The sequence below is a fragment of the Gymnogyps californianus genome, chromosome 5 (assembly GCF_018139145.2).
Source record: "Gymnogyps californianus isolate 813 chromosome 5, ASM1813914v2, whole genome shotgun sequence".
NCBI lineage: Eukaryota > Metazoa > Chordata > Aves > Accipitriformes > Cathartidae > Gymnogyps > Gymnogyps californianus.
The window spans coordinates 12,981,154-13,557,869 of record NC_059475.1 but is presented as its reverse complement, the minus strand read 5'-3'; the positions used below and the strand labels follow the sequence as shown (position 1 = coordinate 13,557,869).

The window sequence follows — 576,716 nt, the reverse complement described above, 5'->3', positions numbered from 1 at the left end:
TCCAGGCCTGACTGCAGCTTTACTGTGAAGCTGCTCTGCTGTGCTGCCCACTTAGAAAAAGCAGCCTGGAGCAGAGGACACAGGGCACAGCAGCAGGCAGCTCCTGCCATGGACAAAGCCTCTAAGGACCAACTCCCAAGCACCTATGCCTCTTCCCTGCCAAGGCTCCTTTCTGACTTCTGCTTGCATTGGGAGATGCTTGCCATCAGCCCATGCTTCTGCTGTGGTGCAGAAAGCTCCCAAAGAAGAGTTACCTTTTTATTTCCAAGCACAGTAACTTATAGCAGCTTTTGCTTCATACACTGCTCTCCCCCAGAGCATTTCCCATCCAGAGCAATAATCCTTAACGTTCTTCCCAGAGCACAGGTCTTCCATAATGAGAGAATGGTGAGGAGAGGAGGGAGAGATGCTTGTCCTGAGCACTCAGTTTGGATGCACTTTTGAGATGCAACAGCAGGGCACTGAAAGCTAGACAGGAAAGGAGATTCTGTGAAGGGAAAGGTAAATGACTGTAATGTTAAGTCTGCCGCACACAGTAATTTCTTGAAGCAGAAATGTGTACTGGGCTCCATTTCCCAAAAGGTTGTCAGAAAATCCAGTATTTGCTTATCCTAGAAGTTTGCCCTCCCTCTTATCCTTGCCCCATGCCTTATAATGTTTTAAACATATGGCAGGCTCCATCTATGTAGAAGGATCTTTTTGAATTTGTACAGCTCAAGAAAAAGATAAGTTGATGGAATTCAATTTCCCTTCAAGAAACTTTACAGACAGTGTAAATCACCTGCAAGATCCTGAAGATTTTTTGTTGCTTTAAACAACTAAATCTAAACTTGAAAGAGTCTCAAATTTAACTGAGTTCTTGAGCAGAGTCCTCAGCAGGTGTAAATCAGCCCTGCTTCACCAATCCCAGCATTTGCAATGAAACTTGACATTAAGGGACAGAAACCCTAAAGCACAGTCAGCCATCTTCTTAGGAGTTATGGTTCCTTCTCTGGAGAGCAACTGTCATAATATGTTTGTACAGCAGCTAGCATACCCAGGCTATGACCTTGACCAGGATCTCTACACCATTAGAAATAAAAATTATGTTAGGAGGCTCTGGAAATAACATTATTCTACTTAAGGTTAGGAATAATTTAACCTCCTAGAGATGAGTTCAGATATGCAATTCTTAAAAAGCAGAGGGGGAAGAAGTCAGGCACTGCAGTCATGCATGCACTGTAAAACACGCTGTAGGTAAAACCTGTCTCCTGAGTTCCAGCAGGAGAAACAGAAGAGTCCCAAGACAGAGCTAGGCTAGGAGGAGAGTGCCTACGCTCAAAGGTTTGAGTTGTAAAGCAAACCTCACTCAGTCATTCTTGGTGATAAGCTCATACAGATGGAGTGCAAGCAGGGGGCCTTTAATGTGTGTTTCTGTGTGTATTTGAGGTTTGTAGGGTGTATCTCAAGGAATACAAAACATGAAGTTTTCTGAACATGTGAATTAAGAACCTCAGGGAGCAGAAGAAATATTGATTCGACACAGTATGCTGTTCAGTACAGAAAAGCACAGGAGATAATCATCAAGGGTAGCTGCTTTCAAACGTGCATGAAACCCCAGGGTAGGACTTTCAGCACCTATTAGCAAAGCTTGTAGTGCTCAAACAATTGTCTCATTCATTTTAAAATGGCTTTACAATATTTAATTATGACAAATGTAGAAAGGGCCGAACACCTTCATCTTGACCAAGTGCAATGCAGGTCCTGCAAGATACTGTTTGATAGAATCAGGTCAATCCTCAGTTTATAAAAACAGTAGAAGAGCTACAAGATTTTTTTGTTTGTTTTGAAATGAGCAAGGGCTGTTTGGTTTGTAGTGAGGAAGAAAGGTTTCCTTTATTATTTGTTTCTAAAGCAAGAACTAAATTAGAGACAAAAACCTTAACCAGCATTTAAAAAAATTAGTCCAGCTCAACCTTATCTGACCTATGTTATAAATCAGTTTGTTCTTTCCCTCCAGAAACTCTGAGAAGATGATTTCTGATGACTAGCCTCGAGTTTGACAGATTTCTAATAGCATGTGACTGTCAGGCCATTTCACATATATGTTTTTACATATATGTTTCTTGGAGAGGAAAAGTGAAATGAGAGACTGATGGAAACCTGAAGAAAGGGAGGAGGTTGATGATGGGCTGAACAGAGGAAATAAGGAAAACTATTCAATTTTTATCTTTAAACTATTTTTCAGCAGGATCAAAACAATGTTTTTTAGCTTTTTCATTTTTGCATTATTCAGAAATAAGTAGACATGAAAACTGGTTGGGAATCATATGCAGAAAACTTCATTTTAAAATGGTTCATAAGAAGTTACAAGCATGTGAAAACAGAAGCTTGGCAGAGTAGCCCAAAAAACCTCAACCACAGAAATCATTTTCCAGAAAAGCCAAAATAACAGACTTAATTCTATGCACTCCATATAAACCACACAAAAATCTGGATCTCTTTGAAAGAATAATCACCATTAACATCCAAGTTTAAAAAAAAGTTCTCCCGCCTCTCAGTAATTACTGTAGAAGTCAGTGTAAAGCTAGGATTTCTAAATTTGTTTAGAAAACTTCAGGGAAAGAAAAGATGAGGAAAATGCACTGATATTGTTACGTGACTCTCCAAGATCCACACCAACAGGAAATCATAGTCAATTTTCAAGCAGAATCCTATAAGGATTTCTAATTACTAAACAAGCTCTGAGTGCCCAATCTACTTTTAAAAATCGAATTAGATATGCCAAAAAGCTGTGAGAAAAATTCCAGGCCTCCATATCTCCTCACTTATGGATCGATAGAGCATTCATGAATCCAACCCTGTGCAATGGCAAGGATCTGAGCATTCTACATTATTACTGCACTGTAGTTCATTTAATGCTGCAACTATAGTTCATTTAATGCTGTGCTGGCTTCTCTTGCATTTTCCTCATATAAAAGTTAAGTATCCACTAGAAAAATGAATCATCTAAACTCCAGGTAAAAGCTATCACAGTATGAAAGTAGAGATCATGCTGTGAAAATGATATCAAATGTTATATAAAAAGAGCTATCCTATTGAAAGTGTTTGTGGTTTGTAGTTTACCTCCTGTTAGCGGCTCTCTGTATTGATTTCAAAAACCTGTTCAGAAAGCTAAACTCAGAATTTTTATAAAAATATTTGAAGAGTGCAGCCTGTTAACATCTTTTCATAAGTGAAAAAACAATATCTATTAAACACAGGTACACACAAAATACATTAGAAGAACATGAAGGTTGCAAAGCAAAGCGCTCAGAAGTTTTAAGATGCCATAATTAAGATCCTCTGCACAATCTTAATTCAGCCCCCACCCTGTGCATGTCCATGACAATACACTGTTTGACTGCACAACAACCTCTTCCCCCGATGATCCCAACATCATTCATCCCAAAATAATACTTTGAATTTGTCCTAAGAAATGAAGGAGACTGCCTGCATACACAATCTTCATTCGCTCATTGCAGAGACCAGGAAACGAGATAAATAAGGCAAGGGAGTAAGCCAGGGACTGAATGGTCTCAGGGTTAACTCTCTTGATTTCTGCCCTTGCAGATTACAGCTAGTCTTCACCACTGGTTCCTACAAAATCTCAGGCAAGTCATTTGCACTCACCTCATAGCATTCATTATTTGTAGTATCTTCACTTTCTGTGTCCTGAGAAAGAGTACCCAAGAAAGAGGTCCCTATTATAGAAGACTCTGCACCCATCAGCTGCAAACTGGAGTCAGTGGGCAGCCTGGTTTGAACACATAGCATCACTTACACTGTGGAGAGCTGGGAAAACATCAGGCCCCTGCTATCTCAGACTCAACCACTCTGCATCCCCTTTTTCCACATGCAGGAGTAGGAGAACCTTACCACTCATCTCAGAGCAAGTGCATTTTGAAAACAAATGTTATTCTTTGCAAAACAGGTAGCAATGAAAAACCCACAAGGAAATTAGTAATTCTGTGTTCAATCATGGTCTTGAGCAGTATACAGTAAGGCAAGCCTGGGACTACCCGTGCCACAGTGAGAATAAAACAACTTAAAGCCACACTCATTCAGCAAACACCTTCTACTTAGTGCACAGAACGATGCAGGCGTCTATGGGAAAAAGCAGTGTGTGACCATGTAATTAGAGACAGTATCAAAATGTATACACACAAGGGGGCCCAATTAAGGCTTCATGGACAGCATTTATGCTTTTTTCTTTTCCTTTTTTTTTCTTTTTTTTTTTTTAGCACATGGTTGTATTGCAATGTTCATGGTTTTGTACCCTTTTATCTATAATTTCATAGGTTGTTAAAAAAAATACAGAAGGGGAGAGAAAAAGAAAGCCTGAAAAAATCTATTGTATGGAATGGCACTGATACTGAAATACAGGGCTGGCACTTCATGGTCCATAGCAGAGGCTTTGGCCATATGAGCGGTAAGAGCAAAGGTGGCCTGCACGCAAAGCAGGCTGAAGGGGGGCTGAGAGGCACACAGGTTTCCCAGGGACCTGCTGCAGCACAGGAACGCAGTGCACCATGTATCTTGGCTTTCCCTCTCAGGTCTAGAGATGAATGACCTTTGGTCACCATCTACTACTTTCCATTGCTAATACTTTTCTCTCATGTTCTTCCCCACTCCCAGTCCTTGCCTTATGCCAATATTTTTGCAAATGCAACCCTAAACTCCTCCAGTTCAAGTTTCCCATCCCAGCCTTCTATTTAGCACTGTACTCTATGGCTTGTTCAGATTCACCCTAATAGCATTTACTCCTCTTCTTACTCCTATTTGTTAGTTCCGGTCTCTCTTCTACACATTACCTTCAGGTTCCCAATCCTACCTCTTTTCTTTCTGTCTCCTACCCCAACCCATATCCACACTCCTCCAATACTCCTGACATCTCTTATGTCAATGGCAGCGTTTCCCGTCCCTATTTCCACACGAGTTCTTTCTTGCTCACTTTTAGGTCCCAGTCCTAGCCAAATCCTTTTACAGCTCCTCAGCTCTGCAGTTAAGTAGATTTTACTCCTTCTCCTCCTCAGTCTGAGCAACAGTAAACAGAACCTCAAAACCCCAAGAGCACCTCCTCACTTTCAGCCTTGCTGGCCTGCACTGCGCTCAGAGCAGGGAGCTGATTTCCTCGCCTCAACATCCCCAGCAGCGCGCTGCGCTGCTCCAGGTAGGCATACTCTTGAACTTCCAGTGCTTGATGCCACAGTAGCCTAAAAATTGACGAAAAGTTATCCCCAACAAGATTTTGCTCAACACCTGCAATATTGTCCTTGGTGTGTAATGTACACACAATAATTTCAGGGAATTCAGCTACCACCAAATCTCTACTGACCAAGTGAAAAAACAGATTTTCCAGTCTTTTCCCTAATGGATTTTCACTGGAATAGCAAAAGATAATGATCCCACAAAATTTTTAGATTAAGGCTGAAGAACAGTGTGATGGAGCTTATCAAACATATACAAGAACACACAAAATGTACTTTGCCTTCTTTTTTTTCTGGAAAGAATAGGAACTTTTTTTTTTAAATTTCAAACAGACAGAAATGGGCTGATGCAGGCATCCAGAATAGAAAATTTCAGCACAGATAGTGCTGAAATAAGAAACTCTAAATAAGGTTTTAAAATAGGTCACTTATTACAACATTAACTGTTATGCCATTAGCTTCTTTTATTGTACATATAAACGGGGGGGGAAAAAGAGCTTGTATATGCATTTATAGACTTGCATAAGAAAAAAAATGAAGTACCTAAGCTAGGTACCAAGAACTTATATTTGACATGACTTAGACCTGGCCTGAGATCCATGTGGTTCATCTCATCAATTCAATATGCAAGTCAATGTTCAATATACCAACTTAAAGGAAGCCCAAGCAACCACCTTTGGCTTGCACTGTGAAAAACATTATTGGACTTCTAACTAGTAAAGAACACTGGACATGGATACTTGGGAACTCACGTCATAAATATGAATGAATTTCAGTTATTAAAAATGGAGGGAACCAAGAAAACAGGTTACTTCTTGTCCTGGTTTTGGCTGGAATAGAGTTAATTTTCTTCCTAGTAGCTGGTACAGTGCTGTGTTTTGGATTTAGTGTGAGAATAACGTTGATAACACTCTGATGTTTTAGTTGTTGCTCAGTAGCGCTTATCCTAAGTTAAGGATTTTTCAGTTTCCCATGCTCTGCCAGCGAGCAGGTGCGCAAGAAGCTGGGAGGGAGCATAGCCAGGGCAGCTGAGCTGAACTAGCCAAAGGGGTATTCCATACCATGGAACGTCATGCTCAGTATATAAACGGGGGAGTTGGCCAGGAGGGGTGGATCGCTGCTCAGGCATCAGTCAGCGGGTGGTGAGCAATTGCATTGTGCATCACTGGGTTCCGCCCCCTCCCTCCCCCCCGCTTTTCTTTCTTTTTGTTATATTCCTTTTCATTACTATTATTATTATACTTCATTATTATTATTGTTAGTATTATGTTTTACTTTAGTTATTAAACCATTCTTATCTCAACCCACGAGTTTTATCTTCTTCCCCTATTCTCCTCCCCGTCCCACTGGGAGCGGGGGCTGGGGGGAGTGAGGGAGCAGCTGCATGGTGCTTAGCTGCTGGCTGGGGTTAAACCACAACACTTCAGTAGACACAAAGACCCAGAATATGCAAGTGCTTACTCTGCAGCCAGATGATCACTGGTATTTAGGCAATGTAAATGCTCAAGAGACCTAGAGAGACCCCACGCAGCCCCACTTCTGAGTATAAAAATGACAGCCGCTGTAGTAACAGACGAATGCATACACCAAGTACGAGCTATTCAGTCTCTGAGCAAGGCCACAGCGGCAGCAGCTGCCTGGGCCATGAGAAGCCAGGGGACATCAGCTGCTCAGATGGGATGGCCAGAGTAGCTGCACATTGGTGGGACAGTGGAGTGAAGAGGAAAACCTGCAGAAAATAAGATGCAAATTCACAAGAGCATTCAGGCCACTACTCATGGTGAAAGAGCTATGCTAAATCAAGACTCCACTTGCACAACTGCCGGAGTATGCTATAGTGATAGGACAGCAAAATTAACAATGTTGACTCATATAAGGAGCTAAACCAAATGAAGCAGTGGAGCTTCCATGCAGAAACAGACCTTATGCATTTAGAAAAGCCGCTAAGCACACTGATGTGGTCTTCACCAAATAAGACAGACAAAAAAGCTGCAGCTAAATACTGGAAATTTTCAATATGTCAAATGCGTGCCCCAGAAACAGGCTCTCCTGCACTCCCACGATCTGCCTACAAGAATTATATGTGCCTTTTCCCAGTGTATCTATTCCTTCTACCTCTCTCCTACCCAGCAAGGTCCCATAGCTAGCCAGGGAAGCTACCTCCAGTGAGCCCTCTGCTCCTCTGAGACGCTATGATCCAGACAGCAACTAGCATGGTTACACAATTGGACCTGGGAGCCAATACTCCTCCTTCATCGCACTACAAGAGCGCCAAGTGCTTAAATACAAAGGAAAAGGTCATTCATTTTCATTACAGTAACTTACAGAGCCTCCATAATGCCCAAATATTTTATATATTACACAGCCAGTATTCTGAACGTTTCCTGTATTAGAAAGCAAGCCATATGCAGCTATGCTTAGAGCACAGGCAGAGCATACATACGAATGCCAAATGTACACCTACAACACTAACTCCATTCTCCAAAACAACCACGTGTTAAGGAAAGCTATTAGGAGTTTGCCCGCTTGGAGAAATTAGATATCACATCCTTGAAAGACCAGTTGTTACTTATGTCCACATCTGTGCACCTGAAAATCACTTCTCTGCTCCTTCCACATGTTGGAAACACCAAAATTCCTCAGCTGCTTCAATTATTTCTACTTTTAGCTTTGAAGTAGTACTTCAGGCTTTTATATGAAGATGAACAAATTGGCATCTCACCTTACTGAAGCCAGAAACTCTCTGCTCCTCTGAAGAATTTGTCCCCCAAAGTATTCCTCAAGCATGCCTAATATGTCCCCTAAAAATCAGATTCCCCAGTAAATGTAGTATACAGGGAGACAAATTCATCCCCAGAAGCCAGAAATCAAATGAAGCACAATGAGGATTCAAACAGCAGAAAGCCTGCAGAGGAGGCCGGACTGAATCCAAGCAGAAAGAGTGTCGTCCATGAAGGTGGAAGGCTGCGTGCTGAGCTGCTATGATTCAGTGCTCCGTATGACCTACGAATTTGCAAAGGAAACTAGAACTACACAAGAACTCCATACAGATACATTCATAGACATAAGGTTTGATACGAGGATAACTCAGTTCAGCAGAGAATCAGCAGGGATTTTTTTCCGCTCTGCAGTTCGTGCACTTTTCAGTCTTTGACGCTACTGCAGTGTTCAGTGGCGCCCTGTGTCTGCAGAAGACAGGAGGGTTGAGGGAAAAAGCGATGTGCACAGTAGCACCAGGTAACACAGATGCTAAAGGAAATGGTGTTTTATCCGGTTAGCCACTAAGTGGAGCTACTAAGTAAGAAAGGTAAAGGAAACTTTTGTTTTGATTCTTAAATCACCTTTGATGCTATCGGAAACGCTGTTTAAATCTCCACTTAAAAGGAAAAAGTTTGAAGTGCCGAAGTAATAGCTCTAGTTGTCCTGGTCACACACTTCTATACTGGATTACCTGCAGCATCTTGCCGTACATCATAAATGGTTGAATGATTTTATCTTACAAGGAATCATTTTATTCCAGTAGATTCCCAATCCTACTTCCAGTAATTGAGTTGTGTCACGCCCCGCTGCGTGTACCTACAAGTGCATGACCATGACTATCACTGTTATGAGAACTTTACAACAGCTGAAGCTCTTGAGAAGTCATCTCTGGAAAGCAGTTGGGGGGTTGCTCACTGGAAGGTCAGGAGATGAAGTGTTAACTCAAAAAGTGGGACTGCTCAGCCACTGAGGTGTTGAAAATGCCACAGTGCTTTCTGACCAGAACTAGTAACTCTGCTACATCTAGGGGATAGGCTGAGTTTTTCCCTGGCTGTCACTGTGAAATTATCAAATGGAGCTTCAGAGGAATCCATTTTGTTCATCTGTCTTCCAGGCTGATAAGAGAGGCAGAGAGCTGATATCAATGTATTACATACGGTGATGCCACACAGCCTTCTCTCTGTCACTCCCAGTGCAGAAAGCACTCTCATCCAAGCCCAGTGTCAAGGAGAGAGCTCTACTACGGCTGAAGCTCAGTCCTGGTAATGCCAAGGTGAAACAACCTGGAAGCTGTACCCAAATCCAGCTGCTGTGAGAGTGGGCTCTCACAGTTCCTCTAGCAGCAGCATGGAGACTCCTTCATCTCGCTCCCTACACGGCCAGTGGACAGAAATCATTTACTTCATGCACGGTGCTCATTTGTGCTCATGATACATTCGGCAGAGGTTTTTTGCAACGTCCTCTACACGGGGCTGCATTTTAGGGCTATCTTGAAAACTCCACTTTTGCAGAAAGTATTATCTATCAAGTGCCATTTCTCAGATCAGCATGCTTCAGTAGATCTATGATCTATTGTAGTGGTTCCACACTACCATAAGATACTTGATGCTTTTGCCTAAACACCAAAGAACTGGAGAACTTGGAGCTGTTCCCTCCATTCCCCGCAGCCACACAGCCGTCACTGAAGTCACGCTAGTTACATCTCTCTTACCACAACCATGAGGTGTGCGGGTAGAGCTTTCTTAATGAGTAGCCCTCAGCGCTATAGCAGGCCCTATATCTTGTCTAGAATAGACAAAGACCATTGATCCTCATGGAAAGCTACAAGTCTCTTGTATTTACAGAGAAGTTGGGTCTTAAGGGAAATTGCATTTATCTAGTGGAGGGGATGCAGTACTCAGGGAGAGGCTTAATTTCATGTATAATGAGGACATTTAGAAGCATCTCATTCAGATACGTTGAAAGGAAGGAGTAATAAGCAGAGCCACACATGGGCCTAGTTCAAAGCACAACAAAATCAGCTAGCACTGCAACTCATTGCACAGTTAAGATAACATCAGGGATTGTAGTCATTACCTCTTCTCAGGAATGAGCTGAAAGAATGTCTCCTTCTACCACAGTCAGTAGGAAGAAGATGTAAGAGCTGAGCCTGACTCAATGTTAAGGACCAAATTAAGGTGGACTATTTCATTAGCAACTCAATTCTTTGTGTACAGTTCTAAACAGAATGTTTAGGGATGTGAACTAGCTATTTATCATGGGATCTTTGATTAGTCATGCAATAAACTAGCTTAATACTTTGTGATTTCCATATGCACTAGCCCATGACAAGGCATTAAAGTCGTGACTCCACTTAGCCAAAGAACATCTGCAGTGCATGTGAATGGGCAGAAATGCAAAATACATGCCCTCTCCTTATCCCACTTAAGGTGGGAACATGAGGAGAGTTCATGAAATACTTTGCTGAACATATTCCCAGGTTTTGGGATTGGACTTGGCTGCAATGCACAAAGGAGTATGTTTTCCTGTAATTATGCAGTGCTCCAATAATTCCAGATCATTTATAAAAGCCCTAAGTGGAATTACTAGATAGTTCATTGAAACTATTGTCTCTTCAAAGCTATTGTAGCACAATCTTCCACTGATTAATTGCACAGAGCAAGACTTTTGACTTTTAAGATCTTTCCTGAACGTTCCCCTACAGTATTGCCATCAGTTCCATGAGATGTTAACAATTTGGTTCATGAAAGATGGTGAAGTTAAAAGCTTCTTTCATCAAGATAGTTCTGTTAAAATTAAGTCGTGTGGTTCCCAAACATTTAAAAAAAAAAAAAAAAAAAAAGAGAGAGCGATTTCTCAATAGAGCTTTGTAATCTTTTCAAATACTAGAAGGTCACTTATGTTTTCAAGGCCGTTTAGCAAGGTCAGGTTGTAATGAGCTGCAACTACTTTATTTGTGATTTGTGGCTCTGAGGGATTAATTGTCCCCACTCTGTCTCATCCACAATCTAAGGCCGAATTGTCAAAATGATCCATGGCTTTCGTCCCCAGGCCCATGGTTTCATTATTAAGGTGCGTTCTAATCGATAGTAGCATTTTTAACATTTTGCCCCTTACGTTTTATCAATCCTTATTATCTAATGACCAATACTGAACTGGCACAAGGTTTTTCAGAAACACACTGACAGATTACAACAGGCAGTCACATGCATTTGTAATTAGACTTCATTACCATTATAAGTGCTGAATGGGAGCAGAATAGAAAGGCAGAAGGAATGCACCCAGTTCACAGAGCTGGTCCAGTTTCTTAAAGCCTCTGCATAAGCCTGTCTTAATTTAAAAAAAAAAACCAAACTCAACAACAAACAACAAAAATTTGAGATCTTTTTCAGGTTAATATGTTCAATTTGTTCCACTCCACTGGCCTAAGTGATATCAGAAGCTTTGAGAACTAGCCGGCCATCTAGAAATTATGAAGTTTTGTTTTGACAAAGAAAACACCTACTGCAAAACAAAGCAAGTCTGTTACATTTAGTGTTATTAAATTTGATTATTCGAATTACTTTGATTCTTTGTCACAGTTTAATCTGTTCTCACGTTGATGAGGTAAATACGAACATTAATTTTCTTTTTCCCCTCGGCTGGAAACTGGAACTATGACAGATAATACTGCATCTCCTTATCTAAAATCACTACTGGTTTAGAAAGAAAGCTGAGGGGACAGATCCTCAGATGGCGTAAGCTGGCCTAGTTCCACTGAAGTCAATGGAAATACACTAATTTACATGTGCTGAACATCTGGCCCAATAGTGGTCATTAACAGAATATTGCCCAAGAGTAACATTTTCCAGGCTACAGAAGAGCTGAAATAGTTATTTTAAATTCCATAGCATTCATTCTCCCTCCTTTTCTGTGAGAAGGGAGTCCTGGGCTATCTAATGAAATGGCATGCTCTGGCCTTCTGCCTTTCTTATTCAGAGAATGTGGCCACCTTTCCAACCTGACCTTGTCAAAGCAAGCAGCTTCCATCTCTGGACAGCATGTTAAACTGCAGGCTACACACAAACACATACAAGAGTTTCACCAGGAAAAAAACGTGACACTTAGCATTTCACTGACAAACCCAGAGCATGCAGTCATTTAGAACCGCAGCTAAATATGGTAACATTAAAGAAAAAAAAAATCAATATTAGGTCCAAACTGAATTTTCAAACCCAAATCTGAATGAAGTACTAGTTTGTCAATTCTGAAAATATAAAATTATTGCTGGCTTCAATAAGCCTAGAATATTATTTATCAAGCCTTCAAATTTGGTATTTTTGTGAGTCTGGTCTGTATGCTTTCAATCCTTATGATCGTTTTAGAGTCTATTATTGTATTTCCCTTTTCCAAAGAACTTCTAGAGATGGTTGGGAAGAAGATCTCCTAAACAAACTTAGGCTGCACATACCCAAAATAGAGAAATGGCTGCTATGGCTCCTTGATCTCAGTAGAGACTTAGCCGTGAATTCTAATACTGGTATCTTAAATGTCAGTGCAGTCAGTTCATTGCTGATCAACGCAGGCAAGAAAGAAGTGTTATAAAGACTTGAATGACGTAGCTTGACTGGCATCTCATTTCCTATCACAAATCAGCACTACCTAAAAAAAAAATCACCAACACTATTTTTCAGCTATCCTAACACACTAGTGGATAAAAAACTGGTTCAGACAGACTACTTTCAAGGCCCAGCAGTGTTTACTTTAAGATGATGGACCGCAAAGGCCTCCACTAAAGCAAAGGGAGACATTTCTGCCTGTGGCAATTCCGACTTTAAAAGGATACTGCAATTTTATGAAGTTTTGCTCTTAAAATCTGTCCTGTTTGTACTAAATGTGGCTATGGGCTCATTTTCTCGAGTCCAAGGTGAAACATTATGCATACAGAATAGTATACATGACTATATGAATACATACTTAAACCTTTGGAAATACGCAGTGAGGTCCTACAAACAGTTTCTGTGTTAAAGGACTGATAGCTTGGGCTTATGCTGACTTGTGTTTGATGAAGACCACTCCAGTAAGAAGCATCTAACTTCCCACTCTTTGGTCTTGTCGGACAAGAAAAAGAGACCGACCATTTTCCTGGAGAACACAGTGATTCTGCTCACCTCTCACCATTATGCTCAGAAAAGTCCAACAAATTAGAAATATTCTTAACCCTCATGTAATGTAAGCAAACTTTTCTGCTTTGCAGAAAAGGCCATAGACACATTTCAGTGCTAGGATTCTCTACACCCCACCACCCCAGTTACTAGTCAAAGTGTTTATCGCCAGGGCTTCCTGAATGACACTGACATGTTTCACAACTCACACTGTGCCTATGGATGAGGCAATTGATCCTCCCTTATTACAAACAGCAAAGGTGCTCAAGAGCTCTAGCCAGCACTAGATTATATTTGTCAGGTAGACAGAAGTTAGAGGTCATTAAATGCCTAAAACATCTATTTTTAAAGGATTTACTGCTCTTCCCAGCCAAAAACTTGTTTCTGTTCTGTATCGCCAGTGTTTACCCATTTCCATTTCTCTCATTATAGGCAGTTATATTACATTTCAGCTACTGAGTTCTTCATTTAACATCATGGCAATATACAGTAAAATTTTGCAGTACCTGCAGCAGCAACCTTACACAGAAATTAGGCAAAGATGTTCAAGAAAAATGTTGCAATAAATCAACTTTGCATTCAAAGTTTTTCCCATAATATGCTGTTGGTGGCTTTTTTCAAAGCTTACTTGGAAATGTATTTTAGACACATGTTAATGAATGACAAATCCGATAAGATGGGGAGAAGGAAATAAAGAAAGCAAAAACCAGGTAGGTGATGTTTGAAGCAAAACAAAACATGTTTGGTAAGTTAATAACACTGGAAGCTCACTTTATACTGCATTCCCTTTATGAGGCACAAAAGGGAATACCATACAGAGAACATCAAACCATCGCAGCTGGCAATGCGAGTTTTGAAGAGCATTTTGGGTAAAGATAACCAAGTGTACTGACAAAGATGTCTGTCTTTCAAAGAGGTTATTTGCTACACAGAGAGAATGAGATTTGACAGTTAGTACCCATGCAGTAAGATGACTTTTATTAGTCCTTATAAATTCACCTCGGCCTCCTAGGCTTTGGACCCACATGGATGTGTCGGGCCTTTCACTCCCAGGACTTCCTTACCACTACCAAAGCAGGGCAAGTGAGAACAAAGTACACTTCTCACCTGAAGTAAAACACTAATGTAAATGTACACTTAAGAGAAACTTATGAGACTTAGAAGGAAGACTGCCATCATTTAAACACTGCCTTCACTAGAACGACTAACATAAGCAGCTGTATGTCCTTCCATTTCACTTCTTGTCTTGTTTCTCCAAGAAAATTTCCATTGTGTTTGCTTGAGTCACTGTCTGTTACTAATGATAGAATTTGAATTCAACAAGAACAAGGTAATTAGGCCAGCAGCCATGCCGTATCCAATTTTTCCAGGGTAACCTTGTCAAGTCTGAGCATTCAATTTCTACACCCAGAATACTCTTACTTCTAAACATAAGGCATTATTCTTTGCTATAATTGATAGAGATAAATCCACTTAAACAAGGAAAGAATTTTAAAAGGAATTTATGGGAAAATAATCACATGCAGTCACTGAATCAACAGAGAAGAATTAGAAAAAAATTTCCATCAACAGAACATTGAGATAACACCAAAAAAAGACCAAACTTTCTGGTGAATCCAACAGTGATGAGTATTTTCTCAAATGGCAAATATTCTAACTCTTGGAGGGTCCACAACAAAGAAATACCTGCCTATGTCACAGCCTTCTTAACAGACTAATCATGTCATCATTCCTGTGAGGGCAAAAATTACCATGCCCTTGCATTAAGTGAGCTTCTAAGAGAGTTACTCAAACTATCTTTTCAACAGTCTGAGAAATTTCACTGGATGTCAGGCCCTGAAACACCTCTTAAACCCCATGCAAATACATATTATTTTCAAAGCATAACAGCCCTGTGATTATTCTGGAATTGAATTCAGGAAGATGTTCAGTAAAACTCAGAATATAGACCTTTTCTGATCATGGCAGTCCTGGAAGAAGGCCATCAAGACCGCCACTGTGTTGAAATTCAGAGTAGCTAGAAAGGCTCCACTATGTGTTTCCATATAAACATTTTCCAAGTAAATAAGTTACACTCCAAGTGAACCAAGTCAAAAGTAGGTATTTAAAATTACTTGCCAGCCATTCCAGTCTAGGGAAGACAATCCCTGATTTTTAGTTAAGGTAAAATGCTTTTCTCTACTCTTGAAAGAATTATCCCACTCCCCCAGTTTTCACTTGCATTAAAACTAATGTTCCTATTTCAACAGTCTTACCTGCCTCCAGACTGCAAATAGTAATGATCACAGAAGTACAGGGAAGTTTGCCCTTTCACAAGATTAATATACCCAGTTTTATTCAATTTTGTTCATCTTTCTGATGAAGGATTTTCCCCATTAATTAGGAAGGCCTTGCATGATAAGAAATAGACTCAATAACAGAAATTAGAGAGCCAGACTATATTTCAGCTGTTTTTCTATGTGGTCAAAAGGTGCCTTATCACATACCTGTATTAAAGTCAAGCTTTTATCAGTTCTTAAAGCTCTTACACAGAAGAGACTGAATTCTATTCTGGTTCTCTTTGTGGACACTCATTTTCAACGAAGAGAGATGATATGAGTGAGGAACAGTCTTCAAAGATTATTTTTGAGGATTTAACACAGGGCTAATTGAAAAGTAAATGTAGGTGAAGCAGCCCCCTGTATGGAGATGATTCTGTTGAGCATTTTTACTAATGCAAGACTTCCTCACTGAAGTCCGGGACCTCTTTTGTCAACATGGTTGTACACACAAGATTGAGTAGCAACGTGCATGCAACTCCCGGCACGTGCTCAAAACTACCTCATTTCTGAATTCTTCAAAGAGGGATACAGAGTATTATATAACATGCTTGGTTAAATTTAAATTATACAAAGGTTTATTGATGTTGTCTGTTTAGAGATCCTATCGCTGAAGTCAGCACACAAATCCAGTTCAAAGCATGAAGCCTGCCTTCTATGCATTTTCCTCTTGTTTTCTTGGTAAATTACAAGCAGCTAAACTCATACACATATTTCTCCATAAAAGAGTATTTAGCATGGTAGGTAATATTGGGCAATGCTTAGATAAGAAGGGATTTAGTTTGTGGACATACAAGCAAGAGAAGGTGCAAATTTCTATCTTCCAGAGTTGTAAAAGTTTAAGTTTTCTTCCTATATGTCTGCTTAGACTTTTTTTTTTTTTTTTTTTAAATCCTCTGGTACATTCAAGATGCTGGGACAATCTATGCTCTATTTTTAGAATTTGTCAAAACATGAAAAAATAATAAAAAGTGGATGAAGGAGGGTTACAAGTATGTTGAACCGTTGAGCCACTTTGCCCCATCTATGACTGTCAGAAAATTCAGAACAGTCTGTAACTGAAAACATCAGCTCAGGTATAAATTCACTGAACCAGTATGACCTCAAGCACAAAGTTCTAATTATTATATGCTTGGCAGGTTCTCTGAACAACAGAAAATATAAAAGACATCGTAGATACTACTGGGACTTTTTCCGTCCTCCCACATCTGGGGATTTCTGGCAGAAGCAAAAAGCCCTCTTGCTCCTGTTATGTTCAAATTGGTTTGTATTTACAGTAGTTCAGCATGAAAAGTATCCTGTGACCTAAAAGGCTGAAAATATTCTGTCACAGTATAGCTGAATGTTCAGGCCATTTCCTTTTTAAGCAAAGGTCTTCTGAATGTTCTTGTTTTTCTAATTTGTAAACTACACACACAACCACAACTTTCCTCTAAGTATTTTTGTAACATTATATCCTTCCTGGATTAACTCTGTTAATAGCAAGTGTTATCTAAAACAGCACCACCATTCATTCTCATATCCTTTTCAATTTTTTTTTTTTTTAACAGATGTGTTTTCTGAAATATGGCAAGGATTTTGATTACAAATGTAGCTAGGTGTTCAATTTCACAGACATTCTCCAAGACCAGCATACTTTGCCAGCCTTTAAAAAACTCCCTCTTCTCTCACTTAGTTCCGCTATGCTTACCAGACTAACAGGTTAGCCACTATCTATCTACACTCTGCAACACAACAAATGGGGAAAGGAAATTTGGGCAGCACATAATAGACAGTTATCTGCTTTTGAAAAAGTCCCACAGCAACTTTTAACACTCAATAGAATAAAAAAAAAAAACTTCATTTTTAAAATTCCACAGGGAAAAAACCCAGGATTTTCTTTTTCTAATTAAAATAAAACCACCCACTACCAATGAATCTGAAAAGGAAACAAAAATCTAAAGTCATCATTGGGATCATTCTGCTTGTGATCCCCCAGAACTTCTGTCAGACCTTCTCAATCCCCTCCAGAAACAGCCCCACTGGAGTACCCCTGAGGGAGCTGTTATTCAACACTAGTACGGCTGGCAGAGCCTCTCCGTATTAACACGTGGTGAGATTCATCTAACCTAGCTTTAGACATCAAAAGGTTAGACATTTAATTTTGAGTTTGTCACTGTAGGCTTTTCTGCAGTCAATGGAGAGAAACAGGCATCTCCAGAGTCATCTGACCTGCCTGTTTTAGGCTGAGATGAATCACTCTCTGAAGTTGTCCATTTTTCCTCAATGGACTGTAAAGTTAATCTAAGGTGACTTCCCCAGACTTCGATATGTACATTTCTGATATCTTGGTGAGGACATCTGAATTTCACCCACAATTTTCAGAGCTCAAACCCAGCATCTTTGACAAATTAGCAGTGTTAAGTATCTGTTCCTTGAAACTGAAATTTTCACACCAAACTCCCAGATTATATTTCAGTTGACTTTCACAATCCTGTCCCTTATAGAAACACTGCCGTTGTTTTAATCAGTCATAGTTTCAAGCAAGTAAGTTGACACAACAAAAAAAATTAAAAGGCAAAAATGAGTTTGACTCTGCTGCATAATGCTTTGGTTTCTTCTGTCCTATTCAGAGCTGACTTCCACAAGATAACTTTTCTGAATCCATCAGTGAAGCACTTTCAGTACAAATACTTTTGTTATTATAAACCAAAATGCAACAAGCGTCTTTCATCAGTAACTACATTTTTCTGCCCAACAGTCTGACATGAAATTTCAATTCTTAGTTTTAAGCCTTCATAACTTCATAGCAACATACAAATTAAGTACAGGACACCATCAAGAGAGAAATTGTTCTGTGCATCTCCCTTTCATAACAGAGGTCTTCCAGCTATGCATTTTTCCCATGGGATAAGCTAATGTTACAAATTCAGAAAGGTCCTTTCAATTATTATTTTTGGACAGATGATCCATTAGAGCAATACTCACCATTAGCACTGTACTCATGGATATACTCTATACCTTAAGGCTAAATGAGCCCTCAGATAGGATCTAATCCATGATCCATCAGCATTTAACTTAAATGACAGTCCTATATGTTTTTCCTTTAATGACAAATTCTTACCATATATGTCTTTTTCTGCAGATGTATTCCCATCTCTCTCTCTCACCAGATCTGAACTAGCAACATTGTTTCTGTAATACATAAACATAAAATGTTCCTTTAAGTATTATATTACCACCTTGTTTACTTTACGTATGTTTTGGATGTTTTTTCTTGTTTTTAAAAAAAGTTGTAGCTAATAAAATACCTGTTAGAATAGTAGTTAAAATTATATACAAGAAAAACAAAATGGGAAAAACAAGGAAAACTAAGATGAAATACTCTATTTACTACTAATGAGAGCTCCTTTGTAATCTTGTTCATTTTTAATATATCACAACTATTATCGCTAAATAAAAGAAAATAAGTTTTGGCACATGACCAGCTAAAACAATAAAAAAATTAATCAGTTTCATTCAACTCTATCCATTTATTTCAGTCTGCCTAACCTACAATATCGCTCTATACTGTGTTGCTACAGTGCAATCTATTTGCTCAAAAACGTGCCTACAGCAGTCAGTCAAGTTATTAGGTATCTGATTACTGATCTTCTTGCAGTTACCCTGTGGCAGATTCTCCTCTCCTGCTCACGCAAAGGCAGAATCCAGACCCCAGCGTGTGCAAAGCTGTGAGTAATGCTAGCTCTAGACATCTAACTGAAATTGGAACTGTCATCTACCAATTCCTATTCACTTCCTGAATTTTAGCACATTTTAAACACTGTTGTGCTTAACTACCTGCAATCAGATGCTACACTTAACAGTACTTTTAGGGAAGCACTCTGCAATTTTTTTGCCATGACTCATAATAACAGTCCCACAAAGGAATGTAGTTAAAGCAGAGGCTTGGCTGAAAGCCCATGGCTGATCTCAAATGGGAATGGCATGGTGTTTTTCTCAACAACAAATACAGCAAATACTCTACAGACAGATCTAAAACATAAATCACTAACAATTTCCTTCCCAAGCAAATGTTTTATTTAGCTGGCTGCATAGTTATCATGGGGAATCACTACCACTACATGCTGAAGTTAGGAGACCGGACAGAACAAAAATAAACTCTTCATTTACCTGGATAGTGAAAACATCACCTGTTACACAGAAGGCAGCACTGTCAAGCACCATTCCACAGCACGGCCTTCAAAGCAGTCAGAAACCCCCCTGAGGAGCAGGTACAGCAACCTCTAATTGTCAAGGTGGGACCTGTACTAACTCTGAGCATCAGGCTCTGGCCAGTCTCAAAAGCGCTTAGGCACTGTATTGCCGATTTAGCAGATCGTGTATAATAATAATCTCTGTGCTCCTTAACTGACCTATCGGCCAAATTCAACATATACAAAACTTCAGATGACCAAGCCTGAAAGGGCTCCTGTTCACAATAGACTAAGGTCTGAAGAACTCATACCTGAAGTCTTAGAATGGTGTGAGCTCTTATAGCTCTTGAAAAACACTTAAACACAAAGTTTGATTCCTCACTGTATCTTAAAGGGCCATCCCGATTTTGGAAGCCCAAGTCTGAAAGAGCCAACAAGAATAGAGGCAGAAGCAGACAGCTTGTCCCCAGCAAGGGCCGTATAGACTAAGTCTGCCAGGGGTCAGCACAAGCAGCCAGATAACAGTTACTAGGTTGTAACCGTATAGCCCACAATAAACTATAGTAGAAAGGAAGTGTATACTGATTAAGATTACCTAACTGAAGTTAACAACTGACCTTGACAAAATTGCTCCTTTGTCTGAAGGTCTCTCATTCCTACATGTTCCTAAATCCCTCAGCTCTGTTCTGTCTCTTGAAGAAGGTGTTATACTCTCTGAGCACTAATGCACCATCAAATATTTTTCTTAAGGAAAACAGCAACTATTTTTTTCATAGCTTTATTTTTATAGATGAGTTTAGGTTTGATTCCCCTTCACACTCTCAATACAATAGTAGCTAATGGCCTACAAATTTCAATTAAAAAAAACCCACAAATGTATTGTGTTCATATTATACACAGCAAAAAAATAAAGACTATGTTTCTGGAGGATGGGGGCAAGATGCAAGAATTGCTTTTCAAATGCAGTGAAAATAATAATAATGCTGCTATTATGCTGAGACCTTTCACAGCAGGACATGTTTTTATTAAGAAGATATAAAGTCCTGAGAAAGTAGATTTATAGGGGGCACGGTGACACTAATTAGAAATCCTTATGAGTATCCATAAAGCACAACTTACAGGCATTGAATGAGTCCGCAAAATTAGTTATGGGCATTTGGAAATGTTTACCCACATGCTACTGGTTTGGTTACAGTCAGTCAAATTTTAGGAGCAGGTACCTAGTTTTTAATATATGCCTGTAAAGCTCTTTGGTTTGGGTTACTGAGGAGAGAAAAGAGGAGGCAGTATCTGCGCAGGTATACAGGTTCTATAAATCACACCACTTGGAACCCTGGCTCTCATAATAAAATGCCTTGATATAAAATTAATAGTGACTTAGAGAAAATACTTTTTCTGATAGGTGTTGGGAGGTACTGGCACAAACGAGCTAATGGTCTCTGTTAAATTTCTAAAAGAAAAAGGTCAAAAGCAATTTGTCCCCAGTCCCCACCTTCTCTCCCAGTCCAAATTGCTTTCATGTTGGCAATACCTCAACAAAAGTAAAGATGTGAAATAATATTTGGCCCCACTGAGATCAATAACGAAGTTTCCACTGAACTTGCTGGAGACAGAATTTCACTTGTGGAGAGTAAAATGTCATCTTAAATCAAGGTTTGGTCCCCCTTGCTCAAGTCTGAGATCAAGCGTGTTTATAAAGTGATGACTGTAGGATACCTGGAACTGACATGTTCCATGCTATAATTTTCCTGTGCATGCTCAGGAAAGTAAGATGTCTGTTTTAGGCAGCTTGCAGTCTAAAACCAAGATCTGCAAAAATTTATGACCGAATTGCCCTATTAAAGAAAAAGGCACCTCTCATAGGAGTAAATATTGCACGTGGTGGATGGAAGCCGTTCCCAAATGTAGAAGACCAGCTATACTGCTCTGCTGTCTAGACTTCGTAAGAACCCTCCAGTATAAAATGTTTCTATGTGTTTCACTGAATAATTTTCAGCCCTATGAAATGTTATTAAAGAATTTCACTTAATATGAATACATGCAAAATACAACATTTTTTCATGCAAAATATATTCACTTATATTGCTTAGGAGAATGACAATATATTATTCTAGACTATAAAGTCTAGTATTCTGCTCCATGGAGTATACAAAACACTTAACAGCAGAGAAACAAAATCCCCATACACTTCATACATCACCAGTGTTAATTATGCAATGTTGAAAAGAAGGTAAATAAAACCCAAAAAACTTTCTGTCCCTTAAGCTTTCAATTTGCTTTCTTAAGCAATTAAGTATTTCACCCTATTTTTTAGCCTGCACAACTAGAAATAATTTTACAATGTTTTCATGTATGTTCAATAAAAATGCAAAAATATAAAATTCCTGTATCAGAACAATCACTTAGGTTGATGTTTACTGAATAATACTTGGAATAGACTGCAAACAGGAAATATATGAAGCACATCTTTTTAAAACAATTCCAGGAAAATGCTATATTCTGTAGCTTTTGAATGGAAGCGGACAAGAGACGGACAGTTTTTCCTGTAGATATGTAATTCTAACATCTAGGTAGAAGGTAATCGCGATAGCTGCTTCCCTCTTTCTTAATAAGCGAACCCAGCAACTACAGGACCTGACCAAACAGGCATCAGTGACTATCGGCAGATGAAAGAAATCACCATAGTCTTTTTCAAAGATCGGCTGTTAACCAGCTTCAATGACTTTCCAGGCAGCCTACCTGGTTTGTTTGCAGCTTTAATACACTGGTGGCTACTTATGCAAAAAAGGCAAAAACTAATTAAATTTGTTTATGTATGTTATCGTGTGGAGCACTCATTTCCAGACATCAAGCTATGAATCATTAAATAACTGCTAAATTGGTCTCGTGGGATAGATCATGCCTCAGAGTTGGGCAGGCCCCCATCCCACCAAAGCCAGGTGTGCTCTGCAGCGAGCAGGCATTAAAACTGCTTTAAAGGCCATGATTTGGGTACGAAGCCAGGTCTCACACTGTGAGGTGAGTGGTAGGAAATCATGAAAACAGTGACAGCCCTCCTGTCAGAGTTACTCCTCTGTTTGATTAATGAGGGCATTTGAAAGACAATTAGCCAGAGCAGGTTTGGCTGCAACTAGCTTATCAATCAGGCACCTTCTATTCAAAGCACTAGTGCCTTCTTTTGTTTTTGTTGCAAAAGAACTGTATCGGTGATACACAAGCAACAAGAGACCTTTACGTATTATTTAAAAAGAGGAGAGCAGAATGTAGCAAATCACAACCGAAATAGTAAAGAAATGTTTTGTAAGCCACAAGCCACTGGTTACTGGCAAATCATCACTGCAACTTTCACATCACTGGATTTTTAGCTTGTGCATGGTGAATTCAAGGCTGCACAACTACATCAAACACTTCCAAGTTTCACAAGGGCAAGTTTAAGCTAAGTTTTCAACAACAATGAAACCCAACTACAAATGATCATGTCTGTAAGCAACAAAAAAAAAAATCCTTCATTGGAAAGCCTACTGTAAACCCTACTCTCTGAGCTTCAACATGTTTCAAATATGAACTGTTTCAATTTTTAAAAAATTAATTTGTTGCAATAATTCATCAGTTTGATTTAGCCATTAGTAATGCAACCTTATTGCTTTCCAACTATCAGCATAGGTAGAATTTAATGTAATAGTGACTTCTCTTACACAGCTGCTCTCCCAGGAGTGTTTTTCATGTTTTGTTTTAACAGAGAGCTTTGCTTCAACTGGGGTAGTCCCTGGCCCCATGTAAGTGATCAGAAATATGCAATAGACTATTTAAACCATGTCATTCCTTTTCCTGAAGATTTGCATTTCCATCAGAACAGTTTTTATCAAACTAAGAAAACAATGATTTTTGCCTGTGAATGAGTAAGAACCAAATTACTGAGTAATGTACTTAAATTACTCAGCCACTAGATCTGAATAAATCCAAGACTGAAAGAGTAGCATTAAGACTGAAGTGTGATGTGCCACTTCTTCCTTTCAGTTTACAGTTAATTTTCCCTGGTAATACCAGATCAGAAGTATTTTTAATGCATGACTAGTATAGTACTAAGTGGATATATATGCAACGCTAGGAGGCTAATTTTTTTTTAACCTTGCTATAATCTATTTCAGAAGTAAGCTCACAAAATAGTTACCTTGTGTGTGTTTGAATATGGAGCTAATAAAGTAAGAGGCAAATTAATCTCCGATTAGATTAGCTAAAGTACAAAGACAGAGGGAGCTTCAGCATAGCCAAAAAAAATCTTCTCTCAAGCTTGCCTGTGTTGGAAATATACGATAGTCCATCAAACAAGGATAGGGAACAATAATTGTTTTTTAAAAATGGGAACAGTTCCCACTGAGAACACACAGCTTGTCACAGGGTTAATCTGCAAAACCACTTTTGTTAAAATCTTCAGCCACCTCAGCAAGCCCCAGCAGTGGCACCCACAATGGGAGCACTGTTGTAAACTTGCCACTAGCAGTTTATACCCCCTGGCCCTGATCCAGGATCCACTACAGAAAGCCAAAGGCTCTTTCAATGGATTTTAAATTGGTCCCCGCACTCCTCTAAGTTACAAAGGTGGTAATGAAGTATTGGGAGATGCTAATAGAAAAAGAAAATAAAGAGGATCTAAGTAGGTGGTGGATAACCAGTGATTCTCCATGTTCTCACTGAGAAAGAGTGAACAGTTTCTCATTTGTCTATGGCTGTAATTGTAAACAAAAAGGGACAAAGGCCTAAGTGGTGTGGCATGGCTCCTGTCTGTGGGCCAAATTCTTCCCACCCCCACCATGGGGGCAGCCCTCATTCATCCTGCTTATTAGAAACAGTTTCTGCCTAGGCAAACCCCTGACCCCCACCTGGGTATCATCGAGGAGAGGGCTAGTTGGCATCGACAAAAACCATGCCGTAAATGTGGCAGCAGTGAAGCCCTATGAACGCTTGTAGTGCTGTATGCGAGTCCATGCCTGGTCTTGCTTAGTTTACTAGTGCAGACATAGCTACTCTATTCTACTTTAACTGGATTCAGGACACACTAATTGGCTCCTTGCAAGAGAGTGGTAAATGCTATGACTGTGCTTCAGCAAGAAAGTGGGAGTGCTGGGATAAATGCAGGCTATAACCTGCACTACTAGCTTGTGATCATTTCAGGGTAGGGGAGATCAAGTGGACAGAAATAGGTCCACTATTTTTATACAGATTAATACAGACTGCCAGCTTCCTCCAAATAACAAAAGGTTAAAAGGACCCTGGGCAAGTGACAGAGACTTTGGGTTTTGTCATCACCTCCTCTAGGAGAACAATTGCCTCTTCCTCCTCTTATTCCTCAGAGTCAGAAAGCATCCAGACACTTTGCTTTCTCAGCAGTTTGAGGAAACAATGGCAGGAACAAGAACAAATATCCTGCAACGTATCCCAGGTATTTCAAATTTGAGGTTGATAGATGGTTAAAAAAAAAAAAAAATTAGGGCACACCACAAAAGATAGATTCTTCTGTTTCCCCATCAGTGACCCACAGTCCAGCCACTGCCGCTTGCTCAGCTGGAGAGAAGAGCCAGAAATGCCTTTTGTAGCAAACAAGCAGAAATGTTTCTTAAGCAGAGATGATTAGACAACAGGTTTGGCTGTTACATGGATTTATATGTTATCTACTTTTCTCTGAGGTCCATAGAGGATTTTTGCAATGTATTCTGTCTCAAAGGCTGAAACCTAAGAAAGACTTTAAAGAAAATGTCAACAGTTATGGTAAAGAAACGTGTCTTTCCCTTATGTTCCAAAGGCATCAGATTGCTTTCCAGACATAGCTGTGGACATATTCTTTCCCCTACAAGCCCCTACATGTTTTCCCTATTGGCTTATTCTTCTGGAGCACACTTAGGGAGACTTCAGTTTCAAACCCAGGGACACCAAAATCTTTGGTGAAGAGCATCGCATCTTAAAATGTGCTCTGCTATCTGGGTCAAAGCATCTGGGCAATCAGAAGCAGCAAAGAAATTTTGCCCCTCCAAATATGCTGAACAAGATGCAAGATCTGCATGAATATGTAGGCTTTTCCTGGGGAAAAAAGTGAAGGCTTTTTGTAGCCATGATTAAAGAAATTTATTCTTTCACTGTCTATTTATTTGAACCTATGTCTCAGGCCTAGTAGTTTAATTGACTTTCATAAATCAAAAAAATAAATACATGAAGTCAATCCTGATCACAAGGTGCATAAAAACGACCTTGTGTCCTTCTTCCTTGTGAAAAGTTGGAGAAATGCTATCTATCTAGGACAGATGGTTTTAACCTGGGCGAAAATGACAGAGTATGCATCTTGGTTGACATTCCATTAACTACAATTTAGAAATTCTTCCTTAGCCTTACGCATTTTTTAATGCAAGTAAAGTTTACCTTGCTAATTGGTTCACTAAGTAACACATCATTGTTATTAAAAGGAGAAATGAAAACTTGCTGACCTAACATCCACGGCTATGATTATTCTTGTCAATTATTTTACATTTGGAAAGCCAAACAAATGTTGTATATAAAAACTAAATACTGCATTTGGCATAACTTCAAATTAGCTGTCTCACCGTGCTTATAGCATGCAAATTAAATGTCCTGAATAAGCATTAATCATCATAATAGGCTAATTATTGTCAGTTAGCTATTGAATAACTTAGCTCCTCCACCTTGCAAAGAATTTGGGAAAAATGTTAAGAAGATTCTGGCTACCTAAAAGCAAGAAACGAACATGAGAATTTTTACCAGTAAACAATTTTTAAGACAAATATATACTTTATTTTGACCAGTCTGAGCATTATCCTGGTTTTCCCACATACGTAGGCTTAATGTCTTCCAGTAAACTACATTTAGTCCAAAAACATTTTTGTATGAAGATGTCTTTGCATCTATGGCACTTAAAAAGACTTGCTGAGTTTTAAAACATTAATTAACATGTTAATAAACAACTAATCTTTGTCTTCTCTGGCCATGCACGTGGCTACCACAGTACTTACAGATAGCAAGGGACTTAAATGTTTTACACAGAACTAAATGTTTTAGAAGGGATAAAGTATACATGAATGTAGAACTGCTACTTGGAGCCAGTATGTTAGGACCTCAGAGTATATATTTAATAAAGGAGTGATACGTTCTTGAATGTAAATGGATATCCAATGCTTAAACGGAACTGAAGTACTTCTACGAATACGCAAATGCCAACACATTCAAAATTAAGTCTTAAGCATTTAAAAATATCTTTAAAACAAATTTGCAGACAGGTTTCAGGTAGACTGGCTGGTATCTGTCTGCAGCGTTTCTGAGGAAGAGGTTCCTCTTAGCAGATTCATTTATATCCCCCTACATAACACATTTGTCTCATTTACTCAAAAGGTGTCCCCAAGGTGCTCACTGCTGCAGTATTCTTACGCTGCCATTAACATTTTCACCTTCAGACTGCCTCCAGGACTGGGAAGAGGCATTGGCCTTACTTTACAAATGGGAAACCAATGCACAGAGTATGATTTCTACAGTGTCCCAGAGGAAATCGACCTCAAGAGTTAGATCAGAATCTCCTCTCCCTCACCACCACTGCACCTTCCAGGATGTTAAAATGGCTCAAAGTCATGGAGAAAATCTGCGTGAAACCAGTAATAGGTTTCCAGTAACCAGGACACCAGTATCCAGGACACGTGATTCTTCCTTTACTGCCTTGACCACAAACCATCTCAGGGAAATGCTTCTGTACTTATTTTTTTTCCCAAGAAATCACTTGTGTACCTTAGTTTTTCTGCTTCCTAACATTCTGCCTATAACACTGAGCTAGAGAAGCATGAAAGACAATGAAAAAGACAAGATGCCTCCACAGATAATACAAAGGGTCTGGAAGAAAACAGTTAGCAAAGTATTGATTGGGAAACACTTAGTTACTCAGTTGTAGGAGGTAAAAATCACTTCCCAGCCCACTACTGCTACATCCCGGGATCCTGCTGGCCTTTCTGAGCACATTTCCCTAGGAGCTCCAGTTCAGCACTCTTGCCACAGTGACCTCAAAATCTTTTAAAATGACTGTTTCACGGGAAGCAGTTGCCATTTCTGTTGACACTTGTCTCCTTTGTACAACCTCATATTTGGGTGTGTCAAAATGCATTTTATTCCAAGAAGGTAGAGTCTATGTGATACGAAATGATAAAAACCTGAGGATGCCCTCCCTCATAATTTGCCACCAATCTTTGTCCAAAAATGTTCTTGGCCAAGTTGTTATGGCTTGATGTCCAGTCACTGAAGACGACACCAAACACTGCCAGAATCAGGCCTAGCAGAATGCCATTGGAAATGTCCCATGCAGTAAGGAGTCTTCACTGAAAACTACTCTTTGGCACCTGCCAATGAGGTCGTTTTCAGTTTGTTTGTTAGATACAGCAGTGACAGTGTGAAGTGCTACTGTTCCTCTTAATTCCAACATAGCATCAAGAGTTTTTTGAAGCCTAAATACTCTATGTGTATACAGTACATTCATTAGACTTGTAATCATATGAGAAAACTGAAAGCTTCTTTGATGAGGTCTTTTCATCATAAAACTATGTTGACAGCCATTAACTAGGCTTCCATTCTGTAATTCTTTGTCTACTGAATTCACTATCAGCTTTTCCATTAGTTTACCTGCAATCAATAGCAAGCTGACTAATCTATACAAATTAAAACCATTCTGCTTGCAGTTCTGAACGCTAGCACAATATTATCACTTGTGTTTTAAAATATGCACAAAATCACGTTTTAATAAAAATAAACAGGTTGACCAGAAATCATCTCAAAGTCCTTTATGACTCTTGCACTGAGGTCACCTAAGCCTGCTTGAACTAAAGAAGAAAAGTTTATTATTAAAAGACCTTCTTTAAGCTACTAATGCATTTTAAAGTTGTTCATTGCATTGATACGGTATTTGGACACAATACCGTGATTCTTTCCAAATGCAGTATAAGTATTTGTTTTATCTTATCTGGTTTTTTCTGCAGTATTAAGAATTTGGAAGTTTCCATCTAGTAAATGATCTATACAATTCTTCAGGTTTGTGGATAGTTTGGGGATTTTTTTTTTCCCTAAATATGCTACAAAACCCATTGTCCTTGATCCTGTCAGCAGGATCGCTCATGTCTTAGCTTCCCTTTTCAATTTTTATACTTCATTACTTCTAGTTTGTAAGAACTTTATAGAGATATCAATTGATATATAAGTGTGTATATAGCATAATAGTCACTTATTACAAGTGTGGCTTCTATTTCTCTCTGATACAGAACAGAACTTCTGGCTTTTTCAGTCTCTGGTACTCTTAAAATATCTCTCAATTTTCATCCCATTTTTCTGCCTGCATTTTTCGATTTCCATTACAGCTTCACCATTCTCCCCAGATTAAGATACTCCAGTCTAGAGTACCCTGACAAGGAAGTATGATTTAAGTCTAAGACGCATCTATTTCGTCCCTTTACGGGAATGCAACATTTCAACTTGTAGCTTTGCTATGCATCACCAGAGATGTTGACCACTTGACAAGCACATACTTTGGCATTAACTATGAGATTTAGGACACCTCTGAGGCATCCCTTTTCTTCTGTGACCTCAGTTACATTCCCAGCTTCAGCCAGGATGAGGTGTAGAGAACAGCAACATTCAAACACCAAGTCCTATCGAACTGTGGCTGCTGAATTACCTAATTGCTTAGACTGATAAGGCCAAGGAGGTATTCCTCCATAAAAGTTTAACTCTTTCTTGCCTTGCAATTTGCTACTAATAGTAAGAGATTGCCTAGTGCTAATGGACTAAAGAGGAAAGAGATGTGACTGAAAAGAAAAAGAAGAAAATTTGTGTTTAGGAAGAAAAGGAAAAGGAAAGAAATTCACTCACCTAAGGGCCTTACAGCAGAAACTTCTAGATCAGGATCCTATTTTTGCTTGTTAATATAACCGTATTTGAGTGTAAATTATTCTCTTTTGAACAAGTTAATGTCAAAAGACACTCAAGCAAAACACAGCTGAGGGCTAACCTTTCTCCTTCACTCACATATGCACACACAATTTTTGATAATAAAGTATTTTTAGTTCATTTTAGATCAAAAGTCAGTCATTGCTGAATGTCTGTGCTAAAATACATACTGCAAAAGCCCTGTAGGAAATGAGTAGGTTTACAGTGTCTTTGCTGCTGAAATGAATGTGAAATTGAATGTAGTCTGAAGTTTCATAGACTTTCTGTAGTGAAAAGAAATAGGACCAAGAGGATTGTAGAATATTTTTTCATAAAGAAGTCGTCCCTTTGTCCTGTGTAGCTGTGTGTACTCATAAAATCCACTGGAAACAGCAGAAACTAGTACTTGAAAAGATCAAGTACTTTTACTTTAACGTCAGGGCTTTCCTATTGCAAATTATGTTGAACTACAGAGAACCCAATAGATGGATAACAACAGCTGAACGGATCCTAAATCCATTCTAAATGCACAGAACTGATATGTGAAGGGTTAAGGCCTATTTTGCAACAGCTGTTAAAAAAATTACAAGGGCATAATCTTCTTGCTGTTCCAGCAGAACTTGACATCAGTAGGAGGAATTATATGGTTGGAAAATCATGAAAAAAAATATCAACAAAGCATCAATATAATAAAATCTCCAGAATAATTTTTTTATCATCTTGATAATCAGAAATCTCAATAGTTGCTTTCCCACTTGTTAAAGTGGTCAGCAAGAATCGTGTAAGACCTGACTGGGTTTCTGAAATATCAGTGCAACCAGAAAATTATAGGCGGTACCTAAAACAGAACTGTAACAACTAGCCATTTAGTAAGAACTTTCTTTTTAAAAAAATCCCACAGTCTATTATGCAATGCACACTAGAAGAATTGCTACATACTTGGGCAGACAAAGTACTTTGATCAGACGGACATATCTGCTGATTGACAATTTGTCGAGTATTATTTGTGTTCAAGTAGTGAAATAGACTCCAGCTGTGCTTAGTACCTCCTGGGTGATATAAAACAGTAAGTATTCATTATGACCTTTAGTCAGCTGCTTAATAGTAATACTAATGGACCTCCAATAAAATTTAGCTGACGTACTGCTTAAGAATATTCTTAGGCTATTTTGTGGCATTAAGTTGGCAAATGTAACTACATTTAAACTCTAGATTAAATAACAAATTTTCAGTGAGGAATAAATCTTACAGCTATAGGAATTTTGGTAGGTTTTGATGTGACAAAAATACCTGGTCACAAAGAACACTTTCTAGCTAAATGCTAGCACTTAAATGCTGGCAAGCAAGGCTAGCATTTTCAGACACCGAAGCTTAACATGAATATTACTGTTTATGTAAATGGCAGCCTATGAAAAAGCTTGGTTTACAGTCACAGTCTGACACAACAAACAATGTGAACACGCTCACCATCACAACAGAGGCAAGGTGGTCAGGCTGCTGTGTTCAACCTTACCAAATAACCCTCCAGAAGAACCAAACCTTTTGTAACGGAGAGGTTTCTGCATTGCAAATGCCCATAGCTGAGGTGCAATTCAGCAGAGACTTTGTTATCCACAGGCCTTGCAGTCTTGTCCAGATCCATTCATCTCTGCCATCTTTACATTGGGATTCTACCAGACGACCGACTGGGGGTCTTCCCAAAATACCTCGTGTATACTTCACAGACCGATGGAAAAACTCACTAAAACTTTGCTTAAACTGCAAGTATTATAGGCCTGGCCTTCTTCAATTGCTACCTTTCCTTGTCAATATGACCTTTAAAAATTTTAGATTTTCTCATTATTTGTTCCCATCTCTTGTGCTCTCTTTCAAATATGTTCTTCATATGCCTTGGTAATTTACGTTACATATTCTTGGGTTTGGATCACCTCCAACTTTGTCTCCCTGCTTAACCCTGCAGTTAAAAAAAAAAAATCTCACAGAAACAATCTTCTAAAGATGTTTAGTTCTCTGTCCCAGCTCCTGGGTAGTGTATGAAGGAGCTTTCCTTCTGTTATGTTGAAGTTCAGTGTCTTCCCGTTCTGAGATGGATATTTCTGTAGAATGACAGAAGTGGACTGATCTGGTACGGATGCATTACCCACCTAAAGACGGGAGTTAAAGAGATTTTTTTACAGCTTGAGGACAGCTTTCTGCAGAGAAGCTGAATAAATTATTGAAATTGTAGTCTCTACATAACCATAGATATGAAAGCAATAATAATTTACTTTTAAAAGGCTGAGTGGAAAAATACATTTTATTCCAACTTCCTATTTTACCCTAGGATTTTATGTGTATTAATATGGTACAAACCCCTATTCATTCTTTCCAGATTTTCACACAGGCCTTTCTTCAATGTTTTATCTGCATAATATTATTTTAGGACAGAAGTCTCTTTCAGAATAACATTGTGTGTCTGTTATCCTTCTAGCAGCATCCTCCATTCTCCCTTTTGATATCTCACAGCCTACATTAGCGCTATATTAAATCTAAACAAACACAAGACCCTAGCAAATGTTGCTTTGCTTCATTTTTAAACTATATGATACAAATATATCTTTTTCTCCTACAAAATACAATTTAAGAAGTGTTTGGAAAGACCTGAAGAATCTAATTTGTATACTACTTACAATTTTACACTCCTGCATTTGCCCTCCTGAGCGTTCAGCAGTACACCTGCCTTCTGCGGTTCTGGTTTCCCTTCTACATCCATTTGTACCAATAAAATGTAATTTTTAAAGGGCTTGTATTCACTAAACTCCTGATAAAGCCACAGACACAGGTTTTATCCTTTAAATTTCTAATCCTACTGTTTGTTCATGTACAAGACAAATGTAATTGGGGGCATGAATCCATTTTATTTGCACATATTCTAATGCTAAAGCAGACCTTATCAAAGGGGATTTAAAGAAAAGAGGAGTTGCAGAAATGTTGATTTTGGGTCTGCAGAGAACAATGCTGAAAGACAATCTTTTTGCCACAGCTTTGTCTATGAAGCCAGGACAAGCAAATACGTACAATGAATGAAAAGAATAAAATATTTACAGGCAGGTTTTTGAAGTGCCGAAAACAGGCCTAACTTTGTTCCCAAACAAGTCTTACCACTGATTTCAATAGCAGTAAAGCTAGACTAATACCAAGTCCTTTTTAAAATTCTGTCTTATGTATCCCAGCTTTAACCACAAAAACCACAACAGAAACTATGGGTTGTTGAGGCAATATCACAACTCCTGGGATATGTAGTTGAATATTATTTACCCTTGGAGACCGAGTGAGATGGCAGAAGTAGGCAACTTGCAAAAGGAAGGTCACAGGGGTACTAAGAGAACTCAGGTGAGCCAGGAGACAGATTAAACACAACTGCAATACCAATCTCTTCCTCACTTCCCTACATGCCATTTTTCTTTCCCTAGGACAAGAGAGACTGAAGCAGTCCCATAACAGTCACCCACTTACCAATAGAGAATCAGGCTCTTACTACAAATACGTTCCCTCTTTGTGAGCACAAGGCATGATACACATACTACTATATGCAGCAACAGTTGAGAAATAATAATCTTATTCCATTCACTACTATAACGTAATCTATTTTGTGCCATGTGACAAAGACAGTGCCAACCAACGTTATTTCCATAGTGTCATAGGGAGTGATGACTGTAGTTCCAAAATCCCAGACTACAAAATAAAGGTTGCATCTACTCTGCAATTCTCAGAAACAACTGTGGCATAACACAGAAACACCCAAGCCAGCTGTAGAAAAAGTAAGCTCATCCCAGCAGCATGAAACTCAACTGACTTTGGTGGGAAATGACTGCAGTATACGCGTATCCAAACAACAGAGAGTCTATGTGGAGTCTATGTGTATGTGTTTCTATTAACGACACACAGATCCATCTTATCCAAGATACACACAATGAGAGTTGTGGTAGGAAGAGATACTTGCAAACTTCGTTGATGCTAGAAAAGCTTCATCTCCAGGTAGTGTCCCACGGGCTGTATCTCATAGGCACCACAATACTTTAGATTACATGTGCTGCTGTTCAATAATCTGGTACAGACTATTGCTATTCTTTATTTCTTCCCCAAATAACATATTTCAGAATGCACATTGTTTTTAGAGGTGACTGGTTAGCCAGCACACTGAAAAAAGGCTAGAGAGCGAACCTTACTGTAACCTTGCTCCTCTGTGCAATCTTCTCGGCACAAGCCAGATGGGTTCTCGCCTTCCTAAGTGGTATGCAAAGCTGGGAAGGAAACCATAAGCATCTATGTCTCTGATAAGCCCCTGTAATAATACAGATGCATTCCAGTGAAAACAAGGCTACGTGCAGTGTCTCTATTAAACACAACAGTGCCTACTGTCTCTGCTAAGAGTAAATTACTCAGATCACACACTTCCCACCAGAGTCTCTTTTGAGAAACACCCACGTACAGTATTGCTTTGAATTGTTTTCTCCTTTTCCAGATCAGCAGCTAGAAATTCACCCATTTTCCATGCTTTCAAAGTTTTCTTTTTCTGCAAAGAGAAGGCATTACCACCTATTCTTTAAACTAATTAACTATCCCTTTTAGCTATAATTTCTCTTCATATAAAACATTTGTAAAAGGTCTGTTTTTCCCCATGCCCTCTTTTCTCTCTTCTCGCTCTTCATTATGACCATGCCTAATTGTGATGAGCTGTCCACCATTTACTCTACAGGATTGTATAGAGCTTTGTAATGTGCCTGCCACTGATGTATTTACAATTGGAAGCAGTTAACTCTTTAGTCCTGCTTCCTTGTTCAAAACAACGGACTGCATGAGGAACTAGCGCTTAGCCCCAATTAAAGATTTTTAAAAGTCTCCATTTTAAGCCTGAGTACTCCAAATTGAGCATTTGTCAAAGGCCCAGTCACAGCTCCAAATGAAGAGAGGGAAATCCTACTGAGGAGAACAATAGGACTATCCCATCAGTTAGGGTGAAAGTTCTTCTCAATCAGCATCTTAAACATGTAATCCGTATGGGATCTGTTAGGTCTGCCTTGTCTGTACAAACCTGCTGATCTCTATCAGTGTAGCTATCAAACAATGAATTTGCTGATAGTTGTAATTTAAACATTTTTTTTTCCTGAGGAGAATCTAACTATCTAACTCTTTGCTGTTAAAATGGAGGGAGGGATTTTTTTTTTTTCCCCCCGTAAGGATATGAATATGAAAGGAGCTCTTCTTTCTGCATTAGGAAATCCAGCATTTTTGCATCATGAAAGTTTCTCAGAACTACTCTTGACATAAACCTAGCAAAATACATTAAAATATCAAGAGAAATATATCTCTCTTCTATTTCCCTTTCCAGTTAAGAGACCACACTCAAGAGCCATTTGCAGTTTCTGCAGTTCCAAGATTATTTTCCCCAGCATGTAGCAATTCTAAACTCTACCTCCTTCACATTGCCATTTCAGGGTAAATTCCCTCCAAATTACATGAGGGTGGTTCTAAAGACTCTTGCATTCAACTATTTGAATATTTTTATTATTTTCATACAAACTACATGCATCTTTAGAGTTGACATCTATGGACAGATATGAATTAATGGTTATGCCTCTGGATCAGCTTTGCACTGGACTGATTGTAACATGATGAATGATTCTTTTTCCTATAGAAAACAGAACATAACAGTTGACAAATGTGCATGGACAGCTACCTTTCTGAGCAAAAATGTTCATATTTTGGTATCTTGGTATTGACAATCTGTCTAAAACGGATCTACTTAAAACTTCAGTGCAGTGCTGATAAACCACTTCTTTGTATGTCTTCTTGTCTTACACATTTTCTTTCTGCTAAGGATCTCTGTACATGTCGAAAGAACATAGCTTCAGGATACACTTACAAAATGGGCAACTAATATCTATACTAAACAAAGGCAGAAAGAATAAAAAGACCCAGTTTACACCTATAAAGAAAAGAAATTGTAATGAGATCTGATGTATAGAAGAACTGCTGAAAAACTGGAACTTTATTTCCGATCTGAGTCATAACAGCTAAGCTGACGCAGCAGGGCCAATGCACCGTTGCCACAAATTGTATTTCCTCAAAGAAAAAAAGTTAAACATAAGTGTGCAATGTTTGTCCTGTATCACTTTTTGAGACTGAGATATTAAAATATATTTATAACAGTACTTATTTGAAAAAGGAGATTGCGTATCTTTTTATGCAAAAAGAAATACCTTACTTTCAGCTAGGTTCCTGGATTCTGGGCTTTAAGCTCTGCAGAACTGCTAAATCATGGGAGTTTAAAAGTTGTGTGTCATAAAAGCACTTTTTTTTTTTTTTTTTAAATCAATGCAGTATGATCGAACTGGGGAGGGTACTATTTGTGTGCTGCATGTCCAAGACCAGACTTGCAAGTAGGTAAGAGCAACAGCCAGAAAAACAGAACAGCACATGAAGTGAGCATCGAACTACACTTATTCCCACTCCCCCAAAGGATCCAGGAGAGAACAGCAGCACAGTGTACCTGAAGCTTAAGTGCTTTTCAAAATTACAAAAGGAATTTTTTTAAAAGAAGATACTATATAGGGCTCTCCTCTCCCTGTCTTCTGTTCACATTTGCTCCCTCACCTATTTGTTTATTCTGTTGTAACTGCTGTCAGAAATATTAGGAACTAAGGTGACAGAATTATTCCTGCATGTCAGCTTAGCCTGCTTTCCTGGGAATTAAAACAAAACCAAAAAGCAACGATGAAGAAAAAGCTCTTGTCAGTACTACGTTTTGTTACTCTAGCTGCTCTCACAAATGGCTGAGGGACCACAGTGGGCAGAATGACTTCCTAATGGAACGACTCAGCTATGTTTATTGCACTCAGACCTCTGTTTATTCATACGGGGAAAGTCCACACAAAATGAAAGCTTGTCTATAACCACAGACTGCAGAAGTTTTTCTTTAGCAATGCCTTTCCTCTGCAGTGGATAAAACATGCGGTAAACACCATATCAAACGCAAGCAGAAGATTTGTTCAAGTTTCAAGACTAATCTTTAAGCTTTATCTCAGACCAATTCTCTGAGCAGATATATCTTTCTTTCTTCTCTAATTTCTTTCTGCAACTCTGAACACCAGTCCACCACTTGCTCACTGAGCATAATTAGCCCTCAATTATCACAAGTTACATTTTCACCTGTCCCTTTGCACTTCCCTAGAACTTCTTGCATGTTCAATTGACATCTTTAAGCTCATCTCCCCACCAGCAGCGAGCAGAGTCCCTTGGCTATAAAATTTGTTCTTGGATACTAAAGTTTTAATTAGCATTTAACATATGAATAATCATTGTACGTGGTTTGCACCAAATCTACTGAAAAACAAGCCCTTGCTTAGAACCTAGTTTTCTTTAAAGGTATATAAACACATGGTAGAAGCTATCAGCTTCCTCCTTGTCAGAAACTGACCCCCAGACAAGTTACAGTCCCTTCCTAAAAAAAGGACGAAAATTCAACGCGTATCTTCACAGACGATTTCTAATACACAGCAGGTGTACTGTACAGTGGTTCCCCCTACCCTGACTGCGTAGATGGCTAAGGCCAGCAAACCTTTTGCAACAGACAGCAAATGCCTCCTTTCCTTCCTACCTGGTCACCCCAGTTTCTGCCCAAAGGAAATCACCTTTTCGTCCAGCACACAAGCAGGATGTGCTCAATTACAGACAAGCTTGCTAAGATTTCTCAGCCGCAATGACAAGAGTAGCACATCAGCTGTTTTCCATTTTCCAAGGGAAAGAGAGCTGTATACTTTCTGTATTCTCCTCTTCATGGGTAGGAGAGCAGAGTTTCCTCATTTGAATCCTTCAAACTTTCTGCTTTTTCCTTTTCCTTAGCAATTTCTGTCTCTTCCTTATTCCACGTAGGAGAAGGGGATCCTGGAAATTGTTCTAGCCTAAATTGTGTCCTGGGAGAAACCATACAACACAGCCGTGCTATTTACGCACTTAAAAAGCAAGCAAAAAACAAACTCATAATTTTCAGCCAGGAAAATGGATCTTCTTCTAGCCTACAAGAAAGCAACATATTTCCAGATTTTAGGTTTTGGAGACAGTCTGCTGCACTGAACAAAAGGAGGGATTTTGTTTTGAAAATAGCCATTGTTCTTCATTTGTGTAAAAGTATCCACCACTTGAGCTACGTGAGCATTTTGAGGTATAGGACACCGTGCAATACTCCCTGGCAAAGCAGTACTCACAGAAAAGAGGAACAGAATGCACATTGATAGGAAATCTTCTGCATCAAATCCATTTCACAATGAAGTTTATTATTAATACCTTTATAACCCCCTCAGTTTCCAATATGCTCCAATCGTGGTTGTGACAGCCCAAGAAAATCGAACTTTTCTACACAATTCTCACTAATATGGCCTGCTACTTGGTCTTATTGTTATTAGAATAATTTGCTCCCAAGTTCTGAAATGAACTCTGTGCCCAAGTAATTAAAGCTCTTAAAGTTTCTAGTCCTTTGTTTAAAGAATTCGTCCTTGTGCTCTCTATGCCCCATCAGCTACCTAATTAGCAGAGCCTTTGCGTGATTAAAAATTCTCACAGAGATTCTGCTGGATATTTGCCTCTCTTAATGAGTGTTTGTGGACAGCTGGGAGCGGGAGCTGGTTCCCTCCTCCCAGGACCTCCAATGAATTCTGCAGACCTCTGTCAGGGCCCAGGAGTGAAAGCTGTCATTTTAGTAATGTGGATGAAAATTGGTCAAAAGCACTGTGGTCCTTGAGGAATGAAAGGCCTTGAAATATAAATGAAGATGAATATTCATATTTGGTTCAATAAGTGCCAACTATTAATATACATGTCTGTCAGTAAGAAAAGTCAGAACTTATTCAGTTGTGCCTGGCATAATTTGGCTCCTAATTCACAATTATCCTCCTATTCTTTGCATTACTTTTCAGTTAATTTTTTCAGTTAAAAACTTGCTGGAAAATGAAAGCATTGCTGTTGCCACAAAAATAAGTACTCTTCTCTATCCTTCAGCTAATTTACTGCCATTAAGAATCACCTGTGGCTTTTACACCCAGGATTCTAACTATCTTGCTCTGGTTTTCCGTATCTTGTTCTCTCTCTCAATGTCAGCTTTTAAAATAGCCCATTGTACGCCTCTGGAAGTATACCAACTTTATGGAAATTCTCATTCGATTCTCTACCCCTCTCCACCATGACCCTCCACTTACTTTATTTCCAACCCAACTCTAATTTCATATCTGTTGTGATTTTTAAGGATCTTTCAATTTTTAAGGACTGAAGCATTAGGTTGAAACATTACATAGAGTGATTTGGGCGCGAGTTGGGTTTTTTTGTTTTGCTGTTTGTTTTTTAAGTATGGTACATGTTTGGTTTTGGGAAGGATGTCTGAAGACACTGGAGAGATACTACCCCACTCTATTATTAGCAACAGACTACTAATTTCTGAAATGGAAGACTGGGATTACAGAAGAATCCTAAAAGTATTTGAACTAGACAATCCTGCTTCACATGAAAGTGATCTCTTATTCAGTGACATTTGAGAAATTAGAGCTAAGTGATTTTCCTAATCGATATATTCCCATTTATCACTTTGTCCCAAACACCATGTGCACTGGGACAAATATACATACTAAACACTTAGTTCTTAGGAGAATAAAAAACATTGGAGAAAACATTGCAAAGTGTGATTAATACTCGGTTTACAAAGTTAAGATGATCAGAGAAAACTGAAACTTTGCATATATGAGGAGCTATACAGATCGTACGCAAATGAACTGAAATGTATTTTGGATTTCTGGACTAGAATCCGGGGGGGAAGCAGTGAGGAAAGTGTTTGTTTCCTTTAACCATAATATTACAGATCACCATATTGAAAAAGAAACGTAGAGATATGACTACTATGAAACCTGCTGCATCACTGAAAGGTTACACAGAGGCCACACGGTGATTTAGTTCAGCTTTACTCAGGAAATCTAACAGGACCAGATCCTGCAGAGACATGCTTTGCTAAATGACAGAGGAACATTTATTGTTTCAAATTTTACTTGGTCAGGTTCCTGCTGACTTATAATGTGAGCTTGTCCAAGTAAGGCATAGGTAGGAATATCAGAGAGGCTGTAGCCTAATGGAACAGTAGCTTGAGAGAAGGATGTGAAGCATCAGAGTCATTGTGGAAAGAAACCAGCACACAAGAGAAAAGAGGTCCTGGGTGTTTTGACACAAGTGACCAGATTCTTCTCTCATTTATACTGGTCCCGGTCCATTAGCTTCAAGGTGGTACATCTGTGAAGCCTGTAAGTTAAACAGCTTTCTGTTCAAAGCTTTTAGGTTACACAACTATTCTACCGAACCATTTCTGTGTATATTTCATATGGTGCTTTTTTTTTGTTTGTGTGAGTAGGATATTATTTTTCACTCTGCCTACTAGATGTGGATTTGTTTCAGCAGAGAATGGTGATCAGCTGCTTTCACTGGCAGTTTGAAAAATGGAAGAAGTAAGTTAGGACAGGTGTGGGTGCACATTAGTGAGGCAATTAGGTTTGGAAATATTAATTTATCACTTGTAATAAGGTCATGGATTATAGATCTATATCCATGATACACCTATTATCTCAGAGGTTCCAGTTCGAAGGATCCAAAACAAATAAGGGGTTGGGGGTGGGAATCTTGTTTTTTGAAAGAGTGTTTCAGTTTACATGTTTTCAGACCACCTGCCAAAAGTTAACTTTTCTTGGATTGGAATTGAAAAGTCATGACTCCACCTCTGTTGCACATTATTCCAAACAGAAGCCGCAGGACAGACACAAGTCCAAAATTCAACAAGAGTGGACTGAAATATTGTAAGCATTTTAGGCTTATGATTAAAAATTACCACAATTCCACAAAGTCTATATTTATGTATGCTTGCTTGTTCATACTTGCACGGTGGTCGTAAGTCACACACCCACATGCAACAACATGCCATATTACAGAACTCTTTTGAGTTTATTGGGCTCCTGGGGATTTAATATCCATCCAGTCTATGTTAGGAGAAGGTGCCATTTGCATCACTGCTATTGTTGGTCAATTTTTTTCCCCTAATGTAATGAACATTTAAAAAAAAGTGAGTCAGTTTAGAAACTAACAGAATAAAAACATTTGCAAGGGTTTTTACCCCCACCTCATTTTCTGTGATTTCATGTAGCACATTACCAGAAAGTACCTTGAACATAGTAATCGCCGTACCAGAGCAGACCAAAGGTCAACTAATTCTGTCTCATTTGCGGAAATTAGCAACATACAGGTGCTTTAGAAGACTGTTCAATACAGTCATATGTGCAACTACCAAATAATCCACTCCTTTGTTTTCACAATTTATTGTGCACCCATGCCCACAAAAGGGGAGCAGCCCATATTAATTTAAAAAAAACCCCAAAACAAACCATCTGTGATAATACGAAAGTCAGTAGAGTAGGGAAAGAAGAAATCAATCAGCTAACTAAAAAGAAAGGAAAGTAATATTTTAATTTAATGTTTGGCAAAGGCTCAGCTGAAAAGGTAGAGCTGGCACCACACTCCAGGATACTAAACCCTGGCTTTAAAAAACTGAGCAAAAGCAAACTCCCAAGTCAGGAACCTCCCACAGAGGACAGACTCCCCCTGTTCTTCACGATGTAGACACTGGCTGCAAAAACACCCCAGCTCCATACTCAGCCCTGAACACACACATACACACCGGAGCTTACAGGGATATATGCTGCAAAAGCAGGAAAGGAAAAGTTCAAGAGGGCTGCAAGAGTCAGCAAAGTGCCAAGGTTTACGGAGGCATTCAGTTTCACTGCAGTTCTACATGCCCTTGGATGTGGAGGGCACTACAAGATTTTAATAAAGATGCCCATATTTAAATTATTTGTGAACTAATTATCATTTATTCTCCATATTTAGAATTTGATCTGTTCATTTACCTTGCTTTTAAAACAAACTTTTTTGTTACAGAAGCACGGTGAAAAAAAGACAAGGAAAAGGAAGAAAAGTGTTTGATTTTTTTCTTAAAGATTTTTTTCAAAACTGTTCGGAGCACAGCAGTATTAGGTTCAGAAATTGTGTCATCAACCACACGTGCTACAATAGATGAAAGTCCTGTCTCAAATCAGTATGGATATCTTGGGGGAATCATTATAGGATATCTGCACAGAAGTCATCTCATAAGGAAGGATTTGAATTGAGACAGGGAGATCGTTTGACATACAAAGCATTGGGGAAACATGGGAGACTGTGAGGATGAGAGCAAGGGAAGGATAAACAGTAGGTAGGCTTCTTTCACATAATAAAATCATCACACGTAGGAAAGAGACTATCTGTGACTAGATACTGTCACAAAAATGCACTGAAATTGGCCATAACTGCAAAGTCAATAAAATGCTCTTAATCTTTCAATAAACAATTTATTTTTAAAAGTTATTTTGGAGCTATTGAAGCTCCTGGGGTGGGGAAGTAAATGCATTTTAAATGTGCTGTACAGTATGCGGTATCACAGGTTTAAGTTTCATTTTATCAGATGTATGGTTTAGTCATTTGAACTCTGGATTAGAAGCCAAAATTCCTCCACTCTAACACTGACTCCTTTTCTGGCTTTCAACAAATCATTTAAGGTCAGACTCGATTAGCTCTCCTCACGAGGGAGGGCAGGTACTATGCAGTACAAGAGAGGAAAGCAAAATTTGCCCTTCAAATCAGTCGGCTTCTGTGAAACTAGTATAAAATATTCACCTATTTTCTTGCAAGGTGGTTGGCAAAATGAATTATTGTACTTAACATTTGGAAAGAATGAAGAATATCAAATAGAGCTGGACAAAGGTTTTAGCAAAAAAAAAAAAAAAAAGACTTCGCAAGTTTCAAGATAAAAAAGCTTTTGGAAACCAGCGCAATAAAAATAGTTTTGCAAACACGTTACTTCTCTAAATTTTCCTATTGTTTTCTCCATTTTATCCATATAGAAAGAACACATTGACAGAGGAACAAAGAGGGTAAGAATAACGGCAAAACTATAAATATTTTTAGGTGAAAAAGCCCCCTAAACAGTCATGGCATTTAAATGCAATTTTTCATTAGGCATTTGCTTTCAAACCTATTGTACAATATACTGGGCTCAAAATAGTTGCTCAGACTGGAAATCATTCAGAGAAGACAGCATTACACATTTTCAGTTGCTAACTTGATCTCATCTCTGTCACTTTAATGTCTCAGTAACTGCTAGGAGGGTTTGGGGAGGTCATTCTAGCAATTGACTGTTTCATCAATTATTACTTACCCATTTAAAAGTTGCTAGGACACTTGCATATATTTTCATTACGCAACCGGCTTAAAACAAACCTTACTGCCCAACTTTGAGGTAGCATGTAGAAATCTATGCTCAAGATTCAACATCAGTCTCTTGCTTTGGAGGTGACTTCAGCCTAATTTAATACAGACTACATACTTCATTAGGAGATTTTACTTCCTCCTCATTGCATTCTGTACTGACCCCTTCCGACAGGCTTAGCACAGGACTTTGTATATACTTTGGTATACGCAACCAATGCCAGTTCAAAATACGTTTATCCAAGCAAGATGCTTTAAGAAGAAAAGTGAAGATACATTATCAGGATTACCACTGTAAAGCACTTCCATGAGAGAAGTGAACTAATCTAGATTTGTATTCATTTGCAATAGCCACTCATACTGCTACAACATATTCTGCAACTATTTGATTGAAAGTTGTGAAGTTGTCTAAGTCCTGAGGAGGTGCCAAAAAATGCGAAGCTGTTAGGAAGTCTCTTCCCAGGTGACAAAAAGACCACAATTGAACAGAAGAAAATGAAGAAAAACAGATTTACAGCTTATGAGGTCAAAATGGCAGATACAGGGTGGCTATCAAGAAGCAAAACCAAGACAACAGTTACTGCTCTGAAAGGAAGTCAGTTAAGAGCAGCAGCCAAAGGATATTTACTCTTATGCATACATAACAAGTGTCTGAAAAAAAACCCTGATGGCACCAATGAAACACATTAGAGAGCTTATCCTTCACTGCACATTTAAATAGACTTCTTGGTAGCTTCAAAGAGAGACAAGGGTAAACCTGTGATCTATATCCTGAAATTAGGAATTCATTCCATTGATGTACTGATTAAAAATAAAGGCCAAATCATAGATGTGCTCAGAAAGCACCCATCCAGCTGCACAGCTCAGTTGCCTTTGGAAATATGGCCACAGTTTGTTGCCTTGTCTGTGTAAATTGTAGTGATGCTGTAGTAACGCTGAAAGTAACAGGAGGGTCCCTAGATGACTTCATAACTTGCAGAAACAAGCTCAGGTACCGAGGGAATATTGTAAAAGGTAACATGGAAACATTAGGGAAGATTAACACTCTAACGCTCATTGACATTACCGGGGGCTCTTCAAGTACTTCGTTCTGTCTTGAATCACAGCTTCTGCCTTTAACCATGCAGAAAGGAAACAAGTGGTGACCTAATTAATATGAATTCTTCCAGAATGGCTCTGCTGGTGTCCCAAACCTTGGAAAGAAGATACTATGTTTTTTATCCTACCCCTTCACTTGCTCCACTTGGTGATCTCTGAACTGTTCATTTCTGAAAATTACTATAATTTATTGTGGTGGGTAATAGGCATTATTCTAGGGTTTAACAGATGCCCTTTGAAGTTGCCAGTCTAGAAAAGTTCTGTGGAAGACTTTGTTTCCTTCCTCATGCCTCCATGGAAACTGAACTACCTTTGCAGCCTATGTCAGTCTGGAATCCTGTAAGTACACACATCCATATATACACCAAAAAGTATTTCCCAGCATAACCCTAATTTTCTCAGCAGATGTCCAGAAACCTTACATATGGAGTAGGACTCCAACTTTATGCTTGATCTATGCCCTTTCTATATTGCCATTTCTCAGTTTTGTATTTCCTTAGTATTAGTAACTTTTTGTTATGTAGATGGGAAATTGGAATACGCCATACCATTTTTCTGTTTCTTGTGTATCTCAGACAACATCTCATTGCTTCATTTTTCATTTAACTTGCCTCTGAACAGTCTCGGTATTTTGCCTTATTTCTTTGGATGCAGTAGTAAAGAAACAGTTCACTAACATCCAGGCCAACATTTAAATATAGAAATAAAGGAAACAGTGTGTTTGATTCTTGGAAAAAGGTTACACCCAAATCCTCCCCCATTCCAGCAGGTCTGGAATGGCATAAAAACGCAAACTAGTTTCTTCTGCTCTTCTCCATACAATGCCAAGACGAGATGACCCTTGGTCAGATAATGACTGCGCCTTTAAAACTCTACAGTAACCTCATTCTTAGCTGCAGGTCAATGCACTACTATGTGTTCCTAGATGTAAGAATGGGTCCTGTTACAGACACTGATTCTGGGTTTCCCAAAAAATTCTAATCAGAAGAAGTTCACCTCAAATCCAAGACTTGTAGCTTGACCAAACATTTTAATGAGGGTGGAGGGATGAAGTAAAGAGGAACAGTTAGGGAAAGCATATGAAATGATCAAATTCATGTCTCTTACACACCAAAATCTCGTATCTTCTCAACTTCCATAAACAGAGAAGCAGGTCCCCCAAACTACTTCTCCAGAGACAAATACTAAAATGATACATGTGTAAATATATCAAACTTATTACTGTGCATCTTTCTCTAAATATTTTTACAATAAAAATCAGCTTAAATATCCTGTCCTTAAAAACATGCTGTGAAACAAGAAGTATAAGGGGTGAGTAAGGAGGAAACTGGCTCCTGGCATTTTTTTTTTTTTTTTTTTTTTTTTTTTTTTAAGAACAAGGTCACATCTCAGCAACTGAAAAGTAGCAGAGCTCCTTTCATCAAGTTTTTAACTAGAAAAATAGTATGCCCATTTCTTTGTAATACACCTCTGGGCTTTTTTATTATGACTTCATTTCCCCTTGTAATATTGGAACGTCTCTATAATTGTAAAAGTGTAATAGAATCTAATAGAATTTCATTTGGAACTCTGAATGGTCTATGCCATCTCTGCTCATTTTGAGTAAAATAATGATTTTTAATGTCCACACATGGCTTCCCATGACCTTATTCAATCTTTGGGTTGATCAGGAAATATATTGATTCAATTACATACTGATGACAAATGAACTAAAAGAAAGAGGAAAAAAAGGTCAGCATATATTTGAAAATGTAAATCTTAGCAATGTCTTTTGGGTTTGCCCAAAAAAAAAAAAAAGTCATTTCAAAATGCCATTTGTGGCTAATAGTGTGGAGTTCCAGTTCCTATCTGTGAGCAGCAAAGAAATCATTAAAGTGTAAGAAGCGTACTCTCCCCTCCTTTTATCGTTACAAAATCCTCTTTCCTTTAGAGGTTTGCATGGAATGACCTCCTTTGGCTAAAAGACTCTTTTTCCCCTCACTTTATGGAAAGAAGGCTTCAGTTCATAAATACACCACCCGTTACACTAATTTTTCTCTTCTTCCTTCTCCCCCCCTTTTCATTTTGTTTTCTTCATAAAACAATTATCAGTGCAAACATTTCATCATCACCACTTCCCTACCCCCACTGCTTTCATTATTATCACACCTTTATCCCCTCATCTTCAATCTCAGCCATATAAAATGCCAAATGGGATGGTGTGCATCAGTGGAGTTGTTTCCAGTTTAATAACCTGTAAGTGTCCATTTGTACTGTTGCAGTACTTGATGGCACCTCACAGTAAAAACCTTTTTAATCTAGGCTGAAACTTCACCTCTGCTCTGTGAAGCTGGGCTCTGAACCTTAGAAACAAAACATTTAATTGCAAAGAAGACATGAATAGAAATAAAGAGCAGTTCATAGCTAAAGCAGTCACTGTGTCGTTAGCTTATTTGGTAGCATGGATTTCACAAGGTACTGATGCATCCCTGGCTTTGGATTAGCTGTTTGGCTGGTTTCATTACCTTGTTTGTTTTTTTTTTTCTTTTAAGAATGAACTATGGGTCTGTGAAAAAGCATTTAGCTGACAGCTACCCAGTCTGCCTTCCCAATATTCACCAACGCAGGCACACCTGACAGCCCTGTTTTTCCCAACATGAAAAGCCATTCTGTTCCAAACAGGTCTGAACAGGGGGGTGCGATCAAGCCCATGAGCCAACTCTGAGTCCCCTCCACATCTGACAATAACTTTGCAAGGCTTCGAGATTTTTGCTATGAAAAAAATACATTCACTGGGAACAGCAATAGGAACATCACCTATCTTCGTGCATTTCACTGAAGAGCTTTTTGGGAAGAACTTGCAGTAACTTTCATCCTGTACCGAGACTAGCACAAGGCTATGCCCCTCACATCTTATGTGAGCCCCCTCGGATCAGCCTCAAGCCTTTAATGAAGGGAACGGCAGAATCGGGAATTGACCCATCATCTCATCCATGGAGGCATTAGCCACACTATCTCTTTCTGCAGACAGATCTTGATTTTTTAAATATTCAGGTCTATCATCAGGACACACGTGAATGCTTTCAGACACAAAAGCACATAGCTGAGCATCTAAAAAACAGGATATGGGCACTCCGCTAAAATTGCAACATCAGAAACAAGATTTTGTCCAAAGCAGTATATTTTGTTAATGCAAATTTTGTAGAAAATGGTGCGTGCACTGGAAAAGATCAATCAGGTATTGATTTTGCAAAGGAAAACATGTACATGGGGAAAAGTGGCTGCTTTCTAGAGACTGATGTTGCAAAATAAATTCAAATGTGTCATAACAAGATTTCTCAGCAATTTTTTTCAGATTCAGTCCAAGACAAAAACAGATACAGTTTTCAGGATCTAATTGGCTTGAGAACTGATTAGCACCACATAATATAAAATAAATTTAACTTTAGAAGTTTAAACCCCAAATATTAATTTTTTTTTCACAACAGCTTTTATTCACATACTCAAAGGGAGAAAGGTTAAAACAAAAAATTACTTGTTTCCCAATCTTTGCTCATTTACAGCAAAATTACCATGGGAAACATTTAAATGGGTAGGCTGTTTTGCTGTTACTATTCAGTGGAAAATATGGTTCATTCACAATAATCTCTTGAAAACACAGGCATGCAATAACACCTTCAATCTGCAGCATTTTTTGATAGAATGAAACATTGTTGGAGGATTAGTTTGTCTGCAGTGGAGTGCTGCTTTATGTTACTAGCCTTTGGAGTGCTGACTTCGTAGTAGTAAAGTCCCTACAGGCTTTTAGGACAAAATTGTCAATCTCCTGGGAAAACAACGTAAATTATGCATCTTATTTTCTGCAAGGAACAAGGATGGCACAGTACAAAAAAAAAAAAAAATTAAAAAACATTACCCTTTGCTTCAGTGTCACATAGTGCTACATTGGATAGTTCCATGAAAGCATTGAAAAATACAGTTAAGGACCTAATCCCAGATCTCCAAGTCGAATGAAATTCAGAACAAGTCCATCCTTCTGGGCTAGGTATGGCAGTAAAACATGGTATGGCATAAGACATCACTGAATATGGTGAAACTCCTTCAGCTACTCTGTGAAATTAAGACAAGCAAACACAGCATACTTATATATGCTTTTCTTCTTTTTGTCTAGTAATTCTTCTGTTTTCCGAAACAATTTAAATACTACTACTAATCTAACCATAGTATTCCACAAAACCTTTAAACATTCAAATCATGATGAAGAAAAGCCTGATTTAAACATTTTGTACATAACTTTGTAGTATTCAACATGAGACAGCAAATACCCAGCTACATTGAAGTCTGGCAGAATAATGCAGATTGCTAGTAGACTAACTAGACTTCTTCACGAGTCAGCCACCATAAAGAACCGTGCCCTGTCCTACTTCTCAGCAACATTTAATGGCAAAGTGTGGTAGTGAGGTCTCATATTACCACAACCTCGTTAATTTCACAAAACATACTGCAGAACATTTGCTAGCACACTCTGAAATATTATTGTAAATTATTTAAGCTAAACTACACTTGTCAAACAAATGACTAGATTACATTTTGTGATGCGGAATCCTAGATTTTTCACCCTAGTAGTGCTTCCCAGCTTCCTAATTGCCCAAACTAAAAATTAGTCTGGACTGTTTTTATACCTACCACACTGAGAGCAGTACAGCCCTGAGCTGATGCCTGGTTGGTCTGTAGTAGCCTTGTATATACCACAAGGTCCAGGTGAAGACTGCATTAAAGCATGGGTTGTTCAGCTCAGCTAATGCTTGCCCAGTCTGATGTATGGAGAAGGTCAGCTTTCCACAGGTGAGGACACCATTTGAGCTCTCAGTAGCGAGCTCTGGGGTCCGCACTGAGAGAGAACAAGGAGCTCCTTTTCCTGCGATACCAATACGTCTAATAGAAATATTTACACAATATATCTTGGTTTCATCAGTGAACCTCCAGAGCTGTGCCTCACCAGCTCTTCAAGATCAGTCTGCTGTGACATTAAAGGAAAGGCCATGCTGTCCCTTCTTTGCAAAGGTGATGGAGGCCTGCAGTAAGCAGTTTCACTGCAGCACCCTTGTGTTGTGTAAAGCCTGCTCCACAACACTTTGTTATTGTGGTGCTAAAACATAACCACAACTGACAAGCAAGATAACTGGAGCTGCCAGTATCATAGTTTCTAAAAGATCACCATGGCCAAAGCACTCATCATTCACCATCACCACATTCTTACCTGCTGTATTAAATCGTAACAAAAATATTTACAGTGAGCTCCACTGGTCTTGATCTTTAATAACTTGATCATTCAGTTGAGGCACACAGGAACCCACACATACGCTATAGATATATCTTAGTAATGAAGGGTGAATGAAAGAACTTTTTTGCTATTTCACTCGGGGTACAGATTGAAAATGTCTTAAATTAACATCATTTAGAAGAATTGAGGCTATAGGTTATTAAATACCAACTTTGTGCCAGCAAAATTAAGACACTAATTTATTTTGTAACACTTTGAAGTATTATATGGCATTTTATTTCTTGATAACCTTTCAATGTCTAACCCCATTTAATTTACATACATAGTTAGCAGCTCATTAACAGCTCATTAGAAACACCAGGAAAAACATGCAACAATAACAAACTCAGTGCAGCAGAGGGGACCAAAATTCTATTTGGGAAATTATACAGAAATTTCTGCTTCTAAATGACAAATCTATGGTATTTTGCCAGCACTAAGCCTGCAGGGCTCATGGTTATTACATGAAAATAGTAAAAATAACTCAATTTCTATAGCTGACTCTTCTGGTATTTATTTAGACAATACTAGAGGGCAATGTGCTGAGAGATGATCACATGGCACAAGGCAGGGAAGATGCAACATAATGTAAATATAGCCACAGGTAAGTGCTGCATTAAACACTGCGACCTAGTAGTGCATTTAGGATGATATACAGTTCCCCGAAATGATGCTTTTCTGAAGTGTTATTCCTTTTTAATTTTTAAATCATCTGCTTTATCGTAAAAAGCAAATACGCATAATCTAAAGCCACAGAAGTCACAAAAATGGATGTGCCAGGTCAGATCACGGCCTACATAGCCCAGCAAGCTGTCTTCATCAGTGAAGAGGAGCAGACTTTTAAGAGTGTAGATAGTATTGACATCTTTCCTTGGGTGTACCTTCTGGCATATAAGAAGTCAGAAATTTTCCAGGCAGGGTTATTGTACATCCAGACTGTCATGCTGAATAGTGACTAAATAGACCTATCTTTCATGACTCTTTTTAATTCTTGGCACAGAGTCTCTTTATACAGTGAGAATAAGGATGCTGACTACTATCATAAACCACTATTAGATCCATGGAGGGAAACTCATGAAATATTGTCATCGCCTTCTCACAGGACTTTGGAGGGATCATAGAAATGAGTACTGCCAGGAAACACAGTGCACATTGGAACTGGAATATGGCAGCACAGCACAAATCTCATCAATAAATCTCAGATAAAATATCAAACTAGTGACACCCAAAGAGTTGATTTAAGGGAGACTGAAGGTAAATGGGTCACAGAGCCCACTTGAGAAAGTTTCCACATTAGAAAATAAAACACACATTTCCAACAAGGATCTCAATTTCCAAATGCCAGACTGTCAGGTTCTCTGAACTCTCTGCAATTCACCTGCTAACATACTCTGATAAGTATGGAGTATACTTTAAATTTAAGGGTAGCCCTCTCCAATGCTTCCTGCCCCTCTTCCAGCTCTCCTGAAAGAGATCTCAGTTGTCTCTTGGTCCTTCCTCATTCTCAGCATAATCCTGTAACTCTCCTTTCCATATCATCTCCAGGCTTTCTTTTCTGTTATACCAAAGTCTTTACTATATTCCATGAAGTTTTGTTCCTGCCTCCCAGCCCTCTTCCTCCCACTGCTCCCAAGTCTTGCAAGAGAAAATAGTTTTTACTCACCTATTTCGTCATTCTGGAGTCTTTTCTTCTACCCTATTTTAGATTTAAACAGTCATTCCCTCAAATCTAGCTTGTCTAAAATGCTATTAATGAGGTACTTGAAGATAGTCTCACTCACATACCTTCCCCTTCCTTAGTATTATTTCTCCATTTTCCACTTGATTATATTTAAAGTTTAAAAAAAACTTCTTGCTATCATTGCCTCCTCCAGTGGGCATTCAACCATACTGCCCTCTTACAACTTTGCCAAATAAATACCTCTCTTACTTCTTTCCCCTCCTTCCTGATATCTCTGTACCCTTTCTACTCTACCAGTTTGGCCTGTTCCTCTGTTATCAAGTGTCTTTTTCAAGTTAATTCAAACTATTTCTAAAAACCAAATCCAGCAGACTCACCTATAGAAAATGAATACGAATCTACTTTACAGGAAAGTCAGGACACCAGGATATTTAGATAACTGAGTTACCACAATCATATGCACGTGTAAGTGTGTGCACGTGTATGATTATCTCTAACTTATGGGCAACTTCCATCTTCCCATGCTCAAGTCAACTCGCCATCTCCCACACAGATATGTTCTTTTGCGATTTTTTTCTTTCAATCACTTACCAACACAGTAGCTGCTTTAGCTATAAGAAGCACCTTAGCAAGGCCATCTGACTTAGATATTTCTAAGTTGCTGAGAGATCAATACATTTTCTTGTTTGCCCTCCTTTCCTGCATCATGGACTTTCCACCCGAACAAGACAACTCAAACCACCCTCAGCAACGCCACCTCCCTGAGTCGCACGTCCCAGCTGAAACTTCAGACCCGGGGCCTGTGATGGTTTTGATCTTACCATCGGAGGCGACTCCGGGCGAGGGGCCCGGTCCCTACCCGCGGGGCAGTCCGGCGCCGCTCTGCGCCTCCCCATCCCCGGTGCGGTGCTGCCACCTGCCGCCGCGCCGCCGCCGCCGCCCCCTCCCGGCCGCCGGCCCCGGCCCCGGCGGGCGCCTCCGAGTGCACCTGCACGTCGGACGCCTCGGGCCTGCCTCCCGCCGGGGTACACACGTTTCAGCAGCATAAGGCTGCGGTGGGCGGTGGGCAGCCGGTTCGTCCTCAAGTGTAGTTCACCAGACATTTCGGCTGCAAGTTTCAGCCAGCCCTTCAAGCCGGCGGGCAGGCAGAGGGCGCGGGACCCGTCACCAGCCCGGCCTGTACGCTGCCCGGCAGCTCGCTCGCTCAGCGAAGCGCGTGGTGGGCCAGCCTCAAAAACACCCACTGCAAAGCAGGAGCGATCGGTATTTGTTGCACACTTATGCACAGTAATTCAAGTTCTGAACTACAATGGCTACTGTAGAATAATGATGAAAATAAAAGAGTTAATAAATCTTCAGTGAGATTACTTGCCAAATGGATAGTGTTAGCTTAAAAGTACTGAAAGTGAGTTTCGAAGGAAAATATAGTTAAACCTACTGTGTGTAGGTTTTTTAAATCTTTATAACCCATGGATTAATTCTCCTTCCAGAGTATCAGTAAGTATCCCTGGCCAGTAAAATCACATTTATTAAGTGCAGCTGTTCATTCACTGATGACTCCTAATTTCAAATTAGTCTAAAAGTCTACACATACATTTAAAATTATTGCAGTTCCAAGCTTAAATCTGCAATAAAACTTCTCAGGAGAGCACGAGGGTTTTTTTAATTTTAGGTCACTTGCTTTTAAGCAATAGAGGACAAATTAAAGTAGACGATAACCACCTCTCTGTGAATTCTCCCACTACCTTAGCAATTGAGACGTTTCTTACAAATTTGTGTAATTAAGCGGCATCTTAACCAAGCTGTAAATGCTGAAAACTAAAGTTTTAATAGAAACTATGCTTTGTTATTTAACCAACTGCTACACTACTGCTCATTGTTTACCACTCTAAATCCTCATCTTCTACATGTTAAGATGCTTCTCATCCTAAAAACCTAATAGTATCTAAGTGTAACTGCTTTTTAATGAGCTCCCAGCGGATCATACGCAAGGCCTGTATGACATCTCCTCTTTTGCTTTAGTCTCTGTCAAATGATGAAATATTTTTTAAAAAAATCTAACAAACAGTTTTAAGTTTTCTGCTTCAATCTTACATTGATGGCATTTCTTTTTTACAGCAGAAAAAAGAGCAGCTTCCATGACCAGTATATGAAAGAGCAATTTCAGGTTCTAGCAAACAGAACAAATCTATGCTGTAGCAGAGGAAGACAACTTGTTGTGATAAAGGGAAAGAAACTGAATTAACTGGAAAGTTAAGCACATGCTATAATATAATAAAGCAGATTGATGACTACAGTAATCTTGCAGTTCCTGCACAGTGGAAATCATGAGTGCGTGGAAGTGTCTAAGACACCCCTGCGTGTCGCATTTCCCTGCAGTATGCTCACACACAGTACTTTGTGAGCATCCATGACCAAACACACAATACTGTGGGCAAATGTAACTCTTGGTACGGAAGTTTCCTCCATGGTTTTGCATAGCTAACATCATCTATACACTTAAATATACTTGATATTCTTGGAAGCCGCTAGACGTCACAATTTTAGCCAAAAATACAGAGGCTTTGATCCATTTACTCCATCAATTCATATCTTCCTTCAATTTCAGCAGCTGCTCGGTTTGAGCATTTAAATCAGGAGTTTAAGTGAAGCACCCTCTCAGCTAGCAAGCAAGAAACTTCTGACACCTTGAAACATAACATCAGGGAGAAGTCCAAGCTAGCCACGGTTCTTTCCTTGGATCAGAATGGCCCCAAACTGTTACTGTGGAGCTTTTCTAGACTTGCACCAACTTCAATCACACCTGAACTCAAAACAGACTGGAAGAAAAGCTAGTAACAGTGGGTACATTATAATTTTGGAGATGTAACTCATCAGAGTCAGAATGTGACTCTTCCCTAAGTAAATTTAGGACCCTTTCTCCTGCATGTCACCTTAAAGTACAAGGGCGGGGGGGGGGGGGTGGGGGGTGGAGCAAGGGTGATTTCAGACATAATACAGAGGGGAATCATTGAAACTGGCCTGGGCATAGATTCACGCTCATTATGTGCCCATCAGAAGTGACACTAGATGACTGCATTCCCATTACAAAATATATGCAGTGACCATTGCTTAGTGGTATCCAGCAAAATGCAGCTAAAACCGTGCCATACCACAGGAGAAAATACAGCACGAAAGTGGCTAGGATAAGATGTCAAGAATCCTGAGAAATAGAGAGATTTAGCACAACAGAGATAAGAAAGGACTAAACTAATCATCTAGGCATATGAGATCATCATAATTTTAATCTTCTATACAAAGGCACTTGAAAATATGAAGCATGCAGATGTCAGTGCTTGGAAAATTAAAGCCTCCCTTTTAAAATCATCGATCTGAAGCGCATACAGAAATAAGATATACAATGGGGATCAGATACGTACTGAATTTGGTCCTTGTTCCCTGTTGCATATTTGTTAAGAGATTTCTTTTTATTACTTTTTAATTCATTATTGTAAGCGTAATCTCAGTCAAGTCAAATCACTTCATTAATTAAAAGGGATTGAAAAGGTCCTTAGCTACCGGATTCCGCAAAGGCCCAAAAGCTCAGGCCTGTTTACAGGAGGTCGTATTTCATTTGCTGCCTGTGTCAAACCAGTACCCGTCAGGCCTTCGCCAGGCCCCAGAGACGAGCCAATCAATGTCTGCTCACTAAAGCCCCTCGCATGAATCCATTTAAGCAATGTGGATGCTTCCTGTCGAAAAAAGAAATGGTCTCTTGGTATCTCTGATAGAAATTAGCCATGAATTAAGAGAAGCACAGTTGTTTTGGAAGAAAGCCAGAACCAGAATTAATAGGCCATCTGAGCCTCTTGAGTGTTGAATCCCATTTGTTAGCAATTCTTTATGAAAGGTTTCCCCTCCCTACACCAGTTCTGACCAAACCCTGTACGCTGTCTCCTGAAACTAAAATAATTCAGTTACATTTTAACCAGCTGGGAAAATATGAAAAATACTGTCTTTTGTCAAACAATTTTAGAAACTTGCTTCGTATTTGTACTACAATAGCCCATTTGCCCTCTGTTTCCTTTAAAATACCCATTTCCTCATGTCTCATCATCTCTCCATGTTTCGATGTAGCAGGACCACTGACACAGATGGAATTGCACTAGACATGAGTTTGGCTCAATATAATTTCAGTAATTTTGGCAGAATCTTGTAAAGGCTTTCACTGTACGTTTAATTACTATTATCCTGTGTGAATGGAATAATCTATCTTGTTGCCAATCCTCCTAGCCTCAAAAGCTTTGCATATAAGTTTAGTGGCAATGAAATTAAAGAGCTTTTAGAGATCTCATCTTAAAATGCTCTAGACTCCCATACTTACAATAGACAATTTGGTTCAAGTCTGATTTTCCAAAAAGTTAGTTGAATTTTCCCCAATTTTTGGTGTCTAAGCATAGGAATTGGGGGGGGGGGCTTGTTTGTTTGTTTTCTTTCCAAAACCTGACATCAAATTCTGGTCTAATTACTAAAACCATTAGGTTTTCCAGAAAACTGAGTACCCATTTTTCTCAGAAAAGCTTGTGAGGACTTCTTGAGCGGGACATCTCAAAAATCCACTACTGGCAGCTAGGCTGCTCAATCCCTAAGTGAAGCTGTATGGTCTGGAAGCAGGCAGTGATACACCAGGTGGACCTCAGTATCCAATCACACAGAAAAAACAAAACAAAACACCCAAACACAACCACCCATCTATGTTCTCTTCAGCCTCCTTGCTTCTTTCAGAGTTTTGCTATATTTACCTGAAGTATCATATTTCTCTTTTTAGACTGTAATATTTACTATGGTCTGCCTTTTTCATTCTATTCGTATAATCCCTGGAACAATAAGACATTAATCCAGGTTGATGCTTTGTATGCTCAGGCTATGCGAATCAATAATTTGTTAATAATATTTATAAGCATATAATTGGGAATGTGATTAGTTTTAGAATCATCAGCTAGCTCAAAGGATCTCGCTTGGTGATAGTGAATACTTGGAGCAGTAAATGGGTTTTTTAATCATTCGTTCAGAACACGTTGATTTTGGTTATAGGGAAGGTTAAACCTGACCTTTATTGGCTTCTCTCCTGCAGACAAGTAGGCAGTTTTACAGCTTTTTCTCTCTTGCAGATGCATACACCCCATGAACTTGCAGGACAGAGGACGTAATTTGTGTAATTTAATTTTTAATTGTGACTGGGAAGAATTTTCTGGTTTCTCTAAACAGAAGCAGTCAAGTGATTATTTGGCTACTTCCTGACTTCTCATTTGTTCTCATCATTTTCAAAGGCCCTTTTTTAATTGATTATGTTTTAAAGAACAAATAGCAGAATTTTAACAAATGTCTCTGCCAGTCTTAATTCTAATTGCAGTATCATTTCATCATTTAGTAAGTCCTGGCAAAAATACCTCACACATTAGAGTACACAGAAGAATCTTGTAAACAACTAGTCTGCCAGGCATCAGCTCTAAGTCATTTTCACTTGATTTGTATTGTTTGATTTCATTAACAATCAGAAGATATCCATTTCTAAACAGTCCACCAATAAATGTTCTTCTCTTTCTCTGAAGGAGACCTATTTAATCATCTATGATCTGTTCATATATGTCACAAAAAGAAAAGCACATGACAATTTACTAACGACTTAAGGAGAAGGAAAAAAATATGTATTGTCTGTATTTTTTTTTTTTAAGCTAAGATATTTCAAAGCTTTAATTGTGACTGTAGAACAAGGCAATGGACACAATACCATGGAAAGCTTCAAGTACAAATCATCATTTCAAAGCATCTTTTCCTAGTGGAAATGGAGCATCATGAACATAACTGTTCCACATACCTTTAGCTAATGAAACAAACTAACACGTGTCTTCATTACATGGCCGAAGTGGCAAACATTTAGAAAGCCCTAAATTTTACCTTAACTGCCTGACCTCATTTTATACCACATGAGGTGTAAACAAAACCCAGCCTTCCTAAAATCTCTTCTTCAGGTCACTGAAGTCTCTTCAGAGATGCACTGACTACTCTTACTTTGAGGAGAGAGGACTGGATCTGAGTTTTTTAAACATCAGGTTGACACAGGATAGGCAACGAACATGGGTAGAGGCAGGAGGAGAATACCACAGCAACAGGACTCCCACCAAGTATTGCACCAGCTCAGTCAAATGCCTGTTCTCATCCTCACTCAGGAAAGAAGGAAAGGAAAAATGGACTCGGTCCAGATGTACCAGTATTGGCAGACAGGCGCAAGGAGGAGTTCTTAGAGACAAATGGAGGCACAGGCTCACGGTGAGATAAAAGTGGTTTAATCTCAGTTATTTCTCAGAGCTCACCTAGAGACAAATAAAAGAACCTACAGCAGAACAAAGTGAACTGTGAAGATTTCACAACTATTATTGCAATTTAAGGCCAAGGAACAAAAAAGTAGAAATAAAGATTTGCCTGGTTACAAGTTATAAGGAATCTAGAAGCTAGATCAGCTTTCAGGATTCCCAAATGCCATCTCTCCTGCATGTTTGTCTCCACTGCAATGCCTGGTGGCCCCTCTCATCTATGCAGCTCATTGAGACAATGGTTCACAGAGCACATGCATGCACAATGTCTATAAAACACCTTGTTCTGGCCAACTACTTTGGTTTGCTTCTATGAACCCTGTGCCAGGGCACGAGAAACCATCTATTCTGTCTGCTAAATGTACACTCACAATCCAAGCTTCTACACCATAAGCACCATGTTCCAGCCTGACAGCTCTCTATAGGCTGCAAAATATTGTACATTTGTACTTGCCCAGTACAGTTTGTCAGGTTTCTCTTTTCATTTATCTTACAGTCTCAAGCTGATTCTTTTCAATGGGCTATTTTGGGGTTTGCTATTCTTCCCCTCCTTCTTCCCTCCCCTCAAGAGAATTCAAAGGGATTAATTGATTTGGAAAGGTGTTGATGCTATTAATGTGGTTATTATTTCTAGTGCGGCTCTGACAATAGCACAGATTGTTGTTGCAGAAATAAATATGAGCCAAGCAACATTGTTGTAAAGACATCAAAAGTACCAAAGTGGCTTAGAAGCCCCACTCCCAGTCCTGCCTTTCAGAAGTGTTTAATAGAATACTTACTACATGCTTCTACAGTAAAAGTAAGGCAGGAGGCATGCTTGAAACAAATGTCACTTGTCAATAGTCAAAAGTGTTACACAAAGTAAAGATATTTCATGATACAAGCCAGCAGAAACAACAGTCTGCCTTCATATGGCTATAATCCTCTGGAAGGTAAGTAGCACACAAGATGCATGCAGCAAGTTACTGAGGCGGAGTATTTAAAGTATTTTGATTTTAAGCCACTTTTATTTCAGCCAAATACAAAGCAAGTCTGAAAGCAAGTAAGAAGCTAGGCCAGTAAATGGACTGAAGAATACTCCTGAAGTCTATAGGGACTCCTTAGATTTCAGTTTTGTATCTTTTACAGGTATAAAGGGTAGAAATATTTTATCCCATCTTTTTCAGAAGTAGAATTCAGGTAGATACAGAGCAGTCTCCACTTCCTTAGCCAAATCAAAGGCATCCCCAGAAAAGGCTTTTTGGCTTTTTATACTTTCCCTTTCAATAAAGCTGAAACATTAGAGCCTTCAGTTGGATCCCATCTTTCCTGACAACGTATACTGTGCTGAGGACAAAGCAGAAAAGCCCCTTGAGCAACCAAGTTTTTGCATGCGTACTTTAGAGCCTGTAAATTTTGCTATTAGTCAAATCCTTCTTACATCATAAGTGCAGACAGAACTTTAGAACTTTTATTACCATCAGGCAAGGCTACAGTATGATAGCAAACATCAGCTTGTGAAGGACCTTTATAACACTGGGAAGTCAGAAAATTAATTTATTCTACCTGCAATAAGCAGCACAACACTTCCTCTGTCTCCGGACAAGGAGTTCTGGAAGCAGGAGGTCAAATAAAGTTCACAAACACTTGTATCCTGCGCACCTAGTAGATCATGTGCCAAACAAATTTCTTCTATGGTTCATAAAGGCCCTTCGCTACAAGGACTCTTCAGTATGTGATGAGGGTTGCACAGCAGCCTGTGTGTATGTTAGGGCGCTAGCAATGTCTGTTTTCATGAAATATCTAATAACTTAATATTTTGAGACCACTGTGCTTCTAACGAACCACTTAATTCAAAATTTATTAGCAGGAGACGAGGTATGAGAGGACAGATGCGTAGAAAAGGCCGTATCTACACAGAGAAAAATTCACAGGGATTGCTTCTCTAGGAAAAAAGAGAATGGCAGCGTGGCTGGCACCCATGTCCTGCTAAGTGACTTTCTGAACTTCTCAGCTTTACATCTTTAAAAGCTGTGACACACACCTTGGCATCTTTCTGATGATTGGAGTTTAACACACTGACTTCAACAGTCTTTCTGTCAGCCCCATCAGAATGGTGAGAGCGTTATCAGTTGCAAACAAGAGAGGAAATCTTCAGAGGGAAAGTCACTATCTACTATTCCAAGTGACACAGTGAAAGCAGTATCAGATGAAGGTAGACCCAAGCAGGACTCTTCTCAAATTTCCTTTGAATATGTCCTCTCTGGGTAACTGCACTCTACGCTGTCCTATGCTAAAAAAAAGCTATACAAACAGAACTACCTGTTGTTTGATTGTCATTTAAGAAGAAAGTCTTGTACCATGTGGCATTTACAGCCACTTCAAGGTCCCTTTATACCTTCACGGCAGTTAAACAGACATTTATGTACATATGAAGCGTGAGCCCTTCATTAATAAGGGGGCATGGTCCATGGCAGTTCAAGTCTAAGACCCATGATTTGTTTTGGGCACTTTTATCACTGGAGCCAGACTAAGGTCCCAATTCAGCAAGACACTGACAATGTACAAAAACTCCATTCTATCACTGTTCAGCAAAACACTTAAACTAGCTCTTTCCATCCCTTCAGAGTGCCCAAACTGCAAATGTTTCCTACTCAGGTGCCAAAAATGCTAACTTCCCCACATTATCACCTAAGATGCTGTTCAGGTTCACTGGGAAACCAAAATAGTTCCAATGAACAGCTAAAAAGCAATTTTTCTTCTCATTAGCTTCCTTTCCCCCTCTTCTCCTTATGTTTCTTTGTTTCTTTCTCCTTCATGCTATAGCAAACTTTGGCAGCACTGCAGAATGCTGATGAGACGCACGCTTACTGGGTGAAATCCCAACAGCTATTTTTGGCCAATACCTGGCATGAACTGCCTCCTCTTTGAGGACTAAGGGAATTTGCTTATCAGGCTGTCTTGAAAAGTTTAATGCTTCATTATGACTCGCCAAAAGGCTTGCAAGTTTTACAAAACTAACATCACATTAACGACAAACTCCAGCAACCCTTTAAGCATTCCTAGCAGTAAGGCACCAAGGTGGCTTTTCCTTTGAGAATACAAAACCTATAACAAAAGCATTTTCATTTCATCTCTAAAAACAAGATCAACACTGCACATACAAAGTCCTTGTTCATTTACTTTGTCACTGTTTTCTTTTTTGAAAAGTGTTGGACAAGTGTAGTGTTATCACAAAAGGCAATTGTACAGTCTTCACAACATAGTATTTCAAACATCTGTCAATCCTGACTTGTCACAGTCCTCAGACTGCCCTGAGGAAGGCCTGTCACTCATGGTGTTCTGTCCACTGTAAGAAGATACCCATCAGCACCCAAACTGAAGGCCTGAAATATATTTTGTAGAATCATAGAATCATTTAGGCTGGAAAAGACCCTTAAGATCAAGTCCAACTTTAAATGCATGCTGATCTCTAATTGCAAAGGACAAATTCTGTGATGTTTGAGGCCTCCTCATGTCTGAAGATTTACAAACCACTATTCCAAACCCACTTCTGCTACTTCTGAACATTGAGACTCAAAGCAAAACATTTTTTTATTCCATCGTATACTTAAATAGATGATTCAGGAAGTATTTGAGTTAAGTTTAGCAGTGATTGCATTTTTATGCTGCCCAATCTCCAGTTCTTACTTGAAAGAGGAAAAATTTGGAACCGCTGGCAAATAAGGTTTGCTAAAGGTACCGTTTACGACATGAAGTTGAAGGTTGGAGTGTGAGAAAACTGGCAGCTCCTATCTAACCTTTTCTGATCACTAACCTACCCATTCTAAATGCGACTTCAGAAAGAAAAAGAACTGAGGAACAATTTGAAGGTGATTTCCAGAGACAGAGAAAGAAGTCAAACACCATTCATTCATCTAAAAAAAAAGAGACTTCTAACCCTTTCCTCCTGATCTTGAAAGTTTCTTGATATCCCATTTGCTTCTTTGGCATCTGAACCAAGTTCCAGGCTACTCCTGCCACAGGGTCTCACTGCTGTGAGCTCGGATCAGGTCGGTTTCTCTGTTTTGCTTTGTTAACCTGATGAAACACAGTGGTTTAACAGAGGGAACTGTCAGCAGGGGAATGTGCTTCATCCTCCAGTCACTTCATTTTATGAAGTTTAGTCAGCAGCTGTATCAGAGCCATTTTAATTAAACAGGTCACTAAAGGATCTTCTTTTTACCTTGAAAAAGATGTGGTCAGGACTTTACCTGAGCTGAAAGGTTTGAATTTTGTTAGGGCTTTAAAGTTTTCGGGTTTTTTTCCCCATCCAAATACGACTAGCGCCCTTTGTTCAACACATCAATAGAGCTATTTGCATAAAGTATTGATTAGAAGTCATTATAATCACAAAATATTAATTACACCAATTAATTCCCAATCTGTTTGTACCTTAAGCTTGTTTGCTTTCAGCACAGAAGGTTAAAGCAAGAGTGAATCAGTCTTGACTTTCTCTCTGGGGACAACTTTTTATACATTGACTCTCATTGTCATACATTTTTCTGTATGACCAGGCTTTTTCCCAACATTGTTTCATAGCTCCCCATACTATTTTCAAGTATCACACAGAGATACCAAACCCTTGGTCTCCCCATCACCAAGCAGGTTCCTTACAGTCATCATAATTAATCTGTGGGTTTGTAAATAATGGAGAACAAGAAAATGTTCTAATATGCCCCAAGTACCAGATGAAGGAAGTGATTCTGTGGGACTGGTACAAACTCAGAGCGCTGAGCAGCTCTGAGAAGTCAAATCCTGCAGTGTTACTGATCTGATTCCGTCCCCCACTTTCCCTTCTACAGAAAATTTCATTTAATCAATTTGTGGATCAACACCTTGATTCCTGCAACATGATAGCTTCTGCTCCCAAGGATGGCTGTATCATGTTCACTCCAAATACTTCAACCCAATCCCATCATGTCATTTTTCAAGGATGTTAGCAGCCCTCTTCCTCTTATTTCCCAAGAAAAACAAAATGACTGTCATGTCCCTATTTTCACCTGTTCCTCCTCATCTTCTTCTGACTGTCCAAGCAATTTGGTTTCCCTCTTAACCACTTAAAAACCCTAAAAACAAACAAAACAAAGGAAAAAAAACCCCAACATTCTCTACTCACTGCCACATACACTTCATTAAAGCTGCCTTTGGCTTGAGATCTTTTAAGGGAAAGACAATATAAGCTGTCTGTATATAACCTAGCCATTGCTCACAGTTGACTATACTGACGAGGACAAGTAGGAAGAGGGAATTTTGCACTTTCTTTGCACTGTTAGGTACAAAGAAGGTAACATTAATTTAATAATGTCAGATCCACAAAGTACATGGAAAGAAGGAAGTCATAGATAAAAAAAACTTATTCAATCCCTAGGAAGAAAAAAATTACTTTGCACTATACAGACCTATCCAGGAGCAGCATGTAAAGAATGTGCATTCACTGGAGGCAGATTTTAAGTTACAATAGTACTTCTTATGACATGAAAGTTGGTGCCACGTGGGCACAGACAATGAGTCCACTTTCCCATCCCTTTTCTTAAGCTGCCAGTAAAGAATGATTATCTTTTTACAAAATATTTCTTGGATCAAAATACTTGGTGTGCAGTATTTAAGGAAGCTCTGTTTAAAGTGATGTTATTGCCTCAATGAAAACAATAGGCTGATTCCTGAATCATTCAGTCCTGATTGCTGCAGTGCTTGGTTTGGAATGGTGATATGTCCAGGTGTTTAAAGACTTTGCCACTACCTAAATAGGAAAATCACTTCAATGTAATGTGGCGGCCACCTATAAGTCCCATTATCAAATGCACCCAGAGATCAGCTCATGGAGGATAACTTTTCTGTATCAGCATTGCAGAATTCAGAATACAAAACTTTATAGTTTCACTGAGCACACTATTTCTCCACCAAAAACTAAGATGGTATTTGTCAGCTCCATGCAGCATATCCACTGTTTTAGCAAGACTCATTACTGATCCCTCAAGCCTTTTTCACATTTACCCCAGACATTAGATGTCTGCACAGGTAAGTCTCCTCTATTGGCCAGTATAAGAAGCTGCAAAGTTCAGAGAAAACCAATTAAATGAAAGGCAGCCAGTGAAGATATTCTGAGATAGACAGATAACTTACCTAAACTCAGACTGAGCTCCTCTGATTTCCCACATATTGGTCAAATAAAGAAAACGCCAATGTGAGAGACTGTTCTGGAGCTTAATATACCCTTCTGAGATTATTAGAGCATTGTAATATTAACTCTACTGAGGAATAGTTTGGACTTTGTGCTCACATAACTCAAAGAAGTCATAGAGCAAATATCTGACAAAATTATGTAATAACAGAATACATGTAGAAGTTTATGCAGCAAAGAAAGATTTAGAATGAAACAGCTAAGACATCAGTAGAACGCCATCTAGTTAATATGGTTGATACAACAGGAAAAAACAGTTTCTACAGGTTTCAAGTTCAAAGAGGTTTTTTTGTTCGTTTTTAAACCCAGAAACAGATTAACAATGTCTTTTGTATAAAATCACAGGATTCTGTGCTAAACTTTGGAAAGCTGGCTCTCCTAAGCTAACCAGCATTTCCAAGTAAAATTAGCAACTGTAAGCTACTCATGGTAAAGGCCAGTAAAAAACAGGGCATGCAAACTGCATAATACCAGAACTCAGAACTTCCTGACAGTTTTAGCTTTTGTAGTAGACCACTCCATTTTAACAGCTAGAAAGGTAAATGTGTAAATATTTTTTTTTTAGGTAAAATCTTTTTGGAGACCACTGTATTATAATTACAGATATAAGGCAATGATCTTTGATATTAAAAGGCATTTTAAAAAACCCACACCCACCTTTCTCTCCATCCCTTTGGAAGATATTTTGTGGCTCACAGAAACCATCCAGCTAAAAGTAATTGAGTGCATAATCCTTTGCACTTGCATCCATGCCTTTCCAGCACCATTTCTTTAAAGATGAAAGTCTGGGGATCTGGCTGTAGGCCCAGTCAAAAGGGGAAAAGCAAGTGAATAGAGCTGACAACCATACAGCCTAAGCCTGAGGCTGCATTAACTACTCTATACCTCCTTTTATATTTCCTTGAAGAGGAATGGCAGCAGCTGACGAGAACCTCAGAGCCACAACTCCAATGGCATTGGAGAAGAACAGCGAGAACTCAGGCTTGAAAGACACATCTCTGGCCTTCCACGCATCCCCAGGGGCTGGAAGATTTGGGCAGGAATCAAACCTATTCACTGAAGGGTTTTGTCTTGTTACACTCCCTTGTTTCTGTGGGAAGAGACTATCTGCATGAGGAGCACCCAAAACACCAGGACTATTAATGTCTTCTCAGCACTGGAAATCATGATCACCCATCAGAGGATTATCAAAGACTGGTTTATGAACAGTCAGACTACAGACCTAATAACATTTATGAGTTAGGGCAGACATGGATATTTCATGCAGGTCAGACAAAAAGAGCATACGATTTTCTGTCATGATCATTTATGAGGTCCTGACCTTAATGTAACCTCTCTTCACAGTGCCTATGACTTGTTTTCTTTGGTAATTCCCGCGAATTAGCTTTTTTGCTTAGCTGTCTAAACTAATTTTTATCACGTGTAAAAGCCTTTTCATGAAGCAACACAAAAGCTTTGCTTCTTACCTTTAAAAATCTCTCCTTTTTTCCTGCGTATTGATACAATTTCATAGTGAGGACAATTTTACATAAACTATTTTCCACTCCACTGAATGTTATGTCGCGCTACATGAATATATTTCTTGGTTGATGCTAAGGCAAAATATTGCTGTAAATGCTGTATTTTCATAAATGCTATTCTGTGACGTTTTAATAGATTCATTCCATGCATACTATCAATACCAAGTCTTACTGATGGACCTGTATTAAGCTGCCAGCATAATTTCCTCTGTTGTCCCCAGAGCCTTCACCTATGAGTCAAAGGGAAAAAAGATCACTAGCTCTTCTGTATTTCAAGGCAACTAAGTGATCAAGATGGAGGGAGAAGCTCCAATGATTTGAAAAACTCCAGTCAGTAACACAGAAACAGAGAAAGGGAATTTGAGACTTAAAAGCAGTAAGTGGGAAACAGGGATTCTATTTTGGGCAGGGGTCTGTTTTTTAAAAACAAAACAAACAAAGCAAGCCATTGAAATAACAACAACACAGAATGGCCAAATTCAGAGCCATTGTAGATGTGGGTAAATTAGATAGTGATAAATTAATGCCAGATCCAGCAAAAGTATAGCAGCTGTAAGTTTCTGATAGCGTATAGCATACAAGAAATCCCTATGATCGAAATGCAAGACAGCATGACTTACCAAATTTAGACTACTTCTAAGTATCATTTGGCTCACATTGGGACACACATTTTGTTCTCTTCTACATTAGTTTAAATCTAAGTTTTGAGTAGTTGACTCCAGGGTTATATTCTTCTAAAGGAGACTAAAGATCAGTGCTGCCTAGACTTGTTTCTGGAAAAGGCCCAAGAATACTAGCAATAGCTACATATTTTATTCTAGCTTTTCAGCATGTTGGGAGCAATTAAACAAAGTGCATTAAATCCAAATGCAGTGACTTTGATTCTTCATTAACATATATCTAAATCAATTTTTTCCTTGGCTTTTTAGAATTTGTGATTACCAATATATTCTCGTTTGACTTTGTCTATTTTGTAACTGACTAGTTATATACCTTATGAGTATACCCTCTATGCCTTATCGCTCCCCTCAGCCTTTTTAGCATTTCTGAAACATCATACAAAGTTCTCCCTATTTTTATAAAGGCATCCATTATTACAGAGACTGAACTTCTGAGATACAAGTTTTGTCACTTTCTGGAAATAACAAACCCATAAAACTATATTTTCAAGCTATGCTATATTTGTTCTGAGCCACTGCCAAATATGAAATAGCAAATAACACATATTGCCTTTAATCATCTAGCTTGTATGATTGTATAATAAAATAACACAAACTGAGGATAGGTTCAGAGACAGTTCTGTCGAACTTCCTATTTACCCATGAAAATTGTCATGTTCTAAAAGCAGTACCAAAGTGGTTCTGCTAATACAACCTCATAGCAGGAACAAAGACTTTGGGAAAAGATTTTGGCCAATTCCTGTTCCATTTTCCTAAGATATACCTCCTAATTTAATTCAGGACAAGAGGGGCGTAAGATATGTCTGCTTGCAGGAGAGTTCTGCAACAAGACTTCATATCCACAGAGACTACAAAGGCAATAGACTCTTGCATTCTTATTTGACTTACTATTAAAGTGAAATCTCACAAAAGGCATGGGCTAAATATCAAGGAGTTCAGATCTCCAGCTGCTTTTAGTCTGTGTTGCTCAATGGTTTATACAGGCCAACTGAAAACATGGCCTCTGTGGGGCTGGAAGCCTATCATAGATAGACAGGGAGGAAAAGAGACGAAGTTGCCACAAAGCAGTCCAAATGCATTCGATCACACCTATTGCTGAACTTGCAGTCTTCTGTAGTTTATTTTTGCAGTTCATCACTGCAGAAAACACATGACCTTTCAGGAAAGTCTTTAGCCTCCATCTTTAAAGACTTTCAAGACATGAGGTACAGGAGACAGGTTACAGTAACAACAGCAGTCAGTCAGGGTGTAAGACATTTCATAAGAACCAGTAAATATCTTACTAAAGCCTCCCATGCACGTGAAGTTTGGGACACAGTTGTGTATCATCCTTATTTTGCTTTTTAAAGCTGAGGCTCTACCTCACAAAAAACAAGGAAGGGAAACACATTCACAAGAAGTATCCACTTCAGCGTTGGAAAACCAGCCAGGAAATCGTTAGGAGTGGATGCAGCTTGGAGGACTGCCTATAGAGGCTTAAGTCAATTTGCGTAACATTACCTATAAGGTGGTGTTATTTTATTTCTTAAGCAACATTTGATTCCTTCATTTATGAAACAGATGGTAGCTCAGAGGTGTTTGCTGATGGGGTGTTCAGTTTGAAAGTTCCCTCATGGTGTTGTGAGGCACCAGTACGGCTGCTGAATTGGCCCGAAATGGAGGAGAAGGGGAGTCATTAGCAGTAAGTATGCATACTAATTAGGTAGTTACTGGCACAGAGGCAATGTATCATCACCTTGACTTAGCGCACAGAAAATTTCAGCTTTTACAGTTTAAGGTCTCCATCATCTCACTTCATATTATCTAGTGCTGAAATCTTTACCCCTAATTAATACTGGAGCTGCAGAGAATCTGAACAACCTGCTGCCCAGTAAGCATAGCTTTATGTCACTATTAAAGCTATTAATCTGGGAACAGTGTGTAGATGTGCAGGCTGTGGTCTTCTCTGTTGTGGGGCACAAATTGTGACTAGGACTTCAGAGTCATTGTCAATAGTCAGCTGAGTATGGATCCTAAACAATGCTGCTGCCAAAGGGCTAATCTGATCCTAAAATGCTTGAAAAGAGCAAACAGCAAGACGGAATCAAAAAGTTTTATTTCCCTTAGTCTGGTATTAGGGCAATTAGTATTGGAATACAGACTTTAGATTTAATATCCACAGTCCAGAAATGCTATTAATAAATTAGAGATGAGAAAAGCCTCAAGAATAATGAAAATTTGGAAGATACTCCATCATCACTGATGTACAGCTGAATCTGCACCTGAACAAGAGAAGGTTAAGATGTAAACTGTGATCGCAGTCTGTAAGTACATAAATGAGGAACAAATTTTGGTAACAAATGTCTTTAAAGGCGAAAGACAAGAAGTCCTAGTGTCGGGAAGCCAAAATTAAACATAGGTAGACAAATACTAGAAATGAATCATATTTGAGAGCTACTTTTTATTTTAATAGTACTGCTAATAACCAGATATTGGACCTGATTAGCATCTTTGGGGATTTCTTCCTCACTAGCTATTTTTAAACATATTTTCTAATAGTTTTCCTGTACAGCAGGGTTCTAGATGAGTTCCAACCCGTACCTTCCATACAAACATCTTTGAATCTTTCCATTTTCCTATTCACGTAATGCCTGCTGGGATCCATTTGCCTTAGTTTTACTGCAGCTATATAGTGGGCTGATGTTTTCAAGGCTTTTTTTTCCTAAAAAACATCTTAAATCCTTCTCTAGGCAGGACTGCTGCAAAACTGCTCTAGCTAATTGTCATGGTTTAACCTCAGCTGGCAACTAAGCACCACACAGCTATTTCCCCCTCCCAATGGGATGGGGAGGAGGAAAAAAAGTAAAACTTGTGGGTTGAGATAAGAACAGTTTAATAACTAAAGTAAAATAAAATACACTACTAACTAAGAATAATAATAATAATAATAATATAATAATAATTGTAATGAAGAGGAATATAAAAAAAAGAGAAATAAAACCCAAGACAAGACAAGTGATGCACAATGCAATTGCTCACCACCCACTGACCGATACCCCAGCAGCGATCTGCCCCTCCCAGCCAACTCCACCCTGTTTCTATACTGAGCATGACGTTCCATGGTATGGAATACCCCTTTGGCTAGTTCGGGTCAGCTGCCCTGGCTATGCTCCCTCCCAGCTTCTTGCACACCTGCTTGCTGGCAGAGCATGGGAAACTGAAAATCCTTGACTTAGGATAAGCGCTACTTAGCAACAACTAAAACATCAGTGTGTTATCAACAGTATTCTCACACTAAATCCAAAACACAGCACTATACCAGCTACTAAGAAGAAAATTAACTCTGTCCTAGCCAAAAGCAGGACACTAATGCATATTCCCAGCTTTGGTTTATTGCTCTGAAACATTTTTCCCCCTAGTTGTTAACACATTTAACATGTTTACACAGGTAAACACATTTACTTTAAATTCTATTTTGCATTGAGTAGTCTTTTTGCTGAGAAGTGACCAAGCTCAGCATTTTCCTCTTTCTCCCTCACATCACTGTTTTATAGTTCTGCAACATTGGTACGTTCAGCAAAACTGAGATGCTTTGTCCAAATAATTGTTAGCACGCACTTTAACTTGCTACTATACTATTATATATCACAAATGGAAAATTACTTCAGAATAAGAGAGAGCTCGGTTTTCAAACATTGGCTTTCATTTTTTGCACATGCAATTATTTGCTGGCACAATCTATTACACACAGATGGCTAAATATATGATTGTACCTCACTATAATTTGCAGAGGTACATTAGAGGCTGGGCTGAAATTGTAGTCCTAAAGGTCTAACCTGAGCCTCAAAAACCCCAGGATATTTAGAATTAGTACACTTATTTTGGCATATTATGACTAAGTAGTATGAGACAAACAATATGCAATATTAAAGTTCATCATTTTCAAGCTCACAAAAGGATGCATTAGTGATGTAACATCAGTCTTCGTTGCAGAGCATTCTTTGTCAAGATTTCCTCATTTTCCCTATTTGATGCTCTTGACTATTAAAAAGCCTTAAGCTAAGAGTCCTCAGTCAATCAGAGGAAAAGATCAGGATATAAGTTTGCTCATTCATTCTCTCTCCCTGCTTCCCCCCCCCCCCCCCCCATCTTTGGTGATGCAAAGAAACAACAGTATTATTGGTTTGTTTGTGTTTTCATCCAGTTTGCTTCCTGGTAATTTTATTTGATTCCTCTTAATTTTTTGCACTAGGAGAGACAGATGGGGAAGACTCATAAAGGAGATCTTTACAATCCAATCATTGTTATTAGGTTCTCCCACCCTCTCCCCTCTTAATTATTAACAAAAAGAACAGGGTCAAACGATAACAACTTGTAATTGAGTAAGCACAAAATACCTCCAACCTTCCTTAGCCACAAGAGAGACTGTCTTTTGATGCAGCTGTATGTGGGGAAGAAGGGTACTCCTAGGGCCCAGGTTTGGCACTTGGCGTTTCTACACTGAAAAAATACAACTTAAATATTACGGGCATGTGCAAACAACTATCATTGCCACATCTGCCCTAAGCAATATTACCTACAGTATTTATCTGCTTTGTAAGGAAGTCTGCAATGCAAGTAATCGTAAAGCAAGCTGGAAAGATGACCTCCATCAATCTACCGTACATGCAAATGCTTAATTTAATTTCTCCATCAATTTCCAAATGAATGAGGCTCATTGTATTGAAAAATAAAAACAGCTTGGCCTTTGACTTCATTTGAGATTACTCTTCCACATTAATGTCCTCAACAGTGTTTCTTGCAGGCTTTGGAACAATTAGATGAAAAGCATTCAGATGCTACACAGACAATATCCATTTGATCTTTACACATTTCCACCCACACTTAAGGCCAACAAGGCAGAGAAGCATTTAAAGTAAGTACACATTCAAACATCAGCACAATATGCCTCAAGGAGAACCGAAGGCATCGGTGGCAAAACCCTACTGAGATGTATTGTCAAACAAAAAGAAGAATATACACAAAGATCAGAACCTCACTTCCAGCATGCACAGCCCACATAATACATTGGTAGCCTTGTCTCTTCTGCTAACAAGTTTTTCATATTTAGTGTTCCTGAAGAGAACCATTTAATTAAACACAGAGATTGAGAGAGGCTGTTGACTACAATCTGAATTTCATTTTGTTTTGCATCCATTGTCAATGAACATAAATTGTAGAGCTATTAAAGATAGAACTCAATCAAAGTTTCACACTGCTTAAGCAAAGCAAAAGGGAGTTTAACTACACACATATTGACATTGCAATCAGCCAGGATATATGAGCGGAGCGTACAGTCATACATGTGCTAGGCTTAATCAAGCTAATTTAATCAACAGAAGGGAAGACACAGTAGAACAGACTTAATGCAAGCTTAGGATAAGCAGTAAGCCAGCAGGGTATCCAGTAAGCCTGTAGAGCCTATGCTGCTGCCATCCACGCCTCTCGTGCGTACTGGTTGTCAGAGATGGTTGCAACTCCTCAGTCCTTAGGGAGGATCTGTGCCCTACATAGACTATGTGGACAGTTGCAGGGAGGCGGGGGGTCAGGAAGGAAGAGGGCTAATTGATATCAGCTGGCAAGATGTGTTTACTGATCAGGTTGGGAAGACGATGTCCAACACTCACCTGCTAACATATGCCTTACATCAGAGCAAACAGGAGGTAATGTGAGAGTCAGGTGTTTGGCTCAGTGTTAGACCTTCTCACGCTAGGAATTGCCACCCAGCCAGGCGACAGATTTAATTCCTTTGTGTTCATCAGATTGTGCAAAGCATGTCATTACATTCAATTTTATTCCATGCAGACAAAGTGCACCGCATTTACTTGAGAGAGACAGGAGAAAAAAGCCCTCATATTTAAGGACTGATAAATTGAACGGATGCATCTTTGACAGTGCCAGCATCTGGAGGCATTACTATTTTAACATTTACTTTGTCTAAAGTGTTTTATTTAAAAAAATGTAATTCTTTCTCACCTCTGTAAAAAAGCAACATGATATAGCAAATCTTTTTTTACAGATTCACTGCTAAGCATGTATTTCAGAATAGTAAAGGACATTCAGAACTAAGCCTGGCCTCAGTGGTGGTGAACAGCAGATGGGAGGGTAACAGATTCTACCTACAATGTCACAACATAAAATGGGAAAGTGAACGCATGTGAAAAACTAGAAGGTAGCAGTGATAGCATCCAGAGCCTTCCATCATTGCCACGTTGTGAAAGAAATATTATGGGCCACAAATCTCTTGAAGTTTCAGTTCCAAAGTTAAACTCAAAGTTTGACCAAGAGTTTAGAGAGCCTAATTTAAATCTTTCCTCTCATGGGAAGTAAACCAAATTCTAGCACAAGGAAACCAAAAAAAGTCAGCTTTCCCAAATGAACACATCTTGCTTGGCCTAAGGAATTTGGCAGGCAAAGCCTCAGGTATAGTCAATTTATGCAGCTCTGATTTTTTACTCATTAGCAGACTCTTATTCTCCTTCATTGCCCATGACTTCTTTGTTTTAACGTCAGTAACACCATTGAAATAACTTACAGAAAGCACTAAACTGAGGACAATGTCTATGGGCAATGTCTTTCTAACCTTTCCAGGACATATTAGGCAGCTGTATGGCAAGTTGTGACCACAGAGAATAAAAATGAAAGGGATTCCGCACAGCCTTTCCATCAAAATTATTTCTTTAAGGGCATCAGCAGAGCTAGGAACTGCCTCAGATTTCATTGAGAAATACAGTTATTTTCCAGCATTTTAAAGAACAACAGCAACAAAAAAATAGTGAGCACTTTCATTTCTTTTTTGCATAAGTCATTCAGGTTTTTTTGCCTGCCTAGCTGCAAGCAAACCCATCCCATTCTGTATATTCTTGAGTTGCATATAAGCCTGCATACCTTTATGCATTTTTGCTACTCAGACTCTCTTTCCTCCACTGTTTCCCACTGTCCTCAATAAAATTTCACTTTCTGCTGGGTGGTACAACCCTACCCAGCATCAACGCAGGATAGCATGGTTTTCACTAAACAATGACATAGTTATACTGTGAAATGTCTTATTTAAATCTCAAACAGCACCAGGACAAAAACAAAACATCTTTCATTTCAATTTAATCAGTTTAGGCCCTTCAAATACAAAAGCTTAAAAAAAAAAAAAAAATCATTTTAACAATCCTTCTGCCTTTTTGGTCTTTAGCGGTTCTGTATTCACCCTAGTTTAGGAAGATGCTCAAGTAAGCCTTCCTTAACTTGCTGCTTTGCTGTAGTCACGGTTAATCAGTTTGTCTCAGTGCTGTTCTCACTGCTTCCAGCAAAAGGTTTTCAGATCTAGAAAGCACAGTTGCTGCTTACCAGACCTTCCCAGTCTCCCACCCTTGCTAACTGTTTCCTTTTTCCTCTGCAAATGAAGAGCACATTTCAGAAAAAGGATACCCTCTGAGAACTTGGAAAACACCCTACAGAAAACTGTTCAGTCTTAGAAAACAGAAACAGCTGCCACTTCCACCAGCACAAGGTATTAATGACCTTCAGAGCAACTCAACATCAGAACAGAGAGCAGGTTTTGTTTGAAGACCTGGGACATCATATACTGTCAAAGGACCTCAGATCTGTGCAATTCATTGCAGCAGAATACTAATAGAAGTTTATCACACTTTGAAGGTTACTATACAGGAATCAAAGCCAGGCTGCCTGTGGCCGTTTTAAACACTTGAGCTAGCCACTATCCAGTATCAATTCAGATACTTAGGTTAAAGACTGATGGCATATTTGTAATATACCAACAAGTCAAGCACATTGTAGGTAGTAAAGATTGCATCACTGTTTCCAAAACAGACGGGTTTTTTTCTTCTACAGATAAGAGGAAGGAAACGGGATAACATTCTCTTTGCACTAGCAACAGGTATTACTACACATGGCAAGGAGAGAAATCAAGATTATAACATACCTTTTGGTCCAAAAATCTTCCCAATGACATCATACCCCAGTGTTTTAGAATCCAACACTGGAGACAAGTGATAGCAGCAGCTACAAATGCACTGAAAGGATACTGAGATGCAGTTTCTTTTATTAACAGTATGGGTTAATAACAGATGTCAGGATGACCAGCAAGAAACCTGATAGGCTTTGCAACATGAAGATGTTTGATCTCTAATTTTCACTATTCTGCTCCACTGGCAATGACACAACACTAGATACATGATAGTAACAAGGGAAGTGGAGATGAGTTACAACTTGTTTACCAAAAATATTCTTCCATCTTTACTTAATGTAGCCTCTTATTACATTAAGATATCACCTACCCTTAATAAAAATAACTGTATATTGTCTCAGTAAACTTGTTTTCAAGTTACACCCAAATTTTTGTGTGTAGAGAGATAACAACTACTCCATCCACCCAGGCTCCTTTCTCTCCCCCAGGAAACAAAAAGCCCTAAAACATATTTCTGTTCCTAAGAGATGGAGAATATCCTGCAACATCCTCTCTCTCTTTATTCAAAGCATCTCCCAGAAAACTTCCAAGTACAATCTCTTTTCTGCACTGGTAGCAATTGGTCTTCTCATGTTAGACTGTTTTTGGAATAAAATTGTTCCATTAAAAAAATTCGGCAGAGAGGGCTGCAAAGGTGTTATCTACCATTTTCCTAAAAATAGCAACCGTTTTCTTTTTTACCGCAAACTGCAAAATTCTTCACTTAGAAGTGTAAAGCAGAAAGTACAGAGCCCTGAGTCAAATCAAACATGTTTTAAATATTCTTCTTCCTAATAATTAATAAGAATGAATTTATAACATCATTTTACAAAACACAATTCATTTCCTAATTAGGCAAACTGAACACTCCCAGTTTGGAAGCACCCATGAGTGTACACAGTTAATCTCAGCTCTATTTGCTTTTATTTAGTGTCTTTTATCCATACCTTTGCTTTGGCTAGGCAAACTCCAAAGGTTTTATACTGGTTTTTTCCTCATTTTTTCACTCCCACTAAAGTAAAAAATGACAGGTAATAATATAATGTGTGGTAGAAGGAGAAATGCTGACAGACATTGTGTTACTTTGCTTCAATTAGGCTCTAATTACTTCTTCTCTTCAATTAGAAAATCACATGAACCAATTATGCCAGATAATGTGTGCTTATCCTATTCAAGCTGCACAATGGGTAAGGTCTATTCACATTGATTATCTTCAATTTATGCTTTTAGCCTTTTTTTCCCTTCTGTCTGCATGGCCTATTACAGTTTTAAAGTGGAAGCTCTTAAGTAGTTCACAGTATTATGATATCATTCATAACAATTGTTATGTTTTGATGGAAGAATAATTTTGATGCCTTGAATGCAGAGGGGAAAAATCTCTTTGGATTGAATGTATTCCAATTTTGCTATTTTGGTTAACAATATTCCCATGGTTTTTTAAATAAATATGATACAATGTGGTCTACTGTTAATGGACAGAGCTGAGTGAAACAGTTGGTTCTATGGGAACAAAGACAGATTTCAAAACCAAACACAGGGTATTGAACACAACAACTGCTTACTCATTGTCAGCACAGAGGTATCAGTCCTAAAAGCCCTATCAGGCCTCATTCATGAATGATCTGCAGAGTGGAAGGCAATCAGCAAAAGCAAAGTGACAAGCGTAAAACCTAGAAGTGGAGAAACCATAAGAATGCTTTCCTGCAAAATAAATGGGGGAAAAAACATAATGTAAATCCTCACCAGTCATAGAACAGTTCAATAGATCTGGATGAGCAGAAAATCCTGCGAAACAACACTGAATACTAGAGGCAACTTAAAGAATTTCACCTTTTCTTTTATAAGGATTTAAGGGATTCTGCTGATACATGGTTTTATCTATCTTTGTGCTCAACTGAGGAATTAACTCCTTTTAATTCTCCAAGGGTTAAATAAAGAATACACCTTTTGCTGTCCAGCAATCTCCAGAGATGGCCAAACACCAGGTAAAGTGTCATCTGGAATCAGCTGAAGCTATCTCAGTCAGTGGGAATCTTTCTTGCTTAAAACATGTGAACTCCATTCACACCGCCTTGCTTGAACAGAATTCATATGCAAAGAGGAGGAGTCTATTTCCTGGGGAACTGAGTAGATACAAAAAGACAACAAAAACCAAACAAAACCAACAAGAGGTTCTCTAAACTGATATTCTCCTTTCTTTCACCGGGGCGGGGGGGGGGGGGGGGGGGGGGGGGGGGGGGGGGGGGGGGGGGGAGGGGGGGCGGAGGAGGGAGAAAGATGACCCTTGAGTGCTCAGTTATCCCAGAAAAGACTTTCAGACACCACTAAAAGCATGATGATCCCTCCACAACACAAGACAAACCAATCCTTCTCCTGGAAGAAACAAATCATCTCAGAGCCTATTATTTTAAATGTGAAATGGATTATTTTCCCCTATGTTCCTCGTCTACTATGTATCATGTGCCATTTCATTGCCCAGTCACTCAGTCTCAAAGTCTTACTGCAATTCCTTATAGTCAGCTCTTGTCCATACCACTCTGAACAGCTTTGTGTCATCAGCATACATTCCTCCTAATGTTTGCAGGACACATCGGCTTAAGGTCTTTTTTAGTCTACCTCATTCTATTTTGAAATTCACCATAACTTACAATGGTTTCTATTTTCTTCATTTGGAGTCAATTTCAATTTTTAAAGGACAATTTTTTGCTACTAGCAACCTTTCTTGCCCTCATGTTTAGCTACCCTAAGCGCTTTTTATCCTTTCTCAAGCCTTTCCATGCAGACACTATGCATTGGCCCTGTGCTTCCAATAATACATTGTTATTGTCATCCAGGCTACATGCAAGGATCTAATTCTTTTAGATGTCCCTTTTAGCTTCTCTTAGAATAGACTATTTCAGTTGGAAGGGGCCTACAACGATCATCTAGTTCAACTGCCTGACCAGTTCAGGGCTGACCAAAAGTTAAAGCATGTTATTAAGGGCATTGTCCAAATGCCTCTTAAACACTGACAGGCCTGGGGCATTGACCACCTCTCTAGGAAGCCTGTTCCAGTGTTTGACCACCCTCTCAGTAAAGAAATGCTTCCTAACGTCCAGTCTAAACCTCCCCTGGTGCAGCTTTGAACCAGTCCCATGCGTCCTATCACTGGATACAGGGAGAAGAGATCAGAACCTCCCTCTCCACTTGCCCTCCTCAGGGCGCTGTAGAGAGCAATGTGGTCACCCCTCAGCCTCCTTTTCTCCAAACTAGACAAACCCAAAGTCCTTAGCGGCTCCTCATAGGACATTCCTTCCAGCCCTTTCACCAACTTCATTGTCCTCCTCTGGACACACTGAAGTTCCTTAACATCCTTCTTAAATTGTGGGGCCCCGAACCGCACACAGTTCTATTCTATTAATATAAGCATCATCATTCAGTGAGCACTGAAGAGGAACCAAAAGGGTAAGGTTTCTAAGGTAAGTGGGACAAATCCAGAAGCATTTTTTGATATTCAGTGAGACTCCAGGAAAGTAGCCTAGCCTATGCACTTATCTTCCCGATGGCTTGTGGTGGGTTGACCCTGGCTGGATGCCAGGTGCCCACCAAAGCCACTCTATCACTCCCCCTCCTCAACTGGACAGGGGAGAAAAAATGAAACCAAAGGCTCCTGGGTCGAGATAAGGACAGGATCACTTACCAATTACTGTCACAGGCAAAACAGACTCGACTTGGGGAAAAATTAGTTTAATTTATTGCTAGTCAAATTAGAGCAGGATAATGAGAAATAAACCCAAATCTTAAAACACCTTCCCCCCACCCCTCCCTTCTTCCCAGGCTTAACTTTACTCCTTATTTTCTCTACCTCCTCCCCCGCCCCGAGTGGCACAGGGGGATGGGGAATGGGGGTTTGGGTCAGTTCATCACATGTCGTTTCTGCCGCTCCTTCCTCCTCAGGGGGAGGACTCCTCACACTCTTCCCCTGCTCCAGCGTGGGGTCCCTCCCACGGGAGACAGTCCTTCACGAACTGCTCCAGCATGGGTCCCATCCACGGGGTGCAGTCCTTCAGGAACAGACTGCTCCAGCGTGGGTCCCCCGCGGGGTCACAAGTCCTGCCAGCAAACCTGCTTCAGCGTGGGCTCCTCTCTCCACGGGTCCGTAGGTCCTGCCAGGAGCCTGCTCCAGCACGGGCTTCCCACGGGGTCACAGCCTCCTTCAGGCATCCACCTGCTCTGGCATGGGGTCCTCCACGGGCTGCAGGTGGATATCTGCTCCACTGTGGACCTCCATGGGCTGCAGGGGGACAGCCTGCCTCACCGTGGTCTTCACCAGGGGCTGCAGGGGAATCTCCGCTCCGGCGCCTGGAGCGCCTCCTTGCCCTCCTTCTTCACTGACCTTGGTGTCTGCAGAGTTGTGCCTCTCACATATTCTCACTCCTCTCTGGCTGCAACTGCTACTCCCCTGTAACTTCTTTTCCCTTTCTTAAATATGTTATCCCAGAGGCGCTACCACCGTTGCTGATGGGCTCGGCCTTGGCCAGCAGCAGGTCCGTCTTGGAGCCCGCTGGCATTAACTTTATCAGACACAGGGGAAGCTTCTAGCAGCTTCTCACAGAAGCCACCCCTGTAGCCCCCCCTGCTACCAAAACCTTGCCACGCAAACCCAATACATGGGTATGTAGTAAATGAGATTAATTCCATTCTAAAAGTTTTCTGATATGTTAAAAATCAACTGGGAATTAAAGACCCAAAGACTTTGTTAAATAAACCGACTTGGGATGACACAGCCATTGAGATTTTTTTTTTTCTGACTAACTTTCAGTCAAGTACATAAGCAATTAAGGCTCTGATCTGTGAATATGACAAACATGAACATACATAAGGTACAAAATTGCACTCTTTTGACATGTGGCATACACACATTCCCTAAAAAGAAGGCTGCCCAAGAATAGTAAAATCATACTGCATAGTGAAATAAAAACAGGGCAGAAGCTAAAGAGTTAAACAAAGGCAAGTTATTTTCTATAATGTTATGAACACAAAATGTGTATTTGTCAAAATGTAATTACAAAGAACTCTTTTATTACATGATATAATGAATGCCATAATGGAAGTTCAAACATCACAGCGAAAATAGTTACCTATGACAGGCAGAAACATTGTTCATTAAATTATAACTAAGAGATGTAAACAACTGAAGTATTTGTGAGACTCCACTATTCTAAGAAGTTACTACAGAATTATACACAGTTTAGGCAATACAAGCCTGTATCAAAAAAAACTGGTTTGGCTAACAAGATTCTCTGTGATCAAAATGCTCTGGAAAACTCAGCTTTGAAATTTCCCCTCCCTCCATTCCACGTGTTTTTGAAGTCCAGATCTAGGTCCCACTAAAGTCAAGGTCTCTCAATCACCTGCTTTCTCTGACAGCAGAAGGGAAAGCAGCCAAGTGAGACACAGTTTACTCACAATTTTTTTTGCAGTGGTAGAAATCAAAAAAATTAAAATATCACATGCCAAGAGACTTCCAGTCCATCTGCCAGATCAAAGACTGGAACAAGTTTAAATGAGGACCTAAACTTTTAGAAGCTGATGTGAACAGAAGTATTTCTCTTCAGAATCTTCCTGCCACCACTCAAAATTCAGTAAAATTCACCAAGTTTTTCTGAAGTTCAAGAACACTTGTCTAGCATTTTTGAGTTATAAAAGTGACAAAGAAATAGAAGTTAAATTTTTTAAGATGCTTTTTGCACTCAAAAAAATTGAACAGATTTGTTTTTGAAGACTAGACTTTCATTTCTCAATGGCTCACACCTCTTCTTCATTTGATGAAGATTAAACATGGCAGCTCTTGCCAACTTGATTGGAGTGACTACAAAACCTTTAGAACTGTTTGCACAGATTCAGACTGAATCAATACAATTGCCCCATCCCTTTTTAATAAAAAGAGTCAATTTCTGTGAATTGTCTTAAAAAGAGCTAGCTGGACAAGCCAATTGGTTTTGTCTGAGCTTGGACATTTTGGCTGGGAGAAAGGTAATGAAGGTCATTATTTGTTTTAAATATGAAGGATGCTAGACCACATAGAACTGGTAAACTTATTTCTCTCATCTAATAAAAATAAACCACTACAAGTAACAACCTACAGTTTCTGTCATTATACTGGCTTCTGTCCAGAAGTAGAAATAGCAGTACCAACAGTTCTGTTAGTAGGTTACTTTATTGCTAAGGAGAAAGAAATCCTTCTCTCTAATCCAAAGGGCTGCATTAGTGGAGGGGTCATACAAAAAGGGCTTCTATTGAGTTCAGACCTGCTCTTACCTTAATAGAACTGAAACTTCTCTTTGTGTCTCTTCAGCAGTATTATGTGTTCTCCAACTAGTAAGAATAAGGAGGAATAAAACTAGACCTTGCCTATACTTGCAATTATTTGGGGGCAATAAAAACAAGGCCAGAAACATGAGGTAGCAATTCAGCAAGGACAAGTTTCCATGCCCACAAAAAAGGAAAGAAAACCCAGGTTTTAAAATGTATGTGTGCAAATTCATTGTCTCTTGGGTATTCATAACAGTTTAGAAGTGAAATGCAGTTTATGAGCATGAAGTATTCTCATGGTTGGTTTAAACTATTGTAAATTGCACTGCATTTACCCCTTATAAATACTACTTAAAAACAATTATGACCTATAAGCAAATGCTTTTACTTGAAATGTTACTTTTTATGGCAGGTAGTATACATTTATTATTCCCCTCAAAGTTTCAGAAATAGATTACAAGAAAGGCAGAAATGAAGTATTTTGCCCATGAAAAGAATTCAAGTATGTAAGTCTCTTCCCAGGTATTACCTGTTCTTGATAATGGTAAAAGAAGAACTTTTGCATACAAATGGAAACACACACTCACACAGAAGTCAACAGGAATCAAACAGCACAGCAGGGAAGCAGACACCCAGAAGCAGAAGACAAGATCTGAAAGTTTTATAGTATGCATGTTTCCTAGTTTTAGATATGAAAAATAATTTGAAAGACTTGGGGTTTAAAATTACAACTTAACTGAAAACTTAGTTATGCTAAAACGTCAGCTTTGAAATGGATTACTTGAAATTAGTTTTAGCACTAAAAGGAAAACAGGTTGATGCAACTCTGGGAGAAAAAAAACTAGGATTTTTCTAGGTAGACAAACGCTGCAGTGATCATTCAATCTAATAAAGTAGCAGATTTGGTTTGGGGGACTTAAGTTTAACAATTATAATTATGGAACTGCATCAGTGATGAATACTCTGTGTTGTGAATACAATAGTATTGTATTTTTAAACTACTGTATAATTCCTGGGCATACTTTGATGACTTTTCTGGCTACTCACCTATTTTATAAATCAGCAGGAGGCTTGACAAGATGAGAAAAAAAAAGGTTTCCTCCTCCCTAGATTTATATATGCTCAGTTATATTCATTGTTAGTGCTGTTCTGAACAACTTACTCATTGATTTATGGTATGTGCTCTGTAAAACCTTTTTAAAGTTTTTGTGCCCTGCATGTATCTCTTGCTCTAAAAAGAAAAAAAAAAAAACAAAACAAAAAAAAACCCCAAACCCTGAAAACCAGTTTCAGAAATTAGGTTCAGCCCCCAAAAAGTCATATAAATTTCCTCTTTTTTCATAAATTTAAAACACCTATATATTCCTTATTCCTCACCCTCAGGCAGGTAAAGGACATACCAATGCCTTACATCATGGGTCAACAAAACAAAAACAACAAAAAAAGTTTAAAAGAAGCAAGTGAGAAAGTGACCCGTGCCTTCGGCAGGCCAAAAATTTTCAGTACGTCTCATAATTCTGCATGTTTCCCCTCAGTCTCTCTCACTGAAGACATCTCAGGTTGTCCATTACATCTGCTGTCACAGGGACAAATGATGAAAAAGGAGGCATACACATCACTTCATCAAACAGGCTTTGGGTACTAAGCCAAATTAAATATATGTTCACATGTGCTAAGACTGTTTGGATCTCTGCCCTTCATTGCTGGAAAGGTTAAGGGCTTCCCCCTCTTCTAGCCCCCTTCTTCTCAGAAAAGGGGACATTGGAAATAAGCTAGTATAATCCTCCCTCTCTCCAAGGATTAGGTCCAATTTTTCCCTTTTCCCCAACAGCGAGGCAGAGGGAACAGAATCTAAAGGCCCTACCAGTGGTACGTTCCTTACTTTCCATGCCCCTCTCAGCAACAGATGGGCTGCTCAGCTGGGTTACTGTCCTTATGTCTCAATTATTTTCCTTTCTTACCCCTGAAAAGCAGCTGAAAGTTAAGTATAGGGAAGAAGAAATGCACTGTTGGTAAAAGTTGAAAGGAAATAACACTCTCCCTTTCTTTCATAATTATACCCATTCTACTGGATTAAAGCAGGTGCCACTGCAATACACCACTCATTCCCCTGTAAGGCTTCCATCTAAAGTATTATCAGTGCCTTTCAGGAAAAAAAAGATGCACTTAATTCCTTAAATAACTTTTTCAATTTCTGGGCATTTAGCCCAACCAGTCCTTAGTGCTATTGTAATGCAAGTAATAAATAATTATTCCCTCTCCACTGACTAAGAAAATGATTGTTCCCATTTCACAGTTGAAAAAAAATAAATGACTTGCCAGATTTCCCAGAAAGTCTCCTTGAGCCTGTCAAGTGCCACAGCCACATGATCTCTTTAGTTCTTTTTAAGGCATCAGGTGACTTCCCCAGTTCCTTCAGAAGTAGGGCATGCTACAGAAGTAAGCCACTGGAGAAAACAGGGTGAGTTTCTGGAACAGACTGTTCCTAGGTGCTCTCTGGCGGGGCTAGCAAGCATAAGGAGGGCTTGCAAGTTTGCACATCTGATACCTGGAGCAGGGATGCCTCATAGCAGAAGGCCAGAGTCTCTCTTGTATTGCTCAATGATTGAGAATTTGAAAGACATGGGAGTAGGAGCACTGAGGAACACTCCATAACACACAAAGTAACACTACATGTCAGAGGTTCTTTGCTGTATTAGCAGAGGCAGGTTTGGAGCAACCCAAACCTTCTTCCCTGTAAAACTGCAGTCTAAAGTCAACAGCTAACTCAGATTCAAAGTACTGTGGGTATCGTACCAGCTGGGAGCCAACATGAGGGAGTAGGTAAACCACAGCCAGAAGATAATGCTGAGAAGCAGCTGTTAGTCTGGAAGCAGGGTTAAAATACCCTTAAATAACACCTTTCAAATGCACTTAGTATATAGAAACTCAAAGTGAGGTTGAAAAAAATTTAAATGCATCAGGTTTAGCATATAATGACTTGTGCTTTTTTTTCTTTTTTGAAGTGCATTTTGGGTCCACCTCCTCAGTAGAAAATAAGAGACTAACGATACTGCCAATGTGACATATCCCACAGCGACAGAAAAGAAAATGCTGGGAACAGCCTGTCTCAGCACATCACGTACAGTAGACAAGGTAATGTCATACACCACGTCCACAGCTTTGGCCACGTCCCCAGGAACCAGCACGCTCCACAGGCTCTGTGCTTCTCTTCTCCGTTCAGCATTCACCATCCCTTACCTATTTCAACCCAGCGCCTGTGATGCAAGCAACAGCACACTGTCCCATTGAAACGCTGCTGCCAAACTCAGGATGGTAGAAAGCAACAGCACCCTCCCAACCTGCTCCCACCCACCCATGCCCACTGCATTAAGTGTCCCAATGCAGCACTATTCCCAGCACATTAACCAAACCTGGCAAGCAGAGTGTGTGCTCAACCACACCCTGACCCGCTTGCCCACCTCCCTCACAAGCCAGAGCCAAGGAATACAAAATTGTAGATACAGAGTATTTTGAGAAACAGCTTAATGGAAGTTACCAAGGGATGTGAATCTGACTTTCTAACAGAGGCATGTACCACTTTGAGTTCGAGTCCAATTCCCAGAATGACATTATCTGTGTAGTGTTAATTCTTTATTATTCAAAAGATTGCTAACTGTTCATATCTGCACAAATGTGTTCATGCTTCATTCATTCCAAGTCAATAATAATGGATTCTTACTATTGATTATACATGAGCCTTTTTGTCCCATCGTAATGAAATTTTAATGTTGATGGTCCCCAAACTATTATTTCAACCTAATAACAGAGAGACTTGACAATTACCTCGCTCTGCGAATTGCAGATAGAACTAATAAGGTCATCCTTAATAACTTTTTGTTTACCTGGCATTTGGTAATTTTATAGTTATTATGTATTATTTTAAAGTCAGAGGAGTGTTTTGCAAAGAAATGTTGTCTCCCCATGGAGTAAAATACAATTCTGCCAGGAGGAAGCCTTTCCCTTGTCTGCTCCCTGACCTGCAGTGTGGCACTTGGTGCCATTACCTGAGCCCCTCAGCCCAGGGCGAGGGGGGCACAGCTTCACAGCTGCAGCTCAAAAACATAATTACAAAGGGAGGGGGAAGGCAAGAATCTTTAAATCTTAAAAAAACCAAACTGTAAGGGAAAGCTTAATTTAAGAATCAGCAAGGACAGGCTAGCTAGTGACATAGTATTAGCCTGGTTCAGTGAACTGGAGTGTGTTTTCATCTCGCTGTGCATACAGCATTGTTGTGGGACTGTCTCAGAAGGTTTCTCGCCTTTCTGGCCTTCAGCAGCCCCATAGTCCCAGGATAACCTAGCACCCCACAGCACCTCCATCACCGCCAGACCGTAGCCAAGGAGCAGTGGTTTTGGTTCCCAAACTGATCTCTTCCCATTATCTGGCACTGCTCACTGCCTGACCTGTTACCTCGCTCCATTCCCGCCATGTTAGCAGGCAGCCCCCGCTACTGCGGTCCACTGCCATGAGATTCCCTCTCTCACAGCAGCGGGAGGGCCCCAAGACCAAACCTCCACTTAAGCAAAGAGCACACTTCTCCCTCCAAAACTGGGCTGTTTCCAACACTTTTGATCCTTTTTTGAAGGGCTGCAGAAGCACTGTCAGTCACAGGCTGTAGGCAAGGTGCTCTCCCCTGAGGCGCTGACAGGCAGGGCCTCTCCCCAGAACCTTCCAGAACCAGCAGTGGCCAGGGCGGGGCAGGCTCCCCTCAGGCAGCTGAGGAAACAACCGCCCAGCCCCAAAAGCTGGGCTTCCCCCCCAAAAGGCAGAAAGTGACAAACAGTGGCCTTGAGGGTATTCGTGGTGAGGGCAGAAGCTTTAAACTGAGAGAAACTAGCAGCAAGGAGACCACCGCAAGGTTTCAGCAGCAACTTCAAGCTGGCCAAATGGCTGCCAGCCTCTAGGGGAGAGAGCAGGAAGAGAAGCAGCAGCTGCAGAAAGGCTCCCAGTCCAGCCAGGCACATAAGTACAGAGCAAGCAAACAAATGGGGTTTGAACTGACATTATTTGAGTAAATGTAAGCACTCTCAATGTTATTACGTTAACTACATGTATAAGCACTGTGACAATCTGAGCTTAAGTACCTTCCCAGGACTGGGTTTCCACACACCACCCTGCTGCTTGGACATATCTGCAACATGTCGTTTTGCTACAAAAGTAACACTCGTGGGTACGGACCTGCCTGTGCAGCAAGGAAAAACAGAGTCCTTCAGGGTCTGTCAATTTAGGAAAGAAGATTTATATGGAAAACACTTTTCTGCTTGTTCTGGTCCCTGTGCTGATTGCAGGTTGGCTAAATCAAGGAATGTGGCTAAAAACTAATTTCAGGAATGATGAGGAATCCTGGTGAGAAAGCTGGGAAGCCTTGCAAGGTACTTGTGTGGGATTCCCTGATCCCAGACATTTTCCAAGCAAATGGCCACACTTTCTTGGAGGAGACAGCAATGCCTGCTATCTTCACCATGGCACTGGCACAATTGCCTGGCATTACCCTATTGCTCAAGATTGACGGGGCAGAAGGAATCATTAACAAACACTTTTAATAAATAGCGTTTCTGGAGAAGGAGACAGAAGAAAAGAATAAGCTATAGTAATCATAAAAAAGATATCCCAGGGCCAAGACCACTTTTTGTCATCCAGTCTCATGCACGCATAGTTTCTTGGTTAACTAGCTTTTTTTAGTACTACGAAGATCCCAAATACAACAGGGATACAAATGCTGGGAATAGCTATTTGCAATTGTTACAATCTGCTTCAATTACTGCATTCCCCAGACCTACTGAAATGGTCAGGGTTTGGTTTAACGTAACATTCGGTCCAAGGCAGGCAATTTTACATGGTTAAAGAATGCATCTCAGAAGGTGGAAAACAGATATCGAGTCTGTACCTGGGCTTACTGAGCAGTAGCATCCATGTCTACCGCTTCAATATATGGCACTGGTTATGCAAATGGCAAGGCAGGGTTTACATTTCCCTAAATTCTGTTTTTTTCATTACTTTATTTTCTAACTCCTTTTGCACACTACTTTTCCTTACTTTGTTTGAAACCTAGGCAGTAACCCATGTGACAAAACTGTACCCATTCATTATACTCTGAAATTCCTACCAAAGAAGTTTTAGGCTCCTCAGCTAAAAGTTTGCAGGAACTACTTACAACAGAGAAAGGACATCTACCCATATCAATACCTTTAGTGGAGATCTACTTTTTCTGCTAATTAAAATGTTCTTGTCCTTCAAAAAAATAATTCTTTCCCACTCACTGGAGAGCCAAAAAAGCATGTTTAGCTTTCTACAACAGAAACTTGAAGGCTTTTCCAGAAGAACAACCCTGATCTTATGATTAGCTTTGATTTTGCAACAAGCCCCAGTCCTGTTATAGCAGCTATGAAGTTGCAGCTGTTCAAGTACTGGCACTTGCTTGCTGAAAGGACAGCACAGAACCTTTGCACCCAATTTTTCAGTCATGCCAAGGGAAGATAAAATTACACAGGTAGCTTCCCAGGACAGAAATCCATACACATCTTACAAATAAAGGATTGGAAAGGAAACTTGACTTAAATTTGAATTCTTTCCTTTATTTTCTAACTCAAGGAAGCCGTCCAAAGCTCTTTTATTGTCAGGCTTGCTAGAGGCTAATTGTTTCTTTCTTTTTTTTTTTTTTTTTTGTTTACAAACTTGCCCACAGCTCTAGAGTTCCTAAGACTGCTGACAAGAATTTAAAAGCACTGTGATAGGACGCCATACTGCTCAAAATCTCCCAGACTTGTCTCAAAAATGAGGTGAAGGCTCTTGAAGACAAGAGACATAGCCTTTACATCCCTCAGTCTCTGATGTTGCTGCTGCGGATCATTACAAGGAAGGTGAAATAAGCTTCCTAGGTATGGAAATCAGTGTTGTACTTCTGATATTCTCCACCTCTCCAACTCATACCTTCCCATGCTTGTGCACAGCACAGGCTTTGCCACTGCTGCTCATGCTGCATTCTGGGCAAGAAGGGAGAGGAAGCACAAGTCCCCTAAAAATTAATTCAAATCCCCCTGGTTTCCAAAGATAAGAATGTGAGCTCTTTTGTTTAAAAAAACCCCAACACAAAAACAAACACACACCCACCCAAAACATACCCAAAGAAAAAACTAAAATAAACAAAGAAAACCCCCACACCACACAGCAGAAATGTTTCCCACACAGGGAATACTTCAGTTTTCATGAAACAAGTTTCTTTCACATCTATTATATGGAGAACCTTGGATTAAGAGACTGGAAGCAAGGGGTCTAAGTAGTGAAACTACCAATCAGAAGACTGCAAATGATTTTGCACTGAACCTGGGGTAACATGTGGGGTAAAAGAATAGTTAGGAGCTGAAAAAACAGTGTCAAAAGGGAAAAAAAAACCCAACCCAAAACAAAACAAAGACTGTTACAATTTCCTTGAAATTGTAAGAGAACATTTCCAAGAAAAATGAGTTTTGTTGAGCTCAAAAGAGGGAAAATGTCTGGACAGAGGTTTTCCAAAGACTTCCTAAAATTAAAATCAAAGTTAATTTACAACCAAAACTCTCAAACTGAAACAAAAAAACATTGAAGAGACAATAAGCTAGTTTTCTAGCATATTTTCCCTTATCTCAAAAATATCAACAAAATTAACAAAACTAAATGAGCTTGCTCAACCCTACTCTCACTGCAATCTGTGAAAGCTATAATCTACACAAATCATAGCCAGGCCTCTATATATTTTCAACATCACAGATAAAATTACAAAAATCCCTGTATTCATATATTGGTGTCCAGATTTCTGAACCCTTTTTTCCTAAATAATTTTAGAACAATTGTGCTGCAAGGTTCTTTTTTTGTTTTTAAAAGCTATTTGGGATAAATATTAGAGCTACCGGGAGTGTTATTTCATGTAAAAGTACATATACTGAGACCCCATTTATGATACTCGAGTCATCAATATACTAATAAAAGTGAAAGCAGAGAGCTGGTTAATTATTACCTTTAACAGAGCAAATGGAAAGGAGAAGGAAATGCCACCTTTCAAACAATACCAATGCCATATAAGACAGAAAATCACTTCCAATAGCAACCATTAAACATCCAGCAGACAAAACATGCATGCATAGTACACCGCTTATAGAAACCAGAGTACACCACACCAAATCTACTCCAACTGTAATGAGAGTAAAGTGCCTCAGAAGCAGTCTAATCAATAGCTCTGCTTTTCTACAAGCACACACTCTGCTAAAGCAGACTTCTTAGTAATAAATAGATGCTTAATGCATTGCATTAAGGGTAAATACAACCACCTTAATAAACACGCTTATTCCCTCTTTAAAGATAAAATGCAACAATAAAAAAATGCACACATCTAAAACTCAGGAGAACAAGTTTCCACCACAGCAATTACACAAGGGAAAGTCCGCTGCTGCTCTTATTAGAGTCCCTAATTAAAGGCTCACACATTCCTGTGTCAAATTAATGAGGTACATTTTGCTTCTCCTAAAAGCTGCCCAAAGTTTCAGCTATATGAAAGAATTTTGCTTTACTGGTTACATAGGGTTTGCAAAAGTTCCAAAATTATCTTAGACTTCAATAGATAGAAGTCCAGTCTGCCAGAGAGATGTACACCGCCCGCTGCCTGCCCTGTGTCCACTCACACTCCATCCTCTCACAGCTTTGCAACATCTGCCCTAATAAGCTCCCAACACTGGGAGAACTTCATTTGCATTTGAACATCCACATTCACAGCTCCTATAAAGAAACAAAATTGATGCCACCTCCTGCTTTTTTAGGGAAATGTACATGCTCATATGCCTCTTATGAACCCGATTACTCGTACCTAGTTTTAAAATTCCCCTACATCTGGAGGTCCCAGCATCACTTGTTACTGGTAAGTTTGAGAAACGGATTTGGGTCCCTCTCAGAGTTTCTGGACATTTCTTTGCACTGCTGACCTTTCAGGACACCTCTCCCTTTGATTGTCCATCAGTGGGAAGTCAGCTCTAACAGTTCTCCCGCACCCTTCCAAAACGCTCTGTGCTATCCTGTCACAGCCCCCTCTCATGTCTTATCAACAGATCTAGCATTATTGACACCCTTCAGGAGGAACAGCCCCACAGCCATTATCAAATGTATCAATATTATGATATGTAATAACTCCTGAGTTCCACAGAAGCACTATTTGTGCACAACAATTCTCTTTGCAACTGTACTTGAAAACACCTCTCCTTGACCTTAAAATCAGAAGCACAAACAGTTCCATCTCAAACTGATCCTGCATGGATGTCTCTTGGACCAGCACTTGCCTCGCACAGCAGAACAAGGTTTTTCATCTCCACTGGCATACTCCCATGGTATGCCAGCAACTATAGCAGAATAATTATTTTTTCCTGTAATTTGTTCTATTCTCCACGTTTTCAATTTTTAGCCAGATGAAAAAAAAAAAAAAAGCTTTCCTCCAATACATGATGTTGGTTTTTTAAACATAAAAAACAAAACCAAAGGAAAACTGATGTTTGGGGCAAATTAGTTTGTAAGAGATTATATCAAATTCAAAGAGCTAAACTCTCTTCTCCCCAATCCTTAATCATTTGAGCTCAAATTTGTGCTACGATTGCATATTATATTTCTTGATGTGCCAAAGATCTTTTAGAACCTGTTGCATATATCACGTCACCCAGTTGCTTCATTCTGGTTACTTTTGCTCTGAAAAAAAGTAGCTCTAACCACACTGCACTGATCTGAAGCGCAACAGAAGTGCTGAAAACTCCCATTAATTCTTGAAATCCTTACTTCACCTGCTGGCCCACAGGAACATACCAACATCTGTAGGACTCCCTGTGCTGGTTTTGGCTGGGATAGAGTTAATTTTCTTCACAGTAGCTAGTACGGGGCTATGGTTTGGATTTGCGCTGAAAACAGTGTTGATATTACAGGGATGTTTCAGTTACTGCTGAGCAGTGCTTACCCAGAGTCAAGGCCCTTTCTGCTTCTCACCCCACCCCACCAGCGAGCAGGCTGGGGGTGCACAAGAAGCTGGGAGGGGACACAGCTGGGACAGCTGACCCCAACTGACCAAAGGGATATGCCAGACCATGGGACGTCATGCTCAGCATATAAAGCTGGGGGAAGAAGGAAGGGGGGGACATTCGGAGTGATGGCGTTTGTCTTCCCAAGTAACCGTTACGCCTGATGGAGCCCTGCTTTCCTGGAGATGGCTGAACACCTGCCTGCCGATGGAAGTAGTGAGTGAATTCCTTGTTTTGCTTTGCTTGCATGTGAGGCTTTTGCTTTACCTATTAAACTGTCTTTATCTCAGCCCACGAGTTTTCTCGCTTTTACCCTTCTGATTCTCTCCCCCATTCCACCAGGGGGGAGTGAGCGAGCGGCTGTGTGGGGCTTAGTTGCCGGCTGGGGTTCAACCACAACACTCCCATCCAAAGCTGCCTTGATGGTGGGCTTAGAGACAAATCTGGTCAGCCCTTGGCAAGAGTTAAGCCAAGCACTCCACTTGTCAAAAGTAAGGCACATGCTTAAGACAGTTAATGCAAGAGCTTGAAATGGGATTAAAGTGACTTCACTCCATATCCAGTTCAATTGTAGCTTCCTCAGACAACTATTCCCTTAAATACCTGAAGTGACAGTCACTCAAAACCCTCTTGGATTTGGTCCCCAGCATTCCTAGGACTTAGTTTCCTTTTTAGGAGTATGTCAAGACAAGCCTTTTGTGTTGCAAACTACTGCACCTGCTTTCTATCAGATCTTCTAATTATCCTCTGCGTTAGAGAACAAATAAAAAATGTTAATATTAGGGATTAACAACACTGAGAAATTCTGATAGTAGTGGTGCTAAGAGAAAACAGTGCTCAACTTCTGCTGCATAGTTCTAGGGGACCCCTGGTTTTGGCCTCACAGCAAGGTTGTCCATCGATTTACTTTACAGTTGGCCCATTATACTATATTTTTAGTTATTTATATAGCACTTTTGAACGAAGTATTGGGATATGATAACAGAAGGACATAGCAATAAACAAAGTATAACAATTAGCAATGACAAAAACTGTGAGCCAACAACTGGTGGCCCCAAGGGAGGACAAAATAGTAAGCTGACATGAAAAGGCATCAAATCTATGGATTAAATCCTTTTAAGAAGTTGGGATAAAAGAGGCATTAAAACAAGACATTAAGGTGCAAAGAGCAACAGATTAACAAAAGAGGAAGATCCAAACTATTGGGTTGAAAAGAAAAAGTACGGTAGGCAATTTATAAGTAGCATTTAGAGGGATTTGAAAAAATGAAAGAAGAATAAAAGAAAGGACCCCATGGGAAAAATAAGAAAGAATCTGTTTCAGTCTGGGCAATTGGTTAGATAAACAAGTCAGAATTTGTCATTAAGATACAAAGATACAAAATGAAAGAATGTCTCGGGGCTCACACAACGGACTGGGATGTTCAGTTTCTAGATCTGCCACAGACCTGCATGACCTTGGTCGAATCACACTCACATTCAGCTCCTGTCTTGCAAAATGGAGATGCTAATGCTTCCTTTCTAATTTACATTTAAATCATAAGACAGCTGTTGTTGTACATCCACATACTATCACAGCAGCAGCTGTTGCACCGGCCTCATTTTAGGTGGGACATTTTTGGAGCAAACACTTAGTGACTATCTAGGCAGTGAGAAGAGATTCAAAACATGCCCAGGTAGAGAGAACACTGGATACGTAACCTAGTTTAAAGAGGACTGGGGAAAAGAGAAAAAAAAACAAAAAAAGAAAGAAAAGGAGGTTGATGTGAATGACACAATGGAAATAATGTTAATTTAACAGAAAAAAACAGGCACTGACCTCCCAAAAGCAAGCAACAGATCCATGTACCAGCTAATAAAGCAAGTTGTTATATGACATTCCCTCCAAGTGAACTTCTACCAGACCTTTGTTTCCTTGGAAGCTACTTTTAGATGAGGCAAGGGTTGATGCCTGACTGCGGTGTTTTATTTATACTGAGACATAACCTTAACAGGAACTGACAGGTAACACAGATGCACATCTTCATCCCTTTACTCCTATCTAAGTACCAGCTCCACTAGCCTCCGAAGTTTAAGGATCCTCCTTCCCCTCTCGCAGGTATATCCCTCAATTCAGCAACAAGCAAGTTTGCTGTCTTAATACATTTTATGAACTTGCTAAAGCACATTCTCTAAATCTGGACAAATCCACCTCCACTCAGCACACCGTTAACGTAGCCCTGCTTGCTGTAAAGCCTCGCTAGCTATTAAAGAAGATACTAAGAAAAAAAGAAGTCACTAAGATGGCTCAGGAAGAACAGGTATCAAGCTGCCTGTATTACTCCCAAACTGGCTGACAGTGTTATTTGCCAGCATAAATTATCTCCAAGTAGTTCTGCACATCTGCAATTTTTAGTACCTACTTCTCCTCCCACCCCCTTCATCCTTATTCCCATTAGGAATAGCCCAGATTCTTTAATTGACAAAAGACTGCCCACAGTTTGACATTTTTATGTTAAACTAACAGTCACATTACTTTTTCATTTTTAAAAGGTACTATTCTTGATCAGCGCCAACACACATATTATTGAGTGCCTTTCAAAGACGGCATTTAAATATTGCTAATGGAATTTCTTTGTAATCAGTCCCAGAGAGTTTAACTCTATCACACAGCAAAGCCTTCCTAGCATCTGCCATCGACTCAAATAACAGAAGATTCATGACTAACTCTCACTTCAGTTTTTGTAAACATGATAAAACAAGAAAGTTAGTTTTCAAAAGAAAGCTTGCAAGTGGTGCAATGGTAAATCTCATCTGGAGATGAGCCATGTTTGGGGAACCTCTGAAGCCTTTTCTGAATGTGGCAATTAAAATAACAATTATGCAAGGAGCTCAAACCTATTTGGATTTCTTCTCTGTTGTCAGGCTATTTCCTTTGTTGACAGAGATAACTCTATTATTGACCTTAACAGATGCATACTGCAGCACTAACAAAAGTGGTTTTCAGGCTTATATTCTTTTTCTCTTACTTTTCAAAAATAATCTTCTTATTACTCACTATTGAAGTGAACACATTATTGAAATAAATTCTGGACAAGGACAGGTTGGTGGGTTTTATTGTAGAAAACAGCCAACCAGCTTCTTTTAATCTGCTTCTACTCAAGAAGAGATGGATTTATTTTTTTTTTTTTTGATACTTCAAGAATCTGTTGGCCTAGTTTGCATAAAATAGGAAACCATTGGCTTCATTTGGGGTTACATTACTCTAGGGGTCACAGACCAGTGTAACACAGTTGGCAGTACCCTCTGAAAGGTAGGGACTTCAGCATTTCCCTGCTGAAGCGTACTTTCATACATTTCTCAGCCTAGCACAGCTACCTTGATAAATACTGATGAACTGGACCCTCTCTCCACCTGTGCAACAGATAGCAAATCTGATGTTAGTGCAAAAAGCAAGTTTTAAATCCAGGGCCAATTTATACATTGATTTTTTTTCAATAATTTTGTATGAAAGTGAAACTGCCTTACAAAGAAGTTCCCATGCTGAAGTTACTAGAACTGTCCTTTTGTAACTGAAAGCTGAACCTCACCCTGCAGAGAGCATGTCCTGACAAATCAGATGAGCTGTCCCAGTCCATGGCCCACACCAACTACACTAGGGAGAGGAGAGGAAACTCCTTTTTACTTATTAGGAAATTTTCTTACAATGCCTTGCAAGCTGTGCTGGCCTGACAACATCCAGTCCTTGGGAAAAGGTATCCCATCCAACCCAACTGTGGGTTTGTTTTTTTTTTTTTCCCCGTCTCTACTGATGTCTAATCCACTTTTTCTTATTTAAGATCATGGACTCAGTAGTATGCTATGCCAATGGGGTCCACAGGCCAAAACATCCTTTAAAAGTTTATTGTCTCTTGGCTTCATCAAAAACGATAATCAACGAATGATTTAGGTCGGAACAGACCTTAGAAAATCATCTGGTCCAAATCCTCCCACTTCCCAAAACAAAGCCTAATTTGATGTTCATTCAATGATCACTATAAACGTAAATAAGTGTTCCTAATTTTCTATACCCCTCTTGTGACCCCTTAAGGAAACTAAGTCATCTGTTTTCAGTTTCATGTGATTAAAATATTTATCCTCTATGCTTTTTTTATGCCTCTGAGTACTTTCACTTTCTGACTTATCTGATACTTAGAGTGGGAACTGATCACTAGGAATAATCCCTTCTTAAACACACACGACAGCGTGCAGCACCTGATGAGCCAGAGTGCCTCTGTGATGCTTGTACAGCTATCATTTTTCTCCTCATCACTACAGCCACATCTCACTGCTTTCAATATCGTCCCGTTTTGTTCTACAGGATCCTGCAGGTTATGCTTTACAAAGATAACATGAGCCAGTGGCAACACTGCCTATGATCTCCTCATACATGCCCTGTACGGGCATGGCGGGGGCAGGGGGAGGCAGGCAGCCAGCAGATACATAACACTTGATTTCACAAAGGCTGTTTTACCTCTGTATCACATGCACTTTGTATTCACTGCAGTCCTGCTCTCATGTATCAGTGACTCAGTCCACTGACCATGTCTTCTAAAGATTTCACAAGTACCAACTGAAGTCAGCCTCTTCCTTTAGCCAGTGGCTTTTGGTGTTGCATGTCCCAGATAGGAAAATTTGCAGGAGTAGCTATAAAATGAACCATTAGTCATCACAAACCCATTCTCCAGATGAACATAGTCCTCTCGGGGATCATCTCATGCTGGAAGCATCCACACTTGCTAAGACTTAAAGGGCATCTTCCAAATTTCACTGAAGGACTCTGTCCTAAACCAGGTTTCTTTCATAGTAATTTTTCCTGGTGTGTTTCATTTTTATTCTGTGTCTGTCTCTGCAGAAGTGGGTTTGCAGTAAAATAAGAGTTATGCAAAACTAAAAAAAGATGAAAGAACATTTAAGTAATTAAGTAGTAACCAGGATTAGAGTTTTGATATACTAGCTTATCTAAAAATTCAGTAGCAGAGACAACACGCAACCAATCCCTGAGAAAGATGCAAAGGAATTCAGAGAATGCAGGGAGCTGACAAATGATTTTCTGATGCACATCAAGTTACAGATGGGTGAAAATTACATAGTAAATTCAAAAAAACCCGTTAAATTGTTTTCCACCATAAATGATAATTTTCAAGTTCTTAAAGTTTTCCTAACAACACTAGCTATATGACTTTGAATAATCAGAAATTCTGATTCTTATAAGTGTTCCTACTTGATGGTTTATCTATCAGGTTTATTACTCAGATACAAATAAATTTGTTTTATGGAATTTCAAACGCATCTGAATATTTTGGGTCAGCTGAAAACACAACCATTAGCTTTACATGCCACCCGAGGGAGAACAAGGAATTAACGAACAACAAAAATCACAACTCATATGCACACAAATGCACCCCTTGCTAAAATACAGGCATGGCGTTTCTTTTGCTACATGGAATTACCTCAATCGCAGAAGGACAAAAAATTTTCCCAATAGCCAAAAGATAGTCGGAGCCTGACTGAAAGCCCACAGAACCCCTAGTAACCACAGAAGTGTTAAGGACCTATAGCTAAACTGCTCCCTGGCTAGCACTGTCATATTAGTTCCAGAAATACTGCCAATATTGTGTCATTCCCACAGGAAAACTAATGGAAAGCTATTCAAAATGAGAATCCTTCCTGCAGGTGGGAAGGTATTTCTTCAATCTCAGGGTTAATTGCGTCTCGGCTGTGACCTGGAGCACCCTTGTTATTTAAGTCTACAGCCTCCCAGGAGCATAGAAATCATGCTAAGTTATGGTGCATTTATACTGTGGAAAATGACTGCTAGCTGCTAGTGTTGAAACTACTGCGCTCTTATTTGTGACATAAAGAGCACTTCAAAACAGATTTCTCTCTTTTCTAAGCACAAAAAGCTTGCTCACTGACTCACTTCAGCCCTTTTCCTCCCCTCACAATTTTCCCTGAGTTACGTGGCATTTCAACCACTTGCAACCAGAAGTCATGATTTCCTGCTTTTAACAATAATTTAAAAGAATAGCTCCTGGAGCCAGGGGCCACATCCTGCTCTCAGTTACATCCAGAGATCACTGAAGTTGCGCCAAATCTCTTCAGCTGCGCTTGCAAAACTGAGTGCAGAATCTATACTTGGAGGGACTAAGCCCGCTCAGTATAATGGGCCGCCCATGCTTTAATTATTATTCATAATTCTTTATTGATTCTTTTACTGATATTAGCTGTCGGCGGGGACATCACAGCATGAAAGGAGAAGGGGAAAGTAATGGAAATTAAATGGTAGCCTGCAACCAGGCAAAGACAGACCTGTGCTGACATTATACTTTGGAGTCCATGAAAGCTTGTGGCCAAAGACAAGAAAAGTCTTTCAGCTTACACAATACATAACTTAATGAAAAAAAAAAAAAACCACCCACAAGATGGTACTTTCACCTTCTCTTTTTCTATTGCGGTAACCATCCGCCACTTTTCATAGTTTACAAGTCTGAATCAACAACCTAAGCTCAGATATTTCCTCACTTCTATTCAGAGAGCTCACTGTATTCTTCAGCATTTTAATATTTAGTTTCAAAAATGTTTCTAGCCCATGTGATTGCAAAGTTAGCCTCAGATCTTTAAATCAATACCCTAGTGTCTCACTGAGTCTGCTGGCAGAGCCCAGGAAAACAATCATATCTAGCAAGTTGCTCTGCTCTCCCAGTCAGCCTGACACAGGGTAGGATGTTAATGTCAAAACCTAATTGCAACCACTTACAGCAGCCACCACTGAAAAGCACAAAGTCTCCTGCAGGTACTGCCAAGTCAGTGGGTTCCCACTGTGCCAAACAACACGCTGAAATGGACCTTCCCTGCCGTGCTCGCACTACACAGGGCCTGTAGGAACGAGCCCCGCACTCTGCAATGATATCTACTTTATATGCTAATACTGTCAAAACAGCAGATTGGGAGAGAAACTGTGGTCTGGGTTCTAACTCCAGCCACCCTGTAGAAAGACAATTTAAGCAAGAACAAAAAGACACGATACTGTAAACCTTGCTGGTTACCAGCTCAGTGAACCAAAGCCAATCTATGTCATAGTAATTATATTTACACTGTAAATCTAGGCAATAGCTCTTCAGGTGGTATAAATTGGCATTAGCTCATTACAATCAAGGAAGCCTTATTGATTTACGTGAGCTAAGGCTCTTATATGAATTTTCTATCAGTTACCAACCTAAAGCTACCTCCAGACCTGAATCGACCCATAAACAGTACACTTCTGGAATGTCTATAATTTCTCTTCACTGAGTAATTTTTATTATGAAGAGCTGAAAGTTTGGCCCATGGCATTCAATTTCTGATGACTAAAATCTATGCTAGGAACAGGTGGCCATAACTTCAGGTCTCTTCACAACACCAGCCTTAATTATAACAGCAAATTACATGATTTCAGGCAAGGCTGTATCAATGCTTCCGATTTAAATGTTGAATTTTCAGGAATCTGAAACATGTCCATAAGTTTTCCTTGACAGTGGAGCTTTGTTTACAAGCCCAAAGCTGGCATTTTGCTTACTTGTTTTGAGAAAACAATGGCTTTCACATGCTCCCACCCAAGCAGGCAGTAGCTCATCAGAAATTTTTTTTTTTTTCCTCCTCTGTGAATTAAGAGCAGCTGAGACCTGGAAAAAAGTCATATGGACATTGGGTATTCCATATTCCAAGTCTGAACTATTAAGCTACTGGAATTGAAAACATGCCAACGGCGTCTGAACAGTAAGTCTTCTCAGTCAAAATGTCACCAGGCTAAGCTCATGAGCCAGAGGTAGTTTTCCAATACTTCAAGTAGCACGTTAGATACGAAACTTTCCTGGGTAGCTCATTTACTGCATACACAGAACTTTTGCATGTATCAACAGATTATTTTTTCTCCTACAAATACATCCTGAAATATTCATTTTAAATATGTACACTACCAGACTGTGTACATGTACCCAGGGCAGAAGACATCTTTCTACTTTAATGTACCCTGCTAATCACATACCATCTGGTAATATATTATGTATTCAAAGATACACATAATATATCAAAACACATACTGTAGGCATATTATGGTGTGAGGAAAGAAGGAATATATCAGATGTATTCACACAAGTGTAAATAACTTCTCATCCAAGAGAGCAGAACAGCTTTAAAGTACAATGACATTTTGAAAGATCTGCATTATATCTAGAAATGAGAAATTTTTAAATGAGTCTGAGTACTCAGTGATGCATTAATTAAAGACTTCATCTGATACCCATAAAAGTAATTGGAAAGACCTGCTGACTTCACCCATCTCTGAATCAGGCCCAGTAACACATTAATTGAGGGCGAGTTTACATCTGCAGCAAGCCGAAATTAGTTCTTAGGACAGTAAATCATGGTTTCATGCATTAAATACTGATGTGCAGTTAATTTTGCTTCTTGAAAGATCTGAGTTAAAAAGCATGCATTTCACAGCTACTCAATACTTAATGTTTTAACACTTAGAAACAGAAAAGCTTTATTATATTGGTAGATTTCAACTACATGCACAAGCAGGCAGTGGTCTCTTGACAGACAAATGTAGATGTTAAATTATTTCTGTGCATAGCCAAAAAATGAAAAGCAGTATCAGTTGCTCTATTTCTCTTAAAAACAAACAAGCAAAAAAAAACCCCAAAAAACAACAGCTATGATTTTTTAAATCTGTGGCATTTAAACTCTGTTCTACAGTAAATGCATTTAACTCCTGTCTCCTTTGAGATTCTCACAGTGAGGTTGGACAGACACACTCAAACACTTCTCTTCCACCACTGTACCTTCTGCTGATCCCATCAGGTCTTCATTAATATGCAAAGGACAGTATTTATTCAGCTGTGTATGGTTTTGTTTTCAATTGCATTTTCATTGCCACTTGTTTCATCTCTTATTCAAAGAGAAGAATGTTTCATGCTTACATATAAATACAGTATAACAACTTACAAAAGTCACATAGGACTCCATTAGCATAAAGCAGAAAGGAAGCTATTTGAAGGTCTTTTTAAGAGAAAGAGAGCAACTAATACTGGGGTGAGCAACTTCAGGGGCACCTGTGGGACAAGAGGAAATGGGCAATTTCCCACTGAAATCTCAGACTCCAGGTTTGCTTTTCCTCTGACACTGCAGATTGCTCTGGAGTTCATTGCCACAGATAATAACAAAACAAGATCCCCAAGGAAACCACATTTACTTTTGTAAGGGAGACAGAAATATTGGTGAGGACAGAGACAAGCATCAGTAAGTTCCAGCCACAGAAATCAGGATGAAAGAAAACACGTACAGCACGCTGGAAAACTTTATTTCCCAGGCATTCACTTCTAACTGTCTTGCTGGGAGACAGCATTTTTAGAACAAACCAGCCCGCATTTGCAGATGAGATTACTGATGCCTAATCTAGTTTTTAAGTGACCTCCTTGGGACAGTGTAGAGAGGGCTGATTTTTAGCAGTGTCTGAGCAGTCCCCAGATCTCAGTCCCTTTTCAGGTTTCTCACACTGGGCTTCAAGCATCTTATATCACTGTCACTTCAAACAATATATGCCTATTCCTTTTACATTGCAGCTTATTGCTTATAGCAGAGTTAACCCATTTCATCTTCACACCAACAATTCATGCAAATGCTGTCTGCAATTCCAACATCAAGGGTTAGAGATGACCAATTAAACCAGCACAATATTGTTGTAAAGGAGATGGGTGAAGAACAGAGATCAAAGAGCGCAGCCACACTGCTTTATTTGGGTGACATAGTGGACTGATCCAACTGCATCCATTTATACCTGGACTATTCCTTTTCATAGGTTCAATTTTAGATAAAATTTGGGTTAGAGATGCAGTTTCATTAACAGATGAACCTTTGAAGGGACGTAAGTAGTGTGTATTAGATCTCTGAGGAAGGCACTGTATCGCAGTGTTCATTTCCTTCTTCTCCCCCTTCCCCACCCCATTTGCCTTCTTACCTGTCCGCCATCTGCAGATTCAATTGTTCAGAGATCAAATTTCAATTCCTATATATGCCAGATTTCAGCATCTCTAACTACAAGCAAGACACTCCTACACTCTGCAGGTTGCTGGCTTTCTCAGTAATTACTGTTCCATCATTGTCCCTAAGGGGGAAAAAAAAAAGATATCTGCTGTTGCCCCATTACCAGCTGTCTTCTGATATTACTCTAACTCCCATCTCCCTCGAGGTATTCTTGCTACTGTTGACCCTGTATTTTCTGATATAATTTGTGATCTTTTTCATATCAAAAAGATCACAGACATGTATTTGTACATACAGCTCACTCATCTCTAACCCAGGTCTCTAACTTGCATTCAGGCTGCCAGAGTCTGAAGTCTGCTTCTGATCTCCAGACTCCTCTATATACTGCATTTCTTCCATAAATCTTTGCTAAAATAATTTTTCTGCAACTTTAACCTTATTGTCACAGCTTAAAATCTTGAATGCAATGAGCTGAGAGCATGCAACATCCTCCCTAGAGCACAGGGGAACTCAGATTATCTTTTAATTCTGTTTCTTCCCTCAGCTCCATTCCTGATTCTCCACCCTTGGAAAAAAAACATTGGCTACCTTTGATCTGAGGTAAGAAATACAATCCAATTCCTTTTCATTTAAAATTGCTGTTTCCTTACTTCCAGTTTTCTATTATCCCCACAGTTCATTCTTAGAAGATGGCCACAATGCTAGGGATGGTAGAGTCTGAAACTTGAAAATGAGCCTGTCTTGGTAGCACTGCAAGACAGCAAGTATCAGTGTAGGAATGCCAATTATGCAGGCCATTTTACATCGGGGGCTTCATAAAAGCCTAGATTTTTTTCTGTTTTCTACTTGTGGCACAGATCAGACACAGGTATATTCAATATCCTAAATGAAATCTACCCTTAGCTGAGGTCAGTCTTTCAATCTCATCTCTACACTGAGAATCAACACAGGCATCGAGTCCAACTTAAACCTTCTGCATCAATGAACTTCAGTAGTTTGTAGGCCCTTGACACAAAGGCAAGTTTTTATCATTAACAAAGTTAGAACATTGCATTAATTATTTCAAGAGATCATTTTTCTTTGGATTATCCCGGTGTGTAACCTTTAATGATGCTGGCTTGTGCTAATCATCTCTAGTCTTCTCCTCTCACATGCCTCATCTGGATACTAGCCATCTATTTTCACAATCACAAACAGTCTTTCAAACTGTGCCTGCCGAGATAGAGGTGAAGAAAAGGGGAAGCAAATGGAATAAGGTTGTCTTTCACCAAGCATGTTGCACCAGGCGCTTCATCTCACCTTGTCATCTCTTCATATTGCAGGCATATTGTAGCATATTGTGCTATGCATTTTATACATATATATGAGAAAGAGTCTCTTCTAAGCACGATCCAGCAAGAAATCTGTTGAGTAGCTGAAAGGCACTGTTTATTTTACTGTTACTTCTACTAATGGACATGAAATGCAGAGTCTCAATTAACCTTGCATTTAGGTCAATAGATATTGTAATGCATTAAAAGTGTTATGAAATATATTATTTACTACCACAAGGGGTTGGGACTATAGCTAAAGAAAGTAAGAGGGGAATGCAGTGGTTTCTCTTCAAGCTAGTTTATCCTTACTTTTCTTGAAGCAATTTATTCTTTGTGATTATTTAAATTTCCAGCCTCTGAAAACGAAGCATTTCTTTCAGTCATACGCTATTCACAAGCATGTGGTTTGGTCACCTCTGCTGTACAGAATTGTTCTTGCATCTTTTTTTGATGGAGTTGAACATTTTAAGCAGACGATTATAAAATCATTTAAGACTGGGTTTTCAAATGGGTTTGAAGGGAATACAGAGCCAGGTATCAACTGACCTCCAACAAAGAGCAGTATCATTTTTCTTGTCCCTTTGGCAAAGAAAGTGAGCTGGGCCATACTAAGCTGATGGACTAACATTCATGGAACCCTTCTATTTCCAAGCATTTATTGAGCAGCTTTGCTCTACTATTCACAACTAACACAGGGTCCCAAATCTTACTGGACAATACAGTACTTTTATTCATGAGTATATTCTAAAATACATTATTTAAAACTCACCCAGATCCTACAGAGATGACAAATTGCATGCAGTGGTGTAAAATTGATTAGTGATAGCAGCCCAATTCATAAATAGGCTAGTATTCAAAACAGCTTAAATAAGAGATTTACATTAGAGGGTTGTTTCAAGACGGAAGGTAAATACACTGTAGGGGTGAAACTAAATGAACGTTACTAAAAACTGAAAAGAACAAAGCTGGTGAAGGTCCTGGATGTGGAAGAGTCTGCAAATACCTCTGCATATGAGAAAAGGAAGCAACTTGCCATTCATACAGAGAGGTAACAGCACCTATGTCTGCTGGCCACTACTGCGTGACATCAAGAAATTGGCTGTCTATATGTTTATGTGAAATGCCTTGCATGGTGAAAGCCTGATCTTGACCACAGCCTCTAGATGCTGCTAAGATAATGGCTAATACCTCTGAAAGGATTAGCAGCAGGCTCGTGATTTCTTCAGTATAAAGAAAATGCAGCATCCTATTCTAAGCTATGCAGCCTTATTTCCTACAAATGCTTTATATTCTACTACTTCAAAAGCTAGAAATGTTTCCCAATGACAAGCTCCACTTTCTAAGAGCTAATTAAACTGCTCCAGGACTGCAGAATGTCTAATGCCAGAAAACAGGGAAGTGGCAACCATGGTGGTAAGAGGATCACACCGAATGCTGATGTAGTAAGATTCATACATGTCTACTCAGTTTTTCAGCTGCAATACACAATCACTGCATATAAATTCTTCACTCAGTGCAGGCAGTATGCATTTAGTGCAGTTCTTTGAGAACTCAGACCCTTATCTGTATGCAGACTGCTTTTGTTCTGAGCCTTTCTTCATGTTCTCTCTCTCTCCTTAATTAACAGAAAACAGTTATGAATATTAAAGAAGAAATTAACAACAGTGTAAATAATTTCTGCGTGTTTGTAGATTCCAAATTTAGTTTTTAATTAACCCCCACTGGTTTCAAAAAGCTGTTTAAGAAAAAGATATCCCTTCAAAGTTTCCCTTGTGTTTTAAAAAGGAAAAAGAAATAAGGTAAGACCGTAAAGTGGCAGCTTGGCATTGCAGACACCAGCATCGTATGAGGATGTTATTCTGACATTACTTCTCCTCCACTTAGCTTGGTTTAGGACCTGGTTTCAACAGAAAAATTCACATACTGCCTCCTTCATTTAACAAGCAAAATGCAGGGGGTCTGGCCAAACACTGTGTAACTATGATAACACAAGTCCATCTTCTACAGAGTTAAAAGCATCCAACTCTTTGATTCCTATTGGATAAAACCAGAACATAGGAACTGGTCAACTTCAGAGGTCAGCTGAATCCCACATTGTAATCACTGACCACAGCTAATACCAGGCGCTTTTGAGGAAGGTGCTAAAAGCTCTGATGTAGCCATTACAGAATCTACCTTTTTATGGGTACGTCCCTTTGTCACCCAAGTCCTATGGCCTTGGGGATTTTGTTTTGGTTTGTATAATTCTTCTCACAGCAAATCTGTATGTCCTTGCTAGCCATTTAAACATCCAGTCTTTACAGCTGATCTGACCAATCTATCCTCCTTCAACTCCTGTCAGCAATCAAGGTCACAGAGTAGGCTCTTCTGGATTGAAGGAAAAAATTGGTGAGGAATTTCCTTAATGGGCTTATTTTTTCAGTGCTTTGGCATTCACGTAACCTGAAAGTGCATGCCTTGAAGTGAATCACTACCACATACACAGGCAAGCATCTGTATATCATACCAATAAGAGCAGTTTACCTCTGTCTTTTACACCTCTTGAAAACATACAACAAAGGAGACATCCCCTACCACCGATCTGTGTGCAGCAAGCCCTGTTGAGTCAGTGGGAGTTCTGCATGTGAGACAACTCAAAGACAGATGCTCTAAGAAATCTAATGTAAAGATGCCTCAGGAAAACTTTAAATTGCACTTCCCAGTGCATGCAATGGGGTAGATCATCCTCTCCCTTGTGCATAACACCCATTAGCGTTAATTTAAGTTATCCATGTTCACTGGAAGAAGAACATGGCCTGGTGCTGCTAAAGGAATTCCTCAGTTTCTCACCAACACCGCTTATCCCCTCTACTTCCTCACACAGCTGTTGTGCACACACGTTAGAGAAATATTCCATGTTCTGCACTCAGCCTGAAAGCTGCACAACAGGCAGAAATTTCTCATACGGCAACCAAAAAGGTGCCTTCAGACCAACTGACAGATACTGATGGGTCTTGTTGCCTCTGCAAAAGCTGAGTGACAGTATACTCACATAAAGAAGACATATAGAAAAAGATATTGCATTTGAAATACTATTTTTAGGTACAAATGTTGAGGTCTTATTCGGAAAAATTCTTTTCAAAGAAAAAAAAAAACCAACACAACACTGCTGAGTCTACACAAGCACTTCCTCCATCAGGAGTCAAACAACTGCATTCTTTGACCCACAATTAACACATTTCATAAAAAAAGAGTGTCATGGTTTAACCCCAGCCAACAACTAAGCACCACGCAGCCACTCCAGTGGGATGGGGGAGAGAATCGAAAAAAATAAAACTCGTGGGTTGAGATAAAGACAGTTTAATAGGACAGAAAGGAAGGAAAAATAGTAATATAATTACAATAATAATACTAAAAGAATTAGAATATACAAAGCAAGTGATGCACAATGCAATTGCTTACCACTTGCTGACCGATGCCCAGTCAGTTCCTGAGCAGCGATCCACCCCTCCTGGCCAACTCCCCCTAGTTTATATACTGGGCATGACCTCATATGGTATGGAATATTCCTTTGGCCAGTTTGGGTCAGCTGTCCTGGCTGTGTCCCCTCCCAACTTCTTGTGCCCCCTCCCAACTTCTTGCTGGCTGGGCATGAGAAGCTGAAAAATCCTTGACTTAGTATAAACACTACTTAGCAACAACTGAAAACATCAGTGTGTTATCAACATTATTCTCCTACTAAATCCAAAACATTGCACTATATCAGCTACTAGGAAGAAAATTAACTCTATCCCAGCTGAAACCAGGACAAGGAGGAAAAGACATTTGTTTTACCCCATCTCTTGCTTTTAATATATTTATTTTTGAGATTCCATTTTATCCTAAGAGGGTAGTTATATAGCAATATTAAAACAGCATGCACCTTAATAAGAAAGTGGATTAACTGCAAAATTGCCAACAAAGACACAAATCAACAGAAACTACTGCTAAAAAGGAGGGTGGAAGCTGCCATTCACACAGCTAGCTGGGATACATACAGATACTCTGCCTCCACACCAGAAGCAAAACACTTTAGGTGAGAAAGCAGCCAGGAGCTGAAGAGGTAGTGCCCTATGCACAGCTGAGCATGCTGGAGTGGTTTTCCAGAGAAGGAACTGGGAGCAGAGTAAGAGCCTAGGAGCACAACTGGGGAAGAAATACAATCAAGACTAAATCCCTATAAAGACATCATCCAATGAGCAATACAAAACACCGTGGCAAGTGTTCCCAGAAGATTACCACCCACATTGAATCTGCCTCGCTGCTTGTGTGAGGCAATGCTGCGAGCCCATTTCCTCACACCCAAACTGGAGAGGGGCACAGGGGAACAGGTTCCCATGGGAATCTACCTCCACCCAATACTCGGAGTGCACCAGAGGGACTCCAGCCACCCCACCACAAGAGGAGAGGACCAAGAGCTGGGGCCAGGCCTGGAAGAGGGCATCCTCTTATCTCCATCTATCCTGACATTTACCACCCTGACAGATGCCCTCTATCAACGCAAGAACACACCTTCTCTCATACTGAAAAGCCTCAGCACAGCAAAGTGGATCTCCTAAACAGAAGCACCACATCCCCAGTGGGTGCAAATCTTTGCCATTTTCATTGGGATTCACTGACTGACAACAGCTACAGGTCTGGTCCAGGAAACTAGCACAAGCTCTTTTGTGCCAGCACCAGCAGCTCGAGAAGAGAGAGATAGATCAGGAAGGCAGTCAGTCATACACATTGATTTGGCCTCATACACAAATCACACCACCAGCGGCACAACTCCACCCTGCCTTGGATCTGGCTGATCCTGTGACAGACCTTGTGCCTGCGCAGGAGCTGGACAGGCAGCGAGAATTTGGTGGCAGGTGCTCAGCACAACAAACCTAGCAATGGCCAGATGACAGATGCAAGTATGGTAAGTCACCTTCCCACACAAGCTGGTTTTCATGCTAGCTAGGCCATTAGCAATCTTCAATCCCTACACATTAGAAGTTAATCCTGCCTCAGGCAGCGTTAACTTACACATTAGCTCTTTAATGTAACATCCGCAGTGCTGGAAAAGAGTCATCTGGTACAAATATTTTCCCACATGACTCCACTCACTCCCCCGATTACTACATTCCCTATTCTCTTTTGAAGAGATCTTTTATACGTAGCTTTACCTTGTGAGGCTGGAATTATTATGGCAATATCCCACAAAGGTGTTTTTATCCTGCACACAGTAACTTTGAGCCTGGTTTTGCGGTATCTCTAACAACACTCACTCAGTGGTGCACAGGGGAGAGAGTGATGTGGCATACAGCCAAGGCTGCTGTCGACCAAACAGCAAAAACTTTTAATATTCTTATGAAAAGCCCTCCATGCAGTTTGCTATTAGCAGTGGGGCCATCATAAAGGTGCTACATATTTGCGAAAACATGCACAGATCAAAGCATCCTGAATTTCAGGACAAGCAATGATTTATTAAAAAATGCATACTAAATGCCTAATTTATAAACTATTTATAAGCCAGCAAGGGAGCAGAAGCTGTACTGTTTTACTTACAGACTCTCCATGCAAAAACTGCAAAACAAGTATTTTAAGAACAAGTTGGATTGATTTCCAACTTTTGTAAATCAAGCTAACTTCACTGGCTCTAGTTTTATATGCACAAATTCTTCTGTGTTTATGAATAATAAATCCTTTTTCCCCCCAGATAATCATAATGAGATTACATATCTTTTGCTGTCCTAAAAAAAAAAATTCATAAAGATACTGTCTTAAAATAGTTAAACCAACAGTCCTTTAAATTGCACATTTAGATAACACAGAAATATCACAGAAAAAAAAGCATTTATACAAATTAATGCAAGAAAGTCACTAGAATAAGAAAACTAAAATTGTTGCAAATAGGCTTCTGAAACTGTTTCACAGGAAAGTCACTAATGAAATCCTTGGAGAGACTAGGCAATCTTTAGTTCAACAATTCAACTTCAGGTTCTTTTTTTTTTTTTCCCTTCTTTTCGCATTTTCAGATGTTCCCCAAGGTGCCTGTGCTCTGAAAATACCTTTATGGTAAGACAAATTCAAACACAACTTAAAAGAAAATGTATTTTAAGTCATTTTGATACAGTGAGGTTGTCACCTTATTGTTCGGCAACATCCCATACTGTTCGGCAGCATCCCAGGCAGATCAACCACTAAAGAACCAAGTGGGTGTTAAGCTGAAACAAAGCTAACTAAGCCAAGGTGATAAAACCTCTTTTGGTTAAAGCACCAGTTCCTTCTTTTTCAGTAAATGTCTCCTGACCTGGCCCTCCAGTTGTTGGAGGCTTGTAAAACCCTTTTTCCATGCAACCTAATCCCCACCTAAACAGGGCACCCCCATCCAAGGCTTATTCCTGTAAAAAAGCTTGGCACCCCTCCCCCAAGGCCATTTCACGTGTCGCTCCCCTTACTTCAAAGCAAAGAAAACCCAAACTGGAGATACCAGAGGAGAATATGGCCACTAGACCACAGCGCCAGGGCAAGATCCTTCCCACCATTATGTGTCCGATTGCTCAATCAGCACGGGTCTACATTACTTCACCAGCAAGGCTGCCACCACTCCCCTCAGCAGATCATTGCACATCCTGATCGACCTAAAGGACATGATTTCCCCTGTGCCTCTGTAATTATTTTTTTTTAAACTGTCTCATTATGAGCAGATAGGTTGATATTTCAACAGAGAATAACAGAATTAAGCACCTAGCATAACTCTTAACTGTGATCTATGCACTGCTGAAAGGTAACAGTATACCATAGCAAGACAAGTACAATCCATCCATCGTACAAAGTGCTCATAGCATCCATTATCACTGGGATAATCTACTGCGCTTTTAGTTTAAAAGTAATGTCATGTGTTGATGCCTTGCAATTTGATGGGATTTCCGTTCATTAGTAGTAATAAAAGAACCACTTTTTATTCATTAAATTATTCTAAGTGACAGAAAAAAACCCTTTCTTAAGACAAGCATATGCACAGCTGCATTTTTTCTCATGCAGTTGGGATCACCCCTCTCAGCACATTAATATTGTATTAGAGGATGTAGATCGCTTTTTCATTCTTAATTGGTACTTAAAAATTTCTCTAGTGAAAATACTGATTGATTTGGTGTTTAAATGAACTTGTTCATTGTAACTGCAAATATTCTGAACACTAAGTAGTTTAAAATAACTTGTCATAAAAAGATAGATTGACCATACCTAGAAAAAAGTGCTATTAAAATTAAAATTCTAACTTCATAGCTATTTATTCAGCAATGCTACAAAGTAACATGATGAAGGAAATCTGGAATAAGCCTGCCGTAATTGTGCTCCATTTTTGTGCACTGCCAGCTTTGAGGGGTCAAAAATTATGAAACTGCTAGAGAAAATGATCAGACTATTAATGATAATAAAATCATACTCATTATCTTTGCTTTTTCATTTCTGAGTCTTTTCAGATTTCATATTTGCAGTATTTTCTCTGCATCCACAAGACCTAGTATTTTGGGGGTTTTTTTAAAATTATGTAAAAAGGAAAGTGCAGGCAATTCTGACCTAATCACATTATCTAAGATAAAAAGAAAGAAAAAAAAGTTTGGTAAGAGTAGAGAGTTGGTTGCATTTTTGGTTTTTTTTTCCTCAGCTGATAATGTTTGTTCATCAGCCATTACAAGTGTGCATGGTGGGTGCTCCCAGGTGCTACAGCAGCAGGAGTTACATGCACATGAAAGGTCCTGAAGACTAGTAGGTGTGCAGAGTAAGATTTATCTTTCCCTCTTTAGTATGCCTCAGCAGTCTTCAAAACAGAAAAGAGATAGCACACCTCTATCAGAGACTGCTAACATTGCTACACCAAGGAACCTGCATAAAGCTTAACAGTGGTGGCAACACAGGAAAGCTGCAGAGAAACTGGAAGCCTTCGCAGTCAGCATCAGGTTTGGATGAAGCACACTGAGAAGCAGCAGCATGAACACCCTCAAAGGTGAGCATTAGAAGCAACGTTCAACAATTACCTGTGGGCGAGCTCCCCGGCCAGCGGGGCACCAACTGCTCTGCAGATGCTGGGGGCCGCAGGCGGGCAGGGGCAGAGTTAAAGCTGCCCAGGGGAGCGCCGGCACCACCAGGGCTGCAGCCTGGGCTCCTGCCATGCTCGGACCCCTCTTCTGGGCTCTTCCCCTCTCCTTCCCGCAGCCGTGCTTAGCCCTGCTGACCAAGCCCAGCCAAGGACAAGGCCTGAGGACGATGGCTTGGTTGCCTAAGGACAACGGGGGCCCGCTAACACCCCTTTATGGACTGGGCAAGGAGCCCGGGCCAACCAGGGCAGTTGCCGGCACCCCCACCTGCCCACAGGCTGTGGTGAAAACTGGCTTCAGCTGGCCTCTGCACTCAGGTGCATTTGTTAGCATTTCACAGTGCTGTGCTACGGGAGGTGAAGCTGGGGTAATGCATCCTCATCTACATACTATGTATAAGCATAAAAGACAAAGCTTGTGATTTAATGTAGGTTCTCTGAAGACCAGAGTGAAAAGGTATAAAGTAAGTTCATTAACATACTGCAAGCTAATGGTCCTTATTATTTTTGTTCAATATAATCTAATCCAATTTACCCTTTACATACAGATTTATTAAATAACTCATTTGCCCAATAGAAGAATATATGGTCTTTATTTAACAGCCCTTGAGGGTTTTTTTAAATTTTGTGTGCCTTATTCAAAGTCTACTAAAACAGAAGCAAATGTGTATAACAGTCTACATTTTCTACTCATTAATGATTTTATTTCCTCAATGTAAAGTGCCTTTAAAAAGTCTCTTTCAGGCAATGCCGAGCCTGAAAACCCAGCTTTTTAAGTAAGCACCCACAACTGAAGAGTCTACCTTTGAAAGCATAGGTTATATGTCAGTACTTCATTTTTATCTTCATTTTGCAGAAATGAATTTATTCTTAATGTGGCTCAATGTTATGCTTTGTTTTTGCATTCCCTATTCTGCTCAGCAGCATTGTTGATTGTTTTGTCAGGAGTGGTCACAACTAAGGAGAAGAGGGTTTAGGCAAGTCAATTAACATTGCTGTAGAGCAGAGCCCAGGAGAGGAATGGACATATGGCATGCGATGATGTGCAATTTGCTATTTTTTAATTTCTTAGTAAATAGAGTGAGCTAGAGGACATTCTTGGTCACATTAAGATGAAAGACCAACTATAGAGCTTTACTAATCTGGCCTCACTTAAAATTCATAGATGTTTTACATGTCAAGTAACCTAACCTCTTGAAAATATACAGGAATGAGATTTAAAAAACGGGATTCTTTTGCTATACCAAATATTTGCTTTCATTATACATTCATTAGACTGGGAGAAGTGCTGGAGGGCAGAATTTGGGCCGTTTAGTGTTTATTAAAAAAATCCTTTGTTAGACACAAAAATGTCCTAATAGGTCATCAAATTCATATCATTGCGCCACTACAGCCTGACCCATGTTTATTTCCTCATATGCATCTAATCAATTTTTACAGCTGCTCTAGAGTAGTTAATTAAGAGTTCTAGTAATAGTAATGAATCCACAGCTCCAGCAGGCAGGAAATATCTGCCAGGATTTCCTTGTTGAATTTTTTTTTTTTCATTGTGAAAGAGAGAAGTGCATTCGAAGAGAAGTGCACTCACAAACACAGGCTTTATGGGGCACTGGCACAGGTCAGCATGCCGCTTCTGACTATTCATGGCTGTATGTAACAGGTCTCCCATGGCTCCATCTTGCCATGAGGAGTCTAAATGAAGCACACAGACAGTTATCAATTCCCCCTAAGTCCTGGGTAGAGAAAACAGGATAAACTATAAGAGCAGTCAACCTCCATTTGAACACCTTTTTGTTTTATTTCAGTTACCAATAAAATGAGAATCTAGGAAGGGAATGAGTACAGACAAAGCCAAATGCATGCAGGTTCAGCTCAGAGCAGCCTGAGGACCTTCCACCTTTTAACAAGCTGCAGTAAAAAGCTTTCCACAGCTGCTTTAGCAGGTGCATCCAGTGAACGGAAGTACAGCAAAGAGCAAGCAGGGCCTATACATGGTAGGTGTACTGCAGGTACCCGTAGCTATAAAGCAATGCTGTTGGCAGTATGCAATATTTCTTTTCCATTTTTCCACAGATGTAAGCTCCCCTAACTTGAATTGCATTAATTCCATGCAGTGCCTTTTTAAGTCCATATAGGCAGCATTGTGCTTTTTCTTCCAGTGAAGCTTTTTTAACCAGCCAGCCAATCTCACTGTTTACATATGCACTCTCTTCCTCACAATTCTAACAAAGACAGAAAAAAAAACAGGTTTTGACCTTTCTGGCTTTCTTATACTGCCTTTCTCCTTATGAAATTGCCCCTTCTCAGGAGTTAGCAAGGAAGGCCAACCATTGATCAGCAAGCCACAACAGCAACAGCAAGATAGGACGTGACAGTGGTTCTGGCAGCTGGAATGAAAAATGAATCTGTCTGTCTCTAGCTGGCCAATTCAAAACCAGGTTAACAGTACCTGAAATTCATCACTATCTAATGTCTTTGTGAGATGAGACTGATGTCAGTTTAATTTAATAGGCCAGGCTGAAAAATGCGACAGTTCAATAATTGATTCATGAGCGGATTAGACATTACTGCCTCGGGGGTGGCAACATCCACCAAAGGGTGGGGACGATGGCTGGGGCAGTAACAGCACTGGCTGCCTCATTTTAGTCCAGCCTCCAAGTCTACCAGACACCCCAGCCTGTACCCGCACCGCTGCAGAAGTGGGCAGACAGGCCCATGACTGAACACACCTTGGAAATAAAAGCGTACCCTGCATTACCCATTAGCAGAGCAGACAGGGGAAACTGGTGCTGTAGATGTCTGTACTGTATACCCTGCTGGGAATAAACCAAGAACTACAAGGTACAGAGCTGTCAACCAGGTGCTTTCTGCAAGGACTGAAATTCACTGAATAAATAAAGGGAGAAAAGGGAGATGAGAGTCCTTTTACCTCTTTCAAAGATGTTCTTGCTGACTTTCCTCATTCCAGATAGGTGCAGTCTTCTTTCCTTATTGGATACCTGTAACAGCAGTCACCCTTGTGCTGTTTTCTCTTCCTGCTCTTTCACCCCACAGTCTCCTTTTCTTTGATAGTATGTAGTGATGCACCATCTTTTCCAAAATGTTTCCTAGTTAACGCTAAGAAGCCTTCAGCAACTCCATAATGCATTCTTCAACAGACAGTCACACTTAGATTATGACTGCCCTATCCTTGTATCTTTATAGATAACTAGCAAACCACTTATTGGAAGGGAGTAACTGTTTTTTTAATCACCATCTTTTATTTGCAGACTCTGAATTGGGATATAGTAATGTTTGCACAATACTTTCTGTTTTTCATGCAAATTGCAAGCATAGCCATGATAAGCTATGCTGCACTTCTTCACAGTATCAACATGAAAGATAAATTCAATTTTAGCACATATTTTAATTAAACCTTAATTCTACACTAAATTCAAATTTTGCCAGAAAACAGTAGTTATTTGGATAAACACTGCGTCATTTATAGTGCTCCTTAATATGTTTAATTGGGACAGAAAAGCAAAATAACTCTAACAGCTAAAACTCCTCACTGGACATAGGAGAGTAGCCCAAGCTGAGTGTTGTAGAGCTCTTAGCAATCTAGGAGTTACCACAACAAACTTCCACCTTTGGAAAGCAGGTATTTTAGATGGAAAAGGGGCAGAAGCTTCAGGAATCTTACAGTACTAGCTGTTTTTAAAAAGTCCCAGGCCTCAGTTAAACCAAATAGGGGACAAACCCAGAAAGAGGGTGCTACCTTGAACTCACTTCCAGCAAAGCCGTACTCTCATGCAAACTCCAGTCCAAGGAAGTCCTTCCTGCTGCACTGGTTACTCCAGCACTCCTTACCAAACAGCAGCTGCCAGTCACAACCAGCTACCTTGTCCAGAGCACCTTGGAGCATCCTGTTTGGATGTCAAGGATCCCACCTTGACCTATCATCGCTATTGCCATCAAAAGAAGTAAAATGGCATTTTTTTATTTAATCTTCAGAGCACATAAACATTTCTTACACTATGAATATGAACCTAATGTAAGTGGGTGAGAGACAGAGAGCAGAAGTGGAAGAAATTCATGAGCTTATTCTGCTTTTTATTAAAGTAAGAGAACAAAAGTAATCAAACTTGGACACTCCTGAAGCATATAGGTCCAATGTATTCCAGATAACATAAGTATAAAAATTATCCATAACCATTATAAAAAAACCTATTCTGCTTTTAAATATGCCGGGGCATTATCTCAGTTGCTTTCTCCCTGGAAACAAAGCTGGAGTTAGACTGAAATATGGATTAAGCTTTAATATCCATACAACGTATAAACAATAGTCATTCATTAACCCCTCTGACTGTAATGAATCAGGGCGTATCACGTATGGATTACTAAACAGAAACTTCTAAATATACAAACCAAGAATCCATGCTGAAAACAGCACAGAAAGCACACAATAGGTGTAGCTGTGAAAAATTAACTAGTTTGCTTCACAAAGCAGGATTTAAACAGTGTTGCCCTTTTAATTTCCATCATACTGTATTACAGACAATTAGGACATACCTGCATGCCCATGAATGAAGAGCTGCTGTACCTAGGCTTGGATTTACTGCCATAACTGCGACATAGCATTTTAAAGCCCTTGCTGGCCACCACAACTGTTACTATGATTTTACTGACCTCAGTGCTTACATTACATCAGCGCTTTAGGCTCAAGCCAGCTCAGGTTGCAACAAGTGCTCTGTAAACCCTTGGAAAATGACAATTCCTGCTCCCCAGAGCTCACAGTGTTAAGGCTAGCTACGCAACACCATGGGTTTTTATGGCTTTTAGGCTCCAGTGATCTACTGTTCCTTTTAAAATTGCTGGTTGATGCCTTGATCCCTCCCTTCTCCCCCCTCTCCCTCCCCCTCCTCTTAAAACACCTTTGGATCACTTTTTTCCAGGAACATGTTAAGTTCTTCCTGCTGAACATATTGCTCAAAAGAAACCAGTCTTTTGCCTAAAAAGTACAAAAGCAAACCCAGGAGCTCTGGGTTTGGTTTGAGAAGTGAACCCTTAAATTCATCTCATGTGGTGATCCACCCTCTCTTTAAACTGGAAGGGACAGATCCTCACCCCATGTAAACTGGGAGCATTTCACTGGAGTCCTTGGTGTAAACTGTCAATGCATCAAGGTCAGGATTTGCCTCAAGTCATTTTGTGTCTCAGATTAAAATATAAACTGAACACAGCTCAGGTAAAGGCATTTTTATACCTGTAATGGTAAATAAAAATATTCATGCTTGACAATACTCTGTGAAGAGCAGTAAGAGATCAGTCTGCCCTCTTACATGTACACACTGCTTATCCTCTGAGCAAAGTAACAATCCAGCAATTGTTTGTGGTTACAGAAGATCTCCAGTTTAAATAGTGCCAGGTAGAAAGTGCAGATTAAGAGACTTTTCAGGGTACTTCTCCCCTCCTTCACAAGTACACATATACCACTTGGCACTGCTCAGGACTAAGAAAATCAAATACTCATAGAGACTTTTAAATTTCAACTTATCTGTGAGGCCAATTCTTTCGCATAACAACTAAGTACTTTATACATTGTAGTACACGCCCAGAGGTCTACTCAGGCAACAAGGACCTTTTTTTGGTGCATATGATGTCACGCATCTTCATTTTCTCTCATAGGAATTTATACACTAAAATTCATTTCAATAATACTTCTGCTGCCACTGACAACACAGGAAATACACTTCAGACAAGAAGAGAACTAAAAAAGAAATCCAAATGAAAAACACTGCAGAAAGGTTAAAAAATTTGGAATTATTTTACAAAGCCAAAGGAATAAAATATGGTCAGTATAATCACACAGCCATTCTGTAAAGGAAATATTTCCTGGTGTCTTGGTCCTGTGTCAATGGCCCCATCTTGTGTCCCACTTATTTTTAAAGCAGGCTTTACACAGTAAATAAGGATGGAGGTGGAGAAGAGAAGGGAAAAAAACCCCACCAGCCTCCTCTTAGGAAAATAAGACTTAATTAAAAAGTCTGCCATTGCTCTGCACTTAATTAGGGCTAACACAGCTGTTAATAAGTTTCTGATTGATAGTAAACCTGATGTCTGCACAGAAAACTACTTACTTGGTTCAAAGATGCTGATAATTTCATACAGAAAAAAGACTCTGTTTTGTAATTGTGCATAATGTTAATATTTGAAACATCCTTAAGGGTGATTGTACCTATTAAAATTTCATATGTGAAATGAGAAATAAATGAATTGGTGTTACATTTTTAAAGGATCAGATTACTGTTGATTAAAGCTTTGTCTACATTTGAAATTTCCCAGTAGAACAGCTCTACTGGTGGTTGTAGTAATAGGAGGACAAGCAGAGATAGGCTGCCAGCAACCCCTATTTAAATTACAATGTCATACAGACCTGATCTGTAATGGGTTATACAAGACTGCGGTTATAAAGTGGCTGTAACAGTTAATACTGCCAACCTAGCTACTGTTACTGGGTGTGTAATAGAAAAAAATGGAACAAAAAGCCAGTATAGATGCAGTCAGAAAGTTAGTGTTTGTCAGTAAAGCTGAGATACACTGCGGAGTATTTATCCACAACATGGTCATCTGAATGCTACCACGAATTCTCGCCCTATCTGAGAAGTTAAATATCAAGCAACACTAAGTGAAGGGGAAGATGAAGTGGAAGGACAGAGCAAGAGAGGGAAAGATGAGTAAAATGATTTGGAAGTAGAGGAAGGAAGCATTTGAGGGTGGTAAATTTCACAGAAATAGGAGGGAAGAGAAACAGGCCTCTAGAGGAAAAGGAGAAATAAGAAATTCCCATGCAATCTACTTTTAATTTTTCAATAGCGCTCCTCCATGTAGCAAATACAGTGAAGAGACTAAAGTAAGCTCTGAGGGTTGAAAGGGAAACACAGAGAAAAGCCACATCAAAAGGAGAAACAAGAAAGAGATTTGTGGAAGAAGAAAAGAAATCTTTTGACAAATGAAAAAAATCAACAGAGAAAATGTAGGTATTGAAAAGGAGTGAAAAAAGGCATAAAAAAAAAGAGGATAAGGAATAAAAAGGAAAAAGGCATAGAGCTTATTGTAAGAGCTCTGTTCTGTTCAACAAGAGGTTTAATGCTAGGATTCACTGACATAATGAAAGTTTCTTCTCCAGCCTTTGGGAAGATGATGTTCTACTCTTCTGCAATTCCAACACAAGCTTGACCGCTCGGCACCTCCCAACCGCTCCCATCCACAAGCAATTTGGCAACATCACCTTTGAGATACATCCAGCCTGTATCTTAATTCCTCACCCCCTTCTTTCGCTGACACAACTCAGCTTTGGGCAGGAGGCAGGTTACAAGCCGTGGATCTGACACCTGCTGCTCTCTTTGATGTGAGCCCCACAGCTCTCCACTGTACATCATCAAAATGCACTGATATGTCAGGACAACACTGGACACGCGAGACTTTCACGGGGCAACACAGAGCATACATCTGGTCTGTGGCAAAAAGCATGAGGAGCTGCGGAAACAGAAACGTACCTGGGCAAAACAGAACAACATACAAAATAAATCCAGGAGTGCAGAGGAAAGGAAAACGAAGTCAGAACAGGTGAGATCAAAGTCAAGTCTGTTGAGGAGCCAGCCACAAAAGGTGTGCTCTAGCCAAAATATCTTAAGATTGACAGAGCTGAGAAATTATTTAATACTTCAGGATAGGAGAATGCACCCACGACAAGTAAATAGCCCACTCTCTAAAGGTAAATTATACTTACTGTGTTCTGCTAGTGCTGTAAAAATGACATAACGCTTTGATGTGAAGTAGTGCATTTTCAAGCTTCCTTGGTTCAAAAGAGCAGGGGTGGTAGAAAATGTCAGCATGTCTGCTGGACTTCTGAAAATTTTACCTGTGTTACAAAAATGTGCATCTGACAACAGAATACCAGCACCCTCAACGCTGTGCCCTGTCAGGGAAAGACGTTTACTGCTACGCACCTATGGTGATCAGGTAGGACTGCCGCGAGGTTGGCTAATGATGCAGCCACTGTTTTAATAGTGAGTCCAGACATGCCCTTCAAGCGACTGTCTCACTAAATGAAAAGAATGAGCAGTGTCGGTTAATAGCCGAGGAGATAGTTATTCAGGCCACAATCTGACCTAACATTTTGGTGTCATGAGAACAAGAAAGCAGTCTGGACTTTGTAAAAGATTTGAAGCACATCAAATAAAAACAGTGTGACTGTTAGAGCTCATAAGTGAGGTAGACTTCGCTACCGGGTGAGTGCACAACAAATAGAGAAAGAAAGGACAACTTCCTGCTTAAAGTGAAATTCTTACTGAATTCTGTCAGAAAAGCATAGAAATCTGTGACTTTCTTACACTCACTGCGTTTTGTAGGACACACCTTTTGTGCCCAGCTCCTCAACAGACTTGACTTTGTTCTGATCTGAAAAATGGAAACTAGAAGATTAATACTCCCGAAAATGTGTCTGATTACACAGACAGCTATGTTCTTCAGTGAGAATGAGAGTGATATATTACCCTTTTAATATTATATGATGTCAAAAAGCTCTTAGTTTACTGTAAATAAGATCTCTCCAAGTTTTTACATTATGCACAGAGAAAGATTTTGGCCCTGTGATAGAAATACTTCACACCTAAATAAAATCAAGGCTGTAATGACTGTAAGAGGAATTTCAAGATTATTGTGGAGATCAGAAGATATTTAAGTAGGTGGTGTCTCCTCAGACTGATATTCTCAGCAGAATTGCTTGAATAAGCCGTAACACAGAATGTACACGTATTTAAGGAAATGTTTTCAACCAACCAGGAGTGTGTATATTTTGCTCACATCATGTACCACAATGCTACTCTACTGGAAAGATCTGTCCTTAGAGAATGGCTTTGTCTTTGGAACAGTAAATCATATTGCAATTTACACATATGTATGATAAACCTAAGCTTAATGGTAGCTCATCCTTTTGAAAATTAGGATTAATTAATTTGTAAAGGCCATTACTCTAACACCTGTTTTATTTAAAGAATTTAATCAACACACCAGAAATTCAGTAGTGAAAACCATAGCAATTCCATTGTATTTAAAATACATTTCCTATTCGTCAAGCTTAAAATAAGTTCTGCTTAAAAATAAGCAATTGACAGCAACCTAAAATAGCAGTAACAAATTCCATAGACTGAAGCACTAGTGCTATAATGCCTCAAGCAAATTTATAAGCAATTTCCTAGAATATTCTCAGAGTGTAAAGCATGCAGTTACCAGGAATCCCTATTACAGATTCTGGCCTCATTTTTTCCCCCTAAATGTTTGTGACAAAAGTCAAGAAAGTAAACGCAAGTAAAACACAGCAAAATGGATTTGTGAAAGCAAACTGCCTACCTGGCATGGTGCCTATTAGTATAGAACAAATAAATTACATATATTTTTAGACAATTCTATAATTTGTATTCTGACAAAAATACTATCAGTGGCTGTCCTCTTACAGGTTAGGAGTTCACACTGCAGTTAGATTTTCTTCAGTGCTAAAGGAAAGCTAAAGCTTTCTGATTAAAGGGTTCAGGAGAGTAGAGAGGTAAACACTTCAGGATATATTTGTCCATCTTTATATAGTCTGCTCATTTTGGCAGAAGTAATAGTTGTTTACTCTTAAGTTGTTCAGAGTTGATGGATGTCCTATGATTTCTTTTTGGTTCTGAGTGAGACAGCAGACTTCAGTAGGCTTTTATTTCCCAGTTCCTGGGTGGAAGGCACCAAGGACTTGTCCAATTCTCCCTTCTTTTCTTGGCAATCCTGATTCTGCTTTGAATTTGATACTGGAGATACTGACCTACCTGCAGGGGACTACAGTTTAGAAAAAAATAAAAATAAAGACTACAACTTTATAAACACACTAAAAAAGTGGGAAGAACACAGATATGAACAAAGTAGTGCAACAGAGAAAAATTACAAAATACTATTCTAGTGCAACTACTGTACTATATATCATAAAATATGTAAAAATAAGATCAGACAGAAATAAGAGTTGCATTATAACAGGTAATTTTTAGTCTCTCCTACAGTACACAGAGACAAGCTTCTTACCTTTAAATTTTAAATCCAATCTTTTTGAGAGAGAACTTTCTTGCTTTAGCTACTGTATACAACTATTGTCTTGATTTTAATCTTCACTAACTAGGCTTCTGAATCAAAATCACAGATATTAACTCATCACAATATTCAAACACAATTTAAAATGGTATCTTCATATTATAAAAATGAGAGATGAAGAATTGTACCTTCATCTCTCATAAAAATCATGCTCTTTGGTATCTCTTTCTCTGGTCTGTTTCATGGTTAAAATTCAGCCTAGATAGGATCAATGGTCTTCACTGGACGAAGTCCAACTTTTACTGTAAGATTTATCTCTTCAGAAAACAAGACAAAGCTAGCAAAACAGCTGAATATTCCTTGGTAGAGATCTTTAATTGGTAAGAATCAGTGATTTTAGTAATAATGATAATAGCGATTTATACCTACTGAAAAGCTAAGCCTTTTGCTTCAGTACAATGACAACCATTTCTTGACTTTCAAAAATATCATTCTCTAAATGCTCCTGCTAACACAAATAATATTCAGTACTAACAGATGAAGCAGTCTGATATTTTTAAAGCTTAAAATCACACTCCTAAATATACAGGTAGAAACCCAAGTGTCTAAACCCTCATCATCTCAAAGGGAAATACTGATTCCTCTGCATTGTGTTTCCTATCGGAATGCAAAATAGTATTTTACCAGGGAAATATGGAACAGCCGGTCTTTACTTACACATTACTTTATCTCTCAATTTAAACAAACTTTCAATAAAATGTTAGCAAGGGCACTTGATAAGGTACTCACAACACTGTAAGTCTTGAGGGTTGTATTCTTCTTTGCAAGTGTTGCATTTGGTAAAACATGTGTCCTACTTCTTTTCTTGCCAATCTGTGAAACAAGACTGAAGGGGCTGAAGCAATCCGCTGATACACTCTGGAGGCTTAAAAAGGCCCTAGAGATCTAGCATCAATGAAGTAATTCTGAACATGGCTCTATTTGGGGGAAAAGAGCCGTCCAGATAAGTGACAACATCTGTATGTTTATCATCAGTAAAATTCTTACACAGCTAAACTCCTGGAAATGTTCTAGGCACACTTTTACCCTTGGGCAAAAACATATTTCTTTTTCCTTCCAGAACACACAGAAACAGACTTCAGAAAAGAAGGGGGGGGGGGAAATAAAAAAGGAAAAAAGAGAGAGAGGGGAAAAAAGTAAAATTATACACTTAGGGAAAAATAATCCAAAACAGGTCTACACGATGCTCAACTCAAACTGGCAGTTACAGTCACAACTCAGGAAAGCAGTCTTGGAGCCATCACTGAGAGCTGTCTGGCATCAGTGGCTGGACAAGCAATGGTATCCAGAAAGCCAAATACATTTGACCTTGCTAAGATGGTGTTGAGAAGATGACAATACATAGCATTTTCCTAATATGTAAAACCTGGGTGCCTCTGCATCTTTAGCACTGTACACAGTTCTGGTCTCCACATCTCAAGGACATAGTGGAGTTAGAAATGGTACAAAGAATGGCAATTAAAATAATCAAAGTGATAGAGCACCCCTATATGAGAAGAGATTAAAAAGTCTGGGACTCTTCAGTTTGGTGAGAAGGTGACTGAGGAGGGATATGACTGAGATTTTACTTAATGAATGTGAGCTGTTTGCCACATCCTGTACTTCTAGAAATAAGGGCCATCTGATGAACTGAGTAGGAGATCAGTTTAGAACAGAAAAAAAAATATTTCTTTACTCGGTAAATAGTGCATTTCTGGGTCTTGCAGCCATGGGCAGCTGCAGAGGCAGATGGTATCAGCGTATTCAAAAAGGAACCAGACATATTCATTGACAACAGGTCCATAACGAATACTAAAAGGATTATGTTGGGATGTATCTTCTAACAACCCTAAGGACAATTCTGGATGCCAGGGTACTACATGGGAGGAAATAGCCAGGCTTGTATATTCTCCCTAAATATCATTTCCTGTTGTCACTGTCAGAGAGTACTGAGCTAGATGATCTCACCCAGTAAGTCATTTCTTACATTCTAGGGTTTTGTCTATTTTGCTTTGACTTCCTATTTAGTTGATTTGGAAGGAAACAGGTCTCTTGGGGAGGCATAGCATGTAAGTCTGCTAGGCATGGTGATCAACTGCCAACTTAGTAGCACGAGCAATAATCTCCATATAGCAGTGCTGCACTTTGGGTATGGAAAGGTTGGGGTTTTTTTTTCCATATCACTATTTGAAATATTTGTGCTAAGTCCTGTCTTTTATCTTGTGCGGGAAAGAAGGAGGAAAAGAAGGTAAATATAAGCAAATTCCAACACAGGCATTGCCACAAGTAATTTGTGCATATATGGTCCATACAGTGGAATCCAAAACGCAGCATTTGTCCTCTATCTGTGGAAGAAGCACTAGGGTTCTTTGAGTGATAGTGATGAATGATGTGAAAGGAGATATGAAATGATAAGAAATTAAAGAAAATTCCTCCCTGAGACAGGAACTGCCTGCAGGCAGCGTGCTCAGAAAGAAAAGGAAACTGAAGTCTCCTGCAGCTCGTACTCCATGCCTAGACTAGCATAAAAAAGAGCAGTAGCACTACCATCACCACCACTACTTCCTCAGGGCCCGTTTCTGAGAAAGAGTAGTTTTCAATGTTTTTTATAAATCCTATCGTATGACACTCTGGAAACACTCCCTGATCTAGCCCTTCAAAAGGGCCTAGGCCGAAGACCAAGACCAGACATTTCTGGGCATGCTCACCAGATGAAGTCGTTTGTGCCCATGGAGTCTGGAAGTAAGGATGCCACCTCCAGTTAGGGTGGCATGAAGCAGAATTTCTAGAACTTTGATTTTGGCATATAAATTGTGTTTAAATCCTTTTTTGCATATAGACCCGTCACTTTTAATTCATGCAAGAATATTCAGCTGTAATAAATACGCATTATTACTCCATATCAAGAGCTCATTCTTTGCAAAGTAGCCTCTTTGAAAGCAGAAACCATCCAATGTAACAACGATGCTTTCAGACTGCAGCACAGCAAGCTACCAATTATGACAACTGTGAGCATAACTGATGACACATTTTAACTACCTCTTTTGCGTGAACAATTATGTAGTTAAATATGTAGCATGCAGTGAATTGCACCCACAAAATCAGAGGCTGAGTTTAGGCCTTTTTAAAAGATCTAGGCCTTACAGAGTGCCAGATAATTGTATACCACATAAAAGAGAAGAGGGAGTTTATTTCCCGACAGTTTTTAAGAAAATAGGACCATTTAAGTTAATTATCTGTGTTGGCTCATTTGAACACCTGTTGGGTTTAATTCACTAGCACCTGGTGCCAACTGCGGGTAAAAGGAGTGGAGGTTTACTAATTGACAGACTATGTTGTTTCTGTTTCTTTTGTTTCCATTTCAACTTTCTTTCTGCTCAATTTTTAGGAAGCAAACTTTAGCAGGATTCAAGATACAAATGCAGAGATATGCAACTACTTATGGAAAATACAATAAAGTATTTTCTCCATGAACACATCTAACATACAAAGTTTCAAGCCTGAAGAGCACCTTCATTCTGTTAATCTCAGTGGCACATGCACCAATGTAAAAACACCAAGGAGAAGGACAGGTTGAAGAGATCATTTTCAAGAGCTGTTCAAAGCATTAGTCTGGAGTTTTTTAGATTTAGATTTTAGGGGACAAAAATCCAGTTACCGTATTGGGGGAAAAAAAAAAGATTTTAGGTAACACCAGTAAACTGAGAGCAGGAAACAGAACTGTTAAATTCTTGATTCATAATCAGACATTCAGAATCCAATAAGCATTTCACTGAAACAATTAAAATGTTGTAAAGGTAAACAGAAGAATCTTCAAATTAGGTATGATACACAGTAAATGGAAGAACAAGATGTCTGGCAATACTAAAAATGCTTCTGATGCCATGGGGAAAGTTGACAGAGCCAGAGAAAAGCCCTGATGCATACAGAAAGGTCTTAGAGTTTAAAAACAAAACCAATGTAACTACAGACAAGGCAAAAGGGAGCAACTCTCTTGCCAGGTTTCTTGATTTTTCTATATAGAAGAAAGCTAGAGACAATGCTTTTGATTTAGTTCAGAGAAATCTTGAGTACGACCATCAATTAAAAAAGGAAACTGATCCACAGAAATGGAAAATCTACACATAAGATGACTAAGATGGAATAAACTTACAAGGACAGTGATAAACCCACAAGTAATTACAGATAATATAAACAAAAGGGAACTTGTGTATTAGAAAAATATCATGGAGTGCAACTGCTATTTATTTTATCGAGATATGACAGCAGAATGCATTATTTTGCAGGTAGCAAAAATATTGAAGTGGTTTCAAGTTCCATATTTTGTGCAGAGTGAAGGTGTATTTGTGTTAAACGCACTTGTGTAGTACATATTTTAGCCCTTATCGTTCTTGTCAAATGCCTGCTCTACAGAATCACAGAAAGTGATCTTCTCGCAAGCCATCCAATCCGAATGTCATCACTTCAGTCAAGGGAAGAAAAAGCAAAGCCGTGCTCTCACCCAGCGCAAGCCTTTGCATCTAGGCAAGTTTATTCTGTGTATCGAGCCTGGGTCTCCTGCATCTTCAGCAAGTAGTCTGACCACTAGGCTGCCAGTTGTATCTGGTTGTATCTCTGCCAGTTACTAAAAGAAGAAAGCCATGATTTTTACTGCATTCTGTCAGGAAACTGTCTGGTTTGGCTGTAACTTGGCTCTGAACTGCCCAGCACTGCCAAGGGAGGGAGGTCTAGGTGCACAAAAAGATCCAGCTCCAGCTAGCTGAGAAAATTTAAGATGGGAAAGCGAGAGGCTGCTTTGTTATGGCGAGAGGTCTAAGCAGGTTTCTTCTCAGAATCATTAGGCATCCTTAGGCATCTCAGTCCTTCATTGGATCAAATTTTTCAAGCCCTCACCTATCTTTGGAAACATGCTTAAATAATTTGCAGAACAGGAACACATATATATGCTTTTTGCTGAACTGGGGTTGTAAGTCAGACACGAGAGGATTTGGGCTTTAGGCATTTCGTTTGCTTGTAAAAGTCAATGTGCCTCCAAAAGAAACAAGAAATCTCACACGCTGTACACATAAATTTTATATTTAGGGTCTTGCTTTTACTCTTCAGTCAAGCATACTCAGGTACCTGTAAATTTCACCAAAAATCACAGCAATAACACAGGGTTCTAAACCAAAGCTCACCTTCAAAGTGCAAAAAGCTCTTCCGAGAAAAACAAAAATCAGTAGAGAAGAAAGAAGAAAAAACCAACCTCACTACCTGAAAGAAACACCACCTTCCGTTAAATCAGACCTAAGAAAATATCAAATTCTCCTAGTGGGAAGTGAAGAAAATGAGGTAGACTATTCCTATAGTTAAAATATATCACAATCTATACAATATATAATATTAGGTAGAAAAAATGGAATAGAGCATATTTTTAAAATCTAGCTTAAAGTAATTGGAAAGTACAGTTTCAAACCAAAATAGATGTATCCATAAAAATATTTATTGCAGAATAAGATTTACCCTATATTTCATGAATATTATACTCCGTATATAAGTGATATACTCCTGCAGATTATGCAGGAACAACACACAGTGGTAATACAATCTTTCTGTTTCTTAGAAACGTTAAAATATTCTGCTATCCTGTCATCTTTTTTGCTCTTACTTTTTAGCACATGTAAAAAGTTAAATGTGTCTGGAAAAGTTTTAACTGGTATAAAGATCAGAATAATCAAAACTAGTAACAGAACTGCATTAATTAGTATTTCTGGTAAATAATTAATCATCAACCCTTTGCATAGCCCCCGGCCAAAACTATATATGGTCTCAAACTGACAACACACAAACCTCCAGAGGTATCCACTAACTTGAATTGAGCTTGAGGTCATTTGTTTAGCTATAAGTACATGGTAACTTTTAAATTAAAATTTTTATTGTTAAAGTATTGTTCTGGAATATAAAATTGCTGCACCTATGTTTGAAATGCCAGTTTTAATCATACAGAATGACTTGTGACTTCATAAATTTTTGGTACAGATGGTAGGGATTTCCTGGTGGGAGACCACGGTGCCAAATGCATTTACTCCTATGCAGAAGCTCATGTGTCACATGGCACCAAGGGGTTAATTTTTTTACACGCAGAATTCTCTACATGATAATGCACTTTCATGTTCCCCATCTGGCTATTGTAAAATCACAAAGGCTGTGAAGGCACAAGCATGAAGTAGAAACTGGTGTCCTGATTTTCAATGGTACTGAGTATCTGCAACTCCCACTGAAGTAAGACGGGAGCCACAGGTGCTCAGTAGTTCTGAAAACCGGGCCATATTAGGACATCTTAACAAGCATTTGTTAAAGAATTCTGCATAGTGTCACTTATCACTTTAAGTCCCTGTTTATTCTCTTTATACTCCTCTAAAAACCTAAGGTTTTTACTAGAAATGGAAAAATATTTAACTACCATTTCGAACACCACAAGATGTAATGCATATGAAAACCATAAGCAGCATAGGAGAAAGCAAGTAAGACAAGTGGGAGCTTCAAATGAAACACGCAGATGGAAGGTAGAAGGTGAAGAACAGCAAGGGAGACTCTCCTTCACAGTCTGCCTACTGAAGCTGGGGAATTCTTTGCAACAAGTAAATTTTTATATGAGTTTAAAAATATTTGGACAAATCAGTGGAAATATGTCAACTGAGCTTTATTACCACTGCTCTCTTTTGGTTCAGGAAACCCTGAGCAACAAGTGACTGAAGGCAGGTATAATATTCCAGTACTGAATGCTTTTCCTGTTCTTATTCTCTAAGCATCTGTCCTTGGCCACTGATGATGGTGAGAGAAAGACCTTTGACATTACCTTGTATGACCATTCTGGTGTCCTTAGCTCCTTATACAAAATAAATCATTTATGTCAATGAAACAAAAATGTTATTAAATAAATAAATCAATTGGAAGTGTCAGTACTGAACAGAGATGGGGATGTATTTAGTAGTAAAAATGCTAAACAGGTCCATCAGTATGCAAGAAAACAGGCATATTAGTTGAAACCATTTTTCAAGAAATTCAGCAGAACAGCACCAGGACACTGGGCACTGCACGTGCACAGTACTGAGCCCATGGACCAAGTTCAACCAAGTACCGTCTGTGAGTAGACCAGCTGCCCACTGTGTTTACACACAGCAGATCCAAAGCATCTAATGGTGGAGCTACTGCTCACAGGCAGATGGCTGCCAGAGTCTCCTTTAGAAATGGAGACACAGCAACCCAAGCCTTAAAATGGCACTGAAAGTCAGCTCATGCTAATGTAGAGATATTTAAGAGACCAAAATGCCTCTTCGCAATTCTACTGTAATAGAAAACACTGGCTGGTCACATACAGGAAAGGTTGAAGCATGAAGGCAAGATCACTGTCTGAAGCACTGTCTCATCCAGAAAGTTTTCCCTTAAGGAAGCACCTTAAAACTACTAGAAGTAGATTAGCTGGAGAAACGAATGGATTCAGTCTATTTCCAGAGCTCATTTCTGATGGTATTTATTTCTGACCGAATAATGTCTGCAGAAGCTGTCCATAACAGTAGACTTCAGAGTGAGCTCCCTGGCATGAGGGAATTCCGTCATCAATCTACCATGGCCATCTCTCAATATTTAGAAACATTCCAACTTGATGAAAAAATCTAAAATATAGTTCCGCATTGAAACTAATGCTTAAAGGTGTTGCACATTTACTGTGAAAGTGCAAATGAAAGACAACTAATACGGGGTTGCATTTGTAGATATTTTATAGTTAAGATAACCAGTCTGCTACCTACTTCTTAAATGAAGCATTGTAAATTAAACTCTACTGTGCCTGAAATGTTGTGTAGTATGGAGAGAAGGAATGGTTTACTATGAACTATAGGAAGGTCTTGTTACATGCAAGTATGTTATCATATGGAATTTAGTCTCAAACTTTGTGAATATACATGGTGAAAAGTCATAAAATCACATGGATGGTGGTTTTCCCTATCTTCAGTTTCATGAAGCAAGGATGGTATGATACTCATAGCATGGCAGGGCAGAACTGGATGAAAATTGTCTCATTTTTCAGGCCATTGTAGAGTTACACATTTGCTTGTGGCTATGCTCCCCCACACAAGAATGCACTGAAACTTTGAAAAAAAAAAAAGCTTCTTGTTCAGCTCTACACAATTAGCAGGAAAGAAGAAAGATGTATGCTAGTCCAAAATGGTTCTTTTGTAGGTGAAGGTGTGAGGCAAAACCAGCAGTCCATTTTTAATAGAGCGAGCTATTTATCCTCCCACATACCAGAATATTTTTCCATGATTCACAGGCATTTCTCTTTCCACATGACATTGAAGCCAGCTACAGAAGAAATCAGGGTTTGCTGTCATCAGTGTTATCTTTAATTAGCAGACTTATCCATTCCCTCTGCTTTAATTTCAACTACAAAATAGTGCAACTTTTTCATCGGACAGCTGAAAGTTCAGTATTCTCACAGTGGCGTGGTCTGCAGCCCAGCCAGGAAGCTGGGAGCTCACAGGTTCCCTTTCCAGCACTACAATTCACTTGCCTTCAGAATGGCCAGATTTCCCTGTAGCTCAATCTTCTGGTTTTAAATTAAGAAGAATACTTTTATTATAGTAACAGGAATGTTGTGAGAATTAACTAAACCTGACCTGAACCCATACTTCCATATTATGTCAAAACATACGGGAAATCAGGTAAAGTTGGTTTGGATAAGAAACACAGTGTAAAGCTTCTCCTAGTTAACGGGCTTATCAGAAGCCCATGGGATACAAGCAAAACATGTTAATAGATTTGGAAGCTTTGGATAAGGCCCCTACAAGTGTTCTGTTGCTTAGGTTGTGGTTTTTTAAATTTTCCACCCTAGTGGGTTCCACTGAGGCAATACAGTATCTTTAGGTACCAAATAAGTAAGAGGTAGAACACAAGGTGAAGAAATGACACCTCCTCAAAACTCACTGTTATCCACTGGTTATCAAGTAATTCATTAGCTGTGATTTGGTGAGCAGGATTGACTTTCAGAAGTAGTCTCAATATTTGTTTTGCTAGGAAAAAAACCCACAACTTGATATATCTCATTTCTGCTAACAACTCGACACATTTTCAACTGAGTGCTTTAATTCAGCAGAGAATATTTTTCTTACAATGCTATGAAATTAGTTCATGATATCATTTATGTCTATTTTTTAACATCAATTTTGCTTTTCAGAAAATGCATTCTACTTAAAAGCAAAAAAAAGATCAAACTACTACATTTGTGGAATTCATTGCAAAACAGTCAGCATTTATTTTGTGAGAGCATTGTGTACTTACCAGCCTCACTAACTGTTTGCCAGACCAGATTTTTAAAGCACAGGTCTCCCTTTCTTATTAGTTCAAAAAACTTTTCTTCTAAGCTTGCTATAAAAGGCGTAAGAAAATTAGGGTCAGTGAACGGATACCTACTATTTTTCACTGGTGAGACAAAACCTACGTATTATGGGATCACTGTGAAATCAAAAAGTTTGCAGGACTGGGAAAGCTTCAGAAGAACTCTACAAAAGTGATTCAAGTTCTGAAAAATATGTCTCAGAGCGATTTAAAGGAAAAAGGTTATGGGGTTAAAAGGTGATTTAATCTTAGTCACTAGGTATCCACACAAGGAAAAGATAATTGATATTATATGGATTTTTAAAGTAGCAGCCAAAGGTTTAACAAGATACAACAACTGAAGTAGAAGCTAGAAAAAATTAAACTGAAAATACAGTATTTTGCTATTCTGTAACTCACTCATCCAAATCACTTGGCTAACTGAAAGCTAACCTGTTGCCACCATGTGCAGTATTTCCACCACAGCAATTTTGTTTGCTGCAAACACTTTATACTTACCATTTCTTTTGATTTCATGTCAAAGTAATACTTTCCATTAAACAATTCAACAATTCTGTCCTAGCAACCACTACATTTCAGTAATAAGAATCATCATTAATTCATTTCCCACTGTTTTTAGACTAGTGAGTTAAAACTCCCCTGAGTTAATAGCAATCACAGTAACTGAAACAACAGCAACAAGAGAAAACAATTGCTCTCAATTTAGGCATTTAAGTCCCAATCAGCTGTCTTTCTAAAAAACAGGTTTTGGATCAAACACAGGTCATTGACTCAGTATAAGGATTACTAGATACATTTTATTCTGTAGCCTTATTTTATATAAGAAGTCAGTTTAGTCATACATAGTGGTTGCTTGTCTCCCTGAAGTCAAGTGTACTGCTGTTCAAAATGGGATAAACTCAGTTCCAAATTCTTACAATCTATGAAATATGTTCAATTCTTAGTCTAAGGTGCTATTCTTCATTGAATAACAGTAAATTAAAGCAAGTGTGATTCACAGAAAAATATAGAAGTGTATAATATCCTTTCACTGCTACAAAAAATGTATTTTTCAGAACAAAAACATAAAGCAGAAAATACTATGACAAAACAAAACATCATTTTTAATGTTACACTTTTTGTTCTGGTATCAAGCTGTATCTCCTTTAGCTACATAGTGTAAACATTGCCTTATTTGGCCTCATCTAAACTAAGGTATCAGTAGAAATCGGATAATAAAAAAGCAAAGATATCAGAAATGTCACAAAAATTCTAAGACATACCCATAAGTGTACTTATTAAGAGTACGTAGGTTCATAAAAATATACCTTGGCCTCATTCTTGCCCTGTATCTATTTCTTGTTATTTTGAGTAAAATATTTGAGTAAATGTGGTATCTGAATGTCTGTGAATGCAATTTACTCTTTCTGTATCATCTGCTTCCTTTATGCCAGTTGTATTCTTAATGATGTGGTAACAACAACAAAAGGTAATATATACAAAACGAAAACAAATGCATTCCTAAAAAAAATTGTGTTAATATCAAACCCAGTGTTTAAGCTTGCTTTGTATTTGGTTTCTGTGACTATTACTGTTTACCAACAGAAGTATTAACCAGAAACATCAACTGTAAATGTCTATTAGAGAATATACTTTGAAAGTAAATATCGATCTGTGTTCCACTAATCACATAATGAATGAAAAACCATATCATGTGATCTGTGTTTTCAATCAAAACTAATAAAGACAGATTAAATTTCTAATAGATTTTACATCATACTGTTCATGCACAACTGACATGCAAAAATTACATAGCAAATACTTCCAAGAAATTAATACACCTATTTGTGGCCATTTAAAACAAAAAAGAAGCTGACTTCATCAAATAAATTATTTGCATCAAGTTATGTTTTTAGTTCTACTCCCAAAACACAGAAGTAGCTACTGAAAATGTAATTGTCACATCCTAGTGAAGGATGCCTGTCACTTTATATCAAAGTAAAATACTCTGGAGTTTGATTCACATGGCTTTAATTTTTAATTTTAAGGTAAAACATAAAATTAATGTTTTAGTGCATTTTCCCCCAAACTTTTAATCTCAAAATGTCTTCAACAAAAATTGCTGGTTTCTTTTATCATCCAATTCTCCTTCCCAATCTCCCTCAGGACTTAAATCCACATGGAACTCAATTTAAAGAACAGAAAATGGGAAGAATGCATTCATTTCAGGACATGATACTGTAAGTATTGGCTGGTGACAATGCCCATTATTCTGTTATGCACAGATAGGACTAAATTCTCTCCAGACTACAGCAGTGACAGACAACAGATAACTTCAGCTAAAGAAATCAAGTTAAGTAGGTGAAACATATCACGTGGAACCTTGAAAATCTGTGGAGAAATTTTCTGTGCCTTTAGAAAGGAGCAAAAAGTACCACAATTTCTTAATAGGTTTCTTATTGCTGCAGTGCAGGAAGTAATTTATTAGGCATCCTAGACTTCTTTAGTTGCACAAAGGTTTTTAAGAACTATTGCAGGGGCCAGAGTCTCTGAGCACACTTGGAAGAATGAGCAAGAAATCCAATAGCGTAGATTGCACAGGAAAAAGAAGCCCCTGACCCTTTCCTATTAGAGAGCAGCATATGGGCCATGCTCTCAGAGTGTGACAGGCAGCGGGACTCTTGCTAGTCTACTCATTCAATGTGCTGACATACTTTTGTATTTTAATGGATTTTCTTTTTGTTGGTTGCTATTGTGTATGCTTCTATTAGTATATGTTAAAATAGAAAGGAAATGGAAAGTATAAAGTACACCTCGGTTTAAATTACATACAAAAATCCATCACGCCGGCATTGCCCCATTATGCAGAGGCAACCCTGTGCATTAACATTCATGAAAACAGAGTTCATGAGTCACCTCAGGGCTTACGCTTCCCATATAGGTAGAGACTGAGCCTGTCGTGGCAATAATACCCTTGGTACCAAGATGGAGCATGCCATCTGCACTGCAAAAAGAGCTCTGGCAGCTAGCAAATTACCAGGGAGGCATTAGCTGTAGCCTAGAAGGGTCAAAGTTGTGATGGTAGTAATAATGGCTGTAACAGTATCTTCAAGCCCATTAGAGGAGCATCAGGAGCACAAGCTATTATTCAGGGTGGGAAGAAAAGTAATTTGCAAAAACAGAATTAAAATCAGAAGATGATCTTATGGCTTTTGTATTACTATTTTCAAATTAAGCAATAAAAAGGAGTGTGAATTGTATTCTATTAATTCATACACAGTATTTTCATTCTTGTGTAGTCAACACAAGAAGGGGTGAATTAATGTTACTTTGTTCTGACACTGTTGTGATTACAAAATGCTAATTTAAAAAAATATTTATATTGCTAATTAAGGAAGAAGGTCAGAAGTTCTACGCTCCGGCTGCAATCAGCACAGTTCACTGCTCTGAATTTTACAAGTTCTGAGCTGTGAATTGTGCTGATTGCAGGCACTGCTCTGGATTCTTATTAGCCAGTCAAACCAATTTCTACCAACCATTTTATAACGTATTCTATTGTATTATGTTGTGCAACATCTACTACCGTGATGCAAACATTAATATCATGAAGTACAACAATAAAACTCATTCTGTATCAGCATAAAAAGTACACATGGATTTTAGAAATAAAAAAAAAATTAAAGGCAATAAAGCTATGAACACTTCATCATGCTAACACAAGAAGAAAAGTGAGCTAATTGTATAGAAAAGAAACTGAGGAACCAAAACAAAGTGGAAAGAAAAACCAAAGAAAATCCAGAAAAGAGGAGGTTATGAAACTGTGCCTGTGTCTGCATGCTCATGTACAAAGACTTAAGTTATAAAAGAACTCAGCTGTATGCTACAAAAGTAAAACAATCACAGGACAGCAATAACAACAACAAATGAAACAGCAAGTGGTAATGTTCTAAAACATTGGCATTAAAGCATCATCTGGGGGCAAGTGAGAGAAGAACAAGACTGAAAGTGGGGAAAAAACCCATGCAAATACATTATGAAAGAAAAAAAGTCCCTGCATACAACATGACATTTTAGTTGCATCATATGAACGGTAATTTATGTACTTTGCTACAATTTATTTTTAATTATTAGGGTACCTTTTTATATCATTTAGCTAGTATAGGCAGGGTAAGATTTTTCAGAGAGGAATTATTATTTTGTAACAAAGATAAATGTTATAAACGATGAAAGACTTCAATAAAAATATGCATGTGCTCTTACGAATATAAAATTTCATTTCTTCCTCTAATGACAGCAGACTCATAAACTTTCAAAGGACACAGATAACCTGTCCAGGGAGACCTGGCAGCCCTCGAACATCTCAGTTACCGAGTCACCACAGGCAGAGGTGGGGAAGAAAAGCCCTTACCCTGATTGCACCGTTTGTGCAATCCATTTGAGGATTTGACCAATAATCTGTAAATCAATAATTTAGTTCTCATATATAGATCCAGCCAACATATGAAAAAGAGGCCTAAACTCTCAGTTTAGTTTTATGGTGTTTCACTGCAAAATTCTGTAATATTCTGTTATTTCAGGATTATAAAGTGGTTCATAAATCAAATACTCAGTTTTTAACACTGAACTCTATCTTTTACTTTATTTTGCATAGAAATTTGTAATGTTTACGTACAAGCAATTATAAGAGTTCAGTCTTTTGTGGAGGTTTAGCACACAGGTTTATTTTTTATTTCAGTGCAAAATTGTAAGTACTTGTATTATAAATGGGTCTGTACATTTTATATTACTTTTACAAGCTACTTACAGCATGTACATAATGACACCTATGCTCCAAATGTCACACTGTTGGCTGCAGTCATAGGCACTGATAACTTCAGGGCCTGCCAACCAAGCAGAAAAAATAGTATTAATAATAGAAAAAAAAAAAAACACCCAAACTTTTAAATGCTTAAACACAAAGCATGAAGAATGTGCTGATGTGGTATAATTTATTCCCGTATGTAAAGAGGAACCAACAGCAGATGTTTAAATGAATAATGTACAGACCTTAACAATTCATGCTGATGTGTCTTCACTTTTATCATTTAGCTGTTAAGGGGGTGGCGACATTGTGACATTAGCTGTATGATTAAACTTAGTATTCCTTTTCCCCACAGTAAGTTGTTAAAGCAGTATTCATAACACACTGATTTAAAGTACTGCAAGACACCATATGAACTTTTCTTTTTCTCCCAGATATAAGTGTAGTACCTAAGAACACAGGGTTCTTGCAAAACACAAGAGCCTCTGTTTGCACATATTAGCTTGAATACATCATATGATGAACAACATCAATGCCAAAATACTGGGAAAAAAAAAATTTCAAACCTATTTATTTATATCCTAGATTAAAAATTCACAAATTATAATCTATTCACTAATCACTTTATATTATTTCAGTCACATGTCAGAAAGATGCTGTTTTGGGGCCATCTTAGTGATATTTTATCTACTATATCATGGGAGATGTTGTTGTGAGTTCACAGCAAGGTCTATGGTTTTCACTTCCAGAATCAATGGCGGTGACATACTTAGCCCCAGTAAGGAACAGAAGATAAAAACCTTCACACAATAGAAGAGGAGATTGACAAAGACTATTTTATTTGGTGGTGTCCCACCAAATCAAAAAGCTTGTTTAACTGTCATCTCAGTTTTTTATGTTTTAGGTAGGTACCAAGCTTCAGATATCAAATTGTTATGTCAAGGAACTTAAAATAGTTAACTTAATGGTTTGATATCACAACTGGTAAAATAAGGCTTTAAAGGAGAATCTTAACTTTAATACTGCCAAACTGGCCAAAACCTGCAGTATCGTCTCATTTCTAGTCGATTGTTTTGCAAACATTTTAAACCAGCAGTAATTCATGCTATTAACATCCTGGGAAAACTTACAAACTTATATAAGTTTATATCCTTATATACATATCCTACACAAAATAAAATTACTGAATCGGGAAATTGCTATTGTTTTTAGAATATTTTTTATTAATAAACCAGTCTAATTAAATCATGAGTTTCCACAAGTCACACACACAAGAAGGGAGCATACAAAAGATGGAAATAAGAACAAAAGGAAAACATAAGCATAGAGGGGCAAAATCAGAAAGGAAAAATGAGGAGCAACTAGCAAGGGACGTAACTAAAAATGAAATAATCTATAAGTATATGAGTAGTAGGAAGACAATGAATAAAGAGGCTGGTATTGTATTCAACCAAGAATGCAATTGATAGATGATGCTCAGAAGGCAAATGTATTTAATGTCTTCTTACATTAATCTTAACCAAAATGTCAACTGCAAGCAGTGGATAGCACAATCAATATCAATGACAAAGGGGCAAGACCTCAGTTTTTTACAGAGAAGCAAAAGATTAGCAAGTACTTAGGTTGGAAATTTTAAAATCAGCTGTAACCGATAAAATTCATTCTAGAGTACTTTAAAAACTGACAAGACTTTTCAGAGCTCTTAGTGGTTCAAGAACTATTAGTTGAAGGCGGGTAAAATACTTGAAAAGTGAAAAAGGCAATCATGGTATCTATCCGTAAGAGGGTGGAAAAACTGGCATCAAAGAATTACAGATGCTTTCCATTAATTTTAATTCCCAGGAAAATACTGGAAATAATAAGCACCTAGAAGAAAACAGAGGTAAGTAACAGCCATTACGCACCTGTCAGGAACAAATCTCCATGCAGCACAGGTTGACAGGCTTCAGGGTTAGAGGAGGAACACTAAATATCACATAGCTCTATTTTACTAAGGCTTTTGGTACCGTTTGACGTAACTTTTTTCATAATACTGTCTACATTAAAATATCACAGGAACAATGCACACATGCTTATAAAAAACACTTCTCAGAAAGTAGTTGTAACTTGTTCATTGTCAAAGTGGAAGGCTGCATCAAGGAATGTTTTGTAGGTGTCTGTCCTAGGCATGATGCCATTATAATTGATGACCTGGATGATCCAAGAGAGATCACGCTTATTAAATCTGAAGACAACATCAAGCCAGGAATGACTGTAAGTATACTGAAAGACAAGCTCAGAATGCAAACACAAGGAGAAGAGCTGGTCAGGCAGCAGGTCAAGGACTGTTGTGAATCACAAGCTGAACATGATTTAACCGTTCCCGTGTTACTGGACAATGCCTCTGCAAGGTAGGATTAGCGTAAAACTGCCACTCTGGTACAAAATCTCTTTGTGCACACCTGCCCTTTCTGAGGATACCAAGGCCAACGCTACTCCCCTTGTCTGGGTTAGAAGCCTATTTAAATATGCAAGGTGAAAAACAGGCCAATGGCCTGATTCCCAGCCCTTACCTCCTGTTCTTTTATGTGGACTTGAGAGTCCTTAAATAAATTACAAAAAGACAGTCATCACTTGTGTTTTATATGCAAGCCTAAGGTCTGCAGCACATAAAAAACAATGCTTCCACTCAGCCTGGCACTGGTGAGGCTTCAACTAGATACTGTGCTCAGTTTTGGATACTCCCATTTTGACATAATAGGTACCAAATGGAGCATGGCAAGTCAATCACAAAGATCAGAAATGCAGGACAGGACTGAGAAAATTCATCCTGTTTAGTCTAAAGAACAAGAGACTAAGGGAGGAGTGTGATATCAGATTGCTGAAAATAGGAAGGTGGCTACCTGTTCTTCATATCCATGATGGCTAGGGCGAGAAATAATAGTCTGAAGATATGAAGTGCAGTTCCGCGCTTTTCCTTAGCCCCACGCATAGGCTCCCACCATCTCCCTTAGGTCAGCTCTAGCTTATGTGGCTGCAGGTGAGTTAACTGAAAATTTATAATGAAAAAAGTTATTAGATCATGGCCTGTAGGTATAAGTTTAAGCTGATTGTCAAACTGAAGGTTCAGGGCAGACAGAAGGAAAAATTTCTAGGAGGATAATGAAGCATCAGAATAGAGTGCCTGGGAAGATTACAGAGTCTCCATTACTGGAGGTCTTTAAGTACACTTTACACAAATATTCATCAGAAATGACTTAAGTACAGCTGCTTCTTTCTTTGGACAGAGAAATAAATCAAATGACTCGAGGTCCCTTCCCATGTTGAGACTCTATGTTTCTGTCATGATTAGTAAATCAGAAAGTAATTTCATCCCATGCAACCCCCTCACTTAAAGAAGTATTTAATACTACTAGTATTTCATCAATCAAAATGTCAGAAGGACTAATTATCTTCCTCCAAAAAGAATTTCCTTTTTGCCTCAGTTTGTTATAAGCAAGCTGTGAAATGCATTGCTGGTATATACCATTGAGGATAAGAACTTAATAGAATTAAAAAATGAATGCTATATTGGATAATGAAGTGAAGTATATTATAGCACGCAGTATAAATCAGAAAGGGGTACAAATCTTTATATTATGGAATGCAAAGCATTCATTGCCTAAACAGGCAAAGAACGAACCCTGAAAAGCATGCCCTTTGGACAGGCTATGTCGTAATTACCTGCTTTTGTGGTTTTTTTCAACTTCCATTGCAACATTAAATAATAATCAGTGTCATACACGGGGATAGACACATTGTTTGAATGGAAGTTTTCTGAGAAAAAACTGGTTCAGAATTTAATCCCATTGTTTAGCTGAAGATTCCTAAAAGTTTCTGCAGCACATCAGAAGTTACAAATTAGCTTTACATAACCAGAGGGAGGTACTGTGATTCAGGTAGACTGTTGTCTTCAAAACCACCCAGCAACAGAGAAAAAGCTGACCTTGCAACAACGGAATATGTTACTTGCACTGAACTTAGCAATAATAGCCAGATTACCTCTGGCCACCAGTGGCACATTTGCAAAAACCACACGCACTTGATTTCAGATTCTTTGGTCAGTAATGTCTCCTGTCAACTTTGTCTAGGCTTTAGCTATCCATGAACCTTCCAAGGCGGGCTTAAAGGATGGCACAACCTTAAATACTGTTCCAGTTCTTAACCAATGAAGAATTTCAGAGTTTTTGAGCTTCCAGAATAGCAAGAGAAAGAAGGAACATGTGTAGGCAAACATACGCCAGAGTTCATTTAAAATAAATCATTGCTTGTTTTCTTCAGAGCCCCATTTATCTCCACTCCAATTCGCTGAACCTGTAGAGGCAGACAATAAAGCCCATGACTATTAAAAGAAACCTTACCAAAAAAGCACTATCATCACCTGTCCCTGAAAAGGGGATGTAAAGAACCTATGCAGCTGTTCTGCTTACCTACCAGAAAGATATGCCTCAAAAGACCTATGAAGGCTGACTGAATAACAGCACAATGAAATACAATTATTTCCAAGAGATCTTAGGTCATCCCTAATGTTGTTTGATAGAGGCAACATCCAAACTAAAATGGTGATTCCATACCCTTTCAACAAAAGCTACAAATAGTTGAAGAGATGACATTTCTCTGTGGGACAAAATCTGAGCTTGCAAGGCATGTACCTTAGCTTCCTTTCCTTAGAGTAGAACTCAAAAAAGGAAAATGAATCGTAACTGAAAATTCAGAATACACAAACTTAAAATGAAACCTGCATATCGCTCTGTCTGTAGCCAACAGTGAAAGATGACTGCCAAACGAGCCCAGACCCATTTCAAGAAGTTGGGGGAAGGGGAGAAAAAACTATGCAGCTATTGGGTCAAGGATTGTTCTGTCATTCCCTTCAGAAAAAGCTTAGAAGCTCTGCAGACGTGGACTTCCTGGCTGGAGGTAGAGGCTGGAGGTACAAGGCCTCTGTGGAACTTGGCTATCATCAGCAGAGAAAGAGTTGAGAGAGCTGACACTTGCAGAACTCGCAGCCAGTCTACATATTTTTAACAGTTAGTGTTGACATCTCAGATGAATAAAGACAATAGGGAGTTGCTCCTACTAGACACCACTAGCCAAAAAAAACTGAATGGCACGTAGAGTGCAGTACTTGTGGACAAGTATTTGAAGAAGCCACATAAATTCACTATTTTTTTCATATATATAACAAGTAGTAAGCATGTTTAAAACACCAGAAAGTATCAGGATTTTGCCAGCTGCCTTGCCCTGATACCTATCAATACCTGTTGCAACCTGTCCCCTCCGGATCATCAGGGGAAGGCCTGCTCTCTGAGAGACCACAGAGAGAGAAAGAGAGAGAGACACAGCATGAACAGTCTGCCAAGGTTCCAACGGTTGCACCATACTGCAAACAAACAGTGTTAATCTGTGGAATTCGCTGCTATGTAGAAGCTATAACTTAGTAAAATGGACACATCAGAAACAGATACTATGAACATTTACATTTATATAATGCAAAATGCATATGAAATATAAATTCTTATAATGATGGACAATTTATTCCACAGCAGCTGCATAAGATCTGATAAGCCCCACTAAAAGGTTGTTATCAGTTATAGCTGCACCTTTCTCTGAAGTTGATGCTTTGGGTCTCAGAGATAATTGTATGAGATTAGAAATATAAGCAGTTTAAGCTAGTACGACAATTCCTGTGAGAAAAGAAAAGAAGAAAAAGAAAGGGCTTAGAGATCCTATGACTCTCTGTGATCTGGAAGGAATCTAGCAAGTTGTAGCTCTTAAAAAAAATGAGGCGCTGAACTCACCCATGTATATAGGAGTCCCATAGATGGACTGAAACATGCTTTCACTACCACCAGTTTTTTGTACAGCTAAACTGAAGTCAGCCACCTAGTAGAAAAAAAAAATACAGTGTTAAAACTAGCAATAAAGATGGACTTTGTAGTGCTTTTGTTGAGTGCAGAACTTACTGTTTGTAGTCAAAATGCTAAAGTCTGAGAAAAAACAGTAAAAATGAGACTTTCATATAATGATCTTCAGTTTTTTCCTCCCTTATTCTTCCATAAAGATAAGCAAGTTTGTGCCAACCACCACTAACGTTTGTCCACTAATTACTTTGCTGGGCAATTTGTTCCACTACTTAAGCATTTTTTTAATATAACATTTTTTTCCTTGACATTCAAACTCACATTAAACTAAGTATCCTCCAAGGACACAGGGCAAATCCCTGCTGAGCACTTTACATTCTCTGTGAATAAAGCAGGTTGGAAAGCCCAACTACAGCAGATTGATGGTGGGGATGCTACATTGCTGTGGGCAAGGAGGGACAGAGACAGAAGTTAGAAGGTCAAGATAAATAAAACCAAGTTGATGATAAATCAGTCTCCTGCTTGTTAAGAACCTAAATGAAAACCTAGACTGTCACATGAACATGGACAACTCCTCAGCTGATGGTTACAGCATGCTCTCAGTGGATCCGTTCCCCCTCACAGCTGTCGGGACATGGAGAAGCAGGAAAGACAAATGACTGGAAATACACCTCCGTCGTCTCCACCAGAAAGAGACAATCCTTGGCATGGCTCAAACCCAACTAAGCAGCAGACCTTCCCCCTCGACCTTCAGGGCAGCGTTTCAGGGCCAGCCACTCAGTGGGTCAGCAGCTTTGGCCCACTAAAATTTGCATCCCATACTATATTGCACAAATGCATTTGTGCTTGGCCATTAGACTGATATGGATTCCAGTGTCTCTCAAGCTGGTCTTTAAGAAAAAGAGGATGCAAAATGAAAATTTCTGTTCCTGGAGGCAGTTTTCTATTTGTTGTTTTGCTGGTCTGAACCAGATGTCAGAGTACACTGCCAGCTCCAACATTCAACCAAAAGGTGATGGCTAGAAATTCTTAACTAAAACCAGAGAGTGTTACTTTTGATTTGGTTTAAGATGAACCAAATTAATGTTATTCTATATGGAAGGAGAGTGAGCAAATTAAGAAAGAGAGAATATACCCACATTTAGAAACTTTCCTCTTCTCCTGTCATAATCCTGGAATTCACTGAAACAGATGTTGTGTCCACCCTCTCCCAACCCTCAAAAAAAATCTTTACAGTGGGGTTGTGGTTTGGGTTAGTGGTTGGTTGTGAGGTTGGGTGGGGGGAGGGGGGAAGGGGTGTTTTAAAAAACAACAACAACAACAAAAAAACCAACTTCACTGCTCCTTTTTGTTTTACTGGTGTCTATGAGTGAAAACTACTTGCCCAAGTTTACATTGGTTAACACATTATGAAGGAATAAGATTATTGCATTCTGCCTCCTCACCACTTTAAGCACCGAGTGTTTGAGATATCAGTGAAATGAAAGTGAAATTAAATGGGGCCAAATTATGGTTGCCTCTAAAATTACCTGTAAGGAGGCAAAGCTAAAAGCCTGTGTCTTCCGAATAATTGTCATGCCATAAGCAGCACAATATCAAAGTCCTGGAATTAAGAAAAGTTGACTTAAAATATTAGAGTCATGCTGTACACCGTGATGAAATAAGTGAGGTTTGGTCACAAATTTAGTATTTCAGCATTCCAGGATATTACAATTCAGCCACTGTACCTTTTTTGTTAACAGGGAAAAAATGGAGGGCGGGGTGGGGAGGGAAGGCAGCAGCTCCTATTCTCTAGTACCCCCTTGCAGGCATTTTGGATGTCCTAGAATAGGCTGTCATTACCTAAACTCACTTGCTTCTTCCCTTTTCTTTCCCATGTAACAAAACCATAAGGAACTCTGATATTCAAAATGAGAAAAAAAAAAATAAAAATCACTCACAGCATCTCCCATACAGGCATAATACTACACATACCCACAAACAGCAAACAGGAAACCTGGTTGCTTTCTGAGGGTCACCTTTCCTTATTAAAAAAATACTTAAACTCTCTCTTTTTTGCTGCAAAAACTGGAAGCAGTTAGGACCCATCCCTTGGGCTTTGACTTCATCCCTTATGTGGGAAAGCATTTCAAAGGGTGTGAAGAAATGCTGATTATCTTTTTTTTTTTAAATAGGGTTTTATCCTGATAGTAAAACCTTATTCAGGTGTAATATTTATGTGGAGAAGCCAATTTCTTCAGTATGTTTTTATACTTTTTATCTCAAAGTCTGTGAGAGAATACATATATCTGAAGTTGTCAGTATCTCTGAGTTTGGGAAGGAATGTCTTGATACCTACAGGTGGCTTGAAACTGAAGGTCTATCTATACTTATAAACAAAATTTCATCTAAATCCCACGCCAGTATGCACCTGTGCTATGTGCTAGTGTATCATATGGAAGAACCTCTGTTCTTTCACCAGGAGGAATCTGTCTGGATTTCTCCCATAATTCTCCCTGCATGTCCTGCCCAAACCCAGAAAATCATGAAGGTTCAGGAAGACTCTTTCTCACAGCCAAAAACAGGAGGGTGCGAACCTAAGCTTCATGTTTAACATCAGCTGCCTCAAGCCTGAAAACTCTGAAGCAGATAAATGTTGTTATTAGCTGTTAATCTGTTTCACGCTCTGTGATGGACCTCCCCTTTCCTGTAGCTGCTTGTATTGCTACTAGCCACACCAGCTTTGGGGTTTGCTTCCTCGTTTTCTGCTTCTTCCATTAAAGTTATTCAGCAGTTATTCTCTGCTAAAATGAGGAGAACAAGGAAAATGGAGAAAGATCTGTTCTTATTCACAGGACGGAGGCCAGGAAAAATGCTTGCACCTTGAAGGAGAGATAATAGACTGTGATAGTTGCTGTTCCAAATGGATATATAAAGCAAGGCCATGAAACAAGAATAGCCAGCCATAATCGTTTCTGCTGATGGAAGTGGTGAACTGACTACAAGGATGGAAAACCTGTTGACAAACCAGATTTATAGCAATGTCTTACCTAGCTCTAGCATTTGCAGGAAGAAAGGTACAAACCGCTCCAAACTGAAGGATATAGGGAAATCCCAAATTATTCTTCTTAAAACAAATATAATAATACATAAAAATACATAGGCTCTAAGAAACACAGCAAACAGAGTTCTGCGTCCTGGATTTCTCCCACCATAAACTACTGAGTTGTCCACACTCTTCAGTGTCTGAAACGCTTCTCAACATGGAGTTTTCTACCCCAGATAGTACATTCATGATCCAATAACTCAGTTCTACAAGGTTATTTTAGAAGATGCTTACATTTTCATGGAAAGTACTACTAAAACAGCAAATCAGCAATGGATAATTAACATATGATTTGTTAAGCATCAAAGACCATTTTTTTCAATAGAAAGAAGATGTAAGCGTATGGGACATTGTGTTTATGTAGTAAATGTTTATTAATATCAAAAGAATCCTATAATATATTTGTATTTCAATCAAGGCACAGTCTAAGTAGGCTTTCTTTCTAAATTACTAACAGATTTACATTAAATTGACAATATTGTTAATTTAAAAATTAATTACATCTCACAGCACCTGCTGGCTTCCTGTAACTAATGGCTTGGGACTATGCTAATGTAGATCTAGATGAACAAGTGTGCTGGTTTTGACTGGCATAGAGTTAATTTTCTTCATAGTAGCTGGTATGGGGCTATGGTTTGGATTTGTGCTGAAAACAGTGTTGATAATACAGGGATGTTTCAGTTACTGCTGAGCAGTGCTTACCCAGAGTCAAGGCCTTTTCTGCTTCTCACCTCACCCCACCAGCGAGCAGGCTGGGGGTGCACAAGAAGTCGGGAGGGGACACAGCTGGGACAGCTGACCCCAACTGACCAAAGGGATATGCCAGACCATGGGACGTCATGCTCAGCATATAAAGCTGGGGGAAGAAGAAGGAAGGGGGGGACGTTGGGAGTAATGGCGTTTGTCTTCCCAAGTAACAGTTATGCGTGATGGAGCCCTGCTTCCCTGCAGATGGCTGAACAGCTGCCTGCCGGTGGGACGTGGTGAATGAATTCCTTGTTTTGCTTTGCTTGTGTGCATGGCTTTTTCTTTACCTATTAAACTGTCTTTATCTCAACCCACGAGTTTTCTCACTTTTACCCTTCCAATTCTCTCCCCCATCCCACCGTGGGGGGAGTGAGCGAGGGGCTGTGTAGGGCTTAGTTGCCAGCTGGGGTTAAACCACAACAACAAGGTAGGGTTACTTTAAGGAATTTGGTTTTTTTTTTTTAATTGACCTAGAAATATACGTATCATTTAAAAAAAAAAAAAAAAGCCTTTTTCAGCAGTGGCACTTAGCTTCCAAAATGATTTTTTTTTCCCCCTAATAACACCATTTAGTAGCTCATTTCAAAAGCTGCTAATAGGTATCAAAGTCAGGTCTCCCAGTAATACCTGGATATTAAAACCAGTTCTTGAAGCAGAACTGCTACAATTGTCATCTTACCTTTATGTTTAATTTCATTTCATTAGCTTCATCGATGTCACTGCTTTTAACTAAAATGTTCTCCATTTTTAGATCTTTGTGAACAATATCTGCCAAGAGAGAGTAAGAAATAAAATGTTATCTGTTCCAGTGAAGATATTCTGACAGAAATGTTTTAAACTCTTTCGATTGAGTAATTTCTTTGAGCAGTTCCAGTGCATTTTACTCTGAACTACTAGAAGCCTAACCAAAAGCATCTTTCCCATTTCAATCAGGGAGTCATATAAGTATTTCAAATTTCCAAATCTCATTCCTCCCCACAGTCCTGTAATAAAGGAAAAAGTTCGTATTGGTTCAGTCTTTAATATCAGTAGATCACCTGACATCATCTAACAAAAAAGTAGGGTTTGTATTGTATCATTATCAGATTTGCACATATTTTCATACCTGCAGTTCATTTTTATATCCAAAACCAGTACAAGTTTTTGCCCTTTCAATGAGTACACAGAAGAAACAAGGCTCAAAACAAGGCACCATTCCATAACCCTGTATGTCTCTACGGAAAAAAAGGTAAATGAAGGATTCCTACAAGTAGTATGCTGTAACAGAGAGATTAATCATTTCTGTGTAAAAAACTCCAGAATTATTCACAATCCTACACTATCTAACAATTCTAAATTTTTGGCTGGATAGGTTAACTCTGTTGTGGACTGTGCAGAATTGTAATGCTTCTGCGTGGTGGATGAAAATGCTGGTGTTTACTGAATCCTAAATGCAACACATACTGTTAAGAAATATCAGAAACAATCCACTTGTGCTTTTTTACCTCCTGTAATAGACTATACACTTAACAACTAAACTAAGTTAATGTTATAATGCAAAGCAGTTCCAAGTTAGGAAATAATAATACATGTTATTATCATAGCTGGTACAGAAAGAGAAATAAAAGAAAAATGGTAGCAGTTATTACATCTGTAAGAAAACTAAAGTTCTAAAAAAGCATTTATGTAGTATATTTTACTTTTTCTTTACTGGACTATTTTTATCCTATGAAATAAATAATAGATAGGAATAGCGATCAGTAACTGTTGTTAAATATATGAACACTTGAAATCAATGAACATATGGGAGAAACAGTGGAACTTAATTACCATTTTTGTGAAGATATGCTATTGCTGAAGCAAGACTCTGAATGATGTGCCTTGTCTCATTTTCTGTAAAATGTCCTTGTCGTGTTTGAACCCCAGCCAGCAACTAAGCCCCACACAGCTGCTCGCTCACTCCCCCCACGGTGGGATGGGGGAGAGAATTGGAAGGGTAAAAGTGAGAAAACTCGTGGGTTGAGATAAAGACAGTTTCATAGGTAAAGCAAAAGCCACACGCACAAGCAAAGCAAAACAAGGAATTCATTCACCACGTCCCATCGGCAGGCAGGTGTTCAGCCATCTCCAGGAAAGCAGGGCTCCATCACGCATAACGGTTACTTGGGAAGACAAACGCCATCACTCCTTCTTCTTCCCCCAGCTTTATATGCTGAGCATGACGTCCCATGGTCTGGCATATCCCTTTGGTCAGTTGGGGTCAGCTGTCCCAGCTGTGTCCCCTCCCAACTTCTTGTGCACCCCCAGCCTGCTCACTGGTGGGGTGGGGTGAGAAGCAGAAAAGGCCTTGACTCTGGGTAAGCACTGCTCAGCAATGGTGAGAACGTCCCTGTATTACCAACACTGTTCTCAGCACAAATCCAAACCATAGCCCCATACCAGCTACTATGAAGAAAATTAACTCTATCCCAGCCAAAACCAGCACAGTCCTTTACTACAAAGAATTTTTTTAAGCTCTCCATCCTCACACAGCTCCATTACAAGATACATCTGGTAATATTAATACAGAATATAATTATTTTGTTATTTCTGGGTTTAGTTTCTTTTAATGTAGTAACAATGTATATAATTAATAGCAGTGCTCCAGCTGCAGCAAGAACTCCAATGCACTTAGTATTTTATGAACAGAAGGCAAAAGACAATTGACCTGCCACAAATATTGCCAGTGTTTACTACAACAAACTCTCAAGCTTTCAAAACATATACATTTAAAAAATGTATAAAAATACTATGATTTCAAAACAAGGACTAAGTACGGACTTAGCTTAAAGCCTCTTCCATTCAATGCATTATCAATGGCTTTTACAGAAAGCTTAAGAAATCACCAACAGTTGAAAAAAATATAAAGAGCAACTTTTCAGCAACTAGGAATGAAAACTATTATACATTACTCAAATGAGACTTCTGACCAATTCAATACCCCAAGAAAAAAAACTGTGCTTACAGCTAACAGCAAATATTTTCACATGTGTTACTGCAATATTTATAATATGGTGCTGTCATTTTAAAGTCCTGAGATCTTTTCTGTTCAGCTCAGCAATAACACCTTTCCAACAAGTAATACAGTAAGTTAAAGACAGAATAGTAGTAATTTAACCTCAAAAATAAGATTTCCACCATTCTTTGGCTTTATAACAATTTCTGAAACAACAGACATCTATAAAAAATGGAAAGACTGCTTATGGGCTTGTGGGCTGATGTTTCCCTTTGTTAGAAGTGTTATGGACACACAAGAGGACCACTGTCCTTATAGAGCACTACAGCAAACAAGCAGAGGAAAGAAACAACCCCGTAATTTTCATGGTGACTGTATTTAATTTTTGTTGCAATAGTTCTGAATAGAAGGTGGGGGGGGGGGGGGAAGAGATTAGAATTGGAAGAAGGAAGAAATGAAAACCTAGGCTGTAGTAATTGTCTCTGCCTATCAGAGATGGGCAACCAAAGCAGGCTTAGTCAGGTATTTCCCTTGACATAAACTGTTTTTGTCCTCTGTTGAACTGCTAGTTTGTATTTCTGGGAAGAGTGGCTTAGCAGGAATTTAGAGGAAAATAAAATATAAATATTTCCACAATGTCTTGGTCAAGAGCTGTAAGATTTGTGTCAAATGACAAAATTGTTAAATAAGATATATGATGAGTTACCATGGAACAGAGATGGTTCTTTTGTTTGTTTTTCAGTCTACCAATGCTAGTGCGGCAATTAATGAAATCTTACCTTTGGTGTCTCAAACATCTCTTCCAAGTGTATTACATGATCATGGTTCACTGTCTTTAAGATGCTCGCCTCCTGTTCAAGTAGCTTCATGGCAGAACTTCCGCCCTTAGTTATTGGTGGGAAACACATTTTACAAACATCACAATATTATTTTTTTCAACAACAGCAATTTATTTTTAAAAAAGCTATAGGATGTATTACAGAAATGAATAGGTTTTACGTTCAGAAATATGACTACCAAGTAAATCCTAGTGTATTTCAGGATTGCTTCCATTGATCTGATAAATCTGGCCTGTAACATCTTACAGTTTCAAATACACAATTCCATGAAATGTCCTGTAAGCCTTAAAGTTTGAGTAGTGTGAAAATGGTTGTGATTGTATGCAACCATTTTCACACTATCCAAACACACCATGTACCTATGAAACAAAAACAAAAAAGACTTTACTTAAATAGAATAGGTGATGTTTAATAAGCATCTAAAATGAACACAAAATAAACAAAATGTAATTATTCACATTGGAAGCTGGCAAGCTCATGGAGCTAATAGCCATGATTTCACAAATATACAAACAAGACCAAATGAGCAAAAAACTATTTTGCAGAGCACCAAGCATCCCAGCACCTACCAATAACATGATGGATTTTGGTGTGGTATCAATGAGACGAAACAATTCAATTTACCCTACATGAGGGTATCCCATTTAAACATAATCATACCCAGTATTGCCACAGCTGCCATGTGCTAACAATGACCAAAGTGCAGTATTTTTCTAACCTGTTAAATAAACCAAAATTTAAAATCATTTATTATTGTCAGTTTAACAGTTTGGAAAGTTTAGAATATCAAGAGGAACAAAATAATGTATCTGAATTTTCACCTGGTAAGTTGCAAGTTTCAGGATTCATCATGCAGCCACAAAACTTTAAGCATAACATTGTACTGCTATATTCATACTGACTTGTGAATGTAACACTTTGTGTTCCTAATTTATACCTTACTTGATTTTTAAAAATTAAGATAAATACTTAAAAAAGAAACACCTTTCAATTGCATATATTCTTTGATCAGATTTGGTTAGTTTGGAATCTAATATGCAAAAATCTTTTCGGTTATTCTTTCATGAAGGAGTAAGAACCCTAAATTACATGGTTAAACAATAGACTCTGAGTATTTTTAAAACTTATGCTGCTTCTAGTTTCTAGTCATTGCCAGGGGCAATGACTAAGACACAAAATAATACCTGAAAATTGAATAAACATCTACACAGCTGAAAAGAGAAATTCTGGATCTAATATGACGTCTTGGTGCTCAAACTCAGATTGGAAATAAAGAATCAATAGATCATAAGAAAACTAAGAATATTTTAAAGAAAATCACCCATCTACATGATATTTACCTTTTTCCTGTTAACTTTTCTGATGGCCCATTTTTTGCCGGTAGTCCTGTGTTTTACTTCAGTTACCACTCCAAAGCTGCCTTGTCCTAGTTTCCTTCCAAAAGGACAGATTTCATAAAGAAACAGATAATCATAAAAAAAATAACTGCAGCTTTAAAGAAGTTTTAACATAATATATTTATTATCCATGAATTTAAAATAAACTAAACTTTGCAATCAAATGTTTAAAAGATGTTTTTAATAGCAGAGAAGCAATCTGATTTTTCAACAAAAACATTTACAGATTTTTCTACTGAATATGTTTCAGTCTTCACGCATGCTTACCATAAGTTTTAAGACCAGCAACTTGTAGAGTTTAGTATGAGTTTTGTACTTCACTGTGCAAAGTACCATGAGCTATCACCATACTAACCACAATCCCAGAGGAGTAACAGGTAAGGTGTAATTTTTGAAATATTAAGAACGATGTGGTCGGTGTACAAAGAAATTGCTAGCATAGTTTTGACTTAGAACAGCAACATGAGTACAAACATGACTTCAGAAACAAAGTACTTATAAATTCTAATTTGTGATAAGATTAAAGTTCAGAAATTTGCTTATCTATGCAAATGCCTGTACACAGAGCATGTTGACCACAATTCAGCACCCACAGCAAACACTCCGTGACTCTGCCACTGGTACCCAGACCCCTGCTAGGGTTAGGCAGAACCCCTAACTCCACCACCCAACCTGTCTCAGTCACCTCACCCATCTCAATGATCTCACCCCACCACCTGTCATTGCCTGGAATTCAGTCACTCCTATCTAGGAATTCCTCTCTTTATTTTCCTTGAAATTCCCACATGCTTTCCGGGAAATTCCCCTTCTGCTTTCTAGGAGTGCCCATCCCCACCTCAAAACGTGCTTTGTAGGAATTTACCTCATTCTTTCTAGGAATACACTCCACTGCTTTCCAGAAATACCCCTCTGCTTTCTAGGCATTAACCTTCAGCTTTCTAGGAAATTTTCCACATGCCCATAACTTTGCACATCATTTCTGGGAGTTCCCCCTTTGCTTTATAAGACTTGCTTGTGTGCTTTCTGGGAATTCACAGCCCAGCTTTCTAGGAATTTCAGGTGTGCTTTCTAGAATATTCCCTTTGGCTTTCTAGGAATTCTCTGGGTGTTTTCTACCTTTGCAGGTGTTCTCTCCACACACCCCATCCTGCTCTCCTCCTTTTTCTATCTTCCACTTTCTAGGATTCCCCCTGTGCTTTCCAGCAATACCCTCTCCACTTTCTAGGCGTTCCCACTTTCCTTTTCAGGAAATCTCCCCATTGCTCTGCAGGTATTTCCCCCCATGTGCTTTCTAGGAAATCCCTCTCTGCTTTCTAGGAATTCTGTCCCTACTTTCCAGGAATTTACCTTGTGCTTCCTAGGAAATTCCCCTGTGGCTTCCCAGTTTCCCACCTGCTTTCAACAAATTCCCACCACCCAAATGCTTTCTAATAACTTCCCCCTCTGATTTCTGTGCATTCCCCTGCTGATTTCCAGGAATTTCCCATGTGCTTTCTAGGAAACTCCTCTTGGCTGTGTAGACCCCCCTCTGCTTTCTAGGAAATTTTCCATTCACTTCTTTCCAGGAAGTTTTCCATATGCTTACTACTACTTTGTAGGAACCCTCCCCACTGCTCTCCAGGAACTACCCTCATGCTTTCCAGGAAATCCCCTCCATTTTCTAGGACATCTCTCTTCTACTTTCCAGGAATTTCCGTTGCGCTTTCTAGGAAACTTTCCACGTGCTTTCTAGGAAGTGTCCCCATTGTTTCGTAGGGATTTCCCCCTTTATTTTTCACATATTTACCTCGAGTATCTGAAACTATGTCGGTTCCAAAATGTGTTGCTTGGTAGGACACTTTGTCTTTGCCAGAGGTACTACAAAGGTTGTGACGGGAACAGGAGGGGGAAGCAAATTCTTAAGTTGCAGCAGCTGATGGAATAATCTGCAGAGGATGAAATTTAAACACAGGGAAATTCTTGGTTTACCTCATCCACTGTCGAACAAATACTCACTGACTTCTCAGGTCAACCTGGGATAATAATGACCCTGCTATAAATGCTAGTGGTAAATAAAACAAACAAACAAACAAACAAACAAACAAACAAAACACACACACACACACACACCTTCCATGATGCCTATGGCTCGGAAATTGCAAAAAACTGTCTGTAATTGAGAATTTACGTATTAAAACCTGTTCTTAATAAAGAAGCACTCCCTGAATGTAATACTGAAAAAACCAAGCATGTTTCCTATAAAAAGTGTCATTTAATCAAATTTTCTCATGCATTTTCATAAAGCTCCTGTGAGATCTAAAAGTGGATACTGTTTAGATGCCAGCAACCAAATAGCCAACTAGAGAGCTACTACATGTTCAACTGCTAGGGGTAATAAGGGTGACCATCCAATATAATCTGATGCTGCTCTTGCAGTAGTGACAAACATCTATGGCTACATATCTCTAACTTCCTTTTTGAGACTTTGTGTGTCCTCCTACTAACCACATTTTCCACATAATTCACAAAAGCAAATAATAGGTTATATATTCAGATATGACTAATTTAGGATGATAGTTGCTTTATACCCATGTATATGAATATAAAGAAATGTATATGTAGAAACACTACTTGACAGGGGACCCATTTATGTTAACATCCAACATGATGGATTTTATTCTGAAATTTCAGTTTCAGTGCTTTTTTCAATTTTCTTTTCAGATGTACATATAATACAAACTCCTCCAACAAAAGCTTTTAAAGTTTTCAACCGAACAATTTTAAAGCCTACAATATTAAAGAAGAGATTATGATACAAGATAAATATGTCTCTATCAATGCGTTAACTATTGCAGGAACGATAAGAAAAGAGACTCTGTATATCGATAAGAATAAACTACAGAAAAATTAAAGACAATCAACTTCAAATCCAACTTCTGTCTAAATTTTTTCACCTACTATCATTAGTAGAGTATTACCATTTACACACTACTATATAACTGAAGAGTACCATATTTGAAAGACATTGGGGTACAAGTGGGTGTAGGAAAAACAGAAAATTGCCCACCACATGCAAACTCTGACTCCTAAAACAAAAGTTTGATTTTCAAAATTTGATGAACATGCAAATTTCATTAACTTCAGCTGAATGTGTACATTTCCAGTATTTCTATCAAGTTAGTTGTACTTAGAATACTATTCAACAGAGCTGTAAAGCATGTGACCTCAGAGGTCAATTCCTCGGGGGCTGAGTCAACAAACATTCCAAATTCAGAAAAGACTGAGCATGTATTCACTGACCACGGGCTGGATTAACTAATAGGGTATCACCTGATCATTGCTGACATGGAGTTAATAGAGTTTTACTTCTTTAACTTTATTGTTTTCCCTACACAGTTACCCAGACCTAAATCCTTAGACTAGTTTATAACTTTAAAGCCTATAAACATAATCTAATATATGTTAGACTACTTGTAGGACTAATAAGCCCTTTAGAGCATGCATTCCTTCATGAGTTTATACAGTGGTAAGAAAATATATCTACTGGGTGTGCAGACAAACCTTCTGCATGAATCGACTCAATTAAGGCATGATATCATCAGATGACTGTCACTACAAACCACCACACCATTTCAAAACATTACGTAATTCACCCCATTTATTATATTACCTTGAGGTAAAACAATAATGCTAAATGTCTCTAAAAAAATAAACAGTTTTTAAAAGTTCACTATTTTAAGTTAATTTTTTCATCACATCTTCCAATGAATGGATTCTTTTAAACAGTGAAAAGCTTCTGCTGCGGAATTCCTGTCATGCCTACTTGGTGTAACTACCGCTCTGTGTTTTCATGAATTTCTTGGAAACTAGCACTTTCTATGACCATTGAAAGTAACATCAAGTTGTCATTAGGAGCAAGAGTTCAAAAACATTCTCTGTGGAAGAGGTTTTACTCTATTATATAATACTTTAAAGAATTCATTGGGAAATATAATCCTTGCTTTACTTCAGAGAAATGAGCACTGGTAACTGTAGAATATGAAGAAATACCTACTCTTGAAAACACACCTCAAAAATACATAGCAAAGAAAGATAGGTCCAGTTCCAGGTTGCTTACCTCCTCTGCACGTGCTGGATCCTTCAAAAGGTGAAGCTATTTGTTATCCTCTCGTCACTGGCTGCTTGGCTGGATGCCTGTGCTAACACACCTCCAAAACATGTGTGATCTCTGTTGCAATGGAGGCAAAAAAATACATTGCTTGGTTCAAATGAGGCTGAGCACGTGGTACATTTTATGGTCTTTCCTTCACTGCTTTCAGCCATCTGTCCAGTCTTATATAGGCTCTGCCCAAATTAAATAAAAGAACAAAGACTGCCAGGAACATGTCCACTGCTTGAAGAAATGGAATAAAACCCGAGAGATGAGGGGGCTGGTGGAACACAAAAGCCTTGTATTCTAACTACAGCTGTCTGCCGCACGGACGAGGAAGTAGATTGGCATAACACAGCATACTGGTTTGGACAGCAGATCTACAAAACCAAAAAAATGTAGTCAAAAATTATACTTCAGCTTGTCTATCTACAGAATGCTGGTTGCATTCAGAGATTGAAAAAAACCCATTTTTTCCGCCAGACTGTACAAAACTGTAATAGATTTTTCCTTCAAAGCAAACGGTATACAACACATTTTTAGAGGATTTCAAAATACTTCATTAACCCGGGAAGCTGTTGATCTGGAGTGTCAAATAAAAATGAACTTTTGCTTCTAACTGACACCATGTGAGGACATACTTCAGCAGTACTGCCAAGACAGTCATAACGAATGCAAGTATTTCTGGGTACTCTTGTAATTCCCCTGGAGAGCTACTGATTTGTACATGATTCCTCAAAGTCTACTTTTCTCAAAAAAGAAGCTGTGCAAAAAGGCTCAGAAAGAGTTAAAATGCACTAAAGGCGGCATGCTTATCCAAACACTTTCAGCCACGAAGGCTAGAGCCCAGTCCTTCCACAGTGGAGAACTGAGAAGAGGCAATACCTGCAAGTGTTAAGGGATTAACTAGGGAACTATTAACTACCTTTAACTCTTGGAAAACCATTGAGTTGAAGATGCCCAACTTTTATAAAAGAGAGTTGTTCTTGCATTCCAGATGGCTAGCGTGAGTGCGGCACTGAAAACTACCTTTAACTGCCAATATTGGTTCACCTCCTGCAGGACAGGGACTGGAGTGCCTACACTTGTGGTCCCCCACCTAGCACCTAATCCCCACACTGAAGCAGCTGCTGCCCTGCCCAGCTGTGAAAGGCAACGTCCCTCGTCTCCGGCAATTTGGGGCTTCAGTCTATGGAGACTACAAGGGTGATGGCATTTTAGAGACCGAGAGAGACAAATGAGCTAAAAGAAGGATCCAGATTTCAAGAGAATGGAAAACATTGGCTTAAGCTGAGAGTATACAACTTGCATTTCTGCAGAAAACAAGGACCAAATTTTCAGTAGGCATTCTGCAAAATCTCCTCTGCTCCAATACCTCTGATACACCTGAGATAAACTCAGATGTCATTTGAACATCCTTAAGCCCTTTGGTTCCTCCCTATCCCCTCACTTCCCACATCTAGGACTTTTCTTTTTGAATGACAGATGACTTATTAGAAAACAATAATACAAAATCCTTACATGCAGGCAAAAACTACTTAAGAGAATGTTCTTTTCTGATATAGTGCTTTTATAATGAGAGATAGCTTCTAATCTCACTCGATAGCCTACATTCTGCAATTTATATGAAATGTGCTTAATACCCTATTTCCATATTTAAGTCTCTGACAATATTAGTACTCTTATTCCTACCACCTAAGAAATTTTTAACTGTAATATGATAAAACTATCACAATCTTTGATTCTCTGAAACTTACCAGGAAAAAAATGTGATAACTAGCACAAAGAAGAGATAAGCTTAATGATATGTAGACATTTTTTTGTTCTCTTGAAAAGAGTCTGAAAATAAAAAGAAGGCTAAAATCCTGAATTCATTTTACATTTTGCTTCTGGACAAAATTTTTGCATTAAAACATTCTGAACTGAGTAAAGTTTTCTGTTGACAAATCAATAAACTGAAAGATACATTTTCTTGACATTATCAATAAAACCATGCAAGAAAAAGGAGGGAATACTTTTCCAGAAAACCTTTGTGAACCCTTCATCCAGCCACAATAAAGTACTACTAGTTCAAAATAAATAAATTAATTAATAAAGGGAGGGACCTACAGCCGCTTTAAATCAAACTACTGCCAACAGATAAAAAGAAAAAAAACCCTGATTCTACAGTAGCTTTTGCTTGAGACTTCCTATTCTCGATACTTTAATCACCTTATGAGAGTCATCTGGCCTTTCTCAGACCCTTATGGGTGTCAATACCATAGGACAAAACATCAGACAAAGCCTACCACAACATCTCTGTGCACCTAACAGATTATTTTGCAAGGTTTTATTAATAGCTTAAACAAGAGACTATAACAACAGATTTAATTAACCAATTAAAGAATGAACAGATAGCATGGCGGACAGCCCTATGGATAGATAAAAATGAGAGTGGCTGTGAGGAATCCAGTGTACAGCAAGAAGAGAGAGTACTCTGGAATACACAGTATGGTTGTTAGGTAACCTTTGGTAATAAATATCCAAAATCTCAAATGCTCCAGCAGTGAATTACCTGCCTTAACTACTCTAAGTAACTATGACAAATGCATATTTTATACAATTAAAAGCTGTACAGGAGGAGCAGATGAATATTTGCTTTGTTTTTAATAAACAGGGACAATATAACATGCATGTGATACAAACAGGGAAATAGTAGAGGAGGAAATGTTACATGACAGCTTTAGGCACCTAGAAACACTTCTCTATCATATTTGCAGCTTGCTTTCTTTTCCATTGTGAACTGACAATGTGATCAAAAAGCAATTTGAAGTTATTTTTCCTTCCCAACCCAAAAGTATTTTTAAGTGCTTTTGATCAAAGTTATAATGGTGAGGGATCCAAAGGGAATGCGAGCTCACATTGACATATTTAGTTGTTACTGGTCGAGGCAGATACACTAATAGACACGGTGTCCGTCGTGAATAAAGAATGGTCACACACTAGGAATTCCCACTTTCAACTTTCTGGTGTTGAAAAGTAGGAGCTATGTGGCCCGTATATTAGAATCTAACATCCCAGATCTTCTTTTATTTCAATTCCTCTATGATTTTTAGCATCTGCAATACCCGAACTTGATTAAAAACCAAAACAAACCAGAATGCAGGGTTTAAAGCCTTACTGATTGCTCATTTCTACTTTTGGCATATCTGCTTCTAAACTGAGGCAGAAATTAAATCTTCTTTCACACGTAGCACCTCCTTTGGGAGCTGAGAAGTTACATCACCCTCCTGCTGCAATTTTCCTTATCTATTAAATTAAGATAATGTTACTTATCACAATTAATGTTGTAAAATATTAATACATGAAAAATAATTTGTACAGGAAGACAAGTACTGCAAGAGCTATGAATTAATACTGTGGCCTCCTCCTGCAATTTTACTTGTAAAAGAGCAACACCTAGAACACACAAAAGCAGGGCCAGGACCTCATTGCAGCTGGCAATGTGTGCATACAAAAGCAAGATGACGGTCTCTGCCTACACATAGCTTACTACAAACTGCTCTAATAAAGCAATGAATATCTTTTCATGTTATGTAGGTTTTCCCAAAATCTGACAGTGCAGCATTCTTTAGAAAGAAAGGCTGGAACTAATCCTACCTCCTTGCAAAAAGTAAAGGCTCAACACAAAAGGCCTCAGATAGAAACTATAAAAATAGTTGATCCTATTAGTTAATAAATTAATACATAACAATTCATAAGAAGTATGTTTTTACCTTCAGTTTAAATGAAAAGAATGTAATTCCCAGAAAGCAAAAGCTGAATTCCAAGAAAGCCCGTGATAAATTCCTAGAAAGAAGAGGGGTAATTCATCAAAAACATGTGGAAAAACGTAAAAAACACATAGAAGATGTCTTAGAAAACAGAGGGGAAATTCTTTGAATTTACAGGAGAAAACATCTGGACAGCACAGAGAAAATTCCTAGAAGGCAGAGAGGAATTCCTAGAAAGCACAAGGAAAATTTTCTAAAATGCACAAGGTAAACTACAAAGGACAGAGAGAAAATCTACAAAGCCCCCGGAGAATTCCTGCCTGGAGGGGACATTTCTCAGAAAGCACGAAGGAAATGCCCAAAACACAGGAGGTAAAATTCCTAGGAAGCAGACAGGGAGAATTCCTGGAAAGCAGAGGGAAATTCCTGGAAATAAAAGAGGGAATTTCTAGAAGGCACATTGGCAATTCCTGGAAACTGGGGGGAAAATTACTGGGCAGCATAGGGAAAAGTCCTAGAAAGCAGATGGAGAAATAATCCTGGAAAGCAATGAGGACATATACCTAGAAAGCAGAAGGTGGGGTTTCCTAGAAAGTACAGTGTAAATGCCTAGAAAGCTGAGGGCTGAATTCCTGGAAAGCAAGCCAGGAATTCCTAGAAAGCACACGGAGACTTTGCTAGAGACTCACAGAGTCAGGTCTTTCCTACACAGCACTACGGTCTAGCTTTAACAGTTGCATCAGTTTTTGTCTGTACAGAGACCAGAAGTGCTAGAATACATTATCACCCCTTCCCTCAGTGACAAAATAAGAAAAATAACTTGGCAGTGCAAACAAAGATAAAGCCATCGTTTAGGTCAAACACTTCTAGAGACTTTCTTTTCTAGACCGATCTGTTTGTTTTCTTCTGCAGCCACTAAGGGTCAGCTACACAAAGCAAATGAGGCAGAAGGTAGGGGTGACCTTCCCTACTGCGTGTTGCGGGCGCTCAAAGTCTGAACACGCCTAAAATTCTGCTTTCACCCATGCCTCCAACTGCCCCACTTGTGCCAGGAAAAAAACAGCTCAAAAGTTATCTTGCATCTCAATCCAAATCGTATTTCCAGTGCAGTCTGCCCTGGTGGCTGCTCGGCTACGGACACTCAGAGAGCACCCAAAACAGTTCTGTAGGAGCGCTTTCACCCCTGGGAGCCCAAGCAGCAGGCTGCTGTGCCCTGCACAGCCACACAGGCAGGCCACGGGGGATACAAACCCCCCTATCGCTGACAGACCCAAGAGCACATCTTGCACTCTCCCTGAAGTGTATGACATTTTAGGCTCATCGGGGATCAGGACAGACTCTGCCAGCGCTTCTGTTGTGACCGTATAGAATGTGCACCATGCCTCCTCATTTGGCCATGTGTTAAAGGAAAGTGAAGATCTCCTCAGTTCTTTGAGGGGAATGCTTCAGGGCTGTCCTGCAGCTGAAGCCCTGGGAACAAAAAGGACCAAAGACACATCCCTTCCTACAGAACAAACACTACTCTAAGGCAGACCTCTCCCCATACGGAACAGACTGACGTCTTAAGCTCTCCTCCATAACACCTAGAAGTACTGTGATGTAGCACTGACCATGAATATACTTCAAATATTTTGTTGATCTAACTCTAAATATGCCAGTGTTTCATGGCTTTAGAAATACTTATAGTTAATTATTTCCCCATATCCATACCTTAGTCAAAACTAGGACAGATGTTCAATTAAACCTTATCACCATGTTACAATAAACAGGTATTTTTTGGTATAAAAATACAGCCCATACTCACTTTTTTTCATGTTCCTCCTTTCTTTTCATATTGGTTTTGTTTAACATTTCTGTATTATCCCTAAATTACACTAAGGATGAATAAAAGATACAGTGGACCAATTTATTAACAGAGATAACAGAAACTGGTTACTACTTACTTACTAGTTACAAGTAGCAGTCAGTAGTTATTAACACAGATATGTCTGACCTTCATCGATTAGCACCTTTTATTCAAAATTTTAAAATACTGAAATGGGAGATTTTGAGAACCACAAGTGACAAAGAGGTACAGGGTTCCCATTAATTTTTATTGGTCAGTAAAATAAAGGAGGAAAAAAGCACATTAGGCTCAGCATTAAATTAACTGGTCTTATCACATTAAAAAAAAAAACCAAAAACTAATGAAGGGTCTGCTGTGGAGAGTTTGGCTTACAAGTCTGAAAAGCAAGATTCCAGTGTTAAGAAAAAGTCTTCACTAAATAGGAAATATTCACGTCTGTGCCACTGAAGACATCTGTGCTGTAAAATCTGCTGTGAACAAGCTACATTTCTGTTCTGTACAAGCCTAACGCCTTAGTCCCTGCTATGAAGACAGATCTTCCATTGAAAGTATCAGAGGTGGAAAAAATGACTGTAGGATTAGATCCTACATTTCAATAGTTTTTATTTATGGCCACTTACCAAAATGTATTCTAGAACATGTCCAATTACTCCATCCATCCACAGACACTGAAATATATTCATATCAGTTTCAAACCGTCTATAAAGTCAGCACGAAAGCTCATGAATAAAGAGAAATTCTAGTGAGGAGCCGCAGGAATCTTAAAGCAACTCAAACTGGCTGTAAGACAATGAAGTCAACCAGTGTGTGCATTTAGCACAACGACCTTGAGTCGTCAGTACAAACACACAGACAGATACATGACAATTTTAACAACTGGTCAGCAACAAATGCTATTTGAATAAGAAAGCTGTCACAAAGAGATGGGAAAAGTCATCCATACCTTCCTTTCTTTGGTGACTTCTGAAGGTCCTATAGTGGAACCATAAATGCAATGAAATGAATGTGGATTTCATTTACACTGAGATGTTTATGGTAATTCCAGTGAAGTCAATGAAGTTACTCTGCATTTGCACTCAGGTCAGTGGGATCAGAATCAAACCCTAAGTGATTAAAATCAACAGAGCACATCATCTGCTGATACCACTGCCTAAAAAATCACAATAAGCCTCAGGCATGCTATTATCAGATTACACGATTTCACTGTCAGGTTGACAAGTTTGAAAAGCAACTACAAACTGTGGAGGATTTAATTTTCACAGGCAAAGGATCCTTTCTTTCAATTAAAAGGACAAGAGCATGTCATTTCTTCAAAGCTAAAACTAAGTTTTGTTCTTCACTTGTAAAATGCTAGACAGAAACATTCCTGCCCTGTATTTTACAAGAAGAATTATTTTTATCTGTGACTGGAATGTGAAGAACACGAAAGTTTGATTTTGCTTAAGAATGCCATACAGTGCTTACCGTGCAACACCACCAGAGATCACAAGACTGTTGATACCACCATTACAGTTGACATAACACTGTGAAGTGATTCTGCAAACAGCAGAAGCAGTGGCCACAAATTTATTTAGTTCTTGGTGATGGTAAGATGTAAAAACAGATTCAGCCTTCCAAACTCAGATGGAAGCTTGTCTCAGTAAAGACTAATGGGATTACAAAAATTCTGGCTCAGGAAACTTCTAAGAGATCAAGTTGATGCGTTACGGTACGAACTCAGTACTTCTAGATATCTGACAAAGATCTTTCCTTAACTCCACCAACATTGAAAACTTGTTTATGTTTTTAAACTTTTCATATTTTGATTGCAACTTCCTTTCCACAATCTTCCTAAACCGTTGCTCTGTGCATTTCAGAGTGCTAGGATGCTCGGTTAGTTACTCTGAGTTAGTAAAGTAGACACAAAACTTCACAGCTTTCTAGCTGAAACAAAAAATCAGCAAATATGCAATCTTTATTAACTTGGAACAACCTTTTTTATTACTTGCAGTTTCTAGTTAGTAAAATTTCGCAAAGCAGAGGTCAAGTTGGTAGTTTTTGGCAAAATAGAGTCCAGAAGCACAGACAAAAGGGGACTTAATTTTTCACAGCTCTGATTCAAGATTTCTGGCTACCTTTCTGCACTCACAGTTGTCCTACTCCAAGTTTGGCAGGAATACAGGGTGAATGTTCACACTCACCAAGTGCCAAGGCAGCCTGCAAAGCTTAAAAATCAGAGCTGGAAGTCTTGTCACCAAAAGGAATTTATTCTGACTCCACCAAAACTGGACCAGCAAGTAAGACAAAATTTAGTAGCCACTACCATCCGCTACATTTGAAACTATCAGAGAAGTATACCAAATATACAGCTAAGCCCAAGGGACTGGGAAACAACTAATGAAATACATGGGAAAATCTCAATGTTTGGCAGCCAAGAACAAGAAAACAACAGTTCAGACAAGCAAAATGTAATTAATCGTTGCCTGCTGAGTTGTGTTTTAAATTCCTTCCTGTACTCAGTAACTAGAATGCCCAACCTGAAGCTGTGACTGAAAAATGTCTCAGTATTAATACCCGCATCTCAGGAGATTCTATTTGACATCGTAACATTCATACAAACTGTTAGGCAGTTATCAGCGCACAAGCCTGCAAAAAGGACATTCTGTTAAATAATATTTTGTTTTTCTCAGTAAAATAATGAAAATCTTTAAATAAGGCAATCTATGCTAAGTTGTTACAGTTCATAGTAACAACCAATATTGTAGACAGTTACAGAAAACCTAGCAATTGACACTTTTGGTGTATATGAATAAAACATGATTTTTAGACAAAAAAAAAAGCAACGCCTAAGGTAACCATCACGATACACACTTAAAAAATGTACAAATATACATGCGAATATATATAATTGCACATCCAGCATAAGTGTTGTTACACTTCAATTACATACTGTTCCTAATTTTTTCAAGATTTTTCCAGAGTGATGTGTTTTGCATCTGTCATACTGCATAGTTATTTGACTGCTTGAGGATTACATTAGAGGGGGTAAAACATCAGAAGCTATTGCTGTAATTTATTAGGTCCAGTTCTAACAAATTATGGAGCTGCGCACAACACTAGCTGCTGATAATTTTCATTTCCTCGTATTTAACATTACTGAAAGACTATATCACTTTATTAATAAGAAAACAAGTTTCTTCCCTATCTTTTTCCTAAAAGATTTTTTAAAAATAATTCTTCAGCTTTTTCTCCAACAAGTCAGTATAGCTCTGCAATTCTGTTTCATCTCCTGAGATGGGATCCTACAGCTGCTGTCCAGGTAGAATTTTATTTGAAGTACGCCACAACATAAAAGACAAATCCCCATGTTCAAAGCACTGGGAATGGCTTTCCCTAAAATAATCAAATGCAAAGAAAGACCTTCATACAAGAAATATGGCTGACTGCATGTACACATAATTTCACTGATAAATACACCCCAAAAAACCCTTTTATCACCTATTTCAATGTATTATTTGATGCGTATCTTTATGTTGCTATACATAAAAAAATTACAAAATCCTAAATTACTTTTTTATCTTTCAATTTGTTCAAATGTTTCACAACTTAAGCCTATCGTATTACAAGGCTCTTCAAGAGACTTAAATAGTATTAAAATACTATCTTCAGTTTGAAGGGCAAAATACCTGGAAAATTAAGGTCACATAATGTTACAAAACCTAATGGAGTATGGATTTCTGCTTGAAGTACTTCAACCAGAAACCTCAGTAATCTTAAATCTGTCTCTCCTAGACATAATAAGTTTTAAAAGTTTGAATGAATCTCAGAGTATGTTTCGTATAACCTGTAATTTCTGAGCAGGGTGCAAACTATTAAGTTCAGAATACTCAGCTGCCATAGGAAAGACAAATCTTTCAAAACGAAGGCGCTCTTACAGGACATTAGGAATAGACAGCTGCAGTAATATATTTTGAACCATTAAATACGATGTTAATTTCTTGCACTACATTAGTGTTTAAATATACATAAACACCATAGTAATAATAGGTCAAGCGGTTATAAAGCAGAGCTTGGCATGCTTAAAAGATGTGCACAACCATATACAAAAAAGCTGCATCTGACAGTGGTTACCAGAGTATTCACCTGGCTTCTTGGATGATTCTAATGTCATCAATTATTTCCTAAGGGTACACAAACCAGTTAAAGCATAACAGAGAACAGCCTGAAACATCTTCAGACTAGGAATTTTTTTTTATATGCTGCAACAGATTTTTTTAAATACCTGACCTTTTATGGTCAACATCAGCCAAGAAAAGCCACCACACTACTATTCAGCCCCCAGGAGAGATCAGAGACAGCACATCTGACAGTCTGAGCCCTGCTCAGCACAGGGAAGAACCTGTGCTACTACAAACCCCCCACAGCCTGCTCAGCAGTTCATGGTGACGGCATGTGAGCAAGTAGCAGATTTCAGAGCTGTGACCTGGCGTCAGGAATTCCACTACCTTTCCAGCTACCAAATAAAGAAGGTCTAACGCCATCTCTTGCCTAGAAGTCAAACCAGTCCTTTATAAAATAATCTGAGATGCCAGACATGGAGAAAGTAATTGCCAGCTATGACTTGCTCAGCTGCATAGCAGAACTCCCATCCACTTACTCCAGTTGTCCATACAAAAGGAAGCAGACAGAAATTGCCTTTGCCTAATCTGAACCAAAGTTAGTAATGGAAAAGAAGAAACCTACCTAGGTATTTACATAGGTTACATTAACTATCCTCCTGAAACCTACAGACAAACCAGCAAGAACCAAATCCAAAGCCAAAGGAACACCATGTTGCTCATAGATACTTCAGGTAAACAGAAAGACCAAGTATACATTTGTTTTAGTTGGAGCCATGCTAAAGAAAGCAGCTTTAAACAACTTCCAAGTTTTTTCCCCCCTGACTGAGCTTGGAATTTTTTAACCCTTCCTTTAGAGCCTCATCAAGCTTAGCAACCTGGTTTCCAATAGATACTGGTGTACACATGATACATTTTAAAGGGAGTACAGCCTTAGGTATAAAATCTCTAAGGTAAAAGAAAAAAAATATCTACTAACCTTTGAAATAATGCTGCCAGTAAGACCTCATTTGAAGACTGTAAGATGAAAAACAATATCAAAACATTGCAGCCTCTTTCCAGGAAATGTCTGGCTAGCCATCTCCATGAAATATTAGAAGTGCTGTCATAAGACCCCGCTTTATCATGTGCTGTGTTCACATAGAACTTGATTTTTTTCCTTTGTGCACTGAGATTATAAACACATCAAGCTAGGGACCTATTACCTGTTTGGCACAAGTCTATTACTCTATGGTCCACTGGAAATGAAGAGTACTTTATTTATTTGACTAAGTTGAAAAGAACTGTATTATATATTTCTGGATATGTCTCTCTGAAATTTGGACAACAGAAAACCACAAAAAACAGCTACTACAATAAAAATGCATTTATCATTTAGACTACTGAGGCCACAGAGACTGTGGCCAAACTGAGGGGCAAGTACTCCCTACAGTGCACCATGAAGACTTGATTCTTTGGTAAGTCACGTCAAGAACTGGACCGTGTCATGGCTGCTTTCCAGTACACACATCAGGTTTTTATGGAAATGGATGCTTAGGGAGAGGTTGGGTCTTGTTGGAACATGTGAAGGGGCAAAGTAGAAGTCAGGAACTCTGAAGCAGCCTTCTCCAGCTTAGACATTGTCATGGGGAGTTAAGTACTTGTCTGGAGGCAGATGAATGCAAATTCATGGATGTGTAGCTTTTCTTTGCTATTTGCAAAAATAAACCTTTTCCTCCTTGTGGATCATCGTCTTCTTCAAAAACCATAATGAAAGTGTTCTCATTAAAAGAAAATCTGAACACCTAGGAGTTAACAACCCTGTAGACAAGTACAAGACATGTAATGCAAAGAGTGAAGGTAAGGGGCTATTTCCTAGGTGGATGAGTACCAGGGCTCATGCAGGGTAGACAACTCCACTAGAGGCTGGATTTTGACTTGCAGCTGGCTTCAAGGACAACCTGACACCAGTCTTGGTAACCCCCATTAGCTTATTTCTTGCCACATCTGAGATCTGGGTTACCCCGATACTCTTCCATATGCATACTCCCTCAACCAGCAACAAAATGCAGATGTTGCATGTAATAACATTTAAACTGTGAGTTGTGTGGGTCACACAACTCTGAGCTCCCCAACACGACCTATGAAAAAAAGATCTTGTGCAGCATGTAGTCGCAGGAGTACTTTTAAAAAACTTCTAACAACACTGGAAAGTGTTCCCCACGCCAGTGTCACATCAAAGATTCACGATGCCACAACAAGCTTAACTGATCCTGAAGAGTTTGAGATTCTTATGCAATAAACCTGGGCTGAACAGCAAAGATAGCTTTTCCAAAGCAAAAGACCAAAATGAATGAGTCTCCAAGAATCTATGCAAGAATAAAAAGGACAAGTAAATTCAGGTAAAATGGCCAGAATAAAAGTAACGTAGGTTTTATCTGGAGTCTTTCACCCAAAGCACTTCACAGACCCCTCTCTGTGGAAGCTGTACAAACAGAATACATGAACACTACACAATACTTCATGACAGGAACAGAAATCAGATTTCTATCTGAAACTGCCTGGGGAATTTCTGGTATCCAGCTGGACTGTGGCGTGCATACCAAGCATCACTACTGCCTTCAGTTGAGAGCTCTCGTGAGCTGACTTAGCCATAGTCTGCTGGTCCATATTTTTTAAGCATTGATACCATTTCTCTCAATTGTGTTCCCCATATACAGCAGCTATGAGAGGTCATTACCACTGAATGAGGAAAAAACCCATCGAAATAATGATGTCCTCAAAATCCAGAACACTATATATAAACCTGCCCAAGACAAAGGTCATTAAAAACCATGGCACCAAGGTCTGTAGACACCTGGTATTTCACTGGCTGCTGTAAGAAATCCATGACGTGCAGCTAAGAAAGACAAATTAATACATGTAACGTGTTAATCTGGGTATGTAGTGAGAAGAATTCCAGCACAGGAACCTGAAAGCATCACCATTCTGTTTTTATACAGGGAATATCTACAAAAACATTCATTTTGGTTATCCACTCAGGTTAGGATGACGGCATTAAAATTGTGCTTCAATACATTAAGAACAATATATTAAGAACATACTTCCTCCCTGGAAGTGTTCAAGGCCAGGTTGGATGGGGCTTTGAGCAACCTCATCTAGCGGAAGGTGTCCCTGCCCATGGCAGGGGGGTTGAAACTAGATAATCTTTAAGGTCACTTCCAACCCAAACCTTTCTATGATTCTATGATTTTTTGATTGAATTTGATGCCAAAATTATGTGGTGATTAGGAACATGAATGAAATTACATTGTGTGATTTTTAGCAGTCATTTAACACTTAAGACCAGAATGGTCCAACTGCAGTTACTTAGATACCTCATACAAAATCACCGAATGTAAACTCCAAAAATAACTGTAAATGTTTAAGAAAAAAAAAGCTCAAATTCTAGCAACCAGTCACGAATGCATAGAATCTATTTGGTAAACAAGTTATTTTGAATTGTCTAATGCATCATTTATTTCACCCACAAGATGGCATCTCTATTCTATGTTTTCTTTCTTTAATAGCCTAGATAGGACCAACCTATCCTTTATAAAAAATACTGTAAACTCAGATGAAAAGTGGAGGCCACTGTACAAAGACATATTAGAATTTATATTCAGAAATCTTCAGTATTTCTTCCTTTAAGATCAAATGTTTACTGATTTTACCATTGAGATAGATAGGAATCAATTTGCAAGTCATGGCATCCAGTTCAACATTTTTCCAATTCAATTTACCTACTAAATATAAAAGACAAACTGCTTTAGACATGATTGCAGAAAATCTCTTGGTATTCTGTGTACTAATACTTGGTATTCTCAGTATTAAAGCTTTAAAAATGAAAACTCTATAAACATGTATAAAGCTAGGTTAACCTGTAAAGCTAGCCTTACACCTGTCTGATACTGATCAAACCAGTTCAGTCATTCAATACTTACAGCCAAAAATCTGAATTTTAAAAGTTACATAAAGTTTACCGTTAAAAAATAAAATCAAACATCAGCTAAGTATGTGCCTGCCAAAAAAGTATTCTGTGCTGCATGAAGTTACCTACTAGTACATTTATTACACAGGTAAACAGCTATATCATTATGTATTTAAAATAAATTATAAAATTACAGGTAATTACAGATTTTACTGTGTCTGTGAAAATGCACTGAAGGTAGCACTAATTAAAAATTAATTGTAAAATACACAGATTTCTTAGATGACAGTAAGGCAGATTTTAATGCAAGGTCACAAATAAGTTATATTAAGAAGAGAAAAAAGCTAAGCAACCAAACAGGCTTTTCTCCCTAGAAGTTATGTTAACCCTGCTGTCTTGGTTTCATCACTGTTCTTTTGTGCTTGGTTTTCTGCCATGATCAAATGTATATATTCCTTAATTCCACGCTTTGTTATCATGATCTGGGAAGGTACCAATTTTTCTTTTACATTAAATAAAAAAGTTCACAGGAACACACATGGTTGTGTGCACACAAACACATGCTAAGCTAACTATTTTATGCAAAAAAATTCAAAATATCAACTATAATTTCAAGGATTGGCTCTCAAAGATTGGAAGGGGGGAAAAGGCTACAGAAAACTGTTCCTAGGATCTTCCTGAGTATATCACATTCATGCATTTTACTTAGATCTTTCTTGAAAATGAAAACTCAGTGGTAATAAATTAAATGTCATTCATTTTTATACTGCCATCGACATGCAATTTGAACAGTCATAAAAACCAGAAATCCATCAAAATTTAAGAATACAAACAGGGGAATGTGAATTATATGCACTGTTGTAAGATCGTATTTACTGAATAGAAATGTCAAGAGTAAAAGTTAATTCTTACAGTTACTTTACTTTGCCCATCCAATACAACTTTTTATATTCCTTCTTAAAGATTGCCTACCATTAAATTTAATGCACTTGTTCCAAACTTCTTCAATCTGAAGACCCCTAAAAGTTTTTCAGTAACACAAACTATTTCAGAAATTTTGCACAGACTGCTGTATAAAGAATATGAAATTGTTTCCATAGTTAAAAAACTAGTATAAGTGAAATAAGATATGCAAGAAAAAAGTGCCCTCTTACATAAATAATTATCTTAGGCATTGGCCTGTGGCAATGAAATAGCCTCCGATAAACTATATGCACCTGTTGTAATGGTTTATTAAAGACTTGTTCTAATATAATTTCCCACCTTCCCTCTAAACTTCTGGCTTGGCCAACAGTAGATGAAAAGATAAATCATCTCAAAGAAAACCTGTAACCTTTCTACACCTATCTACACCTACATGCTAAAAACATGTGAGAAATTAGACAAGTTCAAATCAAGACTTTTCAGCCTTGGATAAGGAAGCACATATTGTGCTATGAAAACACATATTGTTTCAGCGAAAAGCAGCAAACAAGCAAGCAAGCAAACAAAAAAGTAAATGAAAAGACCATTTGGTTGGTCTTTTAGTAGCAGGTACAGGAGCATGAAAGAATCAGCAGCTGCCCTGTAACCTCATAAATAATAATTTTAGTCTGAGTTTATATTCTATTACTTGATGAAAATTTATCAAAAAAAAAAAATGTAACACCTATCAAATTTATGAGCTGGACTATAATGAGACAGAAGAAAGGAGATTTTTGTCACGTGTGCAGTTGCCCTATGTGTCCAGCCATGGTCAACAGAGAGAGCGTTATTTGAAAGAAGGACCTCTATTTTTTTTTCTTTTTTTTTTTTAAACAACACGCATGAGTTAAATTGCCGAAGTATTTTAAGGTGGACTTGAAAACCTACTACTATAAAAGAAGGCGAGGCTTACAATATGATGTATCTAGCTATCATAGATTAAGGAAAGACAAGCAATGAAGGCCCTTCAAAGCTGAAAGAAAAATCTTTTTGCCACAGAGATAAAGAAAGCAGTATAGTAAGGAGTCAATCAGGACAATGACGTGGTTTGAAAAATAAACTACAGAAACATTTCAGACATATGTTAAATAGAAGCTACTTGTAACAAAATATTCCATGTTTTACTGACATCAAACATGGGTAAAGATAGTAGTCCCCTCACACCTTCATTAGGGCTTATACCTGGGACTATCTTAATCATCAAGTTCAATTCCTTGCAGTTGCAGGTAACCACACAAAGGATGCTTACTTCAAAAAAATCCACAAAACAATCTAATCCACATGCTAAAATATACCCTATAGGTCAGACAAAATTTTTCAAATCCCATGACAAATAGAGCATCTGTTGTAGAAATTAACTAAATTAACCAAAGCTATCAACTATAATGGACCACAGGAAGAAGGAAGCAATCAATATCCTGTGCTACTGCAACAACAAATTATTTATTAAATAAAATCTCCCTTCCTACCGTTCTCTGTTATGACTTCTACTCCTTTCAGTTTTCATATTTAAAATATATAAAGAAATAAATTACTCTAATCAAAGCTGTATGCTGTTTCATCACCATTTATGCATCTGGTATTTTGCTGAGAGCTTCTGGGAGCAGGCGTCCCCAATCTCAGCGATGGATCCAATTGCTCTTGGAGCTCCTGGATGTTCTTCTGAGTATTAATGTATAACACCGTCATTTGTTAGCTATTGCTAATTAGCATCTGTAATGAAGAATGCTAGACACAAAATATGCTGCTTCTCCAGATGAAAACATTTCAACGTCTAGAGAAATTAAGCGGTGTACCAAACTTACAATTTTTCCTCCCAACTGTATGAAATATTAGGCTATCAGGAATGCTTTTCCCACACCAAAGAAAAATTTACTAAATTGATTCCCTTCTTATGAAACTGAAAGCACAGAAGAGATTACATACAAGTTTCCATTTCTTTTTCGTTGAAGTAGTCAAAAGAAGTACTTCTTTCTGACAATTATTTCTCACATAAATACAAGGAATGAAGATCACAAGATTTTGCACACCTCCTTGACCAAATCTAACATAGAAAAAAATAGTTTTGGAAGTCTTATAGCTTATGTGAAAATGTATACTGACATGTCTCTAAATTGGAGAGACATGGATTTGACAGGTGGACCACTTACTTGGTGGGTAAGGAATTGGCTGGATGGTCGCACTCAAAGAGTTGCAGTCAACAGCTCGATGTCCAAGTGGAGACCAGTGATGAGTGACGTTCCTCAGGGGTCGGTACTGGGACCAGCGCTGTTTAACATCTTTGCCGGTGACATGGACAGTGGGACTCAGTGCACCCTCAGCAAGTCTGCCAACAACACCAAGCTGTGTGGTGCGGTCGACACGCTGGAGGGAAGGGATGCCATCCAGAGGGACCCTGACAGGCTTGAGAGGTGGGTCCGTGTGTACCTCATGAAGTTCAACAAGGCCAAGTGCAAGGTCCTGCACGTGGGTCGGGGCAATCCCAAGCACAAATACAGGCTGGGCGATGAGTGGATTGGGAGCAGCCCTGAGGAGAAGGACTTGGGGGTGTTGGTTGACGAGAAGCTCAAGATGACCTGGCACTGTGCGCTTGCAGCCCAGAAAGCCAACCATATCCTCGGCTGCATCAAAAGAAACATAACCAGCAGGTTGAGGGAGGTGATTCTCCCCCTCTACTCCGCTCTCATGAGACCCCACCTGGAGTACTGCATTCACCAGTGAGGCCCCCAACATAAGAAGGACATGGACCTGTCGGAGCAAGTCCAGAGGAGGGCCACAAAAATGATCAGAGGGCTGGAACACCTCCCCTGTGAGGACAGGCTGAGAGAGTTGGGGCTGTTCAGCCTAGAGAAGAGAAGGCTCCGGGGAGACCTTATAGCAGCCTTCCACAGTACCTAAAGGGGGCCTACAAGAAAGCCGGAGAGGGACTTTTTACAAGGGCATGTAGTGATAGGACAAGGGGTAATGGCCTTAAACTGAAAGAGGGTAGATTTAGATTAGATATATGGAAGAAGTTCTTTACTATGGGGTTAGTGAGACACTGGAACAGTTTGCCCAGAGAAGTTGTGGGTGCCCCATCCCTGGAAGTGTTCAAGGCCAGGGTAGATGGGGCTTTGAGCAACCTGATCTAGTGGAAGGTGTCCCTGGCCATGGCAGTGGGGTTGGAACTAGATGATCTGTAAGGTCCCTTCCAACCCAAACCATTCTATAATTATGGCACCATGTGTCATAAAAATTCTAGAATGATAGAACATGTTTCTATTTTTCCCTCTCCTCAATAGTGCTAAACAACATATAAAATATATACCTTGCTTGGAACTATATTTAAGAATCACAAAAAACACTAGTTTTCAATTCACCTGAGTATTCATATCTAAAGGGATCACAAACATTCTCACCAGCAATGTTAATAAATAACCATCTTATTTTTATAAAGAAATATAAGACTTTTTTCCTGATTAAGATGGCCTTTCTAAGTAGATACAAAATGATAAATAATTTTTAAAAAGGAATAACAAAGTATGAAGATTTTTATCAAGTTCAACATACTCTTTTTTACATGTACACAATGGGAACTACTTATATGATGAAAAGGAAGGTACTAGCTAAAACATTTCATATTAAGCCATTTTCATAAACAATAATAAGAAAGTGTTTTCTGAAGGACAATGGCATTTTCTATATGTAGTAGATCAAATATTTTGGCTAACAACATGTAATAATCCATATATGTTAAATGTTTAAGAATCTTAAATAACAAAAAAGACTGTTCCATATAAACTGTGTATTTATGACTTTTGCCAGTTAAATATGTTGAAATTGAGCGGAGAAAAGCACAATTATTTCAGTAAAATGCTAATTTCAGTAATACTTCCCTATACAACTAGCAGATTCGACTCTCTCTCAGACTTGGGGATGAAGCACACGATTAATCCAGTTTTTAGAAAAAGTGGTTTCTTAGTTCTAAGGCTGTTTGTTACCTCCTTGTTCACCTAACTGCAGTGCATTTTTGACAAACAGAAAAGGATGAAGGTGCACAGCCCAGTTTTGAGGTCCAGACAGGCTGTTCTTTTATTACCAGGGTTATTGATAGTTTAGTTGTGTTTTCATTTAACTTAGAACACCTTTTATTTTCAAGGGTTTCTTTAGACATACTCAGGAATCATTCAAAGTATTTACCAAAATGGTTACTATTTAGAGGATGTGTTTGCTCTGGAAGAGTAGCAAACTACATATTCTTTCAAAAATTGATACATGCATAGAGTTTAAATTTCATGCCATGTGACGTTCTAATAAAGCATATCTACAAAATACAGAAATGCTTTTCAATTGCTAGGCCAATAGGCAGCAAAGATCCACTCTTTCAACCCTTAGTTAAAATTTTAGTTGATAGAAGAAACAAGATATTCAGGCGTGCATATTAAATGTCACAGTGTGTTACTACAGCTTTATAAGAGTATTAATTTATGAAATATATAATTTAGATACTTTTCTTTTCACTTCAGTATTAATTATCACTGTACCTGAGCAGTGCCAGGCACTGCTTCAACAATTTTTTTATGAGTTAAGAAGTTAAAAGCATTTGGTATATGGCAACCTAATGGACATAAAATTAAGAATTGTATCCAATATAAAAGCTGAAGCATTAATGATAAAGTTGTATATATATAGAAAAGAATAAAATTAACAGATTATATCATAAAGAATATTCAAATGTCTTCAAGAAGAAAAAGCTTAATCTAATGAAAGCTTGGGTTGTATTTCTTTGGATAATGACTTATCATTCAGAACCTACAAGCAACTAACGGGCCACATGCAAATTTTCTGGAGGCTTAGAGGATATATTACACCTTCAGACATGCAAACGCAATTTTCCCATTTGTGCTTGCAGCTTGTCAGAAAACATGAAATAATAAATTTTAAAAACATTTAGAATTCCCACTAGTTCTGGTCATAATTTTCCTCTCTCAAATTACTGAAGACAATAAACCTGTTCTTACTTCATCAAACTTAGGTTTTTTATTATAATTACGTGAACTGAAATTGTTCTCCAATGCAAACAGGACTAACCCTACTACCATTACTGGCATCACAATCATTCTTGACAAGACCGAATTTCAGGCACTCTCCCACAGGAATCTAAGATGATCCTCTCCAAAATACAGTGATATGGATGAACGCATTTCAAATCCAATGTGACAGAAATTATAGAGAACTTACAAATAATGAAAATCTCTTGGGTTTGAGAGATCGTGTTTTCTTAGGCATTCCAAGAAAGGTAATTTATACCTTGTGATGTTTCAGCAAAAAGAAAAAGCCTAGACAAAAAGTACAGGACCTGATCCTCCTTCTAGCTCAAGCGAGTGAGATTTATTTACCTGAATATGTACTAAAATACAAGATTATAGAATACTAAAATCACCAATATTTTGTGGGCTTGTGCTGCAGCTTCAGTCTACGTTTAGCACAATAAAACCTCGGTTTAGATTGGCATGTTAGCACACTAACATTTTTTAATGTTAATAAAGACAGTACTGTCAAAGGAGATTTTGCACAACACAAAAGTATGCTTGTCCAGCATTCAAGGTTGCTCCACAGTGTACTTGGCACAGCAGGTTGGAATTACACTAATACAAGATTCAACATCAGGAATCTCAGGAACCTGGAATCTCAGCAAACTTCTCATTCCTCTAATGATCCAAAAAAAGTTTGGAATTTACTTTAAAGGAAGAAATGTTATTACCAGTATTCAGATAAACAATACTCCACTGTGCAGCCAGCAATATTTATAGAAATAGGAACCACGAAAAAGTGACATAACACAAATTATTTGGAAGTGATTAGTATCTGCTGATTTTATAGACAACTAGGTACCCTACTGCAAAAAGGAAAAGTATGTACAGGAATCAACAGAGGCATGTCCTTTAAAAGATATTTGTATAAGAAATGGTAGTGGGAAAAACTTTACACTCCAGCTCACTCCTGCCTTAACTATCTTATTCTACTAAGTATATCAGCAAAGCTGCCATGAGCAGATGCTAACACTGTAATTAATTCTCAGGACCCTTTTGTTTTACAATAGGGAAAGAATGTGAAATAGTTCGGTGAACTAAATTGAGCATCAAGTACATTCAGTTTGCTGATGGCAAATTGATTTTTTCACAGCAGGCTATCAGTACAATTTCAGACAAGCATTTCATTAAGATACAGCATACATAACTCCTTATAACTTTGAACTACCTTCAACACAACATTAGAATCAAAGAGCAATCAAGTCTTTAAGACTATTCTTAAAATAAAAAATAGGCACTTGACACCATGTTCTCCAGACAGTAAAATAAAAATCAAACTCAAAAAGCTTGCTTGTACAGCATTTAAGTTTACTAACAACATAACTGGCATGAACTGTTGCATGGCAATTTCTATATGAATTTCCCAGCATTTTCTTTAAAATGTTTTAAACACCTGGTGTCAGTTCTAGATGAAAACCCACGCAATCTCTGTTACTTCTTTTTCCAAATGGCTTGTCACAGCAGTGCTCCTCTGACGATTAGGCACAGAGGACAGCTGGCTTAGCAGTACAACTGAACATGGAGAAATATTCTCCCTAGTGTCTGACAGGCAGGTAGGTCATTGCTCTGCACCCTTCATGAAGTTTGTCATGAGGATGGAAGCAGTGATAGAGAAATACCAAAAAAGAGAAGTCTGAGCAATGCTACTCACACAGTCCAAACCCTACCAATTTTCTCCAACTCATCCCACCGGAAGGTCTTCTACAACTGTGTTGGTTTTGGCAGGGATAGAGTTAATTTTCTTCATAGTAGCTGGTATGGGGCTATGGTTTGGATTTGTGCTGAAAACAGTGTTGGTAATACAGGGACGTTCTCACCATTGCTGAGCAGTGCTTACCCAGAGTCAAGGCCCTTTCTGCTTCTCACCCCACCCCACCAGCGAGCAGGCTGGGGGTGCACAAGAAGTTGGGAGGGGACACAGCTGGGACAGCTGACCCCAACTGACCAAAGGGATATTCCACACCATGGGACGTCATGCTCAGCATATAAAGCTGGGGGAAGAAGAAGGAAGGGGGGGACATTTGGAGTGATGGCATTTGTCTTCCCAAGTAACAATTATGCGTGATGGAGCCCTGCTTTCCTGCAGATGGCTGAACAGCTGCCTGCTGATGGGAAGTGGTGAACGAATTCCTTGTTTTGCTTTGCTTGCATGTGAGGCTTTTGCTTTACCTATTAAACTGTCTTTATCTCAACCCATGAGTTTTCTCACTTTTACTCTTCTGATTCTCTCCCCTATTCCACCGGGGGGGAGTGAGCGAGCAGCTGTGTGGTGCTTAGTTGCCGGCTGGGGTTAAACCACGACAACCACCTATAGCACCACCTGATTCAAAGCAGGAGGCTAGAAGAAATCTGAGCAGGATAAACAAGAAGTGGGATTGAACTTGGGAATGCAGAAAACAGTATTGCCCAAAACTGATATTGAATTTATTACATTTAAATAGAGGGTCAAACATGTTAATTATTCAGTTAGGTTCTAATTTGGGTTCAGCAGTGACTAAAGTTGTTCCAGATTAACAAAACTTCAAAGTAACAAACAGTTCATGCTGAATTCTTGTTCAAGGGGGGGGGGGGGGGGAAGTTCAAGTCAGTACTTCCTCTAGGTTCAGTTCAATTAGCTGTACTTATATGAAAACCAGTGGAAAAAATGCTGCCTTGTTTGCTGTTTTTCTTCTAACGTTTCAGATAGGGTTACTGGGCCTCTACTTAATGAGAATTTTTAGTTGAAAGCTCAGCCTTTAAATGCTTTCCAGCTTGCTGACAGAAATGATGCTGAACTCTGTACAGCAACAGGAACTACCAATTTGTCTTCCTCCTCTATTCACTCCTGTCGGATATTACTAGCCCTCTCTCCTTCTGTCCTGCCCATCCTGTGGAGCCTTATCTCACATGGGCCAAAACTTGCTTCTCTATTCCTATCAAGCACCTCCTATTGCCTCCTGCATTCCCACTCTGCCTTTCCTTCATCTCATCTAGTACTCAGCTGCATCTTCACAGGCTCCAGACAGTCTTTTCAGTGATGCTTTTTTCCCAGCTCCTTCCTTAGATATCTCTGAACCAATTTTTCCTAGTGCTTCATTCCTATTCGTTCTCTTTCACCGTTTTGATATTCTCCCCGTGCTTCTAGCAGAAAAGACCTGAATTTCTCTAAAAGCATCCAAATTCCAATCCCGGTGGGAGATATCAGAGGTATTGGTCACTTTATTGTGCCGGTCTAAACTTGAACCTGCAAAGATTTAGTAGAGCCCAGTGTCTCACACCAAAACTAGTGACAGGTAGTAGATACATTTAAAATGATCAGCTAGTAAAGAATACACTCACCAACCTGTAATGGCAGAGTTGAATTCAGCTGTGAAATATATATTCAAAACAGTCTTGTAAGTAAAACATAAGTATTTAGTTTAAGTGGCCCGAATTAGGACAGAGTGTCAGATTACAACTGAATTTTTGTAATTGCAGGAATTTTTAATTTTTTCATAGTTAATGTAAACAAATAATTGTTAACTAAGAGTTTTAGATGGCTTGTTTTGTTCATTTTAACTCAAGCCAATTATTCTGTGTACTTGAGTGTTTTTTAAAAATGCAAATTTAATGTACAAAATATGTCAATACAGGGAAATTCATTATTTTTTCCCATGTGAAGCAGTTCAGTGAAATATCTAACTGTACGTGAAAACTCAAAGAACAAATGCAACTAATAAATCACAACCACTGTTTCCTCAGTTCTGTTACACTTGCTTAAGATGATGAAACAAAACACTTTTTTTAATTGGTTGTTCCTGGTTGCTTTCTATACAGTGCTGCTTTCCCTGTGAGATTTAAAATAAGTAACTGGAAATTAGGAAGAGAATTAGTCCATTATTCTGTAGCAATGACACAATGATTAATTATATTAGTTTACTGCCCCTTTTGCTTTCAAACCCTGCAGTCACAAAATGAGTTTTGTTCAATATTCCTGAAGGGATACGAGAATTAAATTTATACAATTTAACAAATTCCTGCAGGAAAGCCATACTCATCTAAGATAGTAGATGGATGAATCCTCTAATTTACAATAATATGCAGATGGCATACCCCTTACTGAGCAATGCACAGATAAGGAAGCTTCCCAAATGAATCAGAAAAAAAGACTGTGAAGAAACATGGGTGGAAATAGATCAGGCAAGTCTGAGCTTGTGTGTCCTCCTGGAAAGCACTCAAAAACTTTTTACTGTAATTCTGTCTATACCTAATAATTATACTTTCTTTTACCCAGTTCTTTTTAAACCGCCTAGTATTTTAAACACTCTGAGCATTTTCTAAGCCCTACTGAGCATGATTAACAGCTACGAGGGTCTAGGGGAGGCAGATGGAGGTTTAAAATCACTGCCATACCAACACAAATCCCCACATCTTCCATGTCTCTGGTAAATAATGTATTTTAGGAAAAGTATCTTACTTTTAAGGAACAATGTTTCTGCCACATTTTCAATGTTGGAAAACACTCAAATGCAATCCTACCTTCTCACTGTATGCCTTTTGCATGACGTTATTACATAAATCAAAATCTTTGCTTTTAATTAACTGACTTTTTTTCTCTCCAGAATTATGAATATCATCAGAGTTCTGGAAAATGAAATAAGTACCTTAACCACAAAACAGCTATGGCAACAGAAGCAAGACTCTGCAGCTAACCTGTGTGCCTTAGCCCTGATGGGAACACTGTTTACCGTTTTTAGAATATCAAAATAAACTGACTGCAAATCACTACTTCCATGTTTAAATGAATAACACAAAACAAAGCAAAGCTTCTATGTGAAGAATGCAAGGGCTTTATAGGGTCAGGGTCTACACAATTATGAAGATTTGATCAAAGAATTTGAATGTTTGTACTGCAATATAGTCAGGACATAGCTACATTATTGGGAAAGAGGAAAAAAGTAGCAGTAAAGTTGAAGGACGTATTTATGGCTTGATTTAGTAAATTGGCATTTCATATCACCAATATGCTGTATTTCAGTAAAGTAACTCTTAGATGACCTTTTCTGTAATCTTTGGATAAACTGGATTATTATGGGCAAACAGAGAAAGTCAGCAATACATGTTACCTAAGAATACTTCTAATATCAAAATTAAACCCTTTATCACAAATTCAGTTCATAATGAAAACAGACATACTGTTAAATATGAGAGAATACCAAAGTCTTCAGCTACTAAGCCAGAAAAATCTAGATAGTTAAAATTTACTCATTTTAAGATAAATTAACTTTGTATTTTTCAACTCATTTAAAATAAGTTGCATGACACACATAAATTGCATTTGACACGTAACTAAACTCAGAGCCATACAAAAAATCCACCACCTCCTGCATGACGACGGGAGCTGCAAGCTGTGCGTGCTCACTGTGAGAGCGCAGGGTGCCAGGAGCCCGCAGAAGGGCTGGCAGGAGCGCAGGGGCTGCTCACACAGGGAGGGAAGAAACGAAGGCAAGGGCCCCGCACAGCCTCTCCCTGCACGCAGGCAGCAGAGCTGGAGGCCCGGGTGTTTCTCCCTCACGGAGGGCAGCCTACTACCTCCCTCGGATGGCACCTCCGCAGTCACAGACGGACGTTCGGATGCACAGGGGAGGTCTGGGCACCTCCACCAGCAGGTGAAGGGGCAGAGGTCGCTACCAGACAGGGTGTTGAGTTTTCACACTTGGGCTCTGCTGCCCGTGTGGCTCCGCACGTGCCTGCAGCAGGCGAGCATGTGTGAGGGCAATGCAAAGAAGGTCTCACCTGAACAAGAAGGACTAAAACACTCCCTTCCTTGAATTATTTAAGGGATGATGCAGTTAATTCAGGGGGGGAAATAAATAAAAATCCTAACTCTCACAGTGCTTTTTAACCCCAGTCATTTCCCTGGGCATGCATCGTCCTCGAAGTCAGACCCTAAGCTCTGGCTCAGCCACTCCGCACCCAGCAGCTGAGAAGCCGCCTTACCAAACCCTCTCCCACCACACGGGGCCCAAGAAGGGCCACCCCTGCCCCACACTGCCCTGTGGGACCCTTTGCACCCCGGGCTTTTGTCAGAGCTGCAGTAGCACCCATGAGCACCGGGTGCACACGCTGTCCTGGGTAGGCCCAGTAATTGCTGAACAATTAGCAAAAGCACTGTGTTCTGTTCACTGAAATTGCTATTGCACAGACGGCAGTTGGACCCATGTCCAGCGACCCATGCCCACCTTGGCCCTCCACACGTGCCATGGCTTGTGGTACCCTTAACTCAATTGCGTTTTTTTTTTTTTAATTTAACTTGTTCCTACGTCTGTTATTGCAGGTTTCTTTAAACCTATGGAGTTGCTTCTTGCCCCTCCCTGACACTGAAATTCAGAGCACTCCCCCGAAGGCTCCCACATGGAGGTTTGCTACTGCCCAGCTACCCCTCATCACCCCAGCCCAGGCAGTAGCTGAACCACAGCTATCCTGGTTTCCAGCCCAGTGCTGGACTGGTCCCACCTGCCTCTCAGATGTGCTATGAACAGGCACACTCACCTGGCTCTGACCCATCGGTGTGTTCCATTTATCACACAACTTTTAGGTTGTTCTTTGGTAGCCATGGGCTATATCCTGCAGGTGAATCCAGGCCCAGCGCTGTGTATTCATAAATTCCGGTCTGTTCATAAAATTCTGTGGGAGAAGTTAAGCAGTAAGAGTTACTGCCTGGCCTGCCTGTAACCTTTGGCATCAGATTAACTCAAACCCAGACAGGTTTATCTTAGAAAAAGATTCTAATTCTATTCTTAAATATTGGTATTTCTGAGATATATATAAGTACTATTCTTAAATGATGACATTTATTAAGAACATCGCATATAAGCATACTTCAACGAATTACACTTGTTTCCCCAAAGTTACTCACCATTGGAGAGGCAGTAAAGCCAGCGGGTACACAACATCATAGCAATGCTTACACCTGCAGTCAGCTTCCAGCTCGAGAGACAGCACCTCTGGGGATTAGAACATTGAAAGCTACGTTCAAGCAGTAACTATACATTTTCTTTTCTGAATTTTCCAGTATTCTTTCCATGCCAAAAATATTGTCATTTCACTTTCATAGATACAAATGTCTGAAGTACCTGATTGAAAAGTATTTGATTTTCCAGTAAAAAACAAAGGAAAAAGGTTCTGTTTTAAAAAGTGCTTTTATTCTGCTTATTATACATTATGAAATATGAATCTGAAGTTGCTGCAGTCTCCCTCAAGTACCACAGAATACTCAGTTCCAGCTCATGCTGAGTGGAAGTGGCTCACCTCAGTGGCCTCTCCCGTTGTGGTATGTGAGGAGGATCCACATCAACTCAGGGAGGTGGCATGCAGCCTGCTCATGTTTCAGAGGGCAGAAAAACACACACAGTATTATAAGGCTGCTGGAGGAAAAAAACAAATTTCTGCATGGCGAAACAGTGCATGACAATTGTTTCGGTGAGGTTCTCTCAGCGCAGGCAGTATGCTGTTTTAAAGTTTGACTGTCTGAGGTGAACACAGGAAAAAATAAAGGGGCAAAGCAAAGAGAATGCTGAATAGCTAGGGCAAAAAAGGAAAACTACTGTATTAACTTATTGGATTTAAGCAGGTGTATAATCTCAAAAGGTATCTGAATGCAAGTCAAACTTAATGGAGTCAATGAGGATCTTTAGGATGCCTGGTTTTTTTCCCTTTCCTGGACTTCTGGTACATTTTTAAGAGTCTGGCATCTCCTACCAAAACCAGTATTGACTCCCCCATTTCACTTCAGTAAGAATTGGTCCTAAAGATGAGAAACTTAAAAAGCCAGGCTTAAAAACATTCTCCACACCTCTTGGTATCACTATATTAAACAGGCCTTTGAAACCTGTATTATTCACATAGATAGGCCACATATTGCCAAAGTTTAATATTGGATCTCCGATATCCACCCATTTAGTAATGGAGGCTTTAAGGACTAAGGTAATAGACGAATCAGTTACTCCAGGTAAATTATTATGCATTCCTTGTATGCCAGTGTAGTTGTCATTATTTTTTCCTGAAGAAAGATTATTAATTTCCTAGACATAAAGACATAGGTATGTATTTGTCAGCCCTGGAATAATCTGAAAGCAAGTGAAATTGGCTCCTGTCACAATTTAGGGACAAACTGGGGTTCTCCCTGCTTTGGGTACAGTTTCATGGCATTCCCACTAAAATTTGATCACTTGTGCTGTCCTTTCTTTAGGGGTGTTGAATTTTTCCTTGCATGCAGCAAGCCTCGGGGTGGAGTCCCCAGTTACAATCTTGCTTTAATTTGGGCGCAGCATCTCCAGTTCTGTTCCTACTGACACTGCTAGCTGTGATCAGGAGTATCAATGCTAAGAGAGCTTTCTCAAAGGCTTATTTAATAAAAAACAAGGCCTTCCAGACAAAAAAAGCATCTTTAAAAAAAAAAAAAGGAATGCATTATAAGTATATTTAAATTCCTGAATATTTGCTATCCCTAAGAGTTTGGGAAGAGCTCTGTTGCTTAAGCCATCTCTCTCTCTTGTCCTTTCAAGCATCCTTTCCAGATTACTTCAGTTTCAGTCTGAGAAAAAAATACATCACAGCAAGCGGAGCCCAAGGCGACAGTGAGTGACTTGGGTACATCTGAGAAAGGCCACTTGCAGTAGAAGAGGTCATACATAACATGCCAGCTACAGAAGAAAAATTGTTTATTTGACCACTGTGGCTTGTGGATCAAGAGCAACTCAGACTCCTCTAAGATACCTACATTGCAGATTCATGTTCCCATCCACAGTTGCCAAAAAAGTGCATTATTTCTGGCACGTTCGCCCACACCCAGGAAAGTAGGCCAAGAGCCAGCTCACACAGCCACACAACAGTCACCTGGGGTAAGAGCGAGAGGTCTTCATACAGGGTGGGTGATAACAAAAATAGGTAATCTAATCTAATGCAGGGCTGTTTTCAGTGGTTTTTGCCCCGTTGTCCCTGGTCACCTGTCTGACTGGCTAACTGCCTTTTTGGGTCAATTAGAGCGGGACTGCTCTTCCAAAGTAATTGCACACATACAATGTGCAGACTTTTTTTATAACCAGAAGTAATCCCTCTATTCAGATCTAGGAGGTTTTAATATAACCTTTTCCAGCCCTTCTGTTGGTTGCTCCCAGCCTGCCTGCGCTGTAATTTACCTTCATTGTGTCTGGGTTGAGCTGACCTGGCTCGTTCACAGTCTTGTACAGGTCCATCATTTGGTTATTCCATTGGTAGCCTATACAGAGGAGACACGCTGGATTGTCTCTGTGTTCCTTCCACTGAAAGGTTCAAGTTGAAATTGTCTGTGTACCTTGCCAGGAAACTTAAAACCAACAAAAGTAAATAGTCCCGTCAAATAAAGGGCATCAGTTAACAACAAAATAAGCATTTAGTATTACAACAATACAACAACAATAGCGAGGCTAAAAGACAAAACACGTCAAAGCCTCACACACAAAATGATACTTTCTCATGCTATGTTTCATTTTTTAGTTCAAAATGTTAAGTACAAGTAAGAGCCACATATAAAGAAAGGAACCACTGTGAAAGCTGCTGTGCTCCTCTCAGTCAGTACAAGACAATCCTGACCTTCATGCCATAATATTAAGCCAAAGTTCTTGAAAGGAGGCATTGTTTCAAAAGCCAGAGGTTTTTTCAAGGGTGAGAAATGCCTGTTAAAGACTAGGTTGAAACCCCTGAGGTCACATTACATTTGACATGTGACATCTAAACTTCCTTATCTGAAAGGGGAATTTAGAAAGCTCTCACTCCTCTGTGCTACTTAGCTGTGCTTTGAACAGAATCCAGCATAAGTGTGTATTAACAGAAAGTCCATGGGAAAGCTTTAGATATGGCTTTAGATATCCTTGCTATTTATCTAAATATTTATCTTGTGGTGTGTGAGTATACCTGCTTCTCTCCTTAGGGCCTGCAGAAAGTTATTTTTGTCTCGGATAGGTATGGCATTAAATATACAGCAGATAAAGTGCCACCAGCCCCGCCCCTCTCCCCCCCCATAGCAACACCAGAGGAAACAGTTACCAGAGATGAAAAATGATGTCTTTTCTCATACAGTAGCATGATTCTAGTAAGAGCCCATATACAGATGCACAGACATTTTTACCTCCTTCACAGTACAGAGCATAATAAGCTTATCAAGTGCCAGTACCTTTAACTAATTGCCATGACAGTGACAATGTGACATTAAGAGCTGCAGTGTCACTGACAATGGGTGAAATTCGGGAAGCATTATTTGGACAGAGACACATAGCAGTAAATGCTTATCTAAATTTTTTTAGACAACCTGACTTCTCAAATCTTGTAAAGTGCTCCACTTGTATTAATTTCTCAATGCAGGTTCATTCAGGGGGAAAAAATGTCGTAGCAAAGGGCAAATATTAGCAAGCACATGAAAACGGCAAAATCTTGGCCTGCACCTTCGGCATTAATTTTACCTTCTCTTTAGTGCTTGGGATCCTTTAGCTCCATCTACTGGTACCATGTGCCCTGCAGCAGCCTGCGGAGTGCCAGCCCGGAGGCGACACTCACCTGGACACACCGCACAACAGACAGTGGCAACTACAGATGGAATTGCACGTTTAACCTGATCCTCTCTGGGAAGCTGCTGCTGCAAGTTCAGAAGATCCCCCCTACGAAGTGACAATACCGCCTGGTCACGATGTTCAACCTTCTGACAGCTGGAGTGTCCGGTCAGCCAGTCTCATCGGTCTGTGCAATGAGAAAGGCACACGTAGGTACATGACACATGGAAGATTCATGCATGAAAGATTCACGTAGGTGTCTACGGAAGAGACAGATTGTGTCTTCTTCATTTGGCTGCGGAAAGTCTCACCTTCAAATGAGCTCAAAAATCACAGAGTAACTGAGTAACAAAAATCACAGTAACTTCCAAGTGATACAGTACATGAGGACATTTGAAAAGGCATGAGGAGCTTAGGTTTAGGTAACTTGGTTGCACTCAGATTGTCAAATTCTTGCAGGGGACCCTTTTGAAAAGTGTGCAATATCAAATATCCTAACACTAATGTCCCTAAAATGGCTACCAATAAGCGGTAAAAACCCCACAAGCAGACAAGTTCCCTTAGTCCAATTTTTTGTTTGTTTAGGTTTTTTTGGTTTTTGTTTTTTTGTTGATAGTGTCTCAAATCAGTTCCTTTTCTGGCTATAGAAACGTATCAGTTTCAGAGTCAGTGCATCAGTCCTGCCGCAGCAGCAGCTGGCCTTTCACAGCCCTCCACCGAAGTGTTCACCAATTTACCCCAGGTGAGAATCCGGTCAAATAATCACATAACACCCAGGCCACAACAATAAGGCTTATTTGTGTATCTTCTCAATGAGAATTCAATTTACAGCTATTTACAAAGCTCTTTTTATATCCAACAGCTTTGATACAACTGTATGTATTTTTAAGAAATACTATGTGTTTGTTTATTGTTAACATCTATTTATATGGCCACAGCTTTATTAGAAATGTGGCCGTTCTGTCTTTTCCATAATTGGTGCATAAGGGTTAGAGAGACTTTTTGAAAACTCTGCTGTTTTGACACTATTCATATACAAATAAAGCTCCTTTGACAAACACTTTCAGCTTGGTTTTCTCATATATTTGAATTTAAGCACTATCTTTTTCTAGAAAGAAAATAAAGGCGGAAATTAATTTCTCTCTTTCCCCATAATACCAGATTGAGAGAGAGCTATCAAGAGATATATAAGCACTAACTGTTTTCTACTGGATACTTAAGGGAAACAGATGGGTGTAATTATGGTTTTATGGAGGTCTTACCTAAAATGCTTATACTCAGTTGCCACATTACAGTTTGATTCTCAGTTATAAATATATATATTAATCTTTGTAAAGGTCTGTACAGATTTTAAGCTAAAGGGGAACATAGAGCTTCATAGCTACTTCACAGGGAAAGAAACCACATTAAAATCAGAAGGCACAATGATACTGGAACCTCCAGGACCTAAAGGAGGAGAGTGCTCGTTGCTTAAAACAACTAAAATCGTGCTGCAAATCAGCAGAGGGAGCCAACTGCCTTGTTTTAGAAGTACCAACTCTGCTTGCTACCCTACAGTCAGCCTAGCAGCCTGCGTGCCAAATCTTTACATTGCTTTACCACAGGGTGGTGAATCTCCCATTACCGGCGAGGAATAGGTTGCCTCGCTGTGTCATTTGGTCTAAAGGAAATATTGGGAAAACGTGAGCTTTGCCGCATCATTAAAGTTTACTGACCCATCCAGGCTGTGCCACCACCTCTGGAAGTGACTAGTACCTAAATGCTTTTGAGGAACTTGAGAAAACACCCATTTGGTTACAAAAGCTAACTGAGGGAGAAATAAAAAAGTTATCTTCATCTCCTCCCACTCCTTTACCACTGTGTAAGCATTTTATCTTTTCATATGAGCTGCAGAAGCAGTTTTGCTCAAATCAGTGGGGACAGTTATACATAGAACTTAACTTCTCTGACAAAACCAGCAATAACAATACTGCAATGCCACCCCCATAGTATCTCCTTTCTGTGTTTACTCACCTTTAATTCCTTTAAAGGAATTCTCTTTTTGTTCCCCTATGATAAGACAGTGTAAAACAAAGGAGAAAGTAGCTAATTATCATGATGCATTTCAAAATCTGAACTGCAGTTTTGACAGGTAAAGTAATATGAACACTAAAGTCCATGTGATTTTGGATCTCTAGTTCCAGAACCATTTTTTTTCCCCCACAGGAATTACAAGAAAACACGTACAAGGTTAAAAGACGTGGTCCTCCTGCCCCCAGCTCAGAGAGCCTTTTCCTCATGAGATCTGTTCCTCTTTGTTTCTCATCCTTCATAATGGTGAGTTTGAAGGCTAAACTATCTTTGAGTGACCTCAGTTAAATCAATCAGTCTTCAATGCATTTACACAGGTACTCTTGAGGGAACAATTTGGTTAGCTAATCATTTAATTACAAACTGCTGAATTAATAATGCAGGAGAACTTAACTCAAAATGAGAAGGGCATTATAGGACTGACAGCTGGGAAGAGATGAGGCAACCAATGTAAATTTATTTGTAAAGCGAACATACATTATTTGAAAGCAGTAAAATCCAATAAATGCAGAATCAGACTAATTCTGCAGGTATCTTCCCTTCTCTAGCCAGAGGAGTAGAAGGCTGAGTTCTGTGGCTACAAATATACTCAGATATTTACAGTATTTCCTAATTAGGACCAGTGAAAGGAGGGAAAGTATATATTCTCCTTCCACTAAATATCTTTCTGCTATATGAGTCAGCTCGATAGCAGATGAAGGGTGTGCTGGAGCAATGCTTTTCCCAGCTTAGGGACTGAATGTCTCCAGAGTGCTCCCACCTCTCCAGCACACGTCCACAGCAGGCTGCCTCTCCCCTGCCCCGGGGGATTACAGGCCCCATGGCACGGGGCTCAGGCTGGCATGATGCAACACAACCCAGCATAGCACAGCGCTAGCAGTCTGGGAAGAGCCTTGAACATGATGCAAGAGCTACAACCAAGCAGTGAGACTGTCACCTCAAAAGATCATTGCTCTGATTTCCTTGTCCAGCAGACTCATGCCAATCAATAGTGCTGGCACTGCAGAGGTTTTTGTGGTATTTAAAAGATCAAAAATAAAGATGAAGACTTCCATTTTTCTCAAATGGTATGGGACATTACTTCTGGGGAGCCTTTATGAGGTTCATTCTCTGGAGAAAATCCATCCTGTTTGTAATATCCCTGAGATAACCCCACTCAGCCAGAGATTATCGTTATAGTATCCGCATTGCCCAGGCCACTGTGACTGCTCCCATGCTGTAAGGCAGTGGTAGGTTTGCAGCAGTGGATTGAGCATTGCCCCATTCCCCTTCCCTGGATAAAACTTCCCTGTAGGTAAGAAAAGGTTTCTCTGATTCTCAGCACCGCTCCAGGACTGGAGATGCTAACCTCAAGCACCATTTGCAGCACGCTGCCAGAGCTAAATCCCCTCCTCCGTAATGAATGGTTTTAGCTGTGCATCCCAAACCTGAAATACCTCACAACACTTTCATTTAACACTGCTAGATGATAATCCTGCAACCAGGTCCAAGGGCTATATTCAGTTTCCATCTCTGCTGCTCACTTGTTCCATTAGCTTATCATGCTGTTTTTCACAGTTATGAATGGGAAATATTTATAAGTACATGACAAACATGGATGAGAGCCAGTTTACCAAGGTTTCTAAAGCTCTCAGAGACCATGGGGAAAAAGAAACAGAGGAGTGTCCAGTGTTTGCTTAAAGCGCTGAATTTTTTAATGTTATTTTTCATAAACTGAAGTCCACCTGTATGTGTTAATATACTGTACTGCAGATGCCTGAGGTATTTACAATTATGTGTAAGATGTAGCAGAGTTTGGGTAGGATGTAAGGATGAATTTTGAATTGATTTTCACTTTATCTGAGCTCTATATTGTTTCTTTATTTATACCGTAGAATAAAATATCCTATAAGGTTTTTGTTTAATTACTGTGATTTACAGAACACTTTTGCATAGTCTGCTGGTTATATAGCTATCATCCCATTCTATTAATATTTTCATTATCAGAGATTAAGGGTGTTTTCCATTTGCTGTTCAGCTGCAGGAGAGAACTGCTTAGCTTGGCCCAGTGATCTGTAAAGTCAGAAGTGTTGCACTATGCACCACAGACTGGTGCATACACAATATGGTATAGACTGTTTGCCTGACTTAAATTTAGGTCTGTTTTAATGCTGTTGCAGGAAACATTAGAAGTGTAGTAAATAGCAAAAATGCTATTATTTATAGAATGAACACACTGACTTACAAATTACCATACGATCCAGAAATGACTACATAAAATATCCCACCACTCCAATACCCTAACTTTCCTACTACAACATAGTTTATCTGTTTTACTTTCAATGTCTGAAGATAGCACTGTTCTGCTGCTTTTTCATGATCGCTCTACGCTGACATTTTCTGGGCCCAATATAAAACCAGATTAAGTTCTATGAGTTTCTATGAGCATAATTCAACATTTGAAACACTATTAGGGTGCTGCGTTTGTTCATTCAGCCAGGAGAGAAGTTCAGCCCAGTGCAGGCAGTCAGCACAAGACCTGGCAACCAGCTAACTCTAAAACATCTATCCACAGGAGCAAATCTCACTGTTTCAGAGGTAAAATCCAAACATTAGCTCTGATTTGAATATTTTACAATGTTTTCACTGTAAATTTCCCATTACGCGTCTCATGACTTCCCTGTTTGTCCCATACCTGCACTACATCAAGAAACTCTAGGAAGTCTACTGTAAAAAATGAAATAGCACCAACACATTTTCCTAGAGCAGGATATCATGGAATAATGAGTAAGTACTGCATTTATAATAGATGCAAGAACCATTCCTGCTCTTACTAAATCTGCTTATCAGAAGCAAGAGCACGCTAATAAGCAAACAAGGAAAAATATTCAAGTATGTTTCATTTCCTGCCCAAATGTCAGTGTATAAAAATAGATTTTTTTTTTTTTCCCCATCTAAAGTGAACTCACAACTGTTAATGAGAAACATTGCCAAAAAGTCATTTGAGCATGGCAAGCAATCAGGTGCATCAGGTAAGGGAGGAATGTTGGAAAAAAGGACAGATATATCATCTCAGCACAGACCATCTAGGAACATAGCACCTATGTTATGTCTAAAATAACTAAGTGACATCTCTATTATCTGTACTGGAAACCTGGATTCCCTCACTGGCTTTCACAACAAATTTAATAAGCATTGCCTCAGTATCAGACTGCCTCTGGAACACGTCTGTACTGACATCATTGTCCTAGGCACTACAATCAAGATCAAGAATAGTAACTTACAAACTAACATCCACAGCACAACCATAAATCAGTGTTGCTACTTCCATAAAACTGGTAACCATCTCAAACACTCTCCAAAAGCAGTAAAATACTCCCTGACCTTCAGACACTACCCTATTTGCTCTGGGAAAAACACTTCCGTGTCTTATCTCCTTAACCTAAAAAGGACTTTTCTACAGCGAAAATATACTGTGAGATAGAATTTACAGGGAAACTGTTACAAATTACATCCTATGCAGGAAGAAGTTATCTGAAAAGTATCTCTCAAGAACCTCTTTTCAGACACTTGGAATGAAAATGGAGCAAGTGGAGCTAGATATTTGACAACAGATTTGAACGTTGCAATTTCTCATCTCCACAGTAAGTAGTCCCATCACAGTAAACACTTTTCACAACAAAGCCATTCAAATACTATGTTCCTACTGTTACATATCCTAATATAAACTTCTACGAAAGTCTACTTAGTAGACTAAATGCTACCAATCTACTAAATGCTCTCATGGAAACACACATAACTATACACTAAAATGGACTTTCATAAACATTTACTAAAGGACAGGAACAGGCAGCGGGGGAACATTTCTCAAAAAACATTTACTCCACCTCTCACTTCTTGTTCCTGATCTACAAAGACAGCTTCAAAAGATGTGCATCCTCCTTAGGCCATGACTACTGCCTATCTTTATTTTCCCTGATATTATCTCATTGATATCTAATTAAAGTCAGAGAAACCCAGCCGGTATTTAGCTTTGAAGTCTATTGCCTGTATGTCACACTTGAAGGAATTGCATGCCCAGAAGTTTTTCTACATTTTCCTGTTTATACAACAAAAAAGTTACCTCTATCTACAAATTCTCTCTTAATTATGTCTGAAGAGCAGCACAGCTGTAACCCTGAAAGAAGGATTCCTTACCCCTCAAGCCGGTAGGCCTCCAGGTCAGAAAGTTGCTGCTGATAGTTTTATACACCCATAAACCAAACTGAGAGGAACCAATAACGATAGAAAAACACTTGCAGTGTCTGCTTGACTTTTTGCCAATAGAGTATTTTTGTTCTGTTTTTTGTAAGTTATTCCATAATTCTTCTATTTCTAGCATTTTCAATTTTAGAATATCTTTTCTGATTCCTTCTGATTAAATACACTGCAATAGTTTTTTCATCTCACTAGTAAGTGGTATGTTCCTTGGGACTTTAATGTATACATACATTTAAACTACAAACACTTTTTGTTACTTGTTCATGGCATGTTTGGTTCTCACTAACTTACACTAATTGAAAAATAAAAAGGCAAAATATCTACTTGGTATTGAAAATTCCAGTACAACTAGAAAGCTGATCTCCTGTGTTAGCATAGCTGCTTTTGTAACCATTCTGCTTTGCCATCAGTAGTTATCAACAACATAGCTAATAAGTGTTAAATATTATATAATCCATATACTAATCGAAAGCAGATGTACTCAGAGCAAAAATTTCAGATTGATGTGCAAAAATATATTTCACATATTTTATTTTTCAGCAAAGCACATTACACATATAAGCATGCAGTCATTCAATAATCTGAACTGTTAAACACCTGTTTGTATTAACTCTAACGCCATTCTGCTGCAATGATACTGGAAGAAGTATGTCTTTGAAATTGTCTGTAGGGGAATGAAAGTCAAATTTGTAGCTGTCATTTCTTCTTCAACAGACCTATTACTGAAGTGTAATTAATCTCTTTTCCAACTGCTTAAGCACAAAGAGGATTTTCCCATTCTACATGTAACCCATTACTAAACACAAAAGGAAAATTGTGCCCTTGGTTGCATTTGCAGGAGCCTAGTGCATTTGCTGGCGTTTCCACAGTGTTCCTGGCATTTGTTTCTGCTATACTTACTTCCAGTGGAAAACTTCAGGGGTTCCTCCTCGCTTCCTTTCCTACACATTCCAGATTGTGAAACAGGCTGTGTGATAGAAGAAAAAGTAACTACATAACCTATCACTTCTCTTTTGGGCCACGTGGGCTGTTAGATTTTAGAAGACAGACCCTTCCTTTCATAATGGTCATAACGGTCAGTGCCATTACCAGTGTGCAATTGGACTTCAACAGAGTAACCGCCCCAAGAATTTACGGGCCCTGGTGGTATGGCGTCCAGCAGCAGGAACATCACAAGCCAGCAATTTTAAGGCAATGTCCGAGATGGATAATATTGTTCTTATGTCATGCAATGTATTGTGAAGTTGCTGACCCACAGATTTGTGTTTGAAAGTATGTGAAGTCATACGTATGAGTTCAGTTTTTGTTCTGCTTACCAACATGACATGAAGTTTACGAGGTTTTTTTTTTAACTGTTACTATGTCTTAGAGAAGTAACCAAAACCAAAGTTAGCCTTAAGAGTGCTCAGGCCATAGAGTCCTGCGGCACACACCCAAAGGGTATCTTATATATGATGACAAACTGGTACACTTCTGTTTTTAATAAAGGTATAATATACCCTGGATAAATTTTATTAAAACAGGCGTTCTCCAAAACTAATGGTACAGTTAACAAACTTACAGCCTTTAAGAAACAGAAGCAGGCTCTTGTTGACTCTGCTCTTCAGAAAAAGGGGAAGTCGTCAATAGTCTCTCCCATTTCTACCTTTGCCCTAAATGAAGGCTATACAGCATATAATTTTTGCACTATTTATGGTAAAAGATAGGTCTTTGGTGGAGGAATTAATTACCAACTGAGAAAAGGTGATACTTGTAGCACCGACAAGGGTGATTAATTCAGTTACAAACCTGCACTCACTTCCCTGTGCCAAGACACTTACTGTTTTGAGAACAGGATTTTGACAGAAAGGAAACACATAGGAATTCACATACAGAAAATTTAAAGGCTGTTCCTTCATCTCACAGTTTTCCAGTCAGCTTACAATATGCAGATTTTCATTTCTTCAAAGAAAAGAAAACATTAGCTCACTACCAAGTTAATGGCAAACAGTAAGTCACATAGTAGAATGTAACATTCACGTCTTGTTATTTCATATATAAACCTGTACTTTAAAGTGTTATCTAAAATAACATACATGGTTACCAGACCAAATAGCCTATATAAACTATGCTGAAAATATCATCTTTATTTACAGGAACCTAATTAAAATGAACTTTAACTGTGTTTGAGATCTGCAATAACTCTTCTCTCTCACAGCCAGACCACAGCCCAGCTTTATGCTGCTGGGCAGAGCTCTAAGGAGGAAGATGCCCCTCACACACATGAAGAAAGCATTGGCCACGCAAAGATCTGGCTCACCTGCTTCTGGAAGAGGTGGGAAGCAGCTTGCAAACAATCACACTCTGATCAGGTGTCATGTCTTGTTACCTATCCCACCCTTTAGGCTTTACAATTACACGATACCCTTTGTTCAAGAGAACTTTAAAATTGCTTTTCTGACCCTTGGTGGTGTTCTGCCAATACATTGTGGAATTTAGCAAAAAAAAAAAAAAAAGCTTAGACATCCTTTCATTCTGTTTGAGCTTCTACATATATACATTATCATAATCTTCTAGCACTGTTGGTAATCACAACTACAAGAAATAAGCAAAAAGAAAATCAGGAATATATGATGTTATTTTATAGGCACCTCTATAACCATGTAATTCGCTTCATAGTTAATTTACTGAATTCCAATATCTGCTTTAAAGAAAAACAACTGGCTTGGGTTGTATAAAAATGCTACCTTTGAGACCCAAGAAATCCCACGCTGCTTTACCCAGCATGAATTAGATACCAGAAGAATCATTCCTTGCAAACAGAGCATCCAGTATGCACTCAGAAACTGCTCACACAGAGCCCTAGTATTAGCACTATTAGCTCTTGCTCTTTCATGATTTAATGAAAATGGTCTGCTTCAAAAGAAACAGCTAATCAGATAATCACATTAGACTATCTCATAGGCCTTGAGCAGTCAAGCTCCCAGAAAAATCATTCAATAAGACAACAGGATTACAGCTTTTATGACTATACATTGTATTTATCACAAAGCATGGCCAACATTCACACTGAGGTTGCAAGATTATTACACGGTTACCTGTGCTCTATAAAATAGAGATGTCATGTTGAACAGATTATAAAACGGTACTGCATTATTAGATATTAATAGCATGTTACTTTTATTATTAATCATCATTACCTATCACCAAAACATTAGTACTTCAGTGTAAACACTGCAAAACATATACATGATTTAACTGATTGAATATTGACAGATTCAAACACTTTGGATCTGTTATCTATCCACAAGATCTAGAAATAAGGCATATAGTCAGGAGATGAGGAGAGTTTAAACAAACAGCCCGAGTGCTTTGCTTTCCTCCCACACACCTTAACTCTGTCAGTTATGCTGCTGGATTCCTCATAGCAAATCTCGTATCTTGAGGAGATCATACCTGAGGAAGGCTGTTAGCTGGCTGAAACATCATTCTTTTAGTTTTTTTCACTTTCCTGTGTACAAAGGAAACAAACAGTGAATAGCTAGAGGGCTTAGTCTTTTTAAAAATCTTGACAGAGTTTTCTGCTAGGAAGATAACTGTGTGGCCTGAGAGACTTCATTTGTTCATGCTCACACATTTATACACAACTGACACTTTATTCCACTCATAGGATCTTGACATAAAATTGTAGAACTGATTACATCTCTGTGATAGAAGCTTGACAGTTTTCCCACACAGCCCTGTCAAAACTTCCCATCAGTAGCTGTAAACAGAATTAGCAGGGTGGCCACTTAGCAACCAAATGCTTTTGCTTTTGCAATCTTACAGCATGGCGCCGTCTTCTTTTAGGCTGAATGCACTCCTGTCCATATGGCGGCCACTGAAAATCTTGGGGCAGCATTTTGCTATTCTGACTCTGCACTTCTTCAGAATCAGAGTCATCTTGCTGCATTGAAGGAAAATGCCTATCTGGATAAATCTCCTTCAGTTTATCCTCAAAGAATACATCTAGGCATCGTCCAGCCTCAGCAACCTCTGAATCTGGCTGTAAGAGAATAAATGACCATTCAGTGTTACCGCACACAGAAATCATCAAGGATCAAAATCAAATGATTACCCTACCCTAGCGTCTCGCCTTGGTTCTGTCTGCTACATCTCCATTAGTCTCCTGCACACTTTCTATAGCCCATTAGTCCCTCTGCATTTACAATGTAAGTAAAAATCAGATGCTGCTATTAAGGAACATGTTTCTGCACCTCTAAGAAAGAGAGATGTGCAGTGAACTAGAAAGAAAAGCAGTCATCATTGCTTAGGAATTTCTATGCACCTGAATTTTCCGTAGCTATTTTGCTGGCTGTGACTGGCTTCTCACAGCAAACTCAGTATCATTCCAAAAAGTTGTCCGCTAAGATGTCCCTCTTTAATCTTAGATCCATATATATCTCAAGTTCTCAGATCTATATATATCTCCATTTCTGCCATTAAAAAAAAAATATATATCATTTCCAAAGAGTAAAACTGGTTAATACTTCTGTTCATCTCAATCCCATATCTGATGTCAATGGAACCAATAGTTATACCAGCGTGACAGCTTGAAAGAGCAACCCTCTGGTTTGTATCCCCCCACCCATACATATTAGAAACCTACATAATTGAACTTTGCACAGTTCCAAAACATGAGACGCACGTCAGTCACAAGTTCCTCAGGTGCAGAATAGTGGGACTTGTCCTTTTTTTGCAGCTTGTTTCGTATGATTGACAAATCCATTGGCCTTTTGATGATCTGATAATAATGTCGAGCCTACAATAAGAATAAAACGCAGGTATGTAACATTTTTAATTAAAACATTTCCTCTCCAGTGACTTCTATCCAAGTTTGGACAGAAGTCACTGCACGGGATTCCTTGCATCAAGGAAGAGAGCTCTAGCCTTTCGGTGCCTACACTTGCACATCTTCCTGGGTGCTTTTTGGTTTGATTAAAAACATATTTGCTTGCAAGATTGATCTTGAAAACAGCACACTTCAGTGACTACTCTGCTATTTTTACTTTCTAAAGTTTATCATCAGATATAAATGTCGTCATTTAACCATAATCAATAATATATGTAACATTGACAGTTAGCTAACATTTCCCCCAAGCAGTTATAAAAATAATGTGCTGAGATACTGGCAGCTGATACTGTGGCAAGTAGTCTGCCAAGAGTGACTAAAAATACGCTACTATGCATTCTTTTTAAAGTTCAACAAAAGTCTTTTTCAATGGGCACCAGCTACCAGGATATCCCACTCCTTAAATCTTTCTGGGTCAAAACCTACTTGTTAGGTAATGTGTTGCATAAGTTCATTGCAAGCTTTATTAGGTGGAATGTTTTTTATAGTTATTTGGACTATTCCTTCACATAAAATCTTTTTTGTTTTTCTCTCATTTCCCCCCTCCAACTTGTTTCACATTGTGTTCTATTGTTACCATAGCATGAATCTACATCTTCCTTAAAATAGCCAGTTAATATTGCAAATGTTGAGTACATGGATGAAACAGCAGTCTCTATATCCTCCCCTGAACACAGTCACATTACCACCTTTGTGCAAAACACCAGAAAAGAGGGAGTCCAGGGTTCTTTCTAAAGCACACCTCTCTTATGGCAGTGCAACATTCTCCATGTATGCAGCAAGTCGACTTTCTTAATCACTGGAACACCTCATACACCTTTAGTATCCTACCAGCATCTTAAATTGGCACCCAAACCTGGCCTGAGAACACTGGCCAGCATTTACCTGCCTCTGACCTGGCACCTTCAAAGCACTTGCAAGAGGGAAAACACCTACCCTTCCCTAGGAAGCAATACTGTTCAGAAAAAAAAGCTAATGAGTATCTTTCAAGAAGACAAAGGAGAAACTCGCGAGGTGTGCCAGAGTATTCTTCGGATTCCCTCTGACCCATGCATGTGCAGTACCTACCAGGGGGCTGACGGGTTCATGGAAGGGGAGGCTCATACTACTGCAGAACAGGGAAAGCACCAGCTTCTCACACTTCTGTAGAAGCAAAATTTGAAATACATTTTAATTCAAAACAAATGAGTTTCATTCTTGCCCTTAGTTAATCAATCATACTAACACAAGGGGAGTTTTCATGTAGTCTGTGCATTTCTGATGCAAAATGGCACACTTGACTCTAATCTGGCAGACGTTTTGCCTCATGCATTTTTATAGTTTTGAAAGTGAGGATAGTCAAGAAATGCAAGAAAAGAAACACCATGTAAAAATTTTTGTATGTATATATCTTTCCTGGAAACTCTCAGGAATTCATCGCTATCACTGTTTCCTTTCTGCACTCCAGATCTATTCCTTGGCGCTTGACAAAAACAACACCAGCAACAGTGTGGAAACAGTTAAATGGGAAATGTTTCACATTGTTCATATCCATTCATACAAATGGGTGTAAGTTATGTAGTTGGTAGTACTGTATGAAAACAGTTCTGTTCAATCATTGTTAACTTGTAAAACACTTACAGTAGTCTTTGGTTTTTTCACTGATGCAAAAAAATGCACTACAAAAAACATTATAAGCCATGTTTGCTCACAAGCAATGGAGCTTCTAATCAACTTCATTTTCTAAATAGAACCTCACTAATCAAGACCCAGATCCCAACTATTTCTGGCCAGTTGTACCCAATCCAATAGAAACAGGGATCACATCAATGTCAAGAAGTCATGTCCAGGTCTTTATGGACAGAATAGCTCAGGTCTGGAAACAGCATGGATGAATTTGAGCAGTGCTGTGGCTATGCTCATAGGCCTTGCCAAGGGGCCCCAGTGCTTTAAGAACCATTGCAGTTGTCTTCACGTATGGTGCCCAGACTAGACCAGTGCCTTATTCTAGGCTTCATTTGTGCAGGGCCAGCTCAGCATCTGCGTTCAGCTGTGTGGACTTAGCCTCCCCATCCAGCAGTCACCAATATACACAGGATATGTATTTGGAACTTGTGGCTTCCAAGTATAAAGTGGACTTTAAGAAAAGGCATTTTTTCATGGGAGATTTGGTAGAGGAAACTGGCAATGGGGATGTAAAGAGACAAGCTTTCATCTAGGCTGAGTTAACAGTGCCTAAATGTCATCTTCAAGGGGATTAATGGTACATACGAAGACTGTATGATGATTTCAATCCAACTGAAAGTCAAAAAGCATCTACATCACAAAAATGTCATTGCAACTGGCCTAAGTAGATGTCTGAGAAGGTGCCAAGTCTTAAAGGAAAAAGATTCAGTGGCAGAAAGCCAGGCAAAGTTGACTCAGGGAAGCTTGCTCTGCTGCTGCGTGCGATTTCCCTGTTCAAAGGAGAAAGGAATTCCAGATCTGCCTGTTTCATCTTTCTATAACATGCCATTCATTTTAAAATTGGACAGCAATGTCTAGATAGAAGAGAATGATATAATTGAATACTAACAATGCTTTTGTTGTATTTACTACTCTCTGAAACATTTGAGTAGCAACCAAGTCAAAACAGTCATCTTTCCAATGAAGAGGTAAAGCCTCATGCTGAGATCATATGTCCTTTTCTAAATAGTACAATATATAGTTATTCCCACCTTCTGGTCATAGTCATCAAGGCCATATTGTGCATTATAGCTGTGGCTGTAGCGTGTGTTTTCACAGTCATATTCTACCTCCGGCTTCACTGGATTACGACAAAGCGTGCACACCCATTCTCCCCTGCAAAACAAGAAACCAAAAACTTGTGTCAAATTTTATCAGCAACCTTGTCAAATAACAAACCTCAGGAATCCCTGTATTTGGAAAGAAGTCTCATCCTTAACTAGTATTACAACAGCAGACAATCTGAAGCCCATTGTACTAGGTGTTCTTCAAGAGACTTGAATCTATTTAGAAGTGTAATAATTTCAGATTCTACTCATTGCACGTTTTCTGTCACAGAGAAAAAGACAAAATAGTGTTTGAAATCATGTACCAGCAGTGTGTGCACTTGCATTGATTCAAGTGCTGTTTTTAAAAGAAATATTAAGGAAAAATAGCCAACCGTTGGGTCATAAGACAAAACCAGATCCGTTTGATAATTGATACATTTATTATCAATTGATATGATAACTGACGTATTTATCTAAGAAATCAACATTATCAGAAAAGGTCATAATGTGTGCTAGTACACAGGTTCCCAAACCAAACAGACATAATTCTGCATGGGCATAAGTGTCCTTCCTAATAGATCCATTTTCAGAAACCTCTTGAAGAATTTCATGAAGGCAGTGATGCAACTTCTGCAACATCAGGGTCCGAATAACTATAGATTAAGGTATATTAAAGAACTATGAATACAGAACTTTAGTTAAGGGAATTAATTTATTTCATTAGAATTTAACTTTGCCTAGGAAGTTTATTTTAAAAGGAAAACTTGGTTTTCACATTGTTTTGAAACCAGAGGTTTAGTAATGACTTAGCTATTAGAGAAAAGAGTGAAAAGCCAAGAGATGGAAATTCCTGCTTTTTGAACAGAAAGAACAAACCAGAATCTCCAAACTAATATCTCACAACGTATTTTTCTCAGCTGAGACAGTTATTTGGGCTTGGCACAAATGAAGTAGCTTCTGGTCCCACCTGGTAATGATTTGTAACAGAATTCAGAATTATACACCACCAGTAATGCACATTATTCAGCCTCACTTTTAAAGTTTGGTATGTGGACGTGTACCCAATTCTGGCTCTTTGTCGCATACAACTCATCTGTGACAAGTTGCTAGGGAATGTATGTCTTAGGGAAACCAATGTCCTAATTCCACAAAAGCCACAATAATCCTAAATTTCCCATAAAACTGGCTAGAAAACTGAATAGGAACTCACTGATTGCCCTTTCCTTGCGCTAGTCACTGTTCTTGCAGAGAAGAGCTGATGTCTACACCACAGATGTTACATGAGAGGATTTTCTTTTTCTCCAGTAAGTCGTAAGAATGTTTTTAAAGCTCAGGTCTGCCACCTCCTTTGTTGTACTGGCCAGCTAACTGCAGAAAGGGCATACATGGCTGGGAACAGTTCTTGTTAATAATTCATCTAGTTCCTAATGTGTAAGACAATTCTCCCCTTTGCAAGAAAAGTAACAAAAAAGGCAAGAGAGAGATGCAGTCCTTGCCCTTGTGTAAGGTTGACACATACATCCCTGAGGATATATTCTGCCCCAAGGCAGTGAGCAGAAACTGAGCACATTAGCAAAATGTCATACATACTCACACTGGAAAGCTGAGCAGGGCTGGAACATGGCAGGAGAGATGGAAGACCTTGGGGCAGTGATCACAGCACAACAGTTCTCCTCCATTAAGACACACAGCACAGAAATCCTCATTTTCAATTGGATTGATTTCCTGAGTAACCGGAGATTTTTTCATGATGGAGATGCCATTGCTGAGCTTCTGATCAACAGACGGAGTATCTATAGGATGAGATTGTGTCTGTCCTGCAGCCTGGGATACGAGAAATTTTCTGTCCTCTGAGTTCTCCTCTTTGGATTTCAGTCCTTCAGGTGGACTATCTTTATTTATCTTAAGGAAGAAAAATCTGGGATCACACAATCATCATTTTCTTATATAAGCATATAACAGCAGTGGTTATCTGCAGACAAAATGGTTTCTCTGCAGTGAACTCTACTGCACTGGGCACTGGGGTTCAGCAGGCCCACGCTCAGCTTGACGTCTGCCACTGGCTGGCCAGGTCACCTTGGTCAAGTCATTTCTTCCACATACCACAATGTAATAGCACCGTCAGAGAGCTGTACAGATTTCATATCACAGATGATAGAAACAGGACACTTTACAATCTTATTTGCAAATTTTACAGTAAACAGCAAAAAAAAAAAAAAAGTATAGTTTTTTGTTCCCACCAGAAATTCCCATTTCCTTCTGTGGAAAGAAGTTCACACTCAAGACTCCAATGAAGCAACAGAATACAAAGCTTTTAAAAATCTATTACAGTGTGATTTCTGGAATCGGTTCCTAGCACTCAAATATGCATTTGGGTCAGTTTTAAGCTATTTATCCTATATTTGTAACTAGACAGACAAGCCAGGTTGTTTGCCAGAACACAAAAACACTACAGCTATCCAATCCCAGAGACAGACTTCTCAGAAATGGAAGTATCAGGTAGCTACACAGCAAACTAAAAGCTGCGTTGTCTATTACTTCAACCCACCACAGAACTGTCCGAGGGTGAAATGAATCAACAGACTTGTTTAGTGTATTTCTTTATACATTTAGTATAAAGATTTACAAGTATTTTAGTAATTTTATGATTTTTAGTATTAAAGATTTACACAAACAGATACAGTCTATCACTTTCAGAAACTGTGGGATAAAGGCGAGAAAGCAGGTAAAGCCTCAAGGAAATTCCACGCACCTTTACAGACATACTTGAAGACTGGGTCCCACATTCAGTTATCAGGAGGAAATTGCCCTCCTGTTCATTGTCCTGTGGCTGGAGCTTAAACACCGGGAGCTCCCCTGCTTCTGATGCACATATTTTCAGACGTTCCAGTCGCACATAGGGGATCTTCTGCTCCTTAGGGCCAGCTCTACAATCAAAATGACATAGGGTTAAATTCAGTCATATTCCACAAAATTCTCCTCCCTACTCATTTTCAACATTTTTCATGCACTATTGTTGGCGCTTCTTTTCCTTTGTAACTGTGACCCTGCTGGCTAAACGCTGAAAATCTGGACTTTTTTTCATATGCTGATTCTTTAAGAAATGTGAATGCAATCACTTTAAATTAATCATATGTGTAAATGCATTACTAACTTCTGTGCTAAAACTTTGCCCTGCTCCGTATATTTTTAATTATTTCAATTTAAGTCATGCTTGATACTTTTCAGTGTGGCTGGCTTCAAGCAGGAACACAGCACATCATCAACTTTACTTTAAAATATTATCACAGCAGTAGCTGAAAATAAAATTTTATGAAGTTGTTGAGATAATGTTAATCCCTAATGTTCCCATTGTATTTTTTAGGTTTAATTGGAGCTAAACAGTTTCTAATTGTTCAAGTGAGATAAGTTTGCAAATATTTATTCATTCTGGAAAATTACACAGAATAACAGAAATACATGAACTCATCACTTCTTTTAAATTGTTGTTTTCAAGTTTAAGAGAATACTTTACAACTTTCAGTGCTACTATCTATAAGGAATCTTGCATTCTTTTTAAGTTCTCCGTTATCATTAAGTATGATAAATTTTCTAAATACATGCATAAAATTTCATGGCCAGGGCTTTTGTATAAAAAAAGACGCTGTTACCTGACATTCTGATTGCTTTTCATATCCATTTCAAAATGTTCCTTTTCACAGTTATTGGAATCTGGAACAGAAGATAAGAAAATGAATAAAATATTTATAATATCAGAGTCAGATTAGGGTAGAAAGTACTTCAATATTCATGTACTTCTGACTGGTGTTTAATACGATATCACAAGTGAATTATGGAATCATTTCATCTATATGTATAGAAAATGTGTATGCTCTTTTCTATTCTGAGATACAGTCTTTGTCTTTCTCTTTGCTTTTAACCACAGCTTCTGTACTGAATATAAGGAGCCTTTCCAAAACATTTTGTCGAAATGGTTACATTCCCAAGGAATTATATATGTACACAGCCATGCCACATTCATCCATATACATGGAACAACATAAGTAATCCTCTTTGTTATACAGCCTTCACTTGAGAAAAACAGACCTACTGAGGTCTGAACCCCTGAGGCTCAGGAAGTCTCTGTGGTCTCCTGCTCCATGCTAAGAAGCTTCTGGATAATTCTAGTTACTTGAAAACAGGAAGGAACCTGTGTCTCCCATCTACTACTGAGGGATGAAACCTACACTGTATGATTCCTTTCTATCCTCCAGCGTATGTAACACAAACGTATGAATTCAAAACTATCCATTATATAAGCATGCAAGTAACTGTAGCTCTTGACTGATACTAGACACAAGAGTAACAAAACAACTTTGGAGAGATGGGATGGGGTAGAGATGAATGCCCCAGTGGATGCCACCCTAATACCAGTCCACTGACAAATTTCATAGTAACTCCTTCTTTTGTTAGGAATTAGTTTGACATAGACAATACTAACAAGAAAACAAACCAAGTATCATGGTTATCTGGAGATAAGTGAGTGCCAGGAAAACATCGGGTTTTTTAAAGAAAATCTAGCTCAGGTTGCTAGTACCTAACCCATGGATTGAAAGCAATGTGTGTTTAAGCTAACAAGCCTGCGTGGCTTGTTCCCAGCCACAGGAAACACAATACAATCAAAACTGACAAGGAAAGGTGCATTTCACGTCACTCCTATAGTGTTATTCACTTGTGATTGTTGCTCAGCTGAAGGGTGGTAGTCAGGGCTCTGCACAGAATTACTAAAGGGTGACTGCACATTGAGCTGAAGGAGCCACTCTCTTTGCATGCATTCAAACCAGAAGATGTTCCAGTGGTGCTGGGTTCCTAATATTAATCAATATTTCCATCAGCAACTTGGCTCATGAAATAATAGTACCTATAAAACTTGTGGAAAACACCAGACTAGAGGGGTTGTAAACACTGTGGAGAATGTTTACAATTAAAAAAATGATCTTAATAGATCAGAGAAAAAAAACCTTCTAAATCAGTAAGACTGAACTGAGATAACTGTAAGTATTATGCTTATGAAGGATCAGATGAATGTAATCACAAAGGAAAATAACTGACTACGGAACTGTTCTGTAGAAGGAACTAAGGGTTAACGTGGACTGTTCATTACATGCAAGTCAACCACGTAATGCTGCTGCTGCAAAAAAGGTGAATGCCATCCTGCAGCATATTACCAGCAGTGAGAAGTGTAAAACACAAGAAGTTGATACCCTGGCTCTGCATGGCACCCCAGAGGCCTCAGCTACAGCACTGCCTTTGGCTGTGGGCAGCACTCTTTAATTGCAGAGAACCCAGAATTGCGAGCAGGAATTAGGTGGTTTTAAAAAATCACAACCCTGACCCATGAGGAGAGACTGAAACCATTAGATTTGTTTAGTCTAGGAAAGAGAAGGGGAGGGGAGGGTGTTTACACAAGCCATGATAAGAAGAAAAGTGGCTGTAAGAGAGAAAATGATGAAATGATGTACAATTTTTACCACATCCCTTGGGGCTAGGATAAGTATTTTGTTGTAAATTAATCTGAAATGTTTAGATTTGGTATTAGAAAAGGATGAGTCATTGGAGATATATACCAGAAGCAGTGAGGTTTGGCAGCACAGCACTGCTGAAGCTAGTAAGTCCTACTGAGAGCCACCAGCAAAGATAACGTTGCCTTTGCAACAGAGTTAATCTCTCTCACTGATGCACACTGCATACGGTGACTGTATCTCCTCAGGTCTCCCCTCACTGCACGCCTTTAAACAGTGAGAGCAGGATGGGAATTGCTCACTCCTGATTCTTCCTTGTGAAAAGGGAGCAGCATTGAATTCAACACTCCAGTCTTTCCATCCTCTTGCACAACAGGACCTGTGCTTTGCACAGAGCAAATTTGTAGCACCTGTTATAGATAGTGAGATTCTGTATATTGGGGCTGCTTTCTGTGTGTAGTGTCACCGGACCCAAACCAGATACTACAAAGCTGCTCCTCTCAGAGACACATAAGCCTGACTGGGGCACAGCTTTTTAGGGGTGCGCTTGACTCTTACAACTCACACAAATGATTGTGGCATAATTGTCACAATTTGGCATAGTACATATAAGAGAAGACAAATACATTTCCTTGGCTCACTGAGCTAGGCCTCCTTTGTACTAATTAGAATTCTCTGAATAAAAATACAGCACAGAGATAGAAATATTAATTCATCTTTCACAGAGAAAAGCAGCCAAATATTGGCATAAGTCACAGGATAACAGCTTGATCCTGCAATCCCTTGCTTGCATGAATACTCCCATTGACTTCTGGAGTTTGCAGGAATGAGGCTTTACAGTGTAGCACAAGGATGCTGGCAATTTGCCCATGAAAAGAGTTAAGTATGGTCTAATTCTCCATTAAGGCTGAAGAAATAGGCCTTGGCTGAAGGGAATGTTCCACAGTAGACAGAGCCAAGCAAAAGCACATACTGTGCAATATATTAACCTAACAAAAATTTGCTGTGCTACTGATGTGAAGGACTTAGCAGAAGGCACATTACATTTTGGAAGTAATTTTTTTTTCAATTGAATTTGGACTCTTCAAACCAGCTCTTCAATAGTCATAACTGCAGGTGTCATTAACAGGAGTGCTTCTAAGAGAATTAATACTCCAGGTACTTCACACAGACACACTCATTTCTGGTTCATAGATGAAGAATGTTACAAATTCAAGGCATATCATTTCCATGTTTTTCCTCCACAAATGAGAGCAAACATGCTTTTCCATTGGATTAAGTACTCTGATAATATTTGAAGCTTGCTGGAAAAGCACTTTTATATGTAAGTACATTAATAAGCATACTGCTTTGCAATGCTTGCAATGCACAGTGCTAAGAAAGAAAGAAAAACCAAAAACCTAAATGAAATAATGAAAAGCCTGGTACCTTCTTTGCTTCTAAGTTGTCTCATTCTGGCATTCACGGGCAGGAAAGAAGTGTTACTGAGCAGTTCAGAAGGAGAAGTGCAATGTTGAGATTTTTTGATCGAAAGATTTATAGGTTCTTCCAGCACTTTTTGCATAGAAAGAGTTAATTCATTAACTACTTCTTGCCCAGCAGTAGCCAAGCTGTTTTCTAGAGGATGATCTACAGTACTGAAGTCTTCATTTTCCAGCTTCAGGTGGAAAAAAAATAAAATCAAATATTATTAATAGTTTTCTTTCTTTCCATCTTAAGAAAATAATTTGTAATCAGTATTCACATACCAGATAAGGAAAACTTTACTTACTGAAATAGCTGCCTTTGACTGACTAACTAACAATAACATGTACTATCAATGAAAGTGGATTCCCTTTCAGTAGAGGAGTTTGAGCGATTCCTACCTTGCACTTAGTGCTGCCCTGGAGTGCATCACCTGGTGCGAGGCCAGCGGCAGCCCCAGGGCTCAGGTCACTTGGAGCTCTGTCCAACGCCAAGCTGTAGCTGGGCACTGACTCTGGTGGAGTATCACAGTCATAAAGGGCATTCGGGGATGGGCCAAGTGTTACAGCAGCTGCACCTTGCATCTGTGGATTGGCCGAGCTAGATAACCTTGTTGAAGGTAATTCCATTTCTAAACCGTTTGAAAAGCCCACAATGCTTAAGGATGCCGAACGCTGGGAAAAGAAAAAAGAAGAAAACCCCAATACGTTAATAAGCTTTTCAGCAGCTAAATGCTACTGTTCTTTCTATAATGGATGAGATACTCTGTTTCAGCTATACATAATCAACCAGTTGTGTTACGAGGGCTTGAAAGTATCTATTGTAATCTTATACCATTTCCAAAAGCTTTAGTTTCCAACATTAAAACTGCAAACTGGAAAAGGAGACACCTAGGTTACTCTTCCGTGATTTACAAAAAATTTCTTCCTTTGATCAGTCCAAGGGATCCTGATATTTAACTCCCTACAATGAATGGGAAATCTAAGCATGTAGAATATTGTACTAAATCAACCCTTGATATAAACCCTACTAGCTTCCATTAAGTTATTCCAGAAGAAATAAGATTCAGATCAGAAATTTTATCATTTTATTCAAAAATCATCAGATCACTTTATTCAGAAAGAAGATCGAGAAGAAGTGAGATTCAGATCTGACACAAGTGGATGAAACTATTCTTACCGTTAATGATGCTGAAAACTTTATGCTAGTTAGTGAGTCTGTCCCATTAAAACCTAAGGCACTTGCCCTTGAAATATCATAGTGTAAACCCAGAAACATTCTACATGTGCTAAAGAGGAAAGGATGTACATGTCTATTTTCCAAAGAAAGGGAATATTTACCAAAGTCTCTGAAATAGTTTTAGCAACATGCATTTTCTACTGCCTCATGATTTGTCACTGCAAAAACCACAGAAATACTGTTATACAAAACAAAGCAAATCCACCCATCAAGGTGACTTCCTTACACTGCGTTACATCCAGGAATGTGTGACTGTACTGAAATCAGGACTCTTCTAGCATCCACATGAAGCAAATATAAGCAGTCTTACGAAGTATGCAGATCTGTCATTTAAATATGTAATTTTCCATTTATTTCATCATAGTTCATTGGTGTTTCACCCTTGATAATTGACTGAATAAATCCTTGTCATTTGACTACAATACAGTAAATAGCACTCATTGTAATATAAATCAAGACAAAAGAAATGTGTTGATTGCATCTGAATTAGAGTCTAATTTCATTGTTATACTTATTTTTCTGCCAGGGGCCTGTGACTTAGAAGTGAATCTGAGACAGGGCCCATTTCCTAGATTTAATTAGTATTTTTCTCAACTGTTATTCCATTTTGGATTTTGATACCTTTGTCCATCTTAATCCAACAGTGGTAAAGACAGTAGCCTAGATTGAGTTGTCAGTTGTGCCTGTGTAAATCCTACATAAAGCCAAAGAAGTCAGTCTTGAATTCCTCTGCTTGCAATGCATATCACCTATGTGCTAAGAGAACACTCTGCTCACAGACATTAATTTCCACCTAAGGATGTAATTTAATTTCCTTTTCCTCAATTTGCAATAGACGCTACAGTAGGAGCTTTGCCTGAACAGTGACCACTTACATTCAATGAGACAAAATAGCCCGCATTTGAGACAGAAAGAGGTCAGCTCTTCTGCAGCGCTAGGGAAGGTTTGTGCCATTCTACCACACAGTGCTCTAGTAAGTCTGTTTTAAACAGTCCTTTCATGTAGAAGGCACCCCAGAGAGTACTGGGTCTCTGCAGCCAGGGTACTGGCCATTTTCCTCCTCTTGAGGCAAGTGAATGCCCCTGAATCTAAGCCGTCTGAGCTATAACAACTTCTTGGAACCAGCTGGATCTCGTCAAACACGTTCTTCCTACCTTACATTTGAGCTGAAAACTAGAACACAGCAAATGAGGAAATGCATTGGTGGAGGCACAATTTTCTGTATACTCCGTCTGAAAGAGCATTCCTGAGAATGCTCAGGTTTCAAACGAAAGGAATATATGTAGGTCAGAAAGGAATCCAGCTTTCATGGTCACACATCCTAATGAAGTCCACAAAGATCAAAAATGTTCATTTGCTGTCATAATTCGCTTGTGACAGGTTCCTGCACATGCAGTGACAATGTGGCCTATCAAGTATACATTTTCCTTTACATTCCATCACTCTTTTTATCACAAGCCTTTTTCAGATGACAAAATAAACATGTGAGTTGTTCTCATATCACTTACAGAAAATAAAACAAATAAGCAGAATTTATGCTTGAACTGGACAGATGGACTGTAATCACCCTTGCCTTTTCCCCTTATTTCAAAGTCCATTGTGAGCATTAATTAAGTCCCTGTGAGGTAGTTAAGTATTTATTTAGCCAGATTCTCAAAAGCACAAAGCATCCACAATTCCTGTCTGAGTCAATAGGAACTACCTAATGCTGTGCTCCATTGGAAATGGGCATGCTGAGGCACACACGTGGTAGGCACACCACCCAAAGCTGCATAGCAAGTTAACTGGAGACCTTGTGGCTATTCACTTCTTCTAATCGCTACATGCATCTTCTTTTACTTATGTTACGAGAGCATGCCATCATCTATTACGTATTGAGGCCTGACCCTGTGAAGACCCATCTGTGTGTAACTCTATACACTGCAGGCGAAATGTTAGCCCTACTAAGACAATGGTAGGATTACTCCTGGCTTCAGTGAGGTAAGTTTACTTATTGGGAGTAGTCGCTGGGACAACTCCTACTGCAGAAAAGAAACAGACACACAGAGAAGATTTTGTTATAACTAAAATCTTTAGAAAGGTGAAATTCAATTGCATTATATGGCTATATCTTTTTTACTCTTCTAGCTAGCATCAGTTTCTTCAGAGATCTTTTTAGATTATATAAGCCAATATAAAACCTTACTCTTGTTAAAAAGAAAAAAGAATAATGAGGCCATCAAACTGCCATCTGTCTTCCCCTTGGGGCAAAAGTTAATTTTGTGGTTATTTTAATGATGAAGCAACATTATGATCTTTCAGTGCAAAATATTAAAACTCACGGTTAAGAACAGACACATTCCATTCTGATCCATGGAGCTGCTGTCAAGTGTGAAGTGAACAATGCACTGGGAACAAGGCTCATTAATAGCCTATTAATTCACTCCCTAAAATAATCATTTCTTTTGCCATTAGCAAAAATTTCTCTTTTCCCTTGACAGTTCAGCTAGTTTTTGCAAATGGGATGCCTTTAAAGAATTGATCTCTGTTTTATAAAAGCTCTATTGCTTTTACATTGCACCCTTTGAACAACATCAAGCATTAATTATGCTCTTGGGTAGAGGGTGGCTTCAGCTGTAGGTTAATTTTGAAACTTTTGACATTTTAATGTACAGCCTTGCACATCGAACTACATCTGTGTCATTATAAATGGAATTCTCATTGTCTCATAATTAATTTTGGTCTGATGATCCTTATAATATAATGGCAGCAGCATCACCACCCCAAAATGCCTTCTACCACAAATTTCATAGCTATGGTAGTGAAAGGTAAGAAGAAAGAACATGCAAAGTGCCTTCAGAGAACAAAAAATAAACATATTGTTCAGTTCAAATATTTCTTTGATCACTGTTGCATTTAAAAAGGTCCAGTGTAAACATGCAGCACTAATACAGAAGAATTCTGAGAAGCAAATACTTACCTTGAAACACTGGGATTAGGATTTGTTAGGATTGTTTTGGCAAAGTCTCAAGGCTGTTGACATTAAGTGTCACAGATAAAGAAAGCTAAAACTAGGAACCGCCAATTCTCTTTGCTATAAGAGAAATAACACGCTGCAAATGGTTGCAGAGTAATGAACGGCTGCTATTAAGTGGAGCAATCCCCCTGGCAGCTCATTATGCTAGGAGGTTAAACAAATGTACTACTCCAATCCAGTTGTTTAACTCACCGCACACAGCAGCACTGATAACATAGTCTACACATGCTTCCTATTCGTATTTCCCAATTTCAGAATAGAATCTGAAGGATTTCCTTTCCATTTTTATGAGAAAAAGAATCCAAATCTTCCTTAACATTTTGTCTGAGTAAACTGGAGCTGGCTTAAAGCGGAAGGAGGAAGAGATTGTATGGAGCAAGCAGCATCATGTTTTATTTATCCTTTTTTCCAGGTCAAAGGAAAAGGTTTTGTTAAATTAACATTCTGGGAAATGTACCTAATTGCATTAACTATGAATGCATTTGTGCTGTAAGCAGCTCAATTCTTTAAAGTCAAAAAATACTCTGATACTTCAGGAATTTGCAGGACCCTAAATTCCAGGCTGTTATCATTATTTCCTTCACCTCTAATCCCCCTAAAATTAATAGTAATTAGAAAAAAACCAGCCCTGATTCTAAGTCCTAGGGTCGGGTATTAAATTATTATTACTTTCCGTCACTAAGTAATCACAACATGCTCAGTGCAATACTAACAAAAATAAAACCCGTACTGTGCCCCCCAACCCCTCTCCCACAAATTTCACATGCTTTTAAAGAAAAAAAAACAAACTATCAGTTAAGCACTTGCCACCGAGATGGAAGAGTTGTCATTAATAAAGCTTAGGACAATTATGTTGGGGCAAAATACCCAAGAATGCCACCTACAGCAGACTGAGATCAACTGTTGTCTCTGATAATTCTGTAGTAACAGCAGCATTGGCATGTCAGAGCCTAGAAGTTCACGCACATCAAGTCCCAGGAGAGGCTGAGAGGTTCCACCATGAACTGTCAGTATGTTAGTCTTGCATGAAATGCTACCTTTGCGTATAATTGGAATAAAACAGAAGCCTCTCTCAGAGTGCTCTCAAGAGGGCTCCTTGGGTGGCATGGAATATTTTCTAGGATTTTCCGCATGTCAGGTACTTTATGGTGCTTGAGACAAACAGAGCTCTTGAACTAAGAAGCTGGGACTTATTGCGAATTAAAAAGAACAATACAAAAATCAGTGTTATAGCACTATACAAAATTTCCATGTGCTTACACCTTGATTACTCTCTCTGGTCACCCTGTCTCAAAAAGGATTGACCAAAACCACAAAATATAGGGAAAATGGCCAAAGATATAAAGGACCAAAGTCTAGAATGGCTTCCATGAAAAAAAAAGACACTAGAGAGACCAGCAATCACTTTTCAGCTTCAAAAAGAAATGTTTGAGAGGAAATTCAATATAGACCTATAAAATACAGATATTATGAAGGTGGTGAATACAGAGTGATTATTCACTGGTTTTCCTAACACAAGAACTGCAAGGCATCCTACTGAATTATCAGGCAACAGACTTAAAGTAAGCAAACAGAGAAACTTCACATGCAACGCAAAACTCAGTTGCTGCAGAATGCTGAGGAGACCAATTGTATTAAAATGGACTCAAACAATGGATTAGACAAATTCACAGAGGAGGGGTCCATGAAGAGCTGCAAAACACAATTGTCCGGATACAACCTTCAGTTCAGAAAGTCCCTAAAGTGCTGGTTTTCAGAAGCTGGGATAGTGTATCGTCAAAGGATCAGTTTACATTTATCTGTTTCTTATACCCTTTCCTAAGCATCTGCTATTGGCTACAGCTATAAATGAACAGATACAGCTGTTCAGTAATAATTTACTAATACAGTGCATGACATAGTCAGAGATTTATTTTAAGCAGAAGGTGAAATAATAGCTCAAGGGGAGAAACCCTTACAGGTTGCTAAGGAACGTAACCAAACCCGAGTTTGACAAACGCTGTCCAATCTACTCAGAACTCATCAGTGTCCCAGAAGGCAGAACCACGAGTGCCAAAGCCAGTTAGGTTTTTAGGATAAGTGGGGATGGTACAGAGTGTTCCACTGCCCAGGACCCAACCCAACAGCTGGACAAGACAAGGAATCCTCCCTCCCAGAAGCAGAGAAAAGGGTGCACTTATGGAGTCTGAGGAGGAGAGATGTCCAGCTGGCCCTGCAACGCCAATGTCTGTTGCAGCAGTACCTGAGGCTCAAACTATGAATTTGTGCTATAGATGTACAGTAACTATGACATTTCTTCAAATGCTAGGTACAGCCTTTAGACCTCTTGCTCATCACAGCCACAAATGACAATTAGGTACATGTAAGCAAAACAGGGATTGTATGCCCTTTATTACTCCTGAAAAGACAATTAGGCCAAAAATACCTTGTTATTCTCGCCTCTGCTCCAGAATAGATGACCTCTCCAGGCCTGTGCGCAAATTAATAACTCAATAGCATACTTTTTAAAAGCAACAGGAGGAGCATATCATTGCAGAAGGTTGGTAACCCTTTCCACAAAATTGTTAATCTAATTGAGTACTCATTCCTTCACACTGCAACTTAGCAATTCAATAGCTTGTATAAAATCTGTTTGCTAGAGCTTGGTACGATTCCCCAGAACAAAAGTGCAGGTATCACAAAAGTTATTCTGAGATTTGTCCTCTGTCTTGCTGACATTCTTACTGGAGAGGTTGTGTATTTGACAGGCATGGAGACGGAACAACTCCACAATCCAAAACAGAGGTCCCGGCTACATGAGTGAAGTATACTGACAGGGGAGTGTGAAGAGAAAATTATATCCATTTTGCACATAGACAGAAAACTTCCATTTCTAGTGTTGCATTCTTAAAAGGTGCTAATCAAGCCCAAAGTCATGCTAAGTGTAGTACTTAACTTGTATCAAATGGTCTAAGTATAGAAACATTTATTCTGCACAAAAAATTCAATTCACAGAGAAAGAATAGTTAGAGGAATACACAGGAAGACAGAAAGGCTGACAAAATATCACCATTAATGTTCCAAAAACAGTGAAACAAATGAAAACAAGCCCACACATAACTGAAGTTCCATGTTTAGAGACTATACTACACACATGCATACAGAGGAGGTGGGCACAGACAAGAATTACTCTGAACTTTAAGACAGCAGTAGCCTTGATGCCAATGTTTCTGATTGACACCAGCTAGAAAACCCTACTTTATATGACTGGAAAGCCAAAATTCTGTCTGCTCAGTGAAGCTAGATTTAATTTTTGTGCTGATAGATGGTAAAATGTAACACACGAGGACATTTTACAAGTGCATGAAGTGTTTCATCCTTGCTTCTCTACTTCTGCTTACCAATAACTGGCTTTAAATGTGAGGGACAGAAAACAGTACTCATCAGAATAACTTGAACTGGGGTTCTTTGAACTCAAAGGCACTCACATGGCATACGAGTGCCTCACACCGTGGTGTAACGGCTGCACTAGCACTTGTCTGGGATGATCTGAATAACGTACTTGTGGTTTCCCCATTTATGAGTAATGTTGTGATCCCAAACTATTAATAGCATCTGCTCTATATTGCTTCACACATAAATATGATCCTGTATGCAGACAATTCATCTAGTTATCAGTCAATAGTATCAAATGCATACCGTAAACATGTTTCAAAATTAATGCACAGATGTTTAATTACATGAGGAATCAAGCCTTGCCCCCCTCCAAAATAAAGGAAACCACTGGGCTGACAGCTCTTGGCAAACATATCACTAAACAGTTAATTCTGTGTTTTGCTACATCCTGGCTCACACTGTTTCCTCTTTAATGAAAGAATCTCAGCAGCCAGAGAATTACCTACTCCACTAGGAATGCTGCGCACAATGAAGGCTGTCAGAGTTTAGCAGAACTGCAACACAAGGCCAAGAAGTCCAATACCAATTATTCTTCAAAAGGCAGAATACAGTTCTTCTCCAGGTAGCAAACGGTTTCTCTAGCCATTATCTCTGCCATATTTTCCAAGTGCAGTATTTTAGGCTTCCCCACATTGACTTTTTCCATGTCCTCCAAGAACTTGAGAGATGAAATGTTCTGAATACAGGCCATGTGAAAGTAAATGGACAAACACCTATACAGAAATTTTTGTCTGGAGATGAGCGTGTAAATATTTATTCTGGTGAAACAGAGATGAGAATGAATAGACACATCCCCTTGTTCTTAAATAGGAACTGATCTCCCATTTAAACCTAGATTTAATCTAATTGTCAGCAAAAGCAGCCAGACATCTTTAAACAGCATTTGTGAAGAATATATTTCAAGGGTTTCCTTACTGTGCTGTTTCCCTTCATCATTTCTAATTAGCCATTGCCAGACCTGTCAGTACATTATGGCTTCATCCCAAACAGCTCATTACAAGAGAGAAATACAAGCAAAGATGGGGTACTGTAGCTGTTGAATGTCCTCATTTCTTGCAGAGGTACCAGGCAGCTAGTAAAAAAACAGACACCCCTGTGCTTTTTGCACAAGAGCATACACTTCTCATCACCTTTGTTAGAAAAATTTCCCTTTTTTTTTCTAGGATTATCCTCTTGCCGCCTTCTCAACTTGTACTGCAACAAATCAGCCCTTCTTCCTTTTTTTCTCCTCCTTTTCCCATCAGACTACACTAGTCTCTCTCTTGCACATCTGCTTCCATTTTCTTTCCTCTTTCTGACTTCTCTTGTTTAAGCTGTTGGGAGTAACCTTCCTTTATGGGTCCAGAAGACAAAGGACAGCTTCTTCAACATGCATGTAGAAAAAGCCTCTAAAAGCCAGTTGGTTAGCATCACCATTCATTTTCATGAATAACTTTGAGAGTGTGTCTGCATTACAAGAAAAGTATGTGCTCAGGTTCATGGTCTTGCTCAGGCCTTAAATACACGTCTTCAATTTTTACAGTCATATCCTAAAGTAAAGGTAGCCCTATCCTAGAAAATTTGCATACCTTTCCTCAGTCCTGTGCTCTGTCATCAGAGGTTAAGGGAGATCTGCTTCCACATGTGAAAGTTCAGAGCCAAAGAGCATCATCTCAGAACGCTGTGATACCATCGGCCTGATCCAGAAATTCCATCACATCTACGTGATTAAGTTAGCAATTGCAGATTTCTTTGTGGCTTCCAGATTTGATTTGCATGCTGCTTCCAGACCCTCAGTAATCATTACCTTTCCGTGTCTCTACAATTCCCAAAAGGATCTCCAACAACTCTCTGAATGGGTATTGCATCATAAATATGTTGGGTCAACAAAGCTACATACTAAAGAAGGATAAAATAACTTCCTTTTTGGGGCTAGTAAGGAAAGACAAGTTCTTCCACAATATACCACACACAAATTCCAAGAAAAAAAATCCATGAAAGACTTCTACGTGGTACACAACTCATGCACAGAAGTACCAAACAGATTTGAGCAACCAGAATATGAAGTGCTGTTTGAAGTGTTTTAAACAAACTGTACAGAGAGGTGAAAGGCAGCTTCTCTGCCTCAAATGCACAGGTGTTATCCAGAGCCAGCAAGGATCTACTGATAGAGATGAGCCCTCACGGTTTTGTTTATGCTGCTTCTTCAACAGTTAGGGCCTCCCAGTAGGTGGAAGGATCAAAGCATGGCTCTATTATGTGCTGAAATATTCTAGAGATACAGAAATCTGTGATTTTTCTGCTTATACACGAACAAGGAGAAGGAGTATAACAGAATTATATCCCTTTGAGACACCACATCTTCAGTAATAATTAGTGTTGTTATTTCCGGGGCAACTATTTTGAAGGATGTTTCTCAGGCCTGATTTCATCAGAATCTCTGACTTTCCCCCCCTCCCCCTTCAAATTAACTGCTGCTAGTATGGTAGTTAGCAAGTCCTGATAGTTAAATCCCTATAGATAGGGACTGGACAGAATTTACTCAGTGAAGAAATAAGTCTCCTATTTATTTACCAGTTCATGCTTAACAATCATGCCAGCCAGATCTAAACACTACCAGCTTATAGAACAGTTGCTGATCCTGCCTACAGCACAGTGTGTAGGCATCTTACTGGGAGATGCACACTAGGTTAGGCTATGACTGTCTTCCAAGATTTACAAGCTATTTTGTCAACTTTTACTGTATTTTAATTTTTTTCAACCTGATTGTAAATTCCAATTCCATATTATATTCAATATTATCAAATCATGTTTCCTCTTTAAATTTTTTTTTTTTTTTTTTTAAATTCTTTATACCTTTCTCACTGGATGGAAAGCTGATTGTTGCAATGTGCTGTCAGGGGAGTGACTGCTGACACTGGCTTCTTCATCTAGTGACTGTGACAGGGAGGGACTATCACTTTTGTCAAGAGGAATTGCAGGCTTCTGGGCATCCAGTTCAGTGGAACTCTCGCAGACCTACAAATCACAATTAAGAATTTGTGTTTTCAAAATCTCAGAAAGAAAAATGGTAACAAATTCACATCAACTCACAGTGTACACAATATGACAGGACTGGAAAGACTCTAAAACAACAAAGATGTTCAAAGTAACCCTAAGTAGAGAGATAAATGAATAGAGAAATATTTCTTTCAAACATTAATGAATTTAAAAAAAAAAAAAAAAAAAATCAATAAAGCTGCTGAAACGTACAGCTATTCCAAAAGCCTGCAGTCTGCCCCTACAGGTAAGCCACTTTGAGAGCTATTCAAGGTGGGAACTCCACAGAATTTACACAATGGGAAGTCCCAGCCACCTTTCTGCTGCAATCCCTACTGTTTTGAATGAGTTTCAAAGCCACCTTATTGTGCACCTTATCTGCCTTGTAGTTTGGATGCACACCACCGAGCACTGTCTCTTTTTTGAAAGCAGGATTCTTACCAACAGAGGAAAAGGGGAGAAATTAGCCCTGCTGACAAAACTGTAACTGAACAGCATGTATGAATACTGATGAAAATCTTAAAAGGACATGATGCAGTAGCAAGAGCAGTTACTAGTAGAATGGGAATAACTCTCAGACCTAAAAAAGGTGTTCTTCACTCTCTTTTCACTAATCATTCAGAATCAAAAGGGAATCTTTTTCAAGGTTTAAAGTTTCCAGTAAAAAGGAGTTGAAATGGAGAGAGACTACTGCAGTCCTCCAGTTACCTGTTCTCGAAGGAGGAATGATGATGCTTTTATTCTCCCACCTGCTGCTCACCTTGTCTATTCAGAGATTCAGAACTTTGGGATCCAGGTTGTTTATGCAGCACTTTTTACAGACAATTTTGGCCCAATCTGCATGAGGCATGAAGCCTCTGCTGAATACAAACATAGACAGGACAACAACAGAAAGTTCAACCAAATACATGAAATCTCAAAGATGTCTCCCATTTCTGAGCTTACATTGACTAAACGCAATAGGAAAGAACTTTTAGAGAACTTACTTGTGCTTCATCTTGGATTTGTTGCTGAACTGGGGCTGGCTGCCTCACTATGTAGTTGATTTGACCAACTATGGTCTGTTGAACATGCTGAGGTGGCTTGGCTTGGTTCAGCTGCAAGCTGGACTGTCCTTGGGCCTGCAGAAGAAGCTCCAGATCCTTTTTCATCTCCTCCAGTTCAAACTGGTGGTGCATTATGTCCAAGCTCTGCTGGATGACTTGTTTGTGGGTGTTCTCATTCTGACCTGATGGTGGCGATGCTGGTGGCAGCTGCTGCTGCTGTGGTGGCTGCTGCAAGTGGTTAGATTTTACCTTCTGGAGATGACCAAGTTGCATTTGTACAGTTGATGTCTGCAAAGAAGCCTGTGTGCGGAATGGCTGTGGATGGCTCGTGTGAACTTGCTGAGCCTCATGTGATACAACAGCATAACCCAGGGGTGCTGTCTGCTGCAGCTGCTGGGCTGGTAAGTGCTTTCCCATCCTCCCAGACACATTCTCGGGCTCTGACCGTGACTGCTGTTCCAGCCCAGACTGTGTTAGCTTCATAGGCTGGGGAGCACCTCTTTGCTCTTTGTCATGTTGCTGCATGCTGTACTGCAGAGGAAAGTGCTGCTGATGCAGTTCGGGAGGTTGTCGAAAATTTTGATGGCGGTTTATGTCTTGGTAAGAAGGCTGAGCTTTGTTTGGGTGAGGTATGCTGAGGCAGTGTGAGCAACACACAGGTGCAGAACACTGAACTGCAGGTGGAAACTGATGTGGCTGGTTATTCACAGGCTCCAGCTGTGATGCTGGTGAACGATGCCCATGATACAAGGAGGTCTGTAATCCTTGCACATTTCCACAGAGTAGCACATCTGAGTGAGAAATGTGTCCAGCTTCCATAGTGAAACCTCCTGGAAAAAAAAAAAATTTACTCCTTCCTATGATCTTGACAAATTTACAAAATAAAAACTGTGAACGATGGCCATTTCCTTGTCTTCATTTCAAATATAAAAGATATTGAAATATCCTATCTGAACAGTTCTTCAACATACCTTCAAGACAAATTTTTCAAGATTTTTCAGTGATTTAAAATCACACCAAACTCCCACTGATGTCAGCGGAACTCATGGTTGAATTACCAGCAAATGCTTTGAAAAATTGACCTCAACTTATTTTATTTTAACTGATGGATATGGCTTATACTTTCATTTTTTACTAAAGTACGAGCATATCTTCTCATCCATAAGCACAGGTACAAAAGACTGCTTCCAGGGTGAAAGTGACAAAAATAAAAGAGATTGATGTTACGTAGGTGAGAATCATAAAAGCTGGAAATAGAAGTGACCCATGAACTGATTTTATCCATGCTTTTAGTCAAGAGAAGATTATTCCCTGTAACACTTTTGATAGTGTTTTACCCTATCTAGTTTTAAATATCTTAAAATAGGACGAGAACCAATCTTTTAGACCACTGATTGGCCCACCGAACTGAATTTACTGTAAAAACCCACTGCAGTTGGGAAATTTATAGCTGGTGGGAAACAAAGTCACAGTGTGTACATTCATTATATAAATAACACTGTAATTATTATACAGTCAATGTCTTAAAGCCATTTTTGTGCCCATTAATTGTAGGTGTCTCAAGCACTGCTCAGGTTCCTTGGACACTAAGATACTAAAGGATCTGAGGAGCGCAGGTATGACTGAGCCCAGCTGCCCCTGGGTAAGGCAGAGGAAATAGCACAAGGCCCACTGTAGATACTCCATTTCACCCAGGATACTCCTTACAGGACTGCCAAAGTCACAGTGTTGTACAGAGCTATTGCTTGCTGGGACAGAACTGAATTTCAAATACATTGGGCAAGGTCAAGGCTGTATGATAGCCAGTGACACTACATTTTAAGTCATTTCAGTTAAAAGTTATTTCTTTAGTCAAATTTGTTACAATTAAACAAATTAAACAAACAAAAAAAAGTTATTTGTTTAGCCTGCACAGTGCTTCCACTAAAATAGTAGTTGTGTGATTTTGTAAGACCATCAAAAATGACATTTATAGAGTGTATTTCCAGGTAATGTTTATAAGGTAATATTTATATATAACAATGTCATTTAATAGGTGAATTGATATAACTGGAGGAAAAAAATGGAAAGTTCAGCCACACTAGCTTTTCTTCAGAACGTGACAAGAGGTACAAAACTGGAAGTCAAAACAAAAAAGGAGAGCACTTTAGGGGAAGTACTGTATTGTCTATATCTGTCTTGTCTAGCTTTGGGCACTTGCCTAATAAACAACAATATATTTTTCTTACCCAAATTGGACAGTTGTTTAGTCCAGTAGGAGGGATCCCAAGTAAATCTGATCTTCAGAGGAGGGCCTATGTCTGTGTTACAGTTTGTCTCTAACAAGCGCTGAATCTGAAATACAATCTGGTAACAAATCAAAGGATGATGATTTTATTCACAATTATAAGATCATGAAAAATGTTTTATTTCAGAAACATTAAATCCTTAAAACCGTTCTCACACTTACTGCACAATTTCAGTTTACTGAGAAAGTAAGTATTGCTCTTACCAGTTCTTTACTGAAGAGAAATGGGATGCTGTTTTTACTGCACACTGCCCAGCTGATGAAGTTCTGCACATGTTCCATCTGTCTGCTTAAAACCACAACACCTTGCAGTTGTTGCTCCAATTTCTCCTTCCTTTCACTGGTGATTTTCTGTTAATAATGTGAATCAGTAGAAGATAGTTGTTATTCTTCAGACACACATAATGCATACGATCATTGGTACTACATTATGCATTATTTGCAGGGACACTGTTATTTAGAATCTCTTTAAACCACCAATCATAAAAAGAAAGCAAATCCTATTCAACAGATATGTCTGAATTCAGGAAGAAAAATGACTTCTCCAGGAGCAAACAACCTACATGATTCTGGCCTCGGTTTAACAGAATAATGTAACCCAAGAAAGCTGTAGAAGTTGGATCAAATTTGCACCTGGATCGCTTTCTTGTCTCTTACAATACACAACAGAAGAGACCCAAGAAAGAATATAAAAAAGGGGGAAGCATGCAGCATTTCCTTAGAATGGTCTTCTAGTCTCCAGCCAGTCATGATTTAGGGACCACAAAGACAGAGACTACATTATCACCCTCAGTGTATTTTTCTATTAATTTGTCTAATTACTTTTGAATCCACACACAATATCTTGCAGCAAGGAGTTCCACACTTACTTATCATTTATGTGAAGAACTATCTGCCCTTGTTTGATTTGAACCCAGCACCTCCCAATTTCATTTGATGTCCCCTACATGCACTTCAACAGAGCACTGTGCATATACTTCAAGTGTATGCACAGTTGGGTTGTGGTTATAACTCAGACAAATGCTGAAATGTTGTCAAAACACACGAAGACTGAATTTACTTAATGTTTAATAATAATGAAATGAGAACATGTGTTTCCTTTTTTTGTAAAGCTACTTAGCTGAGTAGCCATGTTTGAGTCAAATATGTAAGTTCAAAGGTAGCCAGCAAGTGCTGAGTGCCTTGTCTTTCCAATATCTGCTAAAATTACCCAAGAATAACTGAGAACTGGAAATTCTGATCAGATCTGATAACAATTTTTGTGCTCAGCACGTTTCAAAATAAAATCATATATACTTCAACTGGACATCCAAAAACTGAAGAGTCAAAACTGCAGGCTCTGTTACAGAAAGTAGACCAGAGATCATTTTCAAAACAGAATATTAAATGTGCTGCTAGTGATCTTCTACAAATTAAACATTAAAACCAGAAGCTGGTTTGTTTTGTAAGTACTCGAAAGGTACACACATATTCTCTGTAACTGCATTAGAAAATGTGGTTAACTCATGATAAGCAAACATTTTGCCACTTCTTCCTGAATCTTTGTCAACCATTGAGTCCACATAAAATTCTGCAGAAAAAAAAAAAAAGAAATATTTGAAAACATAAACAAAGGGACAATAACTCTCTCAGTCTGTTTTCTCCATTGACACTGGGATTAAATTTAATTTAGTTTAACTTCCCAAGGTATCAAAGAAACTAGCCTTACTTACTTCAAGTTGTTCAAGAAGGATGTTTGTTCGTTTATTGATTTCATTCATCAAAACCATCTTGGCCATTTTTATTTGATTTTCTACCTTTTTGTATAAATGTTTTACTTCAAGCAACCTATGGGTAAGAGATACACACCCCTGGATGAGCCAACTGGTATGTCATTTATTCAGAGCTTAGTAGTTATTTGTTACAAGAACTGATCTAACTATTGACAGAGAACTCCAATGAAAGTTGTACCATTTCCCATAAGTTCTCCCACACTTCTCTTCAAACATAGAATCATAGAATGATAGAATGGTTTGCGTTGGAAGGGACATTTAAAGGTCATCTGGTCCAACCCCCCTGCAGTGAGCAGCGACATCTTCAACTAGACCAAGTTGCTCAAAGCCCTGTCAAAGCTTTGAATGTTTCCAGGGGTGGGGCATCTACAACCTCTCTGGGTAAACCTGTTCCAGTGCCTCACCACCCTCATCATAAAACATTTCTTCCTTATATCTAGTCTGAACCTACCCTCTTGCAGTTTAAAACCATTACCCCTTGTCCAATCACAACAGGCCCTACTAAAAAGTTTGTTCCCATCTTTCTTATAAGCCCCCTTTAGGTACTGGAAAGGCTGCTATAAGGTCTCCCCAGAGCCTTCTCTTCTTCAGGCTGAACAACCCCAACTCTCTCAGCCTGTTCTCATAGGAGAGGTGTTCCATCCCTCTGATCATTTTTGTGGCCCTCCTCTGGACTTGCTCCAACAGGTCCATGTCTTTCCTGTGCTGAGGACTCCAGAGCTGGACGCAGTACTCCAGGTGGGGTCTCACCAGAGCAGAGTAGAGGGGCAGAATCACCTCCCTCAACCTGCTGGCCACACTTCTTTTGATGCAGCCCAGCATATGGTTGGCTTTCTGGGCTGTGAGCACACATTGCCAGCTCATGTCCAGCTTTTCATCCACCAGTACCCCCAAGTCCTTCTCTGCAGGGCAGCTCTCAATCCCTTCATCCCCTAGCCTGTCTTGATACCAGGGGTTGCCCTGACCCAGGTGCAGGACCATGCACTTGGCCTTGTTGAACCTCACGAGGTTCACATGGGTCCACTCCTCAAGCTTGTCCAGGTCCCTCTGAATGGCATCCCATCCCTCAGGCATGTCAACCACACCACTCAGCTTGGTCTCATCTGCAGGTTTCCTGAGGGTGCACTTGATCCCACTGTCTATGTCGTTGATGAAGATATTAAACAGTACTGGTCCCAATATGGACCGCTGAGGGACACCACTCATCACTGATCTCCATCTGGACATTGAGCCGTTGACCACTACCCTCTGGATGTGACATACTAATGCTGATTGACTCTCTCAAACATCATGCCAAGAACAGTCTTAAGTTCTTTGTCAACAAACACACACAGAAGCCATATCCAAAGAACTTTCACTTTATACTAGAGTATAAATAGTATAAATAGATTTGTACTCTTTCAAGGTGTTTGAAATGGTTTTATTAATGCAGAAGAGAGATCCAATAGCTAACAAATACATAATCAGTAGCCGAAATCCAGTTCATATAATGAAATATTTTCATTTTTATACTAGCCTTGACAGGAATTGCAGCTTATTTTGAGGTTTCTTGATGAAATAAGGTATTTTTAAAATAGTCTTTATTTCTAATCTTTTCAAATTCTAGTTTGGAAACAGATTATACAAAGAAATCTCAACTTGGAAGTCAGCTGTCACATGCCTTATTACTATGGAATCATATTACAATGCCGGGACTTGTCAATACCACTTAAAAATGAATTTGATATTTTTAATCTTCCTATTATTTCCTACCCTCCAAGAAAAAAAAAAATATAGCATCTGCATTTACTTCTGTTAACCTACATTTAGTGAAAGTAATATTTTTACTGATCACCCACTTTCATGAAAAAAAAAAAAAGCATAGCAATTACCTGTCTTCAATCTGTTTAGCTGAAACCTGAATCCCATTTTTTTTCTCTTCCACTTTAGTTATGACGTTTTCCAGGATAATTCTCTGATTTTGCAAAGCTTCATCAAGATGTCTGAACCTGTGAAAGAAGGGGAAATAATCACACCATGGTTTTTTCTGTTGATAAGTAATCAATCTATCAGTTAATAAGTTTAGAGGACCAGCTGCCTTAATACCTGCCTGGACATGGTCCCCTGCTTCTTTCCTACTACAAATGTTCTCTGTGACAGCTAAACTTTACCACCCCTTATATAGGTAGGCTCATCTCACAAGAAGTGTCGCTGTGTGTAGACAACTCCTTATGTGGCTCACACACTTCCACAGGCAAGCAGCATGCTTAAACGTTGGTAATTCTGGTCTTGTACAGTCATGATGTCTTTGATGAAGACAAACAGAAGTACTTAAACCATGTTAAGTACTGAGTTCAACTTGTGCATTTGAGCACCATCATGAGGAACTATATGCATGCACACATAGTATCTGGGCAGACAATACAATTGGGAAGATACATACTGCTGAGAGCAGTGAGTGATTCTGTGAGGGCAGTAACCTATGTGTTACACTGCTTGGGCATAAGACAACTGAACTGAGTTTGCTGTGGCTTTTAAGTTTGGACTAGCCTGCAACTTCAGCTGACAGGAAATGCAGATGAACAGTATTAAATCTAAATTAGCTACAGTTTTAAACAGGATTATGATTAAGCAATCAATGTGTGGTACCTGTGTTCCTTATGCTCTGTCAGAAGGCAGCTACGGCACGTAAGGGTATCACAGGTCTCACAAAACAGCTTGAGTGGCTCTTGAGTGTGCACTGGACAAAATAATGAAAGCTCACTTGCTTCATCTTCAGTTGCTGAGGAATATAAAGCAATGGTGTCATTGTCAAGGATTACTATTATAGTTCAGAAAAAGAGTTGCCAAACTCTCACAATTTTATTGAAAGTCTTGATGTTATTTTTAAAAGACCCAGACCCTGGAACCATCTGATTATATGAAGCAGGGTTTGTTTATATTTTTTTCCTGGCCCTATACACCCTACAAACTGAGCACATCAAAGGGGTTCAGAAACAAGTCATCAAACCAAATTCATACTGTCCTCTAAACTCTCATGAGTTTTAAATACCTCTGATGATTTTGGGCACCTGCCTCACGACTTTGAATGCCCTGGTGTGGCAAACCAGTCAACAAAACTGTATTGTAAAATGTAGAAAATCAAATATATTAAATAAACCTGAAGTCACAGCAGAAGCAAGGACATCCTTTGTTCTTAAGAAGTCACACGGGGAATTGTTTTTCAAACTTATGTTTGTTGTAAATGCAGTACATATAAACTTCAGCAGCTAGAGGATATTGATATTAGGCACTAAAACCTGTTCTTAAAAGGATCTTCTAAAGAGTAATGTGATGAAGAGTAAGAATGGACAGTGGATATGTAAAGTGGAAGTGTTGCTCCTGTACAATCTATTCTTGCCTTCTTTCCTGGATACAGTAGAATTATTTTAGAAGGAAGGAACACTGTCAATGAAAGAATGCAAAAAAAACCCGCTAAACCATGGCAAACAAAACCCCTTCCACTGAAGTTAGACATTCACAAGTACATCTACATTAATAATTAATGCAGGGAGGGAGAAGCTCTTTTCTTGGATCCCAAAAAACACAGACTCCAGAGCCTTATTTTATTAACCAGTGTAAGGACCACCCATCATTATTACTGGTGAAAAACATTATTTTCTCAAAATGGTCAAAAAGCACAAGCAATGCTGAAGTACAGTGACAGATTTATGCAGGTCAGTGTTCAAATCCTCTGTCTACAGAACCATCAACATTATTAGCACATAGGGACATATATAGGGACAACAAGAAAAGCACACGATTGCATCCTCAAAGTATTCCTACAAAGACACTATCCCATTATTCTTTACCAACACACGAGAAATTAAACAAAACAATCATCATTAGATAACACTTATTGATACAAACTTTAAACGAAATAAAAACCTTACTTATTTATATATCATTATTTGCTCATATAAAATGAAAAAAATGTTTCAATTTTCCCACACCAAACCTATCTTACTTATCTAAACATTTAAAAAAAACAACTTGTGGCAGGGACCATGCTCTCATCCTGTAGCAAAATGGAGCCCTTTAGAGAATCAAGCCTCTGAAGTGATACTGATGCAATAACAGACACACAGCGTACAGCAAGCTAGACTAACTCAGTCACTTTATTTTCAAATTGGAAAATGCACAGTATAGAAGTAGAAAGGCTAAGAAAATCTGATGCGTGACAAAGAATGAAAATATGGAGAAAATCCATGCCATGCTCTAAAGAAAATACGCCAAATTTCATATTTTTTAGACTGCTATCTACTCTAAACATTTCTGAGATGGTTGATTTACTTCCTCCAGTTCAATTGGCTTTCCCCTCTGCCTTCTTAACGTAACATGCAAGAAGATAATTTGTGATAGATTAGGCTAAGATTTTTATGTAACAGCATTACATAGTTTACATTGTTATGAATTATTTACTGCAGTATCATGGTTTATTCTTCAGGAAAGTTTATTGTTCTATATTATTATTGAAACAAATGCTAATAGATAACATTATTAAAAGAGGAAATTGGATCAGAGGTTTTTTTAGCCCACTCCAATATTTTTTTTTCTATCAAGGTACAAACTGAACTAACTTCGACAGCAAATTTTTTCTGATTGTACTGCAAATATGTACTTTTGCATTAAAACCTGCAGCTGACAATGCAAATAGTATATAACCAAGCAGTTGTATAACCAATATAAAACCAAGGTGGATGTCAAAGATCATCTTTTCCTCCCCTGTGGGGTCAGGCATTATATCTTAAAAGAAAAATAAAAAGCCCACAATAGCTATCTCAATTTTCATGAGCTGGAAAAGCCCCTCTAAGTGTTCAGCACCTGCAGAGCACGCAAGCTGTTTTTCTGAAAACTCAGGATCAAATTATCCATATTAAACTCCAACTTATAATGAGATGCGGTCTTTAAGGTCCAAGTATAATGAAGCCTAGTCACAATCTTATATAATGATTTCTCCATTTTTCTCTCTCTGAAGGGTTCTTTAGCCTTTGGGTGATTGTAACGATCCCAGAGAAATCAGTGGTTTTTTTAGTACTCTGTCAGATTTAAGAGACAAGCAGATTTCAAATGCAAACTAAGGATAAAAATCAATGTTATCTAATTACAACACAGACCCACAGCCTCTGCCACTAGTAATTCCCTGATTCAATTGACATACCAGTGAGAACTGCCACTGAGCCATGATATTCTCGACCTACTTTATACTCAGCTCAGAGCTACACTCTTCAGTTTTAAAATAAGTTGAATTCTTACAAATCAGAAGCTAAACAAGGGCACATGTCTGTTTTTTCTAGGAGCAGACATCTTGACCACAACAACTATCCATGTTAGCTTCTTGAAAAGAATCTCACCTGAAGAACAGGGAAAGTTCAGTTGCCCTAAATTCTGAATTAACATCATTTGAGTCACCATTTTCTACAGCCTATATTTTCTTTATCTGAGGTGGATCTCTTGAATAATTAACAGAAAGTTTTAAATCTCTGTTCCTCTGACCAGTTGATGTCAACTTTGGAAAAGCAATTTCATCTTGGCTAATAGAGTCCTCCCTCAACTTGCATAATTCGCAATGACTCAAACTTTGATTTTATAGGTTCATACTCAGCCTTGAGAGACTGAAAGAAAAGGATAGTATAGCAAAGAGAAAATTATTCATTTTGTGCACTAGCCTATAAATAGTTGGTATGTCAGTACCAGATCATTTACTTCTAATGTAGTTTTGGCGAAAGGATTGTTTCTACTCAGTTGCAAAGCACAGATTTCCACTTAACAAGGAAAGAGTCTGTACTAATACTGAATGTCCTTTTAAGAAAGTTGGGACTAAGGGAGGAAGTAGTTCTGGTTTATGACTCCAAGCAGTTCGAGAGCTCTGCAGAACTTTGAACTTAACAAAGTTCACATTCCTAGTGCTAATGCAGAGCCCTCCAGTGAAAGGTTTGTTCTTCAGAGATTTTTCCTCCAAGACTGCTGCTTAATCTGTCATAAAGCTTTGGCCCATGTTCCCAGCACCTAGTTCTCCAGTGCTCAGCAAATTCATTCCAGAAGCAGATTTCAATGTTTTCACATCTTGTGGTGACAGATCCAGAAAGTTTTCAGGGAGTTTTTGGGTTTTGTTTGGTTGGTTGGTTTTTTAAACTGTCAGGAAAAATCAGTGTCTGTGAAAAACTGCAAGTAGTGCAGTTTAACCCATCTGTGAACCACATCTCAGCATCTCTTCATATTCATAATCAGCACTAATAGTCTGACACTCACAAGAGAACTGGAATTTTTTATAGTACCTCTAGAAGTGGTTCACCTAACAAGAATACACTGGAGCAACCATACAACATACAAACGTTAGTGGGAAATTTGGGGGGGGGGGGAGGGGGTGGGAATCAAAGTGATGTCCAGTGTGTGCTATTTATCTGGGTTTATGCTTAAAAAATACGGTCTGTTTTTCAATGTAGGAGGTTCAGTAACAGTTTTTAGCTGAACAACTGTGACACAGACCACTCCCATAATTTCCCATTCCAGTTCTCAATAAGCATGTTCAAAACAATGAAATCTAACTAGCACAACCATGCCCCCCAAGCTACCAGATGTTACAGAATGCTATGGAGGTGAATAAAATAAAGCTGTTTCCAAACAAGAATGGAGCCATTTCTAATACCAAGAAGCCCTCACAGGGAATCCCCTACCAGCAGCATTCATTTTGTGGACCTTTACTTCAGACTCATAAAGGATGAGTCAGTAGGACAAAGAAATCAGGCTACTTTAAAATTGTTTTCTTCTTATACAATATGGCATTTTTCTGTCCCAGCCTAGTCGTGCTCCTCCCCATGCCCCTAACTTCTAAATACAAATTTGAATGAAGGGTGAAGTTGTCAGAGGGCCTACAAAGAAAGTGGCTGTTGTTCAGAAGCACCATACACAGACTGAAGGTGGCTACTGAATCTGAAAGCAGAGGATGCTTTATTTCCAGGAAAAAAAAACCAAAAAATTAAAAATAATCAGCCTGAGTTCTAGTATATCCTAGTATTTGCTTTCTTTGAAATATCCTCAGGGGGTATCTATGTCCTAAATAAATAATATAAACACAAATAATAATAATAATTAAAAAAGCACAGGTTACATCCCCATTCATTTTTTAGATTAACTGGCCTATGTATACACTACCAACTTCCTTGTTCATTTTTTTTTCAGCACATAGAATTTAGGACTAAAAAGATGAGAAAGCATTTTTGTTTATGTGTTTGTATCTTTTTATTTGTACAGCACACACAAAACCACAACTAAGCCACAGGTATATTTTCTTATGATTATTTGTCAACAATATGAGCTGGTAATCTTACTCAAAATGAAATGAGTTGGAGCCTCAAAACCACAGTCCTTATCTTGCCATCAACTCAAGAAGAAAAACATATTGTCCATCCAATCAGGGCATTTGAGGGGAGACTAGGGGGACTTCAGTTTATATTATTCTCTAGAAAAGACCCAGAAAACATTTAAATGTCATCTGTGCTTTTTTATTATTACTATTCTTACAGAGTTTTTCGTTGTCTACACTCTATTTGGCAACAGCATATCATGTCTCAAGTGCCTCAAACCCTGTTTATATGAACACCCAGGACTTAAAAGAATTTCACCTATGGCAAGCATAAAGTATAGGCTTCTATAAGGAAAATACTAAAGCCAAAAAAAAAGAAAAGTGTATATATATAAAGTATAATCAGTGGGCTAAACCTATGTTTATTCCTTGTTCTGTCCTTCATCTTCCTTATGAAGAAGAATGACAGTGCAGCACAAACTCTTTAGCACAAATAATTTCATATGTGAGCAAAGTGTAAAAAAATCATTGTATAAAATTGCAAAACTCTTATTTTTGAGTTGCTTACATAAGTTTAGGTTAGCATACTCCCTAGCAGATTTCTGGCATATAAGTAAAGAAAATAATGAGCAGTAATAGGAGATGATAATCCTTTCTGTGGATCGTCACTGTATAGGAATGAGACGTATTTGCCAGTGGGCTTCATTTATGCTTGCTGATGGCAATACAGTGGTCACACTCAGAAACCACGTTTTTCACTCGAGGCTTAGAAAAGGAACATCCTATAGGGATCACAGCCTTTTCCTGTCTGTGACTCTCCCTCCCACACCTTGTCCATAAGCACAGGAATTGTTTTATGGCAGTTTCCCGAAGGAAATTACCCAAAAGAGGACAGAAATACTGAAAGGGCAAGGCTTGTTGCTGTTGTAGCCTACCAAACCCTAGCCCATCACTCCGCAGACTGAAAAGGCATGTGGAAAAGATAGACTCTGTGGAACACAAATATCCAAAATTTTTCAAATACTGTGGAATGCCGATTGTGGCAATGGCCCTAAACTTACAGAAAAATCACATAATCTCTCATTGATACATACATATCCTTCTGAGTCACACACACAGAGCATGGTGTCTGTGGCACAGAGCCTGCAACTGCTCCTTTTTCAACTGAATAACTGATATGAGAAGAAACAAAATTTCAAAGTGTGTCTTCAGTACCTGTGCAGCCCTTCAGGGATACAGACAGGAAGCGGTCTCCAGTTTCCTTGCCATGTCTGTGTTCCTCTGTACATGAGCTGCACAACCACTTATTGCAGCTTGTACAGAGACTGTGAGCAGGCCTCTTCTCTTTACACGTGGAGCAGCTCTAAGAACAAAAAGTGCAATTACATACAAGGATAACACATTAGTCGTACAAACTGTTATCTTTAATAGGCTATGATTCAGATTGGTAAGCTTAATATTTTTCTTCCTCAGACTAATGCAATTCAAGTGATTTTAAGAGTCTGGTTACTGTTGTAAAAAGGAACAGAATAAAATTAAGATTTGAAGCTCTTAAATCAAATTGGTTGTCTTTCTGTGCTCTAGCACAATCAAGCACAATTATGACATGATGTAAGAATTATCCAACAAAATTCTAGGGTCCATGTTACATGTGAAGCCAGAAGAAATAATCATAATGACTTGTTTCTTGTGAACTGAAAAAGCTATGAAACTATGAAATAAGACCTGTCTGATTTCAGTTAAGGAGGGTTAGGTTAAAAGTTACTTTTGAAAATGAGTGATGTGCTTTGTAATCCCTTTCTGTTAGGGTTGTACTACTTACTGATGGCTTTAACACATCAAAGGAATGTACACCTTACTTTTATATATATATGTGTGTATATATTTAGATAGATACAGATATTTTCTACCTCAGAAAAGATATTCTAGGTTGCCAAGTAAATATGTGAAATGTTAGTCAAACATAGCCCATCAAAAAGCTTTTTAATCTAACTACCATTTCCTTTCTAATCACAACATTATGCAGAAGCATTTTACCATATCATTTCAGTGTCATTCATTAATTTATATCCGTTACTAATTATTTATTAACAAACTAAAAAAATCCATAGGCTAGAATCCACCTCTGCTTTTATGTATGTGAACATAAACCAGAGCTACTTCAGCAGAGCTACTCTAAATCTACATTGCTTTATTTAAAATTAGAGCTTACTCTATTTGCTTTAGCATTGCATGAACCACTCTGATACAGTGTAACTGTCAGAAAAATACATAAAACATGCCAATAGTAAGGCAATTTAGAAAACTATATGGGGACACCCACATACTATTAATGAAAAACTTAGTTCCTATTCTCTAAAGAGCTGACCAGAAATGAGCTCAATTTATATATTGATATCACATGTGGTGAACTGGAAACATAAGACATGGGAACATGAGAAGAACTGGAAACCTTAATTAACTATCATCTCTATTGATTCAACAGTTTAGGAAATGCCCTTTGTTACATAGGCCATGCTGTCTGGAAGTGTCACTAAAGGGGAAATGAATAAAGCAGCACATAAATGAAGTGGGTAATTTGATCTTTGGTATCCAGAATGAACTCAAGAGTTACTTCAAGATAGCTATAATGATACTTCCCTTAAAAAAGTTTTGCACTAGGCATAAAATACCTTGTTTGAAAACTCCTAATACTAATGTCTTTGACTTACCATAGCCACAAATAGGTACTAATGGGCAGAGTGAACATAGTGATGTAATTTTACCATCATCAAAGCATAAAAGCTTTGCCACCAGTTTATCAAACTCAAACATTTCCTACAAAGTCACAATATATCTACTCTACTTGTGCATAGTTCCTGAATATTGCTACTACTCAGGGCTACTCAAGCAACTAATAATAGATGGCAAAATTACTTTCGACAGTGTCCTTTCTGTTGGGCATCAGCTTATCTTCAATTCAGTTCAGTAACAACTGCATCCCAACTATTCTGATGGGAAACATGAAGAGAAGGATATAGCAGCATGCGCTCAGCACATAAGCCCTGATGCAAGCCCTGGTGAATTTAATAGAAGAGTTTCTCTTTGCGTTGTCTCAGGGAATAGAAAGCCTGAAGGAAGAACAATCACAGTTCTTTGCTGGTCATCTTAGTTTTAAATCATGGCTTTAACATTAAGTGGAACATCTATATCCACCTAAATTCTGAGATGCAAGTGAGTCAAGTTCCGATTCACTTCAGCACAAGAAGAAAAATTTTTGTTCTGCTGAAATTAATTTAAATTTTACCATTCCCTTCAGTGGGGCTGGAATTTCACAACAAGCCTCTTATCAACTCATCGTTCAAGAGTTTCTAAGCATACCCAATCTTTTTCAAAGAGATTGGGCAATTCTTGACAATAAGACAAAAAAGCAAATTTTAAAATGTGTTTAATTGTCTAGGCAGGGAAGTATTTGTGTAAGCCATTCTGCTATTTTAGCCATTTGCTTATCAACGTTTTCCAAAAGGTACATGTAATAATTTAAACCAAAAAACCTAATATAACTTATATAACCAAAATGCAAGGGTATTTATTCTGGGAAGCAAAGCTTCTTATATAAAGAGAAGTGTCTAATTTAAAATGTACCCATGAAGGGCCAACTTAGGGAACAGGTCAAAAGTTGAGGGATGCTCTGCCTTCTCTGCAATAACCAAAACTGCTTAATCACAGGTTTACCTCTAACTGTTCAGCTGTCAGTCTGACTAGAACTTATATTGACACTGTACTGTGTTAACATTACTTTTAAGTTGCAGAGCACAGAGTGTTCCCAGAGTTACATTATTTATGATGTGGAAATGGGCTTTTGGGCAAGAGATTCTGAATTGCATATTTTTGAAACTCCTGCTACTGGTATATAGCACATTCTATCATTTATGCTTCACTGTCTCACACATTGAGAAATGTCTTGCTTCCAAACACTTTATTATGAACCTTGACAGATGCCCATTTGAACATATTAGGTAAATTAAGAAAATTATGGCAGTTCAGCTGTGTCTTGGATGAGCTGGTGCTTCTCCTTTTGATATCACTGATGATGAAACTATGGCTTTAGTTTTGGGGGGGGGTGTTAAAAAACAGTAAGCAAGCTTCATTGATACATGACTTGACTGTTAATAAAAAGGAAGCAAGCCAAAAACTATGAGGAAGGTTCGCGAGTCCCTCTAGGACACTCCTATGCTCCAGTGAGAAATCTGCTTTACTGAACTGCTCTCAGGACTCCTAAGGGATTACAGAAAATAAAAATCTTCTTTTAAAGAAGGTTTAAAAAAATAATCTAGTGCTTTTGAAGACATTAGATATTCTCGTTTGATTTCCTTTCTGCACAAATTCTCATTGAAAGGTAAATGATGTGAGTCATGGTAATTAAGAAATCCCAGTATAATAAGTGCATTCTAAATATTCAGCAATATCTTATGAATTCTCTTCTTCTCTTTGAACAGTGCATGTGAATAGACCTCTTCCTGTTTTAGATAAAGTTATGTTGCACTCTTCAAGCACCTTACACCTGAAGATGTCAACACACTTTGCTTGCATTAACTTTTTAATTTCCCCAGAACAATGGAGAAAATGAAACACAGAAATGACTGACAGGGAAGAAGTACATCCCCTCCATATGTTTTTGCAATGATGTCATTGGGCAAGTCAATTGCACAATTTAAAGCAGTCTCAAGCCTTCTGCATGGGACAGAACTGACCTACAAATTGTTGCTGCATCTACAGGAGTTAAGAGGAGTGGAAAGATATACCTTTTGTCCTACATTATGGAAAAAGTGTTCCCCTCCACCCAAAGGCCCTGAAACTGAATATCCAATGTGGCTATCCAGTTCACTTAGGAATCAAAAGTGCAAAAGAGACAGACTGAGGTCCAGGAGCTGGTTCAGAAGGTGAACTCCAGTATCTCTGCTTCTTTGTCACCCTTCCCTTGCTTTGGATCACACTTTGGATAAAGCAGTCAGCAGATTACAGAATAGTTTTGACAAGTTTTCACCTGTTTCAACTGCCAGCTACAGGTAATACTACCACATTCTGAAATCAATCTCATTCCTGCAAATAATAGAATACTGTTTTGTAACAGAGGGGGCAGAAATACACACTTTTCTCTGTCCCTCCTCACAACCCAAAGTAGTAACAACTAAAAAACCGTGAGAATAGTCCTGCCTGTTAACTGGGTATTTAACAGAAGTGAAATCCATCTACGTACAGTGTCAATACAAGGCCAAGGAGGTAATCCTATGCCCTTCAATTACCCTTTGCATCCATTCCCCAATGGGAAACTGAAATATGATGTGACCTTTCTTATCATTAAAACAGACAATCAGAAAATTATAATTGCCCACAGGATCTAATGGGTAATCTTGGTGTAACCATTCAGCCAATAGTCTGCTTCTGTTTACTTTGTGTTGAGAGCAGAAAGGGGACAATAAGGAATCCAAGAGATGCAGTATCTTCCTAATATATTGATTGTCACAGATCCAGTCCTACACCACCTGTATCAATATTTTTTAATTGACTATGTTAAGTATATAGAGTCAAACTCATTCTTCAAATAAAGTTTAAAAAGTACTATGAAGGCAGTATGTCCATCTCTAGGAGTGAAGTAATTACAGTGCTGCATAAGCAAACTGTGAGACAGTCTGTTGCTCAATACGAAGTTTGCTCTGTTTTCAAACAGTGTTCATCTGGTACTGTTTCAACTACTCACAAGGTACCCAACTTAGTAGTTTTCACTTACCTTTGCCATAGCTGAATTACCAGTGGGAAAGTCCTTGAGAAAGAAATTTTCAACTACATCCCTTGCAAAGCAGGTCTGTTTGCACACAGGGCAGGAAAGGATACCTGAATTTTTAAAAAAACAAAACCACCACAAATAAAAAAATGCACACCAGCCATGTGAACCAGGAAATTATATAAACCACACTTCAGTATTGCTGGTTTTTTTACATCACACAGACACACTTAGTTCCAGGAAACTAAGGCATTCTTGAAGCCATAAGTTACTTGTGGCTAGATCTAGTTCAATACATAGGAAAGAAAAGCAAAGCAACAAAATCCCTAGAAAGACACTATAATTCAGTTGACTTATTTCAGTATTTATCAATGATATCTGCATATCCAAATTCCCATGTATTCATTAGGGCTTACAGCTTTGATAAAAACTGAGCTGCACTTTAAACTGTATTCCCTTGTAACAGATCTACTTGTGCTTTCTGATATTTGCTACAGTTCTTCTAGACCAGCTTTACATTACCAGTGGTATATCAAAGCATAAAACACACATTGCCTAATACCAGTTTTACAGTGCAGCATGCTATCCAAGTGAAGTGAAAGAGGAGTAACGTGCTGCTAGCAGAAGCAACAAGTCACAATAAAGGTAAAGGATAAAAAAAGTTTCATAAATAAAAATCAGAACTGCAAACGATCTATTACAACAAATCCACAGGTAGCAAAACGTGATCACCCCTAAAGCACAGCAAAGCAAAGCAAAGCGAGCAGCATGAGCGGCAAAACGTGTCTCTACCTTCATTAGCTACTGAGTGCAACTGGGATGAATCTTAGTGTTTGCCTGGGCTGAGAACTAACAGTTCAAGATGTCCATAACTGTATACCTGCATTTTTTGCACCTTTGCTATTTCATTCCTAGACTTCTTGGGCTAGGACTTACATTTTTCTAGAAGGTCTAGTCCTTTTTTTTTTTTGAAAAGGAGTGTGCATGTTTTAGACCACATTTCTGTAAACTACTGTAGATGTGAATCCAGTCCTTTAGAGATGGTAGTGGTGTGTCAGTCTATTTTTACCTTATCTTATCAAGTCTTTTTTTTATCTAAGTTTTTCCATTCTGTTGAGAACAGAATTTCAGTGCTATGCTCACCTTGCCAAGTGATCTGTTTACGATAACTAACAGCAGTATTTTCCATGACTAAATGATGCAAACTCACTTAAAGCAAGAGTTTACAAGCAAGATCAATGACAACTTTCTACTGGACTGGCAATGTTCAATGTGCTCTTTTCCTTATTTAAAATTATTTTTGAATAAGGAGAGTGGCCTGTAGATTAATTAAATTTTAAGATGTCTATTACTCTTCGCATTAGACAGTTATCAGAGACCCTCATGTTTCCAGGCGCTTAGTATTACCTGCCCTTGGGACATGGCTCCTGCAGTCCCCGGCCAGGTGCACAATTCTAACCCTGGATGTCTCCGATTTTCAGAACTGGGCTACTGTTATTTTAACAGCAGCACTTTACATTGACAGAGACACACAAACCCCAAACCCTTCCTACATTACCACTTCTGACAAAAGCACTATGCAGTCAGATGTCTGAATAAGTTCACTTTCATTCATAAATGTTTTGAAGAAACTTTGAGTTCTGTTACATCTCCTTTGAAGAGGACATCTTACTTAGAACTGCTTCATGAGGTTTAGGTCTTTTTTAGCCCAAATCTTGTTATAAAAGCAAAAGTATATTGTCTACTATTTTCCGAGGTTGCATTTACAACAGCACTGTGATTTGGGGGCCTAAGTGGCAGACTATAGTCTACCTCACACTTGTTTAACTGTGCATTTCATACAACACTGAGTGTTCATGTAGACATGAGAAGGAACAGGCGGTATCCACAGGTGCCTGTGCTACTCAGCTACAAGTCACCCCAGGGGAAACGGCAACGCAAGCAATTGCCAACGCTTTGCTCATCTTCTGGGCATGTAACCTGAGTCTTGTTTAAGTGTGTTCTAGTGACAGGAGTTACAAAGTGGCTAAAAATTCATCTGATAAAGATGTCCCTGATGGCAGAAAGCTGTAGAAGTCTTTTAAACTCTTCCTCTACTTTGCATCCTTAATATAAGGAGCGCAGCTGAAAAGGTATCTTATTTACCTACAATATTTGTAGCTAATCACCTTCATATGTTACACCCTAGGACAACAGAATGCTTTTATATTAGTCACACTGAAATCTCTCCATGCCTTCCCATATTATGATTGTGTGTGTCTTTTAGATATCCATTAACAGCTCGGTTCTCTAGAGAAATGTAAAAACAGTGGGAGCACTGCAGTACCTAAGACAAGATGTGTTATACAGACAGTGCCCTCCTACTCCTTGTAAATGGTGCATACTACAAGCACCAGTGAATTGTAGTGCTAATTCCTAGAAGGTGAAACAGTTTTCAAGTTTCCCTGTGAGCACCTTACAAAGCAACACAGTTATAACAGCAGCAGAAATAAAAAGACAGATACATTTTGATTGATAAGCTAGGAAGCAAAATACCTACTTTGCAAGCAGCTTCTCAAGTAAGTCTCACGGGATGTGCTCTAATTCTCGGTGCTGTCGACAGGAAACCATCTACTGACTTTACAGGGAATCGCCTCTAGCCCTTCGAGAGTTTGAACCAGTTTCTTACTCCCATAACAGCATTGCCCAAGCAGCGCTAGTTCTTGATCTGGCTAATATGGAGAGAAAACCTCCATACTGAGACTACATAATAGGCCGCAAATTGACCAAAGGGGAAATTATCAACAGGTTTCTTTCTGAAGTCAGAAATCCACAACTCTCGCAGTTATTCCTTCATCTGCATGCCATATGGGTAAGCACACAGTGTTACACAAAACATTTCTGGGAACAGCTGCTTACTGGGAAACAAGAGCAGTGCTCAGGACTTTGCCATAGCAAGGACAACTTCTGTCTACACACCACATAAGGTAAAAAAAGTTAATATTGAAGTTACTATTTTATTACATTCCAACACTATTCCATCAGTGCAGAATGTTAAATCAAATCATAACAATTGAATGATATTTAATAAAATGTTCATGGCGTCAGGCACATTCATGTGAACTTTAAATTCTGCTAATTTGTTACAAACCAGTGAAGTATAAAATACATTGTATAAAGAATGCACTAATTTGACAATGGGCAAGACCATCTTCTTAATGTTTTTAAATGTATTTCAAGAAAACATCAATAATTTTCACCCTAAGAAAACATATATCATGCATGGATTTCAGTTCTGCACAAAAGCCTCCTTATATATATTGAGAAATGCAGTGGTATTAAGAAATATGGAACAATCATGATTTTGGAGGCAGATGACATTACTGCTGATTACTATTAGGGGATATCTAAAAGTGATGTCCTGGATGCCATGGGACAAGTTTTTTCCCAGGTTTTAGATCCGAGTTATGCTCATGAAATCAGTTCCAGAGATAGATACACATGGAGTGAGTCACACACACACAGGTCAGAACTTTGTATTAGACTCACTACCACAGACCATCAAGTACAGCTTTGATTGTGTAAACGTAAAAGTGTGTCTTAAATATCCAAGTAACTGTGAATTATAATGATTTCAAATCTAACTCCCTTGAGATGAACATAAGACATGTATAGCCCTCGGCTTAATAAAAAAATCAGAACAAAGAGCATAACAGTTAGCAGGAAAAATAATGGGGACACCATGGCAATACTGTATCGGAACTAGTCTCCTACTCGTAGGAGCACTAATCAGTAAGCACCTTCTCGCCTGTCCTAATACTGAATTCTATATTTAAGACTTTATTAAAAGCACAGGAGACAGATTTGCATTTTGCTAAAAGAGGGATTCCCTGAATGTGGTAGCTTCAGAGATCATACTTGTTCAGCTAATTGGGCTTCTTATTTGATTCCTTTTCCATTTAATAAAAACCTGTGCTCCCTGGAAATGCCCAACCTTTTTCAATATAAATCCCCAAAAGAATCTAACGATAGCTTGGCATAATAAATACACTACAGAACGGTTTGTGAAGCAATTACCCTGAAATTAAGCAAACCTTACATACATACTTAGAAATAGCCACACGCAGCAGCTACTTCAACAATACAAAGTGAGCACACTATGCTGTGCTCATGCTCAGAGTGCAAATCACCAGTAAAGTACAATTTTCTAGAAACTCCTTACCTGTCCTCTGGATAAGCAGTCACTTAGAGAGCTACACACAAAGTCACTTGTGTCAGGGAGTGGGTGGTTATTAAGCAGAACTGCACACACAGTGCACTCCCTGGAATCAGGCTTTGCTGTACTACAGATTGAAGTCGCTACACCTTTCACAGACTATCTGGGGCTGCTCCCCCTTCTTCACCCAGAAATGTTGAAAAATCAGCAGGGCAGAAGGATGTACTGGGTCACTACAAGGTGCATATTTTTTTTCCTCTTGCCTTCTTTCTTGCCCTTGCCTCTCAGATTCATTCAGGCCTCTGTTAACTTGCCTTGGTTGTATTTTTCCTGCAGTGGTGGAATAAAAATCCCATAGTGAGAATGAATAGCAGCATCCTACTTCCCTTCTTGCCTGGGTCTTCTCTCAGTCCTCAGAATAATCTGGAGCAAGTGTGCAGAAGGAAAGAGAAGAGCTTTTGCAGATCCAGGTAGCAGCAGGTCTTAGAACGCCATTCACTCCCACAGTACATTTTGCAGACCATTCCCTAAATATTTTTCTTGCCTTCCTACCTTACCACTGCCTCTAAACAACATCGTTAATTTGTTTTAAGAACCTGCACTTTGCAGACAGCTCATTTAAATATATCATTATTACAGCACTGTGGGTGAAGGGAAGAGTAGTCAGAAACCCTAGAGACTGTACTGTTTGTACATATGAGAATGATGCAATTTCTGGATCTAAATAGCAATTCAACATGGAATTACAGGATTCAAACAACAGTTGACATATTAAGAGATCAGGAGCCAAATTCAACTATGGTGCAATCATGATGCCCAAATGAAGTCCATTACTGTTATCAAAACCTTTAGAATTAGCAAAAAGCTAAGAGAGCTGTTGACATGCTCTATTTTTGTATGGAAATTATATTGGTAAGAAGGAGGTAGGAACATTTGCATAAATTATTTTTTAGAAGTTCATTAGCTCCTGCTGTTTATCATTTGAAATCATTATTTAGGACATCACACATCACTGCTAAAGAGATGACTATGAATTTAGAAAGGCTAGCAAGGATCCTAATGTTGGCTTTAAGCCCCGTTTCATTGATATGCGGAATAAAACCCTATTTCAGAATTATATGCAGGATAAACCACATATAAGCTATTCTCAATGTATTTGAGTTATCAGCTAGTACTGAGCAATCACTGAAGACCACATTGTATTGAACAGACTCCCACAAAGTTTCATCACGTGAAGGATGTGGAGGAATAGTCCTACACCTACATCCTTCCAGGGCTCCACTACTCCTTTAACTACCATCCATAGTAGGCTAATGCACCTGAACACCACCACAAAAGCCACCAGCACTAGAAAGCAACATGCGTATAGACATATCTCTGTGCGTGTGTTATGTTTATATACACACTTCTCTCAGCCCTGAAAAGCTTCAGCAGCAGCTGTTGACTTTGCTGAATTGGTTTGCAGCCCTTTTTCAAAAGCCACGTGTTTATTTCCACTCTCACACTCCCATCATCAATAGTAACTAGACAATGAGTTGGGGAAAATGGAAATTCAAAGGCAGTGGATCCAGTAGTCAGACACACATACCCAGTCTGGACACTCCAACTCCACACTTGGGATATCCAAAATCAGCCTTCAGGAAAACAACAAGGTTCTACCACATACTGTTCAAGCCCTAGTTCCCCACAGGTCAGATCTCTCACTTCCCACAGCAATTTAATTTCTGTTGATGGAAGTTGCCACGCTGCATTGGACCCAGGGAATAGTAAGCAGACATCAAGCTAGTGACCCTCATATAGAGTGTTCCTTTGTAGATGCACAAATAAAGAACTAAAATTTCTGAGTGCTCTCAAGTTTTTACTCCACCTATATTGTAGCAATCTAATTTGTAAGTGACAGAACTATGGATAATTTGCAGCAATCATCTCTGAAAGTCCAAACTGTAACCTCTCCACCGCGTATGGAAACTGAGTACAAAGACCTTTTGAACATCAAAAGCCGCAGCTCGCAGTTTTGTTTCAAGGTCTTCCAGTCTGGTCAGGTTTAAATAGAAAGAACCCTCAAGCTAGTTGTCTCAGAAATAAATCAATGCAGATAATTAACCTATTATTATAATTAGAATTGATTAGCATAAAGAAACAAACAGTGGAGCTATCATACACACCACGTTTATACTTGCTGTCCACATGTTGCACCTATTCCTGCGCTCTTTTTCCTCCAACAACCATTAGAATAATTATTCTCAGAGAGCATTAGCTACAGCTCAAGCTGCAGGCATAATTTACACTTCCTTGGAGACCCAATTATAGGTTATAGGAAACAGTTCTGAAGACAACCTCCCACTTTACAGCTTCATATTTATATAACAAAAACCCCCATTGTTTCACTTGCCTTTTGGATCTGGCAGCTGAACAACAGAGTGAGAAAGGCTGACTAACTTTAAATCCATTTTAAGATGACTAAATATATACATCATGAACAGTTTCCCTCTTTAGAATTACCTTTCTACTTCCCTTTTTAGAAATAAAACATGTATTTGGTGTTAAGTGGATCTAATTAAAGCAAATGGGCATTCTCCTTCAGAATTAATAGATGTGATGCATTGCATCACTTGCCTTGTATGATTGCATCAAAACAAGGTTATTTGAGTCCTGGAGATATAACAGCTGTAACACCAGGGCGGCCAAACTGTACGCCACTATAAGCCTAAATATGGTTTAAAGAACTCTGTAGATGTGCATTTATTTTTTTTTTTACATACAGACTTAGTAGAAGATAAGGAACTGTGTGTTGACACCTGGAGCCTCCTTAAGCCAGTACACCATACCTCTTATGCCAAAACATCACACTGAAAATGAGCCTAGAGCCAAAGGAGTCCTAGAGCTCAATCTTTTTCTTGAAATAAACACCCTTGAAGATATCTCTGAACACATTAAATGCAAGTGTGACCAATGCTTGGCTGAGTTTTGGATGTGCCTCGCTAACAAGCATTCACAATTAGGGATCCATGGTCATATATAGCACCTACCTCACAAGCTAAAGAAAACTGTACATTTTCAGCTGGAAATAATAAAATGCAGCAAGTGGACATCTGTCAACAGTTGAAGTCACATTTGTTCTCTTTAATAGTCTGTTTTCTCTTAGTTTTATCTGATCAGTTTGCATTTCTCTAATACATAACTGTTACATTTCTTGGCATTTAAGTGGGAATCTCAGATCCTCTTTTGCATGTGGGAAGCTAACATGGCGTAAGTGTGGACAGTTTTTGACTTATGCACAGAATGTGGATAGAAATGATGCAGTCATTTTCCATTATTTTTGTTATCCAACCTAGAGAAGCACAAAAGGGCAAAGCACATTTTTAAAACAGAATTTCAGAAAAAATAGCTCAACACACAAGTTCAATACAAAAACATGATATAATTAAATCTGCCACTTCCCAAAGCAATTTATGAAGCTGGGCAACCACTAATCGCATTTTACAAACATAAAGTGTAACTTACAGGTTAGACAAATTACCCAATTCAGTCACAAAATGGCTTGATATCAGTTAGCAGAAATCTGCAAGGTGTTCCAGTCCATCTTTCCTGATTTACCTTGTTCTCAGGGGTCTAAACTGTGACTGAGCAGTGATTACCTGTGATTTTTTTTTTTTTAAAGGAAAAAAAAACCCAACCCTCGAGCTGAGACGGTCTTGCAAAAACATGAACTTCTCACAACACACCTCCACTGGTCCTTATTTAGCTACTTTTGAAATTAATATGTTGGTGATATTTAAAGCACTAAAACAATTTAAATCATTGAAAACTTACGGAGAGGAAAATTTGCAGATAAAGGGTAATTTATTCTGGCACCCACCTCCAATTCAGAAAGGAAGGATAAGCACAGGAACCTGAATGAATCTGGTTTTGAATGTATTCAGAAGTCAGTGAGAAAGAGCCAGACCCAAGAAGCCAAGGCAGTATGCAAGAACCAATTTTGTATGTTTTCATATTGTACTGTGAATGGCAATTCACACAGGTAGGAGCCTGGGAAAGTCCTCATCTGAGAAATTGCCATCTCAGGAGATGGGGGAATTTTCTCTCTTTTTCTTACCCAGTCCCTCTCTTTAAAATTATTCCTTCCCATGCACTAAACAGACTGGAAGCACAAAACATGCAGATCTGCAGAGAAGAATGTGGATTCCCTGTTACTTGAAGAGAGGGAATAAAAAAAGGGAAGTGACAATGGCCTGCAGAAAAAGAAAAAGAAAGACTGAGAATCTTAAAGTCCCCTTCATATAAGAAGCATATGTAGGAGCCAAACTCGCAAAGATAATTTTCCTTTTCCACTCAAATTACTTCCAAACTCTCAGTTCTCACAGCTTTGAATAAATTCTGATGTGTATGCAGCTTTTCCATAAGAGCTCTGACTATCTCAGAGTTTTCATTCATGAGTCATCTTAAACGCATTCAGGTATAAAAGTAAGTTTCCAACATCAATCCCCATCAAATATCAGGACCACTTACCTCCATCTTCTCAGCAATCTTAATATAACAACAATAAACTAGAAAAGAGCTTTATGTTAGTATAGTACTATTTATAGTAAAGCATACCGAAAAACACAAATTCAAGTACGCTTTTGTAGCAAATGTCAGATTGACTTCACTTGGAAATATATTCACTTTTTCCATTCTTATATTTTGCCTAAAGAATTCATAGTGAGTAAGGAACACATTTTTCTTACAAGCAATATTTCATGTTTACTCAGCTAAAATGGTTTAGCACTTGCATTTACAGTTTATCATTGGCACTTATATATGATAATACTTAAAGATAACACTGAAAATTGAGTTGGTATTGTACTGCTCATAACTCAGCAATTGATGCAGATAAGACAAGCAACGTTTAGCATCGTGCCATCGGAAGATTTCACAAATTTATCCTGGCTGACCTATGGTGGTTGCAGTTTTAGTCATTGACTTAAATAAGAGACACAGATGTTTTGGTTTTGCTGCTCTCCTTGCTCATACATTAACTGAGTCTCTGCACCTGGTGTCTCACTTCATTTACTGGGTCATCACCATTCATTATTTCTTTCTCTAATCTTGCTCTTTCCCATGGAAGTTCCCTATCTACAAGAGAATGAGGAAAGAAACAGAGAAACTTCAAGAATACAGAAATAAACTAGTATTTGTTCCAATTTGCTATAGACAAATAATTCCCGATCCACTCAGGAGCTTGAAGAAATATCCAATATTTTAACAACTCATGAGAACCTCTAGCTGCACTTCATCCAAGATCACCAAGTGGTATAAATTCACTTTTCCACTTAGCAATCAGAAACCAGGAGGAGAAAGGAATGGCTTAGATGTCAAATGAGGATACATAAAAAGTAATGGAGTGGTTGTTTTCAATAGCATTTTATTATAAAGTAGGTCCCTCAGACTTTAAGCCCACTATGATTGGGCATTAAAAATTTTAAGGAGACATTTACTTGAAATGACTGCTTTGCTCTCTTTGTCATCTTCTCCTACCTTTATATCTTTTTCTGACTGCACCCTACACATGAATAGACTTTCTCATTTGCCATTAAGTTATTCGCTTTTCCTTTATCTTTTGTGTTTTGCTAGCCTTTCAACAGTGGTCTCCTAACACTGTTTCCATTTGTTCTCAAACCTGAACTTGTCTAGTTTATGTTATCTCATCAATTCAGATTACCATCACCTCAGGGAAGGTATCTTCTCTTCCTACGTGTTTCTAAAATCTGCTATGGAAGAGATAATAAATGATGCCTCTTATTCATCTAAAGTTCAAAGCCTGTGAAAATACAAGTAATCTACATGCCTTTGCTCTTCTTATAAATTAGTAATGAGTCTGGAATGCTTCCCCATGGCAATTAAGACTCATTCAGTTAAAATGACTGTATTCTGTCATCTAAGTCCTGTCTTATTGCAAAAAAGTTACTTATTTTCTATTAACGTCATTACCAAAAACTGTACAAATAACTTCAGGATGTCAAAAGCCACAGTCACAAAACGCTTCTGGTCCTCACTAGTTTACTCCGCTTGTTAGGGTGAGTTACAGTGTATCCTACAGTCAGAAAGGTTCAGATAGAGAGAAACCACATTTACAATGAGATAAAAGTAAGAGTTTCAGTGCACCACAATACACATATTCTAATAACAATTATTATGACCTCTGTTAGGAACAAAGAACCGGATGTTTTTGTGTTGGTGTTGTGGCAGGGGGTGCGGAAAGGGGAGAGAAGGAAGAATAAAACTATCACCACAACCGGTACCATAGAAAGGTCCAACATGTCCAAAAGACTGGATGGGGATGTAGCCTAGAAACTACCTTGTAGCATTTCTTCATTTATTAAGCTAAGCAAATAAAATATTCATAATGTCACACTTGGTAACTGAAACTTAGCTCATTCTGGAAAATGTTAAGTGTTGCCTGACTGCCATCTCTCTTCAAAACGTTGCTGTTGGATGAAAAACATAATGAAGGAGGCTTGTTCCCAATCCACCCTCTGCTCATACAAATCTTGAGTCTCCTAGTTTATTCTTTTAAAGTAATGCTGTAAAGGAATAGGCTACAAAAAGTACTTCTCAATCCATCTATTTTTATAATACTGTAATACAAAGAGCACAAGCCAGAGATTCTTAAATATTACCTTCATATAGAATTTCATACTCAGTGGGAATACAGCTATATCCTTGAATCAAATCCGGAAGACAGTCCTTACAGAAGGAATGAAGGCAAGGTAGCATTCTGGGGTCTCTCCTCCGCAGGTCCCATTTGCACACCAAACAATTCCTCAACAGATCCAGGGTCTCCATTTCTGTTGGCTGAAGTTTGACATCGAAAACACGAAGAGTCACAAAATGGCTCATGACAACCCCTTCACTTAACAAAACACTTAATCACTCAAGCGCAAACTACAAGGCAACAGTGGGATGCACGTTCTCAGAAACAACATTTATTTAGTCCTTGTGAAGAAAGAGGAAGTTCCTTGCAGCTGAAAATCACGTACCTGCTTTACAAAAAAGAATATCTTTGCAGATTGTTGTGCAGGAAAGTGTGGTTTAAGGTTTACAAACCATGATCCCACTATCTCTCTATAGTACTTGCAACTTCTGTAAAAACTGAAGTAATCTGTTCTATTGATCTACTTACAAAGCTGTTACCAGGCTGAATTGTCACACGCTGTACACTTCCTGCTAGAAGCACTGAAACTGTGCAATAAAAATGATGATATTCTCTGACTGCTTTTACAATTTCACCTCAGTATTTTATAGTTTTCGTGTAATGCAAATAATAAGCATAACTGATCATACGTCCATAATTTCAGCAACGCATGTTAGAAAGCTGCCCTGATAAATGTACAGCATCTTCTGCCAATCTTTATAGAAATTTAATAAAATGCACTTTGCAGTAATCAAATTTCAACTGTCAAGATGACCACAGATCAAATTACAGACCAAACCTGAGCTTCCCACAAGCAGGACAGTGTTCCTCCTGCCAACCTAAGCTCCCCAAGGTAAATTGAGAGTTTTGCAGGTCATGTTCCATCCTCGATTCTGAGATTTTGAGAGATGTTGATTAGATACAGCCTGCAAAGGGAAACTTTTGCAGTTTGCATCAGAGGAGAAAAAGCAAATACAGTCTCGTCTGCCCTGGAATCACCCTTCCAGCTGACCGAACCTCCTGGGGCCAGAGCCCCATGTAGCTGCCCGTTGCCTTGGCATGGTGGCCTTGCTACCAGCCGTACATAACTTGCAGCTACAATCTTCAGATTTCCCCAGCACAGAAGAGCAGCAGCTCTAATCTTAGGGCTATGTATTCTCTTAAGGGATTCTGTCTCGGGGCAGATTGCAGTGGAAATGGTTAGTAAGCAGGTCTTTTTTTTTTTTTTTTTTTTTCCTACAATGCAAAAAAATTATTAATGTCTCAGAAATTCACAACCAGGAATTTTTTAAGTGTTGCATCCTGAAGTCATTGCTATGTAAAATATTTTAGAAAAAAATGGACCATATGTTAAAGTCTGCATCATATTTCATACCCAAGACCCATTTTAGGAACAAATGAAAACAGGTAGCTATCCACCAACTTTACTGAATTCACTTAGACAAATTCAAACCTACCACTAAAACTTATGAGTGTAATTTCAAAACTAGAGGTCCCTTTAGAAATGAGCTGTGGTAATTGTACCTGTGGTTTAACTAATAAACATATCAGTGCTTACTATATGAGCTCACTTTTTACAGCGCGTCTTCATCAACCATCTTTCAGAGGCAAATGTCATTAGAGCAGCACAGCTTCTCAGCTCGCTCCATCTCTATTGTTTCTTGCAACTACTGTTGCTAAGAAGACAAACCAGCACCTACAAAACCATGTAACTTCTGCAGTAGGAAGTTGAGGTCTTAGACTACCACATTGTTTGGACGGAGAAACCACAGCCCAGGACCAAAGCATCCATGCACAGAGAATCAGTGCAAACAAACCTGATGCTGGGAAATGCTGTATCACCATGAAGGTCAAAACTGCAGCTGAATGAGAAGCAGGTTACCATACATTTTAATTTGTGCTTTTTGCATAACATATGAAACCATGTACAAGTTTTTTGGTAGGAGGGGGAAGGATGAGGGTGATAAAAAGTGTTTAAGATTTCCTGCTGAGACAGGTATGCAAATCAGCAGTCAGGCAGCTACATCACCAGTGACTTGGCTATGCTGATGGGAAACACAAAGTCCAGCAGCAGTGATTACAAAGAAAATAAACTTAATTGCATTTGGAGAGGTGTGGTGAGGGTAATGAGGCAGGATGCAGGACAGAAATGGATGAAGACGGGGAGAGCTGGGGAGGCAGCTCACAGGCTGAGTCACACCTGGAACAGGAAGAAAAGTGCTGGGCTTTTGGTGTGTCAGCCCAGACGAGGGCAAAGGAAAGGTATTGTGCTCGGGGGCTGCCTCAGGACCAGAAGATCAGTCGTGGCCTCAGGAAGGCAGGGGCCACCCCAACACAAATCAAAGGGAAGCATCCAGATATCACAGGACTGGAACTTCCAGTAAAGCATTAATACATTTCATACAAGAGAAGTTTGTAATGATACACTCTCATTACTTTATCATTTCTGTACTTCAGGGATAAACTCTCTATGCAAGTCTTTTGATTTCCTGTGTTCCTTTTTCTCAGATTTAATCAGATGATTTTTTTTGTATCTTCTTCCCTCCATTAAACGTGGATGTTGCTACATGAGGCTCATTACAGCGTTTTAAAATGTTATAACATCAAGTTTACCAGTTTTGTCTGTAATTGCTTCATTAGCAGTATTGTAAGTTGCCAAGAATTTGGAAAACATCGAATAAAAATAAAAATAGCTCCATCTACTAAAGCATAATGTTTATCAGTTAGGAAAAAAAACAATCAAAACCAAAAACCCCAAACAAATAAAAAGGAAGAGGTTTTACATTTAAGAACTTAGTTGGTCTTCATTTAGCTTCTTCATTTCTCCTGTTTTTATATAGGAAAATCGTTTATTTGGACATCGTGGACAGCCATCCTGGGGGTTTATCAGCCCTCACAGGAGCTTCTTGTTAAGCCGGTAAATGCAGTTTGTTCATGATCACGCAGCCCTCTTACACCTCGGAAATACTCCCCGCCAGTATTTTACGCCAAGAAACGGCGGGATGGCCAGCGGGCAGCAGAGCCTGCCCGAGCCCCTCAAAACCCCTCCGGCGTGAAGAACCCAGACTCGGGCAGCCGCACCGGCCCGGGCGCCCGCTGTGCCGCCCGCTGCCCCGAGGCAGCACCGCTCCAGGGCGGCGGCGGTTGTGAGGGGAGGGCGCCCGCCCAACCGCCGCCACAGCTGTCGCCTCGGCAGCGGGCGCCCCCGCGCGCCCAACGTCCGCCGCCGCGCTCGGCCATGAGTGACAACTGGGGGGGCGGGACTAAGGCGGGACCCACCTGCCGGGCTCGGAGCGAGGCCGCGCTACGTCAGCGGAAGCGGCCTCCCCGAAGTGCCGCCAGGCGCCGGACGCCGTTGCCATGGCGAGCGGCGTCCGGCCCGGCGCCGCTCCCCGGAGCGCTCGGCAGGGCCGGCCGCTCCCGGCGCCTCCTTCCCCGGCACGGCGCCTCCCGGCAGCCGCCCCTGCTTGCTGGGGAGCCCGACGGATGCCTGACTGGGCTGCGCCAGCGGTGCCCGACAGGTGGATCGCGTGGCAGGAGCGGCCCTGGCCCTGCCGCTAGGAGTCAGCTGGGAAAATCGCTGTGTGGAAACATAACTCGATAAACAGCTCAATCTCAAAACCAAAGTTTGATTTATTCCTCCAGACGGTTATTTCAGGAGTTGGCACAAGGCACACGCAGCCGCCAAGGAAGAAGTCCTGTCCCAGCCTCAGCGTAGGTATGTTATGGACGAGGCTCAGCTACGCAAAAAACCCAAGCCCCACACAAAATACCCAAGCTGCCCTTCAGTGGAGCGGAGATCAGAGTTGGTGGAGCCTGCACGCTTCTCACAAAGAATGTCTCGTACTCAAGACTACAAAATATGGAAGAATTACTTAAGACATAATATAGTAAGACATTAAATACCAAAGAATTGAGAGTGGTGTCTACTACTTACGTTAGTGAGCTAGCATCACTTGCCTGCTGTCACATGTGCACAGGGTACTTCAGTGTAAAGAGCCTTTCACCGTCTTTATGATCTGGTCAGCGATCAGGTTACTGACATGAGGGACTAACAACGTTCCTTATTTTGCAGTACCCTGCAACTTACCTTTGAGAACTGAAACAATTTAGCTTTGGCAGTGGATTAATAGCATCACATGTTGGGAAACAGTGGTCCCAGCAGTCAATGAGATAAAGTTCACATATTCTCACCTCAGAATTTTACAAACTGTTAAGTTATAGTTCTTCACAACTAGCAGTACCACTGGCTAAGATGAACTATTTTATCAAAGCAATGTATGTCAGCTTTACCTTAAAGCCCTCTAAATTTAATTATTGCCAAACACTAGGTTAGGAGTTCATTAACTAGGATCACATCACACCTACTAGAAGGTAATTTGCAACTATTAGCAATAATTCAAGACTTCCAGCAGTGAGCATGAAAAAAAGTAGGTGACTGTCTATATGCTTTTGGTCTGACACTTAAAACAAGAGCTAGCTCACTAGCTTTAAGTAACTGTTTGATTTTTACCATTAGACAAAGATTCTGCTTTGGCGTGCAGGGTCAAGCCTTGCACTGGCAACTGAAGTCCTATTTTGATGTTACAACTAAGCAAGCAATATTTTATGCAGTCATTTTAAGCCAAATACATCAGAAATTCACATAGTGCAGTTCTAGAGCTGTGCCATGGCTTTATATTAGCTGTAAGGAAGGTTGAAGCTAGCTGGCACCATTTCCATCCCACACGTGGTAACTTCAGGAATTGTGTACCCTACTTGAGGAGGGTACGAACTGCAAAAGCTAATGAACAGTTGCTGTATTAGTTCAGTCATTAAGCAACAGTTTCAGTACATTACTGCTGTTACGAACCCTTAAAAGCACACCAACTTGGAATTGCCATCTGTCAGTCCAATAACACTGACAAGAAGCCTTAAAAGCTTCTAGCCTAACACAATCTGTCCTGCTAGTCTGCCACAATTACCAAAAGGACACCATGCTGCTGCTGCAATTGCTATGAATTAGTGAAATTCAGAATTAGTATGTGCAGAAGCCATTTTGTCCTGTGGTGGAAGAAGTCAGCCTAATCTCAAAGAAATCCAATGCGTTCACAAGCTGTGGTCTAGCCAACACTGCAAAAACATAGTATATCAATGAAGAGGCAACTTACACTATAGATGACTGAGCCTCACGTTCTGATGAATACAGGATGCAAACACCTCGGTACTCAAGAGTACTACACCAGTAGTTTCTAAAAAGCGCATGGATTAAAATGGTCTGCGTTTTGTATGTTGACTGCAATCAGATGCTAGACAGCTGTCATCCACTTAGCAGCAGTTGAAGCACTGGAAGGACAAACGCAATAGTCATAGTTTAGAAAGACCTTTCATTAACAATGCCGCAAAAAAGCAAAGAATTTAACCACATTGTTGCACTAAATTCAAAATACATCTTATTTCTATGCATAATGCTGATAAAGAAACATTGACCACTTTTCCTATTGGAGGCACAGTTGCTGTTAGCTGCAACAGGGCACACCACACAGCACTGTTCTGCTCAAAAGCTGGTATTACTTGTGAGAAAGCTGCCTACTAGGCAGACCTTCAGTGTCTGCAGAAACCTGCTTGAAGTGCTTCTCATGACCTAAGCCTGGCAATAATGAGGTAGAAACCTTGAACTGTTTCTTCCCACCAATTCCAGCTCTTCCCTACTGTCCCACGCTATTCCCAGTGATTTCCCCCTCATTCCCTCCTATACCCCACCTTAGCAGAAATGGGACTAGAATTGTGTCGCTATCCCGAAAAGAAGCCTATTGATAGCAATTTCCCATAGTAAGTGTCTCTCACACAGCAATTTTTGGTACACTACTACCCACTTTGCATTGTTCCATTGCATTTCTTTGTCCACTCGCCGTTTCATTCCCAAAGGCCAAGGCAGTATCCCCACAGATTTCACCTCAATATCGTTTCAGCATACAAAAATCCCCGTCAATAGAACATGAAGTCACCTTTTCACAGACAGCTGTAAAGAGGATCACTAATTGAAAGAGCTGCACAAATGCAGGAAGAACCTATCTATTTTGCTACCCCGTAAAGACAAAACAATGAGGTATTTGTACATGCCAAATGCTGGACACCGTAGCCAGGCAATTTCAAAAGATAGTCAGAAGCAGTCAAACCACTAATCAAAAACTGCCAGAAATAACTAAGCAGACAAGACTTAACTGTGAACAGTATCTGGACAAGTCAGGGAAAATAAATCAGAAACTTCTGTAAATCAGCACGTTCTACACATTGTCTTTATTCAAAAAATTTGAATAAAACAAAGGCTTTTATGCCACAAGCACACAGGCACCACCGACTTCTTTGATCTTCTCCTCTGCTCTTCTACTGAAGAACTTTGCTTTCACAATTACAGGCTGCTTCGGCAGCTTGCCCTTGCCCAGGACTTTGTAGTAGCCCTAGAAAGATTGAAAAACCCGTTAAGTGTTTGTAATCAGCTTGCAGGCTCCTCCATTCAGACCTGTCTTTTAGCATGCACCAGTTAAAACCAAAACCACGATCACCATGACCTCATTCAGTGTCTGTCTCCAATACAAAATTGGTACGAATCAAAGAAAAATACCCTGCATGACCTAGTGGAGTTGCACTTGTTCACAGAAAAAGTAGAAACTGTAAACTGAACTTCTCCTGCAATTTAGAAGCTGGATTCTTTTTCCCCATACTCCATATACAGAAAACACTGTGAAATCTGGTAAAGAAGTCACCAACCTTTCCCCACTTTTCCAAAGGGGAGAGCAGTTGGCTGCACTTCCAAGACTATCTACTACCCAAGGACTTCTGGTCGGTGCTCTTTACCTGTAGGACATCCTGGTACTTCCGAACAGAGCAGAGAACTCTTCCGCACATCTTAAATGTACAACTGAAGCTTTTGCAAGCTTTCGCAGCAATAGCTGTTCTCTACCACTGCAATCCTCTCATTTCATTCCTGTCCTTTACACTAAAGCGACAATCATGGCACAAGGTCCATTAATACTACAGCCATTGAAGTCATCGCTTGTTAGAAGTGGCATAACTGGCTAACACAGGTATCTTAATTTGGGACACAGAACATTCCCACTTGGCAGACTAGTTAGTGTCACTGAATCGGTGGCTGGCTGAGATAGGAGACATCACAGCCAGTGAATAGGGATCAGATGTTTATGTCCGAGAACTATAGCACACCAAGACAATCAAACATGTTAAGATGTGACTCTAGTCTCGATATTAGAGCAGTGACTTTATATAAATGAGACTAGTTCTGCCATGTTTTTATACATGCTTTCAGTAACATTTTAAACAAGTAATCTTTCACCACCTTCCAAAATAAGGGAAGTCCCTGTCCACAATCACGCACAAGTATGAGAAAAAGTTCTTACAGGAAAAAATGTAACCGTGTAAGTACCTGTCTAACTACTTATATGCCAAGATACTTGTCCTGAGAAGTTCACAAATATTCAAGCACTGTAGCTTATTTGCTGTTTATCATTTTCCTACCTGGATATGCAAAGCTAAGTTACACACAAAGTGACCAGCAATTACAGGCTTGAATATGAGCGGAAACTTACTGAGCGCACAACATCAATGACTGGGGCCAGTCCAGCCTCGTTTTTTGCATAATTGAGCCTTGTCTGTTCACTGACAAGCGTCCATAGTTTATCCAAATTGACAGTAGGACAGAACTTTTGGTTTCTCTTCAAGTGATAGTGTCTCATGCCTACTTTTCCAAAGTAACCAGGGTGACTGTGAAAGAAACACATTCCTCATCAGATCACATTTTTAATTCATCTTGAACAGGTAGGACAACAAATTAACACTGAAACAAGCATCTTACTTGATCAAAGTAATCAAAGTGTCACATTATACTTTTAGTGACATTAATACACGTAGTATTTAAGTGTAATAACCATTAGTATCCAAACCAAGGGAAAATTATTTTCTCTTGAAGTGTTTGCTCTCCCTTGAACTCCCAACCCAATCCTCCTCATTGGTGAAGCTGGCCCAGTCCTGTATTTCTGGGGCAACCCCAACTCCGTGAACCCAGGGAGAGCTGCACTGCCTGAGGAGTTTCAGCACTCCTGTCACTAACCTGGTGACTGACTGAGTCAAGAATGGTCACAGCCAGTGAATATAGATTAGTGGTTACTGTCCGAGTACTCTAGCACACCAGGACAACAGGCAGCGTCCAGATGTGACTCTAGTCTCGGCAATATGTAAAGACAACATCCCTTACCTTTACAGTATGCAGCTAAATAGGATGCAGTTTGGATTTAATGTAACATTTTGTGTGTGCATCGTTACGCAGGGATCACGTTGTAACAGGCAAGTTTGGTCAAGTTTACCGAATGCTGCATTGAACTGTTAAAGACGCCTGGTTTAAGTGAAAAGGCCTTTGATTTTAGGGTAAATGGGGACATGAGTTGACTGTAGCTACAATGCCACACTTCATGTTAGAGGAAAAAACAGGATTGCAGGGAATTTTGTTTATTCACATATAAAACTTAGTTGTTTCTACTTCAGGAACATACATTTTGCCAGTATATATTTAAAATGTTAGCTTACTATTTATCAAAGTTAATCCTGTGATGGTGCATACCACCAGCATTACCACGCCCGCCAGGATGTTTCCTGTGTTTGCCTAAAAAGAAAAAATTAAGTTTGTTACACTAAGAATATTACACATAATAGTTGAGCTTAGAGGTACGTCCAACGTCAATTTAAGCTAATTATTCTGATTCTACGCCCTCTTCTGAATTTACCTCAATTCAGCGAGATAGCCAACTAAAAATTAACCCTATAGGAGAAAAAAAAATAACCACAGCATGCCTCTGGTTAGCTTACAGGAACACGGTTAGCTTACAGGAACACAAGAAGACACCAGTGCCAGCCAAGTGGAGTGACAAGAACAGGCAGGAATGGCCAGAGTTAGAACAGGCACAGCACTGCCCCGTAAGCTTAAGATGTCACACAACCACATTCTCAGGCAGTACCTATCACCCAAGCACTACTGAAGTTACAAATCCAGTGAAGCCTAAAAGAATGTAAAAGACTTCGGATCAACCCATCACTGTTGCATCTGCCCCCACAGCGCAAGCATCACCTGCACATACTGTAGCCTTCAGTACTGCCCGCTACTACCCAGTGTGCGCAGGACCCTGCGCCCACAGTCGCATTTTTCTGCAACCCGTGAAGAACGGCAGCATCCCCTCAGTACTGGAGGGGTACCGACGGGCACGCACTCGCTGAGGGGCCTCCGCCCACCAGCGGCCGCCTCTCCACTCACCAACGCGGCCATGGCCGTGGCTAACGTGTCCCCTCAGCTTCCGGGTCTTCCTTAGTCTGGAAGGCTGCGGGAAAGCGGGAGAGCAGCTATGAGCAAAACGGGCAGCAAGAGGCAGGACTACCGCCCGCCCTCCCCCGGGGCCGGCGCCGCTCCGAGGCCGCAGTCCCCTCAGCGGCCACGCAGCCAGGCGCCATGGCGGCCCGGGCCCGGCGAGGGAAGGCCCAAGCGGCCTCACCGCACGGCACCGCTCTCCCCCGCCGCGCCCTGAGCAGGCCGCGGGCTCGGAGAAGCGCCTTCCCCCCACCCGCCGCTACTCCCCAGTCACGTCCTGCCGCGGGAGCGAGGGGCGGCGGCCGCGGGGCGCCCCAGCCCGGCCCCGCGCAGCCCCGGCAGCAGCACCCACCATCTTGTCGGCGTGCGCGAGGGAAGAGAAAGAGCGGGGCGCTCGCGAGAGCGGGGAAAAGCACAGCGGAGCCGGAAGTGGGGGCCGGGCGGGGCCGAGCTCTCGCGAGGCTTCGCTGAGGGGCCCGGAGCGGGGGCTGAGTCTCGCGAGATCCGCCACGCGGCGGAGGCGCCCGTTACCCGCCGGGGCAGAGGTACCGGCTGTGACGGGCTGGGGAGCCGGGGCGGCGGTGAGTGGGAAAGGACTCGATTTTAAAGGGGAGCAGAGCCGCCCTGGTGAGACAGGCGCCGGGAGCCAGTCAGGACGAGCCGGCTTGCGCTTCGGCAGCGTTTCAGGCGGTTTCTGAAGCGTGAGCAGTCTGGAAGCGCGGCGCTCCGCCCTGCCCTGCCCTGCCCAGCTCGCCCGTCACCCGCGGCTTCCGGAGGGGACACACGCCGGTCCCTGGGCTGCTGCCGCCGCAGCCGCTACCTGCTGCAGCTCCCTGCTGCAGCTCCCTGCCCGGCCCTCCCCGCGCCTGGGGCGGGGGCGCGCTGCACTGGCGACGGAACAGGAGCAGCTCTGCACGGCTGCCCTTGCCGGAGGGTTGAATTTAGCAGGCAGACGGCGTTACGTGCCGCTCCATCTTAATCACAGACCCAACTTGCTTTCTCTTCCCGCTAGGATCGGTGGCAAAAGTAGGATTTTGAGCAGAATTTAGGAAAATTTGCAAGCTTGGTCACTTCATTAAACATCGATAACAATGGGAAAATAAATACTATGTACTTAACTATCTGCCACACTAGAGTAACAATTCCTGGAGAGCGTTATTGTTTCTCAAGCTTGTTTTTAATGTATTTTATAGGATAAGACTTTAAACAGATCTTTACCAATTTAAAACACGGGTCTCAGTACTGGATTTGTTTTTCTTCAGTATTTCCTTCTCAGTTAAATGGTGCACTAGTAACGTTCGATGCTCAGGAACGCCATTAGTTTTAACAACTAATATAGAAGGCAAAATGATACACTCCCTATTTTTCATTCAACTGATCCTTTCAAACACAGACCTGCAGATAACATTAGGATTGTTTTATATAGCCATAGTTTGAGGATCAAGGCGGCACCTACAAATTTTTTGAAACGTGATCTCACCTTGTCCCCTACTCTCCTCTGATCCACATTACAAAAACTGGAATGACATGTTCATGGGTAATATAATGTTTAAAAGCTTTCTACTTAAGATTTTTAAAGTGCAGATAGAGGAAAACAGCTTCGGTGTGGGAGATCGGTTTTACAGTGCCACATTCTTGTACACCAGTATTCCGTGGCTTTTTCTTGCCTTTGTAGCAACTCTTCTCTGCAGCACTTCTTCAGCTGATGATGATGTTTTATCCATCATTTTCTTAAGCGGAATATATATTTCCCCATATATTTACTAGCAGCTGTTGTTTATAAAATGGCCAGAATCCACCTGTACAAGTGAAGTTACTCCTTCCACTCTGAAGAACTACATCTAGAAGTCATTCTGGAACTTAGAGCATATTATAGAATAAAACTAATGGAAATTAACATTTGTGATTACATTTCCATTGAATCAAAAGCACTTGATATTTTACAGACATTTCATGTACACTTAAGAAGCTTTTGTATATACACGAGTGTGAGGGAGGTAAGAAAAAAAGGAAACGACTTCACCTTTTTAGTGAATAATCCCTCGATTTTATTCTATGAGGCTGATAGCAAACCAGAACCACTGTCAGGTTAGGAACTGCGCAAGCCTCAAAGCCGATCTAACTAAAGAAATCACGCTGCAAATGAAGATAAATACAGTGAGTTTTGTGGGGTTTTTTTAAAGGTAAGAAGCGTTAGCTAATTTTCAGTAGCTGTCAGACTTGCAAATATATTCAAGTATTTTATATTTTCTTTTTCAGACTAAGGGAAAACTTACGGAATCTCAACAGGAGTTATGTTACCAGATCAAAGATGAATGTGGTACTTGGGCAACACCCACAGCTGTGCAGGCAGCCATGGCAAGCTAACCATTCCTGGCCTGCTGAAGAGCCTTTGTTGAAATGGAAACACCACCTAAACAGACTGCAATTAATGCAAAAGAAAAGCAGACTCTCATGAAATGTAGGTGATCAGCTCATCAGAAATTTAGGCAAAGGCTGTCTGCTACAAGCTGCACATATTCTACTTTGATCATCTAACCAAGGTAGCACACAACCAACCTGAAAATAGCACAGTTCAGGAGCAGTATCTATGACACAGTGACAAAAAGTAATTTGCTGCTAACCCATGCAAAGAAAAAAAAAATGTTTAAGAGATACTTCTGTTAGGATAAAATTAACAGAACGGGGATATAAAATGCCTTGTCTCAGCCCTAGTGAAAAACACTGAAGAAATACCAAACCTACTATAAGACAGGTTTGTAATAACCATTTTATATTTTAATTACAAATTCATTAAAAATCACAGGAAAGTTACTGGTTTTGTACCTACTCAACATAAGAAACTGCAGAGGTTTGCAATGAATATAAACAAACAGGTGTATTTACAGAGTTTATTAGAAACCATACATACATACATTAGGAAAGGATGTACTGTACCTACTCGTTGCAGCTTGCATGTCAAAGAACTGAGATCTCCTCAGGTTTAGCAGTCTTAGTGCAGAATGGATTACAAATAGTTTACTGACCAGAGTTCAAACCAAGTGGAAGTTTTGTATTGTGAACCAAGTACCTTATTATCAAGTTACTTTGTTATTTATTTTAAAATTAATTAGAAGGAAAAAAAAAATATACCAACTCCGCCACATGAAAGCAGCCCCCGTGCGTACAACCTCTCCCACGTACCCAAGTTCATTCATCCCCGCAGTATCCAGGCATCAGTGTAGCTCTCACAAACATCCCGTGAAGTCAGTGGTTCTGCTGAGACAGTCAGCTGCACATAATCAGCTATTCATTTTTGCACCAAGCATAACTCAATTCATACTAAAGGAAAAAAAGCACCTGTTATTCTCAGGAATATACAAATATTTACCACAGTTTTCCTTGCTCATTACAAAATCAGTTACAAAAGCTTACAGCACATTATGTACAAATTCTATCCAAATACATAAAGGAGCCATCATCTGGCACACTGTCTAACAGCATCGGTTGTCACTTAAAGCTGCGGTCAGCTTGCTCCGCTCTCCTCCCGCATCAAACTCTGAAATGCTGCAGGTGTCTCACGCGCAGTGTCATAAATAGTCTTTGGGTTGGTATTTCAGCAGAAAGGAGTTAGTTCTTCTTGTGAAGGAACTTCATTTTGTTCCCTAAAGAAAGCACACCATCAGTCTCTAGCATACACTGAAAAGCCAAGGGCAATCAAAAGTTACTTAGCAAATGGGTCTAATTCGTAATGTAACTGCTGTAGAGTAACTCTTCTACTTAATACCATCAGGGACAGCCACCTAACAGAATCCCGAGTGGTCAGCCGCCTTCCTTTTCTCCTCCTTGACTATGGTTTGGTTCCTCCACCCCCAAGTGAAAATGACAGTGTTAACAAGGATTGTAATTAAATCTGGTTTTGTCAGCTTTAAGTATGCTTTCATTGTTTTCCTATTTCCTATCACATTGAAACTGCTTGACTAGCTGATTTCACCTCAGGTAATGGGTTTTTAAATTTAAAAAAAAAAAAAAAGACATGAAAATTCATTTCAGAAATCCTTCTAAAGATTTTCCTCACCAAGGCCTCGCAGAAACTTGTTTACTCCACTTTGTTCCGTGTCTGGAAGCTCTTCCAAATACTGTTCAACCCTCTGCTCGAAGAGACCTGTGGGAGAGGGGAGACAAGGGAGCTGGGGCGAGCTGTGTCAGGCTGAATCCGTTTCCCCCGGCCCCTTTGCACACTCCCAACTTTTTACTTTTACAGTCCTTTGCCTCACGCCGGCAAGGGGCTATTCGGTAAGCTTCATGCGGCATCAGGACAGCTATCGCGAGCCCCAGACGTTATGTGAAGGGTAACGGATTCGGGGGCGGAAAAGCCGGGGGGGTGAGGGCCGCCCGCGCTCCCCGCCGGCCTCGCAGCACCCCTGCGGGCAGGGCGGCCCTCGCCCGGGCCACCTGACCGCTCCGCCGCCTCGCCGCCGCTCCGGGACATGCCGGCACCGGGCCGCCGTGCGCGCCGCAGCCGAGTGGGACCACCGGCAGCCGGCACCAAGTGCGCGGCTCCGCTCAGCGGCTGCAGCCCGGGAAGCGGGCCCGCCGCCACCCCAGCACGGCCGCAGCACCCCGGGCCGCTGGGCTGAGCACGCTGCGCCTCCCGCTCCCTGCCCTCGCCAGACGCCGTCACGGCTGCAAACCCCCTTACCGCCCTGCGGCACCGGACGGCTCCCGCCAGTCCCGGTCCCGGCCCCGGTCCCGGTCCCGGCCCCGGCTCCCGCAGGCGGCGCTGCGGTGCAACGCGCGGCCGCCCCGCCCCGTTCCGCTGCGAGGCCGCGCCGGCGGCCGCGCCTGGGAGCGGGGGCTGGCTTTGAGGGTTGCCTGCAGCAACCTAAATCCAAACTGACCTTCTGGTTAGCTGGGCTTTATCTGACGAAGGCATTCACGTTTTTCCCCTGCGAGCACTAGCAGGCAGCCTCTGGGGTCGTTTCCCATCAGGGATGGGCTGTGCCCTTCGCAGGGTCATTCCCAGCTTCGCCTTTGAGTGATTTAAGGCACTCAGATGTGAATATTCTTCTGGTATTTTCTGGCCTTTGTATTATCACCACCATAGCTACAATCTAGGCCCACAAGCAGCGGACAATGTGTTTTGGGAGATTTGTCAGCCATACAGAATTTGCTCAGCCCTAACAGTAGATAGAGACGCTAACCACGGGACCTGTGCAAAACAGAAGTAACCTGCGCTGCAGGAAAGAAAACCACCCTTACCTTTTGCCCTGCATTTTCTCAGCTCTCTGTCCTGGATGAAGCCAGCAAACATTTGAGATTCCATGAAAACTTCCAAGAAGCGGCGGATACTCTTGGAGGCCACAGATTTACGGAAAGCCTCCCTTTGGAAGGCACGCTCTCCTTTTTCATTCTGGGTTAGGAACAGGGAATAATGGCCAACTGTCTCCACAAAGAATCGGATAAAAACCTCAGACACTAATCCATTCAGGGTGTTACATTCTGCAAAATAAGGCGGCAATAAGACACCAAAATCAGCTGCTACCAGAGCTGTCAGCATTGTCATCCACACGGGGCCAGGTACTGTCATCTAGCAGTTTACTGATGCCATGCTAGTAACTGAAAGTAGTTGTACCGGCTCCTTGCAGACCTGGATATACATCAGATAGGGTAACACCTTTATAATCGAGAGTGCCAGTCTACATAATCGGTGTTTCATAACCAAGAGTCAGTGAGAAATACAAATTGTCAGGAAACAGCTCAGAAAAGTAACAATTTTGTGGGTGCTTCATCAAAATTATACCTCATATTTTAACTCTTGAGTAAGTTTTCTTGAGAAGCTTCTGAATGACTCAGAATTAAAATGTTTGCTCTGGGGATTATAAAACTTTACCAAGAACTGATCAAAAAGGGTATGTTGTAGAATTTGGTTTCTCATAATTTCTGAGATGTTAAAATAGTTTTACAAATGTAACACAGATGAGTAGAAATAAATTTCAAAAACTGAACAGGGGCCTGTTTCATACCTTTTAACCACAGGCATTTAAATTCACCCCAGGTTGTTTTTATAATTGCTGGAGAGAAATATGAACCTTCAGAGGCAACTCAGCCCCTCTTGCACTGAAACTATTTTCTGGAGGTACCTGCTTCTCTCCCCTGAATATACCGAGTGCCAAGAGCAACTCCGAACTCAGACACACCCCTAAGCACGTATAGTTCTCTGGATTGAATTAGGGCCAAGTTAACTGCAAACCTCTGTTTGAGTAAAGGCTTAGAGGTACTCATGGGAGTGCATGTCATTTACAAAGAAATTAAAACAGATCGCTGACAATGTATTACTGTGGGTTGATGCTATCAGTCCCATTCCCTGTGTGTTCAGAGACTATCTTTGATGTCGCAAAAGGTATTTGAGTACTAAAGTCCCATCTTTCTTTCTCCTGGATGGAAAGGCACAACACTACCTACATGCTTGTTTATACAAGTCCCTGTTTCCAAATGAACTTACCATCATCTGAATCACTATCTGAATCCTGATTTATCAGTTCATTCTTTCTCTCTAGAGCCTGCTCCAGAGCAGCTTGCAATTTTCTAGGTAATAGTGTGTCTTCATCATCCATCTGACAGGAAGAAAAAAAAATCTTTAGATCACATTAATCTATGCAGCAACTGCAGCAAATACTTTTGCAAGGTTTAAAATTCAGAAGAAAAGCATTTTGTATCTGCTACTGTCATGCCTACATAAACAAAATAATGAAAATCTATGTGCAACTATCATATATTTCTAAACAAAATTTCTTTTCACTCTTAATGAGATTAAAGTCAGGAACGATAATCCAAAGAGCAAGGTAAACATACAGAAACTTGGAATCAGCTCTTTACATGACAAACAGTCCAAATAGTTGTTTTTAACTAAATAGACATCATGCAAAGCCTAGCTATATGTACACACAGCTGCTCTAGTTGGTTTTAGGCAGCTTCTTTGGTTCTTGACAGTTGTTTTTACTTATATTCTAGTATATCTTGTTTTCTGGGTTTTCCCCCTGTTGCTCTCTTCATCTTACTTACTGCTTGTTCAGCAAAAGCAAGTAGACACAAGAATCTTAGCTCTGCAACCACTATTCACCAGCTGTATCTTCCAGAGAGTCGTACAGGAAAGTTTACTCATCTAACCTGCAGATTGTTACTTTTGAAATTATTTAGTGCCACACTGCTATCAGGAGATGGTGATCCTTCATCTCCCTGTTTACAAGGCTCCTGCTTGTCCTACCACATTAAACTATTCTTCACCTTTCCTCTCTCACTCAGAAAGTTTTCTTTGCCTTTTTTTTCCTTTTCACCTCCAACAGTGTGAGTTTTCTTGCTAACATGATGTTATTATCTTTGGATGTTTTCTTTGCACTGTGAATACAGTTCTTGATTTCTTCTGACAGTCACAGCCTCAATCCCTTTGGCGTACCTGAGGAGCAGTGCTTATTTGCAGGTGAAACAGAAAATGAGCACTTTTTTTCCTAATCTCTTTCCCACTGCACAATTCCTGCCAAATACCTCTAATCAAAGAAACCTAATCGTACTATAAGAGTAAACAGCTTGCTAGACTGCATGGCAACGTCTCGAGCTGTACTTTACCTGTCTGATGAATCGATCAGATCCCAGGTTAACCATCAAAGCCTAAAGAAAAGAAAACACTATAGTGAAATATATCTGAAGAGACAGAAAACATTCATTTGTGTCTGCCTTTTAATAGCGAAAGATCATTTGAATGGTCCCAAGCCTCAACATGAATCAAATTCCTACTGTGAAACAACAGGTTATGTGCTTTATAAAACAAGAAGATGAAGTTTTTCTTTAGAGCTTAAAGTCTAATTTAACATAGTTAGATACAACAGATCTCATACTAGGTTAATATGTAAAAAAAGCTAAAAGGGTTAGGCAGGTCTTTTTTCTTAAACCTAAGCAAGTTATTGCTAATAATTTTTGTTAACGTGCAGATGAAAAGTATTTCAGAGGGGTTTAAAGAAAACTGTGTCATTTGAGGCAGCAGGGCTTCTGAAGGGCAAGGGTGTGAAATATTAATGATAATGAAGTAGCAAAGTTGCGAGAGAGAGCTGGGAAGATGTGGGAGAGCCATGTTAGGAAAGTGGGAGGGAAACAGAGCAGAGAGTTACATGGGCCAGAGGCACAGAGAGCCTTGAAAGCGAGCACAAGAAAAGAAAATTTCATAGAAAAATGACAGGAAACTAATAGGAGTAAGAGAGAAGAGCGTGCCCTGGAGTATTTTGGTATTTTACTGGAAGAGCTGATGAAGTGCAACTCTCATTTGATTTCCAATATAGTATTAACAAAGTCTTAGAAGTAAAAAAAAAAAAAGCCTTAAAGGTTTTATTTTCTGTGCTGGCTATGGCTTCATGCACAACTTCCATTAGCATTAATAGGTGTCATAGCAGATGGCACTTCATGTCTTCCTCTTCTTGTTCCAGGTACAACAAAATCAGAACAAATCAGCATATTTACACTGTACTTACTTGTTGACCAGGTTAACATTCACTTCTCTCTGTCAAGGTGCCAGGTATGGGAAGAGGGGCGGAATAAAGAGAAGACTAAACCTACTACTGCAGTTTTACCAAGAGGCAGTTGCCCATGAGAACTAGGCAGAGAAGAAACAGAGAGGCAGATTAAAAATTAAACATGTGAGGATTTATGTGCGAATGGCAGGCCCTCTCCAGGGTGAGGCCAGCTTTACTCCAGGCAAACAATTCTAGTGCCAGCTCCTACCTCCTCTACGGGCAGCTCCTTCAGTTTGGGCAGAGAGCTGGAGAGCAGTCCCACCAGGAAGGGGGTAGGGCAGCACACGATGTCAATCATGGATGAGGGCAGAACAGGAATGAAGGTGTGCTGCCAGGAAAAGGGGTACAGCAGGGCCACCACGGCGTGTGAGCAGCTCGAGAGGGTGCTGGAGACAGAGGAACAACCACGTTAGCAGAGGTTCTTCTTTGTCCAGAACACCTACCACCTGCTGATAAACTTGGCGTGTTAAAATGCAAGTGCCCAAGGGGCTGCTCTTCTGTCACTTCTGACTGCAGACGGCCTAGGTCCCCTTGTAGTCCCTACCACTTCTGTACTGTGCAGTGTGGTAGTTCCTCCCATGCTTGCCTCTAGGTGACTTGAAACTAAAGGTAAAAAACTAGAATCAATTTGTTTCATTATAGCAGGCAGGAGACACTTTGATCTAGAAGACGAGATTTAATGTTCCCAACAGCACTCAATAGCAGCCACTTTGAATGGTGCTTAAAATCCAAAAGCAACTTCAGTTCTTAGCTGTTACGACCATGTCAGTAGTAAAAATGCATAATACTGATGTTCTTATATCGAGCACTAATGCACAAACAAGGGGAAATGAAAATGAAAAATAAAATAAAATTGGAAAAAAAAACCTAAAGAAAAACTCTACTAAATCAGATGTAAAAAATCCCCAACAATCAATACTTACTCCAAAGGAAATCTAGTAAAAGCAACACATTTTTCGAAGTTTGTATCTTTTTGTGACAACAGCATATTTTTATTATAATACATTTTAACAGGCTTATTGACCAACTCTAGTGATAAAGGTATTAACCCTGCTCAGTAGAGTACTCTAAAATACACCTCGGTATCCCCTAAACATTAAGGCTTGATATCATTTATGGAAGATGTCTTGCATACATTGTCCTTCCATCTACTGAATCTGATTCCTTTCTACAGTCACATGGTTTCCAAATGTTAAAAATAAAGGAATATCATTACCAAGCTAGTTTTAGCATCAGGGGAATAAAGACAGGCTCTCCATTTCATAGCTTTGATTTTGGACTCAGTTACGTCTGCTTCTCACAGGCTGAGGATGACAGAAATTTGGATTTTTACCCAGCCTAGCACAACTGAGCTAATTTTCTCACAGTGCAAACTTCTGCTGTGCTTAATGTAGCCACAAAGAACTATAAATAACTAATAGCTTCAGAGCTGTTACTGCTTGAGAATGCTGAGGAGAAATGCCGATTTCTTCTACTGCAAGACTTGTTGGAGACTTTAGGTGGCATCAGACCTCCACTGGAATAACCCTTGCGAGCATTTTTAGTTGTGGATTATTCCAAGGCCAGGAGAAAGGTTTCACCTGTTTGTTCCTGTCAGTGATTAACCTTTGAAGTTTGCTGAATGGGAAAAGTGAGAATTAGAGGACAAAGAGAGAAAAGGTCGGGGAACAGCAAATGCTTGTCTTTTACTGCAAATAATCTGTTGGGTTGGTTTTACTTGACATTTCCTTTAGGATCTATCAATCACAGCACATTTTTATAATATATGTTGCCTGACACAGGTTTCTTGTAAAATGATGCATTTCTCCAAATTTTTTTTTTTTTTTTTTAATAGCAGGCAACGGTGCTGCCATTGCCTCATATTTTGGTCTCGAGTGTCTACCATAGCAAGCATAGTGGTATGTTTCAGAAGAGCTGTGGACCATGGTACAGACTCACAGCACTTTCTCAAGCTCACTTTAATGACTGTGGCATTTTCAACTACTACAAATTCAGTCATCTTAGCTGAGCGACTAAAAAAAGAGCCGCGTTAAGCTAAAAGGAGGAAGACAAACATTCTTCTGATACTCAGTTAGTATTTCTTCCTTTCTATAGAATGCCCTTTTGTAACTTGTTGTTTTACATGCAGTGCTGTGACGTAAATCAGCCCCTGCATCCTCTCGTGCGTGCTATTCCCACGCTAGGAGAGGCTTCGGGCTCCGGCCCAGGACACTGGTTTCTGTTCCAGAGCTTTCCTGGGGGCTGGCTGGGGCAAGGCAGCAGCTGAACACAGCAAGCGGCCATGGGGGGGGGTGTCTTGCAGCAGCACCCTGCTCGGCTCTGCCAGCGTCCCGCGGGTCACACTGTCGCCCTTGTCAGCACCTCGGCCTGTGCATTTTAAGGCTCTGCACGCAGTTTTTCAAAATTCAGCCTCAGAAAATCTTTCCCTGTGAGACGACTCAGGCTGACCCCCATGAAACACTCGCTCTGAACTTTCAGTCCCCAGAATCACTCGCTGCCCTCCCTCCTGGACACCGCTCGTGCTGAGGGCAGCAGGAGTCCCTCATGCTGTTACCAAACTCCCGCTTGTACAAAGTGCCTGTGTCTCTTCCGTAGCTGGAAAGATTCATATTTAGAAAAGATACAAATCTTTCACTTCAGTGTGAGGTTTTTACATTCCATAAGGTAAAATTCAGAGATGATGGATGTAAGGGAACCCCCAGTTTAAATCTCTAAAATATGGTTCAGATCCTTTTAAAAGGGAATTATTAATGAAAAGCGTGTTTGGTAAACTAAAAAAGAAAGCCCTACCCTGGGAAACCAAGTCCACTGCAGTTTTTCCTTTCAAGATGTGCAACCCACACATTGTCCCACTGTTCTTGTTTATGAGAAATAAGAAGTAAGGTCAGACAATTTATTTTCTTTAAGGGGTGTGAAGCACACAAAGTAAAGCAACAGAATAGTCAAAGAAATTAGATTTTCAAAATATTTTCACTTTTAATAGTCTAGGGCAGTTTTGGTAATCCAGAGAGCTGGTTTTGAGAGTGGGCTTTTTCATTTGGTCTGTGCAGTTTTACAGGAACGCTGCATAATGTTCTAGCTGTCATTCTACTGGAAAACACTTCTTATATTACCCATATGCACATAATTTTATACATAGGCACAAGAAACCAAACCATTGCATGAGTAACACACTAATGAGGAGCATAAACCATCACATACTTCAGAGGTGAAGCGCTGCTGGAGTCATGCACAAGTGGGAGACACGCTGCGATGATCCCAGGGCTCCGGCCACCCCCGTACGGCATGGGGCCAGCTGTGCCCGGGGTCCCAGCACCGCACTGGCGTGTGCCTCCCTCCTTCCCTCCAACACACAGGTAGTGCCACTGCCCCATGCCAGCAGCACTAACGCCAAGCTCTCATCCCGCCCGGGAGATGTGAACTACTCTGCTCGCCTGTGATGCTCTGTCTCTGCGGAGCTGCTGAGGTGAAAAGGCAGCCTTCTGCTTAAACCCAGCCCATCTCTCTGCTCTGTCAGCTACAAGCTGTCCCGCATGCACATATAACTGTACACGCGGAATAAGTCTACTAACAGTAATTAACTGTGAAAAGGTGACTGTGTTTGCAAGTTTTGTGGAATAAGGGAATTTTCTTACATACAGATATGTAAGGCTATTATCTAGCCATACTACACAGCCTACGCCACTGAACTCACCCCGTTAGCCTGTACTCATCCCAATAATTTGCACTCTGCTAAAGCAAAATTGAGAACAATTTCTAGAAAAACACCCAGTTTCAATTGATTTCAAAACACAGGCAATCCACCACTTCTCCTTCCAGTTTTTTTCCCATGGTTATCATCTTGTTAAAAATTATTTGGAATTTGCCCAGATGCCTTTTATTCGCTAGATTAAAAAGACCTTCAGTGTTTGATCTTCTCCCCATGAAAGTATTAATATGAGATTATATAGTCTTATTGAGACATTCTTAATCACAAATTTCTCTTGAAGAAGAGATCTTTTGTCATGTTACAGACAAAAGATGACAATGCTTCTTTCCCACTCAAAGTCGATTTATCTTCCTCTGGGCTATTTTTTTTTCCAAATCATTTTCTCATGACAGCACATAGAAACTTTTCCTTGTTGTGTACTTGGCTGTGGAGACACAAGGCTCAGACTAAGAGCCAAGGCACAGGAATTTCAGACATTACTGTGACTCAGCTGAATTGCGAAGACTGCTTGTGAACATGGTTTAGGCCCATGTCAAAAGCAAATTAATGTGACGCAACAAGAACATTTACTGTCCTTTAGATAGGAGGATGTCTGCTATCAATTTCTGGGTTGGTCAACCAACAAATAATCCCAAGTCTAGGCTATATTAATATCTAATCACAGCACAATTACCATATTCTGAGAATCACACGTTGTCCGCTGTTGAACAGTGAACGGACACTGCCCTGGCTGCAGGGAGCACTGCCGATGCGGACGCTAGCGCTGGATGTGTCTGTTTCAGAGGACCATGGCTTGTTGCATACTGCAAGTCACCAACTCTCACGAAATGTTAAAGTCACATTCAGTTACACATACTACTCACATTGGAAATATTCCACAGATACACTTCATAACTCTCTTTTCTCTATAACAATAGCCAAAAGTTATATTCCTTCTCACTTCCCCCTCTACCACCTACAATTTCTCACAGACCCAAGGGAGGCTCACACACTGAGCATCTTCTAAGTCCAGGACTAAGCCTCTAGCACAGACAACCACTTGCTGGCAGGGCTCCCTGATCCTACCTTGCTACTCTCGTGCACCTCCACAGTCATTTCGGTATTTGCATTGAAGGAGGGGAAGATGAGAATACCCCTTCCCCTTCCTCCTCCTCTCCCAAGGGACAGACAAGCTTACTCAGCCAGGAGAGGAGGGAGGACCACCCCTTACGTGCGGGGCCAAGCCACAGAGCAGCTCCATCACTCCAGGGCTGGTGCCAGCTCTGCACTACGCCAATGCTCTGGACCACGCACAGGACTGGGACCGATTGTCAGAATCTGGTCCCTCTGCTTCCTCAGATGGAGAAATGTAGCCAAAAATGTAAATTCACAAAGAAGTGTTTCCACTGCCTGTGTTTACTTTTCCACAACCTTTTCATGTTTCTCATTTCTCCCTGCTGATTTAATTATGTTACTCTGTCCACATTTGCTGAATTCTTTGATCTGTTGTATTAACGCATACATGCTCCAGCCCACAACTGCTTTGTGACCGAGTTACCTCCCTGACCCACATTCTCTCGTTTGCTCGGGAGAGCTTCCTCCCACTTGAGGTTGGAATCTGGAGGCTTCATCCTTCCCAGGTGTAATACCTCAACTCAGGTGGGTATTACGCACCCATGTGCCTCATCACAGGCCACGGCCGTGCTTTTCTGTGATAGCTCCTGCCCTTGTGCCATTGACGAACTGCGTAGCAAAAACAGATGCCTGACACTTCCCTCCTACACCCTTCAATGCCTCCCCAGGTCCTGGATTAACTCCAGTCTCTGACAGAGAGAAAGAGAGAGGTCTTGTGACAACTCTGCAAGATAAAATGGTCTGAGAGGTTTGCAGAGGCCTCTGTAAAAGACTCTGGGAAAAGGCTACAGGGCCAAGGATTCAGCCCATCTCCCCTCCAACACACATGGACTGCAGAGGCAGAGGGGAAGGACAAAGCAGAAAGCTTGAAAATCATCAAGTAAAGAGAAAATGGAAGTAAAAATTGTAGCAGACTGCTATAGTTTGGGTGGGAGATGGAGTGCATATAGCATTGCTGTTACTGTGCAGGCAGTAATTCGGGGCAGAACTGTGCTGTGTTGGATACAATACACACCTAAGCTCTGAAAAAGTAAAGGTTTCTCTGGGTGCATAAGAATAAATAGTAGCAGCAGTTTTATTCAGGTGGATAAGACTAAGTAATAGCATCAGGGACAAGATATAAATGAAAACATATCAGTATTGTAAGTGACAGTCTTCATACGCCAGCTGTCTCGCTGTAATCGGCTCCTGCAGCATTCCTGCAGAAGGTCAGCTTTTAAAGCAAGCCCTTGAGGATCCCTGGCCTGTCAGAAGAGCTGGCTGACAACAGGGAGATGTTACCACTTTCTCCCTGCTCCACAGTGTGGGTGCTCAGCTCTAGTTACCCCCATTGACCCTGAGGTGCTCTTCTTCTGAGGCAGTGTGCCCCCAGAGCCCCCCAGATCAACGGCTTGGGCTTCACTCCTGGGGCTGCTGTGCTGTGAGGACACGTGTTTCATTAACCCAGATACCACCAACTACTCACCAAATAGGGCAGGGAGGAATAAAATGAGAATTCAAGAAAGTCTTTGATACCACGGTGCAGGACATCTCCAGTTTTCTAGCCAGTGTAAAAGCGTCAGACATGACAGTGTTTCTTCCTATGCAAAATTATTGCTGATTGTTTCTCTGTTACCACTCTAGGAGGTTTAAAAGCAAAAAAATCTCCAATTCCTCTCATTTGACTCAAACCAAAGAAGTGACATGTTTTTGCAGCTTTTTAGCAAGACGACCTACCCTGTGAACATTTCAAAATAAAATCATGTGAGTCGTTGCTAGAGGAAAAGAGAGCATGGCAATGGAGCCATCTGACTGCACGGCTGTGGCCCCAAGTTCAGGAATGTGCAAGAACACACGCTCAGGAAGAAGAGGCACATTCAGAGGCACAGCACTGGATGCAGAGAGGGTTGGGGAGGGAGCTGTGGCAGAAGACAACTGCAGGAAGCGTATGGGATAACCTTCTCACTAGGAACAACATGAAGCAATAAATACCTTTGTGCTTGTAAACTAATACCGAAGTGAAGCTGACATGGAGATTTTTTGAGAAGCGAAGCTGTCACGGGTAACATCACTGCTGATTAGGGATTAAAGGATACCTCTGTGTGTTCATGCATAAGGCCTGCAATTACTGACAGGTCTGGGAGACCTGCCTATTTGTAGGATTGCTGGCATTTGTAAGGCACTGTTTTCACATGATCAGGATTCAAAATTTAACTTGTTTTCACTTAAATTTTTAAGTTTGTGTGTCTGCCTCTGGATAACTATTTTGTTTTCCAATTGCAGGCAGAATTATATAGAATCATAAAGCAATTCAGGTGGGAAGAGACCTCAGGAGGTCAGCTGATCCAACCCCCTTGCTTGGCATTAGATCAGTTTGCTTCCAAAGCCAGATAAAAAAATATGTTATTTTGTTATATAAAACATCTTTGCTGCCTTTTTTTGTGAGAGAGTGGCATGTTTTGGTGGCAAGGACTTGAAGGCTGGCATAAGGGAGTGCCCTGTGTGCTAAGGATTTCTACCAGTGATGTCTAAACTCACTCTGATTTGGTTATGTTAGAAGCCATCTTAAAATAATATTTTTGTGCATACTAAAAAGAGACTTATTTAGCTGCTAATTTCTTCAGAAGAAATTGTTCTCACTAAGCAGCACCTTCCTTTCCATTGTAGCCCTGGACTACACAGAGAAATGGGAGGCTCATCTGGGAGAGGAAGATCATCTTCATCCTGCAGGGAACCCTAGGGAAGGGAAGAGAAGGAAAGGAAGGAAGGGAAGGGAGGAGGCTGAATTAAATACAAAGGGGTAAAAATAAGACCTGTGAGGCAGAACTGGGAGGGGAGGAAGACAAAATGAGCCTGGCAAGCAGGTGAAAAGGAAACATGAACTGAGGGCAAAGAGGCTGGCATGCAAAACTAAGGGACAAGACAGTGACTGGCTGGGCTGAACGACGCAAGGACCAGGGAAAACAATTTAATATGAACATGGATAAAGCTCTGTCATGCACATGTGGCCAAATTATTAGGTCCCTGGTAAACTTGTTCCCCCCTATTGCTGTAGGCAGATGGAAGGACTGTGAGGCTGTCTGATGCCAACTATCCATCCTCGTTCGGTACCAGAGATGATGAGAGCAGCTGCAGCTGCAGGAGGGAAGGTCAGACACTGGCATAGCCGAAGGTGTGTGACAGAGGCTCGAAGCCCGCTTGTGGTACAGATGCAAACCAAATATAACCAGTGCTCATACACTTCAGCCACTTCTGTACTGCTTCCCCCTTGCCCCACTATGCACAGCCTGCTGATAAGCAGACAAACACAAAAACACTGTTTCTATCAGGAATAATTTTCAAATTGAAAAGACAAGTTTCCTCCACAACGGTTATGTTTACCTGTATGCGAAAGACAGAAGATTATGATCAAAACAAACACCGGACTTCGTGCTCAGCTTATTGCTGTTTCACCCAAATTAATTCTAGTACAGTAATTTATCTGGACACTGATAGAAAAACTATTTCTAATGATTACAGAGCAGCAGAAATTATAGTCAGTTCATGCCTGGCTTCACCAATTTAAACAAAGCATGCGGGGACAAGCAAAATACTGTTTTAGGCTTTGATTCAGCGAAGTATTTCAGCACAAGTTTCAGCCTTAATTTACTTTCATTGTGCTGAAATACTTTGCTGAAATGAAGCCTCAAAGACCTTTTCTTTTTCCACCACTTCTTTAATCAGATGAGCCTGCAAGTACACACGCAAGACGTGATAGCCCCTTTTGAACTGTGAGTACCCTGACTGCTGTGGAAGAGTGCTGTCTGAATGGCTGTAAAGTCAGCCTCTCTCGTCAGCAAAGCATATTTCAGCTTCTGAAATTTGAATAATTTTTTACTTTTCTAGAAGCCCTTCAGGGGTAAAGCAAACTACAGAGAATCCTTCAAGCCTTTATAAGGTGGTTTGGAAGTAGAGACTGTAATTTTTGAAACTATTAAGTAATTTTAATTTCATTTTAATGTATTATTAATGTGTTTATTAACTTTTAATAATGTAATTTAATTTTTAATTAAATAATTAGATTTCAGCCTCCTGGATTGAGAATTCCCTGTGGCAGAATCCTTCTGTAAAGGGCCCACCTCTGTGTAGGGGTACACAGGGAGGAGGACTCACCTGCCGCTGCCAAGGCACCTCTCCTCACCTGACCTTCAGGTAAATCTGTGAAAATCTGGGTAGCTGCAGGAAGTTTAGGATGGAGTGGTTGCATACGTGACTTGAAAGAGAGTTCTGAACTTTCTGTATTTCCTGTTACTAAATCTGACCTTTCTCTAGAATAATCAATGAGATGTTTAAAATCAAAGTAGTGGGTGCATATTACATGGAAAATTGAGTGAGTTTAGGCTGTAAAAGCCAGAGTAATATTTTGCATTGTGATTTATTTTTTAAAGCAAACACTTAAGTAAGAGGTGAACTAAGGGTCATGACATGAGGTCTTTAGTAGTTGGCCTAAAGTATGCAGCTAATACCGTACCTCTGATCAATACCCGATATCCTTCTTTTCAGGAAATATGGACAAATCTGTATGTGCATATTTTAGGTTACTTTTTCTCTTGATGTCAGGGGAGACCTGCTCTGCTCCTAGTGTGTAAATAAAATAGGGAATTCCCTAGTGTAAATGTGATCATGACGGAGGGGAACGTATTACATATAATTCATTTCAGGATCATGGTGAGCCAAGTCCATTCGGGCCAAGTCAAATGCAGCAGCCAGTTCTGAACGTTTCATAACTTAATGATTACACACACTACAACAAATAGTGCTACAGTCGATCTCTGCAACTGGGTAAAGAGCTCTCTAAAGCACAAATGAGAGCTCTCCGCTGTCTGTTATGGACTGTAAAATATATTACCCAGTCTTAGCAGTGAGCTAACGACTCCCTTTTAGTCCAGAAGCAGGTGAAAATCCATCATTCTGCACAGGAGCTTGACAAAGGAAAAATATTATTCAAGAGATGAACGTTTCCCAGGGTGGGTGACTGATGTAGCAAACCAGGAGCACTGCTATTGCACCGTGCCCGTCAGCCTCCAGGGTCCATCCACTGCTTCCTCGCCTCCTGAGCCAGGCTTCTCCCATGTGGCAAGCAGCAGCCTGATGCAAAAGTGAGAACCTAACCATGCTTTTGCCAGGGGTGAAAGGTAGAGTCAAGTCACAGTGGCTCCCTTAATGTGAATGCTGACACGTTTGCTGCAAGCGACCTTTGTGATATCTCACGGAGTGCAAACAAGGCCTCGGTGATAACACTGGCAGGGAGAGGGGGGCACAGACTGAGGAGAAAATGCATATTTTCCACATCACATCAGCCCAATTATCAGTTATCGTCCTTTGCAGAATCTTTTTAACTATGCTTACAACTCAGTGTAGCTACTTAACCCTCACACCCCTCAAATGGTGGTTTTTTCCCCTCCGTGAAATGAAGCCAAACCCAAACCTTGTTTTGCAAGAAATGAGTCACACTTCAGGTTTTATCTGGTGCTTTCTACAGTGCAGTCTGAGAAAAGCCAAGCTTGTAAAATTCTCATAAAGGAATCACAATATGGCCTCACCTGTCTCGCGAAAGCAGTGCTGCAGTTCCATATCAGCGGGGCACTAGTGACGCAGTTAGTTTTGGGACACGCTCCAGTGACTACTGAAGACGAATTACAGAGAGCTCGGGCACCAATTCCTCTGTGCTACTGATGATTCCAGGTAGAAGATTTTTTTATGATAAACACAGTGGTTACAACCCAGTTTCTGGACTTGTTCTCTCTGACTTTAATTCATGGAGCCACAGTTTGCCACGCTGCCATGTCAACGAGTACAGTTCATGGAGCAGACTTGCCCAACGGTTTGCATCATTGTCTGTGTCCCTTTTCTGGTGCCTCCTTACCATATTTTACAGAAAATTGAGTGGGCAACATCTTAATCCATAAACTCTTCTCTGACCACATCCCCCTTAGCTTAAGCTTGCAACATCCTCTCCTGTCTTGTGCTATCTTATCCTACCAGTATGGTTGCATCAGCAGCCTCACTGTAATTACCTGAGCACGTCCCCGCAGCACCTTATGAGTACACCAGGCAATATGGAGCAGAAGGGGCGAGAGTCTGCCACGGCGCTTGCCTGTCCTTTCATCGCTCCCCCATGAAAGTTTGTTCAGAAGCATGTGGACAGAAAAGCTTTTCTGTCACCGTAAATGTCCCATCATACCAGAACAGAGAACGTGACAGAACTTCAGCTCATATTCCGATACGCTGGGCACTGTGCTAAGATACATGCTAAGAACAAGGAAGTTAAATTTTAGTGTTTCCTAGGATGACAACAAAGAGACCAAAGATTATACCTGTGATGCTCCTGGCAGCCCATGTTGTTATGCAGGAGGGCTGCTACAGCAATCTGTACCCAACTGCAATTTACGGTCAACGGCTCAAGGAATGAGCAGGTATGTTTTTTACAATGCCGTAGTGCAGCCAGGAGGCAACATCAGGAACAGCCAGCACCCGGTAGCTGTCTACCCTGCTGGGATGATGTCTCCTATCTAAACAGAGATGGACTGAAATATGATGTGCTCTCAGGGATTCCTATTTTAAAGCCACTGGATTTGTCAGTCAAAGTAATTCAGATTTTCAATGTTTTGTAATTACACAACTCATTAGGGGATATTATCAAAGAAGTAAGTGCAGGGTTCGTTTTGACTGTACAGGAGGCTTTTTGGTTTTCATCCAAATATTGGAAGATAGATTTTTTTATGCAAAATTTCCAAAAGTTATCATAACTTTATGCAAATTAGTATTTTACTTCATTAAGAGCTGCATTTTCAGAATCCAGCTCCCACCTTCCTGAAACACCTGAGTGACAGTCTGAGGTCCCACAGATAACCTGCAAAGCACAACCCTGGCTCATGGCACAGATCAAGGTTGCATCACATGGAGCTGAGCGCTGCAGACCAGAGAATGCACTGTCAGGAGATCTCTCTCTCGGAGAATAGCTTTGAAGTACTTAATTTAAAAGAAAGCAGAGAAAAGTTGATTAAAGGGGAACGTGGTTTTAACAAAGACATTATTTTTTGTTCCCGTAATAGTTGTGCGTAAGAGAGGCACATGAAAGCCCCTGGAGAAAGAGACATGCAAAGTGCCCTTCAGAATGAGGGTTTGGCTTTTCAAGCAAGTGGCATTCAACCATACTTTCCACAAAGCTCAAGCAAATGGGATTTTTGGCAAAAAGTCATTGCTTTGACACATCAGCCACCTGCCCAAGCTTTGTCAGGTGGTTACAAGAAAAAAACCCCAACATTTCAAAGTGGAAAGTTATCCTTAGTGCCCACAGAGTTATCCAGTCCCTTCCTGCAGGACAGTTTCTTAGCATAAATCCATAACAAAAGTGGATCTGGCCCAGGTGCTCCAAAAGAGTGTTAACTACTTGTTCTTTCCACGCTGGGACTTTCGCTCCCACCAGTCCTTGTTAATGTTCACACTGGTGGTTTCAGATTCGCAGGCAATCATTGCACTGTTAACAACATGAGAGCTGTAAAAGTAGGATGAAGAATTTTTCTAGGTAGTAACAAAGGAGGAGAAGAACAATCCCAACCCCCTAATCCTTCTCATTCAAAAGCTGAAAAGAGGGAATCTGTCTAAATCCCCTTGCGGGGAGCTAGAGGCTGAGTTGGGAAAATGTTGCAACTTACTGCCATATGGTTATTGTGCCAATTGCCAATAAGCAATCCAGAAGAGAATTACCAAACAACATGGTCATCTTCTTATCCCATTCACTTTCATGGGAAAGGGGAAGGGAGAGAGAATTTTGTTGCACAAATCATAAGTGGAAAAATGATGATGTTTTCCCACTGTAGAGCGTTGGCCAAAGCCTGAAGTGACATGAATAAATACCACTGGAAAGGAGGGCAGGAGAAAAGAAGGAAAAGGAAAATCATACAAGCTCTACCCTTCTTGCAATATGGCATATTAAAAATACCATTGAACTTTACTGCATATTAAAAATGTCATTATTAGATTGCTTTTCTCTGGGACTGCAGAATCTTAAACAAGCCAGAGACTTAGAAAGTTCATTTTGTTTCTCGGGCTGTGTCTTCTGTCTGACACACATTTTCCTACTGTCCACATACAGCTCCTCTGTTGGCATCAGTCATCACACAATCTGAGTGGCAGAGAAATGTAATCCAAGTGGTAAAGAATCTCTTGAGAGGGGGGAATAAAGTGCAAAAGTTCTCTCGAAAATCTTGAGAGACAGCGCTGCTAGTTACCTTAAACCAGCAATTTCACATCACATTGAACACCTTCAATTCTAGCATTTAGACTGTAAGACAGGGCGCTCAGCATCTTGCAGGACTGGGCTGCATACAAATATCCTACTCAAAGAAGATTAATAGCTATATTTGGTAGGAAAGAAAGAAGCAGAATATCAAGAAATTGCAGCTGCATCAGGCCAAATAATCATATACATTACAGAAGGTTTAAGTTTTTTAAAAGTATATATGTTTCTATTTAGTGATGCTTCACAGTGCAAGCAGACTGAGAAAAACCAAAGTCTCACAAAATGAAAGCGATTGCAGGGTAGGTAACAGAGACTCAGACAGACTCTAGAGGATGCTTCTTTTATAAAAGATGAAGGGAGCTGCAAGCTGTTGTCTCTTAGCTAAAGCAGGGGTGGTCTGCGGGTTCTAAATCACTCCTCAACGGGGGCTGATCTGGCTCTCACTGGAGGAAATGGAAACTCTCTGGTTACTTACATGAGAAATGGATGTTTTTGCTGTAGAATAAATTCTGTCTACTAGGCATGATTACATATTGGATAATTACAGAAGGGCTCATTCCTTCCACTGCAGAAATTAGTGGAGGAAATTCTCTAGCTTATGTTCAGCATGTCAGACCAGACAAGCACAATAATCCTGACAGTATTAAGAAAGCACTTCAAGATCTTTGGATAAAAAAATACCAGAAGAAATGTCAGCCATCCATACTTCTCCTGGGTTTAGGCATAAGATCTGGGAGCTATTACACATTCCACAGGTACAGTAGCTCGCATCTGTAAACATCTCCTTCTTCAATGCACAGCTGATAACTAAAAAAAAGCTTACCCTGAGACAAAGAACTGGACTGCTAGCTCAATATAGGGCTGTGCCAGATGTGACCAAGAGAAGACATCATTGTGTCTCCTGTAGCCTGTGCTCAGAAATGGTACAGACCAGTTAAGAGACTGACAACAGTAAATTCTCCCTCACAAGCTGGTTTCTGGCATGTGTTTGTTGTCAAATTTCTCTCACCTTTTTTTTTGTGGAGGTTTTTGTGACAGGGAAAAGTAAAGGAAATCTTTATTACTGGCCAAAGTTCACTGTCTGTTTACTGAGCACACTTTCTCTCTTTGTCCTAACACATGCGGTTTTACCTTTTAACCTGCAGGGTGGCAGATTTTACGAGTGTTATGATATGACAGACTACTGGAAAGGAGCATTCCCAGGCAGCAGGTGAGCCTGGTCAGGCCTATCATTGCCATGATTAGTTTGTAAGAATTATATCCTACTTCTGTTAATAACAAATAAACAATAAGGAAATAGGGAATGAGCTTTCACATCAGTAATCTGCCCAAAAGTTTAGTTACTCTTACTTCTTCTCTTGACCTTGCTACAGGGCTGAGGAACAATAGTTTACTCTTGCTACTAAAACATTGCCACTTATCTCCTATTTAAATTTGCATGTTTTATCTTGAGCTACAAGATCATGCTATGATTTTGTCTGCTCGATTAAAGGATCCCTAATACTGTTTTTCTAGGTAGGCACCAAGAGACAGGGACCAGGCTGCCTCTCAACTGCTAACTGTGCTGCTTTCTAGCATGGCCTCATGACTCCCAGAACAACAGATTCAAATATGAGGACAAGCACCAGTGCTCCCCGAACATCCCGGGTGTAACATGGACAGCCCTAAGCTGTCTCTGTCCGTGAGATTAGGGAAATGCCGTTGTTTGTTCTGAAAGCCTTTGCTCTTGAATACAAGTACACTCTGCTCCCCTTTTGCTCCACAAAGTTAACAGAGGCATGCCTGCGGGATGACTTCCCCCAGTATTTACATATTTATGCTTCTATCCTGTATTAGTCAGTGTTTCTGTCTGGAGCCCATAACCTTTGGTCAGGTCTGGGATCCGCGTGGACTTTCTACAGTTGTGCTGGAAGACAGCTTCCTCCTGGCAGTGCAAAATACTTTGAGGAGGGGTAGGGAGGCTCTTGCCCTTAACAGGATAAAGTCTTCCCATCTCATAGGTGCCTAGCTTCTGCTTGCAGCAGCACCTCTTGACTTCATGGGGCGAGCGCTGCAGAGGAGGGTTTCAGGGGGGTGCAGCACATCAGCTGACAGACTGCTGGTCTGTGTGGAGGGGAAAAAACTCTCCTTGGGAAGACAAAGTCACCTGTGGCCATCCCTAAGGGAGGAAGACACTAATGTGCAGGAGCTTTAGCTGCACTGAAGTTTGCTGTCATCCAGCATTGCCTCAGCCTCATTCCCTCAGATCTCCCTTGCACACAGGTAAAAACTTGTGGGTTTATTCACTAATTTACAATATCTCATGAGATATTGTAAATTCAGCTGGCTCACACCTAAGGATGGTGCATGATAGACACCTTTCAGTGGCAACACCACCCTGAAGTGTGCCCATCCCAATGCTCCTGCCCACCCCCAGCCCCAGCCCCCTGTTCTGCCCCTCCCCCAGCACAGGAGCTCCTGGTGTGACCTGGCCAAGAGGCCCATCTGGTTTGGAGAAACTCTGCAAAATGAGGAATTCCGACTGCGGCTGGGCTGGCACAGCCTCCTGGGTGAGGGAGAGCGTAGCGCAGGGTAGGAGCAAACACGGGGAGCAGGAGGGGGGACTTCCTGAGCTGGCACTGCCACTTAAAGCAACGCCTGGCCCACCTTCGCCTCAGGGTATATTTCCAAGTTCACCTATATGGTTTAGGAGCATAAAACCCATTGCTGTCAACAGAGATTTTTTCCTTGAGGCCCATGCTACTGCTTCACTGAGAAGTAGCTGAAATATCTCATATAAAAACAAAATTCACAACAATGAAAAGTTATTTTGTCTTTTACTTTGACTCTATAGAAGCCTTTCCCAGCCCCTAAAGCTTCAGCAAGGCCACTGAAAGGAATATTCTAGGATTTAGATCCACAGCAAAAGACAAGCCTCATCCAAACACTCCCACTGACTCTGGCTGGCATTGGACTGGATCCACATGTGAAATGTAAGCAAAATATGCTCAGAGTCCTTCACAATATAGTGGATTACAGCAAGAGTGTTCTCTAGTTATAAAAAGTGGGGTTAAAACAAAGGGACGTTGAAATGCCCAAGGCCTTCCTTTCCCCCTCTCCAAACATTCAGGGGAAAAGGCAAAGAGACTGTTCTCACACGCATGGATACCTCACCTCCTTAGCAAACATGTCCACAAATTTGTTTCCCCAGCATAAAACTAAAACAAGCAGAGAAATATTTTTCTTCCAGTGTTTGCTTTCTATTTATTTTCTGTTGCCACCTTTGTGCCTGCAGCAACGCCAATGTTCCCCAAGCCCCAGAACCCACTGATTTTGTATCTGCTGCCTAGCCTTTCAAACCCCAGAGGACTGCACTAGAGCAGCTCTCCCTTTGCAGCTGGCAGTCATGGGATTGTTTCAGAGTTGGAGTGAACAGGCAGAATGCCGGGAACGTAAATAGGGACTCCCAGCTGGGACGGGGATTGGAACTGGGATGGGACATACCATCTCAGTTGTGCTTTCAGCAGACGTTTAAGGAATTGGAGCTTTAAGTTTCCTCTTTATGAGTTATTATTATTATTCTTCCAAGTTTCTCTGTTGTTATCTTTATTTCTCTGTTGTCTTCTTGACTGTTCATGGAAAGCAAAATACTGAAAGGTCACTGGCGGATTCAAATTCATTTTTGAAGGTGAGCAAATAGCTGCAGGGATTTATTCACCTGATTTCAAGCAGAAAAAAGATATAAGCAACTTACTGGGGAAAAAAACCCCAAACCTAACTGCACGTATCTAATCAAGGCAACCTCACAGTCCTGTCATTCAAAACTTTACTATTGTTTCCTCATTGCTGGTAGCATCACTTTCTTTGTCAAAAAATGGCAACCTCTTCTGCACAAAGATCAAGGACTACAAATTTTCACACTCTGAGCACTATAAGAACCATAAATAACAATTTATTGAATGAATCTCACTTCACTAGGCATAACTTTCCCAAACTTGTATAATGTGTGAAATCATTTATTGCTTGGAGACCTGTTAAACAGGCAGCCACAAAAGCCCATTGCATCTCTTTGTTTGAAGCCTAAACCTCAACATCATTTATTTCTAAGCTATTTTTTGGGTACATGCAGAAATCAAACCCTTGTAAAATCTTTTTAATTTCCTGCTCTCGTTCTTTGGGCCCACAGACTGGACCTGTAAGATATTTCACTTCTTTTTTTTTCCACATTACTGGTAAACTCCTTCAGTTTCAGCCGTGATGCCCATAAACAAAATTCATGTCAGACAAGGCAAAGGTTCCAAGACAGACAGTTATTAGCTCAAAGCCAGAGTGTTTCATTTTAGACTTCATCCCCATTTAAACCATGAAAACCTCAGTAAGTATTGAATTTAAATCCACTGTCACTTTCTCCAGGCCTTTGTCAAAGGACTCATTATTAGTTTTTATTTTACAGTACCTCATAGATCCCCATACTGAGAGGGGCCACACTGTATCAAGTAGAGTGGCGTGCACACACAGAGCAAGAAGCAGTCTCCGTCCTGGAGCATTTAGGATCCCAGACAGACCAGAGAAAAGCTAAGAAAGAGGAGCTACGTTTCCAGCATGTGTCACACAGCACGTCGGAGGGTTCAGAAGGAGAGCTCAGGATTCACAAGTCTTAATCCAGGGCCTTATCTACCACATCAGATTTTGTCATACTCTTTTTAAACAAAACAAAGTATATGTATATAATAAAGGGTACATGCAGATATAATAAAGTATATCAATATAAACCTTTTTGTAAGAAAGGTTCTGTCCCTTCTTACAGGAGAAACCACAAAACCTCATATGCCTCTTGGATCCGTCTGAATCCTGTCCCTTCTCAAAGTACGTGCTAATCGCCCCTAGCCTGATGACTTGGTCTCACAACAGAAAGAACAGTTCGCTGGAGAACAGTTTTTGCAGGAGAGCGCAACGTTTGGATATGTGTTTACCGAAAGGGATCTTTATCATTTCTGGTTCCTGTTGGTCCTGGTGCCCTATTTCTGTGTGCCAAAAGGGAGAGCAGCAGTGCTTTGCCTGTAAGCAGGACTCTTGTTATCCTCTGCTCGGAGGCCTGTAGGACTAGGCAGCTATCAGAAGAAAGGTAATTGCACGGGCAAGCCTCAGCTGTTAGCTTCCAGTCAGGCTTGCAATGTGTATAAAACCCTGGTTGCCTGATGAAGTCCTGGGTTACCATGAGCCCTCAGCATCAGCAACATGACTGTTTTCCAAGCCAAGCTGCCTTAAGCCTTAAACCAAAGTAGGTTTAATTGTTGCTTCTTTTCTCTGAACAGTGCCCAGAAGTGTTATATGACATTGGCTAGGCCAGCTGTCCCAGAGAAATGCTCCAGGGAACGGCTGCTTTCTGTCCCAGCCCTCACAGCTGAGGATGTCCTGCAGCAAGCCATCCTTGCATTACTGTGCCCGCAGTCCACGGATCGAGGCTCAGGGTACTTTGCCAAACCAGGATGACATTACAAAGGAGTAACTGGGAACTCCAAAGCAGAGCAACAGTTGGCAGCGGCACAGCACAGCCCTCATTTTATCTGTACCATTTCTGTGATTTTCCACTCAAATCATTGCGCCATTTGAAGGAACGCAGACCTGTGTCATTCTGAGTTACAGTCAGACTTGTGGGTGCCACTAATTCTGCTAAATGAACGGTAAAATAGAAACAGACAGAACGATGTAATTAAGCATGCTGTAGAAAAAGAGTCAGAAGGAACATGCCAACAATGTTTTCAAAAGCCACCTGCCCCAATATTCATGATGTGACTCACATATCTACTAAAGTACTGCAGAAACTCTGGACTAGCTACACAATTCTCACCAGGAGCTTAAGTGAAATTAAGTCATCCCAAATGGTCATTCAAACTAAGGGTTACTGACAAGGGAAGGGATGAAATAAAATTTTCCTGTTGTTCTAGACAACAAAAAAGACTGCTAAGGAAGTAACTTTATAACCTGAGAAGGGTCTGCAGCTTTAAGAAATTCTCCCTTAAAGGTTGTAAAGCTTTTACTATGCAAAGTATTTTTGCTATTATATACACTGGCGGCCACTAAGTGCAGCTATTATTTCTGGCGGTCATTCAGAGAAGGTCGGGGCTGATAAAGTGTTTAACAGAGTTTGTTTGGGTAGATCCATCTGTGTTTTTAACCACCCATACAGTCTTTTGTGTCCTTTTAAAAGACGCTGGATGTTCCCCAGTCTAATAAATTACAGTCTTTATTTTTATTTGCCATCTTTTATTATTTATCATGCCACAGCAAAGAACATCCTCTTTACAATGTCCACGCTTTTCTATACGGATTACACAAGCATCTAAAAAAGCGATGATTCTTTACTGTGAGGCAGCGGTGCAGCATACACAGAGCTCCCATTCCCTTGGTAAATGCCATGCAGAGTTGTGACCTGTCGCTCTCACTCCTTTCACCTTGAGGTGAGTTCATGCCTCAGAGGAGCCAAGGAGGGGAGATTGCAATCAAGTGGCAGGGAAGTAAGAGGTGTTTTGAAAGGATGTAGCAAGGAGCCTAAGATGGATCTTTGGAAAGGAAATGTTTTCAGGTCATGTGAGCACCAGGAAAATATCCTAACTAGTTGGGATGGACCATGATAGCATTCTTAACACTCCCATTGGATGGGTTTGGTAGTGCAGGATTTGAAACCTAGCCCCATTATAAACTCTCTGTACTGCATGGAGCAAACCAGGTGAACTCTCAGCACCCCACTTCCCTGCCTGGCTGCACTGCATGGCCACAAGGTGAAGCACCTCAGTGACGATCTCTGCTACTGTTTATGAGTACTCTGTTCCAAAACCCGAAATGAAATATTGCTAGGACTATATTGCTTCAAAATGCTGTGCAAACATTTGCTGACTACGAAGCAGGTGAGTATTGGTATCATCATTTTACAGATGGGAAAGTAAGACAGAACAAGTGGCTTGTAGCTAGTGACCGCTAGCAAATGTGTGCCCCACCTGATGCAAATAACTTCCATTGATGTAAAAATTATTTAAATCCTACAGGGAGAGGATCCTCACATCTGACAATCATTCTGTACATTTCATAAAGCTTTTTGTATCCAGAGATAGTACTGTCCTGAACATGTGGTTCAGGTCCCTTTGCCACTTACCTGAGCTTATCTGCTACAAAAATCACACGACGCTCCAACAGGAGAGAAGCAAAGATCCTGATGATCTGACGAACACTGAGGCACTTGAAAAGGCATTCAAAGTCCACGTGTTCCAGGCGCGAGTCCATGGGCCGCCGCAGCTCAATGACCTGAACGCATCCAACAAACATCAGTCAGCATCACTGATCAGGGCTGACAGCACCAGAAGCACCTGGCACCTCAGCCCAGGCCCTCCAGCACCGCTCCATGCTTTCCTGTTGAGGGGACACAGAGAACGACCCCCATCCTCTTTTGCAAACTGAGGCTGGAGGCACAGCACTCCAGAGAAATGGTGTATTACACAATTCACTATCAAGTCATTCTTCTTCCCAGAATACAGTTGTGCACATGAAATCTGCTGTCATTTCCAAGGGAAGCATAATTCTGTCTTCTAAACACCCTGTCAGAGATGTAAAGCTTGGCTGAGTCAACAGTATGAAGCAAGTAACAAACTGGAAACACTGGAGCCGGAAGCTTACAGGGTTAAAACAGCCACAAAGACAAGGTAAATTTGGTTATAAACTTGGCTAGCAATTCAAATTCACATCTAGATAGGAGCCAGGGACTGAACTTAGAGGCCGGGCAAAATTTAAACCCAATTTACTTCATTTTCACTCCTCTATGATGCATAATTCACTAGATAATGTTTAAAACCTTTTTTTGTCATAAAGATATGTACTTATATATACTTAACTGGGGAGTCAGGACAAGGTCTTAGATGGTGACTTGTGACATCCCTTTAAAGTCTAATTTTCATACTTCATCCATGACCTCAGACCTTCTCCTTCCTTTTCTCAAAAGCCTTTTGCTTGATTCCTTTATTATTTCTTCCTTCTACTCTGCAATTGACATGCTCAGATGTGGAACTTGAAGGCGGAGGACAGAAAAAAGAAGAGGGAAAAATAACATGAAGAGAAGAGTAACAGAGGGAGAAAAATATGAAGTGCAAGACAGCAAATGATGAACTACTGAGGAATTTGAGGAAACAGAAGGGAAAGGGGAAAAGTTGGCCAAATTGAAGCTGTGTTGAAATCTCTGAAGACATATTAACAGGAACATATATACATCTCCTTCTTTCCATATCTCCAAAAATCACCATCACTTTATTGCTCTAGACCACTTTAATGTTTTCATGCACATGACACCACATTCCACGAGCATACTGTATTGGGTTTAAACTGGAGTAGCCCTTACAAAATTCCTCACAAACACACTGCTTTAAGGATATGATCAAGACCACAGGATACTGGAAACAAAACCAGTTCATAACAGTTTAGTTGTAATATTGTTTGTGATCAGTAACACAGGACTGTAAAAAGAAAGTCACTGTTAGAACAGTATTTGTGTGCAGATTTGATTGTTTTTAAGCCTGAAATACAGAAACATTATGGTGCCAGAATATTAGATACCCATAACTCAGCTGTTGCCCCAAACAGCAGTAAGAATCAAATTGCGGAGCGATGGTGTATCATGAATGTACAGGATGGTGTACCTCCTTGGGAAATGCTGCCTGCCTACCTCTTTCTCATATTCGGTAAAGGTGCCCACTTCCATTCCTTAGCATTGGGATTGCAAGCTCAAATCATCTTTAAGTGCCAAATCATGAGGAGCTGGTTTTACTGCAAAACTTCCAGCGCTAAAATCTTGCTGCGGGGTAGGATGCAATGCAAGTTACGGCAGCTTTTACAAATGCCATGGATGTTTTCTGTTGCCTGGCAAAGCCTGCTTCAGTCTGCTCATCACAAAGAAATATACTGTCTACTTCCCAATTAATCATCATCTTTGTTTAGGCCAGAGGAGCCACAATGGAAGGACAAGATTCTGTTCCTAATTAAGCCAGTGCATTCCATTTAAATAACGAGTTTGTACTAGCATAACAGAGAGCAAAGCTCAGCCAGAAGAGAGTTGTTTCTTTGTTTGGAATTATCTCAATGTTTTTGTCTGGGAGAGTTCAGAGGCTTGAGCAGAGGATGGAGAAGTTGCAGATCCATGGTTCCCAGATATATTCACATCAAAAAAGCATTATCAGATCTTACCACTGTTATGCCAATCAGCCTTTCAGTTTTCCTTTGCTTCTCCAGAAGAAAATGCTTGTGACTTAAGCATGCCTTGCAAGTCACTTATACAAGGAACCCTTTACATTTCATACCAAGTGACATTACAGGCCCAGTCTGTTGAAGTCAGTGGCATTACACTTGGAGAAAATATGATTCTATGTAAAAATAGTAATAGTGCTGTAAAACTAATCCTAAGGAGTGTAAAATAACCCTAGAGTGGAATTTTTTTTCCTGCTTTCACTAACTGGGCCAAATTCTATTCCTATCTGCACTAATGGATTTCCTCTATATGCTTGCCCATCTGTATGGAGCTACTGTATACTTACATAAGGACATGCAGAGAGCAGAATTTGACACGGCGAATGGCTAGCAAGCCTCAAGTTACAAAAAACATTTTAAGCAAGGCACCAATATTGCCATTTTCCAGGAAGGCATATGTTGTATAATGCTAGGCTTCTAGCTACTTGAGTCAGTAATAAAAGGAAATGAAATCTATTACATGTGTGCACACACACACACAAAAAACTTTTATATAACATGCTTTTCCAAATATAGACTATCTCTTTGAGGGCCAGTTAAAGGGTATTTATGGCCAAAAAGAGCCATTTAAATGCTGCTGGTCACTCCTCCTACCAAGGCCAGGACCAGCAGTAATGAGGTTTGCAATAACAACCAGCTGCTGAACTGTTCAAGTACAGCCAGCATGGGAAACTTACACTTGCTCGTTATCACTGTGATAAAGCCCAGCAACACTGTAGTCTGTTAACTACACTAGGCCAGGCATACTAGGACATTTGTGTTGTGTTTTTTTCTTAAACACAACTTATTAATAAACATAAAATAACAAATACATAACAATAAATTGGCTTATAATCATCAATGGGAACTAGCATTAGCATATCAACACTGGTGCAGCTCCTGCACTGCTCGTTTTGAGGGTGTGCCACCTCACATGCTTTGCAGTATCCACATATCTCCTCCTGTTTTTCTTTTGCTGTTTGATATTGGAGTGGTGAGGGGGGAGGCTTTGACTTTTAATGTTTGCAGTTGCTTTTTACCTCATTTCCAGCTCCAGGCAGAAAGGTTTTGACTTTGATTGTCTTTCCAGGTGCAGGAAAAGGAGATTCCATCAGACTCCTCATAAATGGATAAACCAAGGCAGCAGATATTCCCCTTCTCCTTTCAACCTCGTCCAGGATCTGATCCATTAGTAAGATACAAGAGAGAAAGAGACAGAACATGTCAGCACCACATACACTTTTGAAGCATCTTTTGACCCACATGTGCCTAAACACATGGCAGATCTAAGTTTAATTCTCCTCTGCCATGCATTTCTTCCCTACCGTTAAAGCCACGGGATTTGATCGTACTCTAAAAATGATATGTTTTCCAGTTACAAAATGGAGCCTGTTTGTGAATGCAGTTAACACAGAGACAAGGAGGAAATAACAAATCTGGAAAGGAGAAAGAAGACTCGGCATGGCAAAAGGGATCTATATCGTTGGGATTTTGCCTGAACAACAGGGTGAGCTAAAGGAGAGAAAGATCAAGACAAATCGCATGATCACAGGCCAGGTCAGCATCACATCTCAGTGGTACATCTTGAAGTTTGTATTAAGGCGAAACATTTTCTTCTGCCCTGGGCATCTCTTCCATTTCAACTGAGAGGGCAGGAAAAAGCCAGACCAGCAAGAAAAGGAACCCTGCCACACTATGATACCAGCAGAGGTCCACCAGGAAAGAGCTCCTGGAAGAGTCCCAGCCGTGGCGGCAGCAGTCACGTCGCAGTCTGTGCTGAGCTGGAGCCAGCTGCGAGCAGCCTCATGAAGCATGCCCAGCTGTTTACACTGGGTGCCTGCATTAAGGTCATTTTCTGTTTGACATGACGCAGAGCAGGCAATCTAGTTTTGAAATAAACAGATGGAACTTCTTACAGATAGAGAGGACTTATTTTCTTCTCTCTTTGGTCACATGGACAAACATAAATTAGATCACAGCTAAGTTTTCCCACATTAGACAGACCATATCGATGATAAACCTAAAGAAGACGAGAAAGCAAGCTTCAAAGCAGTTAGTGGTTTGACCTGAAATGGTGATCTTTTAACCACCACTCAAGAGCAAAAGTCCATACAAGAGTTAGTGGGTCTGAGCCAGGCATTTTCCCTTGTTTCTCTTGGAAGTGCTTTTCACTGAAACAGAACATTAAAAGATACTTAAGCACAAGCTGGTGACTTACAATGATAGCTAGTGACACCAAATGCCAACACAGGCATTCACTGGTGCATAGTTTCCCCTTCCTCCCTGCAACATAGTAAAGACCTAACTAAAGCAAAGCTGACCCTATATACATAGCTTGCATTCCAGTCCATGGAAGTGGCAGATAACCATAAATGAAGATACGAATTTCATTATTGATGTAATTTGCAGCACAACAACTATCCTCACCAAACAAAATCAGCTGCCCAAATGGGAAGCAATAATGAACCAAGGCTATGCCCCGGGTCCCTTAGTGCTCCTGCACGCTGCCAGCACACAGTTGTAACATGCCCAACACATATCTCCTTTTCTGCAGTCACTATTTGATGCTTTACACTGCTGGAGTTGGGGGCCATGTACGTGTCATAGCCCTGTCCCAACAACCTTCACAACACAAATAAAAAGGAGCATTTAAACCGAATAAAATTTAAACAGAGATCTCAGGAGATAAAATGGTCAAAAACATCTGTTGAAACCATGACCAAATGAACTGGCTGGAAGTAAAGATATATGTGGTTCTCAAGTCTGTCTTAGCAGTAGGTATTACAACAGTGAGCATAAAAGGCTTTGAGGAAGATGAAAATAATGCAGGCTATCAGAAACAGGATGATAAACATTTAAAACAGAGGACTCCTTTTGCTTTTCTGATAAATAATATCCAAGGTTTAATATCTCGTGGTCTGTCATCACACATTTTTCTGTAAAGACAGCTGTTCCTTGTTGTGACTAATTTGGCAAAGTGCACCATCATAATCGTTTTCCTCTCTTTCACTGGATTTATCAATTAGGACAGCCCAGGTTCCTCTTATTAGGCTGGAAAAAGAGACTGTCTCACTTTTCAAGAACTTCTGTCTCCATCCATACCACATCTGTCTTCAAAACCAACAGGGATGCTAAGGCTCAAACTCTTCCTCCTTCATTTAACAGCTGTTTCATCCAAACCCTTTCCAAAGGCGGTGCTCGGAGTGTGTGCTAAAGAGCTGTGCTAAATCCAGCCCAGGGCTGGAGTCAGCCCCGCGTGCTGCCAAACACCCTGCTCCCACCCTGGCGCCGGTACCGTCAGGAGGTGACCAGCCCTCTGTAGGACAGTACCGCTGTGGCCAGACTCCAGTGTGGATGGGGTCCTTTTGTAGTCCAGCCCCTCCATGAGCCTGGTAGTTGAAAAAGAGCACAAGTGTGTTACAGCCCCCATTCAGGGCCCAATATGCAATTGAGTGGGAGCCTTCCTTCCTGCACAGACCAAGAATTTGAGGCCTGTGTGGCCAGGGCCTGCCTGCCACAATGCCTGGGAACAGCCCCTGCTGAAGCCAGTGAAATTACACTCACCCGTCAACCTTGGGTTCACTTTGGCTGGATGATCAGACACTTTTTTTCAAGTTACAGATTGAACTGGGAAAGCAGATTATTTGCAATTTTGTGCAATGACCTTCCTTGTCTGACTTTATAGCTCCGTGGCAGTGATACTTGGTTGTAAGGAGGATACTTAAATTTTCCTTTTTTTTTTTTTTTTGCCTTTTTTCCCTCTCCCAATTTTCCTTTGAAAATTAGTGCATTATCAATATTAGATAAAAACACAGAAGCAAACAAAGAGCCTCAGGACGTCTCTCCATACCACGAGTTTGGTGAGCTGTGTTATCCTCCCAGAACAATGCATTCCATTTCGCTCACAGATATCTGTGTTTAGATACATATTATGTCTGAGAGATGCTGTTATAAACCCTTGATTTCAGAGCTTTATGAAAGACATCAGAAGCAGAATTGCAATTAAGTATTGCAACCCGATTTTTTTCTTCACACAAGATTTGTGTTCAACAAAGTTTTATCTAGAAAAGCTTGAAACCTGCTTTGAAGATAACATTCCATATGATTATTAGATCATATGAACAATATAAATGCTATGATTTTTATTAACATCAATGATTTACATGTTCTTTTCAACTTTATTCCCATACAAATGAACAAGAAAAATCTGTGTAAGTTCTGTGAGATTTCCCATATCTGAAGTGAAAGTCTCTGGCAAATTAAAACAACATTCTATGAACACTGTATCAAAATTGGAAAAGGGGAAGGCAGCTATTTGACATTAGACATATCATTGTTCTCCACAGATCACCAGCAAATCCTATACGATACTCTGAGGTGCTCAGTGGATTTTGCAGGACACGCTCTCAGAGGACTAGGAGGCCCTAAACTGGCAGCTAGAGAGATATTTCAAATGTTAATCAATCAGAAATGTTATTAATAGTTAATTTTAATAACCTTTTGTCTTACAAAAGAAGAATGCTTGTGGCTCTGGAGCTGACTGGCAGTTAACTGTTTCTATGGTTATTCAATCCCTCAGTTTAGCTGCAATGCCCTGCTTATTGTCTCGAAACTCTTGTGTCAAGAAATGTATTACCTAGGTAAACCACATCAGCATACAATGCAGCTTTGGATTCATTAATGTGGAGGCCAATTAAAAGATTATCCATGCTTTCCTAGCCTCCTAGGATAAAAAAAACATGTCAGTAGAGTTAAGCATATAGAATTGACTTATCAAATAATCTTTTTTCTTAACCTCATCATTCCACGGGGTATTGGAGTAAAAGTGGTACTGGCCCGTCATTCAAACTGTGGATGCCAAGAATTACAGCTCAGCACAGAATGGCTTTAGAAAACAATGGAAAAAACTTCAATCAGCCAGATCATACAGACACCCAGATGTTTTTTGAATCAAGTTCTGCCTCAGTCACAGAAGTAATAAGACATTCTTTGATGAACCCAATAATAGGGATGGAATATCCAAAACAGCAACTGTAAAATACAGTTATCTCCCATCAAAGGAAGAAATTCTTCTCATCTGGTTCATCACTGTGGATGTGTCTTAGTAAACAATCAAATTAAAAAGCAATATTGAAAAAAAAAATCTTCTTACCTTGGAAAATAAGTCAAAGCACCCCAGCCGGCTGATGACACAATAAACTTCAGGTAAGCGTGGGCCTTTTCCACTTGGCTAATAACAGTAAAAAGGAGATTGAAATTACATATTAATCTGGAGTCATAAGGAAATACACTTCTCTGATCACACAGTTGGCCATCATGTGACACCTTTCACTATCAGTTTCTCCGTCAAAATAGCTACTTTTGGAAAAACACCATATTTCTTCCATAAGACAGGAAACTAAAAAGCATAAATAGTGCTTATCCACTTTGGAAATCACAGCGCATTGGAGCTGTATTCCAATATCGTTCCAGCTTGCAACCATAAAAGCACATTTAACTACGACAGTAACTCATGCCTGTGCTATCATTGTCCTCTGCTCCTGCTGCAGCATGAGGAGTGGGGCCACCCTGGGGCCATGTGCTGGAAGATGAGAACTACAATGCTAAGGGAGGTTATGATGGCTTTAGTTCCACACTCACTCCATGATTTTCAAAGCTAGCTCAACTTACAGCAAGTAAGCTCGTAGAGCTAAACAAAGGCAACCTGCATGAGCTAAACCATTAACTTCCTCAGGTTAATGCATGATAAACATGAAACTCTTAAATAACTTAAACAGTGGCAAGCATGAATCAATGATGCACATCCCCCCACCCCCACAAAAAAAAACCCCAAAACTATAAAGACTGTCCTCTATAACCATCCTATTGAAGATATTTCCTAGAGAAGCAAATGGTTTAAATTGGCATGACTGATGTGTATTCCCTCAGCATATTGGACTCTGCAACCCTGCCTATACCACTGCAGGGAAAGGCCCGTCAGCACTGTGTGTGAAAGAAGGGTACAACCACTGGCTGGATTCAGCTCATTTACTGAAAAAGAAGTAGAATTGGGCCAATGCTGAGCATTTTAGAAAAACCATCCTCACTGGCAAGGTCCTCAGAGCAGAGAGCCGGTCTGCCTGTGTCCTGCATGTGTACAATGCACGCAGATGGCAGTGACATCCATGCATAGCAGCTTCCCACTGTATTTTTAACAAGCTGCGATGCAACATTCCAGTTTTGTCTAGTTGCAACTGATTTTCACCAGATCAGCAGGCACACACTTGCTAGGGGCTGTTATTTTAACAAGGCAGCTTGTTGACTTCAGATGCAGTCACGTGTAGTCCCAAGATACAATGCAAGGAATTCCTGGTGCTGCCTCGTCCAGGAGCTACATCCATCACGGCACAGAACAGTTGCAGGTACGCTAGCAAACCCCAGTATCCGGGCAGCAAAAAGCTGAAAGCGGGGTCTGAGGCAATAGGCAAGGCTGCCTACTTCCTTGCATCTCGTGGACACAGCTGTGCTTGTGCCGCATTGAGTGAGAAGTGGCTGTAAAAGAATCACCTGGCATCACTTAGCCTCTTTGCACAGCTGTACATTATTGATATGCAGCAGTGACAGAATCATCTCCATTAATAACGACTGTATGATAAAGGAGCTCAGTCACTGTTTCTATCAGCTTCTGCCCACTTGTACATTTAGCCAAAGTGGCTGATCATCTCCTGTGTATCCACATAGAAGGCCGGTACATTTTTATCTTTGTTTCATCATTAGACTCTGCTGATACAGTGATTAACTTCCCCATGGTGTGTTTGACATTTACATGCCACACAGATGTCAATCAAGAGAAACTGAGGGGTAGCTGTGCTTTTTAAATCTGAATATTGCAATCTAGACTTGGACAGTCAGCAGGTGCCTGCCTGTTATAATAAAGACCACAAAAAAATACCAAAGCTAAGTGAATACAGATGAGTCTATTTCTGGATCCAAACCTGCTCACTACACGTCACATCTCTGAAAAAGCAGAGCCCTTTTTTGTCCATATTAGGTATAAAACAGTTTCTAAAGGCACTAAGTGATTATATCAAGCATGTGGGATTTTGGTTAAAATCATTGTGTCAAATCTGCAGGAATGCCGAAGCCATGCCAGAAGCCTTGGATAGCTCCCAACCAAGAGCTGTCTCACTGAGTGCCAGTAAAAACATCACATTCCTGGGTCATCTATAAGACCAGAAACAATAACTGCTTAGTGCTTACTCAAAGATTCTCCTTTATGAAATATCATTGCTTTCAAACGTCTTAAAGGCTACATGTCTCTGAGAGCTGGGATTCTTCCCTCCTCGCACTCATCGTATAGAACATCCTCTTCTGTTATTTCAGAGGCCTTCCTGCAAACAGCACAGCCTCCCAGATGTATACAAATCATCTGTAAGAGGCAGCAAGCAAAAGCCTCAGGCAGAGCCATTCTGAGGGGTAGGACTTCTCAAATTTCTAACACTGGCAACTCTTCACATAACCTCCCCTCTCAGCCATTAGTTTGCACCTCAAAGATGGATCTAAAACACCTGCTCATTGTGCTTTAGTTTGCTTCTTTCCCAGAAAAACATTGTATGGGACATGACACGCCTCCCTTCTCTGCCTGGACTCATTGCTCTTCACTAGAGGAGACTTGGGCACTGGGTCTGGCCAACGGTACTGGTTTAACCTTCTCTCTTCCCAGAAGAGAGTGCTTCCAAGTTGGAGGCTGTGCTCTACAAGGTAGCTACAAAGCCTTGGACATGATAATGTCCTCCAAGGCTCACTCTTCTACATGATGAATAGGGCCAGTTCCAGGAAGCTGTATGGTAAAGTAGCACAGCTGAGAGGCATCTGAGAGACTGTGCCTTGATACACTGCACTCCTGGAAGAAGAGGGATAGAAGGGATGATGTTTTGGTTTTGATTTGTTTTCAGTTTGTTTTCATGGAGCCCAGGATATTTTCAGCCTTAGTCCAGTATCACGAATGAAAATGCTAATGAGTTTTGTTGATAACGAGACAGTTTCCCAAGAGGATGAACATAAACTGACAAGAACTTGGCTATGAGATGGAGGAGCTGAGATCTGCATCAGGGCTGGTCCGCAAGTGGCTCAGGACAGTCTTTTTTATAGTGAGTTTGTCCTGGTTTCGGCTGGGACAGAGTTAACTCTCTTCTTAGTAGCTGGTAGCTCAGTAATCTGAAGTTTACTTACTAAAACCCACTCCAAAACCTGCTTTGGCAGGAGAAACAGTAGGCTTTTGCTCCAAAAAAATAAGCCTGCCATTTTTCTCTTTCAAATCACACCTCCTTGCCCATGTGCTTGAAATCCAGGGGAGCCTTCAGAGGTGTCCTCCCAGTCTGGCATAGCACTGCAAGTCTCTAACACACTGCACATGCCTGCTTTCAAAGCAAGGCAAGCTGTCCCTGCAGTGTGCATACTCACCAGACATTCAGACACATAACTCTATGGTTTGGGTTTTTTAAGATACTGGGCAGGCTGTGGGGTGTCAGGAAAGCTCCTGGTTTCACAGCCGCAGAAATAACTGGGGAATGCTAGTCCCAGCATGTTGACATCAGAGGAACCAAAGCAGTGGGGACCAAACACAACATTTTTCCTCCTGCACTTCTCCTCCCAGCTTCTCCCATCTACCTGAAGATACAGTGTGAAGAGGAAAGGCAGCAAAAACAGACCTACCAAACAGCAAGAAAGAGAAACATGCACCATAGTCCTACCTGCCAACTCAAAGAAGCAGGAGTGCAGCAAGAAACAGACTAGCATCAACCTGAAGACTCCAGAAGGGCTGTGCTCCTTCCTCCCCAAAATGGGACTGGACATCTCGGCTGAGATCTTCTAAATAATTCCCCAGAGAGCATTATTAGGAAAACTGGAGGAAGCAGTAAGGGCTGCCCCAAGGCCAGGTGAAAAAGGACCATCACAAATACACAGCAGCAGCTGAGTTGCCTGAAGGAAGCGGCCTTTGCAAAGCACATGCATTAGCTCTGCGTAAGCCTCCAACACCCTGGGCTCCCTTTGAGACCAGAACTGTATATGCTTCAATTGCAATTAGCTGTAATTAAAGCAATGATCATATAACAGAGATAGTACATAAAAATATTTAACTCTAAATGACAACGCAAATGCCATTTTCACACACACACTGTGTAATGTTTATTCCCTTCTGCAGGAGAGTGAAAAGGACACTATTTTAATCCTACCTGACTCTAGAACTGTCTTGATCTTGGAACAATGAAAGATGAAGATTCAATCCAAAGCTTAAACAGGGAAACATGGTATTCCTGAATAACCTCCCAGCACATTTCTCCTGCTTAGTTATATTAGAGCCACACACAAACTGATGGAGTGCATAGCTTGAATGGATGACATCAAGAAGATAGAGGAGATGCCTCCCATGGACATTTTTCTGCATATACTAGATAAGGTTTGGCAGTTTCAGAAAGAGAGAGACATCCTGAAAACCCAGCAAGGCTCCTTCTTGGGAAGTCTGCTGTTTTGTTGCTGGCTTAATTTAAACAACGACAGACCTACAAATACAGAGACTGAATAGTAGGTTTGCAGAAATCAGGTTATTGTGTCAGATCAGATCACCACTCTCTTAAGCCTAATGCAATCACATCCTCATGGCCACACAAGCCCTAGCCTCACCAGCAAGCCAACATATCCAGAAACAGAGATGTTCCTTAATGGTGTCAGGAATCAGAACAATTCAAATGTTGGGAGTCTAAAATGAATACGTCAGTCACAAGCCAGCTTCTGTGGCAGCTCTTGATTTCTTGTTAGGGCCAATCCAAATTCAGACCATGAGAAAACTGTGGGTGTTTTAAATCCAAAAGCTTGTCTTAAAGTCTTCTTGTTATATGTGAAACATGAACTTCTAATGCCAGAGCACCCAATGTGCACAGGGCTGTCAAAGGTGCTTATGGGAAGGGCAGGATGGAGGGAAGAAGGCAAGAGGAAGAAAAGGTTTTCCAGTGAGCTTTTTTCAGTTCCATAAATGTTAGTCTGCATCCCACAAAAGTTGCTTTCACAGTGTAATGAATTCCCTTCTCCTGCCCCAGCAAATGCAGGATGAACTAGTCCTACCTAACGATCGTTTTTCATGTTTTAATGTACACACTTCATGTTCAGGCATCCACTCCTCCACTAACTCCTGGGGCTGGCTCGTCTTAGCCTAGAAAAGTGCTGGAGGAGCATTTTTTATGTGAGAGGGAAGAGAGAGGTAGGATAAGGTGAAACAGACCCTGCAAGTTTTCATCTTATTTCTGCAAGTACAAAGTTACCAGCCAAGAAATCCTGACATTGTCAGGCTTTCTGCTCTGAGAACTGGGTCTTCTCAGATGTCTGCCCTGTATGATAAAAATGTGTGTCTCCTACTGTTCCCATGAACCAGCTGCCAGATGTGGCAACGAACTGCAGGACATTGTTTTGAGGATGCAGTATCTTACACTCCAGTATTGCCCCACTGGCTAGAACTAGCACCCCTCAGCATACACAGCAACTCCCATGGCAGTAAAGCCCAAGATGCCTGTCAAGATCCCATAAAACAGCAGCTTACATGCCATAACAGTCCCTGGGCACAGGGGCTGGCACTGCTGCGGATCCCAGCCATAAGGCCACTGACATCCCAGGCTGCCAAGGAGCTGCACTGGATCCAAGCATCTCCCAAAGGATACACGCCTGGTGTCTCTCTGACTGTCTACACCCTTTTTCTGGGCTGCAGAGACCACTCATGGCCTCCCAGTGAGGAAAGTTTTGCAGATTTTCTAGTACTGGTGGGTCTTGCAGCTGAGGCTCTGTCAGCAGAAACCTGCTGAGAAGGTCCCTGCTTTCACCACTGTGATCCTTGCATATCCACTGTGCTCTTACTGGGCACAAGCCTATGGGGTTGCAAAGACAGAGAAGAGCTAAGACTTCAGTCACACCCTTTAGAAAGCAATTTTTTAACATATTATAATCAAGGCAATTAGTAAAACAAAATTATGCACTAAACCAAATTAAAGAATTATTTTACAAGGTACACTCAGATTCATGTTACAGCAGCTTCACCCCTGTTCCTTCCCCACTGTGTGCTCCTCCTGTTCCTGTGCTCCTGCTCTCCCTTCTGCCCCTACCCAGGCTGCTGCCCCATAGCACCGGGGGCATCGTAATGTCCACTGGAGAGGGCCATGACCGGCTGGGTGAGGCTAAGCCCTCAGCAGGAACTGCTCAAATCATCTTTGCTGCTGACATGGGCGTATCGCAGAGCCACAGCCCAAGAACAGCCCTAGAAAAGAGCCTAGCAAGTTGATGGATTAATTAGCATGGAAAAGAAAGTTAAATTAATCTGAGAAATTAATTAAAGAAAAATGTCTTATTTGCAGGGAAATGGCATAGTAGTAAGAGTTAACATCTCTACTATATATTGGCCCATTTCCTTTTATATGAAGATGCATACTTCTCACATCAAGTCACTAGGAAAGCTGTTACATGATTGCCTTGGAGGTATCAAGATGTAACTGGAAAACTTCATGCTATCTATGGAAGTGCGGATTGTTTGCTGTGGTACAATAGGTTACATTCCATTCTAATCCTGTTCCAAAATGAAACAAAACAATATAAATACATTTAAAGAAGATACTGTACAGGATTTGTAGTACAAACAGAACATAATTGTCACTGTATCCCTTGAGGTGGTTTTGGCAGGGTTTTAGCACACACACCCCAAAAAAAGGGTCTGGAAGAATCTGAAATCTAAAGGTAGAAAAGAAAAAGTGGAGCAGTTTGTTCGTATCACAACATGGCAAAGGAGAACAAGGCTGACAAAAAGTAATTGTTCCATGAACAAAGGAATTGGAACACCAGCCTCCGCAGAAGACACAGATAGCCATCCTCACAGGATCAGGTTGGTTGGCCCATCCAGCCATGGAGCCTGCTGCTGAGGACTGCCAAATGCTCTAGAAGGTGTGAGACACCTCTCACTGAGTATTGCAAAAGCATCCCTCGCCAGGACAGCTGGGGAATATTTTCTAAGGAATTAGCCTCACAGCAGTTGGCTTGTCTTGAAGCACAGCAGTTTACAATGATTTTAGGGTTTTCTTATGGTTCTATATTACACAGTATGGCCCCACCTTTCTCTTATGTAATGTTTGCCAAAAACTGCATGTAGTTCCTGAATTATGGTTATTGCATTTGACAGAACTTGTGGGTCAGGAATGGGACTAATCAGAGGAGATGCTGTGCACTCCTGGACATCAGAGCCACCCTGATTGAAGCTTTCAGAAACTGCTCAGGAAATTGGACACCCAAATACAAAAAAACTGCTTTAGAGCCCAAGCCTCTGGCATATAAACAATGCCTGCAGAATTTACCTTCTCCTTGTTGCCTGTACAAACTCTGTATTTGCATATATAAAATAAGAAAGTATGCACATGACTGTAAATAGAAATATCACACTGAGGTACACATCAGTGAGGCTGTTCGACCCATGCACCGACATTTGCGGTGGACAAGAAATTGTTACGCTTTGTGAGCACTGCTGAACCCTAGGGAGAAGGCACTTCAGGTAACAAGCCCAATTCCACCATTTCTCCCAGCAGGACAGAAAGAGATTACAGGATCCAAAAAACAGTAGATGTCTGCTACTTTTGCCATTTCCCCAGATAGAGAAATGCTGAGATATTTCTCTGCAGCTTCCAAAATCCTCTTTCTTTCTAAGCCCCAGACTGTGCCAGTTTTGCTCTCAGAAAGCATGGCAGGATTTGCCCCAGAAAGGGACAAGCTGGTAAAGTACATTGGTATCACTCCACTTTCCTCTGCTGGGTAAGCTGTACCAGTGAGATGAGACATGTCAGCTTCTGCTTGTCAGGTTTTGGAACCAGATGAAACACCCTGAATTAAGTGATCTCCCAGGGCAGCAGCAGATCAGCTTTATAACTGGCTTTATAATTATTAGATAGATTTAGAAGACAGTACTTATTTTTCCCTTTTTTAAATTATTTTTTTGTTATCTGGTTGATTGATTTTTGCCATAGCCAATGGAGGATAAAAACAATCTCCAATGCTGTCTCAAAACACCATTTATATAAAAGTGTATAGTATTGATTTAATTCTGTTCCCAGTATTTCCTACTATGCTAACCTATCTTCTGCACCAGCTGAAAGTCGGTGTTCTATTTTTATGTTGCCTTTAATGTAGGGTGGATTTCACTGAGCCTTAAGTGAGTAAAACAAGCCTATGTTAATCATCCATTGACAAAGTAATTCAACACTCCTGTGTATACATCTTTTTTATTGTGGCTGATTATTTCAGTCTCAGCCTGGTCCAGGATCAACTGTTTTGCATTTCACAAATGTAAGCTCTGTGCATGATTCCAAACTTGCTAACATTCCCAGAAATATAAAAGTCTTAAACCACCTTTACCTGGTAGAGTGAAAACATTCCGTAATTCAATTCTAGCCAACATTTTCTGAGGTTTTGTTATTTTTTTCCAAATATACCTTATTATCTTCTTAAATGACAACTTATAAAAAAGTAATTGAATTGTACTGCTGCCCTACATCTTGTTATGCTTATTTACACCAGCAAGGATACCTTCTAGGTGCTCCACTTGTTTACCACTGAATCACCCCCTGACCAGCCCTAGATTTACTGCAACGCAAGCCTTCATTGACATTTCCTTTCCACATATAAACCTTGTTGTGGCCCACACTTACACACTGTGTTGTACAGAGTAAGCGAGTCTCTGTGATGCTACCTATGGCAAATACCGCCCACAAAACTGATAAACAAGTTTTCTATTATGTTAGTTTAAACGAAACTTCTACAAATAGAGGAACCACACACAGCAATATCTCCCAGACAGAGCATCTCCTGTCTGCACGACAAGGAGCTTTGCCATAGACAAAGAGCATGTTAAGAGCAGGGTCAGGTACAGGCAGCATGCAGGATGGAGGGTGCTGTTCTAATGACAGCGAGTTGCTCTGTCTATTGGAAGCCACTGAAAGCTACTGAAGGCAGGTGCTCCCTGCTTGGAAAGATGGGAAATCATGCCAGCGATGGAAGGAAGGGGAAAGTGCCAGTGTCCCTTTCTCTTAGATAGGGGGTACCTATTTACAAGTTTGCAATGCTGCTGCAGACATTCATTTTGCACACAGAGTACGCAAAAGGCTCCTGCAGCATCCAATATCCATATAAGCTCTCCAACCAAGTGTAGGCAACTGTCACGTGAACAGTATAGGAGCCATGGCTCCCCACCTAGTCACTCGCAACCAGCTCCAAACCCATCCGAGAGGTGATGAACACAGGCTAGTGCAGGAACAACCAACTGGTTTATGCTCTGCTGCCATCCAGTCAGGTCTGCAGGATAGACAGCAAAATCCCTGTTTACACTGTGCTTCACCTGCCTTAATGCACTTTGCAAGCCTTCGTGCAGTTTCTTCCCCTCCCCACACACACACTGCCACGCTCTCAATTTATCAGGTGACCAGTGATTTTCCAGGTGATGAGACAAAACTATTTGGTAGGCTGAGTCGGGTCCCTGCACCACCAGTTGACCAGCCCTGGTCATGAGGACTGACAAGGAGCCTGAGAACCTAGGCTTCCCAGCAGTGGCATCAGCTTATTGCGTGGTCCTGAGTAAATGGTGATGGTGGCGTGCTCTCCACCATTGTTGCCCTCCTACTTGACAGGGTGGCTTATTTACCTAAATCACAGACCTGCTGCAGACTGATTAGGCAGTGCTAGCAGAGTACTTCGGAGATGTAAGCAGCTGTCCAAGAGATAAATGCTACTCACAAATGTTTAGAAATACCACATTTGCCTTTGTTTGCAGTGTTGTAGTATTTCTGATTCTGCTTGAAAGCACGTAATATAAAGAATTTAAAACGTAAGTGCTCACACAAGAAACTTTCCACGTTCTTATGAGTTTCCTACAAGACTTGGGATCTATTTGATTGAGACAGCCATTACAAATTCTTATTTTAGTTGAGCTCCTTACATTTCCAAATTTCAGAGTGAGTAACACCATTTTCTTTTAAAAACATGAGAGACACCCTCAAAGTTCAGACTATATTTTTGAGATATTGTTTAACAGTATTCTGCATTTTGAAGTGAAGGTGACGTACTTACCAACAGCCTCCTGCAATAACCAAACCGCCGGCTCCCATCTTCCCCAGTGAGCATGAAAGAGAAGGTCTCACTACAAGAAAATAAATTGCCCAGATCTTACTATCAGAACTACAGCATAGCTATGAGGTAGATCATTTAGAAAGGGATACTGCCTTATCCAGTGAGAGATTCTACCTACTCTAGGGTCTTCTCTCCCTCTGCTCATCATATGGACATACTCTGTGGACAAATTCCATCAGAGCAGAGCACAAATATCTGCACGGTTGTGGACAACCTAGCTATCTTATAAGAAGAGATGGGTGCTGAATTTCAGTGACATGGCAGTCCCTTTGTACTGCAGAAGGAACACAAGAATCAGATTTTGAGGGCACTATTCAAATGCTGGATCTCCCCTACCTTTTAATTAGATTCTGTCTTTGGACTGTGCTTTACTCTTAAAGGGAGAACCTTAGATATTCTCTAAGACTAGAGAAATCATTTTCTAATCCAGAAACAACACAGATTTCAAAAATCCAGCTCATTTTATATCCCTGCCTAGGATAAGTATCTTTTGTGACAGAGAAGTAAAACAACAGTTTAAGGCTATAATTACAGCACAGGTAAAGGGATGGGTCTGTGAATTTGTGCCTGGACTGAGAAACATTCCTGACTGCTTTGTAAGTTTTAAACAGCATTATATAAAACACTTATTCTTTGTGCTGGAATGCCAGGGTTTATATAATGATAGCTGTATGTGGGAGGGATATCTTGTTTCTCAAACGTGGGCTCATGAAAGGTCTGTCCAGGAGAGCGGCAGCAGAAGAGGTGAAATGCTGTGTAGGCAGCACTGTGTGCTTCTCATAACCAATGTTGCCTACACAGTTGTCTGCCTCTCCTTCAGTGTTTTCAATAATTGACTATTCAGGTGCTTCCAAGTACTGAATAATACAGCCAAGCAACACAGAATATAACATAGTTATGTTGCATGTGCCATACGTAAGCCAATAAAAAGTTCCATACATATTCTTGGCTACAGCAATTCCTGCAGGTGAATGCTAGTTCCTTGTCATCGTTGCAAGTCCCTCTAGACACACTCTGAACAAGTCTTACTTCATATACACACGTCTCAGACCATGCATCTTAAAAAGCCATCTCATATTCTAGGGGAATATGGGGAGACCCCATCTGGAGTACTGCATCCAGCTCTGAAGTCCTCAGTTCAAGACAGACATGGACCTGTTGGAGCGGGTCCAGAGGAGGGCCACAAAAATGATCAGAGGGCTGGAACACTTATGAGGACAGGCTGAGAGAGTTGGGGTTGCTCAGCCTGGAGAAGAGAAGGCTCCAGGGAGACCTTAATGCAGCCTTTCAACACTTAAAGGCAGTTTATAAGAAAGATGGGGACAGACTTTTTACAAGGGCCTGTAGTGATAGGACAAGGCGTAATGGTTTTAAACTAAAAGAGGGTAGATTCAGACTAGATATAAGGAAGAAATGTTTTACGACGAGGGTGGTGAAACACTGGAACAGGTTGTAGATGCCCCATCCCTGGAAACAGTCAAGGTCAGATTGGACAGGGCTCTGAGCAACCTGATCTGGTTGAAGATGTCCCTGCTCATTGCAAGGAGGTTGGACTAGATGACCTTTAAAGGTCCCTTCCAACCCAAACCATTCTATGATTCTATCCCTTCTGCCTATTCTACTACTTCTACACCCTCAGAGCAACAGATTCAGACACATCGATGCAGGGGAAAAAAAGATACATTTTTTTGAAGTTTCTTTTGAATGAAAAAGAAAATGCAAGTCTGGCTCTCCCTTCCCTTGCCCTTGTAGTCATTCATCTCCGAGGGAAGGAAGGTAGGGCTCCTCTGCTGGCATAGAGCTCAGCTCCAAAAAAGTTCTCAGAACAGCATTGCTTTGAGCCAAATGAAGAGGTGTCCTGCAATGTTAGACAAGCATTCTGGGGTAAATGACTAGGGCAGGTGGTGGGCAGGGCCCTATCCTTTTTAAGATTTATTTTAAATACTTCCATTTATGCTTTTGGGTTTAGCACTGAGAGGAACCTCGAAACCTCTTCCCCTCAGCCACACAGGCCTGTGAGGCAGGCAGAACAGAGAAGAAAAATAATACAGAACTTAAAAAAAAAGAATTAAATACAGCTGCTTGAGCCTGAAGTGGCCAAGATTCAAACTGCTACTTCCTTAATTGGGCATCGGCAAGCCTGTGGCTGCTCCAGATGCACTCCATCAGCCCTGTGCAGCAGAGGAGCACCAGAGGGTTTACCTGTTGTATTCAGAGACAGGGAGCCAGTCCTTGGCATCAGGAAAGCAGAACTGAGGGATAGCCTTGAGACGCTCTTCCGCTTCACGCATTTGCTTGGTTGGTCTTTCTAGCTGCGGGGGAGAAAATTGAGGTTCTGTCAGTTACTGTTAGTGACAGCTTCACAGCACCTCTCAGGAGGAGGGGTTACTAATGAGCTTTGAAGAGCAAGGGCCCATCAGCTTGTTTTTTATTTGGGCTTGGCAGAGTGAGGCATGATCCCAGGACAGGCTTATAGATGCTAGTACAATAGAAATAAGCACTGCTGGGGTTTTTTCGATTTTTTTTTTTTTAATTGCCCGAAAACCCCTTGTTGCACAATGGCCACTTAAAACAGTCCTAACTCAAATTCCTTTCTGCTGCAAGAGCACAAGAGAAATGCCATAGATCAGCAAAAGTCTTTCCATTGACTTCACTGAGTTTTGGAGCAAATCCTAATATAGCCAAAATGAGTTAAAAGTGAAATATTTTGAAACTGAATTTAAACACAGTCTTTAAAGCATCTACCATCAGGCCAAACTCTCCAGCACTGGAAAAGATAAATTTGTAAACAAGGAAAGCTTTCAGTCACCTTCTCTATGACCTTTGCTTTGTAACAGATCACTTTATAACAATTATGAAAGCTGAATTATTAACTCAATTTAAAAAATAGATCTCTCTTAATTTTCCCACTTATTCACTTTATTGATCTTAGAATGAACTATACGTAAGAATTTTTCTTTTACCTTGGGAAACTGATATGTCACTTCTGGGAGGTAAGTGTTTTTAGAGGGCTTCTTTTTCAGTGACACTACCACAAAATACTCAAATAACTCCCGTTCCTGCCATTCAATCAGCTCCAGTTCCAGGGTTCGATAACTTGGAGCCCTCTTCAGCATTGACTGGATGTGTACGAGACGCTGGGTATGAGCTAGCGTTTAAAAAAAAAAAAAGAAAAAAACCCAGATCATTACCTGGGACTGTAATGTATATGTGTAAGCCACAGCCATTCACAAAGGACTTTCAATTTGCCCACCTATTATTCCAAGCATGTTCTCCTTTCAAAAGCAAACCTTCATACTGTAGTCTCCCTCACTAATTGCACCCATAAATCAAAACTCTCTCCAAGTACTGAAGTGATGCAACACTAAGTCACTGACATAATTTGCCGTTCATAACTGTTACCCTGCGAAAGGTCTGCTTTTTCTTCGCACATAAGACTAGATTATAAGCCCTTATGTGGGTGTGCAAATGCACTAGGGCCTCCAGGCTGACACATCTCAGGCCTAACTTGGACCTGGTTTACATTGGTGAAAAACAGTGCTATGACCTGTTCCTACGTAGCACACCTTTATGCTAAGAACCACTGAAGGTGTATTTTCTCCTTCTCTACAGCACAGGTATAGTCCATACAAGCCATGGAACAATCTCCAGGGAAGGGGGAAGGAAAGGAAAGAGGTGCGAATTGCCTCCTGTGGGATTGCTTTCCTTGTGCCAATTCAATTGAGGGACAATCTTAGATTCATGGTCACGTCCAGTCCTGATTCAAAGATATGCCTTGATCCAGTGACTTGTCGCTAGACGTCTATGGCAGACTAGTCAGTAACATCATTACCAGTTCTGGTAGACCAATAAGTGAAAATGGCTAAGTAAAACCAGCTTCCTGCATGCTCTTCCCCACCTCTTCACACCAGGATCTCTGTGCAATGGCACATGAATTACCAGCAGCACATGTCAAGCCCTTAAGGCTATATTCACTGACACTGCTCACAGTTTGCAAAAGGCAGACTGTCCCTTGTGGTAGGGAAATAAGATGTCACAAGCACTTGATCACAGCAGTAATTAATTGGCAAAAGAAAGGGAAACCGCTTGATGACCAGCCGTCATACAACCGGTTCAACAGCACAAAAATTAAAAATTATTTTGATAAAGCACTTGGGTCTTGGTGTGACTGCACAACTAGGGAAGCTAAATCCCAAGAAATAACCTGCCTTGAGATAGCCCCACACAGCCGGCCAGTGCTTCATATTTGCAAGAGGTGAAACCAAAGAGCCCACCCCACGGCAACAGATGGGGACACAGGGAATCCTGTTCCTGTAATGCTACACGTGACAACTAGATCTTTGGCTCAGGATGCCCTGAGAGCATCAATGTAAATACAAGGTCATGCAGGAGCAGTCAGTTAGGGAGCCATCAGAATGAAGATCCTCTGTTCCACAGCAATGGGGGAAAAAGCTTCCCAGTTTCCAGTGAAATCAGAATATCCTCCCAATAACAAGAGAGAGGCCAGGCCCTGTCTGTCTTCTTTCATGGGCTATCAGCAAAAGCAACCCCTATATTTTCTGACACAAAGATAAACAGAACTGAAAGTGCTTTTGGGCTGGTACCTGTCTACAAAGGAGCAATGAGTCTTTTTCCACACATCACTACAATGTTGCATACAGCCTGTTTTGGGTGGTCTTACACCACCTATCTGGAACAAATCTTTTTCCCTAAGACAATTTTTTCCAGCAAGTTTTCCTGCATGAACAGTAAGCAGGTGACATCTGCAGAAGGCAGACATGAATGCTTGGCCCTTATCTTATAACCACAGCTCTGCACTCTTGGGTTTTTTTCCCCTCACTTACTAACAACATGATAGGTTTTTAGTAATAAAATCTGTTGTTGCTGCCTTCAACTTTTTTATAGTTCTCTCTGTGTATCAGGACTCTTGAAAATGAGCGACTAATTTACTGGCCTGGCTCAAGCAGAGTTTGTGCAGGTGCTGTGCACTGATAAAGGAATTTCTACAATTTGGAGACTGCAGACCTATAAAAGAGTATAAGAACCACTACACTGGATCAGACCCGGAATCTCGCCTCCAACAGCAGGTAGCAGTAAACACTTAAAGCAGTGTATGAATAAGAAGAGAGCATATTTATCCAATCTCATTCCTCTAAGTTTGCACCCAGTAGTCAGTCTGGAAAACATCAGCATCTGTGAAGTGGCTGACAAAGCAAATCTATCAAAGGTCCTGTTCTTCATTATATGACACAGTTGCCAAATCCTTGTTAGATCCTCACAGCTCATTTTGTCCTTGCTTTCCACATTCACGCTCCTGTGTTGGAAACTTTGTGAGCTCTGCAGTAATGGAGTTAGCATAGTTCAGGAAGGAAAATACAGGCCATGGACAGGAACAATGTCCAGTAGCAGGAGAATGTACATTGATAAGGTCTGTGACAGTGGCTGACTAGAAGTTATTGAAGGCTGGTCCCTTACCTTTAAACCTGTCATCTGAGTCACTCTCACTCTCGCTGTTCTCATCTGCAGAGACAGAGGGATCAGTTAATGCAAAACCAAAGCAAACATAAACTTGGTTTACTGTGGTGAAACTGGGAAAAATCATATCTCACACTAAGCCTCGTGATCCACGCGTGCTCTCTCCTCAGTTCTAAAATATCTTGAAATAAACAGTTTGAATGACTCCTTAGATTATGTTTTCCTTGGATTTAGTTTCAATTTTTCTTGAGAATAAGAGTTTTGTTTTGATGAAAGTGCAAAATTCATTCTCCATGACAGCAACTGGTTGCACTGAACTCCCATCTATGCTAAGCTACAGAGGTGAATGTGCCATTTGGAAAATGGATTTTAACCCTTCCGCTTCTTTTTCAGACTAATTTTTTTGGAAAAAAGTTATGCAGCACTTGAGAAGTCAAAGTAAGCCTTATAAGCTTTGTCTGTCTGGGCAACATTTTCAGTCACCAGAACTCACCAAACTGAGTGAGAGTAACATTCAAAAGTAACCTTATGACAAGATGTGTTTCTGAGGTGTACTCGCATTAAAGCTCTATTGTACTCCTACTACAAACATGGCCTGAATTTCTTTTTGGCCCCTGCTTTTCCAGCAGCAGTCTGAAGCGCAGTGTGAGTTACATTCACATGCCAGGAAAAAGCATGAATGGATTACAAGGTCAAAACTGTGAATTTTGGACAAAACTTACAGATGCAAATTACTCAAAAAGTGAACTAAAGCTGGATAAGTCTAGCTGATCATGGGATTAATAGGATAGACAATGCTGAGAATCTCATTTGGTTTTAGCTCATCCCCATTTTCTCCTCTTGCAGACAGAAAGTTATCATTGTTCGTAGAAGAAAGTTCTAAACAAAGCAGAGCCTGGGGTAGATGTGGAGGAAAGAGGGGAATCTATTAATCCTGTAACATTCAAATGGATTCACTGAACCTTGATGCTTGTGTCGTACCTCGTAGGGACGCTGTCTCAATATTGGACATAGAAAGTTTCTTCAGTCGTTTTTTTCCTCTTTTTGCACTGTAGATGGAATTGATTCTTTGGACAAGCTGCAAAATAAGAAAATGAGGAATCAGTAAGACCAAACACTTTTCTGCCAGGAGACTTCTAATTAATCTATCCAAACAAAGAATTTGACCACAGATGATAGGCCAGCTGAACCTCCAAAGCCTTTACTATTTCAAAGTGCATTTCTTATCTCTCATTTTGAATCCCATTTGTTTGAATCACTCATTTTGAATTTCACTCCTTTACCCATGGATATACTTTAAAAAACAATTAAATAACTCAGAAACCTAAATCCCATTTTCAAAAATCTCATAGACATTTGCAATAAAAGCACAACGAGCCTGAGGATTCAAAGGTAGCAGTTATCCTCTACCACCTCATTCCTCTCTCTCTATGCTATTGTTTCTCTCTTCACTTGCATTGTCTAAGTAACAGTGATCCATTAGCCATATCCAACTTTGCCAACTCTCATGGACGTTAAGATCACATTCTTATTTTGAATGTAAGAGTAACGTGTGTTAGCACCTCTCCGAACTGAGATTTTAGTGTGTTCAAATAAGCACAGAAGGAGATGGCCCTAACTTTTTAAAGCCTTTTCAGGTACAGAGTGAACCAGCTGCTTTGAAGCTCTATCGTATCAGCTGAGGATCTGGCCCATATGGACTTCTCCTCCCTCCCCCTTCCAACTCATGCTGTACTTACCTTACTTCAGAGGTGCTGTATCTACTTTCTCCAATCTTATCCTTATCTACAAAAGTATTTTGAAGTTAGCTACTAGTGCTGGCTTTAGCTGGCTTTAACCAGTACTAGCCAGAATTTTAACTCCTGGTAATCATCTTTATGACTTCCCTCAGCAGGGCTAATGCAGATAATAACTATCTATCCAAAAAAACCTGAGATGATGGAAAATATTAATGAGATAACTTGTGTTTAGTGCCTTCAACAAGAGGTTGGGATTACTAAGAATTCGTAATTAAACAGAATATTATAACTCCTGGAGAGTCATAAATATGTAGCAATTAATCTTCATAATGTTTTTATGAGTCGGGAATAGTATATTTCATTTCATAGCAGCTTTACTCATAGAACTATAATACAATTTGCAAAAGCTGTTTTACCTCAAGCTTGCAGAGAGAAATAAACTCAGTGAGAGAAACTAATTTGCTGTAGACACAGTAGAAAGTCAGTAACAGAGCACAGACTGGAACAAAAACTCATGCAACCTCTCCAACAGAGGAAGAGGGTCTGGCCCAGAACAGACAGTTTGAAGTGTTAAAATCCTTGCTTGCTCTCGCGCTTGAAGCAGTATTAGGGATTTTGCCTCTACATGCTGACTGAGCCATGTGCAACCCACCAGCAAGGCTCAGCTGGAACTTCTCTGCTTGCGGCCGTGTGCCTGGCTCTGCCTGCTGGGAATCTGCACAGCACCACAGCAGAGCCAGCAGCATGAAATCCTGCCTGGCTCCAGTGCATGCGCCAGCCCAGAAATTCCTGCACGTAAGTACTAAACAAGGCATCAGAAACCAGGAGTGAGGGGCCTTGGTGGGATTTTTCACTCCCCTTGCTGTGCTGCTTGGCACTTCATCTGCTTGAGCTACTTCACCAGGGATAAAATACCTGCACTGTGGTAAGGAAAGCCCAGATGTTTAAAGCGTTTGGATATTGCTTCACAAAGCATCACTGGGGGTGGTACAGAACAAGAGTTTCTCAAGTTCAAGTTTTTCCCTCTAATAACTAACATTTTCTCCATAAAAAATTGAGATTCTCCAGTAATATGTGATTCTAGGAGCTACAGTGGCCAACAATAGAAATTATCACAAGATTTATGATAAAACTATGAAGATTCATATGCTGAAAACATAACTTTATACAAGGAGAATGTCTGTCCCTTAAATCAAAAAGAAAAAAGAAAGTTGGGTACAAAACTAACAGCCAAACTTCCCAAGTTTTACTCAAAACCAAGTAGTGAGCTACTCTGTAAGTTACTCTGTAACTTCCTTCACAGATTGGCTTCACAAATAAGCCTTCACTGCTCGTTTGTGCAGTGGAATAGTATATTCCAAGAAAGTAAAAATATAGGAAATATTAAGGATGTAGGATTAATTTCCTCCTTTTTGTTTGTTTCCTGCTTAGAGAGAATTTCAGACTAATTGACAGGAATGTAAAAATCTCACTCTACTCACAGTATTTACAGCCATGTACTTTAAAATATGCTCTCTAATACGAACAGGAAAGAGCTGAATATACAGTAAAAATCAACTTTGTTCACAAGCCAAAAATAAATATATTGGCAGTTCTCCCCCTCTCTGTTGCTATTGTACTAGAAAAGGTTTGTTGGGTTTTTTTATTGTTTTTTGGTGGCTTGGGTGTTTTTCACATCCTATTTTGAATTGGAAAACTCCTTGAAAAATGGAAAATTATTTTTTATTTCAAATCCATCAAGAAACAGTGTTATCAGGATGGGGTAGGTTGTGAGTAAATGAAGGGAAATATATTAGGCCAATAATAGTTATTTTCCTGAGACCAGTAAACAAATGATGGGGAAAAAAACCACTTCGGATGCTGCTGCATTTTCTAAAAAGTAATTGCTGGACCATCACCCATTCAAAATCATAAAGTCAGGTACACAACAATGCTCTGGCCCACAGAGCTTAAAGAAAAGTGTGGAAAACAGAATTGGCTTAAAATCAACTCTGTGCAAAGATGGCAATTGGCTGTTTGCTACTCTTGGATCAGGGCAGAGTTACCCACTTCAAGGGAAGGGATTTTCACAGTACAGCTGTATGTAAAAAAGGAGTATGTCTTGGCTCCTAAGAGTTAGTGTTTCTGTTTTGATCTCAATTTTCCTTTAGGATACAAAAAGAACTTTCAGTGATGGCTAAAGGCTGGATAAAAATTTGCAAGGTCTTGCAGACAGGTGACCTGTCCTCAGCATAAGCCTGATCACCCTGCCAGTACCTTTGGGATCCTCCTGGCCCGCCGTGTAGACAGCAGCTCGCTTGTGGTACTCAGGCTGTCCTCATTGAGGCTGGAAGGGGAGGAAGGAATGCCAAGCTGAGCCAGCAGCAGCATGTCATCATGGCTGTGCCGCTTGGGCAGCCGTGGTAAGCGGTGGCTCTTCCTTTCTGACCAGTTCCCGATGCGCAGAGACTGGCTGCTGGGCTTCGAAGGTAGCTGCAGGAACAAGAACAGCTTGAGCTCTTCCCCTCCTCAGCAACGCTGAGTGCAGAAGCAGCTCTTTTTGAGTGAGTGGTGGCAAAAGGACATCACGCCAGGTGAGCCACTGCTCTGCGAGATATGTGTGAAGAGAGGGTTTAAGGTCAAAAGAAAGAGACAGGGGTCAATATCTAAGACTTTAAAGTTCAAAGAAAACAATAACACTTTTGGGTTTGGTGCATTTCCATGCACCCACACCACATCAACTCTATGAGCCTTCAAACCTAACTTAAAGGCTTGGCTGACATCAGAACACTGACCCGATGGGCCTGATCCCTCTCTTTCACTTGCAGTAGTGAAAATCAAGAGCAATTACATTGAAGTTGCTATTTTATCCTAGAGAAAGAAAGCAGAAAATCAAGCTTGCTGTATTTCCATGGTGTTAAGATGTTTTTAAGATTTGCCAGTGTGCAGAGGCACGGTTACAGCTTTGTCCTGCATTTGCAAAGAATTCCCTTCAAAACATGAAACTGTTATCATTGTAGAGGGAAGGGAAAATCTCACTGACAAGATTAAGCACCAAGTAACAGCTATTTTTAAAAAACTGGGGCTCTTTTGGAGCAGTCCTTCGAGCAGCTCTGCCCAGCTCTGAGGAAGGTTAATTGGCAGGCTGGCAAGGCCGGGTCCCTGCCTTCTCCTCCCAAACACAAACACTGTGATTAAGCATAGGTATTTCTGTATGTGTGGATTTTGCATCACAAATACAATGTCATCAACGAAACATTCTTTTTATATCTGATGACTTCAAAAACTGAAAGCAACGAATGGGAAAGGAGAAGACACAGTGGGATTCAAAATGACCACAAGCCAGTGTTTCTGAGGTCTCTGCTTACCACAGGTTAGCGTGCCAGGAAAATCTGCAGCAGTCTATACTTTAATGAAAGGAATTCTTTTTGGAGATGATTGTTGAAAGCCTGCTGACCTTCTGATCTCTTCCCTCTTGTTTATCATCATCCATGACTGAAAAGTCATGTTGCTAATCCAGCTATGTTGCTATGCTGAAAAAACTGGGTGATAAATCGTTGCAAAAGCTGCCATTCTTCAGGAAATTGAGACTTTTCTATTTCTGGTCATTGGAGAATTACCCAGGCCCATAGTTGACCTGCTCTTAGTGCCTCTTCACTTTATGTATCAGCACAATGACAGCGTAATTATGGCAGGACTGACTCCTGGCAGGAAACTCCTGGCAGCATTTCAAAAAGAAGCTACCAGAATAAAGATAGCCCTGTTGCAAAGATACCAGAGTCCTTACTGAGCAACTTTACAGAAGTCATTTTAATCTGTATATTCTTTGGTCACCTTGTGTAAAACAGAGAACAACGGACAGTATCTTACTATGGACCTATATGGTTCCTACTCTAATGGTACACCCTGTTGGATCCTCTAGATGCTACACAATTCCTGTTGACACACACACAGCCTAAAAGAATTGTTATGCATAGTGTGTCTCTCACTACAAGGTTATCTTTGTGGCTGCACTTTCTGTTTCTCCTTACTCTGCCTGATTACCACTTTCCACTTGTTCACTTTTCAGTAGGTTTGTTGAAAACACTCCTGGTTTACAAATGATGTGTTAGGTGCTTCCTAAGAATCCTGGTGATACTTCTTTTGTCTCTTGGACTGTGATGCTCACATGCACACAAAATAAGTGAAAGAAAATATATTCAGTTTTGTTCTAGGTCTCTTTACAAGACAAAAATGTGAATTATTGTGACCTTTTGTTCAACTGCAAATTTTCTGTTGGTTCAGTGCAAAACAAAGTTCCTTTAAAAGGCATTTTGAATCTCAAAATTAAGTATGTGATGAAATTTATATTTTTCCTTATGAACACAATGATCTCATAAACACCAAAGCAACCTGGCATTTCATAGCATTCATAGCGTTCACAAAAAACAGACTGCTTTGGAAAATTCACCACAAAATGGAAAGTCTGCAGAGTTCCTGGTCTTTTACTTCATGCTGTAAACACAACCTGTACAGCCTTGTTAAATGCAGACACTCAGGTTTTTCTGATTATTTTATTATTCATTTATTTATTGGGGTGACGTACTTGGCCTTCTCCATTTTACAATAAAACATGCCACACTGTGTACTTCACATTAGCAAAGTCACAATAGGCCACACGTAACAATACATGGGCAAGATTAAGCAGCTGACTTTTTCCCTCCTGTCCCTACTAAAAGCCCAGCAGCAAATGTGGAGGCAATTCACAAAGAGGTGCAGCCATACAAATAATTTAGGGCCAGATTCAGCTCACAAACAACCGGTGGAAAGATTCTGCTTCAACTCATCAGGCCGTAGCCAGCACAAAGAGCCATCAGCTTCTGCAGCGCAGCACTGAGAAGCTGAGCTACAGCTGCCAAGAGCATTCCCAGCAACAATTTATGCATTTGATCGCACTCTTTTTCCAGATACCCTCTCTCATGCAGTACAGCTGCTCTTCCTCCTATGCCATGATTGATTTTCTTGCAAAAGTTTTAAATAAGCCTCAAGCACAGAAAGACTGGCGCCGTCATGCCATTACCTGGGGAGGTGATGTGTATTTCCTGTCCTGCGGCGTCCACATCCTGTGCAAAGAATCTAGGGAATTCTCCGAGAGCTGATGGGATTTTCGGCCCGCGTGACGGCCTTTCAGCTCCACATCCTCGTACGGGTTTTCCTTGGGTGACTCGCCTTCACATTGTTGGGTTTTTTTTTTTAAAGAAAAGAAAAACAGACAGGAATGTAAAGTTAAAAAAAAGAAAAATCATGTGAACCAAGTGAAAGGCTTTTAGAAAAGCTCCTCGGCTTTCAGCATGACTCATCCCTCTAACTGCAGCTGGAAGTATTTGGAAGAGAACTTGGCTATGAGGTCGACAAGTTTCTTTAGGTTTTTTTTACTGCCTTTTTTTTTTTTTAAATAAAATGCAAAGATTTCACAAGACATGCTTCTGAGCATCTGCAGCTGTGGAAAATTTATTGATATATAAAAGCTAAGGCACATAACTACTTTAAAGTGTATCAGTAGATTTTATAAATCTATAGCAGCCACTCACAGGGTGAAATGAATAGCAATAAATAACTGTTCTCAACATACCACCCTTACACACAATAAGACAACTTTTATTTGATGCTACCTTCACTTTCCTCTCCCCCTGAGAGAAGGCAAAGAAAGAATAAACACTCAGCTCAGCAGTGCCAAGAGAGAAGACTGGAAAATGTAAAAGATGAGAGAATTTCTGCCCCAACCATACTGCATCCTCAAAGTGTTCTTTAAACACATCATGCCTTCTAATTAAGCACCTATTCATTTCAATTTATGTAAAATTAATATCTCCCAGAAGGAAACTCATCCTGCCAGTAATATATAGAGACTTGAACAGTTAATCACTAAATATGACATAAATGAAAAATACATCAAAAAGCAGACTGCAATCTTTGAATTTTTAGCATTTGAAAACCAGAACCAACATTTATAGTCCAGATTTAAGTGAGATCCAATACCCTTCAGCAGCCTAAGGAACAGTGGAATAACCCACCATCTTCTCAAAACTCCTGAACTCGCTAAACCTCTTGCTGAACTAAGAAGCATGAAGAGGAATGAGTGCCGTCAGTAAAATGAACATTTTGTATCCATTTCTTCAGACAGTTTATAATCAGCAACTGGTTTAGAACTTCAGGTTTTTCAAACACAGAGTCCTTCTAGTTTTCCAACCATCTTACACAGAAAATCATCCCCAAAAAAGTGATCTACTCAAATTCAAGACTTGAATTTGCAGAAACTTGAAACGTTCAGGAAGTTCAAAGCTTTTGAACCAACCTGCTTTTGGTTTTATATCTAAAGATTACTCTAAAACTCATGGGTTCAGTACAATATATATTGCAATACAAGCTATTAAATATAAGAAATTCAGATCTTACTACATACTGTATCAATTAAGAATTGAGGACAGAAAGCTATAGCATGGTTCATTATTGTGCTGGTTTTGGCTGGGATAGAGTTAATTTTCTTCACAGTAGCTACTATGGGGCTATGGTTTGGATTTGTGCTGAAAACAGTGTTGATAATACAGGGATGTTTCAGTTACTGCTGAGCAGTGCTTACCCAGAGTCAAGGCCCTTTCTGCTTCTCACCTCACCCCACCAGCGAGCAGGCTGGGGGTGCACAAGAAGCTGGGAGGGGACACAGCTGGGACAGCTGACCCCAACTGACCAAAGGGATATTCCACACCATGGGACGTCATGCTCAGCATATAAAGCTGGGGGAAGAAGGAGGAAGGGGGGGACATTCGGAGTGATGGCGTTTGTCTTCCCAAGTAACAATTATGCGTGATGGAGCCCTGCTTTCTTGGAGATGGCTGAACAGCTGCCTGCTGATGGGAAGTAGTGAATGAATTCCTTGTTTTGCTTTGCTTGCATGCAGGGCTTTTGCTTTACTTATTAAACTGTCTTTATCTCAACCCATGAGTTTTCTCACTTTTACCCTTCTGATTCTCTTCCCCATCCCACCAGGGGGGAGTGAGCGAGCGGCTGTGTGGGGCTTAGTTGCCGGCTGGGGTTAAACTTCAACAATTATTCACACTGTTACAGAAAATATTCACTGCTTTTACAGAGATGACAGTTAAGGCATAGGTGTTTTCAATGAGAGCAAAGCCTGGATTAATACCCAGTTGATTTGACTACCAGCTTTGTTCTAGACAGAATATTACATTTCCTCATTGTAGAAAAGAAAACAAAAGTAGTTTGTGCTTTCTACTTTATTGTTAAGCCTGGAAGCATGAGACTGCTTGATTCATCAATTATAGTGATAAGAGCTGTTGCTTAGCAAGTTCACATATTCACAATACAAGTAAAAATACAGTTTTGCTTTGGTAGTGCATCATACTAAGATTTCTAGTTAAATATAAGCACAAGAGTGAATGTTTTAGCTTTGTTTTAATTAGAAGCCTGAATAACTGCTGCTCTTGAAGAATGTTTGAATTGGCAATCACAGCTTATTATTTCATCCAGAGGGAATTTGATTCTAGAGGCTGCACTATCATCACAGTCAATACGCATGCCGCATGGAAAGAACGCTTTCAGGTGCCTGGGGTACTTAGAAGAAAGACCTTTTGATTAATGCAATGAACAGGATAAATCTTAAGTAACAAATATTCCTACAAAAATTTAAAGCTACAAATGTTCTGGAAGGACTATGGAATTGATTGATTCCTTCTGCAGGAAGAAAAATAAATAGCTATTGCACACTAATTCTGTTACTTGTAAACTCTAGAGCTCTAGATATGATAATCATAACAACAATAAATGGTCAACTTTGCAAAATGCTGTTGCTTACTCACAGCTAATTGGACTGTACTAGCACAATAAAATTTCTTGTAAGCCTAAGTCAAGTATAGGTCAAGCAAGCATTTTAGAATGGATTAACAGATTCTAAAATACCCGGCTACATTAGACAGTGCTTAAATATATGCTTCCTTGTGAAAACAAATGTTATTACATTAGTCTGCACAGTATCCAAACTCCTGAGAAGAAACAGGCCCATCAGTTGAAAAGAAACCTTTTTTTAAAATGTAAAGCATTTAAAAGTTTTAGGGTCATTCTCTTTCCAAGACACAATGTAAAACAGAATTGCTTGAACCCAGTTAAACTCAACATTACTAATGTTGACCTAAAATATTAAGTATAGAAACAGGCCCAGAGAAGTCTTGGATGAGAGGAGAGGAAGGAGCAAGGAACCATGAGCAGAGGCTGCTTTTCTGACTCAGATTCTCTACCAAAAGAAAGCTCCGGCCGAATTCCTCATCAGTGTAATGTGGAGGTCAGTGGAGACACCACAGGGTTTTTAACCCTTTCCCTAGAGCTGTGAGAGTTTCTTCAGATGACTGGCTTGCTGTTCAGGAACGCTTGTTTCTTTTATTTTTCTAATTTGCTTAAAAATCAAATTATTTCAGGGTTTGGATTTTTTTTTTCATTTTGAAATTATGCCTTGAGACCAAATATGCCTCACCTATTCTTTTTTTTTTTTTTTTAAAGAATAAACTTCCCCAGCAAATCTCTGATAATGAAATAGTCTGATCAATCTGAAACAACCTGGTTTTGCTGATTTGGCATTTGAACCCAGTATTTGGTTCAGCCAGTGAACTAAAAGAGACAATTTATTTGTCTAGGTCTTCAGTAATTTTCAAAACTTAGACAAGCACCATTTTTCAGTACATATGCTCTCCCTGGTGGATGAGACCAAAAGACCAGATATGCGAAACGAGCACTAAGCAGCCCAGACAGACTGGTTTCTGAGTGCCAAGAGTAGGAAGGACAAGTGACAAAAAATCCAAGATGGCCAGCAAGCTAAAAAGATGTGTGAGGGTACCCTGAACTGCCTTAGAGCAGCATTTAACCCTATCACTCTGCACTGTGACTCCCATGGGAGAAAGACCTGGGAAGTGATGGCCACTAGCAGATGGCCACTAGCCACTAGCCCACATCAGAGTGCGGCTCTGGGGAAGGGCTGCGGTGGTGGCTGCTACTGTTGCTGCAGCACAAAAATGAGGAAAGCTTCCATATAGCTGGGCTGGCTCAGAGGTTTGCAGCTTTGATCTCTGCATTTCTCCTCAACACCATCACTTCTCTAGTCCCAAGACCCAGGCAAGGAATGTTCACAATCTGCAAGCTGCAGTGCTTTTGCATTCATTTGGATTTGCTGCAAAAGGAAAACACATTTACAAGGAAAGCGCAAGGAAACATCCTTGTTCCTTCCATATGGATGTCTCTATTAGAAGCCAAAAGGAGAAACATGATACAGTGGAGGCCAGGCTTGTCTTAAGGAGGTTGATCCAACTGCCACACAAGACAACAGCAGACTATCACTGACTTCAAAGGAAGCTCAGACCGACCCCCAGAATGCATATGGTCACACAAAATAGCAAGCCTTTGGCAAATACTGTCTCTAATCACCATCCCTGCTTCCAGATCAGTTCCCTTTATAAACATTTTTTTTCAAGTTTCCCATTCTTTTGAATTCTACGTACCGAACTGCTGAGTTAACATGGGACATTGATCTACATGACATTTATCTTCAGAAGATCTCACAGGCAATTTAATGATTGGTCCATAGGGGAAAGAAAAAAAAAAAAAAAGATAACCAGTGATCTTTAGAAAAGTCCTGAGGAATGCAGTGCCTTGAGCTTAAGCATCGACGAGTTTCCTCCAGCGGTTGCAATTCCTCACTCCGTGATGCTCTGCGAGTCAGCCCCACCGAGTCCTGAGGCGGCACACAATGTTCCTCTGCTCAGCCTCTCACACGTGGCAAATGGAAAGCAGAGGCAGACTCAGCAAGTTTGTCTCATGCTGAGAAAGGAGTGAAAAGTAAGGCTGGGGGGGGGGGGGAAATGTAGGCAGACACTTGTCTATAAATGGCAGAAAGCAGGGAAATGTATCATTTCTTTCTAGATGGGAGAAATAATTATCAGAGCAATGAAGTGATTCACTGAGTGCTGATTATAACTCCTGCCTTTTGCGCTGCCAGGAAGCAAGAAGAATCAAACAGCAGGTATACAGTAAAGGAAAGGGCTCATCAACTTCTGTTAACTTGGGTGCCTAAATTAGGAGCCAGTGTTCACAGAGGAGATACTGTCTCCAGAGGGTGATGCTGAGTGCCCAAGCTAAGAGCCTACCGCCTTCCCTGCTGGCTACACAGAAAGCCCAGGCCCCTGAGCCGTACAGCTGAGTTAGAGTTAGCACCTCACAAATGACAAAGGGTGCATTTTCTGCATACTAGAGCATGTGCACAAAATATAGGGCAATTAATGTATTTTACATTATAATGAACTGGGAGATGAAAGCTTCAGCTGCCATCCCAAGAGAGACTTAGGAAAAAGCAGCACATACCTCCAGAGGCAAGGAGCTGAAAACAGTGGCAATAAATGGGCAGGAAAAGAGCCCAGATAGGCAGAATCAGGACTGAATAGCAGACAAGTAGAAATACCCAAGTGAGCAGTCTGTAAGAACCTCTGATGCTTGTGGTACTTATCCCCTCAACCTTTTGCAGTGTTTCTGTAACAACAGACACAAGGTGCAACATCAACTCCTTTCCACACATAATCCCTCTGATGGCATCTACACATCCTTGAACTACCTTTTTTGCCCTCTGCCCATGACCTCTGTTCAGTTGTAGATATAGCCCAATTCATCCAGCTCATGCACATTTGGTGCACACAAGCCCTTGCAGAAGATTAAGATAAAATACAACTGGGCAAGGAAGAAGCAAGCATAGAAGGGTGGTTGGGGAATTCTGCTTTTGCTGCTGTTGAAAAGGAAGCAATGGGAATGAACCTGTGAGTGCAAACACTGCATGAGGGAACAGCACAGGATTCATGTGCTGTGCAGACTTAGAGCTCCCCAGCACCTCTGGGCACTTAAGTCCAAAGAACTGCACAATAGTGAGAATCCAGGTGTGTTCTGCGTATGCATCACTCATTCATTTTATTCATAAAATTACACAAACGCAGATTCACATCACCAGTGCTGGAGGAAAACTCAGCCACTGGGATGTTTATGAGCATGTTCAGATCAAATGGATGAAAACCACAAAATCTCCACACTCTCATAAAGTATCTGAGCTTAGATCTTTAGTACATAGATGAGCTCTTTCAACATCAGAGAAGCTGCAACTGTGCATCTCAGCTGAGGAATTTACCCCAGGAATCTGTAGAAAGAGGAACTACTTCAGCATCAAATTACAGCTAAGACACATTATAGCTGCTTTGAAAAGCTATTGCTGAACAGTACTACGTTACAGACCATTACTTGCTTATAATCCTACCACCCAGTGTATCAGCTCAGTATTACGTTCTCAGAAAAGTAGTAGAGCATCTGCAACATGCAGAGTGAGAAGTCTAAAATGCGATTGGCCTTTTGAGCCCTGGTCCATGGAGTTTGTAGGCAAGCAAGAGCCTGTGCTTTCTGTACTTCTGCAGTTTTGCTTTGCCTTGCAATAAGCAGAAGAAACACTGCAGATACTTTCAGCTTCCTGCTATCTCTGCAGGGACTGCAAGACCCTAGAGTTGTAATCATAACGAAGCATTAGAGGGAGAAGAATTAGCATGGCTGATAAATGAATAAGAATTTTCACCCCCCCAAAATCATTCATTTAACACTCAGTCCAAAATCATGTGCATGAAAACGTCTCATGAGCAACTATTAGCACAGTCCAGCATCAGCATGCCTAAACTGCTTGCACTTCACAGAAGTTTAACCCTGCTGGCTTCAATACAGTCTCTGAATTTAAACTAGGATTTGAGAGAGCAGCCTAATGGTCATTTTACTCTCTGTTTTACTAGCCTGCAGTATTGACTAGAAAACCAGGCAATAAAGCTGACAGAGACTGTCAAAAGAAGCTGTAGTGGATGGTATAGCTGTGAGACAGACTCCACAGAGAAAAATGGGGATCTAAATAAAGCACGAGATGATTATTAAAAACAACTGAAATCCACGTATCCCAATGTAGCAACAAAGCAGCAGGCTGATCATCATTAGGATCAGACAGCTAGAGTATTTGGCCTTTCTTTGACAGGCCCATATGGATACTGTTTAATTTAATGTGCTCTGGCTGCCATTATCCTACAGTGTCTATTATTAAAATTGCCACTATTACACTTTCCAAAAACTCTCATGTTTTTTAGACTGTGAGAGGCAGACTGGGGGCGTGGAGGAAGACAGGAACATACGTTTCCCTGATCACTGCCTGCACCATCATTTTGTATTGATCCTAGCTCTGTCTTTGAGTAACAACTATCCAGAGACCTCCTTGTAAGGGTCTGACTAAAAACCCAAAATGTTTTCAGAGAAGCCACTAGCACAGCACTGCTGGCAGAGGTGCAATCTCTCCAAGTTTGCTTCAGCTTCACAGCAGCCCAGCAATTCCAGTTTCTCCCAGATTTGTACAACCCTTTTGATGTGAGATGATAATATGACAGACAATAATGCAATACAAAAGCATGACAGGCGATAGTGTGGCACGTGATGATGAGATTTTACTGGAAAGATCTGCTTGCTGTCTTTTTAACCTTTTTCCACATTTACTGGAAGAACTTTGCAAATGTTCTAATTTGAAAGCAATGTCAAGCTGGAACATCTTCCAACTGGACCTCAGTCATCATTTCTGCAGCTCTTGGCACACACAGTGGAGGATTCAGTAAAACAGCTAAATCATCCCATTTGTTACATGACATGCACTATGTCCAATTTACATCAGAATTCAAAACAACTAATCAGTTTAGGGGAGACGAGGTGCCTTACCAGGAGGGATAAAGGGAGTGACACTCTGTTCTGGACTCCACAGGGAAGGTTAAGCCACCAACATTCCCTCCACACTCAGGATCTTGCTTGTAGGTCCACACCTGCCTATTTTAACTGCTCAGGCACCCACCTGGGTTAGGCTGCCCGGACACTCCACTTAATAATGCTGCTTTGAGACATATTGCTCCATCTCCTCTCCTATGAATTCTGATGTATTGGGAAATAGCTCAGAGACCCAGATTCATCTGTTCTCATCTCTCCAGAAAAGACTGTACTTACCCAAGTACAACAACAACCTGGCCCTCACTAATTTCAAGGAGAGATAGCTACACCAAAAGGACATTTTGGTTCCTGAGTGATTATGTGAAACCTGTATACAAGACTTATGTGGATATGATTTTACTCAAAAAAAAAAAAAAAAAAAAAAGAACTTTTCTAGGTCTGGTACCAATCTGACAGGTTTGGGGCTTTATAATGATTTATTTTTCACTCAACTCTGACTTTGAAGAAGGCCCACGCAAACCCAGAACTAGTTGTCCTGTTACAGTGCCGAAGTAAACAAGAAGCTGATTCTCCCGAAACTGAAGTAAGATACTCATACTGACAGAGGAAAACAGCTGAACAATTGTGTATAACTACACTGTTTCACTTTTCAGTCACCTTGGGTGTCAATTGTAACAAGGTTCAATTATATACCTCCAGAAGCACAGTGATTAAGTTGCTATCATCAGTCTAACTCCTCTTAAGGTGCAAAAAATATTTATCAAGAGAAGTATCCAGCTATTGAAAGGGCTCAAAGTCTCCTAAATGTGACACTGACAGGTCCAGAGAGCAGAAGGGTGCATAAGAAACCTTCCCCAGGAGGGCCAGCTGCCCCTGGGACCATGGATTGCAAGACGCTCCCAATGGGAGTGTACCAGCAAGATCCCATTCAGAAATTCATCCTGGTTTTAGAGATCCCACAGCAATATTTCTTGGGGCATTGCATTACTTTCTAGACTGCTTCAGCTCTAGCTGTCAAAGCAGACACAGTAGCTGTCAGCAGCTGCTTCTCCTTCAACTGTCTCAGTTCTCCTGTTTGCCTCCTTTTCTCGCTTTTCCCCCCTCCAGACAGAGTTCCCACACAATTTAACTATCACCTTTTATTTAAAGCCAATCTGAAATGATCCGACTCTGCTGACTGAGAGCTTCACAGACTCCAGAAGAGCATTTTGACTGGCTTTGTCAATTACTTCTCAACAAACATAAATACAACCAGAGATGGGCCTGAACCCAAGCTCTGCCGCTGAACATTTATTTCTGAGCTGGGAAGAAGTCTGTATCCCTATCAAGAATGTGTGACTGACTCTAGTCTCCTCAATAGATCACAGAGAAACTGTGATGTGGAGATAGGGAGAAATTAGAAGATAGAACTGAATTGCAAGGCAAGCTTTCAAACTGGCCTCTACCACCATGGACAATATCAAAACCCCAGATGCAAAGGCCTGTGCTCTTTTAGAACCAGAACTCAACCGCTGAATCCCAGCTTTAAAATAAAAACATTTCAACTTTTAACTTTGCATATAACTGTGGCATTGCCTGGAGGAAAGATTTTTTCGCAGGAATTTGTGCCAGTTGCCTGAACCATACACTTTTGACTATCCTTCCTCTTGCCCAGGTTATCTATCCCTCTTTAACAGCTAATCCATCTGCCCAAGTTCACGTTCCAGCTGCTGGAGTCTCCTTGAGAAGAGCATTTCCTCAGCCAGTGGGTATTTGATGGACTCCATCTTCCACAGTATATCCTAAAACGTCAGTTGAAAAAATATCTGCATTTAATGAACAAAGGAGTCCCATACTGCTGACTCTATCAACCGCAAGGTTAAAGGAGAGACACATGGCCTAGTGATCTACACAGAACTGGGACCTGCCACCAAGCAGCTCTAACGCAAGTTTTGGCACTGATACCTATCATGCCTTTGGCATGCTACCTAACTTCTGGCATAGACCAGGCCTGGCTGCACGTAACTGGCATATGCTGGTGTCCCCAGACTTTGTGTTCCTAAGGACTCTGCTGCCAGCGAAACACCAAAACTTCCCCAGGGCAGTAGCAGACACTTACGTTCCTCCTCACAGGAATTTGACGGAGAGGACTAAACTAAAAGATCGATTTCAGCCCTGGAGCAATTCTGACAGATCTATGCACTGGGAAAAGGCCTAGCAGGAAGCCTGTCAACCGACACAGAGGAAGGGCTAATGTCGTCCCAAACTGCCAGGCATACACCAATGCATGTGGCCAAGCCAGACAGAGCATGGGTTTGTCCGCTGCAACCCAGCATGGTGAGCACTCAAAAGAGTTCCGGCCACAAAGGCAAGCCAGTCTTGTCCCAAAGAAAAGCACAGCCTAATCCCACCTGGGGACTCTAAAATAGGGTAATTCATTAGCGTTGTCTTTCACGTTAATTAACAGAGTTCTACGAGTGCTTTGGACCATTGCAATTTAGTGAGCAGGCACCAGTCTTGCATGTGAGCCAGTCAGACAGAATGGGAACCTTACTGGGGCAAGACCTCTCTGCACTAATATATGTGGCTGAAATAAATCCATTCTTACACAGACTGCTCTTCTTATTGCACCAGTAAGATGCTAAACCCGTTAGAAGACGAATAATCTGATACTCGTACACCTGGGCTATTTGCTGAATAGTCTACCTATGACTTCAAAAACAGCAGAGAAGCAAGAAACCCTGTTAGTCACAGATCTTCAGGGAGGAAAAGCATTTTAATCACATTCATTCTTCTTGGGAAAAAAAAAGTTTTAAATGAGGGCCAGGCAGCTATAAGAGCAAATAGCTCTTGCTTCAACAGGGCAGATGGAGTTGTGTGACATCAGATTAAACATTCTCAATCTATGATGCAACATGCACAGCCCAGCTGAGAAATGGGTCTCCTACACATCTATGTAGTGTCCTCTTAGAGGAAATCTCCACCTGTTTTACAGTGTCCAGCACTCTGAGGAGTGACAAACAAAGTAAGAAGGCTTGCCTTGTCAAAGATTTTTTCCACTATATTTAATTTCTGAATTGTGAATGCAATTTCTCTTACAAACACAAACTATAATTTACATGGTTTTACTAGATTTTCTTAAGTTAAACTTAATATTGTGCCCTTAACCTTGCCTTCACTTTAGGCATTCAGCTTTTTTTGGTGATGATAACAAGTGCTTTCTTCTAGATGTCAGGTGAAAAATGCCTCAGAGACACCAGAGGTTAAATAACAATATTCAGATATCTCAACTGCATTTAGGGGAACAGATTGGAAAACTGAAACCATATGGTACATATGACAGGAAATACTGTTGTCCACAAACACAGCAGAAGCAACCGTCTCAGACATCTCTTAATACTATGATAGTTTCTTGAATTTGCACAAAGCCAAGCATGGTTTCCCCAACTGGCTTCAAAAAGCCGCATCAATTTTGGTCTGATTAAAGACTCATTCAAAACCACAAGAAGCAAAACAATGTTAAGTTTACTATGAGTGCCACATTCCTGTGAGTGCGAGTACGGAAGATGAATGAAGTCCACATGGTTCCTTGCACATGGACTACAGCTCTGATTAATATTACGAATGTGCACCCCTTTATACAACTGCTTCTTGACTAATGCAGAATGGATCATTATGCTCCAATCCAGTATCTGTCTTGAACTTAACATGCAGATATTTCATCTATTAAAGTGTAAAAAAATATTACAAAATTAAACAAAGCGTCTGGTTCATGATGTCACTGGATTTCAAAGCACAATCATTTTTGGTTTTAATGTACCTTTAAAAGAAAAAAAAAAGTTTTAAGTTGGCTCTCAAAATAACATAAACTAGCCATAGCAGTTCATCAGTGTCCTGGTCATTAAAGAAGGAAACAGTGTAAGGACACCAGGAGAAAGACAAAGGTTTAGTGTGCATGTGCATCAGATGATGAGTTCATGTAGTAACCTCAAAACCAATGACTCTAGTCCTGGCATTTACATGCTCAGAAGCTGTATTTTGATCATTGTACTTGTCTGAGTGAGAGCACTCAGTATCCCAACACAGTATCTTTCAGATATCTAACATTAAATATGCTTTTTAGAAGATACCCTCTGATAGATAATTCACAACTTATCCACAGCTCTCCTCTGCTTTCCAGTGAGGGAGAAATGTCCTGCTGAGGGGCACCAGGCTGGGAGACGCAGTGACAGACAGGAGAGCTGGGCTGCTGTCCCGGGAGGACCTCAGCAAGCTGAAGGAATGGCTCAAAAGGAACTTCGGGAAGTTTAGGAATGACACATACGGTCCCACACGTGGGTCAGAATAACCCTGCGACAGTACATGCCAGGGCTGACTGGCTAGGGAGCAACTCTGCAAAAAAAGGGCTTGGGGTCCCAGTGGGCAACAAACCGAACATAAGGCAGCAGTGTGTGCCTGTGGCAAGGAAGGTCAACCACACCTTGGCCTGCATTAGCAAGAGTGTGGCCAGCAAGTCACGGGAAGTGGTAATTCCCCTCTATTTGGCCCTTGCAAGGCCACACATGGAGTAATCACAGTACCAGAGAGACATCAACAGACTGGAGATAGTCTAGAGCAAGGCTACTAAGATGGCTGGGGGCTGGAGCATACGACATAAGCAAGAAAAGGCTGAGGGAACTGCGACTGTTTAGCCTAGAGAAGTCGGGGTGGGGGGATATAACTGCTGTCTTCGACTACCTAGAAGGGGTTACGGAAAAGATGGAGCCAGACGCTTCTTGGAGATGCACAGTGAAAGGATGAAAGACAACGGTCACAAATAGCAACAAGCAAAATTCTGACTGGATAGAAAGAAAAATTCCTTCACAGTGATATCAAGAAAAAATTCTTCACAGTGGAGGTTAAGCAGTGGAGCAGGCTGCGCAGAGAGGCAGTGGAACCACCCTCCTAAGATATTTTGAAAACTCAACCAGACGTAGCCCTGAGCAACCTGATCTAACTTTGAAACTAGCACTGCTCTGAGCAGAGCCTGGACCAGCTGACACCAGAGTCCCTTCCAACCTGAATTCTTTTTTATGGTTCTGTCTCACAGTAAAGTGCTTAGAGCATTGCTCAAGATTTACAGCCTTTTTTTCTTGTGTTTTAACACTTACTTGCATTAAAAGTTTTAATTCTACAGGGGATAGGGTGGGAGGGGACTTTATTGAGTTTATTACTACAGTGACAATGTTTTAACTACCTACAAGCTTTCAGGGAGGCAGGAGATTCAACCAGGTATAGATAAAAAATCCACCATTACTTTTAGGGCAACTGTTTTCAAAGAAAACCCAAAGCAGCAGTGACAGAGTCTTTTATAGCTTTGAAGCAGATGTAAATCTATAAAATAAACTCACTCTTACAGACACCTGGTCTGCATGAGTACAAAAGTGCTACTTAGAGACTGGGGTCTAACACTACTGGTATAAATTATGCAGATGTGATACACAAAACTACGATAGTTTCTTTAAAGCCGGAGATCAAACTACTTTGGCGTGTCTTTAATCATGCTTGACAGTTTGTAAGAATTATACTGATTTGGCATTCCCCCTGCACTGCCTGTATTGAATGAAGTGCTTTGGAAAGAGGTTGTTAAAAAGCAGTACAAAACAATGAAGTTCTGTGTTTGTCCACAGATCTGAAATTTTGCATTCTCTTCCCACTGCCCTGACAAAATGCCCAAATTATAATCTGCAGGGAGCTGGCTTATAGTTCCCATGAGCTGGAAGAGCCCATTATGATTTCGTTTTACTGAACCCAAGATTTCTTCTCATTTGAAGAAAGCTTCTTACCAGTCCTGCACATTTGTCCTGGTTTCAGCTGGGATAGAGTTAATTTTCTTCCTAGTAGCTGGTATAGTGCAGTGTTTTGGATTTAGTAGGAGAATAATGTTGATAACACACTGATGTTTTTAGTTGTTGCTAAGTAGTGTTTATGCCCAGCCAGCAAGAAGTTGGGAGGGGGCACAAGAAGTTGGGAGGGGACGCAGCCAGGACAGCTGACCCAAACCGGCCAAAGGAATATTCCATACCATATGACGTCATGCCCAGTATATAAACTGGGGGGAGCTGGCCAGGAGGGGTGGATCGCTGCTCGGGAACTAACTGGGCATCAGTTGGCAAGTGGTGAGCAATTGCATTGTGCATCACTTGTTTTGTATATTCTAATTCTTTTAGTATTATTATTGTCATTTTATTATTATTATTATTATTATTATTATTATCATCATCATTATTTTCTTCCTTTCTGTCCTATTAAACTCTTTATCTCAACCCACAAGTTCGGGGGTTTTTTTGATTCTCTCCCCCATCCTACTGGGTGGGGGAGTGAGCAAGCGGCTGCATGGTGCTTAGTTGCCGGGCTGGGGTTAAACCACATCAATATTTTATTTTGATATTTAACAAACCAAAGCAAGGAAAAGAAGCATTACCACCTAACATCTGGCAGCACTTTGACAGGTCCTGAGCAAAGATAAGCACTGTAATTAATGCACAATACATTTTCAAGTGTGAATTGCATGGTTGTCTGACTGTTCATGGAGAAGGCTGTTGATCATGTAAGGACGCTCTCCACAGAAAAAACTTTTTAGTATCTACATAAGCTCTCATTTTTATTAACAGACACTGAACAGCAGCATTTTTTTGTGTTCTGAAAGCAATTTTTTGAATGACATAAAGGGAGAGCTGAAAATGGAAACAGTAAATTCCTGTTTTCACTGAGGCTGACAAGCCAGAGACAGAATTTGGGTATAAGGACAAAGAGCCCCGAGCTGCAATTTGTGGCCACTGTTCTTTGCTGCATCAACTGATATGACCAAGAAGAGTTGTGTTCTATCATCTTTGTTTGCCCTTCAAACATTTGTAAGCAGTATTAGAGTGCCTCTGGTCGTGTATTTACCAGACTAAACAAGCCCAGCTTGTCAGTGTCTTTTCAGAGGACACGTGCTCTAGTGCCCCTGACTATCTTGGTAGCCCTCCAGTTTTCAGTAGATAAAGATTCATTGTCCAAAGTAAAATGAAGCACCCTTCATATCTGTTGTAATAATACAACACTGAAAGAGTTAAAAACAATGCAGATATTCATCATTTGCATGGAAAATCTGTGCTCTGAAGGGCTGCCCGATTTTCAGTAATTATAAGAACTTTTTTGATGTTAAAAGAATGTATGCATAGGCCATACATTTCCTTCTAAGACCAAAAGAAACATGTTTTTCTTGTGAAGCTTAATCAAAACAGCGTTTTTGCTGCGCATTCCTGATGGCTCTATAGCTAAAGGAAATTAATTTTTCTTTAACCAGCAAGTGGGACTGAGGGGAGACCAGGAATGGTGCTACAAACAACTGCTTTGAGGCAGTCCACACAGGAGTCCTGAAAAGCTCAGGCTGACCACACAAGGCCTGTGAGGTTAATCTTGCTATTGGATAGTTCTGTAAACACTATCTTGAGTTCAGTTCTTTGCATTTTTACACCACTCAAGGCTTCAAGCCAAGGCCTTGATAAAAAGAATGATTTGGTTCTTGAAAAGCATGGCAAAAAGCTGACCAAACAGTTTGTTTCCAATACCACCCAAGTCCAAAGGAATCAAGACCTCCTGCATGCAGACTGAGAGCTACGTTTGCACTGATGCATCAAACCCATTTACCCTCCATTTCATCTCTCTTTACTGACAGCACTGAATGTTCTTGCACAGGGCGTGTGTTCAACAATACATGGTCTGACCACAACTGCTCAACATCCCGCTGTGAGACCATGTACTGCAACAGGTTCTTACCTACGATGTCTTCATAGGCATTTTCTTCTAAAGTGCTCTTGGATCCAAATTTATGCTGGCTCTCAGTCCCATTTTCAGTTGGGGAGGGAGGGTACAGGGATTGCAGACTTGATGCATCCTCAAACTCAAAGGATTTTCTAAAGTTTAAAACAATAAGTAATTAGTAACTAGAATGCAAAATGACTCAAACACTTAGCTGAGCATTGTTTGCTAAGAAATATATATAAAATGACCAAAACCATTAAATTAAACATCATGCTTTAAGGACTAACTTTTAGAGGACCTCAAGTCCTGTATTCACAGCGGTCTTTAGTATAGCAATCCATGACACTTTTATGAGGTTGGAAGTATTGTTATCCCCATTATGCGGATAGGGAGAAAATACCAAGAAAGTATGTGATATTTTTCAAAGGTTACAGAGTAAGTTAGCAGCACAGTCCTCAGACTAGAAATTGCTTTGCTCTTGCCAGGGGCCCCAGAAACACGTGGCCGTCTCTCCTCAAGAAAAAGACATTTCTCTGGAAAGCATTCCTCCACCGGTTGCTCTGGGAGACATAGCCCTTAGTTTGAAAACACTTACGTCTTGAACCTCCAGATATGTTCCCGCATAAAGGTCAGTGTACAAATGCCAAAGGCAGACTCGTGTGAAAGTCAGCCATTTCCCTTGCACACCCTGCGTCAAGCACTGGCAGCAAAGGAAAAAGCATGGAGGAAGTTAAGGCTTTCTGGGGTGGACGAGCAGCCTGGGCTGATGGCTGGGGGTCTGAAGGTTCGAGCTTTCTAGCAGGAAGGTGAGGGGCAGCGGGTCAGATGAACCCATATAACTTGTCTCCCACCCCCGTACTCGAAGGAGAAGCGATTCACCGCCTCTCACTCACACCTGTCCCAGTGCTGCTGAGCAGCTCTCGGTGAAAAGGAGCCCAAGCCCTCCCCATTCTCCAGTTTGCCCAGCACTTGTTCTCTGAGGCAATATCTACACTGAAGTTGGGAGGTGCATGGTTTGCATTGCCAGCTGCATGAGGGCTAGCATTCACTTGATTGATTTAGGGCTGAGGATGAAACGGTATGAAAATTGGGCTCAGAAGTGTAAATCCCGGGGTGCTGTAAGGCTTGCAGAGGCTGTCCTGATGCCTGTACTTCACTCATTGATACCCAAACTAGATTAACAGTAAATCATCCTACCATCAACCCCCTTTCCTCTTCTCCCCAGCTGGAGTGAAACATATGTTGACAGCATACCCATATGGCAGCGGCAGAGTCTCATGAGACATACTTCAGCCTGTTAATTGGCTCAGGAGTATCCCTACAGGCAATACAGTGACTATCATACAGACACTGCATTTGACAAGAGCATTTCCTATTTGTCTGCTGGAGCAGACTTATGGGTCTGAGGCAGGCTTAGGAGCCCCCTCTCTCTCCTTTCTGTAATCTTAAGAATAGCCAGGTCCCTGTTATGCATATCAGGATAGTGGCAGAAATAAGCCGTGCATTTCAGATCCAGACATCTGCTCTGCCACACCTACTGGCAGTTATAAAAGATGCTTAGGCACTGAAGACATACCTGCATATGAAATGAGACTTTCTAAAGTAGTTAAATATCCAACTCTCATAGATTTCAAGGAAACGCTACGACGCAGTGACACTGCATAGGACCACGGGAATGGTTTTGTGGACTGGCACTCAGCTGTGGTCCATGCGTCCCGAGCCTATCCTGTGACACTCCTCTCCTGTGCTGTGTCTGTGCCAAAGGATCTCCAACCACCAGGGAACGTCCAGCTCACATCCATCTAAAGTGTAGAAGCTACCATGGGCACCAGGTCCTCTGAATACAGACTGGCTCTATGCTAGCAGGCAAATATGAGAGACTTTCTCCATTTTAGTATAATGTTGAATTAGCCACCACAAAGAACACTAGTGTTTTCAACTAAAATATAAGAAGAATAAATATATTCACAGTGCATTCTCATGACATTCCAGTGAGTGCAAACCACACGTATGTTCAATGTGAAACACACAGCTAGAAGCTGTAGACATGATAAATTATGTCTGTTCTCAAAAAAAGAACAGTTTAGAGACTGAGATGTCAATAACTAATATTAACAAAATACTGTCATTCTTAGATAACTGGTATGGTCTCAAGCGCTTTGTAAATGCTGGAATTCTTACTGTAACTAAAGGAAGGACAGTAGCAAAGACAATAAAGTTAAGATTTTATAAAGGATTTCTACCCAGCCTTGAAGTCAGCCGGCAAACCTGTGATTTTAGGAGGTTGATTTAAACTTACTTAGATCATCATTAATCAGAGGTAAGTCCAGAGAAATCACTAAACTACAGTAGGGTAAAGCTGTTACAGGCAAATGGAAACCTACCCTGTACAATGTCAAACTGATTTGCAAGAATCATCAGGTACACATGATAACACTGTAAATCCTACAACTTATGCTCCACTAATCACAACTTAAATTGATAAATATTGCTTTTGTTTTGGGCTCATACCTACTAGCCCCACTCAGGACTAAGGCTCCATTGCTGAACCGTGCTCTTGCCTAACTCCGCTATGATGGGAGACTGAACCTGCAGAACAGCAGGTGCAAGCAGGAATTATCTCTCTTCTTGAAAGAAGTTTCAAAACTTCATCCACAAACTCATTGTAACAAAATACTGTGGTTCTTAGAGGACTTGCATGGTCTCAAACTCAGTGTGAGTGTGTACTCAGAGACTGACTTTGATCACTTAGCTGCAGGTCACACGGTGATTCTGTGCAAGAATTATCTCCTGTTATTCATTCCTCTCCGCCACCCACCCCACAGACCATTTTACCACTTGCCCCTTAATTTTCCAATAAAGGCTATAATTTATAGCAGAACATTTAAAAATTATTGTTTGTCTTCTGTACATTGGAAATGCTATGCTGAACAAAATGAGGTCAGCTTTATTTCACAAATTCTTGTTAAAATCTAGATTTACTTCCTCTAACTGAGATTATAGTCAGAACTCAAAAATAAGCACTGCTAATCAGAGCTTGGCTTTCCACATTTCCCCTCCCACCTCTCAGAGAAACAACACACATCAGCAGAGCTGTTTGATCCATTTCAGAAGCAGGTGTCTCTTGAAAGTAAAAGGCAGAATCTGAAGGCTCCTCTTCTCCTTTTCCTGCTCCAGTGTACTTCAGGTCAGGTTGTGCTGACATAAACTTTTAATTAATTGAGCCAACATCAAGCACCAGATACTGAATTGATAGTGTGCGTTTGAGATGCTGTTTAGCAGTTACTTCAAAGCTCATCACTAAATACCAAGAGTGTGTATCGTACATTTGCACAGATAGGTGAACTTGTTAAAAATGCTGTACTTTGGATGCTTATCAACAGCTATGCTTACAATTTTCTAAGCAGTGAGCAGAATGAGTTTTACCATTTCCAAAAAGCCAAGGGGAATCACATAGTTAAAACAAGCCAAGCTCCACAGACTGCTGGGGAAACACAGCCATATACTCTGCTCATCATTAACTCAGGAAGGATATAAAGGCCTTTCTGTGCTAAAACGTAGTTTTCTCAGCATTAATCCTCTACAGCTACTGATAGTAACTTAGGACAACATTTCTAAGCACTGAATTAAATAAAATCACCAACATTGCATAAAACTGACACAACTGCTGTGGTAACAAGCTTTGGAAACACAAAACCTCTGCAGGTATGTTTTGCAGTAAACAGGAAGACAGGACTATGACAGATCAGCTATGGTCCCGCTACAAGAGGATAATGAAATTATGCTCCATTAAAAATCTCAAGTAAGGGCATTTGTGCCAAAATGAACGAGATAACCTTTAGCACACATGACCTAGAGCCTTTTCCAGGGATTGAGGAATGCAGGTTGGAGAATTCCAAAACAGCAGCCATGTAAAGGTATTGTACCAGTGCATCCCATCAGTGCAGTCCAGCGGAAAAAATACTTGTCTTGCAGGCAATTCCTAGCATTTCTCAGGTCAAAAGCATTGCATTTGCAATGGTGGAGGGAGAATTTAAAATGAGGGAGAATTTAAAATTTAAAATATTGTTACTAAAAAAATACAGCACATTTATTTATTTGAAGATTGAGCACAAGACATTTCCTTGAATTTTACCTATTCTGGGATTTTCTGTGAAAGCGCGACTCTTTCTTCTGCCTTCTGGTCACGGGGGGTGCAGGGGTGGACGGAAGGGGAGGAGGAGCAGCAGGTGTAGGAGATGGAGGTAGGCCATTGCTTGGTTTACTTTTGTGGTTTTTGTCTGCTTCATATTCAAAGGTGCGTTTGGGCTTGGGGACAGGATTCACCGCGGTGTTAGCTGGGCTTTCAAGGAGCAGTTTAGGGCCAGCCGAGTTTGCAGTAACCCCCTGTTTTGTCTTACTGCTTTTCTCAGCCTCAGTAGGTGTTTCTGGTTCACTCCCCAAAATAACACTCCCTCCTTTGCTATCACTTAGGGTTTCACTCAGTCCCTCCACAGTACTCAGAGTCACAGATTTTTTCCTCCCTTTGTCAACACTGTAACAGCTACTTGGTAACTGGGGGAGGCCTCTGCCAGGCTGCTCTTTCAGTGCCTCCTCAATCTTCTGTATTCTGTTGAGCACGGCAGAGGACTCTTTCCTCACGTGGCCCTTGAGGAAAGTGGCAGAAGGAGGCTCGCCTCTGCCTGGTCTCTTTTCGAACCGATGGCAGGAATCCCTGTCCAGCAGTTCCTCCTCCTCCGTTTCCGGGTAAGAGCACTCGGAAAATGTTCGGCTCATTCTTCTGAGCCCTTTGAAATCGAACGTCTTCTCGCTGCAGGGAGAGGTCAGCACGCTGGGGCAGCTCTCACTGCCCGACCTCTCCCCCGCATCCCTCTTGTCCACACACGCGCTCAACCTGGGGGACGGCTCCCGGCGGCACTCCCATTCTGTGATCTTCTGCCTGATGTCCAGCGCCTGGGAGCGGACGCTCGCCCGGCTGAGGGAGAGGTTCCTCAAGTTGGTGGCGGTGCCCAAGGACAGAGTGCTCCAGGTGAGCGGATGACTCCCTATTGCGTCCCCATCTTGAGCCTCCTTTGGAACCTCCTTTTGGTCCTCGGCCTTGAACACAGACAGCCTTTTATCCAAAGCACCTACACTGATGGCTTTGAGAGGGTGGCTTGGGGAGTCGGTGTCTGATGGGCTCGTGGAGGTGCTTCGCCACGTAGACGTGCGGCTGCTCCAGTCCTTGAGGCGCAACCTGGAGTTGGAGACTTCGGTAAGTCGAGTAGAGTGGCAAGAGTCCTCACTATCACTGAGGGGGTAGGCTGGGCTTCTTCGCAGAGACAAAAGAGGCGGTGGAGAGACTGACTGACACCTAGAAGCAGAAAGAAATAAAAAATCAAGTCCTTGGGGAAACTAGAGTTATTCGCCAAATCTCTTCTGGCTGCAGGTAAAGCAGAGGATGTCTGCACACTGCAAAACTACCCCAAAGCATCACTAAGACACCAAATACCATTCAGCCACAGAGTTGGGGGCGGGGGGTGGGGAGTGAGGGTGGTGGCAGCAATCAACTGATGTCAGTGATGAGCTGATGAGCAGGGCATTCAGCATGTCCAAAGCCAGTTTTCTCACCTCTGTTTGACCCCCAGCTTTTCCAAGCTTCCTGAGTTTAAAGACAGCTGAGATTCTCATAGCAAACCATTGCCTTGAATGCATCTACCACCTTCAGCAGAATAGCTCCCTGGCTTCCCAGCTTAAGGAGTCCCTCTGCAGGAAAAGGGAACTGTCAGGGAGAAGATTCCCACTGCAACAAAAATGGGAAAGACTGACCAACAAGGAGCACAGTTTACTCACTGGTTGCAGTGAGCAAACCAATTTAAAAAGATGTCAGTTTTTAATTCATAACATCTGAAGCAAAGTACCACTGTGGCCAGCCGCTGCAGTATTTTAGCCACAGCATTTCAAATCCCCTATGTATACAGTAAACTAAATAAAACAGCAAAAGGAAGACTTGTTTTGTCTTTGGTCCGATGTTGTGGCCAACAGATTAAATTCTCCTTACCAAACAGAAGTCATTTCTTATCGAAAGAATATTACAGACTGAGAAAACATATTAATCTGCCCACAGGATGTGTTGAAGAATATAAACTATACAGAAATGTTTCAGTGTTACCCTGGAAAAAACCCTCAGAACAAATTTTTGCCATGGTTTGCAAAATCAGCTATTGTTACTGGGGTTTTGTACATTGTTGCAAAGACTTTTAAGAACAAAAAGACAAAAGGAAATTAAACAACACATTAATCAGCTGGCTCATCACCAATGAGCCAGCAATAAGAAAGTTAAGCCAAAACCAGGTCAAAAAAGGGGGGTTACGGCACTGCCACAATACATGCATACAAACCATAGCAGAAATAATCATGACTCCTTTAACATTTTGCCCTAGCAACATTTCTGTTCCAAACAGTACAGAAAGAAGAGGGAAAGACCCAAAAGTAATGCCTTGCATCTGCAGTTAAGTTTCTGTTCTGTGAAGATTATGGACAACAAGTTGTTTTTTCATAAACTGTCCTGTAGACACAAAATCCAAATGAAAGAACTATTTGACCAAAAGAAATTATGGGAGCAAATGTCTCCGCTATAGCAAAGGGAGAAAAGATTCAGAAGATCCCCGCTGCTATAGGGTTTTCTCCGCAACAGCCAGCCAATACCTACAGGCACAGGTGCCAAGCTTTGTGCATTAATCCAAAAATCCAGAGCACTGGGGCAATTTCTGAAAAATTTACTTTGACATAGGAGGTATTTTCATCTCCTTCAAATACCTCCCCAAACCAAATTGTTAGGTTTCATCTCCGTTTCCTACAGTGGATACTTTGCAAGCAAGCTCAGAAGTATCACAACAGAGAAAAGTTCTGGTCAGAAAAGGACAATGATCAAATTATCACAAAAGGGAACTTATCTCTTTTTCAGAGTCCTGTGATAATCAAGCCTTTTTGGCACAGAAGTCGCACTGCTTGGTGACTTCTGTTTCTTCATCGTTTTGAAAAATAAACGTGCCCATAGGAAAAGAGAGATCTCATGCCAAAGACAATGGCAAATACTCCACCAACAACTGCTTAAAGCTTCCTCATTTCAGGACAGAAAGGATGCATGTCAGAATACACTCATTTCATCCTAGAAGTTAAATTTCCTGCTATTCTATACAGCTTCAGACAGGTGTCTTAAGAGATCTCAGAAGATCAAAAGCAGGTGACAGATGATGAGTGGTTTAGGCTGGTTGTTGCAGCATAGAGTTTGTAGTGAATTACCTAGAATTACCTTGGCCTACATACCTTTATAGTGCCTGAAGATACAACCTAAATCAGCCTCCTCAGACTTGGTGGGGTGCCCTAATTCTTCATTATTTCTGTCCGTCTCATCTCGATCTCTTAAGTTTGATACCACAAAGTCAAAATTTTATATTATTCTTAACACTCCTTTAGCTTAGACTTGAGATAATGTTCTCCTAATTCCTGCATGTCGTGCAGGCCTGCTCCAGAGCTGCACTGCCATTTCTCTCAATGAAACAGGTATCACCCAGTGGAAATGTGTTTTACATATAAAGACTATGGCCTCCACTGCAGCCTTTGAAGCCGCATGTTGGCTAAATCCACTGTCAGGATTCAGCTAGGGGATAGGGACAGACCCTGCAAAGAGGCCATGAGGAATGCTTTAGCATGTTAAAACTTATTTATTAGATTTTAAATGATAATCTGTATTGACAATAGCAAGCATAAAATACAAAATGACTGGGGTAAAGTCAGTTATGGGACAGCAGAGGCGAAGGACATGCTGACAACCCTCTCTCTGCCTTTGACTCACTATATAGAAAATACCATAGGCATAGTCCCTCATCTCCTTACAGTCTAAGAAACATCTTTTCACTTGTTTCCACTGTCAGGAAAAGGTTTGTTGACTCATCAGGAGAGGAGGAAAAGGGGAAAAGCATGATTTGCATAGCCTGCAGAAGTTGCAAAACATTTCTTCTTAGAGATATGAGCCATTCTTTTAAATCCCAGGTCCCCGGTAAGGTAATTGCACTTAAGGCTCAATCTTGAAACCCCTGACTTCAGTTACAAAACTCCCACTCACTTCCACTGTGCAAGGTTGGGGCTGCAGAGCAACAGGCCCTCTGGAGGTATATGCTGTTAAGTACTTGGGATACCATAGTTAAGAAAAAGATTCTGTTTTACATTGCATTATACTGTAAATTTAAGTAATCCAGATAGAAGCTATAGGACTAATTCAACAAGAAAGAGAAACGAAGCTTTGTCCACATGGCTTCAGGCATGCGTTCTCTAAAGGACAGTGGTAAGTAACAGAATGAAAAAAACAAAAATTCCAAAAGCTGATCAGTGGATAATAAAGTGGTCCTGCCCCAAGAAACCTAGTTCCATTAGAAGAATACTCTTTTGAAGGCACAATAGTTCCACAGACTTTAAAACTAGGATTATTGGACAGAGACGAATAATTAAATAACTTGCAATCTTCCATACAAAGGTTGTAAAGCAAAATGTTTTTATTGAAGTTTTCTACGGACACAATGATGCATGCAGCACCTTACAAAGCATATCATTACATACACTTTCAAAATATTATGTATAAACAGCATGAATAAAGATTATGGAATCAAGTTCAGGTTTCTTAACAAGTTCACTTGAACAGCACTTCCTTTCTGCGCAATGACATTTCTTTGAGAATATCAGCATTTCACAAAACACATCGGAATAAGTTGCTCCGATTCCCTATCTGATAAGGGTATTCTTCCAACACACAGCCTTAGGTGTGCAGCTCTCAAACCACTGCCAAGTCAGCAGTGAATTGTAGTCTCAAAGGTAAATCACCTTCCAAGCAGCCCACAATGTCTTGTAAACAGGTCACAGACCCTGAAACTACCTTCCTGGTGGGACTCATTGCTGCGCAGTGAGGGGAGCAGACAGAACCTGAGAGGTGGTTTCCAGCCCTCTAGACTATACTTAGCTTTGCTGCTGTGAGTTGTTCCCTGAGAAATCAGCAGAATTATCCGCAGTAGGACAAAACTGATAATATCAGTCACACTCTGTAGGATTTTGAACTCTAGGTACAATTGATCTTTAAATTCTGATTCAGTCTCTTCTCTCCAGTTTCTCTTTTTCTCACCCAAACATAGAAAAAAAACTTTTAATTTCCAAAAACTGTAATTCTCCAGGCCCACTCTCAAATAAAGATGTGATTTCCATGGACCAATGTATGTATTCATATTGTTTTCTCTAACAAAGGCTAGTATCAATAGGCATCTCTCTTCACCAGTTCCAATAAACACCTGTGGATAACAGTGGAGCTGTATCTCATCTGCACCAAGAAGAGAACAGAATCACTTGCCACATTGCTTTGAGATAATTTGCACCCTACTCATCACAAAGCAAAAGATGAAAAAACTGAATTCCTGCCCTCTTTGTGAGGCCTCTAGCAAGGCTGACTTGTACTAAAAATCTATGGTGATGGAGAAGGGCTGGTTCTTGGTGCCATAAATGCCTGAGCCCTCACCCTGTATCTGACCCAAAAGTCAGAAAGTCTCTGATTTTGGACAAGACACCAATCTTCTCCTACCTGCAAAACGTGGGTGCTAACACTTGGCTGTGTGTAGAAGAGGGAGAATTTAATTCCTGGAGACCACTCTGAAAGTGGGCAATACAAAATCAGTACCAAAAGCAGTGAGCCTGGCCTTTTGATCCAGTTGAGCTCCTGCCTGCTTCCATTGCCAAACATCAGCTCCAGAAAAGATGAGAAATGAGTGCAGACAACTCCCACAACTTCATGAGATACCTTTCAACAACAGGAGGCAGCCAGAATGTTGGCCAAAGAGCTGGCTTTATACGTCTTTTGGAAATCAGAGTATGGTGGATAACAAGAATGTGCATTTATTGAAGAGTTTGCATCCATGATCCACACGCTTTTTATAAACGCTAATAACAATATTTAGTTGTGTTTCAGACCAGGGATTAAAGGTGACTGGAGGGTGGTTAAGTGACTTGCCTTGAAAGAGTTGCAGGACTCCTAACTCCCACTGCCCTACTCTGAGCTAAGCAGCTCAGACTCCACAGCCCTGTTTTAGCTCTCCTGAAGCATCAGGAGTGACTCCACAGATCATCCTATGCTGAGGAAACACAAGTTGGCAGAAGCTGCTCAGTGATCTTTCAGTTTTGCAAATCCCGTCTGCCCTGCTTAAACCAACACTTACAGAATAATAAGACAGTTTTTGGTTCTCTGATCCAGGGAATTTCCCACTTCAACACGCTCATGCTCGGGAGTCCATTTACTGAAAAAAGAGTAAGAAACATGTTGAAAAAAAGGTACTGGGTCTTTCCAGGCTCCTGTTGATGAGATCCCATCATTTCACAGTAACACTGATGTTTGGTGAGCTCACGCAAAGTCACATGGCACTGTTTTTATTCCTCAGGACTTTCTGCCCACTTTTGCTAGGAAAATATTGCTTTCTTAGTATTTTATTTAGGTTTTCTGCTTATCTCTGATTTTTCCCAGGGCATTGGGCCATTTCATCAGGACAACCTAACCTGTTTCAGAGTAATGATAATAACGTCAGAATCAGCTATGACCGTAAGCATGTCAGTTTGTGTATTGAGCAGATTTGGCCTGCCACACAAGACTAGAGACCTCTTGTTGCTCTAGCCAATATTTAAAGAGATCTGAAACAAAAGCAACAGAAATTTCTCCTTGCAAGAGCGGCAAAACTCATTTTTAATATGGACACTAAAGCTGCCCTGATTTCAGGTGATTGAGGATGTAACTTCAAAATTCTCCAGAAATTTGTAAGAGAGAATGCTAGGAAATGCTCAGCTACCAACTTTCAAATTCTTTCATACAACACTACAAATTAATAATATTTTATGATTAATGATGATCTTCATTTCTTTAAATAAAGAACCTCTCTCAAGCAAAAGATTGCACAAAAATGATCATTTGAAGCACTAATTCAGATATCCATTGCTAACACTTCATTGGAAAGAATGGTAAAGCCCACACCTTTCTGGCATCTTGTTAGTCTTTTTGGCTAGTGAGCAAACAAAATGGATGTGTTCAGACTTCAGGATGAAAAACTGAAATTACCTTTATAATTGAATGTTGAAAAAAACCTAAATCCTGGGGATTTTATTGTGTGCCCAGATGAGCTTATCTATGTCCAGATCTTTAACCAGTATAAGCCTCCAAATAATTGAAAGGCAAGTGAAGTAAGAAACTCAGAGAACAAGATATAACTTACTGGATTCTTGGATTTTCAACAGGGTATTTTCTCCCATGCAAGTGTAACTTCTCACCACATTAAAAAGCTGTACTTGCATTTTTTTATTCAGACTGAAAATGGATAGTATTATGGGTTGAGACCTGATTTCTACCCATAATTCAGGATGCGGAAACAAAAATGAGGATGCACGGTTTTTGAACCGAGCAAGAGGCAAGACAATGTCCACCCAAAGCAGAGCCTTGTACAGTCAGACTGTAACAGAGTGGTTCAGCAGCACAGAAAGGTCCCTTGAGTAAGGAGCGGCTCTGACTTCATGCCAGCCACCGTGAGTGTGAATACTGGAATCCATCCTTCCCAGAGCAAGGCAGAGTGAGAGGGAAGCACACCCTGCTCACCTGTTAACTGGAATGAAGTGCACCATGCACATTTTGATGCACCGCTACTGAAAACAGATGTAATGGCTTGCTATGGTATTCATTTCCATTGAACTTCCACTTGATTTGACATAGTAGGCAGAGGAGAGAAAATGTGTACAGACCAACAGAAGCTCAAATTAGAACCAGTGTTTCTGTGTCATTACTTCTGTGACCTGGACAAAACAAGCACTTTTGAAAAGGTTCAGTACCGACAGCTCCTTGCAACTAGTACCGTTCACGCCACCCTATGGGCACTGCTGCCAGCAAACAAACAGAAAAGCGCTCTTCTGCCTCTGTCAGACACACGCTTGTGAAAACTCCTGGTACAAATCAATACTTTTGCACAAACAAAAACTGAACACACTACTGCAGTACAGCAATCTTCCAGTCATGCCTTGTCAGGTGCAAAAAAGCAGAGTAATTCAAAGGTGGCCAGAAAACCTTAACAACTTTGATTGAAGCAATGTTGAGGGACAGTTACGAAAAAATTCCCTCTTCCTCTCTCTGTATAAGAGCTAGGAATAATTTCCTCTACGCTTTCCTCCAAAGAGCTATGAGAAGTCCACTTTTAGCTATCAAACACTACCAGTTAGTGGTTTGGTTGCATTTTGAGATGAGTTATGAAACAAACCATTGGACAGAGAAGCAAAGATTTGGCATCATTTGCTTGTGACACTGTGTCGTTTCCTTTCATTTCCTCACCCCTAGCTACATCCTTACCAGTGGGGACAGAAAGGCAGTAACAGTGATTGCTGCAAAGCACTCAGCAAGGCATTACTGTAAGGCTGCAACAGTGAATGCTCAGGGGACAAATGCAGGTAGTCAGACTGGTCTAACTGGGTTACTAAGTGGTTAGCATGAGGGGCAAACGTACAACCATCACCAAAACACGTGGTCTGAAATGGCTTTGTTGCTTAGCTGAGATGGCCCAAGAGGATCCCATGTATTGCTGATACTTTTGAGTTTTGACATTTTCTTTTCAAATATAAATGAGCGTCTCGGCTTGGACAACTGCCTTGTATAATACATCAAAGAAGATGAATTGAATTTTCATTGTATTAATTGTACCACGAGTAGAAAAGGACTTTAAAATCCTTGTAACCAGGGATTATGGGAACACTAAGACCAGACAAAAGGGACCTCCTGCACTACTGGATTTAAATCCAATTTTGTTTGGCAGTAAATCTTTCTATTACAATATATTCTGCACTCTGGCATAGCATACAGTATTGTAATTTTCTACATAACTCAAGTAGATAACTACAGGTGATATTTAATTATCTTAAATCTAAATAAGAGAGCTTATGGTGAGTAAAGGAGGTGAACTTTTCGCACTCAGTGCTGGACACACAGTAGTAAGGTGGTTTTTGAGCTGATTCAACTTGGTAATGAAGCAAGTAGTACAACTTGTCGTATCTTGCCTCTCGCTTGGAAAGGAAAGTGATGTAAGTGGCAACAGAACAACCCCTCTTCCACCAGACCCATTATGATTTTTGAGCTCTCACCACAAGTATGGCTCAAAATCCCCGAAAATCTGCATTCCAGATAACCTCCTCCCTTTATTGTTGACTTTGGGATTGTGACAAAAACAAGACAGAAAATACTTTCCAAACTGAAAAGTGAATTTGCATTATAAGACTGTTTGAAATAGGCTCACTCTCATGAACATGTGCTAGTGATGGAAAAGTCCCAGCATTTAGAGAGAATGAGGCAATAAAATCAAAGTGGATGAATATCACAAAATGTTTAAAGATAGAACAAAAATAGAAACACCAATTATTTTTCTGTTTGTACTTCTGAATTTTTTTTCCCCCAGGAATTTTGATACTTTCCATTTAAATAAAAATTGAGACCATATCAGAACTAGTTACAAAATCACAGGCCACTAGCACTGTGAAACAAAAACAAGATCAAGCTCTGTGTGCCTTTTTTAAAGCTCTAGTTTCTGTGCTCCCAAGAAGTATTGAGTTAATGATAACAATTGTGGGATGCATTTGCGGGAGTGCTGTGGTGAATTCCTGCATATAAAACCCCTCCAGAGCTCTGGGTCTTTGCAGTCAGTTCATTAAGAGAAGTACATAGAAACGCAGCTGACTGCAGCTGAACTGTGTTTTTACAGCTTAGAAGCAAAACGTCTGATTTACACCAGTGAAATTCAGGAGTCATTCTGCTGAAGTAAATTACGTGAAGTGGCAACTATGCTCTACAACGGTACAAAAAAAGGGCAAATAAATCAAAGCTGATGAGTCAGATCCTAAATACTTGAATTAGACTGGATCTGTAAAGCAAAGACAGCAAGAAAATCTGACAATGACAAATGACTGTAAAATAAAATGTGGTCAATCAACGTGCACTAGGTACATGCCTTTGCCAAGAAATTTCTAAGGATGAAGAAGATAACAGGAAATTGTGAAATTATCTAGACTGAGAGGGCTAGATTCCCTGCTGCTTTAGATTTATGGCAGTCTTCTGCTCTGTTACAAGGCAAGTGCAGGATGGTTTTTAAACAATGCCATGCTTAAGCCTTTTTCACCCCCTCTGTTCAGATACAAATGACTACCCAAAGCACAGAAGATTGAGTAGCCTGCACTGTACCTTCCGTCACAGTGATCAGAAGTGGACTGCACACGGAAAAAAATCAAAAGCAAGAACTGAAATATCAGTGCGTGCCATACTCTCTTTTCCATTGAAGTACAGTGCACTGGTTTCATAGGACCATGTCTCATTTTCTCCTCAAAAAAATAATATGATTCAAAGTTGAAAAATGGAAGCCCCCCTCACAGTTACTCTTTTCCCATAACATGTTCTGAATAATAGCTTATGCAATAGATATTTCCACTGTTATATCTCCACTGTTACTTATTATGTTCTGGAAACAGTTCAGCATGTTTAAGTCCCACCTGCTTTCTTAAGATCTTGGGAGTTTTGTTGGAGAGAGGGTAGCAACACAGCAAATGATAGCATTTTCTTAAATCAGGCAGAATCCACAAGCTCTCATTTGTCTATTTAAGAACTGCCAGTCCTTGAAACTTGTTCTTTAGCAGCATGTCTAAACATGACTGTTCAAAATCCCAGTGCACATGGAAGCTCTCAGCTTTGCTTTTTCAAAGCACAGGTGATTTTTCAACATGCTGGTTTATCTGCCCTGGAATCTCAAAGCAATAAACTCTATGGAACTAATTCTGCCAGAGCTTTGCAAGTTTTCTACACTTACATGCACACAATTTGGGAAGGGGTTAAAAATTATTTTTATAAATTGTGATGCTTAGTTTTTAACATATCTGAGGCCATTCTGGGTTTGGTGACGTCCAAGTCTGGAATTCTGGTTTGGAAAAGCTGTTGTAAAATAGGTTCATCCCTTTTCTGCTCTGACAAGTCAGAAAACCTTACGAGGTCACTGTATACTTTACTGAAATACTCTATACCCAAAGGGAAAAGAACTGAACTGGAAGCCAAAAAGTGATGAGTCCTGGCTGCACACTAATCCAGAATATAGCCAAGCCTGCTCTCCCTGCTTTACATATAAATCAACTTCTAGGTCACGCAAAACCTCATCAAATAGACCTAAGAATAAATACCTAATAGGGACAGAAAAAGAATGGGAATTCAGGACTCCATCCCATCTTTAACAACCATTCTCAACCTCATCCACTCAGAGAAGTTGCTTTCAGAATAAATACCAAATCTATTCTTTGCCTTTCCTACCAGTATCCACATTTTCCTCCCAGACCCACCAGCTTAGCTCTGGTCCTCAATGTGCTGCCAATGTCCAGCGAGGTCTTTCTGTAGAGATTTGCTTTTTCCAGTTTTCTGGTTTTGTAAAGTAGTTTATTTAACACAGTAAGAAAGCATCCTAGAAGAGCAGGTTATAAAACTGAAAGCCATTATCCATCTGTCTGCTATGAAACAGGCATTCTTAATTTCTGTCATCATTTCAACTACTAATACCACAATCCAGCAAGTTTGAGGCCTGAGACATCTGGAGAAAATACAGTATGTCACAACAGGATAACACCAAAGTGATTGAAAAGGTCTGAAATTGTCTGTGCTGCTTCTGGAGTTACTGCACTGCATAGGAAATAAAATCAAATAAACATTAAAATTAAAATAAAATTAAAATAAAATAAAAATAAATAAAATAAATTTTAAAATCCCAGCAGAATAGAAGCTCCTGCATTATCTCTGTGAATCCATCACACAAAACATCAGTCCTGTCTGAATACAGCCTATCTAACCCAACCTTGTCTGACTGCCACTCACTTGAAGCTCGTGTTTTGTGAAGGTAGCTCACAAGTAATATGGACTATCTGAGACAGGGGAAAAGAAGGAGTAATTCTGGTTTTAAACTTTGTCTAAAGAGTGCTCAGGCCTCTGAGGGGTCTCATCTCTGACCAGTAGCTGGGTGCCATCCTGTCAAGACAACTGCAGCAACTCAGTTCAACTTTCTGCAAACTTCTCCTCTGTAAGCAAAAAGCTGAAGTAATGGCATACAATCAGCACACTCCAGGTTACATGATGCTAAGAAAGCTTATTTATCCTCTGAAGGGCATTTTTTGTACATGTTTCTATAATATGGATGAAGCAGTCAAACAGCTTTTTGTTTGTTACTGTATTACTCTTACAATGACAAGACTAGAGAAATGTGCCTTTGTTCTTCATCTTTAGCTTCATTTTAGAAGTTTTACCCCCTCTCCTTTGTCCCTTAGAAGACTGGATTTCCGCCTGCCTAGATCTCCAAAGATCTCTGTGCCTAAAACTTGCACTATTTTTTTGAACATAATAAAGGGTATTACCTTCCTCTGTGAACTTCCCAGTCACTTAGTTATGCGATTGCACCCCGATAGTCGTCTGTCTCTCACCCATATATTGACATTCACTGCAACCCTTGAAGATGGTCAGAACAGTTTTCCTAACAGAAGTTACACTTTTTTTTTTACTTTTTTTTTACTTTTTGTTTTTTTAAGACCAAGTCCAACATTCATAACAGACTTTGTAGAGCGGAGCACTAGTAATATCTCTCACAACACATGACTTCTATGTGAACAACTGCAAGAACAAAATTAGATGCAGGATTTTTTTTCAGCACCTGAAAAAACAGAAAAGAGAAGAACCAGTTGATAAGTGAAATATGACTCATGGAGGTGCCGAAGCAAGTGAGAGGGAAGGAAACACATGGACACTTGCTGCTTTCTCAAATACCAGAAATACATGCTCAAGTGACATGTAATACTTTGTACGTTCAGAAGAAACAGCTAGTAGAGACTTGCAGCACAGTTTTGGTATCAGGACAGATTGAGGGTACAAACAGCATTTCAGAAGGTGCCGCTGCCTGCCATGACTTATACTGACCTGTAAGTTGTGAGCTGACATCCCTCATATACAAGCCATCCAAACCTATACAACAGACCACAGCTGCACCGCCTGACATTCAGAGATACTGTCTATGTTTTACAGACGTTACAGTGAGAGGAGCAAAGGAACATAACTACGGATGAAATAACATAAAACACACATTAAGAGTCTACCCTGTACATGTTAATTGAGTGTAAAACATATCTTATCTTTGGAGGCTGCATCCTGCCTCTGAAGGCGAAAAGATTTGAAGGTTTACAACCCTGGCCTCTCTTACCATCATAATTTTCTTTAGTGGCTCTGACCTTATGGAATGCAAAATAAATTCCAGCCATAACAGACAAACATGACCCTTGGTACACATTACCGTGTGCATAGATTTGTACAGATTAAGAAGAAATTGAATACTTTGCTTGAATTTAAGAGGGCATTTTCTTTCATTTTCACTGATGGCCCTTTTTCATTCACTTTCTTTAAATATCTATGAATCACGGTTTGATTTTCTTCTGGCTTATGTCAGCACAAATCAAGAGTGACTAAACAGAAGTTGCTAAAGATGCAAACCGATGCAAAACTTGTTATTACAGGAAGATTTAAGGCATTGACCTGACACAAATGTACACTTATGAAACACAAAGTTTCAGTCTAAATAACATTTGCACTGAAAATTAAATTAGGTTACTATATCTGACTGGTCACTCTATGCTTCATTCTACTTTGTTTAGCTAAACAAGCCAGGAAAATAACAAAATGTGTTGGGCATACCCACAACTGAGTGTCATATGAAAGACTTTGCCAGCCAAGAGTTGTTGGGGTTTTTTTTAGTTGAACACAGCTTTGAAAAAATCTTTGATCTATTTATTCCCCAATCTGTTGGCAGACACATATAAACTGAAAAAGATAAAAAGAAAAAAGAAAAAAAAAAAAAAAAAAGGCCAAGCTATGACTTGCAATGCCTGCTGCTATCATACCTCTTTATCTGAGAGTCCAGACAAGGCCAAATTTAACTTGACCAAAGGCTACATCTGGCCCTAATTCAGTTTCACTGAATATTAACAAAAAAGTGATCAGCCAGTGCTTGAGCACTGCACACATCAATATTCAAAAACATAATCTAAAGGAAACTTTCTGGAAGATTCAGACATTGGCTTCTCTCTGCTTTTTACTGACCATAACTGTCAACAGGAACAGAGTTAGGTCAGGGTAAGACACTCCCCATCACTTTCTTCACCATGATCAAGGGTAACATAAACGTGTATATTACTCACCCAGCTGAAATGAGCCTCCCAGACCACATTTCATCACCACACCTACAAGAGCTGTGGGATCTGATGCCTAAATTTGAAATCAGGATAATATCTGGGGGATTTATTCTTTATAAGCATTTCATTCTCACAAGACCTTGGCTTCTTATAAAACTGTGGATTTAGTTTTATAGTCTTTTGTTGGCCTATTAGGTTTTATAAGGAGCTGGCCAATACATTTTTACTTTTGATACCTTATGAGAGAATTTGCATGTATTATAACCCTGAGGATGAAAACGTTTTGCTACCACTGACATGCAACAGGAATGCTGCACAATAATAAGGAACTGCAAGTTTTATTTAATTTAAGGCACCTGAAGTTTAACTTAGAGCAACTAAAAGCAAGTAGACATTTCTTCTATCATCCATCCTTTCCTTTCAGGACAGAGCCAAAAATAAACCTCATGACCATACAGGAAGATACATAGATAGCATCAGGCAAAGCATCAAGAAAATGAAAATGTTATGGAGCAAATGAGGCAATACCAACATCTGTGTGTAAGACAGCAAGAAAAAGCAACTAGCAACGTTTATAAGCTCATCAGCTGTGAAAATATTTGCTCTCTAAAGACTACAAAAACTAACAACAAACTCCTTGCAGTAACCCATGGGCTCTCAACTAATGAATATTTGAAGCAACAAATTGAAGTCCAGATTCTGACCCTAAGTTACATCCCTCAGAGCCCCGCAGAGTTTGGCCCGCAATACTGATTTTTTCTTGAAAAGCACAAACCCATAAGACTTCTGCTATTCATTCAGTGGAAAAAAAAACTCAAGCTGTCTCATACTCCAGAAAGTAAGTTTCTTAGAAAACATATTAAAAAAACCCTGAAACCAGGCATCAAAACCAACACAACACACAAAAGTGTGCCAGCAGCACTGCATTTAACACCGGGTTTCCATCTCAGCAGTTGGCCACCATTTAGAAAAGCACAGTCATTGTAAGCCATATTCAGCCTAGGCATAAATAAGTATGGCCTCTCCCTAATGGACTAACACTTTCTGTACAATAAAACCAAATTTAGCTTAGTATGTCCAAAGCATGCACCCCAAGTATGCCAGAAAAAAGGGTATCATTCCTCATACACACTGTCATCCAGGGGCATATCTGGGGAGGAAAGAGAGCAGTGGCAGAATGCATGGGTATTAATACTCCTGCATAACTGAAAAATCACCTTTAAGAATTAAAGAGAAAAAAATGGAATCTCATCAGACTAGACAAGAAACATGCATTTAGCCAGGCAGAGAAATTAAGTTCTGTCTGAGAGCAAGAGAGGTAGGAGTACAAGGGAAAGAGGGGGGCTGTAAAAATGAGCTTTAGTCCCACAAAGTCCCTTGTCCTATACCAGAGCCGCAAACTCTGGAAATTAAAGCTACTCCTATTGCTATCTTTAGTAAGCAGAAGGCTGGTGTCGAGTTCCTGCCTATGAGTAGAAAGCCTATCTACTGCACAACTGGTTATAGGAAAGGACATTAAAGAGTTCAGTGCTATGGCACTTCATGCTCTTCATTTTGCTTTATTTAGTTTCCTCCTCTCATGCCTCTGACAAGCACACAACTATCCATCACTGCGATCACTTCAGCCTACCGATCCCAGACTTACTCAGAAGCTCTTCCCTCCTGGAAAGATGCAGAATGGAGACAGAGGAATTCTGCTCTCACTCCCTCGTGCCCTGCCGTAGCCTCTGTGCTTCCTGAACACTGCCTGCTTCACTTGTCAAGCAACAAATGACACACGGTCCAAGTGCGTTTGCCAAATCTCTGTCCCTTTGTATGCTTAAAGGGAGGAAACTGGCATTAATGTTTAACAAAACTAACAGTAGCAAAGCCTTTCCCTGCAATCTGACTTGCTGGCTTTGAAGGGACAGGTGTGTGAGAAATCTGGCAAGCCAGAAGTTTCCTCCTGCTTGCCTATGGCTTGGCAAAAATCATGTTTTGTTTGGGTTTTTATTTTAAAGTTGCAGGGAGCAACAGTTTACAATTCATTCCTGAACCTCTGAACAGAGGCAATCCAGCCGCCTGTTGCTAATGAACTCAAAGAAGCTGTATCAGGTACCAAACCACACACACACAGACACAGTGAACAAGCCAGCCAGACTCAACACGTATCTTGAAGTCCACGTGGGTGACAGTACTCTGTGACAGGAAAGGGAGAGGTTAAAAATCCACATTAAAATGCTTTCAGGTCTCTGCCAACAGTTTCAAATGGACACAGGCTATCTGCCATCTCCCCTATTTGCCTATGTTGACATAAAGTGGTTTTCCAAATCAGCAGCAAATCAGGGGGATAGAGGTTTCATGTGAGAGCAGTCTGATTACCGGGCATTCGTTCAATTGTCTGTACTGACAAGTTCTCTTACGGCCTCAGCTGCTGCACAGCCGTACAGCTGCTTCCCTGGGTAAGCATCCCACTGCACAGAAAAAAGGTGAGTCAGCTGGAGTTACCTACGCTGTGATAACAGGAGGATTAACCACTACCCATACCTGAACATCATCAATACTACCCCATCCCAATCCACAGACGTCCCCTGTACCAGCAGTCTACCTGCCTACCAGTATTAGCTGAAAAAAGACCTTCTGAGGTTTTGCTAGCAGGATTTGAAACACAAAGCATTTCTATGCTACTGCCACTGCAATGAATTCTGTTTTCACAGTTCAAATAGTTACATTGTTACCTGGAAAACGATTACTTCTGAGAAATTCTGATGCAAAATGGGCTTATTCTATGAATCCAAAATGCAAAATACCATTTCCATCTATTAGCTGCTGTTAATTGTTGGTCACAAAGGTTTACTCGCTGTACAGGCACAGTATTGTGGATGGCCTATGCTGAAGAAGTTACCTTGCTTTGCAATCCTAACATTTTCTTCCTATAGCTAAGGAGAGAAGAAAAATTAATCCTTTTGATTTAGTCCAGGGTTTTTCTACAGCTCCTTTATAATAAAATATTAACACACACATGCATTAAAGCTCATAATTAATATCACAATCATAAAATCTTTCCTTTTATTCCCCTCTGCTTAACACTTTTCTATATTGCTTTAACGAAGTGCTTCAAGAGCAACATTTAGGCAGTCCGGACAAAATTCCCGTTTCTGGATAATAACAAACTTGGAAGATATTTAGGCTCCCAAAAAAAGCAGTCAGGTTGTCACAGGAACTGACATTCCCATTGACTACAACAGAATTTTATGAATTAGCTCAATAAATAAATTTTTTAAAAAAATTTTAAAAAAGAGAGCAATATTTGACTACTAGGAACATCATATCTGTTACAATTGTTATATTTAGTTGTGCTTTCAAGACTGAAGTTCATCCTACAAAATGCCTGCACCTTGCTGCCTGTTGTTCAACAGCTCCAGTGGGTGGATGTTTATTACGTTCCCGTGTGGCACATCCCTATTTTAAGACCTCATTTTAGGGCCAGTTCTATACACAGGAGCTGGTCAAAATGGAAATAATCTCAGAGTGCATGATGTGAATCGTGACAAAAGTTTTGAAAAAGCCACGTCTAATGCAAAAGATAAAGATGGATGATCCAAAAGTCCTATGCATAGCTAAAGTCTACAGGCACACTTTTGCAAGCCCTTGGCTCTGTGCTGATAGCAACACTAGAATAATCAAGACCTATTGCTCTCCTACAGATGGCTCTCTGACACATCTCTTGCTCAAAGTCTCCTGGGCACTACAGGCATTTTTGCATGTATATATAGTAATAATATGGATGGCACCTGTGTATTTCCATTGCAGGAAAATGCTTACAGTTTCATTTGCTTTTAAAGGCCATTTGCTGTTAATATTCCTCAAGTGCAAATATAAGGGTGACGCTCAGTGTGAAGACTGAATCAAGCACTTACCTAATTCCCAGTTTCTGTACACAGTATTACCTGGTGAATAGTTATTATGCTATTTAGAGGATAAAGTCTGTGAAAAGGCTGTGAGGATGCTATGTCAATGCACTTCTTGCTTTGGCTTTCTGGACAAACTTTTTTTCCAATCAGGGAAGAAACACACAATAATTCTTTCACTTATCTTTATTTCATTATGTTCAGATCTTCCTTTCAATCTTACTCTTTACAAATTCTGCTATGTCTTCTTTTAACTTTCTGTTCTGCTCAAGTGGAAAATAACTTTTCAGGATAACTAAACAGTGCAGGAAGCTGGTAAGAGAACACAGACTCTTTCATTTCTAAACCACTGATTCAAACCCAGACTGATTAGGGCACAGAGCAGAAATTGTTCTCCCATACTGATGGCTTTTCAACAGCTCAAGTGTAAAGAGATGAGGGTCTTAGACCAGCTTCTAACGGAAAGATACTCACAGAACATGAAACATCATTAGTAATGCTCACGACTTGTATCTTTGTTGGTCTTTTCAGTGAGATTGCCAGCATCTAGAAGGCAATAGATTTTCATTCCTAAGAATGACTTCCTCCAGAAAAATTGAAATGATGCAAAAATGTTTTGCACGTGACTACTATGCTATATCCCCTGTAGACTTGTCTCACCTCTTATCACCACCCAAAAACCAAATTCACATAAGACTCCTGCTCTGATTTTCTGATACTGCATTGATGGGGACTCCCGTAAGTGTATTAGCAACTATCTTGTTCATTGCTTTTATTCACTACATTTCAGTGCGGTAAAAGCACTAGAAAGACATCAGAAACATTTCCAAAACCATGCTGTTGTAATAATTTTCTACAAAAATATATAACAGTTTAGTTCAGGTCTTAGTACTACTGAGTACACTAATGTAAATATAGTCATTAAACAAATAAAGGTTGCAGTGTTAGTCTAAGTAGTCTTTGTACTGGAACAGAACACAGTTGCATTAAAAATGCCACTTGTAGTCTAACCTGTCAACTACAACTCTCTGCTTATTAAAAGACTTGTTATTTTTCATTTTTTAGTTAGTTTCCAGTGTTTTTAGCAAATATAAACCTTAATAGAAGAGAAAAGGTAATTTTAATGATGATGTATGATTTGCTGCATATAAAAGCATAAATTATTCAAAGTGCCATGAGAATTAAATTACAATGGGAAGTAATTTGCCAGGGTACATTCCTGCAGCCTCCAAGTAATAATAAAGCAAAGTCAATCTGAAGCTGCATGAAGCAAAATGCAATCAAAATTTTAGGGGTTTTTTTTCTCTTAAAAACCTGTGCAAATGGGAGGGATATATTAACGCAACTTCCATCTAAGAAAAAGGGATTTGCTTGACTGACAAGTGCATATAAAGTAAGTAATGCTTCTTCCTGAACGGACACCTAAAATTAAAAGTGAAACAAAATAGCCAACAACAGAAATGGAATAGCAAAATTGCCTGCCCGCCACCATCAACTGTTAGAGGAAGCCCAAAGGATGCATCCAAAAGTAGGTCCATTTCTTCAATTCTATCTCTTGATCTAATTAGAAGCTGTTACCTCGTCTTACAAACGATTCTTCTCTTACGTCTCTAGACCACTGTGCTTACAAGAATATTTCTGCAACCGTGCTAAAGAGATTTCAAGAGATTTCAGTATGCCCTCTGATCCACCACCCCGAGGTCACTGCTGAGCAGGGTGACGGAGGGGAACATTATGCCTCAGGCCATCAGAAATCAGCACCCTACCGATGCCGCTTATTGCTGTCCTTTATCTGGGTAAAGTCAAAGCCTGTATTCAAGCTCTTCCCAGGTTCAGGGTCATTTGAATCAGCACTTTGACTTGTTCCCACTGCTGATGTTTCTGTTCCTGATGACAGTAGGCACCCTCCCACCTCCCATGGCCCAGTTCAGAGTTGAGCTGCCAGAGCTTTGTGTCCCAAACGCACTTCCAACCTCACAGGGTAAATAACAGCTTTTTTTCCTTTCTGAACCAAATGTAACTTTGCACTGCTGGGAACTGACCTGCTGAAAATTTGTCAGCTGCGCAGTTCAAGCTGTTTCTGCTTTTAAAGGAGTACAATACTTGCTAATAGATTTCACATCAGTTATTCAGTTTTCACAGTTCTTTGGCTGAAGTTTATTTGTATTGTTTTCTAAACCTCAATGGTTTTTTTTAAAAAAAAAAAAAAAGCAGTGTCTCATTATGGCTCCAATAACTTAACATATTGCTTACTCTTAGCAGAATTTTATTGAACCACTGTTCTTCCTATTCTCAAGCTCACTGTCAAAATATTAAACCTTGATTCTTTTTTAAAGTAACAAACATTTTCTACGAGGTTTGTTTCACAAATTCATAAAGAGCTTAAAAGATTCTCACTAGTGTTTCTGAGCAGTAGGCAACTACTTTTGGCAGGAAAATACATCTCAGCGGTTCAGTGCGGAGCACCTCGTTGCCTTAAGCCACGCTCAGCTGCCAGGAGCTCTCCTGCAGCAGAGGCAAGCGGTCCCAGCCCTGCCTCATCTGCTGCCTGGCACAGGCAGCAGGGAGAGGCAGGGACACGTTGAGAGCACATTAGCTGAACTCACACCACTGGCCTCTTGGTGCTCTAACAAAGTCCCCAAGGGCTGCTCTGACTGGGAAAACTGGGAGCTGTTTTAGCCCAAGGCTACCCCACAACTGATGGAGCAAAAGAAGCTTTTATTTTGAAATGCATAAAATGAAGACTTGGCTCCCTGCTTTAGGCATACCTAGCTCACGCTCCTTTCCAAGCTGGTCTCGCTCCTCCCCTGCGAGAGTCCCTTGAAAACAAGAACTTGTACACCCAAATATGCATGAAACAGCAACTGCTAACCTACCAAACCATGCACAAATCTCCCTAAAGTTGTGCAAAACAATCAACCACTTCTAGACCCACTGCCTTCTCTGTCGCCATTTTCTGTATCTACACCTGCGTGTCTCCTCCAGAGAAAGGTTTTCACTGAGACACACCACTCTTGGTTGGTTGTTTTGGTAAGCATTTCAGCACACAGTTGAGGCAGCAGCAAACACACCAGCATTTTTTCCCACAGCATATCATTATAACACAAATTGAATTGGCATCCAAACATCCCGCTAAACTTTTTATTAAGCACGGATGGGAACATCATCCCCACAGAAAATTTTATCCAAGTGTGAAGAAAAGTGTAGCTGTCTATAGCTATCTATAACCAATATTTTATGGAGACTCCTTTAAACCATGCAACTAACTGTAGAGCCAAGGCAGAGAGCGCCTTTCACCTGTAATTGAAATGCAGCCATCCACAAAAGGGAAAGAAGCAGCTTTTCTATCACTTGCAGCAACACTGTCCACATACTTAGCAAAGAAAGAGTAAGAGGTGAAAGAATACTTTATCATAATTGTGCTAAGACAATGGCAATCACACATAATAATTAGTGGGAAAATTGTATGCATTAGAGTTTCAAATAAGAGCAAAACATCATTGTTTTAGAGCAACACAGGGAGCTGAAGATGCATCCTTTGATTTCCGAGTTATTGCTTTCTTCAAGATGCTCTCCATTCAGAAAAGTCAGAACATGTAATAAATATCATAGTCTTTAAATTTATATTTATATGAAATACATAAATACAAAAAATTACATTTTGTTTATCTTACTATTAATATTTTTCTTACATTAGGATCAGAGTTCCATCATGGTGGATAGAGTTATTTTCCTCACCACGCTCTGTCGCCGTAATGGCGAGGGAGCTGTTCTGCGTCAGCCTGCCTTATCTGCCCCCCGAGGCATCCAGCCCTGGACGTGAACACAGCTCTTTTGCATTAGTTGCGAGATAATTCATTTGTCAGTGCAGGCAGGCAGGACCACATCTGGATGAATGACCTGACAGTAAATTTGGACAGTGTCTACAGTTCAACACAGAGCTGAAGGGCACTGGTTTTGTTTGGGTTTTTTCTTTTATTAGGGGTGGGGAGTTACAATAGCAGAAGGATTGAAATTATACAAATTAAGTTAAAATCATGTTATTACATACCAGGTAACAGCAAGCAAAAGGCACTGCAGTTGCATCCATGAACTGATCTCTCTAAATGAGAGAAAAGTACTGCACAGGCATTGCCTCTTGGAAGACAACACTTCTCCCTATACAAACAGGTTTTTCTCCTGACATGAGATCACCTTTGAAATGAAAAATTTACTGTGGAAAGGGAAGAGAACAGAGCACTCCCAGGACAAGCCAGCAGAGCAAACAACTGCCACTGCCACCCACACTCCACCACTGACAGCAGCAGAGCACCGCTTAACCCCAACGCCGGACATACCTGCACATTCTTTTATTTAAGAATTCTGGAGGTCTCAATTCCTAAGGCAAAATATTTCTAGTCCTCTGCCCAGGCCACAACCACATAATCCTTTCTTCAAAGGAAACAAAGTATTTCAATTGTGTTTATCGATGTGGACCAAGAACCAATTTCACTTAAATAAATAAATATTTGCTGTAAAACGGAATGATTTGGCTTGACTAGGACTGATTTTGGAAGTGATTGTACATCTCAGTTTTTTAAGGCTGATACACAGACATGAAGTCTTCTTTTAACTAAGATTTTTCTTAAAGCTCTTATTGTTTCTGCCTTCATCAGAGAAACGCAGTAATAAAACACAAGATCTTGATGTGCACATGAAGTAGCTGAGCACAGACATGCGTGCATGATGGGGACAGGTAACCAACCCAAAACAATACTTCTCCTAGTAATCAATGCAAGCAATACTTCTCCTACACAGCCTAGCTTTGCTGTGTTCTGTCATGCTCAAACATCAAGACCGCTGCTGTTAGAAGCAAGAGAGGTTTTCTTTGCTTACACAAATGCAGTGATTATTTACCAGGTTCCCAGACAAAAGAATCAGGGTGGATACTGGAAGCCAAATACAAGAATACTGGCTCCAGGACGCTGCTGGCTCTGCTAACGCCACAAATCAGTCCTTCACAGCCTTGCACCTACTGCAGTCATCTGTAACCCCAAAAAGCAAGAAGCAAGCACAGAGCACGTGCAAAGACCTGTTGATCCAGAAGGGGAGCATCTGGCCTCTCCTCTACATGACTGACGATGGCTATGCAGAAGCTGAGGCCCTGTGGAAGCAGGTCCAGATCTGGCCTCTGGTTTAGCTAGCAGCAAGTGAATGCATCAGCCTGATGAGCCTTCCCTCTGAATTCCAACAGTGATTTTACCTATGAATAACAACAGCAAATAATCCTGGACTGATGATAAAGCTGGACATAACATTACCCCATGGGCTCAGTTAGGAAATATAAGTCATTGTTTTATTTGATATTTAAAGAATTATAAACAATTCAGCTGAAACTCTTCTTAGGTACCTCTAGAGTTACATTAGTCCAGATAGTAATTTGGTTTACGTGGTGCTATCTCCATTGCCTTCACGGGAGGTAAGCTAGCTCCTGCCAATTAAAATCTGTCCCGTTCACTTAAATTCTGAAGAAGGTCTGAGCCACAAAGCCAGTGGAAATATATCTCAGTGCATGTTAGACTAAATTGGCTGACAAATTGTCAGTGACAGCAGGAATGGCCTCACACGCTGCTGGCAGATAAAAACCAAAGCCTATATTTAGAGGTTTCAGGGTACCCAGCTCAGTTCTTCCCAGGCAAGGAGAAAGATGCAACTCAGAGATCAGATTTCGGTTTTAATCAAGCAAAAGTATATTTGATTCAAAGATTCAACTAAAACTATTTAGAAAGGAGAAGTTTTATAAACGTTATTAGACTAGGAACTTAACAACTTGCAACTCTGTGCTCACAGCAATTTGCAGATGTAATCCTTTGCTAGCACAAATTTCTGATGCCTTGCTATACGACCCATTGACATCAGCACCCTCAGTTTATCGTGTCATTAAGTCATGATTGCTTAGCTGGAGAACACTCTCCAACTCAGTAAGGACGACACCTTTCCTGTGCAGATTGGGTGGAAAGACAACAGCCCATATCACAAAATCCAATCTGTGCCAAAACTGACATGATTCTCGTGACGTAGTCTTCCTCAGATGCATAGCCTCTGAGAATAGTTTTCCTCAGACATATAGTCCTTTTGCACAACTGCTACCAGGATCCATTTCTGCTTTGGGTATCTTCCCAAATCAAGCCCAGAGACATTAAACTAAAAAGATGTTTGTTCTAGCTCATCATGGCAGTCCCTCTATATATACTACTAAAGTCGCCACACTAGTAGAACGCTTGCAGCGAACTTTATTTTTGTTCGTTGTATAAGGTATACAAATGTGCTTAAGCTTTCCAAAGATTACTCCTAAGTCTTGATTTGTGAAACTCGTATGCACACATTTTCAATGTGCTTTACATGGGATAGACTTTGTACTGTTCTGTAAGAAATTAGAGGACAATCACCTTTACTTGCTTTTCAAGAAATTGAAAATGACTGTAATGATATTATTCTGAGATATCTTGTAAAGTGCATATATTGCTTAATTAATCAAAATATCTTCCTAGTTTTGTCTACATTAAGTATTCCATTTACAAAAATAGATACTAATGTGTATAATTTTTTTTCCAGATTAACAGAAATTTAGCCAAAAGCTATTAATCGAGAAAGTACATCAAATCAATGTCTAAGTAATCCTGCTTGCAGGAATATATTCTGTGCTTACAGCAGAAGGATACTGCTCATATTTTAAAATATTTTTAATTAGATAATTTATATTAAAATCCTATCCTATAGTAAAAACGTGTCTTACAATATTTATTCTGTTTCTCATTCCAACACTGCCTGTAACAGGGCAACACTGCCTGGCAGGAGCACAGTTCTTCTATTTCCAGCTCTGCATCCAGCTCGCAAGGTGGGACTCATACATCAGGCCCAGACTGCATCACAGAAAATGTTGGAGGTAAAGGGAAATTCTATCACTTACTCACAAATACATTGGAAGAAGTCTGTATCTCCAAATTCTGAAATTGCTTACACCTCATCCGATACCCTCAGATAAAAACTGTAAATCGATGGGCTCCTCTAAAAACAAACACTTGCTGTACTCCAGTAGTATACTGCAGCAGATGAGAAGGCTTAAGTTAGGTGTATAAAATGCCTTGAGATCCCAAGTTAAGAGATGGGCTATTAGCCAGAGGTGAAGACATTAGGAATGATTTACAGAAGTTATGTAGCCACACTTACTCTAAACATTTTTCAGCTCTGGACTGGTGCTTGTCACATCTAGCATCTCAAACTAAGCTGCAATTTTAAGATATACATTAATATATAATTATTTTGTTCAGATTTTTTTTCTCCTTTTCTCTGTTAGACTAAACAGACTACAAGTTTGCAACCTATATTTTGTTAAGTAGAGCATGACCTCATGGGCATAACTTATAGGCCCGTTTTAATACAGCATAATGTTGAGGTGATTTTTAAGTCAGAGCTGGTAGTTCCATTTCCACATTTACCTTTGCACTGGAGCAAACACAAGATTAGGACAAATACTTTATAAATTAATTCATTAATTCAAATAAAGTTTCTGCGTAAAACACAAAGACTCCAGATAAATATTAAATCATTTGCTAAGGGAAAGCAAGCCACATTGTGGGGAGAGAGCTACACACCACTATGCCTTTTCTTTGACTTCTGTTCTCTTAAGGTTTTCTCAGAGTTACACTGATCCTCTTAAGTATGGTGCAATCAAACCAAGTAGTCATTTGATGTAAAAGGGTCACGCACTAGCTGCAAGCATGCTGTGGGCTCCTTTGTCTCCTGTTGAAGAGTTAATAAGATTTCACAGAGCTGCTTCCTGCCAGAATTACTAAGAAGTTGCTTTCAGCTACATGCAAGGTGCTTTCCTAACCTCCTGTTCCTTGGCGTTCACCTCAGTGACTCACAAGGAAGGATTAAAGTTGTGTCCTTGAAGTTCACCGAAAGCCAGAAAGTCTCATTTTGTACGTATAACAATCCTTTCGCAAACTCTCTAATATTCGCTTCCTATAATTGACTCTTGTTCCAAACAACATCAGAATGTCCCCACTGGCTTGGACCAAAGAGCATTCCTAGTCCAGGCTCTGCCACTGACCGTGATGGTTAGCAGGTGCCTACAGAAGAGAGTAAGAACAAGGTGAGCATGCAGTGCTACTTAACCAGCTTAACAGTCTGTTGACTCAGATTCTGCTTTTGCAGCTAAAAGCCTTTGGTAGATTTTTTCTTCCATGAATTTGCTGATTGCAACATCCTGTAGCAGTAAGTTCCATAGTTTAAAAACATGCTGCAGAGAAGTACCTTCTTTTCAACTGATTTTCAACCTGTCGTCTTCTAGTTTCATTTGATTCATATTAGTTCTTAAATGGAAAGAGATTTTTTTCCCTATTTCCCATCTCTGTTCCATATATCATTTCAGAGACTTCTATTACCCCTTCTTCCCCTCCAATCCTTTCCTTTCCAGGATGAAGAGTCCCAGTTAATCTATTATTGCCTTGGAGTGAAAATGTTCCATACCTTCGACCACACTTGTCATCTTTCTACAGTTTTCCTATTCAGAGCACAGTCAAGTTTGTCTCACCTAAGACACACAAAAATCTCCATTTGTAACAAGCGGTGAATGAACTTCATAAAGAATGCATTAGTGTGGATGTTTATTTAAATCACTTCACTTTCTTCAGATCCAAAGGTTTTCCCCTCCTGTGCTCGCAGCAGAAACCTGTGAAACCCACAACCAGTTTCTCAGGTGAGACTCACAGTTATCCTCCCAAATAACGTCCTCACTCTGCTCTCTATCTCTCCCTCATTTCCTAAACTGCCATTAGCACAACTCTGGTGGAAAACTGGCTGTGGTTCCTCATGCCAGTGGATCCACACACTGGTGAGGACCAAGGGAATCTTAGTTACTGCAAGAATCTTGATGCTTGCAAAGCATGCAGTTGTATAGATGTTTACTTGTAGGCACCTCCTTTCCACTGAAGATTTTTATTATTAAAATTTAAATCCATGATCTACAAGGGTCTGATTCACAGCCAAAGTAATTAGAAAGACTTCTATAGACTTTACTGACCTTTGCTTCTGACCCATAAGGAATCACAAAAGGTTGAACCAGATGGTGACACTATATCACTGAAACACACCTTGCGTCTTAGAATCATAGAATCATTTAGGTTGGAAAAGACCTTTAAGATCATCAAGTCCAGCCGAACAGTCTTGCAACAATAAATCCCACCAAAACTAGGACTGACAAGAAAATAACACTAAAAAGATGTCTTAGCCACCCGGAGACTAATACAGCTGTGCTATACCAGTATCAGCACTTACTGAAACTCTACTCCCACAAATTGTAGAGAAAGTTCATTTGCAGATTTTCAAATCTCCAGTCAAATCCCATACTAAACAGAGACAATGACTGTTCAGTTTTAGTGAATCTTTGAACATGTTTGCAATAAATCCTGCAAGCCTTAAACTTTTATTATGCCAGCACTTATTGCACTGATTTACAGTCTGACTAAAATGAAGAATCCTCATGGTTGACTCAAATAACATCATCTTACAGGGTTTCACAAAGACAGGTGAAGAAGATTACCTAAGGCGAAATAATGGATGGAGAACTGGTGCATGACAACCTATTCACCTCCTCACTTGTCACGCAAGTGCAACTCAAAGATTCTCCTTAGCTTCAGGTCCATACTTGTACTTACAAAAATCTTTTCCTGACAAATTCTAATGAAAACAGATGGTGATGATAAGGAAAGACAGTTTATTTGACATTTATTATCCAATAACTTAGTATCCCACAGTACTTTCTAAGCTATTCAGAATGCAAAAGATTTTAAAATAAAAGAGTAGGTCCAAAGTTTGCTAAAGTCTAGACCCAAGTTCCCAGCACCAATCTGTCTGCATTGATGAAAGGAGGACAAATAACTTGAGAATGCCATGTATCATTAGGGATCTGGTTTTAATATCTACATATGAATATCTCTCTAGAAATTCCTCTAGCTGCCCTCCTCCCCCCTTTATTTCATGTTTTTACTGTGTTGTACTAAGAGATGCCAAATGCACAAACTAACAAACTCGGAAGCGTACAAAGATATCAAGTCCATTTCTGTTAAGCTTTAACACAGCATAATATGCCTAATAAAAGACACTAGAATGGATGTGCTGGTTATCTGTATCTTTAGTCGACCGCACAATTTAAAAAGTGAAAGGAGAACAGCACCAGGAGGAAGAAAGGCAAATCAACCTAATGAAAGATTTAGACATGGGAAGGGTGTGACAATGCCACAAAGGAGGTCACTAGCAGAGACAGGACTGGGGTCAGGTTTCTACCTAAGGCTCTTGATTATTAATTCACCGCTACTTTATATGCCAACCTATCCCTTGGTAATCAGGATGAGGTCATTTCATCCAACTCAGGAGAATTGCCTGGGATTATTGTGATTCAATAATATGTGTAGATAAGTGGGAAGGCGTGGCAGAGAGCTGAAAGAGAGAAATATGTTATTACATACAGAAGGCAATGCAGAGGCAGCCATATGTGCATGAAATATGGAAAGACAACCAAAACTGAGAACAAACCCAGTGTTTAAACACAAAACAGAGATGTGTCATTAAAAAGAGGTTTTCCTTTAAATAAAAACAGAAAAGAAATAAACTGTTAAAAAAACTCTTCCATTGCTTCCATCCTGAAAATCTCATAATTTAATTTATATTTTCCGTTTTCCATTGTTTGTGCTTGGAAACATTCAGAATACAATGGCAGGTATGCCAAACCAAGCCAGTATTCAACATCACTTTCAAGCTGACCTACAGCTCCCTGCTAGGAGCAAAGCCAACTCACCTCAATTTCTCTGTCTGAACTTCTCCATCTATGCCAGCTATTGTACCTGGCAGCTGCCAGTACAGAGACTCTTTGCCTCTGACATTTCATTTTCAAGTGGGTAAAATCAAACTCAAAATCTACTCACCTGAATCACAGTCTTTACTAATGTATTTGAAACAGCAAAGTTCTCCCGATATAACCCTCCTATGCACAGACCGTACTGCTGTCAGCTAGGAGTAACCCTGGTACAGCTTATCAGGCGTGATACCCTCAGTCAGGTATGGCTAGAACAGATGCCGCCTGGCCTGGACAAAGCGATCGGAGCATTTCATTGGCATTGGTACAACCCACGCTCCTATCCCAAAGTGTCCAACAAATAAATAGGACCTCCACTGCTTTTTTCCTCTACAACATTTATTTATGGGCAGAGACCCATTTTACTGCAGCCTACTTAATGCCTTACAGATCTACTTGTTGAACTTTGTAAGGCAAAGAGCATCTTCCTTGTTTCTATGTCCAATACCTAGCATAAAGGTATTACTGCAGTACAGAGACTCTATAAGGTTAGCGCAACTTATTTGCACGTTCCTCCTCTATGCCGTTTATAATGAGGTTAGTCTTGTTTTGAGCCAAAACACAAGAAAAATTAAGACATTGGCACGTTATTGTGTAAGGTAGTGTAGAACAGCCCCTCAAAACAGAATAGGACAATATACCCATGCAAGAATCCCCTGGAGAGCTGGACAAAATGCTACGGCAAGGACAGAGAGATATGTCAACAGCCACTTCATGCATTTGAACTCTGCACAGTTTGTGTGGCTTTCTGCTCACCTCACTAAGATGACATCCAAAGTCTAGAGCTTTGCTCCTGTGTTCAAACGCTTGATTCATAAAGGTTCTTTAACCCAATGGTTGTCTAAACTTTCCCAGTCAAAGCATACTGAAGCTGCCCTAGTGGGACTGCAGATTTAAGTGAGGGTTTTGCAACTGTCAGTCCCAGAATGAGAGCAGCTGGTGGGCTTATCCTGTGTGAAGGCCACAGGCTAAATCAGTCAGCATTACTTTGTAAAGGCCGCGGCTGAGAACAAGACTCCTTCTGACACGGATATGTGAACTTGTTGGCTGCAGGTGAGTTGTCTACTTGCATACCAAAGCAATATTCCAAAGCTGAGTTGCCCAAAGAAAACTTCTTGTCCTCGAAACACTGCCTTTGATCAGTGTAAACTGAAGGACAAGGGAGCAGTAACTGACTCTACCCTTCTTGCCATTTCACTCTGCTAATTCATGAGTGAAAGGTATCTGTTATTTACAGGCATTTGCACCACTGCATGCAGTCACGTCACAGCCTTCTGATGGACTGGAACTTTATTAGGATAGTGTTTCTTAGCCACAAGTAAACATGCACAAATTTGCAAGCGCACTTTGTTTTCTGGTCCAGTCTAAACAGACTGATTCCCTCAGGATTGCCAGGCTTGGGGACTTAAGGTGTCCTTGGCTACAGTTTTCCCCTAGCTGTGAATTATAAAGTTGATCTACTTTGTAAATGACTTTAGTGCTACAGAAAGGAGGACAAATAAACAAGGCAACAGAGATGAGGCCTGTACTTTGCATTCAGCCCTTTCACACTCACTGTCTGACCTGCAACAGGAGGCAGTCTTCTGCCCACTGTCTGTCAAGGCAGATACAGCAGAGAAAATGTGACAGAAACCAGTACAAAATACAAACTGGAGACTGGCAATGGAGAAAAGCTGACATGCAGTCATATGGCCAAGAAATTTAGCCCAAACCTCCTGAGGTCTACACAGTGCCTTCCACACGTGTCATTCCTTGCAATCACTTTCATCATAACCAACCAGCAAGCAGCAATAGCTCGACAGAAATATGTCAGAAGCAGACCTTTTCTCATACCTTGGTTCCTCCAATCCCTACAAAAAAACTTCTCTCAGCCCAGCAAAGCGCTCTCTGTGTCAGATAGAGGTCTCTTACCTTTGAACGGAGATTTTGTTCCAAACACAGACAAACCTTTCTCAGAATCTGCAAAGCCTGCAGTTCACCACTTACCTATCCAGAGTGTCCTGAGGCACTTTACTCCCTCCAGCTCTGCTGTTGACACTGGCATTCTTGTTGGCAGTCATGGTCATTTCTGCTTTCTAGAAAAGTGGATATCTGCAAGAAGAAAAGTCAATTAAGCTTCAACAAGCCCAAATGACAATTAACCTTCAAGACTGCTAGAAGTACTATGCTGTGTAAAGGCAGAACTCCAGGCTGCTTTTCGTTCTATAAAATGCAATCAGTCTAGTTGTGATCCTGAAAGACTAAACCCTACCTTTCTACTGCTGCTCTTTCACATCCACAGCCAAGTTTATCAGAGCCCAGTGCTATAAAGGGAGGTATCTTACGGGAATTAGGTGTATGCTTCAGGTTCTGGCATGTCTGATGAAGAGAGCTTGATAGTGAGTTCACAAAATATCACAGGTTTGGTGTGGTTCTTCCATCCATCAGTACACATGGAGAACCCAGTAACTGCACTGTGTGATACTTACAAATACCATAGCTATGACTGGCATTTTGGCCACACAAAAGCTATTCCAAAGAACGAAGAAACTTTTCACAATTTTAAAGTACATCTCTATTACGGAAATATTTTCTAATAGTGAAATATATTCAATAGCAAATATGTTGAACATAATTTTCAAATCTGCTTGTGATATGAAAATATCTACAAATGGTTTTCTCTATTGGCCCCAAGATTCTTTAAGTAAAACTGTCTTAGGACACTTTTAAGATCTCGGGTAATACAAAGAATCATTACTAATTCCTAGTTATTTCCTAGTAATTTGGTAACAACCCAAAAGCTGTAAATTTAATTTCAGTCATAGTAAAAACCCTGTACATCCAGTTAAACACCCAAAAGATGAGCCTTAATTCTGTAACATTGCTGCGTACCGGCAAAGAAACAGCCCAGTACCACGATTTATTTTGCCTTCATCTCATTATCTTAAGAGGGATGTTGTGCTGCGACTGAAGGGAGAATATGATGATATGGACATAGGCCAGGACGTAATCCCAAGGATACAAAAGTGGTAACCTCTAACATCATGCCCCTCTGTTGACTATATCCCATGTTTCTCTGGTGTAGAGCACAGCTCTTAGTGGCAATTTCCTCTGTCATTGTAATAACTTGAGAAATATTCGCAAAATGAGGGAAAAATGTATTTTCATGTCATGATAAGATTTCTAAAATGCAGCAGAGTCCCTTATAAATGAAATGGAACAGTACTTAGTCCACCTGATGCTACAGGAATTATTTATCAAGTATTCTGTGGCTCTGCTGGCATGCGCTCTGGGTGGTTTCTGAAATGCTCCTTAGTTTATAGGCTACCCGGGGTCTGACCAGAACTACCAATTTTTTACGACCATTAATGGCATAGCTAATGCAAAAATGAGGAGTATTACAAAACTTCTTGTTTACTCAAACCCACAGTAAGTCCAGACTGCTTGAGAAGCCGACTGTAATGTGATGCTGAAAAGCAAGCTGGGTACTGACAACACACAAAATCCTTGTATTAACAGACCCATCGCGGTGAAGAGAACATTCTCTAAACCACGTTATTCCAAACAGTTCTGCCACAAATAAGGTCAGAAAATCTCCCACAGATTGCAGCTCCAGAGGCAGAGTCAATCATGCTGACCACAGACTCCAGGTCTACTTGTCCTTCTCCAATTGTCTTGTGTCTATCAATTTTCCCAGATTAAGTGGAGATTTTTTTCCCAGTTGGTAACATTTTTTCTACACTGAAGCTCCCCAAATTCCTCCAGTGTCTCATTGTTATTGTTAGTATTACATTATCAAGGTAAGAGGACTGTTAAAGAACTGCCTGTTCCGATTGGAAAAGGCCTTGCTTGGGACAAGAAAGGAAACCCGCTGATGCTGGCCAAGCTTTCTAGGACTGTACATTCCACAGCTAGCCAGCAGGTTTTTTAATGTTTTCCACTCACCAGTTCAATACTTTTACTGTGTTAAATCTGTCTAATTCACTTATTAGCAATTAAGGTGAGAAAAAAAAGAGAGATAAATGTGGCATAAGGTGAATAACGACTGTTATCATGCATGTGTTACATTCATTTTCCAAGATTTGCTTTTCTGTTCAACATCAAAATAAGCTGAAGGGACCCTCAAAAAGATGGGATACTGACCTGGCACATAAAAAAAGATAGTGTGCTTTTATGTTGTTGTTTTCTAGAAGTCCACTTTTCCCATACCCAAAATCCAATGGAAAAGAAGTACGCGTACTTGTACATCAAAGCTTGATAAAAAAATCATTGTGGTCAATATTTTAAAAAGTGATTATTTAAACCTCACATTTCAAAGCTACCTTAAATGTCAAATAGGCCAAACTGGGTTTTTTTCAGCAAAAGAGAAGTTGAGTTCTAAAAGACAATTTCACAAGATATGTAAAATTTAGTGACATAAGTGTGTTTCTTCGCATGCAGTTGAGACTCTGGTACATATGGTGATATCAACTGACTTTTCTAAGCAATTTAATGCTTATTTTGCATCAATATTTTACTGCAGGTGATGCTGGTATCATCCCAGCACATGCAGAGAAAATTCAAATAACTTGAACATGGCAGGAAAATAGTCCATCAACAATTTACAGAGGTGTCTGGAAGCAAGGGCTTAATACCAAAAAAAAAACCCAACCCCAAAACAAAAATGGAGACAGAGAAAAAAACTAAACTAAATTTTATGGTCATGTAGCAAGTTATTTCAGAGCCTTCGAATGAGTCTGACAGCCCTGTAAGTTTATATGAATCATTGTATGGTAAGAATCACATCCCTTGGGCTTGCGAGAGCATTCTCCATCACAGTATTTGCAAATTATTCTTCACAAAGCAATGAAAACCAAAATCTCTCAAGTATTGTGACATACTGTTAAAAACAAATCAAAAAATAGCCATGTCACACAGATTCCACATTGCCTGGTTAACCATCTAACTACACTTTGCCTAAAAATGCAGAATTCTGTTTTATCTGTAAATGTAAAGAATTACTCTGAAACCCTTACTTAGCCATAATTTGTGCTTTACTCCAGGCGTGGTCTCACTAATTTCACTAGGACAACTCTCAAATTGGTAATTTAATGAGCCCAGATGGTAGAATCTGGACCTTCTTCATTATTACATCCATTTTGTCTAAAACCTCCACAAAGCATTTGGCAGGATCAAAGAGTGAAGACAACAGGCAAATATAAAAAATGGTGTGATGGCAACATGGGATCTGCTGCTAGTACCAGGCAAGGTTCATCATCCTGACTGAAAATGGCTGCTGCAATACAGATATTTCCTAACACATTTTTATCATTGCAGGAAGCCCCGATGACAGAATATTCCTTATGGACAATTTCCCCCCCTCTTAAAGGTTTCCTTCCACTTCCAAAATGAAAGTGTGGCCTGGAGCTTTTTTAAGGACAGATGAGGCACTGAAAACCATCACACTTTGTGCTAGTGAACCTTACGACATCATTAAATCTTTAATTCCATTAACAGGTGTTAGCAGGGGAGGTGTAAATCCTATGCTCCTCCCCACTGCAATTTAAAATTATTCTTAATTTGCTAAAGCATCCCAACACCTTGGAAGCACCCACTCTCAGTCCCACTACGGGGTAAGTTGTTTCTCAGCCCACTCCCATTCATAGGTGGTTCAGGGCTACAGCTAGGCTTGGAGCAAGCACCTGAAAAGTCACGGCAATCAAGAGTACTTTATTTGTACTACCCAAGAGCCTCCTAAGGTCTCAAGAAAACCTTCTGCTTTCTTACACACAACGTATCCATCAGTTACCGCATTGCAAGAACCGATTCCCTCCTCTCCTTCTGTGGAGGGTGTATAACATTGAGCCTAGTTATTCATGTCTAGGCTCAGATGTCTTATACATGTCTTAGATCAACAGAGGTTTTAGAGAAAACTTTTTCATCATTTGAATCATGACATCTTCCATTCTGTTAATATAATGGGAGCAGAAGAGGACTTTTCAATTGAAATTTCTTCAGTTCAACAGACATGCATGGGTTTTTGTTTGTTTGTTGGGGGTTTTTTCCATGTTTTTAATACTGTGCTTAATATCTCTTCCTATCCATATGGTCCTTTTCCCCACTTAGTCTTAAAACAGATTCATTGCACTCCATTTTGTGCACTCATTTCTGAAGCATATTTTCCATTAAATATGCAGTTCCAATAAAAAGTCCTTAGAGTATGTTGCAATGCTTCAAAGCCAGTTTTCTGAGCATCAGGGACACTAGCACTGTTTATCTGGCAGCTTAATGAAGAATAATCCAGATTCTGCTGCTTTCTAATGAACACTGAACTCACACAAGCAGAAGACAACACGTACGTGGCTCCAGCCCTCTCAGCCAGGCATTCGCTGGGACCCAGGCTGCAGCACAGAGCAGATGAAGTTAGGAAGGTGGCAAAGAATATACGCAGGGTTTCTAATGACTTGAGAAGTGAGCCTTTGAATGTAGGCTCCCGAGCCGTCTCCTGGCATTATCACTAACATGGCTGCAAATTCTGCAAAGAAAATGTGTATGTCCAGTAAGGACGTCAAGTGTGTTCATAAGACTTCTCTGCTCTGGACTTCTGCTGTTATTTTTGAGAGAGGCTTGTCGGTGACAGTACACTGTATGTAAGTCCTTGTTGTCTTGTGTGTTGCAAAGATTAAACTACACTTAACTGTCCTAGACCAAACCAATCTGTACTGCAATCAATATAATTTATAAGGTATAATTTGGATTCTTGAGATCTGCATACATTCTGAAGCCTTTTAAGGCAGATGATTTTCCTCTTGAAATTCCACTGATCTGGGATCTGGAAAATATGGGGAAATATTACTGCTTTGGTCTGCCCCACAGGGGAGAGACCTGGAGACATAACAGGAAGGCATTACAGGGAAGAACTACAGGCTGCTAAGACAAACTCATGCTTTTGAAAAAGCACCTTGCAATAAAGACAAACTCTTGGAAATATATTATTAATAATAATCGATTTGGTCTACTTATTTTTCTCTTAACAGTAGCTGCAGTAGAATGTCTCTAGGCATTGAGAAGTTAGTTTAAAACATTAATATGCTTTTCTGAGTGCTTTAAGGAAACCTTGCCCACATTTCAAGAGGTGTCATATAGCTAAACTTTTGTTTAAGAGTTGCAGCTTAGCTTTGTGGCAATTTGCCTATTCCCTTCCAGTAAAACAGGTAATTATGTCCTCCCAGAACAACGTCAGTTCTGATGAACTGGAAAGTCCAATACAATCTTTAAAGATTTCTGCCTTGAGATGGCTTCTGTAGAGACTCCAAAGAACATTTTTGTAAGAACTACATGCTTTTATCAGGTATACCTGTTCTCTAAGATGGGCTACTGTAAGTTTAGCCATGCAATACCATATAAACTAACATAAAGAGCTAAATGACCTGCTCAGCAAGGACTTGGCATGCAGATATTCAGAAAGTATTAATTCAACTATCTCATCCCAAGTTTAGTCTTTACAGCACACAGCCTAACTACGATCACATCAACAGGCTTCTTGCAAGACACGAGAATTAACTGCCTTCAAGGCTAGTCCTGGGGAAACAGACCTTGTGCTATCAGCAATGTGTGCATGCCTGAGCCATATTACGCTCCAGTGTAATCTCTAAGTGAGAACACAAGATCAAGCCATTCACACAGCTACGTATATCCAAGTCCCTGATTGAGAATAAGTGAGAATGTTTGTGGACAACAGAGCCAAAGGAAGAGAGTTTGCCAAACTTCTCATCTTTATGACACTGCAAAAGGCACAGATTTTAACTGGTATTAACTCCACAATCTCATCCAAAGTTTCCCCCCCTACAATACACAGTCCGTTTCCAATGAAGTCAATGAATGTCTCTCTGCTAGGCTTTCACAGCTAGGTGACAAGTTTACTTCCAGCACAAACTTCCTAGTATAACCAACAGTGGTGGTGGACTTGGTTGTCATTGCAACCTTGTAATGCCAACCCACCCTCTCAGCAGTTAAGTCCCCACTGAACTGAAACTGATACTATTAGGAAACTGATGTTGCGGCACTTATTGGAGCGGAAAAAAGTTACCTCCCCTCAGCATAGGTTGGCAGACCTGGGTGGCTACAGAACCAGGCAGGTGAAAAGCAGGCACACTGCCTAGAGCAAGGACAGCTCTCCACTCACCCCTCACCCTCCTTTCCTATTTTTCTACCACCTAAAATGCCTTTCCCTTCTTCTGATAGTCTTGCACTTGCCTATTTTGTGCCTTCCTCGTTCTGTCTCCCTCACCCTTCACCTTCTTATTACTTCATTTATCTTCCCTCAAGCTGTTTTTTTCCCTTCAATTGAAAATGGGCAATACCTGGGGGAGAGAACAGACCTCACTTGAAACACACTGCAGTCCAAAACTTGTGTTCTAATGTAAGAATTCAGCGCTAAGCTCTTCTATTACCTTCAGCACTGCTAGGGCAATCATAGCTTCAAAATGGAAGGAAAACAACATGAAAATCAAAAAGACCAGTGCTACCATGCAGATTTGCTTGTCTTTTATGAAGGAATTTTCACTAATACTAGGGTGACCATGCCTCTCAGACTATGAAGGGCACATTGTATTTGAAAAACTTCTGAATATAATTACGGGAACTCTCTGGCGCTTAGGGTGTTTGCTTTATCTTGCTTGCTTCAGTATTAAAAAAGACCAATAAGGTTTTGTTTGTGCTTTGCTGTCTTACATCACTGGAATTGTATCTTAGCTGAAGAAGTTGGACCTAGAATCCAGCCTTTGGACTGAATCTTTCTTCCTTTCTGCATATGGGAAAGACGTATTGATTTGTGCCACATCTAGTACAACCACCAATAGCCGCTTTTCACCTAGCTAGTAGCCTACACAAGACTTCCTTCCAATTTAGATAAATTACAGCTATTGTTGTACCAGCAGGGAAGTAACTTCACTGTGAGTTCTACCAACTCGTTTGTGCTAAATGAGTGTTTGAAGAGCTCTCACTGAATATAACAAGTTCACATTTATTGACAAATCAAACTGGAATGAACTGAAGACTCCTTTAAAAGCAACTGCTCCCCAGGGAAGCTAGAAGGAGACATTAACAAAAAATATATGGCTGCTATTGAATCAGAAGTTAGTATTTCCCTGTGTAGGTTGAAGAAAAGGTTTGTATTTTTAAAAATACATTGACTAGTTCAAGCTTAACTTGATTTGAGACACCAGGGTAGAAAGAGTTTACAGTACTTAACAGTACAATTAGCTGGTATTATTATAAGCTCAGGGGAAACTTAACTATATATTTTGGTGGTAGTGTGAACTCACATGGCTTTAGCCAGTCATGAAACACACCCTCATACTGCCCTTAAAACTGATCTCACTCTGAAATGCTACGGTCGTATATTCTCATGGCTACACTAGCCACGTATTCTCACCCCATCACTCATAAAGCTGGTTCAGGGAACTGATTCATCTGAAAACCAACCATTTGAGTTTTTTTCTTTTGGTGAGGCTGATGTTCAGCCATTCATTTGGTTTCTTCTGGACTGTCAGGAAAACATACCTTAAAAACGCCTTCAAAATATGCGTTACTTAAAACTAAATTTGCATGCTTTCTCTTTAAGACAGAAATCTTTTTGATTGTGGACAGCAGTCTAAGTGTTATATGTTCCTACAGTGTATAAAATACAATTTTGGCCTTGCAAACACGCAAGCTATTTTCGCTTTTAATTTTTTGAGAACAAAGAGACAAAAAGGATAAAAACATTCATCAAGACATCTTCTCTCTGACATGAATGCAGCAGAAACTCATGTATTTGATGTAACAAAAACACTTAGATTTCATATACTAAAATTTGGGTTTAGATGCAAAGCATTCACATTACTCTCAACGTGGCTTCAGCACACAAAATATGTGTGCACCTCATATCTGGATCAGGCTTTACTACAAAAAAGTGATTTCTGGTTTCCTTCTGCTGTACTTGAGTATCAGTCACAATCTGATAAGTCCTCTCAACAAGCCCTATAATAAACTTCATGAACACTGATTTGTTGAAAGTCCTCAGTAATCGCATTTTGCAATAAAAGCTTAGTACAAAATAATCAGAGGCATATATATTTTGGCCTTTGCAACACAAATATTTCCATGATGACCAGACATCGCTATGAAAACAGCCTACTTACAAATTGTGCCTAACATATATCACAGTTCCTCGGTACTATTCTTCCTTTGTCGTTTCCCTTCATCCTCAAGATATTTGCATGAAAACACCCGTTCAAGTCTCAGGAGCTCACCTGCTCCTGTTGCTTATTCCTCAGTGAGGTCATAGTCCTCTGATTGCAACATCAACATCGTTTGCACAATAATGAATTGTTTCTTGTGACACATAAAACAGATTATAATTTTGCTAAGGAATGAGAGTAGATTAGCTTTAAGGAACAAAGATTCTTTTTCATTAATATTTTTTGCATCAGAAAGAATATGAGAAATGAGAAAATAGACTGTCCTTTGGTATTTCCCACAGGGTGTCACCAGTCCCTAAAAACAGCACAATAGAATTCAAAGCACAGTTCACTGTTTAGTACAGACTGCCTGGGAGCACAGGCTGCAGGGGAGACACAAAGTGAACAAACCAAGCTGAAAGTCTTATTAAGTCTTAAAAGGAACTTCCCTGTTGAGCTGACACTGATGACTGAACCTTCCTCACCCCAAGGCTGACTGACAAAGTCTGCTGGACAGCTGAGAAGCATCCTGACTTTGCAACTACTGTAGGTTTTGATTCCTTAGAGCATCATGTGAGGCAAAACATGGGTCACAGCTATAATACAGAGCAAGCTGCTGTCCCCAGTGTTATTAGCACACCTCCCTTCCTTCCTGCCAGACACACGTGGCTCCCACTCAGAGCACCACTAGAGTGCAAACTGCAAAATTAATAGCAGTTATATGCCTCGTACAAGGTTTTAATAATATGTGATGGGAGGAAGGGGAATCTTGATGCAGCTGCATAGAAACTTGAGAGAGAGGGATTCAGTCTTCATTTTACCATACATTTCTTATGAGTCACTGGGTAAATGGCTTGAGTTATGCTAGTTGAGTTATTTCCTGACTACTTCTGTGCATGAACATCTTTTCTAGAAGCAAGCTGTGCTACCCAGGAACGTCTGAAGTACACTCAGCCATACGAAGGATGGCTTAACAAGATCTCTATTATATTGTACTTTAAACCTGAATTAACTTCCCAGTGTAGACAAATTACCTTAATTTTCATTTCTCCGTTCACACTCTATAAAGCAGAAACAAGTCAGAACTTGTCTGTACGCAGAGGAGAATTTACAGCATCCTAAATACTCCATACAAACTCTCCATGCAGATGTTCTTAGTACATGTTTAGAGTGGGTAACACACTTTCCAAATTACCTTGTATAAGGGCATGCTTAGGAGTAAGAATATAACCAGTGAATTATCTCAGAGCAGGCAGTGAGCTATAAATGCATAACTTGGCTTCCCACTGCCTACATAAACAGACCCTTGAGCTTCTTCTCCCATACCCTGAGAGACAGCAGTGAAGTTGATACTCACAAAGCCTGAAAACCCTTGAAATGGCCTTTCATTTTGCAACTATTTGTGACAATGTAGGAAACAGTGCCACTGAGAAAAGAATGGAGAATGAAGGGTTTAAATGGCCAGCTTGGCCACTGCTGCTGGTGGCACTATTTTCAGGAATTTTCAGAAGGCCATGAGACTTCTTTTAGCATGTTTGCCTCAGACTCCTTCTGCAGAACCCTTCCTGAGAGCAGAGGAGGAAAGAAACCAACCAAAGGCCAGGATGGCCAGGGAGACACTTTGCTTCCAACCCACACACAGACAAATGGTTGGTGATGGCAGGGAGGGAAGAGGGACGGATTTGTACCTCATTCTGGCTCTCCTCCCCTGACAGAGTAAGCAGCAAAAAAAGGAAATGGTCTGAAACAGAAATGAAAAAGGGAAAGGGGGGGGGGGGGGGGGGGGGGGGGGGGGGGGGCAGGAAAAAAAAAAAAGGAGGTCTTAGTGGAAAAGCAAACAAAGCAGCAAAATGAGAAATAAAACAAGGATTGATGACAGTGTTACTCCCAAATACAGTGAGGCAGGTTAGGTCATTTGCCACACTGAGTATTCAGGTTCAGGCATGCTTTGCTGGGAGATGAGATGACCTTCAGTATGCTGGCCCTGGCTGTAAATAGAGGGTGAAACAAAGTGGTTGCATTGTTCAAGTCAGAACAATAAAGCAAAAGCCCTGGATCAGCATCCAGTGTGTGTAACTGCCTTTCACTGACGCTAAGCAGAAGGGAACAGGCAAGATGGCTAACAGGAGTAGAAGAAAATCTGAGATCATTTAAGGACCAAGTTTGTACAGAGATCCAAACAGTGTTTTGCTCCCAGAGAAGGCTGTAAGGAGCATTCAGCGAAGGACAGTCTGAGGATAACCAACTCTCCTGGCCAATGCAGATGTCACCAGGAAAACTAACTTCAGAGGAAGGTGGCAAAGAGCATCTGGAGAAGGATGTGGAATGGATGCTTCATGAGTGTCAGGAGGAGTGAAAAATAGAAGTCTTCAGCAGAAGTAACTGATGGCAACTACTGATGCTGTCCTGTGCGACTTCTCTCTAATACCATGCAGTAAAAGAAAACTAAATTCATCAGTATAAGCAGAAGGCAAGCTGACATTGTTACAAAGTGTTGTTTTAAGTTTCAAGCAGTAGTGGAAGATCTTTGATACCCATGCCTCAGTAAGGTCAAGAACTGATATGTGGTGTTACTATGAATCTCCTTCTGTTTAGATCACTATGTCCTAGTAATTGCGTTACTATTCTGAGTCAGTATCTCCAAGAAGCAGGTCCTGCCTGTGATACCTAAGCTGCCAGTGCTAACACTTCTAGTGAAGCAACTATTTATTTGGATGGACTGTCTCAATATGATGATACAAAAGCATCCTGGGAGGATGAGGAACTGGCTGGAGACCTCATGGATGTAAGTAGAAAATATTAGCCAAAACTGTCTTGGCTTGTACAAAGAGATGAGAACAACCTTGGGTCTGTCTCTTTTGCTCTTGGCAGTTACCCAGGGAATCTGTAGAAAGGCACAGAGAAGATCTTAATCCCCCTGTATCCAAAGTACATCCAGAAGTGACACAGGCATTAACAGCAGCAAATGGGATGGCAAGCAAGTCCATTGTTTGTGTTAGGAATTTGTGCAAGAACTGTTCAGGAGAGGTATCTGTTTACATTTAGAAATGACGTTCTTGCGCTTAAAGCAATGCCTGCAGGATGCAGGAGCTCTGACCTGTGTTGGAGCTCTGACATGGATATCTTTTGTAGTCTTAGGAAAGCTGCTTAGAGGTGAGATCCTCAAATTCAGTGCCAGAGAGTAAACCCCATTGCCCACATTCTGGCATCTGGTTGAGTGGCCCATTTTCCCAGAGCTGCTCCTATTTTTCCTACTCTACTTCAGAAACCTATGGTTTGATCTCTCCAAATATCACTGCTCTACCAATGAACCAGGAGTAACCTTATGACTTAGCTCACACACAAGCAGTGAGGATATGTTCTTTAGTAAGTTCAAGTTGTCCAGAAACATGGTGGGGCCCAGACACGTGGCTATCACCAATGGTAAACACATCAGTAACAGAGACAAGCCATTCCTCACCAGCTTCCACAGTCACCAAAACCACACTCTCCTGTCTGCCACGGCTGCCTTCCTGCAAACTGGCATCTCTCAGGGCAATGAGCACCTGTTTTGTGCACAGTGGTTTTCTGATTCAGATTCCCTTCATGTTTATGAACCTCTTGGCTACTGCCTCCCTCTCCTTCAAACTCTACACATTCTAAGCCAAAACAAATAAAACCAAGCCCCCTGTGCTCCCAGGACGATAAACCACAGTGGGGTGTGAGCAGGCTGACTGAGAGGGTGCAGTCCATGCCTTGCCTGCCTAAACTCCATCTCCCACCTCAGATGACTGAACAGACAGAAAGGAAACACAGCAGAAAAGCGTGGTGCCAGCAAAATGAGTGAACCTCAACCTGCCTCCTAGCCGTGCCTCTGAAACAGAGGAAGCACACTAAAGAAGAAACAGGGAGGAGGGGTGAGGACCAAACAAACATCAGAAGAATTGAAGACTGGTAGAACAAGGGTGAGATGAAGGATAGCTAACATACTGTGTCAGAAAAACACAGGTGGGAAACAAGGAAGTTAAGAGATTTTTAGAAGGAAAAAAAGGCAATAAGAAACACGAGGAGGAAAGAGAAATACGCTCCCCCTTCTTCCCCTCCACACTACACTGGGAATGAACTCTGTGTCCCCCAGAGAAAGCAGCCCATCTTTCCTCACGCTCAGGGATGTTTTCATTCCATGGCTAAAATTTTCCTCATGGAATAAACTTTGAATTTTCCCAAAGATACTTCAAGAAAAATGGATCTGCGATACTGTGGTAACCTGACGTGAGACTTCCCTGAAAGAGACAGAAACCCCTGCTGTCCTGCAAAGGGGGTGCGACTCCATGAGTGTGGGAAGTGTCCAAACTCTGGGTAGCTGCTCATTCAATACACAAGTCCAAACTCAAATCCAAACTCAAGTTTTTGAGTCCCTAATTCATGGGTAGAAGCCTCATCCCACACACACATGCAGCCCTGTAGTGACTGCAGGAGACTAGCAGTTCCCAGACTCCTGCAGTTTCTTTAGAGAATTGACTCTAGGGGGAGAAAAAAAAGAGGGGAGAGGAGAAAGGATGGAGAGAATATTGGCAGCTATACCAGAATCACAATAACATAAACTAAGCGCAGCAAACTACTTCTTATTGCCTTTGTTAACAAAAATTATAGTAGCTATAGCAACAGAAAAGGGGGGGCAAAAAAGCCCAAGACTTTTTAAAATCCCCAAAGAACACAGCTTTCTAATATGGAAAAAATCAAGATTTATTGCACCAGCAGCTCCCACAAGGCAGGACTATAGTAGTGCACAATGGTTTCAATTAAAAGCACGAATCATTAACCAGTGCAGCTGGGCTTAGTAGTTGGCAGACAACATCATCTCTTCCAGTGAGCCACAACTTCTTCAGGGACTGAACTAGCTTCCCTTGCTGTGTGATGTGCCCTTCAGTCTCATTTCTGGTGGCTTTACCTCATATCCTCTGTCAAGCCCTGTGACAGAGTGACTAATGCCACCACTCAACAGAGAAAATCAGGGAAAAAAACCCTGTGCTCAAGTCCTTGTGCATATACCCCTTGCCAGCTGTCTCACACTGATATCCCTACGGGTGCTGCCCGCGGCGCGGCACTGCTCTGCACACTCAGCAAGCATCTCAGAGAGAAAAGCATTTCAGTCCCCTGCTGCCTGTGTGTATTTTCCTTCTCAAATACACACACTCGCAAGCTCAAAGAGGGGAGGAATGTCTGGCACTTCTGCGGTGACTATCTGGCAGAAGCACAGCTCCATTTTCTGGCAACTCGACCAGGGTCTTAGAACAATTATTTCAGTTCCTGATTCAAGTGCTGGAGACAGAAGATCAAGTTACATTTCTCTCCAGCCATCAACACTAATTCAGTTTTCACTAAGTCAGCCTTGCTGGAATTTCACTCTTCCACACTAAAACAAAAAAGGAAAGTGTGAATCAACACTGAAAAGCCATTAGAAGAAACATAAGGAATTTCAAGAGTTGCCCTTCACAAATGTAAAAAACACCAATAAAATCCAATAGAGAAGGAGCTGTTTCTTCCTAGAAGGGATATTTTTATATGCTAAAATGATGAAGAACTGAATCTATGGCAAAGGAAATGGTACCACGGTCCTCAGTTATATCCACTGGCTTTATAACTACTGTGTAAATAAGCTTTCTTCCCTTACTACTACAAGCTGGTTTGTGAATTTGTAGAGAGCGTCTTCCCAGCTATCTCTCAGTCACAGGTGTACACAGCCGTCAGAAGAAGAGGTGCTTTTCTCAAGAAAAGAGTTCAGCTCCCACAGCACTGACCTTTGTCATCTGCATGAAAGGAAAGTTTTGACAAGCTACCACAAGCATAAGTGTTATAAATCTCCTTTCATCAGGCCTCCAACCACTAGACAGTGAAACAACTGGAAACACTTAAACCTGTTTTAACATTCCTTGTAGTAGGAGGCAGCAAAACACCCACCCACCCACCCACCGGAGCTGATTGCAGCCACCTAACCACTATGGACTGTGGCTCCTGCCAACAGAGGGCTTCTGTTGAGGCTTCCTGGAGCAACAGCCGTTCCCAGCAGAGCAAGGAAGCTGGGCAGCAGCCGCAGACATGCTAGCTCTGTTCCCATGTACACTGCCTTCAGAGTGGCAGGAGGGAGCGAGGGAGGTTTAGACAGAGGCAAAACAAAAACAAACCTACAAACAAACCATGAATGATACCAAATATCTTTTAAACCTTTCGAGGCTGTGAGATGGTATTTAATGATTTGAAAGAGCTCCTCCTCTTTCCTTTCATGAAAATGATTTACATACTGCTGTGTACATGACATGTTAGAGACCTCTCGAGAGACCAGCTGCTTTTCCAAAGAAGTTACACTTCTATGATAGGAATTTCATAAGTGAAGGCACTAACTATCTTCCCAGATGCAGGCTTGAATAGACCCACTGTACTGGTGAGTTCTGCTGAGGGAACAATCTTTCTTCACAGTCCACAGAGCAGGAGTAAACCTGATGCAGAGCAGCGTTACAGACTTAACCGTTTCATTCTTTCATTGGAGAGGACCAAGACCCACAGGAGCAGTCAGACAAGCACTGCCGCCCATGAGCCCTGCAACCGAGACCCCGTCACGTGGCCTCGTGCAGACTGCTCCCACACTGCCTCTTGCACGGGTGATTCAGACCTCCCAAATCCCACTTCTCTGCTCGCATTGCAAGTCTTAACAGTTGTAATGCCAGAGAGGGCACGAGAGTATGCAGTCTCAAAAACGTGTCAAGAAGAAAGCGTGATGCCATGCCCTTCCTTTCAGCTGGATATGTTTGGGAAGAACAAGTAGCCAGTGCGTTCAGGAATAGGGTCTCCTTTCTTGTTTCCAGATTGGCTGCAGTGCTGTAATGTGCTATCACTTATGTTTAGCAATATTAAAACATGTAACACGAACTTGAAATATTTGTGTGAAATGATTAATTTTATCCAGACATCATTTGGAGTGTTGCTTCAGCACCAGCATTTCTACCAAAAGTTTTAGCACTGGTGTTCCTACTTTAACTCAATTCAAAACTGTGAGTAAAATATAGTTTAATAGCAATTTGATTTTGCAATGATCTCATTGAAAAGGCATATCCAGCATTGCCCTTGCAACACAGAATTGGCCACAGGATAAGCCTGAGGGACATAGATTAACACTCAGATCAGATACAATTTCAGCCCCTTCTCCCTTGCAGGGAATGTTTTGGCCTCTTGCCAAGCAGAGAGCATTCCACACGCAGTAGGGTAAATTCGGTATAGCACCCATATGGAAATATCTTCTTCAAGACAAGGTCAGGATGTAAAATCTATTATCTGAACACATGTGCTCTCACTCCAAAAGTGAATGAGCCTACAGCAAAGTTTGACTCAAACTTTCCCCATCTCATGGGAGTCCATATTTGAGCAAACTTTCGAATGGTAGCATTGTACACCCTGGCACTGAAGCTGGCTTTCATCTTCCTTTTCTTCTTTCTTATGGATTTAAGCTGAACGCAGCAGAGGTCTAATTTGGATCTGCTCCCTATACAAGAATATTTTTATTGTCTCTTTTAAAGTGTGATTACTATAGAAAAATAACTCTGCATCAATCTGACCTGCAGAATTACACCTGTCTACTCCCAACACATCAACAAAAATGCCAAAACAGATTTTGTTATGATCAATCATAACATATAGTTCACCTAGCGAAAGGGCAAACCTGATTTCTACTCTTCTTTCACAGAGTTTATGCTTATGCAGTTGTCAGCTAAACTCTAGTTTCAGACACTCCTTTGCTAGTGTTCATAGAGGATGATATTAGAAATGAAATTGTATCCCAGACTTCTCTCCTGTCTCCTACTCCTTCACTGTTCCTCCTTCAGTTCACTTGTACACACACTGATCTTTCCAATACCAGTAAGTAGAAAATTGAAAATGTGCATCTACAAACAGAAAAATTATTACAGATACATAGGTGCAGTTATGCACAATTATATATGCACAATACTGCACACACAATTTGTTAATAAATCTCACAAACTTGTCTTCCAGTAAGTAAATTAGCTAGCATAAAGTATACACATAGAGTATAAATAATTCTTTCCCACTAAAAATTCCATCATCATAAAATAAATACAGCCTTTGAGGCTTATAAAATCTATTAAGCAAAAACTCTTCAGTTTCAGCTTCATGTGAATATATTTTTTCCTGGGTTTGATTAATGAACAAATCTAAACGTTCAAGACAGAAATGAATCAATTTTGTCTGGCATGAAGTCTGCATTACCAAATTCCACATGGTTTCCAGCTGATACCACAAACTTGGCCACAGTTCATTCAAAACTCAGTCCTAGTCCTCCAAAAGGTAGGTAAATACCTGTGAAACTTTTTGTGATGCTGGGATGGTGATTTGTATTACAGAGGCAGATAGAATCATACCTAGCACACAGTGGGCAGAAGTTGACTAACAGCAGATTTCATCCTGCTAGAACAAAATAAATGCCTTTTGCAACTCCAAAAGGTAACGATTTATGAGATTATGAATACACTTCAAATATCTTTTGTGACTATCTACTCATCTGATGATTTGGGGCTGAGGTATTTTAACTGATAATTTGCCTTGAAATTTGTAGGCGTTATAAATGCACCAGGATTCACAGGTTCCTACAGAGCACAAATTCCTGCAGTTTCCTGATGGAATAACTGCATCTCATTTCTGGTGTGTGCCTAATATCTGTGATAATCTGAACTCCTACCTCATTTTCCCCAGACAAATCTTTTCCTGTTTAACCTGAAGGAAGAATGCACAGTGGGACATGCATATACAACAGGTTTTCATTATCCTATGTTTTAGATGCAAGAGTCATGCTAAGGATCCTTTTTCTGATCCTGGGAAGTCTAAGGGTGTGAAAAACATGAAATTCACTTTAGCTGAATCTTCACAGCAGCTATACTCCAGGTGGGGCTCTAAAAAAAAAAAAAAAACATGTGTGAAGACAGTTTGAAGTTTGAGGGCTTTTTTTCAAACTGCAGTTTAATTTTATGGCACAGTTTCAAGGTATTATCTCTGCTGTTCCAGACATCTGCATTTTCTTAACCATTTGACCAGTCTTCCTATTAAAAAGCCAATACAGTTGGAGTTTCTGTGAGTGACAAATTCGCCTCATACTGTAGCTATACCACCAAAACATCGAGCAACTGCTCCATTCAGTTCTAACAGAAGCAAGTTTTGGCCCTTCCAGTTTTAATGAGAAAACTGGAGCCACAACACAAAAAATGAGAACCCTTTGGTAATGCAACCACACCCCACTCATATTCTGCTCTGTGCCCAATATCCCCACCCAGCCACAGATACACAACAGAGAAATACCAGCTGTTGAAGCTTTGCAGATGGCAACTCCAATGTTGTGCCATTTTGGACTTTCTCCTCAAAGGATCACTCCACATGGCTTCTTTTATAGGGTCAGGATTTCTTTTCTTGGGGGGATGGATATTTAGGCATGGAAAATAGCTGTGGGCATGAACAATGGGGAAATAACATTTATAAACTGAAATAAAGTCTTTCAATTTGTGGAAACAGCTGGAGGGAGGAATGAATCTTATGAATAACGTAGCTGAAACTGAATAGACTGTTGACAGCAAGTTCTTTCAGAAGCTAACTATGGGTACACTCTTACATGACAGTACAACACTTAAATCTATAACTAAAGAAGATTTAATGCATAATGATGTATCCAGCATTTTCTGTTTTACTATGCTGAGATTAATCAGTCCATCCTTTCCCTACACATAATTTTTAGGGAAGAGAGTAGTTTCTTCTGCATTTTGTGTACTTAATGGTGCTATGCAAGTGCTAGAATGAGCATTTGTTTTCAGTACTATGAAAGGTACAGTACTGTACAGGTACAGTATACCTGTGCCAACATAGAGATGGTCCCTGAAAGGAAACACACACTACTTGCAAGTCTTTGACTTGCTGACACAAACAGTACAGTCTCCATGTGGGACTATTCAAAGGCAGTTTTGCAAGGCACCAAATGGACCTTCTATGCAGGAACTACAGCATGGGTTGAACATCCCAGAGGTAAGCACAGCAGCTCGGCATCAAGGGAACGCATATGGGCATGTATCTGCCTACAGGTGAAGTAGAGCCAGGCTTCTACTTGTTCCAACCTCTCACTGCTCTTGCTTTTATCTCCTCCCTGCTCATTTGATTTGGTGCGTAGCATCTGTTCTTCTCCTGCTGAAAGAAAACAGAATTCCACCAGACACCACTGCTCCAGGCAACTACCCAACACTACCTTCATACAATTCTCAGAAACACTTAACAGAAGGCTTATTCCCATGCCCAGCAATGGTTTGTGTACTCGGGAGCCAAAGTATCATTGAAAGTCAATAGCATGCAACTGTGTGAATCATTTAGGTGCTTTTGAAAGGTGAATCACCCTCAACACAGCTGATATCAACTGGATGTTATCTGCTTTAAGCAGGCAATTCATTCAATGCAAAAGTATTAAGCTAGGCAGTCAGCCTAGGGTATACGTGCATAGGCACATTCGAGGGAGCATCCGCTGAGCTTCATGTTTCTCAAAAGCTATTTTTCACTCCTGCCTCACAGAATGAGGCTTTCAGAAGGAAAAGAAGGAATCACACTTCTTACAAGAAACAAGAGGGAGACTTCAAGTATATGTCATTCAATAAAGCACCTTTTCAATGCAGCACCTTTTCAGAGTAACACAAGTAAATGCCCAATGAAAATAGATAGAAAACACGGAGCCAAAATTCCACACGAGGAAACACCTTAGTAATCTCTTTAAATGTATTACAGAAATCTTTCAAAACACTGTCAGCAAGGTACTTTACCCATGCTAAGGAGAAGCACATCTATTTCAATAAAAACTTTTCTTTTTCTCATGGAAGAAATAAAAGCTATTTGCCAGCTAAATCTTTTCTTTCAGAGCTACCCTGCTTCAGCCAAGCCCCATTATTCATTGTGCTGTTAGACAACAAGATTGCTTTGATGCCAATGGATCATACAGGAGATTTAACACAGTAATCTGTCTGAAAAATTCAGTGGTAAGGTCAAGAGTAAACCAAGGTAAAAAGTGTTTACCCAGTTCTAATTTAGTCAAGAGTTTTACTTGTTTCACATAAACCCAAGAAGTTTATCAACTTTTGATTGTTATTTTATTTTATCTAGCACTACATACTGCAAAACCTCCATCTTCTGTTATTACTACTGCCTGACTTGTCCAGTCACCTGGAAACTCAATCATCTAAGGAGAAACAAAGACTAAATTAGAAATATTCTTGTCTATAAACGGTCTGTACAGAAGGTACCTTGCTTCTGTAATCAGTTATTGAGTTTAAGATTAGAGGTTCATGTTTCAGAAATCAACAGCTACAGAGACATGAAGATGGGGAAAGGACATGACCAGGACTACAGAAAAACACCATGCCCAGAGACTTAGGAACTACTTGATTTTTAATTTACAGAATTGCCCCTACCGATAAAGCTGTCAGCTCAAAAGCTCAGTGAAATCAGCTTACTCAAAAATCAAGCATTTTAGTCTGCTTGCTCAGTAAACTCAAAATTAGAAGCAGCATTTTTATTAGTTTTGTCTGTGAACAATAGTAGTTCACAAGTAGGAAAGGTACACTGTTTCAACACCTGTCTATTTGACAGTAACATTCTCACAAAATATAGTCTTCGTGCCAACACATGGAATCCTGAAGTACTTTTATTCCCGAATTCAACAGAGTTTTGCCTGAATGATTAAGGGCCCCTGTTGCTTCCACTAGGCAAAGGGAGTTCAGGCATCTGGACTTAAGGCCAAGGGCCACTATTTTAGTCTGAATCTTATTTCTAAGGCTTACTTTAAATAGTACCAGTGAGTTCTACAAGCTCAAAAAAACAATCCAAGGAACTGGGGAGGGGAAAAGAAATGTTGACTTTGAATGAAGGGATCCAAAGGCCCTGTTCGGACTGGCCAAGTTATTTGAGTCTTTTTCTTAGCCGACAAGTGGTGTTTTATTATATGTCTTTGTTCAGGGCTGCGGGGAGGTGAAAGGTTCCACACAGACATGAGGAGGCAAGGAAGGTGAGGCAGGGTCTTCCTAAGCATACGTTATGAAAGAAGATAGGCATGGCTGTAGAAACACCAGCATGTCTGCTTTGTATGGACACAGCAGAGAGACAGACAGGCAGGCAGTTCATCAGGTTTATAGTCCAAAGGACATGACAGACAATTTTACACTGACTGAATCTAAAACAAGCTCCTACTTTCTGTACAGATTTCTTTGATAGTTCATCAGCACCTTTAGTCTCAGTTGCTCCCCACTGTTCTTCTCACCAAAGTCCCCAGTAATCCCTTAGAACTTGGGCAAAACACAGGGTTTGGGGTTTGTTAGGGTTTGAGGGGTGTGAAAACTAAAGTTCTCTTTGGGCACTATAAACAACAAAAAAACCCCACGCCCCCTCTCCCAGACAGTGAATGGACCCCTCAAGAACTAGTTTCAGAAGAAACGATGATTAAAAATTCTGTGGGAAAATAGTCAAGTTATGGCTTATGGACAGAAAAGCATTAAAAAAAAATTACATTGGTACTTCCATTAAGAAACCAAAAATAGAAATGTATGGACAAATAACTATTTAAACTAATGCTTTGGCAATAAAAGAATTTTAAAACACCACTTAACAAATCAATTTGACCCAGATTCCTACCCTCTGTTTTAAGAGAACATTCTTGAGAACAATTCACAAGCATGTTAGTTCTCCTAATTTATTTCAATTGTGTAACAATTTTCAAAGCTTCAGTAAAAGACTTGCAACATCCTTTCCCACTTTGCTGCCTGCACACCTCCTTACCAGTGAAGGCTGTTAAGAGAAGCTGAACTAAAGCTGAAAACAAACAAAATTTAAAAACATAATCATCAGTTGAAAGGGAAGGGTGTAAGTAACCCGTCTACACAGAAAAGAAGGGACCTGCCAGTGCACTAATCTTAGCTCCCTCTGCCACTTCAGATAGTCCCTAGTTCTTGTGACAACATTGTTTTCAGTCTAAATTGCGGTTTGCTTCTCTTCTAATTCTTGTCCCTCTTTTCCTCAGTTCAGTTATAGAGAGATATCAAAGCTCCTCCCAGCTTTCATTTTGCTTTGTTTTTGCAAAGCTCCACTCCTCTGTCCATTGTTTGGTCCTCCGGGATGTTGAGCATCCTGACAGCTATTCTCTGTGCTTGCTGCAGGTCAAATATCACCCGTTTGAATGTGGATGACCAGAATAACCCACAGCATGCCAGAGGGAGACGCCTCTGTGCCTTCCTTATCTCCACCAAAAATATGCATATTAGATTAGGTTTGCCATTTTCACTGCATTTTTTCACTAATCAGCACACCCAGGTTCTTGTCCTCATCTTCAGGTGATGACACTGCCATGCCATTTCAGTTACTTCAGTCTGAAAAATCACCAACTCAGCTGTGTAGGAGGAGCAAATTTAACTGCGTATTCCTTTTAATGACCATTTTAATGGAGATAGTGGATGAAACAAGTCTCAAGATGCTCATGTGGCAGTTCATTAATAACCTCCCTACAACATGATATTGTTCTCTCAATACTAGCCTTATCTTTTCATCCTTTCCAAGTCACTTCCCAGTTGCTCTACTGATTCCAAATTTCTCTCACTTAGTAGTTTCCACTGTGGTTCTGCTATCAAGCAGAAGTCCAGAGAGAACAAACCTGCCATTTCTCTGCCTCTGCAATAGAGCTATCAGAGGGAGCTATCAGATTAGTCAGCACAATCTACCTTTTAAACTCCAAGTCTCCACATATCCTTTCCTTCCGAGTTGGTTTGTCATGATCAGAATCACTGATCTGCATTTTTCCTTGTCTGCAACACAGATACGATATTTGCAATTTCCAAGCACATGGCAGAAGTCCTGCCATTAAAGGTTTGTTGCTGGGCCAGCTGTTTTCATGTGCCTTTTATTCTAGTATTTCTTCTTTGCCTTCATGGCCAACCTTGTCCACCAGGTCAACAATATTCATCAACCCCTTTCACTCCCTTGGGAATGAAGGCAGAGCATAGTTTAGTTTCTGCATATTCTGTACAGTCACTAGTCACTAAACCATTCTTCTCATGCTAACTATCCCACCTATCCCATGCCTCTTTCCTACTTCTGTTTTCGTAAATTTGGGGGGGAAAAAAAAAATACTTTGCTTTGTTTTAATAGCAGTGTCTAATCCAACTTCACCTCTGGCAGTCCTCACTTTGTATTTACGCTTCTTGACCTAAAAAATGCACCTTTAACCACAATAAATTAGCATTTTCTGAAGAATATCTCTCAACAATATCATAATCTGTGCTCATAATCTTAGCATTAACTGAAAATCAGAGAGGCAATTTCTGTTTCCAGCTGCCTGGACTAAATGCGGACTAACTCAGCTAATTTCAGTACAGGTAGATTGAATTCAGTTGGTGAGACAGGATGAAACAATTCACTCCTAGACTTGCTGGGATAGGCAACAACACCCCTTTCAGAACAACAGGGAAACAGGAAATTCTCTGCAGAGGTAGGTCAGCATACTTCAACAGAGTCCAATATACAAGCGGTCATTTATCTCTGCTTGCCTAATATGCACAAAGACACTATTAGCAAACTGGTCAAAATAAGCTGCTTGTATTGCCCCTATCCTTCTATTTCTCTCAGGTGCAATTCAGACAGCTGCTTTTAAAAATCTTGCCCATGTCTCAGCTTTTATTCCAAGCTCCACCCACTGTTACTTAGAAAATATTTTTTATTAGCTCAAAGAAAAAAATCTGACATTTCTATACTTTAAAACTACGACCTAGCAAAAAATGAAGAGCCGTAAACATATCCTTCAAATAGAATTTACCTTTTCTCAGCCAAAGTTATAGGAGCTCAGCATCTTTAAATAGTGAGAAAGAATAAAAAAAAAAAAAAAAAAAATTAAGTTTCCAGTTAACAGATGTAAAATCACACCTCAAACTTTTTGCCTAAGCTTTTCTTTTCGCATCTCATTTTTGTTTCTGTCAACATTATAACATAATCCATCTGAAAGGCTTAAAACTAAACGGTTTTAAGCAGTGGGTGAAACCACAGTATGTTAACTGACAGGAGGTTTTGGCTCCTTCTTCATCTTTAAGCATCTATTTCTCAGCTGCTGTTTCTCTGCAGCAGGAGCTAGAAAGTTTATAGACTTCAGTCCAAGACTCCTAATTTCCTAATACATGCTGCTTAAGCATGTTTCCTTTTAATTTGTTTGTTTATTTGATAACTACAACATTATTGTCTTCCAGCTTGTCCATCTGAATATAACCAATACTAATTCACGTTTACTACAGCTAGTGGCTTTCATCTAAACATCTGATTCTATCAGATGATAGTAAGCAACGCACATGGCTGTGATGCCGTCTAGCAGAGTTATCCCCGTCTGACAGGTGACAGAGCTGAGGCAGAGATGATGACCGTAAAACAAGACATGGATAGTGAGAAATGGAGGTAAAGCAGAAATACAATTGTGATACCTCTGAGCATTAGCCAGTTCTCCTTCAGCCAAATATAAAGCTATTTTCAATATGTAAACTGCAGACAAGTTACTAACCTGTCTCTTTTCAAAAATAAAATGTTTTTCCTATGGCATATACTCCACAGCCATCTCCAGCACAAGAGATTTTATATTTGAATAATCTGAACAGTGGAAGAATGAAAGCTTATAAAATACATATCCTTGTCTATGTTGGAAATAGCACAATTCCAGACCAGAGACTAATACTGAAATACAATCCAGGGGCTGTGCTTCCATTCATAAACTGTTCCATTCGAACACAGGGTCTGGAATGAATTTTATCCTCATGTTCAACCAGAGCGCCACAATTTATTATAGTGCTGCACTTTTCAGTTTCAAAACCATATCCCTAATATTTTTCCCTGTCAAGTCCAATGCAGATTAGCAGACTTCTCAACCAGGATCATCCATAAAGGGAAAATGCAGCGGAATCCAACTGCCCAGAGACACAAAGAAGCAAGTCCAGTTATGTACCACATGACTAAAAGAAAAGGAAACCTACTGCGTACACACATCTTCAACTGTTTAAGCTGGAAAGGCATCAGAAAGGTCCTTTTGTTAGTAACAGCGTAAGTGGGATCTCAAATGTACTTACTTCAGCTCTGCCTCTAACTCACCACTAGACTGTCTATACAGCAGGCTAGCTCTATTACTCCTGTGTAATATCACGGTAATGCTCCCTGACAACTTCAAACCCCAAAATAAATAACCAGTGCTTCCCAGTCATTGCATGTTCTGCAGCTGAGATGTGCCACAAAGGTACAGGGTTACTTACACCAGTTAAATTTTCAGAGCTGTCTCAGGAGCCTCCCTAGGCTCTCTAGGGAGTCACTACCCTCTGATGTTCAAATTAAAGGGAAATTGGGATCCAACAACATTGGTCAGTATGGCCAATCTATAGGCTCACTGCTTTTTGCAGCATTTGTCTCCAGTTTTCCACAGTGTCTTAAAATATTTCTCTGGTAAAAAGACCACACCAAAAATTCAACAGAGCTGACAAAATTTTCATCAGTAGTTCTCTGCATACAGCAAGATGAGAGAAGCATCTGATGCCAGGATACCACAAACTAAAAGCAATTTAAATAACTACAGCAAAACCCCCATCACCTCCTGGGCTAGCACAATTCCACCTCTGGGAGGGGAAAAGGAAGAAAAGAAAAAAAGGAAGGCACAAACCCTTTAAGATTGGTAACACGGTCCTTCGGCCCAAGGATGAAATCCAGCAATCCAATCTGTGATTTAACATGTCATTTCTAAATACTCATTTTTCTCACAGAACTTATTGCACGAGAAATCTTTAACTTGATCAGGATATACTCATACCACACCACAAATCAGATTTCCACAGTACATGGGAAAGTAGAAACTAGACTTAAGTTAACATAAACCTTTAAATGAAGTCAAAGGAAATGATGACAGCCATCAGGTACAGAATTCTTCTACAGTAAAATTTATTAATTTGTTAACTAGTAACCAAACTTTCACATGCCAGTAAAAAGCTTTCCATTTGGTAAGTTAAAAGTATGTGTTTTGCCCAGTGTAAAACTACCACCATGTCTCCTTTACATAGCATTCTTACTTGGCGTTTTATCTACTTGGTCACCTAATAACATGTACAGTAAATCAGTCTAGATCCCTTCAAGTCTTCAAACTGTCTTTGACACTGGGCAATTGTTTTACAGGATGGATGACAATTTAAAAGGAACACTGCTTTGACTACAGTTGCTGTAGAATATCTTTTTTAAACTCAGCTCTGAGTGGCTTTGTTTGTGACTAAGGTAAGAAATATTTTTAGCACAGCAGCTATAGCTCCATCAGAAGAAGCTTCACCATCTATTTTGGAAGGCAATATGCCAAAAGAACTGTGGTGCATTTTCATTCACCTCTTGGCTACTGCTTCTTCCAAAGTTTCTGTCCAAAGACAGCCAACACCAAGTTCTATGAATCATCGCCTGAACAAGATCTAATTATTCAATTATTTTTAAAGCCTTTCCTTTCCTTATTTGTTCACAGCCTTACACACCTCTTACCCTTCAGGGCATTTGTCCTCACATCTTTCCCACAACTGGAAGTGCAGGCGATTTCTTTCCCACCTATTAACAGCTTTCAGATTGAGAAGAGAACTGAACACAATATCCTGCACAGCCCCTTTGGATATACTCCTTTTTATCTAGGGAGAGAGGAAGAAGAAAAATCTGTACAGTCACCTGCTCAGAGACACAGTTTTCCGAGGCCTGATCTGCTGCTTTGCATACATCACAGATGTATTGCCCCTAATCTAGGGGCAAGTCAACTCCCTCACAAAGACATCGTCGCATTTATGTTTACCTGAATATCTAAGATTATTAATATAGCCTCAGATATGAAACTGCAAATATATTATCCACCTAGCTATGCTTAAGTAGGGGAAACTTAAAATTTAACTGTAAAATACAAACTGCTTCAAAAAGTGCACTATTTGGAAGGTTTTGATGATGGGGAAAGAGAAAATCTCTCTCAACTGTCATTCTACTGAACATCCCTCTTAATTTGTATGGTGCAGACACTCCTCCCTTACCCTTTTGCTTTCTTCACTTTTCTTTTCCCCCCTCATCTCTTACTGTTTTCTTCTCACTGCTCTTCAGTTTCACGACTGTGAAGGAATGCTGCTCAAAGCCCCATGACTCCCAAATGGATCCACTTTGCCTTTGCTGAGCCAGCTTCTGCACAGCTCAGAACAACTTGGTTTCAATTTTTCTTTCCATCCAAAATGCAAACTGTTTACATTTCTCACTGTAGTGAAATGGCTACGTAGTTGCCGACCTGAAAATAAACTTTTCTGTCTGAAAAAAGTAAATACAATTTCTGTTTGACCGATGACTTTAGAAACAGTTTGAAGATACAGTATTTTAGCCCACAGGGGAACACAGAGTATGCATACAGGAACACCTTGCAAAGGTGCTTACAGGAGTCGAGTTCTGCTTTCAGTACACTCAGGACTTCAACATTTCTGGAAGTCAGTGGGACCTCAGGGCTTTTGAGAACATTGTCCTCGGACTCCAAAAGCACAGTTAGAAGAGATTTCCACGTATCTGACTGTTTAGTGGAATTGCCACATCCATCAACAAAACAAATTAATTTTTATTTCAATGGAACTTCAAACTGCTTCTTACAATTTTAAAATTTCCTTGTGCAACCGAGTGCTCAAATATGTCAGAAAACTGATCCTGTGTGTCTTTAGAGGGCACTTGTGAATTTGAAGAACGATTTTGCCTCCAAACTGGGTCACCACAGTTAGGCTGTTCTCTGGCTACTGTAGAATATTTTACTACAGGGACTAAGAGACCTAGCATTACAACAGCCTGAATATTAATTCTCTATCTTACTCCTTCTGAGTCCCACCGTTTTTTGTTTTGGCTGCTACTACATCAATACAAAGAAAATCTGTCTCAGAATAATGACGTCTGTTTTCTCCCTGCATGACTACACTCAAAAGAAACAACAATTAATAGTATAATATAAATTTACAACAAATTCCTAACTATCTGTTCATCTCAGTCATTAAGACCATAACTCCAGGCAACAGTGATCCCTCAATTCCCAAGGAAGATGAATCAGTCACTTATATGGGAATACTGCCTTGGCTTCAAACTCATTTTTCTGGGGGAAAATTTTAAAGGCAGAATAAAAATTCCAAACCAGGATGCAGATAGCTAAGAGACGAAGCACTTTTTCACAGTTCTAAGAAGCTGGTTTTCCACTTCCCCGCCTGCACTGCCTACAGGAATGTGCTGGCTACAGAAACACAACAGAAATGCAAACTTCCCATTGAGATACAGGATGGAGAGATTTTTTAAGTGCATTTTTAGCCACAGATTTGTGACAGGATTAGGAGAAAGTAATGAGCAAATGGATATGAATTGACTCATTCTCCCCTCCTTTTAACCAAAAGATAATTAATGGCTCTTCAAAATCAAAATGTGTGTATCTTTTGGAGAGCTACAGCTAGAAAAAGGCAGTATTCTACTCAATTCAACAGTGATGCTTATTAGGTCTGATTTTTATTAACCCAGTTATTATTACACCCACTACCTCAGAAACTTAGCCACAGATTAGGGCTTAGCATACTGAACACTATACAAACAAAAACCAAAATGTTAGTCTCACTTAAGTAGCTTCTCTTCAAACATTATGGCAACCTGAGTTTGCTATGATGTTTTCACATGGTTTCTTACACCGTCACTGCATCTCAGAAAGGTGCAATGGAAGAGGTAACTTGCTGGGACCGATTGTTACTACGAGAGGAAGAAAACTTTGTAGTAAGCTTCATAAGTCAACTAATGCTTCATTTTGCTGTAGTTTTGAAAAAGAATATACAATATGATTGGTAATGCTACATACCACTGCCACCAGCTGCCCTTCAGCTCACAGCAAAGGTTCCCTTGCAAGGCTCACTATGGCTGGGTCTATCCTTGCTCTGGTGACCGGCTCCCCCCTGAAGTCTGACTGAAGTTCTGGCAACAGTCATGCTGATGTCAGTCAGGCTACCCACAAAGTTCACACGGTACAAAATTGTTGTCAACTCCTTCTGATCGGCTGTCCTCAAGTGATGCCTCTTCTACTTTCAATGCCACAGACACAACAGAATCTCAAATCTTGCAAAGAAATACTTCATTCATTAAGCATCGCCTTTCCCTTCTTGAGTCTTTTCCCTCTTTCTCAAAATAGAGATTTGCTTTTGTTTAAAAATGTAAAACAAAAGGTATTCCCTCACAAAATACCCAGCTATGCTGAGGTACATGGCATTCTTTGAGAACACACACATTTCCATCCCTTGTTTTGCATTCTCCTACTCGCTATGCTTGATCAGTCATAAAGATGATCTGTTCCCTCTCTCTGCCACTGCTCCCACAGAGATCAGGAGAGTGGATATTTGCCATTAGTACATGAAAAATTTTGTCTTTCTGAGGTATATCCTGATTTCTTTTTATTCAACTTCTTCCTCTGCACCTAGCAGACACCAAGCTATAAAATAGGATTCACATGTTTCACTTGGCAGCTTTGTCTAGAATTTCCAACAATGCTTGAAAAAGCACTGACTTAATTTATAGCAGTAATCGCATAAATAATAATTAGATTTATTTCTCATTGTTTTAAAATAAATATATTTGCCTATGTGTGTTTCAGTCAAAGTCATCACCTTCGAGTTTGGAATGACACAATTGTGGCACTATAAACAACAGTGCACTAGTGAGCAGCTGAAGCATCACCATTTCCTACCTCAGAGATAGTACTGGAAATCTCAAGCCAGGGAGTTACTCAGTGTACTGCCAGTGCACAGGCTTGCTGCAGTCAAAGGAGATGGTCAGTCCCAGAACATAGTCTTGCACCAAGTAGGTTTGCCTTTACTCTCCTGGAAACCTATCTGGGCAAAGTTAGGATCCCCCAAACAAAAGCTTCTACCTGGTTTGGAGATAAAATGTTCCTGGTGAGAGTTTTACTACTCAGAGTCTGCTAATACAGATAGCTGAGGTGAGCAGTAATTCATACATATATACGTTATAGACACACACACAGAGCTATCAGCTAAACTGGACAAGAGCAGTGTGTAGCACCAGGATTCAACCTCGTGACCTTTTGATACAGAGCCCCGGGGTCTATCACCTCAGTTAAAAAAAACCTCCAATATCTGCCAATATTAGCAAAGCTGCATCCTGTTTGTAATTCCCTGCAGAGTTGGACTGAATGCTTGTAAGCAGATCTGATTCTATTCAGGAAAGGGCAATCATGTTATACTTCACAAAGCTCTGGAGCCCTCCTCATTTGCTTATTTATGTCATATTATCTAATTTATTCAACTAGTATTTCCCTTCTTTTACCTTCCCTGCATAAGAGGGGCAAATACGTATATTACAGATCCTGCTAGATTTCAAGATTGATACATTCGTGATAGAAAGAGATCTCTGTGTGTCTATAATTTTATCCTTTTTTTCCTCATTTGATGTATGAGTGTGATTTGGCATACAACATATTAATAGATAACCTACAGATAACAAACAGTTGCAGATTGCTTCATCTTGTAGCGTTCAATGAGGAATTTCAAAGGGAGATCATGTCAATTAATAGTTGAATATAAATAGAATGCTCCTGCCTTTTTTTTTTTTTTTTTTTTTTAAATAACTGCAACAGAACAAGTCTGACTGCTTACTCTACAGGTTCAGCTCTGGCCAATATACCTATCTGAATCTCTGTAACCCTTCCGCAAAAAAGCCAGCTTGATTCAAGAGTTGCCAAGCCTGCCCTGTAATAGTCAGAACACCAGTGCTTCTGCTTCGTTTCCCAAAACATCAATCTGACCTTTAGAGTTTCCTTGGTCACTGAAACAATGAATAAAACTTCTTAACAAATGGAAAAAGGTATTAATTCATCGCTGGTTCAGCCCCATACAGGAGGTACTGCAAATTACAGAGGAATGCAACTAGTCCTAGCTGGCTGGTTCACTTACAAAGAGCAGGAGGAATAATTTTCTTTTCTTATCCATATGCTTTCCTGACTAGGGCCAGCAGGGGATTTGCTGGGGGATTTGCTGATAAAACACAGCTTTGTCACATTTGTCAGACCTGAGACTGTCATGGAAACATAACTGATGTGACAACCATTAATGAGCCACTGTCACAAGGGCAATCTGTCCAAGCCGACAGATTTGCTGCTCCTGTTCAGCAGTGGGCAGCAGTGAAAGAGCCTAGCAGGCTCTCAACATCACCCCACCACCACAAGTGTCCTGGACTGTTTTGTTTTGGGAACACCATGTGTCCATGTTACCAAAAAAATATTTTATAGGATTCCCAGTCTACAATGATAGGTTGGTTGGTTGGTTGGCTTTTAAATCAGATTGTAAGCAAATGTTGAAATGATAAGTGTTATGCTGAGCCAGAAGTCTGGGGTTTGACTTTGCTCCTCTTCTGCCCACCTTATGGGAAGCCAACCACTCATCCAGAAGAATAATTGCCTTTTAACAAGGTTTTCTTTCCTCTTTCAAAGATAATCAGCTGGCTTTTTCTGCACTCTTCCTCCAACCTGTTCCTAGCATCTCCGTTTTCTACCCGGACTCAGGAGTAGCCGACTGTTCCCTCACTGCAAGCAACAGGTTTCTCCTTTTCTCAGGACAAATCATTTTTTAATAGTAAACATTTTAATACTTCCATAAGCCAGCATATCATTTGGCACCAATACAGGCAGCAGGAACTCATCCTTCTCAGAACCAGTGGCAGTTCACTTCGGAGCCTGTCCTGTCACTGTGTCCCCAGGGGGCACACATGATACCAGATCTCAGAAGACAGTAGGCCCGTGTGCATTGCTACTGTAGGCAAGGTCATACACCTCACCAGCAACACAACCGCCAAAGACATTACAAACCTGATACAACTCAGCAAGAGAGCTTCACCTAATGCAGCGTGGTTTTGCACATGGAAACTTTATTGAGGTGGAGAAAGAGGAATGTGGCCATTTATTCAGGATTTCAGGACATCACACAGCCTGACCAGAACAGCCATTGGCTGACCCCTGAAATCTCCAGATAAATGGCCACTTTGCAGTCAGTCTGCCCTATCCAGAACATGAACTGCATAGATTTTCCAGAGAAATCATGGGAACCTTTAGCATAACCCCGCTGACTTCATCTTCCTCTACCTGAGGATCTGGCCATACTTTTAGAACAGGTAGGTACACCCCCGTTATCAGAGCCATCAGTGCCACAGGCACAGGAACTGCGCTGGGATCTGCTGACAAGGTGCTGCAGCTGACCACCTCCGGCTGCCTCTTGGACACCCTGTTCTTCCAGGTGGTCATAAATCCCCAGGAAGCATTCTGTGCTATTGTAGTACACAGCACCGAGTCATGTTTACATTTGTTTTCTACTGTCCATGCATGTCAGCCAACAGTAAACAAAACGCAGCAGGGACCTTAGCTCTTGATGCGTCTCAGCAGAAAACTGGATAATGCCTCCATAGGAGAGGAAAGCAGATCTTAATGCAAATGCCAAATTTGACAGTATATTATACTATCCACTGAGTCTGGCACAGAAGAGACTACAACCTGCTAATGGGGTCCTCTGTACAACCAGCTTGTACAGCAGCCTCCTCATCACACACAAAGAGCTTCAGACATGTGGACATGAAGTGAGCGTTTCTAAATGCAATAAGGTTCAACCTCTGCCTTCACCCAACCTTTACATTAAACAAATCTCATTTCCAGGGAAACTTCTGTTGAAAAAGGAACCTGGGCTCAGCTGCTGGATACAAAGTGAAAAAGCCTCACTCTCATTGCTACCCTTTCCCCCGTCTCCATGGTCCCTAAAGCGAGGAAGAGGAGGGTGGAGGCAGCACATGGCGACAAGCAGGGTCTGTAAGGATCTCACCTCTGCATGTGTTTTGGGACCACCTCCTCTGTGCCTTGACAGCAGCTGTGGCCTGGCTCAAGAGAACAGTGTTCCTGCCCAGCTGATCACCCTCAAGGGCACAAGCTCTCTGCGCTGAAAAACACACGGTCTCCTCCCAGCCCACAGCAATTGAGGGGCAGTTTAGCCTTCTCGCCTCGTGCCACTCTTTGCTCTCACCTTTTGTGACTCCTGCCCCCCAGAGCATCCCAAGCAGAGGCAGAGGGAACAGTCCCATGAAAGCAGGTGATATTACAGCATCATGGCAGAGGCTTATTGCTGTAGGAGACAGAAGACCTAAATGGATCATCTTATGCAGCTCCAGAGACAGGAGTGGCTCTCCTCTGCCTCAGATCAGGGAGAGAGCTGTGCTTCATCTGCCCAGGCTGGGAGCAGGGTCTTGCTTACAGGTGGCACACAAGGGCAGTCCTTTCCACAGGAAAGGAAAGGGGTGGCCAGACAGCCGCCTGTGCGTGTCCCAGGGTGATACCACTCAACTTGCAACCTCCTGTCATGTGCTGCTGCTAATAAAAGAGCACTGAAAAACCAGCGTTTGCTCTTAGGTCTTCATACACTCCCAAAAGCCAATCTGCTGCCCCAAGCATGAGCGTAGCGGGGTCAGTACAATGGTGAAACCCAGTCTGATGCACAGCGGAGCAGCTCTAATCCAGAGCATCAGCTGATTACACAAAGCATATCCATTGTCCAAAAGTGGAGTTTTTTTCTACTCTTCCCTCTGAAACCAACTTGACTCTTCTCCAAAAACCAACACCAGAATGAACACCAATCACTCGAAATTATTTTTTAGGCAGGTTTCTGCAGACTGAGTTGCAATATGTCCCCTTCCCTGTGACAACATGCCAGGAAACCCCCAGCGAGCTCTCCCAGGAACTGCTAGGGGATGAACGCAACAGGCTGAGCTGTTCAGCTTCTCACCTCCCCCAGCACGGGTTTGAACATGTTGACAGCAAAGCGGTATGAAGATGGTTTTGTCCCCTACAAATCTTTTGGATAAACAGGATTGTGCTCTACGTGAGAGATTTTTCTTTGTAACATTAGTCAATACTTTCTTGGCTTGCCACTCTTGACAACTCAGTCATAAAACAGCTCTCTCTGGAATACGCCGTTCAAATTAATCAGCTGTCAGCTATTCTCCTTTTAAAACTAATAATAGAATGTCTGCATGGGCCTGTGAGAGACTGAAACATGGGAATGCAAATTGTGCAGCTGCAAATGTTTCCATACTGCTGCAGCTCTCAAATTGCTTTTTGCTCTCTACCAAGAAGGTATGAAATAGCATTGCAGGGAACAGGTTTTGTACTGTCAAAATCATCCAACTGTCCTCAGCATGTCCATAATGCGGTAAATGCTTAGTGATGCCTTTTAACTTTCAAGCATGCTTTAAAGACGGCAGGGATGTTCTGGTCATAAACCAACAGGCTCAGCTGGACCAGGAGCATGGATAATTTGATGGCTTGTATCCTTTGGATGCCAGCTGCACACAGGATGCCAAATTGTGCTCTTGCCATTGGCAGAAGTTTTAGCCTCTGATTCATCATCTTGTCATCAAACTGCAACAGGATGGGGAAAAAAAGGTACAAGGGGGGAGCACCGCCTCTGACAGGATGGGGACATGGGACTTCTTTGAACAGCCCATTGCGTACAGCAGTTTGGCTGCAAGTGGGCAGAGAGGATTAATGCTACGTGAGGCTTGAACTCAGAATAAGAGCTGGCACTGGAGGAAAGCCAAACATGCAACACTCCTCTGACTGCTTAGGGGACTCTGTTGTTGTCATCACGTGAAACTGAGGAACAACTATGAGGCTCTGTTCAAAAAGCACTTGGGGTGGAAGCACGTTTGCAAAGCCTGATGAAGGAACAAGAACAGCACCTGCCTCGTCCAGGTCTGCCTGAAGCTAATACCATCAGGGTACTTTGCCTCTACCAGCAGTAGGTTCATTTTCAGGCTCAAAAATATTTTAAAAAGCCTCTCAGACTTTTAAGAGAAAGAAGAAGTTTAAATCCCAGACCGGAAGCTTTAATTATAACAGATTTGTGTGAAAGTTGCCAGATCTCTCCCTGCTCTGTGATCAGGGCTGTGCCAAGAGTCTGCTTTGTGTCACACCAGCAACTGTGTTAAGTTCAGCAAAGTAACTGGGTCAAAGATGCAAAGGCAGAACAGAGATCACTGATTAGCACTAATGATAGCCTGCACTGCAGAGCAGAATGACAGTGCAATCATTTCAAGGTTCTTGCTGTAATTAAAGGTAGCCACACTCATATCAAGTGTGAACTACTCAGAACAAATCCTTTTGCATGTCACATTTTACACCTTAGAAAGTCACTCAGAGTCACCATGACCAGAAAACAGCCCATGAGAGGAAACAACTGTGAGAACTAGTTGTTCATACTGCTGGAATTGAAATTAACTTACAGAAAATAAGGAAAGATTTGAGCATCCTCATGAGCAGCTCTTCTAAATATGCAGCACTGTTGTTTTCAATCAATGAATTCAGTCTATTGTGACCATAAGCTTACAGATGGAGAATACTGATCTCATGTTCAAGAATTTAATGGTGCATCTGTCCACAACTGTAACACCAGGTGCTCTGAAGATCACCTGACCTTCAAGGAAAGCAGCAGAAACGGAGACAACTACAGTTTTTTTCCAGTGTCTCACAGACTTCCCCTAAGAAGAAAAATCGAAGAGACTGGAGTTATTTAGAGAAGGGAGTAAGAGCAGAAACAAGTACTGAATGATACAAAGTCAGTCCTAGGCTTCTAGATAGCCTCAGCTCATTCACAAACAAAGCAGTGTATTTCCAAGTAATAAGGACAAATATGTCAACATAACAATTAACCTGAAACTCACTGCAACAGACAACATATGCTGTCAACCTATGGATAGAGGGAGTACGAGCAGTTACACAAAAGATGATCTTATGCAAGATAAAAAGCAATTAAAACATTATAACTCAGAATATAAAAATTACTCATTAGATAGTCAAGGAGAGAGAACAAAAAGAGATTTCTACCATGTCCTTTCACTTTCCTTGTAAGTACAATGAGACAGGACACAACTAATCCTATCAAAAAAACACATTAATCTCTCTGGAAAACTCAGAGCCACTGACTATCCACAGACAGAACGTAGGCATACAGCCACTGGCAGAAACATGGGGGACGCATGGGACCAACGAGGAGACTTATGTCAGGACAACAACAGAAAGCAACTCTCTTCCAAGATACAGAAACGAATGCACTTAGGAAGTGACAACTAGAGGAGGCTGCAAACACTGGGCTAAGGACCTGCCCACAGGAGCTGTGTTGAGCACAGAGCTGCTACACCTGCAAAGATTGCTGCAAGAACTCCACGTGCATTACCAGGTATAGCAGCAGCCTTCTTGAATTGCTTACTCCCTTAATGGATGAAAAAAACAATGTGCCAATGCCTATGTGCTGCTGGTTACATTTATGCCCAACCACAGTAGGTCAGCTATAAGGTATCTTGTTATAAGTGTGGTTATAAATATATTATGATTTCTTGATTTTCTTTTTTTTTTTTATTTCCTACTGGGAAGGTATACTATGTATATAACATATGCAAACTTCATTTGGAACCATTCAGAATGCTAGGACATATGGAAATTATATTAAAGGACTATGGGAATGATGCCTTGTATCACTTTTCAAAGTAACATGTAAACACTACAACACAGACCATTATGGGAAATGCCACTCAGCCAGAAACACGGGGAGAGAACTCACCAGGCTTCCCATTGCATTGTGCCACACAACAGATAAACGCCAAAAAGCAACTGTTGCCTTTGGAAATCCCCATTTGCAACACCTTGCAGAGATCTCTCAGGAGTCTCAAGCTGACCATCTGTAAAATGTAAGCACTTCAAAGCAGTGGTTCTGATTTTGAAAATCATTATTTTTGTCTTCTCAGAAATTTCAGGGAGTAATAGCATTTTCTCACAAATGAGCCTTAAACTTGGGTAATCATCACAGTGTTCCTTCTTAAGGAGGGGGATGGTTCAAATTAACATGCCAGCTCCACAGATATTTCATTTCTAGTCAAGAATGGCACAAGGATTTCTTATTAAACTGCTCCCAACCATCAAACGGATGAAAAATTATTATTTTTTCCCATCACTTGACCAGGTTATTAATTGATATTCACTAAGAAGAGTATTTTATTTATAGAATCAAGCTGGTCAAATCTGGTAGGCAAGAGTAGGACACAAAGTGTTAGACTGTGCTGATCAGCCCTGAGTTCGCAGATGACAGCTGTCAGTTCTGTACGCCTGTTGTAGAAAGACTGCCTGCTCCAGGACAGCCTACTTCTCCCTCATGAGTGCTCTACTGGCAGATCACAGCGATAACAGTGTTTTGCCCCTAAAGTCTTCCTGGAAATCCTCCCCGAAGCACAGCCAATACTGCCCTTTAATCAAGGAACAATTTGCACACACAGACACACACGTGCACACACACACACGCTCATAAACAACGGCCATTTGTGAGGATAGGAGATGGGATAGAAGGATCTGATTTCTAGTCACTGCACTTTCCCCCTCTAGGACGATTTTAGGAGAAAGCGGAAATAAGCATCAACCATTATCTCCAGCGTGTGTTAGCAGCCACGCTGAAGCCAGTCAGCAGCGCCTGGCATTGTTTGGAGCAACACAAAAGACCTTCTGTTTGGAAAGTTCAAGAAAGAAAGCGGAGAGTCTGTGGCCTGGTCCTGCAGTCAAAAGACTGAAACACAGGCTGAGAAGTTCTCAGGCAGAGGCTGATCTGAAGCCCTTTGAAGTTGACGGGAAAACTCCCATGGACTCCAGCAAGCTTTGGATCATGCCTGAAACGCACAGAAGGGAGCAAAGCAGCATAAAAGTAGAAATGAGCATCTGCTAGAGGGGAGTTTAAACAGCGTAGGGGTGACCTAATCTTTTCATCATGGTTATTGGTACAGCCTATTTTTGTGATGTTCAAGGAAGTAGGATTATATCCATTTTCCAACTCTTTTCATTAGGGCATAGCAGTTGTACATTAATTGTTAGGTATTTTTCCACTTAAAATGCTATGCATGCTATCGTAATGTTGAGTGTTGAATACAGCATTTAGCAAACATCTCTGAGCAAAGGGGGAAAAAAAGACCCTTTCAAATTGCTGAGATTATTAGTTTTCTGCTTTCTTTCCCTGCTACCCTCTCCCAAAAAGGCTGGTTTAAAGCTATGAAAAACACAGTCCAGGACTGAAAATCTTATTAAGAACAATGCTGCCAGCATCATCTATTCATAAGCAGCAGTTTGAGACAGAGCCCAACCCAGAAGAAACTCTTTAGCAGCACATTCTCCAAACAATTGCTAAAGGATCCCAAATGCGTGGAGGTTTCAAATCCTTTGCTTAATTACAGTGCAATTAGTTTTCTCATTAAAGATGAATATAGGAGTATCCAAGAAGAAAGAAATGTCTTCTGAATTCTGTAACAGTTCCATAATTATTTTCTTGCATATAGGAGTAGTTGTTGCAGTGGTTTAAAAGTTTGGTGCTGTCTAGGTCCTAAATGACATTTTCTGGCAATTAATTTGTTAGAAACTTTTTTTTTTTTTTAAAAACACTTCTTGCAGCCTTTGCACAAAATTCAACAAAGAGCCAAAGTATCTTTTTTTTTCAAAAATGCAGGATGTTTCCTCTTTCCCTGGCTAATAGAATCCAACTGTTGCCGCATGACATCATTCCCCAGAGCTAGGGAATCCAAGCTTGCTCAGACGCTCGGCTGGGAGTAAACACCACAGGAAAAAAAAGCCCACCAAACTTTAAAATGGGAGGAAATAACATTAAAAAGGCAAATTTTGTTACCTGAAATGTAGAGCATTTCCCTTTCCACTCCATTCTCAGATTTGTATTTCCCAGACAAAACTCTGTCTTATTATCTGAGGCAATCAGAAAACCAGTCGTTTAGCGTCTAATACCTGCTGTGCTTCCCACAACTCCTTCATATGACCTTTCGCAGCACTGATTCCAGCTAAAATGATTGCAGAGAACACAGACTGGCCAGGCCAGTTGTCATGGAGATCTCTCTCTTTCTCTTCTCATACGCGCGCGCACGCATACACACACACACACACACAGAGATTTAAACAGTTCTGGGAGGCATCCACAAAACAGCATGCCTTTTCATCAGCTAAGTTTTTGAAGCATTCCACCCCTCCTCCAAGCCCTCCCTAGAGTCAGCCCAGGAAGCTGAGCTTTGGTCATGAATCGATTGTTGAAATTAGAGATATTGCTTTTTTAAAAAAAGAAAACCACTACAGAACTTGTACTTTTCCCCCCCAGGAAGGAAAACAGAGGTGTTTGCTTGCCAAAGATTGAACTAAAAGTAAATCCATTGCATTCAAACCTGCGGGCTATTTGTCTTCGCCCGACTTGTTATTAATTTGATATCTGAAAGCACGAAGGCTTTGTTGAAATACAATCATGCAGATTACAAGAAATGCTGCTGGCATGGCCTGACTGCTTACCTTGCTGTTCTCCTAGTACTCAGCCAGTGACTTAATTAGCACAGGTATTCATCGTGGTCATGCAGGACTTCCTGTATCCTTTCATGTTTCTGTATTTAAGAAGAAAAATGTGCAGGTCAGGAACGTGCAACTCAAACAAACAAACAGAAAAAATCCCCCAGCTAAACAAGAAAAAAACAGATACATTTGGAAGTTTTCTCATACTGACTATAAGTTTACGTGCCTCTTGCCCAAAACTCACTATCTCCCAGTTGAAGGAGAAACCCATTTCAATGACATTTGCGAATACAAGAACTGATTAATTTACCATATTCGCTGGCACCATGGTTGCAAAACAAAACTTATTCCAAACATAAATAAAGACATACAACATTTTTTCCTTGACAAAAAAATTCTAAATTAATCCCCAGCAACGTCATATAGGAAAGCCTGGACTGATAAATCAAGAGAACAGAAAATACTTTAAAAAAAAAGAAAGAAAAAGAACATTTAGTAAGGAAATTCAGTAAAAAGTATTTGGACTTAGAAAAACAGCACTGTACTCAAAGTTTTTACACTTCGAGAAACAGCTTGGAGACTTACTCTTTAGAGGATTTAACCGGAGTCAGTCATTCAAAATTTTAAAACTTTATAAAAGATACTAAAGGGACTGCATGACTCTGCTTTCTGCAATGAGTAGTATAAGCAACAGTCCCTCTAGTGGGCATAAAATTGCAAAGCTGACTGTGCCATACTAAGCAGGAAATCAATTTCTTTTTTCTCTATCAACCACTTCATTATGCTGTTATGGTATTCCGCCCCTGCACTAAAAACTTAAACTAAAACTAGCATATGCAACCCTTTATATGTTATTTAGGGAGCTGAACACAAGAAAATGTGTATGTACATTACATAACCAACACACCTATGTTTATACATGAGGAGATATAAAAGAGTTTCAACATATTACTCTTCTGGTTGTGTTTGTAACATGATAGCAAAGGTTAAAAAAAACCCTAGACAGTGAGATGTCTTATGGGAACACCTGTCTGTCCATATAGCTATTATAAGATATAAACTACATTGGAGCATATTATTGACTGTACTTCTGAAAACTCTACATTTTGTGAGTGACAGAGCTCCCAGCAGATTATACACTTAAACCACCTCTCTTTCTATCAAAAAGACTACCCAAAGGTGTATATGAGGCGTATTTTACACTGTTACCAAAAACTGCATGCAGACTATTCACAGGTACGTGAATATAAAAAGACAGCTACTTCAGCTGCCAAGAATCCAGAAGATGCTGAAATGACATCACATGAAACAGCTTTTCTAGACATGAAAGTGCCACATGCTAAGCTTGCAAGTTCATGCTAAGTTCCCTTAAGAATGCACCAGTGATGCCCAGCAGAACCATAGGAGCCAAACATAAAAAATGACATGTTTTTGTCTTGAAAAGTTCCCTTTAGTGTATGACTGAGTTAAACTCATCGCATGCTGCAAGTGGGCAGTTTCAGCAGTGTAACTGGGGAAAGAGGGAGACGGGTAGCTCCTCCCAAGAAAGGTATGTTTTACCTTACATCACCACAAAAGGAGTGCTCGAAGACATGGAAGTAATAAAAAACCCACAACCTAGGAATTGATCAATGGACAGGTGAAATGGCTGATCAGTCTCAGATCTTCTATAGACCCCATTAATGTAGCATGGGAGCGTGTACCAACCATCTGCATCACGTCCCACTCCAGAGTTTATCACAAGGCTCTGTAGCACTTCATTAGGTGACCACATCTGCACATATGGCAAGGATCTCAGGGGAGCATGCAAGCTAGCATTTATAAACAATTGAAAAAGCTCACTGCATTACATATACACTCAGTTACAGTTTAAAGTTCCAAACAAATGAAATGAAGTCGTTAAAACATATTACGCATGCACAAATGCATAGGTACAAAGCACAGTAGTAAAACTATGGCCCAAGCTTTGGTCTTGGGCAGTTGACTACCACCGAAGACCCCAGACAAGCACATTTCTCTATTCTAAGCCTCATGGATACACTCCTAATCAATTCCTTGCCAAAAGGTGAAATATTTTGCTCAGGCTGGCCCCAGTGAAACAACAACCATTCCCACCTTTTACTTTTTTCTCACTGGGCTTTTCTATGAGCACATCAACACCTCAGAACAAAATTTAGGATTAGGACAGAGTTTGGGATCATAAACAGAGGACATGATGAACAGCTGACATTACGTTAATTACAGTGTCATGGCTACACTGCAATCAAAAAGCATTAGAATATGTATCCTCATCCCCTGCGGGAGACAGACAATCCATTACTCACACACGGCTGATGTTTAGTTTCCTATTTCCAATATACCTCCCATTTCTGACCGGTCAAACATGCTCCTTCCTATGCTCTGCGGTCACAAGCGCAGGAGACAGAAGCCACGTGACGCACACAGGAGTGGACATGCACTGAAAAAGATGAGTGTGCAGTGAGAAAGCCCTCACCGGGGCACACCTGGCATCTCTGCCCTTGAGACTGGAAAGGGAAATATGAGCCGCTTTCTCCATAAGCTGCGTGGTCTGAGATTCTTTACTGAATGCTTTCCAAATCAAGCGGCCATCATCAGCAACAGGAAAGGAAACAGAAATCAGATTTACTCCTAAAGACTCATGAAATTTTATCACTTTCAGTAGGTGAAAACACATCATCAACTTTGGGATTTAAAAAGACAAAACCAGAGATGAGCTACAGACTAAGCTGCCCGCAACAACAGCACAAATCTCTGGTAGGTGCAAAAGGAGATTAATCACTGCACCAACTTCAGTAACATTTTCCTTTGCTTTTTTTAAATAAAATGAAGTTCCACATAAAAATACTCTTGTAAAATGATTTATGATTTTTCCCCCTCCTCAAACAACTTTCTGCCCTTCAGAAGGGCTTCTGCCCCTTTCCCATAGAAGATGACCATCTTATTTCTCTTCCTCTTGTGTCATCTCTACACCACAGTTACTGACCATCTTTCCAGTGACCTCAACAGATATGTATCTGTTTGAACTTCGATAAATTTAAGACTTAACAGCAAAAAGTGAAGCTTGAGTACTCTGGACCCTTGAGCGTCCCAGTACGTTTTTAACCCAATACCATGGAAAGGCAAGTGCCTGCAGCTCCTGCTGACCTCACTGGGAGAGGCAGAGAACTAGGCAGCAGCACTTCCTCATCACCAGGCAGTGACTTGCAGAGGTATGAAAATAAGGGAAAAGGCCCCAACCAGCTCATAATATGAAGCGTGCATGCACTACAAAAACTGTGCTGGTTGTGCTTTATTTAGAGGCCCAGCACTCAATATTTTTCCATACAGCATTCTGTGACTACCAGGTGGGACAAGACAATGACATCCAGGACAGCAGCCACCATACTCTTTGAAGCAGTCCCACAACACCATTGAGTTCTTTGAATTAACAGTCCACAGCACTGGCCTTTATTGTTAACACTCCAACACAACAGCATAAGAGCACAACAATAAAGCAAGTGGCACAAGATAACACCTCTGACCCCAAAAGCATCATTCTACTGAAGTGAATAAAACTTCCACTGACTTCAGTGGCATATTACCTTCAATTTTGCCTCACTGCATCATGTTTTGCTAAGATTGTGGTATCATAGTAAGTAGTACAAAAGTATATCATAGCCCTGCAAACAATAGCAAAGGAGTTGACCCAACATATGAGCCCCCCGGTTGCAATGGAACTGCACAGGTGTAGGTCTAAGATCAGTCAGCTACAAACTTGTTTTCTTCCCCCATTTCAGCATCAGATCCATTACCCTTAGCATTTCCACAACTCTCTCTTCCAGCAGGAGAATTAAAAATTTCCATGACCTCTTTAATAGCCCAGCGAGGATCATGTTTGAAGCACTGTACTGATTTCACTAACCCAGAAAAAAAAAGTGTGTGTGTGTACATATATATATATACAGACACATACTATATGTATATAGGAAATGACTAATCATAGCTGTGCACTCTTTGAGATGCTGCCAATCCCTTTACGGCCCTACATCCCATTTCAGTTTGATCTCATTCTGCAAATGAAAGCCTGCCATACTTGGGTCTGACCCTGATGTCTCAACTGGGTGCAAGACAGCAATTTGCAAAAGTTGCTAAGTGATTCAGTGAAACTAAGAGGATATCTGTACCTGGGGGGTCATGACAAGAAGCTGACACACATTCAACTCCTGTGCAAACACTCATTCAGAAATAAAGTGGCTTAACTTTGTTGCTATTATTGGTTTAGGCCCTTGTCCTGGTTTCGGCTAGGACAGAGTTAATTTTCTTCCTAGTAGCTGGTATAGTGCTGTGTTTTGGATTTAGTAGGAAAAGAATGTTGATAACACACCGATGTTTTTAGTTGTTGCTAAGTAGTGTTTATACTAAGTCAAGGATTTTTCAGCTTCTCGTGCCCAGCCAGCAAGAAGGCTGGAGGGGCACAAGAAGCTGGGAGGGGACACCATCAGGACAGCTGACCCAAACTGGCCAAAGAGCTATTCCATACCATATGACATCATGCCCAGTATATAAACTGGGGGAGTTAACTGGGAGGGGGGATCGCGGCTCGGGAACTAACTGGGCATCGGTCAACGAGTGGTGAGCAATTGCATTGTGCACCACTTACTTTGTATAGTTTAATTCTTTTAGTATTGCTATTGTCATATTATTATTATTATCATTATCATTGTTTTTCATTCCTTTCTGTCCTATTAAACTGTCTTTATCTCAACTCACGAGTTTTTTTTCCTGATTCTCGCCCCCATCCCAGGGGTGGGGGGCAGTGAGCAAGCGGCTGCGTGGTGCTTAGCTGTCGGCTGGGGTTAAACCACGACAGCCCTGATTCAGCAAAGCACTTAAACATTGACTTCAAAAGAACTTAAAAATATGCCAAACGTGCTACAATATTTTACCAAAGTGGTGCTTTAGTAATGTTGTATATTTCAGAAAAGAGGCATGGAAACAGTTTTTATTTGGCAATTAAAGCTTTAAGACATTGTTTGGTGATATAACTGGCACACGCTCCCCATGCTAAACCTACTAATGAGGCTGAAAATCTGCTGAGCAATAAGCTGCATAATTCCTTAATAAAACAACTTCAAACCTGAACAGTGTGGAATTAACTCATGTAAATGCCTGGTCTGAGAATTATCCATACCTATGGTCTGATTCTGACAGGAGACACATATTACAGCTCACCCTGCTAGGAAAGCGGTGCAAAGCCAAACAAGCCATACAAACTGGCTCTGGGCCCAGGCAGCCAATTCAGCCAGCCCTCAACATCCTAGTTCTGCAAAGTGTGTCAGGTGGCACCAGGCCAAGGCACAAGCCAAGCCATAGGGAAAACTAAAAGGTGGGAACCTCATGTAAATAAGTCCTTCTTCTCCTTAACTCTCCAGAGCCTGCCCTGTCTGCAACCCATCTGCACTCCAGTCAACACCCTTCCTGTGCATGGCTGTGCTGTATCCCAGGCATGCCTGAAAAGGAAAGACAGGAAGCTGTAGGACCAAAACTGATGGAGGGGGGAAGCTCCCGAGGGGGGACTATTTGTGCTGTCTTGACAAAACAAGAAAATTTTGCCCTTTATAGGTGTTAGTCTCTTCCTATACCTTTTTTTACTGCATATATCCCCATCAAGCATGGATTTATGTCCCAAGAAAAGAGGCAAATGAGACAAGCAGGCTTCCTCTGGGAACTAGCCATATCAGGAGAGATGTCAATGAGTTGCTTAAAATTCCACAGGAATTCTGATTTGACCCTACATGAATGCAAGATACCTCAATTTGTCTTAGTTCACTACTGTTTCTTTTAAGTAAAAGCCAAAGGACAAGTTTCTGTTGCCCTCGTTCACAGTACACATCCTGCAACACAAGATGCTACAGCTGGGACTAGAAGGCAATTTAAAAAAAAGATCCCCTCACACCTGGAATTGCAATGCAAGCAGAACTCACAAGAAGATAACTCTGGGAGGACTAAATCTTGTGTGCATCTGAGCAAGTGCTCTGAAGTGTTCACTTAATGGGAACAGAGGGGCAGAATCCCTCTCAGAGCACATAAATGATAGGAATACAGATCCTTTAAGTCAAATCCCCACCTGAAGAGGCACTTTTCAAGTTGTTGTCAAGGTAGACCCTTCCTGTACTTGCATTCAGGCAGTGGGACAAAGAAGAAGATGCTGTTGGGAACGTCGCCATTGTTACATTGGCTGTACAGAGCTAATAAAGGGAAGAGGATCTCTTAGCAAAGCAACAGACACACGGACAGGTATATTCAATAATGCAGTGCTGGTTTCTGAAGCAGAATATGGGTGGCAGCTGGATTTTTTGCATTTTTACCCCACTGCAAAAGAGCTCTTAATTTAAACTGAAAATGGAAAATAAGAGGGCCTAAGGCTGAGCATCCAGTACTGTATCACCTTGTTTACATGAGAAAAATCACAACCAATAGTGCTGTGCACTCTTCGAACTTCTAAATAAATAGATAGATAAATAAATAATGACAACATGTTTTGTGATTCCTTTTGATCGTCAACTATGAAAGTTCACAGGAAGTTTATGCAACCCCCTCTGACTGGATAGATCTTATCTTCCAAAGACTTTTAGCCAAGAGACTCCAAGAAGAAAGTGTCAGCCTGATGTTCCCTTGGACAAAAAGCAATGACTTATCTGTGTGCTAATTTCTGCAGTTGGCTTCCTTTATTTTAGTCATGACTTGAACCTCCAAGTTGGCCTGGAGACCCTGTGAGCTGCTGGTAACATGCTGGGGGGATGCCTGTGAGCCCTGCTTAGCATCTCTGGGCAGGAAGTGTATGGCAAGCACCAGCCCAGCACCACTGCCATCACCTACACCCCACTGAAATGAAAGCCAGCAACAGCATGTGTTTTCTTAGGCATATAACAAATTTGTCTTTCATATTGTCATAATCATCACAGCAGGCAGATTTTTCAAGCCACAGACAATAAAGCTATTTTCTTCTCTATTTTGGATAGAGTAGATAAACAAAATATTGCTTTGAATATGCACAGCTCCTTTCATTCTTTCATTCATGGCCCTCAGTGTCCTTTACAAAGCTGAGTAAATGTCACTCCTGTGTGGCTGCTTGGAAAAGAGGAGTTAAGTGGCTTTGTGCGTGAGGCTGCACAGTGGCCCCTCAGAAACAGTGTGTGACTGACCAGGTTCTGAGCACCAGGCTCTGCTGCCTCCCCTGAGATCATAGTTACGACCTGGAAGGCAGCTGGGATCAGCTGAACTCCAAGGGATATCAGAACTTTTTTCTTCCTGGAAAACAATTTGGGCATGGGAAACAGCTGAAATTAAGCTTTCCTTCTAGCTGGTTTCCAGTGCCACAGAGGAAATGAAAGTCAGTGACAGTGGAGTGACTAGGATGAGCTTGTGCACAACAAAAGAAATCCAAAACCAGAGCACGCAGACAGTTCAAAAACATTTTCTGAACTCTGTGTTAGTTTCTCAGTACCTCAGTGCTTCCTGGGTTTAGCAATGGAGTGTGGTACAGAGATGCCCAAATGAGCCACAACCATCATAACTCCAGAACTGGAAGCAGCACAGCCCCAACAGCACAAGGCAGTGCTTGAACTAGTGCAGCCGTATTTTTTCGGGAAGGGAGTCATGCCTCCATACAGCGCCCCACTGCGCTGTAGGGCCGTGCAGACCTCCTGGAGTCAGCTCCAGGGCTCTCTGTGCCGAGCTCCATTGTGCGGCACGGACATCCCCTGAGCAACATACTGCAGACCACAGAGGAAGCCAGTCCCAGCACTGGGATTCAGCTCCCAGCACCCGAACTCCAGATGAATGCCTTAAAAGCAAGGTCATTCCTCCTCCTTCAATTCTGCGCGCTCTTCCAAACAGAGCTGGGGGAAGCCTCTGAAAACAGCCCCACATCCCAGGAAGGACTCTCCCGACACCCCCTCTTAGGCTGCTAGGGAACCACACACCTACTTGTCTCCTCTTCACCACTAACAGTAGAGGCTACTGTTTAAGAAGAGGAAAAAAAAAAAAAGTACACATTCTGCTCTACTCTCATCAAAACAGATGGCTCAGAGATAAGATTTTGCCTCTTGCCATGAAAAAGCATAATTTCTTCTTTTAGTTAAAGTATTTCCCATTTTAGAGACAAAAGAAAAGCAAGAATCGACTTTTTTTTTACATCAAACTGAAAAGAGGGGAACTTGGGAAAGTACCAGCTCTTTTCTTCCAAGTCTGGGAAAACTATACAGCTTATACGGGCCAGGACACTGTTATAGATATTTTTCCTTTAAAACACTGGATAAGGTCCACGTAGTCACATGATGTTCCCCATTGCTATGTACATTGCTTTAAGGGGATGGACAACTCACTCCCTGGAACTGCTGCTGCTTGCTGTTCATGCTATGAAAATGGTGAAATCTCACAACACAGGCTGAGTGTTAGCCATTTAGTGTGCAAAGCCCACACACCAGAAAGTTTGCAAAAGACCTTGCTGCCAGTGAAGAAGTGCTAGCAAAAGCTCTGCTAAAAGTCTTGATTTCTAGCTAACCCCTAACTTGGCCTGCAACAACATGAGCACTGACCGGTGCACCAACATCTCCATCTAAACGCCACAGTAGGACCAGACTTCTAAAGGCAGTGGCCATTCCCAATTAATCACGCAGAGTTATGCCAAGATTTAAACATGTAACTTATAGCTGTTACCCTGGTAGTTGGGTGCATGTATGTTCACTGCAAACACAAGTTAGTGCCTACAATACTGGAAGCAGCTTATGGAAAGTCTGAACCGTAAGATTCAAATCATTAGGAGCATGCATCACAACTTGCTTTGGGGAAAATTCCCCATTCAAGAACAGACATGCTGATTATGACTCCAGTTTTCTGATTTCCTGACGTGTGAAAGTCCTATCAGTAAACATGAGAGCTCTGTGCTTCCTGAAAGCATAAAGCAACACTCTCAGTTTGCCAGAAAGAGCTGAAAGGGCTTTTTTTTTTTTTTTGTACATATGCATAGGGTTGAAACCTTCTACTCTGCTTCCTGTGCAGTGTGGAAGGACCTAACAAGGAGTCAGAATAATCAAATGTTGTTCTTGATTTTGACACCATCCAGTGATATGACCTTGGACAGCTTTCTTCCCCTAGTAACACAACACCTGTTTGGCTTTCTGAAGCACTGAGAAATCAGAAGCAAACAGTATTGAAACGATGCAGTAAGTTGCAATCTCACCATAAACTTCAAACAATAAGTATCTTTGATCACATTATACAATTCTGTACATTAATCAGCCTCCAAGGCCGTTTCCAGTTTCTTAACCTGCTTCACATCTATGTATTTTTGATACTCCCTCCAGCCTGAAAAAGGCCAAACATGAACAGGGTTTCTTCATCATCCCTACTACTGAAATAATAAACTTTCCTCACAATTTACACAGTCCCAGAGTACAACAAATGCAAATGCAGTCCTGAGACAGTGAAAGATTTAGAGCCTGATTTTTCCTGCTTGTGTATGATGAAGTCAGAACGTTGCACAATTTTTCTTAGACAGATTTTGTATCTGGTCACACTCTAAAATATTAGATACTTGCACTGCAAGATAAAAAAAAAAAAAACCAAACAAAACCTACGTTGTGGGCCATTTTTTAAATCCCCTCCATCCAGCTGCATTCACAATAAGCTGTACTGCACCTGTCTTGCAAGAACCTCCACAATGGTTAAAAATTCCATACAAAGTCTCGTGTTTTATCACTAGTTTCACCTCTGGTTTACAAGGGTGTGACCTGGAGGAAATCTTAGCAATTCTAATACCTCACCTCCTCTAGAGTGGCTCCCAAGTGTAATTCACATGGCTTGCGAACCAACTGTAAAATAAAACAGGAGCCTGCAACCCCAGTTCCTAGACATCTCAGACGTTTATGGAAAGCCAGCAGACCAGCACAATATAAAAGAAGACATCTGTAAAAAACAGTGCCATTTTACATCCATTTGGAATGGCACTTCGATACTTTAGGAAATACAACCCTCCCCTGCAATTCAGCATGAGCCACAGGTAACTGAAACAGCTTTCTGTCTTGGTTTCCTTATCTCTAAAGAGTTGATAATAACTGAATCTATTAGAAATACTGTTAGAATAAATTTATTAAACTTCACAAGTTGGCCACAGACTGCTGGAAGGAAAGCATTACTGTATTAAGAAAGAGGCTGACTATACCTCTTTTAATTATACCTCTTTTAATTATACCTCTTTTAATTTAACCAGATTCCCACTACTAAGCCCATTTAGGAGGCTATATTAATATAATCCTCATAAACATTTTCACTATACAATTTTAAAATCACAAGGTAGGGAACAGAAAAGGAGTGTCATGCTTTGTCATGCACACACAGAGAATGAGAGTCAACTGCTTGAACGCTGTCTCCTGGATGAAAGAGCAAGCCCATTAACAGATGAAGGTGATAAAAACCCCCATATGCAGCACAGAGCACCTCTAAAAGCCAAAACAACAACAGGCATTTGAGGTGGAGAGTGGAGCAGACCGCTATGACTCATAGGCTATAAGTCTAGTCAGTGAAAAATCTGGCAGAAGTGTGCTATTTGACTATGTCTGTACATTCCCAAGAGATTTATAGCTGCTTATTAAATCATCTGTTCCTATTAAAACCAAAGAAATTGTGCATGTTTCACTGGATTTTACATCTCCTAGAAAGACCCATTAACCATTAATACAGAGTTTTTTCTAGTGGGTGAGCCATTCAAAAGATTTTAAGACATCATTTGTGACAGGAAGTAAAATCTACACAAGGGACAGGCTGCAGGGGGATCTGAAACCTGCTGCATCAGGATGGGTCTCCCTCATTGGCATCTTGGGTCTGCCCAGCTAATCTTCAAAACCAGATGGGTCTTTCGAGTGACAAATAGTTTCTGCAGGGGAAAGGAAAGGAAACAAGTACTTTCTACCGAGGAGAGTTCTGTTGAGGAAATAGTCATGTCATCAAGCAAATGACCACTGTGGCTTAAGACAGGGTTTGTGGAGCAGGTTCATGGAGTGTGGTGTCACACAGGCACATGCTGGTGCCAGAGGACCTGTCAAACTGTGAGGAGCAGGCAGTGGTATTGGCCAATTAACTTCCTTCACACAAAAGTTGCTAAGCTCAGGAGCTGGAGGAAAAACACCACTAGCCCTGCAGTTTCATCTCAAAATCCAAGGGAAGAGGAAAAGGAGCTGTGCACAGCCCTGCTCCACACATGAACACAGCTGCTTGAGCGCTGGTTAGTTCGCGGATAGCCATCTCTCAATGGTAATGTACAAAGATGCTATTAAATAGAAGCCATTTGCTGAGGCATACATGGGCTGAATGTCCTGAATTCCCAGAAGGTAGGAAAGTTTTACACATTTTAAATTAACCCCTTAAAAAGAAACAAAAATCCAGGCACATTTGCCAAACATCTGATAATGCAGAAATACTGCATCCATGGCTACTTCAGTGCTGACGCTGGAATAGAGACATACTTTAAAAACACAGAAAATGCCCTCCTGGGTCAGACCAGCAGTGCATCTAGCTCAATATTCTGCCTTCAGAGGCAGTGAAAGGCAATGCTAGTCAGGGCAAGCCCAGGAACCTAGCTGCTTTCTGGCCATTTTTCTTTGTCCATCTGAGACTGCAGGCTGTGCATGAGCAGAGCTGAAAAGCAGCAAGATTTGCAAAATTTTGCTAACAGTGCATTTGTTACTCTTGCTGTACCAATGAAATCCTATTAAGTCTGTAAAGCGAAACATGACAGAAAGCCATGTCTGAACTGCCGTACTTAGCTGAAAAGTCAGCAGCTTGGGAGTTTGAGAGCACAATAAGAAAATCAAGACCCACACCAGCTCATGCACGCAGAATGCCCAAAGCCTGCAAGCGAGGGAGCTGAGCACCACCATGCCCACGGGTGCAGCTGTGGCAGATTTGCCAGCACACACTGGATGGGGGGACAAGAAGGGATGGGTTGTTCAGCACATTTTTCTTTCATGTTTTTGAATTGCTGCCTTGTAAAAGTCAATTTGCTAAAAAACATGACAAGATAATGGTAGGTCCTGCTGAATCTGCACAGCTACACTATGCCAAACTGATTTCTGCAGTAAATCACGTGCACTCTCAAAACACAAAGGCAGGGCTGTACAGCTCTGCAAACTCATTTATAGTGTACATTTATTTTTGCCAAAAATGACAAAATGTCTGTCAGGTCTTGTTTTTTCTCTTTCTTATCTCTGTATTGAACTGTCTTCACTTTAGCATGCTGAATCAATAGAGAAGGAACAAACATGCATGGTGAATCTGATCTCCCAGCAATTTGTATGAAAACCTGAGTCAGCATAGCTATACTCAATAGGTTGCAGTCAGTCTCCTACCCTACAGCTGTACAAACCCCAACCATCACCAGCTTCCTACCCTTCACAGTAACTAACTTACTGGGATATCAATTGGTTATCGACATGTTGAGGCTGATTTAGTGCTTTTCCTCTTAAAAAAAGACTATAAAACAACATTGTGAGGGGAAAAAAAAAAAAAAAAGGAAATATCCATACCCAGCATAGTAATACCACATCTCAGCCCATTCAGGGTGAGACATCATGACTAAGTGTGCTGGTTTTGGTTAATTTTCTTCACAGTAGCTACTATGGGGCTATGGTTTGGATTTGTGCTGGAAACAGTGTTGATAATACAGGGCTGTTTCAGTTATTGCTGAGCAGTGCTTACCCAGAGTCAAGGCCCTTTCTGCTTCTCACCTCACCCCACCAGCGAGCAGGCTGGGGGTGCACAAGAAGTTGGGAGGGGACACAGCTGGGACAGCTGACCCCAACTGACCAAAGGGATATTCCAGACCATGGGATGTCATGCTCAGCATATAAAGCTGGGGGAAGAAGAAGGAAGGGGGGGACATTCGGAGTGATGGCGTTTGTCTTCCCAAGTAACCGTTACGCCTGATGGAGCCCTGCTTTCTTGGAGATGGCTGAACATCTGCCTGCCAACAGGAAGTAGTGAACGAATTCCTTGTTCTGCTTTGCTTGTGGGCGCGGCTTTTGCTTTACCTATGAAACTGTCTCTATCTCAGCCCACGAGTTTTCTCACTTTTACCCTTCCGATTCTCTCCCCATCCCACTGAGGGAGAGTAAGCAAGCGGCTGTGTGGGGCTTAGTTGCTGGTTGGGGTTAAACCACAACACTAAGACATATGATCCCTGCAGCAGACTGCCTAGCAGGCTTTGGACTAGGCACATGTTACAAGTCTCAGATGGTGGCATGGAAAATCAAGAGTGTTATTCAGTCCTGAATAATCATCTTCCTATCTTTTGATTTGGCTCTCCTTCCTTAACAGGAGGCAGCTACACTAGTTAACATAAAATTTTCCTGCTCTGTGTCAGCTTTGTCCCCTGTGCCATGCACACAGCAACACCGTAACTCACAATTGGTGAACTTAGAGCAAACGTGAATCTGGGTCAACTCACTCCAGATCAACACCACTGTATCAGTGGATGTCACCCACCCACCCAAACACCTCCCCAGTGATCCAGCCATGTAATAAGTTTTTTCTTCGCATTGCAAAAGAGAGAGTTTAGCACTGCTAGGGAGAAGGAGTGATCACTGTTTCACAAGCACAGGAAGCACACAAATACTGCTGTCCACTCTCACCAGAGGAAACACCGTATGAGAACAGTTGTGAAAACTACAGCAGCCTTCCAGACAAGCATGAAACCTGAGTCAGCCCTTAGGCAAGCTGCTGAAGTCAATGCTTAGCTTTCAAGCACATGCTCAAGTATTTGGCTGAGCTGGGACCATTTTCAAGTGTGGGATGCAGAATCCCACTCAATGGTTGCTCCAATGACAGACTACAAAAGTATTCTTGATATATAATAATGCAGTAATTTATGGGGGTGCCTTCTCCCTTAACCAGAACCTCAGACTCATCTGTTCTTCACAAGCAATTGTTTCTTAAGGAGTGTTGCTGTGCCCCTCAGCTGCAAACACTGAGAGAACAGCTGCCAGCCGAAATAGGAAATGGTTTACACTGACTGAAACTATTTCTGAAACCCCACCAATTCTGCTCCACAAGGGAGGGAAAAAAGAAAAAAACCCACACACCAGTAACAACAAGAAAACCCAAGAGAATTTGATAGTCTTTATTCTGCTTCTTTGCTGAGAAGTAAGGATCTTTGTTTTCTCTTTCAGACTATCCTGTTATTCACACAGCGAATTACAGACCTAACCAATTCTATAAATGGTTGTTCCCTGAACTCATGGTTTAAGTTTAGGTCAAAGGAAGATCATTCACATGTGAAGCATGACTCTTCTCTGGCAAAGTAAAGCCATTCTGATTCCCAACAATGTTATATTTAGCTTATTTTAACTGTCCTGATCTGCTGCTCCTTTTCCTCAATATCATTGAGTGGTCGATGTCAGAAGAAAAAGATTCTGCAATCCTCAGTTAGAAAGAAAGGTCACCTGGAGGCAAGCTCGGAGCCGGGAGCCAGGCACTGCTATCTCTGTTCTCACCCAGCTTGTGCTGCCCACCCGCAAGTGCACATCACATCAGTGCAGGTGCAGCCTGTTGCCTGCTGGTGAGAGCACGGGCAGAACAAGACCTTCCAAACCCTAAGTTTCAATTTTAACATGGTACCATCGACCTACCCAAAGTTACATCAAAATCTCAATGCTTCAGTGCAGGATTATAATACTTGTTTGCCTCATTCATGGGTTATCATAAAGATGCAGTTATTAATAAACCAGATTGTTACCATTTGTAGGTGACTAATGCTCTTCTGATGCCCATAAAGCTGTGACTACTACCTGCAGACTGTGACCAGTGATGAAACAACTAATGCCCTGTAAAAGTTTTTTAAAACAAAACAAACACATATTTGGCAATACAAGGTTAACCTTGTAACCCTAAGGTAAAGCAAGGGAAACCATGCTAGCTCTCTACCAAGGTACAGCACCTGCCAAATAGAGGCTGCTTCGTTAAGTGGGTAGTATCTAGTTTTGAAGTCACAGTTCATGCCTACAATTAGCCAAGGTTTTAGATGCCCAAGCACCTGTTTGCACCTGCTAATCAGGTGCTGAAATGACTGATAAGAAACTCTATCCACAGACACTTGAAGGCAAAAGATTGTTCCTGTCATTAATGTGTCCACAAAAACGCAAACACCATACAAGCTGCTGGGCTCCAAAGCTAACCCAGAGCATACAGCCATTTAAATATAGACAGCACCCTGGTAATCTGCCCAGTTTTAAAGCTGTAACGATGCAGTCAAATAACATGCTGTCTGAAAACCACGCAGCAGAGCGACTAGCTACACCCCACTCATTTGGTTATTATTGATGCAAAGACCTTCTTCCTGCATGCCTTGCTGTCTGAATCAACAGGCAAGTTTCTATGAAACTTCAAATCCAGGAAGGGGTTTTTGGGGCAGAAGGGGTTGGGGGAGGGTTGGATGGATTTTTTTTTTTTTTTTTTTTTTTTAAACAGTTCAATGCTTTCAACCTGTTTGCATTCTACCAAATAAAACTGGATAGGCATTGAAAGGTGCCAAGGACCAATCAAACCTTCAAGGATCTGAAAATGAAACCTCAAAACGCTTTGGTCCCAATTAAAAACCTTGGAAGCAAATTAGACTAGCCTCATCTGGGTGGCTGGCAGGAAAAAAAAGACTCAATGCACAATCACATCTGATTTCCTGCAAAGCTCTGCTCCGAAAAGCAGGTATTAAAGGAGGGGAGTGCCTGGGTAGCAAACAGCCCTGGTCAAACACCCCTGCTCACCTTCATTGCAGACTTCATTGCAGTTACTGGAACAGGAGCAAAGTGGAGAGCATGGTCATAAGGTTGTATTATCCTGATGCAGGAGAAAGCTTCCAGCTTATGCGTTAGCACCTCATTTTCAATGGAAGACAAAAGCAGTAGGAGATTCTCTCTGTGAAATTATTCCTTTTCTCCTCTTTCCCCCCCCCCCCCCCCCCCTCCTTCTAGAGAAAGTATTCTTTAGACAAATTGCATACAGTATGTGCAATCCTCCTGCTTGGAAAATTTTGCCTGTTATTAAAATCAAATGCAAAACAAAATAAAAAAAAAATCCATTTTTGATGGGTTTGCTTGTCATGCCAAGGCCCCCAGCTTCCATTCTCAGGGATTTACTGAAATATTTGTTTATTTACACAGAGCTGGAATTCTGGACTACCAGATTCTCTTCTGGCAAGATCTTTGGTAATGCTAAGAGATGGTAGCAATATTAAATATATTTCCAGTGACATCAGTAGGAAGGTAACTGAGCTGTAAATAATAACGGTTACACAAAGGTGTGGGTTTGACCATCCCTTGTAGATACTCATCCATGTTAAGGATAATGAAAGATATCACTTCACCCCTGCCCCAAGATAAGGTAAGGTGCCAGTTCCTTTCCATTCAGTGAATGCAATTGCTTCACCACTCCAGGTAGACGCAATTTTCTCCTGTCATGCCTATCAGCTTGCTGGGAGAGAGGCTGAGTCACAGTCTCATCTCCTGCTCTCCCTCCAACACCACACCAGCAAGTGGAGAGTGAGAATAAAAAGAAACTTGTACTACTGGGTTTAAGTGCTTCAGTGCCTTGAGACGGGTCCCTGAGATGCTATAAGGTGACCTAAAGAAATCATAAAATTTTAGGTATAAATAAAGGTTGAACTCCTCCTATTAGCTTTACAGATTTCAAGCCTTTGTTTCCAAGCTTTCCCATGTAGCTATAAAAGCCAGAGAGGGTCAAGATTTCTAATAATCACTGAAGTCCAGGAACCTGGGCCTTAAAAGAAGGACGAAAAAAACCAAACTAATATTAAAAAAAAAATCCCACATTAAAATTGGTAGCGTTGACAAGAGTAAGAAAGAAAAGTTGGGGTTTTTTCTTTTGCATTTATCACCCACCATCTCCCGCACAATCACACTGTGTAAGAGCACACTGTGACAAAACACTCCCAGCTCTCACTTTAAATGCCCTTAGCCACTGTAATTGTATACAGAGCAAACATGAACTGCTTCACTTGTCAGCAAAACAGCAGCATGTGGACCACAACATGGTAGCCCTTACAGGATGCATGAAGATGAAGAAGAGTGAAAAGAAATCAACCAGACTGGAATTTGAATACTGGAAGGCCAGACCAGCACGCCCTGACCCAAATGTCTGCAATGCTACATTTAATGACATAAATGAGAGACATTTGATGACCATTTGTAGTTTCAATGATAGCTTTCTCTCTCTGTGTGAAAGCTGACAACTACTACTTGCAGCATGCTGCCACCATGTTGGGGGCGTGACACAGCTGTAGTCTCCCTGGGGAGACAGAGATTCAGGATGTGACCAACGCCATGTTCTGACACCATGTCCTACCTACTGAAGGTCAACTCTTCCCTGCCCCACACCGGCTGTGTTTGAGAAATCAGAGGAATTCATACCCCAAAAATGGCACTTCTGGAGATGAAAAACAAGAACAACTTAGGATCCACCAACCCAGGGCATGAGGTTTCACACCATCAAAACTTTCTGGTATTTTCTTGGAGCAAATATCAGCATATTCATCTGCACATCAGGCTTTTCTCAACAAATTATAGTGTTCGAGAACATCATCTTCCCATTCACTAGCTCTACTTGTAACCCCTTCCACAGCCATTCCTGCAATTACTGTTTCCACATGAATCATTATGTGCTGCCTACACTTCAGCTTCACTCCCAAAAAATATCCATGTTAACGGCAAAAACACACTCTACCAAAGACCTTTCTTCCAGATCAAACTGCAAGCAAGCAAGCTGCTGTGCGCTCCTGACCTAAACAACCTGACCAGGGCTTTCACAAAATAAACACACAGGAACCACACATGCAGTAACTTCATCTCAGTCCCCAGGGAACATGTGCGTACAGCTCATACTCCTGGGGGACCAGGGCGCATCGGATGTTCCCTTCTCTGGAGAGGCCCCATGCTACAGATGGCAGCTGTGTGGAAGTATACTGTTGAGGCACAGATCAGGCTATGAATATTTCTCCTTGGACGTATAGCTCCCTTTGAACTCTCTCATAATTGCACCAGCCTTGTGCACACATGTTCATTGCCTGAACTGTGGGTGGGAGACACATCTGGCGCCAGCTCTATGCAAACCTTGTAAGACTTAATTCTCAAGACCACTGAAATCAACATGGGCCTTTCCACAGGCTTCTCCAAGCTTGGGACCAGACCCATGTTCCTTCATTTTAAAGGACATCAGAACTGCACTGAATATTTTCAGGCAAGTGTGGAGTCACCAGGCTACTGCTGCAAGACCAGGAGAGTGACCTGCTCAGCCAGCTTTTTCCACAAGCTCTCAAGGCAGATCTCATTCACTGCACTCGGCGTTCATTTTCTTCTCATTGACTCAAGGACAAATTAGACAGAAACTGACCACAAATAATCCTAGGCTGGAAATTAGGAAAACATTTATAACCACTGGACTAGCAAAGTACTGGAACAGCTTTCCAACAAGCAGAACCACTGGGTCAAAACGGTACCTGCTGCATCATTTAAAAGGCATATGTTCACCTCCCAATAGCAAGGCATTGGCTCTGACTGCCCAAGAGGACCTTTCTAGGGCTGTTGACACCTCAGGCACCACTGCACTGCTGCGGGGCAGGCAGGTAACCTCATTTCACCACACCATGAGCCCTTCCTGCCAGGACAGCTCACGAGCACTGCACATCCAACACCCAACAAGAGAAAACTGGAGGAGAGAGATACTGTTTTCTGAGCTCGTGTTGCTTGGAAATACCAGTCTCTGGGAATTTGCCACATGCCAACGAAGCCAGCATTGGAGCTGGTATCAGAGTGGAAAGGCCGCCGAAGGGGTGACGCTTGAGTCAGTAGATTACACTTCTCCCTCCCCAGCTTTCTCATCCACATGGATTCTGCACCTGGGCTTTTCAGCTCTATTTGATATTCAAAACAAAACCATACACTGAACTAGATTTATTTTTATGCTCCTTTAGTGTGCAGGCAGAACGTCAATTGATCCTAAAGAAACAGATTCAGGGAAAACACTCTTTTTCTCCCCTTTTCCAAAACTTATATTCACCCAAACTCTTCATTAACACAGAAATGTCCCTCTCTCTGGCATGCATAAGTGTAATTAGCGCACAAAGGGTAAGACAGCAGGATGCCATGAAAATACAAATACAACACTGTGTTTTTCACTTTGTTGTATTTGGTTCAACAAATAAAGTTCACCAGTGCCACCACCCAAGGACAGTCTTGTGGGCCCTTTGGGAATCATCCCACCCATACTCCAAAATAGTGCAGGACAGAAGGCAGGACAGAGGGAGGCTGCCTTAATGGGAAGCTTTCTTTTGTCTTGCCAGACAGAAGCAATGCCTGCAACACTTTAAATGAAAGATGCTGCAGGGCAGAATATGCCTATCCTGCACTAGTAAGCATCTCCAGAGAGGAGTGGTCCCCATTACTCAGCAGGCAACTATATGCCAGCAGAGGAGTTTACAGTTCAACCTTAGGCACAAGTGAAGTGTTATCACAAGGACTAGCTGTAACAGCTGCTTGGGTAAAGATGCACAATGCCCTTCCCTGCCCTCGTGCGCCTTTATGAGAAGCACAGAGGAGACACTGGCTTCTGCTAACTCAGCGTATCTTTTCCGACTCAAGTGGGCAGAGACAGTGGAGAGCGCTGGCAGTCCTGGATAACTGTATGAGGGAGGAAGGGAGTGGATTGCCCACCCCAGCTGCGGAGAGCTTTACCCTGGGACTGCAGGGGACACCAGCAGGCAGGAGACAGCAGCTCCAACCCATCAAGACTCAACCAATTTCTCAGTCTGCCCCTCAGGAAGTGAAATGTTGGACTCTCCCTTGCTTTGGCTTGGGGTACACTCATAACACACCATTTGGCCTCCAGAAAGGAAGCCCTACTGTTCCTTACTCACACTCAGTAGCGCTTTATTCACTGAGCTGTCTCACAGAGCCCAGAAGGACTTCTTACATAGTAAATAACACGTGCCATTAGCATGTCAGTGTCTGGTCCATATCAGAGCAGCTGTCGGGGCCCTGAGTGCACCAACAGCCCTTAAACGTCCTGACCAGCCTGACCTGGGACCTGCACCCACACAGCCGCTGCCCAAGGGACCAGAAGCCTGGTTTAAGCTCAGGCTGAGCCATGCTGCAGGTTCGCCCACCCCTAGCCCTGTCCTTGCTGGGCCTGACTTGCTGCCTGGATTGAACTTGGTCCTGGCTCTTCCCTTTGAATCTGCCCCGGTGATCACTGGGCTGCCAGTGAAACCTGCCAGTGAAACCTGTCACTGTCACCAACCTGGTCCCGCTCGGGTGCTGTGGGACTGCGCCGTGGTCGGCGAGAGCACTGTCCTGCCTGTGCTGCGGTCACCCTCAGCTCCTGGCTCATCCTTCCTCACGGGACAGCCCTTGCTCACTGCTCCCTGACAGCAACATGCACACCACACTCTGTTTCCATTTGCTGGTCATCCTCCCTGGCTTGATGGACCCTGAAGCATGATTAGGACAAGTGTCAAAGGAGAGTCAGGGGGGCTGGCAGCAAAGGTGAATTTTGGAGAAAGGAGAAGTATCAGAACATCTTTTCCAGAGACATTCAGCACCTTGCTTTTGACCCATGGAGGAGCTTAAGAAGCAGCAGCTATGCTGGTAGCAGACCAGCTGGGTCACTGGTTTTCCTGGTGATTAATTCCAGGGTATGATACCAATCTGGTTCAGGCAGAGTTCAAAACATCCCTGCTTACACAATCAGATGTAGTGAACAGGAAAGGCACTTTTGCAAGCTAGCATCTTTCCTTCAAACAGAAATACTGCATCACAGAAACATACAATATCCTGCTCACAAAAAGGGCTGATGGGTAAATTCAGTTATTCACACTTAGCAAGGTTCTCAGCTATGCAGATTTTCCTAGCTAATCTGAGGATAAAAATGAACAACTTAAAAGAAGTTTGCTATCCCCAGAAAAACAAATTACCAAAAGGTTCTGCCATTTTCACGAAATGCAACGTGGCAGGGAGCTTCTTTGCAGCCCAACAACAAAACTAGAACTACAACAGAGAGCTTTCCTCAGGATACACAACAATCCTTGTGAGCACTCTGGCCTCGCATTACTCTGCCTGTTGGGAGCACAGGCTGGAGGCACTGGCAGAAAACTGGAGTTCGGTATTGGAGCTGTTTTATTTTTGGTTTTGGAGATTCACTCTTCCTCTTTACACACCATCCTTTCAAACAAAACAAAAAAATCTTTTTCTTTCTTTCCTGTTCATAGGTAAAGGCAGAGGAATCCAGAGAGCTGATTTCTGCCAAAGAAAGACACCAACAATCAGGTGCACTGTATAAGCTTTCAGAAGTTATTGCAGGTTCTGCAGTGTGACACAGTGATGTGCAAAACTAATACAAGCCAGAAATGGGGCATATGGTCAACAGAGAAATTACGCATGAGAGTTTCAAATCTGTTTTTTTAAAAATGGTATAAACTGCATAGGCACCTTCATAGTGACTTCCTATACTATATGCCACCAGAAAACCAAGATACAGTTTCTTGATATAGATAATTTTGTTTGGGGAGAGGTACCATTTTACATACAGCTTTCTACTTTCTAAATAACCTACCTGCATTGTTTGTTTGTTTATTTCAATTTTCGGAAAGCAGAGATTGCCTTAAAAATCACTATGCCACCAGGATCTAGAGGAGATTGGGACTAAATGATCTGGATGTTTCCATGACTGTTAAAATGGACAAGAATATTCAAGCAAGTTTAATTTCTTTAAATGTTTTGTTCATCAAAAAAGTAAGATTTGGTGGTACAAAATCCACACTGAAATATTTTACCTGTAAATAATTAAGGACATGTTTTTTCTGCAACATTTTCTAAAATGAAGTGTATTGAGATTTCATTTCAAAACAAAAATTGTACTTTGAAGTTTAGCTGGAGTTTAATTTCAAAACAAACAACAAAAAAAAAAAAAACATTTCCTTTGATTCAGGTTATATTTCAAGAAGGAAGAAAAAAGTTGTCCCAAAGAGAATCTTCCTTCCTCTTTTCCAATTCAGATAGGGATATCCCCAAAAGTCAGTGAAGTCCATGCCTCTTAACAAAGTACACGAGTGCTAACCTCACTACTTTTCCTGTGCTTGGCAGTAGTGTGCACACACAGAATCCAAACACCTTTTAAGTAGAATGGCCCTTTGCTAAAAAAAATAAATTTATCTCATTAAATATGTTAGGCCTGTGACAATCTCAGCCATCACCTGGCTAGTAGCAAAGTTTTACTTGCTTAGCCAAGTAAAGAGGCAACACGTTTAAAACCAATGAACCAGTCCATCTGCAGTGATTCATATCCTGCATAGCAAACATCGCTTTTCAAAAAGCAAAGTCATGGAGAAAGCCTTGTTCATTAAAAGAAAACAAACTATACTCCAAGTGTCAGGCAACATTGCTGTTTCCGAAGAGCTTTACCCAAAGTCTCCTTACTCAAACCATTAGAATGACAGTCCCTTATTTCAACAGACTTCAGCGCAAATGCTGTGTTCAGGTATTACATGTCATTACACACAATGGTTTCATGACACACCAAGGAGTTTCACTGTTCCTTGATAAATCTGGACAATTTATATTTTCTTTCTAAAGCGTACACAGTAAAGTATACCATTGATTCTGCCCCCCCTGAAAAGTGTTGTCTCTGTAAATAGCCATGCAAAAGCTCTTGCAGTGTCACTGCCTACATATTCTGGTTTTGGGGGGTGGTTTTTGGTTTTTTTGGGGGCGAGATTGGGGGGGCGGGGGGGGGGTCTCCCCAGAAGATAAAGAGGGGGCTTTGCTCACCAACACAGGCCACTCGAGCCTTTGGTGGTCATTCTGGTCCACATGCCTACAAAAGACACACTCATGTTCTGTGTGAAGACAATATGAGAGATAATAATAAAGGGCAAAAGTGGGCTGGCATGGGTGCCCTGGGAGTCCCACAGGTAGTTCAGGTTTCCAGGAGGGAAACCTGGAGGAAGAAGAGAGATCCTGTATGTTGTCTCCATGAGGACACCTTTAGGGCTCTAACATCCATCTGCATTGCTCTGTTTCAACACTACATGCTTGCTCAAAGAACCAAGACTCAGTTTCCCCAAAGGATACTCAGTTCTGCAGATACTTGTACATAATGGTGACCACATTCAAAAGGTCTTTAACATAATAGAGAAAATACATAAAACAATACTCAGTAATGAACACAAGCCTTATGGGAACGTAGGCCATTTGGAACTGAATCCAGAAGTTTAAATCATTAGGTTTCTGGATGTGGTGAAATTAGCCTGGCCCTATCACACAAGCAAACCTTACCGCAAGGTTCACAACACAGGAAAGGGTGGGACTAGGAACAACAACAATAACTGCAAGAAAATCAACTTCATCTGAAAGTAATCAGGTATTAACCATTTGAGGAAGATTATGTCAACTCCTCATATACGGGTTCTTTATCAGAAAGGGTGAAGCACTATACTCTCAAATAACAGATGTGAGTTGCACATTGATTTGGAATTGAGATACATGTTCTTCAATTACTCTTCTCAGGTTCCTCAGAGGGACAATGGAAAAGGATTCCTAGCATCAGAGGAATCTCTACTGAGGGCTCAGTTTATACACAGTCAGTGTATTCCACCTTCCATATGGAAACAGGATCAAGTGCTTTACTGTGAGCTTTTCTAATAAAGCAATAAGATTCAACTACTTTCTTGATAAAATTTAAAAAAAAAATAAATCCAACAACTCACAGTACAAATAACACAAGAAAAACTAGGGCAGGTGCATGAGGCAACTGAAATGGGAGGATGTGGAGACAGAATAAAAATATTCTTCAGAGGACTGTGAAGCCAAGGCAAAAAGAAAGATGACAGAAAACACAAGGGGAAAAAAAAATAAAAAAAAAAAAAAATCAAACCGGAGCAGTTTGGAAGAGGTCTGTATACAAAGGGGAATGCCACAAACAAGAAAACAGAAACAGAAGAATTTTTAAGAACCCAAAAGATGTTCCCCTAGAGCCCTCCTGCCATCAAATCCAATGTTAGAAGCTTTGGGTCCCGAAGGTTAAAACACGATTTGGGCACAGACCCCAGGGAGCTATAAATGCAGAGACAACTCCAAAAGATCAGTGAGAATTGTGAAGGACCAGGAGCATCCACTATGAGGAAGACTGAGAGATAAGGCATATGCCACCACTGTTTTCTTATCAACCTCTTTGCAAACAACTTATGTGATTTAGGGTATTTGATTGTATTCAGAAATATAGTAATGCAGGCAGAATACAGAATACTCCACAAGATTTTTCTATTGCTTCCTGCAGAATGCCAGTTTGCTGGCTGGAACTCAAGATCCTGGGATTTGACTCCTGATGCTTCTCCTTGATCAAGTATTAGCTTTTCAGGTGCTCCCCTGATGCCAGCCTGACAACATTTCCAGTGTCTGTTGTAAACAGTCTCTCTCAGATCACACCTGTCAAAGGTTCATTTGTGCTGCAAGGCCACAGGGCAGCTCCAGTTCAGAGGAAATTTGCTGGAGGTGTTAGCTATGTAGCAGAAAGCTGTGCTGATTGCTCCCCGATAGAAAAATGAAAATGCTTCATGTCCACATGCATGGATTTGTTGGAAGTAGTTTGCCCTGAAATTTGAAAGGTAAAAACTTGTGGTACAATCAGTTCAGTATCAATTACACACTTTCATAACTGATGCCCAGCTCCTTTAAAGAGCTGAATTTCTTCAGCTGGAGAGGCCAACAGACCCTCCATTCTCAGGATTTTGATGGGCAGTGTCCTGAAGTTTTACAAAAACATGGACACAGGAAGAATGCCTCTCTGTATCTTCTGCAGGCATTATCCTTGCATGAAATGAAGCATAAAGGTTTTCACTAGACATGTGCTTAAGGATGAGAAGAAGAGTTACAGCAGGTTTTGCTCTATCCCCTTAGGCACCCTTAGGCCTCATACACAACAGCTGAGACACACTAGCTATAATCTCGTTAAAACTATTGCTGTTGATGCCATTTCCTCTGACCAGGGAGGTCAGGGATATTTTTTGGCCAAGAACCTTAATGACCTAACAGCACTAGAGACAAACCTTTTTCAGCTATTCGTCTGCATTCTTCGGGCATGAGGACATGAAGAAGGCGAAGCACTGAACTATGTAAAGCTATGAAGGAAAGAGAGACATTCCATGCTGCAAAGCTATTCAAGTTAGCATCTCATTTATATTCTGCGATATAAACATCACTTCTCTGCCATATGCAACAAAGATTCCCATACATAATTTTTCAAGACCAACACTGTATAAACCTGCTTAGAGCCCAGTCACCCCACAACCTTTGAAAATTTTTAGAGGGTGACATATTTGACCACTTTGTAGTATACTACCAATAAATGGATGAAGGTTAACATGTATTTCTCCTTCTCCTGTCCACTTCTTATATCTGCCTTTTTCCAATCAAAAAGGGACCTTTGTTATTGCTTACACACACACACAGTTTATGCATGTAGAAAGACCAAGAAATCTGGCTTCAATCACTAACTGGTGCTTGTAGACAACACTGGAATACAAATAAAGCTAACAGAAGTCAGCCAATGGAAAAGACATCCGAGGAGACCATGGACTTGTTAGCAAACAGCATGGCATAGACAATGAAGGTAGGTATACAGACAAAATGCAAGGAAAAGTAGAAGACGCGGTAGGAGGGTACACCACCCGGATTCCTGCCAATGCCAATAGGAATGAGAGAGATGGGTTTAGATAGACAGCCAGGCCTGTCTCCAAGCTAAAATCCCCAACGTTCCCAAAAGAAAATAGGAGTGCGTTTCTCTCTCTTATTCATGCATACTTTAGAAACCTCTGGAGACCGCTCTGCAAACTGGAACGATAAAACAAAATGTCAGGACAATAAACGGGGCATTGAATCTCTGCTGTTTGTTAGAGGAAGGCCTTTTCTGACTTGAAGGCAGTATCTTGTTTTCACTTCATAAACAGCAAAGTGATCCAGAGTAAGCATTGTCTTTTAGAATGACCTAAAAGAAGACAGAGTGGGGCAGCACAGCATTACTTGGCTGGATCAGTTACTTTCAAAAACTTCAACATGAAATCCATCCTGCCACAGGTATACCTAGTATTTTCCTGCCATCTATTCTGTAGTGTCATAACAGGTACCTTGTTAGAGATACTGAGAAATAGCAGGAATCCATTTCATTTTTTATAATCTGAGGAAATTAATTCCAGTTCCACCTCTGCTCCCAAACTCCTATTATAATCCAAGAAAGTCGGAATTGTTGCAATATATCAGCAGTGAAACAGTTAATACTTTGTTCTCATTTACAGTGTAAGCATGTAAAGCTGAAGATAGATCTATCTTCCCTTTTCTTTGAACAGGAGAAATTCACTGTTATTATTTATCTACACACTTTGCTTTGCTTGGAACTGGAAGTTTAATTTCTGGAAGAAAATAATAGTGCTTATGCAAAAGTGGTAAAGCAAGTACCTTGTTAAACTACGGTGAAGTATCAGAGAGGTAGCTCTGTGGCCGGAGGACTCAAAACCCCAGCTCCATCTTTGGCATATTAGGCAACTCCAGTCATGCAAGTAATTTTATTTCCCTCTGCTTTGATTTCTTAATCTACAAAATGGAGATACTGGCTAAAGTCATTCAAGGACATTACAATATTCACAGTTTCATTCTTTGCTTTTATCTAATGTTTGAATGAAACCAAAAAACCTTGTGTTGCACAATAAGCCAGTTGTGCCTATATGTCCATTTTCCCATAAAAAGCAGTTGCTGGGTTTGCTTCTGTTTCAGTTAGGCCTCTAGCCCACTCCGGCTCCTTAGGAAGCTCTCCTAGCATCAACTTAATTCCACAAAGTATTCAGCACCATCAAAATAGCATATTTTAATCATGCTTAATTTAATCAAAAACTTTCAATTAGCTCTAGTAATGGCTCCAATCAGCTTTGCAAAGCACTTTGGAGAATTGCAATGAAAAGCACTGTATTGGAGCTAGGTATTATCACTTGCACAAATATGACCTGAAGACTTCAAAATACATACAAGAAACATCTTTATGCCTTCATTGACCCAAATGCTGCTCCAAGTCATATGATATTCCTCAAGGAAGAATTTCAAAGCATTTAACAATTAATAACCTTGCAACACCTTTGAAAAATAAATAGTGAAAAGTGGCCACTCACACAAATTGCTTCATCTACTGCTGTCTCTGGAGCAAAGCATAATACTCATTTAACAGTACAAAGCCACAGAAGTATAGAGGGCACAAAGGAAAAAATATTATTGTATCCATTTAGAGCAAGAGGGGAAGTTTGTGGAGGCAAAAGCGCAGTTAACCAAACCAGAATTTAAATAGCACCCTGTGCTTGATGCCAAATTGGTCAGAAATATCCCATGTTTCCAAATTTGGTAATATTCCAAGGAAGAGTCAAAAGCAACAAGTCTCTGTAGGAGTTAGTAAGGGTAGAAGGGAGGTTTTTTCCTGGTTCGAATTACTGGCTAACTTAATCTGTACTGTTTATGACTGTTCAATAGCGTTGGCGAGCTGATCTTGTGTTACCTTTAGATGACGCTTTAATGTTGCAGGGCAATCATTATTACATTCTTGTGAGCTCAGAGTGCCTAGAACAATTGTTTAAATCTAAGAGATGTAATAACTCCTCAGGCAGACAGGCACAAGTGTTAAGCCACTTCAAGTCCAGCACCTGATCCATATCTCATTTGAAAACCATGGTCTCCAACAGGACTGTGCCCTCAGCTCCTTGCTGGGCCACTGATACACGTCTTCTCTGTTCAGGGGACAGATGTCATACACTGAATCACAGAACCAAACATGCTCTTGGGAGGTCTCCTACCCACATAGCGAGCCTTTCCCAGTACTGTTTAGCTCATGAGAAACTGTTTAGTCAGAAAGTCTTAGAGGACCTTGCAAAAACTAGTTTCGCATCACACGCCTTGCTTTGCCAAACCCACTAGTCCTAATTCAAAGGCAGATTCCACACTGCTTGCAATCCTGCTGAAAAATTTATATTCTTCTTTAAGCAAGGGTAAAACACTATCATACCGGGATTTTTTTTCACCCTTTTACACTAAGTGGAGTAAGACATACTCTGAGAAGCAGGGGAGTGGGATGCAGGCTACTTTTCTTAATCAGTCTTTCAAACATCATTGCAGAAAAGGCTGAGATTCAGCCTGACAGTAAGGAAGAGCACTGTAGGTGGTCATCGCAAATTCCAACCAGGAGCATGCTCCTCACAGTGCAGTGATCCCCCAGGAGCTGCTTTCTAGACAAATGGAGCAGAAAACTAATGTATTAAAGGCGTTGGTTTTCTTACAACTGCGCTCCCAGGTGGACAACAACTGGGCATCACTCAGCCTTGGAGAGGATATATAACCCTGATCTTGTTAAGTATCAGCCATTGAAAAACATACGTTTGTCCCTGCTTTTCAATTCACTTGCTATTGCTACTAAGCACAGTACAGAAAACAATCAATGGATCAGGTTTCCAAATGGGAAGCAAAACCACTGGGATGATCTAACTTCATTTTCACCTTGTTGGGAGTTATTTTCCATTACTTCACTATCCTCTTATAAGAAACACAGTATCATGCTGTTTGCATGTACTTTAATGCACTTGCATTTTGCCAAGATAACTCAAGTATTTATATAGTTCAAGATTTAAACTTCTCTTTCCCCTATTTTGAACAAAATCCTTTACAAAATATAAAAGACAGACACATTTTCAGGAATTTTTTTTCTGGCTCAAAAAAACCAGATGGGGTTTCAGTCCCAAATATGCAATTGGCATTTGGCCCGGTGTAAAGACATGCCCAAGCCGCCTGAGGATGGAGCAGCTGTGGGGCCAGGGGGCAGGTCACAAACTGCCTAAACCAAGGAGACTTTGCAGGAGTGATTCCCTCAGGCCAGAGAACAGCTTTGAGGAAAACAAGCGGCAAGCATACTAAAATCACCTCCATTCGGTCTCACTAGTTGAAACCACTTTCTGTCCCTTTAGTGTTCCTTCTTCCCCCACCTGAGCCAGAAACTGCCACCCAGCCTGGTGTCTTGTTTAAACCATCTCCCACCACCAGCTTACAAGGAAAGGAGAGCGTTTCCAGAGTAGCAACAAATCTAGTATGGTACCGAAAGCAACTTTTGGTAAATAGGATAAAGTGCTGTCATGAAAGATCAGCCAGCTCAGCTCGTGACCCAAGCTCTGTGGAAATGTCTACATGAATGTAGGAAAGGACCAGAAAAATTACTGGGGGAAGAAAAGAGCAGCTCACCTAGCCAGCCTGCATCCCCTCCACAACAGAGGGGACAGGAGAAAAACTTACAGCTGTGGTACTGAGCATGAGTAAAAAGACACTGTGGAAACCAAAGCACAGTTGAGCTTGTAAAAAAGGCTCCTGTTACCTGCTTATTCTCCTCCTCCTGTATTTTATCCACATAGCTTAAAAAAAAAAAATTGACCAAAGTGCAATCCATTTACACTGTACAAAAATGTATTTTCAAAAAGTTGCAGCGAGGTTTGCTTCAGGGGACTCAAGTCGCTCTACCAATTCAAACAGGCAGCATGTATAAAAAACTAACAGAGTTCCTACAGAATCCAAGGGACTGAGAAAGAAATAAGGTTATTTTAAAGGTTTTTCAGAGAAGGCGTTATCTAAAACCCAGTTTAACCTGAGCCTGAAAACTTTAGAGCCCAGTAAATGCGCGAGAGAGACCTATACACCATTTCCTATTAGGTGGCTGCCAAACAGATTTGTTACACATTTAATAAAGCAGTAAAATAAGGTATTTATGTAGCATGTTTAACTGTAAACATACTTGTACTATTTTGTTTAAATGAAAGCGTAACCTGACAGATGCTACAATTACTGGACAATAGGAAACGTGATGAGAAAAAGGAAAGTCAGAACTTCTGCTGCATCACGAAAAATAACATAACAGTGCCCTTGCACAGTCCTGCTTTAACAGGCCTATAAAACCTGTATGCTTTGAGCTTCTAACAAGGGTGCCCAGCTGGCAGTTGGTGAATTTTCAGGTGCCTTGGAGGGTCCAGCTACTTCAAGGGAGTAGTCTTGAATACTCTTTGCTGGGTCATACATCATTGCTATTGCTTCCCTTCAGGGCTTCACCTCATATTTGGCAAAGGAGCATAGCCGCAGCTCCTTCCAACGTCAACACCTTTTCTTTGCTTGGCTAGAGGTGTCAGTGCAGAACAAACACAAGGTACTGCCTTCCTAAGTTCAGAGCTCCCCAAGTCACACGCACTTTTCAGGCTCAATCTTCTGCTTACTGAAACTTTACAGTAAAACTGCCATCACCCTTCAGAGTGCAATTTCAGCCCATCGCATCTTTTCCAGGTTAGGAAAGAAATGCAACAAACTGCAAAGGTACATGTCATAACAAATAGCTTAATACAAACATCTAGTAACTTTTGCTTCTTTAATGTGCAGATCTCAGGAATAAGTGGAGAGATATCAGTCATCCTTTACAGATTCACATAGAAACTGAGGTGGCAGGTAATGGAATGACTTAGAGGACCTCTAAGTGAGTGAACAACAAAGCATGGAACAGGACAAGAGATGCACAAGCTAGTATCTCTTTACCTGGGTTTACGTCTTTCTATAGACATTGTACTTAACGATAGTTGCTTCTGAAAAGGAAAATATTCTCTTTTGGAGAAAGATGAACACGCTCTTCTTTATGAGCAATTATTCCCACAGTGGATAAAAATCAAAGCAATAAGAGTACAAAAGCAGTGATGTTACAGAGCAAAGCTGTTTTCTTCTGCGTTTGAGAACAAAAGTAAAGCAGATATTTTGCGGTAAAACTGTTTTAAGAAAGAGGTACTTTTCTGTTTCAGTAGAGATATATACAGACATGTATAAGTATCTTTAATACAAGGAAAACACTGAAATAATAAGTTGCTGATTTTTGTTTGCAATACTTAATCACATTCCTAATGTGAAGATCCTGAGTTCCCTCTAAGAAGAACATGGGGATGTTTTATTGTTAAACAACTAGGCCAAAGCCACACTGAGGATTGTTGTATCTGGTTCAAACTGACTTTAATGGAAAATGAGCATCTAACTCTCATAAGTGACTTAGAAAATCTCAGCAGGGTTGTACAAAAAGCCAGAGCATTTTATATTCTATTTGAATCTAGCCTGGTTAAGGCTTTGTAGAGAGCTGAGAACCCATAAATAAAGATAGGAAATTGTGAAGGCAGAAAGAGTCTTTGTCTCCTCCACTCCCTGGTCAAAATGAAGTTTAGGGATAACTGAAACATCTGCTGTGCTAACTTGTGTATCAAAGCTAACCTCTGTTTACATCAATAAAAAGGGTTTTACAGCTAATTTAATCAGCATACAGAAAATGCTGCTTGGAATATTTGTGAAATGATATGGATAAATTACTATCTTCTGAATAGTTATGATAAATATACTTTCCATAAGATGTAAACCTGGGCTTCACATTGATGTACGAGAGTGTATCTTTGCCTCTTGGCATAGGGGGTGGGGGTGGGGGGGCGGGAACAGTAGATACAAAATAACTGCGACCTTGTAACCAGCAATAATGGTTATGACTAAGTCTCAAAAGTCAAACATAAGTAGACACAGAAGAATTCATACTTTTCAAGAAAAAAAAATGGATTAATGTCATATCTCTCTATATACATTAGTCCATTAAAAAATATTTGAGATTAAGTAGTTAAGAAACATGGTATTAAAAGCCTAAACTATCTGCTAGTCTCACCACCTAATCATACAAATTTTGAAATTAAAGAACTTCACTTGAAATCACCTTCTAGTTGAAAAAAAAAAAAAAAAAAGCCTTTTGAAGCACTGAAGGGCAGCAGCAGTATTGTTGTCTCAAAAGCACTACTCTGGGTATTTATTTACAGTCCAAGATGAAAGAAAATATTTTGCCTCACAATATATTTCTGATTTTCCTAAGACTTAAACTGAAAATGGAGAGAAAAGGTTTTATCTGTTCCCAGGATTACCTTCCTGAACCTTCTCATCTGTATTGATGCTTCCCTCATCTACCAAAGTTATATGCAGTCTTTCATCCATTCACATTTTGGTAAGTGCTTTAGATTTACAAGTGAAAGATGCTACACTGCTGCAATATCTCATCGTCTTTCTGCCATTGTCTGAATTCAGCTCCTGTTTTTTATTGTCATTTGCCCTACTCCAGAAACCACTAATCCTAATTTGATTCAGAAGCCCTGATCATTCAGGTTTTTAAAATCCGCATGATAAAGCCTAGAGACGAAAGTAACATATCTCCATTAGCCCCAGGTATAGGATTCCTGCATCCAGTTTTTAGAAGTTATGAAGCTAAGTCCCTTTGTTGTGTATTGAAAAAAATATATCTCTCTCTCTCTTTTATGTCAATGAGTCTTGGATCAAAAAGTCTCTCACTGACTATCCAACATTTAGGGTCACGCTAAGCCTCCACAAAACCTTTCTTTCAAAACAGCTGACATGTACTTGCCTTTTACTCTGCCTAGCTGGGGCGGGGGGGAAGAGCTGGATTCAGAAACAATTTGAAAAGTCACAGCCAGAAATAAAGTGCCAGGTGAGGAAGAGTTGAGTAGACACTGCCTATATGCAAGGATAATTCACCTGGTCCAAATCACGCTGCTTTGTGTGGTCTCCACCCCAGCTAACCTTCTGACTACATGTTTGTCTGGGCTGGACAAGCAGATGTGGTTGCCAACCTGTTCTGCTGCAAAGCATATGGGAAAGGGAAAAGGAAGTTTTGGTCCAAGACAAAGCACTAAGCTATCCAGGGCTGGATTCCTGCTGTTTTATCCATTATCCATGGGCTCGTGAATATGCATGTCCCTCAAAATTCATTACATATTTTAATTTCTCACATGAATATGCCACTGAACTTAATTATTCTGCTTCCAGAGCATACCTCCAGCCCAGTAGCTCAGATACACTTCTACAGGGCAAAAAGCTCTACTATCGCTCCAAACTTAAGAATAGGCCAGATTCTTTCCTCTATCACATCAGTCTATCCACAGTAGCTCTGGGCCGACACTAGTATGCCAAAAATTACAGTCGGGTTCATTTCATACTCTCCGTGCATAATTATGCTCTCTGCTAAAAATAATGATAATGGATTGAACCGTTAATCTTCAAAAGAGAAGCTGGTTTCACCTAGGGCAGAAAGTAAATTCTCTCATGTTTCTTATAGGCTGTGCTTTTATGCTAGGTATTAACCTCTTCAGTTTTTCAGTTGCCAGAAATATCACAATATACAATGATCCACCCAACTAAAAAGATAAGAAAATCGTTTCCCTTCAGCCATATATCCTGGAGTGTCCCCCCGGCGCGATCTCATGGAGATGGATGGATAAACAAACAGTGCATTTTTCTCATAACTTTTTACCCTCCACTGTTATTCTCTCTCTGAAGCATGTGCTTGCCACTGAAAACTTCATGGCTCTTTTACTGTTTCATTTGGGAGACATCATCTTAGCTGCATGTCCATCAACTTCTCTGTTAGTTTCTCCAACTGAGACATAACTGTCTTACAGGGAGAGAACTCAACGGCAAACAAAGCCAGAAGTAAAGCTGAACCTCAAACAAATCTTATGTGATACTGGTTTTAGAGTGCTAAGCACAATCTGACATCTCTCTTGGTGTTCCACTAAATACAAATCTGAACATCAGAAAAAATGGCCAAGCAGAGGAATATGTCACCAGCTGACTTCTTGCAGCTCAAATAGCAGCTATCAGGGACTGTCTATGACAGACGAGAAGCCTCGATGCTCACAGGCGAATGAAGGATCTCTCTCACCATTTATCTCCTTTCTAGGGCCTAATGAACCCCAAGCCACAGTTGAAGTGGTACCCACAAAATCTAGGTCTCACATCCATATACAGCCTGAACACAGTGGCAGCACAACTAGAGGGTATGACACATACAGTTCATTAATGCCCAGCTGCTGAGTTTGGAGTGCTTTGAGAGGGAGGCTCAAGGGCTAAAAGGAGAAAGAAAAGAAACACACTATGAAAAGCCAAAGAGAAAAGAATGACAAATGTTGTCCTGGGAGTTAACAGGCAAGTTCCCAAAGCACAGGGGTTTAGATGAAGCTTTACTTGCATGTAAAATGGCAGGAGTCTGAGGGCCCTTGCCTCTCTCGAATTTATTTTTTCTAGGGAGTTAACCTGTGTTGTCCAAGTTATGTAGCCACAGGAAAAGCAGGACAGGCCAATGAAGATTATCCCCAGCTCACCTTGGCACTAGATGAGAAGGTAGCTCTGCCACCCAGCGATATCCCCCTTTGCTTCCCAGGCCTGAGGACATCTTTGGAGAGAAAGACCAGTTCCTCCGCTGGCTGCTCTGCAACTATGGCAGCAAAAGCCTCAGAGAGTCCTGCTCAAGGTGTTGGTTCAGAGGATAATAAAGCACTGAGCCAATCAGCAAGAAACCCCTCCACACCAGTCCCTGGCACTGGGGAGGGCAGAGCTGAAGCACAATACCTGTGAAAGCAGGGAGGGAGGCTTAGAAGATATCCTGAGGTCTGTTAATACCAAAAACAGACAATCAAGGTTGTACCTTTAAAGCTCAGGAGTACCCATGAGTGTCACATGGGCTGTCAGACAAGACAGGTGCCAAGGAGACAGCATGAGCTCCTAGTGCTTGTTCTTGGTTTTCCTTGCATTACAATTAAATAATTCAGGATGTTTACTTGTTTCCACAGGAGAAATGGTGATGGATATATCCATAAAACACTAACAGAGAAATATGCATAAAAACCTAAAGGTGCATGAATTGTATTGACGAGTACTGAATGCTGTTTTAACAATTTTGGAGATTGTTAAGTAATATTTACAAAAGGCCTGTAGGCAGGTTCAGATTATTTTAGGCCTCTTCTTTCTGATCTCTTTCTGTCCTTTCCTACTCTGGTCTCACCTCTCTTTCAAGTCAGCCATTTCTTACACGGTTTGAGCGGCACGGGGGGATGTTCTGCTCAAAGACTGAAGTTAACAATATAGCAGGGATATAGCAAGCAGTAAAACGCAAGCTGTGGTGTGGAACTGCAGCCCAATTTGCAGCTTAACAGTGGAAATAATCAGAGCCTGCCATCACACAGGAGATTTGGTAAGCTTTTGCACTTTGCTGATCTGCCATATCTTCAAAACAATATTCCCGGTTAATAAAGCTCATTTGAACAACACTGGCTAACAGGATCTTGTGAGCCTAGAGCCAGCATTAAGAGATGAGACAAACTGGAAACTCCAATCATTACAATCCTGTGGCACAAATGAGAAGCACTTTCACACACAGAGAGTCAATATGCCCCATTTTTCTTCAGCACACTGTGCCCGCGCAGAAAGAAACATGACTTCAGGCCCTTTCCAGTGACCTTGAGTGATAAGAGTTTCCACCAGGACAAAGGATCAAAATCATTAGAGCTCCTCATTCATTCCACCCTGCCTTGCAAAAACTATGTGCACTCCCTCAAAGAAGTAACAATGTTGAAAGCAAAAATGTCAAGAGACAGATCCATCTCCTGACTTGAAGGACTTCTCAGAACAATGAACAGAGTCTGTGTCTGGAACATCTGCTGCTCACTGAAGAAGGGTTGCGAGATCTTCCGGGGCAGCTCTCCTAAAGTACTTTGGTCTCTGCCCTAATACTTGGAATAGCAGGCTGAGCAGGGTGCTTTGCACAACGCTAGCCAGTTAGCATCTGCCCCCTGTGATTGTGACTGGATGTCCCATGAAGACAACTAATCTTTTTCTTAAGAGGAAAAAATGCAAACCAGTAATTCAGTGTGACGACCCCATCAAAATGATGAAATGAAAAATAGTATTAAAACTTCACACAACGACTGTTTTTAATAACATGGGAGTTAGGGAATAATGTTATAAGTTTCAACTCAAAGACCTGGTTTCCTGTGTTGGCACCAGTGCTAACTAAATGTTCATACATCAAGCATTTTTACATCTTCATTTTAAAGAGAAATTAGGAGACAGATATATTTAAACTCAAATAACATCCCGTTCCTCTGTGTGTGAACACACACAGGGTGCATTTCCGACAGAAACTCACTGTGCTTTCAGTGTGTCCTTAAGGACTTCTCCATTTGCACAAATTCACTGAAGTCTCAGCTACACTGCAGCAGCTGACAGGTTTTCAGCATACAGATACAGCTCAAACAAACATATCTTCAAAGAATGGTGAAAAGTGGCATTAAAAATGAATACCTACTCTTGTCCTATGTTCCTCAACCTAACAAACACATCTCCAAGGTCAGAAGCTTACAGCAGAACGTATCAAAAGCACTGACTGTATGGATTATAGCATTCATTTACCAGAACAGTTCTAACTATCTGGGTATATGCTCCAGATAGAGAACAAGTTAGGTTCCTCTAAACATGTTCACTGTGGACTGCAGTCTTCTTCCAAACTAGGTTGGCTAAGAATACAAAGTTAGAGACCTCAACTGATGAGTAGGAACTCTTACTGTAACTCATTGCAACTCAATCATCTCTTTCTATAGTCTCCAGCTCTCTGCAACAAAACTATATCTAATTTCAAACTCAGGTTAACAGCAACAGACCCAAATAGAAAGGCATACCCAAACAAGAGGGTGGTTTGGCCATGAAGTGTTAATGTACTAGCTGATCCCTATCCCTACAGTTTGTAGTAAGGTGTACTTCAGGAAGTTCAATTGCTAATGCAGAATAAATCTTTCAGGCTCAGTCCCTAGTGAATAAAAAGTTTCTAACAAAATCTGACAGCTGTTGAAAGCCGATATGAATGAAAAGAGGACTTAAATCTGAAACTCCATGAGCAAGCATCCCCATTGTTCAAATCAGTCCTCAAACTTATTTCTGCACACCCAAACAGCAAGGACCAGGAAAACGGTAGCTACGGAGGGAGGAGGATCTTCATCACGGCCCCTCTCTGCCAGGGCAGAGCTCTAGAGCAGCACCGGAGACCAGGATTTCCAGAGTCCTTGAGGCACCTCATAGGTGGGCAGGACTTCTCTTCCATGACATTTAATTTGACACATCTCACCAGCATAAGGCGTTTCTACATGAAAAAGCAGCAAGATACAGGAAAAGATTTTGCAGTCAGATTAGGGGTAAGAGTGATGGGTACTAACTCTCAGCTGATGTATGTACACCTGAAAAACATATCCAAAACTCTTCCCAAGAGAGGGAATTTCAGGTCTTGTAGGGTGTGACACTCCAAGGCTTGGCAAAGCCACTTATAACCTCACCAAAGTTCAATATGACTATGAGTGTTTACAAGCACAAGGACTAGGCCAAATTGAGAATGTAAATATTTGGATTCAGTTCCCTAAACTTGCTTCTATCTGCACTGCCAACTAAATCCCAACAGCAGACCAAAAAATCTGAAAAGCAACAGTTGCACACACTTTACAACACAGAGACAAAACTAACACACATGGCACTTAGCATTGGGCGGGGGGGGGGGGGGGGAAGTAATTCGTAATCTAAACTGAACTTATGTTAAACAAGATATCAATGAAGTTTGGACTGAAACTCGACTTGACTCAGCTATCATTTGCTACATTTTGAAAGTTTGATTAGTCCAGATGTTGGTCCTCTGCCCTGCAAGAGACTGGGCTACATTAACCATACCTAGATTACTCAAGACCCCATAGACAACATGGTGGATCTAGCGCACAGTGGTAACTTTGACCTAAACCACATTCTCTTAAACCATCAAAAGCAAGTACTTTATTTTCCAGGCAGACCAGTTGAGGAAAGTCTTCTCAGGATCCAAAGTAATTTCTTTAGCAACCTCAGTCCCATATTCAGAATTGATTTAGGATCCCAAATCACCTTGAGTTCTCAACACCCACAGCTTTTTTTTTTTTTTAAGTTTTACTCCAGTTCTTTTAGCTATAGATAAGGATGGCAGCCAGGGATCCATTCAAGAGAGTTGTGACCTCCCACAAACACAGATCCCAAGGGAAACACCGTATTCTCAGCTGCCAGTTCCCAGCCCTTCTCAGAAAGCGTTAAATGCTTTTCAGTCCTACATCTCCACTGCAGACACTCACTGGAGGGAATCAGGCAAGCGTCTCACCAAGACCAGGATTTTTTTTTTTTTTTTTTTAATGATAAGAATTTGGGCCTCGTCACTCCCACTACCGTAAACTAACAAAAAGTCCATCCTCTCCCTCTTCAGTTAAGTGGGAAAAGTACAAATCTGGTTCTTTAGCTTTACTCAACTGTGGGAAACTTGGTTTTGCTCTCCAGTTAAAAGCAGGCTCTTCAGCGCACTTCACAGTGACCTCTTCACAAGGGGCTAGTATCATTTCTTTAAATGCCCCTACACTAAAAATAGTCCTGCTTCCTAAACATGAGTGCTTAGCAGTTCCAGGCATTCTGAGATCCTGCATACCACTTCATTTTTTTTAAACTGGCAACATTTATTTAACCAGCAATTAAAAAAAGGAGGCCCAGCCGCCCCAGTGATTCTTCCCAGAGGGTCTTAGATGTTTATGAAACACAATGAAAACAATAAAGTGGATAAAATCATGCTATTCCATCAAGTCCTTGGCAAGACTTCCCAACCAAGAATAAATTGGCATGGTACGTTACAGTCAACAGATTACACAATGGTTTACAGGGTCACCAATAATAAGGGGTCACACACTCCTTAAAGAGCTACAGTATATGTTAAAAGTCACTTGCTTAAAGGGAAACGGCAATGCTTGGTCCTGGGCTCCTTGGAGCAAACCCTGGCAGCCACAGCACAAATGTCCTGTAGGGGTAGGAGAGGACAGAAGGCGCCTCTCCTCCCCAGAGCCAGGAAGGGCAGTGACTACACTGAGCAAGCTGGCTGGGGGAGCTTAGCACCCTGAAGGGAGCAGAAGAAAGCCAGGCCAGGCAGGACTCTCTTATTTCTGCGTAAGACGGGAGAACGCATGCTGTATACTTTTAGGAGCAGGACAGTCTCCATGCCCCAGTGAGGCCCAGCGCCACCCACCCTATGACCCCTTCCCAAGGAGCCCTTCTCCTCATTCCTCCATACTCTCAGGGGAAACTGGTTCCACCCCAGGAGCAAGATGGCAGTTCCCTGTCAGTCTAGTCGCTCTTAACGGTATAGACTGTAGCTAGCTTTAAAAGGTGCTCAACTATATTCTTAGGTAACTTGATAAAGTAATCATAATTGCTTAAATGTGTTGCAGTTTTCCTTTAAATAACTAATCTTAAAGCAAGAGGGAAATGAATGGTCAAAGCCATAAATCTTACTCTCACCCTTCAACCTGGTAACAAATTTCCACTATGCCACCTGCATAACCCGATCATCAAAATGGAAGTTAAATTTTGACGTTCCTAAAACATACATGATTTTCTCATAGCTCACCTTAAATGCAAGCTACTCCTACCTTTGCTCTGTTAATTTACCCTTCCACTATATGGAACATTTTCATCTACTGATTATATATTAATCATTTATAAACAAAACATTATCAAGTCTTAAAGGCAAATCAACCTCACTTCAAATCACGCTACTCTGCATCATCAGAAATCAGACTACAACTAACAGTTTCATCCTTTATCTTCCACAAGTTTCGATCACTCTAGGTGGTTTTTACTGGATTATTCAGTATCTGGCTGAAGTTAAAGACTGACTACTCAGAATAAAAATGAAAGAAAACCTACTCCCCAAAGTCAATGCAACAGTAAAACAAGGGTGTAGAAAACCCTACAATTGACATACTCCATGCAATAATACTATGCATCCGGCTTCATTTATCTTGACTACTAAAATTCAAAGTACAGTTGACTGATAAAACTGAAGTAAATATAAGTAGGCTCTCTCATATGTAGCCGCTACTCTTTGATTGCAGTGACCCGCTGCTCCTTAGTAAAGCAAACGCTTGGTACCAAGCCAAGAGCAGTACATCTGATTTTCCCACCAAGTGAACTCCTGAAGCAGCTCCCTTAGCTCTTCAGCTAAATCTGTCTTGGGATCCTAAAGTCTTCCACCGGAGTCCAGGTGGCTCCTCTGCTCTTTTCAACACGCATGAAAACATTACAGCCGGCTGGATAGACGATGCGAGTGGGCACTGGAAGGGAAAAGAAGTGCCACAGCTCCTCGTCTCCCTCCAGATCAGAGCCCCACACTCAGCGGGCTGGCTCCCCAGCCCGGTTATAGCTAACCCGGTCCCGCCGAGGCGGTCTCCTGGGCTCTGTCCCTCCGGGGTGCGCCTGCCCTCGCCACCGCACGAGAAGAAACGTCCCGCGAGGCACGGCGCGCACCAGCGCGGAAGCACCGACTCCCCGCTCCGCCCGTGCGCATCTGCGCTCCCCCCCGGGCAGGGCAGGGACCCCCACAAGGATCGCGGGGCCGGCCCACACCGGCACGGCCACCGGCGGCTCCGTCGCCGCGGGGGCTCCGCGGTCCGGGGAGCCGCAGGGCCCGGGGAGCCCCCGCCGCTCGCCGCGGCGCATCCCCGGCCCGCCCCGCTCCACTCCCGGGAGGCGGGAGGCTCTCAGGGCGCAGGGACGGCGAGCCGGAGCACGATCAATCGTTTCTCCCCCCAGCCCCGCTCCCCTGCCCGGGTCCCCAGAGGCGACCACCGACCCGCCAGCGCGGCTCCCCGGCCCTTACCGAGGCGCGCAGGGATGCGCTCCCTCCGCCGGACGCCTGCAGCCCCCGTCCCGCAGCCCGGGCGGTTGTAGCTTTTTTGGAGAAGCTGGGAAGAGGGAGAGAAAGAAAGGGGGGAGGGAAGGGGGAGGGAAGGGACTGAGATCGAGGGAGAGAGAAGTACGCAAAGGCAGGAAGTGGAGAGGGCCACGGCCAGTGCGGGAGATTAATGGGAACCAGTCACCCGGCAGCCAACAAAGAAACCTGCTCCCCCAGCGCAGCCCGGCCCGGGCTGCAGCCCCGCCGCGGCCGGGCAGCCCCGGGCGGCCGAGCCACCGCTCCCGCCGGCAGCGCTCGGTCCCGGCCCCGCGGAGGGGTGGGCGCCGCCCCCCCCCGCCACGGCCCCAAACCCGGGTCCTGGCCAGGCGGGAGGAAGGGGAGCAGCCCACCGGGGCCGGGCAGGACCGGCCGGTCCGCGGGGAGATGCGATGGGCAGAGGAGGAGGAGGGAAGAACTGAGCCCCCCGTCTGACAATCTTCCTCCTCTCTCTACCCCGGCGGAGCGATACCGCTTATTTTTTATTTAAAAAACTACGAGTGCTGGGCTTCTCTCCGCGCGGAGCCGCTTGCGGGGAAGAAAGGAAGGAAGGAAGGAGGAGAGCGAGCGGCGCGCTTCCTGCGCTCGGGCGCCGAGCAGATGGTTTCAATCAGGGCGCCGGGGACGGGCGAGCCCCCGGAGCGGCGGGATGCGGGGCGCCCGCTGCGCTCGCCCGCGTTTTCCAAGCTCCCCGGGGTAGCTTCGGAGTTACAGTACCTGTGGAGAAAGAGGAGGGGAGAGGGAGGCGGCGGCGTGCCCCCGAACTTCATGCCGGGTTCCTCGGTTCAAATCCAGGCTACTCGGACCAGCTGCCGCCAGCAATTTTGTAACGCTCCGCTCCCCGGGGAGCGGAGGCCGAGGTGCCTCACTCGGAAGCACACCCCAGCCAGGGTCCCTCTGCACGCCAGGACGCAGGGCAACGCGCGTACCTGAGGGTGAAGGAGGTCTCTGCGTGGCACAAGCGATAAAGCACACATCTTCCACGCAGGCCACAAACCGCATCGTACGGGCCAGCTCCCTGGCACGCCTGTCCACGTGCTTCTGCCGGTTTAATATAAGAAACCCGCACAAGCCGTTCTATATAAAAACCATACAAAAGACGTGGGATACTACCTGTTAGCAGAACCATGAGCATTGCAAGATACAAAGACTGCACCTAAATCTTGAAGTATTATGTAAGCATTTATAAAACAAGTCACTTCACAATATATTAACCAAATGATAACAGGAACAGAAGAAAAATAAAGAGAAGAGTGACACGTGTATTCTGCAACTGGAAATACAAATTCAAGCATTACACATTTCTTGAACTTTAAGCACATGCTTACTTTCTTTCCATCGACTGAAATGGAACCGAAATGGTGCTTAGCATTAGGCAAATGCTTATGAGCCTTCCTACACAAGGATACTTCTCTGAACTCAGGGCCGAGTACTCAGGATAAACTATTCTTGGCTTTTGCCACCTCATCAACAAAACAAGATATATTGTCTTGAGACGTTCTGATCCGTCATCCCACACAACAAGGAAATCTGGTGTAAATGTCCAGCATTTCACAAACTTCCATTATATTTCAAAAGAGTGAATGTACAGGAAATAAGGGTAACTCTCATCTGGATTCTGATGTGAATGTGTGTTTCAAAGCAAAAGCTATTTCAGCTGTCAGCCTTCTTGGGACAGATGTATTTACTCAGCTGCAAAAGGAGTACTGTGTCACCGAACATCAAAAAATGGTGAGAGTTTAAATTTCAACACACAAAGAATAATTGACCTCCTGAACAACAAGCTACTGCTACAAGTACCTGGCAGGAATAGAAAATGAATACAATTTTCTTTCTCCGTTACGAAAATGACATAGGAGGGCCTTTTCAAGTATATTTCACAAGTGCAGCAAGATAGCAAACCCATCTGCCTCTCCAGGAGACCAATGATAACAAGGAATGATGCTCAAAGAAAGATGCCCAACTTCCAATTAAGCAGGAAGCAGGCTATTCTGACTGCTTCTCCAACACATCAAACAAACATCTCAAACATACCAACAGTGCTTTTATCAAATACTATTTTTCTACTCCATCTATGTTGCATTCAGTCCCCTACACCTCAAGCACCGCAGCACCTGCCTAAATTTTGAGTACAAGAGACCCAACCTGAAGTTAAGTTGTATTTGAACACTGAATTGGGCCCTTCGATGTGTTTTAATGAACAAGCAGCCTGTGAAGGGCTTCTTTATTACAGGAGCTGGCTGCTGCTCTGGTTAAGCAACTGGAAGATGATAATAGAAGTAAACTAGGAGAGGATTATTTTTCTTGTTTGCCAAACAGATTACAGCTAGCAAAGTTCCACAAACAAGAACAAAGGACTTGAAAAATCAAGGCCTACTTGTTAACCTTGGCCATACTGCACTTAAAGAAAGTTTCTGTGCTTATTTTGCCCTTCCTACTGTCACCTCAGTGCAAGCGAGGTGAGCAAAGCCACAGAGTGGCTCTAATTTACACATAGCCACAGCGCTTTCCAAGCCTGTTCGGTAGCTCCAAGCAGCGACTGCAGCCTCGCATGCTGTGGGGCTGACGAAGGCCTCACCCATACGCGCTGCCCTGCTGGAAAACCCTCCTGGGCCAGAAGCAGCTTCCAGGGAGCAGATTTGCTTGTTTGGCAAATCTCGCTTGCAGTAGGCCAAAACACTTTGTGCTTTCTTTTTACTAACCAAAGTGAAAGGGCTTTCTTTTGGAGAGCAGATGCGGTGATAGTTCGCAGGCAGTCTGACTTGGCTGCTCACCTGGCACTCTGCCCTCTTACCAATACCTGTTTCACTCAGGCAACCATCACTACGTACTGTTATTATTATTTTGTACCTCATAAGTTTAAAAAAAAAAAACCAGGGACTACCGCTTTCCACTACAGAGATCACAGAGCAAAGCCCCCTGGCACGCCAGCACCGGCCCGCCGAGCCGCGCGTGCCTCCCGCCGAGCCGAGCCGGGCCGGGCCGGGCCGGGCCTCGGCACCCTCCAGCTTCTCTCGGCTCCTCCCCGTTGTCGCCCGGCGGGGACAACCGCGGAGCAGCACCCGGGCGCCTCACAGACCCGCCGCCACCAGGAGCCGCTGAGGGAAGCTCACGGAAAGCCTGTCCGGACACCGCTCCTCCGCCCGGGGGGCCGGCTTTACCTCAGGGCAGGGCGCGGGCCCGCCCCAGGGGCGGTGGCGTGAGGGGAAAACAGAGACCTCCGACCTTTCGGCGGGACCGGGCGCCCGGCGCGATCTGCCCCGGTGCCACCGAGCGGGGGGGGCGGGGCGGGGCGGGGAAGGGGCGGCCCTCACCCGCGGCGGGGCGGGGCGAGGCGGGGCGGGGCAGCGCAGCACCGGCGGGGCGGTGGCGCCCCCTAACGGCAGCGGGTGGGCGGGGATGGGGGCGGGGCGGGGCGGGGCGGCGGCGCGTGCGCACTGTGACGGCGCGCAGCGGCGGCAGCGGCAGTCGGCGGGATGGAGGGGGCGCGAGGGGGGCGGACGGCGGGGCTGGCGCGCGACGTGCTGGAGCGGGCGCGGCGGCGGCGGCGGCGGCCGGCGGGACGGCTCCCGGCCTCGGCCCCGGTCAGTGTGGCGGGCGGCGGCGGGGCGGGGGCGGCCGTGCCGGCAGAAATGCGACAAAATAAATAAGCGCCGAGGAGCTGCGTCCTTAAATGGTGGCAGGATAGCTCGTGTCCTGTAGAGGCCTAGTGTGTGTATATATACACCCGTGGGACTGAGCACGTATGTGCTTTAATGAGCTAGAGGCATTTTAAAATCCGTAGAACCGTTTCACACTTGGTTACTTCCCCCTGCGTTTTATCTAGTCAAAGCCAGCGTGAAACGGTCGAGGGCGCTTACAAATAAATTACCAGTGCTTTGCAGGACGGTGGAGTGAGGCAATTGCTCCATCCGGTGACCTCTTGGGTGTAGCAAGTGCCTCGGTGTTGCCTGGTGCATGTTGGGGCACGCTGCATTAAAACTAAGTACCACAGCAGTGGGCCACACGTGACTGTTTCACCCCAGAGACAGTCTCCAGCACTAGCGAGTATTTCGCCATTTAATCACCTGACACTTTCTACCTCTAAGCAATGAGCACCATATTAGGAGTTACAAAAAATGTCTTTAATTGCAGGAAGAAGATTCAGAACGTCTCAGTGCAGCATTCGCTTCAATTGTGAACTTGATGAATCAAGCCACAAAGGAATGCGAGGTGAGGTTTTACCCCCAGACCCGTGCAAAGGGGAGTGTTTATGATGTGCCTGGCAGAGGCCTGTTTGCACTATTTTTGCTAAAACTGCAAAAATTAGACTTCAGTTTTGCTCATTGCATGGCAAGAGCTTATCCAGTGAGCCTGTGATGCTGGCCTAGATTAAGAAATTTGGGGCATTTGCCATCATGTAGGTTACATGGTAGGTTTCACCAGTGTTATCCTGACCAACTGGTACCACCTTAGTTGATAAACACCACTATCAGCATTTGGCATGGACAGTAGCAGTAGACCAGTACAGATTTTAGCAGAGGGTTTCTCCACTTCTTGGTGGGAAGGCAATACGGTTAGAGAGACAGAAATGTCATATGACGTCACAAATTACATTGTGTCAGCCACTGCGCAGGCTTGCCGCGTGTCACAATGTACAGAGTTGTTTCCAGTGCTGCAGGTACCTCTGCACCTCTGCTGTGGAGTGGCTTTACAACAGAGTAACCCTTTGTTTTCATCATGCCAACATGAACCGCTTATGCTGGCTGATAAGAGTCGGTGTGTTCTGGGTGGCCAAAGTAAGGGAAAGTTTGAATCTCTGAGCAAAGAGATTGCTCTGTGTCACATGTTCACTCTGAATTTAGAGTTAACCTCCCCAGCATCGTTTAAGCAAACTCGATTTGGGATGTTGCTACTGGATGAGGAGTGTGGGCTCAGTTCTGAGCAGCACCGTATCTTTATTTGTGATAAGTAGAAATTGAGAGGTATGGCATACAGACGCACAGCTCCACTGCTTTCATGTTGGCTCTGGCTGCCAGGTGTCATTACTCTTCTGGATAGATGGACCGGGAGCCCATCTCGGCCAGCTCGTCCTTGTGAATGCAGCCCTGCAGCCCGACTAATGCATTAAAGTCTCTGAAAACTCCATCAGTTTACATCGTCTATGCCCTACAGGATCCGTTATCATAATGCAGCAGGGAGCTCATTGTCTGCAGAGTTAATAACAGAGGCTAAGTCTTCAATTAAATTAGAGAAAACAGTAGTTCAACACACACCAGATGATAAGCTCTTAAGCAACTCCTTTATCATTTCAAAGCACTACATACACAGTAACCAGTTAATCCTAAAACAACTCAGGCAGAATAGAGTTTTACACAAGATGAAACAAAAATATAGCAGTGTATAGAGACTCATCCTATGTTGTTAGGAGTATTAGAGTTGGAACAAGCAGTGGATGACTTCCACATTTATGCATCAGCCAAGACAGTACTGCTTCTGTCATCTTCTGTAGAGAAGAGTCATAAAAGGGGGCGAGGGGGGAAGTTCATGGATGAAGTTTACAAAGGGCAAATAAAAATCCACAGCCAAACATAACCGTTTAGGTACTTGAATGCAAACGATTAAATTTTTATTTAAGATGAGTTGTTTAGAGTTACTGAGGGACCAAAGTTTACCCATGTTTCTTACCAAAAGTTTGATTTAATTTCTTTGCTCTGTGACATCATGTAAAAGAATCCAGCTCACCTCCTGTGATACAGAGATGCTCTGTGAAGCGTTATGCAATAGGTCAGAGTATTTGATGTATTTGGGGACGTAGCTCCACAGTAAACCACAATACAAGCAAGCAAATCTGTTGATGGGTGCATAACCTCAAGGAATAAAACACAGCAGTAGATCTGGAAATAAGAATTGCTATTGGCCTTACTTTTGTTAAGTTTAGTCTTGACAGTCAGAGACAAGGAAAATGCGAGTGAAATAAAATAGATATTTTGGAACTTTTTGGTCCCTGTGATCAAAAAGGTAACCCTGGGAGCAGTTCTGTGGTGGCAACAGATGGCAGCAGAGCTGTACTCAAATATTTAATTTGCAGTGGGGAAGATTCAAGTACCTTTACTGTGGAGCCAGAAAAGGGCTGCTGTGGACTTAAATACAATTCTCAAAACCACTATGCTACTGGTACCAGCCTTGAAGACACTTCAGCTTCTTCACCAAATAGTTTTTCAATATTAACGTGTTCTGCTTTTAGAGCACTGCTCCTGCATGTGCCTTGCAGAACCAGTCTTCACTGGCTAGATTGCAAAGCACCTAGCTTGCATATATATCCTATTAAGGACCCATAAACTACGCCTTCTTCCACCAGAGCTTTTCTTGAAGAGCCTGATCAGGTAGATGTTTCCAGAGCATTCCTTCTGATATTTAACGAATTCAGTTCTGAGGTGTCAGACAGTCCCTATGTATTGTGTCGGGAGACAGGCATCTAAAATCAGGTCTGACAGTTTTGTACCAGAAGGCAGATGTCCTGTGGATATCCAGGCATTGTTTTCATCCTCACACAAGAACAAACCAGCCAATTAATACAGAAGGTCAGTAGCTGTGCAGTTCCACTCACTTTTAATTGTAAATCTGCAGTAGTTGTGAGCATGGCTTTGATGCTTCTCCACGTAATATTCTCTGTTTCTATTGTTGTCCAGAAATACTATAGCTTCATGGCAGCCTGTAGATGCAAAGAGCATGAAATCAAACACATCTGCAGATACCATGGCAGGCAAGCAGGGGAAAGAGAGCTGGAGTCCTCCAAAGAAGAGGTAAGTAGGTGGTTTTGGTTTTGATTAAAGGTTATTCCTTCCCTTGCCATGGGACAGTTGTTATCCACCTAGTGTCTGTGACACTTGCTTACACTGATGTATGTGGTTTGACATCATGGGCATATGAACACCTGGACTGATCTGAGCCTTCTGTCAGGGGGTGGGGGGAGGCAGAGTAACTTCTGGTGGCACCAGTCAGTGTCATATCAGTCCTTTTGTGGAGGGGAAAATTTCATGGACATAAAGCATCCCCTCTCTCAGGGGCTGAATTTGCCTTTTGTGTTGTATCATTAGAAAACAGTATCTTTTTCTTTCCAGAGGATTGAAGTGTCTGTAGCACCCAGTCAAGCTCAAATTTGCCAGCAACGTGTAAGTTTGTAGAATACTTTGGTTTTAAATTGAGGTATAGCATTTCTTTATCATTTTGCATCAAGCTGGTTAAAATTTGTGATCAGGTGTGGAGACTTCATGATGGCACAGAAGATTAACCAGTGGTGCGTTCATAATCCTAATGTATGTATAGGTGGGCAGTAGAATGGGCATACAGAGACTTGCACAATTAATTGTAAACCAGATTGTGGCATTCTGGCATGTAACCAGTTAAGCATCTACTTCATATTTTGGACTGGTACAGACTATCAAACACTGTAATTAATCTTTAGGTTCTTGTGAATTGCATCAGCAACAATAATCCAGCAGTTCAGCCTCACCTCATTTGTGCTCCTGACACATTCCCTGTGCGGAAGGAAAGGCATGCAGCAAGGCACGCAGCAGTTGCTTAGCCAGTTATGCTTGGCCCTCATACAGTCTCTCTGAAGACTCCTTTTCTTCAAGGAGAAGAAAACTTTTTTTATTTTTCAAAGCTTAACACCTCACCAAATCAATTTTGGGAACTTCTAAGCCACAAAAGATGAGAAACATGGAATCTGTACCACAGTACAAATTAGTAGGAGTACCCTTGTTGTATGGATGTTTTCCAGATTTATGTTCAAAACCGTTTAGGTTGGTAACTTTCAGTTTTGTGAGGCAGAGATTACAGCATGTTGACTATTTGCATTGATTGAAACACTAGATGAAATACAAAAGTTATCACGTGCCATACTCAAAGTATTGACAGAAACATTTTACAGTTTTGTCCATGCTGCCTGTGTATTTTGAAAAATCTTAGTACGTTTATATAGCGGCTGAAATGTAATTTTTTTACCCAAATTAAAAATTTTTATTTTTGTGGGAAATCTAAGATGACTAAACAGTAATGAAACTTACTTTTTTTTCCCCCCTAAAGACCAGACAAGCTTCCGAAGACATCTACATTGAAGTTTCTCCTGGCACCTATTCTGTCACAGCAACCTCAGAGGACATGGTGCAACAAACCCACGTGGTGGATGTCAACGCAGGACAAAGTGTTGATTTAACTTTTGTTCTATGATGTTTGTTGTTTCTTGGCAATCACAGGAATAAAATACGAGGCTGTTTTAATGCATGGAATGAACTATGTATATCTTTTTCTTGTTAGCACTTTAATAGTATCCTCTTTGGGACTCCATTTTTATGGCCTGTATATTTGTTTTCTACTTAATGCAATTACATGCAGCCCACTTTGTACACTGATTTTATAAATATTTGTACATTGTGTGCCTTAAATCCAATTATGTGACTGTGTAATTCCAGGTTCTTACACTTTAAACAATTAAAGATACAATCAGTGGAATAAAATACATAATTTAGTCTTTGTGATGACAGCTTCTTTTATATTATCCTCAGACAGAACGTCCATGTCACATTCTTGACCACAGAGCATGATCCATGTGGTATGAATATGGATGTACATGAGCTTCTGTGGGCTGGCACTGATTTTAGAGCAGCTGGCTCACAATGCATCTCTCCTATCTGTACTTTTATTATTCTGATAAAGAAATAAAGTGCAAATGAAATTGACTGTCTAGGACCCCAACTCAGGAAGGTGCTTGAACATGTGTCAGATGTTCAGTATAGGCACACAAACTATTGACGCTTCAAGTCCTGTCTCTTTGCAGGCTCTTACCTAGGCTAACCACCAGTTAGCTGCCTTGTTCAGTAGGCGGAAGGGTACCCTGAATTGTCTCCTGTTTCCTGCAGGGGAAAAGTACTGCTGAGCAACTGCACGCTGCAGCTTATGGCCAAGTTCATATGCTTTAAACATGAGCAGTCCCACTAACGAGACTCCCTGGATGCTTAACTCTCCCGAAGGATCAGATTCCACTGTTAGAATTAGTGACATGACCTATATATATATATATATATCTGTAATCTTTTTGTAGCTGATGGTATTAAGGTTTCAGTTAATTTTCATGGGAATATAAAGTTCAGTGACTTGAATGCTGGATCTCTAAGCATTTTGTTGTTTGTATCTACAGTAGCAGGTCCTTTACCCTCTGGCTACTTTCTCTTCTGCTTTAATCCTGAAAAAAATATTTTCCGCTGTCAGCTTGTATTGTTTCTTCATTCCTTCCGGCTTTCTACAAAAAGAAATTGCTATGCTGAATTCCACTGGCTGACTCCAGAGAACTGTGGACAAATTGGAGGTTTATTAGACCCTTGCTATGCATCTGTTCAGGCTTTTAGTGCTCATACTAGTTTACCTGATCTCTCCAGAATTGTAAAGTCAAGTCCAAATAATTAGGAATTTAATATAATACCTTGGAGTAAAGAATGAGGATGCTGAAGTTCAATGTGGGTGGAAATAGAGTTTCTCAGTTATTAAAATTATACAGTTATCCATAAAGATATTCTACAGAGACAGTACCTAAATCAGAACTTGATTTGCTTAATAAATGTAACACGGATACAGTATAATCAGTTTACCTGAAATTTCAGCTCTTAAACTTCATCAGTTGTACATTTATTGAGTTCTGGTTGATCATGTCTCTCTCTGCTTTGTTGCAAGTGAGCTCTTTGCTGTTTTTTCTGTCTGTCCTCTTCTGACATGGTCTGCATTGTCAAGTTTGTTGTCTCCTATGCAAGTCACTTCACATTTATCATCTGACTCTGTTTTCTTTCTTGCTGTTTTATATCTTTGTTTTTCTGATGCTGCAAAACCTTCTTCCTGGAGGACAGAAAATAAATCCCTTGGAAGTCCAGACTGAAAAAAAAGCATCAGTGTCTTCGTAACTGCTGCTTTCCTAGCTGTAAGATGGGTACCTCTGCCTCACATAGCTTTAATAATGGTATCATTTCTGTGCTAGTACAAACTTTACTGCTGAAACACAGAAGCGTACAATAAGACCAAATGATTTTCAGAAGCTGTTAGGCTTTGACCAAAAACTTTGCTCCTTTAGAAGTTAGGAGGATTTTTGGTGACTACAGTGGGAGGACATTAGCCCCACAGAGAGCACCTCTGGAAAGCCTGCTCTCTAGCTTCACTTGTTTGTTGCAAATTACTTCTGATGCAGTCTGCATTATATGCTAAAACTGCTTTTAGCTATCTCAAGGAGTAGCAATGTATCTTCTGGGTTTAAAAACACCAAGGGCTATTTTACAGGAATAAAAGTATGTCATTATACTCTGTATTACCACATTGCATCCACTACTGTGATTCATGCTGTCAGTTTGGGGCTAGAATGAAACCACTCTTGTTTCTTTGCAGTTTTACCAAAAGGCAAAGCATGTCACTTCAGTGCACAGCTGTGACACTTGCTAACATAGAGCATGTCTGCCTGGCGCTCCATACTGTCCTAAAAATTCCTAGGAAATCAATTACAAAGGTGTGTGATTATGATTATGTAAATAATAAAGTAGGAACCATACAGTTAATAAGTTGGTAGGCATCTGCTTAAAATTAATGCATATAATTGTGAGAGTACAAGATACATTCCAGTATATTCTCTCTTCACTAAGACACGTCATTAACAGATTAATCTTCTCCTAAAGAAAACCATGCAAGTTTAGCCTGTTCAAAGTTTTATTCTGCAGTCAGCTCACAGTAGCAAGAGCATGAAGGTACAGAGGAGCTAATATTTGATTTCTGATACATAATTTATTAATTGTACCCCTGACGCTCTTGTGCAGAGCAGTGTTTCTGTTCATCCTGCCATTCTCTTTCATCTTCCCCTTCTTCCTGCAAGCTTTTTTCTTCCTCTTTTCTGTGCTTGCTTTTTTTGGCGTTCATGTTCTGATTTTTTTTCCAAGTTTTTCTAAAGCAGGAGGGGACCACGGCCAACAGAAACCAGGCATAAAAAATCAGGGTGTTGTCCTTGTCCCTAGCTGTGACACAGTTTGCTTGCTCTGTATCCCCTAGATTCAGGGTAGGGGTCTGCTGTTTAAACTGCTTGCTTCCTGTGGGCGAGCAAGAGAAGATAGTAAAGACTGTTTACTAAAAAAATCTACTTTTATCTTTCAGAGATAGAGATCGTGACTATCAGAGTTTGACTGGCAGAGCCCAGCACCTTTCCAGATTGCATCTTTTCTTGCGTTTCATTGCTGCTGACAGTCACATCTGTCCATTTCCAGGGCCACTCATGTGGGCCCCTACTTCCATAGGACTTCATTGGGTTGATGTCAATGGGCATTTGGCAGGTTTCTGAATTGAAATGTGTGTTATTGAATGCTCACACAGTTACTGGCATAATCTTTTCCATTTTACCAAGTAGCTTCAGCCCTTCCTCAGGGTTTTGGGATTTTTGTTTTGTTTTAATTAGTGTAGTTTCGTGCCTATCACAAAACCGGTGGATGGCCTTATCAAGCAGTTAAGTTAGAAATGATGTATTTTTCTAGCCAACTTCCAGACCACCAACAAGAATATTTCTTCCATTCAAACAAACCACATGCTTACATAAATACAGTATTAATACAGATTACCTTACCCCCAATGATGGCTTGAAATCTTGGCCTCTTAAGATTTCTTTCATTGTGACTTGCCCTCTGGGAGACTGCTCGATGGTTTCAAACATTGCACTCCAATTAGTCGGGGCAACATGGGACGTATCCCCAACGGAGATGGCTTTGGATTCCAGCTTGCCCTTTGTCCATGTGCTGCTGCGACTGCCGAGTCCTAGGAAGGAGTAAAATTGTATCTAAGAGTGAAACCAGAACTGAAACGGAGAAATCATTCATTTCAGAAGAGGGTAAAATGCACTTTAAGCCTGAAAGGAATTCTTTCAGGTTATTCCGCATGGACTAGCTACGAAGGTTAATGAAGATGTTAGCATCATAAAAAGCATAGGAAAATGACGGGGAACAAACTCAGAGAGGGATATCTATGCTTCCAAATGAAAATCATTGTTCTGGTAGTTTTCCATTGGATGAGTTGCCAGAAAAAGAGCTAGCATGCAAGATGAGGCAGCAGAAACGTTGGGTAGGGGGAAATATTGTATCGGAGACTGATACGCAAATTCATAGTATTTATACCAATAAACTACAGGCAAAGTGACCGCCCAGATGAATGGGGCCCAGAACACTTCCCCCCCCTCCCCGCCTCTGGCTGCTGCTTCCCTGTGGGAGTGTTAAAAGGTACCTGAATTACTGGGATGGGACTTGTGGTGGCTTCTTTTCCAGTATTTCCACTCGGCTCTTGCAGAATCCTTTAGCCTGGGCTTCTCAAGACAGCCAGAGCCTGTGTTAACAGCACTGTCCACCACAGTGCTCTTAGTGAGGAATGGCTCCAGGTCCCACTCTGAATCAGAAGAGGGGGAAGATGCTGCCACAGCTGCTGCTGCTTCTTGTTTTGGGCTTTTCAGTTCTAGAAGGCATGGAGACGGTTCGCTGCTGGACTCTGCCTCTTCAGTTTTGCTGTGAAAGACGAGAGACCTGGATGGAAGAGGCCACCAAGCATCAACATGGGGATGGCAGCACCAGATGCACCTTACATATGCTGATGAACAGCATATACCATCACAGTGATAGTGGAAACGTGGCCAGCAGGGTGAGCAGAGCAAGCAGTGCTTGGCAAGGCTATGTACAGCACAAACAGGAATCAGGGCTGTTTTAGGACTGCAGGAAAAAATACAAGAGGTAGCATCCGGACTTTCTCTGGGCTTCACCCTGCTGGTGAAGGGCATGTGGATCATCTCTACAATCCTCTCCCACAGGCTAGGAGGGATCCACAGAGCCACACCTCGTGGGAGTTTCACTTTCTTGTCATTCCAGAACTCGACCATAATTTCTTCATCTTCTGAGGCTGTTGAGAGAAAAGGTAAGCAGCCATAAGCAGCTGGCCTGCCTCGGCAATGCACATACACAGATCAGGCTTTGCAGCTTTATGAACTTTCTACTCCTGTCAAGCAGTAGGATCAACTACCACCCCTCTCTAACACCTCACCATAATGTCATGGAGGGTGGAGTGGGCAGCTAGGGCACTGTCGGTGTGACAACAGGCCTGGCAGCATCTTTCCTCCCAATTTGTCATCAGATGAACAAGAAAATGTTGACTGAGTAACTTTTGTTGTTACTGCCAAAGTTAGCAGTAATGCTCTGAGAACATTATTTTGGTAAGTCATGTCAGACATGGGAAAAATGAATGAGCTGTTGAAATCTTCTACATTCGGGTGACAGAATCACCCCCAGAGGTACCACTCAGTACAAACGTGAGCATTCAAGCATGAATGGGTGCTTCCTGAGAGCTGCCTCACTTGTATCCCTCATGAAAAGGCCACCGTCCTTCACATGGCAGAAAGCACCTTGTCTGAGCAGATAGGAAATAGCCCATCCGCGGACACAGAAGATGACATTTTTATGGGTCACAGCTTCCTTAGGGTCAGACTGGTGAGGTTACATACAGATATCCATCAGCAAGTCCCAGCAGCTCCTGCAAGCTTTAAGCAATGCTAAACTGTAGTCTGTGCACTGGTGTTTCTCTGGCAGTAGCACCACGACAAGAGTTTATCCTGACAGTCTCACTCACGTTCTGGAGCAAGGCAAGGAAGAAGGCGGCAGCATCTTTCTTACCTCGTAAGGGGTCCCTTGTCTCAATGCCCGTGAGGACGGTTCCTGGGCCGTACCTGGCCATATCTGGCTCCCAAGGTGCCAGCACTTTGTCTCCAGGGAGTAAGGAGTGCTTCATCCCGTTCACATATTCCAGGATGTCATCCTTTGCTGTTTTTTGCACACACACTGGATGCCTTCCATGTGACACAAGTGGTTTGGCAAACTCTACCAGGAACATGCCTCTTTCACTCTGTTACCAGGAACAAAATAATAGTTCCTCTGAAAAACAGTCCGTAATGTGTCAGGTCATGTAACCTTCACTGGGAGGCCATTCTGTGGCTATGTGGCTAGGTCAAAACACCAAGCAAGCCTGAACAGTAAATAGTCTGCAGTGTTAGTCCAGCACTGAGAGCGCCAAAAAAACCTCCATGAGGCTCACCAGAAAGCAGGCTGAGTGAAGCATATGTACAGATTCACTGCTGCTAGGACCTGTATTTTCTTCCCCAAGAGAAAAAGCTATAGAGTGCAACTGGATTTCACAAACCACACCGTGTGCACCAGATAACAAGGGACACTGAAGCCATTCAGACCTGTTTTTCAGTCATGCCCAAGTCCTTCCTCATTACATACAACAGAAACTCTGCTTCTTGGGGGGGTTGTTAGGAATTTTTATTTTCTTTTAAATTAAGGCCTGTCAAGAGGCTTTCCATCAACAATGAAACGAGGTACTGCCCTGTTCTTGAGAAAGAATAGGCTCTTTTTTCTGTTAAGTTTGAAGTGCTAACAAACTAATGAATTAAAGCTTTCACTAACGTTTCTGAAAAGACACTGAGCCATTGGTCTGTTGCTGATTCAAGTTGGATGTGTGTACATAAAACACTAACGCTTTTCCTGTGCTATTGATGGTTATGTGTCTACACACAACAGTAGCCAGTACACTACTCACAACAGCACTCACACTGTCTGAGGCTGGCTCAATGCCCAGCGCCAGCAGAAGCAGAGGGCCTGCTCTTGCAAGGTGCACAACACTGCTCTCACCAGGAACTGGGAGTTTGGGGGGCACCCATCTTCTGCACAAAATGAGGATCCCCGAAACATGCCTCCTCACTCCTAGAAATCGACTCAGTAAAGGAGGCTGAGCAGAGCAAGGACGTGATCATTATTAGTTTATTGGTGCCTGAGGCGGTGCTGCATGCGAGAGGCTCACCCGGCGTGCCAGGCAACAGGAGGTGAGGACAGCCTGGAATCAGGGACATCAGGAGCTTTATGAATCGACATACCCACGAGCATCAGCTGTCCTGGTGATCTGTTCTCTAATTCATGCACCAGCTGAAATCAAAACCACCACACTAAACTCAGATGGTGCGTGAGGACTGCTGGACTCACCTCTACCTCCTCTTTTACTGTACCACGGTAATAAAATCCATCTTGTTCCCCTCTCACCAGCACAGGGACATTGCTGTCTAAGCCCACTGATCTCCCCGATATGCTCAGCCTCTTCCATGCTGGGCCAGGGGAAGGGAGGCAGTGGCTAATCCATTGGCACCTTGAAAAAAAGAAAATGGGTCAGAACTAGGAGAAACAACTTCTGTAGGTCATGGAGAAAAAAAAAAATCTTGGAAGATTTAAGAACTGGATCACTCCACCTCATTTTGTAGCACTCCCACAGGCCGAAGCATGTGGGAAGAAGCAGAAAACTTGCTTGTGCTGGGACAATTCCTTGCTCTTGCGAAAAAAAAACCCATCAGTGCCTGTTTTTACCCAGATTTCTTTGGTTTTGGGTTTAGAGGAAGTGAGCCAGGAGTACACTGGAATCCTGGGCCAGCATTACCTGCACTAGCCCCTTTGCTGTTTACATGGCAAGCCAATGCAACCCTTAAGATCAGGAGAAAGGATCCATCTCCAGCACAAAGCACAGCGTAGGTGCACTTGAGAGCGCTGTAGCTGACAGTTTACACTGGGGCATTCAGGGAACAACAGAAAAGTAGAGAAGTAAACAACGAAGCTGCTGGTTGATGACAGGTTCAAGTCCAAAACAGGAAAAATAATTCCCCATCACAAAGCATTAGAAACATTTCACAGAAGATGGCTGCTAATGCAAGTTGCTTTTATTTATCCAAATTAATATTAAAGGAATGTTTCTTTGATAGGAGGTTTACTCAGGCTTTGCTTTTCATAATCTTCAGGGTAGCAAATCACTTTAGTTAATACCCTCTAAAAAACTGCCAGTGCAGAGGATGGGAAAGCTCAAATGATGTTCAAGCTGCTAATTTATTAATCTGACACACCAGCCTGTTTTATCCGATTAGATATAATGAAAAAGAACAAATCACAGACTCAAACAAGAACTTGATTTTACCTCTGGGGGGTGAGGGGCTCGGCGATCCAGGCGGGATGCACTACAAAAGAGCCCCTGCAGCAGGGGCTGACAGTAGGTACGATGCTGGAACACGAGAACTTGTCCAGAGCTGGCATTGCACTGCAATACCTGTGACCCGTAGGCAGGAACCCTTCCAAACGAGCCATTCTTGCAAAAGCAGCTACCTGCAGGACTCAGTCATGATCTGTTGGTAGAAAAGAGACAAGGTACTGGCATTTTCCAACACAAGCAAATGCTTTCCAGTGCACCTCAAGAACTCAGTAGCTTTTATTGTTTGTTTATTTTTATTTTAAAAGAATGAATTCAAAATATCCAGACTGGCATTTGGTCAGATGAACCCATGTCACCAACTTCAGTGATCTTCAGTCACCCAAATCCCGACCTGGTAGAGGGACAGAAACACACAAGGAAACTAGAAATGCTGTGAAAATCCCCAGGAAAGCAATAGCTTTCACCTCCCTCCAACTTTTGTTTCCCTCTGTAACATCCAGCTCTCTTTTCTTATACCTACACTCTCCTTTAAAGCTTTCTTGCACACAGTCCCAGCCAAACCTTCCCTATTTTACAAGCTGAGACAGAAACTACAGCTGAAGTTGACAAGCTGAGTAAACATGACAGTTTTTCAATGTGATGTTAGATTACAGTTGTCTGTTACTTGTTTTATTTATAGTGATGTATTAAGAGGAAATATTTTGATCTTTCAGCTGTCCTGTCATGTTTTATAACAGTAGGATTATGGCTTGCCATGAGAAAGAATGAGATGCTCAGATTTGACAAGAGATAACTATTCAGAGGCTGTCACGATAAGATTGATGATGTGATGCTATCTCCGGTAATCTGACAAGATGTAGCAGACAAGCTTCCATTCCTTTTTCTTTTTTTTTTTTTTTTTTTTTTTTTAAATATTGCTTAGAAATGTTTAGCATGCTTAGGGTAAAATTTGCATGGAAATTCAACAACATATAAAATTTAAGTGCCTAATTTACTTTACAAAATACAGTTTACGTGCTCATGTTATGTTTAAATGTTATTTTGTCTCTTATCTAAGAGAGATGATCTGGAAGTCCTTTTTATGAGGACTCCCAGATATACATAATTTCAGAAAACTAGCACACCAAACTCAGCAAGAAGAGTGGATTAACTGCTGCAAAATGCGTCTTTAAGTCAGCAAACGAACACAATATATTCACTTGTTTCACAACTACACAAACTCCCCTATTATGAACCAAACCAAGATGGAATCAGTAATATTTTGTGAAGAAATGCAACTATCAATTCTACATTAAAGCACATTTTAAACCCATTCAGCACTATTACTGCTGAGAGCCAAGTCCCCTATTTCTGTATAAAACAGGGCACTGACAAAGGCAATTGCGCAACACTTTATGAGATTTTTTTTTTTTCCCCTGGGTAACTCCAATTACTTCAACACAGCAGTGTTTCAAACTTACCAGCTATTGATAACACTACATCTGGTCGATTTGGATTTAGTCCCAATGCAGAAATCTTGCCCTTTTGCCTGTTTGACGCAGGAAGCCATTTGCTGCCAGTGTTTCCTAGTTGCTATGGAGGGTGCCACAGTTGTTACTACCAGGATCGGACATCCTGACCTTACTGGTTAAAAACTAGTGGAACGTGACTACAGAGAGGACCATTTGTCTGCCACGCATCCGCTCAATTTTCAACTCCCTGTTGATCTAGATATTGCACTGAAAGACTGCAGGGGCAGAGAAGGGATTATAAGAGGGCACAGTGTCCTGTAGGCTTTCTGCCTACTATTGCAGGGCAAAAAATAGCATCATAGTAAGCTACAGTTCAGATTTAGAAAAAAAAGCCCACCACCACAGGGTGTGACAAATAAATTGGTTTGAAATGCGGACAGAAAGGTTGAAGCTGAGACAAACTGAGGTCAAATCACTTTACAAACTTGTCCTTTTCACAATAAAGGGGAAGGATTAATGAATTCTACTCTTTTCCTGCAAAGTGTGTATCAAAAACGTGCCAGAATACAATCCAGAAATCTGTTAATCTCTGCTGTGATCCCTAATCTTCATTTTCTCCTTAACAAATGTTAACTTTTGGGGAGGGGGGGGGGGGGGGGAGAGGAATACTTAATTGCATTTTGTAGGCATTTTTCAATTCACTGCTATAAAAACAAGATAACAAAGGGGATGATTGCGATTAGGGACAAGGATACAGCACTTGGGAAGCCTGTAACCATTTTCTGTATATTCTGCTGCACCCACAGACTACCTGCTCTCATGTTGTCAGCAGAATTGTTGTTTAATATCCATAATATAATTCCCTTACATACAGCAAATGTTAAGAACACTTTGCCAGTATGAGCTAAACTGTCTTCACCATCTTCACATACATCTGTTCTACACCACTCAGCTGAAACCATCAATAGTACAGAGGAACAGACTGGGAGGTCAGGGAAGACCACCCCAGACCTCAACCATGAAAGTCCCAAAAAATTTCTGTTGCAGGATTTTTTTTCCCCCCAATGCCAAGACCTTGCCAACCCTCTTTATACTGTGTATTGCGTGACCAGTCCTAATAATTTTTAAGGGCACTGACAGCTGAAGAAGAATCCAATTTTCAATAGAAGTTAGGCTAAGTCAACAGTTTTTAATGGGATTAAAATATTGATTAATAAGAAAAGGATGGAACAGCACCTGCAAGACGTTATGCTCTTCCTATGTTCAGTAACCGTGCTTCAGAGAGCTACTACCCTCTTTTTATTTTTCCCCTTTTAAACTAAGTTATCCTTTCTGTTGGGATCTAACAACATTCCTGGGAACCTTTAAAAAGGCCTTTTAAGAGAAACACTGGCAATTAGACCAAAAATCTTTTAAGAAAGTGCATGTGATAGTAAACCAGTAACATTACAGAAAATGAGAGGAATCTCAGTCCCATCAGTGGAAAGATTTTATTTAAAGCATGCAGGTTGTGATGATACGTACAGTTACTTCACACGTACAGGTATTACATTTTTGGTTTGGTGACAATTTTAGAAATGTTTTCCAATTTCCATGAATTAACTAACTTAGGCCATTCAGATTAGACTTCCCCAGTTGGTTTTTTTCATATCTAAGTGTAGTTACTATCTGGAAAATCAAAACTCTTTTCTGTGGGCTGATACTGACGCGTGCTATGATCTGCTCCTAAGCTGTGCCAGGAATGTGCATGTCATTGATAACATAGTGGCTACTAGGTTCCCAGACAGAATACCTTTTGCTTGGTTTGGAACAGTTTAGATAGTCTTCAAAAACTGGTTTTGTTTGTTAATTGCTTTAGGTGCTTGGCTTGGCTCCATGACATTTTTTTCTGCCACCACAGAATCACTGTACAGAACAGACTGTAGGTAGCTAATGTATTTTATTGCAGCACGGAGTGTCTCTACTTTGCTGAGCCGTTTCTCCAAGTATTCCTTAGGTAGGTGATGCCTCAGTTTAGCATAGCCTTCATTGACACATTTAACCCTCTGTCTTTCCCTCTCATTCCTCTTTCTGATGAAAGCTGGCCCATAGGAGTACTCACTTCTGCGGTAATTGGAATGGGGCATTTGGTAGGGAAAGGTGCAGGGCTCACTGTAGAAGTTCTCCGCAATGAGATGCTCAGACATGAAAGGAAGGAACGACAAGTCTTCAGAGCAAGTGACCTGGTTTGGTGTTTCTGGGTACACGTGAAACGTGACCACTGGGTCAGCACAGAAAGGCCTAGCCAGCTGTATGCGCTGAGTCTCAGTACAGATGGATAACTTGTCCATGAGGTTACAGTAGCTTTTGCCATCCATCAGGTTCTGCACTTAACCTGGAAAAGTATAATTACGTAATAGTTTAAACAACTCATGCTGAACAGTAGAAAAAAAAAAACCTCACCTGGACTTACCAACACTTGACATTACTGGCATTTTCCAGAAGAGACTTTTAATGCATTTGTGACACTTCAGAACAGTGTTGGAAGATTGTTACATAGAGCAGACAATGTCCCATTCGAAAATACAAGAAAGTGCCAGTCAGCAACACTGATTAAAATAATTCACAACAGATTAAGAAAATAAAGCCACTAAAGCTTCCTAAAGGAAACAGCAGTCTCCCTTCACCTCAGCTTTAGAAATGAAGTGAATCTACCTTTATGTACTCCAAATAGGTCTAGCTTGCTCCAAATCCACCAAAACTTACATCTCTGCAGACAATAAACAAAGCAGGCCAACATCTGAGGCATTCTGTCCACCCCCCTTCTCCCTGAAAAAAATTAAATCTACAATCTACAATTCCAGTAGTAGACTCCCTATCCACATCATTTTTTCTCTCTATTCATTTGATGTCTCATTCACTATACTACCTTAATTAGATGGAAAACTTGTGCAGGGAATGGATCTCAATCTTAATTTTATGTCTGTCAGGTATTACATCCATAATACATAAGAAGTTTTACAAAAAGTTTAGAGGATGAATTTCTGCTAAACCTAACATCTCCTTGGGTCTTCATGCTCCTTCTGCACTCACCTGCAGATTAAACACAGATATGAAATACTAAATGCCATCCTACTGATAGAGGATTATGAAATAAACCATTTATTAAAGGAAAAAACTGCATGTCCTAATAATATTGTTCTAATTAGAAATTATTTTACTAAGAAGGGACTGCACACAGTTGTTGGGGCACTGCTAGAAACCCGTAACTCAGACTGGCCTACTAAAACCACATACCCTCTCTTCAGAGCAGCATTGCAGCAGATGTAACTACTCAGATCACCATTATATACTTATTAGAAAGATAATCTTGCAGTGTTTTACAGGAAGCTACATCAATATCATTATTCAAACAGCTAAATATCAGCATAACTGTAATGATTCTTACCTAATAGCTACTTAAAAATAAATTTTAAATAACTAGTTAATTTTTAAAGAATTACTGTGATCCATCCTCATGGACTGCAAGCAATACTTGCCTACACAGAATCTATCCAAAAATGCTCTTACTCACCATCCAATTCCACATCTATACATTGCTGTCTAAAACACTTAGGTTATATTACACCCTCTAAAAGAGGAAACACACCTGAACATTGAACTAGGTCCCTACAAATATCTAGATTCCATACGCACAAAAAACTTGCAAAGCTTCAAATGTTCTGACCACAGTTCTATAACATAAATGGGATCCCCTTAATCATTCACAAGGATATGGGGATATTTTAATGTTTTCTAATGACTTCATACCTGCCATGTTTAATACAGAGAGCATTTTTACTCAGTATGAACCTATCCTCACAACATATTCTATCAAAACGCCTCTGTATTCAGTGTTGTCTCTTTTTCTAATGCACATAGATCTCACAACAGAAATCCTATGAGTTAAGAATTCATTGATAGCATGCTGTTAGACAAGAGAGAAAGTCACACGCATCTTAAACAGATACTTCTGTAGGTAGGCTGAAAGCATGAATACACACCCATTTTACATTAATATACATGCAGAAAATCAGAGGTGAATATATACACTCGTTACAAAATGAAAATAGTAGACAATCATCTTTCCCTTTTCTACTTACACAGGTTGGGTTATTGTCTAAAAACTTTCTACTGCTAACAACTCAAAACCAATGTCTGTTACATAGCAAAAAACCCCAAAACTTTATAGCAAAACATCACTATAGAGCAAGAAACCAAAACCAACACAACCCCCCAAGAAGAGATACTTGCAGTATTTGTTGCTTAGTACTGACACTTCTGCTGCATAATAGCATTACATAAAACAGTTATCTGCTGCCTTACTACCTGCACCAAGCGCAAAATGCAAGTGTTAGGACAGTTTTCCTTTTAGACTAGAGACTCACCAATCTTCAGATGAAAGTAAAATCCAAGGAAACAAGACGTGCTATTTTAAGACTGATGAATAATACCTGAAAATATCTGAATGATATTAAAAGAAGAAGTTAATGTTCCATTTTTCTTACATCTTATTTAATAAGAGATCATATTAAACATGATTCATTAAAAAGCTACGGAAGCACTGTTACTGAATAGCTGGTAGAAGTGATTTACAAAAACATTGATATTCAGTGAAGATCTGTTGCTAGATACAGCAATATGCAAGTCTCTTACCTGAATTATGTAGCTTGTTCCGCTGAGTCAATGACTGCTGCAATTTATAGTCAATTGACAACATGCAAAGTAGCTTACAGTTAGATCTGCTCATTTCTGGTTTGGTTTTTCCACCCACACCACAGCTATGATGGCAACAAAACTTGGCATTAAGGGCTAGAAATTTTAAGACTGTATTGAACACAACCAGATTACCTGAAAAAGTAATCAGGAATGTACTTTGTTTACTTCCTGTATGTATTCTGTTACAGTTTACTAAAGCAGTATTTTCATTTATTGGCGTTTTGTACTTTAATGTCTAAATATAACAATCAGCTAGAATTTAGTTAAATATTTACCATCAAGGCATAAGCAAACTAATTTTCATAGCTTCATTTTAAACACAGAAAATCAGCATTTATTTAGAAGAAACTTGTGACAGATTTGTCTCCAGATGAGAGGTGAGGACACACATTAGTTAGCTTAATACCCTCAAATTTAATCTTCATCATACCTGTAATTTTGGAAAATTCCCTTAGTGTTAAGAAGTATAACACCATACAAAAGGTCTCTAATAAAGCATTTAGGGATGTAGACAAGACAAGATTTAAAAACAGTGAGCAACGAGTAGCAAGACAAACGTTTTAAAGTTTTGCTTAAACTTAGAAACACTGTATGGAGCAATCAGTCTGTATAATCAAATATATGTAGGTATATAGATGCTACATATATCAGTATATAGCTGTCCAATTGCACAGGTGCAAGGAAATAGGACACCCAACTTCAAAACTCCCACATTTTACAGTATTACCTTGACACTTTAGACTATCCCACTATGCGGCCCTTCTATCGATCAAAGTAAAACCACACAAAAAATCCAAAACCAAACCAGTTTAGCTTAAAACTTTCAGAAGACACTGTAAGATTAGAAACACTTGATCTATTACCAAAAGAGCTACATACACCCAGTCGTGTCTTCTCGGGACTGTCAGCCATCAAAGAAAGCATTCTGCTTCTGCTGCCCTTGTGTGGGGCCACAAGGCTGTATTCTGCATCCTCCTTCCCACGCCAGCTTCAGGCCTCATCAGAAAGGCAGCCAAGAGGTAGAACATCTACTATAACTGGTAGACAGGCATGTATTCAACAAACAAGTTACATTATTTTTCTTCACGGGACCCTGGGTACATCACTGTCATAACTGGTTACTGACTCATCAGGGTGGGATGTTGAGCACAGTAACTGAACCCAAGTCTGGATTATTTTTTTTTTTTTTTTGTCCTGTCAATCCACCTTGTGCTTTTTTTTTTTTTTTTTAATTTAAAGAAGGAATCCTGTGCCTCCACCGATTAGCCACCCATTATAATTCCCTCCAGATTAACTCAGTTTTTGGAAGACTACAGGACTGACAAGAGAATGAAGCTCTGTATCTGCAAAAGAGTCAGTGCAAATGATGTTATGGGGCAACTATGTTTTCACCCCTGATGTGGCAGAGCTATGCGTACAGGTACAGTTTATTTCCCATGCTACACTGTCCCCCAGGCTGGGGACTAAGCAAGCCAAAACTGCAGCCGGCAACATATGGTACTGTTCCATGTACCATTTCCTTCCACACGGGAACTGAAAACCGTATAAGACAATAATGTAACTACATATGCATAGCTAAATTTTAGTCAGGGATTAAAAACTTTTTTTCAATTAGCAATTTGGTGAGCCTTTCTTGCCTTTATCTAAGCACTGAACAAGTGCATATTTCTACTCTGAAGCATTTTCAGAGAAGTGCTCTTATAGATGGAATTGCATCTATATGCAGGGTAATGAGGGACAAAAATGATGACATACAGATAATGCAAATCCATTTTTCAAAAATCAGTTTTAATTGTTACATTCCAAAGGGGCTATATGAAAGTTAGTCATCCAGCAACTGTATACCTCTTGAGAGATGAGTACAGAATCACAGATAAAAAAAATACACCTAACTCCCAAGATGACAGGTGCTAGAGAAAGTATGTGCCTTACATCATCAATCCAGACAAATGCAGAAAGATTTTTATAATAAATATTTCATCATATACTAACTCCTGAGACTTTACCCATGAAAAGAAAGGGAAAAGAATTTTTTAAGAGATACCATACACATACAATATATTAAGCTATTAAAGCAAAATAGAACAAAATGCTAACACTGTCTTGATATGCACTGCACTTGAGTTTATCTACATCACAGTACTTTAAGTATGCAGCTCAAAGAGTCAGTGTCCATTTAAGTTTTGCCTTAAATCTTCAAACATCACTTGACATACAAGCATCTTGAAAGTACGAGTGCAAGAAACCAAATGATGAATACAGCCAATCAGGATTTCATTCTCTGGTATGAAAACTACACTGCAAGATTTAGATTTCCAGTACCTAGCCTTAGTCAGCAGAAAATCCAAGTATATTTACAAAAGGTCTTTACATAAAGTGATTAGTGAGTTTTAAGTAATTACTGTGTTCCCAGGTACTTTTTAACCACATAAATAGTAGAGAGAAATATATAGTTAAAAACCACCATAAAGTCACAACTGTAAATAAGGTACCACAGTGGCAACCCAAGGTATCTTAGGGTTTGATTTCTTTTCAGTTTTGTTAGTAAAAGCTATTTGAAAATGTAAAGATTTTAGCTTTTGGTTAACTAATCTTTTGAAATTGCTTCCACTCCAGTACATTCCTTCAAGGTTCAAATACTTTTTTCTTTATTTTTTTTAACTCAATAATAAATCATTCAAGAAAACCCTTCTGAATTGGCAGGATCCGGAAGACGTAAGTCAGCTCTTTCAATTAGTCCACTTCACTTCCCTGGAGTTATTTTACTGAGACACAATTAACTCAGCACAACATGACGGTCAAAGACAGATTTGCGTTGCTCTTGGACCTGTAACTTCCAACGCTGCTGGGCATACTCCACTTTGTTCAATACATTGGCGCGGCTCCGAGAACGAGCCAGCACATCATGTGCATTTGCAAAAGGCTGGTGATCCTGGAAGGCCAAAAATCATTAGTTAGATCTCAACAATTCCACTGAGCAACTACATTAGTCTTTTTTGTTGTTACATTTAAATGATGTGGTGGGTTTTTTTGGTTTTGGTTTTTTTTAAGGTAAACAAGCTGTTCCAACGAGCTGGTCAGTAACAATGAGCAAGCAAGTTTTTGAATAGTTAGAACTGTACTTCAATTTCTCATTCAAAGTAACTTCCACAGGTTTCCCAAATAGACCAAACTTCATTGTACTGTCAAACAGTTATCTGCTGCCCAGAGACATCATGGTGAGCTGCAAGATCAGAACCATAGTCTGGCATCCATTAGCAGCTGGTGGGACAGAAGCCTAGAACAGACCCAGGCGCCAGGAGCCTCCTGTTATTGTCGTGAATGCGCTTCACTTTAAAACTGAATTAAAGAGTCAGTTCTCTGCCAGCTCATGGCCATTTACTGTCAGGCAATTCAGGATGTTCACACACAGCTTCTATATAAAACCAACACACTCTGATGTTTACCAAACTAAACCTATTGTACTGAGCTGTCTAAAAGCAAAGTGTCAATACAGCTGTTTAAGTGACAGAGCTCAACAATAACTGAGTGCTTGTTTAATGTTTACTCTGTCTAACAGTACCTGCAAAGCTTTATTTTCTTCTAGTAAATAAAACCAAGCTATACACAGTAAGAGTTGGCACTGAGCTTCTTATTTGGCTATCAAACTGTTTTGGACAAAGTCATGTGGCTAAAGCTATGTCAGAAAGCATCATATATACAATGCATAATGAAAAATAACATAATTATGTCCTGTATTAAATAACTGTCTTTTATATGTCTACACTTCATATTCCTTTTTTCCCCCCCCAGAACACTTTTGAAGACATTTACATTAATGGATACTTTATTTGTGACATGACTGTGTAGAGTAGCTCAATAATTCTTAGTAGTGTAGAGATTATCATTAATGATACCCACTGAAGTGATGGCTACAAGTCCCAAAGCCACACATGAGCCTCACTGGGCTAGGAAATATGCTAATAGAGAACAAGAGACAATCCCTGACCCAAAGAGCTATAATCTCACCATAAAAAATTATGCAGTTGGATATACCTAGAATGGGAAGTTAACAGGTGACAAATCATTTCATTCACAGGGAAACAAAATCACAATAGCAACACATTTCTACCATAAAATATACAGTGGAAGGGAGAATGCAGGACAAGCTAGATTGTTGTTTATCAGGAAAGCCAGTACTATCTCAGCTCAAAGGCTAGCTACCGTCAATTTCTATGTAGAGAACAAGGGGGAAGAAAAGAATTTAAAAGGAAAGACGTCTATCGAAGTGGCCTACGTTCATCAGTTGTCACTGCCATCAATGGGCAACGAGAAAGAACAAACATACTGGCTTGAAATTCAGCAACAGAATCGATGCACATTGTATTTCCAAAGTGCGACAAGGATCAATACCTCAAGAACTTGCAAGAGGGAAGGCAACGATGGGGATAAGCCATGAGGGACCTTAAATTATTTCACGTTCACTGTCACAGAAGGAGGATAAATGGGAAAGGAGCAACATGAACTAAGCAAGGACCTGAAGTGCTTTTTGTTCCAACAAAACTGCAGAGATAAGCACTAGTGACTCCACAAGCACAGGTAAGGGTCACAGTAACAGTTACAGCAAAACATGTAATTGGTTAAGATGGATCCAGAATTTAAGGTAAATTCGTTCTGCAGTTAACCTGAGCTCTGCCACGGGACTTATTTCACTTCTTCCACCTACAATCAGAAGATTCTAACCCAGATTTGGAAGTATTAATATAATCTATACAAGGTATAAAAAAAATATAATTTGTCTGAGGTATAGCATACAGGACAAGTTCATTTAATTCAAGTAGGAAACTGCCCAATTTACTACAAGAATGTAGACAGAAAAAGGGTCTTTCAAATCCCTCCTTTCCAAAAAAAAAAAAAAAAAAAAATCAAAACAAACCCAAAAAACCACCCCACCCCAATATCCTCCTAGAAGTGACTGGGAAAATCTTAAGATGTCAATACAAAGACATTTGGAATATGTCTCCATGTAATACACAAGGAAGTGCAGAAACAGTGGGACACAATAGCAATAGTATACATCTGTCCAAAGAACCTTCATTCCAGACAATGTTAGCTCAAACTTGGGTAACAATCACGTATTTTTGTTGTGAAGTCAAGGTAAATAAAGAAGGCACAGCTGATAAAAGCTATTATCTAGGAAAATGATTGATTGTGAATACTTAATATCCCCCCCTTCAGAACACAAACACCTTTTTAAGTCAAGATGGCTGATGTGGCCGCTGTTGATGAAAAAACATAGAACTAAAAAATATGCTTTTCCTTAGTTTAATAGCAATGACAGTTGTCATGCCAAAAACAACCTGGAGAAACTGAGTGCAACTCACATTAAAATCTGCAGATACAGAGCACAACAGAGCATAGCATTTACCACTTTTGATACCTTCAGATCCATGAAGCCACTGAAGCAACAGGCAGTCAGAACTATAGGGCTTTTAAACAGATTTTGAAAAGTGTTGCCATCATAATTTTGTTTCACCAAGAACAAACTTATTTATCTCCTCCTATTAACTTCCTATTTATTTGAAGGAATGGTGAAAATATTCTTAACGATTCTATTGTAAGACATTTATTAATGTTGTAAATCTTTTTGACTAGCTCCCATTTACTTCAACAGTAACAAAGTGCTCATGTGTGCTGAAAAGCTTAGATTAAGCAGACTGCAATCCTCCCGTTTCATCCTCTGGGTTTGGTTTCAGAAATTCTTTCTAAGGTTATGCCACACCTGAAGCATACTTTATCAGTAAAAGCAGTGCTGCTTGAGGGCTCAATATAGAAAGTACATTGATGCTGATACTTCAGAATTGTTTTATCAGTTTCTGTGGTTCAACACCGACACTTTACCACCAATCCAGTTGCTACTTCAGAAAACTTTCCTCACATTACTTTATGGTGATACTTCTCCCAGGCATGCAGATTCATCAGGTTCAGACACACAAAGATTCATCAGATGCAGAGCCATAGTCCGTATTTTCATACTATTCTAAGTCCCTCTTCAATACACAGATGACCTACTGTCAACCAATACTCCTTATCCACACTGATCAGGTACTAAAGTGTCTCACTTCTTCCAATACAAGGTTTCATAAGGTCTTACATTCCCTTCCTGTAATGGTACTGAAGACAATTTTGTTCCATTTTTATTAGAAGTCAGAAACACTGTGTTGGAGATTGGGAAGGCCAGTAATGACAGGAAACCGAGTCACTAATGGACTACTCCCCTTTTCCTCCCAAAAAAGGCTGTTCTGATCTGTTGGAATACACTATCACATTCTGGTTTCTAGCTGTAATACTAAGAAATTATTTCAGCATCAATCACTATTTTACTTCATTATAATAATTTCTTCTTGAATTTTCAGCATCAACAAATTCAAACTGGAGCAATAGAAGACGCACCCCCTCTACTTTCTTTTTGTAGAGAGAAATCTAAGCAGTAAGCAACCTGCATAAATGTGATCACTAGCAAGACTGTACGGAACATTAACACTTAAGAAGCTGTACCTCCTCTATATGCTTACCTCCATTCCTACTCTTTCTTCTCTGAGAAAATAATCTGTCTCTAGAGCTGGGGTAACTGAAGCAGTCCTCATCTTACTACTTTCTAGCCCAGTGAAAAATGAAAGAGTGGCTTCCCAGAAGCCATCACACAGCTTTCTTTTCCTCTCCCTTCAGGAAAAGCATTTACACTGCCTGGCTAAAAAAGCTGCTCATCTCAAATAGTTATTTAACAACTAACCATCCCAATCTTTATGTTAACCCAAGTACAAAAGCACGCTGGTGAACTCACCCCGATGTCTTCATCACTTTGTATGAGCTGTGAATGTCCAAAGAGACGTCTCTTCAGTATAGGTTCCACCAGTGTAAGGTACACCATGTACAGAAGAAGTAGGCCCAAAATAGACAGGTATATGATGATTGTAACCTACACAATGCAAACACAGTTTATGCCAGAATTGTGACATTACCCCCACATTCTCTCAGCAGGCAGCAAGGACCAAAAGAAGAGTACATGCAAAGTTTGTGATGAGCCTGTTAATCTTTGGTAGTGTCACCAGATGACTTAAAATCCACGAACAGAGAAAAAACACCAAACTACAATCTGGCATTAAAAGGGTTTGAGGCAGACAGATGTTAGCTTGAAACAGTTTCTCTTAGTGAGGCCTTGCTAAAAATCTTATGCTATCCCTCTTAAAACAACTTGGTGTTATAAAGCTCACCTCAACCAAGACAACTGTTCTGTTTGGCCATTAAACTTGGGTGACAATTTTGGGGGTTCCTGCATGGTCTCCATCCTCTAGCATAGATTTGCATTCAAACAGTCACTAAGAAAAATGGGAAGGCAAAAAGAAATACCGAACTTCTAGAAGACCAAAAAAAGGAGTCTGTGTTACAAAAGAAGAAAAGATACACTGCGCAATCTATTCACCCCAGCCTAGGGCTCAATGGCTTCAATAGGATAAGCATGTGAAGAATACAGAAATCATCTGTTAGAGCAAACATGGACAATTTTGCTCTTTTTAGCTTGCCAACATACAAAGAAGATTTACAGTAAGCAAGTAAGACAGCTGAATAATGAGAGGCCCTCTAAAATAATAATGAAAACAAAGTCCAAAGCTTGACAAAATGCCCTAGAACACTCAGAATTTCAGCAAGGTGTAAAGCTTAATGTCAAAAGTGGAGATCTTCAATAAAAGACCTCAAGCCTGCTCCTTCTGCTACAGCTTAATGCTATTGTTACTACTCAAGATAAATTGTGAGCAACTGTCATGAAAAACAGCTAAATCTTAGGCTGCTTTAGAAAAATTTTCCCTTTAAAAAGAGTATTTCTCTAAAAGACAACAGACATATTTACTAATCAGTTGAAGTATTTAATATACGCCAATAGAATTACATTGTTTACCTTAATTGTGACAGAGCTTCTCTCTTCATATTTGCATTCACAACGTAGACAGTATGCTTCTACATCAGGTCCAGGGACAGGCATAGGCTCTACCACATGAAGACAATCACTGAAGAAAGACAGAAACTGCTCAGTCAGTTTTGAGCTGGTTTTAGCTTACTTGTTCCACTATGCATGCAGACCCCAGCTGCATGAGCTAAGAAGCCACCTGTCCTGGTTTCGGCTGGGATAGAGTTAACTCTCTTAATAGCTGGTACAGCACTGTGTTTTGGATTTAGTGTGAGAATAATGTTGATAACACACTGATGTTTTAGTTGTTGCTAAGTAGCGCTTATCTTAAGTCAAGGATTTTTCAGTTTCCCATGCTCTGCCAGCAAGCAGGTGTGCAAGAAGCTGGGAGGGAGCAGAGCCAGGACAGCTGACCTGAACTAGCCAAAGGGGTATTCCATACCATAGAACGTCATGCCCAGTATATAAACAGGGGGGAGTTGGCCAGGAGGGGCGGATTGCGGCTCTGGCATCAGTCAGCGGGTGGTGAGCAACTGCATTGTGCATCACTGGTTTCCCCCCCCCTTCCTTTTTTTGTTATATTCCTTTTCATTACTATTATTATATTTCATTATTACTATTGTTAGTATTATATTTTACTTTAGTTATTAAACTGTTCTTATGTCAACCCATGAGTTTTACTTTTTTTTTCCTTTCCTCCTCCTCACCCCACTGGGAGGGGGAAGTGGCTGCGTGGTGCTTAGTTGCTGACTGGGGTTAAACCCCAACACCACCTTTGCTTAAGTTCAGCTGTTCTAAATTATAGGTATCCAAGATTTAAAAAAAAAAAAAAAAAAAAAATCACTACTACATATTTTACTGAAACAAGAAATTCAGCTATTGACAAGCTGCTAAACAAGTTTTAAGACCTTTCTAACTCAATAAAATGTTTTCATTTTTCAGTGAAAGTATTAAAGCTGTTAGCATAACAAGTCCAAGGATTTGAATCCCAGCACGAATGCATCATTTGACACTGACATCATGGATGAAAGTAAATTACAGCTATACACTTCTTTCTTCATCATATACAAGACAGCCTTATTCTATCCTTCCACTATCTGAAGGGAGATTAACCTCTCTTTGGTGTTCATGAACAGAAGTTCTTTTTTCTTGCCATCACAAGTTACAGGCATTAAAGAAAGAAAAAAAAAAAAAGTCAGATGTGTTGTTTCTCTAAGCAATAAGATAGTGAATAAATAGCATTCAGTTTTCAGCACCAGACCCGGATGCAAAGGCATAGTTTGACTTAAAGATTACAAAATACAAGTCAGTCCCATGCCAAAAAGCATAGTTGACAATCTTATGGGCACTCTATACCACAGCACTAAAATCCAGCTGCCATGAAACAACTGCTTCCAACAACAACTTATGTAATTTTGGGGTTTTTGCTGACTCAGGTTGGTTGTTCAGAGTTCACATCCCAGGGTCCCTGCAGAGCACTGACAGAACAAAAATCATGTTTCGCCTTCATCCTGGTTAACTCAATATTAGCACAGTCAGAAGCGTGTAATGAAACCAAACGCCTGAAGTGACAGCAGCAGCCTAAGATTCAACACTCTACTGGGCTAGACTACTACACTGCAAACACAAGGCCAGACACCAACTCATCACTTTTGTTTTCTTTGTATTTCTTCTTCATAACTAAAACTATTGAGTGTCAAGTTACATCCCCTGGAGGGAAGTGGAAGGCTTATTTTTCTCATTTATTTGAAAGCAGAATTACATTCTCCTCTGTGGAGGAGTGCAGCATTCAATCTACAAAATCAAAAATACATGCAAATTATAATCTACACAATTTCTGTTCATATGATTGAAAGCTCGCATTAGTATGCTGCACAAGTATAGTAGAAAGCTTGTATGTAGCTTAAGTACAGTAGTAAGTCTGTTACTGTGAATATATCAAATATTAATATCAGCATTTTTTTTTCCTCCAGTTCAGTGTTTCAAGTTGCTAGGAAGTGTAAAATCTATCAGAACCTTAGAATTTTGATGATGCATTTCCTTGGACTGCGATTCCATGGCAATTTTAGAGGAAAATGTAGAAAAGGCTGATCCTTTTCTAAACGATTTTCCCACTCAACTGCCTCTACCCTACCACCTTCTGCCTTGCGCCCACAGTAACAGCACCAAGGAAGCAGTTCTTCCAAGGCAACCTAGGCTAGTCAGAAGGGCAGCTTCTGCACAGACAGATTTCCAGTTCATTCAGCTTGTAGACAGGGTGTCCTCCCTCCCTCCACGTCCATGACTACTACTGCAGTCGGCCTCTGTACACCAATACTTTCAAAGTACAAAATACAAACACCAACACTTTCCAAGTGGGTTATTTAACCCTGTAGGTGCTTAGGCGTCGCTATGCTTGCCTAGCGCATTGTCCATCAGGATGGGATTGCCTGCAATAGGTCCAAACCCGAGTCCAGAAGGGTGAATGCTTTTATTGGTGTGTCGTTGTTTAATCCCAGCCAGCAACTAAGCACCACACAGCCACTTCCCCCTCCCCACTCCCAGTGGGATGGGGAAGAGGATCGGAAAAAAAAGTAAAACTCGTGGGTTGAGATAAGAACAGTTTAATAACTAAAGTAAAATAAAATACTAACAATAGTAATAATGAAATATAATAATAATAATAGTAATGAAAAGGAATATAACAAAAGAGAAATAAAACCCAAGAAAAGACAAGTGATGCACAATGCAGTTGCTCACCACCCGCTGACCAATGCCCCAGCAGCGATCCGCCCCTCCTGGCCAACTGCCCCCAGTTTATATACTGAGCATGATCTTCCATGGTATGGAATACCCCTTTGGCTAGTTCAGGTCAGCTGCCCTGGCTATGCTCCCTCCCAGCTTCTTGCACACCTGCTTGCTGGCAGAGCATGGGAAATTGAAAAATCCTTGGCTTAAGACAAGTGCTACTTAGCAACAGCTAAAACTTCAGTGTTTTATCAACATTATTGTCACACTAAATCCAAAACACAGCACTGTACCAGCTACTAAGAAGAAAACTAACTCTATCCCAACCAAAACCAGGACATGGTGTCAAAGCACCCCAGCCCATATTGATGTTAGCATAACACGCTGTTTGCCAGTCTGAAGCTGAAGAACAGACCACTCCAAGTGAAAGAACTGAAGCATCTAAATAAGAGTATCATAATGCATATTACAGGTTCAACATTAAAAATTAAATTTTCATTTTATGTCTGGACAAGCCAGCAGTAAGGCGTCATTATACTGTACATAATTCATAAAGACACTAAAAATTGATCTGGCTCTTGTCTCACGAGTAACTGATCTAAATACCTAAACGATGGTGTACATCACCCAGTTCTATTGAGTAACAAGCCACTTGCACTGATGCAGAAGCCAAAGTACAGCACTAAATTTGTCTATTTTATTACACATAAACTAGCAATCAAGCCTTTTAGAAGTGGCAAGAAAACATCTCAAACAGAAGATCAAAGCCATAAAACGTTCCCAGACAGTCACTTAAGAAATGATCTCAACAAAGTGAGATTTAAGATAGGAAAACAGATTTTTGAGATTCTGTATGCATCAGTATCTGTCACCATAAAATTAGTCAAGCCTTCAAAGACAATTTTTCCTTCTATCAGTACCAATATTGATTTAAAGGGAAACAGGGTCTTGTCTGCTAGTAAGGCACACACTAAGCAGTACCCACTGAAAAAAAATCCATTTTCATTTGCAGAGTGGTAATGAGCAATAAAACCAGTAACATCACTACTCTGAAATGTCTGCTGCAGCTGGAATTCTCCCAGTATGTTTCATTGCTGCAACTTAATTTGTCATAGTAGGACTAATGTTGTTAAGTTAATCATGTGGGACAAAAATAGTAATTTCGATTGGACAGTACATTTTATGTTCATTAGTTTAGATTGAAGTTTACAGTGTTGTTTCTCACAGTTCTCCTGTAAGTAATTTAATAAGTCAAGGCACAGCTCTACACATATCTGTAACACTAATTTTATTCCTATAATTATTTTCGTGGGCCTACTCAGGGGCATGAAATTTTCATAATCAAGATGCCAACCTGCTGCTACTTGTCAGACTGAAAAGTCTTTTATAAATTCTTAATGTAACTGAAGAAGAGTCACTACATCAAGAAGTATGTCACATTTTTATAGGTTGACCCAAGAATCTCCGAGCACTTCCAACATCAATGCAACTCTAAAACACGGTGGTTTATTTGTATGATTGACATAGACAATGATAATCAAGGCGAAATTACACAAAGGAGCTATGCCAATGTAACAAATCACTGTCGTCTCCCTTTCTGCCCCAACCCCTCACCCCTGGCCATGCACATCAGTCCTCAGCTTGGAGAGGAGCCTCACAAATGCCATAGCTGGCCTGAACAGTACAATAGAGCACATTGCTAGGGCACAGAAATGTAAGTCCTCTCCCTCTCTCTCTCTCTCAATCTGTCTGAAAAAATGTGTTGTAATGCGTTGTTAGATGGCTCAGGCCGTCTCATATAACTGCACTCTCCGGCTGCAATTCTGAGGAATAGAAATCGCCAGAAACAATAGTCTCTAAATGATATGATGGGTTTCAAGAGTAGAGAAAGAGGAGACAATACTCCCGAGTCCTAGCTCCATGGCCGCGCTCCCTTGCTTTTACACCATTTCAAATCACTGAATTCAAATTAGAACACCCTCTTCCCTTCTACTACTTCCAAGTCTAAATAAATAACTAAACATACAAGCAAGCAAAACAAAACAGAAGACAGGGCAAAAACTATGGATTTCAAGCCTTGTCCCTTGCTAGAGCTGAATTCTGGAGCACTTTTAAAAGAAAAGTTCTAGTAAGTTATGCAAGAGATGTAATTTCTCCTGGCACCACCATAGGAGACTCACATATAATCATTATGGAACAAGTCTTTAACCAGTAAGGCTCATTATAATTTTTTATGCCACACACACTCACCAGTCTTTCTGTGAAACATTTTTGTTATAAATATGGCCCGAATGGTCTTTGTAAGGAGGGCAGATGCATTTACATCGGACATCCTCAGAATTCTGTAAAGTAAACAACATGCTTAGAACAAGTTATCATCAGTAACCATAGTCGGATACAGAAAGCACTCTTCATGTAATACATGAAATACTTAACGCAAACTACTTTCAAATATCTTTGAATAGTCTTACTCAGGATTTCCTTCAAGTTTAAGAACAACCTTTCAAAATTAATAAGCAAGCAGAGCAATTTGTCAAGTAAAACTATTATTTTAGATAGCAAACACATTCTTCAAGAGAAAAATCCAGAGTTTAAACTCACTTTTCTTTGTAAGAAATAACACACATTCAGAAGTTACTGATGTTGGTACACTCAGCTATTCAATTTGAGGACAACTGTATAACGTAGACACAACGATGAGCTTGAAACAAATGAAAGAATATTAACCCCAAATGGAAGTTGCCAAAGAAACCCCTGTGGGTAATTCTGTCCTCCCTCACCACAACAGAAATGACTCTGTAAGGAAAACTATTACAGGGTCTAGTACAACCTACAGTCCTCTTCTCTTAAACAGCAGCATGATATTATGAGGTAGAGAAAAAAAAAAGTACAAAACTGGAATTCCAAACGAAGGCAAAGTAAATGTGAAAAATTATGGAAACTTGTAAAAGCAAGTTTTAGAGAAACAAGTTAAAATTTGCATAAGCAACAAGAGGCACTGCAGAAAGAAGTGAGGAAAATGAACCATTATGGACAGTGACAAAGAAGTAGCACCCAAAATTAACATTTAGACCACTGCTGGGAAAAACGGAATTTCAGAAAAAGATCACTTTGTGTAGTATATCAAAATAGGATAATTCCTTCCTTTCCCAAATTGCACAAGAACTGAAAACCCTATGGAGAGAACAGAGATGGTCAGCAAGGGGTTATAGATAAAAGCATTCTCAAACCCCAATCAGAGTAATTTATTTGAGCAAATAATAAAGAGACAGAGGATAAACATGGCTTATCTAAAGTTCAAGGCAATTTCTAATAGCATTACAAAAGAATGTCTTAAGAAGCATTGGTAATAAACTTCTACACTGAACAATCAGGTCAGAGTAACACTAAGTTGAGAATAACAGGTCAGTTGAAAAATCTTGACTGCACTATATACCAAGTCACTTCTGGTCTCGCCACAGAAAAGTCAAATAGCTGATTATCATTAAAAATGAGAAAATTCAGACACGCAGGTACTTTGACAATAGGAAAGACTTTTACTATTAGAACACATAATGTTCTCAGTCAGTCATAGAGACGCTAAGATTATAGTCCCAAATATTAACTGAGAAGGTGCAACAGCAGAGTGTTTGCAGACACTCAACCCAGGTAAGGCTTGCAGGAGCCGGCACAGCCACCGCAGGACCAGTGAGAACAGCTCGCTCAGAAAGCGGAGCACCGCACTGAAGATGAGGCGAGACGCGGGGCAGACCCCAAGCCCAGCCCAGGCAGCCACAAGAACAGCAGCTTCACCTCCAGCAAGGCCTCCTCAGCAAATACATGACTGCCACTTGTAGTTTCGCGTGACGGCGTCCCCGGGCACCCCGTCAAAACTACATAAATTGCTATCACCTTAAGGCTGGCGCAGACACTGGCGACGCCAGGCAGACGGGCCCTGCTCCTCCCGGCTGCCCCACGCGAAGCGCCGCGCACCCGGCGCCGCCGCCGCCCGCTCCTGGAGCCCGCGGGGCAGCCGGGAGGAGCCGAAAACCACCGGCCCTGGCCTCCCCTTAAATCACGCCGAGGCGGCGGCGGGGACAGGGGGGATGGAACGACCAGGGCGGCACCGAGCGACCGGCGGGGCGAAGGAGGCGAGGGCCCCGGTACCGGGAAAGGGGGCGGGGGGAGTATCACCGTGATCCGTTCCCCCCCGCCCCGCTCACCTTGGCCTCGGCGCCCAGCCCCGCCAGAGCGGCCAGCACCAGCAGCGAGCAGAGGCGCGCCCAGCCCCCGCAGCGGGCCGCCATGTCGGGCCCCGACCGCTTATCGCCGCCGCGCCGCCGCCGCCACCGGCCCCCCAGCGCCCGCCGCCATCACTTCCGCCTTCCGCCAGCCTCAGGTGATGCGGCGTCCGGCCGCGATGGTGTCCCCCGCCGGAACCGCGGCGCCGCCAGATGGTTCCGGGGTGAGACGACGTGTCCGTGCCGGCCGGCCCCACGCGGGATCCGTTCCCCCGCGAGGCTCGGCGAGCACGGCGTGCGGGCAGGGCCATGAAGGGCAGCCTCCGGCAGGCCTGCGCTGCGGCCGGACCGGGATTTCGGCCAAACACCCGCTGTGCGGGGCGGAGAGCCTGCTACCCCGAGGGGTGCGAGCGCCCAACGGCGGCAGGCCCGGTGTGACCGTTACCTGCCTGTCCCCACAGCTCTAACGGCTCCTCCCCGGGGGTGCCGGCAGCGTGGCGGCATCCCGGGCCGGGGTGATCCCCTCGCAATAACATAACGGGGAACACACAAGAGTAAGTGAAGGAGCCATTTTGCATAGGCCAACAAATACAGCAGCCTTTTCCATAGTGCTCGCTCACTGTGGGGTGGTTTTTCAGAAGAAAAACATAAAAGTATTGAAATGGATTAAAAGTGATAATAAGTAGCACTCTAAATGAGGTGTTCAAGTTGCAGATAATCCAGTTTTTCCATAACTGAACATACAAGGGCAATTATACAGATCTTAACACATTTTAGAGACAGATAGAGACAGATGTTTCTCTAAGACATCCCTAAAATCCAGCAATGTTCCCTATTTGTAGTGTGGTGGTTAATTATTTCCACCCAAGACCAGGGTTCACCTTCTTTCAGAGGGCAGTCAGCGTTGCTGAGAAGCAGCATTTCCAGCTGTGGTCCCTTGAGACCTGGCAGATGAAGCGGTTTCCGAGTTTTCCCTACTTGAGTAGGAACCCCCAAACCCACCCGATGCTGCTAGGGCTGGATCCAGCCTGTCCCTGGCACGGCAGCTGCTGCGAGCGAGTGCTCGAGCCCAGCCAGGGAAACCGCTCGGACTCGTTTCAGCTTCTCTGACACACTTCACAGAGGAACAGCAGGCTGCGTGACTCAGCCCATTTATTCCCTCTCCTCTTTTTTATACCTTGTGTCTTTCTTACATCCCTTTTCTATCCTAAACTGCTAAGTAGTGACACTGTACATCGTCAAAAGCTGCTCTATTCCCTCTCTCCTTCCCCAGTCCTCAGTTAGTGGTTGTAATTTCATAGGAACTAAAATAATCCTTTGGATATAGTATACTTTTCAATTGTGCTATTACACTTTGTTTTAACACAGTGAGTTGTGTAATACTAACAGTGCATCAGGCATCTCGGTAAAGGAGCTTGAGTTACTATGGAAACACAAAACACCTTTATTTAAAATTCAGGGAAAGTTGCCAGCAGCGTATAATGAGCATACATCAGGTTTCAGCCTTAGCCAAACGATTTGTCTGTTTAATGACTGTATCTGCAATGAAAGTGTTTTGAAGCGTGAAGGTGGCTCTGTGTCTTCCTCATCACCCATGCTCATAGTCTACGATGGGCGAATCGACTGCTGAGTTGAAAAACATGCTGAATCTTTAGAAAACCACGAATCAAGTTTTGAGCTGAAGTAAATAATGTGCAGTTTCAGAGGCATCACTGCATTTGGAAGAGCTCAGTGTGGGAAAAGATTTCTAATAGATAGTCTGATAGGCTAATTTTCTAACACACTCAGAGAGTTCTAATACACAGGTAATAAATGCACTTTTTTTACATGGCTGGAATGGCCTTTGGGACCTTCAAGCCGGTCTTGGAGCTTCCTCAAATCCAGGGACACCAAAAAAAGAAATGGGAGCTTGTGAGCCACAGGCTCTTGGTAGTGCAGGAGGCAAAGAGTACTTCTTCTAGAAGATGAGTCCATTCTTCCCCTAGAAAACAGTAAGCAGTGATTTAGTAAGCAAAACTGCTGGATGAGTTATTAAGAAAAAGTACTGGAAGTTTTTATCTTAACATTTAGATTTTTTCAGGGTTTTTTTTTAATTTATTTGTCAGCACACCAGTATCAGAAGCAATACTGTTAAACTACAGTTAAAAAAAAAGTTAAAAAATGTAAAGGAAAAGTGATTTTAAGAAAAAAGATGATTAAATGATTGCCCTGACCATAACTGCTCTTCAGCTATCTAATCTTCCAGAAGGGCTGAAGATGGGTTTCTTCTTCAAGAGAGCTCTCAAAGGTTTATCTGTGGAGTCTGAGCTTTAGTGGCATGCAGGCTGCTCCCTGCACTGCTAACTCAGTCCTTACCAGACCAGCTCTCTTCAAGTTAATGGAGCTGAGCTCTCACATCTAATTTGCTTTTTTTAAAATAACATACCATGTGCTTTATTAACAAGATTTGTTTTGAGGGTTGCAACTATGTGCTGGCCTCTCTAAGCTAAACCTTGCGCTTTGCTGTCAGTGCACTGTGTTGAATTAGAAGTGAGCTTTTTACAATTTTGTTGCTGCTGTTATATTTTTCTCCATCATCAATACTCACACACCTAGTCCCCCTGGGTACTGCTGGCAGTCCCTTTGATCATTCAAAGGCTCTGCTTCTGAGGCTCTGGGGAGGGTGAAATCCTGGTCTCACCCTGGCCACAGAGGGGGTGAGCCATGGGGCGCAGCAAGTCTCCCTGGGCCATTGGGGCACAGCCTGAGCAGGACTTTTGGGAGCAAAAGGCAAGACTGTGCAACGAAGACACAGCACAGGCGGTGCATTCCGAGGTGTTGGTATGGGGGAGCCACTCCAGGGGCGTATCTTTTCTGCGCAGTCATCTTATAAAAATAGCTTATAAAGAGCTTTATATTTCCAGGCGCTGTACGTGCAGAGTGGGCTTCTGCTTTTCCTTTCCTGTTGCAGGAGCCTTCTCAAAGTCGCATCATCCCTGTAGCCAACAGTGCACTAAGCCGTGTCTCTGCTCCTCCTTACTCTGCTGCACTGATTCACATGTGAATAAGAGTATTTTAAAACCTGCAAAATAACTGTATGCACTAAGTGATAACAACATTGGACTCTACAGTGCTGTGTCAAACGATTTGTGTAGGGTTGCTTCGTGCTCTGCAGCTGAACAGGCATTCACTGTCATGGGGTGGATGTTCCTCAGGGCAGGTACAGTAGACAGTATTTACCATAATTTTAGTCATCTGCATTATGATTATTTCTTACTAATGCAAATTACCATCTTTTTATGTCAGTTCAGCCTATTCACATCCAGAACTTGCCTGCTTCCCTTCCTTTTCTCAGCTGAGAAAATCTTTTCATTATCAACAATGATATAAAAGAAAAATCTGAAGGGATTATGTAAATAAGTGATTGAATCAGCACTTCTGCAGTCATTGCCAACATGAAAGCAATGTGACATTTGCACAGAAAGAAAAACAAAGTAAATACAGATTCTCTTTTGCCTATTCCCTATGTTCAGTTAAAATAAAAAATTAAAATTATGGCAGCACTTGTTATTACAGCAGCCTTTACTTAGCAAAGAAGTGTGGGAAGCAATTAATTACAATGTCAATTGCTCTAGGCTAATAAGAAATTCACCTTTCAGCAGATCAGTCATCAGCATCCATTTGAATGCATTCTGTCACTGGTACTGCATCCCTTAAAATAAACAGCACAGTTTTGTCTCATGAGTTTCTGTTTTGGGCCAAAACCCCAGTGGCTCTGCTCAGGTCTAGCTGGTATTCTGGCCTTGCGGTCTTTGGTCTCTGGAGAATACAAAGAGAAATTGATGCCAGCAGGGTGGATGGGGTACAAGGTTCACAATAAAAGCAAGCTTTCCAAATATAGTTCATCTCAGAGACCCGTTACATTACAGTAATGCAATGTAATGGCTGGTGGCTTCCTTCCATAACCGAGGCATTATTTTGCAATCTGCTGTTAGAAGTTACGTAAAGCCTTTAACAGAAATATATGTATATGGAAAGGACAAGCTAGACAAACTGTTTACCTCTGTATTTCTATATTTGTATTGATATTTATGATATGAAGCAAATGGAGGGAAGTGCTGAAAGAGCTCTGCATTTGTTTTATCTTTCTGTCTCAGTGAATCCACTCTTGACTTTTCTGCGGGCTGTAAGAGTTCAAGGTCTCTCTCTGCTAATGCAAGGTCAGTTGGTACTCACACACACTGGAGCATTTTGTTAGTACCAGCTGACTCCCCATTTCGCATACGTGGGGAGCATGCCGTGTTCTGCATATGGTTTCAATTAGTGACATATGTCATGCTTTTATCAATGCAATTCCTCGTGCATGTCCCTTCCTTCAGCAAAGGAGACATGCTGCAAATACAAGTAACAGCAGCTTGTAGATGAGAAGGGGGCTTCAGCTGGTTAACCATGATCTGTAAGTCCACAACTCTGACTTCATCCCTTGCAGCATGAAGAACAGCTTCTGCATTTGTTTATTTAATCCAAAATTTATTAATAGCCTCCACCAGGCCTGAGCCGGCAGGACCTCAGGCACCCTGCATGCGTTGCCCACGGGAGAGACAAGGTCGGCGCTGCTCCACGCACTTTGTCTTGTACTCCCTCTTCTTCTCCCAGGAGAGCTTTTGCCAGAGGCATGTTTGCGTGGAGGCAACCATGCCCAAAGAGGAACCACAGTTTCTTCCCCATACAGAGTAATCCACTGGGATTACTCTAATAAATCCGTGCTCCTTCTTTTATATTCAAAGGGATCGGCACTAAAGGTAAAGTCACTATGAGTCCAGAACATGCTCTACCCGGTGCCAGCCATTTCATTCCAATCTTTGCTGCAACCTGCATGGAAACACCATAGCCAGTGAGAGATATGTTAAAGGCAAGGCAAGACTATGATTACGGTACAACTACAGGCCTTTTTGTGGTAAAGTTTATCATTACTTTTCTCAAACGTGTTCCTAAGCAGAGGGGCTTTAATCAATAACCTCAACAAGTAAACTGGGAACCCCTCCATGCATTGGCTCCATTTTCTTCCCTTGCCTACTATTTTGGTCACTTTTCCAAAGCACACATCAAGCGAGCCCTGGAAGGATGTGGGCCCCTCATTCACACTTCACTGTCGATAGGAAATGAGGAGCATACACTCAGCATCTTGCTGGCCTGGGTCACCAGCAGCAATGTGGTTACGCTGCAGATGCCTGCTTTAATTAGGAGCTCTTTACTTTGTCAGCAGACCTGGGCAAGACAAAATGAAAGCTTGGAGGCAATGAATTGAGTTTTGCTCTTTTAACCTTTTTTCAGTTAGCATTTTCAACCTTTCTCAGATCTTGGCTTACCTATTGCATTTGATTCTACTTTCACTGGTCTCTGCGGTGTAACATTAACAATATTCTTTTTTTATAGATACATCATCCCTTACAACTGCAAGAGCAGGAATCTCCGTATTCTTCTTTATCCAGGAAACCACTCTTAACCATTGCTTATCCCTAGCAACCACAGTATCATGCAAGCTATTTCTTATAAACATAAAGAAAATTCTAATAATTCCACATATGTAGACCTGCACAGAGGAGGTAAGTTGCATTCAAAGACAGTATTGTGCAAAGGGAGTCAGATACTTCAGATGACCACAAATATTGACACTATGGCAGTATTTTGTATTCTTAGCTTGTACGCCATGGTGACGTACACACCGGGCTCAGCCCTTTGTTTTCTGCCATTAATCATTACGGATGCCAAATTCATAGGCTGTTAAAATGTGCACAAACAATGAAAATCAAGTGAAGTCATCTAAGTAAACAAGGCCCTCAGTAACTGCTTTCTAACATGACCTTATTTCAGAGGGTTCTTAGAAGAAATTGTGGTTCCGCCAGATATTTTTAATGTCAGTCCTTTCACTCTGATGTCTGTGCCTAGATGCTCGCTCAGTTGGCGTAAAGTCTTGTTCCGTTCAGATCAGAAGGAGTGACACCACTTTCACACAAAGGGAGGCTCTGGCCTTTGCATTTCATTCAGATTAAATCTCTACTAGAGACAACCTAATAGCTGGCTCTCCTAGTGCTGCTGAACAGCATTGATTTTATGCCACCGCATTGCCAGAGCTTGTGTGGAAGACACGGCATGGTGGATGCCCTACTTGCTCTGTTCCCATGACAACACCCTGCAAAGCAGCTCCCTGTGAGCTTCCCCCTGACTGCCTCATCACATCTGACAGCCGTGCCCAGGCTGCAACTTTCAACCCCAGACAACGCGTCTTCCTTCAATCAACAAAAAGTGTTTTACAAGGAAAAAAAGTCTATTTGAAATAGCGATGTTTTAATTGTCAGAGCAGGGAGTATTGAGCTCTCCACCACCCAAACACTGGGAGGATGGCTGAGTTTGGTTTGCCATTTTACACTGTGCACTGCTGCTCAGTGATGTAACTGGGAATGACTTGGTTTTGCTCCAGGGACTATATTTGTTTTCATTGGTGCTGGGTACAGTGTGCCTGATTCTCCATGTACGCTGAAGTGAATTAAAATATAATAACACTTCAAGTAACTCCTGATTTCACATAGTAGAAGGCAAGGTGTTGCTCGGACTAATTATTGTGGAGAGGAAGATCTGCTTTTGTTGGGGAGCGAGCCTTGTCTTGCCCATCCTCAAAAGCTGTATGCTTCCTGGGAGCGCCCCAAGAGCGAGGCCTTCGCGAGGGCCAAATACAGATCAGTCAAGCCAGCAGCTCTCCAGGCAGAATTCTTTGGAGCTGATGCTTTTGGCTGTATAGATGAGAAATGTGGAGCATAAAGATGAGTTCAGGGCATTGAAGCTGGGTGGCAGTGGAGGAAAGTGAGCTAAGTTTTCCTGCCTGCCAGACCGGTGCAGTGCTATAGTGAGTTGGAGGATGGTATTCTTTTTTTTTAAGTTAAAAATATTTTAAAACATTTTTTTCCAGTACAGATTCTGAGTTTGTTTTGCATTTTGTATGTAGACCAAGAGCTCAGTCTGTGGTTTTCGCTGTACCACTCCCAGTTGCTCAGTATTTGCCTCAACGAGTGCATGTTGTCATCCGGATAGGAGGGAATCAGAATCAGGGTTGATAACCAAGAAAGGGCTGGGATCCTTACTGGGACTCACCGAAGGGCTGGAGCCCACAGAGGGGCTTCTCCAAGCCTGCTCGACTGAAAGGAACTTGCAGCTGAACACTGACAAGGTTATTTCCTTTCCAGCATGTGAACAACCCTGGGGGCTGGGAAGTGCTCTGTCCTGGCACGGCCATGGCCATACCAAGGACAGGTTTTCTGAGGTGTGAGCAATGGGCTGACTTACCACCTCTGATGTCCTGGAGCGGCGAGCACCCGTAAGAGGGCATTGCGGCTGCATCAGTGAGCCGGACCCTACGCACCCTTCCTCCGACCGCAGTCCTCTGAGCATCCCTCGCCTCGCGCTTCTGTGTGTGACTGGAAAGGCTTGCATAACCCCGATTCAGGAGCCAGGTTCACCCTCACAGGGCTCAGCACGAGGTGCTCCCTGCACCACATCGGAGGATGCTGACAGGCCCATAGGTGACAGCACATAACCCATCCCAGGCATTTGCCCCACCAGCAGCAACTGAACTCATTGTGCCCCGGCTGCTGCATCTGAGTTTTATAGCACTGCAAAGACTCGGTATAAAATCCACTGCAAAAGCTCATTGCCCTGGTAGAAAGAAAGCGGTTTGTATGCTATGAGCTCAGGGTATCTGCTGAAAGGCTGTTTGTCCTGCCACTTGGTGACCGCAACATGCATATTTTGATTTGGTCGATTATTCAGTGTTGTCCAGCCCAAGCTTTTCTGTGACCCCAGCATCAGCCTGCACATTACCTTCCACTTCATTCAATTACTGGCTAATCTGCTATTCCATTTTATGTGGTCTGAGCCTTAAAGACCAAATCACGTGTACTGCAAATTACACAATGTCCATCCTTAACTTGGACGGCTTCAAGCAGGTTCTGAGGAACAATTAGATCACTGTCTGTAGAAGCTGCCACTTAACTAAGAAAGAAAAGACAACTCTAAATAAGACAGCTGCAGAGAGAGCCCAAAGATTGCTCACACTAATAATGAAAATTAATCAAACATCATTAGCAGTCTCCAGAGAGCCCAGTACATCATGTGCTTTTGAGATGTGCTTCTGGTTGCCCTCTGCCTGATGAGAGCACCCGCTTCTCTCAGCTCAAGGGCAGAAAGGAGCTTTGCTGCATCAAGAAAAGGACCAAAATTTGGAGCCTTTTTCAAACAGAGTGGGGTGACTTTTTTGAAAGCCGTTTGGGCCAGCCTGCAGTTTAGTGGTGCCGAGCAGCCATGACCTCTGGGGAGGTCAATAAATAGATGCAGGTGATTCTACGAAATACGTAGCCTCACTTTTCTGCCTATAGGGTGGGACTTACCTGGAGGCAGTCCACTCTGAGCAATGCTCCCTGGGAGGCTTCTTCTACACCCACCTAAATGCAACTGTGATGGGCTTTTGGGTAGGCAGCATATTCCGCACAGGAGAGCTGTGGGGAGAGTTGGTTATTAACACCAGTCTCTTATGGATTATTTTAGCACACAGTTATTTCTGCTAAAACCTCATGTCCTTCCTTTTGCCATCCTGTCTGTCTTCTTCACTAGCCAAGTTCCCCTAACTTTAATTCACCAGCCTCAAAAGCTGGACACTGAGTCCATTCTGTTTGTATTGTGTTTAATATACTGGAGCCCTGATTAGAGCTTCTGGGCTTTACAACAACTTCATGTTTTGGTCAGGTTTTGTGTATGTGTCTTTTGGGTTCATTTGTTTGTTTACCCACCACCACCACTTACGTTTATAGTTTGGTATTGTGGGAATAGTGGGGAAAGTGAATAACTGACCTTGTTAGTTGAAGATGTGTCAATTCAGGCTTAAAAATTAAGAGAAGAAAATCTAAAAGAGCGAAAGAAGTTCAAGGTTTCTGTTTGCTCATGAACACACAGTCGTGCAGACCTGCAGCCCTCCCACAAACCAGTCTTATGGTGGGTGCATTTTATCCCTTCATCCTGTCAAGCAGAGTCCTGAGACTTTCTCTCCCAAAGCTGGGCCCTGGGGGTAGCCCACTGATCTCACTGCAACCGTGGCGGTTCACACCACTGAGGATGGGGCTTTACCTTTGGTGTGCCTGGCCTGTATTGCATTAGTTACCTCTGACTCTCAGGAAAAAATAAGCCATATTTTTCTCCTAAAGCAATAAGAGGTGCATCTGGATCACCTTAACTCAATTTGGGACGGCAGAGAGCGGAAGTGCGGGGAGAGCAACTGATGTGGGCTCATTGCCATCAGCATCTTCTAATACAATTTTTGAATGAGAGCATCCTATTAACTCCCCTTTCGTACAGACCACAGTGATTCATTACGTTAGTGCTTTCTCCAAGTAGGTCTTTTTCAGCTGCCACTGTGCTCAGTTGCTCTCTGGATAGGTACAGGTGAACCCATTTTCCCTTCTTTACAATAACTACTTAGATAATGCATGAATTCCCAGTAGCACACTGTCGGATGCTGACCTGAGGGCAGAGGATGCTCTCTGGGGTGGAAAATGATCTTGGCAGGAGAGGGAGAACTTTGCTGAGAGTTAAATAATACCCAAATAATGTCAACATAAAGTCACCACCCCTTGTCAAAACAAGCTTAGGCTTTCTCTCTTCAGCTGCGCCTCCCTACTGAGTGGAGTGAGCACTGCCCTGTTGTGCCACTTAGCCCTGAAGCACATGCACAGCACAAGCAAACAGGATTTTGGAGCTCCTGTGGTGGGACAGGTTGCTGATAAGTGTGTCCTGCGCACCTCAGCAGGAGCCTGGGGGGCCTGCAGCAGCAAGGACAAGAGTTTTTTTGCCTGCCCCATCCTGCCCATGCATCCAGGCTGTCCATCCCTGCAGCCTGCTAACCATAACCACAGCATGCTCAGAGAGCAAATTATTTGGCAAGGCCTTCGTGCCGGAGGAGGAGATAAATTCCTCACCTACATAGTTTCCTTCCCCTCATCAGTATGACCTTTTCAGAGCTCCTCTCTACGGTGAGCAGAAACAACAGCGTCTCCGCTGGTTATATCATTGCTCTGTAGCAAGGTCCTCTAGGAGCCTGTCCCACTAGGCTCTTTCTAGCTGTTAAAACATTGACCAGGACCATAAAGAGCCCCACTGAGAGATGTCTCAGCCCTCACAGCTAAACTGTACCTGGGATCTTCGCTGTACTCATTACTTAATTGGAAGGCACTGAACAGGACATTGGAAGATGGCTCGTGACCTTAATATCACAGCATATGAAGCAGCAGGAGGAAAGAGATGCTAGGCAGAAGCTTCCTTGCAACAAAATGTGGTCTCAGTTGGAGCAAATTTATCTAGGAGAATGCTAAGCTGTAAATGCCAAGTTAATTAGCCCTCATACATAATTTGTTTTTAAAAATACACTGTCATCTCCTTCTGGAGGAACAAGAGCCCATTTTCCCCTTCTGTTAGCCTGAAAAGTCAATCTGAAAAATGTCATTGAAGCCTAAACCAAGAAGCGTCACAATGCTTTCAGTAGAGGAGCTCTCTGTGAGTAGAAGAAGCTTAAAATCCACAGATTTCCTTTCTAAACCTGCCAAGCCAGAAGGCCAAACCGCCCTTCCCAGGGCACCACTTGCAGCAGACCCACTTCACTGGATTCTCGGATGTCTGCACTGTTGAGACCCAGTTTCCCTGTTACGCCAGCTCCAAGTCATGTTTTGCCCAATTATGGGTTTTCTCCTTCTCTCCCAGTACCTGAAAAGGCTAGTGGCAAAATCCTGATCATTTTTCATGTGTCCTGATCTCTACTGGCCTGGATAAAACCGGGTCACTGGGCTGCAACGTGCTCGTGCTGGGCTTTGTCTTCCACCTGGGGATTTTGAAGTGCTTTTTGGATTTGTGATCCAGGAAAGACCAATGATTCATCCCCAATTACATTTTTCTTTTCAAATTAAAATTGAAAATTCAAATTATTAGCCAGCATCATCTGGTGTTGCAGAGTTTCTCAGATGGAGCCTGTTTGCCCTTGTTCTCCATGACTCAGTGTGTTTTGCAGCCATCGAGTTCCTGATCACTCGCCTTGCTCCATCTGATCTGTTTGTGGAGGAACAGAGGACTGGGGTTTATAGCAACACTTTAAAATATATTGTTTTTCTCATTGAGAACATGGGTCTTAATATTGCTCTTTCCCTTAAGCAGTATTTTTCAATGCTGCCTTTGCCAGCATTGCCATTGAGATGCTCCCCAGCTGGCAACGTGTGGAAAACGTGGTGGCCAGCTGTGCACCACCGGGTTGCAGGTAACAGCAGTACGTAGCCCTGCCTACAATTTCCTTACAGCAGAAAGAGTTTTTAGCTGGCTGAGTCCAGGTCTCTCACCCCAGTCTTCCTGGCAGCCCCCTCTTAGTGCTTCATCCATTGGGAGGAGCAACTGCTGCCTTTCTTCTGCCACCAAGCTAGGGCACCGGGTTTCTGCGCCCCCCACGTCACCCGTGGGGCTGCTGCCCAGCAAGAGCACGGGGACGCTGCAGCCTGCTGCGCCCCAGCACGGTCCCTGTGGCTGCAGCACGGGCCAGCCCAGCCAAGCCAGGCACAAACAGCAGTGTGGCACTGCTGGACACAATGACATGGGGCATGGGGCCAGTGCAGGCTGTGCCAGCCCCACAGGCAGTGAATCCCCGAAGGCACCTCGGGGTGGTAGCAGTTTCCTCACCTGCAGTAGCAGTGTCTGCACATCCACTGCAGGGAGGAGGTTGTTTTTCCTGGTCTTTGAGAAAGAGAGGTGAAAGGAGGTGAGCAGTAAATCGATGCTGGCCCTGCCACTGCCCGGGGGGGGACATGTGGACAGCAGAGGTGAGACACACAGGGCTGAAGCGGCATTAAGAGCTCCCCACCTTCTGCAGATACACCACCTGTTTCTAGGATACTGGCGGTTTTACATTTGATGAGCACGTAGCTTTGCACCTCTTCCCCTTGTGCAAGCCAAGATGCTTTTCTGGTGAGTCCAACTGCGTCTCACGGCGGGGGCAGCCACGAGCCCCAGGCATTGATCCTGCCGCATTCAAAAAAAGAAAGCGAGAAAGTCCCTGCAGCGTCCCCCCAGCCAGTTCTCCCGCTGCCGTGGCTTCCTGTTATTCCTGAACTCCTGGTATTTTTAGGTTGTTGACTGTCTTCACACCCACTTGGAGAGTGATGAAGTCTCATCCTGGGGAAGTGGTGGCAGCGACACTCTAGTAGCAAAATCATTAAATCAATTGCCTTTTCAGCAATGCCATCTCTAGTGAAATGTCACCGATACCTACAGTGTCATCTCCAGAGTCTGTAGCCTTTAGTTAGCGATGTGGTTGTTAACAGAGGAGAAGGAGGAGGAGACCAGCACATGGCTGAGCTAGCCCCAGCGGTGCAAAGCCCATGAAAAAGGGAAAAAAGAGAAAACTCAGCTTACGAAAAGGAACAGACTTTCAATTGATGGAAACCTAATACCTCACCTCCATCTATTAATCAAGCAGGTGATAAAGCAATACAGACCTCAACTGATGTTTGGCCCATAAAATAAACCAAGCAATCTACAGCCCTAAAACATATGTTTATATTGAAATAAGTCATCTAGTTATTTGCTTCTGAGACATAGGAATCAGATTTGTTTTCACAACATGTTGAGCATCACATTATCATCAGCAAAACAGTAATAGAAAAGCCCATAAAAAGGACCTCCCTGGAGAACTGTTAGATAACAGATTACCCTGCAGATAGCTGTGGAGAGATGCCCCAGTGGGTCTCATCTAATCAGCTGCTCTGCTGGCAGAGGCGATGAAAAAACGTTGGTGGATCTCAGAAGGATACAAAATGCGTGTGAATAATGTTGCTGTAGGGCTACTCCTGGCAATGTCTTCTGACTTTCCACTCAGATCAGAAGCAAGTGCTGCTGCAGAGCAGCCAGCCCTGAAAGAGTTAAACTGGATGGTCAGCTCTGTAGCTGCTTGGACCAATGTGGAGAGGAAGGTGGTGGGGTCACAGGGAGAGCCCCACTCTGTAGCCCCAGGGTGCTCCTCCTCTGCTACCACCTGCCCACCTGGCCTCGGGTGCATCACTTACAATGAAATATAGACATGAACTGGGAGCCTGACAGCCACTCTCCACCAGCTGTCCAGATCTCTCAAGTTTTCAGTGAGCATTGATGTCTTAATTACATGGGCCATCTTAATTGCAGGAGCCCAAGCATCAAGATCCTACACATTCCACCAGCTTTTGAAGCACTACGATGGACCCAGTAAGGCTCCTGTTAACGGCTTCCTCTTTGCGGGCTTCATCTCCGCTTTCGGCATGACCAAACTGAAGACAGGACATTGAGGGAGCGGAGATGTTTTGTCCCACCGTGCTTTGCTGACTACATGAGCACAAGCGATGGTGCTGGGGAGCCCTTTGGCCAAGGAGCAGCTGGCTCACTTTCCCTGAGGCTGCTTGGGGAGGGTTGTGCTTGTCCTCACCTGTGAGATGTTTGTTTGCAGCATGACAGCATTCACCAGCTGGGGCATAAATCATTCAACAAAACCCTCCACCACCCCAGGGGCTTCTCATAACATCCGCTCGCAGCTGCCTTTTTCTCTCCCGAGTCCTTCTCATCCCAGATCGTTTCAGGCATTGCCCTCTTCTCTGCCCCCAGCCACCTGCCAAGAGGCAGCAGGTCTCTTGGTTGCAGGGCCATGCCTGGGCTTCCTGCAAACCCATGTCGGGGAGAGGCTGCCAAAGGTGCACAGGCATATGCCTGTGCTGGAGATAAGCAGGAGCAAGCACCCAGGGCTTGCTGAGCTGGTCTGCAATACTCAGCTGCTTTACCATTTACCTCTGTGGCCACGCAAGTGCTTGTGTAGATACAGAGATCTGATGTTACTTCCCATAGTCTATAATCCCTCTGGACTGAGGCGAGCGCCTGTCTCCTATAGCAGCTGCCCTGTCTTATCGAGCATCTTGCTCACAGGAGCCACCTCTGGAAGGCCACCAGCACCAGGGCTAGCCCCACTCTGCGCAGAAGGGATGAAATTTTGCCCATTGATTTTTCATTTGCGTGTGCTAGGACTCTGCTCTCTAGCGTCAGGAATAGTCTGAGTAAGTCTAGAAACCCGTAGCAGCTCCAGGAAGCACAAGAAGTTATTTTTGCCTGTACATTTATCCTCCTCATTTTTTCTCCACTTCATTGCTGGAATCTGGTTTCTTTCCGTGCTCGGAGAAAGGCAGCTCAGCGCTGAGAAGAGCCACTTTTACTGCGCTTAGAGTATTGCTACTCCACCAAAGGTTTTTGCTGTGGGACTCTGAGTGGGTAAAAGGGTAATTTCTTATTGGTAAGAGAGACATCAGCTACTGCTGAAGCAGCCTAAAGCTTACCTGGGCAGAGACAGCAAGCCCCTGAATCCACATTCAAAGCTTTGGGGAAGACCCTGATCTCAGGCTTCTGCTCTTCTGTTTGTGGTCGCATAGCTATTGCACGCGTGCCTTACCTGTCTTTTGCTCTGACCGCTTTCTTTTCCTAGCTTTATAAAGTTTACAAAGTCGCCTTCGTATTCCCCTACACTGGCTGGCATTGCCCCAGCGAGCTAGCCAAACATGGCAGAAACAAACTCAGCTTTCCAAAGGGTAAAACTTGAAGCAGCACAAGCAGGATCTCACACCTCCTTTGGGAGGAGATGCATGGCAACAAAAGGCTGGGATTTCAAATGTTCACATTTTACCACAAGTGTCGCGTGCCATTTAGCCTGCCCGGTTAGCACACCTCCCGTGCCGCTCTCTGTATGGTCTGATAGCAATTCCTGACAGAAGCACAAAAGCACTGTGGAGCCCCACCAGGGTAAAGAGTGAAATGAACTCTTGTTCTCAACAGAGAAGTGCACTGAAAACAAATAACCAGCATATGCAGGGTACAAGCAAATAAACAATGTAACTTTACTTAGATTTAATTTGACATTTAGCACAGTAATAAGCACAGAAGGAAAGAAGTACCAAAATACCAAACTCATAGCATATAAAATAATCAAATATATTTCATATTTAGTGAAATATTTCTACAACATATCAGTGGGACTGGCCTGGGCAGCCCAACCCTGTAAATATATATATATATATATAGCTGTGTTATATAAAATACTGTATGTAGAGAAAGCACTGAAACTTATCACCAAAATAGAAAATAGCTCAAAATACAGATAGTTCAGATTTGCTAGTCATACCCAATATTGAAAAGAGGTTCAAACCCACTGCAGGAGATAAAGCTCCAGTTTAGATGCCATGGCAGGCATGAGATGGTGTTACTGGGCACAGACTGGCTAAAGCTGGCAGGAGCCTGGGCTGCTCCTGACCTGAGCCGATGGCCACGAGGTGACAAGAGTTACTGGTCCTCGCCCAGGACTGTCGAGACATTTCCTAAGTGGAAATGCCAGCGACGATGTCGGTGCTTGCAGCTGATGCTACACACCACGGGATGCCTGGGCAAGCAGTGCATTAATGTCTGCGGGGAGGCTTAAGCGCATGAGCAGCCGCTTGGATCCCGTAGGAGACCCCGCAGCCCAGCTGAGCTGCGCTGCAGCCTGCGCCTGCCTGGGGCCAAAGGGCTTTTGCTAAGTAAGAGCTTCTGGAGCAGTGCTCCCGCTCCTGCAGCACACAGCTGCCCTTGCGGATCCGGCTGCAGCGGGACTGGCCATCAGCAGATGCACAGCATCACAAGGATATTATTCTGAATTTTAAAGATGCCTCTTCAGCAGATGACAGTAATTAATTCCCATTAGCTTTTAAAAATCTAGAAAGCTGCTTTTGTATGAGGCCAGGCTCCCCCAAGCAATACTGTACGTTTATTCTTGTCTCAAGCGAGCAGCACATGAAGTAGCAACCCTGCTGCTACAGGACACTAACACCGAATGAAATGTTTGTCATGGCAAAAACTCCCACCTGCCCTGAGGGTGATCAAGGTTAGTGTTGTACTTAAGATCCCAGGCAATTTGTAAATAGATATAAAAACTATGGCATTTCTGGCAGCAACACTGAAGTCCAACTGGAGTCGATAATCTGCACCAGCGCGTAGCCCGGGTGCTGCTGGTGCTTCAGGCTGGGTGCTGGGCGGGCAGGTGGAGGCACCAGTCCTAGGGTCAGGGGAGAACCAAGGGCACATTGGGGCCATTTGGTTCCTGATATACCAATGAGGCTCTGTATCTGCTACTTTCCCGACAACATACTTTTGTGCTTGTTTGTTGCTTTTTGGCTCAATACAATTATTAATTTTCCTGACTACTCCCCCTAGGAAGGCAGCCAAGACCTGCCCGGAGGATCCCTCCTCGGGAGGTTTCGAGCCCCAGCGAGGCAGCACCATGACGGGCTGCCCCTGTGCCGGCGCCAACCCCATGGTGAGCTGGGGGCTGCGGGAGATCACCCCAGGAGCCCACCCAAACCCAGTTTCTGTGCTTCTGCCATGCCACTGCAGAGAAGCCTATAACCCATTAATAATTCTGTAATTGCTCTTTCTCATCAAGCCAGCAGTTGCATCCCTAATTACATGTCCACAATACTACGCTAACAGGATGAGCTATAATTCCTAGGTGGTATTAGCATCGTTATTTTACTCTGAGTAACTTCCTGGTAATGGCCATTTGAATGTGGCAATATCAATTAAGTGAATATAAATGCTTAGCCCCTGGAAAAATCATTAATAAAAATTTCATTCTGATAGGCTCTAATCACAGCTAAATACAATTACTCATACGAGGCCACTATAAAAAGTATTTTTCTCATCAGAAGAAATTCATAGGGTTTTCCCAACTGTTTGTAATAAAGAGGACACTATATAGAAAAGTCCATAAAATAAGCACACATTTGTTTCTCAAAACCCATAGATAAACATGACAATATCTCTAAATTACTGGCTACTGAACAGGATTTCATTTAGCTCTACTCAAGCTGTAGCCTAGTATAAATGTTTTCAAAGCAGCGCGCTGCTGTTTCATCTGGAACAGCTGCACAGGATTTCTTTGATGTCAAGCTCTTCTGTGGGAACGGTGTTTCAATTTCTCTTTATGCCTCCGAACTGCTGAAACAGGAAGGAAAAGACATTCAATAAAATAGGTGGTTTTTATGGGAGAAAAAAAACCAGCAAAATTTGGCCTTGAATGCAGTACCAAGAAATAATTCATCACTGCAGTAGCAACGGAACTACACTATGCCTCTCGCATCCCTATTTCAAAGGAGACAGGGAAAACATCCTGTGGTTTTGCACTGCAGCACGGTCTCCCCGCCGTGCTGTACCTGGCACTCCCCAGCCTTGCACGCTGGCAGCACCCGTGGCCGGCAGCTGCCCTGGGCACGTGGCGGGTGCACACGCACTCTCGTCCTAACTCCCTGCACTAGTGCGTACATCCCTCGTGTACTCCCCAAGGAGCATAAATACAATTAGCTGAGGAAGGTCTGCTCCTTCCCCGCTCCCGCCCAGGCTCCTCAAGCTCAGCGGTGCCCAGCACAGCAGGCTCGAGCTGCACAGGGGCTGCAGGACGTCCAAAATGACTGTGGCTGGTCATGACAGGCAGCTAAAGAAGGTGCTGCCCTACATCATTTGCCAAAGACGCTTTCTTATACAGTGAGCAAACGTTTTTTAGATGGCTGTGTCTGCAGCGCTCATCGCTGAGCAACCACAAGCACTGCCTGCAAAGCCAGAGAGGCACATAAGTGCAAATCCCCCTCTCAGGCACCCGGCGCCTGCCAGTTTCATAAGTCAGAGGCAGGAGCCAGCGATACGTCTCTCATTCACGGTGCTCAGTGAGGAGGAGCCCTGCACAGCACCTGGAAGGAGGGGGATTGCCCTGCCTGCTGCCTGCCTGACTGCAGAGCCAGCTGTCACAAGCTACACATGTTTAGAAGGTACCAGAGCGGACAGCACAGATTTCTCTTCCTATAGGGAGATAAGGCTGAAAAAGTCCAGGACATCAGGAGCAGCTGGCAGGAGGGCAGCGGGGGCAATGCAGGGAGAAGTGGCAATAGTGTTATCTCCAGGCAGGATCTCTCTCTCCTGCACTTTGCAAAACATTCATGTGGGTTTATTTGCCTTGCTTCGTAAATATTTTCCAGAAAAAGGTTTGTTTGGGAACACTCTCAAAGCAGCACTCAAGGAGTCTTCCTAGTGACCTCCAAGAAGTACATTTCCTAAGGCATTGCTCTGTGCATGTCTTTTCAGACACCCCCTTTGCTGCACAATGCTTACTGGAGAAAAAGCAGCAAAAGCTGAAAAAGGCTGCTGAAAAAGCCAGGGACTCTGTCTCAAAACTCAATGAGCTAATGAAAACAATTTCTGCCAGTGCCGGTGAGCTCTCGCTCACCTGCAGCGAGGGTCTGGGGGCTCCTGCGTGGCCATGCCGGGGGGCACTGCCATCAGGCTCAGCGGTGCACGCGCAGCTCACCTCCCCAGCCAACTTACTGCTCTCCCGTCGCAGCACTGCCACTGCCCACAAACGGGATTTCTTCCCTGTCCGTCTTCCCCAGAACGAGATGGTGCTTCTCCATGTTTATGACGCACTGTAGAGAATAAATGCCTTTAGGTAAGAGGGAAAACAGCAATTCACAGTGGTCCCAGCTCCCCCAGCATAGGTAAAAGCCCTGCTGGAAAACCCTTACCTTCAGAGATTTCAGTGTCTTCAGCCCAAAGGAGAAGGGTTTCTCATTGTCTTCTGAAAAATAGGAACATTCAGATTTATACATTCAAAATGTTCTCCCATGCTTTTTGTCAGTGACTCCATCCTTCCTTCGTGACTGCTCTGCTAAATAAAACCCTGTTTACAAAGGGACTGAGTTACTCTGGAGGGGAACATGATCAAACGGAGGCAGGCGGATGCGCCGGCAGGGAGACATGGCAGTCGCCCCATCAGCACAGCAGAGCGCGAGCCTGGTGCTGCCAGCACAGCCCTGCTGAACGCATCCTCCCTCCCTCCCTCTGAAGGGCCAAACAGGGACTTTTGATGCAGAAAAGTAGTATTTCTATTTTAATTTTAACATGTTTCTGAAGCTTCTTTTTTCCCCCTGGGGTAAGAGGGAGTAGAGCCCCAGCCTGTACCTGGAGGACCAGAGGAGCACACACACACACTCACCCACGACGAGGGCAGCGCACTCCACGGGGACAGCTCCCACTGTGAGGGCGAGGCACTCGATCTGGCCGATCGCCTTCACCTTGTATGGCAATGAAACCATCTCGTCTTCGCCAGGGAGTGCTTTGAGGTGCTCCTTTAACCTGCGCATTGAAAACACTTCTGACATGAAACAGCCATGGTTTGGCTGCTCCGGCAAGGAGCAAATGGCGTTTGGAAGGTACTTACACCTGAAGTGCTCTTAGCTTGCTTGTATTACCACACCGTTATTGGAAAGCTGCTTTCTTGGCCAGTTTTCTGTGATGCTCTGCATACAGCCAGCAGCCTACACCCATGTCAGACCACAGCATGACCCACGACGCAGCCCTGGGACTGTGTCAGCCCTTGCCCCAAGCAGAGCTCCTTACTGGATTTTGCTTTTTACCTGAGGAATCTTTGTTCCTACATTTCCTCAAGACTTGGGGAAGCAGCTGATCTAAAATGGCTTCTAATGCAGTGTGGGTGTAAGGAAGGGATACTCCACTCCAGCTCCCACCAGTGGAGCCACCGACACCGTGTCCCCATGGCCTTATAGCCAGGGCAGCGTGCCCAATCCACGCTTGTTAGCAGGTGCTGCTGCTGGGTTTATTCATAGGAAATGGGGACAAATCAATCACATTCAGCCTGAGAAAAGGAAAAAAGGGTGTCAGGGATATTGCAGGTACAGTCGTTTCTTCTGTCTACACCCCATGAACGAGTCTGACAACACTGATTAATTATTTAGCTTCAGTTTCTCTTTTAAACTGAACGAGAATCTAATGGAAAGGCAGTTTGAGGCAGTAATCTCTCCGTCGGATAAAAGCTGTATCGCTTTTTGGCTATTTGAGGTACCTTTCTGCTGAGCTGCATTGCAGCAGTGCGTCTGTATCTGTCCATCTGTCCTGGGGGGGACCAGCCCCCCTCAGAGGCAGAGGCCCTGGGACTGAGGTGAGGATTGCCCATGCCATTTAGTACAGGTACAAGGACCAGGAGAGGTAGCAGAGAGAAGGAGCTGGATCCCCTCTGCTGCTTTCCTTAGGGACTGGCCTTAAAAAGCCGTGGGAACATACCAAGAAGAAGTTTATGAGCTCCATTGCCCTGAGCTGGCTTTACTCTGGCCCAAGACAGGTTGGAGTAGCTTTTTTGGGTGCAGCCAACTCCAATGGCTTCTCTATCCACTCAAGGGAAGACGTGTGGTCTTTGGCTGTGGTCTTTGTTTCCCCCCATTTGTCCCCACCGCAGGGCACAGGCCGTGGCGCTGGAGCCAGGACCTGAACGGAGCCAAGATACAGCTGGAGATGGCTCCTCACTCTGGCACCCGCTGATCCCGATGGTTTTCCCAGGCGTGACCAGGGCTGCAGAGAGGCTGCAGGGGAGGTACAGAGTAAAGCCACCTTCAAGGAAGCGCTTCCTTACAGTTAAGACTGACCCAAGGACGGATGGATAGCATGTGGGCAATGCATGGCTGAAAGCCAGCCAGGAAACTGCAGCGAGGTGAGGAGAACCACTGATACCTGACGCAGTGACATATCCTGGAGCTGGGTTTGAAAGTGGAAAGTCCCCAGCAGTGTGCAGTAACCAGAGCTGCTCACATAACAGCTGCACCTACACCTCTGCAGGGGATTTCTTAGGCTGCGGCAACCTGCAAGCTAACCCCACCGCTTTCCTCAGAGGCGAGGGGAAGAGCTCGAACAGCACCATAACAAGACGTAAAAAGATTTTTTAAAAGGGAGGAATTGAGCCTGTGCCTTGGACACACACATGCTGCTTTTAGGCGCTGAGCCCCCAGAGACCTCAGCAGCAGGGCCTGTCCCCAGAGCTGCTGAGCCTCAACTGCAGGCAGTAGCACCCGGCAAAGCACACTGCGGGGCCCCTCCTGCCCTGCAGGAACAAGAGCAAAATCGCCTAGCACACCTCTTCCCTGCTGCTTTCGAGGGCTGGATTTAAACAAAACTCATGTTTTATCGTTGCCACATGCACTGGACTGCTTTGAAGTAAAATGTCCTGGAGTGGTGCCTGTTGTCACACGGGACCTACCACAGCGACAGCAGAGCGAGCCAGGCATCAAAGCCCTGGTTTTAACCCACTTTGTTAATCTGGCTTTAGCTTCTGTCCCCACAAACACAAACAGCAAAGGAGCTGCAGGAAGCTGCCTGCAAGGCAGCCCTGCCTGCTGCACACCTCAGCTGGCAGCGCATGCGGGATGGGGTGTCACTCTGGCCACACTGTCTGCCTGCACACACAATGTGGCTCCTGCACACCCCAGTGTCTGTGGGGTCCCTCCTAGCAGGAACCAAAGCTCGCTCATTGCTGACGAGTAACACTGGGGAGGGACATGGGCCTTTTAACTGCATCTGTCCAGCTGAGGGCTCTGAAAGTGGTCTCACTCAAATCAGGAGGGAATCCCCATAACCTGAGAGCAGAAACTAGCTCTAACCTATTTCTTAAGCACGCTTTGAAGGGCAGGACTGCTGAAACAGGCTGGTGCTGCAAAAACTACACAGGACACACATGAGTAACACAGAGAGCAGATGAACTGTCACAGAGCATCACTGTGCAACTCAGACGTGTTGAGCAGCCAATACAGCATCTTGCAAGATGAGACCCCTCCAAACGCACTGTTATCATCCGTAAGCTAGGCTGAGCAGCTCCACCATTTGTGACAAGTCTGTAGTAAGCGCAGCCACCTTCCAGCCACTAAACACTGTTATGCAAAGAAGTAATTACTGTCTGGACAGAAAACAGGCACCATTCATTCAGGGCCATGCAGTAGTGCTCAGGGAGCAACTGCAATTGGTTTTTGTGTAATCACTGCAAGTCGGTGATAAAAAGCAATGACTCCATGGGAATAAAGTGCCAAAATCTTCTTGATACCCTGTGAGCTGATGCCTGATCCTGCTTCTTGGAGATCAGTGGGAGTTTTGCTGCAAATGGCTGGCAGTCAACTGTCTAACACTACGTAAATACATTTCCTTTCCCTTCAACCAGTAGAAAATTTTTATTGGGAGTAGCATCAGACACCAAATTTCAAGCACATGCACGTACACAACCGCACAGCTGCTTTACACCCAGTGCTGGGGCCAGCAGTGCTGCAGCTGCCAGCAGGAGCACACCCAGCAGCCAGGTCCCTGCCTCGCAGCGGGGACCTGCAGGGCTGGCTGGGCTGACCCAGCCCCACGCCTGCCCCAGGGACACAGAAGGCCAGGGGGAGTTTCAGCTATTTTACGAGGCACTGAACAACAAACAGGCAGGCACTGAAAAAATACAAATGCATCCAACCCTCTGAAGGGATTTACTCAGAGGTGCATAGGTTGGTACAAGTGGCTTTCTATTTCAGCTCCCTGCAAGGACATTTAAGAATAAACCAGGATTTGGTTGTAACAGGAGGCTCAGGGGCTTGCCGGGGCACAGCCCAAAGCACTCCCTTCCAGAACGGCCATCACTGGCGTAAGCGAAGCCCCAGCCCCGGGAGCACTGCCTGTGCTGCCAGGTGTCACGAGTTCCCACAAAACAGAAATCCAGCTGGATATTTACCCTAGCCTGTCCAGGCAGGCAGACGACATGAGGTTGTGCTGTGAGCCAGTGTCCACCACGGCCTTCAGCTCCTTCCCTGCACACTGCAAGAGCAAGCAGAGATGGGAGGTGATGCATGGGATGCGGGATGAGTGCAGGATGTCCGGGGTCTCTGCTCTGCACACACCGGTCACTGCCGAAATGCCAACGTCTCCTCACACCAGCCCATCCCTGCTCCACTGCACACTCAGTGCCCGCAGGGTATCACCTCGTCCACCCCATGCACCCAAGAGTTGGCTCTTGAGCTGCTTTTTGAATAAGGTGGTGCTACTAAACAACATGGTGTTGGGTCCTGAGCCCTTCCTGGCAGCATTTGCCCCTGCAGAGAGCAGAAGGGGCAGCCCCAGGCAGGAGGGAATATCATGGAGAGTGGGAAATACCAAAGAGTGTGGGGGATAAGGAGGAGAAATGTGAAATTACTCTTGGGGAAAGAAAAGAAGGATGGCACTTGAGGAAAACAAATAGGCTGTGAGCACAGGGATTCGCCATGGAAAATTACTCCTCAGTGTTTCAGCGTGCTGCCCCAGCCTGCTCCCTGGGGCACCCTCCACCACTCCCTCCACCCTGATGTCCAAGGGAAGACATCCATCAGACCAGTTTTCTCTGTGATACCCAGGTGGGCATCCGTGCCACAGCAGCCCTGAGCTGCAGAGGGAGAGCATCCCCACAGCTGTGACAGCCCTGGTGGAGTGCAACCTTAATCGGGAAACATGGAGAACAAGAGCACAACTTGAGGCTGTCAGAAATAAAATTTGGGAGGAAAAAAACCAGAAAGCTGGGGAGGGACTATTACCTGGCAACTCACAACTATGAGTTCCTCATCCTCCGTTTTCCCTGAGCTGCCCAATTTGGTTTGATTCAGCTTGTTGGTCTGTGCTGAGATATCACTCTTCGGAGTCCAGCTGCTTCGTAATTTTGATAAATTTGTCTCCATCAGGCGCTTCTGCAGGATATTATGTGGTTGCTTTAAGAAAAAACACACACAGAAGAGTGGGGTGAAGTCAGAAGAAAGCCACGAAGTGACCTGCATCGCCAGCCTGCTTGTGGTGCCCGCGGGCCAGCACTGCTCTCATGGGAGGGATGCCCTAAAGTCTCACTCTCCCTGATTCCCAGACTACATGTACTCTTCCTAGCCTACGTCTATTTGCTTTCCTGCCAGTTCTGGCTTACCTGGCTTTGACTAAAGAGAACTACTTTGTATTGGCAAGGGAACAATCCTGTCAAAATATTAACCAGAATTTGGAGGGATGCCTTTCTTTTTCCAAGCTCAAGTTCAAGATTTGATTTCATATAGGAATCAAAACAAGTCAGGCTTTTCCAAGCTGATGTTTCAGCCATAATTGCCTTCATCTGTTGATAAGGATATCAGGAATTCTGCAGTGATGTGAAAAGTTAAGAGGTAACAAATTACCTTTCCAATTACACGTACCACCTAAGTATGAAAAAGGTGTATGGACTTACTGAATGAGCACAGATGCTTTCATTGAGCACAGGCATTGCTGGCATAGGAAATACCTGTGTCCAGCCTCCACCTGTGGCAATGCTCTTTGCATGAATCAACCCAGAATTTAAGAAGCTGATTTGGGTGTCTGTGCATTGGCTGTTACAGGTGCAAGTGAACAAGGCACAACTGCAAGAAGAGAGCTACAGATCGTGTCTATCTGGTCTGGCCTTTAGATCAGAATTTGGTCTAAAATTGCCCTGCGTCTCTCTTCCCTCTGCATTTGTATTTAGCTGCTAAGGGTGAGTAAATGGGACCAATCCTGGGTGCCATGCCACAGGAGGGAAAGGAGAGCAGGGGAAGAGGTAAGATCGTCTGAGGCAGGTGGGTATTCTCCTGGGAACCCTCAATGCGTCGTACAGCGGCTTCTCGCTTTCTCTGTCATTTCCATTTGCTCTGTGAGAAGCATGTTGCCTCTCAAAATCTCCTCCAACTGCTTTCCCAAAAGCCTTTTTATGTTTAATGTTCATCACGGATGGATGCACATACTCTGCTGGAGGTGAAATGACTCTGCTTGATTATCTGCTCATTTCTCTGCCTGGCTAATCTCCCCCCGCATTACTGCCCTTTCATTCTGATTTTAATATGTCCACAGTGAGACCTTCTTACTAGCTTATTCCTGAATTTTTGCATTCATATTAAATATGCCTGGGTGTCTGCAGAGACATCTAAACCAGCAAACCTCCTCATTCTGAGGGAATTTCAATGGGATCAGGATAACTTTGAAAACCTCAGGCTGTGGTTCCCCGAGTTGGCCAGCGCGCGCCCTCATGCGCAGCACCTTGTCTTTAAAATAATCTGTGTGGCATGTTAAATAACAGCACTTAAAAAAGGCTAATGCAACTTGGCATCATCTTAAAATAACTGCAACCACGTTAGTGCTTCAGATCCTGCTGCAGGCGTAACACGGGTGGTTAAACTGGACCTGACTGATGAGATCAGGTAGATGCAGCCAACACCAGTGGTCACCGGGACACGTAATCCCCCTTTTTCCTCACTTTTCACTGTTCTTACTTCTGCATACAACCTGAGACTTGAAAGGAAATAAAATTTCATGACCATTTTTGGTTGCAGGTGGTATGTCTGACCAGCACGCTTGAGAGCATGTCCTGTGTAAAGGCGGTAACGTAGCCACACTCCCAGCGATGGGGAGAAATCAGATCTGACATTGCACTGTCTCATTCACACACGAAAAGTAACAAAGCTCCAGCACTGCTCCCAGTGAGACTGAACAGCAGAAACCAGTATTACTTAACTAGATTAAAGGCAGGCAGACTGGCTCCACTAGTAATGGACCCTGTGCTGAGGGACGAGCAAATCAGTTTGGAAGTGAGGGCTCCCTTACATGAGGCAGAAGCCATAGGTGCACAGTCAGCACTTGGATCACCTCCAAGGCTCCTCATCTGAGCAAAAATGCAAGCCAGGCTTTGCTGACAGTGGATGGCATGTCCTTCTTACCCTTTATGTTTGCCTGCAACTCAGGCACACATCTGGAGGACTAATTCTTCACATCATCAAAAAAACCAAAAGAGAGCATAGGGGACTGGAGAAGTAGATGAGTGAAGTTCCCAGCTGGCCAGAAGACAGCCTGTCGCACAGTGGTCACCTCCTCGCGCCCAGCCCCGCTCAGCTAAGACCGAGAGAAAATTCTGAACGGCATCATCCAGGAGAGTCTGGGTGCTCTTCTGAACTGCCTGGCCTCAATTAGGTTGCCAAATACCTTTGAACGAACAGGCTGGAGAAGAACAAGTCAGCAGCACACTCATCATTGTTATTTTAACTATCACCTACCCTTGATTCAAACCTAAATTTTTTTTACTACAAGTTCTCCTATGGATTGTTAACCAGTTACATATGTGGGTTTTCTCAGGCCCTGGTTTTATGAATCCTACATGGGATCCATCACCAAAAGGAAAAAATCCTCCACTCAGCGAACACGAGTTAGTACCACAAACGGGACTGTCTTTTGTTGACGCTTGTTCTTCTGAAAGCCACAGCAAATCCTGCCTTCGGGGGGACAAATGTTGCTTACGTTGTGCTCCCACACAGAAATAATCTAGCAACAGGGGGCTGAAAAGGTTCCCTGCAGCACCATCCTGTCTCAGGCTATTAATTAGTTTGCTTTAACTTGTGTTTCCTTTGACTCTCGTGTGCAACAGTGAGGGATGTTAGTCACGGAGATGACTCAAGTGATGGATACAAACTTGGTAAACAGATAATGTGCCAGGGGACATTTGCAAGTGCACATTTTGCTGAAAAACTGCAAGCAGACCATGTCTGGGAGGGAGGGAGAGGAGGAAAACCTCCACGTGACAGCGATGGGGAAGGCAGACATGTTCTCCCTCCAGTGCGGGCTGGCCACACAGCCAGGACTGGTGTTTGAAGTAACCCAGATTATCTGGTACTGTCTTTCTATGCATTGCACAAAACTGTTGAAAGTTGTTTAAAAAAATAGAATGTTACATACCATTGTGTAAGTGCAAAAAAACCCGGTATTTCCTAGTATCATTCAACACAATATAAATACAAACCAGGATTTTTTTCATATCTGCCTTTCCATCCCTGAGACTTTGCAAAAACCTATAATCCCCTAAAAAAGTCACAGTAGAAACCTAAAAGGAGTGGAGACACCAGCTATTGCTGAACCTATTTACCACTGTCTGTCAAAACCACAAATAATTCTGTCCAGTTTTGTTCCTCTCTAATTTATAAGCAAGTGCATCGCTGCAGCTTGCAGTATCCATCTCTCTGGCAGGTTTCCCACTATTTTGGCTTTTAGATCTGGGGATAACAAGACCCATCAACAACAGTTTCACTCCAGTGGAGATGAAAGTCAGGGAAGATGTCAGCTCCTCCCCTCCCCAAACCTGTCTCAGGAGGTTTGCCCTCTCTTCTGTACCTAGACGGTAGAAAAAAGTTTTAACACACCAACGGAGCTCATCCCAAGAAATAACCAATTTCTCTCTCTTCTGCCCACCCTTCATCCAAATTCACCTCTTCTACCAGCAGCCTGTGCTCGCGTGCTGTCAGCCCCTCTTGCAGAGGGATGAGGTGGGACAAGAGATGCCCCCTGCTCTCCTGCACCCCCTGGGTGCCCAGGCAGCGGCCAAGTCTCTGACCAAGACAGTGCACATAGCATCAAAGGTTTTTGCATTTTAACCAAGACACAACAAACTCTGGGGAGTGCACAGTGAGAAAGCAGAGAAAACTGCATGCACTGCAATTAACTGGAATGTTGCACCAGCTACAGGAGCACTGGACGGGGCCACGGGGGCACCCAGAGCTGCGCTGAGGACCCGGGCGCCCAGGGGAGGCTCTGAGGGCATTTTGGGAGGGGGAAATGCTTTTTTTTGTTGTTTGTTACTATTTATAACTTTGTTTCCCAGCTTGTAAAGTGATGTGGGACTGTTTCAGGCAAAGCCCCTCCAAACTGGTCCGGCGGCTCTTGGGGCGAGGGTGAAGTGTTAGAGCATGAGGAGGAGCTGCCAACGGCCAGCACACCCTGCCCAAGTCAGGCAGGGGGTCATGGTTATGGTGTCGGGAAGCCCAAATCCCAGCTAATGACCATCTCATGCCAATTTTCTGGGCTTTGGGGAAGAGGCTAATAGTGAGGCATCAAAACAAAACCATCTCTGCTCTGTATATCCAGCCCTACGTTTGCCAAATCCAATGTATGCTATGCTATAGTTTGGTCTTATACTAGGCAAACAAAGTGGAATACGTAAAGGGAGCAAGGAGCTAGAAGAGTTCGGTCCAACTCAGAAGAATACACTGAAAAATATCAGAGGCTTAACATAGATAATTACAACAAGTATTTATCAAACCTGCCTATATGCGGCATCACCAGGAGAGATGCTTCAGGAGCCAAGTAACGGCACACAAGCTGGGGGACACCAGCGCACCCGCCCTGGTGACCTGCTGCCGCCTCGCTGCGTGCAGCACCCCCTGCACTACAGCCAAAAGGAAGGGGATTTCTCCCCAAAATCGGAGTGGTCGCTGCCAGCTGTCACCCTGACAGACGGGGTCTGTCCTCACCACCTGTCCCTGTCTCTGGGGAGCTGTTACCTCCTCTCTTCTCCTGCCGAGGCTGCTGGAAAACCCCCGTGGGAAACCCTGCATTAGTAACGCCAGTCACGTCAAAAGCCCTTCCACCCACGTCACCACAGCTGTTGCGCAGCTTTAGACACAAAAATGCACTGTTTTGTTAGGAGGTGTGCAGTTATTCACAAGAAAGGCGTGCAAACGCCCTGGGCAAAGACCCCTGATGCCCTGGGCCTCCTGACCACGCAGCTCAACCCCTCTGGACCTGGACCTCTTGGTTTGGGGCCATGCCAAGGTGGGGTCCCACATTTCAGAGGCTCTTGGCTCTTTGTGCGTCTCTGAGACTGGAGAAGCAACATCTCCCACTCCTCCTGGGGACAACTCTTGTGACATCCAGGCAGGCATGGCACCAGGGAGACGCAGAGGGTCCTCTTGGAGCAAAGCTCCCTGCCATCCTGGCCGTGTGTGGTGTGAGCATGGTGGTGCTGGCAGCATTGCCAGCAGCGTTGCTTCACTGCAACACAACCCACTGCAACAGCTCTGAAATTCACAACATCTTCTCCGGGGCTGCAGGAACAGGCCTCAGCACATGCCAGTGCTGTCGCTTTGGGGACTCCCCATATGTCCCATGGGGCAGAAGGCTGTGGCCAAGGCAAGCCCTGGCCCCATGTGCCCACTGTCCCGTCACCCCTCACTGTGGTGGGGGGACAAGGTGGTTTTGCAGGGGGGTGGCCCATACCAGCTCGGTTCTCACCCCATGCCTGGCTGGAGACCCACCACAGCCAGGGTAGCCGGGGCAGGCAGCGTGCCTCTGCCACACCACATCTCCTTTTTGTCCTTGGAGGGGATCGAGAGCTGTGGATGTCCCCAGGGCTTTGGCACATCCCTGGAGAGAGCCCCCACATGCGGACCCTCCTCACGGGGGCTGTGGGTGCAGCAGGGGTGATGCTGCAGCCGCGGCTCAGCCGGCGCAGGCACAGGAGCAGGGAGGAAATCTCAGGTGACATTTCTGTGACCATGGCCGTGGCGAGGAGCCCCATGCTCTGCCCCTGGTGCCGGGGCCAAACCTGGTCCTCGCTGCTGCGGGGACAAGGACTTCAGTGCTCACTGCCCCTGGCTCCTGCTACCTGTTGCCTCTCTCATCTGGGCAGAGCAGAAACCGCTGCCATCAGGGTCTCAGCCCCGCACACTGGGTCGCTGAGCGATGACACGTTATTTAGACTCTGCAAATAATAGTAATAACACTACCATCACGCTCTGAAAGGCACTTTGTAGCTCCCCGTCAGAGAGCTGCCGTTCAATGGTGACCAGGAAAGCTCCTTCCGAGCCTTTCCCTGGGCAGGAGCTCCACTCCCTACAACTGCAAAACATTTGGGATGTCAAAAAAATCACCTCCATGCGTGCTGCAGAGAACAGCCAACTCATTATCTCAGCCAGGCAGAGCCAAGCCTAACCCAGCTGCGCAGGAAAGCTGTAACAGAACAAAACTACCCCACTAAAAATAAAAAGATTCACTTTTTTCAATGAACCTGTATCAAGCATTGAAAAAAGCAAATATTGTGTGTTACAAGGTGCAAGAATTTTGCAACAATTTGGCAAAAAAAAGTAAAGGAGCTTTCTTCGGTAGGATATACTTTCTAGATTTTGCTCCTTACATCAGAACTTTTGATATTACATTTAAGTATCATTTCCCATTAGAGAAAGCTCAAACATTTGTGCACGTTAGTATTTAGAAATGCTCTCCAGCCCCTGGACATAATGAAGAATATTGTATGTCAGCTACAGGATCGCAGGGATCATTGCATATGTATATATTTAAAACCTAGAATTACGTATCTTCATTTTAAAAAAAAACATATATGCATAAACCTTTATCAAAGTGTGATCTTGGCAGTTTTATATTTTGAAGTGCTACTGTCTGCACTTTACCAAAGCTTTTATATGTTGTGCATATACATGCATCACAGGCAAACGTATGTGTACATATGTATGTATTATATGAAGCCATTTTGATTTACTCTGATTCAGATAGGATTTTTGTACTGAAAACAATATCTCATTTTCATGTAAATGTAAAAAAAAATTAAAAGCTTTTAGATCCGAGTGCCAGGCATCTGAAAGCACCTACTAGCAAAAAGCAACCCTGGTGATAACCAGCATCCTATTTCTACTCCCTTCCTTTTACATAAAAAAGCCTCGTTTTTTTAATCAATTTCCACAAGCAACCAACTTCTAACAGAAAAATGGTATGAAGAAAAAAAATAGACACTGCCCTACCAGCTTCTTAAGTCTCTTTCCAGTAAACACAATAAAGCCTTACAGTATCTTTTGAAGTCCCCAGCTTCTTCAGCCCATCCAGAGGGAGGAGATCTGCAGAATCCTTGTGAATAAACTGAACCGCCTGCTTCACCCTCCTCTGCTGGCGGAGAGATGCTGCTTCCCTTATCTCCACTTCTTTTCTACTTGGCTCTGTCAGGATACCCGAATAAAACATCTTTCCACCCGCGTACGGCTCGCTTCTCAAAGATGTGCCTCTCAGAGATGAAGCGGGGGAGATGCTCTATTGCCTGCGATTTATAACCAGAGCCTGGTGACGTTTGGAGACCGGCAGGTACTCCAGCCAGCACCGCCAAGTAAAGGAGGGGTTGGGCACATTGCAATACGTTGCACAAACAACGGCGGGTGAGCTCAGGCTCGGTCTAAGGGAATAAATCAGTGCCGTTCCTCCTCGCTGCCTCTCCTGAAAGCAAGATTAGCCACAGGCATTTGATGGCTCTCAAAGCCTCCCAGCAGCCTCACGGGCAGAAAAGAGAGCACTAGAGCACCATGCTGGTGCTCCAGCGTTCTTTTCTGCCTGTGAGGCTGCTGAGGGGCTTTGAGAGCTACAAACAGCCCCAGGAGCCAGTGCACCTCCCAGCCAACCTCTGCAGGCACAGCTTTTTTTGGCCTGGATAGGGAGTCTGAAGTGTCACGGCAGGTGACGGCTGCCCAGCACCCGTGCAGTCCTGGCTGCTGCTGCCCCACAGGGCTGGGGTGATGCAGCCCCGCACAGACTGTGCAATTGGCCACGTTGAGGTTTGCTACCGCATGCCTGGGGCCAGCGGGGTTAGGGCAGGCTCTGGATGCCACTGGCCTCTCTGAAGCATTGCAGGCACCGATCTGCATCGTCACTGTCTAGTCAAGCCCCCAGGAAGGGTAAGGACTGTTACAAAAATTGTCCCAGCCAAACTGGGGCACCCCAAATGTGGTTTTACACAGGGTGCCTATAGCTGTCAAACGTTCAGGTACAGCACAATTTGACTAATCACTAGCATCCACACTACTGATTCCTAATCAGAGTAAAACTTTGCAAAGCAACTACAGTTTTGTAGCATTCTTGCTGCGTGTCTATTGATCCAGACGTCGCTGGAATCAGTCTTGCTATAGTTACTTATCTCTGATGGCTGACGATGCTGGGAGGGTTTCAAAGACATGTTAGAGGGTGAGGATGCTGGTGTTATCTTGGTTGTCCAGGGGTACCCTTTGTCCTTCATGGGCAGCTCTAGGCTTCCAAGAAGCAAAGTCCTTATTTCTGGGGCCAGGCTGTCCCTTAGCTTGTTTTACTTAAGCATGAATAATACCAAAGTCTCCAGTAAAATTCCACTACCTCATTACATTACAGTGTATAATGTGAACTAACACACATTAACAAACTTAATACACTTTCATACTATAAAGACTGATTGATATAATAGTTAGGGAACGGGATTTTCTTAACACGACTCACAGCATACGTGGGTTTCTTTCACTACAACAGTGAGTTTTTAAGTAATACATCATCTCTTATCAGAAAGAAACACCTTTTATTTCTCCCCCCTCCCCCCCCCAAAGGGCCCACACACTTTCAGCAGCACAGCTGGGGCAGCAGGCACTCACCTCAACCTTCTGCTTTCCAAGTAATTTGTTGCAAGGAATAGGTGCAGGAGAAAACACAGCTCTCCCTCAGAGAGACAGTACGGATCCGGAAACACCCCACATGGGTTTGGTTGTTGTTAAACTAACAGAGACCTTTGATGCGCTAGATAAAGCACAAGAAAAGCAGAGCTTAGCCCAGAATTTATGCCAAGCCTGACTTCCAGGGCACTCCTAACCTTTGGGAGGAGCTGGGGTGCTGACCCCACTTTGCTCTCCCCTACCAACGCAGCCCGGACTCACACTTTCCACTCACCAAGACACCATCAGCCTTTGATAGCTTCAGGGAAACACTCCTGTCTCTGACAGGAAAGGGACAGGGGAGGCCAGGGAAAAATACTTCGGAGAAATACCCAAAGTAATGTGGAAGAGAGAGAGGAAAAAGAAGGGTTCCCCTGAAAGCAACCAGGAAAAGACATTTCCCTTGCAGCAACTGAGATATATTGAAAAAAAATAAATGAAAGCAATGAAAATGCCAAGCAGGCAGACTCGCTTTAAACTGCAGCACCACAGTTTCTCCTTCCTCCCTCCCCTGCGGGCTGCTGCGAAGCCCTGAGCGGGGAAGAGGCCAGGCAGGATCTGGCCCCCAGCAGCTGTGAGCCGCAGCCAGTCCTGTCCTCGCACCTTCACCCATGCAACGGGGCCAGCCCCAACAGCACAGAACCAACCATCTATCTTGGCACATTTTAAATGTAAAGCTTAGTTGACATGAGGGCGCTGAAGGTTGACAGCAGCCCCTTTGCAGGAGGGTCGCTGACAGCAGTGCCCACACCACCAGCACCCCGCAGCCCCGGCTCCTCGCATGGGCAGTGGTGCTGACACTGAGCAGGGCTGATGCCAGCTGCTACGGTGATGCCAAAGCAGCAGCTTTGTGGGTAAACATATATATCTGAGCTCTGCAGCCATGGCCAGACTGTATATGTTCAGCCCCTCCTCATATGACCTGGGGGGGGGGGAAATCAAGTGAGACTGCAGAATACAATAAAACCCAAACCCATTATTTCAGTGCTTCACATAAAGGCCATTACGCGTGACCCAGCCCGAGCTCGGTGAACACGTCGGTGTGCAGAAGGATAACAGGGCTGCCAGTCTGAAGGAGGATATAATTTTTTCTCCCCACACTGACTCAGCTCATTACATGACAGGACCATTGTTCCACTACAGGCAAACATGCCCAAGAGGATAAAAGCACCTTATTTTTCACCTTGAGAGCTATTTGGCACTTATCCAGCTGATTAAATAAAGACATATGACTACATCCGCACTCTCCCAAAGGCAAGGAAGCACAGAAGAGAGCAGAAGGACTGCCACTGAAACCAGGAGACAATTTTTAATATAAAAGCTCCGCGGAGGAGCGGCACTCTGCCTGGCATACTAGCAAATGCCCAGTCAGCTCCCACTTACGGCAAGAAGAGTAAAGCTGCAAGAGCAGGTGGAGCATGAAGAGCTCCCCTCACACTACAGGTCCAAGACTGCAGCCTGCGTTTTAATTCAGGAAACAAGCGTTTTGTCTGAACCCTACAATTTCACTTCTGCTTTATGTTATAAATGTACCATGTGCCAACAGATCAGAAGAAAATCTGCCCAGTGCTCAAGAGCAATAAATGAGATAAAGGCCCTAATTCCCCTCTTGATTTTTAATCCTGCGAAAGAGGAAAGTGAGAGGAGCAGTAAATCATCTGCTCAAATTACTCAGGATCCACACTGAAATAGGGGCTCAGTTTGGATACTTCAAACCCAGTAGTTAACTTCTGAGTTTGTAATTTGTTTGCAACATATTAGCCAGGGCTATCATTCCCCCTCGGTGTGGTGAGTCTAAATAGGGGCACATTTCAGAGAAATTCCCATCCACTCACTGGACACAGGTCTGTGCTTGACCATTGCCCCTCACTCGAGAAAAGCCCCGAGGGACAAAACCACCTTTCTTGCTCCTCCTGACTCCAGAGCAGCACACGTGTTTCTCTGCACAGTATAACATCAAGGCCAACGTCAAAAAGAGGCTTTACAAGACTGCGATCAAGAAAACCCCTCCAGCCTGGGGGGGACTGGCCCTGCCCTCCAGGACAGGCTGGCTCTGCTGGAAAGCTGACACGTCCTGCCAGCACGGGCAGGCGGCACGTGCTGGAGACATCATGTGCCGGAGACCAGAGGCAGGTGGCCCCAGTGGCTACCAGGAAAGCTGCCGCACGTTTGAAGCGGGCTCTGCCCTGCGCCCAGGGCATCTGTTGGCCCAGCAAAGCCAAGGACAGGGGTGCTTTTGTCCTCAATTTCCAAACCCACTGCAAAGAGAAAACAGAGGGAAATGCTGCTCTCCCCAGCCTTTCCAACATGCCCTTTGCCATCACAACTGGGGACAGGGGAAGGCAGCACCAAACAGCAGCACAAGCAACCCTTGGAAGGAGGGGAGAGGACACGCAGCGCTCAGGAGCTTATTAGCCACCCTACATGGAAGACAAAGCAACAGAGGTCCTGCCTGCAAACACAATTTGCTTTACACGTGATGTAAACTGACTGAGCTAAACCCCAGCAATTTTATACCCCCATTTACAGTCGATTTATACTGGCTTAGTACCCAGTCACGCTCGCAGCTTAATCAGCGTAAGGGAAGAAGAGCTGTGGAGTTTCGTTCACACCCCCATTTCATCTCTTCTCTCGATGAAAAGGAAAACAGCAGCAGACAAAGCAGGAAGTGGGTCATTCCTTTTTATTTTTTTCTTTTCTTTGATTTCTCATCTTTCCTTAAAAAGAAGTATTTTGTTAGTGGTTGCCATATCCTGAAGACATGCAAAGATGCCCCAGAAAACTCAGAAGAAAGGACAGGGCGGTATAATTTAACAGAAACAGATGCAGCAGCAGGCAAGAGTCCCAGAAAGAATAATTTACCCCAGCACAAAGAGAAAACTTTGGAGAAAGAGTCAGTTTCCAGAGGGAAGACTGTGAAGAGCTCAAGAAAATGAAACCACAATAATTGATGTAGAAAAATAAGTTATTCTGTCCATCAGCGCAGGATATGCAAGGGTCAGCTCTAGCATACTCAGGCAAATAACTGGAATAATTTGGAGACTAGAAAACAGTCTTTTTCTAAAAAAGGCTGGATACAAAAATCCAGAAGGATTTAGTGAGCTTCTTAATCATAATTTGTAGCAAGACAAAGACTACGGATAGAGCTGGAGAAATCCTATAACATACAAAGGTAGAATCAGGTTGAGATTCCCAAGAGATGTGGCCCATTTTGTACAGTAATTCCACACCCACCATCTGTGTTTCCAGGGCTGACCAAGAGAAAGGACCTCCTGGGCTGGGATACAGGCCCTGTCACAAGCACGAGCACTTCACAGAAACAACTATTCCCGGGGCAGCTCTCCCTTTTTACCCTGGGTGCAGCTCCAACCTCCTTTCCCCCTGTGCATGTTCTGTGCAGTGCACGAGCTGGTGGCAGCATGCATGGAGCGGGGGCACTGATGATGCTAGGAGATGAATCAGACATTGTGCAGCTTCTCATAGGAGACTGAACTGAATTTATCTGTCTAGTTCTCTTCATATACAGAGACAACAGGTGGATGATAGTTTCAGGAACACAAAAACTGCACTGTGTCAAACCAACAGATTAAAAAAGCAAGTCTTGCAAGAGCTCCATTACCTTTATTTTTCCTGCTTTAAAGAGGCTGAAACACACTTCTAAAAAAAAATAAAAGCACAGGAATAGTTGGTCAGGTAAACAAATGGTACACTTCCTAGTGTCTTCTACCGCGTACCTCAGTGACAGCCAACTCCTGGCTAGGAGCTGTCTGTGGCTGATGGAGCATAAGAACAGGTCCTGCCTCTGGAGCTTGCAAAGCCTTGCTGGTAACTGTGCTGCACTGGGAAAACGGGCTGAGTCCCTTCCAGGTCCCATGTGAGCCAGGGAAGAAGCTGCGGGTTCGATGTGCCAGCAAAGGGGCAGGTGGGGGATTTGGGACAGGGTGCCAAGGGGAAAGGGAGAAGCTGGCAGGTGACTTGCCAAGCACTGGGGAAGGGATAAGAGGACAAGACACATGGGGGCTGGCGTGGGGGACAGAAAGCCTGGCCTCCCCTGACCTCCACATCATAGAACCAGCAGGAACAACCACAGCCCTTAATGGAGGTAATGGTGGCTGCTGTGCATTGAACTGCACTGCTCCTGCTCAGAGCTGGGGGAAAACAGGGCAGATTGTGCCCCCGGCATTGCTCACTAGCTGGTTTCCTCCAAGACAAGATCTGAGCGCAACTCAGAAGGTGTTGCTGCTACAAAACCAGCTGCACACACAAGCGCAGACATGGCCACTGGGTCTTTCAGAGCTTTCCATGGAGCTGAAGACACCAGGGAACTTTCCTCTCAAGCAAAAAGACAAATTCATAACTCTTTCTCTCCCAAAACATCCCTTGCACGGCTTTCTTCAGGAACTCCACCTGGGCAGGTGGGCAGGAAATGGTGTACATAGAGGGCAGGTGACATTTCTCCCTGGTATGTATCCACACTAACCTCTGTTTATTTTGTGCAATAATAAGATTATTCCAGTATAAAATTTTCAAAATGATTAATTTTAAGAAACATTAATACATGCTAGTTCTCACCCTCCCACATATATGCCAGAGTTGAACTGCAAATATTTATTTTTGAAGTAAGCTACACATATATTCAAAGTGCCAACCATAACTACATCATTCAGACTTCCCAAACCTCAGTGGATTTCACTTCCCCTCCTGTCCTGCAAAAGACAGCTTGTGTGCTGAAGGCTTCCTCTGCTGCTGGGGCATTCCACACCATAAATTTTACATTCAGGTCATTAAAGATATAGGAGGGATCTTGTTAAGGCTAAAACAGCGCGAGTCATTTCACACTACACAAACACAATTTTCTCACTCCTTTTCTAACTTTCCAGAAGCCTGACGCCCAGAGACCAAGGAGCAGCAGAACCGGGCACACAGGAATGCCGCTGCTGCTCAACATTTCTGAGCTCTGAAAGGCAGGAGGAAGAGGGCGCTGCTCTTCTTCACATCGGTCCTATGTCAGTCCAGCAGGAACTGCTAAGAAACAACAGGAAGCCTGTTGTTGCTCCCCGAAAGGCATGGGGCTGGTGGGATGAGATGCTGGCTCTGAGGGGTAGGAGAGGGCAGGGAGACCCAGGAGACAAAGGCTCGCAGCTGGGTTCTGCAATGAAAAAGATCACATTTACAATCAAGCGATGCGGTTGGGATGCCGTCCTAGAGTCAATGAAAGATGTTGTGCAATAGCTAGATTCAGAGTGTCTTCACAGACCCTGCTCAGAGCTCCTGGACAAAGTAAAGCTTGACAACAAAGTCTAAAAACCAGAGCTTCAGATGGTACCTAAGGGGCGTGCTGGGCTGAACAGCAACCTCCCCACAAGGCTGCTGCGTAATTTTGCTGAGTCTACTCCTGTTGACTTCTTGAAATAGTTCACAGCCGTCCCTGACAAAGGGGTTATGGATTCCCCACATCAAGGGAGCTGCGAGATGCTTTCACTGTCATTAGCCATTGGACTAAAGACACCTAAAAAGCAGAGTATCTAAGACACCGATAAACAGCCATTGCAAGAGCAAGAACAGCACCGAATTTGCTCCAACAGAGACGTGCCATTGTTTTCACCCCCCACGTATTTTCCTTGCCCCATCAGCAATTTTCTCACTTTCTTCAGCCTAAGGGACAAAGGCTCTGCACAGCACCCATTACAAAGCCCCACTTATGCTAGCAGCCAGCAATCTTTCAGTGTTTTGTGGACACAAAGGAGTCCGTTCTTGGTCTGAATACTCCAATACAACAATCCATTTCTATCCACCAACGCACTTAAGTACCTGCTTAAATGCTTTGCTGAATGGGGATTACAAGCAAACGGCTCTCTGGGCAAAACTGGTCCTCCCCAGCATAGTGAAAAGTCACTCCTTAGTACACAAAATATCAGTGTGCACACAAAATCGCGTGGGATATTTGTTAGAGCATCTGTACTGAAGCGAAGCCTTTTCAGTGCTTAATGTATACATTACCCTGGGAAACTTAGGAGATCTGTGTTTGCTTTTAGATCTGTGTGGCTAATTAATCATAAGGCAGCTGGCCAAATTTTTCCTTGAGTCAACACCTGGAACATTAGTGAAGATGCAGTGAGGATACGTGATGCCCAGAATGACATCCATGCCTAGCTACAGTCATGGAAGTAGTTTACTAACCTGATCCTAACTTGGCAGCAAGAAGTTTTAAATATTTACCCATCGATTGCTGCAAACATGGAACAATAGCTTGTCATTTTCTCCCTCATACTTTCTTTTCAAACTAATAAATTATTCTCAGAAACAACTGGCACCATAGGCAGGAGCCCACAATGGGCCAGGAGAAGACCACATCCCATTCATTTTCCACCGGGATCTAAAAAGTGCCTTGCTTCCTGTTAGCCAAGATGGTTATGTCCAGTGTTACCTTCCCCATAACCCCGTGTCTTCATCAGTGTCAAATGCACACTGGCTCCAGGATAAAAGATGTTGCACTATGGAAGTGTGTGAGGCCACAGACTCAGCGCTCTGCTGTCACCACACAATGACAGGACTGAAGTCATTGCTGAAACTTGAACTGGGGATGAGAGTAAACAAAGAAGGCCTAAGCAGGAACAAGGTAAGAAAAGTATGGCAGCTTATACAGCAAAAGGGATCTTTTAAATGTCCTGTCTTTGGGTGGCAAGCTTAGAGCTGGCACTGAAGTGTCCAGGCACAGTGAAGCACAGGTATTTGAAAGCTCCCTGCCACAGGGGGGAACTCTTAGTCCTGAAAGGAGTTATGCAAACCTTTCAAAAGCTCTCTGCTTCTTCTCACTTTCTAGCTAGAGAATTTTCCTCTGCCCAAGTATATCTGCTGCAAAGGCTCTTCTCATTCCAGATGCTTTGAAGTGGTATGATTCCTGAACAGCAGTACTTGGGGAGAGGGAGGGGGAACTCCTCAGGCAAGCTCTGTGACATTTACCTCCAGGACAACACAAATCTCAGAACATAATTTAAAACCAAGCAAAAAAAATGATCACTTTGTTTCTGGAGCAGGACTAGTACAGGTCAGCTCTGAAACAGTATTGCCTTTTGAAAGGTTCCTGTATAGCATACCCAGTTTGCCAGGTGATGGTAACAAAAATGACAGAGTATCTCTAGTGAAGTAAGGGAGTTGAACAGAATTGGAATTTCCCAGCTCTTCTGCAAAAGCCCTGAGAACAGGTGCTTACTTCAACTTGTGTCAATGTGGGATTCACCAAGGAACAACATTCTTACTATACTTTTTAAAAGACTGACTGTGAACCTCTCCAGCCTCTACCAGTTAAAGGAGTATTCATAGAGGGATTTCATTTGACAAATATTTCCACCTTCTTATGGAGCTCAGATCTAAGATAGCTTTGCACCCCTCCTTCAGAGGAGTGGAAGATGGGGTAGGTTGTTTTGTATAGGTTCTTTATCAAGTCTGGAGTTGCTCTGGTTTCCCAACAGACCCATATTCAATTAACTCAGGATTTGAATGCTTTAAAGTTAAAAAAAAAAAAAAAAAAATTTTGGAACTTAAAGTATTCCAATGCTGAGTTCATCGAATGTATCTAAATATCTTTATTTTGGAACTTTATTTGGATAAACCAAAAATCTGAGCCGAAGATATTTTACAGTATCCATTTAAGATAAAAATATGATTTACATCAACATTTGAGAGGAGGTCACCACAGTGTTAGTCAAACACAGGATCTCTCACCTCTGTGGAGCTCTTATGTTCATTTTACGAAGCCAAGACTCCAACACTCTCAAGTGCTGCAAGTATAAGTGAGCTACCATTGTATCCCCCTCCACACAGCACATGCAAAACTGCAGCAACTCATAACGGGTAAGATTTAGTGAGACATGTTACTGGATACTCAGTGCTAATATTTGCTAACGCACAGAATCGTCAACAGTACTTCAATGTAACTCTCCTAACACAGAGGTTGTGTTTGCCATGTTGTGGTTTGGTTAAATACCTCCACCTTCAAGTCTAGTCAACTGAAAGATACTTTAGCTCACACTATGTCTGAAAAGGAAGCCAGCTGCCCCAGGAGGGTGGGAGCATGCGCACTGCGGGTATGAACGATGAGACACACAGTGCTATTGATTACCTGTGCTTTGAGGTGTTTCTGCCCTATCTTGGGTATAATTTACCGCAATATCATCTGTCCAACCACTGACAGGAGTCAAGCTGTGATCGAGCTGAGCAACCTCCCCTGAAATGATGGAGGAAATCAGTAGCTGATTATACACACAATTTTATTTCCAAAGACAATTGTTCAGAGTCCATTACTGACATCTGTAAGAACCGAGTCACGAGAGGGATGGGGTCAGGCAGAGTGCCAGAATCACTCACTGTTCTCAGAAGTAAACAACAGCAACTGAAGTTATGCATTCACAGCCCATTTCCTCCAGCTTCATTTGAGGTTTATTCTGCCTGGAAATCAACAACTTGCAACCTGCACCTTTCCTTGCTAGTAATTTCGAAAAGAAGGGGGAATGGCCTTGACCAATGGTCAGAATTCAGTTCAGAAGAGGGTCTCCTCCCACTGCAATCTGAAGAGGTACCAGTATCTGGCCCAGCAGCATAGGTCTTTCTAGGCCCCATATTTGCATTTTGTAAAAATAGAATAATGCGAAATACAAGGTAATCACTCCCTCTTCTTCAAAAAGATTGATCAGAGGCAGTGGTTGGGACCAAGAGTTGCTAAACAAAATCTGAATTGTGTATTTTGTCTCACGGTGCCATTGCCCTCAGAAGAGCTGCCTGGAGCTCCTGTTACAGCTACCCAGAAGAACATTTCACTCCTTGGCACACGTGTCCTGCAGAGAGTTGCCAGTGGACCAGGAAATACGCCTTCAGATTCCACCAAAGCTGCTGAAGCCAGCCCAAGACAGCAAGATGCTTTTCCTTGGTACATTCACACATCTGTGCAGCAAGACAGAAGCACACCATGAGCTGTTGTGTTAACGAAGCCCCCAAGTTTCAGCGGACTGTTTTAGGCCTCCTGCTACAGAAGACCTAATCCAAAACCTATCGCTGTTTTTCAGTATGGGTTTCAACAGCTTTTTTTTATTTCTTAGAGCCACATGCTGCCCTCTCGTGGGGAGCCGTGTGGATGGTACCCTGCTGCCTTGGCACAGCCCTGAGCCTTGTGGCACAGACAGCACGAACAGGGCAGGTAGCACAGGGAGCTGCAGCCTGCCAACACCCCCAGGAACAGCAGCTTCATGTAGGCCACCACAACCTATGCCTCATTATCACAGCTCCCCAGATCCTCAAAAATCTCTTTATTTGAGCTCCTCCCCAATATGCCATGCAAGAATGGACACTGAGAGGTGTCTGAGGGAGGGACGAGGCTCTAGCATCTTACATGAAGGTGTGCCAGAGCGTGTGCCCACAGCATCCCTAAGCCAGACCATCTTCTGCATCAGATTTTACTTCTCCATTACTGCATGTGGAAACACATCCTGCTGGGACAGAGAGCTATGGGCCTTTGTTATCCACTCCAAGAGCAAATGTCAAGTTGGACATGCGTCCTGTACAGAGCTGGGACAGGTATTTGTAATGTGCTTATTTCAGCACTGCTGCGTCCATCTCACGCCACAGGCACTGGCTGAAGGGCTTTCTGGACTAGCCGAGGAAGACAGCAATGCCTGCAGTGTTAAGCGTTCAGTTCCTAGAGCTAAGCTTCTTTCTTCCACTGAATGAAGTTGCTGTTCTCAGCATGGATGAGCCTTTTCAGGGTTTTATTTTTGTAAGTTTGCTGAGAGAATTAGCACCTACAGGAGCCGGGGCGCAATAGTTATGCTATGCAAGCCAGACAGGCCCCCTGAGCACTTTTCTGCCAGTCCTGTTTTTATTAACTGGTACCTCTCAGCTTTTCCACACAGCCCCTCACATCAGCACTACATCAGTAACAGCAAACTAGGGGCCACCCAAATTCATGAGCAGGGTTGTGTCACAGACAGGCTTGTCTGCTGGACACAGAGATGCTGAATTCCCAGTTTTCTGGAGTGCTTTCTTAATTTCCACGTTAAACCCCAGAAAAATCACGATCCCCTCTCTTACCTTAAGCTGCTATCTATGGCTGGGTTTTACTCCAGGCAGCACCTCCAGAAGCCAGCTGAACCGGCATTTTGCAACAGGTCTTCCAGCTGGTGACGGGACATGTGTAGCTACAGAGCCTGGTCACAAAGAGGGTGTGAGGCAGATGCTAATGCCAGCGCAGTGACAAGCAACTCCTAACCTCTGGCTCTAAACCCAGAGCAAACTCTGTGGCTCCCTGCTGCACCACGCTGACAGCAAATAGTGCCCAACTAAAGGACTTTTGGTACCTCCAAATGCAAATGTGAGGTGTGTTTGAAGCGTCATTTGCTCTTTTGCTTAACCCCAACTCTTTCCTGCTGTTTTGGGAGCATGTAGATGAACACAGAAAACTGCAAATAACACACACCCAGCCTTGCAGGTCCCACAGCAGCCCCCAAGGGCTGCCAGCACACCAACGAGCCAGCAGGCTCCTCAGCTGTAATGCTGGCCAGCACTGAGTGCCCCATGTTGTCCTAGCCCTATGCTGCCTGCTCCCTGCCCTGCCCACCCTTTTACACACCTCTAAGGCTCCCAGCTTCACACTTCCTTTTCTCATCTTTGCCCAGGCACACATTTGTCTATGCCTGCAGGCAACACAGACACCCTGCACCAAGCGCAGGGCCCTTGGGGAGCCCTTCCAGGCCAGCCAGCCCAGCCCATGCTCACGCAGGGCCCCCTGGGTCACCCCAAGGCAGCAGCCTGCTGCCAGGGCAGGGCATCGGAGGCCCAGGAGGGCTGCAGTAAGCAAGGCCCCTTGTCATTGCACTGCAGGTGGCTGTCCCCAAAAAGTGCAAGGGGAGGCCTGGGCAGGCACAGAAGGAACCAGAGGCAGTGCCTCCAGCAAGCGCTGCACCCCACCAGACACCCACACGTAGAGCCCACTGCACCCACCCTGCCCGGCATCCCACTCCTCCCAAGTTTACATCCTGGGCCAGCTTGCTGCTTTTTTTAAACTTTCACTCATATTCTTCTGCTCAAAAACTGTATTTTTTGCATTCTCCTTTCATGACAGCCATTGCACACACGGCTATCTTTTTGTCAAATACATACATTATATATACAGACAGACACACATACATATATGTGTGTATTTAACATACCTCTACACTTCTCCATCTCCCAAACTTATTTCCAGATAGAGGTTCTCCACCCAGCTCACATCAAGGCTCCTGTCCATGCTTAGTATTTTGTTCCATTTCTTCTAGCACAGCAAGTGGGAAAGAATGCACAAAACACACATTCGGGCTACCACTGCTATATTAGATTCAGGCACAGAAGATGAAGCTTTCTCTAAACCTAGTCAAGCATAAACTTGCTCTGTACATAAGTGTTTCACGGATGTTTGTAGTGTTCTTGGTATAACATGAAACACTTGAACTAAGAACTACTAAACAACAAATTGCATCTCAAGTGACCACTTCAGAGTATTTCAGCTACCAATGCAACTTTTTCTCTCTTTAAAACTACGAGCCCCTTATTTCCTGATCCCCAGAATCGTCACAGATGGGAAATTTCATGGCACGTGATTAATATCCAGGTTTGTAAGTCTACATTGCCTATTGAATAAGCTTCCCAGTGAAAAAAGCAGGCTTCAGTTGCATTAGATCAAGTTCAGCAGCTAGCCAGTGTGAGGGAGTTTCCTTAATGAATTCTGTATTTATAGACATGTTCAATAAGGAAAAAGATTTCAAGGTTCTCTTTTCTGACCTATTTTTTTCATTGTGTACTGAACAGGCTTTACTTCATGGTCTCGAAAAACTTTATTACTCTTCAAAATTTGTTTAATCAGAGCAACAGCTGCACTAGCATATATTTAAACAGAGAAAGATTCTTTTTTTCTTTAACATTTAAAGTGGTTTAATAAGGTAGTTTAAAAGAGCAACATGCAGAAAGTCATACATAATTTGCATTGACTTGGAGAGAAACTAGATGAATTTACCTTCTGAGAGTGGAATCTGTCCCTTGAATACTCTTAACTCCTGTTTTCCCCACAAGTGCTATATTTGCATCACTGCTCACGCGTGTTCTACAGTGACAGCAGAATATACATTGTGGAAAGCAGAGCCCCACAACAGAGTGAAAATCTGCCTATGAGCAAAAGAATTGTTCAAACTAAACGGGCAGCAGCAAGATGTGTTGTAGGACAGGTTGGTTCCAGGGATGCCTAGAAACAAACCTACTTGTACCAGCCCTGAATTTGGCTCAAGTTCTTAAAGAAGTACTTGTTTTTCTCCTCCAGCAGCAGCCTTGCACAAACACAGTTTGAATGGAGCAGCATTAAAAGGAAGATAGGAAGTATATGTACATTTTAGTTGTGACAGGTTTTACATTCAGCATCTATTGCATTTACAGGATGTCATCTATATGCATGATAGAAAAAGCATTTGCATTTAAGTTTCTTTAATTCAGAAATATTTGCGGACCACTATCCTTGCATTCTGTTCCCAAGGATTATCGTAATACCATTCCTTCCTGCTAATCTGCATCAGACCTCTTCTGATTCCTTGGATTTAAATAAGCCTCAGGTCTTGGCTCTCTACATTCCGCTATTACTTATTTCTGCTATGTAAACACCCAAAGGTCCCAGTCAGAATTTCAGCTCCCACTGTTCTGGGAGTTCACAAGATAGTTCATATTGACATTCCCCGTCCTGGAGGGTATCTGAGCGCTCATGTGGCCATCACTGCAATCTAGCAGGTGGCAGCATTCACAATATCAGGAAGAATACTTGAATAACAGTTTTCTGCTGTGATTAGCCTGTATTCATCATACTTTTCCATGACCTCTATATTCCTGTATGTCATTTACTTTGCTGTCTTTTCCATATAAATCAATGTCAGCTTTCCACAGCTAACAGCTGAATTATACAGTTGTATCTTCCAAAACTGCACCAAATGAACCCAGATGGCTACATTCAGTTTAATACAAATCAGTCCTTGTCACTGTGATCAAAGGAAGCTAAGGGTCAAATAAACAATTTTATAAAAATAATCCCAATATCTTCTCCTTAATTTATTAAAGTTTGATAATGACTACAACTAGTAATCTCAACGTAATATCACAGAAACAAATACAGAAAAACAGTATTAAAAATTATTATAGATCAACTCATTCATAATCACCTATGACCTAATTCTGTTTTTTAAATATAAGAAATAAAGTCAGTGGGTTTAATGAAAAGCTCTGATGAAACTGTGGTGTAATCTTAAAAATATTCTGGGAACTTGTCCTAACACAAGTTTTCACCTTGTTGTTTTGTTTTGGTTTTTTAATTATTTTTAAGTTTAAACAAGGGGATTTGGGGTTTGTTTGGTTTTTTAGAAAAAAATCAGATTAATCTACAAAGTAATAAAATACTTTGGAGTTACCTTAAGTAGTTTATTCTGTTCTCATAGAGCTGGTTACAACAGGCCAATTGACTCCAGCTCGTCATATAGGAGACATTTTTAGTATAATTATTAGAATTAATACCAGGATAACTCTGGTATTATACTAGCCAGAAATATGTGCACCACTGAATATATGAAGAATTGTATCTTTATGGGTATAGATGCAGGCTAATAATATATTACATGAAACAGAATGCCATGGGAAGCAGATGTTCCCAGGATAAAGTCTATCTGATAAGCGATAACTTGCTACACAATCATTAATTTTGTCACAAAACTATTTAGCACAGCAAAGACAATTAAAAATATTACCCAAGGTTTTCATGCAACTAAACGTTCACTGGTTTATTTCTCTTATTAAGAGTAACAGTCTGAAGCATTTTACATTAGTTTACAATCATAAGAAAGATCCTTATGCTTATCTCATGTAGGTGACATTAAGTCATCCAGTTAACGCTAATTATTATTTCAAAAGTTAAATCCTGTTTTATAAGGTTAAACATTCTTTGAATCATTTATTGCCAAAAAATAACATCAGTCTACAACCACACAGAAAGTAGAAATTAAAATTTCTACAGAGCCACTACCATTGCTATGAAGATACAATGCCAAGTGTACAACATTCTGCAACAGTTATCACTTCTCCCAATATTTAAGATGACAACAATTCCCCCTTCACTTTTTACTGCACACACAGGATCTATAGTAAAAGGGAAAATTTTGATTCATAATGTTAGATCAAGGGTAACAGAAGTGCTTCTGAGTCATTTACTGTTTATGTAGAAAACAAACAAGGCTGTGGAGCAAAAAGGATTCTTCTTCAAGAAAGGGCAGGTTTTTCTCTTCAGCCTCGGACCGTACACCAAACTCATACACTCCTCTCCTTCCACACACAACAATGAAAATGGCCTGTACACACAGGGGCAACAGAGAAGCAAAGTTGAGATCTACTGTACAGACCGAAGGCAAGACGCTAGTCCCAGAGCAGCTGTGCAGAGCTAGAACAGTGTGCCTACAAGATGAGGTGCAGTGCAACGAACCCAGAGCTCAAGTCAGTAACTCATGCACAGAGCAAGAAAGCCCAATTTCACCAATTAAAAATATTTAGATGTTTCACAACTTTTGTTTTCTTGAACCCTTGTTGAAACCACTCTGATTTGTGTGTCACTCAGCAACACGAAACAGAAGTGTTCAGATCTGTAGCCTTCTTGGGAGGAAATACAGCAAGAACTGGCTTGCTTCCCTTGGCAGAGAGCACACAGACCACAGCAAAGCCACTCTGCTGGGCTTGGCCCAGAAGCTGGCGCACCACGGTCCTCTCCTCCTAGTGCCCCACCAGCAGGCCTATAACTCACCCATGCACTCAGAGCAGAACTGCAGCATCTCACCCATTTCAAAGTGCTCCACTGCCACACAGAGATGGCTGGTGGGTCATTGTGACTCACTGACACTGCATCGGGCATGGGAAGCCACGAACAGTAGAGAGGTAAGGGCTGTGCAGCCAGAGGGAAACTACCTTGAAATACCTTCCTAGGATCTCACCACAACAGTACACTTCACCACAGACGTAGCAAGCCTTTTTTACCACCCTTCCTCTTGTTTTGGCATCCCTTAGCCATCCCTCTCACCAATCACACTGCCTCATACCTTCTGCCAGATAACCCCCGTCCTCCCTCCCCACGAAGGCAGCAGGGACCCTATTCAGGATGAAGCACACCAGCAAGGAACTCACAAGGACCTGGGTTCCTTCCCCTCTGTTCTGCTAATTTACCCCCTGCCTCCCTCCTCCCTGCCAAGCCTGTTTGCTCCCCTTTGCTGCAGGCCTGGCAGCCCCGTTCCTGGAATGGGCGCTCACCACCCTGCCACAGAAACCCACAAGCAGCTCTTGAGCTGGAGCAGGAGCCCCAGTGCACCCAGCTAGGACATAGTTCTCCCTCTTGGCAGCAACACAAGCCATTTCCCTCCTCCGCCCAGACCACGGCAATTCTTTCAGGGCAGCAGCCAGAGGAACACAGCGTCACATCACCCCATCCTGAGAGGCTCTGCTCCTCAGCTGTGGCCTAAGGCCACTTGCCCCTTGCTGTCACACCATGACCAAGACATGTCCTTACCACATGACAGGCTGCACTGGCTCACATGCCACAGAACAGGGCTGCCATGGCACAACAGTTCAGCAAGGCTGCATTTGGTAGTATTCATTTGCTCCTAACAGTGCAGGGAAGAGATTCAGACCCTGGCTCTTGATGAGGGTTTCGTCTGCCACACTGTAGACGTGGTATTATTCACATACAACAGTTAAATACCACATAACAATGCAATGAAACCCAGGGAGATCAGACTCCACACCCTAGGAAAGGGAGTATTTGTCCTGGCTACACTGCGAAATTTCAGTACCTTTCCTAAGGGACACACAGAGGAAGTTTGGCGCCCACTGCACCACTCGGCACTGCCAGTGACCGAAAGATAGAGGTCGTAAGTCCATCTCCAAATGAGCGGGACTGCAGCCATCTCCCTTCAAGACAGAAGGCCCAGAAGGTACATTACACTGAGGAAATAGTTTGCATGGCCAGAGGACAGTGATGTAATATAACTGTGAACAGAAAAGCACTGAGACAACATTTTGATCAACTTCTCCCTACAGGCCCTTTCAGAACAGCCTTCTCTCACATACGAAACACAACCTGAGGAAAAGGACACAGAGTTTGGGAATCTTGAACAGCATTTTGCCATAGATGACTTTTGCGGCCACAGTCTGGTTGAGGAGTATCTTTGTACATCTTCTTCTCTCCAGCAAGACAGGGAAAGCAGCCCTTCTCTGCTCAACAAGGTCATTGCAAGGTGCTCAGACAAGATAAGGAATATAAGAATTGAGGCTCATATAAGAACCATATACAGGTTTAAACAGTGATGTACAAGAGCACAATCTATGCAAAGCCTGCATTTAAAATGGGGCTTGTGTGTTCAACTGCAGGTGCTCAGAGGACAGAATTTCATACTACTTGGAAGAGCCAATGCCTCATGCTGTCCCAGGCCTATGCACAGGGACAGCACTGGGATTTAGCAAAGAATCTGTTCCGTTGTAACATTTGCAGTCAGCCCAAAATGGAAGTGTCCAGCAGGTCAGGGCCTGTTTTCCATTACTGTGGTGCCCTGGTTTTACTCTGGTATCGCTCCATTTAAACCAATAGGTCATTAGCATGAACACAGTGTGATCCAGACCCAGAGCAATCAAGCTAATATTCAGCCCTTTGCTTATTCCTCCATATGCGTCACACAACATATAGTTCAGAGAAAAATTACACCTTGTGCAATTCTTGGACTCACTGGTTTGGACTAAACTATTTCAATCTTAGCTCTGAATTTCCTGCGTAGCAAAAGTTAAGAGAGACATCAATCTTTTTCTCATTTTCAGCGAGACCAAACATGAACCCAGCTTTGTTGAGGTAATATGCATTAATGGCAGCCCAGAGTTCGTCCCAAACCACACTACTTAGCCTGTCTGTCCTCATTAGCTTTTAGAGTTACTGATGAAGCAACAGGGCAGGGCTCTACAAACTTCTGCTTGGCACCATTCAGTTACAGAAATTATGGGCAGTCTCTATTTCAGACAACCCATGAAGTATCCTTGGTACCCAAAAGGTATTATCTGGAAAAGAATCAAAATTCTGTTCACCAAAATATTTATATTAGCCGAGAAAGCCAAACTCTGCCAAGAATGGAGCTGGCAAGCTTCCCTGGAGTTTCTCTGCCAGTGTGTAAAACACAGAAAGCAGCCCCACCTACCACAACCCCCCTGTGCATGCTCAGGGCTAGTTAGGTTTTTTTAAGTACAGTGCCAACTATTTGTAAGGTCTCAAAAATCTGGAAACTTTAGAGCGCAGCAGCCGAATGAAGGATCTTGGGAACATCTCTCTTGACTCTTGGGCTGTGTACTTGAAGTAGTTCTGTGGATGCGCTAACACGTCAAACAATGCTTTTATCAGTTTCTTGTCCTAGAAAAAGGAAAGCAGATTTTACAGTAATTCCACAGAGGAGTTAGGGTCAGTATTACCAAAGCTTAATGACTGATTAACTCATAAAAAATTATGGGCATTTTACTTTTCAAGTACTAGTGTTTCAGGGGCTCAGAAACTAGTGGAGCAAGGCTGACATTCAGGCCCCAGGGGAGTCACTGGAGTTTCACATTCGTCATTAGCGGCACTAGGATTTCTCCCCTCCTCCTACTTCCAAGAACAGCAGATGAAAAAAAAAACCAAAACAAAACACAAAACACACACACTGGATCTGATATCCAGCAAAAGAAAGGTTTATTTGGGATGACATGCACTCAAACTTGCCCATGCAACTGTCCCCTAACCAAGGTCAGAGAAGTGAAATCCACAAAAAGATTTTTTTCGCCCAGGGAGGAAAAGCCCTTACTAATCTACAGGCTACAAGTAGCAGCACCAAGTGCTTCTCCAAGAGATTAAATCCCATGTCCCTCAGTTTGCTCCACTGATTCCTTCCAGCACAGCCTATGTGAGGCTCGAGGGGCTATCTTCACCATAGATTTCCATAGTAGGTCTGAGCCACGTTTAATCCCCCTGGGCAAAGGGTCTCATATCCATTGCTCTGCACAATCAGGATGTGCTGATTCACCCCGCTTCCCTGAAGTAGCATGTGTCTAGTGCACCAAGGAACAGATCTGATGCAGAGCAGGAGGCAACTCACCGGCACAAAACTGTCATTTTCAATCAAAACCAACATATTTAGTGGAAGGAATATACCTTAAGTATTTCTTGATGATTTTCAGACGCATAAAGTCTACCATCCCGAACAATGTCTTCTATTAGTTCTTGGTAATCCTCTATGGGGAATGCACAAGAGAGTAATTTGCAGTTTCACTTCACTTACATACTCAATACCTCCCTTGGTTACACACGTAAGCCCTACCCCAAAAAGAACCAGTGGTACTTGGCCCTCATATTAGCAGTCAGAAATAGTCAAAATGCTCTTCTGTAAAGAAACTACAAATACTGTTTACTATGAAAACAGTGTACTCTGCTGAGCTGCTCAGCATCAATCTGTCAAAAGCAAAAGAAATCATAATGCACCTAGGATCGTAGTGCATACTGTAACCAAGCAGCCTGCTTCAAACCAACTGCACTGCAGAAACTTATCTGTAAATACCCACAACCTGTTATTGACTTCTTTCTACAGTAAGAAGGGAAAAAAAAAAAAAGAGGTAAGAGGAAGCTTTCTTAAAAGGCAAACCCCCTGGTCAATCAAAACTTAAAACGCTTCAAAAGGAGAGGTCTCCCCTGAAAAATTAATTATCCACTGTTGGTGAAACTCTGCAGACCACAGCGAGGATGACTCCTTCACAGTTAATCCAGTGTGAACAGAAACTTGCCATATCATTTTCACATCACTTATGCTGAAGTGCAAAGCCTCAGCTCCAGTTTCACTCCTGGTGACTCTGACAGGGATAGGGTGAAACTCTTGCCCCTCAAGGTTCTTTTCAATATAGGTATTTTGCTATCTAGTACTGGATTACAGATGGTAGCAGCAACACAATAAATCAGAGGCACTTGGGCTCTGCCCAGTTCCTCACTGGGGACACTCTGCTGCCACTTGAAGCAACCCAGAACTGAGAAGGCACAAAAATGCATAAAACTCAGATTGTAGCTCTGAGCTCTGCATTTTGTAGGTCAGACCCCAGAATCCTCGCTCTTTGTTTAGGTCTGTGGAAGATCTAAACAGGAATGCAGGAATGCAGAATTCCTTAAACTAGCTTTAAATGAAAACAGCTACTGGAAGTAGTCCGATAGCAACACTGCTGAGAGCACTGGGTTACCCTGCTGCTTAGCAGGGTCAAGGAGTCCACAAGGAGTTCTGCACTGCTGCAGCTGCACTAGTCCACATAGGCTCAGCAGCTCACATCCGCTTACCATCATATGTTACATAAGGAACTTGGAATCCTTTGGCACTGTTCCCTTCATTCGACTTGAACTGGATCCACAACTTCTTAGACCTAGAAGTGAAAGCTATAGGGCGTTCGTAGGTTTGACAGGTTTCATATGTGGTCACTGAGTTGGAAGAAGCTTTCAAAGAAAACACACAATAGGCAGTCATCTGACAACGCTTCATAATAATGAACAATTAGAAAATAGGCTAAACTACCATGACAAGAAATGTTTGCTGATGTTAAGAAAACTCCTCAAAATGTGGCAGGCCATCAGTGGATGGCAGGCTATCAATGAGTGACTTCTTGGTCAAGAAATATTTTCTCTTTTCCTAAAAAACAGTCTACTGTTTGAAGGATGTGCCTATACTAGAAACTGAAGCTGTTTATTCACACATCAGGCACCTGTAGGGACTAGCAAGCATCTCTTCTTTCCTAACCCAGGCTAGAATTGCTTAGCATAATTCATGACTAGTTAGCTTGAACCATCTACCCCTTCTTAACAATATTTAACAATATTTCTCTCAGAGTTCACTGACACATCATAGCCTTGCACCCTTGTTTCACCTGAACCTATGGAGCAGCATTACCAAACAGGATTTCTCAATCTGTCATTTAAAGAAATTTCTACTCTTAAGTAGAGGCCAGACAGGCTACCTTTAGTTTATGCAAACAGCAATGCATGCGAGAAACCTTTGTTGCACACTGAGATAGATACCATATGCCTCAGTAGGTATTTCAGACTTACAGCTTTTTCGCATCACCAGGTAGTCTCCACACTCATCTTCTATTGGTAGAAATATTTCTGGAACCACAATCAGAATACGGCGCTTTGGCGGTGGGTTAATATTCCAAGTGCACTCAGTGTTTGCAGGATAGTCCCCAGGATAGTTTGGTGATTCAATATATCCAGTGTAATCTCCTAGTTCACCTCCACACTGCCTATCTGAAAAAGCAATACAGTATGCAAGACTAGGCAAAACAAGGTCATCCTACAGCTCACTCTACAGTCACTGTCAGAAACAGTACATGGGTGACGGACACACAAGCTTTTCTGTTTGCATCTGATGCATGTTCAGTTCTCTTTACCAGCTTTCACTTCACACTGCTGCCTGCTTCTGCCTTTGTGTTTTAATCAATGTTGAGACATAAAAATACAGACTAATCCCTGTCAACACAGCAGGTGCTATTGACCAAGCCCCAGCCAAGCGGCAAGGCAGTTGTAAGAAGACATAGAAATGGTAAAGCAAGGATGCCCACTTGCTTGTACCAGACAGAACGTTTTTATGGAAGTATCAGCTTGTCATGGTTTAACCTCAGCCAGCAACTAAGCACCACGCAGCCGCTTCCCCCTCCCCACTCCCAGTGGGACGGGAGGAGGATCGGGAAAAAAAAAGTAAAACTTGTGGGTTGAGATAAGAGCAGTTTAATAAGTAAAATATAATACTAACTAATAATAATAAAAATATAATAATAATTGTAATGAAAAGGAATATAACAAAAAAAGAGAGGGAAATAAAACCCAAGAAAAGACAAGTGATGCACAATGCAGTTGCTCACCACCTGCTGACCAATGCCCAAGCAGCAATCCGCCCCTCCTGGCCAACTGCCCCCTGGTTATATACTGGGCATGACGTTCTATGGTATGGAATAGCCCTTTGGCTAGTTCGGCTCAGCTGTCCTGGCTATGCTCCCTCCCAGCTTCTTGCACACCTGCTTGCTGGCAGAGCATGGGAAACTGAAAAATCCTTGACTTAAGATAAGCGCTACTTAGCAACAACTAAAACATCAGAGTGTTATCAACATTATTGTCACACTAAATCCAAAACACAGCACTGTACCAGCTACTAAGAAGAAAACTAACTCTATCCCAGCCAAAACCAGGACACAGCTGAAGTCTAACTGGAGTCTGAGGTCCTCTGCTCAGGCACCATGCCTGAAGCAGCACAAAATAGGGAGTATAGCAGCCCTTTCTCTGCACAGGTCAGCATTGCTGGCAGTAAGAAAGGGTGAACCCCAGTGCAGAATGCTTTGCCTGTGCTCCCCAACTCTGTGTGGCCACAAGGGTCTGGGCACTACAGCACCATAACAGTGACATGCCCAGGGAACGGATTCTTTAAGTGAGAGACATGCAGTTCCCAGAAACATATTTCTATGTATGTATGTGTATATATGTCTGTGTGTATATAAGCATCTCCAGAGGTTCTTCTGAGGAGTCGCCTCTCTGCCCTTTATTCTCCCTCTTTAATTTATCCTCAGCTCCCTACACTACAGCTACCATAACCTAGAACAATGGTTCTCTTTGTAATTGCCTCTTTCAAAGGTTGTTATTAAGAAATGGTTACTAGAACTATTAAGTTTTGTGAGCCAACTTCCATTCCTTTTAATAGAAGGGAAAGAAATCAGGGTGGCAAGAACACAAACTGTCTGCTATATCATGGGAGAAAAGATTTAATTGCAAGACCCAGAGTGACCCAGCACCAACTGGCAAGACGCAATCATCACTTACCTTAACAAGAATGATGGAACCAGTCTGCAGAAATGGTCTCTCATGGACCTCAGCAAGCCATGTGGGATGAGATGCAGGCAGGCAGCAAAAGAGGAGCAACACCACTGCCTTCTTTCCAAGCTCCCTGGAGCAAAGCTAAGTTTTGCCCTTAGGGCCACTCTGAATATTAATGGCCCAGTCTTTTTATTTGTAAGAGATCTTTAAAACCATCTTGCTATACTTACTTTTGCACTGTGTTATATTTGTTGACCCATCAAAATCAGTAGTGGTGTTTCCAGGGCATGAAATGCAGTAATTTTGTCCAAACTCAGGCTGGTATGTCCCAACTGTGCAGCGAATACACCGATGAGTTGTGGTATTATAAAAATGGCCAGGTGAGCACTGAACTGGAGAGTAATTAAATATGCAGCATGGTTAAAAAAGTGGCAGTAGCACATTAGAATGTGATTTTATGCATTTTTATAGGATGTAGTATAATTTCAATAACTGAAATGCCATATTCATAAACTATGAGGGTAATAAAGCAGAGGTAATTGAACAGATTTTAGTTTATCAGGTCACTTTGTGCAAGTTCAAAAGTCCCAAACACAACACTATAGGGCAGTTCTGTGTGAAAGCAGTAACAAAAGATACGGGGAAGTGAGTATAATCACCATGATTCTGTAAGCAGGACACCAAGTAGAACAGTGTGTTACCAAATGGTCTAGCCACTGATACTTGACTTGGAAGATGAACTGTATGTGGAAATACTAACTAAACCTTTCTTTCTTGCCAGCTTATGCCAAGCAGCATGTGCACTGCTGCTGCATCCTAGTATACCCCTGTGACCAGCTCACCACAAGCAAAGGTGAAAGACTTTGGCCCTCTACAAGTGGCACACTGCATCAATGTTAGTGACTAAGCTGGTATATTGCTGCCTTCTCTCACGATCACACAGTCTTGCAACAACAGGCCATGACTCAGCGTACATCCACCTCCACCAGATCTGCTGTTACTTTATTTCATCACGTCATGCAAATCACCATGTTAGCTACACACATAAGCTATAGCCCTCACAGGGCTTGCTGAGAGTACCTCCTGCATCACCAAAGCAATATCACCCATTCTGACATACAAACTCTTTCACAAACGTAACACATTTTATGGAAGTTTTAGACATGAGATAGACAGACATAGGGGAAAAATCCTGTCCAGCAGACTTGCAACTTTTTTTCTAGTTCCCTGCATGCAGACACGAAGATTTTCTTCTCTCATTGCAATCTGAGAATACGGGACCCCAAACACCTTTGCTTACATCTCTAATACTCTTCTTTTCATTTGATTTTGCTTAGCTATTCTGCATCTGCATCTATGCCCATCATCATCTGTACTGAAACCTGACAGAAAGCAGTCAAGAGCATCAGCCGTATATTATCTTTGCTCTTAACTCCATCACCACCTTGCTTCTTTTTCCTTGTGTTTTTTCTTTGTGGGACTAAAATTAAAATAAAATCTTTTCCTATTCCTTTTACCTCATTTGGCAAGTTTACCTCTCTCAGCTCAACATCAAAATAATTTACTACCTTGCCTTTCAAATGGAGTTTTCTGTGCTGCACAGTCCCTTTTTTCTATTCCTTTTAAGCTCTGCTTACTCCCAAATAACTCTAGTCTTGTTGAGCTTTGTAAGCTAGCTCAGCCTGGAGTCCTTCCCTACACACTCCACCCCCCAATCCAAATGCTTCAGATACAAGTTCCAAATAGTTCTTGCATCTGTGATTCCATGTCTCGTGGCCTTTTCCACACACAAATCCCTGAGCTCTTCATTCCAGTTAATACAAAAAATTCCTTTTATCTCCACTCTAATTTGAAAACTGAACCTCATTTATAAACCTGGTTTTGTTTATGTTAAATAAAACTGAAATCAGTTCCTCTTATCTTGATCCAAGGTTTTTAACGTGGCTTTTTTAGTGCTCTAACTTTGCAAAATTAAGTATGAAACAACAGCATTTGTGATTCAGTGAGTCTTCACTGAAGAAATCTATTAGCTATCACATTATTACCAGTAATATTAATTCTTCAACCATACTGCAAAATTCTTCTATTATGTTGCAATTCTCAATAGTAAACACGTCTTAACTGACACTAGAGAGATCTCTTAATCCAAACCACTACCAATGTTTGCATCAGGACCTTATTTCTATCCCTTATTTCTACTCTACAGAAGCAGATTTTCTATTAACACTTTTTCTTCAGGCGATTTTGATATAAGTGATGTTCTTTTACCCATGCTTTAAGACATTGAGCAAACCATTACACTGATTAACTTTTAATGTCTCTCCATGGACACATATTTTTATCAGCATTTTCAAAGACAATTTCGTAGCTGTCTTTCAGCTTTTTACATTTTAGATAACTAAGATGCTAATGAAATTCCTTCATTTTTAAAGATATGATCCCCACCTGATTTTCACTCCTGTGAGGAAACCTTGGGAGCTGATTGCATGTCAGCTCCACTGTGATCAAATTTAGAGGGCTGTCTGAGGTACTGCAGGGTTAAGCTGAATGCTAGCTTTTCAGGTATATCCCAAGGCATCTAAGCCAGTTTCTCATTATGAACATGAAGAAACTATTTTCTTACTTATCCTCCAGGACTGCAATTCCCTCCTTCACATTTTCATGTTGCTGCTGTGCTCAAACCCAAAATGTCAATAAGGCATACTGGTCTTGATTTTTTTCTTGAGGCTTTTTTTCTTCCTGCTGTTCCTTTATATGACTCTTCACAGATGAACAACTTCACTGACCAACTTCCATGTATCTCCCAAACTCTTCTCAAGTTTTGTATAAAAATCAGTTATAAAAAGCATCGAGGCTTTATTGAGTTTCCTTGCAGCCAGGGCAGGCTAGCCAACTATGAGACCCCTGGAAGGAGAGATCCTTGAAAGGAGAATGACCCTTCTTTGAACGTCCCACTTGTAGCAGCAGCAGTTACTTTTGCCTCAGAGCAATGGAGTTCATCAAATAAATCTTGACCTTACCTTTGGTCTCACAGTCCTGAAACAAGGATGCACTGCTATGTCTTGTTGTTAGACCTCCTCCACAGGGAAAGCAGGACACTCTTCCAGCTTCAGGCTGGTATGTTCCAAGGGGACACGGCAGACAGGGTTTGAAGCCATCAGGAGAATATTCACCTGGTGAGCACTGGTCTAGAAGAGAAAGAACACACTTGTTTCAACCTGTACATTAAAGATAAAGGTATGTTAGTGAGCCTGCACAGGACCTGAAACCCCACGGTGAAACTACTCTCCTCTTTACTTGGGAAGTGGAAGCCAGGGTTTCAGAACTGAATGCTAGCAACAGATAGAACTTAATACATGCAATGTACCCTGTGAAACTGAAACAGACACTGATAACCTCTGGTGCTAGCGAGCTCTTCTGTGAGCTGGAATGGATTTCATGCTTTGTTACAAGGCTACACTGGACACTAGGCCTGTCCAGTACTCTCTGTTAATCTGTACAGTACAATTACGTAGTGATTATCTCCCCTTTCTAGCTAAAGAACTCTTGGACTCCTTCCAAATGAAATAATTTAGTACTGAACCTAAGATGCCAAAAATGTACTTCCAGATTTCTATAAGAATTTTAATATTATTGAATATTCATACTACATAACCATTGGTGTTACTGAATTGTGTGAAAACCTCAAGCGCAAGAAGTAATTGTGCAAGTTCACTAAACTAAACATTATGCGTGCCTCAAAGACTTTTAACGCAGAAATATTCTTGCCATTACTCTGATACCGGAACTTGGATAATGATTATCTGTGCACTGGATTGCTGTGTTCTGTATGGTGCATAGATAGCACTAACTCAATCCAACTGATTTTACTTAAACACACAGCTCAATATTATCTAAGAAGCCCAGCAATATTTATGAGTATGTTTGAAAAATTACGGTTTTCAAACTTTTCACAAAAGAACTGCTTCAGTGCCCGTATTTAATAATTACCCTGCTCTGGAAAGGCACAAAACACTGTTGCAGTTGTTCAGCTGTGCTGAAAAATTCTGTCCTTTTAAAGACCTGTTACGATAATAAACTGTTAGTTTTAGTTTATAGCAGCAATAAATCACTCGGTGAATAGTTGTTTTGTTAGGAAGTTAAATTGGCCTTGGCTTCATTTCAGGATATATGACTAACAACAAGCAGGGCATTAACTACCGGTCATGATCAATGATGAAGAGTTTTGTTTATGGCTGATACACTGAGTGGAATAGTGAGTGTTCCTCCTTAGCTTAAAAATAAAATACAGCAGGTTAAGCAATGCTCTGTAGCTTATCAATGAAAGCTAGTGAGGAAGTCTTAGCTCTTGCTTCTAACTTTTTCCACCACATGTCACTTCTGCTCTCATAAGGACACACATTCATTTGCTCCCATACTTTTCAAGCCTCTCTTCATTTTATAAACATTCCTACAGGACACTCATCTCTGTACTCTTTGCGCAACTCAACAAACAAGAATGAATTAAGGCTGTCATTGCAGCACTCCTAATAAGGTAAGAAAAGAGCACTATTTACAATTCTGTGACAAGGAAAGACAATCAAAGTTAGTAAAAGTGATTTTGAGAAGTGGCTACTGACTTCAGAAATCCAGAAACAATGGAAAGACCAGTGTAAATCTCCTTCCCTCAAAAAACTCTATGGCTCTATGAGAAGTCAATGCTCTGAGTGGCCTCACTAGAGGCTATCTGCTCTCTGCTATCTTCCCTTAACCTGTCTTTTTCGCTTCATTTTAATCACGTCAAGTTTGGGGTGGTTTGGGTTTTTTGCATTGGGGCTGTGTGTGTGTGCACATCTTTGTTTTGTTTTTGTTTTGAACAGAATGCTACTTTACATTCACACATGTAAAACCATACAAATTCAACCTTAAAACTGTACTTCAGGTTTTCTGAACTTGCTCAGAGCCCAGCATAACAGCAGGTCGGCTAACAGAGCTCAAAGGAAACCTGTCCCAGGCAGGAACCAAACTTATGTGGAAATGTTACATTTGAGACCTTATCCCATCAGATCTCTCTTGACAACTTATCATCTGCACCTTACTAGCCTTAAAACCGCATGTTGTAAAATTGTAGAGCTCCCTGTGGAATAAAACTTAGTTAATCTAAATCTTCTAGGATTATTTAGCAAAGTGCCTAATTTTTGAAAATTTGCATTGAGGAAGTAAACTTAAAAAGATCTCCTCAGACATCACTGAGATTCTCAACATGGGGCATTCTTAGATGCATGCATGACTGAATTGTAAGAGCAAGAGAAAGATGGGGCAGAAGCATCAGATGGACTGTTTCTGTGCCTTACCTCCACACTGAGACACACTGTGAGCTCCAGCTAATTTTTGGTTTCCAGGATTCTGAGGACTGGGGCAAGAGTCACAAGTTATTTGTCCTTCCTCATCCTGTTAAGTTTTATCAGGGCGTAAACCACAACTTTCTCATTCCCCATCACAGTATGTTCCCACACTTCAGCTAACTAGCAAGAAGAAAAAAATATCAAGTCACTAACATTTTGTGTCTGTGGGTTCAAAGCCAAATTAGGCGGTCAGCAGCTAGACTACTAGATAAAGTGCAAGGTGATACAAAGACTACGTTTACACAAGTATTAGAGCTGATCAACTGTCAGGACTTCTGCAATTTGGCAGTTTCTGTGTACTGAAAGAAGGCTGACATTTTGCTTCAACTTTGCGCAGTGTTAATCTGAGGTCCATTAAGCTGCACTGGAGCTACACTCCAACTGCTTCAGGCCCCATTTTCTCCTGTCTTCCACTTGCACTGTCTGCCCCAGGGATGCACTGTGACAGGTCAGCAGGATGGTAGGCTATGCCTGTGACAGTGCCCACAGAAGAAACACAGGGCTGAGACAGTGAAAGGCAGGAACTGTGTGTCCTGGTTTCAACTGGGATAGAGTTAATTTTCTTCTTAGTAGCTGGTACAGTGCTGTGTTTTGGATTTAGTGTGACAATAATGTTGATAACACTCTGATGTTTTGGTTGTTGCTAAGTAGCGCTTATCCTAAGTTAAGGATTTTTCAGTTTCCCATGCTCTGCCAGCAAGCAGGTATACAAGAAGCTGGGAGGGAGCATAGCCAGGGCAGCTGACCTGAACTAGCCAAAGGGCTATTCCATACCATAGAACGTCATGCCCAGTATATAACCAGGGGGCAGTTGGCCAGGAGGGGCGGATTGCTGCTTGGGCATTGGTCAGCAGGTGGTGAGCAACTGCATTGTGCATCACTTGTCTTTTCTTGGGTTTTATTTCTCTTTTTTTGTTATATTACTTTTCATTAATATTATAATATTATTATTATTATTCTTAGTTAGTAGTGTATTTTATTTTACTTTCGTTATTAAACTGTTCTTATCTCAACCCACGAGTTTTACTTTTCTTTCCTCCTCCCCACCCCACTGGGAGGGGGAAGCGGCTGCGTGGTGCTTAGTTGCTGGCTGGGGTTGAACTACGACACTGTGTAAAATCAACCTGGGCCAAAACAAAACTTTTCCATTTGATCTGAACCAATCAATTCAAGTATTTCATTTTGATTTTCTTAAAAGGTGGCAACAACAGAAAGAAAACTGTAAAAAAAAAAAGTCCAACTAGCTACCACCACTGTAATAGAGTGTGCAAAACCAGCTGAAAAAAAGGTGTGTACAGTGTGGTGGTTACAGTTGTGAACTAGCTTGGAGAGAGAAAAGGATCAAGTGGGAGGACAGAGGACAGGCTGACCCAACATGGAGAGAAAGCCATGTAATCACTACCCAGCTCTTTCAGTATGAACTACTGCTTAAAAATATCTGTTTGGGCAACAGCATCTTGCTGGCGACAAACCAGGCTGACAGAGGAGTCCAGCTGGACGAGCAATGGGCTTGTTCTGTGTGTCCATGGGGTTTGGGTTCACAGGACACCACCACCCTAGCTGGCCACTCTATGCTCAGAAATCACTTCACATCATTATCAGAGCCCCAGCGTGTGGAGTGGCCTTCCAAGACAGAGCAGGCGAGGGGAACACTAGTTGCTTTTACAATGGATGTCACTGGTTTATGAAGCAGCATATGTGCTATGCCTCCTGGAACTGGAGAGACTAGGCCTAGATGGTAGGCCTATGAGGGTACTCCACACATATTCATATCTGATGTTACTACATGCAATAATGAGCCTTATTCTCAAGGGTGTTAGGCACCCATGCTCAATTCAAAATCAATGAGACTTGAAAAAAGCAAGCAACTCTGGATTAAGTTTATAAAGTATGTAAAATACAGAGACTGGGAAAATTAAGTTTTAAATATTGCACTGCCTAGAAAAATGCATAACCCTTTCTTTCCCCCGCTATGACTTCTGAGACGCACAAAACATTTCAAGCCTTAATAGATCCTATGTGCGTACGAGAAAAGAGGTTAATACATCCAGATGCAGATTTAGCTATTCACAGTCTAACGAATACTCATTATTCAATGCAAATATTAAAATTACTCCAAGTGATGCCCAAGCTTTAATGCCTCAAGGTCTTAAATATATCAGTTTCCTCACATGACTATATCAAACCAAGCTTTTCAAAGTGGTATAAGTGTCCAGACACTTGTTTGATCCACAAACACATTCCCTGTAAACTGCTCCCAGTTCCTCCCCACCTTCCACCTAGAAATGTTCCAAACACAGGCCACTCATCTAACCCCACTGGAGCACAGAGCAGGGGTAATGAGGAAAGCCTGTTTAGAAGCTCACAGCACTCACCAGGGCCCAATTTAGCACAACAAACAGACTTGGTGTTAGGTTCAATTACAGTAACATTAATTATAGGGACATTATGTCAACACAGAAATCATCCCATGGAAATCCATAGGACTGTGCATGAAATTAGGATGACACAAATGAACCCTCTCAAAAAAAACCAAAAAAACAACAAAAAAAACCAAGAAACACCTCTGAGACTTCAAACTTTTCCTGTCATTTGCTTAAATGAAACCAAAAAAGTTTGAGTTTCATTTCACAAAACTAGAAACTGCATGGTCCCACCTGACACATGGGAAATACCCAGTCGAAACAAGATCTGAAGATTTGCAAATAATGACATTAAATCAGAATTCCACTGGCTGGCTTTGCTCTTTTTTCAGAAACCTGATTGTTTTTCTCCAAATGAACAAAGAACCAATTGCCTCTAGTAGACTTCATTTCTGCAGCCACTGTCTTTGTTTGTCTTCAATACCCATTAAAAACCGGTCTTGAGTCTCATGCAGCTGTTTTAAAGAAAAAAAAATATGTGAAAGCTTTTCTGATGCAAAAACAAGAAGGGGGGCGGGGGGGGGGGAAGAGAGGGGCCCACAGGGAACCAGGATTAACAGTTACAAAGACATTTAAAGGCTCTTCCCCTCTTTTCAACACGTTAGCCTTTGAGCATTTGCTCCTATAGACAAATGCTGTAGTATCTCAGTGGTGAGAAGGTGAACCTCATAAAGGAGGTCATGATCCACCAATTCACCATTTTCTTAAGAATGATGCCTTGACTTTATAAGGAAAATCACCAACAACTGATGCAAATTGATTCTGAAGCGGCATCCTTTAAGTTATTGTGTTTTAGTGGTTCACACATTTAGGTCACATGAGATGGTTACGCATCCTAAGAATTTATGTCTTAAATCTATGATTGTCAGAGCAAGCAGGTTAGCAGAAAAATAGCACCCTTTCTCCCATTTGATAATTCATTTCTTCTTGTCAGATTTTTATAAAATTGTAAAAAAAAAAAAAAAAAAATGCAACATACAGTTCTCTGTTGTGTAACACAACTATTAATTGTAACAACTGCAAACGCAGGCAGCACTTTGCTCTTCTCTTTAAATACCTCTCTCATGCTTTTATAATGCCAGTATCGTACCACATCTAAACTTTGATATGTGGTTCATCATTTTGTACAAAATGTTAATATTTTATTTGCATCATCTAAACTAAGGGGACAAAACTGCTGAATGCTGAGCAATGAAATGCATCAACACAAGATATCCCACACAAGATAAAGCTGCTCAGCATTTACATCAGAGCAGTGTCTATACCAGTGCTGCTCATGCTTGCTGTTCTCTGAAGTGACAGCTCTTTGGATGAATCCACTTGTGACTACCGTGCAGCAAGGGCATGCTCACATGTCCTTTTATGCAGCAATTTCAGGGAATGGTGCTTTTCATTGCCTCCTTCCATCTCTTAAAGTATTCATGTATCCAACACAAAAAATACCCAATGGAACAGGCAAGGTGTACTTTCAACTCCATGGGATGTGATCAAGGTATGAGAGGGTTTTAAGCAAAGGAAAAGCAGTTAAAATGCTTGTTGTTTCTCCCTCAGCGGAAAGTGCCTGAGGGCAAAAGGGTCCCAACAGATATCAACAACTTCTCTTTCAATATGGAGGTTTCTGGTGAATCAGTTTCTGATAAGGAATTGCTAGTATTTAAACAGTTGGTCTTTGGCTGTTAAATCTGTCTGAAGTCTAGCTCATACTGAAGAACGAATACTTGTAGCCAGGTTGGTGAATGAAACTGCATTCTCCCCAAGACAAATCTCTTGAAGAAGCACGTATCATTTCCAGCATCCTCAGATGGTTCATCCAGTCTTCAAGCACTGCCATTCAAATATGCATGTTTTTTACCATAAGATTTACTTTAGTGTGGGAAGATAACACTCCTGCTATGAGAATCCAGTTCTCTGGGAAGGTTGACGAAGTTTCCATTTTGCTGTATGCATTTCCTGTGATATACATTAGTAGAGACCTACTGCTGGTTGCTCCTTGGAAACCATTCACAGGACTTCATGGAATTAATCAACGTGAGCCAATGCTAAATATGCTTACTCATTGATACAGAGCTCGCACATAACAAGGTAGACAAATGCAACACTTGAACCTCTAAAGCATCAGAAAATCCCAAACACAACTGTATGTTAAACAGCAAACTTGAAATAAAATACACTACCCCTCGGAATCAGCAGTGAGTTCCCTTTTACCATCAACAGCTGTTTAAAAAACAGCAGACATACACATGCAACCGTTCAGCATATTAAGAATGATGAAATACCTATGAAATCACATCTAATCTGTTCCTGGTGTCTTTCTGGAGCTTTTATTCTGTGCTGTGCCCCACTGCGGACAGTAGGAGTTAAGACAGGAAAATGAGGAAAAGTACTACCTCACCAAAAGCATGAAACCAAATGAAGTTTAGCTTACTGCTACAACTGCAGACCAGTTACCCAAGACAAAAGCTGTCAGAGCAGGAGCTGGACTTTCCCTCTTGTGCTGCTCAGGTACAACTAATGTTTCAGACAGTGCTGTGCCAGGAAGTCTACCACAGGAAGAGGACCAGTACAAGACTGTCTGAATCAATAAAACTGTATCTAACCTAGCCATACTCCAAGTATTTTGTTTTAAAAAATGTATTTGAAAACAATGAACTGAAACCCACACTTCACTCACTATCTGCATCACAAAAGACTTGTAAGTCCCTAGAGTTACTTTGTTCCCTCACTGCTTCCTGCTCCTCTGGTCAGACTGAGCAAAATCCCTTTGCCGAAGTTCTCTGCCTGTCCAGAGACCACATCCACCACCTGCACTGAATCCATCTGCTGACCTGGTATCTCTTGCTATGGAGTCACTTTCTCCCCAGAATCATGAGCATGTCTACATAAGCAGGGCCCCAATCCTGTCCAGAAGTTCTCAAACAATCTGCAAAACAATCAGATCAAAACAAAACCCCCTGACTCTTCCATGCACATCCCTGAGCTAGCTTCTTCCTCTTCTTCCACACTGTTCCCACTCCATTCTCTTCTCCCCCGTCTATTTCTTAGCTCCTTCTGACTGGCAGTCAAAGCAGCAGCAGCAGCTGCCCAGTGCCGCCTTTACCATACACACTGGGACAATCAGCTTTTTCTAAGGAAATGAGGCGTATGTAACAACACTGCCTCTGTGTGTACTTTTATGTCCCCTCAGCAACTAGTGAACTTTCTTTCCAACTTCCAGCAATCTGACAAAGGATGCAGAGAGGTTTCAAAGATACTAAGTTTCTGTACGTTTAATGTAAATAAGTAGGGAACATGCAAGTGGAGGAGAGAGATCTTCTTAGCATCCGTGCAATTAAAAGGCTGTGGTGCAAGTTCCACCTCCTGTTTGATCACAGCAAATCTACACAAGGATATGGTCTGCATACTTAGCTGAAGAAAGGAAAATTCATTTAGTGATTGCACCTTTTTAGGCATGAGCAAATCGAACCATAAGGCATGAGACTCAAAAGGAATCATATCTTACTAGTTCCACTGCTCACAGCAGTATCTGTTAAGATGTCCGGAGCAAACTGTGGCACCAATTCAGCAACAGAAGAGGCCTGACTTTTACAAGTTGTTCTTCAAAACATTTGTCTTCATATGCTCAGTGTCTCCGTTTTAACCATGGACAGGCTATTTATGCTCACCGTACCAAAGAGTTTTCCAGCCATTCTCCAAAAGCCTCCTTTCTCTCTGAACTAGCACAGAAATGCCATGTAAGCTTCTCACTTGTAATGAGAAATTAAACTGGTTCTGCAGCTACCTAAAAAAAATTTTGTTTCTTTGTTGTTCCAATTCCTAATTGTAGCTCATGTTGCCTTCTCTACCTGCAGTATTTTTAGTTTACTCATTGCTACTTTTTCCAGATGAAATCACAAATGGCTTGAAAGCCGTACTGTGCTCTGTACAATGGAATGAGACAGTTTTTCAAAGCCTTCCTCCAGCATCCAACACAACAGCTTGAAAACATCCATGGAAACTCATCTTGGTAAACTTTCCAAAGTTTTTCAGACTTATTACAATGTTACCAAAAAAAGAAAACTTACAGCTTTTTCCAACAGAATTCCTGAGTAATTCCCTAGTCTGCTTGCTTGCACAGATGTTTCAAACAACACCAATTCATTTTTCTATTCTATGAATCCAAGTTTTTCCAGAGTTAGCAAAACTAGATTGGAAAACCTATTCTGAGGCCGAATAGGTTGCTGCTGGAAGACTTATTAATTCAATCTGACAAGCATTTTAAAGGCTTGCTGATTCACAAAACCACCTACATGCTGCCTACCCTCTGCAGCCTGAATTAGCCATCGTGATTGTTAGGCCCGTTAAGATAACATCTGACCCCTCTCCTTAACTTTTGTGCTTTGGAAGCATTTATTATGGGCTGCATTATGGTGATGCCCTTCAGTGCCATGATAATTAAGATTTTTCTCAGTAGTGTCCTATAAAACCGCTATTCTCCATGAATTTGTAACTCTGTCATGAAGATTCTCTGGGACTCAGACCTTAATCAGCAAAGGAAATGTGACTGTATCAAATTCTGCTCAGCCTTTTCTTTGGAACAAGGGAGAGGTGAAATGTTCACAAGTTCAGAAACAGTGTTAACACTGGATATTAAACATAGTCTTAAAAATAACACTGGTGATGTCAAGGCCATTGGTGCCTGATGTTACTCCCACATTTTCTACCTTTGAGCTTACTGTAGGCTGTGCATCAACTATAACAAAGTGCAATGCACTGTGCCCTTATTCAACTCTGTAACACAGCAATTGCCAACAATAAATACATAGAGGGGCACATCTCAGTAGCACAAACAGTAACCCCTACTTCTTCACACGCAGCCCTCCTCTCTCCTGGACAAGTATCCCATGATCCCCCCAAGCTCACCAGACCAGAGCAAAATAGTAAGACACAGGTGATGGTTTGTTCCTAATTTACATTTACTTACCACATCTGTTACCCACATGCATCTGTCCTACACCACAAGACTGCTGCGGCTCTGATAGCTTGAGAGACTTTCTGGCCACTTCGTGGTCCATGCCAGAGACATGAATGCGGAATTGGTCCCTGCTGACTGTCTTCCGTAAGGTTCGAATGGTTTTACGGAACCTCTTTTCAGTCTTTTTCCGAGCACAGCGCACATCACATGTGTCTGAAAAGTATCAAGGGTGAAAGCTGCTATAAGTGACCATGCACAAAAATCCACCCAATTCAAAAGACGAACCAATGCAAATCACTGAGAAAGCAACTTCTGTGAACAAGTCTGAAATCCTTAAGGACAACACGACCAGGCTGGAAGAAAATTAATCAGACCACAAGACTTTAATCTATGGGCAGCGCTTTGATCTTTGAAACTATTCCCATCCCTCACTCTTTTTGAAGCAGTAAAATTCCTTTTCAAAACAGGAGATACTTTTTATTATCATTTTGCATACAGATAGAAGTGAAAAATACAGAAATTAAGGAGCAAACGGCAAGAAGCTTCAAACCACACCTTGGATTATTTTCCAACCAACCTGTCACCTCCTTTCGGCTTGTTTCAAGCTCAAAGTCCGCAGTGATAAAAGTTTCTCTAGTCGCTGTCAGTCTACTGAGGGCTCCATGAACTTTCTTGCCAGAGCTGCATGTTAGGTTTACATAGTGGAAGCTCTCCATAACTGAATTATGTCTCTCTGTATGAACAAAATTAAAGGAAGCAAAAGCTTGGCCAGCTACGTTATTGAACATTCACTAGTGCTCAGCACGTATGTTTTCATGAAGAGTTAAAGGGGAGCAAATGATCAACTCCACATGCCAGTAAACAAACAGTTTGGCCAGTTTCTCAACTGGTACACCCTCACATAGAATCATGACTCCAGTGCACTTACAGATGCACTGCTGGGCTGAGACTCCAGCACTGCAGTGGGTCTGAGGCATGATTCACTGCTAGGATGAGAGCTTGGCTGCAGTGCTCAGCCTGCCTTCCCCTGGGTTTTGCTAGCAGGTTCTAATGAATTGCCTTTGCACTATGCAGAGCATCTGAAAACCATGACACTGCCTGCATCAGGCAGGCTACTCAAGAGAAAAAATTTTGAACTCATATGAAGCATGTGAAAAACATGTTATCTTATAATTCTGTTTAAATTAAGTAGTGGCTGCATACACAGGACATTTGGAGACCATTTTCAAGGTTTCAATGAGGAAGTAAGATTTAATTAAAGAAAACATCTGGATAAGCTTTGGTTCTGGAGTATATAACTCTTCACTGAGCATCTAGTGTAGTTTCTCACTGTTACTCGTCTAAGGACAAACTGACATGCTGATTCATCATATTGTTTAGTGACTTCTTCCTGCAGCTTTTTTTTTTTTTTTGTTGTTGTTGAAATGTACTACTCCTCATTTTCTGCTGATTTTGTAAATTCCCAGGCTATACTTTCTGCCTTGGAACAGATGGAAGAGCTGACCTCCCTGTGCCCATCTGGGGCTGCTGAATTATAAAAAGAAGACAAGAGAAAAAAGGAAGAACCCTTTTGGCAATAGAGTCAGCATAAAAGGCCGGGAGATTCTTCACTGAGGCATCAGACAGTAAGGAGCAGGTGAGAAAGGAAAGAACAGAAAGAAGGGATAGAGAGAGAAAGGAAAGGAAGAAATCAAAATAATTAAAAGAATGGTTGATTTTACTGAGAATTTATTGGCAGTGGTACAAACAAAAAAGGAGAAGGGCTTTCCTAGCAAGACTGTAAGGTTGTCACAGGGAAGTCCTGTGATCTGAAATAACTATTGGAAGAATCTGGCTGGGAAGGAGTGTGATTCATGAGGTCAGTGAAGAGCAGAAAGTCTGCAGTCCTCTATGGTTTGCTTATGGTGTACTTCATATCTGGAAAGCACTTAATAACCCCTGAGCTATGGCTCTAACCTGCTTACCTGCATTTTTATATTCATACCTGGTATCATCTGTTCCAGACCTTCTTCAAACATCTCAGTCTTTTTCAAACTACATTTTCCTTCATTTAATTTAAAGGTTACGCTTATCTTGATGGCTGAAGTATCTTCAGGAAGAAACAATGACATGTTATTTTAAATAAGGAATAGAAAATTTAGATACCCCTAATGTCACATCATAATGATGACATCAAAAAATATGCTGATATAAAGTGAAAAAGCGGTCATCACAGAAAACCTAAAGAGATGCCAGCTTCCTCCTGCTGTGAAGCTGGTTCATAAGTGGAACTGGAACAAAGTGTGATAGATTTTATTTAAAAAAAAAAAAAAAAATCAAGTCCAGATCTGCTGCAGGGTAAATCAAATACAGGTTAGCTGAAATCAAAGGAGATACTCTTCATGTCTATATAAAATAGCACCTCTTATCTGTTTAGCTTTAAATGCTTTCTAAACTTTACTGTCCAACAGCTCAACCTAAACATATTGTACGTTGCCAACACTGTCCAGTTTGGATGTCTAAAAAGAGACATGACACTCCTGGCCTAGCTGTTTATTTCACTACTGATCTTTTTCTCTTTCCTTATTGTTAAGTCTTAGTTTGAGTGATGCTGATGAAGCAGTACAAGAGGAACTTCCTGCTGTAATCATGAACTGCAATCATGAGGAAGAGGAAGAAAAAACAGAGGGAGTATAATGGAGACGGAAGATAGAAAGTCAACAGAAACACTCTTATTTCACAGTTATCTACTAAAAGAAACCAGTCAAATCATGCAACAGTAAATCTAGTGATTACCCAGCCAGCTGGATGCATTTGTATTTTGCTGCTTTTTCTTAAGCTGAGATGACCTGCCACAGGTGAGGGTGTAGGCATCTTGTGTTCCTAACAGACAGACCATACAGATAGACAGTAAAGACACAGGCACTGTGCACAGACTGAAGACTCCTGTAGTATAAAAGACATTTTTAATTTGTTGATCAGCATCAGCATCTTCACCTTTTTCAACAATGTTGTTCATAAAATACTCCACATCAGAGCTTGTCTCTTCCTAAGCAATTTAAAGGGTTCAGGAAGAAAAGCAGCATCTGTCCCATAAGCACCAGCCGAGTCTGCATGCTGTGTCCTGTGAGGTGGAGGGGCTGTACGAGCAAAATCTCAGACCCCACACAGGGCTGGAATGCCTTCACCCCATTCAGCAGCAGCTCTCAGGGCCAATTAAGGAATGGCCCAGGGAGCACGGAGAATTCTGCCCTGTCCTCCCCAGCTTCAAAAAGACAGTTGTCATGAGAAGGGAATCTGAGGGTAGAGTGGTTATAAAAGACAAGGAAAGGGGGGCTTTCTTGGGACACTGGCAGGGATATAGCCCTTTATTATCTATAGTGAAAGATGAAAGGTCCCTGTTGATTGTCTACTTCTTAGGGCTTCTATGAGAGTTAGGATGTTTGCTACTCTTACACTCTCTACAGAATCATATGCTTGTTTTTGACTTACCATAAAATACCTGGACATCTGAAGAGCAGCTTAAGAAGCATCTATCGCTCCCACCACTCTTAATGCAGTGCAGCAACACCTTGGGTGACATATTATCAGGCAAGGGACCCTTTGTCTCTAAACACACAAAACAAATACTCACAGAAGTAAAACATCTACATACACCCTACTAATAAATAGGCATACAGCTGCTTTTGTAGCTGGTACCTGAGAGCACCCATGAAATTAATATGCTGTTTAGACAGAAAATCAAAGCAAAATAAGAATCACTGGAAGATCACACCACATAAGTAATTTCCTTTCAGGTAAAGCTATCATCAGCAAACCTTCTCATGCAGAGAAACAAAAGGAAATAGGAGAACAAGCTAGATAAAAGCACAGGGAAGAAAGCATCAAAATCCCTCAAAGTATCTCCTGTTTTGGGGGGGTTTTTTGCTTGTCTTTACCAGTTTCAACATCAGTACCATCATGCCTCACTAAAAAGTAAAGCAGAATACCTGGAATGATGACTCATACCACTTAACTGGACAGATCAAGATTTTCAGATTTGACTATAACCACATGGCCATCAGACACATCAGGAGTAGAAACGTATTTACTAGGCACCTTACCAACACAATCCTTTTTATTCCAGTGTAATTTGTAGTTAGAGTGACACAGGCATTCATAGTCTCCCAGCGTGTTCACACACAGCTGTTGGCAACCACCATTGTTGATGCTACATTCATTAATATCTATAGAGGAAAGGTAGAAATACTTTTAAAAAGTTACTCTTGCCAAAGTTATGTACTCTAACTCCACTAGGTAAACATGTACATAAATACTGCTTAGTAGGGTTTGGAACAGATTTTAGGAATGCTATCTGGACACCCACCTTGAAATAGTTTTGTTTTCATGGAAATCCTTTGATAAGTGTCAAAATTGATCGAATGTTGTCAGAGGAGAGATGTTGGGTATGTCCTTAAACCACATAATTAAAAAAAAATCCAGCCTCAGCAATACGATAACAAATTAACTCAAAGAAAAGGAGACCAAATCGAGTCTGCAGGGCCTGTGTCTGGTTAATTAATATTTCTAATTTGGAATAAAGACAGACAACATGGACAAGATTCATACTGATCAGTCCTCCAAAATGCTCAGATAGATACAACTGCTGCAGAACACTGTTTGACTCCACGTGGGCAAATAACACCTTTGTATCACCATTGTCCCTTTTGGCCAATTATCCAACTTCAGCGCCTTGCCCCGCCCGATAAATGCCAATAGGAGGAGAAACTACTGACAACACAAACATACTGCCTTTGGTGCAAATTTGCATGCTGATGCAGAATATACCATTCACCAGTGGCATATCCCAGGGGTCAATACTGGGGCCAATACTATTTATCCTCTTCATTAAACCTGGATGATGGGACAAGAGTTCACCCTCAGCAAGTTTGCAGATGATACAAAACTGGGAGGAGTGGCTGATACACCAGATGGTTGGGCCACTATTCAGAGGGACCTTGACTGGCTGGAGAAATGGGCCGACAGGAATCTCATGAATTTCAACAAAGGGAAATGCAAAGTTCTATGTCTCTGCTTCTCAGATCCACCCCGATGACTGCTTCACTTGTCTCCAGTACCTTTATGGCAATTATACATAAACCTAGAAAGCTGCCATCAAGAAATCTCTTGCAAGTCCCAGAAAGTTCGTGCAACTGAGGGTACCCACTTGTACGTACACCTTTCTCAATGGTAATAACAAGTTCTTGTCACTGCTCTCCCCAACCATTTGCTCCCCCCTCTAGACAGGTAACAATTTGGTAGAAAACACTGTGAAACAGATTACAAAACTGAGCTGACTTCAGGGGAAAAACATGCTACCAACAGAACTGAGACAGCAGGGCTAGCAATGAGCAGCAGAGGAATAATGGAGAAAGAAGGGAACACCTTAAATTGGTACTGCTGCCTAAGATACCACAAAATCAGCCCAAATCTTTGGTTTTCGTTGACCTTTTGTTAGGATCCTGCATGCAATGGCAACCTATTATATCCAGCACTTATTGACTTCTTCCATACAGGTCAGAAGGTGTATACTCAGTAACCCTACCAGCTTTGACACAGTCTCTGATTGCCAGTAAATGAAGGACTTACTATGTTCCTTCCCCTCATTGGTGGCCAAAAGAACTGGAATTAATGCAGAGGAATTCATGAGAACAGACTTCTTTTAGCAAGTAGAACACATGAACAGTGTTACTCCCCATCCAGATAGGTTTCCCTGTTCATCAGGATAAAACAGTGATGTTGTAGCCCTGTAATCTCTTTGCAGACTTTCTAGAGGCAGAGGTTAGAACAGATCAGGCACACGGAGATCTCTGAATTGTTATCTCCAAGTTCAAGTGTGCTCATTCTGCCTCAGAAATAAATAGGTCTTACTCAGAATTAAGTAAGCATATGGAGTCAGTAAGGTCTTGCTTAGAGCTCATACAAAACAGGCTTAATTCCAGTAGTGTCCAGTTATTAATGTTTCCTCATGTTAATTCTGGGAATTCGTTGCAGAAATATTCACACTTGACACACATTGAGGTTGTGTGAACATCTTTCTCTCTTTCCTTGAACTTTTCTTGTAGGAAAGATGTAAAAGATTTAAGAGTATTAATCTTGGGCAATGTAAATCAATGGTACTACATCAGCTAAATCCCAATCTATATCACATGAGGATCTGACACGTGCACAAGGGCAACCTGCAAAACCGTAATTTTCTCAGTCATCCAGAGCTTCCTGTTCTTTAAGTCCTATTCCACGGACTTTTCATTGAAGTCAATGACACTTCTGCATGTGAAAATTCTATCAAATTATGGCTTTCATATCCAGGTGCAAAACACATCAATTTGTTCTAATAGTCACAGGTGCTTTCTGGATGCAGGGTGGGAAGGGAAAATCATTTGAGCAAAGACAGAAATGAGCAGGATTAGTTTCTACTTTTGCTGTCTCCCCTTATCATGGCAAAGCGTAAAATTTACTCTACACGCCTACCGCATATACATAGGCTTGCGTCTTGCGCAGACGTTAATTAGACCTGTGGCAACAGCACTCTATCAGCATGGCCTGTAGTGTCTTTTTATAACTCACCTCCACAATGTGTGAAGCCATAGAGAGCGTATCCTTTGTTACAAGTACACTCAAAGGTGCCTGGATGATTGATGCACGTGTGGTCACACGTCCGTTCAAAAGAGCATTCATCAATGTCTGCAAGTTTTAAAGGGATACATCAGTATCTTTCAGCCTGACAAGGGAGCACTGATGAGCTAACGAAGTCGGACAGAGAGATGTGCAGATTTATGTAAACTAAGCAAATTCTTATAAAGCAAATAATGTAACATAATGAAATGACAACTTTTAAAAGCACAATTAGTTTGCCAAAAGAACAATTAGTTTGCCAAACAAGTTTTTTCTTGGCAAACATGAAAACTGCTGCTACATTTTTAACAACTATGTTTAAAATAATTCATTTCTCTCCGGGGGGGGGGGGCAACGGACACGACACACGGACGACCGCTGACAATACTCTTATTTCATTAAGAAAAGTCTGTATAAGTTCTGCAGAAACAGATTTACAAAAGAAAGTATTGACTTTGTTTTTTCCCCATAAATGAAAGCAAAGGCCACATTTTTAACTCTATATGAATATGCAGTGCCTGATTTAAGTCTGCTGAAAATCACCATGTTCTGAGATACACATGAAGACAGATGACTGGAATAATTTGGTGAATTTTTCCACAGATCCATTATACTGTATATTTAGACTTTAATGTCTGTCTCTAAAAGCTGCTGAGATATCTGTTTTCTCCAGTGAAAGTTTTCCTTGGCATTACAATCACTGCACACATCTTCTTTGTAAAGCATAGTTAGTATAATAGCCTAATCACGATCTCAGTGAATTGAATGGTAAAACAGTAAAATTCCCATCACTTTCTGAGGCCCTGAATGTTTATTATACCATCAAAAGCACCTAAAACTTCTGTGCTAGTACATTATGCATGCCATGTAAGAATGTTGCAAGATACAAAAAAGTTCACATCAACATCACTGATACAGTACATCATCCTTTTTTCCTGGGCTTTGGCATGCTTCAAGATACCACTTTTGAAACCATCTAGGGCAAATAACAGAAGTGACAGGGACAAAAGGGAGACGCAAGTCTTTAAAATACATTCATAAACAGATTCCATTTTAAAAAACCCACAAACTACCTTGAAAATCTTATGTTTTTATAGTAAGTTCGTTCCATATAAAATAGTTGTCCTTCTTTGTCTGATTTAAAAAGCATAAGAATGCGCCAAAAACCCAGGTGAAAATTATTTTCTGTTGGTCAGTTCAGCTTTCTGAAATTCACCATTAATGTCAGCTGGTTGTCTAGGAAATGGAATTATTCACCTCCCCAATTGGCTGATTAGCTTTACATGTTTCATACTGTAACTTTTCCAAAACCACAGATCATTTTGATCTTTAAATTTTAATGTATTTAAGCAGCTTAAACAGGACTGTTAACTCTACATGTACAAACCATTATACAGAAAAGCAAATATGCTTGGTAAGTCTCACAGGAGAAATCCATGTCATCCTAAAAATCAAATGCTCTATGATGTTTTAGGGAATAGTGATTCCAGTCTGTCTACAGGCCTATACTTTCATAGATCACATTATATCTTTTTTTCTTTAAATAGTGAACTCATGGCATCTAAATGTTCCATTAAGAAAAAATAATTTCACTGCAATGGTGAACTAGTCAGTAAGATGGACAGAGAGATATTGTCTATTTTTCCCTGTAAATTATTTTAAGATCATTAATAGAAGGGAGGGGAAGCATTATCCTCATAAAGAGCTTTTTAATATGATGCTATCTCTGTCGCTTCCAGATAATAGTTCACTGTGCCGTTAAATGTACCTCCTACAATAGTATCAAGCCAACTGTATTAACTCAACAGCTGTTTCAGAAAGGAAAAAAAAAAAAAAAACCAAAACTGAGGCATGGAAATTATTCTGGAGTCCATTATCACTTCATCATTGTAGTAGATGTCCAAGCCACGCTGATTTGTTCTACTTCTATTGCCTCTCCAGTGCACATACCTTGACAAGACTTCTCATCTGTTAATAATTTAAATCCTTTTCTGCAGCTGCAATCAAAACTGCCAACAGTGTTTTTACAGAAATGATCACAGCCTCCATTATTGGACTGGCATTCGTCAATATCTGTAACAAAAAAAGTGCTTCAGCAAATAAACACAGTACATTCAACATAATTCCACTGCCAGATCCAGAAAACAGTCACGTCCAATTGGTTAGAGAAGCCCAGAAACAAAATCTAGAGAGACTACTACAAATTTTAAGGAAGATCAGATCCAGCTCTTAAGAATGATCTGGCCCATTCAGCCCCATGACACTGTTATTTGCTTTCATTAATCATATTGCTATCAGTTACATTTGGGTACACATATTCACAAAAGACCATTTCCCTAAATTCTGTTTGGAAACACTTTGACTTAAATGCTCTCTAACAGGTTTTAGCTTTTTAAACACTCTCTCCGTTTCCTCTTCCTAAGCCCTGCAGAAATCTCAGACAGAGGAGACTTCCTGAGCTACCCTGTCCTTTTCATGCCAATATTAGAATGCGTTCTTTATCTAATATTAATTGACTTAGTCATGGGGATTCCATCATTTTTGCCTAGCAGAACAGTCTTAACATCTAATTACTGGAAAATATATTCTAGTATGCAACCTAAATGTCCCTTTGCTCCTTTCCAGTACTCTCATTAGAACTGCTTGGACCAGCATAAGTAATTCTACTCATACATCCCTGTTTACACACTGATATTTACTTACAAACTGCTCTAATACCCAGCCAACTGCAGGTAAAATAGCAGACTATTGGACTGTATGCCTAAGAACCTACACGGCTACCTCTCCCAGTACTGACCTCTACTTTACCACAGAGCTGTATTACCTCCTACCAAAACTCATCTGTGAAAAATGAGGCCATCTAGGCAGGGGGGGTGGAAGTGGTGAGGGGGAGGGCAGAGCAGCAGAGATTCTCTGCACATTATGCACCTGATGCAATGGAAACCATGCATCTACCCCTGGCTGCAGTCCTTTCTTAGGTCAGATTACACATACTGGCTTTCCTCTGGACACTGGATTACCTTCATTTGGAGATGAATACCTTACAGCAAGGTGTTGGTATGCACGTGTCCACGAGTATAAAACCCACCTTTACATGTCTTCCCATCAAACTGGAGTGTGAATCCAACAGGACAGCTGCAGTGAACTCCGGTCGATGTATCTTTACACGTACGATCACAGCCGCCGTTATTTACTGCACATGTTTCTAGCCAACAAGATAAAGCTGAAGTTTGCTCAGGGATATTACAATGGTAACAAGAAACATCATGTGATACAAGGCATGGTTCCAAGCACACTGCTATTCAACCACGTTTAGTCTAGTATACATGAGCAACTACTAAATACATGTGTTGGCAAAATCCCTGCCTCAGCTATGTCCAGTTTTTTGCAGAGACTCTACAAACTAACATATTGTCTCTGGATAGTCTTGTCCTTAAACACAAATCCCTGCTCCTTGATGATGAATCTGTTCCCGTCAGTCTGTCTCGTCATGCCCACACTCAATCCCAGCTGATCCTCTGACACTTCCCACCAATGCTCAGACACTTCGTTACACTCAACGCTACTAAACCAGTTTTCTTAAATCCCTCCCAACACACCTTCACATGCTACCTGTGCTCCTAGTCATGGTGGTTTACACCCACACTGAGCTTTCCTTCAGGCTTGTAACCCAGGTGCCATCTCAACCTCATGTTCCTCTAACTTCCCCTATGCATGTCTAAATCTGACCAAACCTTTCTAGCGAACACCCCTAAAACACAGTTCTTCACATCCAGCTAAACAGAAATAACTCACTCTGTGGCATTCATCCTCTTGTAGTCAGTCTAACCACCTCAGTCAGTCTAACAACCTTTTCACTGGCTGGACAAATGCAATTTTATCCAGCACATTGATTCAGAAAGCTGCAAAATAATTTTCTATGTCTGCTTTTTGAAATCCTCTCTTTCTAGCTCTGTCTCCTAGTTTTCTGCAGCATCAAGCATATGCTACTTATTCTCAAGTTTTGAGACCTTTACTGGTTTATTCCCTCCCAGTCTTTCATCTCACATTCAATATTGGGAGGCTGTGTCCAACCTCCACATGAAGACAGAGTACCTCTTCTTTCTTTCTCTTTCCACAGAAATGTCATTTTTTTTAAATTGAGGCTATTCATTTAGATGTCTAAATATGGATTCAGGAGCTCAGAGCTAGCCCTGTACTTCTGGTAGTTTCTTCCTCAGCCTCCACGCTCTATGCCACTTCTGTGGCAAATGCCAATAAGCACAGTAAATCACCCTGACTGCCTGGAGTAAGGACTTTTCAGAGGTGGACATCCACTGACCCAGCTGCCCTGAGACCACAGTGATTGTTTCTCATGCCAGTGCCTTCCCAGTAGTGACAGACCCTCAGAAGCTGGCATTCTGGGCCAGATGTGAACACCTCTATGAAGAATAAGATGGCCTTGTATCCTAACATGTCCTTCTAGATGCAACCCACCACTGGGCCCAATTCTCTTCCATGCAGAAGTATACTTTCCATTGAGGAGAAGCAGGTAAAACACTGCTTCCTCCACAATCACTTGCCTAAAACTGTAGCACAGAAGGGATTGTACTGCATTCCCATGATGAATTAGAAGCATGGAAACATACACTACTTTAAGGGCAATTTCCTGACACCTCCTACTGACCGTCACAAACAATGTACATAGTTTCTTACACATTATGGAATAATATTATTTCCTTAAAAGGGAGTGGAGCATCTCAGGCAGAATTCAGCCCAGAGCTATGATGGTTACAACAAAAAAACCAATTCTACAATCTAAAAGGTTTCAGCAAACAGCAAAATTATTTTGGATAAGCACTTTTACCCATAAGCAACCGTCGCTTCACCCTCTTGTCCACATCAGCTCCTGCTGTAGTATTTCCCTCAGAAATTTCAACAGCAGCCTCTTCCCTCTCTGTAAGGAACATGAAAAAAGCAAATGAGTAAAGGTGCCGTGACCAGAAGCCTCATCTGATATCCAATAAGTACACACATGCAAACAGCTGCATCGCACACTGAATTATCAGAGACAGTCGGAACTGACGAGGCAGAAATAAATTTTTTTAAAAAAAGAAAGTAATAATGAAAATCATAAAGACCCTTCAGTCAAAACCATGAGAATACTTTGCTTTTGTTGCTTCCTTACAACTCATGTTTGCTTTGGTATTCTTAACAAAACAGAAGATGTGCTACGGATGTAGTGAACAGCAACAAGATGAAAGAACTAATTGAACCGTCGTGAACTGTTCTGTTAAGAGCACACTGTCATCATCTATCATGGACTAATAAAAGGACCAGTCAGTTATGCCTGAGCATTTGATTTCAATCAACAGACAACAAACTGTTCCAGACACTGGAAGAGTTTCTAAATCTTAAGTGCTTTCTTGACTGGATAACTGCCTTGCAAAAGCTGTACTTTAACTGAATTCAGAGTTCTGGTTTTAACAGATGTACTGCTTGATTACACTCTCTGGCTCATGCTATACAAGAAACTGAACCTAAAATATCCTAGAGGGAAGGGAATCTTCTTTGGTTAGTGATAGGCCTTGTGCTTCATAGGGACCAGTGATAATTACAGGCTGCAGCAGTATTAGGTAGCTACCTACACAGGGAAGCATAAGTTGCCTGGACCCAACCAACTCACTCAAGCACTAGCAGGTTTCTTAGTTTTGGATTCCTTGACATTTTCTAGCCATACTATTATGAGGAGCATTAATCATGCACACACAGTAACGCCACACCACTCTAGAGTTAGTCATCAACAGAAAACTACTTCCCTCCACCGTATACTGACCCAGGCAGGTTTTCCCATCCACATGCATGATGTACTTGGGGTGACATCCGCAAATAGGCCCATTATCAGCATCATCACATGTATGTTGACAGCCACCATTTCCATGATTACATGTTACTAGGAAGAAAATATATGTTACATCTCCAAGTACTTCCAGCATCTTTGAAAGACAGTGTGCAATTTTGTCTCCATTTGACCATCCAATACACCTTCCTAACATGCCCTTTTCCTGAAGAACTCTTGTGAGACTGAAATACTGCAGAGCTCTCTTGTGGACCTGAACTTCCCGTTATTATGAATGATGGCACAACTCCCAAACTACAGATACTGTAGCAACCAATAGACTTGTGTGATAGTGTCCAGCAAAGCCATTGATTCTAGTTTAATTCAAATGCACACAATTTAGGCGTGTCATCCCAGTTTAGCTATAACATACCAAATCCCATATCACTGCAAACAGAACACTATTTGTTCACTTTGGGAAACTATAAGCATATGCAGAATGTTGCATACAAATGCAGCTCCTCTGATTCTTGGACAGTTCAAATCCTGGTCGGCATTCACAGGCAACTCCTCCTTTGGGCGTTTCTCTGCAGATGTGGGCACAGCCATGATCTTTATTCATGCAGCTCATGCCTTCTGCAAAACAGGACAAGTGCAAGAGCATCAGCATCCTCAGCACCTCTGCAGGCAACAGTCAAATAAAAGTCAGTTCAATACACACACAGACAACAGCCCGCTACTTCTGGGAAGATTCTACAGTGTTAGGACAGAAGTATAAGCTTACAGACAGGAAAGGCAGAAAGTCCAATCCTGCAAATTCAATGGCCCCAAGGTTTCTCCATCTGTGATCTTTTCTGTGCCCATGTTCTTTGACTGCAAGGTCAAAAAGCAGCATCCCTAGATTTGTACAGCATCTACATTCTCATCCAATGCTCTCACTTTATACCAATGTTTATAAAACCTCCTCATTTCTTTTATAAAAATTGCAAAGCGGCTGATACCTGGCAAGATCAAAGCCTAAAGTGAAGTTCTTATTTCCCTGCTTAAAAAAGCAGCCACCAGACACAGGAATGTCTAGGCCAACAGTCACAAAAGTCATCCCTGTTTCAATTACTGGCCTACAAAGCAGATTCCTGAAGTTATAACCTACCTCAGCAGTGACCAAGTAGTGACCAGGCAGACATGCAGATTGTACATATGCTGTATGTCAATTCTCTTTTTCATTAACCATTTTGTTTTCATTTTTTTTCTGATTTCAATAAATACCTCCCAAAATAACCCCACTGGGGATTATCACAGTGTTCTCTATTTCTGCACACCTTCCCAGCTGGACAGAATTTAGTGCCAGTGCCTGCTTTAACCAAATGAAAAAGCACTAGTGACACTAGTGACTTTCTTCCTTTTGGTGCACCTCCTAAAAACATCCTGTCATTTTTGTCTTTGACAATTACAAGCTGTTCATGCACCAGCACTCAATGATTGCCCAAGTTTCTTGTCTGGCCTTTTCAAAAAGTTAAAGTCAATTAAACAGGGAGGAATTGTTCCTAGAATTATTGTAAAAACTTCTTTCACCTTGCCCCATGGTTCAGCTAAATCAATGCCTTTGCCAAGATGGTGACACAATTTGTACACACACAACTTAAAACTACACAGCAGCTGGCTGAGTTATCAAATGGGATCATTAGACCAAATTAAAAGAATAGTTTTTCTTCTAACAGTACACCACAGATTTTTGCTGAAGTCTTCTACAGTGCTACAAAATAGGGAGAGAAGACAACTAACTGCTCTCCTCAGGTATATGGAGAACACACCTTTGCCATCAAATTCTCTGCCTTGGTGCATTTGGCTTTTATAAGACGTGTTACACCAAAATGCTCTTTCTTCTTGGTGAGAACACTTCATTTGAGAAGAGTAAGTGGAGCATACTTTAGTTGCAAGGGCTTATCCCACATTACCTCAGTGAACTTCTACCGAGTTGAGCAGATGCACAATCAGAGAGAGAATGAAAAGGGTGACCATGTTGGTAAAAAGGGATTGTGTGAACGATTCCACACCCTATCTATTTTTTAAACTTACACAGCCCTTTCTGCAACCTTATTACTAAATGAAACAAAAACACTGTATTGGCAAGCAGAGGTCAGCTCGTCACCATTATTCCACTACACTTCAATTAGGTCCTTGCTCTGCACACAACTATTCTTGTCATCTGAAGCACAAGCTACAGTACCCTTTGTCTATTAAGACAGCTTTAAGCAACAAAAAAATGGATATTGCAGAGCCTAGGTTATTCTGCTCTACTGGCTTTTTGATTCCTTTCCCACAGTGAGAACTCTGTACAAGTCTAACAAGACACTGACACTTCAAATCCTGCAGCACACAGACACAGCCCAAAGAGCCCACATGAAAGCTGTCATCCATTATTGTGCTGTCAGTCAAGGAACGAGACAACCTATGAGGCCACAAATTAGCTTCATTAACTCTTGTGTTTTTGTGACATTTCTGTTCTTAAGCATGCAATATGATTTGGTCTGTTAGCTCAGAGGTGTTAGAAAGCATCAACAGAATTAGCAGCTTAGTCTCTGTTAACAAAGTTACTCTTTGTTCTCTATTGAGCTACCAAAGGGGAAACTGTTCAAGCAGGTACTTCGGTAAAGTTCACCGACATCAGACAAATGGTTTAAATGCTCAGTTTGGGATTGCTCAATTCTGAGTGAGCAGAATTCAATCAGGTCTCCACAGAAAGCTAAAACTGCACTTCCCAAACCAGGGCACATTTTAATTACAAAGTACCCATTGCATAACAAGGTACATGACCAAACCCACCAAAATCTAGCTGACCCAAAAGACAGCGTTTCATAGAATATACATACATTCACACATTCTAGCATTTACTATGAAGCTGCTGCTTGTTTCCAAAGGTCGTAGAAGATTTCTACTCAGCCCCATTCTATAAGGTTGTATTAAAAAAATGTCTGTAAAACCATAAATGCTGTGTGACTGCAAACTCCTTCATGGACACAAAGTCTCCCAAGTCACATTGTTCCAGAGCTGTTGCAATTGCAGAATGTGCTCCAGAACCAAACTCCAAACAAATTTTGGTCAAATCCCACCACATGCTTCCCAGACACACAATTTCTCTTGCAGAAGACCCTGCCCTACTGACACACAAGTGTCTTGGGATGGATGAGTCTCTTGATCGCCACACTCACAGCCGAGACAGCTGAATCCAGTGCCTGCCTGGCCTAGCAGACCACAAGCCAGATGAGTTCTTTTTGATGACTGGACCTTCACAAAGTTACCCAGCAAACTTCAGTGAGATCTGAGCACTCCTGTCACTGGCAAGACACATGCAAAAAGCTAGCACAGTATTTCCCTATCAAGTCACGTTAAATTAATCTCTTACATGTATGATCTGTGTTTAAATCTTTGTCTTTTTTATACAGAAGATGTAGGGACATCACCAGCAATCTGCTAAGAATGTTAAGGCTCCATTTAGGACACATTCAAACAGGCGCTCAATAGGACAGAGGGAGAGGATGCAACTGTACAAAGACCTACCAGAGATTCTCAGAGGCACCCTCTAAGAGCCAAATGGTGAGGAGCATCAGCACCGCCAGCAGAACAGGACATCCCAGGAACGCTTTAGTCTTTTTTCATGCTCTCTACACCCTTGTGTTAAGGCAACTTTTTCCAAAAAACTTTCTAGTTATCACTGTTCTCCACAGTCAGAAGGACTCTAAGAGCAACAGCTGAGATGGTCCCCTGCGTACGAGCTTTCAGTCCACACAGTGATTTCAAATGTGGCTTTCATCTTGCAGGTCCAATTCATTCCCATTGATTCAGCCCAACAAGTAGATAGCTATGACTGTGAAATACCACAAGGGAGAGTAGCAAGATTTGTCATTCATAGCAATAGCAACCACAAGATGTACTACATATTTACTCATGAAAAACTCTGTTTTCCTTCAAATTTTTGTATTCTCTAACGTGGAGCAAGTTAAGCACAGAAACAAGCTACACGTGCATGGCTGCCCTGCCAGCTACTGTAACAGCCTCCCAAAGTAAATCCATTCTCCCACATATAGATGAAGAAGAGCTCATTCAGAGCAGACAGCCAAGGAAAAAAACAGGATTATGCACAACTTCCTGAGACACTCTGAGTTCCTGTGGCTTAAGCAGGGGCTAGGCAGAACCATCAAGCCCCTCAGAGCACCCCTGTGCTTCAGACCAACACAGTCATATCAGATGAAAAAAGTCAACTTTAATTATCAAACTGTCCTCTAATAGCTACCTGACCTTCAGTCCCACGTCACAGTAGGTGACAGGGAACCTAGAGGATAATTGCACATAGACTTGGAAGGGCAGATGACTCTTAGGCTCCTCTGTTACACCAGTCATCAGGAGGAATACAACAGCCCCAAGCCTCTCTATGTCTCCTATCTCAACTCCAGTTCACTCTTTTCCTGTGTATGTAAAGGCCAGCATTGCAGACCACTAGGAAGGTCTCTCAAGCATTAAAGTATGCACTCTCTTAACTGGGCTGGGAGACAGGGAAGGAAATACTCCCTTATATCACAGATAAGAAGCAAAACTGAATAGATGGTCTAGGCTATAGGTGCCAAATGCTGTTTCGATCAATGCTGTGAGGTCTCAAAAGAGAACTAATCAAGTATATACACTGAGACACGCATACACAAGGCAGAGAATAGAAGGCCTAGCGACGAGCACAAAAGCAGAGAACAAAGTGAGGGGAAAGATAAAGCAATGAGATCTGGCTTACAACAGATCTGCCCACCCAAGGGAAAAAAAAAAAAAAAAAGTGGGGAATCCTGTGGAGCACTTCTTCACAGCAACAGGAGGGACGTGGGAGGGAAACAGTCACAGCATGATAATCTGAAAAAATGGCTTTTAAAGAAAACAAAACAAAACTATTCTGTATTTTAGTATGAAGAAAAAAAGCATTTCAGGCAAAAACAGTTAGGGTTTTTTTCTTAACACTGGTTTCCATAAAAATACATTTTATTTAGTAGTTTTTAGGAAAAAATGCATCTTTTCTCCTCTTGCTTTTCTTTTTCAAAGAAAAAAAAAAAAGACTAAATTAAGTGGAAATTTGGTATTATGGAAAACAGGCCTTTTTTGCCAAAAAGCTAAAAGAAATTAACTGCATCTTTAAAAATAAGAGAACAGAGGTAGAATTCCAAATGTACAATTTAGGGAACAAATATTAATGACAGGAAATGCTGCTGCTGTTAGTTCAGGAGAGAAGGTACTCAAGTAGCAGCAAGTAAGAATAAAAAGAGCTGGAAGTTTTTCCTCCCTTGGCATCGGACAAGACAAGGAGTTCAAGCAATTGATTTTCATCCTTAGATTCATCATCCATGCACACACACAAACACACATCACTGCGAGCAAGGCAACATGAAGGGAAATGCCTTGCCCCACCACTGCAGCCTTCCTGCTTGTCCCCATTCCTGGCTCAGCTCCTGCAGTGGCAAGCTGAGCAATGGCCTGAGAAATCACCATGCATCAGCAGACCCCCATAAGACCAAGCCCAGTACCAGAGAAACTGAGAATACAAATTCTTAATTCAAACAAAAGATCAATTCAGCTACATCAGATGACAGCCACCTCAGCGCACTCATCTGTGGATGGCCATATATGTCTATAAATGTTGATCTCTTCACTATGGGGATTTTTAAAGTGAGATTTGTTTATTCGTGCTCAGATTCCTCTTATAGTCATGCCAACGATAAGCCATAGATTAAAGAAAGCTTTGCAGCTTTAAATACTTCTTAGTAAGATATCCACTGTACAGTTCAATGGACAACTCCCTGATCTGAGCAACCACTTTAAAGTATTCCCTAAGGGCATCCAAAATAATTTTGTTCAATCCGATGTCTAATTAGATATCCAAGGCTCTCTGATCTCTCAAAGGTCGCTTCATAAAGGTTTCACTCAAAACAAAGAATGTGATTTGAATACCTTTGGGGCTGACAAACAGTAAATCTCTTAGCTGAAACCTAAACACTGTACAGGGAATCTAAAAGGTACCTGAAGGTAATGCAGGTATTGCCCTGTAACTAAAGCCAATGGAAATGGTCAGAACTCACTGTCCTCCAATTTGTTATCATTCCCTGGATCAGGACACAGCTTAGCTGCACAACAGAGCATAAAGGACACTGGGAGTACAGCAGTACAGCTTTTAACAAGCACAATGCTGCAGACATGCAGGTAGGATCAAAGGGGCAGAAGGGATGTAAAGTGTCTTCAAAGTTGCTTAGAAGATTCTGACACACTGTTCCTTTTAAAAGGAGTGAGGATTTCAAGATCCTTCACAGCTTTAAAAAATTCAACCTAAAAATACTTTTGAAGCTGCTTTAGAGATTTTGCAGTTAGCTTCTGTCAAAAACTCCTGCTTGGTGCCTGGAGGGAAGCAGCCAGTACCTTCTGAGCGGTGGATGCACGTATGCTGGTTATCACTTAGAAAGAACCCTTCCTTACAGCGACATTCATAGCTCCCCACAGTGTTGACACAAATGTGCTGGCAACCACCGTTGTTGAACATGCATTCATCTGTATCTGAAACAGAGAGAGAGAGAGAGAGAGAGATCAGCTTTGTACTAACACCGGTACACTCATATTGGCAGCAGCCGCTCAATATGCAGTACAGACAGACATCTACTCGGCACGTAACCACCCAGGCAGCTTAGACACCTCAGGCTAGCCTGTTGTTGTTGTGCTGTCACCCTTGGGAAAGCATATTTTTGCTGCTGCTCTTCCCCTGTTCACAGTTTGCCCAATCAGTCACAGCTGTCACAAAGTCAAAGCTCCCAAGAAATGCTGGGCAACTAACCAGAGTTACTGGTTACAACTAAGGCAGAGTAGCCTCGGTAGATCCAGAAGCAGGGCTCCACACTCCACCTCTGTGAACGTAATCTGCCTCTCAGTGCAGCTGGATAGTACTACCACTCAGGAGCCTAGCACATTTACATCTAGGTTGAGCATCCATACATGGTTCTGACTTGCCCAGTGGGACGCAACTTTGGCTCCAAACTCATCCAAGCTATAAAAGGTGTTTTTCCAGAAAGCTCCCGATTCTGAAGCAAAGGTGGAACAAGAAAAATACAAACCTCAAAATCAATTTAGCTTAAAACCTATCCCCCGCTCCTTACTTTCACTCTAGCTAGAATTCACACATGAAATCTGTTCTGATGCTCAGTTTGATTTATTATCCTCCTCCCTCAACTCTAGGTCATCACCACTTACCATCAAGGCTGCTGCTGTGTTGCCTGACTGCAGTCAGGGACAAGAGCAGAAGTTCTGGAAATAGTTTTAATGTTGATTTTGCAATATTCAGAGCTTCAGCAATACCAGAGAATATAGAAAGGCTCTGCTTGCAAGATAACCAAGAGAAACAGAGTAGAAAAACTTCAGCTAAGCCTCTGAACAACAGGATGCTCATCCCAACCTCCAATTCTTTGGAATCTTATCCCTTAATAAGCACAGGTTTTTGTAACCACTACCAGCAAAGAATTTTCCTACTCTAATTTTCAGAAATGCCAATTTGAACAGGAAGTAAAAATGCTCAGTCCCCTAAAAAACAGGAAAAAAAGTTGCTGAGGCAAAGCACTGGTCTCGTTTGCAAATTCATATGGAACATCATGTTTGCTCCCTGTTCTGTTCATTGTTCCTGTGCTAATAGTACAATGTTTTTAATTTAACACTGTAGCATTTCTGGCATAAAACAGCTGTCTTCTAAAAAAGGAGAAAGAGAAAGGCTTTTAGTAAGAAGCATAACATAGTATTACAACAGATTTAATTTCTACTGAAGGCAATGAGTAAGCCAATTGGATGCAAAAGAATGTGACCTGCTGTAGCAAAAAGAGCGGCTGACATATCTCCATCACAGAGAAGCTGAGTGTTTTAGAGTTCTACAGTGATGTGAATGTGCAAACAATCATGAATAAACAGCCACCATGAGTCTTTAGTACTACAGATTTGAACTCCAGCAGATGTCTCTGTCTTACAGACCTTGGAAAGCTTTCAAAAAAATCATCTCTTTCCAACAAGTAATTGTCTATTTGGCTTAAACCCAGGCACAGAGCCGAGATCTTCAAAAATAAGGGTGAGAGGAGGGCAACCCTGGCATGAACAAAGTAAATAAACAGATTAAGAGAAGATGTGATCCAATTTGCTGCATGCCAAAATATTTATTTAACATTTACATCACATCTCAAAATTGGCAGGTCAGTGGTAAAAACTTCATTGTACGTCAACGACATTTTATTTTATTTTAAAAAGTCTGCCATGCAATACTGAGCAGCTTCCTAGTAACGTAGCAGGTGGTAGATTTTGGTCTAAGTTATGTCTAGGTCTTACTGATCACAAACAAGTCAGCTGAAGTATGGTCTAGAGGGGCTAGTGGATACAAAGAGTGGATACAAATACACCCTTTGGTAGCACTGTAAGAGGCAATGTGTTCGGTCACATTCAGCCCTTCATGGTAACCTTAACTGAACTCCACTGTGTGTTTACACAAGTGCACTAGAGAAAAATAAGATGGCCATCCTATTATTTTGAAGTATCAGCAGATATTTTGCTTCCCTCTCTACTTTCTTCTGTGAAATACTTGGAACTTAGTGACTTCAATCTCTCCTCCACTTACACTGTAACAAAATTAATCTGTAGGCAGGCACCAGGTTCCCAGCAGGTAAAACCCAACACAATCCCACTGGAAACTCCAGAGCTTTTCTGATTTTTCCCAGCAGAAGATACGGCCTAGGGATGGTCTGATCCCCCACCTGATATGTCATATACACTAGTGGGAAGTACCCCAGCCAAGCTAACTACAATCTTAAAATTATGCTGTGAGAGCAAGTCTCCCTCTGACTGACATGGGCATGGAAGCCTGCTCGGGCACATCCACACTCAGTGCAGCAGAAGAGAAAAACTGAGCCATCTCTGAAAAAGTAAATGGGACAGGTATCAGCGCAGGGCAGAGCCACACAGGGTACCCAGCATGGGTCCTGGAAGCAGGACAGCTTCCTCAACATGAGGCTCTGTCCCAGGGAAATAACACCGGCAGCATACCACACTGCCAACAGGCTGGCAACTCATTCACTAGTGTACACTGCTGCACTGTGTGCTGAAGAACACTATCACAGTAAAACCACAAGGTCTTGTTACCCATTTTTCAAGATCTTCACCTCCTGGAGCACAAAAAGAAGGAAACTATCGAGGTTTTACAAAAGAAAAGAAAAAGAGGGTGAGAGAGAGTGTGTGTGCGTGCAGGGTCAAGGGAGCATTGCCAAGATTGAACACGTTTCCAGAGTTGCGTACTTTGCTTCACACTAACCACCCAGGGAAACTCCAAGCATTTGGCTTAGTCCCTCTATACTTCAATGGCCTCTATCATATACAGCTAGTGCACACTCCTAATTGTCCTTTCCTTACAGCTTTCATGTCAGGAAGTACTCAGACACAGTAAGAGTGAGAAGCCCACACCTTATAGATGTATGAGAGAGAAGATTTCTAAGCCTGGAAACACACCTGAGAACTGATCTTAAACTAACTTTGGAACAGAAAAGACAATGATAGCACATATTCTTTTACATAAACTCATTTAGCGTAATAATAGATGGCACTTCACACATTTTAACGCAAAGCACTTAACAGAAATGTAGCACAATTATCCTCTTCGTTTACAGAGGTGCAAAGAGCCGCACCGGGATGGTACATCAGTACCTGGAATTCCTTAGTCCCATATGTAACATTCTTCTCTAGCTGAGCTGATTCAGCCCAACAGATCGTCATGCATTTCCCATGGATGCAGTTAAAGGGTTATGTTAGCATCACCACTCACAATGTTCATGAACACACTTCTTACCCAGGCAGTTGTGGCCATCATGAGCCAACATAAAGCCATCATAGCAAGTACAGCGGTAATTTCCTGGAATGTTGAAACACTCATGAACGCAGCCTCCATTGAAGTCGTTATCACATTCATCAATGTCTAAGGAATAAAGCAAAAGTCGACGTGATGGATGCTTGCTTGAGTGTTATAGACAGTTAGAGATGCAACTGTTCAAATGTGAGCAGCAACTGCTGTCCAAAATCATCATTGTCCTGCAAATAGACTATACTTAACACATTACTTGCTGAATGTTTCTAAAGAGTAACAAAATGCCCTGAGATTCCTGTGTAGCTTTACCTTACAGTTTTTAAGGCTGCTGGTTAAACAACAAACTAATTATTAGACCAAGTGATATTACTAGGTAAAAAGCCATGCAATCTGCTTGCCTTTGATTTTGTAAACAAGGAGTAAATCAGGTGAAGAAACAATGACTATTTTGATTTAAAATCATCCTCCATATTCTAAGCCATTATTTTTAATGGCTCTATCTTAGAAATACCTCATGCTGACACAGGCAGAGCATAGTGCTTCCATCACTTTACCTTCACATTTCTTCCCTTCGCCAGTGTAGCCCACTTTGCACGTGCACTTGTAGAGCTTCGGGGTATTTTGACAAATAGCATCTGAGTGGCAGTCATCAAGCCCCAGGGCACATTCATCCACATCTGTGAAAAGACAAGATTCAGAAGGTGGAGAAGAACAGGGCATGTCTCCCGTACACATCACTGACAAGATGATGTAAGGCTGACCACCTGTTTGTGGTGCGTACGTGCATATTATATGTATTTCTGAGTCGGGACAGAAACACACAGAGACCGTATCTAAACGTAAGTTTGTATAATGCTCTACCTGCATATAGATGTATTTGTATGCAATTCAGATAAGCTTGTGTTAAGCTTTTGTACTCACTTATAAACACATCCAAAATAACCTATTATGGGCTAGATCCTCCGTGAGATTTAGCTGACAGTTTTACAGAGATTCATTAGAGACTGTTAATCCTTCTAGTTAACAAAAACCAGTTATTGAAGGAGTTCTCGATCACATCCGTGACATCACCCTCAGGAAGTCCAATGATTTTTAAACTAAGAAGGGGAGTTTACAGAAATGTACTTTCAAAGTCACCACCAGCATGTTAAAAGACTGACTTACCATTAAACAGATGTATAATTTATAAATCATGCCAATTTTTTTAATACAAGAATAGTATCTGGTGAGCAGCATTGCCAAATCACCTGGCCAGCCATCACAAAGCACAGCATACTGAAGCAAAATATCCAGGTGGAAACTTCAGAGTAGAGGAAATGAGGAGAAAGGGAAACACCAACAGGAGGAAGTCCTGGAGACGAAGAAGTGTAGACAGAAGAAGAGGAAGAAAAGTTATGGGCAGCAGAAGACATCAGCAGTTCTTCATACAGCAGAAGAGAATTCAACCACAGAAACAGGAAGATTTCCAGCAATTGGCTAAAAGGAAGAATTGCAGAAGCAGCACCCTACATAGGTACAGAAAGTGATAAAATAACAGGATGAATTCCTGGAGTATCAGCAGAAGGCGACTACTTAAATAGTCAGCCACTTTTTATAGTGGGGATCACTTTCTAACAGGGAATTTCAGCCAGCACCTCTCCCATTCACAATTATAGCATTCATCTCTGGTTTTTTTCTTTTTTTTTTCCCCCCAATCACAAAATATGGCTGTAGGTACTGCAGCAGTTGCCAACTTCAGAAAGTATTCATGTAGTTTTAACTCCTAATGGCATTTGGCAGCGGGAAACAAGGCAAAGAGCCAGTGCTACAGCAGCAGTGCTCTCCTGGCTCTCAGGTGCATACAGAACCGGTAACAGCAATGGGGTCCTCAGATACTACCGCCAGAAAGCAAGGGGAAGGTGAAAAACAGCTGGAGAGAGCAGCAAAATCCGTCTCCTCTCAAAGCAGAAAAGTCAAGCCATTAAAAAATAGGGGAAGCAGTGAATTGAGGGAGCAAGTTATGCCAGGAGGGGTGCAGGGAATTGCTGAGGGGCCTCCAGCTAGTGGGATTCAGGTAGATGTTGCAGGAGGAAAGGATGGGTAGGGAATGAAGGACAGTGGGCACAAAGAAGGATTAGCCACGTGTGCTGGCTGCATACCCCCTGCACGGCAAGCTCTCCCCTTCCCAGCTTGGGGCCAGGGAGGCAGTGGGACACACCTGCCCCGGCAAGGCGGGTCCCCAAAAACACACACCAGGGAGGGGGCTTCTTTCAAAGCTATGGCACAGAGACGTCAACTAGATCTCATGCTAGCGGCAAAACAGCCATTCTGCTATTTTATTTTTACACTAATCCTCTGTGGTCTGCAGCACACAGGGAAGAACAGCAGCAAAAAACCCCAGCATTAATGTATACAGAAGCATGGAAAAGAGGGCTAGAAAAAAAAACACTAGGCACAGGGAGCGAGATTTCCTCATGCAGTGACAGCAGCCTGAGCTGAAGAGAGACCCTGGAGGAGGGAGACTGTGAGCAAACATCACAGCCTTAAACTTGGCAGCAAGGCGGACACAGAGGAGGCTGCAGGAAGAATTACTGGGTTTATTCCTCGGCGACCAAAGTCAGATTAAGCCATGACAGACGCAGAGTTTACTTCCCCGCTCCTTCGGCAAAGGTGAGACGTTAACCAGGTGCCCTACCCCTCGGGGGTCAGCCCTGCTCCCAGACGAGACCGCCTGGAAACCGGCATTTGAAAGTCACCAGCGGTGCCTGCAGCGCCCCGCGAGGAGCGACACCCCCCCCCCCCCCCCCCCCCCCCCCCCCCCCCCCCCCCGCTTCGGTAACGGTCCCCCGCTCGCCCCACCAACGGCCGCACCTCGCCGCGGTAACGGCCGCCGCTCGCCAACGGCCTCCTCCCGCCGCCCGCCCGCCCAACCCGGGTGCTGGCCCCCGGCAGCGATGGCCAGGCGCCCCGAGGCGAAAGCCGCCCGCCGGGGCGCCGGGACCGCCAGGTGCCCCGCGGGGGGCGGGGGGGGGGAGCCGCTGTCCAGGGCTGAAGGCGAGCCGGCGGCGCGGCACTCACCGGGCAGGGGCAGGGCGGCCGGGGCGCCCGGCGCGGGCAGCAGCAGGAGCAGGAGCAGCAGCAGCAGCGCCCGCGCCCGCGCCCCCGCCGCGCCGCGGCGGCCGCCGGACCCCATCGATGGCGCTGCGGCGGCGGCTGCTGCGCTGCTGCTGCTGCTGCCGCCGCCGGGCGGGAGGAGTCTGCGGGCGGCTGGCCCGCCTCGCACTGACAGCGGGCGCGGGGCGGCGGGGCGCGGCGGCGAGGGCTGGGCGGGCCTCCCCTGCCCGGGCCTCCCTGCGGGCCCCGCTGCCCCCGCGGGCCGCCCGGCAGCACCCAGACGCGATGAGCGCACCCCCCTGCACGCGAACCGCCCCATCCCACATTAAAACCCTCCATCAACCGCACCAGTGCACCCACCCCCGGCACCGGCGTTCAAACACCTGCACAACACCCTAAACACAGATGTCCCGGAGAGCCGATGCTTCCTGAAGGTACACAAAATACCTCACACGCAGACTGTGGGTGCCAGCGGCAAGTATATTTGAACCGGTGCTCCCCTCTCTGGAGCGGCCCATAAAACGGTCTCTTTCTAGTAGAGACAAGCCCATGCAAAGATCCCGTATGCCTGCATCCTGTCACAACCCATATATACACGATTCATTCCAGCCTTGCTTGCGTTTCTTCAAAAAGACAGTCTTACAATTTTTACCAAGTAATTACACCCCACTGCAGCACGTGAAGTCCCCGTCTGAAGGCTGTCCCAGAAGCCACACATCACACCACCACCCCCCCATGCCCATCCCACCTCCTTTCCCAGCCAGGGATTTCTCACAGGGGTCCTTCCTTCAGCAGGTAAAGTGGCCTATCCATTATTCACTGAAATCATAATTTCCTAAACGTTGTTTGACCTTTCAGGGTGCAAGCGAAAGCAGGCAGTATTCTTTTCCACCCCTCCCTCCCATCCCCATTTCGCTGCCTTTTCTCTTTTGTTTTGTTCCGTGAGAAATACCAAGCTATCTCTAGTTGTAAGGGTGGTTTATACACATTAGTGAATCTTCAGAGTGAAACTCTCCCTCAGTCTTTGTCTTTGTTTCCTTAATGGTAGCTATAAATTACCACTTTCCCTTCTCACTGGAGCATCAGGCTTCATTGCTTTTGAAATGATCAAAGTTATTCTCTTTTAAAATCCAATGAGAAACAACCTATTGTACCTCCTGGACGGTTTCAGTCTTAGTCAAACTCATCTATAAATGCATAAAGCTGCTCATTAAACACTCCAAGGATTCTCCAGCCCAGCACCATACCCCAAGCCTGCCCTTACCAACAGAAAGTAATAAATGAATGAAGACTTTCTCGACAGTTTCCATGATCTCATGAATAAACAATCATACTTATGATGGGAATTTGCACATCCACACACCTCTCATCTGGGGATATCAGTCAAGGTGTCTCTACAAACAATTCTCCCAAATGCACGTGACTACAAGCTACCTCACAGAAAAGCTGTTACATATTTCAGACACTTTCCAGTCAAGGTTCCTCAATGAACTTGACCAATATTAATTTAATTAAAATTCATCACAAGATTTGACAAAAGACATAAAATCTACATATGAAGAGTGTAGCAGAAAAAACAGTAAGAGACACTGAAGAGCTACATACCCAAACAACTAAAGCTTTCTGAGACACAGTAAAAGCAAAGCATCTTATTTACTTCTGTAAACTAAAATATAAAGTGAAACATAAATATTTGGGAATGCCTGAGTTAGATCAAAAGATCTCAAACACAGCTTGGAAAACAAACAGGAACAATATTAAATTTATCTTAGTTAATGAAACCATTTCTTATACAAAAATCTCAAAGTGCTTTTTGAAGGATCCTAGCTATTATTTCACATATAATACTCACTTGTTTATGATGAAGAATTGCCATTAAAATATCTCTTTAAAGACACAAAACAGACAGAAGCTCAGACCTCAACTCAGATGTCTTTCTGTAGCCTTCTTAACTATTTCTGTTCAACCATAGAGTCACAGTGACAGATGACCACACTGGGTACTAAGATCTTTACTGGGAGAGAGAAGCTAGAAAAATTCTTAACACTCAACTTCAGCAATAAGTTAAGTATGATGAAAGAAAAACAAACATACCAGGGGCAGTTCAACAGGAAGAGACTCCAAATAGCACTGTTTGGGGTTTTTTTAGCAATTAAAAATAAAAATCAAATCACAAAGTTTTAGGGAGGAAAATAGCTACTGGTAAATATCTGCAAGAAGTGCATGCAAACAGGATATTTTCATACATTATGCATACTGATCCTAAAACCAATAGCAAAGTTTTTGCTCATCTAGATACTATACAGCATTTTAGTCTTGAACTAAATTTTCTCAGTGTTGCGTGGACCAGAGTCCCATTCAGTTACATTTCACGGATGCTTTGGGGAGGGAGAGGTTTGGCTGTTTTATGTTTGGAGAAAGGCTATACATCAGAAAACTTGTCTGCTTTTTCCAATTGTACCAACGTGTGTGCTACCTTATAATCTTGCAAAACCTAGAACTTCTTCCCGCTAACACTGTCAGATCTCTTTGGACCACCAGGAGCACAACACTGCTACAGACACTGTCTGCTGCTCCAAAGGAACTCTTCCACACAGATAAGATCCCCAATTCCCCCCTGCCCTCCACTTCAAGTATCACTCGAAGTTGCCTCACATTGAGAGATCGAGACTAAGCTGCCACAGAGCAGCTGGATGTAAAAACTGCTCCAGAAATTCTGCACCTGATCTCCTGAGTTGAATACTTTTGCCTGAAAATTTGGGATAAAAACTGCTTTATGCTTTATAATCCTTGTTAAATTTCATTATTTAATGATAAGCAAACATTATTTGAAGACACCTAGATTGCCATTTCGTTTGTACTTTAATGTAGTGAGAAGTAGTGTCTGTCGGGTCTGCTGGGCTGAGCAACAGTGCATCATATTGACCCAAAATTTAACACGACTCAGCGAGCATAATGAGTGCTTGTGACAGAAGCTGAAAACAACTGGGAGGGGAAAGATGCCAGAACAAAAAAGGGAAAGGGGCAGACAGACAAGTGAGGAAATACTTTCAAATATTTAATTATTCCAAAGCTTTTCACACACATAATGTCTCAGAGCTGTAGTTTCAAGTCTTACTCATCTCCGTATGTATACTGGCTTTTGAACAATTGTTTTCCTTTGAAATGAATCGCTCAAACTTTTGCACTTACACTTTCCATCTCAGTATCCAAGGGTTTTCCAAGCTACCAAACAGGTTGTTGAGTTCTATGTAAAATAACACATCTTCAGTAATCAGCATTCAGTTTTGCAATTTAACAGTGGCTTTCCTTGGGAGCAGGACTTGCACATGGCTTATCTCAAACAGAGAGGAAATCTGGGGTTCCTCTGGTCACAAGGAGTCTAAAAGACCCTCTCACGTAATCTGTACTCCTTGTCTAAGTCTTTTTATGCCGCTGGCAGAAAAACTTCCCTGAAATAAACATCAGATCCACCAGTGGTATTTTAAACGTTGTAGGATCTGCATCTTAAAATGCCACTGTCACTGAAATGAAGAAGAACAGTTCCTCTTCATTGCAGGACTGAATACAGTATGTTCTATTAATGAATATACATCTTTGAATTAATAGGGAAAAAAGGAGACTTTTTGCTATATGAAATAACTTTTAGACAAAGACCTGCTTGGTACAGCTCTGACATTTGTATTTCCTTGTGAGAACTTTCCAGGTCATCACTACAACAAATCATAACACAAGTACATTTCTAGACCCATGTGTTTGGACCAGTTAGTCAACAGACAATCATTGCCTAGCACTCAAATTCTCCTCTCCAACACGTTAATAAGTACCACCTTCTATAAAACCACCTCAGACCTGACATTTGGAAAACTGCTGTGAACCCAGCAGTTGCACAACACCCTTTGCTCACCAAGGCCCCTGTTCTTTCTGTTCCTTCCCCTTAGGAAGTCTGAAAGCTTCAAGGCCACCTGTGATGAAGTGAATGTGTTTCTGAAGCTGCGCTTACCTCACAGCTCCATCCAGGCCTTCCCCACGTCCATCCCCGTAGTGCCCTGCAGAGGAACTAGAAGCAGCAGGTCTACGAAGCCTAGGGAACTGGGATGGTCTGTTTCCATGAGGCAGGCTTGGCATCTCACACAAGCGCGGCACGCCTGGCAGCAGGTACCGAGTTCACAACTGCACCCCCGCAAACCTGTCCAAGGCTCAGACCACCAGCACCACCTCATCAGAGCATGGGGCAGACTGAGTTCACCCTCTTAGCATCTCCCCCAGTGAGCCCACAGGATGACACCATCAGTTGTTAATAGTGCATAATCACCACCAGCTCAGGAAGACTGATGTGGTTCCCCCAAGAGATATCTTAACACTTAAAAGCCTCTGCCACAGACCAGGGGGTGTGGGGAGGGGAAAAACAAAGAGAGGTGAAGGAAGCAGAGGTACCTCCAAATAACGATCAAACTCCTTCCCTTCTCCGTTTTCCCTGATGGTATAAAACATCCAATGATGATCTTATACAATTTGACACAGGGTGAACCCCACCAACTTCAGAACAGCCCTAACTTGAACCTCTGTTCCCAGGCTGAGAAAATTACCTTCTGTATTTGTCAGCTTCAAAACAGAAATTTGTCAAAGCAGAAATTAGCCATTGCTAACGTGCAGCTCAGAAGAATAAGCAAGTCTCTCTGGCTATAGCTGACGAGAGAGGGCAGGAAAAATAGCGCACCTGAAGGATGAGCTCTTTTTGGCAGACACTGGGCTACTAAGGAATGGCAGAAATCGTACAACATGGGGGAAGTGGCATTCAGCCTTCTTACCTGTTCCTGTCATTGTACACGGGGAGGAACTGCAGAATCAGTGACTGAGGTTGGAAGGGACCTTTGGAGGTCATCTTGTCCAACCCCTCTGCTCAAGCAGGGATGTCCTGGAGAGTGAATTTTGGATGAAGCAGGAGATGAAAGTGAGTAAAACTGACTTGGTCTCCCTGCTTCGCACACAATTGACACATAAAACTTCAGGACATAGGCAGCAGAAAAGTTACAAAAGCATAACCACAAATGAGTTGCACTTACATTTGTTTACTACTCCACTCAAATCTAGAAACTAGATTTAATATACAGTAAGGCAGGCAGAACTAGTATCAAGGTGAGATAAGCAGAGCAGTATCTAATGAACCAAGATTATACAGGGCTCCACTACATCAGTATGTACTTCAAATCATTCAAAAAGTGAATGAATGGAGAGGGAAGGAACCATACTTTTGCCTCTGCGCAAGCACAATCCCTCCACCCAGTAACTCCTCCTCTGGGACTATCTGTCAAGTTAGATCTTACCCTGGGCAAAGATGGAGTAAAAAAAGTAGGAAACAGGCAATATAGGCAATAATGCTTAGGCATGCATGTGTGCCACAGATGTTGTCAGAATCTCAGAGATGGAGGACAGTGCTATTTTCTCACTTAACCTTATATTTGAAGCATCAGACAGTTACATTTCCAACAATTCCTGCTCCTCTGTATGGATCCTCTCACATCAAGAGAAAGGTTGAGTACGTGGTACATAGAGGTGACTAATTGTATTTTTCAGAACATAAAATTTGGAGACCTCCACCAAATTTGGTTATTAGGATCAAAAGCTGTTCTAAGGTAGAAAAAAAGCTAGTATAAATGGCAGCATA

General features: G+C 41.2%; 10 protein-coding genes, 1 long non-coding RNA gene and 2 other non-coding genes across 14 annotated transcripts; 1 reads left to right on the top strand and 12 right to left on the bottom strand.

Moving 5' to 3' along the window:
* Positions 1–124,810: 124,810 nt before the first annotated feature.
* Positions 124,811–153,085, bottom strand: STK33 (serine/threonine kinase 33). The gene is made up of 13 exons (XM_050897020.1): positions 153,017–153,085; positions 150,570–150,640; positions 148,727–148,871; positions 147,327–147,431; positions 146,051–146,102; positions 145,383–145,466; positions 144,253–144,341; positions 139,679–139,763; positions 133,866–133,941; positions 130,014–130,027; positions 129,026–129,124; positions 128,672–128,757; positions 124,811–124,828 (listed from the first exon to the last, which is right to left on the bottom strand). Exons 1-13 carry the CDS (start codon positions 153,083–153,085, stop codon positions 124,811–124,813), a joined length of 993 nt encoding a protein of 330 aa, XP_050752977.1.
* Positions 153,086–179,153: 26,068 nt separating this feature from the next.
* LOC127017444 (uncharacterized) lies at positions 179,154–181,808 on the bottom strand. Its single transcript, XR_007766587.1, has 3 exons — positions 181,750–181,808; positions 179,469–179,556; positions 179,154–179,236 (listed from the first exon to the last, which is right to left on the bottom strand). It is a non-coding gene; the product is annotated as an uncharacterized LOC127017444 (long non-coding RNA).
* A 10,889-nt stretch (positions 181,809–192,697) lies between these two features.
* Positions 192,698–244,007, bottom strand: TRIM66 (tripartite motif containing 66). Its single transcript, XM_050897335.1, has 20 exons — positions 243,788–244,007; positions 232,940–233,043; positions 228,385–228,532; positions 222,474–222,606; positions 221,717–221,833; positions 219,786–219,900; positions 218,278–218,424; positions 218,015–218,132; positions 215,727–216,616; positions 214,558–214,719; positions 204,434–204,706; positions 203,997–204,225; positions 200,718–200,778; positions 199,820–199,994; positions 198,662–198,969; positions 197,011–197,134; positions 195,383–195,457; positions 194,072–194,224; positions 193,255–193,468; positions 192,698–192,938 (listed from the first exon to the last, which is right to left on the bottom strand). The coding sequence occupies exons 1-20, from the start codon at positions 244,005–244,007 to the stop codon at positions 192,874–192,876; spliced, it is 3,831 nt and encodes a 1,276-aa protein (XP_050753292.1). The 3' UTR covers positions 192,698–192,873.
* A 6,050-nt stretch (positions 244,008–250,057) lies between these two features.
* RPL27A (ribosomal protein L27a) lies at positions 250,058–253,557 on the bottom strand. Its single transcript, XM_050897336.1, has 5 exons — positions 253,506–253,557; positions 253,103–253,166; positions 252,382–252,457; positions 251,388–251,562; positions 250,058–250,241 (listed from the first exon to the last, which is right to left on the bottom strand). The coding sequence occupies exons 1-5, from the start codon at positions 253,506–253,508 to the stop codon at positions 250,113–250,115; spliced, it is 447 nt and encodes a 148-aa protein (XP_050753293.1). The 5' UTR covers positions 253,509–253,557; the 3' UTR covers positions 250,058–250,112.
* On the bottom strand, positions 250,914–251,045 carry LOC127017456 (small nucleolar RNA SNORA3/SNORA45 family). The gene has a single exon (XR_007766590.1). It is a non-coding gene; the product is annotated as a small nucleolar RNA SNORA3/SNORA45 family (small nucleolar RNA).
* On the bottom strand, positions 251,896–252,027 carry LOC127017468 (small nucleolar RNA SNORA3/SNORA45 family). The gene has a single exon (XR_007766602.1). It is a non-coding gene; the product is annotated as a small nucleolar RNA SNORA3/SNORA45 family (small nucleolar RNA).
* A 2,473-nt stretch (positions 253,558–256,030) lies between the features above and the next one.
* On the bottom strand, positions 256,031–441,579 carry DENND2B (DENN domain containing 2B). 2 transcript variants are annotated; one of them, XM_050897094.1, is made up of 21 exons: positions 441,461–441,579; positions 400,736–400,824; positions 362,042–362,146; positions 331,116–332,333; positions 326,996–327,132; positions 311,463–311,611; positions 308,681–308,896; positions 305,667–305,763; positions 304,686–304,730; positions 302,174–302,358; positions 301,413–301,522; positions 299,151–299,220; positions 289,180–289,257; positions 285,068–285,208; positions 281,914–282,062; positions 261,905–262,082; positions 260,759–260,800; positions 259,638–259,749; positions 258,395–258,634; positions 257,211–257,297; positions 256,031–256,797 (listed from the first exon to the last, which is right to left on the bottom strand). In XM_050897094.1, exons 3-21 carry the CDS (start codon positions 362,119–362,121, stop codon positions 256,763–256,765), a joined length of 3,369 nt encoding a protein of 1,122 aa, XP_050753051.1. In that variant the 5' UTR covers positions 362,122–362,146; positions 400,736–400,824; positions 441,461–441,579; the 3' UTR covers positions 256,031–256,762. The 2 variants fall into 2 exon arrangements, with proteins under 2 accessions (XP_050753051.1, XP_050753052.1); XM_050897095.1 differs by lacking the exons at positions 256,031–256,797; positions 257,211–257,297; positions 258,395–258,634; ... (1 more) ...; positions 260,759–260,800; positions 261,905–262,082 and adding an exon at positions 281,026–281,323.
* Positions 441,580–445,008: 3,429 nt separating this feature from the next.
* Positions 445,009–449,961, top strand: AKIP1 (A-kinase interacting protein 1). The gene is made up of 5 exons (XM_050897790.1): positions 445,009–445,116; positions 445,667–445,744; positions 448,204–448,317; positions 448,636–448,686; positions 449,603–449,961. Exons 1-5 carry the CDS (start codon positions 445,009–445,011, stop codon positions 449,744–449,746), a joined length of 495 nt encoding a protein of 164 aa, XP_050753747.1. The 3' UTR covers positions 449,747–449,961.
* Positions 449,962–451,176: 1,215 nt separating this feature from the next.
* C5H11orf16 (chromosome 5 C11orf16 homolog) lies at positions 451,177–457,743 on the bottom strand. The gene is made up of 7 exons (XM_050898456.1): positions 457,577–457,743; positions 456,604–456,763; positions 455,239–455,467; positions 453,809–454,471; positions 453,159–453,346; positions 451,292–451,402; positions 451,177–451,254 (listed from the first exon to the last, which is right to left on the bottom strand). Exons 1-7 carry the CDS (start codon positions 457,741–457,743, stop codon positions 451,177–451,179), a joined length of 1,596 nt encoding a protein of 531 aa, XP_050754413.1.
* A 2,785-nt stretch (positions 457,744–460,528) lies between these two features.
* On the bottom strand, positions 460,529–461,448 carry ASCL3 (achaete-scute family bHLH transcription factor 3). The gene has a single exon (XM_050898225.1). The coding sequence runs from the start codon at positions 461,394–461,396 to the stop codon at positions 460,854–460,856; it is 543 nt and encodes a 180-aa protein (XP_050754182.1). The 5' UTR covers positions 461,397–461,448; the 3' UTR covers positions 460,529–460,853.
* Positions 461,449–465,545: 4,097 nt separating this feature from the next.
* On the bottom strand, positions 465,546–478,739 carry TMEM9B (TMEM9 domain family member B). The gene is made up of 5 exons (XM_050897395.1): positions 478,651–478,739; positions 476,699–476,790; positions 471,713–471,821; positions 470,600–470,734; positions 465,546–466,708 (listed from the first exon to the last, which is right to left on the bottom strand). Exons 1-5 carry the CDS (start codon positions 478,732–478,734, stop codon positions 466,553–466,555), a joined length of 576 nt encoding a protein of 191 aa, XP_050753352.1. The 5' UTR covers positions 478,735–478,739; the 3' UTR covers positions 465,546–466,552.
* Positions 478,740–497,135: 18,396 nt separating this feature from the next.
* NRIP3 (nuclear receptor interacting protein 3) lies at positions 497,136–509,430 on the bottom strand. The gene is made up of 6 exons (XM_050897016.1): positions 509,257–509,430; positions 502,188–502,358; positions 501,356–501,438; positions 497,807–497,946; positions 497,337–497,389; positions 497,136–497,237 (listed from the first exon to the last, which is right to left on the bottom strand). The coding sequence occupies exons 1-6, from the start codon at positions 509,428–509,430 to the stop codon at positions 497,136–497,138; spliced, it is 723 nt and encodes a 240-aa protein (XP_050752973.1).
* An 18,522-nt stretch (positions 509,431–527,952) lies between these two features.
* On the bottom strand, positions 527,953–571,127 carry SCUBE2 (signal peptide, CUB domain and EGF like domain containing 2). The gene is made up of 23 exons (XM_050898177.1): positions 571,009–571,127; positions 570,188–570,201; positions 568,510–568,632; positions 567,941–568,066; positions 564,499–564,633; positions 558,565–558,690; positions 558,052–558,168; positions 557,083–557,172; positions 555,325–555,441; positions 554,187–554,309; positions 552,189–552,305; positions 549,686–549,808; positions 549,075–549,191; positions 548,379–548,465; positions 547,588–547,692; positions 546,181–546,336; positions 545,613–545,816; positions 535,866–536,033; positions 533,076–533,237; positions 531,091–531,288; positions 530,329–530,481; positions 529,165–529,244; positions 527,953–528,390 (listed from the first exon to the last, which is right to left on the bottom strand). Exons 1-23 carry the CDS (start codon positions 571,125–571,127, stop codon positions 528,238–528,240), a joined length of 2,913 nt encoding a protein of 970 aa, XP_050754134.1. The 3' UTR covers positions 527,953–528,237.
* Between the last annotated feature and the right edge of the window lie 5,589 nt (positions 571,128–576,716).

Excerpts from the sequence above, each read along its gene's own strand:
- DENND2B (XM_050897094.1), bottom strand. The coding sequence starts at position 362,121 with ATGACCATGACTGCCAACAAGAATGCCAGTGTCAACAGCAGAGCTGGA. Across the intron at positions 332,334-362,041 it reads CCTCAGGACACTCTGGATAG|GTGTCAGTCAGTCTCTCCAC; the intron begins GTAAGTGGTGAA and ends TTCTGCTTCTAG. Across the intron at positions 311,612-326,995 it reads TGCCTATGAAGACATCGTAG|GCGAGTCACCCAAGGAAAAC; the intron begins GTAAGAACCTGT and ends AACAATGTGAAG.
- ASCL3 (XM_050898225.1), bottom strand. The coding sequence starts at position 461,396 with ATGGATGGCAAAAGCTACTGTAACCTCATGGACAAGTTATCCATCTGT.
- SCUBE2 (XM_050898177.1), bottom strand. The coding sequence starts at position 571,127 with ATGGGGTCCGGCGGCCGCCGCGGCGCGGCGGGGGCGCGGGCGCGGGCG. Across the intron at positions 547,693-548,378 it reads AAATGCATCCAGCTGGCTGG|ATACTTCAGCCATCAAGATA; the intron begins GTAATCACTAGA and ends TTCTTCCTGAAG. Across the intron at positions 529,245-530,328 it reads TCCTTATGTAACATATGATG|AGGATTACCAAGAACTAATA; the intron begins GTAAGCGGATGT and ends CATTCCCCATAG.
- TRIM66 (XM_050897335.1), bottom strand. The coding sequence starts at position 244,007 with ATGAGCCATTTTGTGACTCTTCGTGTTTTCGATGTCAAACTTCAGCCA. Across the intron at positions 199,995-200,717 it reads AAAAGCAATCAGAATGTCAG|AGCTGGCCCTAAGGAGCAGA; the intron begins GTAACAGCGTCT and ends TTTTGATTGTAG. Across the intron at positions 193,469-194,071 it reads ACTGTGCAAAGTTCAATTAT|CCAGATTCAGAGGTTGCTGA; the intron begins GTAGGTTTCTAA and ends ATTCTCTTACAG.
- C5H11orf16 (XM_050898456.1), bottom strand. The coding sequence starts at position 457,743 with ATGGCTCGTTTGGAAGGGTTCCTGCCTACGGGTCACAGGTATTGCAGT. Across the intron at positions 453,347-453,808 it reads GTCCCATCCCAGTAATTCAG|GACTCGGCAGTCGCAGCAGC; the intron begins GTACCTTTTAAC and ends ACTCCTTCCTAG. Across the intron at positions 451,403-453,158 it reads ATTTCAAGCCATCATTGGGG|GAAGAAGGTTTTGCAGCATC; the intron begins GTAAGGTAATCT and ends TCTGTCCTCCAG.
- RPL27A (XM_050897336.1), bottom strand. Across the intron at positions 252,458-253,102 it reads CCACGGCCATGGCCGCGTTG|GCAAACACAGGAAACATCCT; the intron begins GTGAGTGGAGAG and ends TTTTCTTTTTAG. Across the intron at positions 250,242-251,387 it reads TCATTGATGTTGTGCGCTCA|GGCTACTACAAAGTCCTGGG; the intron begins GTAAGTTTCCGC and ends CAATCTTTCTAG.
- NRIP3 (XM_050897016.1), bottom strand. The coding sequence starts at position 509,430 with ATGTTTTATTCGGGTATCCTGACAGAGCCAAGTAGAAAAGAAGTGGAG. Across the intron at positions 497,390-497,806 it reads GTGCGCTGCCCTCGTCGTGG|AAGACAATGAGAAACCCTTC; the intron begins GTGAGTGTGTGT and ends CCTATTTTTCAG. Across the intron at positions 497,238-497,336 it reads AGACACTGAAATCTCTGAAG|TGCGTCATAAACATGGAGAA; the intron begins GTAAGGGTTTTC and ends TATTCTCTACAG.
- TMEM9B (XM_050897395.1), bottom strand. The coding sequence starts at position 478,734 with ATGGCGGCCCGCTGCGGGGGCTGGGCGCGCCTCTGCTCGCTGCTGGTG. Across the intron at positions 471,822-476,698 it reads AATGTTTCACAGAAAGACTG|TGATTGTCTTCATGTGGTAG; the intron begins GTGAGTGTGTGT and ends GTCTTTCTTCAG. Across the intron at positions 470,735-471,712 it reads GAAGCTCTGTCACAATTAAG|GTTACAATCATCATATACCT; the intron begins GTAAACAATGTA and ends TGCATTGTGTAG.
- STK33 (XM_050897020.1), bottom strand. The coding sequence starts at position 153,085 with ATGGCTGAAAGCAGTGAAGGAAAGACCATAAAATGTACCACGTGCTCA. Across the intron at positions 146,103-147,326 it reads AGATGTTTGAGACACCAAAG|ATGTATCTTGTAATGGAGCT; the intron begins GTAAGATTTCAT and ends TAATATTACCAG. Across the intron at positions 128,758-129,025 it reads GCAAACAGTTAGTGAGGCTG|CAAAACAAATATTGAGACTA; the intron begins GTAAGTACACAA and ends TTTTTTTCCTAG.
- AKIP1 (XM_050897790.1), top strand. The coding sequence starts at position 445,009 with ATGGAGGGGGCGCGAGGGGGGCGGACGGCGGGGCTGGCGCGCGACGTG. Across the intron at positions 445,117-445,666 it reads GGCTCCCGGCCTCGGCCCCG|GAAGAAGATTCAGAACGTCT; the intron begins GTCAGTGTGGCG and ends CTTTAATTGCAG. Across the intron at positions 448,687-449,602 it reads CTCAAATTTGCCAGCAACGT|ACCAGACAAGCTTCCGAAGA; the intron begins GTAAGTTTGTAG and ends TCCCCCCTAAAG.